The sequence below is a fragment of the Phalangium opilio genome, unplaced genomic scaffold, assembly GCF_054372755.1.
Source record: "Phalangium opilio isolate 3A_F unplaced genomic scaffold, DU_Popi_V2 ptg000017l_1, whole genome shotgun sequence".
NCBI lineage: Eukaryota > Metazoa > Arthropoda > Arachnida > Opiliones > Phalangiidae > Phalangium > Phalangium opilio.
The window spans coordinates 124,556-636,385 of NW_028324151.1; the positions used below are offsets into that span (position 1 = coordinate 124,556).

The 511,830-nt window shown below is 41.1% G+C and overlaps 50 protein-coding genes and 10 long non-coding RNA genes across 151 annotated transcripts; 36 read left to right on the forward strand and 24 right to left on the reverse strand.

Moving 5' to 3' along the window:
* The first annotated feature begins 42,267 nt into the window (after window positions 1–42,267).
* On the forward strand, window positions 42,268–43,054 carry LOC149702078 (uncharacterized). The gene is made up of 2 exons (XR_016381686.1): window positions 42,268–42,921; window positions 43,014–43,054. It is a non-coding gene; the product is annotated as an uncharacterized LOC149702078 (long non-coding RNA).
* Window positions 43,055–46,300: 3,246 nt separating this feature from the next.
* Window positions 46,301–47,601, forward strand: LOC149702079 (uncharacterized). Its single transcript, XR_016381687.1, has 2 exons — window positions 46,301–46,625; window positions 47,480–47,601. It is a non-coding gene; the product is annotated as an uncharacterized LOC149702079 (long non-coding RNA).
* A 10,367-nt stretch (window positions 47,602–57,968) lies between these two features.
* LOC149702080 (uncharacterized) lies at window positions 57,969–58,529 on the reverse strand. The gene is made up of 2 exons (XR_016381688.1): window positions 58,405–58,529; window positions 57,969–58,309 (listed from the first exon to the last, which is right to left on the reverse strand). It is a non-coding gene; the product is annotated as an uncharacterized LOC149702080 (long non-coding RNA).
* LOC149702081 (uncharacterized) lies at window positions 58,459–66,583 on the forward strand. Its single transcript, XM_089865824.1, has 20 exons — window positions 58,459–58,633; window positions 58,792–58,967; window positions 61,020–61,211; window positions 61,280–61,473; window positions 61,551–61,676; window positions 61,756–61,927; window positions 61,990–62,208; window positions 62,264–62,394; window positions 62,464–62,566; window positions 62,625–62,758; window positions 62,835–63,038; window positions 63,125–63,239; window positions 63,303–63,512; window positions 63,574–63,891; window positions 63,959–64,088; window positions 64,150–64,373; window positions 64,441–64,658; window positions 64,788–65,318; window positions 65,382–65,740; window positions 65,794–66,583. Exons 2-20 carry the CDS (start codon window positions 58,965–58,967, stop codon window positions 66,495–66,497), a joined length of 4,287 nt encoding a protein of 1,428 aa, XP_089721950.1. The 5' UTR covers window positions 58,459–58,633; window positions 58,792–58,964; the 3' UTR covers window positions 66,498–66,583.
* Window positions 66,584–66,660: 77 nt separating this feature from the next.
* On the reverse strand, window positions 66,661–71,915 carry LOC149702082 (A-type potassium channel modulatory protein DPP6-like). The gene is made up of 17 exons (XM_089865825.1): window positions 70,770–71,915; window positions 70,644–70,698; window positions 70,421–70,579; window positions 69,985–70,079; window positions 69,850–69,924; window positions 69,652–69,704; window positions 69,287–69,492; window positions 69,041–69,228; window positions 68,866–68,966; window positions 68,665–68,794; window positions 68,445–68,594; window positions 68,056–68,377; window positions 67,901–67,999; window positions 67,408–67,842; window positions 67,200–67,337; window positions 67,065–67,138; window positions 66,661–66,999 (listed from the first exon to the last, which is right to left on the reverse strand). The coding sequence occupies exons 1-17, from the start codon at window positions 70,917–70,919 to the stop codon at window positions 66,847–66,849; spliced, it is 2,583 nt and encodes an 860-aa protein (XP_089721951.1). The 5' UTR covers window positions 70,920–71,915; the 3' UTR covers window positions 66,661–66,846.
* Window positions 71,916–72,162: 247 nt separating this feature from the next.
* On the forward strand, window positions 72,163–79,608 carry LOC149702083 (uncharacterized). The gene is made up of 8 exons (XM_089865826.1): window positions 72,163–72,608; window positions 76,664–77,099; window positions 77,288–78,147; window positions 78,224–78,345; window positions 78,421–78,648; window positions 78,721–79,094; window positions 79,152–79,344; window positions 79,426–79,608. Exons 1-8 carry the CDS (start codon window positions 72,374–72,376, stop codon window positions 79,528–79,530), a joined length of 2,553 nt encoding a protein of 850 aa, XP_089721952.1. The 5' UTR covers window positions 72,163–72,373; the 3' UTR covers window positions 79,531–79,608.
* Window positions 79,594–80,052, reverse strand: mRpL33 (mitochondrial ribosomal protein L33). Its single transcript, XM_089865827.1, has one exon. The coding sequence runs from the start codon at window positions 79,911–79,913 to the stop codon at window positions 79,734–79,736; it is 180 nt and encodes a 59-aa protein (XP_089721953.1). The 5' UTR covers window positions 79,914–80,052; the 3' UTR covers window positions 79,594–79,733.
* A 504-nt stretch (window positions 80,053–80,556) lies between these two features.
* On the forward strand, window positions 80,557–82,976 carry LOC149702085 (uncharacterized). Its single transcript, XM_089867063.1, has 5 exons — window positions 80,557–80,665; window positions 80,998–81,442; window positions 81,515–82,307; window positions 82,366–82,434; window positions 82,524–82,976. Exons 2-5 carry the CDS (start codon window positions 81,006–81,008, stop codon window positions 82,974–82,976), a joined length of 1,752 nt encoding a protein of 583 aa, XP_089723189.1. The 5' UTR covers window positions 80,557–80,665; window positions 80,998–81,005.
* Window positions 82,977–83,973: 997 nt separating this feature from the next.
* On the forward strand, window positions 83,974–102,923 carry Liprin-gamma (liprin protein kazrin). Of its 3 annotated transcripts, XM_089865829.1 has the most exons (14): window positions 84,509–84,639; window positions 90,669–91,161; window positions 97,203–97,522; window positions 97,585–98,236; window positions 98,312–98,614; window positions 98,687–98,847; window positions 98,911–99,057; window positions 99,119–99,605; window positions 99,677–99,900; window positions 99,975–100,087; window positions 100,164–100,667; window positions 100,755–100,923; window positions 101,474–101,529; window positions 101,799–101,903. In XM_089865829.1, the coding sequence occupies exons 1-13, from the start codon at window positions 84,538–84,540 to the stop codon at window positions 101,486–101,488; spliced, it is 3,690 nt and encodes a 1,229-aa protein (XP_089721955.1). In that variant the 5' UTR covers window positions 84,509–84,537; the 3' UTR covers window positions 101,489–101,529; window positions 101,799–101,903. The 3 variants fall into 3 exon arrangements, with proteins under 3 accessions (XP_089721956.1, XP_089721955.1, XP_089721954.1); XM_089865828.1 differs by lacking the exon at window positions 101,474–101,529 and having other exon boundaries at window positions 101,799–102,923; XM_089865830.1 differs by lacking the exons at window positions 90,669–91,161; window positions 101,474–101,529 and having other exon boundaries at window positions 83,974–84,639; window positions 101,799–102,923.
* Window positions 102,924–103,229: 306 nt separating this feature from the next.
* On the reverse strand, window positions 103,230–106,381 carry LOC149702087 (glycolipid beta-1,4-mannosyltransferase egh-like). The gene is made up of 4 exons (XM_089867064.1): window positions 104,440–106,381; window positions 104,122–104,369; window positions 103,876–104,045; window positions 103,230–103,808 (listed from the first exon to the last, which is right to left on the reverse strand). Exons 1-4 carry the CDS (start codon window positions 104,772–104,774, stop codon window positions 103,230–103,232), a joined length of 1,332 nt encoding a protein of 443 aa, XP_089723190.1. The 5' UTR covers window positions 104,775–106,381.
* Window positions 106,382–106,439: 58 nt separating this feature from the next.
* Window positions 106,440–171,254, forward strand: trol (terribly reduced optic lobes). Of its 23 annotated transcripts, XM_089865839.1 has the most exons (102): window positions 106,440–106,768; window positions 125,596–125,965; window positions 133,616–133,781; window positions 133,851–134,011; window positions 134,119–134,247; window positions 134,388–134,546; window positions 134,608–134,736; window positions 134,800–134,922; window positions 135,670–135,786; window positions 135,995–136,111; window positions 136,883–137,002; window positions 137,674–137,781; window positions 137,851–137,964; window positions 138,416–138,532; window positions 138,754–138,876; window positions 138,944–139,093; window positions 139,162–139,395; window positions 139,472–139,582; window positions 140,022–140,132; window positions 140,203–140,316; window positions 140,403–140,513; window positions 140,582–140,701; window positions 140,784–141,023; window positions 141,179–141,292; window positions 141,376–141,492; window positions 141,557–141,679; window positions 141,793–141,903; window positions 141,963–142,217; window positions 142,282–142,398; window positions 142,514–142,642; window positions 142,864–142,983; window positions 143,107–143,217; window positions 143,330–143,443; window positions 143,563–143,676; window positions 143,755–143,874; window positions 143,942–144,049; window positions 144,107–144,226; window positions 144,295–144,414; window positions 144,555–144,662; window positions 144,733–144,843; window positions 144,916–145,023; window positions 145,572–145,697; window positions 145,891–146,010; window positions 146,195–146,314; window positions 146,433–146,681; window positions 147,017–147,136; window positions 147,582–147,692; window positions 147,755–147,871; window positions 147,944–148,051; window positions 148,767–148,877; window positions 148,958–149,017; window positions 149,080–149,307; window positions 151,766–151,912; window positions 151,989–152,108; window positions 152,182–152,313; window positions 152,379–152,666; window positions 152,735–152,859; window positions 153,934–154,146; window positions 154,212–154,388; window positions 154,458–154,603; window positions 154,668–154,779; window positions 154,847–154,972; window positions 155,031–155,149; window positions 155,410–155,555; window positions 155,608–156,098; window positions 156,157–156,240; window positions 156,306–156,650; window positions 156,706–156,808; window positions 156,880–156,965; window positions 157,037–157,381; window positions 157,445–157,537; window positions 157,603–157,686; window positions 157,762–158,121; window positions 158,193–158,320; window positions 158,392–158,478; window positions 158,556–158,724; window positions 159,377–159,554; window positions 159,622–160,073; window positions 160,138–160,407; window positions 160,467–160,584; window positions 160,647–161,198; window positions 161,256–161,354; window positions 161,412–161,600; window positions 161,686–161,700; window positions 163,155–163,418; window positions 163,761–163,920; window positions 164,005–164,102; window positions 164,252–164,368; window positions 164,747–164,899; window positions 165,182–165,457; window positions 165,724–165,987; window positions 167,720–167,827; window positions 167,896–168,072; window positions 168,128–168,586; window positions 168,654–168,872; window positions 168,947–169,194; window positions 169,276–169,444; window positions 169,525–169,659; window positions 169,721–169,946; window positions 170,025–170,209; window positions 170,286–170,433; window positions 170,493–171,254. In XM_089865839.1, the coding sequence occupies exons 1-102, from the start codon at window positions 106,625–106,627 to the stop codon at window positions 170,539–170,541; spliced, it is 16,632 nt and encodes a 5,543-aa protein (XP_089721965.1). In that variant the 5' UTR covers window positions 106,440–106,624; the 3' UTR covers window positions 170,542–171,254. The 23 variants fall into 23 exon arrangements, with proteins under 23 accessions (XP_089721965.1, XP_089721960.1, XP_089721957.1 ...); XM_089865834.1 differs by lacking the exon at window positions 145,572–145,697 and adding an exon at window positions 145,118–145,228 and having other exon boundaries at window positions 142,864–143,217; XM_089865831.1 differs by having other exon boundaries at window positions 142,864–143,217.
* Window positions 171,255–171,474: 220 nt separating this feature from the next.
* Window positions 171,475–174,161, reverse strand: LOC149702089 (chorion peroxidase-like). Its single transcript, XM_089867065.1, is given in 10 exon segments — window positions 171,475–171,716; window positions 171,775–171,889; window positions 171,951–172,120; window positions 172,224–172,667; window positions 172,786–172,902; window positions 172,988–173,183; window positions 173,243–173,371; window positions 173,428–173,952; window positions 174,013–174,116; window positions 174,157–174,161. Coding segments are annotated over 10 exon segments (1,872 nt in total). The 3' UTR covers window positions 171,475–171,649.
* A 1,310-nt stretch (window positions 174,162–175,471) lies between these two features.
* On the reverse strand, window positions 175,472–177,211 carry LOC149702090 (tRNA pseudouridine synthase-like 1). 2 transcript variants are annotated; one of them, XM_089865870.1, is made up of 6 exons: window positions 177,041–177,211; window positions 176,822–176,879; window positions 176,548–176,744; window positions 176,066–176,483; window positions 175,838–176,003; window positions 175,472–175,782 (listed from the first exon to the last, which is right to left on the reverse strand). In XM_089865870.1, exons 1-6 carry the CDS (start codon window positions 177,085–177,087, stop codon window positions 175,694–175,696), a joined length of 975 nt encoding a protein of 324 aa, XP_089721996.1. In that variant the 5' UTR covers window positions 177,088–177,211; the 3' UTR covers window positions 175,472–175,693. The 2 variants fall into 2 exon arrangements, with proteins under 2 accessions (XP_089721996.1, XP_089721997.1); XM_089865871.1 differs by having other exon boundaries at window positions 175,472–175,776; window positions 177,041–177,189.
* Window positions 177,212–177,587: 376 nt separating this feature from the next.
* On the forward strand, window positions 177,588–180,059 carry LOC149702091 (prostamide/prostaglandin F synthase-like). Its single transcript, XM_089865877.1, is given in 5 exon segments — window positions 177,588–177,647; window positions 178,677–178,881; window positions 179,128–179,179; window positions 179,325–179,388; window positions 179,457–180,059. Coding segments are annotated over 5 exon segments (579 nt in total). The 3' UTR covers window positions 179,655–180,059.
* Window positions 180,060–180,151: 92 nt separating this feature from the next.
* LOC149702092 (uncharacterized) lies at window positions 180,152–183,362 on the reverse strand. The gene is made up of 8 exons (XM_089865866.1): window positions 183,224–183,362; window positions 182,885–182,968; window positions 181,530–181,804; window positions 181,279–181,459; window positions 180,960–181,214; window positions 180,766–180,888; window positions 180,422–180,703; window positions 180,152–180,355 (listed from the first exon to the last, which is right to left on the reverse strand). Exons 1-8 carry the CDS (start codon window positions 183,255–183,257, stop codon window positions 180,222–180,224), a joined length of 1,368 nt encoding a protein of 455 aa, XP_089721992.1. The 5' UTR covers window positions 183,258–183,362; the 3' UTR covers window positions 180,152–180,221.
* A 250-nt stretch (window positions 183,363–183,612) lies between these two features.
* On the forward strand, window positions 183,613–184,300 carry mRpS25 (mitochondrial ribosomal protein S25). Its single transcript, XM_089865880.1, has 2 exons — window positions 183,613–183,804; window positions 183,879–184,300. The coding sequence occupies exons 1-2, from the start codon at window positions 183,613–183,615 to the stop codon at window positions 184,200–184,202; spliced, it is 516 nt and encodes a 171-aa protein (XP_089722006.1). The 3' UTR covers window positions 184,203–184,300.
* On the reverse strand, window positions 184,288–187,321 carry LOC149702094 (SPRY domain-containing SOCS box protein 3-like). 3 transcript variants are annotated; one of them, XM_089865864.1, is made up of 6 exons: window positions 187,181–187,321; window positions 186,170–186,568; window positions 185,715–185,902; window positions 185,421–185,649; window positions 184,989–185,354; window positions 184,288–184,924 (listed from the first exon to the last, which is right to left on the reverse strand). In XM_089865864.1, exons 1-6 carry the CDS (start codon window positions 187,230–187,232, stop codon window positions 184,692–184,694), a joined length of 1,467 nt encoding a protein of 488 aa, XP_089721990.1. In that variant the 5' UTR covers window positions 187,233–187,321; the 3' UTR covers window positions 184,288–184,691. The 3 variants fall into 3 exon arrangements, with proteins under 3 accessions (XP_089721990.1, XP_089721989.1, XP_089721991.1); XM_089865863.1 differs by having other exon boundaries at window positions 184,288–184,927; XM_089865865.1 differs by having other exon boundaries at window positions 184,288–184,949.
* Window positions 187,322–187,337: 16 nt separating this feature from the next.
* LOC149702095 (uncharacterized) lies at window positions 187,338–189,923 on the forward strand. 3 transcript variants are annotated; one of them, XM_089865882.1, is made up of 7 exons: window positions 187,338–187,435; window positions 187,997–188,210; window positions 188,299–188,431; window positions 188,496–188,848; window positions 189,016–189,086; window positions 189,187–189,291; window positions 189,361–189,723. In XM_089865882.1, exons 4-7 carry the CDS (start codon window positions 188,719–188,721, stop codon window positions 189,490–189,492), a joined length of 438 nt encoding a protein of 145 aa, XP_089722008.1. In that variant the 5' UTR covers window positions 187,338–187,435; window positions 187,997–188,210; window positions 188,299–188,431; window positions 188,496–188,718; the 3' UTR covers window positions 189,493–189,723. The 3 variants fall into 3 exon arrangements, with proteins under 3 accessions (XP_089722008.1, XP_089722009.1, XP_089722007.1); XM_089865883.1 differs by lacking the exon at window positions 187,338–187,435 and adding an exon at window positions 189,732–189,923 and having other exon boundaries at window positions 187,447–188,210; window positions 189,361–189,465; XM_089865881.1 differs by lacking the exon at window positions 187,338–187,435 and having other exon boundaries at window positions 187,447–188,210.
* An 80-nt stretch (window positions 189,924–190,003) lies between these two features.
* LOC149702096 (uncharacterized) lies at window positions 190,004–210,113 on the forward strand. Of its 3 annotated transcripts, none has more exons than XM_089865858.1 (26): window positions 190,004–190,261; window positions 201,381–201,530; window positions 201,617–201,729; window positions 204,790–205,002; window positions 205,089–205,211; window positions 205,282–205,404; window positions 205,458–205,592; window positions 205,646–205,771; window positions 205,830–205,955; window positions 206,034–206,276; window positions 206,562–206,702; window positions 206,763–206,885; window positions 206,947–207,075; window positions 207,145–207,339; window positions 207,413–207,552; window positions 207,613–207,742; window positions 207,799–208,001; window positions 208,060–208,243; window positions 208,309–208,434; window positions 208,491–208,619; window positions 208,678–208,935; window positions 208,995–209,249; window positions 209,314–209,439; window positions 209,505–209,633; window positions 209,713–209,831; window positions 209,911–210,113. In XM_089865858.1, exons 2-25 carry the CDS (start codon window positions 201,418–201,420, stop codon window positions 209,811–209,813), a joined length of 3,684 nt encoding a protein of 1,227 aa, XP_089721984.1. In that variant the 5' UTR covers window positions 190,004–190,261; window positions 201,381–201,417; the 3' UTR covers window positions 209,814–209,831; window positions 209,911–210,113. The 3 variants fall into 3 exon arrangements, with proteins under 3 accessions (XP_089721984.1, XP_089721982.1, XP_089721983.1); XM_089865856.1 differs by lacking the exon at window positions 190,004–190,261 and adding an exon at window positions 195,473–196,002; XM_089865857.1 differs by lacking the exon at window positions 190,004–190,261 and adding an exon at window positions 195,473–196,002 and having other exon boundaries at window positions 207,148–207,339.
* On the reverse strand, window positions 190,455–194,929 carry LOC149702097 (uncharacterized). The gene is made up of 6 exons (XM_089865879.1): window positions 194,254–194,929; window positions 191,288–191,394; window positions 190,973–191,074; window positions 190,827–190,910; window positions 190,683–190,769; window positions 190,455–190,619 (listed from the first exon to the last, which is right to left on the reverse strand). The coding sequence occupies exons 1-6, from the start codon at window positions 194,321–194,323 to the stop codon at window positions 190,539–190,541; spliced, it is 531 nt and encodes a 176-aa protein (XP_089722005.1). The 5' UTR covers window positions 194,324–194,929; the 3' UTR covers window positions 190,455–190,538.
* A 590-nt stretch (window positions 210,114–210,703) lies between the features above and the next one.
* On the forward strand, window positions 210,704–211,951 carry LOC149702098 (uncharacterized). Its single transcript, XM_089865873.1, has 4 exons — window positions 210,704–211,068; window positions 211,127–211,292; window positions 211,378–211,622; window positions 211,685–211,951. The coding sequence occupies exons 1-4, from the start codon at window positions 210,853–210,855 to the stop codon at window positions 211,847–211,849; spliced, it is 792 nt and encodes a 263-aa protein (XP_089721999.1). The 5' UTR covers window positions 210,704–210,852; the 3' UTR covers window positions 211,850–211,951.
* On the reverse strand, window positions 211,905–213,475 carry LOC149702099 (glutamate receptor-like). The gene is made up of 6 exons (XM_089865868.1): window positions 213,318–213,475; window positions 213,088–213,252; window positions 212,889–213,015; window positions 212,587–212,819; window positions 212,246–212,505; window positions 211,905–212,187 (listed from the first exon to the last, which is right to left on the reverse strand). Exons 1-6 carry the CDS (start codon window positions 213,363–213,365, stop codon window positions 211,965–211,967), a joined length of 1,056 nt encoding a protein of 351 aa, XP_089721994.1. The 5' UTR covers window positions 213,366–213,475; the 3' UTR covers window positions 211,905–211,964.
* Window positions 213,476–214,095: 620 nt separating this feature from the next.
* LOC149702100 (uncharacterized) lies at window positions 214,096–216,534 on the reverse strand. 3 transcript variants are annotated; one of them, XM_089865875.1, is made up of 8 exons: window positions 215,596–216,534; window positions 215,440–215,531; window positions 215,256–215,382; window positions 214,977–215,098; window positions 214,810–214,911; window positions 214,630–214,749; window positions 214,393–214,544; window positions 214,096–214,319 (listed from the first exon to the last, which is right to left on the reverse strand). In XM_089865875.1, exons 2-8 carry the CDS (start codon window positions 215,521–215,523, stop codon window positions 214,280–214,282), a joined length of 747 nt encoding a protein of 248 aa, XP_089722001.1. In that variant the 5' UTR covers window positions 215,524–215,531; window positions 215,596–216,534; the 3' UTR covers window positions 214,096–214,279. The 3 variants fall into 3 exon arrangements, with proteins under 3 accessions (XP_089722001.1, XP_089722002.1, XP_089722000.1); XM_089865876.1 differs by having other exon boundaries at window positions 215,440–215,710; window positions 216,331–216,533; XM_089865874.1 differs by having other exon boundaries at window positions 215,440–215,710; window positions 215,858–216,533.
* Window positions 216,535–216,677: 143 nt separating this feature from the next.
* Window positions 216,678–220,479, forward strand: LOC149702101 (putative fatty acyl-CoA reductase CG5065). 4 transcript variants are annotated; one of them, XM_089865859.1, is made up of 13 exons: window positions 216,678–216,797; window positions 216,875–217,088; window positions 218,042–218,148; window positions 218,278–218,406; window positions 218,485–218,660; window positions 218,723–218,902; window positions 218,962–219,139; window positions 219,244–219,288; window positions 219,355–219,473; window positions 219,538–219,783; window positions 219,853–219,982; window positions 220,049–220,182; window positions 220,255–220,479. In XM_089865859.1, the coding sequence occupies exons 3-13, from the start codon at window positions 218,065–218,067 to the stop codon at window positions 220,358–220,360; spliced, it is 1,527 nt and encodes a 508-aa protein (XP_089721985.1). In that variant the 5' UTR covers window positions 216,678–216,797; window positions 216,875–217,088; window positions 218,042–218,064; the 3' UTR covers window positions 220,361–220,479. The 4 variants fall into 4 exon arrangements, with proteins under 4 accessions (XP_089721985.1, XP_089721988.1, XP_089721986.1 ...); XM_089865862.1 differs by having other exon boundaries at window positions 216,875–216,993; XM_089865860.1 differs by having other exon boundaries at window positions 216,749–217,088; window positions 217,980–218,148.
* A 100-nt stretch (window positions 220,480–220,579) lies between these two features.
* LOC149702102 (caspase-7-like) lies at window positions 220,580–222,543 on the forward strand. The gene is made up of 6 exons (XM_089865867.1): window positions 220,580–220,848; window positions 220,973–221,252; window positions 221,328–221,404; window positions 221,468–221,635; window positions 221,729–221,945; window positions 222,019–222,543. The coding sequence occupies exons 1-6, from the start codon at window positions 220,717–220,719 to the stop codon at window positions 222,399–222,401; spliced, it is 1,257 nt and encodes a 418-aa protein (XP_089721993.1). The 5' UTR covers window positions 220,580–220,716; the 3' UTR covers window positions 222,402–222,543.
* A 33-nt stretch (window positions 222,544–222,576) lies between these two features.
* On the reverse strand, window positions 222,577–224,699 carry LOC149702103 (mitotic spindle assembly checkpoint protein MAD2B-like). Its single transcript, XM_089865872.1, has 7 exons — window positions 224,510–224,699; window positions 223,903–224,027; window positions 223,261–223,436; window positions 223,082–223,176; window positions 222,936–223,015; window positions 222,774–222,878; window positions 222,577–222,700 (listed from the first exon to the last, which is right to left on the reverse strand). Exons 1-7 carry the CDS (start codon window positions 224,697–224,699, stop codon window positions 222,665–222,667), a joined length of 807 nt encoding a protein of 268 aa, XP_089721998.1. The 3' UTR covers window positions 222,577–222,664.
* A 111-nt stretch (window positions 224,700–224,810) lies between these two features.
* Window positions 224,811–235,028, forward strand: LOC149702104 (uncharacterized). The gene is made up of 21 exons (XM_089865855.1): window positions 224,811–224,948; window positions 226,182–226,288; window positions 226,352–226,560; window positions 226,627–226,737; window positions 226,805–226,889; window positions 226,963–227,030; window positions 227,099–227,158; window positions 227,227–227,357; window positions 227,427–227,556; window positions 227,643–227,759; window positions 227,837–227,971; window positions 228,052–228,241; window positions 228,312–228,427; window positions 228,525–228,745; window positions 228,832–228,925; window positions 229,291–232,371; window positions 232,441–232,634; window positions 232,701–232,798; window positions 232,873–233,074; window positions 233,160–233,479; window positions 234,073–235,028. Exons 1-21 carry the CDS (start codon window positions 224,881–224,883, stop codon window positions 234,114–234,116), a joined length of 5,781 nt encoding a protein of 1,926 aa, XP_089721981.1. The 5' UTR covers window positions 224,811–224,880; the 3' UTR covers window positions 234,117–235,028.
* Window positions 234,363–237,067, reverse strand: LOC149702105 (SH3 domain-binding glutamic acid-rich-like protein 2). Its single transcript, XM_089865878.1, has 5 exons — window positions 236,897–237,067; window positions 236,518–236,700; window positions 236,351–236,449; window positions 235,664–236,295; window positions 234,363–235,357 (listed from the first exon to the last, which is right to left on the reverse strand). The coding sequence occupies exons 1-4, from the start codon at window positions 236,939–236,941 to the stop codon at window positions 236,053–236,055; spliced, it is 570 nt and encodes a 189-aa protein (XP_089722004.1). The 5' UTR covers window positions 236,942–237,067; the 3' UTR covers window positions 234,363–235,357; window positions 235,664–236,052.
* A 224-nt stretch (window positions 237,068–237,291) lies between these two features.
* On the forward strand, window positions 237,292–252,818 carry Exn (Ephexin). The gene is made up of 14 exons (XM_089865854.1): window positions 237,292–237,658; window positions 244,951–245,187; window positions 245,278–245,435; window positions 245,528–247,393; window positions 247,459–248,089; window positions 248,178–248,903; window positions 248,969–249,381; window positions 249,466–249,698; window positions 249,788–250,527; window positions 250,591–251,061; window positions 251,139–251,321; window positions 251,397–251,476; window positions 251,553–251,657; window positions 251,745–252,818. The coding sequence occupies exons 2-14, from the start codon at window positions 244,997–244,999 to the stop codon at window positions 251,930–251,932; spliced, it is 5,985 nt and encodes a 1,994-aa protein (XP_089721980.1). The 5' UTR covers window positions 237,292–237,658; window positions 244,951–244,996; the 3' UTR covers window positions 251,933–252,818.
* A 224-nt stretch (window positions 252,819–253,042) lies between these two features.
* Window positions 253,043–256,900, forward strand: Mlf (myeloid leukemia factor). The gene is made up of 4 exons (XM_089865869.1): window positions 253,043–253,254; window positions 254,992–255,205; window positions 255,276–255,697; window positions 255,762–256,900. The coding sequence occupies exons 1-4, from the start codon at window positions 253,202–253,204 to the stop codon at window positions 256,060–256,062; spliced, it is 990 nt and encodes a 329-aa protein (XP_089721995.1). The 5' UTR covers window positions 253,043–253,201; the 3' UTR covers window positions 256,063–256,900.
* A 242-nt stretch (window positions 256,901–257,142) lies between these two features.
* Window positions 257,143–259,046, forward strand: LOC149702108 (uncharacterized). Its single transcript, XR_016381648.1, has 7 exons — window positions 257,143–257,689; window positions 257,753–257,836; window positions 257,900–257,983; window positions 258,047–258,128; window positions 258,193–258,284; window positions 258,349–258,596; window positions 258,817–259,046. It is a non-coding gene; the product is annotated as an uncharacterized LOC149702108 (long non-coding RNA).
* A 1,953-nt stretch (window positions 259,047–260,999) lies between these two features.
* Window positions 261,000–262,178, forward strand: LOC149702109 (uncharacterized). The gene is made up of 3 exons (XR_016381649.1): window positions 261,000–261,092; window positions 261,157–261,248; window positions 262,093–262,178. It is a non-coding gene; the product is annotated as an uncharacterized LOC149702109 (long non-coding RNA).
* Window positions 262,179–262,559: 381 nt separating this feature from the next.
* Window positions 262,560–263,067, forward strand: LOC149702110 (uncharacterized). The gene is made up of 3 exons (XR_016381690.1): window positions 262,560–262,652; window positions 262,717–262,808; window positions 262,872–263,067. It is a non-coding gene; the product is annotated as an uncharacterized LOC149702110 (long non-coding RNA).
* Window positions 262,947–268,762, reverse strand: LOC149702111 (uncharacterized). 13 transcript variants are annotated; one of them, XM_089865889.1, is made up of 5 exons: window positions 268,494–268,762; window positions 267,559–268,386; window positions 265,261–267,444; window positions 265,156–265,196; window positions 264,944–265,031 (listed from the first exon to the last, which is right to left on the reverse strand). In XM_089865889.1, the coding sequence occupies exons 1-4, from the start codon at window positions 268,669–268,671 to the stop codon at window positions 265,186–265,188; spliced, it is 3,201 nt and encodes a 1,066-aa protein (XP_089722015.1). In that variant the 5' UTR covers window positions 268,672–268,762; the 3' UTR covers window positions 264,944–265,031; window positions 265,156–265,185. The 13 variants fall into 13 exon arrangements, 12 of the variants coding, with proteins under 12 accessions (XP_089722012.1, XP_089722011.1, XP_089722013.1 ...); XM_089865891.1 differs by lacking the exon at window positions 264,944–265,031 and having other exon boundaries at window positions 265,059–265,196; window positions 265,261–265,403; window positions 265,495–267,444; XM_089865892.1 differs by lacking the exon at window positions 264,944–265,031 and having other exon boundaries at window positions 265,138–265,403; window positions 265,491–265,577; window positions 265,663–267,444.
* Window positions 268,763–270,277: 1,515 nt separating this feature from the next.
* On the reverse strand, window positions 270,278–276,113 carry LOC149702112 (uncharacterized). 3 transcript variants are annotated; one of them, XM_089865896.1, is made up of 13 exons: window positions 275,650–276,113; window positions 275,417–275,544; window positions 275,185–275,325; window positions 274,953–275,093; window positions 274,563–274,663; window positions 274,056–274,103; window positions 273,499–273,552; window positions 273,343–273,426; window positions 272,719–272,861; window positions 272,382–272,553; window positions 272,250–272,289; window positions 271,881–272,187; window positions 270,278–271,335 (listed from the first exon to the last, which is right to left on the reverse strand). In XM_089865896.1, exons 5-13 carry the CDS (start codon window positions 274,612–274,614, stop codon window positions 271,249–271,251), a joined length of 987 nt encoding a protein of 328 aa, XP_089722022.1. In that variant the 5' UTR covers window positions 274,615–274,663; window positions 274,953–275,093; window positions 275,185–275,325; window positions 275,417–275,544; window positions 275,650–276,113; the 3' UTR covers window positions 270,278–271,248. The 3 variants fall into 3 exon arrangements, with proteins under 3 accessions (XP_089722022.1, XP_089722023.1, XP_089722024.1); XM_089865897.1 differs by having other exon boundaries at window positions 274,563–274,861; XM_089865898.1 differs by lacking the exons at window positions 274,953–275,093; window positions 275,185–275,325; window positions 275,417–275,544; window positions 275,650–276,113 and having other exon boundaries at window positions 274,563–274,929.
* Window positions 276,114–276,385: 272 nt separating this feature from the next.
* Window positions 276,386–283,272, forward strand: LOC149702113 (uncharacterized). Of its 22 annotated transcripts, none has more exons than XM_089865907.1 (6): window positions 276,386–276,750; window positions 276,857–277,615; window positions 277,706–280,573; window positions 280,655–281,137; window positions 281,238–281,382; window positions 281,455–283,272. In XM_089865907.1, exons 1-5 carry the CDS (start codon window positions 276,639–276,641, stop codon window positions 281,375–281,377), a joined length of 4,362 nt encoding a protein of 1,453 aa, XP_089722033.1. In that variant the 5' UTR covers window positions 276,386–276,638; the 3' UTR covers window positions 281,378–281,382; window positions 281,455–283,272. The 22 variants fall into 22 exon arrangements, with proteins under 22 accessions (XP_089722033.1, XP_089722034.1, XP_089722039.1 ...); XM_089865908.1 differs by having other exon boundaries at window positions 281,519–283,272; XM_089865913.1 differs by having other exon boundaries at window positions 280,655–281,133.
* Window positions 283,152–283,653, reverse strand: LOC149702114 (uncharacterized). The gene is made up of 2 exons (XR_016381701.1): window positions 283,411–283,653; window positions 283,152–283,347 (listed from the first exon to the last, which is right to left on the reverse strand). It is a non-coding gene; the product is annotated as an uncharacterized LOC149702114 (long non-coding RNA).
* A 75-nt stretch (window positions 283,654–283,728) lies between these two features.
* On the reverse strand, window positions 283,729–284,731 carry LOC149702115 (uncharacterized). Of its 2 annotated transcripts, XR_016381702.1 has the most exons (5): window positions 284,639–284,731; window positions 284,493–284,574; window positions 284,191–284,428; window positions 283,879–283,970; window positions 283,729–283,814 (listed from the first exon to the last, which is right to left on the reverse strand). It is a non-coding gene; the product is annotated as an uncharacterized LOC149702115 (long non-coding RNA). The 2 variants fall into 2 exon arrangements; XR_016381703.1 differs by lacking the exons at window positions 283,729–283,814; window positions 283,879–283,970 and adding an exon at window positions 284,048–284,126.
* Window positions 284,732–285,424: 693 nt separating this feature from the next.
* LOC149702116 (uncharacterized) lies at window positions 285,425–286,897 on the reverse strand. Its single transcript, XR_016381700.1, has 8 exons — window positions 286,784–286,897; window positions 286,637–286,720; window positions 286,481–286,572; window positions 286,189–286,417; window positions 286,033–286,124; window positions 285,877–285,968; window positions 285,731–285,812; window positions 285,425–285,510 (listed from the first exon to the last, which is right to left on the reverse strand). It is a non-coding gene; the product is annotated as an uncharacterized LOC149702116 (long non-coding RNA).
* Window positions 286,898–287,325: 428 nt separating this feature from the next.
* LOC149702117 (protein RER1) lies at window positions 287,326–289,290 on the forward strand. Its single transcript, XM_089865936.1, has 7 exons — window positions 287,326–287,427; window positions 287,618–287,734; window positions 287,803–287,907; window positions 287,981–288,080; window positions 288,159–288,373; window positions 288,444–288,532; window positions 288,987–289,290. The coding sequence occupies exons 2-7, from the start codon at window positions 287,669–287,671 to the stop codon at window positions 289,084–289,086; spliced, it is 675 nt and encodes a 224-aa protein (XP_089722062.1). The 5' UTR covers window positions 287,326–287,427; window positions 287,618–287,668; the 3' UTR covers window positions 289,087–289,290.
* Window positions 288,907–295,217, forward strand: LOC149702118 (uncharacterized). The gene is made up of 6 exons (XM_089865925.1): window positions 288,907–289,045; window positions 289,297–290,847; window positions 291,171–293,453; window positions 293,536–293,638; window positions 293,704–294,843; window positions 294,931–295,217. The coding sequence occupies exons 2-6, from the start codon at window positions 290,347–290,349 to the stop codon at window positions 295,155–295,157; spliced, it is 4,254 nt and encodes a 1,417-aa protein (XP_089722051.1). The 5' UTR covers window positions 288,907–289,045; window positions 289,297–290,346; the 3' UTR covers window positions 295,158–295,217.
* A 301-nt stretch (window positions 295,218–295,518) lies between these two features.
* Window positions 295,519–300,385, forward strand: LOC149702119 (uncharacterized). Its single transcript, XM_089865934.1, has 17 exons — window positions 295,519–295,711; window positions 295,783–295,915; window positions 295,984–296,172; window positions 296,237–296,516; window positions 296,595–296,705; window positions 296,766–296,960; window positions 297,025–297,282; window positions 297,359–297,735; window positions 297,797–297,964; window positions 298,035–298,104; window positions 298,170–298,283; window positions 298,353–298,455; window positions 298,621–298,760; window positions 298,828–298,914; window positions 299,005–299,186; window positions 299,563–299,731; window positions 300,211–300,385. The coding sequence occupies exons 3-17, from the start codon at window positions 296,051–296,053 to the stop codon at window positions 300,220–300,222; spliced, it is 2,388 nt and encodes a 795-aa protein (XP_089722060.1). The 5' UTR covers window positions 295,519–295,711; window positions 295,783–295,915; window positions 295,984–296,050; the 3' UTR covers window positions 300,223–300,385.
* Window positions 300,382–316,816, reverse strand: Dhc36C (Dynein heavy chain at 36C). The gene is made up of 52 exons (XM_089865899.1): window positions 316,411–316,816; window positions 316,175–316,336; window positions 315,611–316,002; window positions 315,471–315,531; window positions 315,102–315,206; window positions 314,971–315,049; window positions 314,405–314,901; window positions 314,169–314,327; window positions 313,932–314,096; window positions 313,613–313,854; window positions 313,245–313,548; window positions 312,897–313,180; window positions 312,703–312,838; window positions 312,376–312,639; window positions 312,161–312,309; window positions 311,955–312,086; window positions 311,752–311,893; window positions 311,587–311,693; window positions 310,978–311,530; window positions 310,629–310,907; window positions 310,127–310,570; window positions 309,965–310,063; window positions 309,657–309,905; window positions 309,446–309,595; window positions 309,335–309,374; window positions 309,202–309,264; window positions 308,881–309,140; window positions 308,684–308,815; window positions 308,525–308,620; window positions 308,327–308,455; window positions 308,030–308,236; window positions 307,564–307,888; window positions 307,345–307,471; window positions 307,055–307,271; window positions 306,669–306,985; window positions 306,338–306,615; window positions 305,774–306,281; window positions 305,376–305,706; window positions 305,189–305,306; window positions 305,038–305,123; window positions 304,290–304,963; window positions 303,739–304,218; window positions 302,992–303,677; window positions 302,524–302,921; window positions 302,255–302,464; window positions 302,028–302,189; window positions 301,775–301,960; window positions 301,341–301,709; window positions 301,124–301,276; window positions 300,872–301,049; window positions 300,714–300,817; window positions 300,382–300,649 (listed from the first exon to the last, which is right to left on the reverse strand). Exons 1-52 carry the CDS (start codon window positions 316,474–316,476, stop codon window positions 300,443–300,445), a joined length of 12,261 nt encoding a protein of 4,086 aa, XP_089722025.1. The 5' UTR covers window positions 316,477–316,816; the 3' UTR covers window positions 300,382–300,442.
* Window positions 316,817–338,077: 21,261 nt separating this feature from the next.
* On the reverse strand, window positions 338,078–407,990 carry LOC149702121 (uncharacterized). 8 transcript variants are annotated; one of them, XR_016381699.1, is made up of 7 exons: window positions 407,702–407,981; window positions 346,425–346,497; window positions 345,572–345,682; window positions 345,272–345,379; window positions 344,285–344,394; window positions 338,694–344,227; window positions 338,078–338,602 (listed from the first exon to the last, which is right to left on the reverse strand). It is a non-coding gene; the product is annotated as an uncharacterized LOC149702121 (long non-coding RNA). The 8 variants fall into 8 exon arrangements; XR_016381697.1 differs by having other exon boundaries at window positions 338,694–338,793; window positions 339,141–345,379; window positions 407,702–407,990; XR_016381695.1 differs by having other exon boundaries at window positions 344,285–345,379; window positions 407,702–407,989.
* Window positions 341,790–383,296, forward strand: LOC149702122 (uncharacterized). Of its 3 annotated transcripts, XM_089865932.1 has the most exons (13): window positions 341,790–341,931; window positions 351,224–351,414; window positions 370,606–370,712; window positions 372,915–373,004; window positions 373,708–373,843; window positions 378,153–378,226; window positions 378,289–378,476; window positions 378,551–378,657; window positions 378,742–378,883; window positions 379,127–379,234; window positions 379,481–380,903; window positions 381,139–381,184; window positions 381,491–381,630. In XM_089865932.1, the coding sequence occupies exons 1-13, from the start codon at window positions 341,876–341,878 to the stop codon at window positions 381,502–381,504; spliced, it is 2,682 nt and encodes an 893-aa protein (XP_089722058.1). In that variant the 5' UTR covers window positions 341,790–341,875; the 3' UTR covers window positions 381,505–381,630. The 3 variants fall into 3 exon arrangements, with proteins under 3 accessions (XP_089722058.1, XP_089722057.1, XP_089722059.1); XM_089865931.1 differs by lacking the exon at window positions 381,139–381,184 and having other exon boundaries at window positions 381,491–383,296; XM_089865933.1 differs by lacking the exons at window positions 379,127–379,234; window positions 381,139–381,184 and having other exon boundaries at window positions 381,491–383,296.
* Window positions 362,999–370,638, reverse strand: LOC149702123 (uncharacterized). Of its 2 annotated transcripts, none has more exons than XR_016381691.1 (2): window positions 366,125–370,638; window positions 362,999–366,042 (listed from the first exon to the last, which is right to left on the reverse strand). XR_016381691.1 is itself a non-coding variant. In XM_089865937.1 (2 exons), the coding sequence occupies exons 1-2, from the start codon at window positions 366,407–366,409 to the stop codon at window positions 365,930–365,932; spliced, it is 411 nt and encodes a 136-aa protein (XP_089722063.1). In that variant the 5' UTR covers window positions 366,410–370,638; the 3' UTR covers window positions 363,000–365,929. The 2 variants fall into 2 exon arrangements, 1 of the variants encoding a protein (XP_089722063.1); XM_089865937.1 differs by having other exon boundaries at window positions 363,000–366,055.
* On the forward strand, window positions 383,353–385,771 carry LOC149702124 (uncharacterized). Its single transcript, XM_089865935.1, has 4 exons — window positions 383,353–383,926; window positions 384,010–384,416; window positions 384,488–385,058; window positions 385,116–385,771. Exons 1-4 carry the CDS (start codon window positions 383,605–383,607, stop codon window positions 385,418–385,420), a joined length of 1,605 nt encoding a protein of 534 aa, XP_089722061.1. The 5' UTR covers window positions 383,353–383,604; the 3' UTR covers window positions 385,421–385,771.
* LOC149702125 (rho guanine nucleotide exchange factor 10-like protein) lies at window positions 386,207–397,784 on the forward strand. 2 transcript variants are annotated; one of them, XM_089865901.1, is made up of 18 exons: window positions 386,207–386,636; window positions 387,844–388,382; window positions 388,467–389,056; window positions 389,213–389,362; window positions 389,605–389,894; window positions 389,963–390,056; window positions 390,132–390,298; window positions 390,379–390,558; window positions 390,645–390,854; window positions 390,928–391,152; window positions 391,460–391,551; window positions 391,606–391,897; window positions 391,976–392,192; window positions 392,270–392,756; window positions 392,825–393,309; window positions 393,390–393,872; window positions 393,952–394,228; window positions 394,296–397,784. In XM_089865901.1, exons 2-18 carry the CDS (start codon window positions 387,955–387,957, stop codon window positions 394,795–394,797), a joined length of 5,169 nt encoding a protein of 1,722 aa, XP_089722027.1. In that variant the 5' UTR covers window positions 386,207–386,636; window positions 387,844–387,954; the 3' UTR covers window positions 394,798–397,784. The 2 variants fall into 2 exon arrangements, with proteins under 2 accessions (XP_089722027.1, XP_089722028.1); XM_089865902.1 differs by lacking the exon at window positions 389,213–389,362 and having other exon boundaries at window positions 386,211–386,636.
* LOC149702126 (sorting nexin-13-like) lies at window positions 400,067–404,710 on the forward strand. The gene is made up of 17 exons (XM_089865930.1): window positions 400,067–400,115; window positions 400,281–400,390; window positions 400,457–400,652; window positions 400,734–401,112; window positions 401,183–401,355; window positions 401,413–401,554; window positions 401,623–401,738; window positions 401,807–401,906; window positions 401,991–402,046; window positions 402,115–402,517; window positions 402,583–402,617; window positions 402,678–402,855; window positions 402,915–403,060; window positions 403,121–403,342; window positions 403,410–403,634; window positions 403,700–404,027; window positions 404,111–404,710. The coding sequence occupies exons 2-17, from the start codon at window positions 400,281–400,283 to the stop codon at window positions 404,425–404,427; spliced, it is 3,126 nt and encodes a 1,041-aa protein (XP_089722056.1). The 5' UTR covers window positions 400,067–400,115; the 3' UTR covers window positions 404,428–404,710.
* Window positions 405,002–435,584, forward strand: Epac (Exchange protein directly activated by cAMP). 4 transcript variants are annotated; one of them, XM_089865926.1, is made up of 25 exons: window positions 405,002–405,477; window positions 411,026–411,311; window positions 411,390–411,532; window positions 412,326–412,525; window positions 423,036–423,182; window positions 427,987–428,110; window positions 428,186–428,448; window positions 428,519–428,786; window positions 428,850–429,099; window positions 429,166–429,311; window positions 431,049–431,125; window positions 431,193–431,260; window positions 431,329–431,407; window positions 431,476–431,621; window positions 431,746–431,831; window positions 431,901–431,979; window positions 432,052–432,196; window positions 432,278–432,527; window positions 432,593–432,739; window positions 432,820–432,917; window positions 432,983–433,287; window positions 433,359–433,511; window positions 433,593–433,734; window positions 433,808–433,862; window positions 434,079–435,584. In XM_089865926.1, exons 2-25 carry the CDS (start codon window positions 411,268–411,270, stop codon window positions 434,210–434,212), a joined length of 3,549 nt encoding a protein of 1,182 aa, XP_089722052.1. In that variant the 5' UTR covers window positions 405,002–405,477; window positions 411,026–411,267; the 3' UTR covers window positions 434,213–435,584. The 4 variants fall into 4 exon arrangements, with proteins under 4 accessions (XP_089722052.1, XP_089722053.1, XP_089722054.1 ...); XM_089865927.1 differs by having other exon boundaries at window positions 434,085–435,584; XM_089865928.1 differs by lacking the exons at window positions 405,002–405,477; window positions 411,026–411,311; window positions 411,390–411,532; window positions 412,326–412,525 and adding an exon at window positions 415,242–415,916.
* A 133-nt stretch (window positions 435,585–435,717) lies between these two features.
* Window positions 435,718–437,302, reverse strand: LOC149702128 (uncharacterized). Its single transcript, XM_089865941.1, has 5 exons — window positions 436,338–437,302; window positions 436,209–436,273; window positions 436,050–436,145; window positions 435,904–435,987; window positions 435,718–435,836 (listed from the first exon to the last, which is right to left on the reverse strand). Exons 1-5 carry the CDS (start codon window positions 436,510–436,512, stop codon window positions 435,801–435,803), a joined length of 456 nt encoding a protein of 151 aa, XP_089722067.1. The 5' UTR covers window positions 436,513–437,302; the 3' UTR covers window positions 435,718–435,800.
* LOC149702129 (alanine--glyoxylate aminotransferase-like) lies at window positions 437,302–438,804 on the forward strand. The gene is made up of 8 exons (XM_089865940.1): window positions 437,302–437,559; window positions 437,616–437,716; window positions 437,772–437,842; window positions 437,903–437,987; window positions 438,043–438,138; window positions 438,204–438,369; window positions 438,429–438,511; window positions 438,587–438,804. Exons 1-8 carry the CDS (start codon window positions 437,305–437,307, stop codon window positions 438,735–438,737), a joined length of 1,008 nt encoding a protein of 335 aa, XP_089722066.1. The 5' UTR covers window positions 437,302–437,304; the 3' UTR covers window positions 438,738–438,804.
* Window positions 438,805–439,004: 200 nt separating this feature from the next.
* LOC149702130 (alanine--glyoxylate aminotransferase-like) lies at window positions 439,005–441,322 on the forward strand. 2 transcript variants are annotated; one of them, XM_089865938.1, is made up of 11 exons: window positions 439,005–439,268; window positions 439,323–439,514; window positions 439,569–439,733; window positions 439,800–440,057; window positions 440,125–440,225; window positions 440,280–440,350; window positions 440,409–440,493; window positions 440,549–440,644; window positions 440,701–440,866; window positions 440,925–441,007; window positions 441,072–441,322. In XM_089865938.1, exons 2-11 carry the CDS (start codon window positions 439,395–439,397, stop codon window positions 441,229–441,231), a joined length of 1,305 nt encoding a protein of 434 aa, XP_089722064.1. In that variant the 5' UTR covers window positions 439,005–439,268; window positions 439,323–439,394; the 3' UTR covers window positions 441,232–441,322. The 2 variants fall into 2 exon arrangements, with proteins under 2 accessions (XP_089722064.1, XP_089722065.1); XM_089865939.1 differs by lacking the exon at window positions 439,323–439,514.
* A 469-nt stretch (window positions 441,323–441,791) lies between these two features.
* On the forward strand, window positions 441,792–445,359 carry ncd (non-claret disjunctional). 4 transcript variants are annotated; one of them, XM_089865942.1, is made up of 12 exons: window positions 441,792–441,962; window positions 442,169–442,256; window positions 442,325–442,474; window positions 442,561–442,794; window positions 442,910–443,026; window positions 443,088–443,311; window positions 443,384–443,687; window positions 443,744–444,190; window positions 444,261–444,449; window positions 444,522–444,660; window positions 444,729–444,871; window positions 444,956–445,359. In XM_089865942.1, the coding sequence occupies exons 2-12, from the start codon at window positions 442,176–442,178 to the stop codon at window positions 445,148–445,150; spliced, it is 2,223 nt and encodes a 740-aa protein (XP_089722068.1). In that variant the 5' UTR covers window positions 441,792–441,962; window positions 442,169–442,175; the 3' UTR covers window positions 445,151–445,359. The 4 variants fall into 4 exon arrangements, with proteins under 4 accessions (XP_089722068.1, XP_089722069.1, XP_089722070.1 ...); XM_089865943.1 differs by having other exon boundaries at window positions 443,091–443,311; XM_089865944.1 differs by having other exon boundaries at window positions 441,793–441,962; window positions 442,169–442,250.
* Window positions 445,360–447,637: 2,278 nt separating this feature from the next.
* LOC149702132 (uncharacterized) lies at window positions 447,638–453,515 on the reverse strand. Its single transcript, XM_089865748.1, has 6 exons — window positions 452,981–453,515; window positions 450,204–450,411; window positions 449,996–450,138; window positions 448,939–449,080; window positions 447,913–448,866; window positions 447,638–447,810 (listed from the first exon to the last, which is right to left on the reverse strand). The coding sequence occupies exons 1-5, from the start codon at window positions 453,024–453,026 to the stop codon at window positions 448,581–448,583; spliced, it is 825 nt and encodes a 274-aa protein (XP_089721874.1). The 5' UTR covers window positions 453,027–453,515; the 3' UTR covers window positions 447,638–447,810; window positions 447,913–448,580.
* Window positions 453,516–464,611: 11,096 nt separating this feature from the next.
* Window positions 464,612–465,352, forward strand: LOC149702133 (uncharacterized). Its single transcript, XM_089865749.1, has 2 exons — window positions 464,612–464,746; window positions 464,822–465,352. The coding sequence occupies exons 1-2, from the start codon at window positions 464,620–464,622 to the stop codon at window positions 465,019–465,021; spliced, it is 327 nt and encodes a 108-aa protein (XP_089721875.1). The 5' UTR covers window positions 464,612–464,619; the 3' UTR covers window positions 465,022–465,352.
* A 9,081-nt stretch (window positions 465,353–474,433) lies between these two features.
* On the forward strand, window positions 474,434–478,361 carry LOC149702134 (myophilin-like). Of its 2 annotated transcripts, none has more exons than XM_089865750.1 (4): window positions 474,434–474,634; window positions 477,390–477,514; window positions 477,582–477,786; window positions 477,842–478,361. In XM_089865750.1, the coding sequence occupies exons 1-4, from the start codon at window positions 474,584–474,586 to the stop codon at window positions 478,019–478,021; spliced, it is 561 nt and encodes a 186-aa protein (XP_089721876.1). In that variant the 5' UTR covers window positions 474,434–474,583; the 3' UTR covers window positions 478,022–478,361. The 2 variants fall into 2 exon arrangements, with proteins under 2 accessions (XP_089721876.1, XP_089721877.1); XM_089865751.1 differs by lacking the exon at window positions 474,434–474,634 and adding an exon at window positions 475,587–475,701.
* A 368-nt stretch (window positions 478,362–478,729) lies between these two features.
* LOC149702135 (glycolipid beta-1,4-mannosyltransferase egh-like) lies at window positions 478,730–480,437 on the forward strand. Its single transcript, XM_089867066.1, has 4 exons — window positions 478,730–478,738; window positions 478,946–479,495; window positions 479,556–479,915; window positions 479,983–480,437. The coding sequence occupies exons 1-4, from the start codon at window positions 478,730–478,732 to the stop codon at window positions 480,435–480,437; spliced, it is 1,374 nt and encodes a 457-aa protein (XP_089723192.1).
* A 24-nt stretch (window positions 480,438–480,461) lies between these two features.
* Window positions 480,462–497,683, reverse strand: LOC149702136 (uncharacterized). Its single transcript, XM_089865956.1, has 5 exons — window positions 490,617–497,683; window positions 482,347–482,387; window positions 481,804–482,271; window positions 481,472–481,711; window positions 480,462–481,174 (listed from the first exon to the last, which is right to left on the reverse strand). Exons 1-5 carry the CDS (start codon window positions 490,666–490,668, stop codon window positions 481,055–481,057), a joined length of 921 nt encoding a protein of 306 aa, XP_089722082.1. The 5' UTR covers window positions 490,669–497,683; the 3' UTR covers window positions 480,462–481,054.
* An 8,526-nt stretch (window positions 497,684–506,209) lies between these two features.
* LOC149702137 (uncharacterized) lies at window positions 506,210–508,145 on the forward strand. Its single transcript, XM_089867067.1, has 4 exons — window positions 506,210–506,231; window positions 507,122–507,651; window positions 507,715–507,960; window positions 508,026–508,145. Exons 1-4 carry the CDS (start codon window positions 506,210–506,212, stop codon window positions 508,143–508,145), a joined length of 918 nt encoding a protein of 305 aa, XP_089723193.1.
* The last annotated feature ends 3,685 nt before the right edge of the window (window positions 508,146–511,830 follow it).

The following is a 511,830-nucleotide window of genomic DNA, read 5'->3' on the forward strand; positions in this document are numbered from 1 at the left end:
GCCTTTGCTACGTTCTGCGCAAGTCACGGCATTCAGCATGTCTTTTCGCCACCGTACCATCCACAGTCAAATGGCCAAGTGGAACGATTTGTGGATACGTTTAAACGGGCACTACTGAAGCTTGAAGGCCAAGGCAAGGTTCAAGAGCTGTTGGAAGTTTTCCTTACGACGTACCGGACTACGCCAAATGACCGTATTCAAGGTCAGACTCCTGCGGAACTATTCCTTGGACGCAAACTCAGAACGTCCTTGGACCTTCTTCGTCCACCGGCCAAGCACGTCGCTGTCCGTGACATGGAAATGGAGCGCCAGTTTAACCGACGACATGGGGCACGTCTTCGCCGTTTTAATGCTGGTGATCTGGTCTGGGCAAGGAACGCCTTAGTACCCACTTGGACTGCCGGTCGGGTAACAAAATCCCGAGGGTTCGTGTATACAGTTCAACTCCAGGATGGAGTTTCTCGTGCCTTTCATGCAAATCATCTTCAGCATAGGGCTGAGGCAGAAGAAAGCAGCGACCCTTATTCTATTATCATGGATTCGTTCCAATTAACACCATGTACGGAGGTAAAAGTTCTTAACGTTTTGAGTAACCGACAAACTCAACAATAATTAACTTAATTACAAGCAAAATAAACTTTCAATGTATTTCCTATGGCCCCTTGCTGGGTGTCTTATACGCTACACATATCTTAAAATCGCTATATCTTTTAAACCGTAATAGATAGCGTTAATTTGAAAGCAGATTTAAATAGAGCACTTAATTATTTTCATTAGCTGTAATTTTCATTAAATTTAAATGATAATTAAATTAATTACAAGCAAAATAAACTTCCAATGTATTTCCTATGGCCCCTTGCTGGGTGTCTTCCACGCTATACATATCTTAAAATCACTATATCTTTTAAACCGTACTAGATAGCGTTAATTTGAAAGCAGATGTAAAAAGAGCACTTAATTATCTTCATTTGCTGTAATTTTCATTAAATTTAAATGATAATTAACTTAATTACAAGCAAAATACTCTTTCAATGTATTTCCTATGGCCCCTTGCTGGGTGTCTTTTACGCTACACATATCTTAAAACCGCTATATCTTTTAAACCGTAATAGATAGCGTTAATTTGAAAGCAGATTTAAATAGAGCATTTAATTATCTTCATTGGGTTTAATTTCCATTTAATTTGAATGATAATTAACTTAATTATAAGCAAAATAAACTTTCAATGTATTTCCTATGGCCCCTTGCTGGGTGTCTTCTACGCTACACATATCTTAAAATTGCTATATCTTTTAAACCGTAATAGATAGCGTTAATTTGAAAGCAGATGTAAATAGAGCACTTAATTATCTTCATTTGCTGTAATTTTCATTAAATTTAAATGATAATTAACTTAATTACAAGCAAAATAAACTTTCAATGTATTTCCTATGGCCCCTTGCTGGGTGTCTTTAACGCTATACATATCTTAAAATCGCTATATCTTTTAAACCGTAATAGACAGCGTTAATTTGAAAGCAAATTTAAATAGAGCACTCAATTATCTTCATTAGATGTAATTTTCATTAAATTTAAATGATAATTAACTTAATTACAAGCAAAATACTCTTTCAATGTATTTCCTATGGCCCCTTGCTGGGTGTCTTCTACGCTATACATATCTTAAAATCGCTTTATCTTTTAAACCGTAATAGATAGCGTTAATTTGAAAGCAGATGTAAAAAGAGCACTTAATTATCTTCATTAGGTTTAATTTCCATTTAATTTGAATGATAATTAACTTAATTATAAGCAAAATAAATTTTCAATGTATTTCCTATGGCCCCTTGCTGGGTGTCTTCTGCGCTACACATATCTTAAAATCGCTATATCTTTTAAACCGTAATAGATAGCGTTAATTTGAAAGCAGATTTAAATAGAGCACTTAATTTCTTCATTAGCTTTAATTTTCATTTAATTTGAATGATAATTAACTTAATTACAAGCAAAATAAACTTCCAATGTATTTCCTATGGCCCCTTGCTGGGTGTCTTCTACGCTACACATATCTTAAAATCGCTATATCTTTTAAACCGTAATAGATAGCGTTAATTTGAAAGCAGATGTAAAAAGAGCACTTAATTATCTTCATTTGCTGTAATTTTCATTAAATTTAAATGATAATTAACTTAATTACAAGCAAAATACTCTTTCAATGTATTTCCTATGGCCCCTTGCTGGGTGTCTTTTACGCTACACATATCTTAAAACCGCTATATCTTTTAAACCGTAATAGATAGCGTTAATTTGAAAGCAGATTTAAATAGAGCATTTAATTATCTTCATTAGGTTTAATTTCCATTTAATTTGAGTGATAATTAACTTAATTATAAGCAAAATAAACTTTCAATGTATTTCCTATGGCCCCTTGCTGGGTGTCTTCTACGCTACACATATCTTAAAATTGCTATATCTTTTAAACCGTAATAGATAGCGTTAATTTGAAAGCAGATGTAAATAGAGCACTTAATTATCTTCATTTGCTGTAATTTTCATTAAATTTAAATGATAATTAACTTAATTACAAGCAAAATAAACTTTCAATGTATTTCCTATGGCCCCTTGCTGGGTGTCTTTAACGCTATACATATCTTAAAATCGCTATATTTTTAAACCGTAATAGACAGCGTTAATTTGAAAGCAAATTTAAATAGAGCACTCGATTATCTTCATTAGATGTAATTTTCATTAAATTTAAATGATAATTAACTTAATTACAAGCAAAATACTCTTTCAATGTATTTCCTATGGCCCCTTGCTGGGTGTCTTTTACGCTACACATATCTTAAAACCGCTATATCTTTTAAACCGTAATAGATAGCGTTAATTTGAAAGCAGATTTAAATAGAGCATTTAATTATCTTCATTAGGTTTAATTTCCATTTAATTTGAATGATAATTAACTTAATTACAAGCAAAATAAACTTCCAATGTATTTCCTATGGCCCCTTGCTGGGTGTCTTCAACGCTACACATATCTTAAAATCGCTATATCTTTTAAACCGTAATAGATAGCGTTAATTTAAAAGCAGATGTAAAAAGAGCACTTAATTATCTTCATTTGCTGTAATTTTCATTAAATTTAAATGATAATTAACTTAACTACAAGCAAAATACTCTTTCAATGTATTTCCTATGGCCCCTTGCTGGGTGTCTTTAACGCTACACATATCTTAAAATCGCTATATCTTTTAAACCGTAATAGATAGCGTTAATTTGAAAGCAGATATAAATAGAGCACTCAATTATATTCATTAGCTGTAATTTTTATTAAATTTAATTTATAATTAACTTAATTACAAGCAAAATAAACTTTCAATGTATTTCCTATGGCCCCTTGCTGGGTCTCTTATGCGCTACACATATCTTAAAATCGCTATATCTTTTAAACCGTAATAGATAGCGTTAATTTGAAAGCAGATTTAAATAGAGCACTTAATTATCTTCATTAGCTGTAATTTTCATTAAATTTAAATTATAATTAAATTAATTACAAGCAAAATAAACTTCCAATGTATTTCCTATGGCGACTTGCTGGGTGTCTTCCACGCTATACATATCTTAAAATCGCTATATCTTTTAAACCGTAATAGATAGCGTTAATTTGAAAGCAGATTTAAATAGAGCACTCAATTATCTTCATTAGCTGTAATTTTCATTAAATTTAAATGATAATTAACTTAATTACAAGCAAAATAAACTTTCAATGTATTTCCTATGGCCCCTTGCTGGGTGTCTTCAACGCTATACATATCTTAAAATCGCTTTATCTTTTAAACCGTAAAAGATAGCGTTAATTTGAAAGCAGATTTAAATAGAGCACTCAATTATCTTCATTAACTGTAATTTTCATTAAATTTAAATGATAATTAACTTAATTACAAGCAAAATAAACTTTCAATGTATTTCCTATGGCCCCTTGCTGGGTGTCTTATACGCTTCACATATCTTAAAATCACTATATCTTTTAAACCGTAATAGATAGCGTTAATTTGAAAGCAGATTTAAATAGAGCACTTAATTTCTTCATTAGCTTTAATTTTCATTTAATTTGAATGATAATTAACTTAATTACAAGCAAAATAAACTTCCAATGTATTTCCTATGGCCCCTTGCTGGGTGTCTTCTACGCTACACATATCTTAAAATCGCTATATCTTTTAAACCGTAATAGATAGCGTTAATTTGAAAGCAGATGTAAAAAGAGCACTTAATTATCTTCATTTGCTGTAATTTTCATTAAATTTAAATGATAATTAACTTAATTACAAGCAAAATACTCTTTCAATGTATTTCCTATGGCCCCTTGCTGGGTGTCTTTTACGCTACACATATCTTAAAACCGCTATATCTTTTAAACCGTAATAGATAGCGTTAATTTGAAAGCAGATTTAAATAGAGCATTTAATTATCTTCATTAGGTTTAATTTCCATTTAATTTGAGTGATAATTAACTTAATTATAAGCAAAATAAACTTTCAATGTATTTCCTATGGCCCCTTGCTGGGTGTCTTCTACGCTACACATATCTTAAAATTGCTATATCTTTTAAACCGTAATAGATAGCGTTAATTTGAAAGCAGATGTAAATAGAGCACTTAATTATCTTCATTTGCTGTAATTTTCATTAAATTTAAATGATAATTAACTTAATTACAAGCAAAATAAACTTTCAATGTATTTCCTATGGCCCCTTGCTGGGTGTCTTTAACGCTATACATATCTTAAAATCGCTATATTTTTAAACCGTAATAGACAGCGTTAATTTGAAAGCAAATTTAAATAGAGCACTCAATTATCTTCATTAGATGTAATTTTCATTAAATTTAAATGATAATTAACTTAATTACAAGCAAAATACTCTTTCAATGTATTTCCTATGGCCCCTTGCTGGGTGTCTTTTACGCTACACATATCTTAAAACCGCTATATCTTTTAAACCGTAATAGATAGCGTTAATTTGAAAGCAGATTTAAATAGAGCATTTAATTATCTTCATTAGGTTTAATTTCCATTTAATTTGAATGATAATTAACTTAATTACAAGCAAAATAAACTTCCAATGTATTTCCTATGGCCCCTTGCTGGGTGTCTTCAACGCTACACATATCTTAAAATCGCTATATCTTTTAAACCGTAATAGATAGCGTTAATTTAAAAGCAGATGTAAAAAGAGCACTTAATTATCTTCATTTGCTGTAATTTTCATTAAATTTAAATGATAATTAACTTAACTACAAGCAAAATACTCTTTCAATGTATTTCCTATGGCCCCTTGCTGGGTGTCTTTAACGCTACACATATCTTAAAATCGCTATATCTTTTAAACCGTAATAGATAGCGTTAATTTGAAAGCAGATATAAATAGAGCACTCAATTATATTCATTAGCTGTAATTTTTATTAAATTTAATTTATAATTAACTTAATTACAAGCAAAATAAACTTTCAATGTATTTCCTATGGCCCCTTGCTGGGTGTCTTATGCGCTACACATATCTTAAAATCGCTATATCTTTTAAACCGTAATAGATAGCGTTAATTTGAAAGCAGATTTAAATAGAGCACTTAATTATCTTCATTAGCTGTAATTTTCATTAAATTTAAATGATAATTAAATTAATTACAAGCAAAATAAACTTCCAATGTATTTCCTATGGCCCCTTGCTGGGTGTCTTCCACGCTATACATATCTTAAAATCGCTATATCTTTTAAACCGTAATAGATAGCGTTAATTTGAAAGCAGATTTAAATAGAGCACTTAATTTCTTCATTAGCTTTAATTTTCATTTAATTTGAATGATAATTAACTTAATTACAAGCAAAATAAACTTCCAATGTATTTGCTATGGCCCCTTGCTGGGTGTCTTCAACGCTATACATATCTTAAAATCGCTTTATCTTTTAAACCGTAAAAGATAGCGTTAATTTGAAAGCAGATTTAAATAGAGCACTCAATTATCTTCATTAACTGTAATTTTCATTAAATTTAAATGATAATTAACTTAATTACAAGCAAAATAAACTTTCAATGTATTTCCTATGGCCCCTTGCTGGGTGTCTTATACGCTTCACATATCTTAAAATCACTATATCTTTTAAACCGTAATAGATAGCGTTAATTTGAAAGCAGATTTAAATAGAGCACTTAATTTCTTCATTAGCTTTAATTTTCATTTAATTTGAATGATAATTAACTTAATTACAAGCAAAATAAACTTCCAATGTATTTGCTATTGCCCCTTGCTGGGTGTCTTCTACGCTACACATATCTTAAAATCGCTATATCTTTTAAACCGTAATAGATAGCGTTAATTTAAAAGCAGATGTAAAAAGAGCACTTAATTATCTTCATTTGCTGTAATTTTCATTAAATTTAAATGATAATTAACTTAACTACAAGCAAAATACTCTTTCAATGTATTTCCTATGGCCCCTTGCTGGGTGTCTTTAACGCTACACATATCTTAAAATCGCTATATCTTTTAAACCGTAATAGATAGCGTTAATTTGAAAGCAGATTTAAATAGAGCACTTAATTATCTTCATTAGCTGTAATTTTCATTAAATTTAAATGATAATTAAATTAATTACAAGCAAAATAAACTTCCAATGTATTTCCTATGGACCCTTGCTGGGTGTCTTCCACGCTATACATATCTTAAAATCGCTATATCTTTTAAACCGTAATAGATAGCGTTAATTTGAAAGCAGATTTAAATAGAGCACTCAATTATCTTCATTAGCTGTAATTTTCATTAAATTTAAATGATAATTAACTTAATTACAAGCAAAATAAACTTTCAATGTATTTCCTATGGCCCCTTGCTGGGTGTCTTCAACGCTATACATATCTTAAAATCGCTTTATCTTTTAAACCGTAAAAGATAGCGTTAATTTGAAAGCAGATTTAAATAGAGCACTCAATTATCTTCATTAACTGTAATTTTCATTAAATTTAAATGATAATTAACTTAATTACAAGCAAAATAAACTTTCAATGTATTTCCTATGGCCCCTTGCTGGGTGTCTTATACGCTTCACATATCTTAAAATCACTATATCTTTTAAACCGTAATAGATAGCGTTAATTTGAAAGCAGATTTAAATAGAGCACTTAATTTCTTCATTAGCTTTAATTTTCATTTAATTTGAATGATAATTAACTTAATTACAAGCAAAATAAACTTCCAATGTATTTCCTATGGCCCCTTGCTGGGTGTCTTCTACGCTACACATATCTTAAAATCGCTATATCTTTTAAACCGTAATAGATAGCGTTAATTTGAAAGCAGATGTAAAAAGAGCACTTAATTATCTTCATTTGCTGTAATTTTCATTAAATTTAAATGATAATTAACTTAATTACAAGCAAAATACTCTTTCAATGTATTTCCTATGGCCCCTTGCTGGGTGTCTTTTACGCTACACATATCTTAAAACCGCTATATCTTTTAAACCGTAATAGATAGCGTTAATTTGAAAGCAGATTTAAATAGAGCATTTAATTATCTTCATTAGGTTTAATTTCCATTTAATTTGAGTGATAATTAACTTAATTATAAGCAAAATAAACTTTCAATGTATTTCCTATGGCCCCTTGCTGGGTGTCTTCTACGCTACACATATCTTAAAATTGCTATATCTTTTAAACCGTAATAGATAGCGTTAATTTGAAAGCAGATGTAAATAGAGCACTTAATTATCTTCATTTGCTGTAATTTTCATTAAATTTAAATGATAATTAACTTAATTACAAGCAAAATAAACTTTCAATGTATTTCCTATGGCCCCTTGCTGGGTGTCTTTAACGCTATACATATCTTAAAATCGCTATATTTTTAAACCGTAATAGACAGCGTTAATTTGAAAGCAAATTTAAATAGAGCACTCAATTATCTTCATTAGATGTAATTTTCATTAAATTTAAATGATAATTAACTTAATTACAAGCAAAATACTCTTTCAATGTATTTCCTATGGCCCCTTGCTGGGTGTCTTTTACGCTACACATATCTTAAAACCGCTATATCTTTTAAACCGTAATAGATAGCGTTAATTTGAAAGCAGATTTAAATAGAGCATTTAATTATCTTCATTAGGTTTAATTTCCATTTAATTTGAATGATAATTAACTTAATTACAAGCAAAATAAACTTCCAATGTATTTCCTATGGCCCCTTGCTGGGTGTCTTCAACGCTACACATATCTTAAAATCGCTATATCTTTTAAACCGTAATAGATAGCGTTAATTTAAAAGCAGATGTAAAAAGAGCACTTAATTATCTTCATTTGCTGTAATTTTCATTAAATTTAAATGATAATTAACTTAACTACAAGCAAAATACTCTTTCAATGTATTTCCTATGGCCCCTTGCTGGGTGTCTTTAACGCTACACATATCTTAAAATCGCTATATCTTTTAAACCGTAATAGATAGCGTTAATTTGAAAGCAGATATAAATAGAGCACTCAATTATATTCATTAGCTGTAATTTTTATTAAATTTAATTTATAATTAACTTAATTACAAGCAAAATAAACTTTCAATGTATTTCCTATGGCCCCTTGCTGGGTGTCTTATGCGCTACACATATCTTAAAATCGCTATATCTTTTAAACCGTAATAGATAGCGTTAATTTGAAAGCAGATTTAAATAGAGCACTTAATTATCTTCATTAGCTGTAATTTTCATTAAATTTAAATGATAATTAAATTAATTACAAGCAAAATAAACTTCCAATGTATTTCCTATGGCCCCTTGCTGGGTGTCTTCCACGCTATACATATCTTAAAATCGCTATATCTTTTAAACCGTAATAGATAGCGTTAATTTGAAAGCAGATTTAAATAGAGCACTTAATTTCTTCATTAGCTTTAATTTTCATTTAATTTGAATGATAATTAACTTAATTACAAGCAAAATAAACTTCCAATGTATTTGCTATGGCCCCTTGCTGGGTGTCTTCAACGCTATACATATCTTAAAATCGCTTTATCTTTTAAACCGTAAAAGATAGCGTTAATTTGAAAGCAGATTTAAATAGAGCACTCAATTATCTTCATTAACTGTAATTTTCATTAAATTTAAATGATAATTAACTTAATTACAAGCAAAATAAACTTTCAATGTATTTCCTATGGCCCCTTGCTGGGTGTCTTATACGCTTCACATATCTTAAAATCACTATATCTTTTAAACCGTAATAGATAGCGTTAATTTGAAAGCAGATTTAAATAGAGCACTTAATTTCTTCATTAGCTTTAATTTTCATTTAATTTGAATGATAATTAACTTAATTACAAGCAAAATAAACTTCCAATGTATTTGCTATGGCCCCTTGCTGGGTGTCTTCTACGCTACACATATCTTAAAATCGCTATATCTTTTAAACCGTAATAGATAGCGTTAATTTAAAAGCAGATGTAAAAAGAGCACTTAATTATCTTCATTTGCTGTAATTTTCATTAAATTTAAATGATAATTAACTTAACTACAAGCAAAATACTCTTTCAATGTATTTCCTATGGCCCCTTGCTGGGTGTCTTTAACGCTACACATATCTTAAAATCGCTATATCTTTTAAACCGTAATAGATAGCGTTAATTTGAAAGCAGATTTAAATAGAGCACTTAATTATCTTCATTAGCTGTAATTTTCATTAAATTTAAATGATAATTAAATTAATTACAAGCAAAATAAACTTCCAATGTATTTCCTATGGACCCTTGCTGGGTGTCTTCCACGCTATACATATCTTAAAATCGCTATATCTTTTAAACCGTAATAGATAGCGTTAATTTGAAAGCAGATTTAAATAGAGCACTCAATTATCTTCATTAGCTGTAATTTTCATTAAATTTAAATGATAATTAACTTAATTACAAGCAAAATAAACTTTCAATGTATTTCCTATGGCCCCTTGCTGGGTGTCTTATACGCTTCACATATCTTAAAATCACTATATCTTTTAAACCGTAATAGATAGCGTTAATTTGAAAGCAGATTTAAATAGAGCACTTAATTTCTTCATTAGCTTTAATTTTCATTTAATTTGAATGATAATTAACTTAATTACAAGCAAAATAAACTTCCAATGTATTTGCTATTGCCCCTTGCTGGGTGTCTTCTACGCTACACATATCTTAAAATCGCTATATCTTTTAAACCGTAATAGATAGCGTTAATTTAAAAGCAGATGTAAAAAGAGCACTTAATTATCTTCATTTGCTGTAATTTTCATTAAATTTAAATGATAATTAACTTAACTACAAGCAAAATACTCTTTCAATGTATTTCCTATGGCCCCTTGCTGGGTGTCTTTAACGCTACACATATCTTAAAATCGCTATATCTTTTAAACCGTAATAGATAGCGTTAATTTGAAAGCAGATTTAAATAGAGCACTTAATTATCTTCATTAGCTGTAATTTTCATTAAATTTAAATGATAATTAAATTAATTACAAGCAAAATAAACTTCCAATGTATTTCCTATGGACCCTTGCTGGGTGTCTTCCACGCTATACATATCTTAAAATCGCTATATCTTTTAAACCGTAATAGATAGCGTTAATTTGAAAGCAGATTTAAATAGAGCACTCAATTATCTTCATTAGCTGTAATTTTCATTAAATTTAAATGATAATTAACTTAATTACAAGCAAAATAAACTTTCAATGTATTTCCTATGGCCCCTTGCTGGGTGTCTTCAACGCTATACATATCTTAAAATCGCTTTATCTTTTAAACCGTAAAAGATAGCGTTAATTTGAAAGCAGATTTAAATAGAGCACTCAATTATCTTCATTAACTGTAATTTTCATTAAATTTAAATGATAATTAACTTAATTACAAGCAAAATAAACTTTCAATGTATTTCCTATGGCCCCTTGCTGGGTGTCTTATACGCTTCACATATCTTAAAATCACTATATCTTTTAAACCGTAATAGATAGCGTTAATTTGAAAGCAGATTTAAATAGAGCACTTAATTTCTTCATTAGCTTTAATTTTCATTTAATTTGAATGATAATTAACTTAATTACAAGCAAAATAAACTTCCAATGTATTTCCTATGGCCCCTTGCTGGGTGTCTTCTACGCTACACATATCTTAAAATCGCTATATCTTTTAAACCGTAATAGATAGCGTTAATTTGAAAGCAGATGTAAAAAGAGCACTTAATTATCTTCATTTGCTGTAATTTTCATTAAATTTAAATGATAATTAACTTAATTACAAGCAAAATACTCTTTCAATGTATTTCCTATGGCCCCTTGCTGGGTGTCTTTTACGCTACACATATCTTAAAACCGCTATATCTTTTAAACCGTAATAGATAGCGTTAATTTGAAAGCAGATTTAAATAGAGCATTTAATTATCTTCATTAGGTTTAATTTCCATTTAATTTGAGTGATAATTAACTTAATTATAAGCAAAATAAACTTTCAATGTATTTCCTATGGCCCCTTGCTGGGTGTCTTCTACGCTACACATATCTTAAAATTGCTATATCTTTTAAACCGTAATAGATAGCGTTAATTTGAAAGCAAATTTAAATAGAGCACTCAATTATCTTCATTAGCTGTAATTTTCATTAAATTTAAATGATAATTAACTTAATTACAAGCAAAATAAACTTTCAATGTATTTCCTATGGCCCCTTGCTGGGTGTCTTATACGCTTCACATATCTTAAAATCACTATATCTTTTAAACCGTAATAGATAGCGTTAATTTGAAAGCAGATTTAAATAGAGCACTTAATTTCTTCATTAGCTTTAATTTTCATTTAATTTGAATGATAATTAACTTAATTACAAGCAAAATAAACTTCCAATGTATTTGCTATTGCCCCTTGCTGGGTGTCTTCTACGCTACACATATCTTAAAATCGCTATATCTTTTAAACCGTAATAGATAGCGTTAATTTAAAAGCAGATGTAAAAAGAGCACTTAATTATCTTCATTTGCTGTAATTTTCATTAAATTTAAATGATAATTAACTTAACTACAAGCAAAATACTCTTTCAATGTATTTCCTATGGCCCCTTGCTGGGTGTCTTTAACGCTACACATATCTTAAAATCGCTATATCTTTTAAACCGTAATAGATAGCGTTAATTTGAAAGCAGATTTAAATAGAGCACTTAATTATCTTCATTAGCTGTAATTTTCATTAAATTTAAATGATAATTAAATTAATTACAAGCAAAATAAACTTCCAATGTATTTCCTATGGACCCTTGCTGGGTGTCTTCCACGCTATACATATCTTAAAATCGCTATATCTTTTAAACCGTAATAGATAGCGTTAATTTGAAAGCAGATTTAAATAGAGCACTCAATTATCTTCATTAGCTGTAATTTTCATTAAATTTAAATGATAATTAACTTAATTACAAGCAAAATAAACTTTCAATGTATTTCCTATGGCCCCTTGCTGGGTGTCTTCAACGCTATACATATCTTAAAATCGCTTTATCTTTTAAACCGTAAAAGATAGCGTTAATTTGAAAGCAGATTTAAATAGAGCACTCAATTATCTTCATTAACTGTAATTTTCATTAAATTTAAATGATAATTAACTTAATTACAAGCAAAATAAACTTTCAATGTATTTCCTATGGCCCCTTGCTGGGTGTCTTATACGCTTCACATATCTTAAAATCACTATATCTTTTAAACCGTAATAGATAGCGTTAATTTGAAAGCAGATTTAAATAGAGCACTTAATTTCTTCATTAGCTTTAATTTTCATTTAATTTGAATGATAATTAACTTAATTACAAGCAAAATAAACTTCCAATGTATTTCCTATGGCCCCTTGCTGGGTGTCTTCTACGCTACACATATCTTAAAATCGCTATATCTTTTAAACCGTAATAGATAGCGTTAATTTGAAAGCAGATGTAAAAAGAGCACTTAATTATCTTCATTTGCTGTAATTTTCATTAAATTTAAATGATAATTAACTTAATTACAAGCAAAATACTCTTTCAATGTATTTCCTATGGCCCCTTGCTGGGTGTCTTTTACGCTACACATATCTTAAAACCGCTATATCTTTTAAACCGTAATAGATAGCGTTAATTTGAAAGCAGATTTAAATAGAGCATTTAATTATCTTCATTAGGTTTAATTTCCATTTAATTTGAGTGATAATTAACTTAATTATAAGCAAAATAAACTTTCAATGTATTTCCTATGGCCCCTTGCTGGGTGTCTTCTACGCTACACATATCTTAAAATTGCTATATCTTTTAAACCGTAATAGATAGCGTTAATTTGAAAGCAGATGTAAATAGAGCACTTAATTATCTTCATTTGCTGTAATTTTCATTAAATTTAAATGATAATTAACTTAATTACAAGCAAAATAAACTTTCAATGTATTTCCTATGGCCCCTTGCTGGGTGTCTTTAACGCTATACATATCTTAAAATCGCTATATTTTTAAACCGTAATAGACAGCGTTAATTTGAAAGCAAATTTAAATAGAGCACTCAATTATCTTCATTAGATGTAATTTTCATTAAATTTAAATGATAATTAACTTAATTACAAGCAAAATACTCTTTCAATGTATTTCCTATGGCCCCTTGCTGGGTGTCTTTTACGCTACACATATCTTAAAACCGCTATATCTTTTAAACCGTAATAGATAGCGTTAATTTGAAAGCAGATTTAAATAGAGCATTTAATTATCTTCATTAGGTTTAATTTCCATTTAATTTGAATGATAATTAACTTAATTACAAGCAAAATAAACTTCCAATGTATTTCCTATGGCCCCTTGCTGGGTGTCTTCAACGCTACACATATCTTAAAATCGCTATATCTTTTAAACCGTAATAGATAGCGTTAATTTGAAAGCAGATTTAAATAGAGCACTTAATTATCTTCATTTGCTGTAATTTTCATTAAATTTAAATGATAATTAAATTAATTACAAGCAAAATAAACTTCCAATGTATTTCCTATGGCCCCTTGCTGGGTGTCTTCAACGCTATACATATCTTAAAATCGCTTTATCTTTTAAACCGTAAAAGATAGCGTTAATTTGAAAGCAGATTTAAATAGAGCACTTAATTATCTTCATTAGCTGTAATTTTCATTAAATTTAAATGATAATTAAATTAATTACAAGCAAAATAAACTTCCAATGTATTTCCTATGGCCCCTTGCTGGGTGTCTTCCACGCTATACATATCTTAAAATCACTATATCTTTTAAACCGTAATAGATAGCGTTAATTTGAAAGCAGATTTAAATAGAGCACTTAATTATCTTCATTAGCTTTAATTTTCATTTAATTTGAATGATAATTAACTTAATTACAAGCAAAATAAACTTCCAATGTATTTCCTATGGCCCCTTGCTGGGTGTCTTCAACGCTACACATATCTTAAAATCGCTATATCTTTTAAACCGTAATAGATAGCGTTAATTTAAAAGCAGATGTAAAAAGAGCACTTAATTATCTTCATTTGCTGTAATTTTCATTAAATTTAAATGATAATTAACTTAACTACAAGCAAAATACTCTTTCAATGTATTTCCTATGGCCCCTTGCTGGGTGTCTTTAACGCTACACATATCTTAAAATCGCTATATCTTTTAAACCGTAATAGATAGCATTAATTTGAAAGCAGATATAAATAGAGCACTCAATTATATTCATTAGCTGTAATTTTTATTAAATTTAATTTATAATTAACTTAATTACAAGCAAAATAAACTTTCAATGTATTTCCTATGGCCCCTTGCTGGGTGTCTTATGCGCTACACATATCTTAAAATCGCTATATCTTTTAAACCGTAATAGATAGCGTTAATTTGAAAGCAGATTTAAATAGAGCACTTAATTATCTTCATTAGCTGTAATTTTCATTAAATTTAAATGATAATTAAATTAATTACAAGCAAAATAAACTTCCAATGTATTTCCTATGGCCCCTTGCTGGGTGTCTTCCACGCTATACATATCTTAAAATCGCTATATCTTTTAAACCGTAATAGATAGCGTTAATTTGAAAGCAGATTTAAATAGAGCACTTAATTTCTTCATTAGCTTTAATTTTCATTTAATTTGAATGATAATTAACTTAATTACAAGCAAAATAAACTTCCAATGTATTTGCTATGGCCCCTTGCTGGGTGTCTTCAACGCTATACATATCTTAAAATCGCTTTATCTTTTAAACCGTAAAAGATAGCGTTAATTTGAAAGCAGATTTAAATAGAGCACTCAATTATCTTCATTAACTGTAATTTTCATTAAATTTAAATGATAATTAACTTAATTACAAGCAAAATAAACTTTCAATGTATTTCCTATGGCCCCTTGCTGGGTGTCTTATACGCTTCACATATCTTAAAATCACTATATCTTTTAAACCGTAATAGATAGCGTTAATTTGAAAGCAGATTTAAATAGAGCACTTAATTTCTTCATTAGCTTTAATTTTCATTTAATTTGAATGATAATTAACTTAATTACAAGCAAAATAAACTTCCAATGTATTTGCTATGGCCCCTTGCTGGGTGTCTTCTACGCTACACATATCTTAAAATCGCTATATCTTTTAAACCGTAATAGATAGCGTTAATTTAAAAGCAGATGTAAAAAGAGCACTTAATTATCTTCATTTGCTGTAATTTTCATTAAATTTAAATGATAATTAACTTAACTACAAGCAAAATACTCTTTCAATGTATTTCCTATGGCCCCTTGCTGGGTGTCTTTAACGCTACACATATCTTAAAATCGCTATATCTTTTAAACCGTAATAGATAGCGTTAATTTGAAAGCAGATTTAAATAGAGCACTTAATTATCTTCATTAGCTGTAATTTTCATTAAATTTAAATGATAATTAAATTAATTACAAGCAAAATAAACTTCCAATGTATTTCCTATGGACCCTTGCTGGGTGTCTTCCACGCTATACATATCTTAAAATCGCTATATCTTTTAAACCGTAATAGATAGCGTTAATTTGAAAGCAGATTTAAATAGAGCACTCAATTATCTTCATTAGCTGTAATTTTCATTAAATTTAAATGATAATTAACTTAATTACAAGCAAAATAAACTTTCAATGTATTTCCTATGGCCCCTTGCTGGGTGTCTTCAACGCTATACATATCTTAAAATCGCTTTATCTTTTAAACCGTAAAAGATAGCGTTAATTTGAAAGCAGATTTAAATAGAGCACTCAATTATCTTCATTAACTGTAATTTTCATTAAATTTAAATGATAATTAACTTAATTACAAGCAAAATAAACTTTCAATGTATTTCCTATGGCCCCTTGCTGGGTGTCTTATACGCTTCACATATCTTAAAATCACTATATCTTTTAAACCGTAATAGATAGCGTTAATTTGAAAGCAGATTTAAATAGAGCACTTAATTTCTTCATTAGCTTTAATTTTCATTTAATTTGAATGATAATTAACTTAATTACAAGCAAAATAAACTTCCAATGTATTTCCTATGGCCCCTTGCTGGGTGTCTTCTACGCTACACATATCTTAAAATCGCTATATCTTTTAAACCGTAATAGATAGCGTTAATTTGAAAGCAGATGTAAAAAGAGCACTTAATTATCTTCATTTGCTGTAATTTTCATTAAATTTAAATGATAATTAACTTAATTACAAGCAAAATACTCTTTCAATGTATTTCCTATGGCCCCTTGCTGGGTGTCTTTTACGCTACACATATCTTAAAACCGCTATATCTTTTAAACCGTAATAGATAGCGTTAATTTGAAAGCAGATTTAAATAGAGCATTTAATTATCTTCATTAGGTTTAATTTCCATTTAATTTGAGTGATAATTAACTTAATTATAAGCAAAATAAACTTTCAATGTATTTCCTATGGCCCCTTGCTGGGTGTCTTCTACGCTACACATATCTTAAAATTGCTATATCTTTTAAACCGTAATAGATAGCGTTAATTTGAAAGCAGATGTAAATAGAGCACTTAATTATCTTCATTTGCTGTAATTTTCATTAAATTTAAATGATAATTAACTTAATTACAAGCAAAATAAACTTTCAATGTATTTCCTATGGCCCCTTGCTGGGTGTCTTTAACGCTATACATATCTTAAAATCGCTATATTTTTAAACCGTAATAGACAGCGTTAATTTGAAAGCAAATTTAAATAGAGCACTCAATTATCTTCATTAGATGTAATTTTCATTAAATTTAAATGATAATTAACTTAATTACAAGCAAAATACTCTTTCAATGTATTTCCTATGGCCCCTTGCTGGGTGTCTTTTACGCTACACATATCTTAAAACCGCTATATCTTTTAAACCGTAATAGATAGCGTTAATTTGAAAGCAGATTTAAATAGAGCATTTAATTATCTTCATTAGGTTTAATTTCCATTTAATTTGAATGATAATTAACTTAATTACAAGCAAAATAAACTTCCAATGTATTTCCTATGGCCCCTTGCTGGGTGTCTTCAACGCTACACATATCTTAAAATCGCTATATCTTTTAAACCGTAATAGATAGCGTTAATTTAAAAGCAGATGTAAAAAGAGCACTTAATTATCTTCATTTGCTGTAATTTTCATTAAATTTAAATGATAATTAACTTAACTACAAGCAAAATACTCTTTCAATGTATTTCCTATGGCCCCTTGCTGGGTGTCTTTAACGCTACACATATCTTAAAATCGCTATATCTTTTAAACCGTAATAGATAGCGTTAATTTGAAAGCAGATATAAATAGAGCACTCAATTATATTCATTAGCTGTAATTTTCATTTAATTTAAATGATAATTAACTTAACTACAAGCAAAATACTCTTTCAATGTATTTCCTATGGCCCCTTGCTGGGTGTCTTTAACGCTACACATATCTTAAAATCGCTATATCTTTTAAACCGTAATAGATAGCGTTAATTTGAAAGCAGATTTAAATAGAGCACTTAATTATCTTCATTAGCGGTAATTTTCATTAAATTTAAATGATAATTAAATTAATTACAAGCAAAATAAACTTCCAATGTATTTCCTATGGCCCCTTGCTGGGTGTCTTCCACGCTATACATATCTTAAAATCGCTATATCTTTTAAACCGTAATAGATAGCGTTAATTTGAAAGCAGATTTAAATAGAGCACTCAATTATCTTCATTAGCTGTAATTTTCATTAAATTTAAATGATAATTAACTTAATTACAAGCAAAATAAACTTTCAATGTATTTCCTATGGCCCCTTGCTGGGTGTCTTCAACGCTATACATATCTTAAAATCGCTTTATCTTTTAAACCGTAAAAGATAGCGTTAATTTGAAAGCAGATTTAAATAGAGCACTCAATTATCTTCATTAACTGTAATTTTCATTAAATTTAAATGATAATTAACTTAATTACAAGCAAAATAAACTTTCAATGTATTTCCTATGGCCCCTTGCTGGGTGTCTTATACGCTTCACATATCTTAAAATCACTATATCTTTTAAACCGTAATAGATAGCGTTAATTTGAAAGCAGATTTAAATAGAGCACTTAATTTCTTCATTAGCTTTAATTTTCATTTAATTTGAATGATAATTAACTTAATTACAAGCAAAATAAACTTCCAATGTATTTCCTATGGCCCCTTGCTGGGTGTCTTCTACGCTACACATATCTTAAAATCGCTATATCTTTTAAACCGTAATAGATAGCGTTAATTTGAAAGCAGATGTAAAAAGAGCACTTAATTATCTTCATTTGCTGTAATTTTCATTAAATTTAAATGATAATTAACTTAATTACAAGCAAAATACTCTTTCAATGTATTTCCTATGGCCCCTTGCTGGGTGTCTTTTACGCTACACATATCTTAAAACCGCTATATCTTTTAAACCGTAATAGATAGCGTTAATTTGAAAGCAGATTTAAATAGAGCATTTAATTATCTTCATTAGGTTTAATTTCCATTTAATTTGAGTGATAATTAACTTAATTATAAGCAAAATAAACTTTCAATGTATTTCCTATGGCCCCTTGCTGGGTGTCTTCTACGCTACACATATCTTAAAATTGCTATATCTTTTAAACCGTAATAGATAGCGTTAATTTGAAAGCAGATGTAAATAGAGCACTTAATTATCTTCATTTGCTGTAATTTTCATTAAATTTAAATGATAATTAACTTAATTACAAGCAAAATAAACTTTCAATGTATTTCCTATGGCCCCTTGCTGGGTGTCTTTAACGCTATACATATCTTAAAATCGCTATATTTTTAAACCGTAATAGACAGCGTTAATTTGAAAGCAAATTTAAATAGAGCACTCAATTATCTTCATTAGATGTAATTTTCATTAAATTTAAATGATAATTAACTTAATTACAAGCAAAATACTCTTTCAATGTATTTCCTATGGCCCCTTGCTGGGTGTCTTTTACGCTACACATATCTTAAAACCGCTATATCTTTTAAACCGTAATAGATAGCGTTAATTTGAAAGCAGATTTAAATAGAGCATTTAATTATCTTCATTAGGTTTAATTTCCATTTAATTTGAATGATAATTAACTTAATTACAAGCAAAATAAACTTCCAATGTATTTCCTATGGCCCCTTGCTGGGTGTCTTCAACGCTACACATATCTTAAAATCGCTATATCTTTTAAACCGTAATAGATAGCGTTAATTTAAAAGCAGATGTAAAAAGAGCACTTAATTATCTTCATTTGCTGTAATTTTCATTAAATTTAAATGATAATTAACTTAACTACAAGCAAAATACTCTTTCAATGTATTTCCTATGGCCCCTTGCTGGGTGTCTTTAACGCTACACATATCTTAAAATCGCTATATCTTTTAAACCGTAATAGATAGCGTTAATTTGAAAGCAGATATAAATAGAGCACTCAATTATATTCATTAGCTGTAATTTTTATTAAATTTAATTTATAATTAACTTAATTACAAGCAAAATAAACTTTCAATGTATTTCCTATGGCCCCTTGCTGGGTGTCTTATGCGCTACACATATCTTAAAATCGCTATATCTTTTAAACCGTAATAGATAGCGTTAATTTGAAAGCAGATTTAAATAGAGCACTTAATTATCTTCATTAGCGGTAATTTTCATTAAATTTAAATGATAATTAAATTAATTACAAGCAAAATAAACTTCCAATGTATTTCCTATGGCCCCTTGCTGGGTGTCTTCCACGCTATACATATCTTAAAATCGCTATATCTTTTAAACCGTAATAGATAGCGTTAATTTGAAAGCAGATTTAAATAGAGCACTCAATTATCTTCATTATCTGTAATTTTCATTAAATTTAAATGATAATTAACTTAATTACAAGCAAAATAAACTTTCAATGTATTTCCTATGGCCCCTTGCTGGGTGTCTTCAACGCTATACATATCTTAAAATCGCTTTATCTTTTAAACCGTAAAAGATAGCGTTAATTTGAAAGCAGATTTAAATAGAGCACTCAATTATCTTCATTAACTGTAATTTTCATTAAATTTAAATGATAATTAACTTAATTACAAGCAAAATAAACTTTCAATGTATTTCCTATGGCCCCTTGCTGGGTGTCTTATACGCTTCACATATCTTAAAATCACTATATCTTTTAAACCGTAATAGATAGCGTTAATTTGAAAGCAGATTTAAATAGAGCACTTAATTTCTTCATTAGCTTTAATTTTCATTTAATTTGAATGATAATTAACTTAATTACAAGCAAAATAAACTTCCAATGTATTTCCTATGGCCCCTTGCTGGGTGTCTTCTACGCTACACATATCTTAAAATCGCTATATCTTTTAAACCGTAATAGATAGCGTTAATTTAAAAGCAGATGTAAAAAGAGCACTTAATTATCTTCATTTGCTGTAATTTTCATTAAATTTAAATGATAATTAACTTAACTACAAGCAAAATACTCTTTCAATGTATTTCCTATGGCCCCTTGCTGGGTGTCTTTAACGCTACACATATCTTAAAATCGCTATATCTTTTAAACCGTAATAGATAGCGTTAATTTGAAAGCAGATTTAAATAGAGCACTTAATTATCTTCATTAGCTGTAATTTTCATTAAATTTAAATGATAATTAAATTAATTACAAGCAAAATAAACTTCCAATGTATTTCCTATGGCCCCTTGCTGGGTGTCTTCCACGCTATACATATCTTAAAATCGCTATATCTTTTAAACCGTAATAGATAGCGTTAATTTGAAAGCAGATTTAAATAGAGCACTCAATTATCTTCATTAGCTGTAATTTTCATTAAATTTAAATGATAATTAACTTAATTACAAGCAAAATAAACTTTCAATGTATTTCCTATGGCCCCTTGCTGGGTGTCTTCAACGCTATACATATCTTAAAATCGCTTTATCTTTTAAACCGTAAAAGATAGCGTTAATTTGAAAGCAGATTTAAATAGAGCACTCAATTATCTTCATTAACTGTAATTTTCATTAAATTTAAATGATAATTAACTTAAGTACAAGCAAAATAAACTTTCAATGTATTTCCTATGGCCCCTTGCTGGGTGTCTTATACGCTACACATATCTTAAAATCGCTATATCTTTTAAACCGTAATAGATAGCGTTAATTTGAAAGCAGATATAAATAGAGCACTCAATTATATTCATTAGCTGTAATTTTTATTAAATTTAAATGATAATTAACTTAATTACAAGCAAAATAAACTTTCAATGTATTTCCTATGGCCCCTTGCTGGGTGTCTTATGCGCTACACATATCTTAAAATCGCTATATCTTTTAAACCGTAATAGATAGCGTTAATTTGAAAGCAGATTTAAATAGAGCACTTAATTATCTTCATTAGCTTTAATTTTCATTTAATTTGAATGATAATTAACTTAATTACAAGCAAAATAAACTTCCAATGTATTTCCTATGGCCCCTTGCTGGGTGTCTTCAACGCTACACATATCTTAAAATCGCTATATCTTTTAAACCGTAATAGATAGCGTTAATTTAAAAGCAGATGTAAAAAGAGCACTTAATTATCTTCATTTGCTGTAATTTTCATTAAATTTAAATGATAATTAACTTAACTACAAGCAAAATACTCTTTCAATGTATTTCCTATGGCCCCTTGCTGGGTGTCTTTAACGCTACACATATCTTAAAATCGCTATATCTTTTAAACCGTAATAGATAGCGTTAATTTGAAAGCAGATATAAATAGAGCACTCAATTATATTCATTAGCTGTAATTTTTATTAAATTTAATTTATAATTAACTTAATTACAAGCAAAATAAACTTTCAATGTATTTCCTATGGCCCCTTGCTGGGTGTCTTATGCGCTACACATATCTTAAAATCGCTATATCTTTTAAACCGTAATAGATAGCGTTAATTTGAAAGCAGATTTAAATAGAGCACTTAATTATCTTCATTAGGGTTAATTTTCATTTAATTTGAATGATAATTAACTTAATTACAAGCAAAATAAACTTTCAATGTATTTCCTATGGCCCCTTGCTGGGTGTCTTCGACGCTATACATATCTTAAAATCGCTATATCTTTTAAACCGTAATAGATAGCGTTAATTTGAACGCAGATTTAAATAGAGCACTTAATTATCTTCATTAGGTTTAATTTTCATTTAATTTGAATGATAATTAACTTAATTACAAGCAAAATAAACTTTCAATGTATTTCCTATGGCCCCTTGCTGGGTGTCTTCAACGCTATACATATCTTAAAATCGCTATAACTTTTAAACCGTAATAGATAGCGTTAATTTGAAAGCAGATTTAAATAGAGCACTTAATTATCTTCATTAGGTTTAATTTACATTTAATTGAAATGATAATTAACTTAATTACAAGCGAAATAAACTTTCAATGTATTTCCTATGGCCCCTTGCTGGGTGTCTTCTACGCTATACATATCTTAAAATCGCTATATCTTTTAAACCGTAATAGATAGCGTTAATTTGAAAGCAGATTTAAATAGAGCACTTAATTATCTTCATTAGGGTTAATTTTCATTTAATTTGAATGATAATTAACTTAATTACAAGCAAAATAAACTTTCAATGTATTTCCTATGGAACCTTGCTGGGTGTCTTCAACGCTATACATATCTTAAAATCGCTATAACTTTTAAACCGTAATAGATAGCGTTAATTTGAAAGCAGAATTAAATAGAGCACTTAATTATCTTCATTAGGTTTAATTTTCATTAAATTTAAATGATAATTAACTTAATTACAAGCGAAATAAACTTTCAATGTATTTCCTATGGCCCCTTGCTGGGTGTCTTCTACGCTATACATATCTTAAAATCGCTATATCTTTTAAACCGTAATAGATAGCGTTAATTTGAAAGCAGATTTAAATAGAGCACTTAATTATCTTCATTATTTTTAATTTACATTTAATTGAAATGATAATTAACTTAATTACAAGCGAAATAAACTTTCAATGTATTTCCTATGGCCCCTTGCTGGGTGTCTTCTACGCTATACATATCTTAAAATCGCTATATCTTTTAAACCGTAATAGATAGCGTTAATTTGAAAGCAGATTTAAATAGAGCACTTAATTATCTTCATTAGGTTTAATTTTCATTAAATTTGAATGATAATTAACTTAATTACAAGCAAAATAAACTTTCAATGTATTTCCTATGGCCCCTTGCTGGGTGTCTTCTACGCTATACATATCTTAAAATCGCTATATCTTTTAAACCGTAATAGATAGCGTTAATTTGAAAGCAGATTTAAATAGAGCACTTAATTATCTTCATTATTGTTAATTTACATTTAATTGAAATGATAATTAACTTAATTACAAGCGAAATAAACTTTCAATGTATTTCCTATGGCCCCTTGCTGGGTGTCTTCTACGCTATACATATCTTAAAATCGCTATATCTTTTAAACCGTAATAGATAGCGTTAATTTGAAAGCAGATTTAAATAGAGCACTTAATTATCTTCATTAGGGTTAATTTTCATTTAATTTGAATGATAATTAACTTAATTACAAGCAAAATAAACTTTCAATGTATTTCCTATGGCCCCTTGCTGGGTGTCTTCAACGCTATACATATCTTAAAATCGCTATAACTTTTAAACCGTAATAGATAGCGTTAATTTGAAAGCAGAATTAAATAGAGCACTTAATTATCTTCATTAGGGTTAATTTTCATTTAATTTGAATGATAATTAACTTAATTACAAGCAAAATAAACTTTCAATGTATTTCCTATGGCCCCTTGCTGGGTGTCTTCGACGCTATACATATCTTAAAATCGCTATATCTTTTAAACCGTAATAGATAGCGTTAATTTGAAAGCAGATTTAAATAGAGCACTTAATTATCTTCATTAGGTTTAATTAACATTTAATTGAAATGATAATTAACTTAATTACAAGCGAAATAAACTTTCAATGTATTTCCTATGGCCCCTTGCTGGGTGTCTTCTACGCTATACATATCTTAAAATCGCTATATCTTTTAAACCGTAATAGATAGCGTTAATTTGAAAGCAGATTTAAATAGAGCACTTAATTATCTTCATTAGGGTTAATTTTCATTTAATTTGAATGATAATTAACTTAATTACAAGCAAAATAAACTTTCAATGTATTTCCTATGGCCCCTTGCTGGGTGTCTTCAACGCTATACATATCTTAAAATCGCTATAACTTTTAAACCGTAATAGATAGCGTTAATTTGAAAGCAGAATTAAATAGAGCACTTAATTATCTTCATTAGGGTTAATTTTCATTTAATTTGAATGATAATTAACTTAATTACAAGCAAAATAAACTTTCAATGTATTTCCTATGGCCCCTTGCTGGGTGTCTTCGACGCTATACATATCTTAAAATCGCTATATCTTTTAAACCGTAATAGATAGCGTTAATTTGAACGCAGATTTAAATAGAGCACTTAATTATCTTCATTAGGTTTAATTTTCATTTAATTTGAATGATAATTAACTTAATTACAAGCAAAATAAACTTTCAATGTATTTCCTATGGCCCCTTGCTGGGTGTCTTCAACGCTATACATATCTTAAAATCGCTATAACTTTTAAACCGTAATAGATAGCGTTAATTTGAAAGCAGAATTAAATAGAGCACTTAATTATCTTCATTAGGGTTAATTTTCATTTAATTTGAATGATAATTAACTTAATTACAAGCAAAATAAACTTTCAATGTATTTCCTATGGCCCCTTGCTGGGTGTCTTCGACGCTATACATATCTTAAAATCGCTATATCTTTTAAACCGTAATAGATAGCGTTAATTTGAACGCAGATTTAAATAGAGCACTTAATTATCTTCATTAGGTTTAATTTTCATTTAATTTGAATGATAATTAACTTAATTACAAGCAAAATAAACTTTCAATGTATTTCCTATGGCCCCTTGCTGGGTGTCTTCAACGCTATACATATCTTAAAATCGCTATAACTTTTAAACCGTAATAGATAGCGTTAATTTGAAAGCAGAATTAAATAGAGCACTTAATTATCTTCATTAGGGTTAATTTTCATTTAATTTGAATGATAATTAACTTAATTACAAGCAAAATAAACTTTCAATGTATTTCCTATGGCCCCTTGCTGGGTGTCTTCGACGCTATACATATCTTAAAATCGCTATATCTTTTAAACCGTAATAGATAGCGTTAATTTGAAAGCAGATTTAAATAGAGCACTTAATTATCTTCATTTGCTGTAATTTTCATTAAATTTAAATGATAATTAACTTAATTACAAGCAAAATAAACTTTCAATGTATTTCCTATGGCCCCTTGCTGGGTGTCTTCTACGCTATACATATATTAAAATCGCTGTATCTTTTAAACCGTAATAGATAGCGTTAATTTGAAATCCGATTTAAATAGAGCACTTAATTATCTTCATTAGGTTTAATTTTCATTTAATTTGAATGATAATTAACTTAATTACAAGCAAAATAAACTTTCAATGTATTTCCTATGGCCCCTTGCTGGGTGTCTTCTACGCTATACATATCTTAAAATCGCTATATCTTTTAAACCGTAATAGATAGCGTTAATTTGAAAGCAGATTTAAATAGAGCACTTAATTATCTTAATTAGGTTTAATTTTCATTTAATTTGAATGATAATTAACTTAATTACAAGCAAAATAAACTTTCAATGTATTTCCTATGGCCCGTTGCTGGGTGTCTTCTACGCTATACATATCTTAAAATCGCTATATCTTTTAAACCGTAATAGATAGCGTTAATTTGAAAGCAGAATTAAATAGAGCACTTAATTATCTTCATTAGGTTTAATGTTCATTTAATTTGAATGATAATTAACTTAATTACAAGCAAAATAAACTTTCAATGTATTTCCTATGGCCCCTTGCTGGGTGTCTTCTACGCTATACATATCTTAAAATCGCTATATCTTTTAAACCGTAATAGATAGCGTTAATTTGAAATCCGATTTAAATAGAGCACTTAATTATCTTCATTATGTTTAATTTTCATTTAATTTGAATGATAATTAACTTAATTACAAGCAAAATAAACTTTCAATGTATTTCCTATGGCCCCTTGCTGGGTGTCTTCTACGCTATACATATCTTAAAATCGCTATATCTTTTAAACCGTAATAGATAGCGTTAATTTGAAAGCAGATTTAAATAGAGCACTTAATTATCTTAATTAGGTTTAATTTTCATTTAATTTGAATGATAATTAACTTAATTACAAGCAAAATAAACTTTCAATGTATTTCCTATGGCCCGTTGCTGGGTGTCTTCTACGCTATACATATCTTAAAATCGCTATATCTTTTAAACCGTAATAGATAGCGTTAATTTGAAAGCAGAATTAAATAGAGCACTTAATTATCTTCATTAGGTTTAATGTTCATTTAATTTGAATGATAATTAACTTAATTACAAGCAAAATAAACTTTCAATGTATTTCCTATGGCCCCTTGCTGGGTGTCTTCAACGCTATACATATCTTAAAATCGCTATATCTTTTAAACCGTAATAGATAGCGTTAATTTAAAAGCAGATTTAAATAGAGCACTTAATTATCTTCATTAGGTTTAATTTACATTTAATTTGAATGATAATTAACTTAATTACAAGCAAAATAAACTTTCAATGTATTTCCTATGGCCCCTTGCTGGGTGTCTTCGACGCTATACATATCTTAAAATCGCTATATCTTTTAAACCGTAATAGATAGCGTTAATTTGAAAGCAGATTTAAATAGAGCACTTAATTATCTTCATTATCTGTAATTTTCATTAAATTTAAATGATAATTAACTTAATTACAAGCAAAATAAACTTTCAATGTATTTCCTATGGCCCCTTGCTGGGTGTCTTCAACGCTATACATATCTTAAAATCGCTATAACTTTTAAACCGTAATAGATAGCGTTAATTTGAATGCTGATTTAAATAGAACACTTAATTGTCTTCATTAGGGTTAATTTTCATTTAATTTGAATGATAATTAAATTAATTACAAGCAAAATAAACTTTCAATGTATTTCCTATGGCCCCTTGCTGGGTGTCTTCTACGCTATACATATCTTAAAATCGCTATATCTTTTAAACCGTAATAGATAGCGTTAATTTGAAAGCAGATTTAAATAGAGCACATAATTATCTTCATTAGGTTTAATTTACATTTAATTGAAATGATAATTAACTTAATTACAAGCGAAATAAACTTTCAATGTATTTCCTATGGCCCCTTGCTGGGTGTCTTCTACGCTATACATATCTTAAAATCGCTATATCTTTTAAACCGTAATAGATAGCGTTAATTTGAAAGCAGATTTAAATAGAGCACTTAATTATCTTCATTAGGGTTAATTTTCATTTAATTTGAATGATAATTAACTTAATTACAAGCAAAATAAACTTTCAATGTATTTCCTATGGCCCGTTGCTGGGTGTCTTCTACGCTATACATATCTTAAAATCGCTATATCTTTTAAACCGTAATAGATAGCGTTAATTTGAAAGCAGAATTAAATAGAGCACTTAATTATCTTCATTAGGTTTAATGTTCATTTAATTTGAATGATAATTAACTTAATTACAAGCAAAATAAACTTTCAATGTATTTCCTATGGCCCCTTGCTGGGTGTCTTCAACGCTATACATATCTTAAAATCGCTATATCTTTTAAACCGTAATAGATAGCGTTAATTTAAAAGCAGATTTAAATAGAGCACTTAATTATCTTCATTAGGTTTAATTTACATTTAATTTGAATGATAATTAACTTAATTACAAGCAAAATAAACTTTCAATGTATTTCCTATGGCCCCTTGCTGGGTGTCTTCGACGCTATACATATCTTAAAATCGCTATATCTTTTAAACCGTAATAGATAGCGTTAATTTGAAAGCAGATTTAAATAGAGCACTTAATTATCTTCATTATCTGTAATTTTCATTAAATTTAAATGATAATTAACTTAATTACAAGCAAAATAAACTTTCAATGTATTTCCTATGGCCCCTTGCTGGGTGTCTTCAACGCTATACATATCTTAAAATCGCTATAACTTTTAAACCGTAATAGATAGCGTTAATTTGAAAGCAGAATTAAATAGAGCACTTAATTGTCTTCATTAGGGTTAATTTTCATTTAATTTGAATGATAATTAAATTAATTACAAGCAAAATAAACTTTCAATGTATTTCCTATGGCCCCTTGCTGGGTGTCTTCTACGCTATACATATCTTAAAATCGCTATATCTTTTAAACCGTAATAGATAGCGTTAATTTGAAAGCAGATTTAAATAGAGCACTTAATTATCTTCATTAGGTTTAATTTACATTTAATTGAAATGATAATTAACTTAATTACAAGCGAAATAAACTTTCAATGTATTTCCTATGGCCCCTTGCTGGGTGTCTTCTACGCTATACATATCTTAAAATCGCTATATCTTTTAAACCGTAATAGATAGCGTTAATTTGAAAGCAGATTTAAATAGAGCACTTAATTATCTTCATTAGGGTTAATTTTCATTTAATTTGAATGATAATTAACTTAATTACAAGCAAAATAAACTTTCAATGTATTTCCTATGGCCCCTTGCTGGGTGTCTTCAACGCTATACATATCTTAAAATCGCTATTACTTTTAAACCGTAATAGATAGCGTTAATTTGAAAGCAGAATTAAATAGAGCACTTAATTATCTTCATTAGGGTTAATTTTCATTTAATTTGAATGATAATTAACTTAATTACAAGCAAAATAAACTTTCAATGTATTTCCTATGGCCCCTTGCTGGGTGTCTTCGACGCTATACATATCTTAAAATCGCTATATCTTTTAAACCGTAATAGATAGCGTTAATTTGAACGCAGATTTAAATAGAGCACTTAATTATCTTCATTAGGTTTAATTTTCATTTAATTTGAATGATAATTAACTTAATTACAAGCAAAATAAACTTTCAATGTATTTCCTATGGCCCCTTGCTGGGTGTCTTCAACGCTATACATATCTTAAAATCGCTATAACTTTTAAACCGTAATAGATAGCGTTAATTTGAAAGCAGAATTAAATAGAGCACTTAATTATCTTCATTAGGGTTAATTTTCATTTAATTTGAATGATAATTAACTTAATTACAAGCAAAATAAACTTTCAATGTATTTCCTATGGCCCCTTGCTGGGTGTCTTCTACGCTATACATATCTTAAAATCGCTATATCTTTTAAACCGTAATAGATAGCGTTAATTTGAAAGCAGATTTAAATAGAGCACTTAATTATCTTCATTAGGTTTAATTAACATTTAATTGAAATGATAATTAACTTAATTACAAGCGAAATAAACTTTCAATGTATTTCCTATGGCCCCTTGCTGGGTGTCTTCTACGCTATACATATCTTAAAATCGCTATATCTTTTAAACCGTAATAGATAGCGTTAATTTGAAAGCAGATTTAAATAGAGCACTTAATTATCTTCATTAAGGTTAATTTTCATTTCATTTGAATGATAATTAACTTAATTACAAGCAAAATAAACTTTCAATGTATTTCCTATGGCCCCTTGCTGGGTGTCTTCAACGCTATACATATCTTAAAATCGCTATAACTTTTAAACCGTAATAGATAGCGTTAATTTGAAAGCAGAATTAAATAGAGCACTTAATTATCTTCATTAGGGTTAATTTTCATTTAATTTGAATGATAATTAACTTAATTACAAGCAAAATAAACTTTCAATGTATTTCCTATGGCCCCTTGCTGGGTGTCTTCTACGCTATACATATCTTAAAATCGCTATATCTTTTAAACCGTAATAGATAGCGTTAATTTGAAAGCAGATTTAAATAGAGCACTTAATTATCTTAATTAGGTTTAATTTTCATTTAATTTGAATGATAATTAACTTAATTACAAGCAAAATAAACTTTCAATGTATTTCCTATGGCCCGTTGCTGGGTGTCTTCTACGCTATACATATCTTAAAATCGCTATATCTTTTAAACCGTAATAGATAGCGTTAATTTGAAAGCAGAATTAAATAGAGCACTTAATTATCTTCATTAGATTTAATGTTCATTTAATTTGAATGATAATTAACTTAATTACAAGCAAAATAAACTTTCAATGTATTTCCTATGGCCCCTTGCTGGGTGTCTTCTACGCTATACATATCTTAAAATCGCTATATCTTTTAAACCGTAATAGATAGCGTTAATTTAAAAGCAGATTTAAATAGAGCACTTAATTATCTTCATTAGGTTTAATTTACATTTAATTTGAATGATAATTAACTTAATTACAAGCAAAATAAACTTTCAATGTATTTCCTATGGCCCCTTGCTGGGTGTCTTCGACGCTATACATATCTTAAAATCGCTATATCTTTTAAACCGTAATAGATAGCGTTAATTTGAAAGCAGATTTAAATAGACCACTTAATTATCTTCATTATCTGTAATTTTCATTAAATTTAAATGATAATTAACTTAATTACAAGCAAAATAAACTTTCAATGTATTTCCTATGGCCCCTTGCTGGGTGTCTTCAACGCTATACATATCTTAAAATCGCTATAACTTTTAAACCGTAATAGATAGCGTTAATTTGAATGCTGATTTAAATAGAACACTTAATTGTCTTCATTAGGGTTAATTTTCATTTAATTTGAATGATAATTAAATTAATTACAAGCAAAATAAACTTTCAATGTATTTCCTATGGCCCCTTGCTGGGTGTCTTCTACGCTATACATATCTTAAAATCGCTATATCTTTTAAACCGTAATAGATAGCGTTAATTTGAAAGCAGATTTAAATAGAGCACTTAATTAGCTTCATTAGGGTTAATTTTCATTTAATTTGAATGATAATTAAATTAATTACAAGCAAAATAAACTTTCAATGTATTTCCTATGGCCCCTTGCTGGGTGTCTTCTACGCTATACATATCTTAAAATCGCTATATCTTTTAAACCGTAATAGATAGCGGTTATTTGAAAGCAGATTTAAATAGAGCACTTAATTATCTTCATTAGGTTTAATTTACATTTAATTTAAATGATAATTAACTTAATTACAAGCGAAATAAACTTTCAATGTATTTCCTATGGCCCCTTGCTGGGTGTCTTCTACGCTATACATATCTTAAAATCGCTATAACTTTTAAACCGTAATAGATAGCGTTAATTTGAAAGCAGAATTAAATAGAGCACTTAATTATCTTCATTAGGGTTAATTTTCATTTAATTTAAATGATAATTAACTTAATTACAAGCAAAATAAACTTTCAATGTATTTCCTATGGCCCCTTGCTGGGTGTCTTCTACGCTATACATATATTAAAATCGCTATATCTTTTAAACCGTAATAGATAGCGTTAATTTGAAATCCGATTTAAATAGAGCACTTAATTATCTTCATTAGGTTTAATTTTAATTTAATTTGAATGATAATTAACTTAATTACAAGCAAAATAAACTTTCAATGTATTTCCTATGGCCCCTTGCTGGGTGTCTTCAACGCTATACATATCTTAAAATCGCTATATCTTTTAAACCGTAATAGATAGCGTTAATTTGAAAGCAGATTTAAATAGAGCACTTAATTATTTCATTAGCTTTAATTTGCATTAAATTTAAATGATAATTAACTTAATTACAAGTGAAATAAACTTTCAATGTATTTCCTATGGCCCCTTGCTGGGTGTCTTCTACGCTATACATATCTTAAAATCGCTATATCTTTTAAACCGTAATAGATAGCGTTAATTTGAAAGCAGAATTAAATAGAGCACTTAATTATCTTCATTAGGGTTAATTTTCATTTAATTTGAATGATAATTAACTTAATTACAAGCAAAATAAACTTTCAATGTATTTCCTATGGCCCCTTGCTGGGTGTCTTCAGCGCTATACATATCTTAAAATCGCTATATCTTTTAAACCGTAATAGATAGCGTTAATTTGAAAGCAGATTTAAATAGAGCACTTAATTAGCTTCATTAGGGTTAATTTTCATTTAATTTGAATGATAATTAAATTAATTACAAGCAAAATAAACTTTCAATGTATTTCCTATGGCCCCTTGCTGGGTGTCTTCAACGCTATACATATTTTAAAATCGCTATAACTTTTAAACCGTAATAGATAGCGTTAATTTGCAAGCAGAATTAAATAGAGCACTTAATTATCTTCATTAGGTTTAATTTTCATTAAATTTAAATGATAATTAACTTAATTACAAGCGAAATAAACTTTCAATGTATTTCCTATGGCCCCTTGCTGGGTGTCTTCTACGCTATACATATCTTAAAATCGCTATATCTTTTAAACCGTAATAGATAGCGTTAATTTGAAAGCAGATTTAAATAGAGCACTTAATTATCTTCATTAGGTTTAATTTACATTTAATTTAAATGATAATTAACTTAATTACAAGCGAAATAAACTTTCAATGTATTTCCTATGGCCCCTTGCTGGGTGTCTTCTACGCTATACATATCTTAAAATCGCTATATCTTTTAAACCGTAATAGATAGCGTTAATTTGAAAGCAGGTTTAAATAGAGCTCTTAATTATCTACATTAGGTTTAATTTTCATTTAATTTGAATGATAATTAACTTAATTACAAGCAAAATAAACTTTCAATGTATTTCCTATGGCCCCTTGCTGGGTGTCTTCTACGCTATACATATCTTAAAATCGCTATATCTTTTAAACCGTAATAGATAGCGTTAATTTGAAAGCAGATTTAAATAGAGCACTTAATTAGCTTCATTAGGGTTAATTTTCATTTAATTTGAATGATAATTAAATTAATTACAAGCAAAATAAACTTTCAATGTATTTCCTATGGCCCCTTGCTGGGTGTCTTCTACGCTATACATATCTTAAAATCGCTATATCTTTTAAACCGTAATAGATAGCGGTTATTTGAAAGCAGATTTAAATAGAGCACTTAATTATCTTCATTAGGTTTAATTTACATTTAATTTAAATGATAATTAACTTAATTACAAGCGAAATAAACTTTCAATGTATTTCCTATGGCCCCTTGCTGGGTGTCTTCTACGCTATACATATCTTAAAATCGCTATAACTTTTAAACCGTAATAGATAGCGTTAATTTGAAAGCAGAATTAAATAGAGCACTTAATTATCTTCATTAGGGTTAATTTTCATTTAATTTAAATGATAATTAACTTAATTACAAGCAAAATAAACTTTCAATGTATTTCCTATGGCCCCTTGCTGGGTGTCTTCTACGCTATACATATATTAAAATCGCTATATCTTTTAAACCGTAATAGATAGCGTTAATTTGAAATCCGATTTAAATAGAGCACTTAATTATCTTCATTAGGTTTAATTTTAATTTAATTTGAATGATAATTAACTTAATTACAAGCAAAATAAACTTTCAATGTATTTCCTATGGCCCCTTGCTGGGTGTCTTCAACGCTATACATATCTTAAAATCGCTATATCTTTTAAACCGTAATAGATAGCGTTAATTTGAAAGCAGATTTAAATAGAGCACTTAATTATTTCATTAGCTTTAATTTGCATTAAATTTAAATGATAATTAACTTAATTACAAGTGAAATAAACTTTCAATGTATTTCCTATGGCCCCTTGCTGGGTGTCTTCTACGCTATACATATCTTAAAATCGCTATATCTTTTAAACCGTAATAGATAGCGTTAATTTGAAAGCAGAATTAAATAGAGCACTTAATTATCTTCATTAGGGTTAATTTTCATTTAATTTGAATGATAATTAACTTAATTACAAGCAAAATAAACTTTCAATGTATTTCCTATGGCCCCTTGCTGGGTGTCTTCTACGCTATACATATCTTAAAATCGCTATATCTTTTAAACCGTAATAGATAGCGTTAATTTGAAAGCAGATTTAAATAGAGCACTTAATTATCTTCATTAGGTTTAATTTTAATTTAATTTGAATGATAATTAACTTAATTACAAGCAAAATAAACTTTCAATGTATTTCCTATGGCCCCTTGCTGGGTGTCTTCAACGCTATACATATCTTAAAATCGCTATATCTTTTAAACCGTAATAGATAGCGTTAATTTGAAAGCAGATTTAAATAGAGCACTTAATTATTTCATTAGCTTTAATTTGCATTAAATTTAAATGATAATTAACTTAATTACAAGTGAAATAAACTTTCAATGTATTTCCTATGGCCCCTTGCTGGGTGTCTTCTACGCTATACATATCTTAAAATCGCTATATCTTTTAAACCGTAATAGATAGCGTTAATTTGAAAGCAGATTTAAATAGAGCACTTAATTATCTTCATTAGGTTTAATTTTCATTTAATTTGAATGATAATTAACTTAATTACAAGCAAAATAAACTTTCAATGTATTTCCTATGGCCCCTTGCTGGGTGTCTTCAACGCTATACATATCTTAAAATCGCTATATCTTTTAAACCGTAATAGATAGCGTTAATTTGAAAGCAGATTTAAATAGAGCACTTAATTATCTTCATTAGCTTTAATTTTCATTTAATTTGAATGATAATTAACTTAATTACAAGCAAAATAAACTTTCAATGTATTTCCTATGGCCCCTTGCTGGGTGTCTTCAACGCTATACATATCTTAAAATCGCTATATCTTTTAAACCGTAATAGATAGCGTTAATTTGAAAGCAGATTTAAATAGAGCACTTAATTATCTTCATTAGCTTTAATTTGCATTAAATTTAAATGATAATTAACTTAATTACAAGTGAAATAAACTTTCAATGTATTTCCTATGGCCCCTTGCTGGGTGTCTTCTACGCTATACATATCTTAAAATCGCTATATCTTTTAAACCGTAATAGATAGCGTTAATTTGAAAGCAGATTTATATAGAGCACTTAATTATCTTCATTATGGTTAATTTTCATTTAATTTGAATGATAATTAACTTAATTACAAGCAAAATAAACTTTCAATGTATTTCCTATGGCCCCTTGCTGGGTGTCTTCTACGCTATACATATCTTAAAATCGCTATATCTTTTAAACCGTAATAGATAGCGTTAATTTGAAAGCAGATTTAAATAGAGCACTTAATTATCTTCATTATGTTTAATTTTCATTTAATTTGAATGATAATTAACTTAATTACAAGCAAAATAAACTTTCAGGTTTACAGGTTTACAGGTTTAATTGTTCGCCGTACAATGGTACGCCCTTTTGAAACAGGGCGGCTCCCTACAATTGGGGGAGCGCAGCAGAAGTTAAGAAGCCCAACAAAATGCGCAAATGTTTGTGGTGGCAGCGGGGGACGGAAGTCTTGAGACCTATCGGTCCAGATAATGTGGTATGGACGAGTCAGGGTGGGCGCGTCGCCAGGCTTCATTTTTGGTCCACCAGGTCGTGAGGATGGCCCGAACGGCGTAGTGGTCCCACACGGAGCCCTCCAGACCTAGGACGACTTCCAACGGGCTACCACGATTGACATGTCGCCAATCGGAAGTCGCGGGGGAGGCACATGTCTCTGGCCACGCCATTAAGACGTGAAAGACATCTTCGTCCTGGAGACCACAGAGGCGACAGGTGCGCTGGTAAGCGCCGAAGTCGGCGCGGCGGACACCCGTAAGCAGGGACCCCGTCCGTGCCTGGAAAAGGAGGCCTCCTCCGTGAGAGCCATCATAGCAGGCCTCCACGGAGGGGAGCGCTTTAGCCCCGTAGTGCCGTAGGCTTTGCTTGGCGGAGATTGCGGAGCGCCACGTCCGTTCAGCGTGCTCGGTTGTTTCCCCGTCGACTTGGCTGGCCCAGGTAGCATAGGATGTTGCTTCACCCCTAGCGGTGCCGACCCCATATTTTCTATCCAACGCCGCGACGCGGAAAGTCCATGCGGTCTCTAGACCGTTAGCACGAATGGACTCGTACACTTGTTTGGCCAATCTGTCCTGGGGGAGGAACTTTAGGCGGCCGAGGTACCTGAGTTTGGAACGAGCTTCTCTGGCCTCCATGGAGCTCCAGCCCATTTCCCCTTGGATTGCCGCGTAAGCCGCCATCGAACCCGCGTTTAGTGCCGTTTTGCCAACCATCGATTGGGTACGCTCCAAGGTATCACACACCGATTTGGGGTAACAAAGTACCTCATTTCCATGAGTGAGGGCCGGGACTGCAACGGATTTCCATAAGGTTCGACCGACGGAGTATTTATTGTAGGACCCTTCCGCAAGGTTGCGGACGGACCAGCGGAGGCGGTTACACTTCTGTGCGAGCACGTTGGCGGCCTTGGACAGGTAGTTGCCGACATTGGTTAGCACTACCCCCAGATAAGCGTATTCGTCCACCTCTGGGACCCGGAAGCCTTGAAGAACGTAGCCGGGGTGCTGGACTAGTCGACAGAAAGCCATAGAGTTAGACTTTTCACGGCTAAACCGAAGGCCTGTCTCCAAGGCAAAGGAACTGCAGGCGTCCAGGAGGGCTTGCATGTCGCGGGGGGAGTTCGCGAAGAGAACGATATCATCAGCGTACAGTACGCAGGAGATGATAATCGCCTCCCCGTTCCCCACAGCCGTTAACGTTGCGCCACATTTGAGATGGATAAGGCTAGCCACCAACCGATCAATGTATACCAGGAACAGAAGAGGCGAGAGGGGGCAGCCCTGACGAAGGCCAACGAGACTGGGAATGGGCGCGGTGGTGCAGCCATGCAGCGTATACTCATACGACGACCCCGTGTATAGGCGCCGGATCTCCTCTATAAACGCGGGCGGAATGCCTTTCGTAGCGAGAGTCGCCCACAGACGCGTTCTGTCCACGCTGTCAATGTATTTCCTATGGCCCGTTGCTGGGTGTCTTCTACGCTATACATATCTTAAAATCGCTATATCTTTTAAACCGTAATAGATAGCGTTAATTTGAAAGCAGAATTAAATAGAGCACTTAATTATCTTCATTAGGTTTAATGTTCATTTAATTTGAATGATAATTAACTTAATTACAAGCAAAATAAACTTTCAATGTATTTCCTATGGCCCCTTGCTGGGTGTCTTCTACGCTATACATATCTTAAAATCGCTATATCTTTTAAACCGTAATAGATAGCGTTAATTTGAAATCCGATTTAAATAGAGCACTTAATTATCTTCATTATGTTTAATTTTCATTTAATTTGAATGATAATTAACTTAATTACAAGCAAAATAAACTTTCAATGTATTTCCTATGGCCCCTTGCTGGGTGTCTTCTACGCTATACATATCTTAAAATCGCTATATCTTTTAAACCGTAATAGATAGCGGTTATTTGAAAGCAGATTTAAATAGAGCACTTAATTATCTTCATTAGGTTTAATTTACATTTAATTTAAATGATAATTAACTTAATTACAAGCGAAATAAACTTTCAATGTATTTCCTATGGCCCCTTGCTGGGTGTCTTCTACGCTATACATATCTTAAAATCGCTATAACTTTTAAACCGTAATAGATAGCGTTAATTTGAAAGCAGAATTAAATAGAGCACTTAATTATCTTCATTAGGGTTAATTTTCATTTAATTTAAATGATAATTAACTTAATTACAAGCAAAATAAACTTTCAATGTATTTCCTATGGCCCCTTGCTGGGTGTCTTCTACGCTATACATATATTAAAATCGCTATATCTTTTAAACCGTAATAGATAGCGTTAATTTGAAATCCGATTTAAATAGAGCACTTAATTATCTTCATTAGGTTTAATTTTCATTTAATTTGAATGATAATTAACTTAATTACAAGCATAATAAACTTTCAATGTATTTCCTATGGCCCCTTGCTGGGTGTCTTCTACGCTATACATATCTTAAAATCGCTATATCTTTTAAACCGTAATAGATAGCGTTAATTTGAAAGCAGATTTAAATAGAGCACTTAATTATCTTAATTAGGTTTAATTTTCATTTAATTTGAATGATAATTAACTTAATTACAAGCAAAATAAACTTTCAATGTATTTCCTATGGCCCGTTGCTGGGTGTCTTCTACGCTATACATATCTTAAAATCGCTATATCTTTTAAACCGTAATAGATAGCGTTAATTTGAAAGCAGAATTAAATAGAGCACTTAATTATCTTCATTAGGTTTAATGTTCATTTAATTTGAATGATAATTAACTTAATTACAAGCAAAATAAACTTTCAATGTATTTCCTATGGCCCCTTGCTGGGTGTCTTCTACGCTATACATATCTTAAAATCGCTATATCTTTTAAACCGTAATAGATAGCGTTAATTTGAAAGCAGATTTAAATAGAGCACTTAATTATCTTCATTAAATTTAATTTTCATTTAATTTGAATGATAATTAACTTAATTACAAGCAAAATAAACTTTCAATGTATTTCCTATGGCCCCTTGCTGGGTGTCTTCAACGCTATACATATCTTAAAATCGCTATAACTTTTAAACCGTAATAGATAGCGTTAATTTGAAAGCAGAATTAAATAGAGCACTTAATTATCTTCATTAGGTTTAATTTTCATTAAATTTAAATGATAATTAACTTAATTACAAGCGAAATAAACTTTCAATGTATTTCCTATGGCCCCTTGCTGGGTGTCTTCTACGCTATACATATCTTAAAATCGCTATATCTTTTAAACCGTAATAGATAGCGTTAATTTGAAAGCAGATTTAAATAGAGCACTTAATTATCTTCATTAGGGTTAATTTTCATTTAATTTGAATGATAATTAACTTAATTACAAGCAAAATAAAGTTTCAATGCATTTCCTATGGCCCCTTGCTGGGTGTCTTCTAAGCTATACATATCTTAAAATCGCTATATCTTTTAAACCGTAATAGATAGCGTTAATTTTAATGCAGATTTAAATAGAGCACTTAATTATCTTCATTATGGTTAATTTTCATTTAATTTGAATGATAATTAACTTAATTACAAGCAAAATAAACTTTCAATGTATTTCCTATCGCCCCTTGCTGGGTGTCTTCAACGATATACATATATTAAAATCGCTATATCTTTTAAACCGTAATAGATAGCGTTAATTTGAAAGCAGAATTAAATAGAGCACTTAATTATCTTCATTAGCTGTAATTTTCATTAAATTTGAATGATAATTAACTAAATTAGAGCCAAAAAACATTTTCAATGTAAATCCTATGGCGATAACCGTTAGTTAGTTTGGTGCAACGCCATCTATAGCGAGTTAAATGAACTGCGTTAATGTTATTTAAACTTTCAAGTTTCAAAGAAATAATTGCGTAGTTAACTACGATTATTTAAGCTTCAATTGCGTCTGTAATCAAAATAATTAAACATTGTAGTTTTTAACATCGGCGCTTGCCTTGTATAGATGTCGCCACACTATTAGTCCGAATTCTATAAATCGTTATATCTTTTAAACCGTAATAGATAGCGTTAATTTGAAAGCAGATTTAGATAGAGGAGTTAATGGGCATTATTATCCGTAATTTTCATTTAATTTGAATGATAATTAACTGAATTAGAGCCAAAAAACATTTTCAATGTAATTCCAATGCGAAAACCGTTAGTTAGTTTGATGCTACGCCATCTATAGCGAGATAAATGAACTGCGTTAATGTTATTTAAACTTTCAAGTTTCAAAGAAATAATTGCGTAGTTAATTACGACTATTTAAGCTACAATTGCCTCTGTAATCAAAATACTTAAACATTGTAGTTTTTAACATCGGCGCTTGCCTTGTATAGATGTCGCCACACTATTAGTCCGAATTCTATAAATCGTTATATCTTTTAAATCGTAATAGATAGCGTTAATTTGAAAGCAGATCTAGATAGAGGAGTTAATGGGCATTATTATCCGTAATTTTCATTTAATTTGAATGATAATTAACTGAATTAGAGCCAAAAAACATTTTCAATGTAATTCCAACGCGAAAACCGTTAGTTAGTTTTGTTGCTACGCCATCTATACCGAGATAAATGAACTGCGTTAATGTTATTTAAACTTTGAAGTTTCAGAGAAATAATTGCGTAGTTAAATACGACTATTTAAGCTTCAATTGCTTCTGTAATCAAAATAATTAAACATTGTAGTTTTTAATATCGGCGCTTGCCTTGTATAGATGTCGCCACACTATTAGTCCGAATTCTATAAATCGTTATATCTTTTAAACCGTAATAGATAGCGTTAATTTGAAAGCAGATTTAGATAGAGGAGTTAATGGGCATTATTATCCGTAATTTTCATTTAATTTGAATGATAATTATCTGAATTAGAGCCAAAAAACATTTTCAATGTAATTCCAACGCGAAAACCGTTAGTTAGTTTGGTGCTACGCCATCTATAGCGAGATAAATGAAATGCGTTAATGTTATTTAAACTTTCAAGTTTCAAAGAAATAATTGCGTAGTTAACTACGACTATTTAAGCTTCAATTGCCTCTGTAATCAAAATACTTAAACATTGTAGTTTTTAACATCGGCGCTTTCCTTGTATAGATGTCGCCACACTATTAGTCCGAATTCTATAAATCGTTATATCTTTTAAACCGTAATTGATAGCGTTAATTTGAAAGCAGATTTAGATAGAGGAGTTAATGGGCATTATTATCCGTAATTTTCATTTAATTTGAATGATAATTAACTGAATTAGAGCCAAAAAACGTTTTCAATGTAATTCCAACGCGAAAACCGTTAGTTAGTTTGATGCTACGCCATCTATAGCGAGATAAATGAACTGCGTTAATGTTATTTAAACTTTCAAGTTTCAAAGAAATAATTGCGTAGTTAATTACGACTATTTAAGCTACAATTGCGTCTGTAATCAAAATACTTAAACATTGTAGTTTTTAACATCGGCGCTTGCCTTGTATAGATGTCGCCACACTATTAGTCCGAATTCTATAAATCGTTATATCTTTTAAACCGTAATAGATAGCGTTAATTTGAAAGCAGATTTAGATAGAGGAGTTAATGGGCATTATTATCCGTAATTTTCATTTAATTTGAATGATAATTAACTGAATTAGAGCCAAAAAACATTTTCAATGTAATTCCAACGCTAAAACCCTTAGTTAGTTTGGTGCTACGTCATCTATAGCGAGATAAATGAACTGCGTTAATGTTATTTAAACTTTCAAGTTTCAAAGAAATAATTGCGTAATTAACTACGATTATTTAAGCTTCAATTGCGTCTGTAATCAAAATAATTAAACATTGTAGTTTTTAATATCGGCGCTTGCCTTGTATAGATGTCGCCACACTATTAGTCCGAATTCTATAAATCGTTATATCTTTTAAACCGTAATAGATAGCGTTAATTTCAAAGCAGATTTAGATAGAGGAGTTAATGGGCATTATTATCCGTAATTTTCATTTAATTTGAATGATAATAAACTTAATTAGAAGCAAAATAAGATTTTATGGTATAGGTGTTTTCGGATCTCAAATTTCAAAAAAAGCCGCTGCGTTAATAGTGTAGCGTTATCTATACAATACAAACTCAAATATTATTTGAATTTAAAATTACAATGTATAATTATTTTGATTGCAGGTAGAACTAAACCTTATTTAGACAAAAGTAATTCTGCAATTAGTTCTTTGAAACAACAAAGTTTAAATTAATCACAATGCAGTTCAATTTTGCACATATAGATGGCAAAACCCGCCTATCAAGATACAATTATAGACGGAGTAGCAAGAATATGTATAGCTAGATCGAGAATGGAGAAACTCATAGCTGGAATCGCCTTCTTTGTGTCGTTACTGCCGTCGTGACGTCGTAATCAATCAAAACTACTCAATATTTATTGGCCAGAATGTCCAGTGAGCCCCTCTTTAGTTTTTAAAAGCATTATAGGACATTAAAATATTATTAAACAATGCTTAATTCTCTGTGCTTATTTCCGGTCCTATCTGTGGCCGGCATCAGCTGAGTTCATCATGGCAGCACGGAGCTTCTATTACAGCACGGAGCTTCTATTACAGGGAGAGGAAACTCGGTCTCTTCCCCCTCGCTCTTAGCGTACCTCGGTTCTGCGCACCGTTTTCATTCCTCGCGCGCACACTGAGCCGAAGTAAACAAAGTCTGACGTCATTTTCTTGTCGTAAGGAAGTTGGAGGAACGCGACCCCTGCTTGTAGACAAGGCTTACCGACCGCCGTTGAAAGTTTGAAGACGTTGAACGTGGTCGTGTAGCTCCGTTGTGCTCTGAACAAATCCAGATTATATTAAGCTCCGTGATTATGTTGAAAATAAAGGTTTTGTGACTATACAAATGGAGACAAAAGCCTCTCTCCCTGCTAAGACTAAAAAGGTACGGACTATAAACTTTAATTCCTGGCCATAAAAGGACGATTTATATCGTGAATCGCTTCTACAGCTTCCGTAAACACATTTATTCTTCTTCCCCTTTTTACAAACTAACTGATTGTAATCGCAATCCATTTTAATTTTTAAAATTGTACCAATTATTATAGGAATTAAACATTAAAAAGTCCGAGGCTTATGTCTTTCTACGAACGAGTGAAGGCGGCCATCTTTGTTGTTTACCTAGGCTCCAATTTTTTACCAGTGAAAACCGAGGGGGGGATTAAAAATGTGCCCCTTTTTATGGACAAATAGTGTCTACGTTTCCTAAGGGCCTTTACAGTACTTGAGGGGAAGGAAGTTTCTTCTCCCTGTTAATAGAAGCTCCGTGGTGGCAGCGAGATGAGAGAGAATTTTTCGCAATTTCAATTTTCTATTGCTTTTAATTTCCCATCGAAATTAACTTAATTAATTAAATTAAATACACTTAATCCGGATGATTAAAACCTCCTGATTCCGATGGTGCTAGTCGCGACTCTCTACGACTAACCGTTAATTAACTGTTCGCAATTAAACGTCCCGAAACGCAGCCAGTTTTTTCAGTTTTCCTTCTTTCCAACGTCTTTTTGCCTTTCTAATTAACATTAATTTAATCTTAATTAACCGATTCTGACGTAGAAATCTGTGAGGAATCGAATGAAAGTGGTCCCAATATCGCGCGACTAGCGGTTCATTAATTATTGCACTAATTAAGGCGATCCCCGTTCGAAACTGTAGACACACCCTGTACATTCTTGGTTCCAATTTATGTTGATATTCATTAATTAGAGTTAAAACTTTAATGATTTGAATTCTTAATTTGACTGCTTTGGATGGTGAATTCACTGATTTTATTGATTTCATAGCGATTTTAGTGATTTTCTAGATTTGGGAAGTGATTTATGTGATTTGAATGATGTCAAAACCTAGGTGTATGAGATTTGAAGGAGTGACGGCCCCCTCGCGTCCCAATACACTGATTCGGACAGACAAACCTCGCTTCGGTTGACTCTCAGTGGTACGACTTGTTTCGTCCATGGTTTCCCGCCGAACTATTTTCGACGTGAGCCTTTCCAAGATTGCTTATCCCTCCGCCTTAAGTCATTCCCGTTACCGTTGTCTACCCCCCCTTCTATTTGTAACCTCTCATCAATGTAGACGTAAACGTCAACTAAACTAAAGTGAATACATTTGTCTCCTATATTCCTCCCTACCTTTGCTGGCGCTATTAGGTTAGCCGCGTCATAAAATAAAGAGGCGATAAATTTCAATCTCTCTTTTTTTTCTTTCACCCCGCAGTAGTGGCAGCGCTGTGAGTTACTAGCGTTAAACCTTCCGTACATTTAAAACAGGGTGCCATTAATTGAAACCCAATTCATTATTTGGGCTTAAAAATTATTTTAATTGATTTTAACCGCGATTTTTTTACTGATTACTGTTAGTTACGAAGTGCAACGTAGGATAGGGTTATTTTAGAGACATTTCGAAGCTTAGCAGGGCAGATACGGAGGGTTTTTCCCGTTTTAGGCCTAAAATTAGGCCTAATCTAATTAACCCGATATGGATTTCGGGTTAATTTTAGATGAGAAATCGATTGGTGATACGCGAATCGGCCTAAAATGAACAAGGTGGCCGAAAATGTGGCTGTACGCTTCTGAAACCATTTTTTTCAGCTTCCTCGCCTTGAAATTAATCAGGATATATATTTTCCTTGTTAATATACCTTAATTAGACGCCTTAATTACGGGAAAAACCTATTTTAAAAACTCCAAAACAAAGTCTTTGCAAACGCATGAAAAGTCTACGGACGGGAGACGTGGTTGATACGCGAAATGAGAGAGAATTTTTCGTAATTTCAATTTTCGGTTATTTTTAATTTCCCATCGAAATTAACTTAATTAATTAAATTAAATACGCTTAATCTGAATGATTAAAACCTCCTGATTCCGATGGTGCTAGTCGCGTCTCTCTACGACTAACCGTTAATTAACTACGCAATTAAACGTCCCGAAACGCAGCCCGTTTTTTCAGTTTTTCTTCTTTCCAACCTCTTTTTGCCATTTAAATTTAAATTAATTAAACATAAATTAACCGATTCGGACGTAGAAATCTCTAAGGAATCGAATGAAAGCGGTCCCAATATCGTGCGAGTAGCGGTTCATTAGTTATTCCACTAATTGCGGCCATGTCCGTTTTTAGTTTCAACCTAACTGTGTAGCGACTGTAAACGTTATGGTCTACGGCCTCGCAGTACTTCCTGGTATCGAGTTATGTTGACATTCATTAATTAGGGTTAAAACCTTAATTATTTTAATTTTTAACGGAATATTTTTATTGAATATTGTCTCTTGACGCGTTTAGAGTGTCATATTGAAAAATCAGACTGATATCTTTAGAAACGAGGTTTAAAACTGATTATTAGTGTTCCTTGTTTAAATATAATTTATTTTGATGAAACTGATATGGATTATATACTGATTTGAACTGATTTACACATTTCCAGCCTTTTTGTGTTTGTGCCGCCATTTTGGAAAATGGCGGGAAACTAAATTTTGAGATAGGGCTCAAACTACGAACCCGATCTGTACGGGGTTACTCGCGTTGGATTCCCCTTCAAATTGTCTACAAAATGACCTAAAAAAAGTTTCAAAATTCTTTATAGAATTTGCATAATTTCACTTTTAATTTTTCAAGTTCGGAGGTCAATAGTTCAAAACCTATCAGTTCTACGAACTCAAAACCAACATTTTCGGCTTTTTCGGCCTCTCTTTAGTTTATTCAAGTTAATTTAAGCCATAAATTAAATTTAATTAGGGTTTAAAATCGAAAATGAAAATTGAAAGTAAAAATGACAGAGATCTCAAATTCAAAAAACCCGCCTAGCCAGCCACAAGTATTTACGGAGTAGCAAGAATGTAGACAATTTGAGCGAGAATGGGAAATTTCATCACCGGAATGGCCTTCTTTGCATTGTTACTGTCGTCTTGACGTCGTAATCAATCAAAACTATGTAATATTTATTGGTCAAAATGTCCAGTGACCCACCTTTAGTTTTTAAAAGCATTGATAGTACATTAAAATATTATTATGCAATGCTTAATGCTCTGTGCTTATTTCCGGTCCTATCTGTGGCCGGCATCAGCTGAGCTGAGTGACTGAGTCCAGGGCCGGAAATAAGAAAAAATTCTTATAGGACATTTGTCCAGCGACCCCCCTGTTTGACTGAAAAATTTATAGGACATTGTCACCTGGAATGTGCAAAATAGTGAGGCATCATCATACTCAAGCTATCAAAACTTCGAAAAATTTATTGGTCAAAATGTCCAGTGACCCCCTTAGTTTTTAAAAAAATTATGGGACATTTTAAAATTTTATTGGACAATGTCCAGTGTCCTGTGCTTATTTCCGGCCCTGACTGAGTCTGGCAGCCTGTGCTTAGCTCCTGTGTGACATTTCGTGTTTGCACCTTTATTTAGTTTAATTTAACCTAGTTCTTTCGTTAATTGCAATTAAAAATGGTTAAGAAGTGTTCAAACCATGATTCCGTGCAAGAAACTTCCGTGTTTTATTCAGTTTTAAAGACCAAAGGTAATCGAAAAACCAATGTTTACGTAAAAGTACCAAGGCTTAAGCAATGACAGTTGAGTTCAGAGAAAGAGCCAAGGCTTAGTGAAAAGATTGGAATTTGGCGGGATGGTTAAATGTTACGTCAGTAGAGTATGTTTGGAACATTTTTATAGCAGGTAATATATGCATAATTTAATATTTAAGACTATTCAAAACATATCTGTGTTCCCAAACTGTACTTTAGCCCTTAGCACATTCAAAATACACAGTTTTTTCAATAAATATCATTTATTCAAGGTTAATTATAGCATAAATAATTACATTTAAGTCGCGGAAATTAATTAAAATATACATTTTCCATGTTTTATGTCTATATATTACCCTTAAATTTAGAGTAAGGTTAAGCTAGGTTGGGTTTGATTAAGTTAGGTTACTTTGCAGGCTCGTAACTCTGGTTCTACTGGAGATACGGCGATGTCCTTTGAGTATGTTATAGTCCTATTTGTCCCCTTTCCAAGCATACTAAAAACGTAGGGCTACGACAAACAGGGGCCGAGTAATTACGCAAAATGTTCAAAAACATGCTGTAGGGAAAGCGTCACACCCAACTTTAGAGGCCTATAACTCTGGTTCAACTAGAGATACGGGGATGTCCTTTGAGTATGTTATAGTCCTATTTGTCATCTTTCCAAGGATACTTAAAACATAGGGCTACGACAAACAGGGGCCGAGTAATTAAGCGAAATGTTCGTCTCCTCCACGGGATTTGCGTCACACCCAACTTTGCAGGCTTGTAACTCTGGTTCTACTAGAGATACGGGGATGTCCTTTGAGTATGCTATAGTCCTATTTGTCCCCCATCTAACCATACTAAAAACATAGGGCTACGACAAACAGGGGCCGAGTAATTAAGCAAAACATAAACAAACACACCACCCTTCATATGTAACTTTTAAGAGGATACAGCGAGTGTCATCCTTCTTCTATCATTATGCCCTTCTGATAATATAAATTTTCTCATTATTTTCAGTTGGTGGACTCAACACTTGGAAGTTACGCGTTTATAAAAATATTCTTATTATTTTCATGATTAATCTTTTTAATGAAATCTAATGTATCAATTTGAAAATAAAAATCAATATTTATGCCTGATCGAAATTTATTTGCACTCGTAAGCTAGCTCGAGCTGAGAGATCTCCAGGGTTAGGCTTAAACGAAGTTTGCTTTGGTCTTTACAGAAGTTCATACGTTCTATAAGTTAGTGACGTAGCGCCGGCAGTGTTGCCAATGTTCAAACTGTCAATTTCCCGCCTGACGAGGCAAAATTTCCCGCCGACGGTCATTATTTCCCGCAACCCCTTTTAGAGCAAAATTGACGTAAGTTTTACGTTTTCAGCCGCACTACAATTTAAGTAAGCATTGTGAAGGTGTTGCCTGAGAAGCGCTAAATACTAAACTATAAGAAAGGTTGCATTTGGGGGACAAAACTATGAAGGAAACATTTCTGGTCGTTGGTAAAAATCGGATGCGCCAAGCCAAAAGATTAAAATATTATCAAATGTTTAAAAAAATATGACCAAAACCCCACGGTCATTGAAATTCCCGCCAAATCGATTGATTTATCAAAAAACTACCTTTTTCCCGCCAAAGCCAAAATACCATCGAAAAATCCCGCAAAACGGGAAATTTCCCGCACATTGGCAACACTGAGCGCCGGAAACGTCATAGATTCGAGAGATCAAAGGCTTAATACACGGACTAAACAGGAGAAGATGGACTGATAAACCGTCCGTGGAGTGTAGTCTGCTCGTGGTTCTGCTAGAACTACCTCTCAGTAACCAGGGCCAGAAATAAGAAAAATTTCTTATAGGACATGTGTCCAGTGACCCCCTGTTTGACTGGGAAATTAATAGGACATTGTCCACTGTAGTATGCAAAAATAGTGTCGGATCTTCATAGTCAAGCTATCAAAACTTGGGAAAATTTATTGGTCAAACTGTCCAGTGACCCCCTTAGTTTTTGAAAAAATTATGGGACATTTTAAAATTTTATTGGACAATGTCCAGTGTCCTGTGCTTATTTCCGGCCCTGCTCAGTAACTGTCTCTATGGTGAGGGGCTGTCAAAGGCTTAATACACGGACTAAACAGGAGAAGATGGACTGCAAAACCGTCCGTGGAGTGTAGTCTGCTCGTAGTTCTGCTAGAAGTACCTCTCAGTAACTGTCTCTATGGTGAGGGGCTGTCAAACAGGCTGGGAAATAGCACACTTCCTCTGGTCCAAAACCAGTTTATTAATTGCTTGGACTAGTTTTTTAATTGAAGTGGGGCTTACTGGTCCTCGGGACCAGTTTATTAATTGCAAATCTATTGGAGAGCAAAGGCTGGGACCAGTCCGGAGACCAGTTAAATATTTCAGATACTAGGGGGGTCACTGGTCCAAAGTACTAGTTTAAAAAATACCCTTATTTCCCAGCCTGCTGTCAAAGGCTTAATACACGGACTAAACAGGAGAAGATGGACTGCAAAACCGTCCGTGGAGTGTAGTCTGCTCGTGGTTCTGCTAGAAGTACCTCTCAGTAACTGTCTCTATGGTGAAGGGCTGTCAAAGGCTTAATACACGGACTAAACAGGAGAAGATGGACTGATAAACCGTCCGTGGAGTGTAGTCTGCTCGTGGTTCTGCTAGAAGTACCTCTCAGTAACCAGTGTGGGAAATAAGGATTTTTTTAAAACTGGACCTGTGGCCAGTAGAGCCTAGGTATTTTAATTAAAAAACTGGCCACGGTGCCACCTACCACTTTTAGCCTCAAAAATCAGGCTTTCGTAATTTATGGCCAAATTATTTATTCTGGACAATATTTGCTAGGGCGTAGGCTTAGTAGGTTAGATTTTATAGGTATGGGTATTTAAAAATATTGGAGTCTTAAATTAAGAACTATAAGTCTTTATTGAGTAATGCTAAATTAAAAAATTCGGCCCGTAGGGAGAGGTTGACACTCCATTGTTATCTTCACATAGACCAGACCCAAACAAGACTACCGAGAGATTATCTTCCCTTTAGCTAACTGCAAAAATCACTTCATCTAGAGATTCCACACTGTGTGTAGAGCGTAGACAGACATACGAAACCCACCCATAATCCCACTCCCACAATTCAGGGAAAACAAGCACACAGCGTAGAAGCAAAGACGAGACAAGTTTAGGGATTAACATAGTATTTATTTAATGAACCAAAATCTTGAGGGGGAAAAACTTTGAATTAATTAAGTGGCGACCAGGGCCAGTAGACCCCGAAGCGTTTAATTTTTAAACTGGCCCAGCTAATTTTTAAACTGGCTATTGGCCTGTGAAAGTGCCTTATTTCCCACACTGTCAGTAACTGTCTCTATGGTGAGGGGCTGTCAAACAGCCATGGAAATAAGGTTTTTTTTTTCAACTAGTCCTCGGGACCAGTGACCCCGACATCAACAATATTCAAACTGGTCCCTGAGACCAGTTACCCCTGTGCGATTTATTTTACTACTGGTCCCACTTTAAAATTATTTATAAATATAAAATTACATAGTCCAAAATCATTTTTAATAATTTTATTTAGCCATCTTTGACTACATTATCGTACGAAAGCCAAAAGATTATCGATTTTCAACCAAAATTATCGTACGCTCCAGCGGTGTTCTGATTGACCTTGCAATTATACTAAAATCGGTACAACTTACAAGGGTCCTGAAGGAGATGGACAAATAACGTCTCCAAACGCTGCCTACGCTATATCCCAAGCAAAAAAAAAAAAAAAAAAAAACTTCGCGGTTTCGAACCTGTAGACTTCCGGGAGTGAGGCGGATATGATAACCACTGCACTACAGATATGTTCTGATGTTTGATCGAAAATACAGGCCAAATATTTAAGCAAAACGTGAACAAACAAACCCCTCCATAGGAAATGCATTAGACCCAATTTTGCAGGCTCGTAACTGTGGGTCTAGTAGAGATACGGAGATTTCCTTTGAGTATGTTATAGCCCAATTTGCCCCCCATCTAACTATACTAAAGACTTTGGGCTGCGACAAAATGGGGCCAAGTAATTAAGCAAAACGTAAACAAACAACCCCTCCATAGGAATTGCATTTTAGACCCAACTTTGCAGCCTCGTAACTCTGTTTCTACTAGAGATACGCGGATGTCCTTTGAGTATGTTATAGCCCAATTTGTCCCCCATCTAACCATACTAAAAACTTTGGGCTACGACAAACTGGGGCCGAGTACTTAAGCAAAACGTAAAGAAACAAACCCCTCCATAGGAAATGCATTAAACTAAATTTTGGAGGCTCGGAACTCTGGTTCTACCAGAGATACGGGGATGTAAATAATGTGACCTTGACACAAATGTTCGGATAATTATAAAGGTCTTTACATATCCCAAGCGAAAAAAAAAACTTCGCGGTTTCGAACCTGTGGCCTTCCGTGAGTGAGGCGGATGTGTTAACCACTACACTACAGATATGTTATTATGGGTGACCGAGAATACAGGGCCGAGTAATTAAGGAAAAAGTAAAGGAACAACTCCTTCCATAGGAATAGCATTAGACCCAACTTTGGAGGCTCGTAACTCTGGTTCTAGTAGAGATAAGGGGATGTCCTTTGAGAATGTTATAGTGCAATTTGTCCCCCATCTGACCATACTAAAAACGTAGGGCTACGACAAACATGGGCCAAGTAATTAAGCAAAACGTAAACGAACAACCCCTCCATAGGAAAAGCGTTTGACCCAATTTTGGAGGCTCGTAACTCTGGTTCTAATAGTGATACGGGGATGTCCTTTGAGTATGTTATAGATCAATTTGTCCCCCATCCAACCATACTATAAACTTAGGGCTACGACAAACAGGGGCCAAGTAATTAAGCAAAACGTAAACAAACAAACCCCTCCATAGGAAATGCATTAAACTAAATTTTGGAGGCTCGGAACTCTGGTTCTACCAGAGATACGGGGATGTAAATAATGTGACCTTGACACAAATGTTCGGATAATTATAAAGGTCTTTACATATCCCAAGCAAAAAAAAAAAAAAAAAAAAACTTCGCGGTTTCGAACCTGTAGACTTCCGGGAGTGAGGCGGATATGATAACCACTGCACTACAGATATGTTCTGATGTTTGATCGAAAATACAGGCCAAATATTTAAGCAAAACGTGAACAAACAAACCCCTCCATAGGAAATGCATTAGACCCGATTTTGCAGGCTCGTAACTGTGGGTCTAGTAGAGATACGGAGATTTCCTTTGAGTATGTTATAGCCCAATTTGCCCCCCATCTAACTATACTAAAGACTTTGGGCTGCGACAAACTGGGGCCAAGTAATTAAGCAAAACGTAAACAAACAACCCCTCCATAGGAATTGCATTTTAGACCCAACTTTGCAGCCTCGTAACTCTGTTTCTACTAGAGATACGGGGATGTCCTTTGAGTATGTTATAGCCCAATTTGTCCCCCATCCTACTATACCAAAGGTTTGGGGTTGCGTCATATAGGGGCCGAGAAATTAAGCGAAATATTCAAAAACATGCCATAAAAATAGCGTCACACCCAACTTTAGAGTCTCGTAACTCTGGTTCTAATAGACATAGGGGGATGTCCTCTGAGTATGTTATAGTCCAATTTGTCCCCCATCCAGCCATACCAAGAACATAGGGCTACGACAAACAGGGGCCGAGATATTAAGCAAAATGTTCGTCAACGTATGGTATCTTCTCACCTTTATTTGCTATGTTACTTATGATTTTAGCACTGAACTTTGTAGGCTCATAACTCTCGTTCTATTAGAGATACGGGGATCTCCTTTGGATATGTTATAGTACTCTTTGCTCCCCATACAAGGATACTTTAAACTTGAGGCTACCTCAATATCGTCGTCAACTTATTTTTTGTCTCACTTATTGTTAGGAGGTTACTTTTGATTTTTGAAAATAAACTTTGCAGGCTCGTAACTCTGTTTCTACTAGAGATACGCGGATGTCCTTTGAGTATGTTATAGCCCAATTTGTCCCCCATCCAACCATACTAAAAACTTTGGGCTACGACAAACTGGGGCCGAGTACTTAAGCAAAACGTAAAGAAACAAACCCCTCCATAGGAAATGCATTAAACTAAATTTTGGAGGCTCGGAACTCTGGTTCTACCAGAGATACGGGGATGTAAATAATGTGACCTTGACACAAATGTTCGGATAATTATAAAGGTCTTTACATATCCCAAGCGAAAAAAAAAACTTCGCGGTTTCGAACCTGTGGCCTTCCGTGAGTGAGGCGGATGTGTTAACCACTACACTACAGATATGTTATTATAGGTGACCGAGAATACAGGGCCAAGTAATTAAGGAAAAAGTAAAGGAACAACTCCTTCCATAGGAATAGCATTAGACCCAACTTTGGAGGCTCGTAACTCTGGTTCTAGTAGAGATAAGGGGATGTCCTTTGAGAATGTTATAGTGCAATTTGTCCCCCATCTGACCATACTAAAAACGTAGGGCTACGACAAACATGGGCCAAGTAATTAAGCAAAACGTAAACGAACAACCCCTCCATAGGAAAAGCGTTTGACCCAATTTTGGAGGCTCGTAACTCTGGTTCTAGTAGTGATACGGGGATGTCCTTTGAGTATGTTATAGATCAATTTGTCCCCCATCCAACCATACTATAAACTTAGGGCTACGACAAACAGGGGCCAAGTAATTAAGCAAAACGTAAACAAACAAACCCCTCCATAGGAAATGCATTAAACTAAATTTTGGAGGCTCGGAACTCTGGTTCTACCAGAGATACGGGGATGTAAATAATGTGACCTTGACACAAATGTTCGGATAATTATAAAGGTCTTTACATATCCCAAGCAAAAAAAAAAAAAAAAAAAAACTTCGCGGTTTCGAACCTGTAGACTTCCGGGAGTGAGGCGGATATGATAACCACTGCACTACAGATATGTTCTGATGTTTGATCGAAAATACAGGCCAAATATTTAAGCAAAACGTGAACAAACAAACCCCTCCATAGGAAATGCATTAGACCCGATTTTGCAGGCTCGTAACTGTGGGTCTAGTAGAGATACGGAGATTTCCTTTGAGTATGTTATAGCCCAATTTGCCCCCCATCTAACTATACTAAAGACTTTGGGCTGCGACAAACTGGGGCCAAGTAATTAAGCAAAACGTAAACAAACAACCCCTCCATAGGAATTGCATTTTAGACCCAACTTTGCAGCCTCGTAACTCTGTTTCTACTAGAGATACGCGGATGTCCTTTGAGTATGTTGTAGCCCAATTTGTCCCCCATCCAACCATACTAAAAACTGTGGGCTGCGACAAACTGGGGCCAAGTAATTAAGCAAAACGTAAACAAACAACCCCTCCATAGGAATTGCATTTTAGACCCAACTTTGCAGCCTCGTAACTCTGTTTCTACTAGAGATACGGGGATGTCCTTTGAGTATGTTATAGCCCAATTTGTCCCCCATCCTACTATACCAAAGGTTTGGGGTTGCGTCATATAGGGGCCGAGAAATTAAGCGAAATATTCAAAAACATGCCATAAAAATAGCGTCACACCCAACTTTAGAGTCTCGTAACTCTGGTTCTAATAGACATAGGGGGATGTCCTCTGAGTATGTTATAGTCCAATTTGTCCCCCATCCAGCCATACCAAGAACATAGGGCTACGACAAACAGGGGCCGAGATATTAAGCAAAATGTTCGTCAACGTATGGTATCTTCTCACCTTTATTTGCTATGTTACTTATGATTTTAGCACTGAACTTTGTAGGCTCATAACTCTCGTTCTATTAGAGATACGGGGATCTCCTTTGGATATGTTATAGTACTCTTTGCTCCCCATACAAGGATACTTTAAACTTGAGGCTACCTCAATATCGTCGTCAACTTATTTTTTGTCTCACTTATTGTTAGGAGGTTACTTTTGATTTTTGAAAATAAACTTTGCAGGCTCGTAACTCTTTTTCTAGTAGAGATACGCGGATGTCCTTTGAGTATGTTATAGCCCAATTTGTCCCCCATCTAACCATACTAAAAACTTTGGGCTACGACAAACTGGGGCCGAGTACTTAAGCAAAACGTAAAGAAACAAACCCCTCCATAGGAAATGCATTAAACTAAATTTTGGAGGCTCGGAACTCTGGTTCTACCAGAGATACGGGGATGTAAATAATGTGACCTTGACACAAATGTTCGGATAATTATAAAGGTCTTTACATATCCCAAGCAAAAAAAAAAAAAAAAAAACAAAAATTCGCGGTTTCGAACCTGTAGACTTCCGGGAGTGAGGCGGATATGATAACCACTGCAATACAGATATGTTCTGATGTTTGATCGAAAATACAGGCCAAATATTTAAGCAAAACGTGAACAAACAAACCCCTCCATAGGAAATGCATTAGACCCGATTTTGCAGGCTCGTAACTGTGGGTCTAGTAGAGATACGGAGATTTCCTTTGAGTATGTTATAGCCCAATTTGCCCCCCATCTAACTATACTAAAGACTTTGGGCTGCGACAAACTGGGGCCAAGAAATTAAGCAAAACGTAAACAAACAACCCCTCCATAGGAATTGCATTTTAGACCCAACTTTGCAGCCTCGTAACTCTGTTTCTACTAGAGATACGCGGATGTCCTTTGAGTATGCTGTAGCCCAATTTGTCCCCCATCCAACCATACTAAAAACTTTGGGCTGCGACAAACTGGGGCCAAGTAATTAAGCAAAACGTAAACAAACAACCCCTCCATAGGAATTGCATTTTAGACCCAACTTTGCAGCCTCGTAACTCTGTTTCTACTAGAGATACGGGGATGTCCTTAGGACATGTCATAGTCCAATTTGTCCCCCATCCTACTATACCAAAGGTTTGGGGTTGCGTCATATAGGGGCCGAGAAATTAAGCGAAATATTCAAAAACATGCCATAAAAATAGCGTCACACCCAACTTTAGAGTCTCGTAACTCTGGTTCTAATAGACATAGGGGGATGTCCTCTGAGTATGTTATAGTCCAATTTGTCCCCCATCCAGCCATACCAAGAACATAGGGCTACGACAAACAGGGGCCGAGATATTAAGCAAAATGTTCGTCAACGTATGGTATCTTCTCACCTTTATTTGCTATGTTACTTATGATTTTAGCACTGAACTTTGTAGGCTCATAACTCTCGTTCTATTAGAGATACGGGGATCTCCTTTGGATATGTTATAGTACTCTTTGCTCCCCATACAAGGATACTTTAAACTTGAGGCTACCTCAATATCGTCGTCAACTTATTTTTTGTCTCACTTATTGTTAGGAGGTTACTTTTGATTTTTGAAAATAAACTTTGCAGGCTCGTAACTCTTTTTCTAGTAGAGATACGCGGATGTCCTTTGAGTATGTTATAGCCCAATTTGTCCCCCATCTAACCATACTAAAAACTTTGGGCTACGACAAACTGGGGCCGAGTACTTAAGCAAAACGTAAAGAAACAAACCCCTCCATAGGAAATGCATTAAACTAAATTTTGGAGGCTCGGAACTCTGGTTCTACCAGAGATACGGGGATGTAAATAATGTGACCTTGACACAAATGTTCGGATAATTATAAAGGTCTTTACATATCCCAAGCGAAAAAAAAAACTTCGCGGTTTCGAACCTGTGGCCTTCCGTGAGTGAGGCGGATGTGTTAACCACTACACTACAGATATGTTATTATAGGTGACCGAGAATACAGGGCCAAGTAATTAAGGAAAAAGTAAAGGAACAACTCCTTCCATAGGAATAGCATTAGACCCAACTTTGGAGGCTCGTAACTCTGGTTCTAGTAGAGATAAGGGGATGTCCTTTGAGAATGTTATAGTGCAATTTGTCCCCCATCTGACCATACTAAAAACGTAGGGCTACGACAAACATGGGCCAAGTAATTAAGCAAAACGTAAACGAACAACCCCTCCATAGGAAAAGCGTTTGACCCAATTTTGGAGGCTCGTAACTCTGGTTCTAGTAGTGATACGGGGATGTCCTTTGAGTATGTTATAGATCAATTTGTCCCCCATCCAACCATACTATAAACTTAGGGCTACGACAAACAGGGGCCAAGTAATTAAGCAAAACGTAAACAAACAAACCCCTCCATAGGAAATGCATTAAACTAAATTTTGGAGGCTCGGAACTCTGGTTCTACCAGAGATACGGGGATGTAAATAATGTGACCTTGACACAAATGTTCGGATAATTATAAAGGTCTTTACATATCCCAAGCAAAAAAAAAAAAAAAAACTTCGCGGTTTCGAACCTGTAGGCTTCCGGGAGTGAGGCGGACATGATAACCACTGCACTACAGATATGTTCTGATATTTGATCGAAAATACAGGCCAAATATTTAAGCAAAACGTGAACAAACAAACCCCTCCATAGGAAATGCATTAGACCCAATTTTGCAGGCTCGTAACTGTGGGTCTAGTAGAGATACGGGGATGTCCTTTGAGTATGTTATAGTTAAATTTGTCCCCCATCTAACTATACTAAAGACTTTGGGCTGCGACAAACAGGGGCCGAGTAATTAAGCAAAACGTAAACAAACAACCCCTCCATAGGAATTGCATTTTAGACCCAACTTTGCAGCCTCGTAACTCTGTTTCTACTAGAGATACGGGGATGTCCTTTGAGTATGTTATAGCCCAATTTGTCCCCCATCCTACTATACCAAAGGTTTGGGGTTGCGTCATATAGGGGCCGAGAAATTAAGCGAAATATTCAAAAACATGCCATAAAAATAGCGTCACACCCAACTTTAGAGTCTCGTAACTCTGGTTCTAATAGACATAGGAGGATGTCCTCTGAGTATGTTATAGTCCAATTTGTCCCCCATCCAACCATACCAAGTACATAGGGCTACGACAAACAGGGGCCGAGATATTAAGCAAAATGTTCGTCAACGTATGGTATCGTCTCACTTATATTTGCTATGTTACTTATGATTTTAGCACTGAACTTTGTAGGCTCATAACTCTCGTTCTACTAGAGATACGGGGATGTCCTTAGGATATGTTATAGTCCAATTTGTCCCCCATCTAACCATACTAAAAACTTTGGGCTACGACAAACGGGGGCCAGGTACTTAAGCAAACCGTAAAGAAACAAACTCCTCCATAGGAAATGCATTAAACTAAATTTTGGAGGCTCGGAACTCTGGTTCTACCAGAGATACGGGGATGTAAATAATGTGACCTTGACACAAATGTTCGGATAATTATAAGGGTCTTTTCATATCTCAAGCGAAAAAAAAAAAATAAAAGAAAAAAAAAACTTCGCGGTTTAAGGGTGGCCTTCCGGGTGTTAGTCGGATGTGTTAACTGCTACACAACAGATATGTTATTGCAATAATCGCCGAGAAAGCAGGGCCGAGTAATTAAGGAAAACGTGTTCAAACAAACCCCGCCATAGGAATAGCTTTTGACTTGTCTACAAAATGACGTAGAAAAAGTTTCAAAATTCTTTATAGAATTTGCATAATTTCAGTTTTAATGTTACAACTTCCGAGCTTTACAGTTCAAAACCTATCAGTTCTACGAACTCAAAACCAACATTTTTTGCTTTGTCGACCTCTGTTTAGTTTATTTAACTTAATTTAAGCCATAAATTAAGTTTAATTATATTTTAAAATCGAAAATTAAAATTGAAAGTAAAAATGACAGAAATCTCAAATTCAAATAACCCGCCTATCCAGATACAAGTATAGACGGAGTAGCAAGAATATAGCTTGAGCGAGAATGGGAAACTGCATTCCCGGAATGGCCTTCTTTGTATTGTTACTGTCGTCATGACGTCGTAATCTATAAAAAAATACGCAATATTTATTGGCCAAAATGTCCAGTGACCCCCTTTTAGTTTTTGAAAGCATTGATAGGACATTAAAATTTTATTATACACTGTTTAATGCTCTGTGCTTATTTCTGGTCCTGTCTGCGGCCAGCTGCCCTGGTTTGTGGGTACTGTGTTTTGTTTTTGTTCCTTCCGTGTTTGCGACGGTATTTAGTTTAATTTAAACAAGTTCTCGCGTTAATTGCAATGAAAAGAGGTTTACTGTCTTGTTAAGAAGTGTTCAAACCACGATTCCGTGAAAGAAACTGTCGTTTTATTCGGTCCTAAAACCAAAGGTAATCGAAATCGAAAAGCCATGTCGGCTAAGGACCAAGGCCGTGTCTTCAAAGAGAGGATTGGCGGCCTATTTAAATGTTATGGCTTGGTCCTTGTCTTCAAAGAGAGGATTGGCGGCCTATTTAAATGTTGTTAACACTTTTTAATTTAATATTAGGATTACCCGCTGCTCTAATGGATGAAAACAACCCCTCGGAAGTACTTGGGGCGTGTTAAACCAGTGTCCAAGTAGAAACTGTTATCATCAGTGGAAAGACATTGCAATGAGCTGTACAGTGTTCTCGATGGGGGCTCATACAGTTTGAAGAAACTCAATAAACACTTTGGTTAATGGTAAGTCGCTCTTTAATTATGGTGTCCAATTATTATAGCATCAAAATGGAACTAACTCTTAAGATACAGGTTCCAAATGGTTTACTTTAGGCTTAGGTTTTACGGCCTATAACCATGGATGAAGGATGCGCGTGAAAAACATTCGACGCTCTACAGGATGTGCAACTCCCTATACTAAAAAGTAGACAAGTCGATACTAGCGCCGCCTGGCTACCAGCGCTGGAAACCCTCGCGGGAAAAATAAAAAATACTGGACAGGAGAAAAAAAACACGCGCTACTGTCGTTTTTTCCTTAGCGTCGTCTGCTAGAAGCAAAAACAGTGGTTTTTTTTCTTATGTCCAGTATTTTTTATTTTTCCCGCGAGGGTTTCCAGCGCTGGTAGCCAGGCGGCGCTAGTATCGACTTGTCTACTTTTTAGTATAGGGAGTTGCACATCCTGTAGAGCGTCGAATGTTTTTCACGCGCATCCTTCATCCATGCTATAACTTCTACTAGAGATAGGGGGATCCTTGTAGGAAAAACTTTACTTTAGGTGGCGCATTTTAAATACAGTTTTTTCAACAAATATCATTTCTTGGAGGTTAATCATATGATAATTAAATACATTTGAGTTGCGGAAACTATTTTAATCACTGTTTTCATGGCTTTCATCCATAAAGTTTATTATTATTATTATTATTATTACATGAACAGAGTTTATCGGAAGGATTTCCGTGTTAATATTGATTATAATAGTTTCCACAAACGTAACATTTCTTGGAGTTGACAATAAACAAGCTAATTAACAATAATTTGGAAAAGGACCAATATTTTGAGGTCAAAAAACATACAAAATTTAGTAATATTTTGGAAAAGGGGATGTTTATTCAGTTGATAAGCCATCCTGGGGAATTTGAAAAGTAGGACTACAAGCTCCGGGGGAATTTGAAAAGGGGCTACAAGCTCCGGGGGAATTTGAAATGAAGTTTAATCGTTATGAGAAATTTGCTTTTAATTGCGTAGTTCAAACATTTGTTTTGATTAGAAATTTTACAACAAAAACGGGTCGAGATAAAGGGAGCTTAGATTTTCACGTATCAAATACCAATACCAATACAGGGATACTTTAAACTTGAGGCTACCTCAATATCGCCCTCAACTTATTTTTTGTCTCACTTATTGTTATTAGGTTACTTTTGATTTTTAACGATAAACTTTGCAGGCTCGTAACTGTGGGTCTAGTAGAGATACGGGGATGTCCTTTGAGTATGTTATAGTCCAATTTGTCCCCCATCTAACCATACTAAAAACTTAGGGCTACGACAAACAGGGGCCGAGTAATTAAGCAAAACGTAAACGAACAACCCCCTCCATAGGAATTGCATTTTAGACCCAACTTTGGAGGCCCGTAACTCTGTTTCTACTAGAGATACGGGGATGTCCTTTGAGTATGTTATAGTCCAATTTGTCCCCCATCTAACCATGATAAACACTTAGGGCTGCGACAATCAGGGGCCGAGTAATTAAGCAAAACGTAAACAAACAAACCCCCCATAGGAATTGCATTAGACTATACTTTGGAGGCCCGTAACTCTGGTTCTAGTAGAGATACGGGGATGTCCTTTGAGTATGTTATAGCCCAATTTGCCCCCTATCTAACCATACAAAAAACTTAGGGCTACGACAAGCAGGGGCCGAGTAATTAAGGAAAATGTAATTTACTCGGCCATACTGGTGGGTTGAACTTGAGGGGGAAGCTGAAACCTACCAATATGGCTGCCAGAACAGCGGCGAGACCAAGGAGGGGGTGACGTACTACCCGGCCAACTGAAAGTTCTCTATATAGCGGTTGGCGCGGGTTGGGGAATGCGGATTGCGAACACGGTACCTAGAATGAAGATTCACTTTCATATGGCCGCCGGTAAAGGGAAAGTTGCTGTTATTTATTTATAGTCGTTGTTGAAAACCTTTCCTGATAAAGTGAAATTCGTAAACGTCGAACGCGATTTAATAGTATTGGTAGGAGGCGTGGAAAGTGACGCGTCTTGACTCGGCTATTTTAAACTCCGCAGATGTCTTTAAATTATAAGGAACTTGAGAATGAGGACGAAGCGAAAGATCTGGAAGAGAAATACTCGCGGTTAAAAGCTTGCGGGAAAAAACTGTGCAAAGGAGTGTTTTATAAAGAGGCGCTGCAAAAATTTCGAGAAGCTTACGAAATCCACCAAGATGAAGCCTTGAAAGGAAGAATTGAAAAAATCGAGGTTCGACAAGTCGCCTTTGTGTTTCGTTTAGTTACCGCGGGAATCGTTTCATTTTTGCGCCCGTTTAGGAGTTTTTGAAAGACGACGATCATTTGGAAGAAGAAAATGGCGCCTCCCAATCAACGACGTCCTCGGTGACGGAAGGATTTCGCTTGAACGAGAACTTGTACGCCAAACTGTACCCCTATCAGAGGGAGGCTCTCAAATGGCTCTGGGGACTGCACCGCGCCGGGAAGGGTGGCATCCTAGCCGATGACATGGGGTACTATACTAAAACACGCCTCTCTTAGGCAGGCAGGCAGGCAGACGCGCTCGTACCGAGATATTTCGTCATTTCAGATTGGGCAAAACGGTTCAAATTATATCTTTCCTAACTGGACTGATGGACGCTGGCGAAATCAAGACGGCTTTAATCGTCACGCCCGTTTCCCTCATTCAAAATTGGGAAGCCGAAACCGACGCCTGGTAATCTCTTAGGCCCTCTGGCTGGACCGCGGGGGGGGGGGAGGGGGCACTCCGATGATAACCTTTTCGGGCTTCGCAGGTCACCCGGACTTCGACGCAGACGCTACCACGGCTTATCGGCCACTGTCAAAGAACGCAATTTGAACTCTATCCAGAAGAAAGGCGGAATTCTCTTCACCAGTTACAATATGATCGTCCATTCGGGACGTGTACTGGCCAGACGCGTCGATAGTGACGCGAAATTCAATTGGGTACGTACGCTTTGAGCGGCGGGTGAAACGAGTCTTTTTTCTTGAAGAACGGGCCTTTTCAGGACTACCTGATCTTGGACGAAGGTCACAAGATTAAAAATCCAACCAAAACGACCAAAGAAATTCACGAATTTTCGGCTGGTCATCGGTTGGTTTTAACGGGAACGCCCGTTCAAAATAATTTGAAGGAATTGTGGGCTTTGTACGATTTCTGCCTTCAAGGGAGCCTTTTGGGGACGCTGACCACTTTCAAAGCCAGATACGAAACTCCCATCAACAGGGTTAGAAACATCCTTCAATTCCTTCTTCTCGCAATTGACCCGGTTTCGTTTTCAGTCGCGGGAGAAGGACGCGTCGGTCGGGGTCAAGGAGCTGGGCGCCAGGATGGCGGAGAACTTGCGCAAATTGATCGCGCCCTATTTCCTCAGAAGGACCAAAGCCGATGCCATCACCGTTGGCCAGAACTGGTAATTCGCCGTCCTCGTTTAAGCGACTTAATTCGGTTGGCCAAATTGCAATTCGGTTCCGTTTTTCAGCGCCAGCTTGCCCGCGAAAAACGATCTGATCATCTGGGTTCAACTGTCTCGGCAACAAGTTGAAATTTATCAAAAATTTCTGGATTCTGATTTGATTAAAGACGTAAACGAGCCGATTTTAAGTCTCGAGAACGAGCTCGACTAATTCGGTTTCTTCGTAGATTTTGACCAAGAATCGAAGCAATCCTCTGGTGTATTTGGTGGCCATGAAAAAGATCTGCGATCATCCGAGACTGTTCAGCGTTCGAGCCAGAACTCAGCTGCGCCACGAAATAGATCTGGACGACAGTGACGAGTCGGTTGAATGCCGCCTTCCATCCTGGTCGGGAAGTGACCTTTTTTATTTCATTCTTCTTTCTATTGGGGTATAGCGAGGTCGAGGTCGAGGCGCCGAATGACGCTGTGGCCGACGTCGTCTCTTTGAACGTCGACCCTTTCTTGCTCTTGAAAGAATCGGGCAAGATGGAGGTCTTGATCAAGTTGCTGGACAATCTGAAGGCGGAAGGACATCGCACTCTCGTCTTCAGCCTCTCCTCCAAAATACTCGATATCATTCAAAAGATTCTCCTGACTGGGTAAGCCTGAATCGGTTCGATTCAATTCAATTCAATCTTGGGGGTCGGGTCGGGGGACGACGCTTGACGATTGGCGCTATTGGCAGGAACTGGAAGGTCTTGAGACTCGATGGAAAGATCAGGAGCTTGGACGAGCGCCAAAGAAGAATCCAATTATTCCAGACTGACCACCAATATTCCGTTTTCTTGCTGACAACGCAGGTACGTCTCGCCTCCTCCCTCCCTCCCTCTTGACTCGCCAATCGTCTCGTCCGCGCGTTGTAGGTGGGCGGAGTTGGTCTGAATTTAACAGGCGCCGATCGAGTGGTCATTTACGACCCCAGTTGGAATCCGGCGACGGACGCCCAAGCGGTGGACAGAGCTTATCGGATCGGTCAAAACAAGGACGTCCTCGTCTATCGTCTCATCACGTGCGGCGCCATCGAGGAAAAGATCTACCGAAGACAAATCTTCAAAGATTCCATCACGAGACAGGTGCGACTCGCTCTCGACATTCCTTTTATAGAGGTACGACGAAGACACCGTATTCTTTTAGGCTACTTGCAGAGGGGACGATAACGATAAAGACCCGCATCGTTATTTCACCAAGAGCGAACTGAGGGAGCTGTTCGTCCTGGATGACCCAATGAGTTCGGCCACTCAAATCCATTTGAGCAAACTGCACGAAAACCTGAAGGAGACGTCGCCCGCCCTAGACCGACACATTAGCCAGTTGGAACATCTGGAAGGCGTCTTTGGCGTCAGCCATCACGACTTGATGTTTCATAGTCATCTGCGCGACGACAGCCACGACGCCGCCACAGCAATTCCAGCCGATGAAAAAATAATCCGGGAGACTTATATTCAACATCAGGTAAAATCGGTGGTCAGTTTCACCGTCCGCCGCGGTCTAAAGCGACGTCCGTCCGTCTCGTTGGTAGGTGGAGGACGCTGAGCGAAGAATCCACTTGGAATCGGCCAAGAACGAGAGGAGGGCCAGGGAAGCTGGATCCTACAAAACGACTTATTTCGAGGAGGCCCCGGAGGAAGTCTTCTTCGCCTTACCAGGACGTAAGACGATCGAGTCTCCTTCATTTTCTAATATATAAGTTGTTGACCTTTGTTAAATTAGACGAAGACGAGTTTTACGACAATGCTTCGGGGGGTTTGACCTTGGACACGGCGTTGTTTGACCAGGACGAAGAGGACGCCTTCATCGAGGACACCGAGATCCCCGAGATCATTTCTAATCTGGCCAACTTACCCGAAGACGTCCAAGAAGGGGGAGTGGTTGGCGACGCCTCCCTTCGTTTCAACTTGCCGCCACCCGCGCCTCGCGCCACACCCGAAGTAACGGTCAGTTCTTTCTCTCTCTCTCTCTCGCAATTGCTCGAATGGAGTGCCGAACTCGCGTCTTTTCCAGGTGGACGGTACCCTTGACGTCACCGCTGCCGCCAGTTGTATTTCTTTGGATGACGACGGTCACTTTCTCGGTCGTTCCTCGGGAGATTCTAGTCCGCGCTCTCTTGTCTCGCCGAGGTCGAACAAGGTCAATGTGGAGGAGCCGCCTTCCAACGCGCGCGTCTCCCTTAAAAACGAAGCCTTCAGATTCGGACTTCCTAAAAAATACGCCCGAAAAAGGTCGGATGAAAAATTTCTTTCATTTTAATTGTAATTAAGATAAGAATAGCGACATTTTAATTATTCTTTATTATTCGCGTCTCTCTTTTAATGAAGTGTGTTTTTGCTTTTTTTTTTTATTAACTTTAGAAATTTGTCTGGTCATCCTGGTCGGTCCAAGAAGTCGCTCTCGGCTCCATCGAGAGGCGCCAATAAATTGGTGATATCTCCGAGGAGAGCGCCTCCTCCTCCTCCTAGTCGGATGGCGGTACAACTCGTTTCCCACCACCCATCATTCGCACCCGGCAGCGACGAGAATGGCTCCGCCCCCGCCGCCGCCTCCAAGATCCAATCTCCTTCTCGTAATAGGAGCGCCGACTCCGAGACGAGCCCTTCCTCCTCGACTCGGCCCTCGTTAACTTTGGTGGTGCCGGAGATGACGATCTCTCTTCCTCCCATCGTCATCGGCGCTCCGATGGAGGAAACCGACGTCCGCGAACTGAAACTGAAACTAAAGCGCTCGCGAAAGAAAAACCGGGAAAAAGATCGGCTGATCGAAGAATTGAAGAAAAGTGGTCGACGTCTGAAAGCGCGACTGAAGGCCACACAATATAAATTGGAGCGCGTCTCCGCCCAACTCGAGACGCCACTCCGAGTTAGGAAGGAAGCCTCCTCCATCGGGTAAGGACTGGACTCGCCTTTCTCCCTCTTGGCCTCGCGTCTCTAATCTCTTACTCGGCGCAGCTCCACCACCGAGGTCTTTGCTAGTCTTGATGGCGGCGCTCAGTCGCCAATCGCCATAGACCGATTGGCGGCCACCCATGAAAGCTCCTTAGTCGACGACGTTGCTCTAACTCGACGTCCCAAAGTGGAAATTGATTTGGATCGGGAACTGGCCTTGTTACGAGACTCGTTGACCAGCGCCCTGGAAGATAGAGAGGCCACGGCTGACGATGACGACGTCAAGGATGAACCGATGGATGCCGAAGCTGAGATTGAACCCATCATTTTGACGGAGAAATTGAGCGTCGATTTGGACAGCGATGACGATTTGCCAGAAATTATAATGGAAACTAGATCAAGCGCCGCTTCCACCGATAAAGGTTAGTCGATTGACCCGTGATTATTTTCACCTCTTTTACAAAATTTCTTTCAGTCAAGAGAGAAGCGATGTCGCCCGCTTCCAATCGTCTCGGTTCTTGGCGCCACCGAGTCCATCGAGTCACGCCTCTTCAACATTCCAAAGATGACGACGGCTCAATTTTCAATGTCGCGTCGAAGGAAAGGCGTCGAGCCGAGAAACGGCCGATAAATATAGGTCAAGCTGAATATTTCGGCCACTCGTCAACTCCTAAAGCGCCAAAAACGCCGGCGGTTCCCCAAAGGAGCGCCGCCCCCGACGCCGTCTCTAAATCGCGGACGCGCCCAATGGTCATCAAGTTAGGAAAGGCCGACGCGGTTAACGCCAATTTCTTCTCGGTCAGTGTCTCCGAGTCCAACCTTGAGGAGGAGGAGCGCTTAATCCTTCCTTCTAAAACGGACCTATTTGACGCCAATGCTAAAAGTAATCCGGAAAAAGTAGATCCGGAGTCGCGCTTTGATAGTTTGGGCGGGCGGTCGGACGCCAAACTTGAGCGGGAAATGAGTGATTCGTCATCCGCGGAATCGTTTCGTCCCGACAAAGTGAAAATGGAGACTGAGACTCTTTTTGAGCGTTTAATCCGGGGGGAAACGGAAGCCGACGTGGCTCGAGAAGCCCAAGTTGTAACGTCTTCGGACGAGGACTCTGTGGGGGAAGCGCCTTCGGTTTTTCAAACTCTGAAAGACAAGTACAAAGATCTCTTCACTTTTTCGTCTTAGATCTTCAATTTTTCAATCGCGCCACTCATTTCTTGTTAAAGTTATTTTATTAAGGAAATAAAATAAATATTTTTTACTCTCTCTGATTGGACAATTTTATTTGAGCGTCCCTCGATTGGCCCCGCCCCAATCCCGGGGAACAAAATAACGACGAGAGAGACGCTTTTAAGAGTGAAAAGTTGATAATAATTTTATTGTTCATTCGGCTTTTGTAATAAAGAGTACAATCACGAACATTCGGAGACATTTTTCAGAAAAATGATTTTGTGTCCGACAATGTTGACCTCTCCTCCGTATCGGGCGTGTCCAGTTGCGTGCGCGTGAGGTGGTGGTTCTTTAGGTAGGCGTCTTAACCGTTTTTCAGGACTCTGGTCCTGACTGGTCCGTGTTTGTCTTCTTGTCCCAATTCGTCGCCGCTTTTGAAACATTCTTGAGAGAACTTGTCGAAATATTTCAGAAAGTGACCGATTTTGGTCAAATCGTGTCCTTCGTCCGGATATAACTACGAAGATCAATTTATTTATTGGTCCGTACCAGTTAGCTACTCGTACTTGGGCAGTGACGTACCTGTTGCATGAAGGGCACGCCCGATTTGACCAATTCCTTGGCCAGAAAGAGCGTCTGGTGAACTTGGACGTTTTCTAAAAGGATGTAAAATGACGTACTTGGTACTTTACACTAAGCGGCCGTGGCTCGTCTTACCATCGGCTAGTCCGTGGACCAGAAGTAATTTCTTGCCGCGGAAGTTCTCGGCTTTCCTGGACAGTTCGGACATTTCGTAGCCGACGAAATTGTCGTTCAATCCCGGCCCTCCCAGAAACTTCTCGCTAAAAACCGCGTCTAAAGAAAGAAAGAAAGAAAGAGGAGCTTGAGGTGGAGAGCTCGGTCATTCTGGAGCGCGCCTAACTACCGTAGTGTCTCCAATTGGTAATGGGCGACAAGGCGATGGCGCACGAGAAGGTGGTATCGTCTTCGGCCAGGATGGACAGAGACAAATGTCCTCCGTATCCGCTGCCGAAAATGGCGATGGCGTTGTGGTCGATGAAGGAAACTTCCTTCTTCAAGTACTTGACCGCTTGAATGTAGTCGCTCGTTTCGGGAATGCCCAGTTGCCTGTAGACGGAGTGAGCGCGTTTGTCCCCCGAGAAAGAGCTACCGCGCCCGTCCATTCGCGCGTAAATGTAGTTGCGCTTGTGCGCCAATTGACTGGCCCAGTGCGTCATGGTGAATTCCTCGGAGACGCATTGCGAGGCCGGTTCCTCGCAGGCGTGTACCAACAACGGGTATCGAGTGTTCGTCTCCAAGTCGTTCTGGTAGATGGGAAGGAACAGTTTCACTCGACCCTCTGACAAAATTGGACGAGCGATCAGAGAACTTCCCGAGGCGAAAGTCGCGGTACTTACCTACGCCTCCCAGTAAAGGAATGGTGTACGATTTGGAGGCGGGCACCGAAATGCTTCCCATAAATTCCACCAAATGTTCGTTTCTTTCGAGAACGGTGACTGCGTGCGGGAGAAAGACTTTAGTTTCGGGCCAAACAACCCGGATTGCCATTTACCCAAGTGATTGTCCGCGGTTCGTCGCGCTTCTATTCTGGGAATTCGAGGTCCTCCGCACGTTAGAACGTAAAACAGGGCACCGGGACTAAAAATGGCGCTGTTGTAAAGACACTCGGCGTCTAAATTGCACGTCAAACAGACGACGCTTCGAGAAATGGACATGATTTGGCGGGTGGCGTCTTCGGCGCCGAAAATATGACGTTGTCCCGCTTTCCCTTTCAAGGTGGCTTGATAGTAAACCACCCCTCGTTCCTCGTTGTACCCTAAAATGGCTGTCACGTCGTAGCTGCCGTACGTCAAATAGGTCTTGGCACGAGGGTCCTTGGAAGACACCGCGGCCGATTGGTTCCGACGAAATATCGAGAGAATTTTAACTCGGGTGTCTTACGTTAATGGGGACCATGGCGAGATGTTTGAAATTGCCGGCTGCGCCACCGGAAATGGGCAAAGTGACGAAATAGTACAAACCATCTTGACTGAAGAGCGGGTTCTCGAAGGGGTCAACCCAACCGGAACCCGGGTTTGATTCGTCTAGCGTCTGTAATAATAATTATAATGATTGCGACGCCTTCGAGTAGCCGTTTGACGCGCACTCTTAAATCGGTTACCTTTTCGCAAACCCATTTGTTCCTCATTTCGTCGCAAATAGAAATGATGGATTGGTTTTGTTCTCGTACCATCCAATTGATGGCCAGGCGTTTCTCGTTGACCCACACCACCCCCGTCAGATAGTAGTCTCTGCAAATATAAAACGCGCTTAGCGGCGGCCAATCGGGGCTCGGGAGCGCTTTATCCACGCTACTACCAACCTGAACATGATTTCTCTGGGAACGACCACTTGGTCGTGGTTGGAGTCCGAATTACGCAAATCGGCCACGTACAGAAAAACGTGAGGTTGACTGGTTCCCGGCTACGCCATCGATTAAAAATATTAATCTGGGACCTAGGGAACGATAATTTAGTGGCGGGGCAAATTGATTTCACCTTAAAATAGGGATAGTTGAGCAGTGTGGGTGTGACCGGGCTGGAATCGCTGGCGTCCGAATCGGCGTCGCTTCCTCCGTACCAAAAGTAAGAACTTCGGTTGACTTGAGAGACGTCGAAGGTGGCGTAGCATAAACGGTTACCGTCTTTGGACCACCAAATGGCGTTGTCCCGCTTCAGGATTCTCTCTGCGCGAATATAAGAATATAATTCGAGTGTACTCCTATAGGCCTAGTTGGTGATTACCGCGATAGGATCTTTCGGGGATGGCGTTGTAGATATTGTCGGCCGTCCTTTTCAGTAAGGTGTCCGGTCTCTGTCCGTATTCCGCCACGTAGTACATTTGAAACCTATCTACGTAGAGGAGTTGATTGTCTCTGGGACCCCATTGGGCGTTTTGTAATCGTGGAACGTTTTTGCCGTCCAATGAGCGCAGTAGCGGGTGCACGTGTCTGAAATACGTCACACGCGGACTTGTATATTACTTTCGAGTCTTCCAATAGCCACGGGTTATTCAAAGCCTCTTTCAGACTCCTTAGACGATCGAGTAACGAAAGTATGTTTGTCCGAAGGGGGCTTTGCCGCTAAAAGGGATAGTAAAATCTCCGTACCGCGATCGTGTATCCATAATTTTGTAAATTGATAAAATTCCGTAAATTGGATCCTGCAAAAAATATCCAATGACGCGTTAGATTGTTCCTCCGTCTGTCTGTCAGCCGTGGCAAATAGAACGAAAGCTGGACACTTGAGTTCCTTCTATTTGTCCCGGCCGGCTAGAACGGCTATAAAGAAGAAGCAAATATAAATACGGTCGATTTGGCGCAACGCAAAAGGACGTATCTCCTGTCGTTTGATAAAAAGTATTCTTGGACATTGTGAGCGTGCTGCCATTAGAGAATATTAATCGCGCATTAATGGCGACGTCATCATCTCTCTTTACTTACGTATATAATATTAGTAATAAGAATAGATTTATTTCCAGTGATGACGTTGAAAATGACGACGTTGTCCGAAGAATCGGTGTACGTCAACTCCGTGCCTGCAACGACAAAGCGCGGTAAGTAAAACAAAGGCGCTTCTCTCTCTCTCTGGTTTTAGTATTATTTGTAAAAAGGCTATCAATACTACGGAGTCACTATAAGAGAATGATTGCGGTTTAAGGCGCGCGCGCTAATAGACAAAGATTGGCCGCCGATATTGATTAGGGATCCCCGTTTTCAATCAAACCTCAAAATGATCGTTATTTAAATAACCTTGAAATGGGAGGTGACAGCGCTCCGAGTATTATAGAAACGAATGAGAGCGATACGTTTCGCCTAGACCAGCGACTACACTTTAATATATCAAGGTTTCGGGAGCGCGGAAAAGCCGTGGTTTTACCTGATATCCAAGAACCGTTAAATTTTCGGACGCGTAATCTGCCCGACGTGACGTCATCCAGGGTCAATCGGCTTCCCGGGCGTCCTTTGGAAGCGCCCGGCGACAGAATAAAGACGGACGTGACGATTAAGGCGCATATTACGAAGATGACGAGAACGGCTAGAATTACGTTTAAATTGGGAATTAATTTGGGAGATAGATTCGATTAAGTTGAAAGCCGAACCTATGCCGATTCCTCTCCAATTTCTCTCTTCCTGCGGCGCCCCCGCCGTTAATTCCTGCAAAGACCCGGCCCATGTACTGTTTAGGGGACCATTTGTCCCCGGAAGGAAGGATCGTACAAACTCACTTTACTGGAGGCCTGCTTCAGGAGTTCCGGTTGACTGGAACCGGCGCTGTTGTCGCGATGTCTCTTCTTTCCCGTTGAGCCGCGGTAACCCTTGGAATCGGCGTGGTCATCTCCGACCGTAATGGAGTGGCCCAGGCCGCACGTGGTCATGGGAATCGACAGCGTGAATGAGGGCGAGTCTAGAACCGCGCGCGCCGAGGGAGGAAAGGCCCCCACCACTTCGGGGCGAGGGGGGGGGGCAAAGACGCCAAATGTAGGCGCCAAGAAGCTGCGAGCGAGTCGATCGTCTATTCTTCCATAGCTCTTTTTATAGACAGAGTGCCACTGCCTGGACCGCCGCCGCTGTCAATCGAAAAATAATCCTACCCTCTCTATTCCTCTCTATTCCCAATCTATAGATGATAATAGACAACCGCCTACGCCACGCCACACAGTCCCTACTAAAGCCACGATAGCCGAGCGTTACCGTTGCCATGGAAACCAAACAAATCGACGACAAATGCCTTTTCACGTCACGGACTGCCAAATGTTAAGCAATACGGACTGACTCGATTTATAGCAGGCTGCCAGGAGAAAGGTACGGGCGAATCAAGTACATCTATCTCTATTGAATCTGTCCCTCTCAAACCAAACTCCTTTTCCCATTAACCTTTTCAAATCCAAAGTTTTTTAATTCAATTTTATCTCCATAACGACTATTATTTTCCAAACCATCCTTGTAAGAATTATGTCCGAGATTCCATTCTTTTTGATAAAACGATCATTTTAGTTCATTTAAGCGTCCCTTTAGAAAGTTAGGGCACTATTGGTCGACGGGAAGCGGCCCATTGTCCAAGGACAGCGCGCGAACCTTCTTGACCACCGATAGAAAACAACTCGTACATTTTCAGCAAAACCAACTTCACTCACTAAAGACGCTTAAAGTCCTTCAATCAATAGAGAATTTAGCTCTTTGGACGTTAATATCATCTAGATTACTACAAATTTACCATGTTTGTAACAAAAATAAATTTACACCACGTGGCTCATTGAATTTAAAATTCCCGCCTTGCTCGTACCACGGCCAACTTACAGGCGAAGGAAGAGACGATCTAAGTTGGCCGTGCACCCGCGTTGCGTGATCGAGTTGGCACTGGGCTACGGCTCGCGCCAGGCTGGGAAATAAGGATATTTTTTAAACTAGTCCTTGGGACCAGTGACCCCTCTAGTCCCCGAAATAATTAACTGGTCTCCGGACTGGTCCCAGCCTTTGTTCTCCAATAGATTTGCAATTAATAAACTGGTCCCAAGGACCAGTAACCCCCACTTTTTGAATTAAAAAACTAGTCCAAGCAATTAATAAACTGGTTTTGGACCAGAGGAAGTGTGCTATTTCCCAGCCTGGCTCGCGCTTCTCCCACTCTGACTGTCGTCTGCATCAGATTCAGATCATGGTCTAAAGTTATAAACTTGTTGCGAAGTTGAACGTATTTTAGTTATAAGTCGAATTAAGTTATTTAACTCGTGTTAAAACTTAAAAGTAGTCTTACGAAAAGTGACTCAGAACTTGGCTTTAATATCCAAACGTTAATTTAGATAAGCTAAGCCCGACAAAATTGAATAAAATGTCGAATCCAGAAGATGACTATTCGGAATCGGAGGATGGTGAGATCGAGAAAGGTGATTCGGAACGCGGGACGCGTCGTGGAATGGACGAAGACAGCGAAAGTTCTATGGAGGAAGGCGGTGAGGATAGCTTAGACATTAAACCTCCCCAAGCCATCGTCGTCTCTTCTTCGTCATCTTCCAAGGAGAAACGCAGTCACAAGAAAGACCGACACTCTCATAAACACGATTCTTGTGAGTATTGGTGTACCCTGGTTATGTTGATTTTATTCAGTCCTGGATAAACACCCTCGGGGAGGTGGGGCACTACGCGTTCGGGGGCCCATTGCGATGTGCAATCCTAGGGCTAGGCAAGGGCCTGCAGGGCCTAGTGGGTCATCCGGCACTGCGTGGGGGTGATATAAAATAGGGTATATCTCGTCTCCCTAAAGGTCAAATCTTTTTAAATTGACATTAATTATTCTAATTAAATTGATCTTTAAAATGAACCTAACTTTGTTAAAGAGACACAATTCCTTCATACTTAAATCTATATCTATATAAATCAAGTCCTGACTAGAAATACAGGGATGTCCTTTGAGTATCTTCAATTTGTCCCCCATCCAAACATACTAAAAACTTAGGGCTATGACAAACAGGGGCCGAGTAATTAAGCAAAACGTAAACAAACAACCCCCTCCATAGGAATAGCATCACACCCAACTTTGGAGGCTCGTAACTCTGTTTCTACTAGAGATACAGGGATGTCCTTTGAGTATGTTATGGTCCAATTTGCCCCCCATCCAACCATACTAAAAACGTTGGGCTACGACGAACAGGGGCCGAGTAATTAAGCAAAACGTAATCAAACAAACCCTCCATAGGAATTGCATTAGACCCAACTTTGCGGCCTCGTAACTCTGGGTCTAGTAGAGTTACGGGGATGTAAATAATGTGACCTTGACACAAATGTTCGGATAATTATAAAGGTCTTTACATATCCCAAGCAAAAAAAAAAAAAAAAAACTTCGCGGTTTCGAACCTGTAGACTTCCGGGAGTGAGGCGGACATGATAACCACTGCACTACAGATATGTTCTGATGTTTGATCGAAAATACAGGCCAAATATTTAAGCAAAACGTGAACAAACAAACCCCTCCATAGGAATAGCATTAGACTATACTTTGCAGGCTCATAACTCTGGTTCTACTAGAGGTACAGGGATGTCCTTTGAGTATGTTATAGTCCAATTTGTCCCCCATCTAACCATACTAAAAACGTAGGGCTACGACAAACAGGGGCCGAGTAATTAAGCAAAACGTAAACAAACAACCCCCTCCATAGGAATTGCATTAGACCCAACTTTGCAGGCTCATAACTCTGGTTCTACTAGAGGTACAGGGATGTCCTTTGAGTATGTTATAGTCCACTTTGTCCCCCATCTAACCATACTAAAAACGTAGGGCTACGACAAACAGGGGCCGAGTAATTAAGCAAAACGTAAACAAACAACCCCCTCCATAGGAATTGCATTAGACCCACCTTTGCAGGCTCATAACTCTGGTTCTACTAGAGGTACAGGGATGTACTTTGAGTATGTTATAGTCCAATTTGTCCCCCATCTAACCATACTAAAAACGTAGGGCTACGACAAACAGGGGCCGAGTAATTAAGCAAAACGTAAACAAACAACCCCCTCCATAGGAATTGCATTAGACCCAACTTTGCAGGCTCATAACTCTGGTTCTACTAGAGGTACAGGGATGTCCTTTGAGTATGTTATAGTCCAATTTGTCCCCCATCTAACCATACTAAAAACGTAGGGCTACGACAAACAGGGGCCGAGTAATTAAGCAAAACGTAAACAAACAAACCCCTCCATAGGAATTGCATTAGACCCAACTTTGCAGGCTCATAACTCTGGTTCTACTAGAGGTACAGGGATGTCCTTTGAGTATGTTATAGTCCAATTTGTCCCCCATCTAACCATACTAAAAACGTAGGGCTACGACAAACAGGGGCCGAGTAATTAAGCAAAACGTAATCAAACAAACCCCTCCATAGGGAAAGCATTAGACTATACTTTGCAGGCTCATAACTCTGGTTCTACTAGAGATACAGGGATGTCCTCTTAGTAAGTTATAGTCCAATTTGTCCCCCATCTAACCATACTAAAAACTTAGGGCTACGACAAACAGGGGCCGAGTAATTAAGCAAAACGTAATCAAACAAACCCCTCCATAGGAATTGCATTAGACCCAACTTTGGTGGCTCGTAACTCTGTTTCTACTAGAGGTACAGGGATGTCCTTTGAGTATGTTATAGTCCAATTTGTCCCCTATCTAACCATAATAAACACTTAGGGCTACGACAAACAGGGGCCGAGTAATTAAGCAAAACGTAAACAAACAACCCCCTCCATAGGAATAGCATTAGACTATACTTTGCAGGCTCATAACTCTGGTTCTACTAGAGGTACAGGGATGTCCTTTGAGTATGTTATAGTCCAATTTGTCCCTCATCTAACCATACTGAAAACTTAGGGCTACGACAAACAGGGGCCGAGTAATTAAGCAAAACGTAAACAAACGAACCCCTCCATAGAAATAGCATTAGACTATACTTTGCAGGCTCATAAGTCTGGTTCTACTAGAGGTACAGGGATGTCCTCTGAGTATGTTATAGTCCAATTTGTCCCCCATCTAACCATACTAAAAACTTAGGGCTACGACAAACGGGGGCCAAATAATTAAGCAAAACGTAATCAAACAAACCCCTCCATAGGGAAAGCATTAGACTATACTTTGCAGGCTCATAACTCTGGTTCTACTAGAGGTACAGGGATGTCCTTTGAGTATGTTATAGTCCAATTTGTCCCCTATCTAACCATAATAAACACTTAGGGCTACGACAAACAGGGGCCGAGTAATTAAGCAAAATGTTCAAAAACATGCCATAGGAATAGCATCACACCCAACTTTGGAGGCTCGTAACTCTGTTTCTACCAGAGATACGGGAATGTCCTTTGAGTATGTTACAGTCCAATTTGTCCCCCATCAAAACATACTAAAAACTTAGGGCTACGACAATCAGGGGCCGAGTAATTAAGCAAAATGTTCGTCAACTTATGGTATCGTCTCACTTATTGTTATTGTGTTACTTATGATTTTTACACTAAACTTTGGAGGCTCATAACTCTTGTTCTACTAGAGCTACGGGGTTCTCCTTTGGATATGTTATAGTCCTCTTTGCTCCCCATACAAGGATACTTTAAACTTGAGGCTACCTCAATATCGTCGTCAACTTATTTTTTGTCTCACTTATTGATATTAGGTTACTTTTTTGAAAATAAACTTTGGAGGCTCATAACTCTGGTTCTACTAGAGATACAGGGATGTCCTTTGAGTATGTTATAGTCCAATTTGTCCCCCATCCAACCATACTATAAACGTAATGCTACGACAAACAGGGGCCGAGTAATTAAGCAAAACGTAAACAAACAACCCCCTCCATAGGAATTGCATTTGGAGGCTCATAGCTCTTGTTATTCATAGAACTTAGAAGGAAAGTATAATGTTATCTCTGAAACGTGGGCGTAATAAATCTCGTCACTCTGACGGTGAAATCTTTTAAAATTTACACTAAACTTATCTTTAAAATGAACCTAATTTCATTAAAGAGACACAAATGCTTAATGTAGCTTCTAACTTATTATTATTATTATGATACCTTTAGTAGCGTCTCACTTATTGCGTTATATAATATGTTACCACTGCCACACTTACCGTTATTATGTTACCACTGGCACTGTCACACTTACCGTTATTATGGTATTGTCTCACTAATTGTTATTATGTTGCTTATGGTAGCGTTTCACTTATTGTTATTATCTTACTTATGCGATTGTCTCACTTATGGCTATTATTTACTTCAGATTGTGACTCACTTACTGCTATTATGTTATTCATGGTACTTAACGCTAAAATCTCTATGTTTTTTAAAGCGTAATAGATACGAGAAAATACAAAGCGTATTCAGATAGCGGTCCTTCAATTATCATCAAAATTAAATCATAATTAAGTTTAATTGTAATGAAAATAATTTTCAATGGATTTCCAACCTAACCGTTCCGTAACCCCTTATTGTTTCCCTATCTTACTTACGGTAGCGTCTCCCTTATTACTATTATGATACTTATGGTAGCGCGGTGCCGGATAAAGACCCTCGGGGCCTTCCTCAGCCACGGAACCCACCTCAGCCACGGAACCCCTAGGCAAGCACTTTTACGCGGATCCGTCTTTTTGCACTAGCGCGACGCAAGGAGCGTCGTCGAAGTCGCGAACGTTCTTCGTTTCGTCGAGAGAGTGATCGCAATCAAGTTAGCAGCCAGCAAGGGTCCAATTCGCGAGGTTTCAACTACGGAGGAGGGAGTGGCTCCCAACTGGAGGGGGGTGTCTCCTCCGCCAGATGGACCGCGAATACTCAGTGGCCCGAACAAGCCGCCTCCGGCGCCTCCTCCTCATCCTCATCCTTAATCAGGGACAATCGACGCAGGAGACATCGCGAGGAGAACCCATCCCGGAGAGGAGGGGAGCCCACCAACGCGGCCGCGCCTTTGAGGGAGAGGTCGCGCGACGCCAAAAACCCCCTTTCGGAGGTCAGGGACTTGAGGGAACGCTTGGATATGAGGGATTCCAGGGACACCAGGCACCAATCTCAGAGGGACAAATCGGATGAGGATGAAATGTAAGATGATCTTCTTCTTGGAAGGGGTTTCGGGAAATTTAAGGGGTTCTTCGGACGCCACATGGGACAAACGACGCTCTTCCTCTCTTAGAGCTTAGCGTAGCGGGTGGGTACAATAAGGCGAGGGGTCGGACAGCGCCCTTTAGAAGCGATATTGGGGGTGAGATTACGGAATGTTTCCTCCGCAGATTGCACGAATGGCGCAAGAAACGGTTGATGCACGTCGAGAGACAGAGAGAACACGGAAATAGACGCCAAGGAGATGAACAGAGGGTTCTTTACAAAGATACCACCGTCAGAATTGAACGAGATTTATCCTCCAAGACGTCGTCTTCAGCCGGAATGGGGGGGAGCCGGAGAGACAGAAGCCGCTCCCCCATCACCGCGCGAAACACCGAGAGAAACGAACCCCACGACAGGAACCCCTCGAGGGAAGAAGCTAGCACCACCGGCTACAGAAAAATGACGCGCAAATACTCCGGGGACGCCCTAGAGATCCAGGAGATTGAAATGTCCGACGTTGAACTGCTGAGCGAGAAGGAAGAGGACGAGGAAGAGAGCGAGACGGTCGAGGTGGAAGATTCGAAGCGGCCAGAGGATGGGGGGGACCAAGAAGGGGAGGAGGATGGGGAAGAAGGGGAGGACCAAGAAGAAGGCTCCCCAGACGAAGATGAGGAGGAAGAGGACAGTGATGTCAGTGACAAGTCCAGCCTTTCCGACAGTCAGGATGAATCCACCGACTCCCAACACGGTGAAAATGCCAAGGGTGAGAAAGCGGGGGATCAAGTTGTCGAGCCACCCATCAAGATCAAGTCCGATATCGATTCTTCTAACGATAAGACGGACTTGGTCGAAGCTTTGAGCGTCGTCGTCATGGGCGAGGCTCGAGCGGCGGAAGGAGAGGGAGGCCAGACTCCGGAAGTCAACAAGTTGTTGCCCTATCTTCCCGCCATTCAGGGTTGTCGCAGCGTCGAGGAATTCCATTGCTTGAATAGAATCGAGGAGGGAACGTACGGGGTCGTCTATCGCGCCAGAGACAAGAGATTAGGTCAGAAACACGATGGCCAATGGCCGGCCGCCTACCGAAATCAAGGCCGCTAACCCGACCGCTTTCTTCTTTGTAGACGAAATTGTGGCGTTAAAACGTCTAAAAATGGAGAAAGAGAAGGAGGGTTTCCCCATCACGTCTTTAAGAGAAATCAACACGTTGTTGAAAGCCCAACACGACAATATCGTCACCGTTCGAGTACGATCATATTTTTGAAAAGGACGCGAGCGCGAAACGAGCCCCCCCCCCGTTAATTAATTGGTTCGATTTCAGGAGATTGTAGTTGGTAGCAACATGGACAAGATCTACATCGTCATGGATTACGTGGAACACGACTTGAAGAGTTTGATGGAGACGATGAAGCAACCGTTCTTGGTGGGGGAAGTCAAGACCTTGATGATCCAGCTCCTCAGGGCCGTCGCCCATCTTCACGACAATTGGATTCTGCACAGAGATCTGAAAACGTCCAATCTGCTCCTGAGTCACAAGGGAATCCTCAAGGTAAGTTCATTTAATTGACCTTTAAGTCGGCGGTGATTAATGGAAGGGCGGTGGCCTTGGGGGCGGCGGCAGGTGGGGGACTTTGGTTTGGCCAGAGAGTACGGTTCTCCTTTGAAACCCTACACGCCCGTTGTGGTCACGCTGTGGTATCGAGCTCCCGAACTCTTACTGGGAATTAAGGAATATTCGACGGCCATCGACTTGTGGTCGGTCGGCTGCATTTTCGGGGAACTCTTGACCATGAAACCCCTGTTCCCCGGGAAATCCGAGATTGACCAACTCAGCAAAGTCTTTAAGGACTTGGGGACGCCCAGCGAAAAGATCTGGCCGGGTTACTCGGAACTCCCCATGGTCAAGAAGGTCACTTTTACCGAACATCCTTATAATAGTCTCAGGAGTCGATTCGGACAAAATTTGACCAATTCCGGATTTGACCTGATGAATAGGTTAGCCAAAAATTCGAGTTTCGCTCCGCCCTTGACTAAATAGCTTTGGTGGCCTAGGTTTTTAACGTACAATCCCAGTCGTCGCATCTCCGCCGAGAAGGCCATTCAACACGAGTACTTCAAAGAGTCTCCCTTGCCCGTTTCCACCTCCATGTTCCCAACGTGGCCGGCCAAGAGCGAGCTCTCTCACCGCAAAACGCAAAGCAGCCCCAAGCCTCCTTCCGGTGGAAAGCAATTTGCCCGACAAATGGTAAGAATCCCCCCCCCAGATACAATCAATCCCCCTAAAGAGCGCGTGCGAGTAGGCCTAATTGTCCCCGTTCCTCCTCAGGGCGATTTGGACGATGAAGGTCTGATGGCTGCTGGTGGTTTTCATATGGCCTTGGCTCAAGAAGGCCGCGCCGCTAAAGGACCCGGCTTCAGCCTGAAGTTTTAAAGCGGGTCTCGTCATCGACCACCATTCCCCAATCTCCCTTCCCGTGTAATTAATAAAGAGACATTTTAAGAGTGTTAATTATTTATTTGTTTACGCGGCATCATCATGTGCTAATACATTCATTATCTATGTTGTTGGTACAATTATGTTAATGACAATTTTGACTTCAAAGAAATGTGGATTTCGAGGCTTAAAGGTTAGTTTCAGTTTCTTAGACTTTTAATCTTTTTCAGTTCTTTGTAAATGCTGCGTTGTTGGATGTACGGATCGTAAAGCCACTTTTCTAGCTTGTCTCCGAGTCGGGCTCGAACCGCCACCATTTTGTGCCCACTAACGACGCTTTCCAATAGAACCAGAATGTTTTTCGCCTTGGCTTTCGCCATTTGACAACTTTATAACGGTTAAATCGCTTTGCGAGCGATTATTTATCTTGAAAACAAATTTTAAATAAGTTTTATTAGGTTTCTAGACAATGAGAACGCGCTTCGTGGAGCGGACGATTAAGCAGACGACACTGGAGGTACAAAGTTAAAAAAACTAAACGAAGGCTGGAAATAAGTATTGACTATCGTTTCGGAAATTCAGCGCCTAAAAATTCACTTTTCAAAAGTTTTCATGAAAATTAGGTCAAAATCTTATAAATACGTATGATTTTGGGTCTTTTTTGATAATTAGTGGCCAGGGTTTACTTTCAAATTCAGTATTTAATAATAATAACGAATATGAGCCAGTTTATTTGCAGTTTTTATCCCCAAAACATTGGAGACGTACTGATGGTTTAAGGAGTTCTTGTCAGGCTGGGAAATAGCACACTTCCTCTGGTCCAAAACTAGTTTATTAATTGCTTGGACTAGTTTTTTAATTCAAGAAGTGGGGGGTTACTGGTCCTCGGGACCAGTTTATTAATTGCAAATCTATTGGAGAGCAAAGGCTGGGACCAGTCCGGAGACCAGTAAATGATTTCAGACACTAGGGGGTCACTGGTCCAAAGGACTTGTTTAAGAAATATCCTTATTTCCCAGCCTGGTTCTTGTTTGGCGGTTAGAGCGGTCTGCTCAAATTTAAATCTTCGTGACGAGTGTCAAGAGGTCACGCAATTTTCGTTATACAATACTTTCGTCCTTCAGTTTATACGGTAAGTTTATATTAATTATCATTCTGAAGCGATTTAAAAAATTATATATATTTAATTAAATATTGAGCGTAAGTAACTGCTTGAATTTCGCGATGGTCACCTTAACGCCAATAATAGAATAATAATGTGGCCAAGGCTTAAACCGAATCAAGAGTAAAATATTCATTTTGATACGAGATTGATTCGTGTTTACGTAATTTTAATATTTTAAAATGAAATAGGCTATTAGTTCGGTAAAGATATTAATAGAGAGGTTATTATTAATTTAATCAGACGCGATGCCATTTAGAATTATTTCATGCCTCTTTATTTTCGGTTTTTTATGTCGTTAGGCTTAACAATGTCTCGCTCAGCGGCGAGGCTTTCGACCGTTAACCGCGAATATTCGGTAAAAATGAATAAAATGAAGGAATCACCGCCGGCGACTCTAGTGAAAATGGAGGTCGAAAATGGACGCGTCAGAATTGGAGCAAGTCAAAAGGCGACGAAACGAGTCAAAACGACGGTTCCCGTCAAGAAAGCGCAGCGGCCTTCCTATCAGCGCCGAGGCTTAGAGCGAGGGTCGGAAAACGCTTCTCCGAGTCCAAGGGAAAAGTTACGTCGCCAACTTAAAAAGCGCTCGGCCCGAGGGAAAAATGGCGGAAACCGTGGTCAAAGGGACTCCGCCAGTAGCGGCGAAGGTGGTGACCTTCAAATTGTTCTTGGCGATGAAGAAGGTCGGGAAGATGGATGCGCCATTGGAGAAGCCTCCGTCGAGACAAACTCTCCGCCTACTTGGTAAGCGGAACGTTTTTAATTACTTTTGGTATTGGGTGCGTGGAGGTCAGCTTGAAATTGGGCTTCCCGCAGGCCGTCCGAGTCCAGCCAGATGTCCAGTCGCGAAACTAATTCGAGGAACGTCGTCTTCGAATCGGTGGTCAAGCGAGAACCTGGCGCCACGGATAAAGTCGAGGAACCCTTCTTCGAGAACCAACCGTCCTTGGTGGAATGCCTGGGCTTGCCCCGAAAGCGAAACATTATCAAATTGAATATTTTGGGGAAAAGCGTCTCCAAAGGTAAGTCCAATTTGTCTTTATTGGCGCGCGCCTACTCCGAGGTGGTGATTAAGCTTACAAGCGCCTTGCTGCTGGTCAAAGCGCCAGCTCGAGCGGAAGCGGGCGCCGAGGAAGACTTGGCGGCGTCTTTGGCGGCGGCGAGGGCCGAATTGGAAGAGCTGCGAGCGCGATTGTCCGTGGAAAAGAGTTTGAATGGCGACGGGCGCATGAAGGCCAACCCTTACGACGAAGCCGCTCGTTCTCGGGGATGGCCCGAAACGGGAGCCCTACTGGACATCAGGGATGGGATCAACCATTCCTCGGTCAAAGACTTCTTCCGGGAGGTCATGGGCCTGGTGCAGAACCGCGGAATCCATCTGGAGAAGAAGAGCGTCGAGGAACTGGTCCGTTTCCGCGATTCGCTGAGGAGTGCCGCTCGACAGGCGGAAGAACGCCGACGTCATTGCGTCCCCGAAGATAGCCGCTACGAGAAGATCGATTTGAAGTTGTTGAGTTCGGCCGAGGGCATCCTGCGAGGGTACCTCCAAAAGGTCGAAGACGTCCTCTTCCAGCCACTTCCTCCTCCGACACCCACGACGCCCAAAAGGGTAGGTGACCTAATTAGGCCTTCTAATTGGGCGCTTTTAACGGCTCGTTGCTCGTTAGATCCCGATTAAAATGATCAGCGGCTTTTCTCATTACGACATTGTCGATATCAGGCCGAAATTCCGCGAGGTAAGCTGACGTCACCCTAACCCGAGTTCCCTTCAGCCCCGCGTTGCGTTGACGTTGACGTGGAAAAGGACTCTAGATAATTGTTGCAGGTTGAGGAAACTATTTTTGAGAAAGGGCGGGGCAAAATTCGCGTCAAACTGGCTTACGACGTCATCGCGGAGAGTCGGTTCGACCAGAAGGGCGATGACCCGTCCTTGAAGGTCAGCCCCTCGTCCGAGGAGCAGGATCGGCCCTATTCTCCCAGCGATCGCGTCTACAAATTGGAACACCTGAACAGTCCCGAAAAGGGGGCGGACCCCGTTCTTGGCGGCACCTCGAGCGGACAGCCTGACGACGTCACGTCGGCTAGCCGCGGCGGCCGACCCAGTCCCATTGACAATCCCCGGGGGGCAAATAGAAGTAGCCACGCAACGAGTTACTGGCCGACTTACCTTCGAAGTGGCGCTGTCTACGGCGACGAGGCCTCCCTGCAGCCAATCTTGAGCAACCAATTTTTCTCGTCCTCATATCCGGGGCCTTCCCCCCCCCCTCTGCCCATGTAACCGGGCCTCCCCCCCACCTAATATAATACGCAGCCTAAGTGGCTAATGAAGACGTCACTGATATTAACCTAGTCTCTAATGAATGATAACCCCTTTCATACTAACAGCGGCGCCACTATTAACCCGACTTTCAAACGTACCATCTTTCGTCTCCCCCCCCCCACCCCCACCCCTTTCGTTATTTATTATTATTATTGTCATAAGTTTATTATTATTATAGTTCTAAATAAGTTTGCAATATTTTGTTGAGAACGGAACAAGGCGTTCTCAGGTGGCGGCGAATGATTTTGCTAGGAACGTATTGGGCCCACATTCCACTCCTTATTTTTTGTTGTTATTTTCCTTTCGTTCAAATAAAACCAGATAGTATTGAAAGGGTTCGCTTTATTCGCCGATTTTGGACAGCCACGCCCCCTCCCCTCCCCCCTCCCCCCTCCCCCCTCTTACGGAAGAGACAAGAAGGTGCGCGGTGGGTGCAGAGTGACCTTGGCTCGAGACCCGGCCGGCCGCCTTGCCCGAGTCTTATTTGTCTTCTAGAGAAATATTACATAAGGTTTCTTTCGGTTTGGTCAAGTTAGAGTTGGTCTTATTCCCGAGGTTAACCCCTTTCGTTACTAGACAAGTTATATGGCGGTTTTGAGACGGAAATTGTAGCCCAATGGTGGTAGCTTCGACGGTCCTTTACTAAATGACCATAAAACCAAATATATTTCTTTCCTCTCTGATGCAAGGATAGTTTACTTCGGCCGCTGGGTTTCCGAGGCAAGACGGGATACTGACCCCGAACTATTCTTTACTCGTGGCCGGGGGGGAGTGTCGGGGGGGGGGGAAGGTTGGTTCTCTCTCTCTCTCTCTCTCTCTCTCTCTCTCTCGGTACGGCTTCTTCTTTCTCCTCTTCGAGATGAACGAAGGCGAAGAAAAAATTTATAAAAAATAGTTTAGCGAGAATATTTCTCGCAGTCGCCTCCTCTCGCATTTCTTGGCTTCTTTTTTAAGCGATTAGACGGATTAAGGTGGCAGCGTCGTTCTAGAGTAAGTCGCCCCGGCCCCGGCCCTAATCCAACTGTCAATTAAGCTTGTCCAAGTGGCGGGGAAGATTTTAAGCCCGCGGGACAATGAATAAAAATAAGAAATCTTGTCATAACAGCTTTCTCTGGTTTTAAGCGCGCTAGTCAGGTACGCGCGCCCTATCTCGGCGGTTGCTCCTTCGGTTCGCTACACTCGCCTACGTCGCGATACACTTCTTAAGCCTAAAGAGCGCCTTTAGACTGATAGTCACGCGATTTGTCGCCGAGTCTTTATCGTGACGCCATGGGCCACGTGCCTTTTGCTACGAACTGTCCGCGCCATCCTGACCCGAGGGTGTCCACTGAGGCCGGGCCCGAAGAAGTCGACCTTTCCATCGAGCAATTAGGAGTTTACTCGGGGTGAAGTCGCCAAAACTGTCCGAGTTGGTGGTTTAATCGAGAAACTCGGTCGGGGTCAAGGGTTGGCGACATGTCTTCGGAGGACGATGATTCGGCGGAAGTGGATGAAGGAGGAGTGGCGGTGGTGTCCGGGGATGACGGGCTACTGTCTACGGTGTCCCGTCTGTCGTCGAAGCAGGCGGCCTTCGGGGCATTCACGCGAGCCTTCGCCAAGCAAAACAACCTCTTCGAACAAGGTCAGTCACGTGGTTGTCGCGGGCGGGGGGGGGGACCCGCTTTGCGCTCCAAACCGACACAGAGAGAGAGGGGAGGGGGGAAGGCGGAAGGTGTTTCAATTGCCAAAAAGAAATGTAGTAACGATTTGATTAATGATGAATACCAATTCTGTCTGGTATCGTTTTCGGCCACCAGTTGGCGGCGGCGGCGTCTTGAGAAGCGCCCCCTCAAAGAAGCTTTCGCTTTTAGAGTTGTAAGATATTTGACTGGAGAAGTTGAGGGAGGGAGAGAGAGAGAGAGAGACTTGTTTAGTTCGTGGGCGTTCCTTACTTAGGAAAGCGACTTCTCTAATGAGTTTTTCAAAATTATTTTTAGAGCAGGTCATAGCAACCCGTACAATCTTACTCTTCGGTATCCGAGCCAACGCCGAAAGTATTTCATTTATATTAGACGACAGTTAGACTTATCCGTATTTCAAGTATAAACGTCCGCTAGATATTGTCGTTTAGCATAATGCGCACGCGCACTCCCTGTACTGGGAAAGGTATATCTGGTTTTGATACCGTTGGGTTCAATTTTTTTTAAAGCGTACCCCAAAGTGGAATATAACTCTATCTGTTTGTATGTCCGTGATTGTGGATATCTTAAATTGTTACCAAGTATCCTGTTGAGTATTTAAGTCGATGCGGCACCCCAGACAGACAGACAGACAAACAGCCCGCTAGTGTAGGATAGTCCAATGGTTTTTTCTCAGCAAGTCGTTTGATAGAGAGAATAGTATTTAAATTGTGAGATGGTAAATTCTTCTTGTTGAACGCGTGACCTCTTCTTTGGCCCAAGAAGTTTTATCCCTGTTTAGTCCATAGCGAGTTGGTCGTAGCCCCCCCCCTCTCCGTTGAATTCCCGTAGAAGGCAGTAGAAGGCAATATAGTCCAAGGCAAAGAGGTCCGGCCATTACACTACACTACGTGTATTATTATTATTATTAATGGCATTTTATATTGGATCTTTCGCCTCCATTCTCGTATATTACATATAGGTATTTAGTCCATTATTTTATATTTTATTATATAAACGATTATAAATGAGGCGATGGCGTTTTTGACGTTTCTCTCGGACCAAATTCCATGGCTTTCTCTGATGGCCTTTAGTCTTCTTTGTGGTCATTCCGAGGGCACCTCGCACGCACCGCGAGAGAAGAAACCTTTCCACCAATGATGTGGTCCCCCGGGCTCTTATTTCAATTGGTCATGTCACCAAGCGATGTGGTGTTGACCCCATCATGATGACTTCATATTATTTTTGGAGAAGCAAATGGGGGGGGGGGGGTCTTTACGACCCTTGGTGAGCAGCCGCGGCTCTACGCTCTTACGATTTCTGCTTAAATAATTTTGCCAGCCAGTTTGATGGTGGTGGGTCCCCCTCTAGTGTCATTGTTCTACCGTAATTTTCTGCCCTGGAAGTTACCATTTTAAGTTGAGGCGCCGTTTACTATTTCTCAACGCTAGTCACGATTATCGGGTAGCCAATCGCGCTCCTACCGCGTCTCTCGCTCTCGTTACGGCGGTGAAACGGACCACTTGACCGCGCTGTTGACCCCCAGGGGCACAACGAACGGTTCCCCAAGTGGAATTTTGCTTTTTTTTTTTTAAGAATTCGATTACTTCCGTTTAAGAAGCCTTCATACAGATTCGATTTAATTTGATATCGATGGTCGTTCGATAATTAATCGTTTGTAGGGAAGGATAAATCGAGGCAATTAATGTATGGGCTAATTCCTTACATAAATGAACGCCAGCTTCCGAAAGAATAGTAAATTTCGATGAGAGAAAACTAAATAGTTGCTTAAGAGTCAAGAATTTCCAGTTCTCTTTTGCATCTCGTTGGTATCCGATGGAGCGTTTCGACTCTAGTCCAGCGCGACCTTTTATCCGATTCGTACAGTTTACGCGGTGAAAGCTGGCTATTAGACAGCTCGAGACTCTTGTCGAAATGGTCTCCTCATTTTTGACGGGCATCTTGACGAGCCACGAACCTCGTGATCGTTTCCCTCGTGCTCGGCTTTTTCACGAAATCCGGGCGAACACGCCGCTCTGCTCCTACGTCACTGCATCCAACAAAACGAAACCATTTTTAATGGTTCCAATTAATGAAGGAAGCTACAAGCCAGCACCTGTTTTCTTTGGATAACCTGGGGAAACCCCCCCCCCCTTCACGACGACGTCGTATCAGAACTTAGTCCGTGAGAAGTTAGATTAAGCTCAAAGACTTATGGCTGGCTGGCCAAGCCACTCAAGGTCTATAAGTCGATAAATGGTGCCAACGTTATTTTTCTCTGGTAAATAAATTTGAAATTTCGAAACGAAAATTCGTGCGTTTTACAGATTAAAAAAAAAACCCAATGAAAAGAGAATGGTCCCGACCTTTGGCGTGACTTTTTCTTTGGCATTTCGCTTTCAGGGGGGTCGGGCTCGAGCTAGTGGCGGCAGATGGTCTTCCAGAGGAGCCCGGGTTGGGGGGGGGGGGTACGAGGCCGGCCGGGGATCAGCTGGCGGGAAAAAGGGGGCGGGCCCACGCGTGCCGAATCCCGCCAAACACGAAGAAAAAATATATATTGAAGGAGCATCGGATATTATTTTGCCCTAGAAATAACATTTTCCTAAATTTTTCGTCGCTCAAGGACTAGAGGAAGCGTTCCCATCATTACGTAGCTACGCGCTTACAATCGCTGCAGTTGGGGTAACAATTGGCATAGAATAAAGTTGGACTCAGGGTTCATACAAACGTGGAAAACAGGGAAAACCTGGAAAAATCAGGGAAATAAATAATTGACAAAAACCTCAGGGAAATTTAGAATTTTTAGTAAAATTCGGGGAAATTAGGGGCCGAGTAATTAAGCGAAATGTTCGATTAACATTACACTATACTTTGGAGGCTCATAACTGGTTATATTATATAAAAAAGACTTGGTTTGCCCAAGCCATAAAAACAAAACGATAAGAGTTTTTCCAGTTGACTGAAGCGCGGATATTATTTTTCTCTATTGAATTTTAAAGACAATCCGTATTTTACTACTCTTTAGAATTTAATTCAATCACCTGATTTTACTGCTAATGGATTAGTTTCCTATAAATTAATTGAAATAAAAAACTACTTATCTCAGATTTTTCAACAACAATTCCAATTTCCTGAAACATTTTATCATGCATTTATTATTTTGAGTGATATCGTGTAAATTTAATCAAACTGACACTATCTTTTTTAATTTCCGTGAATTTTCTTTTCAAAAGGTTTTAAACACATCAAGTTTTCATAATGTAGTCAACTAAACAGCAACTCAACCAACACTCCTTAAATCTTCCCCACTAGTACTGATATGCACAGTACAATAATTGTGACTGTGCTAAAAGAAACGAACCCCTTTATAAAATATAAGAAAGGTTATAACAGCCCCCTTTTGCATTCAAAAAGAACGCATATAATCATGATATAATATATTATTACTGAGAGTATTATTTGAAAATTAAAGTACGTTCTCCCTTGAAAAGAAAAAAATTCATGATAAAATGTTTGAGGAAAATGGAATTGTTCTTGAAAAATCTGAGATAAGTAGTTTTTTATTTCAATTAATTTATAGGAAACTAATCCATTAGCAGTAAAATCAGGTGATTGAATTAAATTCTAAAGAGTAGTAAAATACGGATTGTCTTTAAAATTCAATAGAGAAAAATAATATCCGCGCTTCAGTCAACTGGAAAAACTCTTATCGTTTTGTTTTTATGGCTTGGGCAAACCAAGTCTTTTTTATATAATATCTGTTCCTTCAGCCTTAATTTGTATTAATCTACTATAAAAATAATAATATGCTTGTCAAACGTCATTAATTCGACGTTCCAGTAAGATGTTCGTGAGCATATTGGCTCACTCCGAGTGCCTCTCATTATTTTATGGGAAAGATTAAAATTTTAAATCATTTGGCAGGGGAGTGGTAAATTAATTCACAATTGGTAGGCGGGTGGTAAATTAGTTCACCATAGATAGGCGGGTGGTAACTTATTTCATGAAAAAAAGGCGCTTGGTAACTCAATTAAGTTTAGCTGACCTTTTTGTATAGATTTAAAAAAAAGGTTGTTTCTAAACCACGCGCCAGCACGCGCACATTTCATTGAAAGTTTGTTATTTAAGAATTTTGCCTTCTATATACTAAGATTCTTCATCAAAAATAGACAACGAGCTTTCCAAGACTCGAACCTGCGATGTTTTGCCTCGAATGCAAACGCGTTATCCATTACGCCACATGCCCGTACTTCGTAACAAAAAAAAATATCCAAACATTGTGTTTATAGGATTATTTCATTTATGTTGAATAAAAGATCTGTAAAAATAAACACCGAGCTTGCCAGGACTCGAACCTGCAATCTTCTGCTCCGTAGGCAGACGCGTTATCCTATGCGCCACAAACCCGATGGAGGCTAAACATAATGTTATGCAAACAGTGTAATATATGTAACGGTTTTACCATGATTTATAAATTAATTAAAATAAAATACTTAGACTTAATTGTTCTTAATCAAACTTCAGAAGTTCAACATTCAATAGTTGCTTGATAATTCAAAAGTGTTCCGAACCTTAACTTCGCAGTAGTTTCTGAGTTATTCGATGGAGTGGACCACCAAAAATCCCATGCTTTTTCTATGGGACGCTAAGCCTAAAATCTGTGAATTATTTCTTTAACATTACGGGAGAGTGTGGGTTCTTATCTAGAAGGGCCTACCGGCCCTCTAGAATTAGAGATACGGGGATGTCCTTTGAGTATGTTATAGTCCAATTTGCCCCCCCCCTCTTCCTTCGTTAACATTTGCTCCATAGGATACTCCATATACGGGGGGAAAACCTGGAAAACTCAGGGAAGTATATGAGGAAAAGCCTGCAAAAATCTCAGGGAAATGTTTTTCCCCAAAAGTTGTATGAACCCTGTCAATGGTATTTCTATACACGTTTGAGTTTCGTTCTAAGATTGAACTTTTGACCCTGAGTTTAATTTTTAAACATTGGAGATCTTGAAGAGAGTGAAGCGCTCGTGATAAGTACAGGTGGAGGGGGGGGGGGAGGCCCTCTCGCTGGCTACAAGGTCAATGAGGCTGGCTCCTTTGGGAATCAGCGGCTAGTAGCGAAAGCCGATTAAGAATGAATCGGGGCTAATGGCACGCCACGCTGACCCCTCGTTCGTCTCATTATCACGCCGCGCAATGGATATTGATTCGAGGGCGCGCTGATACGCGTTGTTGCCTGGGATAAAGTAGTCCGGGGTGGAATGAACATTTTGGTTGGGGGTTACCTCGTCTTGATGGGGATTCTGTCTTTTATTTGTTTTATTTGAAAGTTATTGTTATTTGGCGTTACAACTTTGCCGCGGCGGTGCTTTCCGTCAATGTGGCTTTTCGTGGCCAAACCAAAGGTACGGACATATCCCCCCATTATACATAGAATATCATTTATATCAGCTTCATCTCTCCTCTTTTGAAACGCGGCTAGAATCGCCTTTGAAAGTTCCCATTCTCAATCGCTTAATTCGCATTTAGTTTAATCAGCTTTTCGCTCTCTGTCTCTTCCCAAACTCCGATGTACTTGCACGGAGAAACAAAGAAACGAAGCGTTCCTATCTTTAAATTCAATACGGAGTTTGAGAAGTTGTTGCGAAACCCCAAGATGCTAAGCTAGTAGATTGAAAGAACTTATTTCCGTGCATGACTTGTTTGGCACGCGGCTGTAGAGTGAGCGCCACGCTCCTTAGCTATAGTTGAGGGAGATAGTCTCTCTAGTCTCAGGTATGGCGCGATGGTGGTCAGTTATTCATTCTTGGAACGGTGGCCGGCAAACGGGTAAAGCCTAGAGTCGACTTAACCAGTCTGTGACGCTTACGTCGTTTTGCCTTTCGCCGCTATACTCCTCTCGGACGAGAGTCACGGAGTCGCTCGCTAGAGTTGAAAGTTCGGGGAAGTAAAAAAGAATTTCTCGGATTCTATGATCTCGGTAACTGACTGTACAGGAGGACGAGGAGAGACGGTCGGACATGCGCCGTGGCTCCACCACCTCTCCATCGAGCTCCGGCGCTTCGGGCTCCGACGAAAGCTCCGATGAAAAGCCCGAATTGGCCGAAGAAAAGAGAGGAAACTCGGCGGACATCTCCAGGAAGAATGCCGGCATCCCCCGACTCGAAAGTACCGCGCTCGCTCTTCGTCCAGATAGTAGATTAGAAGAAGTAATTGTCCGCGGAGTGGAAGAGGAAGAAGGCGAAGAGTGTCGAGAGTCGACGGGTGTGCCGGGCCTCGAGCCCAGAGTGATGAGGACCGTTATGGTCGTCGAATTCAAAGTGGTCGAGGTGACGCGCATTTCCATTCGGACGCAAAGGCCCGGAGCCTCTTCTTGCCGATCAGCCGCTCAGGCGGGACACTTGCAAAGTAGCCAAGATTGTACCACCACCGATGACGAGTCCGAGGCCCAAGACGAAGCCGAATCCATCGACACGAAACTGGCTCAGGGTAAGCCCTACTCGCACTCGATTACCCTCTTAACGCTATTACCCTCATTTTGGCACCCGTCTAGAGATCCTGGTATTCTTTTTATTAATTAGCCTTCTAGTACGTTATAAAACCCTTAACCTTGACACGTAATTATCGCGAGTACCGGCTCTGACCAGAAACGTCAGAAAGGTATCTTAATTCGGACAATATTTCTTTAAGGCGTTGACCCGTCGCGCGTCTTGGTCTAGCCGAGACTGACCAATGTTCCTGAATTCTAACACCCGCATAGGTCGACCTTCTAAGTAAGGTACACCTTCATTTAGCGCCGCGGTTACATTCTTATCTAGCCTATAGCGTTTACCACTTTGAACCGAGAGTGAATTTAAGCGTTTGCAGCCATACCCCCCCCCCGCCCCCTTTATGGGGAATTCTAGTTGTCACTGAAACAGCTTTCGAATGAAACAAAATGTTTCAGAGCGCGATAGCTTGCTTTTCGAGAGAGAAAATACCAGATCCAGAGTATCTTGTTTCAGAGTGTAGAACCTTAATTGTGGGGTCAACGCCACGGGCGGCGGTCATCTGAGGGGGGGGGCTTTGACTTCAATCGCACGCGCTTGTCTGCGTAATGGAAAGTCGCTTCCTGAACATTTTAGTGTTCCGGGGTTGGTCATTCGTTCGTTCCTCTTCTCTCTCCGACTGAAATTCATCTTTTAGTTAAGGAGCAGTTAAAGGAAAAGCTTTCTTCAGGCGCGTTGGCTGGTGGGATATGTCGAGGATGATATTCTGGCCAGGCAACCCCGCCCACGCCCAATTATCGACCGGCCCCGCTTCTGGGTCACCAGGAGTAAACTATTCTCCCATCTCTGAAGATGAGCGCGAGAATTATGAAGCTCGAGAGGCGAGAAAATTGTTTAGGGCAATCCGGAAGAGAGCTCTAGCCAGGGTCAATAGGTCACGATACTAATTTCATTTTATCCGGGCCTGCTATTGGGACAAAAACGTTTCCCCACTTTGTTTTGTAAACTGCGCTTCTTTTTAAGAACTTTCCGTTTATTTACTTCTTTTGGAACAAAAATTCCAACTATTTCAGCCCGTATTCTCCGTCCCAGTCGCGGATATCGGGACTATTTTTCCCTCTCTAGGGGTCAATTAGCCATTGTATCCTTCCGCCTATTCTATCCGCTCCATTGCAGTTTACCACTGGTATTAACCATAGTCGGTCATATTGTTTTGATAACAGCGACAGCCGTAGTGTAAATATTACTAGACACCGTGGAAAGGAATAAAGGAGATGGTACGCTACCTTCCATAGTGGTGCCCAGTTAGGTTGCGTCTACAAATAAATCCTTGTCAACCCTACAGCGCTAAAGAAAGTTTTAAAAGGCTCTCCCCTCTCGTGTAGTAGTGTACAGTCACGTTGGATGACGTTATAGAATGAATTACGCGCCCGGGGATCTTGAGAGAGAAAATTGGAGAGCGCCATGGAGAAATGAGTCCGTAATGACCAATTGCTCTTTTCTTCCACTTATCGCCTTGAGCATTAAAACACCCAAAATTTAGGGGTATTAAATAATTCGATCTCGCCATCAATCTTTGCGAATTGAAATAACATCCTTATTGCGCTAACTATGAAACTTAAAGTTTCTATTCTTCAAGAAAAAAGTGTAGTGTTAAAAGCGACTCCAGTACGGTGTAGGTACTCTTTGTTTATTCTTGACGGCCTCTCCCCGGCATCCAATCAAAGAGCGGAGTAGAGTAGAAAGCAGTCAGCATTTTACATCACGAGCGAGCCGAGCAGCCAGTCGCGTTTCGGTTACCGTTACGCGAGATGTTCCGTCGTGATCATCCCAGTTAAGCCTCGGTCTCTTTAAATAGGCGGTTATTATTGTTAATCGTGACCTCGCTCGTAGTAATTTCGTAACGGGTTTTCGTCATCGATTTTTATTAATAACAAATACGTTTAATTCGTTTTTGGCTGAACTAATTTAACGTCGGCAGGTGTTAAATTTTTCGCGGTGCCGCTTCGCGTATTTTCCCCCTCAACGGGACTGGCTTTCGTAGCGGGCGGCGGGCCCGTTCTCAAATACGGCTACAATCCGGGTGGTCGTTAAGCCTCGGTTCATTGTTTATCCTAATGGATTTACTCCGCGTTTCAAGATGATGTTTTTAAAAGAAATTGCTATTGGATTTTAAGGTGAGCTGTTTTTACGAAAAATATTTAGGTTTGAGGTATTATAGCGCGCGGGCATGACGATGTTTCGGGCGAAACGAACGAACCGGTTAGCTATACGCGTACCCGGGGTCAACTGGGGTTCAGACTTTTAAGTATTTGTTGTCACTCGAAAGAATTTGGTACGATTATTTCATTATCAGTGTTGAGTGAGGCTGCCAATCTTCCAAATAGTAATTGATAGCCTGTTGATAGGCAATAGCGATGAGATTTGAAAGCTTTGCAAAGTGTCCAACCACCCGTCGATCCGTCAACGTATCAAAGGTCAAAAATTCGATTGCCAATTCAGATTATTAGGATGCTTTTTAAGGCGCTTTTCTTGTGGGCTCCTTGGAAAAACTTTACGGTTTAGCCCTTAGCACGTTCAAAATGCAGTTTTTCCAATAAATATCATTTCTTGGATGTTTATTATATGATAATTAATTACATTTAAGTCGAGGAAACTATTTCAAACGATATTTTCATGACCATAAAAACCACCCGACCAGTTCCTTCTTCCTAGCCACCAAATACCATAAAATATCTAAAGATATAACCTAACCTAACCTAACCTAACTTAACCTACCCCAATCCGACTTAACCCAACCCGACCCGACCCAACCCGACCCGACTTAACCCAACCCGACTTAACCCAACCCGACCCGACCCGACCTAACCCAACCTAACCCGACCCGACCTAACCCAACCCAACCAAACGTAACCCGACCTAACCCAACCCAACCCAACGTAACCCAACCCGACCCGACCTCCCTTAACCCAACCCAACCTAACCTAACCTAACCCACTCCAAACCAACTTAACCCAACCAGGGTTCGTACGGAACCTGGATAAGTCAAGGATATGGAAAATAGGGGAAAAAGTCAGGGATAAGTCAGGGATTTGAAACTTTTTCCCAAAAAGTCAGGGATATGTCAGGGATTTCGTTTGGTTTATTAAGCTATGCTTCGAGCAATACTAAATATGAGACTGGTGTGATGAAGTGGGCTCTGGTAAACACCTTTAAATGGTCAGGGATATTTCCAAAATTTGGTCAGGGATAACCTGGAAAAGTCAGGGATTTTCAATGTAAAAATTTCGTCCAAACCCTGCCAACCTAACCTAACCCAACTTAACCTAACCAAACCTAACTTTACTTAACCCATACCCAACCCACCCCAAACACAAGCAAACTTAACCTAACCAAGCCAACTTAACCCAACCCAACCTGACTTACCTGGAGCAGCCGCCGCTCCAGAATACGCGCCTCAATTGTCACGGAGACGACGTACCTTTTCGTTGACGGGAAATGTGTAATTAGCCATGACCTTTACTAAAGTAATATCTTTATTGCCAATGATAATCCTCGAGATGAATGGCCTAATTACAGTCGGCCTCAAAAAACTAATTGACCGTTGACCGGCACCGCTGGTGTCATTTTACGAAACGCCACTTTCAAACACAAACCGTCCCCCCCCCTCTCTTTCTCTGTGTTGCGGGGCTAGCCGAGGGGTCGGACACTCGGCAGTCTGATAAATGATGACGTTGAAAAATGCAGCAAACATCCGGCGTTGCAAACTCGCTTCCTTTGTTGGTGTAGCGTAATAATAACGGAAGAACTACGCGGCGAAAGACCAATCCTTTGCTTCGTACGAGTTTGTTCGACATCGTGCCGCGGTTAATCTACTTGTATTAATTGGTCAGCGAGCGGAACGCCACCGGTGCGAGATGGGATGGGATGCGAAAAAAATAGTACAATTTTAAGAAGCGCCATCCGGGACCTTAAATTCTTAACCGGTTTTCATTGAAAGGTCGTGACCTCTTTCCCTCTTCATTGTTCAATATAGAACATTTAGGGCTTAAGGTTTAGTTTGGTTTCGACTAAATCAAATCAAGTTAGGCGAGAGAGAGATGCCGGGTCAAAGAGGTCAGGCCGAAAAGGGCTCCGTACATCGAAGAATAAACGCGAAACGTCCTAGGCCTAATTATGATCTACTTTTTAATAAATTTATTTTTTAAAAAAGTGTGTTTTGGAAGTAGCAGGCTGTTAATGAGAGCGTGACTCGAAGCTACGTGGGTAGTCTTTGTAACTTGCTTGTTAAAAATTAAATTTTAATTAGGGAGAGAGAACGTGTCGAGATGAGCTTCGAAAAGGGGTCGTCAACGAATGGGGTGACACCATTCGATTTTTAATACAATTCCATAAATTGAAAGTCATTAGCGCCGCGCGACATGGACCAGAAGTTTTGGGGGTTTTTATTTCAATTCTCTCTGTTCGCACCCGCCAGGGGAGAGGGATTCAGATTTAAGCGTGTCTCTCCTTGTTTCCACAAATGATTGAAAGCGATTAATAAAGCGGGGATTGGGGGGAGGGGTGGTCTCAGGCTTGAGTCTGCGACGGTGTTTATTACGCGAGACTGTTAAGAAGAGTAACTCTGTTATTGACCCAGATTAGCTGGCAGTGACGCGTGTCAATGAACCATCAACCGCCAAATATCGTCGTTACGGAGGATTGTAATTGGTATTGTAAGCGGTGTTTCAGGTTGGAGTAGGCCTAAATTCACGCTGAAATGCAATAAAAGTTCGGTTTGACTAGTGGTGAGTTTTGTTTCCAACGAACTGGGGCTACGACAAACAGGGGGGGGGGCAAATAATTATGCAAAACGTAAACAAACAAGCCCCTCCATAGGAATAAGCACATAACTCAGGTTCTAACAGAGATACGGGGATGTCCTTTGAGTATGTTATAGTCCAATTTGTCCCCCATCCAACCATATTTAAAACTTAGCGCTACGACAAACAGGGGCCGAGTAATTAAGCAAAACGTAAACAAACAAACCCCTCCATAGGAATAGCATCACACCCAACTTTGGAGGCTCGTAACTCTGTTTCTACTAGAGATACGGGGATGTCCTTTGAGTATGTTATAGCCCAATTTGTCCCCCATCTAACTATGCTAAAAACATAGGGCTACGACAAACAGGGGCCGAGATATTAAACAAAATGTTCGTCAACTTATGGTATCGTCTCACTTATTGTTATTATGTTACTTATGATTTTTACACTAAACTTTGGAGGCTCATAACTCTTGTTCTACTAGAGCTACGGGGTTCTCCTTTGGATATGTTACAGTACTCTTTGCTCCCCATACAGGGATACTTTAAACTTGAGGCTACCTCAATATCGTCGTCAACTTATTTTTTGTCTCACTTATTGATATTAGGTTACTTTTGAAAATAAACTTTCGAGGCTCGTAACTCTGTTTCTACTTGAGATACGGGGATGTCCTTTGAGTATGTTATAGTCCAATTTGTCCCCCATCTAACCATACTAAAAACATAGGACTAAGACAAACAGGGGCCGAGTTATTAGGCAAAATGTTCGTCAACTTATTTTTTGTCTCACTTATTGTAATCATGTTACTTATGATTTTAAACACTGAACCTTAAAGGCTCATAACTCTTGTTCTATTGGAGCTACGGGGTTCTCCTTTGGATATGTTATAGTCCTCTTTGCTCCCCATACAAGGATACTCTAAACTTGAGGCTACCTCAATATCGTCGTCAACTCATCTTTTGTCTCACTTATTGTTATTGTGTTACTTATGATTTTTACGCTAAACTTTGGAGGCTCATAACTCTTGTTCTACTAGAGCTACGGGGATCTCCTTTGAGTATGTTATAGTCCTATTTGTCTGCTCTCCAACGATTCTAAAAACTTTGGGTTACAACAAACAGCGACCCTCTCTAGGGGTTTTTTTGTTGTCCAAAATGAAAAATGACTAAATTTATGCGTAAACGGGTTTCGAAAAGTGTTTGGTGCAATTTTAAGGCCTCTTGCTTGTTTTACGTAGCCATCCAGTCTTTGGACTCGTTGAACGAGCAGATTGTGCAGTTCATCTTTTCACCGGCCGCGTCTTTGGCGTCCATTGGATCTGATCGACATCGTTCCACCACCACCACCGGTCGCCGCCTCCCTTCTATCTCGTCTTCGGCCGAAGGAGGAGGAGGAGGAGGAGGGGGTGGGAGTATCGCGGCGGCGGAAGGGGGTGTCACCCCACTAGGGGGAGGCCATGAACTCGCTCCGACAACCCCGAGCACTTCGGCCCAGTCCGACAGAGAAGAAGCGCATTTGTCGCTCGATGATTCCACGCTACCATTCCGAAATTCAACGGTAAGTACTCGTTTCTCCCTGTAATATAAAGCTGGCGACGTTGACGGAGCCTTGGGTTTAAGGTGTTCGTCTCGGAAGACCAACGTGAACAAGGCGAATCCCTCAAGTCTTCCATGTCCCTCATGCGCCGCTTGCTCGTTGACGCGCAGGCCAAATTTCGACGCATGATGGAAGAAAACAAAGCGTTGGCTTCGCGTATCGACGGTGACATTCAAAGCGCGCACCAAGAAGTCTCTTTGTTGCGCGCCGAACTGGCCGACACCAACAAACGCATCACGCGAATCACCAACTCGGTCGACATTAAGAGCAACGGCGCCCGAGAGAAGGGAACCGTGCCGCCTCGCACCTCTTCCCTGGCGCGCTCTTCCTCGGAGGAGGAGGAAGGCGTCCACGCTCGCGAGGACTCCCCCGAAAGGGACAGGACTAAAGCCACCAACATCGTCGAACCATTGTCCAAGAAACCCCCTATTATCAAACGTAGTCAACCTCGTCTGAGCCCGAGCGGGAAACGCTCGGCTCAAAGTTCGCGCGTGTCCTCCGCGGAGGAATCGCCCACGAACCGTCATCGCGAAAAAGTCGGTGAGAACTCTGCCTCGAGTGCTTGTAGTACGGGTAACGACGAGTCGCTCAACTTGGGGGCCGTTAACTTGATGACGGGCAAAAGTCAAGACGCCGATGACGAGAGCGCCGACGGTGACGCTCGCAGATGCCTCAGTAAGTATTTCCTTCAGCCGTCGCCCGATACTACCGTACTCCCTATGACGGTAGTAACGGCGGCGTCTTCGTTAGAGTGTCCTCACAGGGATTCGACGGGTTCGACGCACTTGGAAGACAAGTTGAATAACTTGGAAGAACAGAACGACCAGTTAAACGAACGGATCGGTAGCCTGCAGAAGGAGCTGGACGACATGCACGCGCTCTCGAATGGCGCGCCGGAAGTGGCCGTCGGCACCAGCCGACAAACTAGTTCCGTCGTCGATGTGGCCAACTCCGCCCTGGCCTCCTCCTCTTCTTCCTCCTCCGTCACCCTGAAGAACCCCGAAGTCGAAAGACTCGAAACGGAACTGAAACACGCCAAGGACGCTTTAGCCGGTAAGCCCCGCTACCTGACCTTTGACCCGATCGAGGTCATGACGGCTTATTTCGAGAGTTGTGTCTTTTAAGCCTTGAAAGCGGATCGTAAGAGATTAAAAGCGGAGAAATTTGATCTGTTAAACCAAATGAAGCAATTGTACGGTACGCTCGAAGACAAAGAGAAGGAACTCAGGGACTTTATCCGCAATTACGAACAACGCATGCGAGAGAGCGACGATAATCTCAAACAAGTAACGTCTAGCTCTGTTTTTCGCGAAACCTAAGGTTGGCTTCATGATATTTATGGCGTTTAGTTGGTCCGAGAACGCGAAGATTCCGAGAGGGAGAAGTGGAATATTTTGAAGCACGCTCGCGACGAAGCCGAACGCTCGGTGGCCTTGTGCGCCCAACTGGGAGTCAAAGAAGCCCAAGTTAAGCAACTTCAAGAGGAACTCGTACACGTAAGTTAATCCCGAGCCAACCTTTTTTTTCGAGGCGCCATTGGTAAGTTCGGCCTTTCAGATTCGCGAGAAACTCGGTTACGCCTCCGATCTGGAGATCCGAAGCGGCGGCGGCGGCGGTTCGTGTCGCTCGAATGGCTACCGCAGTCCGAGCGCCAACTCGAGCCACACTCAGAACGGTCGCGAGACGCCGACGCCCACCTTGGGGGGCTCGGACCCGACTTGCTCCTACGACGGCACGCCCACCATTACCGTCGATCGCGATTCCGGGTGCAGTCCGGGCGGCGGGGCCGGGCCCCGGGGCCACCACCATCGAGCCGGACTCTCCTCGGACGACAGAAGGACTTCCTTAACCGGGCTGTCTCGATCGGCCGAAGAGATCTACAACAGCAGCGGCAGTTCCGATACGGGAATCTCCAAGAAGAGCGCGCGCAGGAAACGCGACTCGAAGAATCTCGATGGGCGCGGCAGCGGGACCTGGGGCTCCATCTCCAGGGTCTTCTCCAGGAGTCGCCAACGCAAGTCCCTCGATCCAGGATTTTACGAAGGTACGTCACTCTGTCTCTGTCTCTAGCGCCGAGTAGGTAGTGGTCTTTTAACCTTGGCTGAATGATGGCAGCTAGCGGTAGCGATCAACAACGATCTTCGTGGTCTCCTCAAAGCAGTTTGTGCGCCAGTCCCTTAACGGAGGACAGCTACACCGAGAAGTTGAAACTGCTGGAAGAAGCGCAGGGTCAACGGATGGACAGGTGGAAGGCGGCCACCGTCCTGGCCTGGCTGGAAATCACTCTGGGCATGCCCCAATACGGAGCTCTTTGCGCTGAAAACATCAAGAGTGGCAAGGTAGGTTAAGAGTCCGCCCCCCACCACCCGCCGACCAGCGAAATGACCATCCAATTGGCTCTTTGGGAGATTAGATTCTTTTGGAGCTTTCCGACCAAGAATTAGAAGCCGGCTTGGGAGTTTCCAATTCCATGCATCGACGCAAATTACGTTTAGCCATCGAAGAGCACAGGGATCCCGCCTCCAAGTAAGTACCCCATCGTTGACCCCCCCCCCCCCGGTTTGGGTCCGAGAATATTAATTCGAACCGAGTTGGGCTTCAGTCCTTACCCGCGCATAAGTCACTTGACGCACACCTGGGTGGTGGAGGAATGGCTGCCCAGTTTGGGCCTGGCGTCTTACGCCGACAATTTCGCGCGTCAATTGGTGGACGGACGCGTCTTGGAGACTCTGTCCAAGAAAGACTTGGAGAAGAGTCTGGGCGTCACTCGCAAGTTCCATCAGGTCAGCGTGACGCACGCCATTCAGCTGCTCCGCATGGTCAAGTTCGATAAGCAGGCGCTGCAACAACGGCGCTCGCATTCCGAGAGCATGGACGTCGACCCCTTGGTCTGGACCAATCAGAGGTTCGTCAAATGGGCCAAGAGCATCGACCTGGTCGAGTACGCCGACAACCTCCGGGACAGCGGCGTGCACGGCGCCCTGGTCGTCCTGGAGGCCTCCTTTCAAGCGGACACCATGGCCACCGCCCTGGGCATTCCAGCCTCCAAGAACATCATCCGAAGACATCTGACGACGGAATTGGAGAACTTGATCCAACCCGCCAGGTAAGGAAGGGAATGGCGCCCCCCCCCCCGTCCAAGGTCACCTTGACCTTGAAACCTCTCTCTCTCTCCTCTTGTTCTCATTGTTAGGATGTCTTTGGAGGCGGAGGCGTTGGTGCAAAGCAAGAAGGGGGATCGTCGATCGCTCACTTCCCTTCACTCGTCGTCGTCAGGCTCTTTGGGACGCAACTTCCTGCGTTCCTCGTCTTCCAAAGGAACTCTGGATCGACCGGACAATAAACGCCGCTCCAGTATGAGGGTAAGTCCCCCCCTTCCTCCCCCCCTCTGATTCCTTTATGGTCGCGCCTTTCGCGGCATTTAGTTTAGTTTAGAATTGTGTGGGCGTGCGTCTTGGGTGTTGGGTGTTGGGTGTGGCTTAGCGCGGCGGGAGTGCGCTCTTTTAAAGAAAGAAATCGTTTAGTTGCTGTACTGGCTAATGTTTGGTGGGCGTGGTGGTGGTGGTGGCTCCTCCTCCTGCCACCAGTGAGAGACACTCTTCCTTAATACAACACTCTGTTGTGTCCTTAGTTTGCCGCTTGGAAAAGTTCCCAGGTAAGATCCTCCTTCTTCTTCTTCTCCTTCTAGAGTGTCTCTTGGTTCTTGTCTCTCGTGTTTTTTTCTTTGTCCAACTCCGCTTGAAGGCGTCCTCGGAAGTCATTCGGTTCTTGTTCTCTCAAGCGCCCTTGACAAAGGACGACTGTCTCTGTCCCAATGGGACGTCGCCTAGTCAAGGGTGCTTGAATTCAATTTTAATAATGGCGTCGTCGTCGGGTCTTGACTAATGATTTTGGTGGCTCTTCATTTTTCAGTTGAGTGTTTCGTAATGGCGCTTCGCCTCTTCTCTTTCTTTCACGGCTCGTGACTGGTAACTAACTATTTCTAACTAACAACGCGACGCTACACTTTGCTAAGCCTAAAATATCAATTATTTCTTAGGCTTACCATTAATGATCGCAATTCCCTAGAACCTTAAGTACTTACTTTCATTAAAGTCAACTTGGCTTTAATAACTTTGAGAATGATTCTAATTCCGCGTCACTGACCAGTGTCCAATGATAGCGCCGGACTTGAACCCCCTCCTTTAGTATTTTCAGTCGAAAATAAAGACTTTTGGTGGCGCCTGATTTTTTTCAGGGGTCATTGAGCCGCGCTTTGGGTTTGAAGTTGGAAGAGGAACTGGGCGTGTCCTCGACTCAAGCTCCGCCTCCGGATTCGAAAGGTACTCGCGTCACTCGCGACGACATCCATTTGGTGTCGCGTTATAATAACAATTTCGGCCAAAGGCGATCTCTCAGCGCCAGTCGCGTCAAATTGGGGAGCGCCCCCTCTTCGCTGCCCCCCGGCGCCTCCCCTCGTTCCGTCGCCCCCCCTCGTTCCGGACCTTACCTGGAAACGATGACCGTGACGCCCGTTTGAGAAGGAAGGCCGCGCTGCTTCTTGGCTCTCCCTTTAGAGCGCGCGCGCATGCGTGTGTCTGTCTGTGTATAACGCGCGCGCCGCCACCGATCTCTACTTCATTTGAACAAACGAACAAACAAACAAACTAATTGCGATTTTAAAATATTTACCAAATTGTCTTTATACGAAAATTGAATGCTTTTAATTTTTAATCGCGCCAAGCGAAAAGAAACGTTTTAATTGTGTTTTAATTATTGAAATTAAGCGTTAATATTGGAGGGGATTAATTAGCCTTCTAAGGCTGCCGCCGCCAGTTGAATGAATTTGTTAGATACGGGGGTCGTAGGGGTCAAGAAAGGTAGGTTGACGGGGCCATCTCGTCGTCGTTGTTGAAGAAATGATGACTCTGGCTTTTTAGGATCGCTTGAATCAAAATGTTATTATTAGAAGTTGTTGTTGTTGTTTATTGGAGAAACGCCGCCTGCCTCCGGTGGTGGGGGGGGGGGCGTTTTTTCCACCCCCAAATTTAGGACTCGCCATAGTTGAAAATAAATGACGGAATAATAAATTGTTGATGGTGGCCTGAAAACCGAGGTCTGTGATAAAATACAAAAAACAAAGTGCTACTAAAATTAGGAATTAATAGACTTCTTGTCTGTCACGTGACTCCCCCGCCCCTATATTATTGGATCCCCGCAAACTCATTCTGTTTAATAACGCGTTAAAAACTGCAGGGTCAACTGCTCTTGAACAGTCGCTTTTAAAAAAATGAAATGAAAAATACGAAAGCGTAATTTATGAATATATAAATGACGAAGAAAAATTATAATAAAACGAAGATTAATTCCATTTTCAAAAAAAGCGCGGGCTAATCATTTAACCTATGACCTCCGAAATACTACGGAGGTCAGTCTGACGGCCCAGTATCGCCGAGAGGGATACTAAGCGTTCAAGTAGGTCAATTCTTGCGCAAATCTAATTAAGCTTTGAAATGTTTTCATTACCGTGACGCGTGTCGCTAAGTAATTAGACGGGTATTTGTAGGCCAGAGATACTAAGCGTTCAAGTAGGTCAATTCCAGTGCAAATCTAATAAAAGCTTTGAAATGTTTCATGGTGACGCTTGTCGGTAAGTAATTAGACGGGTACTTGTAGTCAACGGATTCGTTTATTGCATTTTAGGCGTCACTTTAAAGCGGACTTGGTTTCTGCGCGTCCAGGCGACGCAGGCCGCCAGAAAACCGTGGAATATATTGAGAATGGGTCCAACAGTTAACGACAGGGAGGCCTTAAGTAGGAACGGTAGGAGGGGCAATGGTTCGCCTTTCAAGACCAGAAAGAGGTGCGCGTAGAGAGTGACCGCCGACGTCAGCGCCTTGCAAAAGAGGAAAAAGGGACAAGGGGAAATGGGGTTGAAATACAGGTCGTAGAGCATGGCCGGCGCCGTCAAAGGGATCAACGGAATGTAGGCCATCAACAGAATGAAACCTTTGCACTTTTTCCATCGGAAAATGCCCGAGTCGAAGACGATGTTCATGACGCCCGAGAAAACCCTGAGGCGTTGGTGGAAACTGGCTTTCAAGTTGAGCATGCCCTGTTCGCGGACGCAACCCTCGACGTAGCCGAAGGCGTACCCGCTCGAGTCCGCTCGCAGCCCGAAGGCCACGTCTTCCAGGAGCGACGCTCCGCCCCCCACGTCGAACGAGACGTCTCGCTCCGCCTTCACTTTGCAAACGAAAAACGTCCCCTGTAATAAACCACCCAGCGTAAGAAAGAGAGAGAGAGAGTGTGTCTCTCGATGTCCGCCGATGGACCTTTAATAAGCCGAAACATCGCTGGAAGTACTTGAGAAGGAAAGGTATGACGACCAGGTCGTAGGCCACGTTCGACTCGATGATATCGGACCACAGATTGCCGTTCAGATCGATCCGAACCATTCCCTGACCGAAATCGAATTTACCTTCACCCACGAAGTTAGCCACGCCTATTTTGACCAGGACCAAAAAGAAACAAAACCTTAGCGGGTTGGTCGGTGGGTGGGTGGGGCGGCTCGGGATTACCTCTGACGGCGTCGCTCGTTAGGAGGCTGTCTTCGTCCAAATGCACGACGTAATCATTGTCTTTCAAAACGTTAACTGATTCCTCCAAGCAATATTGCAGGTTTCTCGCTTTGTACAAGGATCCTTTACGCGTGGCGTAATTGACAGGAACGACGATTTGTCGAAGACCAACCTTTTCCTCGAGATCCATTTGCAATTGCGTCACCACTTCGAAAACAAAGTTTCGCAGACCACCTGCCAGGCAAGTCCTGCAAAAGATTGGCCCTCGTCTAATTGGGGAGACTGGCCGGGCTTAGCTAAACTCCGTCTTGGACTTACTCCGTATTTAGGCGGACATTCTTTCTGATCAAATTTTGCTCCGAGCCTCTGGTGACGACTCGAAAACAAATGGTGGGCAGTCGATCCGGATTGACCCTTAACTGGACTCGGCCCGGGAAACAGTTGACCATCAGATAGCCCAAGCCTTGCGCCAAGATAGTGGGAAGGTAGAAGACGGGCCACGAAGAGACTAGTACGCGCCACCAATAGGGCCACCCCGTCAACCCGGGAGCCCCGCCCTTCCGCCGCTCCAATAAGCCGCTGGAACCGACCATGTACGACACGATGGCCACCAGACATATCGAATGGAGCGCTTGTTTTAAGACTGGCAACATTCTAGTCCTAAGCTCTCGGTAAAGCGAAGAAAAGGTTAGCTACGCTATCCGAGTCCTTACTTGGTAATTGTAATGCTGGCTGTGATCTTCTAACAAACAAACATTAACCCGCTAGGGATTAAAGCTTGAACGTTGCGCGCCTGACAACCCGTAATAGGAGTACAGGTAGGCAGGTAGGTACAAGTACTTTCTTTCCATCGTACGAGTAGTTGACGGTCTCTATTGTCAAAAGCAGGCGTTGGACGCCCCCGCCAAAAACCATCTCTCATTCTCAACTGTATCAAACCAGAAGCTCATAACCTGAAATAGTATCTTTGGAAAGAGGGGGGGCAGTGGAGCTGAGAAGTAGTACGCCGTACCTCTTATAGAACCAGAGTTAAAAGGCCTACGAACATTTCACTTAATTACCCGGGCCCTGATTGTCGGAACCCCAAGTATTTAGTATCATAGGAAGGGGGGGAGGGGTATGAACATTTTGCTTAATTCTGACTCCACACTTAATCGTTCATGTTCAATATTCCAATTCCACACTTAAACCTCCCTGCATCTCACTCCCAACTCCACACTTAAACCTCCTTGCTCTCATTCCAACTCCACGCTCAATTTTCCTTGCACTTATTCCAACTCCACGCTCAAACCTCCTTGCACTTATTCCAACTCCACACGCTCAAACCTCCTTGCACTTATTCCAACTCCACACGCTCAAACCTCCTTGCACTTATTCCAACTCCACACGCTCAAACCTCCTTGCACTTATTCCAACTCCACACGCTCAATTCTCCTTGCACTTATTCCAACTCCACACGCTCAAACCTCCTTGCACTTATTCCAACTCCACACGCTCAAACCTCCTTGCACTTATTCCAACTCCACACGCTTAAACCTCCTTGCACTTATTCCAACTCCACACGCTTAAACCTCCTTGCTCTCATTCCAACTCCACGATTAAACCTCCCTGCCCCTCATTCCCACTCCACGCTCAAACCTCCCTGCCCCTCATTCCCACTCCACGCTCAAACCTCCCTGCCCCTCATTCCCACTCCACGCTTAATCGACCTTGCTCTCATTCCAACTCCACGATTAAACCTCCCTTTCACTTATTCCAACTCCACGCTCAAACCTCCCTGCATCTCATTCCAACTCCACACTTAAACCTTTCACTCTATGGAGAGCGTGCGATTTTTTATGTACATTTCGCTGAATTATTCTGGGCTCTGATTGTCGTAACTCTTTTGTCTTTAGTATCGTTGGAAAGGGGGAAATAGGATTTTAAGATGGTCAAAGAATTAGTCTTTATATCTCTTATAGTTGAGCGGAGAAGCTATCCGAATCTGTCCAATGGGAGGCTCTGGTTGCCTACCGCGACCTTTGTAACGATTAATGAAATTTGCCAACCTAGTCGACGTTATATGAAACATTTCCGTTTACGACAAGGTCCTGCCTTAATTGATGCTAATGTTTAAAATGGCGCGGCTTATGTTAATGTCCTCCGCAGATGATCTTCCGGAAGTTGATGGCGCCAAAGTCGAGTCTCGGGCCGGGCGGGCGGCCCTAACGGGAAAAGAGGCGCAGCACCGCCAAGGAGGAAAGGAGGAGAGGGGTGGTGAGGAGGGAGGGTGGCTAAGGAAGAGGAGAAGAAGCCGGCCGGTCTCGTTACGTCAGTCGCGTGTTTCGGCTCGCAGAGTAGAGACGCGCTCTTGAGAGACTGTTCTCCTTTCGGAGGTTCTTGCGCAAACGACGACGTCTTAGTGTTGGCGCTCGCGCCCTTTTTCAATTAGCCAGCTAGAGTCAAGCCAGGAAGCCTCCAGCAGCAGCACTGCCATAAACGCCAGAAGAGAGCGGACAGAGCCATGTCGGTGCGGATGATGGGCAACAAGAGTGGATCCCGTTGCCAAGGGGCCAGTCACACCGCCGCCGCCCTCAAACTAATATTCGTCTTCGTCTCGTTGCTAACCATTTTCGCCACCATTTGCTCCAGCACCGTTTCAGCCGAGGTAGGAATTACTTTCTGGTTCATTTTGGGGCTCCAAACATTTATTTATCATCCATCATATCCGCCCGAGTGTCCCTCTAAGACGCGAGCGCGCGCGCCAATAAGGACTTGTTGATCCAATGGCCCGCGGGCCTCTTATCGTTTTGGCCTATTCTAGATTGTATCAGAATCTCGTTCATTTGGTTCGAGATCGAGTGGTGTTTCCGGGCTAGACGCGTGCGATGTAGTACTATGTCAGCGTGCCCTCTCATTGCGTATTGTCTTTGTTGGAAAGTGACTCTGTGGCCTCAATTCGAGTAATTTGTTGCCGTCGCCACCGCTGGGACAAATCTTAGTCCCGTAAATGATTTCTTGGCTAATCTTAGATAGGCTTATATTTTCTTATCCAACTGCTCTTATCTGTGGCGCTGAGACTTCGAGTGTCCGACTCTGCAGTTTGTCGCTCGAGACTAGTATACCTTTATAAGGAGCGCTCGGATACTGAAATATTAAAGGGGCGGTGAAACGATCGTCATAAATTGGCTTGTTGACAGTCAACGCCGTGAAAACAACTCTACGCCCGCGAGCAACCAGTCTTTTATAAAGACACGCGTGTACATATAGTGTTACCGGCGCCATCCTAATTCCTTTCTTTTCGATTTTTGAAAGAACGTCTTTGGAGACCCGCCGTCGTCAAATGCAAATGAATGACAAAGTTCTCTATAAACGCCGCCAATTAGTATACTCCTTTTTTTACTAGTAATTGGCGCCTTATAGAAGTCAGTCACTCGAGGTTTCCCCGTCCCTTTAGCGTAGCTACGTCAAAGTTGTCTCGAGACGCCCGCGTGCAAACGTTTTGTAAGGGAGTGGCGAGAATTGTTCTCCGCGGTTGTTCTCTAATTTCTTGTAGAATGCGTGTAAGGATTTAAATGTAATGTCTGTCCTTCCATCGAGGGTGACCTTTGGTCCCGTCCTCGAAGACAAGTACTCGGCGTCTTTTTAATGGAAAGTCAAAGTTTATTCGCCGCGAGCGGGCCTGCCTGATATGTGTCTTTTTGAAGAATAAGTGGGATGAGGTAGGGGAAGGAGGATCCTAACCATTAACCCAATTTCGCAATTTATAGAAACTTTACTAAGTCTTTGAAGTTTGTACCCCTTAGTGTACCCTCCCCAATCCCGTTGCCGGTGGGAGATGAATTATGTCAGCAATAACGGGCCTTGGGGGGGGGGGAACGAGCTGATCCGATTTCGTGTCTGAGAGGAAGGAAGGCGAAAGCGTAGGCGGACAAATAATTTCCCACCTCCCGATATTAGTATACCTTTCTTCGTTTAAAGACTGACTAACTGACGTCAGCGCTTTCAAAAAAAAGACCCTAGTCACGACTATCTATAGACATATTTTGTCGCCAATTTGAAAGCCGAGAGAGAGACGCGGGACGACATGTTAAGCCTTCCCCTTAATTGCCCCCCCCCACCTTTCGGACAAATTCCCATTTAATTAGTTTTTGCTTCCACATTCTTGGGTGGCCTTTGCCATGAAATTTTAAACCCCCGTCCCCCCTCCTTAACGACAAATGGGGGGCTAGCCTTCGTTGGGACAGTTTCTTTGATTTTAAAAATAGAAAGGCTGCTATTTTTAATGGTTTCGATCATTTTACCGACAGCACTCGACGCCATGACGGGGGGACGGGGGAGGAGAGAGAGGGGATAAATTTGAGCTTTTAAAAATATATTTAACTCGTGTAATTAAATGTCGTTTGACTCGTTCGCACTTTAATTTATTAATTTGCCCGAAGCCACGCGGCTGCAGATAGAAATGTTAATTACTATCTGAAATTAAGTACTCCCTGGTCTTAATGTACCGTAGAGTTTAAACCGGTGGGGGGATGGGGTTCATTCCGTCGGTGTGGCTGGCGCTATGATTAATAAAGAGCAGCACCGGAAGTCAGGGCTGGCCTGGCCTCGCCTCTGTTGTTTTACCTTAATTGAAACGCTTAATTAATGCCTTTTGACTTTGAACCCCGCGTATAAGATCTCGATTACATTATCGTTGGTTGGATGGTTGGTGGGGCCGCGCGCTCTGTCTTATCGCCCCATGTTCAGCTTCTTCTTCTTGGAGTTGGAGTTGGCCGAGGGTGGAATAACACCGAAACCGGTTCCGCTTTTAAAATACATTCGCGGCCCCCTTCTCGAAAATTGAATTTTTCGAGTCATTTTTTCTTGTTTTCAATATTGTTTCCCCCCCCCCCCGGGTTAAGATTTATTGGCTGCTTTTAATAAATCATGCAGTCTGTATGGTTAGTGGGGTTTTCCGGTAGGGTCGGTCGCTTACCGGTCAAGGAACGTCATTGTCCACGTGATAGAGCTTAATTGAATCTAAGCCAACCTTGACGAACGACTATAGGTTTTGGCTTAAAAGTCAACTGCAGGGATTTGAAATTGTGGTTTGGCCTTTCTTATCTCTTTACCTTTCCACGGCGACTTCTTTATAACCTAGTTGTTGAAAGAATGTATATATTTTTTCCCATTAACCGAGCAACCCGATACACTTATAGTAAGGAAACGAGCTCCGTCTTATCTATCGGTGGTGGCAGCTCGTAGAAATTGAGTAGAGAAACGTCTTGAATTAATTATATATTTTATATTGGCAATCTTTATTTTAATTTTCGATAGGAAAAAGCGAAGCTTCATTATCTAAATCGAAGGTTGCCGCGAAACCCAAGGCCTCGCGATAAAACACACACCAGCTCCCTCCTCAATAACCCCCGAAAGAGTTATATACGAACTAAAACCGCTTTCGAAAAAGGTTGACCCTTTTTTCACCACTCGACCACCACCTATAGATCAGTCAAAAAATGTTATCAGTAATGAATTTTCTTCTCTCGCCAACTCTTGCAATGCAATTACTCGAAGAAGGCGAGTCGTAGTAGTTGAGTCTCCCTTTAATGGTGGTGTCGTAATTCTCGGGCCATCGGACTTTGACTTTAGGAAGCTGCGCCTTCTTTCTTAATTCTTCGCTCGGCGATAAGCGAGCAATACCACTTGACTAAAATTATACTTTCTTGAATGAGAAGTCGAGGGGGACGCTACTGCCCCCTTCATCCCAAGGAGCTCGAGAGATATCCGATGTGATAGTGTAGAGGTAAGCGGCGTCGATCCCCTCGGCGTTGCTGCTTTTACCAGCTCCTTACATGCTAGATTCAAGGCTATAGTATGCAGCCTATTTAAGAGCTCGAAATGAGTATGGCGGCGGCCTTGGTCTCGGTGACAGAGTGAGCGCCCCCCCCCCTCTCTCTCTCCCCTTACTATCTTTATGGGCATAGTTCGTCCCACGCCTCAATTGAGGAACAAATTTGCTTACAAAATGAGCCGACGGGAAAAGTGTTTAGTTTCGTCGATTCTGACATTCTATTTGCGCTAAATGGCAATTGGGTGCGTGGGCCGGGCCATGGGTGTTGGGTCACGGAGTATCCTTACTTAACTCGTCTCTCGTTAGACGAAACTTGACTGTTTTTTGTTGCGTCGCTCCGTTTTTATTTTAGGAGATGACGCGTTTAAAATAAATAATACGTGGGTGCTGCGTTTTACGATAACGTTATATAAGTTAACTCCGTTCCCAAGGTTCGCTTTCAATTTCAAAGACGTTAACTCGTAAAGTGGCACCGTCACTTTCGTCCGCCTTCTCTCTCGCTCTCGTTCTCTCTCTCTCTCTCGTTCTCTCTCTCACTCTCTCTCTCTCTCTCGTTCTGACTCTCTCTCTCTCTCTCTCGCTCTCTCTCTCGCTCTCTCTCTCTAATCTCGAACAAGGCCTTTCCTAACTTCGGACGGTGTATAGTATTCCGTTACACGCTAGGGTATTAATCCGCCAGAGTAAGAGTAAGGTGGCTTATGGTGTGGTCGGGCAGGGGTGGATCGAATGGCATTTTGTCGGCGCCACGTTTTCTCCAGCATCCCAAGCCGAACGAATCGAGTAGTCCCCAACACCGTGACACCGACTACATTGTAACCGAGCGAGTACTGGCTGTTAACTCGATCTCTTGTAAGATATTCGAGCGAAAAATGTAACGGGAAAGGGATGTATTGCTGGCAAAATACATTCTCTCTTTTTCTCGAGGGAAAGTCACGTTTGTAATTATAAGAGATTCACGACACATTTTTACGCGAAAAATGATTAGAGTGCAAAGGCACGTATACATTCCACCGCTCGCTCGTCCCCCGGGGGGGGTCTCTCTCTAACACGCCACCCCCCCCCAAGAACCAAAATAACGATTCATTCAGTTTACAAAGGGAGGGGGATATAGAGTGAGTAGCCCCTTGTTTAATCTTACGAAGACAGTAGGCGCGAAGTAAATGTATATTTCAATTTTTCTTGAGCGCCAGTTCCTTTGGATGCGTGATTTATCCAAGGCCAAAACGGAAGTTCAAGGAACTGAGGAACGCAAGCTATAGTCTTTTAGCTCATTCTCCCTCCCTCCCTCCCCCTCTCTCTCTCTCTCTCTCTCTCTCTCTCTCTCTCTCTCTCTCTCTCTCTCTCCTTAAGACTATAAGCTATAAAGAATATTAGTCTAAGACTGTTGGGAAGAGAGCGGCGGCGGGCGGACATCCAAAATAAACTTCCGGATGCGTGGAGGAAGTGAAAGTTATCTTCCGCTAGCGAGACACCCCCGTCCCCCTGTCTACTTCCTATAGCCCACGCTATTTAGTTATCCAGCATCTCTCGCCTACAGACGAGTCTGCCGCATCGTTCGAAGAAATAATCCCCCCTCCATTAGCAATTAGGCATTTTTGAACGACTAAACTTGAATTTCATCGTCTATTTCTTAAGGCGTTCGTCATAAAAAAAATTTGGGCCTTAGCTACATCTGTTGGTGCGACTATACATCCAGATAGATAAATATTTAAATTTGTCTTCCATCAGACGGAAGAGAAATTTAAATAAAATTTTCTTCAGGCGTGGGTAGTCGCTCTCGTGGTGTGGTGTCATCTCATTTTTTTATCAATAATTCATGAAGAATTTCGGTCTAGGCCTTACATCTATTTATCTATCCAAAAGCATTTCATATCTGCCCCGAAACGAAATTAGCCACGAATTTTGAATTCATTTTTTCTCTCAAGGAACGTTGGGGGAGTGTCCTCCAATTAGATATTGTCTCTCTCTCTCTCGGAAACCTAATCCGTTAATTAAAGAACGCTGTTAGAGCTGCCGGCGGCCGGCGGCGGCGATTTAGAAAGAGATTCCGGCCGCACCTTTATTAACTCAATTAATGAGATATTAATTTTCCGAAACGGGGATATCGGCTAATTGAAGCTTCCCCCGCCCGCGCTGTTTAATTCGTCTTTACTACAGAATGGACAACAAAATGAAAATCACGCCCCCTAAATGCCCGCAGCTTCATTTGAATAATTGTTTATCCTTTCAGTTACCGGTCACGTGACCGTAAGCGGCGTTAACTCGCTCGTGGTGCACCCAGCAAACGGACTAGTTGGTAGTTGAGAGACGCTCGTGTAGAATTAACTAGTTTGTCAACTGGCGCGTCTCCCATTGGAGTTGAAAGTGCTGTTCAATGTTACAAATCTTTGGTTTCCCCCAAACCAAACTTGTCGATGGGCGCCCCCCCCCCGAAAGATCAATCGGAGGAGCTCCGAGGGGAGAAGCCCCCTGACCGGAAAAAACCTACCTTAATTAATGTATCCCCCCACCGCTGGCTGCTTGCCTTTTAGCTTCTAATTGATTCTTAAAGGTCCGTTGAAAGCTAGCGCTAAGCCTAACTGTTTATCCAAGCTAAAACTTTGTTTCGTAATTTATTATTTAGGCCAAAGAATGTTTTGGCAAATCCCTTCTTCCTCCCCCAAGAGCCGCGTATTCGCACAACCCCCTAGACCTTTTCAAGCAAATGAAATTTATTTTCAATCGAAAGCCAAATTGGGATTAAGGTGTCTGGCTTCGTTCAAGGGGCAATCACTCTCAGCACCGAGGTAAAGGGGAGGGCATCCCCCACCCTCGAGGGTCAAATCTTTCAATTCGCATCTCTTTGGAAATGCAGTTTTAAAAACATTCCGAGCTAGTTCTTTTGATTTCAACAGAGTCGGGACGTGTAAGGGGGGGGGGTTGCGTGGAACGAGTTCTGGGGAATGCTTATTCTCTAGAGGAAGGAGAGGGGGCGGCGTTGGTGGCGCACGCTGCATGGGGCTTCCAAAAGGATTAACTCTAAATCCCCGGAAAATTTTGCTTTCGAGGACCTTTTTTTTCAAATTTCCATTTCCTTAAAATTAAATTTTCCAAAAAGGGATTGACGTTACTGGGAGCTTTGAGGCCTGCATGCAGATGTAAGAAAAAGATGTCGTCTCTTAATTGTTGCAGTTTAACGAGTTCTTCTCCGTAGCTTATTAATGCTTAGATTATCTTTCTCGAGGCCCGCAATTATAGCGTGGAAATTGAGACACTGTTTTTCCCACGCCTCCGCCGCGCCAACAAACGAAACGACACCCTTCCAAGGTTGCCCCCACCCGCCAGTGGCCCTTGCTAAAGTTCAACCTTGGAAAGGGTGCTCCGTCTGTTTAACGTCTAGGTTGAGAAAGTTTTGGGCGCTCGGTGGGTGCCTGACCCTCCTCGGTCGCTCTCCTTGTTGCTAGCGCTAGTTTATTGAACCCGAAATAAGAGTTTCGGCGCTGTTGGAATTAGAGATCTTCTGGATACTCGACACCCCTTTGCCTGCCGTTGCTGCGGCCCAGTTAGCTCTAAAGTCCATCGGGGGATTTTCCATCAGAGCCAATACGGTCAGAGTTCGGCATTGAAACTTATTTCACTCTGGCTTAAACCGTATTTATGGGTCCAAGTAAGGCGATAACCCTGTCGCTTCACAGCGTTGTGAAAGGGGGGGGGGCGTTCAGTTGGTCGTCCAACTTGACCCGCTACGACTGGAGAATTTCGTGTCAGTTTCTTCATTAATCATTTAGGCGGAAGGGCCGAACGAAATCCGAGAAGCTGCTAAGACAGGAACAGAAAATGAAGCGTACGCCGCGACGTGTACTGTCTTTGCCCCGGCGAGTTTAGGACAGGGCGTTCTTGGTGGTTTTTCGAACAAAACTGCTGGCATGCATGGTTTTGTGGGCGCGAAAGATACTGCTGCAAAGAATTGAGCGAGCGTGGGCGAACGTCTTATGCGTGGGGAAGGAAAGAATACCGGGCTTCACCACTACCACCAGCACCAGCACCTCCCTCCGACCGACCTCTCTCACGTACCGTTTAAAGCCACATGCAGTCGAGCTTAAAAAGAACAACCTTCAATTGAATATAAACACTATGTCTCCGCCGCGTGACAACCGTTCTTCTCTTTCCTCGTTTCTAAAGGGTTGAGGAAAGACGTGAGACCATCATTGAATCCTTCCTTACCCGATGCTGAGTGCGGGATAGGATTCGATTTCAGTCTCCCTTTGAGGCTTAGTTGGTCTTTTCCGCTCGAGATATCGTTGAAAGAAGAGAAATCGAGTTAGTTCTTAATCGCGACTAACCAGCTAGGCTCCCTCCCTCCTTTGTTCATCAACGGGGGAACAAAGTCTAAGAAACCTCGGCTTTTTTCATTGGCGCTTCAGCGTTTCGTAAGCGCTTTGTTAATCTGGACGCCATCAGCGGGCTTTCGATCAGTCTTTGAATTCCGCTTCGATCGACAAAGACAATTAGAATATAGAAAGCCTGTTCGAACCTAGACCAACGAGTCGACCTCTATAGGTTGTTTGACGTTGGCGACTGACTATATAGACGCGTCACGACTAGAACATCAATTTCAGACATTCGTCATTGGGCGAATACGCGAGCCGATTAACGCCGCGTTAAAAATAAAATGGGCAAAAGAGCTATAGCGTTGTTGCCGAAAATCGAAATGCCAACTCTCGGCGCGGAAACTTTTTTATCCGCGATAGAATTAAAGGCGCCGAAAGTCTGTTCGTCCCTGAAGGGTTAATACTCGTTCCAGGCTACCACACCCATAAACGATAGCTTCCCATATCCTTCTATAGCTCCTTTCTGGGTATTCCATCTGTCTGTTAGAATAGAGAAGCGGGGGCGCGCGGTCGTCCTCGGCTCGAGATGCTTGGCTGGGCTAAAGAAGCTCAAGAGCAAAAGATGGAGAGAGAGAGAGAGGGGGGTGAGGGATGGTAGGGGATGGGTGATGGCCTAGACTAGTCGGCGCCGCGCATCTTCGACCCGTACGTTCGTACGAAGGAAACATTTTCTCAACTCTTTTCCAAGTTTTGTATAAATCGGGGGTGAAGGGGGAGTGGAAGTGGCGGCGAGATATGCTTTTGAAAGGAAGCCGTGTTTTCCTCTTCCCCTGACAATGTTTCTCCTCCTCCTCATCCTTTGCTTGGACCAGGGCCGTGGTTGGGGTCGAAGCAGGCGAGGGGGGGAGAGAACATTAGAGATTTCTTCGCAATTTGTCTAAACGCCTTTTCCCTCCCCCACTTTGTTCACCCTCCCCTCTCCTTGTTCACCCTCCCCTCCCCCCGGTCTTTCTTTTCGTATTTCGATGGCGGAAGTGAATTAAACCTGGAAGTTGTAGTTCCTCGAGATTCGAGTGAATATTTTACCGTTGTTAAATTATCTTTGAAAGCGCGTACTGCCTTGGTTTGCGTCTCGAGGGGGTAGACACTTGAGAACTCGGGTGTACAAGATGTCTTGTACTGTCAAAGCTGAACTGTAAGTTCCGAAGGCTTTGAACTCAATGCACTGTCAAAGTTGAACTCTTTTGAACTCAGGTGTACATAGAGATCCAGAGAGAGCGTCTACCCCCTCGGGCGTGCCAGACTTCTTCGGGAACGATAATTTCGGCCTGGATTTCTCAGTATTTCGCTCCAATCTGGCGTATACTTCTCGGTCAAAACATTTCTAAAGGTCGTGTTAGTTAGTTGTTCTAGTCGGGTGTTAAGCGGATGTAAATTGAAGGGATGGTGAAATGCATCGGCCTCCACACGCGTATTATCCCTTTAAATGTTAAGTATCTAGTCTCTGGCGGAGGAGTCAATTTCCGGTTGGTCGCACCACCACCAATAATGAAAAAGTGTCTCTCTCTCTCTGTGTGTGTGATAAGGGCTAGTCACTTAGTACGCGGCATCTCATGATACGCAGCCTGCAGAGACACAAAAAGGAAACGCGTCCTTTCAATTGAAAGAAATGACTCCAGTCTCAATAGAATGGCGCTTTTCTTTCTATTTGCAAAACGTCGCCTTCCATTTCAATACGGACGGCGCCAACGCGAGGGGTCGCCTACTTCCACTCGCCAAGAGAAAACGCCTATTGAAACCCAAAATATTGGGCCAAGATAATGTCCCTGAAATGTTTACACGTTCTCGCCAATACTTTTGTAGGTAGGGCGTGAAAGGCGAACGGGTTGAAATGCTGGCGGATAAATGTATAGATTAGTTGGTCTAATTTGTTTAGAAGGAATTAACTTTCTCCCTAAGAATTATATCGCCTTTTGAATTGGGCTCGTTTGTGTTGGAGCAGCCGGGGCTTAGTATACAATTTCCCCTTTTGGGAATTGGGGGTCGGGGCGGCTGCTGATTGGTCGAGCCCCACGCGCTGGAAACGGCTGTTTCCCTTTTGTCATCGAGAAACGTAAACTTTGTATCGAGATCCTTGGATGAAATTTGTTTCTCCCTCCCGAAATCCCTGCTCTTTTCGAGCTTGAAAGTCCCGGATTAGACAAGGGCGGAAGGCGCCTTTTCGACCCTTTCCAAGACGACCACGGACTTCTTCGAAGAAGGAAAAGTCGAAAGCTAATATTTATTCGGCTGAGATTTCGCTTATTATTTATTTGGCCGACTGTAGAGACTAGTGCGCAAGCGCGTGGCATTGGGACACCGTCCGTGTTGAATCCTCGAGAGACAAGCCAGGCAGGCGCTAACTTCTTTGTAGAATTACGACCAATTTCCAGAAACAACCAGCTTTGAAGTTGTCGTCCCAAAATAAAGCCCGCTCGACAATTAAGAGCGTCATTTCAACAAGCTCATCCGCTCGGATGATGATTCTAAAAGTCGGAAGTTTTACTCCGAGATAGACGGCGAACGTGTTATCAGCGATCAAGTTGCTCGAACCACCCGTAGTTTGCCGCCCGCCCCATAAGTAGGGCGCATGAATACTGGCACGTTCTATTCCCTATACTGGAGGAATGTTTTTGGGGCGACGCGTGCGTGAGATAGATGCTAGCTAGTCTATTTTAAAGCTGATGGATCTCGAGAGCTCTTTTCCAGAAATACTTTTCTTCGCGAGTGAGTGCAGAGCGAGTGAGGCCCGGGCCCCGGGGCTGAGAGAAGCCTCTCCAAAGGTTCAAGTTGTTCAACCGCTCATCGACTCTTCGCTGTACTGTAGCGCGGGAGTGTGTGTGTCTCTTTCAAAGACATCATATTGACAACGATTGTTATTGTACCCCACACCAAAGCCCACCCTTCTTTGTACTCTTTTGGCGCTGCATAGCTATGGCGAATGTCTGTCTTTTTGTCGGATTTGAGGTCTAAATTGAGCAAATGTCCATGCAGTCCAGTGTAAGTGGCGAGATGGAAGATTGTCCCCTCGGCCGGCAGTTGACCCTTTGCCCCCGGGAGGCCATGGGTCTTTATCGACTTTGGCCGAAGGTGTTTGTCAATAATCATCGTCAGTAGGCTGAATGGTCCCGGCAGATGGCTCCCAATCTCTCTTATTTGGAATAATATTTCCGGGTTGACAATGTCACTGGACGCTGGCGGACAAAGGCGGGCCAGGTAGGAGCGGCCTCTGACAGCGCCGTCAACCCGACAACTCCATCCCGCTCCGCTTATGAAATCGGATGATGTTCCCTAATATTTCGCTGCCATTATTATTAGTGGGAAAGTGTTCCGCGGCCAAAGGCAGCCTCTCGCTAACGCTTTAGAGACCTATTGGCTGTTGGTGGTAAAAACTAAACTCGAAAAAGCCTTTCGTTTTTGCTCGGATTCCGCTGCGGGGATTTTTTTCCATTAGAGTATCTCTTTAGGGGCCATTTCGGTTGGCATCTGATTCTCGCCATTACCCGCACTCGCTATTATAATCGGGGGCGTACGAAGCCAAAGGCTACGAGAATGGCGCTCGTCATTCGAGATGAAATGGCCCATTGGCCAACGCTAAAGAGCGGCACGCGCGTGTTCCGATTGCGAATTCGTATCTTCTTCGTTTTTTTGTTGGTATGGCGCGTGTCCCCGGGCTGTACGTATTCCAGTTGCACTCTTAAGTACGCCCCTAACATTAGCCCGGGCCCAGGCCCCGTTTTAACTCCTTCTAAGAGTGTCATAGACGACGATACGCGTTGGTTTTATATTTCTCAAGTTTTTCCGTGGAAATAACTGGCTCTTAACGGCGACGGCACTGAAAATAGGCAGACCAAACTACTTTCCCATATCCGAGTGAGGTATCTCTCCGCCGCTACAACATTCACACCCTTTATTACACTTTGGCGCGTCACCCCTTCAAGGGATAGTGCAACTCAACTGAAAGGCGCTCCTCTAAAAATAAACTCGATTTGAAGTTCAGGGCAGGCTGCCGCGAGAAACTCGCGTTCGAGTGCGAAATGTTTGTTTGTATTGGAAAATGTTTGAAAAGTGAAATTGGAGGATTTTGTTTTAATTTTTCAAATGGTGTTTTTTCAAGGGTGTGTTGTATTGGTTAGCCCCTCTCTTTCTTTCTATTTATGCCAAGAAGTTTAAAATAAGCCAAAATGATGGTAGGGCCGCCACGATAAGCTTTCAGCCAAATGCAATATCTCGCGGGCGCAAACGCGAATCTGGCAAATCCTGAAGAATAAGGGTTCGTAAATCGGGGTATAAACGTCAAGCTTCGGGGCCGGGCCGGCCTATAAAGATACGTATTTCAAAGGGCCATTATTAAACTCGTCATCAGATTAAAAAGCGTGCGCTTTTAAACGAAAGATATAAACGTCATCATTCCTGGTTAGACTATGAAAGACTTGGCTCAGACGCCAACTCGTTAAAACGACGACGACAATAGACCAATTTAGATTTCAAAAGCTTCGCTGCTGGCAACCAGCTTGTTTTAAAAATGGCTGCTTTTAGAAATGAAGTCTCTTATAAAATCGTTTTGGTTAAGAAATTTGTCGCGGCCTCTTTAGCCTTTTCAAGTTATATAAGCGCGCCTTCAAAGATCCATATAAGACGTTGAGAGATCCGGTTGGGCCGGTGCATCTCTCTATGGCCTGTGATGAGCTACACCACCTTCCTTACGAGAATGGCCGTGCACCCCCTAAAATTGTCATTGTCAATTTTGGTACTGCAAAGACATAGCTCAAAGAAAATGCTTCATTTTTTCTGTTATCACGTCGTCCGTCAACGGGGGATATTGAAAGGACATCCAAGTTGTCGACGCGAAAGACCTATAGGACGAGATGACGCGAACACGCTGTCAAATTGTCTTCGTTTAAGCTCGTGCCCATGGACCAAAGATCAATTATAGCGCCTTCAACTCCCAGCTCTCCCTGGATTGAGTCCAATAATTGCGGAGTTCTGATTTGTGATGGCGCTCCATAATTGTTTTACCGCAGCACGATCGCTTAAACCAGAAATCATTTAGGTGTAATTGGACTCGTTTCGCAACGAATATAGGCTTTAAAAGGTGCGCGTCTGACGCGTACTTGCTTAGATTAGGGTTGCATCTGGAACTAGTCAAGGTCTCACGGTCTCTTTTCTGCTAAATTGTTATCGTTTTTGGAATTTCTTGGAATATTTCAGTCACTTTTTCTATACGAAACCGCCACTTTGAAACGAGTTTAACTTTCTTTATTTTTTTTGGGAAAGATAATCCAAGCCCGTAACGGATAAGGATTTTCGTGTTTTCTTCCTTCTAATCTCCTTCGATTTTTAATTTATTTTGAACTTGATTTAATTTTTTTTTGGGGTTCAAAATTGTAGAGTATATAGTTTTTATAGGCGAGATCTAAAGATATCTGCGGTGTAAATCTCGCTCGATTTAAATGAGAGTCGAACCTTGACACTTTATTTCTAGGGCCTTTTTTTAAAAAGAGTTACTTTTCCAGTTTCGAGCAAAAAAATTGCCAAAAATATCTGATCCACCGCCGTCACCGTCGCCGCATATATTATTGTCTCCCGTCGTTAATAACGATGTTAATTTATGTCGCTGGGAAGACGGAGACGCGTCCAACCCACGCTCAAGAACCCCCCGTTGCTGACGTCGAGTTAATATTAATCAAAATGTCCCGATTTTAAAGAACAATTTAATAAAGTTCGAGGGGCTATTTTAACTGTATAGTGTCGGGCACCTCGGCCTTGCTGACAAGCTTGTTTATATCATTGACCCGTGGGGCTATATTATTTCTGGGAGGCCCCTCGGTTCCGTGACGTACGCCAACCACCCATTGAGAGAGAGAGAGAAAACCCCATTTCCTTTTGACGTATAATTCCATAACGTACCTAAGGATCCCCGGTCGTCTCCCTCCCACGCTGAAAGAAAATGTATTCCTCAAAGTGTCCGTGACACGCTTTCTTTCAAATACCTAATATCATAAGTTTAAAAGATATGTTTCACAAGTATGACACTAGCTATACTTCGTAATGCTAGAGGCTTACTGAGAGCTAGTTCGAGAACGACGGAAGCGAGAATTGACTACATTCGGTTTTGCAGTCCATCTTCCTATTTAGTCTGTACTAAGCCTTTGACAGCGCCTAACCAGGCGCCACTCGCTTTACCCTGAATATATGACGTTTAACCTACGTCACTTCATGACAAGCTCTCATTAACCAGTAACACACTTATGGAACATATCTTATAAACTTATGGTAATATTTCGGTATTAAAGACTGGATAGCCCGCTTGCAGGCGCGTGCTGGGAATGAAATCTGGGTGACGTCAGGTGTGGCGTGCCAAATTATGGATGATTGCGTCATCTCCACTTTAAGAAATGCCATGCGGGCTTTAAATTCTGGTTTTTGGCCGAGGAAATTCCTCCTTTAGAGAGAGAGAGGCCCAGCTGTACTTATTCCACCACCACCACCCACCCACCAATCCAAGCAGCACCTTTTTTAAAGGGATACTGTCTTATCTATAGAATGGAGCGTGGCTCGCTCTTCTATAAAGGCCAGCAGCAGGGCGCGATTCAGTATCCCTTGGTCAAAGTGAAATTAAGTTTCGCCGTTGGAATCTCTTCAATTTCAAAGTCTGGACCGTCCGTTAATCTCGGCGCTTAAATCGGGAAAGCGAATCTAATGGATTATTAGTGTCTCTTACGAGGGAGTATCAAATTTTTGGATTTTTCAAATAGACTCGCTCGTTTGTTTAATCGAAAGAGATAATAGTACCTATAAGGGTCACTAAAAGTGTTCCGTATAACGGGATGTTGTCCAAAATGAATTCTTTTTCGTGTCGTGTATCGCGGGGAAGGAAGCTTATGTTAGCGTAACGGGCCGAGTAATTACGGTGCAGGGGTATATAGGCATGGGTTGCGTGCGTGCTTGGGCGTGCGTGGCATGGCGTGGGGAAGATATCCTTATAAGAGATACACACTCTCTCTTATCTGGCATTGAAATTTCCGTTTTATTCGTGCCTCGTAAAACCTGGAGGCCATAATTTAACACTGGCCAAATAATGAGGTGGAATAACAACAATTCTATCTATTTTGGCCCGAAAATCGCTTGTTTCTTTGCGTGGAGATTTCGATCTCTCTCGGAACCAGTCAAGAGTTAACAAACCCGACTTTCTCTTCAGTTCTACCATGAGTTAATAATATTATTAACTAATGGTTGTACGTGTACGCCTAAATTAACGCATTTTTAGTGACTGGATAATTTTTGCCTATCATTCTACTGACTTCCAGATCATCGACTCATCCTCTCAGGGTCAAAGAATTTGGCTCGTCGCGTCTTAATGCCTAAAAAAAAGAGAGAAAATTGTTGGCCCATCACCCAAAATTAATTGTCACAACAATCTCGCCCAAGGGGGGGAGGGTGACTATTGGCTTCGTGGATAATTCCGGGTCTTCTGGCGTACTTTGAGGATGACGCGGCGTGTACCATCTTGGCTCGACTGTAGGCGACTGTAGGGGAGGGTAATTGCGACTCCAGACTGAGTTGAGCCATAATCTTCTTACCTACATTTAAGAAGATGGTCGTTCCACTCGACGAGACACGAAAAACAACTTTCCCCGTTGGTTGTTGGCAGGTTTGCCTTTCATTTGAGTGTGAACGCATTCCACCGCGCGACTACCCTACTTAAGAGACAATAAAAAAACGTCCGCCGCTGCTAAATCGTATCAAGCTTGCTAACTTCAGTTTCTGTCCTTCTCGATGAACAGTGCGCTGGCTTTCTATTAATAGCGGATAGACAATGGCTGATGACGGCCTTTGTTCTTTGAACGTCGTGGGAATGTAGAAAAATAAATGAATCGACGTGTACCGCCAAAATCCAACCAAAATATATTTCCGTCAACGAAGAACTTAAAGGGCCAGTGAAACGCCCCGCGCGTCTTAAAAAAGAAATCCTCGTAATTTTGTAGAAAGGAATGGTTCTCGTTTTTCTATCTATACGGGGGAACAGTGTCATTCCGCGAGTGGGCGCGTGGGGGCGTTCACGCGCGACTGAACCTTACCGTTATCCGTCGGCGAATTCCGAACCTTGGAGTTGGCCTCCCATAAAAATCTATGTTATTACGTTCTCACCATCCTCGACAGAGCGCTCTGTCTCTCTCTCCCTAGCTCGGTGGAATTTAAAGACGCCTCTAATTGTTTTTTCTTCTTCTTCATCTTTCCGGTTTTGTAAATTGCGTCGGAGTATGAACGTATGTTCTTAACACCCTCGTGGGCTAAATATGACATGGGCGGAGATACATTATGGATAGAGAGGAATTCTCGCCCCAAGGGTGGTTTCTCTCCAATGTAAGGTCACCGATACACGGCCACTAACGCCATTAAGAGCCTCGGTGCCCTTCAATTTTTACGCTCCCAATTAACTACTTAATCGGCGGAGTTCACCCGGTTCATCGGGGATTGTTTATGGACTTTAAAAGTAGTCCGTAAATCGAAACGGCCAATCGATTTGTCACGTTGAGCGTGGTTAAAGACGCGCTCGGACTGTGACCCGTCAACGGGAGGACCAACCCGAACCCTACCTTCCCCCGAACTAAAGTTGCTAAAACGAGTTGATGATTGGAAAGTTAAGGCGGAGGTCGTTTCGAAGCGGGGCTAACTAACTTTGAGGCCAAGTTGAATTCGCAATCAACGAACAAAAAGTTAGCTATAGATACTCTCTGTCTGTCTCGCATTCTTGAAGTTGGAGGAATGACTTTGTTCAGCGGCACGCAGTCCCTCCCCTCAAGTTCATCTAAATTCAAATGAGACGCAACCAACGTGTTTCTATAGCGACAAATTCTAATCCCTCCGACCCCGAGGCATGCGGGCGGGAGTCTCGATTGATTGCGTGTCACCTTGCTTCGTTTCTTTTACTAAATTCCAAGGCATTCCGAGAGATGGCGAGACACTCGTCGTGAAACAATTAAACTCATCTTTCAATGTCATTTTTGTCAGCTTTAAATTAAGCCTCCTCACACTCCATTGATGTCTTATAAATAAAACCACCAATTTATTCCGACCGCCGCTAGACGAACGCGCCATCATTCGAGGGACGGAACAGCAACCCGATCCCCTATTCTCTATAAAGGCCATATTTCCTCGGGTTGGTGGTGCCGACACGTATCCGACCCCTTCCCTTCTTGGCCACCGGGTCGTCGGCCGCACCGATGAAGATAGACTCCATTCAAGGACTTTTCTTAACTCCGGAGTAGCCAAGAACGGGATGCGGGTTTCCATTCCAGGGTACCGCTTGTCTATCCTCCTAGTTTTAGTCTCGTTATTTGTCGCCAGGGAACGCCACTCTTCAGGCGGGAAAACTGAGGAGAGAGAGAGTAAGAAACTGTCTGTGATTGTGGCCATGTGCCAAGTGAGCGACCTAAAGGCGATGATGTAAAGGCGCCGGACTTTAACCCAAGTTACTGTTCCACCCCCGAGCGAGTCGGACGCGGAACTTGTCCGCTATCTTCTTGCAGTTGAAAAGAGCGTCGTCACTCGCGCTTTACGGGTCCGGGAAAGAAGGAACATTATGCCAAAAACAACTTCTGGATGGGAACCTTGAACGAGATTAGTCGAATAGGAGCTGGCTTGGCGATTTTCAGACTCCGTGACATTTTTAAGACGGCGTCAAACGCCATTCCAGTTAATGGCGTGGAGCGAATATTAAGTAGGCGAGAAATTAATGGCCTGGAATCGTGGAAAAAAGAAGACTTTTCTAGTGTCATGGGAAAAACACTCGGGCTCCAATTAACCCCTTCATTTAATGGATAAGAATGGACCTCCAATATGTTAATTACTGTCCGCCGAGATTCCAATCTCCGTAAAGAGATGATTTATTCGGGTTGAACATCTTGAGACAATTAAGGCCAACATTTCATTTTGTACTCGATGGACTTGGTTTCTTAAAATGTTTATTAAAATAAATGACCTTGACGCATTTAGCAGCATTTCCACGAACCTAACCATTACACTAAACTTTGGAGGCTCGTAACTCTGGTTCTACTAGAGGTACGGGGATCTCCTTTGAGTAAGTTATAGTCCAATTTGTCCCCCATCTAACCATACTAAAACATTAGTGCTACGACAAACAGGGGCCGAGTAATTAAGCAAAACGTGAACAAAAAACCCCCCATAGGAATAGCATTAGACTAAACTTTGCAGGCTCGTAACTCTGTTTCTACTAGAGATGCGGTGATGCCCTTTGAGTATGTTATAGTCCAATTTGTCCCTCATCCAACCATACTAAGAACGTAGGGCTACGACAAACAGGGGCCGAGATATTAAGCAAAATGTTCGTCAACTTATGGTATCGTCTCACTTATTGTTATTATGTTACTTATGATTTTTTCACTAAACTTTGGAGGCTCATAACTCTTGTTCTACAAGAGATACGGGGATCTCCTTTGGATATGTTATAGTTCTCTTTGCTCCCCATACAAGGATACTTTAAACTTGAGGCTACCTCAATATCGTCGTCAACTTATTTTTGTCTCACTTATTGTTATTAGGTTACTTTTGATTTTTGAAAATTAACTTTGGAGGCTCATAACTTTGGTTCTACTAGAGATACGGGGATTTCCTTTGAGTATGTTATAGTCCAATTTATCCCCCATCTAGCCATACTCAAAACTTAGGGTTACGACGGGTTACATTATTTCTGGTTGAACTTAATGATGTCCTCGCTATCTTACTTTGAAATCGAGTTTAAGAGCATTTTTCTGAAAGAGTTTACACATTCGCGCGGAAAGAGGCAGAAGCAAGTTGAATTTTAAAGAGACTTGGGGAAGGGTTATTCTCGGGCCACGTTAATCTCGGAGGTTAGACTACACGTACATGCACGCGGCTATTTAGCTCTACGTATCCTTGGTATAGCATGCATGGAGATCGTTTGCATCTCCTCGCCTATGCGCTGCTGCCAGAGGATGAAGGCGGAAGAAGTGGTTTCTTGCCAAGTATTTAATGGCGGATAATAATTTCGACTTCTTTCTTCACTTCCGCATCTCGAAAGCGCATTTTAGCATCCCACACCCTTAAAAGAATCAACCCCCGCGTCTACCCACCCCCCCCCCCCCTGCCCCTTTCCCCCACTCGCCGTGAGAACATTTTCAAGACACTTTAATTGAAAACGATCAAGCCCTTAAATTTTTAAATTGCGACGCGTTTTATGGCCTATGCTAAAAATAGGTCAGCTGTTCTACTGTCATCGGCATCGGCAGCGTGACTGACCAAGCTTTGTTGTTATTTATTTTGCAGACTGACTCGGACTTGACGTTCGAGGATTCCTTAAACGAGCTTTTGAGTGAGTCGGAGCCAGAAATACTTAAAAAGAGTCACCACCCGGCGGTGACGTCACATCCGCCACACTCCAGGAAGAAAGAGCACGCTTTGAAATCGCGTAGCCGGCGCAAAGGTCCGGCCACGACGGCTGGACACGCCCTCAAGAAATCGCCCGCTTTCACGGACGACGAGGACTTTTTGAGCGACACGTGGGGAGGGAGTGGCAGCGGAGATTCCGTCATCTCGACCCCCACTCACAGCAAACCACGAGTTACCTACGACGAGGACACCAAGCGGGACAGTATACCCGAAGTCGGGACAACGCCGCCTCGAACCGGCAGTATAGGTCAGTGTTAATTTTTTTCCGTTTTACACCTTTGGTATTAAATTGCGACTAGGTCATAGGTCAAACCACCTTAGCTCGGGGAAACGTTTTAAAATTGAAATGAAGTTTAATTAAGGCGATTACGCTCGAGGCTGCTTTCCAGTTTAGTTTGGTTTATGTCCATTTCCGCCTTGTTGTCAACACGAGCTCTCTCTCCCATGGAGAAGTAGCGCGCTCCTTAACGAGGCTAAACGAAGATACGTCTTCAAGGACAAATGAAATGACAAGAACCAAGCTTCTAGAGGAGCTTTAATATATTTACGACCTCAATTCCCCTCGATTTTAAAAGCGTCGCTGCCGTTCAATTTATTGAATAGGACCATTGTGTTCGTGACACGTCGACCCCTCCCCCCTCCTCCTGACGAGACCCTTCAAACACACCCTCACCTGAGGTATTACCACAAATTGAGCCCCGAAAAGGATTCCCTTAGAACCGATAAGATCAACAAGTATCCGTTGAGGCGCGAAATTACTCGAGGCGAGATTGTATCTTCGGGGCAAATGGGAGACCCCTCGGGAGCTTTTCGATCTAGCCTTTGACGCGGCCAGGAGGTGACTTTAAGAGATTTACGATGGAACAATCGCTCGCGGCTTTTTAAAGCGTCGCTTGGACCGTTTGCGAAAGCCTGATAATGATTTCCTATTCAAAAGGGACAGGTGTCTTTGACGGTCTACAGCGCGAAGGTATATTAGGGCCGTTGAAGACTTATTAAGATAAACGTATGGTCGCTCCAATTTGGCGTAATATTTGAAATAGGTCAGTCATCCTCTTAAGTGTCATTAACGTTAATTACTCGCCTAGTGCGTTTTAGAAAGTAAAGTTTATCGCACGGCGTCACCGCGTGTTTAGGCGTTTAATTTGGCACAAAGCGCGCTTAATTTAAACTTCATTCGCCAGAATGTTAACCTCATCTACGCCTCCAAATGAAAATAAATAGATGCTTCAATAAATTTTATATCAGAGGTTCAAGTAGGACTCGCTTCTTCATGGCCAAGCTATCAAAACTTGGGAAAATTTATTGGTCAAACTGTCCAGTGACCCCCTTAAATTTAAAAAAAAAAGATTATGGGACATTTTAAAATTTTATTGGACAATGTCCCGCGCTTATTTCCGGCCCCGCTTATTTGTCTTTGCGCTTTTGAAGAGCGAGTCGTTTGCTACTCATTGGATGGGATATCCGGGGATTCGTGGAGGAGGGGACTCAGGGGAGTAACGGGAAGAAATTCGTCCGTCGTCTGCTACAAAAGACAAATTAAATTTGTACTGTCTCGTCCACAAATCTCGAGATAAGCCTAACTTCCGGCGATAGGGAATAAGTTTGTATCAGGATTCAAACCAGATAAGATGGAATTTGTTGCAAAATGATCGTAGGCCGCGGTTACGTATCGTCTTAAGTATAGGCTTGAGAATGAGAAGACGGCGGCGGGAGCACCATTTAACCAGTACTTGGGTATGTAGGTAGTAGAGAGAATGTAGCGCCAACTTTATCGTATTATTTTTGGAAATGACATATTTTTATTAACGCAATTATTGTAAAGTGGACGCGTGCTTTATGCCTCGGTATATCAGGCCGTGTTGTCATCGTTAGCCTCGTTCTTCTTAGCGTGGGTCTCTCTCTTCTTCGCTGTCACCATTAGGCAATCCTCACCCACACACACACCAAAGAAGCCCCCCCCCCAAACAATACAATACAATACAATCAATTTAAATAGTGACGTAACACCGTTAAAAAGACAATCTTTCATTTCACGCAAAAATATTTACTCCGAAACGCGCTTGAACTGTTAAAAATAGTTATTAGACAAAATACCCTTCGGTCAGTTTAAGACTGCGTTGTACTTGTTTACGGTGGGTGTGTCTTAGGTTAGGTTCAATTGGAGGGCGGTAGAATCGGATGGTCGCGTTGATTACGTTGAAGCCGAACAGACAAGAAGTGGGGAAATGGAGGCGTCAGTCCAAATTTAATTTGTCCCGTAGAAATCCAAATCTCGTTGTGATACGAGGAGATACTATTATTGTCGTAAATGTAGACATTTCCCGTTTACGAGGGAAATTGGACGGATAAGGACAATTAAAGATGTCCAAAATGATTTTCCCTGGCGCGACCGACTGTGGCCCGCCCGGAGGAAGGGGAACTCCACTTCAAGGGGGTCACGGTTGCGCTGTCTAGTCTCCCCTCCGAGTGAAACGTCAGACGTCCGACGCCACCAAGCCAGTGGCACGCGCTTCCGCCCTCCCCCACACCCTCTCCATCTATTATCATATCGCCCTCGTCTTCGATTCTTACTCTCCTCGAACTATAGCCCCTTATCTTTTGATTGTTGTTGACACGTCGGATTACTGGCTGTTGGACCAACCCCCTTCGCGTCAAACCTGGATTGCTCGGGGGGGGGGGATTTGAAAAATGGGGGAAAGGTCTCTCGGTTGTCTTTTGTTATATTTGGCAAAAATTGGTATGGGTTGACCCCCCCCCCCCGGAGAAGTCGGAGCTCGACGATTGTGTGAACCCCCAAATTTCTCCATAGGAACCCTATAGTATAGAGTAATGGCACCTACTTGCCTTTGACTGTATTAAGCTCTATGGGTAGTTAACATGGAGTGCCACTACTCTATTGCCGAAGTAGGGGGGAGGGAGGGGGCTTGTCGCTTGGACACTATAGGCCCTGAACAAAAATATGACTTCGTCCCTTAAGCTTAATATTATTATGAAAATAGAATTTTACGATGATGAGCATAATTAAGGAGCTAGAAATTTATTTTGCGCGGTAGTTTAATGAACTCGCGGGAGGAACTTTTAATTGCAGTTAACTGCTTTTAATTTTCTATCGGATATAGTTAGCAGCAACGAGTTTAATTCCACTCGATTTAAAGAATGAAACCCGTGATTAGAGATAGAGTATAGTTAAGGTGGGCGGGATGACTCTCTCGTCCTATCCGTTTAATTTCTAATTAAGAAGCCATTTTGGCAGGATATCCTTTTTCCCTTATCCCCCATCCATCCATCCAGTGTGCGCGTCGCGTAGTTAATTCGACGACGCCGATTAATTTGGAATATCTTCCCTCGATTATTTCTCAATTAATCTTCGAGGATGGGAAGAAGCCTTTCTCTCTCTCTCTCTGGAGCCCGAGGGGATATTAGCGCGCCACCCAGGGGGAGGGGGACCACCCCCTCAGGGAATTAGAGTTCTTTATGCCGATTGAACCACAGCGCGGACCGCAATTTTAATTGTACCATTGGTTATCTTTCCCTTGAATCCTCAATTAGAGGTAGAACGAATATGGTTAGGCCCTTTTTAATTACTAATTATTTCCTTTATAATGGCGGCGATGAAAACTGGTTCTTTCTCATTCTCATTTTTTAATTAATGCTAATTCCCGTTGGCTTCGTTTTCGCCTTTTTTCGAGCCTTACGCCAAATTGATCAACAAACAAACAGACACACGGTATCGTCTGTGACGAGAACGAGGGAGTCGCAATCCGAAGAGATGTACAGGGTGGAACGGATCAGACCAACACCCGACTCTCTGTACGTTTAAATGGAAGTCAGGGGCGTTCCGTTCCACCCTGTATAATAGGCCAACTTAGTCTCTAGTCATCGATGAAGGGGTATTATTATTATTCGGATTGTACCTAGTAGCTAGACAGAGACGGCGGAGATTGGAAATGCTAATTGATAACGATAGCCAATCAAATCCCTTTCGTTTATTTACCGAGATGTGTGTAAGTGGGGGGGGGGGAATCGCGTTTTAATGCCAAAGGATGATGAATGTCAATTTGGCTTGGCATCTATGAATCGGATTTGCTGGCCGCGTTAATGGTTTGTGGCGTGCGTGTCTTGTGGCGGTGGTGGCAGTGGTGGTAGGTGTTCGCGGACCCCTCGCTTTTTGCCTTAATGAGTTGGGCGTGCGTGGAGGCGGCGGCAAGGGGGGGGGGAAGGGTCGAGGGGGGTGACGTCACGGCGTAATTTCCCCCGTTTTTGCCATTCTCTGCAGTCAGGACGTACTCTTTAATGCCATTCTCGCGGAAGTCTCCGGGAGTTTGCGGTCGAGGAACGGTCGCTCCAAGAAGAAGTAGTCTTGCCAACTCTAGAGTGTTAGTCGCGACTCGCGTGTCTCGTTAATTGCCGCCGCGTTTGGATATAATTTTCGCGTTGCCGTCATTTGCCGAAGATCGTGCCTCGTTTTAGCCATCCATATAGTTTGCAGTGCGCGGTGACGTCAGCATGGTGGCAATTAACGCCGCTTTAACCGCCGCCACTATCGGTGAGTCGCGCTATAACATCATCATGTTTCTATCTTTACACTTTGACCCTCGTCACCCCCAAATCGTGGTTTCCGTAGGTAACAATTATTAGTGCCCATTCCATCACATGACGTAATAATTAGCTGCCAATTATTAGCAGCTTCCGATTGCGACTGAATCTAAAAATGACTCTCCCGTTCTTAAGTTCTTCATTTGCTAGATACGTCAATGACAACCTCAGTCAGTTTTTTTGGGTTTTCGCGCTAATTATGTTCTTGCTTTTAAAAGCGATTAAAATAGTCGTCGCGGAATTCGAGTCTGAGTTTAGGATGGTAAGAAACTGTATATAGCAGCGTACGTGTGTTGGTAGCAGCTAGCGCTTTGTCGGCGTGCCCTCCTGCACTTTGACGACTAATTGCTATTTTGGAATTCTATCGGCGGTGCTTCTGAACCACGCCGCCCCCCAACTCATTAAGTAAAGTCCTTTTTGGGATTTTTGGTTCGGGCGTGACTCGAGGTTAAGCGATGGCTCCGTTTAAGCTGGTCCCGGCCCGCTATGACCCCCCGTACAGGAACGCCCCCCCCCCTCCTTTGACCTCTCCACGCACGCGGTCAGCAGAACCCTTTCTCGTAGGCACCTTCCTTTACCACGGCCGTATCACTAACAAAAATTAAATTTTACAACAATTTCCGCGTGGTCCAAATTAATTACGAAGAGAGTGACTTAATTAGCGTTAATTTTTAATTAAATTAAGATAGAACATCCCCGATGATTGGAAGAAGAGCTTTAAGCGCTGCTGCCTTCATTTTATCACGTACAACAAGAACTGAATAGTAGTCTATTTAGTGAGGCGGCGGCTGCACTGTTCTCTATCAGATTTGCCCAAAAATATTGAAAGTTCGCTATTTTTAGCGGAAAAAAAGAGCCTGGTCCTGCCTCTTAATTCCAGGCTGCAGCCGTCTTTAAACGAAGAATAGATTAAATAAGGACTAGTATCCCTGCCCCCTCTTTGATCGGTGCCTTTGAACCCTGACCCCCCTGGCCCCTGATCCCGTTTCTAGGTCAATGATAAGAACGGTGTAATTGCGAGTGTGGATAATCTTACTTTGGCAAAGCGTATATTTATGGCTTCCCCGCGGCATGCACGCGTCGGACCATGAATACTTGAAGATTTGCTTGGTTCGAGAAATGTATTCGGTTCGTGGGCGACCAGGAGTGGTGGCAGCGTTTTTTTCGGGTGCACTGTATGGGGAATTGACAAGTGCTAGCGCGTTTTTCGCAGCGGCTCTTGGATTTGCGCCAAATCATTTGAATCAAAGAAAATTATTCATTCCAACTCGAAGAATGACTTAAAAATACCAAAAAATTATATATGTGGCACGCAGTCAATGACTCGCGTCAAGCCACTAACCCAACCTCCCTGACCCCCATCCCATCCCCGTTAAATATATTTGCTAGAAACTTGTTATCCACTTTTGGTTGTAGGTATTCGATAATTCCTTGGTATACCATACCATACCATTTAATTCATTTATTTATAATTAAAATTAAAGCTGAGTTGAAGTTGCGTTTTTGTTAATGTTCGTTAGACGTAGGTTCGGCCCACGTTATCAGAAACTACCGCCTATTGAAAAATGTAATATTCTGTTTTGTTTGTGTCGAAGGCTTCATCCCACTCTTTTCCAATTTCTATTTATTTTAAATTCTTTCCGTATATGTGTCCTTGACCAACTAAAAAAAAAAAAAGGTGACGCCCAACTTTCTCCCTCGAAATCCGTCCGACGATTTTACACCAGGGTAGGTGCGGGAGGGGGGGGTTGACCCGAATCAGTCGACCTCTAACCTCTGAAACGTATATTATAATGGGGCGTAGCCGCATTGGTTGTCCTTTGCGTAGTTAGTTTCCATTTCTCGGTCAATTGGCGTTCATTTTGAGTGTTCTGGCGGAATGCTTGGCATTTCTGCTCAAGTGGCCACTCGATTGACACCGATTTCTAACAGCTCTACCACCCGTACCCACCCACCCACCAGATTCAACCACCTCAACCCTTAAAAGCCCTATTTCTCTTTGCCTTCCTTTGTCTATAGAATGACAATTTGAACTGTTCGGAATTGAATTCCGATCAGATGCCAGGGATTCTTTTATCCAACCCCCCCTCCCCCCTCGGGAACGTTGACTCAATCAAGCATGCAGCAACTGGCACAACGCCACGCCATTCAGACACCTAGGATAGACAGACACCGAAACAGACTAGCTGGCTCCCTCCAAATTATTTCTTGCTCTAAAATAAAATCGGTTTAAGAGAATATAATTTTCTTCTTAACTCGTGCCACCCCCCTCCCTGACCTCTGACCCTTGACCCCCCTCTCTCCTCTTTTGTCGATAAGTTCCGCTATCGAAACGGAAAACGTCGATTATTACTTGGCAATCTGTGTTGAAATGGGATTTATTTTTGGTGGGTATAATTGAATATTTGTGTGGGGGCTATTTTTAATAAGTGTCGCGAATGGGCGTGTGTGGGGCCACCCCCCTTCTAGTTTAACATTCGTGTCGGCCATAATGAGCCCGCTCCCCAGGCGGAACACGCCTCCCCCCTCGGCGCACGCCAACAAACACTTAACCTTTTTTTCTTTGTCGCATTCGGTGGCTTAAAACGAAATTACTAAATTGACTTAATGACATTTTTTATCGAACGCCGCCTCGCTCGCTTTGTTTTAGTTACAACTCTGGAAGATTGTATTTCTTTTCTGACTTCTCAGCATTCTCTGCCTTTAAAAAGATTTACTACTAGTTTATTACCGCGCCTTGACCCGCACCGATTTCGGTTGACCTCCCCAAATTTTTTCCTAGAAACGAGAGAAATTGCTCTGCATGGTTTTTACATCTTGTTTAAGTTAAAGTTGAAAGTCCGAAGTGGCCGTTCCTCCCTCGTGGTGTAATATTTAATTTCGTATCATTTGTCAAAACAGCGTTACTTGAACGGACGGACCACCTAGTTCGCTATTGTTTAATTCTTTTCTTCGGGTACTGAGAGGGATGGCGTCATGGGTTTGGTAGTCGCCGCCGCTGCCGCGGGCCACGCCGTCATTACGCCCCGATGCCTACTTCGGTGGGTGCGCCCTATAGACCATGGCAACCCGTTATTTAGTTGTCTTACCAGACGCTCAAACGCTATACTTATTAAGGGGCCCCGTAGCGATTATAATGGTGGCTTGACATCACCGCTATTTTTAGTTCGTCATCATGGCTAAACCAGTTTGGAAATTTTGAGATTACAAACCTTGGTTTTTTTTACCCCGATACGAAGTTTTCAATGGATTAGAAATCATTTTATTTATAATGATTTCATCGTCCGTTTGATTTCAGTATATTTCCGGGTGATGATGACGTTACTGGACAAACCGTTCGAGCCCGAGTTGGCGGACAGGAACAGCCCCGCCTTCCGTCGACTGTCGGACGATCTACGAAGAGAATTGGAGCGACTTTTCTCCAGAGTACCCGGAAACCAAGAAGTCACGCCTCTCTCCTTCGCGTAAGTACCGAGAGGAGCTGGACGGCTACGATTACCATTATTGGTACAATTACAAAGGTTTCTATTTAGTCCGACGAATCAGGACGGTGACATTCTAGCCACTTTCGACGTGGCTTCGACGAACCACGACGAGCGCGAAATCAAATCTCCCTTAGAGAGAGCCATTCAGTACGGAGAAGTCGGAAGGTTAAAGGTCGGACCCGAGAGGTTCAACGTCAAGAGTTACGGAGGTAAGCGTCGACGAACCAGCCGGAACTAGTTAGGCTTTAGGCGCTTGACTTGACGCTTGCTCGAAACTAACCCTTAACGCGGATCTTGGTGTGGGTGGCTGTTGCAGCTCCTCGAGTCGAGGCCACGTGTCGGGATTGGGAGTTCCCTTGCCAAGACGGACAGTGCGTCCAGGGCGATAGCCGCTGCAACGGCCGCAATGACTGCCGGGACGCCTCCGACGAGTACAACTGCTTAGGTTTGGCCAACACTAACCGCTTTTTGGAAATCCGAGCTTCCCATAAGGAACTTTGATATCCCAGCCCACTAACATTTTAACAATCGAGATTGGTTTTCGTTAACGTGTCTGCCGTTAATATTTACATATCTGGTCCTTAGATACGAGCGAGAGACAGTGTTCTTACACGGAGTTCAAGTGCGCTTCCGGAGAGTGCGTAGACGTCAGGAGACGCTGCGATCGAACCAGGGATTGCCGAGACGGTTCCGACGAGGACAGGTGTCCCGGCGAATCCAGACCAGTAACGCCACCAACGCCCAGTAAGTTCGCCTAAGGAGATTAAGTTTGCCACTTCGGGGATAATAAGGAAGTCGTCTTTAGGAGCGCATACTTGTCGTCCGGGCGAATTTCTCTGCGACGGCAGGAGATGCATCCCGGAGAGTTCCCGATGCAACAACGCCATCGATTGCATCGACAGGACGGACGAAGCCAACTGCGATACCAACACCAGTGCGAGACAATCGGTATTCTTTGAAGCTTAACGGGCGATTGTAACGAGGCTCCGTTTCTTAGGTCGACCGGCGGAATGCGACAGCGCCACCGAGTTCCGTTGCTCCAACGGAGACTGCATCCAATCTTTCCGGCAATGCGATCTGGTCCCCGATTGCCCCAACGCCGAGGATGAAACCTATTGCCGTAAGTACCACTCCCTGACGAGTTTCTTCTTCTTTTCCATTTTTCGCTCGGGGCGAAACGGGTGGCGCCATGTCCGTTGGCCCGGGCCCGTTGAAAGCGGGCGCCCCTTTTTGGCTATCGGACACGGGCCACCCGGAGAGTTAGCCTTCCTTAATGGTCCTAGTAATTAGCCAGGGATCGCGTCCAATCATCGTTCATCTTTCCTTCCCTTCAATACCCTCAATAATATCCAATGGTAAGGAAAGGTATTTAAGTGGGAAAAGGCTTACGGGGATTTACTTAGAGCGAGGAGGCGAATGGGTTGTTTGTCAGGAGCTTGTTGGCTTTGTTTTTTGGATCCAAGTGATTGGTGGCGCGCGGTGTGTACGTGGGGTCTCCATGATTGTCCATTTGTGTGTTGACAGGCTATAAAACGTGCTTAACGGCCAAAGGTCAAGGCTATCCTTGCCCCCCATCGCCCGCCGGTAAACCAACAACATTTTTCCATTCATTTATTTCTCTCTCTCTTTGCCACAAACACGCTCTTTCTCGGCTTTCTTCATTCGCGGCGGCAATTCCATTGGGTGCAATAAAATAATAATATTTAGCTTCATTTCGGCGCTTTTTCTGGCTGACACCGATAGACGAGTTTGGCCTATTCTCTTTAATATATTTTTGGCTTCGTTTTTTAATTTGGGGTTAACGAGGGGCTTTCGGTTGCTTTTTGAACTCGTTTTTTTAACCGGTGTCGGTGGTATGGGTCTGCAGAGAACATGAGTTGCTCGGCCGACGGGTTTCAGTGCCACGACAAGTCTTGCATCGACGCCGCTCGCCGTTGCGACGGCAATTACGATTGCCCCGATCGCTCTGACGAAAACGATTGTCGTAAGTCCATCGAATAAGCCACCCTAAGCAGCCACCCTCGACCCTGACCCCACCACCACCACCCTATCCTTCCAACACCTCATTTCATTGGCCGCCGAACTTTCAAATAGAACTTAGCCTAATTTGTCAGGGGGCGTGTCGCGTTGAATAAAGTGGAAGAAAGGGTTGTTTTTAATTGTGTTGTGGTTGGCCCCTCCCCCCCCGGCAGCGGACTCGCTGTGCGCTCTGGGTCAATTTCGCTGCGAGAACGGAACTTGCGTCGACGTCATCATGAGATGCGACGGCGAAGTCGACTGTCCCGACGGATCTGACGAAATGAATTGTCGTACGTTTAAAACACAAACTACTTCAAACACTTGGAAAATATTTGAATATTTCGTACAATTTGAATGAGCATGAATCCAAACCAATCCGAGCACGTTCCACCCACCCACCCAGATATATATGTTAGGGCGCGTTAAGAGATTTCTTAAAACGGGTACGGCGACGATCCTCGAAAGCGCCTCCTTTAGCCGTCGCCGTTGACGTTCAATAGCGAAATCCTCTTAACCCGATCTCCCTTCCGAGCATGCGCCTGACGTACCGATACTTTCAGTCTTTCTCTCTCTCTGTCTGTCTGTCTCTAATACTCTCTCTGTTTTTCCGTAACATTTTATCCATTAACCTAACCTAACGTAACCTTCAGCATGTCCCGTCACTCAGTGGCAATGCGATTTCGGTCTGTGTGTCGATAGGTATCTGCGATGCAACGGTATCGTTGAATGTCCCGACGACGACTCCGACGAGCGCGGTTGTCGTAAGTCTCCTCCCATACCAGTACTTGGCACCTACGAGTACTTTAGTTCCTTATTCCTTGGTGGCGTCTCCTCCCCCCACGATCCCAATGGGTTCTATCCTTGACCCCCGCCCAGATCCTATTATGGTTTTGCGTTCCCGATTCTCCCGGCTTCTTATAACATAGTTTACGAGGTCAAAGGTGAGAAAAGCGAGACTAACGACGATTGTTGACTTTGGCTATTCATTCACCTTTGACCGGTGGCTTTATTTTTTGGGAATGGCTCTGGTTTTAACGTTGATCGTTGTCTTTGTCGGTTAGCGACTCCGACTCAATGTACGTCTAGTCAGTTCCGGTGCAGCGACGGAACCTGTATTCCCTCCCAGAACAGATGCAACAGCATCGTCGACTGCCGGGACGGTTCCGACGAGAGAGTTTGTCGTGAGTATTTCATCTCCCATTTATTATCGAAACCCGGAGGAATGTCCCTCCACCCCCCGCGCGTCGAAGGAGATAGTCTAGGGAACGTGTCCGTTTGTTAAAGATTGTATTGGAAAGCCTAAAAGTTTGAGTTCCTCCCTCTCTCTTGTGTCGTGTGTCCCCATACGATTGTGTCTTAATTGTGGTCTTTGACCTTTTTCCCCCATAGGAACGCATGAAATCTTCCAAGGTATAAAAACGTTCTTGGAATAAAGAGTATCTTTGTTCATTTAATATTGGCTAATACTAATCTTGGCTCAGCCCGCCCCATTACGCCAACTACTTTAACAGTCTACTGTGACTAAGACCACGGAACGCTAACGCCAACAACCCAGGATTACATTCTTTCAGGGGTAGCGTTAGTTTTCTATGGTCGGCTTAACTCGAGTCTTCGTTTTCCAGCCAATTAACGGGAATTTTAGCGCCGGACGAAATCCGTTGGTGGGGGGGGGGGTAGGGGGTTCCATGGAAGTGACCAGCGTATCTCGTCCGGCTGGGCGCGCCAATATGGGCAGAGGGGCTGGCTCTCTATTTGACTTTCGCTAGATTCTCCGGCCGCCGCCGCCGCCTGCCCTTGACCCCTCCGTCCCATTGTCGATTTCTCTAAAGTTGGTGTCGTTCTTTTGGAATAGCTTGCCGTTCCGACCAATTCCAGTGCAATAACACTTACTGCATTTCCTCCCGCAAAAAATGCGACGGGTACAGCGATTGCCAAGACGGATCCGACGAGAAAAATTGCCGTGAGTCCATTATTTTCTCGATTAGAGCCATGGTCATTTGCTCAAACGAGTCTCTGATGTCTTCCGTAGCGGGAATGTGCGCCAACAACGAGTTCCGATGCACGGACGGTACTTGCCTACCCGACGCCGTCAAGTGCAATCGAAGACTGGACTGCTTGGACGGATCTGACGAAGCCGATTGCCGTGAGTAAACAAACGCCCTCTTTTTGCAGCGACGAGTAACCAATGAGGGCCCGACAGGCTATCGTAATAGATCGACTAACAAATGATTAGGCTCATTCTTTAAGGTCAAACTTGAGCCTGAAACTCGCTCCATTTAGAAATGAACTTGATTTTAGAATTTGCTCGGTTATTAGATTTAGGTAGTAACGTGATGCGTTTGGTCATTCTTGGAGTTTGTAATTGTGGCATGAAGTTGTAATTGTCCCGATTTTGTTCGAATTGTTCAACCTTTCAGTATTTTCGCTTGATATATTGGTAACTCTGTTCAAATTAGTGTAGAGAGAACTTTGAGTGTTATAGTTAATTCCGTAGTCTTAAGAGGTTGTGCACGCGTGTCCATTCTTATTTACTCTGATTTTTCTAAACTGTCGATGATGGCTTCTTGCTCGCGCGGAATGTTGACGATGTTCAGGTCCTAGCCGATGCCGTTTCGACCAATTCCGCTGCACGGACGGAACTTGCTTGAAAATAGACCAGCGCTGCAACGGCGTCCCGGAGTGCCCCGGATCCGAAGACGAAACCGGATGTCGTACGTTCAAAAAACCAAATACAATGCGCGCGCGTCATTCGCTTCTAGCTCTTGTACTTTAGCGAATGACGCGCGCGTTTTTAATTAAAGTACTTTGACAAGTACTTGGATTATTTAAGCCAGTGCAGTCCGTAGAGTTGAGGTTATAGTTTCTTAGCGGGGGGGGGGGGGGGGTCATAGGGATGGGGTAGAGAAGACCTTTACGAGGCTTTATCTTTTAGCTGGTCCGAGTCGATGCGGAGCGACTCAGTTCCAGTGCCGCGACGGTTTCTGTATCTCGGCCACGAAGCGATGCGACCGTAGAACCGATTGTCCCGATTCTTCCGACGAAATCGGATGCGATCGTGAGTGCCGCCTTCCCATAATTCTTTTCTTGGCTGAACTTGTCTAATTGTCAACCAATCAATGTAGCCACCTCCCCCTCGCCTCCACCGCCGCCCCCGCCCAGACCGGCTTGCAAAGCCACTGACTTCATTTGTTCGGACGGCGCCTGCGTCAACCAAACGGCCAAATGCGACGGAAAGTACGACTGTCGAACGGGAGACGACGAAATCATTTGCAGTAAGATTCAATGGCCACCACCGCGACTCTCGCTAGTTACGAACGAAGCTCAGCTTGTTGAAATTTAGGGAAATGCGAGAGGTCAGAGTTCACTTGCAATAACGGTCAATGCGTGGACAGCCGGCGACGATGCGATGGCCGAAGGGATTGTTTGAATGGCGAAGACGAGGCCGAATGTCCCCCCAAGAGAGAGTGCCGTCCGACTGACGTTATTTGCCGAGACGGAACTTGCGTCGACCAGAGGAAACGATGCGACCAAGTTCGCGATTGCCCCGATGGAATTGACGAAGAAAACTGTCCAGGTCGGTCGCCTTCCCCCATCTCCCCTTCCCCCCCCCCCACCAAAGCCTTGACTGATTAAGGCCTTTGAACTGGTAGGAGAGTGCCTGTCGTCTGAATTCCGATGCGGAGACGGTACTTGCATCAACGGGAGCCGCAAATGCGACCGCAACCCGGACTGCAAGGACGGGAGCGACGAAATGGGATGTGGTAAGTCATTGACGCTCTTTTTCCCGCTCAATTTCGCGCGCTTATTTAGATCGAGTCACTCAATTATCTAGTCTTTAAGTCATTGTTCTCGTCAAGTAAGTGACGCGCGACAGCGCTGCTTGATAAGTACTTAAGACCAACTGTATCGTAAGCGAAACAACTCGTTACTCGTTGTTCATTTTTGTTTACGTGTATACTGTTTCCGAATATTTGGCAAAGTGTATTCCACCTTTTGGTGGTCAACTGTTCGAAATTCCGTGGAGATACGTCTATATTAAGGTGGTTTAAGTTGTCCTTCGTTGTTCGTTTCATTTGTTGTGAGCTGGCGTCTGGACATTCCATCGTTTTCTCGGTTCTTTCCCCCATTTCGTTTTCTCTTCGTCGATTTGTTTTCGTACCCTATTGAACGGGGGGTGGGGGTTGGGTCTCGTTGTTTTAGGGACTTGTACTTGGTACCAGTTCCGTTGTACCGAACTAATCTGCATCGACAAGCAGCGACGTTGTAACGGCCGGGCCGAATGCTTCGATTTTAGCGACGAAATTAACTGCGGTTGGTAATTGAACGCGAAGGCTTGGCTTTCTCTCTTCGCTACTAACCTAGTTGGCCCTTCTAACTAAAGCGTGCAACTCCTCGCAATTCTCTTGCAACAACGGACAATGCGTCGATAGACGTCGATATTGCGATGGCCAAGTCGATTGCTTCGATCATTCCGACGAACATTACAATTGCCGCGGTAAGACCATTGCTTAAAACTTGCAATTGCGCCCCGTCCCCCCCTCGTTGATGTCCTTCATTATATGTAATTGCGGGTGAGGTTAGAAAGGTGCGCTGCCAGCGACTTAGTCTGTGGCGATGGCGCTTGCGTCGACAAGAGCAAGAAGTGTGACGGGTTTCCGGATTGCCAGGACCGCTCGGACGAGTTCTCTTGTCGTACGATTATCCCTAAAACTATCTTAGTCTCGATTATTTCGCTATAACGTCGATTCGTGGTTGCTTAGCTTGCGCACCCAACGAGTTCCGGTGCGCGAACGGCCAGTGCGTTCATCGCTCGAAACGCTGCGACCGGAGAGTCGACTGTACCGATCACTCGGACGAAGGCAACTGTCCCGTCATACCCGGTAAGGCCTGGTCACCGTGAACAAAGCCCTTCCAAGGTCGCGATGACAATTTCATTGGTGGGCTTCTTTCGTCCGTTTTTAGTTTGTGGTAACATTACGGAACCCTTCTATTGCACGCGCACCGGCAGATGCATTCCCAAGTGGAAAGTCTGCGATGGGCAGGCCGATTGCGCCGATTATTCCGACGAGGCCAACTGCTCGTCCTCTTGTCGAAGCGATCAGTTGGCTTGCGGGGACGGCGCCTGCGTCGATGCCTCTCTGCGCTGCGACGGCCTTCGTCATTGCCCTAATGGGGCCGACGAACTTAACTGCCCCATTCTAGGTTAATACTATTCGTTGCTCTATTCTCGAGGGTTTGGACAAGCGTCTTTAAATGAGACTCGTCCGATCCCTCCCTTTTTTACTAACTTTAATTTTGCATGATTAACAACTACTATTGGCTGACCAAATTGCACGCTTGGTTGAGAACGGTCGCAGCTTGCGTCGGAAGAGGAGAGTTCGCCTGTTCTAATGGCACTTGCATTCCCCAGAGTCTGGTCTGCGACGGATTGGTCCATTGCCAACGTTACGCCGAAGACGAGAAACTGTGTGGTAACGTTTCGCTAACAAAACCAAATTTCATTTGATAATATTTCCAATATGTCTTTGTAAAACGCCGCGTCGTCCTTTGAAAGACTGTAGCAATTACACGGAAGTCTTCGTTTGCGCCTCTGACTCGAAATGCATTCATCGTCGCAAACTTTGCGATAGTATCCCCGATTGCCAAGATTATTCGGACGAAGCTAATTGCGGTAGACATTCTTAATTAATTATTTCGGGAGGGTTTCGATTTAAATTTGGTGTTGGCGTCAGCAGACGCTTGTCGAAGCGACCAATTGCCTTGCGGGGACGGCGCTTGCGTATCTCGCTCTGAACGGTGCGACGGGAAAGTCGATTGCCGCGATGGTTCCGACGAAGATAACTGTCCCGTTCCACCAGGTACTGGCGCTTTCAATTTCTCGCTAACTCTATCGAGTGGGGCCGAACCAACGGAGACAGTCTCTGTTGGTTCCGTTCCAAAGGCTTTAACTAATAGCGTGGCTGATATGTAGATTGCGACGCTTCCCAATTCCGATGCGCTAACGGCTCTTGCCTTTCTATAAATCGCGTGTGCGACGGCCTTGTCGACTGTCAACCCCATGGGGAAGACGAGCGATCTTGCGGTAATTGCTCGATGACCTTGAATTTAGGCCCATTTTTTGAAGCGTCCATTGAACGTTAGGTTGTCGAAATATGAGCGCCCCGTTTTACTGCGATTCCGATTCGAAATGCGTTTTTCCTCGGCAAGTTTGCGACGGCGTTTCCGATTGCCGGGATAATGCCGACGAATCCAATTGCAACCACGATAATAATTGGCATATTTGTCGATCGGACCAAGTACCGTGCGGCGATGGCACTTGCGTTTCTCTCTCTCAGCGGTGCAACGGTCGACCCGATTGCCCCGACAATTCCGACGAAGACAATTGTCCAGTTCCAGGTTGACTTTGTTTTTCAGACAAATTCTTTTTTGGGGGTTAGGCTTAAACGAAACGTTTGCGTAGTGTGTCATCCGACGTCGCAGTTTCGTTGTAAAAGCGGGGAATGCGTCGACTTAAAATACCATTGCGACGGCGTGCCTCAATGCGCCGACAAATCCGACGAGTTTCACTGTTACGGGGGTACTGAGCACTCTGTCGCCTCGAGCCTCTTTCGGACGAGGCCAACTGGCCACGAACCTTTCGGCCGAAAGGGGCTCGGCTCGTCTTCGATTTTTCTGACGGGGAATGTTTTTAGCGTGCGCCTTCGACGAGCACATGTGCGGCGAGGGGCGTTGCGTCAAAACGTACAGGGTATGCGACGGCAGAAAGGACTGTCTGGACGGATCCGACGAGTACGACTGCTACGGACAAAGACCGCATCACGGTAACCTTTAAACTAGCTATTCAGTGTTAGCCTAAACCCCTGACGGTGGTTGGCGGTCAAAGTACACTCGGGTTGCGGTTCCCACTTCGTCTTCGTGGTGTGGCGTTCCCCCCCGTCCCAATCCCGGTTGTATTTGTCGCTTATTTTCCCGGTGTCCGATATGTTTTCGACTCTCGAAACGTTGCAATGTACGGGCGATGTTGGCTCTTAATGATTTGTAGGGTGTAACGGGAGTTCCTCGACTCAATTCCGCTGCGACTTCGGTAACGAGTGCGTCGACATTCGGCGCAGGTGCGACGGCCGATACGATTGCCGCGACTATTCCGACGAAAGAAATTGCGGTATCGTATTAAACACCATTTCTAAACTATTCGCTGTAAAATCGCTCCCTTTTATTACCCGTCGCGTAAAATACTCCTTAATTCCTCGCTCAAAATTGAACTTTAAACCGGAATGGCGCGTAGGTTGTTCTAGGGGACAGTTCCGTTGTTCTAGCGACGGTCGTTGTATCGACGAACGCCGACATTGCGACGGCCGAAAAGACTGCTTCGATGGCTCTGACGAAACCCTTTGCGGTAAGTCCTCCCCCCTCCCCCTCCCTCTCCGTGTCTCCGTCCCTCCTCCCTTAATGAAACATGTCCACTCTTTACTAACACGCGCTTTGATTTGACGCCTCTCCTCTCTCAGATTGTCCTCCCAATCATTTCCTTTGCGACGCCAGTCGCTGCATTCCCAAAATCCACAGGTGCGACGGTGTCAGGCATTGTAGGGATAACAAGGACGAATTAGAATGCCCCTCAGGTACGCCTTGGCTAACGCGACGCTTATAAACAACTCCCAAATTAAACCTATTAACAAAGCTGGCGGCCCCAATCGCGAATTAATATTGGCCACGCCTTCTAACTTCGGCGTTATTTCAGCCTGTCATTCTGAGCAATTTACTTGCGACGACGGCGCTTGCGTCTCCTTGAAGGAACGATGCGACGGCAAATACAATTGCTTGGACGGCACCGACGAACGAAATTGCCCCAGAGGTTCATTCTTATTTATTTTTAATTGCCCATCCTCCTATAATTAACGCGAAAGGCTAAATTACATTTGGAATGATTTAGTTTGTAACGCGAGTCGGGAACATCGGTGCGGGGACGGTAAGTGCGTTAACAAGAAGCGCCGATGCGACGGCGTCCCCGATTGCTTAGACCGTTCTGACGAGTACAATTGTACTCGAACCGGTATGTCCTCCTACTGTACGCCCCCCGCTTAGGTCGCACTCTTTTTAAAGCGCGTCATTCTTAAAAGAATGTAGATCGTCCGAATTTCGGTGCCGAGATTCTCGCTGTATCGACTCGAAGCGAAGGTGCGACGGAATTGCCGATTGTAGCGACGCCGGCGACGAATTTAATTGCCGTAAGCTTCCCCCTCTGTCCGAGTAGTTTTAATGATAAGGTAGCCATTATCTCTTAGCAGTTTGTCCCCCCGATCATTTCCGTTGCGACAACGCTTGCTTAGAAAAGTGGCGCAGATGCGACGGCCGAACCGATTGCCTCGATGGCACCGACGAACGCGACTGCGATTCCACCCCTCGTAAGACTCAACCCGAGACCTCGCGTCGTAAAGACAGGCTTTTTCAAATTAGCTTTGGTTTCGCCTAGGCGGTTGCCACCCCATTTACGAGCACCGATGCGCGTCGGGAAAATGCATCGGATACCATCGAGTCTGCGACAAGAAAATAGATTGTTTAGACGCCTCCGACGAAAGCGGTTGCGACCAAAGTGAGATCGAAAGACGCTGCTCTCTTATAGCATTCAAAGCGTTTTAGAAGGTCATATTACGACTATAGTTAAGTTTAAAGCGCTTTGGATGTAGCTAGTAGCGCGAGCGATTGAACAAAGTGTTGGCGTCTCGTTGACAGGATGCGGTCCGGCCACTTTTCGGTGCAACAATGGCAATTGCATTCCCTCCTACCGAAGATGCGACGGTTACGTTAATTGCGCCGATTATTCGGACGAAGCGGGCTGCGGTAAATGAAGCGTAATTGAGAAATAATTGGAAAGTGTAAATTAGCCGTCGGCTCCCCTTTTCACGCGTAGCTTGTTTGGCGGGGCAATTCCGTTGTTCGTGGTCTAGGCGGTGCATCGACGGGAAGCTGCGCTGCGACGGCAAAGCCGATTGTCCCGACAGATCCGACGAAGCTTTATGCGGTATAACTCTTTCACCACCACAGTTAATTAAGCTTGGCTCGCCCATTAATCCGTGGCCCTTTTAACGAATAGGTTGCAACTCGACTCAGTTTCGTTGCGACGTCACCAGGTGCGTCGATCTCGGCTTGAAATGCGACGGTCGCGCCGACTGCGACGACCTGAGCGACGAAATAGATTGCGGTACTTATACTTCCCTTCCTCGACTAACTAACGAACGAAGCTGGCTTAATTAGTCTTAATTAACACGCGCGCCTTAATTACTAACAAACGTCAGGTTGCCCCTTGAAAGAGCAGTTTCGATGCGGTGACGGTCGCTGTATTCCCATCCATCTGAAATGTAACGGTATTCACGATTGCTACGATCGGAGCGACGAACGCTCTTGCGGTGAGACATTCATTATCCTCTTCTTCTTCTTCTTCTTCTTCCTTTTCGTTCAACTCCGTGGTCGTCGTTCCACTTCAATTGGCTTTGGTTTATTTATCTCATTCTGAGTCAGGCCACTTTCTCGTATCTTCGTTGGTGGTGTTTTAAACGGTGTCTTTACTCTTGTACTTTGCCAAATATTCCGAGTTTCACCTTGTCCTACTTGGTTCCCCGATGGTACCCGATTGTTGAGCTTAACGCGTGTCAGTTGGACTTACTCGTAATTATTGGTATTTGTCTAATGCGAGTGTCGGGGGTCGCGTTTGTTTGTTGGGTGGTTTGTTTGGTTGGTTTGCGTATTCAGCTTGCGGCGCTGGTCAGTTTGGGTGTAACGACGGTCGCTGCGTCGATTATAGGTTGCGCTGCAACCGAAGATACGATTGTCTCGACAGATCCGACGAAAGGAACTGCCCCGATCGTCCTCCCCGAGGTAACGATCTGACACAATCTTGACGCACACACACACACTCATTCTCGAAGCACTTTCTAAAGTTCTAATAAAAACTAGTCCTAATTAACGCTTAAATCGCGTGACTAAATCGGCAAACTAAAACTAAGAGAGCTTGGTTGCGGGTGAATAATGTTGTCAAGTGAGTTAAATTGTGCGCCCCACCACATTCTAGCGTGCCGAGCCAATCAATTCCGATGTCGTGATGGTTCGTGCATCGATGCCAGGCGTCGATGCGATAACAGGTTCGATTGCCGCGACTACTCCGACGAAACCGATTGCCGACGACCTTCTGGTACGAATAATAATGATAAGAAGCCACGCTTAAATATAAAACGCGACGGCACCAAATAGCCTAAAAACGCGTGAGCAAGACGATGCGCAAGCTCGATGGGCTAGGCGCTCATCGAGCTTGTCCATCTGGGAATTTGGTATTGCCTTGGAAGTCTTGACCTTCCGAACTTAATGCCGTTGTTTAGTTTGCGGGTGGGGCCAATTCCGATGTCGAGATGGTTCGTGCATCGACGAGAGACGGCGTTGCGACCGGAGAAGCGATTGTCGGGGCGCCGAAGACGAAATCAATTGTCGCTATTCAATCGGTACGAGTAAAATAAGTCCGCTTTAGCTTAGTCTAAAACTACGTTTAGCGGCGCCGAGTACCGAACGCTTAGCTCAACTGCCGACCATTGAATAATAATGGGGTTCCGTGGGACGCAGCCTGTAGGTTGGACGAGTTCCGGTGCGCCGACGGTAGCTGCGTCGACGCGCGCCGAAGATGCGACCAAAGGTACGACTGCCGAGATTACTCGGACGAGAGAGATTGCCGAACGCGACCCGACAACGTCACTTCTTGCCGAGCCGACCAGTTCCGATGCCGAGACGGCACCTGCCTCGACGCTGGGCGTCGTTGCGATTCGCGCTACGATTGCGCCGATTATTCCGACGAAGTCAATTGTTCAAGTACCGGTATGGCCTCTCCCTAAGTTACTAGCCGCGCCAACTACTCTTTGGCCAATCGCGCCTCTTCATTTCCGAGGCCTTTTCGGGCTTTTCTTTCAAAGCTCTACCAAATTTCTTCTTTAGAAACTTTAGGCAAAGGTTGGCTTCCACGAAATACTCGGAAAAATATAGCGGCGGCTTTCGGCTCCTAATCATTTCAAATTTCAGCATGTCTGTCACTTTTTGCACCCCCCCCCCCTTGGCCTACCACTCTACACGTATAAATTTCATTTTGTCTTTTTGTTTTTCCCTTTTTTTTTGAACTCCCGTTTTGCGTGTCCTTGGGGGTTTGATGTCGGCAGCGTGTTCGAGATACGAGTTCCGATGCCGGGGCGGAGGTCAGTGCGTAGACTCGCGCCGACTCTGCGATGGTCGAGCCGATTGCCCCGACAGATCCGACGAATTAAACTGCCAGAAAAATGGTATTTCTAAATCATTAAACAACGCGCTCGCGCCCCAACGCTAATTAACCGAAAATCTAACGCGGTTTTTTAGATACTTAGACTAATTAATATTCGCCACTAAACATCGCGTAAAATAAACGCTAAAAAGTCGTCGTAGTCTCTATTGAAATGTCGCTTTCTTACGATTGGCGGCCTTTTTAAGGCGCACCGATGCCACTAGCAAATTTTGTAATAAGTTGAATAGCAGCTGCTTGGCGTGTGACACTTTGCCTTTTAAATCACTTTTTCAATTTGGTCTTCGTGACTTTTGGAAAGTTCCATTCTTTGAAAATTCACTTTGCCAGGCATTTTGCGGCTTTCAACGATTTCAAGACGAACAGCCCCGTTTTCGGGAAAAATGCCTTCTCGACAGCCTCCATGCGAAAACGCTTTACTAATGGTAACTTTGTATATTTTGTGGCAGCCACTTGCAGTCCCGACCAATTCCAATGTGATAATCTCGAGTGCGTGGCCAGCAACGCCCGCTGCAATCGCAAGTACGATTGTTCCGACGGATCCGACGAAAGAGGCTGCTGTAAGTTCTTCCCCTCCGTCTTAGTTGGATTGGTGATTAATAGGGGCGCTTCTCGTTCGCAGCGCGACCAACTTGTTCATCCAGCGAATTCCAATGCAACGACGGTTCCTGCATCGAATCCTACAAACACTGCAATCGGCAATACGATTGCGCCGATCGCTCCGACGAATTCAACTGTGGTAAGTCCGCTTTCGATCCATCCATCCAATGATAATCCTTGACCGTGACCCTGGTCCCCCCCCGGTTCGCAGGATGCCAACCGAACCAGTACCAATGCGCCAGTGGAGAATGCATCGCCGTGACCTCGCGCTGCGACGGCAGACCCGATTGTCGAGATAGATCCGACGAAATAGACTGCGGTAAGTAACGATTAAGCCTCCGTTGAACTAAAGTAAGCTCCCCCAATCTTGGTCTAACGCCATTGATTGTTTCGTTCTTTGCGCAAACCTTGGATCGTTCGGTAAAAACCCTAAATTACTATTCTTCTTCCTCTTCTTGTTGTTGTTGTTGGGGTAATGATGATATGTTAGATAATCCTTGCGACGAAGGAATGTTTCAGTGCGGAGACGGGACGTGCATCGACGACTCGCTCGTGTGCGACGGTCTTTACGACTGCGTCGATTTCGGGGACGAGCAGAATTGTGGTACAGGCAACTCTCTCTCGGTATTTAGAAGCCCCGGGTTGGGGGTGGGGAGGGGAGACGAAAGGCCTATTAAATAAGGTTAGGGCGCTCGGGTGTGTCTCGTTATCTTGAACTCTGGTTGCGTTTTTGGTTATTCTTTGCGCCGTGGCGTGGAGAGAGTCGTCTTTGTCGTCCGTCTCAGTTCCGCTGTTCGACGGGTCTCTGCATCGACCGCCTCTTGCGCTGCGACCAGAACCTTAATTGCCACGACCACTCTGACGAAATTGATTGCTGTAAGACAACTACGACACCGTCTCGATCCTTAAACCTCCTTTTATTTTCTACCTCAGATTATGTTTGGTTTTACAAAGATTCTATTCGCGTTGTCGCGGTTTCTTATTTAGTTCGTAGGTTGTAATGGTTTTGACTCGGACGTGTTTCGTTCCGTTAGGGCAATGTTTATCGAACCAGTATCACTGCGCCAACGGTCAATGCATCGAGCGATATCAACGATGTAATGGAAAATACGACTGCACCGACTACTCGGACGAAGCCGATTGCGGTATAGGCCTGCGCTCGAAGAGCCACCCAGACACTCCCGCGAGTCCAGGAACTAAAAGTCTTTCTCGTTTCTCTGTCTAGATCCACAGGATGGCGGGTATAATGTACGAGTCTATCCCGAACGTCAAACTATAAGACAAGGTGAGTCCCCCCCCCCTGAAAGCCTTTAGAAAGGGCTCCATCGTGGTCTTTCTTCGTTCAAGGTCGGGAGGTCGTATTCCGCTGCCGAGACGAAGGCCCTCGTAGGTCGCCGGTGGCGTGGTCGCGAGCCGATAACCGTTCGATGCCGCCGTCTTCGAGGGACGTGCGGGGTCGCCTGACGATGCCTTCCATCCAACCGGAGCACGCGGGCACTTATATCTGCACGGCGGTGGGCGCGCCCAAAGGCGCCCTCGGATCCACCAAGGTGGCCTCCCTCACAGTTCAGCCATGTAAATATGCCGAATACTGCGACTTGCGCAAACTTTGGGGACTCAACTATAAAAAATAATCAAAGTTATTCCGATAGTAGCCCATTTTAAACGAAATAATTACAAACTTTAACGACGCCCCCCCGACCACTGTTCTTCCCCCCTTCGGACATAAAACCAATTTAGCTGACCGCTTCAATAACCAATTTTGTCGCTCGTGCCAAAACGCCTTAAATATTATAATCAATCCCCATAGATCTATATAGGCCAAGGGGGGTCCGAGAATTAGAAAATTGAACCCGTGACCCTTTGATTTAAGAGGTTAATTGTCTTGTGTCGTTTAAAGCCGACGAAGGACCGACTCATCCTCAAAATGATAACAAAGGTAGGCCTCCCCGTCCCCTTTTTCCGCCGACATTCTTTTTGCCTTTCAAGGAGGTATCTCGAGTCATTTGGTGATAATTAATTTGACCCCTCGCGCCCTCCTCCTTGACCCCCCACCCCTCGAGTTCTTTTTATTTTTGCGCGTTTATTTTTTAAGTTTCGGCGAAATTAGTTTGTATTTTGACTTAGTCTAAAATTGAACGAATAAAATCGAAATCTCTAGTTTTCACTTTAAAAGAGTTACGTTGGTCAGTTAGGACTGTCCTATTTTTCACCTTCATCACTCGAGTTTCCATTCTATCTTAATTATCATTATCATTAATTAATTGCCCTTCTGAAATGTTACGATTGAAATATTTCACGCTGCTCAAAAATGGAAACTCAAAAAAAAACAAAAAAAAACACATCGACCAATTTGGTAAGAATAATTCGCCACTCGGAGTCTGACCACTCGAGACACCAAAATAGCCCCCAATTTTGAAGTTCATTTTGGTGCCTTTGGTCGGTCGGTTCGAATCGAATCCCCCATCTTTCCATTTAATGTCTGTTTTGCATGTAATGATTGAAATTTAATTAATTTTGTTTGGAGTGTTTATACCTTTGTTAATGGTCCCCTCCTTCCCTCAACATCGGCGTAATTATCTGGTCTAATTTCGAGGCTGCGATTGGCCTAATCCGTAAGGGTGTGGTTTTAATATTCAAATTCGTAGAATGTTGTACGCGTACTCAAGTGATGGAAGTGCCTACGTTTCTTGGTTGTTTTTTCCGTTACTAATCTTCTTTAGCGGGTTAAAAAAAGAGACTTTTAACGCGCGGTGTTTGAAATTGCGCGGCCAATCTAACCAAGTTTGTTGATGGCGCTACGAAGAACAGTTTCGCCGGCGCCGGCCAAGAACGCGGGGATTGTTATGACGCGTGACGGTGGCACGCTGTGTCGCGCGGGTGCATGAATGATCGCGCGGGTGGTTCGCGCTCCGAGATCGGCACACACCGCTCGAATGGACAAGACGCTTTTGAACTTGACGGTGGCCTTACACGAGGTTAGAATCACGACTGTTTTCTCTGAAATTAACCAGCTGAGACTGAGAGGTGGCATCCTGGCCTTAGACACCATTAACATTAAGATCTCGCGCTGACTTAATAACGCTCTGAGCTGAAATGTCCGTCAACAATCTATGCTAAAATATAACGACACTTTTATTTTTGGGGAAAAATATGCATGACTTTGTTTGGCAAGCCTATTTAACCGTAACCTCGTCATTCGTAGGTCCGGGGGTCGACCGCCACGCCAGTTAAACCAGTGTCGGCCCAGTTAGCCAACGCGTGGCTGGAGGGCCCTCGGCAAGGACAAAATAAATGATTATTTTTAATGAAAGATAGGGTCGGAAACGTCATGGTATTAATCGGAGAGGTTCAGTTATGATTCTGAATCTCTCTGGATTATGTTGGAGCGCTTTAAGGTGATGGGTCCTCTTATTATTTATTTCGGAAATTGCGCTTCATTCGATCGTTCAATAACGCCAGATAATTCTTATCGACGACGGCTACTTTTCGTTTAGCTTTTCGGTTAGACTAAAATCTCGCTGCCCAAATGGATAGCCTAAACCTCTCGATTCGCTGAAAATACTCGACGTCGCCACCACCGACGCCACCACGCTCAAAGACCCCCTACTTGGGGGGCTCTTTCGCGCTCAATTTGCGCGGTGAGTGGTGACGCGCCTTGCTCACTTATCGCTTCAAGCCCACCTAAAAGTTTCATTCAACTCTGGCAGAAGCGATAACTGGGAAAATATGATTTTTTGTAAGAGTTATTGCTTGTTAGATTTTGTTGAATGCCAGAATTGCAATTATTGAAATTATTCTTTTGCAACCGTTTCATTTTTTAATCGTTCGGAGAAGCCAGTTTTAACTTCGCGACGCTTTTTTGCGTGAGCCTTCTTTTTTTATCCCGAATTTGCTCGATTTGATTTGAAAATTTTTGATCACTTCTTCGAGTTGGTTGTTTCGGTTGCAAAGGCTTAATTTTGCGGGGTTGCGGGGTCGTAGAGGTCCGCGCGTGACACCGTGTCCTTGTTTTTTGCACGCGACCCGGCAGACACGCCACCCACGACGCGTCCCGTCCGCCCGCCAGGAAACTGCCAGAGAAACGAAGCCACTTGCAAGAACGGAGAATGCATTCCCAGGGAATACGTCTGCGACGGAGACTTTGACTGCACCGACCAGTCCGACGAGAGCTCGTGCGGTCAGTTAGCGCTAAGAACCAATAAGTCTTCGTGGTGCCACGGATATAGGCTAATCATTTCGCTTCCGTCGAACAGGTTACAAAGTTCGCTGTGAGCCAAGCGAATTCCAATGTGATAATCAGAAATGCGTCCTCAAAGTGTGGCGATGCGACGGAGAGAATGACTGCGGTGACAACAGTGACGAGAAGTCTTGCAGTAAGTACCAGCGCCCATCTGCCAAGATTAGGCTGGGTTGGCTAGAGTTTAAAAATGGGGGAATGGTTTTCAGAACCGAATCATCCCGAGTCGCCGTGTCGCTACGACGAGTTTCAATGCCAATCGGGAGACCAATGCATCCCCAAGAGTTTCCACTGCGATAGCGAACTCGACTGCCAAGACAACAGCGACGAAGTTGGCTGCAGTAAGCTATACGTACAACGACGCTTGTTGATTGACGCTTCTTGACCTCTTATCCTCGGTTGTTAGCCGCTCCTACGATTACTCAGCCACCCCCCGACACTCTGACGGTAGCCGAGGGTTCGACGGCCGTGATTAGTTGCGTGGCGGTGGGCAAACCGACGCCCGTCATCAGCTGGAGACTGAACTGGGGACACCCGCCTTCGACGCCGCGCGTCACCACCAAGTCCGAGAATGGACAGGGAACCGTCACCATCCGGGACGCCCGCAAGACGGACGGCGGAGCCTGGAGTTGCGAAGCCATCAACAGCAAGGATTCCATCATCGCCACCCCCGACTGCATACTCGTCGTCAAACGTAATAATCTATCTGTTGAACCCTAACTATTCCAATAGGGAATTCTATAAATCCTTTTGATTGGACAGCGAAAGCCGGCTTGTGTCAACCGCCGCTTTTCAACGACGTGGCCGAGACGCAAAACGAGTGCCTTAAATGTTTCTGTTTCGGAATTAGTAACACGTGTTACAGCAGCAATCTCTTCCTGACTAACGTAAGTAATTCAGTCTCAAACAGAGTTCATACAAACCTGGAAAACCCGGAAAAATGAGGGAAATAAATAGTTGACAAAAATCTCATGGGAAATTCAGGGAAATTTCGAATTTTTCGTAAAATTCAGGGAAATCAGGGAAATTTGCGCAAACAGGGGCAAAATGTTCCTGAACATACCCTCCATAGGAATAGCATTAGACCCAACTTTGGAGGCTCGTAACTCTGTTTCTACTAGAGATACGGGGATGTCCTTTGAGTATGTTATAGTCCAATTTGTCCCCCATCTAACCATACTAAAAACTTAGGGCTACGACAAACAGGGGCCGAGATATTAAGCAAAACGTAAACAAACAACCCCCTCCATAGGAATAGCATTAGACCCAACTTTGGAGGCTCGTAACTCTGTTTCTACTAGAGATACGGGGATGTCCTTTGAGTATGTTATAGCCCAATTTGTCCCCCATCTAACCATACTAAAAACTTTGGGCTACGACAAACAGGGGCCGAGATATTAAGGAAAATGTTCGTCAGCTTTGGTATCGTCTCACTTATTGTTATTATGTTACTTATGATTTTTGCACTAAACTTTGTAGGCTCATAACTCTTGTTCTATTAGAGATACGGGGATCTCCTTTGGATATGTTATAGTACTCTTTGCTCCCCATACAAGGATACTTTAAACTTGAGGCTACCTCAATATCGTCGTCAACTTATTTTTTGTCTCACTTATTGTTATTAGGTTACTTTTGATTTTTAACGATAAACTTTCGAGGCTCGTAACTCTGTTTCTACTAGAGATACGGGGATGTCCTTTGAGTATGTTATATCCCAATTTGTCCCCCATCTAACCATACTAAAAACTTAGGGCTACGACAAACAGGGGCCGAGTAATTAAGCAAAACGTAAACAAACAACCCCCTCCATACACTAAACTTTGGAGGCTCGTATCTCTAGAAAATTCAGGGAAGTATATGAGGAAAAACCAGGAAATCTCAGGGAAATTTGTTTTCCAAAAGTTGTATGAACCCTGTCAAAGTACTCGGTTTTTGTCCAACGGACCGGGACTCGCTTTCAGATTTCTCTCGACAAAGATCTGTCGATGCGCTCGCTCAGGAGGGAGAGAGACGCTTCGTACGAAGACGTCAGCGCCCAGTACCCGCCCAACCAAGACGCCATAGACTACCAGGCTTCCACCAAAGAGTACAGCGTCGACGACCGCGTTCGCCAATCCTTTCCACCGGGAGTTTTCCTCTATTGGAGTCTTCCTCTAGAGTTCCTAGGCAATCAAGTAAAGCCGACCCTCGCCAAGTCAATTTCCTTAAGATCTTTAAATAACTTTTCCGGTATCTTCAGTTGCATTCTTACGGCGGTTATCTCCGCTACACTTTCCGTTACAAGTCCGAGTTCCTTCCTCGACCCCCTCGAATCCCCGACGTCATTCTAAAGGGCAACGGAATGACCTTGTACCACGTCCTAAAGACGGCCTACGGACCCCAAAGAGATAACAACGCCGAAATCAGGTTTTGGGAGGTCGGTCGCCAAATTTCATCCGAGGAAATCAAGTCGCGCTTCTTGAAGTTCCATTTCTTCTAATTATAGGGCGAATGGCACGCGGTCGAAGCCCACGCTCGCGGGGACGTTCCCATCAGTGACCCGACCAGCAGGGAAGACATCATGATGGTCTTACAGAACCTGGAGAGTGTCTTGGTCAGAGCCAGCTACGACGAAGAAATCATGGAAACCAGGTAACTAACCTACTGTCGGGCAAATTTTAGTAGCCAAGTCTGACCGTTTTTTCGCCGCTGTCAGTTTGTCCAATGTCAGACTGGACACGGCCACTCTCATCGATAAAAATCGGGGCATGGCCGTCTACGTCGAAAAATGTTCCTGTCCTCCCGGTTACACCGGAAGTTCGTGCGAGGTCAGTGACTTTTAACTAGACAATTTCGATAGGCATTAATGTACTCTTTCTTCGTGTCCCGGTGCAGAACTGCGCCGTCGGGTACAACAGGAGGGCCAGCACCAGTTACTTGGGCGAATGCCTCCCCACCACCGTCACTTGCAACTGCAACCAACATTCCGATTTGTGCGATCCTTCCACGGGAGAGTGCTTGGTACAACGACTAACCACTCTTTACTTAAGTACTTTTACTGACCGCGCTTTTGCCGTAGAATTGCCAACACAACACGGAAGGTCGTCAATGCGAACGCTGCCGGAAAGGATACTACGGCGACGCCATCCGGGGCACTTGCCAACCTTGCCCTTGTCCCAGAATCACCCCGCCTAATCAGTAAGTCTATTTCCGAGTTTCTAACGCCCGTTTAAGATGGAAGAGTTTTTCGAATTAGTTCTTCGTGTTAAGTTCGAGATTGTAACTCGTTGTTTTGTTTTACGCTGATTTAAGTCTGCTCAATCCTTGGGCAGTCGGATTACCCAAAGAATGGTAACGTTTATTTAACAAATAGATGGTCGTCCGTCAATGACGCTACGCGTTTTTATTATTCGTAATATTTTGAGCGAGTCTTTAAACGGAATGTTCACGGTTCTTAGGTTCTCACCGACTTGCGTTTTGGCCAGCGACGGCGAAGTGACCTGCGACGCGTGTCCCATCGGCTACGAAGGTCGCCGATGCGAACGCTGCGCTCCCGGCTACGAAGGAAACCCTAACCAACCGGGAAGCCAGTGCCAAGCTAGAGGTCAGTCTTTTAAGCTCGCTTCCTCGTACCCTGGCTAACTTCGTTATCGTAGGACGCGTTCAATGCGATCCCGTGGGAAGTTTGACCTCCGAACCGAGTCCAACGACGGGATTGTGTCAATGCAAACCGTACGCCACCGGTTCCCGTTGCGACCAATGCAAACCCAACACCTACTACTTGAACCCCGGTTCTCCTTCCGGTTGCATCGACTGTTTCTGCATGGGCATCACTAAAGCGTGCACCAGTAGTTCTTGGCACCGCGAACGCGTCGCCTTGACCTTCAGCGACAACCCGGCGGGTGTCGTTTTGACCGATTTGCAGCGTAAGACCACCATCGACCAGGACTTGGCCATCGACCCTCGCACCATGGAATTGACTTACCGCAACTTTGTCGGGAAGACGTCGCCCACTTACTATTGGCAACTTCCCAGACAGTTCTTGGGCAGCAAAGTCGTCGCTTACGGCGGAACTTTGAATTACACGGTCAGATACGAACCGGGAAGACTGGCCAGCACCAATAACGATCCCGACGTACAACTCATAGTAAGTTGACTCCCTCGTTTCGTGGTCGAGCTAGCTAAAATGGATCTTAACCCAATAGGGCAATGGAATAACTATGATTTACCGACATCGCGAAAGACTAAGGCCCAATATTTTGCAAAGCATCTCCATTCCAATGTTCGAAGTAAGTTTTAACGCTCGAAACCGCCAACGTGACGGACTTTAACGAGGAACTTTGCGTTTTGGCAGTCCTATTGGCTGCGAAGCGACGGCCAGCCAACGAACAGGGAGCATCTCTTGATGGCCATCGCTAACATCTCGGCCATCTTCATCAAGGGCACTTACACGGCGGACACTTTGCTCAGCAGTTTGCACAGCGTCTCGATGGAGACGGCGACGGAAACGCCGAATGGCCGCGAACGCGCTCTGGCCGTCGAGCAGTGTCGCTGTCCCACCGGATACAAAGGTTTGTCGTGCGAAGACTGCGACTCTGGCTACACTCGCTCGGGTGCCGGCCTTTATTTGGGCTTGTGCGACCCCTGCATCTGCAACGGACATTCCAGCGACTGCGACCCCGAAGTCGGAACCTGTCGAGTAAGTCACTTAATGGCCGGTACTTTAAGAGCGTACTTAACGCTATCCTTCGCAGAATTGTCAGCACAATACGGCGGGAGAATATTGTCAAGAATGCGCTCCCGGTTTTGTAGGAACGGCGACTGACGGAACGCCCAATGACTGCCGACCTTTAGAAAGTACCGCCCCTTTTTAACCAGTTTTATTATAAATTTAAAGCGCAACATTAACGAGTGAGGTCTTTTCCTAGACGATACGGGTTCCGCTTGCAATTGCGACCGAAGGGGAAGCGCCGCTTTCGACTGCGATTACAGAACTAAATCTTGTCGATGCAAGGTAATTTCTGACAATGTTTAAAAGCCTCTCAAAACTCGTAATGTCTATACTAAGGGGTTTGTCCATTTTAGGCCAACGTTCAGGGCAGAAACTGCAATAGTTGCAAGGAGGGCTTCTTCAATTTGGAGGCGGACAATCCGGAGGGTTGCGCCGCTTGTTTCTGCTTCAACATCACCAATCAGTGCACGAGTAGTTCCTATTACCGCGACCAGATCCGCATGCGCTTGCGCGACGCCCGAGATCTCTATAGCCACAACTTCCAAGTGACCAATCGGTACCGTTCTCGCGTCTTGACCGAGGGAATCGTCGTTAACCCCAACCAGAACGAGATGAGCTTCACCGGATTCCCGCAAGAGGCCGAAGCAGCCCAGGAAACCTTCTATTGGTCGCTTCCCGCTCAGTTCTTAGGCAACCGAGTAAGTCCCTTCACCCCTTCCACTCCGTGACTAGCGTCTTTAACCACTCTTCTCGGCGTCTAGCTGGCCTCCTACGGAGGGCGACTAGTTTACACTCAATCTTACACTGCCAGTCCCGACGGAGAAGTCTTTAACGACGCCGACGTCGAGATCATCGTAAGTCCTTAATCGTAATTCCCCATTTCAAATTTTCCCGAGGGATTAATTGGAAGCGCTTTTAGGGAAACGGAATTTCCATATTTTACGTCAACAACCCTCCATTACGGAACCGAGAAACCAGGACGTTCGAGATCGATTTGCAAGAGGTACTTACTGACCATTCAATTTCTCACGAGTTGGCTCATTTTTAACGTCTCGGATTTGATGTTGAATTGTTTCAGAGGAACTGGCAAATCGTCGAGAGTTTTGGTCCAACAGCCGCTAAACGCGAACACTTTATGAAAGTACTGGCCAACGTCGAGGCGCTCCTGATCAGAGCTTCCTTCAACCGACGCATGGAACAGTCCAAGCTGCGGGACATCATGATGGACACGGCCAATCCTCGCGCCACCGGACAAGGTTTGGCCACGGAAGTCGAGCAGTGCGTCTGTCCCCCGGGTTACATCGGCCTCTCGTGCCAGGAATGCGCCCCCGGCTACATCAGAGACGCCACCGCTAGCGGACCGGGCCTCGGCAGGTGCACTCGATGCAATTGCAACGGACACTCTGAGTCATGCGACGCCACAACGGGAAGATGCGTCGTAAGTCACCCGCCACCTTCTCTTTTAGAAATTAAATAGACTCCTCATTACGCGTTAACGTTTCTTGTCAGAGATGTCGCGACAACACCATGGGCGATAATTGCGAACGTTGCGTCGAGGGATTTTACGGAGACGCCACGAGGGGAACGCCCGAAGATTGCAAACCGTGTCCTTGCCCCCTAACCATTCCATCCAACCAGTTAAGTCGATATCGACTCGACTAGTGGTTCTATAAAATCGAGAGACTAATGTTAAATTTCTCGGCCTTAGGTTCTCGAGGACGTGTAATTTGGACACTGATGGTCAACCTACTTGCAACGCTTGTCCCATCGGCTACGTCGGAAGGCTTTGCGAAGCGTAAGTTAATGGGGAGCGGTTATTTACTGGGTGTTAGGGCGGGGGTTGAAAGATTCTCTCGCTGGCTTTTAATCTAGTTGCGCTCAGAATTACCGAGGCAATCCTCTGCAAGTTGGCAGCAGATGCGAGCCGTCCCGGGGGACTGTTCAGACGATCCGCGTGCGCGTAGAGGGCCCGTTGACGCAACGGGTTCCGGCCGGAGGATCCGTGACGTTCCGCTGTTCGGGCGTAAGCCAGGTTAGCGATGTAGGTGTCGTCTATTCGTAACTATGCTCTTTCTTAATATAATCATTCCCCTAACGCGTCAACTCCTTGACGTCCGTCAAATGCTAGGAGAACCCTAACATGTAGGCTTATTGTATCGTAACTGACACACCCCGCTTCGTGTCATTGGATTAATTTAGCTCCGTCATTAATGTTTATTAATGTTTTTGCGTTGGCTTAATTTCTTTGTCGTATTCCTTCAATGTACTTCTTATTTTCAATTTCTTCTATCTTTATATTCTTTGTTCAAATCTGAAGAGGTACCGGTAATTTAAGTCCAATTACTTTTTCATTTCAATTTAAACAATATTTAAACTTATTCAAGTAATTAGACCTAAGAACTTTATGTCAACTTAAATAAAAATAGAACGAAACCATGTTTTAGGGGGGGGGGGTAGAGATACCTCGATTTCTTACGCTTACTATGGGGGGGGGGGGAGGAACATACAAACTACCGTAGTTGTTGAGGTCCACTCATACCATCCACCCATTCGCCCTTCAGTTTCCACTATAGTATCTTAGCGCTTTGGAACTCTTAAGTTCGTTAGCGTATTTTGGAAACTGAATCAAGACGAATGATTTTCCAAATTTGGAGAGGTTTAATTGATGGAGTGAGGCGGTGTTTTCGCGTTAGGTGTCTTATACGTTAGCGTGGACTAAAGAAGGGGGTGAGTTCCCGAGTAGACGCTCGACGGAAGCGAGCGGCGTGCTGACCATCGTCAACGTCAGACCGGAAGACAGCGGGACGTACGTCTGCACTGGATCGGACCTCAACAGCGTTGACCAGAAACGAGTTACTCTCATAGTCGAAGGTGAGAACTGAGAAGGCTACCAATGGCACCAAATTCATACAGACTGAGATGGTTTATTTTTGAACAGGCGCCGGTCGTACGACGTCTCCTCGCGTTCGAATCGAGCCATCGTACTTGAGCGTCAACGTCGGTGATCCTGTTGAGTTCCAATGCATCGCGGAAGGATTCCCCGAACCGGAACTGCAATGGACGGGCGGTCGCAACAACCAATTGAATCCCCAGTCGTCCTTCGTCGACGGGATCTTCAGGATCCCGGCGGCCAGGAAGAGCGACGAAGCCGAATACTTTTGCTCTGCCAGGAACTCGGCTGGCGCCGGCTCCGTTCGCACCGTCCTCTTCGTCAAGGGCGACCGACAAGTCCTCCCCGACATTGACGTGCCCAGAGTTTCCATCAGTCCCGCCAACTACGACGCCCAACCCGGAGAGACCGTGACGCTCGAGTGCCGCGTCACCGGTGCTCCCACGCCTACCATCAGGTGGACCTTCTCGTCCGGACCTTTGCCGTCCACCAGCAGTCAGGTGCGTATTTCTCGGACGAATGACTCTTTCCGACTGACGACTGAGACTTAAAATGCGCTTTTAGAATGGCGGGACTCTTTTGTTGCCGCGCGTCACTGTGGAACACAGCGGAAATTATATTTGCACGGCCAGCAACATTCACGGAACGGCGCGAGAACAAGCGCGATTATTGGTCAGCCAAGGACGGGGTCCTCCAACGGCCCGAGTGGAACCGGAACGACAAACGCTGATCCAGGGATCTTCGGGCGAAATGAGATGCGTTAGTAGCGGCAACCCCAAACCCGTCATCACTTGGAGCAAAGTGGGCGGCACCCTCAGTCCCAGACACAAAATCGTAAGTAGATCCACTTTTTACTATTAAGAATCCGTTATTCTAAGAATGTTCGGGCTCAGATCCAAGGAGAAACGCTCTTGATTGAAGACATTGTAACGGAGGATCGTGGTCTCTACGTTTGCAAAGCCGAAAACTCCGACGGAAGTGCCCAAGCCTCTTCCATTGTCGAAGTCGAAAGTAAGTACCCCTAGGAAGTTGGCTGTTGCCTTGACACTCGCCTGAACCGGTGGTCATTTTAGGACGGGAAGTTCCCGCCATTGAACTGTACCCGGAATCGACGCAAGCCATCAACCGAGGAGGAAGCATCCTGTTCCAGTGCCGCGTCTCGGCCGGAATCCCCACGCCCTTGGTGGATTGGACGCGCGCCGATGGCAGTCCTTTCACCAGCAACACCGAGATCCTGAACGGAGGCGTCATCAGATTCAATCGCGTGACGGGAGACGAAGAAGGCGTGTACATTTGCACGGCCGAGAACCTGGCGGGTCGGGTGACGGCCCAAGCCAACCTGCAAGTCCTGGGCTCGCCCTCGCTCCGAATCCTCCAGAGCAGTCCTTACCGGGTGCGCGTCAACGAACGTGTCCGATTGGAATGCCAAGCCGACGGAGACCCGCAACCCAACTTGAGCTGGTACAAACTGCAACAAGTCAGCGTCCCGATGAGCGCGCCTGTCCCGGGCAGCGACCGGATGGCCGTCCTAGAGATCAACCGCGTCACGTCAGCCGACAGCGGCACCTACGCCTGCCGAGCCAGAAGCGGCGCCGGCGAATCCGAGGAAAGAATACAACTGATTGGTACGTCAAAGCTCTTTATTCTTCGGCCGAGTCCAAATTAAATGAATTCGTTTCCAGTGGAAGACACCGAATCCATCGTGCCTGAAATCGTCATCGAGGACCGAGTCACCTCCGTCTCTGTCGGAAATCCCGTGCAAATGAGATGCTTCGTCAGAGGTTAGATTTATCGACTGTCCTTAAGTAGGTGACGATATTGAAGGTCTTGGTCTTCAGGTAACACGCCCGAAGTCCGCCTGTCGTGGTCGCGCTCGGACGACGAACCCTTACCGAGCGGTCATCGAGTGGAAGACGGCGTCCTGTACATCCCGATGGTCAAGCAAGGGGACGAAGGAGAATACGTCTGCACGGGTTCCATCGAGGGCGCTCCTATTCTGACTGCCAAAGCTCGCTTGGCTGTTGTCGGTAAGTCCGCCCTCCTTTTCCTATTTTCTGTCTATTTCTCGAATAAGGCCTTTAAAGTTGCACTCGCATTTTGGACGCTGCTCAGCGGTCTACTCTCGAGGTAAGAACTCTTCTTCGCTTAGTTGTCTGGTTCGCGGTTTGTCCGCCGACGTCTTTGGCGCCGCCACCTTCCTCCTCCTAGAACTGATTCTGGCTTTCAAATTGCAAACGCAATGTTTCGTTTGCCTGAGCGCGTGACCACCTCGTTCCGCGCCGCCGCTAATTCTACCAGAGATTAGCTCTCTCTCTCTCTCTCTCTCTTTGTTATCTTATTATTACTACGTGGTACCTGATTTCGAGTCGCCTAGTGAGTCAGTAGTTAGTGGCAGCCAGCTTAGCGTAATTACTACTACAATTTATCGCCTTTCAAAGAACGCCGAGCCAAAACTAAACATTTTGTGAAAATTTTAGAGCCTCTATTAGCCTAGTCGAGCGAGAAATTATACATTTAAAATTTTAATATTTGGGGATTGAACGGGACGGTTTTAGTGGTTAGCTAGTTTAGCTATTAATAGTTCGATACAACGAAAATGAAATGAGCCAAATTAAGCAATAAATATTTAACGCGTGCCTACACATTCTATAAGAAACCCCCTCTTTCCAAGATCACTGTCATCACGCCATAGCATCGCGGATTGGTCGAAAAGGTATAAATCGAATTTTAATTATCGCGATACGTAATGTTTGGTGACAATGGTGTTTCGAAAGCGGGACTATCCTAGCTACGAAGCCTTTAAAAGCGTTTTAGTAAATATTCTCTGGTCGGAAGGGGGGGGGGTTGGAGTTTTTTTGGGGTGAGATCAAGTTTACACGAGATATACTTTTTTGTAAGAAATGTTTTTGCGGGGAGACACTTCTCCGGAACGTTGTTCAAATTTTGGTCATTGTTCTAATAATTGTTATACAATTGTGATTATACATTGGAAAATAAAAGCCCTTTGACAACGGACAATCCAAACCACGCTTGACCCACCCACCCGCTTCCCGTCCCGAGCCCACGGGGGGGGGGTCCATTCGTCGTTCTATCGGGCCCCCCACAAACGCTATATGGCGCATAGACCAATCGTACGCTTTCCATTCGCAGACTGTCGTTTAATTGCGCCAAGAGGGGGAGGGAGCGATCGATTGCGGCCCCCTTGACCCCTCGTCGCTAGATTCCATATGGGAAAATTGTCTATTTGTCATTGCCAGTGGATTCGTGATACGATAGGTCTATGCCCCGAGCGAGCAAACCTCAACCGAGACCCAATGTAGACGACATAGTAGCGCCTACCGCCTACTCCTACTCCGCGAGAGTTTCGGGCAATAGACCTATCGAGTCCACTAGCACTTACAATTTCGGCTGACCTCTCCATTAAATTCCTATCGAATATGGAAGAGATTGGTAAGCGTCATGGCCACGTCAATCGTATGGAATCTAGGGATCGGTACGTCCCTGACTCAAAATAAGGGGTCGAAAGCTGAGCGTCGTTCGCTTGTTATTTCTATTTTGTCCGCGTGGCTTTGCCGGCTTAGCGCCTCCTCGAATTCGCGTCTATCCGCCGAAGCAGTACGCCTATTTGGGCGACGTCGTTCGCTCGCAATGCTCGGCTTCGGGCGACCAACCCATCACGGTCCATTGGAACAAACTGGGTGGCGCCCCCCTCGGACCGAGCGTCGTTCAAGCGCACGGACTCCTGGAATTTCGCGGCATTCTTTTGACCGACTCGGGCCGCTATCTTTGCACGGCGGTCAACGCCGCCGGCAAAACCGAAGGCGAAGCCGAAATCATCGTCAAGGGTGAGTCCGTCCGTCGTTCCCGAGATCTACGTCCACTCCAACCAAGGACGGAAAACGGGGGAGGACCAAATTGAAATAAGACAATCCTTTTTCTTATCATCTGATTTTCAGTTTCGAATTTCATTCATTTTCAATGATTTATTTCCGCCTTCTTTTATTTGTTGACGAATTTATTTCTGCCTTCATTAATTTGTTTACGAATTGATTTCTAGCTTTATTTATTTGTTTACGAATTGATTTCTAGCTTTATTTATTTGTTTACGAATTGATTTCTAAATTTATTTATTTCTTTTTATTTTCGCTTCAGTTTATAATTGGTTAATAAGACGTTGCGTCTTTCAGAGTCTCAGCCTTTGAGGCGGGAGGAGTCAACGTACGTGGGTCAGACGGTGGAGTTGGCGTGTCCGGTTGTGACACCCCCGGCCGGCAGCTACCGCATCGACTGGACCTTCGAGAACAACCCCTTACCAGACAATGCCGAAGTCATCAACAACCGTCTTAGGTATAACTCGACCGTAGATTTATTTTCCAATACGAAACTTAACGACGGACGGTACAATGCCACCACCGTTTAACTTTGTTTTAGAATTCGCAATTGCAAATTAGACAACGCTGGCAGGTATATTTGCAACGTCGTCTCTCGTACGGGACGCCAAAGGGATTTCGTCGTCCTGAACGTCAAAGGTAAGACGCCGTGACTTAGTTTAGGCCCTTATTCTTTGGTGGCGCGTAACAATTTACTAACACTGATTGAAACTAATTTTCAACTTGATTGGCGACTAACACGGTTTGGTTTTGGGTAATTCTTTGGCTCTTGGTGTGTACCTGAAAAGGTAAGCGAGGTTGCGGCAGCGGGGAGTTCCGTTGCGTGGACGGCACGTGCATCGACAAGAGGCGTCATTGCGACCGTCTCTTCCATTGTCCCGATTTCAGCGACGAGATTAATTGCGGTACCGCTCCCTTTGGCCTGATTTCACTCTTATAATAATTAACTCGGTTGCATCCCGATTGCGTCAGCATGAAACGTTCCACCCATTCTTTCACCCAACGCATCCAATCCTTCCTAATTCTTTCTTTGTATAATTCAAAATCCTTTCGCAATAAATCTTTTTATCTCTCTTAATTAATTGATCTCTAGTTCCGTTTCTTCGGGAGTTATTTTAATCGCACGATCTTCCCTCGGAAGCTAACTCGCGTCACGGTGCACGGATTTCATTTTAAACAAGCATGTAATTTAATAACAAATACTTTGTGTATTAATTTTTCCTTCCTGGAACACCACCACCCGCACACCCCATCGGTCGTATCTTTATTTTGGGGATGGTCAGCCGGAGGATTAGTATCAATGTGCGTGGCGGGCCAGTTCGCTTGTTTAGACGGGCGAGGTTGCCTAGAAGGCGGCAGGCGATGCGATGGCCGCCCCGATTGCCAGAACGCCAGCGACGAACGAGATTGCCAAAGAGTCACTCGCGGTTCCAGCGGTTCGTCCCAACACCACCTCAATTAGCTTCCATAGCGTAATCTATTGGCCTCCTTCAAAAGACATCGGCCCATAAGATAGTCCGGCCTACGATGCCTTTTGAAGCAGCCAGCTATTATCGGCTTCGCTAGTCTTAGCACTTTCCTTTGGAAGTGTCAAAGAGAGGCGGTGTCGGCCACCGCCGCCGCTTATAATTTCTCCTGCCGCGCACTTTGCCTCCGTTTTAGTTGCCCTCCGCGCCCCCCCCCGTTTCCTGTTTAATTTTTCTTGATGGTTACGGTAGACGTGCCCACGATCGAAGTGCGCATCGAACCGAGCAAAGAGATGGTTAACATGGGCGACACGCTGACATTGAGGTGTCGGGTCAGCGGCACTCGCCAACCGTCGGCCGTACAATGGTCCAAGGTGGAGCACGAAGGACATTTCCCCGACAACGTCCAAGTGCGCGGCAACGTTTTGACCATCAACGGCGTCAAGGCCGAGAATGGCGGTGTCTACAGGTGCACGCTGGACAGCCAGTCCGGGTCCTTCAGCGACAGCTACGTTCTAGCTATTCAAGGTCAGTTCTTGGTTTCAAAGTTTAGCCGAATAAATAGATAATAAGCCTACTTGACGCGAAATAATGCCATAATTACTCGTATTCCCTCGCCTACCAATTGGAATTGCTCTTCAACTAAACCACCGTAAGTACTTCGAGGCAGTTCTTTCTTTGGGCAGAAGTCCGTTCCTTTAGTAATTTTAATAGAAAGCGGTTCACAAATTTAGAGAAATGATGAAAATTGGCTAGCTATGGTATTAGCCTCCTAACGTTGTTGAATGATTTAGTGACGCCGACGTTAAACCCGGACGAAGTTGAGACGCGCGCGGCGCCCTTGGGTTCGACGATGGTGTTGGACTGCGAGAACAACTTGGAGGGTCCGGTGGCGTACACGTGGTCCAAGCAGGGCGCCCCCATCCGCTCGGAAGCGCTGAGTCGGGGCAACTCGTTGACCATTCCCAAGTTGACGTTGGAGGACGCCGGCATCTACATCTGCACGGCCAAGAGCGACACGACCACGATGGAAATCCCCACCATCGTCATCATAACAGGTTAACGACTAAATAACTTTTAACAACTTTCAATCAATTGTTACAAACGCTACAATCGGGAAAGTCCATCGCCATTTTATAATCTATTATTATGACATAAAAGTTTATCGGCGCGCCATTTACCGAGTCTGCCACCAGCAGCGGCTAATAAAACAATCGTTGTACATTATTTCCTAAAATAAAATGCCCACTTTATACTTTTAGGAGAGCTTCGATCGTCTTTGAGCGAGCGCCTCGCCTCGCTTCGCCACAAAATGGTGTCAGAGGGCGAAACGAAGCCAGCCGCTCAAAGACTATAGTAGCGGCGCCAGTAAGGCTATTCGAGACACGTTAATTCGGACGCAACAACCTAAAGGTTGTCTCGCTCGAACTAAGGTTGTCTTGTCTATAAAATGAGACTAAAAACTGGAAATTTTCCGCCGCTTAAACTTTGTTCTAACGGGGCTTACGAGGGAGGAGAGTAAGGCTTATTTATAAAGGCTGATAGAGAGGTTAAGCGTGCTAGGGGGGGGGGGGGGTTCGGAATGTATGACGTCGCGCTCTCCGTGGGAATATTCAAATCTAAATTGCGAAGATAAAAATGCCGAAGATAAAAAAGATACCATTGAAGACGCGTAATTAAAAAGCCATCTAAACTGCATCCGTCTAAAAGAATGAAAGAATGAATCAAGATGCGCAGCGACCGATCGCAGTTGAACGGCAGTTCGAAGACATCTCTAAGCGAGGAAACGGCAGGCCAGTAAATATCGAGTGTGGATTTCTGTCTGGAAACTAACCGCAATTACCAGAATGTCAAAGTCATTAACAGCGCGCAGCCAACTAAACTTAACCTCGCTACCATCGTGGATTTTTGTCGCTACCGTTCCGTATTAATTCGGTTAACACCAACCCGCACTTGTTCTCGAATCACTCACTTTAACAACACTCAACAACGAAATCATTCCTAGAGTGCCACCTTCGTTATATAATCAATCCTTCTCTCGGTGGTTCGGCGCTTCCACCACTGGTCTGGTCTGGTCTGGGACCGGAAGCGAGTGCTCGATCTTAATCTTAAGCCGCCAGTCTAGGTATGTAGGATTAGTCTATAAGTGACGTTTCAGACGACTAGATCGTGGTTCGCGAAGTCGCGCGACTTGGAAAGTCCGGAAGACGAAGACTCCCACGTCAAAGCAAAAATGCGTTCAACCACCGATCAAGACTAGCGCGACGCAGCGGAGGGAAGAGGCCGGTGAGCAATCTCATCTCGATGGTAGAAATCAATCGAGCAGAATATCTCTTTAAAGTACATTTTATTGCCGCTTTGGACTTGTTGGCGGTCAAGAAGCCGCCGCCATTAGGCGTCTGTAGCGTAAAGACCGAAGCGGGAACACTCTCTTGTTTTGTCGTACTTTCCTAGATCTTTGGGAACCTGTAGCTCCTCCTCTAGTTTTACCACTTTCTCTGTCTCTGTCTTTCAAAGAAGCGTAACGCGTAATTAGACGCGTCCACTGGGGACGAAAGCTCTTTGGCCTAGTGACTGTAGTTACTCCGCGCCCGATCGAGAACTTTTCGTCAAAGTATGTTGCCTCTAAGAGACTGTAGTCGCTTTTTATTCGGGCCATCGCCGCTTCTTCTTATCTTCTATCGACTTTAGCGTTAGGCGTTTCGGAGAGATTAGTTCGTTTGTTGGCGCTTGTATTTCGTCTTTTAATCTTTCACTCTTTCTTACTTTGCGCCGCCATTTTTATCTTAGGAACCGTCCCGAAATTCGTCTCGACTTCGTACATGCGCATGAAGAGGCTTCCCAACGCTTATTCCAACTTCGACGTCCAAGTCTATTTCAAACCCGAAGAGCCAAATGGTCTGTTGACTCAACTCGACTCGATCGGGCTTTGGGCCGACCATTAAGTTTGACCTTGACTCTTTTAGGTCTAATCCTCTTCAACGGTCAAGAAGGGGGCGGGGACTTTATTTCTTTAGGATTATCGGACGGCCACGTTGAATTCCGCTTGGAATTGGGCTCGGGACCGGCTGTCATCAGGAGCCAAGAACCCGTGCAAATGGGCATTTGGCACACTGCCAGAATCATTCGCCAAAATAAAGACGGTAAGGCTCTGGAAAAGCTAAACGAAGCCCGCGTAAAAGCGTTACTTATTATTAGGAACCCTGTACGTGGACGACCAACCTCCGGTCAAGGGCGAAGCGCAAGGTCGTTTTAAGGGTCTGGACTTGACGGGTTCGTTGTTTATCGGCGGAGTGCCGAGTTTCGAGGCTTTGCCCAAGCAGACGGGATTCCAATCGGGCTTCGTCGGTTGCATCAGCAAGTTGAAAATCAAGCAGACGGAACACGACTTGATGTTGACGGCGGAGAACCACGGCACGACCGTTTGCGAGGGATGCGTGGAGAACCCCTGTTTGCACGGTGGCGTCTGCCAGGAAGCCTTGACGGCCACGGGATACCTTTGCATTTGCCCTCCGGGTTTCTCGGGACAAGAGTGCGAGAAAGTGGGCGAGGCTTGTTACCCCGGCGTCTGCGGAGAAGGACGCTGCCTGAATAAAGCCGGAGGAGGCTTCGATTGCTACTGTCCTTTCGGAAGAACGGGATTGCGCTGCGAAAGAGGTCAGACTCCTCCTCTCGCTATATCGCCGCCGATCCCGTCTATAATAAAATCATTTTTGCGTCGTAGAAATCTTGATCATGGAGCCGTCGTTTTCGGACGAAGCTTTCGTGGCTTACCCGAAACCGGACGTGCAACGCCAGATGCTTTTCGATATGAAGCTGAAACCGAGGACGTTGGACGACGGCATCATTTTATACTGCGGACAAGACCCGGACGGCAGCGGCGATTTCACTTCGATAACGCTCAAGAACAAAACCATCGAATTTCGCTTCGATACTGGCTCCGGTAATTCGACACGTAGAAAAGCTCGTCGCTATTGGCGGAAGGAGCTAAAGGACGTTTCGATGGTGTCCTTACAGGTCCAGCTGTTATTAGATCTCCAGCGCCGATCCAGGCCGATCAGTGGGTGAACGTGCGAGCCGAGAGGGACGCGCAAGACGGGAAGCTGTCCATCGACGGCGGACCTTCCGTCAACGGTCGATCGCCTGGACACACTAAGGGTCTCAATCTCGGGATGGATCTGTACGTCGGAGGCGTCGACAACACCAAGATCAAAGTCAGCCCCCTCGTCGGCGTCACGCACGGCTTCGACGGATGCCTAGCTCACGTAACTGTTCTCCTCCCCCCTCTCTCTCTCTCTCTTTCTACCTCGACTCGTGAAAATTGATAATTTTTCTATCATTTCAAGATGGAAGTCAACGACGTCAAAATCGATTTGGTCAGTTCGGTCATCGACGCGGCCAACGTCGACGACTGTGGAAGCCACACGGCCTGCGACACCAACCCGTGCAAAAACGGCGGCCGTTGCCAGGTCATGGCCAATACCTACAGGTGCATTTGTCCCGAAGGATTCCGAGGTCAGTCTTCCCTCTTAACCTTTTAAACGCTCGCCCCCCCCCCCGCCTATTTTTATTCAACAACTTCGTGTTCCGTCTAGGACGAAATTGCGACAACGAATTCAACTTGTGCGACGTGACGCAACCGTGTAAGAACGGAGCGACGTGTCGAGGCGACGCCGATGGCTACAAGTGCAAATGCCCGCTCGGTTTCAAAGGAAAGAATTGCGACGACGGTACGTCCGGGTTTCTATTTATTTCGAGCGCCCTTTAAATTACCCGCTTCGTTTTAATTAGTGACCAAGTTCGACAAAGTGGCGAGTTTCCGAGGAGACGGGTACGTGGCGTTAGACAAGAGTTTATTGCCTCCCACTTCCGGTTTCGAGACGGAGACCATCAGGATGTCTTTCATGACGAGTCAAGCCAACGGACTCCTATTCTTCCACGGACAAAAAGAGAAGGAAGACGGGCGAGATCGAGACTACGTCGCCTTGGCCTTAGTCAACGGCTACTTGCAATTCAGGTCAGTTAATTGGCCAAATTGGCCAAACCTTTCCTATTGGTCCCTGACTTAAAGAGACGGTTGTGATTGGTTCGGTAGCTACGAACTGGGGAGCGGAGCCGCCCTCATTAAGTCTTCGGCTAGAGTCAACGACGGCAAAAGCCACAACGTCATCGTCCAAAGGACGGGCACCAATGGCAAGATGGAGTTGGACGGCAGCTTCGATTACGGAAGCTCGGCCGGAATCTTGCAAAGTCTCAACGCCGAAGGTGATATTTATATCGGTAAGAACGGAGGACGAAGCTTGTTGGACAATTTCAGTTGGTTCTTGTTAATGACGTTCGTTGTTTGGGGGTTCAGGCGGCGTTCCCGACGCGGCGTTGATGACGGGGGGGCGTTACCCGGAAGGTTTCGTGGGTTGCGTCTGGGGAGTTGAAATCCAGAACTCTGGTGTGGTCGATCTCTATCGAGAAGCCAAGTCCGGTGCCAACGTTTTGCCTTGCGGAGAGTAAGTACCCTGGCTACTTACTGATGGCAGAGGATTTGACTTTAACCTCCTTTTTTTAGTAACGGCGCTTTAGGAGACAGTCCGTTCTTGAGGGAAGCCAATAACTAAGCGCGTTTGACGCGTTCCGTCGCTGGGAGCCGCGATTAAGTGAGTTGGAGGGGTGGGGGAGGCGCGACGTGCGGTATCGGAACGGCGGACGTTTTAACGCCATCGTTTTAGAAAGTGTCATTTGAAGAGTCGGTTTAGGTTGTGTCGGCGACGGTGATACGATTGTTATTATTAGTTATTATACGGAGCGAGAAATCGGGAGCCTCTTTGCCTTTTTACTAGCGTCGATCGTCATTGGAGGCCGCCGCCGAGTAATTAACCATAGAGCTACCATATGGTCCTTTGCCTTCCTGTCTCTCTCTGTCTCTCCCATTCCTTCTTTAGGAATGGAGCCTCTTTCCTTCTAAATCCGTAGATTGCCAGCCGCGATCCGTGTCTGTCGTTTTTCAAACTGTCTTCGTACTAAACTTGGAAAGGGGGCCAATGACTGACTTTCCTCCTCCCGACGCCGCGACCAACTTTTACTTCGTGAACAGTGCCGTGTCTTTTTCATGTCCGCGCGTGCGCGAGCTCGAGTCTCATTCCTTCGTTCATTCTATTCGTTCTTTTTTCTAAAAGCGGGCGGGGTGGGCGGACGCTCGCTTCGTTGTCGTCGGTCCACCGGCGGCGGCTCTTTTTCTATTTGGTCATTCAGCCATTGTAATATACGAGAGAAATATCTTCCTTTCGACGCAACAGCAAATTTTACGTATTAAAGAGATTTGGTGCTAAAACGACAGCTCCTAATTCCTTATTCCTCATACCTCCCACTTCCCCATCATTAAAATTAATCATGATTTCCCCTAATCATTCGACTCAACAGGTATTCCGTATTTACAAGTTAGTCAAGGTCAAGGTAAGGCTGAAATCTCTCTCCGACATTTGACGGACAAGTTCAAGGGTAAACGGATTTAACATACATAAGTCGCCAATCGAAAGAAGCGTGACGGGTAATGAATTTTCAAATAGGATAGTACGTAAGTATGTCCGACCCCCCAAAGGTGAGTTGAAATATAATTTCTTTATTTCAAATACAAGAATGGGGAGGGGGGGATGAAACTGAAACGGAAATTATTTTTACCGACAATTTGTTTAATTACGAGTAAAGTACAAAAGCGATAAGGCCGGGTTATTTGGTCAGCGGGAAAAGGGTGAAATCCGTGTCCGGCAAGCTCTGGCAAGTGACCACCGTGTTGCTAAAGAAATTATTAATAAGGTTGCGCGAGAAAGTCACGTAAAAGAAGGGTTACCTACCCGCTAAAACCGGCAACTTCCATGACCCTCTTCTGAATAGCGTTTATCGTTTTATTAGTATTGGCGCAAATGACTTGCGCCAAGGATGTTTTCTTCCGAATGTCCGATAACTGGGCTAGATACCATTCGTTAATTATCTCTTCTAAGACTGCTATAGACTATAATATTAAATTTACCGGGAGTGAAACTTCCGGACTGGCCGCCGTGTTCGAAGTAATATCTGTCCCCGAATTTTAGTTGTTTAAACTGTAAGCCAATAATGCAACCGAAAGTCGGACCCACAACGGCGTTGGCCAATGGGGTCTCCGAGATTCCCCCCACAAAGAGGTCAATGTCCAACGGACTTCTATTCAAAACATTGATGCAATTAGGCTTAGGAACGGAGGTCTACTTCATTTTGGAAGTTAAGTAGTTAAGCCCGATGACGTCAATAAGAGAAAATTAGTTACTGGTAAATTTTGGAGAGACTTTTGACGCGGTCGGGTGGCATGACTTTGATGAGATCGTCGAATTTGGTGATTTTGAGGTCGAAACAATACTGCAAGTAGTCGGTGTAGCTACTAATGCCGTGATCCCGGCCTCGCTGGATGTTGATGGCCGGCAGATCCAGTCCGGACTTATCTCCCTTCTTTTCGTAGAGATGGTTAACGAGGGCGTCGGCGAAATGGTTGTCGCATTGCTGAGCGGGTTGTTGGAACAGTCCCGTCAAGATGGACGCCAAGTTGCCCTGGTACAATTCGCGAGGGTCAAAGAAGCGGTCCCTAATGTCAAAGGAACTCGTTTTGCCGCCGGAGTCCACCTTCTTGAAGGAATTTTGCACCAAAGTGTGTCCGAATCGAAAGGCCGACGTCGAAAATTCTTGAAATATTTGTAGTTGTTTCGAAGGGTCGTACCTAAAGTAAAGTCCAGTAATTGGTCATGAGAACTCAAAAAGGGACTAGTAATTGGTCCTCTCTTTAAGTTGCAATTTATCGTCAAGCGCTACAAAGTTTAACTTATTATGGGTCATACTTGGTATATCCGTCTTTCAGAGGATTGAGGTCAAAATGTTTCATGTAAGTTTCGCCGATGACGATAGGCAGAAATTCCTTGTAGGTGATGTACTGAAGTTGAGCCGCTACCAATCTCCTAGAGATGGATGTACATTATTATTGTGTGTACCGTTACGCGCTTGTAACGTTACGCACTTTTTAAATATGATAGATTATCTGACCTGCTTTCTTCGTAAACGGTTCGGTCCTCGTCTAGAAGCGCTTGATCTGCCTCGTACTTATTCGATTTAAAAGCACCCGTGTCTCGGTGAAAGGATGGGTTCGCCTTCAGGAGATTTCTAGCAATCCGATTGTGTTGTCGAAACCACAAAGTGTGCATCGACGTCAACCCGGGTTGCACGTTGACGCGGTCGTCCCCTGAGAAGTGAAACAACGTTATTATAGAGGACAGTAACTTTGCTCAGAAGATAAAGTACCGGCGCCAAAGCAAAACTGGTTTTCACCCCGCATTGGGATATTGCACTCCACATCTTCGCCCATCGTTGGCAATCCTTCCGGGAGTAACGAGTCATCGACAGCGTAGTTTCCTCTCATTTTACCCAAGCCTAACAATTAATTAAAAATTATTCTCTCCGAGTAAATTAAAAAAAAAAGAATTCACCATCCGTGGGCGTCTTTCGCAAAAACGGTGCAGTTTTACTGAAGTCCATAGCGAATAATTGGGATCCGTAGACATTGGAAGCGTCGAGAGCGGCTGTTCTTTTGTTGATTTGTTGCCGTGGTCCCAGGACGCAATCGAGGCCGGCCAACGACCGAACGAAGTTCATGCAAGTCTTGCCGAATTTGCTGTGGAACGGATCGTTGGTGGGAATATCGATGGTCATGCAAGTCGGGTGAATACCGAACATATCAGGTTCGATGGTCTCTGAGTGGCAGCAGTCGACCAACATTCCGTAGGATCCTATAATGAGCAATTGTTAACTAAGTCACGTCATAAAGGGTTTGAACTTACCGACGGATCCTGTGGGACTGAAAGTGATATCGTGGTCCGTGAACTGTCCGAACTGCATCAGCATATGTGTGTACTGTCGACTGGGGAAATCGACGTCCTTCATAAAACTGGAAGAGATTAGTCGGGCGCTCGGTAGATCAGCTCCGTTCACAGCTTTTCTCGGCGCCGAGACCACTATAACCGAGATGTAAACGAAGTTGAAAACTGAACAATTGACCAATACCATTCGCTTACGATCATCGTAGTTCGGAGGGAGAAGTCTGATTAGATCGGAATGATAGCGACCCAAATTGGCGTTCTTGACGTTGTTACAACGTCCGTCAATGACTCGGTACTTGCTTTCCCCAAGGGCTTTATTGTCACTGAAGTATACCTCACCCCATTGAAAATGGTAAAAGTCGGAGCTAAAGCAAATGATACCAAGGAAAGTCGGAAACTCTTATCACGTTAAGTCTGCTTCGAAGCTTACTTCGGCTTAGAGTCACACGTAAGCTCCGCGTAACTTGGGCTTTGCCACGTATTGATTTGGTCGTGAAAAGTGGGGTTTTGACGACATTCCATCTGTTCTCTGGAACCTTCGGCACTCGAGTTCAAGTTGAGATAAGGCAGTCCGAACGCCACTTGCTCGCGAGTCAGCTTGAATCTAAGAAAATACGTCAGTCGTCAATTACTACAGAGCGCGGATGTATGGAATACTTTTTGGTAAGATAGGCAGTGGCCGTTTCGAATTTTGCAATAACATCAGCCGGGTTTCTCCTTCCGACAAAGGCGCCAACGGTTGATCTCTGATGCGTGGCTTCCGGCGACTTATCGTCTAGGGATATGAGCCCTCCTGCGGCAAAAATGAAAACGCCTTAAGATTTACAACAGATCTTGACTCCTAATCTCATCTGAACCGAGTAGGAAACAACTCAAACCGTTAGCCAAGAGGCGTTTTTCAAGACGCAGTCTTCGTTGAGTGACGGGCTCGACGCTGCGAAAGGCTTCGTCTATGTCCTGGGCCGTAATTTTCGGCATGTCCACCTTCTCGAAAAGCGGTCTCGGATCCTTGACGACCGGAATCAGTTCCGAAGAAATGGCCTCGAAAATCAGACATAACAGAGCGAAACTACCGAGAAAACGTAGCATTGGTCACCGTCAAAAAGATCCTCGGCGCTACTCATTATCGGAGCGACGTTACCTTCCTCTTCGAGTAACTTCGACTCGATTTATGGCCTTTATCTTGATGGAAATTGCTTGTTATATAACACGATACGTGTCGAAATGATCATTAGTTTGACACGTTTCGGACACCGTACCGTTTAGAATAAGCATTGTGCTTCACTCAAACTTTAACATTTGCCAAGAGAAATTAATGGTTTTTTAAAAGAGCCTATTAACGTTTAATAGCGACAGTCGTTGCAGGTGCGACTGATGCCACGGCGCAAAAACCTCCCATTTCGATATTCTAATAAGTCGAGAAATATATTGACATAATTTATGTATGTAATAATCATTTACATAATCTTATTTTTAAAAAACCTATAAATTGTACGAGTCGCCAGCGTGGCAATTGGTGCCTTTCGACTATTTTACTTTACAATGGTCACGATGGTCAAAGAAGAGTTAAAGTTAACGCGCCACTAAGGTCCAAAATATCCACAGGGTCACTTAATTAGAAGAATCTTAATTTTTGGTAAAAATAATATAGAGCTTCATTGTCAAATTATTTTTATTTACAAATTAATTCGTTACAGATTCAGAATGTCTTATTTTATTTATTTAACCGCCATTGCGCAATCCCTAATCGCAACAACGTCGTGGTCATGCGTTGTAAGTACTTGTCACGTTTTGCAAATGGCTCGGGCTGACCGTCATCTAGGCTTGACCAAAGATGGACGACGGTGCCAATCTCGAGGAGCAACGATGAAATGTTTCACTTGGTCGCGCTCAAATCGGTGTCATGACGCTTAATTATTTGTCCGGTCGTTTGGTCAATTTCGAGAGGTCCATTATAGACTAAATCTTAAAAACAAATTTAGGGGTCGCGTCTCGACTACCGTCAAGGGAAGTTAATTACCTTGGTAATCGTAATGAACGTCGGCTAAATAGAGGGCGTAAGGCGGCGCTGTCGCCACTCGCGACACCCAGTTATCTTTGCCAGGGTTATCGATCATAAATTTGACGTCATCCAAAGAGACGTTTCCGTAACCCGCGGCAACCATCGCCCCGACCATTCGCCGAACCTTCGATATTGGACCGGTTTGACCTTGACCTTACTAACGCCCCTTAATGCTTGTTATCGTACCTGTTTGTTGAGGAAGGATTTGGCTCGAACGTGGACCTCGTAGAAGAGCAAATTATGGTAGAGCGGGTCGAATTGAGGCGAGGATAGGGGCGCCGATGGACGCATTTCCATTTCCTCCAAATGTTTCACCGTCGTTTCCACATTTCCAAAGCCCAGCGTTCCCATGAAGGTCGCGAAATCGTGAGTACCTCGAAACAGTTCGCAAGCTCGCGATGCCGAATCCAAAGAAAATGTCGAGGCCAAAACGAGCGTCCGGTCTCTTTCCAAGACGGGCGTGATGGCGGACATGATTTTGGGAGGGTAACATTGGCTTACGTCCACTTCCGGTTGGACCACCGCCAACCGGTAGACGTAACGGCGCCATTTCGCATTAGCGCGGCAATGGAAATTAGATGGAACCATTAAGGTTTTCTGAACTCTAAAAATCCCCATTAAATATAAATTAAAACGACGGGTTTAACTAAACCTAAATTAATACTGACGTAATTTGGTGTTTGCGCTTTTGCAAATATTTATTAAGAGTTTGGGTAATTTGTTGGGGTAAGAAGACGCGATTGGGGTCGCGATCTTCCAAATCAACGTGGGCTGTACCGCGTAAAGCGTGCACTCCTTTGTCCGTCCGGCTTGATAGCTTCAAGATCGGGACATTTTTCAAAGTCCTCAATCCCTTTAGGCCTACCTTCAAATTTAAAATAACTAGAAGCCGCCTTCCCTATTACGAGATTTCTGCTTAAAATACTTAAATACTTAATGTACCTCGAGTACCTCCTGAATAGATTCGTTTTTACCAATGTTAGACACCTTTTGAATGCCCCTGAAAATAGAATAAATCGTGGTTCGTATCGCCTCGTTGCTGAGATCAAAGGCTTAGTAATCTCTTAAACGATAAGCCTTGGTCAATTTCAATTAGCAAACGAGAATTTGTTTTAATGTCGCTTACGCGATATAAAGATATGAAAATAGGCCTTATTTCACCTGTAATTAGTTCCAATATACGAAATATATATTAAATATCTTGTCATTATGAAAAATTAACGTATTATCTAGTTACAATCAAAAAGGAGTTTTTAGCCGGGTTTGTGGCAAAAATTAAAAAACTCGTAGCAGACCACCATATTAATATTGAAACTAGTCAGTTCAGTTCTATCCGCGTGTATATGGAGGTAACCACTGCTGTGCCGTTTTCCATAGGTTGCTAGCAATCTGCCACTCTGGAGCGATATTAAACCAGTCAAAGATACATTTAATCAACAGTAAATAGATTGATTTAATGCAATTTTAAAGGTGACTTTCGTTTTCAATCCTACTTCATAGAAAATTCCAATGGAAAAGGGGCCATAAGTAACGGGGGAAAGTGGGTGCAAAGTCTAGGCCCTGATTATCAAGTAGTCTTTGACTTTTAATCAAAACAGCAAATACACGTGATATTTTTTTCACGTCTTATCAACACGAAGAAGATTACGTAATAGAATTTCAAGTAGTGTCGAGTTAAACGAGGCGTAAGGCGTTTAAATTAAAGTTAATGATGAGTGAGAGTTCCAGAATAGCTAAGTTGCTTGTCAAATCCGTCTCCACTGGAGAGGTAAATATTATCATAAAATTCAAAAATATTAATGGACAAAGAAAAAATATCGGAATCTCATTTGCATAAATTAGCGAGCTTTCCTACATTATTATTATCTCTTTGAAACTTGTTACTTATTTTCCTTTTACAAATAATGATTATTTAATGATTATTTAATGATTATAATTTACAAAACCATTAAATTTAATAGAATAGGGAGAACCAGTATTTTAAAGTTTATTTCGCCTTAGGCCGTAATTAAATTACCACTTGTCTACCATTAAAAACAATTATTTTTTTTTTTTGGTAAAATAGTAGTATAACGCCTCCACGGATTTTTAAAAGTTTATAGTCGTTTCCTATAGTAAACGAGGTGGGGAACACGATGCCGTCAAAATTTTTCACCGCAAATGATTATGAAGTTTTTTTTTTTTTTTTATGAAAATTGCAATATTTTGGAGAAGGACAAATCTAATAGAAACTGAACCTAACCTTACCTTACCTTACCTTACCTTACCTTACCTAACCTAACCTAACCTAACCTAACCTAACCTAAAACTAACCTAACCTAAAACTAACCTAACCTAAAACTAACCTAACCTAAAACTAACCTAACCTAAAACTAACCTAACCTAAAACTAACCTAACCTAACCTAAAACTAACCTAACCTAACCTAAAACTAACCTAACCTAAAACTAACCTAACCTAACCTGAACCTAAAATATCCCAAACATAATCTAAACAAGTGTATGCGCCCCAAATATCAAATATAAAAACAACCATAAGTAATATGTGCTACCTTTTTTTTTTTTTTTTTTTTTTTTTTTTAAAAAAATCATTTGCGGTGAAAAATTTTGACGGCATCGTGCTCCCCACCTCGTTTACTATAGGAATCGACTATAAACTTTTAAAAATCCGTGGAGGCGTTATACTACCATTTGGCCTTTTTTTTTGATAAAACGTAATGTCTGATTATATGGAAAAAATTAGCTTCATTTAGATATAATTATTATTCTTAGTTAAATTATTTCCTGGTAACATTGTAGTCGGTGACGATGGAGACATTTTGGAGCAATGGTCCATGCGTCATTACCTTCTTGAGGCGTTTTGGATGAGCCTTTTGTCGCATTGGGGCTCGCCAGATCAGCGCCATTAAACCGGAGCTGGACTCCAACGGAGTTCGCCTAGTTGGCATTGGTCTCGAGCAACTCGGACTTGAAGATTTCCAAAAGGGAAATTTCTTTCAAGGAGGTAACGCCCCGTTCCCCCCCCCCCCAGCGCGGGCGGAGGTAACTCCCCTTTCCCCCCCCCCGAGCGCGGAAGGGGGTAACTCCCCTTTCCCCCAGCTCGGGCGGAGGTAACTTTCCATCCCCCCCAGCGCGAACGGAGGTAGCCCCCCCCCCAGCGCGGGAGGGGGTAAATCTCCCCCTCTTTCCCCCCCCCCCCCCGGCGTGGGACTTCCGACCTTACTTAATTGACGTAACATTTAATTTCTAGAGCTTTATATTGACGAGAAAAAGGAGAGTTATCAACAGTTAGGATTTAAAAGGCGAGTGCAATTTCAAATTAACACAACAAAAGACACTAGAAGTTGGAATCAATGAATGGTTCCAAAGTCCTTAAAAATAATTCTTATAAAACCCTCAAAAAAACATTCCAAACCCAGTAAAACGGCAACATTGAAACCTTTACAGATTCAGTTTCTTGGGAGTGATGGCTTCGTTACTTGGTAGAGCTTCGCGAGCCCTCATTTCGCAAGTACGTTAAATCCACTCTTTCCCCCAGAAGTTTAACGCAATTACTTAAAACGGAGTATTCGCGATTAGGCTCGAGCTGACAAGACAATTGGAGGCGACATGAAGGGGGACGGCCTCCAAAACGGGGGGGTTCTGATCGTGGCCAAAGGGGGCCAAGTCCTTCTGAGTTACAAACAAGATTCGCCCGCCGACCACATTCCCAACAGCCAAATACTGCAGGCCCTCTCGATCAATTCCGCCGATCCCGAACGGGGAGACGCCGTTTAAACCCTCTTTCAATTAAATTAAATCCAAACTAACCTAAATTTAACATACAACCTAAGTAACTAACGTCTAATACTTAAACCTTTTGTATGAAACGATATTGCCAAAACTTTAAATGCAATGTCGCGGAATTTTTTTTAAAAGGTTAAAGTGTCGCGTTAGTTTCACTAGTTAGTGTTAGTTTAGGACAGATACTATCATCTAATTTTACTAATTATTAACGTTTAAATGTCAGTTTATATTATTAATTTGAAATTCTAGTCGTCAATCACGTACTACCGGCAAAGTAATTAGCGTAATTAACGAGAAATCCTCCGATTTACATGAAAAATATGACGCGTTTTTTCAATTTTTGTCCTTCCTGTAATCAGCATAATTAAACGCCAAGTGAAATTATTTCTTTAAAAACGAGTACTCTATTCTATAGTACTATAGGCGTAAAACGAGTACTCTATTCTCTTTAGGCTTAAAACGAGTACTCAATAAACGAAATTGTTAAATGAATGTTTAATGCGTGCTCCGTTTTTAATGAGTTTTAATGAATTTTAATTTGGTACATGAAATGCTTGTCTAAGAAGGCGGGGGTCCCGGTGGTGGCGGAGGAGGGGGCGGGGGCGGCTGGTGCATGGCCGTTGGTGGCGGTGGACCCATGGGTGGAGGAGGCCCTGGAGGTGGAGGACCCATCGGAGGTGGCGGTCGAGCGCCTAAAACACCAACAACAACTCATTAGAAGAAACTAGGAAGAAACAAATCTTAAAATAAAGATTTACCAGTTGCAATTTGATATTGTTGCATCTGGGGTGGCGGTGGTTGAGGAGGTTGTTGCATTTGCTGTTGCATTTGCATTTGTTGCATCTGCTGTTGCTGTTGCATTTGTTGGTGATGTTGTTGTTGTTGTTGCATCTGCTGCTGCTGTTGTTGTTGCTGCTGCTGCTGCATTTGCTGTTGACGTTGCATCTGTTGTTGCTGCATTTGCTGTTGCATGAAATTCATGCCTGGATGCTGTTGCATCTGCATTTGCTGCATTCCTTGTTGTTGAAACATTTGCATGCCTGAAAAGAAACCAAAGTATGTTAAGAAATGTTAATTCCAGAGTTAAGTAATTGACTTTTACCCATTGGTGGAGGGGGAGCCATTCCCATGGATGAGCTGGTGTTGACCATGGCCCCAGGATTCATTCCTCCGTATTGTTGCATTTGCATCATGGAATTTGGCGGAGGCGGCGGCATTGACATGGCTGCCATTTAAAAACTCACCTACTTTAGCCTATATTTTTAGGAGAACGGGGTCTAGAGAGTCAAGACTTACACATGGGTGGAGGGGGCGGGGCGCCCTGTCCGAACATGGGCGGCCTCATGGGTGGCGGCGGAGGGGGCATCCCCATTTGCATGGCGCCGTGAGGAGGCATGCCTCCCATCATGGCCATCTGTCCCATTTGCGGGGGTGGAGGGGGCGGCATGGGCGGCAACATCCCCGTGATCATGGGAGGGGGAGGGGCGTCCGCGAACAACTGATGAGGACGATCGGCGTGAGACAGTGGGTTTTGAGCCGCCAATAGCCGTTCTGCCAATAATTCAAACCTTAATTATAAATAAATGGTTTTAAATAAGATGGTTGAGAGTTTTACCAGCGGCGGATCCGTGACGTTCTCCTTTGGCGTCCTTCTTAAAAGCGTAAGAGATGCTGATGGGCCGGTTACACAAATACTGTCCATTCATGGCCTCGATGGCCGCGTCCGACGCTTCGAAACTGGCAAAGTTGATGAAAGCGTACCCCCTGGAGTTTCCTGTCTCGGGGTCGCGCATAATCTGAAAACGCCCACCGCGAGTTTCTAATTTAAAGAACTCTTCTAAGATGGCGAGTGTGTGGAGTCTTTACCTTGGGTGTCTGTAGAATGACTCCAAAGGCGCTGAAAGTATCGTACAGTAATTTTTCATCAACTTCCGGGTCGAGATTACCAATGAAGATATTGGCGCCCACATCCAGATTCTTTTGGTGAGCCGAGGCTTTGTTGACCCTGATGGGTTTCCCGTATAATTTGATCATGTTCATGATCTTGATGGCGTAATCCGCGTCTTCTTCCCCCATGAACTCAACAAATCCGTATCCTTGGTGCAAACCCGTGATACGGTCTTTTGGCATGTGAACATTGACTGGAATAACGTTCATTGTCAAATTGGAGCTTCAACCGTGAACAATATCAGGGCCCCCAGCCGAATTTTGAAGATATTTATAGGAATTATAGGTATTTTTTGATAGAAATAAAGGATTTTATATTACGGTTTTCCAGAATTATACGATTATACAGTATAGGACACTAAATTGTTACTTTTTATTTTTTTAAGAAACAGTACCGCAAACGGGCTGGGCAATTAAAAAATATACCCTCCATAGGAATTGCGTTACACTATATTTTGGAGGCTCGTAACTCTGTTTCTACTAGAGACACGGGGATGTCCTTTGAGTATGTTATCGTCCAATTTGTCCCCCATCTAACCATACTAAAAATTTAGGGCTACGACAAACAGGGGCCGAGTAATTAAGCGAAATGTTCAAAAACATGCCATAGGAAAAGCGTCACACCCAACTTAGGAGGCTCATAACTCTGGTTCTACTAGAGATACGGGGATGTCCTTTTAGTATGTTATAGTCCAATTTGTCCCTCATCCAACCATACTAAAAACGTAGGGCTACGACAAACAGGGGCCGAGTAATTAAGCAAAATGTTCGTCAACTTATGGTATCATCTCACTTATTGTTATTGTGTTACTTATGATTTTTAACCCTGAACTTTAAAGGCTCATAACTCTTGTTCTACTAGAGCTACGGGGATCTCCTTTGGATATGTTATAGTCCTCTTTGCTCCCCATACAAGGATACTTTAAACTTGAGGCTACCTCAATATCGTCGTCAACTTATTTTTTGTCTCACTTATTGATATTAGGTTACTTTTTTGAAAATAAACTTTGGAGGCTCGTAACTCTGTTTCTACTAGAGGTACAGGGATGTCCTTAGGATATGTTATAGTCCAATTTGTCCCCCATCTAACCATACTAAAAACGTAGGGCTACGACAAACAGGGGCCGCATCCCACTGGTTTAACCGATGGGTTGCTTAAAATTCATAGGATTGTTGGCGATTTTAGCCAAAATTATAGGATTTTATAGGACAGTTTTAAAAATATAGGATTTTATAGGAATTATAATCATGGGGCCCTGCAATGTTTAACCTACCAACTGGTCCCGCTTTGACAAACAGCTCCCATAATATGGTTTCCGATACCTTTTCATCCAGTCCACCAACGTAGATTGTGGCATCTGAAAATGGGATGCCGAATCTTAATAATTAAACAAAAGCCCCAAACCATTCCTCCCGGACCGGAAGACCGGGACCCCAACAAAGAGTACGCAATAAGTAAGCCTTGGTCGATGGTATCATCGCCACTAGAACGAAATAACACCGTGACCGTACACGCTAATTCTTTATTCACTACGTTCCTTAGAGTAATTAGGCATTTTGTAAAGCAAACTATGATAAATTCTAATTAAGCTTATAATAATTAAAACATTTACCTTGATTTCTCTCGGCGATTGGTCCGGCTGCCATCTTGGACTATCGAAGTTTCTATTAAAATTTCTATGTCCAAGCTGCCATGATGTTTCCTTTCATCACCGGCAATGCCGTTTTCCATTGGCTGCTACTATTGCATTGAGTCACGTTAAATTAGGCTTAGATGCAATTTTAATTGGACTTTTGTCTCAATCCTATTTAATTACTCCATAGAAAACGCTACGGAGCTTTATTAAAACGCTTATGAACGGCCCTTTTTATCTTGAATTCGATTGTCTGCTTTAGCTTCTTATATAGACTACAAGCGTTCTGGCCTGACCGCGGCGTTTCCTTGTTTAAAACTTTAATTATTCGTTAAATCTTGTTGATATTGATTAAAACTAAAAGAAGGATGCCGTTTATGAGAGGACCCGCCCCTATTCGTAGGACATTAAAGTACTTGGAAGCTGGGAAAATAGTCTTTAGAGACAACGTTAAGATTTTCACCGTTCATTACAATTTACGAGGGCAACATCACAGAGGGACGAAAGACTTCGTATTTTGGCATTTTCCGCAAATTCTCTACAAAAATCCCGAAGTGCAGGTAGCGAAAAACCAAACCTATCCGCCCACCCGCTTCATTAAGGCCTGCTAAATGAAATCTACCATGTTCCGTAGATTCTGGCTTACCGCAACATGACTCCGACTCCGTTCGCGCGAAGCTGGCTGGAAGACGGACGCGATATCCTGATGGATTTCGACGGTAAATCCAAAGAGGAGATTTTGGATCAAGTTCGGAGTATTCTGGGCAAATCGGAGGCCCAACTTAAAATGGAGGCCCTGAAACAAGAAGACAATCCGGCATACTTTGGGGCCTCCTTCGCGCGCCATTGCATTTGCGAGATCCCTGGTCAAGTTCCGTGTCCGGGCATCGTTCCCTTACCCAAGAAGATGAGAGGCAAATACAAAAATGCCACCGAAGAAGAATTAATGGCTAACTAGCCTTCAAAATTAAGCTCGTATTTGTAAATATTAGCCAAATGACGCGGAATTAATTTATGTAGAAAATTGAAGAAAAAAAAAGAGCTCAATTGAAAGAAGTTTTATTTCATTTACATTTTATTGTTAATTAGCGTTCCATTATAACTGGCAACACTTTGAGCAGCTGGATTCAGTTTACATACACGGAGGATTCGTACCATTTGCACAGGGAGGTCGCGGGCTACCTGGAGGACAGAAATCCGTCTGCTTTTGTCCTCCAGGTAGCCCGGCCCCCGGTGTAAATGGTAAGAATCCTCTTATCTATTTGTAAGTGAGATATTCAGTTTGAATGAATTTGATTCATTGGCATTTACATTAGCGAGTGTCACGAAGGAGAAAGAAGCTTTAATTTCTTATTTAATTTAGAAAATGAAAAGAGTGGTAGACCAAGGAAGCGGAGAAAATTGCTCTTTGTCCCTATCACTTTTTGGCCAAACTATTGAGCGTCCGTCATTCGTCGCTATCGGAATTGTCAGACGTTGTGGGCGAGGGCGAGGCGGCGGCGGCGGCGGCATCGTTCGGTGGGGCGCCGTCATCCGTTTTGGACAAGAGCGTGATTCGGAAACAGCGTCGTTTGGGGCGCGCCCCGCCCCCACCCCCATCCTCCTCGTCTTCCGAAAACACTGGTAGCTTCTTCCTGGAGCCAGAGACCGAATACGAACCGAAAGGCGACGAATCTCCCTCTTCTAAAGTGGTCAATAAGACATTCTGACCGCCAATTGAAAGGAGACGCGCACGCGTACTTACCTAAGGATGGCTCCAAGTCGGGGCTGATTTGGTTTTCCAAAAACAATTCTCTGATCTGACTGCAACTGGCCTGGCCATTCTGGCAATCGCAATTTTTGAGAGAGGCGTTTTTAGATTTGCATTGGGAGGGCGGACCCAAGAGCCAACTCAGGTTGTTCTTCAAGTAGACTTCTAAACCGGGCGGCAAATTCAGCGTGTCCAAGAGGTTGCGATGTTGAGGGAGGCTAGCGACCAGGGCGCGCAGGCTAAAGTACTTCAGGGAGGAATTGTAAGAACAACTTCGGACCATTCTCATCCCGCTCCGAGCCGCCGTCGACGAAACCATCGGGTATAAAACCTTCCCTTTGAGACCTTCGCAAGCCACCCCTGAAACGCGGAAAACAGAAATGGGAAACTTCTTCCTCGGGGGGGGGGGGGGGGGGAGGCGCCTACCAATCAGTTTGCGGTTTTTGTAGAAAGAGAGCGATCCCTTCCAGGTGTCCAAGTGGACGCCGATAATGGCTCCTTGTCCGAATCGGCTCGAGAAATGCTTGGATTTACCATCGTGGTGAAAAATGCCCGTGTAGGAGAGACCCCACGTTTCCGAGTTGGAACCCAAGAAGCTGCAGAAAGTGGTGCTGTCCCGAGTTAAATCGGCTTCGGCCGTACCCACCCCGATCATCTAAGACAATTAACCGATTAAATTCTACTCCGCGTAGGTGGAGTGAGGGGGGCGCGCGTCAGTACCATATCAGTTCCGTAGACGGGCGAGATCATTTTAATTTCCCAGTAATGTTGTCCCTGCGAAAGGGGCTTGGTGCCCCTGACGGTGGCCGTCCCGCTGCTATAATGCTTGTGGAAACGAACCTCTCGTTGATCTCTCTGCAGATAGCAAGCCCACGATTTGGCCTTTTCATCCCAAACCCAATCAAATTCTGAGGAAAGCATTTCACGTCAACATATATATAAGTACAAAAATGGCCGCCTTCTATCTAAGCGAGACTTTTCCTTTAAACTTATCCCCCCTCCCCCCAGAAAATTCAGTTGAAAAATTCCCCTTTAGTTCCCCGACGGAGTCTCTCGAGTAAAATTCCCCAGGGAGCCTTTTGTTAACTATCTTCTGATAAGCGCCAGACGCGACTATAGGAGGTGGACCCCCCTTGCCAACCTGGGACTGAGGTTGGAAGATTTGATGATCATACCTTGGTCGTCTTCCCCGCATGAACACGCGCGTTCCTTCCACTTGCGTTGGCACTCGGTCGCGTAACAACCGCAGAATGCGCTGGAACCCACCAAGGTGTTCTCGAAAAAACTACGATCTAAGGTGTTCTTATAACCCATTCGCGTCACTTTCCTATCATTAGGCTGGGGGGATTGTTCGTTTTCGCTCGCGTCGGAGGACAGTTTAGGGGGTGTCGCGGCCTGATCGTTCGTGTCACTGACGTCACGAGGGGGAGGGGTGGCGGGTGAAAGGCTCGCGGCGGCGCGTGAAGTCAAACATTCGTCCCATAAGTCAATGGGCGTTAAGTTTTCCAATAAAGAAGGGGGGTCAACTTCTCCGTTGGATTCCAACGGACTTTCTCGGTCGATTAACCAGAAACCTGCGGTCAAATATACCAGGACGTATCGTCAGTTTACACTCTCTAAGACTGACCACCATTTCGTAATAGTAAATACCCCCCCCCCCCCAAGAACGCCCTTTTAACCTTTGATAAGAATTACGTGTGTCAATTTAAACACCCCCCCCCCCATCAGAATGAATCCCCCCTTCTAAGGTTGTACCTAATGTAGTGAATAGTATGAAGCGCCTGTCACGTCGCAGTTTCAGTTTTTGATGGATTTTATGAACTAAATATTATCAATCAAGTTTAACCTCTGACCCAAAGGACTAACTACAGAAACTTGAAGATTTTAAGACAATAGACTCGAAACAAACCAATGTTCCCTAAATATGACAATATAGTGTAGTTTTGCTTAAAAGGGAGCTGTTATTCTATGGGGCCCAATCGAAATTTTGAACCACGCTCAATCTCAAAGAGGGGGGCACCTTTGACCAGCGCACATGCTTTGGAAAGTTTATCACTTTCAATAATCGTATTAATAAATTTCAATTCCCCCCCCCCCCGGCCCATAAACTGACACAATAATAATGATTGCGTATAGGTGTATAATAGAGCAAAAGAATGGTGAAAATTGAGGTGAAATATTTATACCTTCGTCGTTATCTTCGATGAGATCGTCGTAAGAAGGTCCTCCGCTGGCCATCTTAGACCGCAGTTTATTGATAAATATTCGTAATCGACAAAATTAACCGGCTTAAATATACGTCGTAATTATTTACTTCTTTATCGGATTTGCAGACGACTGGCTGCCTACGTCATATCGCGAGCAAATACCATGGATGAAGTATCCAAAGACGAGGGAGTTGCTGTTGTCAAGTATCCTGTTTTCTATAAAAAAAATTTATGGTGGGCTTTCAAAAATTCGGTTTAGTTTTTTGACATATATTTTTCAAATTAATCGAATTAAAAGCCGTCGGTCAGCCCCTTTCTATCCCCTCGAGCCTGGGAAATATTTCAGGACGTTAAAAATACTGGGTTTTTTCTAGCGAGTTGATTAATCATTAATTTGGGAAGCGATCTGTAAAAGCGGAAGTCATCGGAGCAATTACGTTTCTCAATAACCCTTTAATCATAATTAAGCCTTTGGTTTAATTATTTTTATTAATAGTTCCATTAGGCAGATTGTAGGCGTATAATCTATAAGAAATTGCCTTTGACCGGCGTCTAAGCATCGGTAGCGATATGTCCGAACAAAATCCATTTGAAACCAAGATGGCCCCGACATTTCTAATTGAAATGTCTTTGTTTTTGACCTATAACGTTTAAATTATTAATAAATCGAGATGAAATATTATTTTTGTGGCAAAAAAGTGGAAAACAACCCTTATCTAACATCTCAACATGTGTTTCTGTCTTCTCGGAATTTCCAATAACAAGGTTGTTTTTGTATTTGGCTTACTTTCGAAGGCCAACCGCGAAAGTACTTGGGTGAAGGTTAAAGCGTCACATTGGAAATGGAATAGATCTTTAATATCGAGCAGCTCGAGTCGGAAAAGTCTATTCCCCCAAGGCAGAAACGCCTACCGATTCCCACGGTAACCCGCCATTGACGTACGTTCGAAAAACAACGTTTAACAGTTGGTACAACAACCATGGTGCATCCCTAAGTAACGCGTCATCGGTAAGTGTGATATGGAATGATGGAATAAGAGTTACCACAGTCGGACAGTTGACACCTTTCCCCGATAAAGCCACTGCTTTTGTTCTAGCCAAACCAAACGAGGTTCCTAGCCCACTCGTTTTCCCTCGCTGATAATTGTTAGGCCAAACAAGACGCTGACCGAGATTGAATGGGGTTAGAATAATGAGTGACCTTACAAATATCATTTCACAGTGTAGGAAGTAGGTTACTGAATTGGCATACTTTTCGAGGGAACCGATAGATATGACAGCGCTTTTGTCACAGATGTTTTTAGTGGAAGAGCACTTACGTTGGATGAATATAAATTCGTTCCCAATGCTAAAAGCGCGTGCTAGAGTAGCGGCACCCCGCGCTATCTTTCCGTCGAGTATAACGCTGTCAAAGGCGGGCTGCTGTCACTACTACCGAAACGATGTCGGTATAAATTAAAGGCGGCGGCTGAAGCCAAAGCACTCCTGACTTGGAAGTTGGATCGACGACTGGAATCATGACGCCTCAACTAGTTTTCCTCACCGCAGTCACTCTCTGCCTGGTGGTACTCGCCAATGGACAAAAGCCTACACTGACTGATATGCAGCTTCAGGAGGTAATCGACACGGATAAGGCCGGGGGATGTGGTAAGTTAAACTCTTCTGATTTGATTTTCGAAATTAATTGTTATTCCCCTTTTGTATATAAGCCGGACCAACGCGTTAGATAAGATAGAAAGACGCGGTTAGATCATTCGATATCGCCCGCCCGCGCTCGATTAACTCACTGCCTATTTTTTCAAATTTTATTTTAGCGTACGACGCTGACCCGCAACCATTCATAACGTGTGTCAGAGAAAAGAGTAAGGGCACGAATCTCAATACGGTAAGAATGATAGAATCTCCATCGAGATTTCCCTCGGCGCGGCCCTGATTCCAGGGCCTCACACCCATCTTTAAGAAATTAAGTCTTAAAAATCGTTTAGACCGAGGAAATATACAACGAGTGCAAAGATCAGTTTTCGGATCCAAATTTAAGCGGGGCTGCGGGCTATTGCAAAACTCTCGATGACCCGAACAAATCTCCGGAGGTAATTAGAAAGTTGCCGAGCTGAAAGATTACGCGGACTGTCGTAATTGACGCTTGAACAATTTTTCAGGATGAAATAAAACTTGCCATGTGCCTTTTTGACGTTAGAATTAAAGAAGATCCAACCCAGGAAAACTTGGAAAAACAGTTCGAGACGGCTGCAAACGTAAAAGAGGTATTTATCGGGGCAAGAAAGCGATAGAAGCGACACCAGGAATGTTTATCTCCCCGACTCGACCTGGCGCCGATTTTAGACCTCCCGATGTGGGTGGGTGGGTACTGGGTTAGTAGTTCCGACCTTGGATGAAGAATAGTGTAATCCAAGTTCCGACCATATCACTCGGTCTCATCGAGCGGCATGCGGTAAAAATTTCTGATCGTGTCGCTTCTATTTTTCACCTTCTTAAATATAATTTCTTACATGGTCAATTATTCTCTCAGCAATGTACTAACGCGAAGTAAGACATCAACACCTCATTTAACCCCGTCCCCGCTTCCCTTTATATCTCTGCAAAAATGGGCTTTTCTTCTTTTTCCATATATTTCTTTATTTAGCATATATACATATATATATATAAACGCTTGTATAATCTGTATACTTGATAAAATATTAAAATAAAATTTGAAATTATATCAAGTAAAGTCTGAAAGGCCTATAAGTCGCGTTTCTTTCATAAGGCCTTCATAATTTTTCCAACAGTTAAAAAATAATTACCGTCGGCATCTTTTTAGCAAGCAGCCCCGCCCCCCGCTCCCGTTTTGGCGCGTTTAGGGCGAACTTTCACCTTTAAGAAATTAAGCCTAATTTCAAGAAGCGATTGCGCTAGTTCGGTCGCCGGTTTTCTGCTCGCCAGCCTAAAACGCTTCCAATTTCGCGATTCGATTATAATTAGGCCTAATTATTGAAATGAGTCGTGCAACGAGGGAAATTAGGCTTAACAACTTGGAAAAAAATCTTCCTGGAAATTCCGGTAAGTAAGAAAATACGGATTCTTTTTTCCATAATTGTGGCAGTAATTTGGGGGATCAGTAGACGTCAACTTGACCATTGTATTTATGATTATTTAAGCTTGGTTCGGGTTAAGATAGGTTAGGTAACTCGGGTTCGATGGTAATTTGTTACCTGGCGTACGATACATCCTATTTAATATGATTGGCGAAAAATAAGATACTTAAATTGATTTTAATTAATATATAATTACGTGGTCGCGTAACGCGATTAGATTTAAAATACAATTTAATAGGTAATTAATATCCAATGACTTCGTCGTAGAGTGAGGGCTCGGGAAGGGGACTGGCGACGCAGGCACCATCGCCGCAATGACCATTCTAATTAAAATTTCAACGCTAATTAATCATCATTAAGCTCTTGGGCTAATTAATTTCACTTACATATGCCGAGTCGCAATCGGTTCCGTTGGGAAGATTGTAGGCGTACGTTATTCCAGTCGGTGCGGTGCATAGCATTTGACAATCAACCTTCATAAAAGGGTTAATTAAACGAAGTTAATTAGTGGGGGGGGGGTTTGAAATTACCCTGATCAGGCGAATAACATTGGCCAATCTTTGACCGCAAAATTCGATGTCGCTTATCCTTTCGCAAGATCCGTTTAAACAAGTCTATGATAAATGAATTTAAAAATAAGATCACGACGCGCGCATGCCTACTCTTATACTTATACCCTGTTGGTCCCGCACGTCCACCCGTTGTCCATCCACCTGACTTTGGTCACTGGCCTTTGACCGTCTAAACATCGATAGCGACAAGTCCGAGGAAAATCCATCTGAAATCAAGATGACCCCCGGTTACTTTCTGATTAAGTACAGCCCGGATAGTAACGGATAAGATATGTCTGGAAAGGTCTATATCGTGAGACATTCGGGCTGATATAGAGTAATGGCATCTCCCCGCCTTTGGCTACGTTACGCTCTATGAGAAATTAACACGGAGTGCCACTACTCTATAGTTAGGGTTATTTTTTAGTACTTTTCATTACCAATTCACTGTTTAAGTCGGTGACATTCGGGAAAAGCGTGGCGCATTCCCGTTGCACGTTACCGAAGATGCCTGACAAATCCGTTGGCAACTCTTCCATCCTCTCGTCTTAATTATTTAATTAAGCATTGAATTAATTTAAAATTAGAATGAGGTTTAATAATTAAAATAAGGTGGTAGGATTTCGGTATGAGTGAATAAGGTCAAAAATCATTTTAGAGCAAAATCAAGCACACCATTCGATTAGATCTAAAATAACCCCCGCTTTTTTCAAATTTCCACAAAAAAAAACCATAAAGAAAATTTTGCAGTATAGGTGAACAAGGTCAAAAACAGTGTGGAAAAAATCAGAGGGCCAATAATTTGCCACGTTTTCCAACCTAACCAAACCTTACCAAACATAACCTAAGCTAAGCTAACCTAAGCTAACCTAACCTAAGCTAAGCTAACCTAAGCTAACCTAAGCTAACCTAAGCTAAGCTAACCTAAGCTAAGCTAACCTAAGCTAAGCTAACCTAAGCTAAGCTATGCTAACCTAAGCTAAGCTAACCTAAGCTAACCTAACCTAAGCTAACCTAACCTAACCTAAGCTAAGCTAACCTAACCTAAGCTAAGCTAACCTAAGCTAAGCTAACCTAAGCTAAGCTAACCTAAGCTAAGCTAACCTAAGCTAAGCTAACCTAAGCTAAGCTAACCTAAGCTAAGCTAAGCTAACCTAAGCTAACCTAAGCTAAGCTAACCTAAGCTAAGCTAACCTAACCTAAGCTAAGCTAACCTAAGCTAAGCTAACCTAAGCTAACCTAAGCTAACCTAAGCTAACCTAAGCTAACCTAAGCTAACCTAAGCTAACCTAAGCTAACCTAAGCTAACCTAAGCTAACCTAAGCTAACCTAAGCTAACCTAAGCTAAGCTAAGCTAACCTAAGCTAAGCTAACCTAAGCTAAGCTAAGCTAAGCTAACCTAAGCTAAGCTAACCTAAGCTAAGCTAACCTAAGCAAAGCTAACCTAAGCAAAGCTAACCTAAGCAAAGCTAACCTAAGCTAAGCTAAGCAAAGCTAACCTAAGCTAAGCTAACCTAACCTAACCTAGGCTAACCTAACCTAAGCTAACCTAACCTAAGCTAACCTAAGCTAAGCTAACCTAAGCTAACCTAACCTAAGCTAACCTAAGCTAAGCTAACCTAAGCTAAGCTAACCTAAGCTAACCTAACCTAAGCTAACCTAAGCTAACCTAAGCTAAGCTAACCTAAGCTAAGCTAACCTAAGCTAAGCTAACCTAAGCTAAGCTAACCTAAGCTAAGCTAACCTAAGCTAAGCTAACCTAAGCTAAGCTAACCTAAGCTAAGCTAACCCTAAGCTAAGCTAACCCTAAGCTAAGCTAACCTAAGCTAAGCTAACCTAAGCTAACCTAAGCTAAGCTAACCTAAGCTAACCTAAGCTAAGCTAACCTAAGCTAACCTAAGCTAACCTAAGCTAAGCTAACCTAAGCTAACCTAAGCTAACCTAAGCTAAGCTAAGCTAACCTAAGCTAAGCTAACCTAAGCTAACCTAAGCTAAGCTAACCTAAGCTAAGCTAACCTAAGCTAAGCTAACCTAAGCAAAGCTAACCTAAGCAAAGCTAACCTAAGCTAAGCTAAGCAAAGCTAACCTAAGCTAAGCTAACCTAACCTAACCTAGGCTAACCTAACCTAAGCTAACCTAACCTAAGCTAACCTAACCTAAGCTAACCTAAGCTAAGCTAACCTAAGCTAACCTAACCTAAGCTAACCTAAGCTAAGCTAACCTAAGCTAAGCTAACCTAAGCTAACCTAACCTAAGCTAACCTAACCTAACCTAAGCTAAGCTAACCTAAGCTAAGCTAACCTAAGCTAAGCTAACCTAAGCTAAGCTAACCTAAGCTAAGCTAAGCTAACCTAAGCTAAGCCAACCTAAGCTAAGCTAACCTAAGCTAAGTTACCCTAACCTAAGCTAAGCTAACCTAAGCTAAGTTAACCTAACCTAAGCTAAGCTAACCTAAGCTAAGCTAACCTAAGCTAAGCTAACCTAAGCTAAGCTAACCTAAGCTAACCTAACCTAAGCTAAGCTAACCTAAGCTAACCTAACCTAAGCTAACCTAAGCTAACCTAACCTAAGCTAACCTAACCTAAGCTAACCTAACCTAACCTAACCTAAGCTAAGCTAACCTAACCTAACCTAAGCTAAGCTAACCTAAGCTAAGCTAACCTAAGCTAAGCTAACCTAAGCTAAGCTAACCTAAGCTAACCTAACCTAAGCTAACCTAAGCTAAGCTAACCTAAGCTAACCTAACCTAAGCTAACCTAACCTAAGCTAACCTAACCTAACCTAAGCTAAGCTAAGCTAAGCTAAGCTAAGCCAACCTAAGCTAAGCTAACCTAAGCTAAGTTAACCTAAGCTAAGTTAACCTAAGCTAAGTTAACCTAAGCTAAGTTAACCTAAGCTAAGCTAACCTAAGCTAACCTAACCTAAGCTAACCTAACCTAAGCTAAGCTAAGCTAAGCTAACCCTAAGCTAAGCTAACCCTAAGCTAAGCTAACCCTAAGCTAAGCTAACCCTAAGCTAAGCTAACCCTAAGCTAAGCTAACCCTAAGCTAAGTTAACCTAAGCTAAGTTAACCTAAGCTAAGCTAACCTAAGCTAAGCTAACCTAAGCTAACCTAAGCTAACCTAAGCTAAGCTAACCTAAGCTAACCTAACCTAAGCTAAACTAACCTAACCTAACCTAACCTATTCGGCCTCTTAAGTGAAAATGAGCCCTAACGTTAAACATCAATATTTTGGAAAAGGTGGCAATTCTTATGGGGGATAAGACCTTTTTTTTGGAAATTTGAAAAAAGCGGGGGTTATTTTAGATCTAAATTTTACGCTCTATCGAATGGTGTGCTTGATTTTGCTCTAAAATGAATTTTGACCTTATTCACTCATACCGAAATTGTACCAATAAGGCTTACGTAGCGTCGAGACGACGAAAAGGGTGCCACTGCAGGCGAAAATCAAAGCGGATAAAAATGGACCGTTCATAGCGCGAGATGTTGGAAACGTTATGTATACATCCGCGCTTCCGTTGCGTCCTTATATACGCATTGGGAAACTAATCACGTGACTTTCCAATTACAATTACAAATTCAACATTTGTCTTTGTTCTATTATCCATTCACGCGAGCCACAAGGTCAACACACCTTTTCGAAATGACTAACGCTTCCTATTATAGATAAAATGCTAATTGAAAAGTGGGCATCAGCCGGTAGTGGGCTCGGCTTTTTGGTAATAGTTAAACAAGCGTTAGTCTTTGATAAACAACATTTTATTATTAATAATACGCGTCACGCGGTGACTTAGATGCGGAGACTCGTAATCTAATGAATTGAAATAGCTGGCTGTCCGTGACGTCATTGGCAATATGCAAATTGGAATTAAAGGGGTTTACGCGCGGCCATCCATCTTCGTCTTAATAAACTATAAGAACAAAGGCCTTCAATTGGACCGTACTTGACAATGTCAAGTGACAAAATAATCCATTAATAAGACGGACAGGAGAAATCGTCATTGTGACGTACGCCTATGCCGACATGCACTTTTAACTTTATCCGCGTGGAAACCCGACCCCCTTCATTTTTTGGCTTCGATCATTTCCAAAGGTCGAGGGAAACTCGTACCTTTGGAAGAATTTGCCACCTTAGGGTCACGACCTCGTCAAAGTTTAATAAACATCTAGTGGCAAAAATGACCTCGGAGAGCTACGCGTTCTTAAGAGCCACTGACCAATTGTAATCCAGCTTGACCTTCATCCACCCGATCTCCTTCCTTGTTAGAAAACTAAGCCGGGTTGAATTTGTCGCGTCAAAAGTGATTTAAGCGAGAGTTTGTTTGGTCCTAAGGTGGATTCACCTATAGGATACTCTATAGTGTGTGAATGTATTATGGCGTAAAAAACCGGTCATCTTGTTTAATATTTCGGAAGCTCGAATCTTTCTTTCTTTCCCCTGAAATCCAAAAAATTTGTAAGAAAAGGCTGTTTAGCAAAGTGGCCTCTGAGGAGAGTTTGGTTGGCAAGACGGTGTCGGTGCTTAGCGGGTACCCCCCCCCTCCCCCTCCCCCCCCCCTCTCTCTCTCTCTCTCTCGCCTTAAAGAAAGCTATATCTTAATAGAAGATCTTTGGCTGTCGAGATCTCCCTGCAATAGCCGCTTTTTCTCGTTGGCTCGACTCACCGAGCGAGCGAGCGGTTGAAGACGGAGAGATCTTTTCTTAATCTCTGGAATCACTGATAGATTTAGGATAATTTGATCGGCAAAACTTCTCTAGCGGAACCAGGTGTAAAAGAACAACTCCCTCTCAAATTTCGGAGAGAACCCTCCCGATTTGCCACCGCTGTTGGCCTGAAATATTTTTTACCAAATTCGCGCTGCCCCTGCTAGCCAAGATACCGAGGACGTGTTGTAGAGTATTATTGACCTTTAACCCGATGAAGCGGCCGTCTTGACGAAGGACCGTGCATGGAAGAGTGTGCGAAGAGTGTCTTTTAATTGTTTTTGCCTTAATTTAATCGAACGTGATAATGAGGGGAAGGTGCGGTGGTGTCGAAGGTGATCTTGCAAGGACTTTATTTTTTATATCTTGGAATATTTTAATTTTGGCGTGTCTCTCCTCCGGAGTACCAGCCGACGCGAAGAAAACTCAAAATAGACTCGAAGAAGGCATGTAAGTTCAACCAATAATAACACGCTACCTATTTTAAAGAATTTGCGATTAAAATAGGGCGTAATTAATATAGCTAGCGCGCCGCTTATGTCGAAAGGGGTGCCGGCTGATAGGGACCATAGGGTCGGGGTCAAAGTGCACAATATTGCTTTTTATCGCGAGTCACACCGCTAGACTATATAGAATCAATTCAGCTGCATGGGGGTCAAGTCACCGAGGTTCCCGATCACCAGTTGCGAAAGATTGTTCCAATTAGTGAATTGCCCCTCGAGTCACCCCCTATTTAAAGCGTGTGAATTTTAGATCAGATCAGTTATACCTAGTGTTTGAGCGATGGACTTCCCTAGATACATTCCCTGCATGGGTAAATCAAGGAGCTAAGAGACTATAATTATATTTAATATACACATGGGAAGATATAGTATTGACGATTTTGTAGACGGGGATTGTGTGACGCGCTATTCTTGATTCGTCACGTCATTAGCGGCCGAGCGCAATTTTCACTAATTGACGAAAATAACGAAAAAATAAATTCCATTCCCAATTAAGCCTAATTTGGCATTATCTTAATCGCGTAGGCTAAAGTGTCGTGCGCCCTCATCGAGCCCCCGTCCACCATTCTTCCAAACAGCGCAGCGTGACTTACTACCGACTTAAATTTAAAAGTGTATTATTCGCTTTAAAGACCCATCAACTCTTTTTTTGACAGCATTCTTTTGTTTTTTCGGAGTGTTGGCGCCGAGAAAACCATTCGTGTTCCGTATAGTCTTTGAGTACCTGGTTTGGATACAATAAAGCTATTCCGACCGTGTATTATACGTATTTCTCCACATAGGAGTTTTTGGGGGGTCCAAGCCGCTGAAATATTAACTAAAAGGCGCTTGGCACAATTCTTTTGTAAGTTCTCGACCTACGCGAATCGCCGCGCTTTACTCCCAAAGATTTTCGCAATTTCAAAACAAGTAGGGGAGATAGGGGGCTGGACTGGACCCGCAAACACCACTCTGTAAGACGAAGCCCGCTCTCTTACTATATCTTTACTTCAATAGAGTGCTGTCAGTTGTGACGTCACATCCAAGGTTAAACGTCACGAGTCTGCCTTTAGCAATGGGCGGCCATGACAGTTACCGTTTTTTCTTTATGGGAAAACAGCATGGGTGACGCTTCTGACAGCACTCTATAGAGCTATCTCAGAAGGCTTATTGTGGCGTCACCATGCTATTTGCCCATAGAACCAAAGCGGTAGCAAACATGGCCGTCCACTGCCAAAGCTTAACCCGTGACGTTTTACCTAGACACTGACGTCATAACTGAGATAGCTCTATATAGATCGGGATCTAATTAGGTCAGTATTAGGTATTAAGGAAGCCAACTGTCAGAAATATTAGTTATTGTCTCTGCGGCCATAAAGAGAGGGAGAGATCTGTTTACGATTTGTATGGCTTGTAAACCTCCGTTGCCCCGCTGTGTTTTATCGTCGTAAAGCTGTCTCTGTTATTGGCGCCCCGCGTTAACCACTCTATCAAAAGACTATTCAACAACGAGTGAATTTATTAAAGCTTGTTAAAGGCCACACGCCACCCCTGTAAATTAATCGTGGTATACTATACGTCCCTCGAGTTTGAATTAAGCTAGACGCTTCATTCAACCCCGCTAATAATTTTAAACAAATTTCAACCTTGAGAATTAAACGCTTCTCGAAACGCGCGCACCTTCTTGGAATTTTTACCATTAAGCTATCGTTCCTTATATTCCCGTAGAGTTTAATACTGTCAAAGGCGAGAGTTGCCCGCCTGCATGCCGTTTAAGTTGAGCCATGGGTTCGTGGCCAATTATTAGTCTATAGATCGGCGCGACCATCTTGGTTGGCGTGATAAACTGTATAACTCGCATCTGTTTCTGCATGTAGGCGTGAAAAATGATAACCATCGATTTCCTTCCGTATCTAACGCCTATATAGATGCTAATTGAGTATGCGGTGTCGAAATTTTCAAGGTCGCCATTGCCCAATATCCAAATTGGCCGCCATATTATTACAAACTTATAAAAATCACTAACTAGTTTAAAGTACGTTTGTTTTCGCGATAAGAGCTAGTTTAGTTTGAAAACGGAAACATTTGTTGCCCTCTCAGCGCCTTCATTTGCTTCTGCTAAAGCTCATTTTCATTTTTCTTGCAAAAACAGCTCGAACAACGTATTCCGATTAAGCTTGAGGCTAGCTGCTATGAAAAACGAAACATACTTCGAATTGGAATGATAGCTTTGGGAAAAGCCCCTCGGAGCGGTTTCAAAGCCTAATTAGTCTAATTTAAAAAAGTCATTAAAGTCTGGTAAAGGCGTTGAAATATTTAAAACCGCCGATCAATAACGATTTATGTTAATGTGGAAGGATTTAATTATCGGGAGACGAAAGGTTTTTAACCTTTTTTTGAAAGCAATTTGCGGTTTTAGAATTAAGCGCGGACTATACTCCGGGGGCTAAACTAAACGATTCGCCGACAATTGTTTTAATGTTGCATTTCTTTTCTTTTCTTTTCAATCTAAAATTTGAAGAAAGGTGTCGCGTTCCATTAAAAGGCCGATAATGTTTTAGGGCCAATCATTTCTAATGGATATTTTATTCGAGAACGCGCCCGTAATGCGATCTGCCCGAATTCGCCGTCGTGAACCGTGAACGGAATTTCCAATGTAGACATTGAGCGCCTTGTTCAACCCTTACCGTCCCTTCTCGGACCTTTACACCTCCTCCATCCATTGGTGGTGGTCTAAAAGGTTTAATCCTTCTCGCCCCTCAAAGACTATGCCTATAAGACGGCGAGGGATAATTTTACAAGGATTTAAAACTATATAAACCAAAGATTTCTCGAGATATAATTTAAAGTGCTCGAGAGGAGGGGCTGGACATTCGTATCCCCCTCCCCTTAAATACGTTCGGGGTCATTTTGGTTTCAGGGCAAATATCCGAGCCCTCGAGAACACGCGCGCGATTTTGTTCGGGTAACTATCTTTTAATAGATTTAAAACAGTGTACCTAGATTGAAATCAAATAGCGAAAGCTTTTTCCGCCACCAATTTCGCAACCTTTTTTATAAAATCTCGCGGCAAGTTTGGGGGGAACAGACTGTAATTGTATAAGGTATAATCCTACGTGATGTAAATGCATTATGAGCTTTAAAAATGAATGTTCAGTTCAGCTATAGCTGGTCTTTGATACAAAGGATTATAGCATGTAGCGTAGAAAGCGTATAGATTTTAACGCTATATATACAATGGGGCGTTTATCAATTTTAAAACGTGTTGAGTGAATTAATTGCCGATATTTTACAATAATAAAGGCCTTTTACATTGTTTCTAATGGAGGGTACTCCTCACCACCACGCAACATTTATCCTTGCCTAGTGGTTAAATATTCCGAGGCTCAGGTGTGTCTGTGTGTGGCATTTTTTAGGATATAGGACCATGCAGTGACCCAAATGTAATAATATACTTTAAGGAGTTTAAATAGATATTTTGACAGCTCCTCTCTTATTTTAATTGGTGTGTATTTACCGCCGAGTATGGCATTGTTAATATTACAATATAAAGAGTGAAATTTCAAACACGTTTTAAGTTGATTCTCGAATTCCGTCGAAAAGCGTCATGGGTTATTTCAATATCAAAGTTATCATTATTTCAACAGCCGGTAAGAGTTCCGATGCAAATCCTCCTCGTAGTTTGCACTTTAAACTCTTGCACTAGTCGTTTTGGCACACGCGATTATTATTTGGGGTTTAGCGTCATTTACTTTTTGATGATAGTCTTGATGGGTTTGGTGGAGCCGACCTTTTGGCGCAAAGGCACCACCACCACTCCGAAAGCGGTGGAAGATCACGGCTTTTGTAGTCCGATCGGATGCTACGTCGCTTGCGTCATGTCCGGATATCAGATGGGAAGGTGTCAAAAGATGTCCCACCGAGACATCTACTGCATTTGCGACCCCGTAACTGAAAAAACGGTGCCAACTAATAGCTCCGGAACGACGCCCTAATAAGCTGCTGAGGCTTAAAATTAATTGCGCTTTGCTATTCCATATTGTTTAACAATTTATTAAAATAAAGTCCAGCGTTTCTTTTTTGTAATTACATCTATCATTTCCTTAAACAATCGCGAGATAATTTTACCATTTTGTTTGCGAGTGTCAGTCAGTCAGTCAGTCAGTAGCTTCATTGTGAGATTTGAGAGAATTTACGCTGTAAGAAAACTTGCTATTATAAAAAGAATTCTGCTCGTTAGTTCATTTTGAATCCAATTACTGGTTTTAGCAACCATGCGAAGCTATTTCGTTCTATTTTTAATATCTGTTTCTGGTAAGATACCAACCGTTTCACAGCGCCACTTTGTCCCACAAAATTCCTCGTCCCTGACCATACAGGATGGGTTTTGGTGGACAAAGCAACCCGCTCAAAGACTACGTTATGTACCATCTTTTTATGTTGTTGTCAAATTTAAGTCGTGGGCTGTTTATCATCGGAGGAACCTTTGGCGTTTTTTTGGGCACCACCGACCCGAGGTCCGCCGTCCACGAATCGGGAATGCTGTAATACTTGCAACGACGCCGGTTGTTACACGGCGTGCACCATGTCCGCTCATCCCAAAGGCGGAAAATGCCAAGTAATCAGTCAAACCGAAAAGTACTGCATTTGTAGACCTGACAAATAATTAATAAGTTTGCTTTCGCTAAATAAACATCGAAATTCCCTATATTGTCATTTATTTTTATTGGGAATGATGACATTTTTGTAAGATCGTCAAAGCCGATTGCGTATGTCGCGGTGACATGAAAGAAACGAGTGCATGGGATGCGTTTTAGCCTCTAGGCCACAACCGCAAATGACAGAGCGGCGGCAAACCGAGAAAAAAGGGTTTTAAATTACAAATCGCGCTGTCTTGTAATTACCTATACACAATTTGACATCTGGCGACGACCCGCTGTTACATAGCGCGGCTGAAATTACTCGACGCATCTGTTTTAATGTTTATTCGCAACATTGCATCAAAATATATATTTATTTATTTCTCTCCTAGATCAAAAACACCTTGATTACGGGTGTCTTGTTTACGATCAAATGTTTTCCATAAAATGCATACTTACGCCTAATTACTTTATAGAAGTTATGTTTTTGTTTTTCATCTAAATTTGGTTAATTACTCGCGCCCTGATTGTCGTAACCCCGAGTTTTTAGTGCCGTTGGAAAGGTCAGAAATAGGACTATGACGTAGTAAAAGGAAATTCCCCTTTACAGAAGCCGATTTTTAATCCTTGATAGCTGAGGGAGCGCGATAAGAGAGAGAATACGGATTGAAAATTTATATTCAAGTATTATTACATTGGTTTTTAGGGTGAATGTGTGTCCTTTCGAAGTGGAAAAGGAAGTGATGGTTTCCCGTCCAAGGAAGAAGGCTTACACCAAGATGGTCAAGCTAAAACTGCCCAATTGCGACGGCGGTCGTCGAGATGAAGGCGTTGATTGCTACAAATACGAAGCAAAGTCAGTCGGGTCTTCTTTTAATTCGACACACGTGGAATTTCCTTTTCACGTTTCACCTGGCTTTAATTGCAAATGAAATTGTTTAGAACCGTCTACGAAATCGAAAATATTCAAGTTCCTGAAAAAAAGACGGAAGTCGTCTACCGTTGTTGCCCCGGTTGGAAAAGAAGGAGACCAAACGCCACTGGTTGCGCCAAAGGTCAGTCCGTCCTATTAAGCCCGAAATTGAAACGTACTATCTTAGTATCTTTCGTTTCCAAACTCCCCCCCAAACAAATTCCTAGACTATTTTTTAAAGTTTTGTTGTCGCTTATTCGTTTAATTGTCAAACGTTTTCTCGACAAAATATTCTACGTTAAGGAGTTGACTATTTCAGTACGCGTTGAAAGCGAGGGGGACGCCACTCTCATTAAGAGTCCCCCCTTTTATAATTTATATCAATATTGCCCTTTGAACTGGGCCATTATCATTAGTCATTGCCAATCAGGATATCGTAGCTACGGGGATTAACTGATGGCGGTGGCGAATTAGAGTCGCGGGTGACGTTGATGACGCTTCCATTTACCCGTTCATCATTCTCATCTATCCATTCCATAGTTTCCTTCCCCCCCCCCCGGGGGGCCTCTTTCGTTCGTATTGTAATGAAAAAAGAAACCTCGACCACTTTGATGAACATCTGGCATCATATGAGAAAGTCAGTTTGTGATAAAACGCAAAGTGACTGACTCCATGCAATAATAACATTTTTTCAATTGCACAAATATACATTGAGGGACCTAACGTTTCTCTGAAATTCCAAGTGACGCTGCTATGTTAATTTATGTCTCTCTCTCTCTATCGGGCGTTGTTCAATTTCTCTTTGGAAAATCGCTTTAGAAAGCGCAATTTTTTTAGCCTAATTTCGGTTAAGTTGGCATAAAAAGCACTTGTTTGAAGGCATCTCACTCTTGTTTTCTTTTAACGGCGGCAAGTTGTCTTCCCAACTTGTCTTGGCAAAGAAGGCACATTCTATTTCGGGTTCCAAAAAAAAAAAACGTTACTCGACTTTAAAATAGTTTTGGGACGAACAAAGTGATTCTAGTTACACTAACAGAGATTAGTTTGTTCAAAATTTTAACGACACAATTACCACGCTCCTCTGTTGTCTAGAAATATCGTCCTGCAGTTACAAAACTACCAAATTTCGCCTTGAAACTACGTGCCAAATTAACCGGTTTATTATTTCAGAGGAATTATGTCATTAGATATATTAATTAAACGTTAGGAGTTAGTTAATTACAATTTTGGAAGTTGGTGGGTGGGTGGGAGGGAGGGTGTTTTAGAAAATTGTAACTCGAGTGTCAATTAAATCTTGTTTTAATTTGTTTGGACTCTCTCCAAGTATTTGTTGTTATACATATTTATTTTCTCTTCGCAACCCTATTTCATTCCGAGGACCCATTTACGTCAAAAATGATTGAGCCGACAAAAGCTAAGAGACGTAAAAAAGTAATTAATGTTACTTGAACATCATTTCTAAATTATCGGGGTTACGTGATTGGTTAGTTGTTGTTGGTTTCAGGCGCGAGGAATCTTGGGACAAACGCTTGATTACGCATATTGTTTCTTCTTCTTCTCCTTTAAACTTGTTTAGTTTGAAACGGTATATAAAATTGATCGCTGTCTTGGAAGTACTTAAAATCTCACTGAGATGCAGGTTAAAATAGGTCCCAAGTAAGATTGTAACCAACAGCTATAATTTAGTGATATTTATCGTTTAGTAACCTCGGAAAGATTTTCTCTGTTGCGCCAGTTGGACAGTTCTTATTTATTGATATTGCTTCGGGTCGCGAGGCGCCATTCGAGGGGCATTCCGCTCACTCCGACGTGATACAAGTCGTGATGTATGCTTTGCCGTGACGTCATTCCGTAATCTCTCTCGAGGGGGGATATAAATAGTTTTTCGAAAGAAATCAAAGTGGCGTTTTCTTAGGCTTCCCCCCCCCCCTCCGGAATTAAGAGATTGTCACCAATAGCTCACGTGACTCGAAGGTCAATGTCCCTTTTAACCCTTTGTAGTTGATTAGGCGCGACCGGAACTTATTAGCCACTGTTCAACTTCAGATTTTTCAAGTGCTAGGGAAACAACAATTAACAATGTGGTTAATTACAATCCGAAGAATCTTAAGGACCTTTTGATTTCGAGTTGACTAAAATTATCCATCCACTCTAGCCATACGAGACACGCGCGTGCCACAGTGTAGTATCTCCCAAATTATACCATTGTTTAATTGGAATTTAAACGTGTTCGCCAGTTAGAACGTATTGTCCCTAATGGGATGGATCTCGTTTCATTATCGGGCTGGTTGGTGCGGCGCGTGGGCGTCCCGAAATGCCTCGCGTGTCGCGGAACGGGAGCGGTAGCTCGGACTGCATCGAGTATTTCGTGTCCCAACACCATCTGGATCGGCTTTAATTTTTCTCATTCAACCCCAGCACGTATTTTAAGCGAGTCGAGCGAGTACTTAAGTCTCGGTAAGCGGGGGTCGGACACAACCCCTTCGAACCCGGAACGGGAAATGAATGGGCGCGGGATATGGGGAGAAGCGGGCGACCCCTCCATCGGGAGTATTTTGTCGTTTAAAGGAGCTTTTCCGTCTTGTCGAATTTTTGTTTGCCAAATGACGGTCACGCTAACTTAGCGAGTCTCATTTCGCGTCCACCCTGAATTTAAGTGAGCGACGCATTCTTTCGCTCTTTTAATAAATGGAGCTAATTTTTCATTACTTTCCGTCGAGTTTTGACGTAATTACCCTCTCGACTGTCGCTAATCGCTCGCTGAACCGTCCTTGTCTTAAAGGATAAGTCTCGCGACTCCGTTTAGAAAATAAAACGAATTAATACTTCGTCCATCCAATTGGGCTGCGAAACTAATATCTTTAGTGTACTTGAGACTGTCCCTTTTTTGTGGCGCGCACTTTCTCTAATCAGAGGAAGAAATTCCGAGCCGAAAAATTGAAAAAATATTTCCCTCCAGAGAACTCGAATCTATTTTTAAATTAAAAATTCCCAACCAAAATCTTGCAAGTTAAAAAATGCGCTGAGAGAGGTTGATCGTTTCGACCAACAGTAACTTTGTTCGCTCCTCGCTCCTCATTAGTGGTCGAATTTAAGTATAGCGTCCCATAAAGAGACAAAATGAAGATATTTGTTGTTGGGGACGGAGGCGGTGGATTAAGCTTGTGTTACAAATATTGGCTCTTGGCCTTTTTAATGGCAGCGTTGCATTGCCGCGGATCATCCTGTTACGAAGCCTCGAACGGCAACAATCGCTGTTTGAATGGAAGGAGCAAAAGCAATCTTAGATCATCGACGCGTAATATTCAGAGAGGTAACAATGCCCACCTCTCGACGACAATAGGCAAGAATAGGAGATACAACGTCGAAAGATGCGTTTGTAAACCGGGATATCGCGGAAGATTGTGTCAACACGGTAAGAGACCATTTTGTTTTTATTGGGGTATCGCCAGGTTGAAGACGCGAGTTTGGGTTTTAATTTGTAATCGAACCATTCGTTAGATGTAAATGAATGTTTGTACGAAAACGGGGGCTGCGAGCAAACTTGTTGTAATACCATCGGAAGTTTCTATTGTAAATGTTCGGCCGGATTTAAGTTGGCTTCCGACGGCCGAACTTGCCAAGGTATACGCCCCACTCAGCCACTTCCGGTTAGGTCTTTCCCCTCTTAATTGTAATTAACTTTACGATTAAGATATCAACGAATGCGAGGATCATAATGGCGGCTGTCAATACGGTTGCCGTAATAAGAATGGCGGTTACGCTTGCGAATGTTTAGAAGGTCAAAGGTTACTGGCCGATGGACGCACTTGTTTAGGTAAATTTCGGATTTGGAAATATTACTCGCGATATTTATCGGGCGCCATTTAGGCAATACGTTGCAACCAGTAAGATGCGCCTTCAACAACGGAGGCTGTCAGCAAATATGCGACGAATTTGACGGAAGGGTTCGTTGCAGATGCAATCGGGGTTACGAGATAGACCAAGACCAACGGACTTGCAAAAGTATAACTTTATTCTCCTTCAAAGTTCGCACATTTTAATAAAATTTTTTCCAGAGGTTAATGACGCGTGCGCCGTGGCCAATGGAGGGTGCCAACACATTTGCGAGCGTGTCGAGGGTAGACATCGGTGTCTTTGTAGACAGGGATACGTTTTGCAATCGGATAGGAGATCGTGCCAAAGTAATTAAGTCCACGCTCTGGCCTATTTCCATTCGCCAATTGAAATTTTCGGTCTTAGTATTTAACCCGTGTAGCGTCAGTAACGCCGGTTGCGAACACATTTGCGAACAGTACCAAGAGGGAAGGTTCAGGTGTCTGTGCAGAGACGGCTTCGAGTTACGAGCCGATCGACGCAAATGCCGAGGTCAGTCCAGTCTCTCACTTTGCCACTTTGGGTAGGAATGAAATTAATTCAACGTCACCTTTGAACAACGCGAATTAGCTTCTGACCCCTGTAAGGTCAACAACGGCGGTTGCGCCCAGAAATGCGACACCGTGGCGAATAGGCCCGTCTGTTCTTGTCAAATCGGTTACAAATTGGCTCGAGATGGTAAATCGTGCCAGGACATCGACGAATGCGCCGAAAATAATAGTTGCAGTCATATTTGCCAAAATAGTCAGGGTTCATTTAGCTGTTCGTGTCATTCTTCGTACGAACTGGGAACTGACCGGCGCTCCTGTTACAGTAAGACTCACTCCGCAAGGACTCCATTAATTAGGAGAATGGCGTTTTAATTGGCCATATGTCTAATCAGCGCCACTAGTGTTTGGTCTGAAAACTACTCCCATAGAGTCTAGGTATATTTAAGCGGGTTTGCAGAATTTCCGCCAGGTGGCTCGAACGCCGCGCCATCTGACGGAAATTCTGCAAACCCGCTTAAATATACCTAGACTCTATGGGAGTAGTTTTCAGACCATCCGCTAGTGGCGCTGATTAGACATATGGCCAATTGACAATCAACGCTCGTAGAAGTCGAAATGGAAGTGGTGAACTCGTGCGCTCGCGATAACGGAGGTTGCGAACAGATTTGCCGGCACGGAGCCAAGGGTGCCGCCTGCTCTTGCCGAGCCGGATACCAACTGGATCCCAAGGATAATAAATCCTGCACAGGTAATTAAGTCCAGACGCGTCTCGGACTGCAAACTAGAAGTTTACAAGTTTGACTCTTAGATATCGACGAATGCGTGAGTGGTTCGGCCACTTGCGAACAATCCTGCGTCAATTCTCCCGGTGGTTATTTGTGCTCCTGTTTAGACGGATACGCTCTCAACCCGAATGGCTTCCAATGCGATGGTAACTCCATTACAATTTGAAAAAAAAAATCAATTGTCTAAGGTGGTTTAAAACTTAACAGATTTGAACGAATGCGCGAACCAAAATGGCGGATGTCAACATATTTGCTTGAACGTTCCGGGCACTTTCAAATGCTCTTGCCACGAAAATTATAAATTGCAGCCCGATAATAAGAGTTGCGGATTAATTCGTAAGAATATATTCTTTATGGCAATTAGAAATGGTTATAGCGCGATTGCTCCGAATTAATTTATTGCAGCAGCGTCAGTTAGCAACGAAGTTCTGTCACCCGGCGCAGTAATTGAACCGGAAGTCAATCCCGCATTCTCTTATAAAACTGGATCGGAGTTTCGCAAAGTCCGCTTCCAAACGACCACCGCTCAACCCTTACTCGTTTTGGTCGATGACGAAGTGAAACCGGAAAAGGTACTTGCGCTGCGTGAAAAGCAAACTGGTAAGTACTGCTTAATTACTCTTTCAATTATCCTTAAATTAAGTCTCGAATTTTTTTATTTAATATTTCACAGTTTGTCCAATTGGATTTTTTGGACCGGATTGTCAATATACTTGCGCTGATTGCCAAAATAATGCCAGTTGCGACGGAGGCAAGAGTTGCCAATGTCCAGACGGATTTCGGGGTATCTTATGCGATGAAACCTGTTCGGAGGTATGACGTCATACGTTAGCGGTAATTCCGTAATAACGCGAACGATTAATGTTTTCAAAGGGGTTTTACGGTAAAGATTGCGCGGAAACTTGTTCTTGCTTAAACGGGGGTACTTGCGATTCGGTTAGTGGCAATTGCGTTTGTCCACCCAGCGTCGGTGGGAAGAATTGCGAAGACGGATGCCCCGAAGGTGAAATGGTTTTATTTCAATCTTAAGAATCTTGGCGTAAATGATGATCGTTTTAGGCTTTTTCGGGCCCAATTGCGATAAACTATGTAAAACTATTTGCCCTAACGGCCGTTGCGATAGAATTTTCGGTTATTGCCAATGCGACGCCGGACTATTCGGACCGAGGTGCAATTTGAAATGTCCCGATTTCACTTTCGGCTCTAATTGCCGAAGTCAATGCGATTGCGACAAAAAAGGCACGAAGAAATGCGATCCAAAGGTTTGAAAAACAATTGCCGGAAATCGAGGCAAAATTGCGATTGTTTTGAAATATTTAGAACGGCGCTTGCGAATGCCAAGATGGTTTTACCGGCGTCAATTGCGATCAATCTTGTCCGGAAGGAAAGTGGGGGGCCAAATGCGCCAATAATTGCGACTGCAATTCTGGAACTTGCGATCCGGCTAATGGCCAATGCTTACCCAATTGCCCACCTGGTTTCGCGGGTCCAAATTGCGATCGAGGTATGCGATTCAACGTAAATTTCTAAAAAAGAAAAACACTATGAAACCTTTACTATCACGATCAGAATGCGAAATTGGAAAATACGGCGTGAATTGCCAAAAGAAATGCGATTGCGATGGCGAGTCTTGCGATTCAGTTTCCGGGGAATGTATATGCCCCAGTGGGTATACGGGAAGCGATTGCCAGACACGTTCGTATTCCGTATAAAGGTTTGCGATAACCTTAGTAATTGGCTTCGTTATTTAGGATGTTCGCGTCAAAAGTACGGCCCCAATTGCAGGAACGATTGCCTTTGCGAACACGATGGAACGTGCGACCCCGAAACCGGAGAATGTTTTTGTAAACCGGGATATCACGGTGTTCATTGCGATCGCGGTAAGAAATAGAGCCGAATGGCCGAGTTTCTTCTGGCTGATTATTTTCATTCATTTAGAATGTCCCGAGGGTTTTTTCGGAAGCGATTGTGCGCAGGCGTGCGCCTGTCAAAATGGCGCCAAGTGTCAAAACATCTACGGGACGTGTAAATGCACCGCCGGGTGGACGGGAGATGATTGTAACTCGCGATGTCCCTTCGGAGAATACGGTCCGAATTGCCAAGGAAAGTGCGATTGCGACGGGGTATACGATTGCGACAAAGAAACCGGAGAATGTCTATGTCCTCCTGGTTGGAAAGGCAACGGTTGCCTCGAACGTAAGTCGCGATAATTCGCGACTAAGAAGAAGGGTACTTAATTTGAAGGGCAATTTTAGCTTGCGACGAAGGTTTCTACGGTTTGAAATGCGAAAAGCCATGCGCTTGCGAAAACGGAGCCATTTGCGACCCGGAAGGGGGCGCTTGCGTTTGTACCGAGGGTTGGTTGGGCGAAAAGTGCGATAAAGCTTGCCCGGAAGGATTCTACGGTCTGGATTGCGCCCACAAGTGCCATTGCGAAAACAATTCCGTCGTTGAATCATTCACGAAATGCGATCACGTCACCGGCAATTGCGTCGAGCCACGAGAAGCCAGTACGTTTAGTAATCGCAGCCCGAGTCTATTCGTAGCCGTATATACTAATAGGTTATCTTTAAGATTGCCATATTGGGCGGTTTGGCGAGAATTGCGAACTTAATTGCGATTGCAAATACAAACATTGCCATCGAAAAAATGGACAATGTCTTTGTCAAGCGGGTTTTCGAGGGAAAGGCTGCGAAAATGGTAACGAGTCATTTATATTAATTTTAATTTAATTCAATGATTAGTGTTTAATTAACGTTGGTTAGTTTGCCCGTACGGTAAATTTGGACCGAGTTGCGACGAAGAATGTAATTGTTTGAATAATTCGCCTTGCGATTCCGTCACTGGCTTTTGCGATTGTTCCTCAGGCTACTACGGAAGATTTTGCGAAAAACGTAAGCCTTTCAAAGCCTATAGAAACAACGGGTTTCTTTCCAAGTCGCTGAATAACTATAAAAATTGAAAATGTGTCAGAATGTCCATCGGGAACGTACGGAAACTTTTGCTCCAAATTATGTAATTGCGAAGGAAACCAACTTTGTAGCGCCTTCGATGGAAAATGTCTAGATTCGTGACGAACACTCCTCGGAAAGGTAGGCCTACTGTTCTACATCCGCGCCTCAAATACGGACGGAATTAACTCATGATTAGAGTAATTAAATTTAATTTCAGTAAAGGAATGATTATTGGCGACGCGACGTAGAGTTGATCTTTCTAAAATGGGCGTAGGATAATTAACGAAGGTCAGCGTGGGATTAATAGGTCGACGACGCATGCAAAGACGTCACGCCCCCTCTGCCCCCCCCCATCCCCATCCTCTTCCCCCCCCCTTTCATTCATTTCCTAAAATAAAACAACGCGATTGCAATTGCTTTCATGACGCAATTAAACTTCATCCGCAATTTATGGTCAAATAAACGTGACGAAACCAACTTCATTTCGAATCATTCCTTTAAATAAAAAGGCCAATATTATTATTTTCGATACTCCTGGTCGAAATTCGTTGCTGGTAAGAGAATAAGCTAGAGAAAGGGTTGTTGTTGGTGGAAAATTATTGCTTTCCGGGTAAATAATATTTGGCTTTGATGGTGACAGTGGCGTGACCCCGTGACAGATTAGTTTAGCAAGGTAGAAGTTGTCAATATACACGTAGATAACATTTGTGGTAGTACGGCCCTACTATAGCTGTTGCTAGTCGGCAATTGCTATTTCGTACACGCGCCTTTTATATGTTTATAACGAAACATCGTCTACATCGCTCTGACTGACTGACTCCAGATAGATAGAGGACAAAGCCTCGACACCAATAAAAACACTGCTCCCTCCGTTTTCGGTAAGTACTATCGTCGTCGCGGTGGCCCGGGAACCGATAAGGTTAAAAACTATCTCTAACCACAAGATGAAATGTTGATTTGTTTTAATGTAGACGCGTAATTCGATACTTGAGAGATAAAATTTTATTATTTTGTTAAGATAACCCCGAGACGAATATTTAACGATTGCGTTTTAATCTAGGGTGAATAAACACTGATCTCTTATTCAGATTTAAATCCTTTTTTTCGCTGGAAAATATTCTAATTCGGCGTCGAACAACATACTGTAGTCTGTAGCATCATGAAAGTCGGAGCTAAAAGAGGTCTAAGTATCGAAGGGCTTTCGCCCCAAGAGGCTAATCGTTTTCTGCGCATTCAATTGGCCGCTGCCCATCACGGATTGGCCGAATACGGCATGAATGACCGCGTCGTCAACCATTTGAGCGTCATGTCACCGGCCGCCGACGGCAATGGTCGAGTCATGCTCATTACGCCCTTTCCAGTCGATTTCAAAGACGTATAAGTCCATCCAGAGTGTGCTCCTTAATTAACTTTAAATGAGTTGCGCATTTCAGGTGACGCCGTCTTCGCTTTTGGGCATCGATACGCTGAGCGGAGAAGTGAAGGAAGGCGACGGAAGTTTGCACCAAATCGCTGGTTCTTTTCATCTGGGTTTTTACCAATCGAAGCCGGACACCGTTTGTATGATGCATACCCATTCGCCTTACGTTTGCGCACTCGGTGAGTTCCTCGAACCCAATTGACTCGTTTGGCCCCTAACATCTTCATTATTAACCCGGGGTCGGGGTCGGTGTCTGGGGCGTAGCTAGTTTGGAAGATCCGAAATTGTTGATTTTGAACCAGAGCGCGGCACTGTTCTACCAGAACGTCGCCTACGACTACGAGTACGGCGGTTTGGTGGCCGATTTGGCCGAGGGAAAGAGATTGGGCTCTTTGATAAATGATTGCGAAAACTTGATTATGGTTCATCACGGATCCGTTTCCACCGGAACCTCCGTCGCCAGAGCCTTCAACAATCAGATCGCTCTCGAGATTAGCGCCAAAAATCAAGTAGATCATTTCGATTGAACTTTATTTGACCCCACGTGGTTAAATAAGATATTTTGACCTAGATTCTGGCCATGCAAACTGGCCGCAAATTACGAGAGATTCCGGAGGATATGAGCGCCTTGACCGCCAGTCAAATGAAGGCAATGCACGCTACTCCCATTACCGACGCTCATTTGAAGTCCATCATTGACCGACTGGCCCAATCCAACAGCGAATTCCAATTTTGAAAATAGTACCTACTTTCCTCACGGATGTTATTAACTACGTTTTATTCTATTTTGCACTACAATTAATCTTTAGAGATAATTACAGATTTATTTTAATCTTAATTCTCAATCGTCATTATTTTGACCTATAAAGTTCCAGGATGGTTTGTCCGAGCCACGTGACCAGAGATATTATCCAAGCGGCGCCAAGGAAGGCGAAAATCAAGCGCAGTTCGCCGAGCGCGAAATATTTCACTTCCATATAGATCCGCTGACGTTTCTCCTCTTTCCACGATAACAATTTTAGATCGGGTTTATCCCATTTTAAAAGCAAACCGGAACTGGCAAAGTGACGCAACCTGAAAGGGAAGGGTTAACTCAATTCGATTTAGGTTCGAATTTAGTTTTTGAATATACCAGTAGTTGATAACGTTTCTACAAGGATAGGCGGGTCGAAAGACAACCGATATCATGTCGTCGAAAAGGGCCTCTTTGGCGAAGTGAATCCGGCTCGTCACGTTGTTCTCCAAAGCGATGGCTTTCAGTTGAGCTCTCGGTGCCACGAAGGCGTACTTCTCGCTCTCCAAGACCATTTCCAGTCCTTCTAGGATCGTTTTAGGAAAATCCAAGTCCACCGACGAAAACGTGAACGCTCTCATGAAGGAATTCGGGGAAAACTTAGTAAAAAAAAGTCAAATGGTAAAAACTAATTATAATTCCTCGCCCCCTCCCATCCGTCTACGGTTCAAAGTTCAAACCATGATAGTTTGTTGGTCGGCCGTGCCCTCCCTGGCGGAAATGACGTAATTGTCGTTCATGACGGCTTCCACCATGTCTTCTACGGTGTTTATGGGTGTGGTGACGGGAGCGGCGCTGGCTGATGACGTCAGCATGCATTCGTAGATTTTAGTCGAGCAACCGGCTACTAAGATCAGAGTAAAAATCACCATCCAACTCGATGGTTTTTCAATCAGGGGTTTTAAAGGCAAATCTGTATAAAAATAAGAGCGGCAAATAGGCATATCCCGCGCTAATGGGTGACGTCATTCTTATTAATTACTTTGCCTGACTAAGACGGAGAATATGTCACCGGTTCCAAAATGGCGGGGCTCCAAGCGTTTAAAGCGGTGCGATATTTTGATCAAAATGGCAAAGACGAGCAAGCAAGTAGCCAGAAAGATCCAAACCTATTTCGGGTTCGTTCGTTTCAATCTGGTTATCGCGCTGGCCAGATACGGCATCTCGCGCCTTTTACGTACTTGAACTTGAAAGGGTTTGGTGAAAAAGAGGTCGTCGACCAAATCGCGCGACTCCGGTTCTTTGGTGACGAAGGTGATTTCGTCGTAGGCGTACGGGAAGGAGAAGTCCACGAAGCGACCGCGTTCCGGAGTCGGGGTCACCGTCGAAATGCCCACGTCAACCTCCTATTCAGCGATATGCATGGTCATAAAGGGGGGATCTTTTCAAGGGGTCGATTAAGTCATCTTACGTTTCGGGCCACCATTCCTATCAGTCCCGAGCACGGGTTTCCCGGCATGTTTTGGTCGCAGAAACCCCACTGTCCGTTGGACGGCGTTGAAAGCCGGTACCTGCGTTACAAACATTAGTCTTCGTTAAGTGTTCAAAGTTAGCGAGTGAGCGACTAGTCAAATCCGTCCGTGCACCTATTACGCGAAATGACTAGTCCCTCGGATAACGGAGCTTATATCCTCACTGGAATCGCAATTTTCGCGACAGAGCTTCGAGGATTTGAAAATCTCTCCCTTTCAGGCCGATTATCGTCGAATTGCCTTCCGTTGAAAGGACGTGGCGCAGTTTGAAGGCGTTGTGCTTCATTTGGGGATAGTACCTAGTTATTAGTCTTACCTTACCATAAATTGGACAGATTTGATTACTTCATTGACTTACATCGATAGCGGCTACCGACAAAGTCAGATTGTGACATCGGCCTTTCATTTGTTAAAACCTAATATTCAAGTTTGATCCGACGGCACTCGGAGCAGCTGCTTTGTTATTCGGAATAAGGTTAATTTAGTCTGTAGGCGCGCGTCGCTAAGTGCCACTTAAAGCACTCACCGGAACAATAAGCCAAACGATTAAAAATGACCCGAAACCTAGAAAAGCTTTTAGTTATTTGCCAGAGGATTAACGTTTCTAGCTATAAACTCTAAGTGTCAAGGGGGGGGGACTTGTATTTGTAGGCGCGGATCTGGAGAAGCGCACCTTGCCTTTTTCCCGTGGGACAGAGTAGTAACCAGAAAAATACATTTCTATTAAATTTTCCAATCAATTTTTTATTCTTTTCTAGATGTTTTCCAGCATTTACAACACGCGATTCTCGCGCAAGTTTTGTCCCAAAATATTTTTATCGGAAAAGCACCCTTTTTTTCCCCGATAGGAATTTTGAGGCAAACAAATACGAAAGCCCCGTTTTATTAAGAAGGCTGCAATTTAAACGCTGTTATAATCTTCGTAAGTTTCTTCCTCGCATCTGAGGTGAAAAAAATCCACGTTTAAGTTGTTCGGTCTATTAATGGGCGTGTCCGATATTAAAATTAACTTACTCGCAAGTATCGGTGTTGAAAAGGGAACCGCTGGAGCATTCTTTGTTGTTTTTGCAGTCGCATCTGCATTCTCGGTAATTCGGTCTCATTTTGGGTCCGCACATGCTAGGATTAATCTTGCAGGCGCATTTGCAAGTGTTCTTGTTAAAAATCTGATTCGGAAACGAGAGAGAGACAACGCCGGGGAACTAATTAGCTAAAATACTCGAGAGAAAAGGTTAGGGTTAGACCAATTACTTCGAACTCTTTACAGTTGGCTTCGCTGAGAGCGCAAACGCAATCGCATTTCTTGTGCTTTTCAATTTCGATGACTCTGCATTCGTCTTGCATGTTTTGGGTGGGACTTAGAATGGAAACCTTCCGGGTTAAAAGTCAGGATTAGCCTTTTAAGGTCGCGACTTGACAACGCGGACTTACCGGTACTTTGACCATCTCTTTGTCGACGGCGACGCATTTGTGCGTGGGTGAAGAGCAAGAACTGCTGCATCTGTCGATGGAAATGCACCTCGGCATTTGCAACTATACCCCAATTAATTTAATTAATTAAATCTTTCCCGAGTTTATCTTAATTTCGTTTGATTTACGGTGTTGCCGGATATATCTCCGTTGATCATTTCCAACTCGACCATGGTTTTGTGAGGTCCCGATTGACACATGCAAGCGTCGTTAATACCGATTTGCTTAGGCAAATCGCAAGCTTTGCCAACTGCCAAAAGAAATTCGTCTTTAGCCAGATTATTATGTCGCGAAACAGAGACTCGTTGATCGGTCCCAATCCCTAGAAGTAGATCCTTTTCAAAATGGCAACTATAGCTACTTCGAGGTATTGGTACCGATAAACTATGCGTGGGAAAGCGAAGTACACGATCTTTTGCGCCGACGAATGTAATCGGTAATGTCCCGCTCGTAGGTGTCCTTCAGGTCATCACCAAATTGGTCTCTGACCTCTTGCATGTGACGTCGAACTTCTTCGACGTATTCCGATTCATCCTGAAATGTACCTTTAAAATTAAAAGCCAACGTCAACGTGTACTAAACGAAACCTACGAAATAATTATCCGTCTGATTGAAGGCGTTTAAGAGTTGAAATGAGCTAAGGAACAAAACGCAAATGACGGAATACGACAACATTGTTCTGTCTAAAATGAGTTGAAATTAAGAAAGACAGCCGCTTTTAAACGAGATAGATCGCGTCGGCCTTACAAATGTCCGCGTCTCGTGTACGCGCGATATGGATGATACATCCGGGAAGTGGAAAACGGAAGTTTCCCTTTGTGGGATGTACTCGGAATTGGAGTATTGCGTCACGTTAAGTCGCCTTTGTTCGAGAAAGAGTGTAAAAAAACAGTGGGGTTTTTTTTGATAAATCGGCGGAGGCAAACATTGAAAGCGACTCAATGATAAATTAAATCTTAAATCAAGTTTCAGATCGTCAAACTACATCTTTTAAAGATGATTTCCTTACATTTTCCCATAATATTTTTAAGGCTTACAAAAGAGCGTTATAAATGGTAACGCGATTTTAAGGATAAGATTTGTCATCAACAAAGTCGATTCTTCAAGAAATACTTATTTCTTGTAAGGCGGAACACCGCGCTTGCAGTTTTCGTCAACCCGAGAAATCAAACTTCCTAACGTTTTTGGTCCATATTTAAATTCCCTATCCTAATTATTTCTAGTAAGTTAATTCAAGGTATCCTGGATATAATTTGCATTCCAATTAGGAATCTTCCCGCTTTTTGAAATGATTGTCACGTCTGGCGGAAGAATTTCCTAACACGAGAGAAAATCACAAATGAATAGTCGATGAGAAGTAGTAGTCCTCTCCCCACCCCCTCGACTTTCGCAGTTAATATTTCATTGCGACATAAGATTTCGGGCTACATTCTGTAAAAAGGGGTATTTTTCCACTAGAAAAGCGTCTTTTCAAAAATCTACCTGGTAAACATCCACTAAAGGGAATAGCACCAGGTACCACCACCTTGAGTGATTTATTACATTCAGTGTCTCTCTCTATCTTGTTTTCCTAAATGTTTTCGGCGCCACGCGCTGGCTGCTGCTGGGGGTTCGCCCCTGAAAACCCCGGGGGAGGTTTAAAGTTTCCATTTGTACGATGGAGGGGAGGAACCCGTCTAGGGATGAGCACCACGGAGGCGTAGTGACGAGCCCCTCGGGTTTTACCCTTCACAAAGACCTTTGACTAAACTAGATTGCAATCGCTTCCCAAAACATTTTTTTTTCAAAGCGAGGGGTCGGATACGCGATAGAGAGCTGGTCTAACAAGAAATTGTCAACCTTGGAAAAATTAAGATGGGGTTTCATTGTCCAACACCTTGGTTTCTTAAGACGGGCAGGGCTAACAATGGGAGACGGGTAGATAGAGGAGTGGTACTTTTCGGAAATGGGTAAAATCGGTGTCCCAACAATAAACAGCTTCAAAATGACCGGTGTAATGGAAAACCACATTCCATTATTTTCATAGAGCCGAGTAATCCTCCAGGAATCAGTCAGAGCCCCGGTATTTTCTTTGGCTACTTGGTACGCGAGTGACTAGGTGATCATCAGATTGCTCCCAAGACCTTCGCGGCACGTATAATTTCAGTTAAGTACCAATTTTAATATCTTTGTTGATATCAAGAAGTATCGCGGGTCAAAGGTTAGACGCCGTATTACGCCGCCCATCCATCTTATTATCGGTAATGAAGGTTTTTTTTATTTGACTTAATTACGGTTGGCTGTTGCTGCTAGAAAATAGCGCCTAAGGTCTTCAAGGTTATTTCCTCCTTTAGAGCTTTTTCTAATTATTATCTATTATATGATTATATTCAAAATGGAAAAAAAGATTTCAGAAATGTGTGTTCGAAAGTTGAAGCTGACGTAACTCGCGCGCGTCATAGTTCTCCTTCAAGATAGCCTTTACTTTTAACGTTGAATTTAAAGCGGAACTTTAGTTATTTACGTCGAATGATTGACTTCTGACAGACAAAAGAGTTTTCGCTTTTGGCAAAAAAGTATGACGAAATTAGTAATTACGTTTAAACGTAGTTTGCATTTTTTACAAGGCGTTTCGAACCCTCTCCCATAATCTCTTTCTCTCCCAAAAATATTACAAGTTCAGTTTCGATTGGGAACTTAGAGAGAAAGCGTCTGGACACTCGGCGTAATCTTCCCATAGTCTAAGGTAAGGCCTTCGGTCAGGCGCTGCCCCCCCCCCCTAATACAAAAACCAAGCCGATATTGAAACGCGTCAACGCTCGGTGGTAAAAATGTCGAAATCAGTTGATGAAAACGCGGTAAAAGATACATTTCCAAAATGATGAAAATTCTTTTCGAAATTTCAACTTAAGAATAGCGTCGAGTAATCCAAGCGGCTGGCGTTTTCCTAAAAATATCATGTAACAAACCTCCACGTGGAACCTTAATGTGTTTCTTAATGGCGATTAACCATAAAATAAATAATTATTAATTAATTAACCGAACTTTTAGCGTCAATTAGTTATCTCGTCACGTACATCCTCGCGACTTTCGCAAAAATGTGGTTCAATATATAGAGGTTCAATATATTCAAGCACGCTTAATATTTTTAGGCATTTTTTTTCCTCGGTGTCTGATAGTGGATAGTCTGTCTCTCTCTCTTTACCTTTCTTAGTCATCGCTCCGCTCGCTTTCGCTATGGACGGACAGAGGCAAGGAGTACCAGATTTTTACGACAACAAGGGAGTATTCATCACGGGGGTAACTGGCTTTCTCGCCAAGGTAATAATTATAACCTTTCTCAACTCGGGGTGATCTTCCCTTCACCGATAGAGTGACGCGTTATCGCTCGACCACCCATGGACCACCATTGATTGTACTTCGATTAAAAGATGTTTTCATTTCGATTAGATCTTTTTGGAGAAAATTCTCTATTCGTGTCCTCTTGTCAAGAACGCCTACGTTCTAATTCGGCCCAAAGGTTCCAGAGCCACCGATCCAGTGGGTGAAGATCGCTTGAAAAATCTGCTCAAATCGAAGGTATGAAGGCGTATTTTCAACCCTAATTGCAAGACGCGCGTATAACGGACGGTGGTTGTGATGCCTGATCGCGTTTAGGTCTTCGACCGTCTTCGAGAGAAGAGACCGGAAGCCCTGTCCAAGGTAGTTGCCGTCTGGGGAGATGTCTCGCAAGAGGGACTCGGATTGTCCGAGTCGGACAGGGAGATGTTACGGCGAAACGCTTCCATCGTCTTCCATTCGGCCGCCACCACAAAGTTCAACGAACCGCTCAAGTAACTTCTTTTTACTTGAGAGCGTGTCGCGTGTCGCGCTCTAATCCCTCGAATTATTGTAGAAAGGCCCTCGCCATCAACTTCATCGGGACGAAAAATGTCCTCGAGCTATTTCAAGGTTTTGACGAGAAATTGGCCTTCGTTTACGTCTCAACAGCGTACTCGAATTGCCAGAAACCGCTGATCGAAGAAACTGTCTATCCAGTACCCGTTACACCCGATTTCCTCGTAGAATCTTTCAAGTAAGCTGGACGGCTACTGTTGTTGCAGTTGATTTTGCCATAGCACCTTTCCATTTCAGCAATTTGAGCGAGAAATCGTTGGATAGCTTATTCGAAACGATTTCGGAGGGGAGACCCAACACTTACACTTTCTCGAAAGCCTGCGCCGAGAACTTTTTGCAGCAAAAGTCCAATGGATTGCCAATCGTCATCGTCCGACCGTCCATTATAGGCAGTTCCTTAGAAGAACCTTCGCCAGTAAGATGGTTCAAATCCATTTTCCCCGTCATCTTTTTCGATATTGTCACTTTGAATTGACGCGACCTCTTGAGAAATTAATTTTTTTCTCTCTCGTGACGCAGGGTTGGGGTGACTCCAAGAATTTATTTTTGAACGCGATGCACGCTGTAAGTTTTTGTCTCTTAGGTTGAAAGCCCTCAAAGCGAATCTAATTAATTTAATACTCTATTCAGATTGGTCTTGGATTAATCCATTGTCTACCAATGAACTGGGAAAACAAGATGGACTTCATTCCCGCCGATCTGGTCAGCAATTTGATCGTCGTGGCTGCCTGGTCCACTCAATTCAGTCGGTATGTCGCCGTTATTTCCTACGCTTTGAGACGTTGTCGATGCTAACGTCGACTATCACGCTAGGAATCGCGACGACGAGTTGCCCGTCTTCAACTGCGTCTCGGGTTGCGATAACGGGCTGAAGTTCATCGAGATGCAGAAGTATGGCTTGGCTTATCGCGACGAAAAGCCCAGCACCCTTTGCGTCTCTTATCCCTTCATGATCTTCAGCAACAATTTCTTCGTGGTCAACTTCGCTAAAGTCTGCCATCATTACTTGCCGGCCCTTTTCATCGACCTTCTAAGAATCATCCACGGAAAGCACCCCAAGTGATTTTCAGTCTTTACTCTTTTATTTCCGCGGCCGAACGTAATCGAATTTTATTTCGTCATTTTTAGATATTATTCAATGTATCAAAGATTTTTCGCGGCTTTGCCCTACAAGTTGTTTTTCATTGAACGAGAGTTCAATTTCACAAACCGCAACGTGCACGCTCTCAAGGATCGGCTGACGCGCGAAGACCGACGGGTTAGTGTTAATAATAGCTAAATTCTCGAGCCTAAATAATCTCTCGCGTCATTTTTTTACCACCAGGTCTTCAACTTTGACCCCGCGTCTTTCGAATGGAAGGATTATTTATTCATCTGGATCGACAGTGCCAGGGATATGTTCTATCCGGATGAAAAAACCAAAAATGATCCCATCAAAGCCAAGAAGAAAATGAGACTGTAAGCTTCGTCTTAAAATCCTAGAACGATTTAACGCTACGATAATATATTTATCTCGCTATTTCATCTCAGATTGTTCTGGCGTATGGTCGCTTACAACTCTCTTCTGGCCGTGGGCGTTGCCACCGCCGTCATCTGGCCAATCTACAATTCTTTAAAAGCCATTGATAGGATATAATTTCGGAAACAAAATGCTCAAACTTTATTCAATGTGTATTACTCGCATTTCAATTGTAAAGCGACTACAATAACATTAATTTTTTACATTATTACGCTTTAATAAATATTCCAAAGTTGTCTCGAGTTTCATTTGTAATCCACGTGGTCTTCTTCGATTTAAATTACGCTACGGACCATTCTTCAGTTTTTATACTTATTTGCAGCCCTCGTCGTCTGCTAAGCGCTAAAGTGAACTGAAAGTAGATAGAAGCTTAGTGAAACTAGAAAGTCGCTCGTTGCCATGGGTAAATCCTGTACCGTTATTTGTTGACGGTTTTTACTTATAATTAAAGCCATAACTAGAAAGTAATTAAAATGAACGAAGCGGATAGGCAAGCGATATCTTCAAATACAAAAAGTTTAGTTCAATTAATCCAATTTTACGAAATACACGATTTATTGGTTGAACATGGGGTCTTTACGAAACTCATCATGGACCATATTAAAGTTTGTCAAACGTTTTACTTACGTTTAACGTATAAAATCAAAGACGCTTGTAGTTTTAATTAGGCCAACGATTAAATACGAATAAACGTAACGATAGGCCTACTGTTTGGGGCATTTTGTATAGCACGAACGCAACGTCACTGATCGTATGATCAAGTTATTGGAAGAGTTGCCGAAACGCGGCCCAGAGGCTTTCGAAAAGTTTATCAATATTCTGAAAATGACGAATCAGTTAGCCGCGGTTAGGCTTCTTAGACCCAATGACGTTAGAGCGGGAATGGCCATGGAAAACGATGTTAGGGCGCCTTCCGGTCCTCCACTCAATCAAGTACCCGTTAACAGAGCCGATCAAAGTGATACCAACATGGTACCAAATAGAAACGACATTCCACAAATACGCAGAGGTCATTATCTTTAACAACTCTTTCCAATGACCCTAAAGGTGTTTTTTCATAGCGAATATATGTATTTTTTCATAGGGAACACTATTCCCGAAGTGGAACTACCCCGTTTATTAGAGCCTCTTCGAACCAATGGTCCCTATTTCCACCGTGACGTAAGACATCATCGGCAACTCTAAAGTCGCGTAAATTTTTACTGGCGTTTTACTATTTTGCAGTGTTACATCATGAATAAGAGAGTTCGCGGCATATGTCTGATTATCAATAATGTTAACTTCCAAGGGAATGACGAGAGGTTTGGTTCGGATAAGGACGCCCACGGATTGGATCAAGTCTTCCGACAATTACACTTCGAAGTCGATCGTAAACGAAATCAAAGCAGTCAGGTTAGATCAGAACTCGTTTATATATTTCAAAATGAACCGCGAGGAGACTTTGCTTTCAATTGCAATAAGTAATTGGCGAAATTCAATTGGCAGGAAATGAAGGACCTGTTGACCGACCTGTCTCGAACTGACCATTCCAATTTCAACGCTTTGGTGGTGATTATCTTGTCTCACGGTTTGGAGAAGGGTGTTCTGGGGACGGACGGTGTCCCCGTACCCGTCGAGGACATTTACCGGCCCTTTACCAACGAGTACTGTCCCACTTTAATCAACAAACCCAAACTGTTCTTCATTCAAGCCTGCAGAGGATGTCGGTACCAAAACGGCTTCCGACTTTGAATAACATTCAACCATGATTCAACGTACTTTCGTACTCGTTTCAGTGTTATTCGACGGTATCACCGTCGAATCCACCGTTTCCGACACGAAGATTTTCAACCCTGGTCAGAGCGCCGCCGAGACCAACTTCAACGCCTTCTCGGTTGATTCCAGAATGAGCCGCGTCACCGACATCGCGGTGTCTTATTCCACCATCGAGGGATACATCTCGAATCGCAGCCCAGTCCACGGAACGTGGTATGGGCGGGCCTTGTGCGATGTGCTGATCAAAGACGCGCGCGACACGGAACTCAACGTTATTCTCAGTCGAGTCGAGGAGAAAATTCGCGTGTTCCGTTCGGAGGACGGCGGGACCCAAGCTACCGAAAGGAAATATCTCGGTTGGAAGAAAAACTTCTACTTTAACCCCGGACATCAAATGGACTGAGAGAGGAGGACGAAGTGGCGACATTAAGTATTATATTCAACTGGTAATTATTTTTATAACGTTTAAAAGTTAATCAAATTGGCGGCGCTGAAATTTTAATACTTTTGTACGAATATTCATTAAACTTTTGTTAAAGTTTTAATTTCGAAATTTAAAGAAACGGGCTAGACAAGAATAACGTTAGCATAAGTTTATTTCCAAAAAAAAAGGTGTAACAATCAAAGAGTTTAAGGGATTCGGAACAATACATCTATTTTGTAGGCCTAGTTTTTAGTTCGTTCGATGGCGTAGAATTGCATCTGAAAGGGGAAAAGGTAAGTAAGTAATTATCTTGTCAGCTTGTTTTTGACGAGATAAGATAAGAAGGGTTACCGTTAAAGGGAAGGTATTGGTGACTTTTATCGGAAGTAATTTCGCGTCACGCCAGGTCGCCGCCGCCATCTCTTCCCCACTTTCGTGACGGATCCACGGAAATTCCTTTTAGCAAAAGGATTATAAAGATTAAGGAGTTAGCGACCTATTGATTCCAATTACCAGATCCTGAGGGTCGGAACTGGACACTAATTGGTCATAAACTCCTTTGTTAGCGTGCGCTTGAATCGTAAACGTGGTTCCTATAATTTGGCGGCGATAATTGACTGTCATTCGGGGGTTAATAAGGTTGATTAACTTTAAGTTACCATCTGGGTTATCTTTCAGTAGGGACGGGAGAGTTTTGATCTTGAGGCAGATTTCCCTGAAGGACAATTCCAAGTCGCGCGTCACACCCGCTTCCCTGAGCAATAACACACACCGCGTTTTAATTGGACCCTTTTTTAAAAAGGGTGGGGTCGACGGCTGCACCCTAATTAGTAATTACCCTAGAATTTCGTTTTCCATTTGGTCAATATCGAAGACGAATTGTTCCAAAGGTCGTCCATCTTGGGCGGCGGTCACTGTCAAGGAGACTTTTTTCACTTGACGTTTAAGCAAAAGCTTTCGAATGGAAGACGTCACGCTACTCAAGTAAGTCTCAACGGCCGGGTGGAAACAAATCTGGACAAAGGAACGCTCACGTTAATTAAGAGAGCGACGCGAATAAAGAAACTCTAGTTTAGAGTTTAGGCTTGAAAATATTTAGAAGAATCGTTTTAATTATCATTTTGATTACATAAAATACTAGGATTTAATTAGTTCGTGGTCTCGTGACGCGTTTATAGTCGGCGCCTTTAATCTTTGACGTTTCTGCCGCATCTGGGGCAATAGGAGGCCAGGGGGGCGTCGGCGATGCCCATGACAAAGGGAACGACGGTGATCAGGCCTAAAAAGTAACCGCATCCCAGAAACATCAGGCTAGAGTCCCACAAAACGATACTGGCTATGACCGACAAGGGAAAGGTGATGGGTGTCAGGATGACCCACATCATGTAGTACATGACGCGTCGCGTCACCGTGTCGCGGTAATACCATCTTAACAGCCACGGACATTGGCAATATCCACTCTTCACCATCTTCGATTTACCTGGATGGGGATTTTATATTTTCTCTTGCGTTGAAAGGCCGCTTCGGGGTACAAGTTGCGGTAATAAAGAATACCGTGAAAAGTCACTTCGAAGAATTCGCTCAGAATGTCCGCCAGACCACTCACTGCAAACAGAACAAAATGTTCCATTCAAAATTACTTGGCTACAAGATAGCAACCCTGAACTCCCATGGTGTGTTAGGTAAGGTTTGGTTAAATGGCGCCACCAGAGACGCGCGGGCGCCGTACCATGACCAGAAGTAAAAGATAGGTCCCGCGAGCCTCTGATGGCGCCAAGGTTAGGTTAGGTTAGGTCAGGGATGGTCCGCGGAGGTTGTCGTCTTCTAGACACAAATTAAACTGCATTTACATACGATAGAAGTTAAGCCTTAAAATTTGTTGTTGATGACGAAAGATCGAACCATATTATCTAATCTTTCATCTTGAGATAAAAGATTAGATAATAAATAATTTTTATAATTCATGTTTGCTAATTAGGAGTGTAAAGTTTCGCGCGCTTTTTTGTTCCGTTTTATTAGTCTAGCTAGGAAGTGGTTTTAAAATTATTCTATAATCGTAATTCGTTAATTAAAGAATGTTGTCTTACTTATTATCAAGTTGAATTTTTCGAAATACGCGGTTAAACTTTTGAGGCCGCTCTCTCCACTCGACGCACTGTCATCCGCGAGGGCTTGGTAATGCCATGCCGTTTTCCACGGCGTAAATATTGCTCCATGGTGGCAGATTGCTAAAAAAAGCCAATAGAAATCGGCAGGCGGGCCGAGGCTCTCTCTCATTGGCTGACATTTTTTTGATCAGTTATAGCAGAACGTTTGAATCACATCTGCCCGCGCTGCCGATATTTGGCTTCTCATTTCGTTTCGCGTCGCATTCGCGCTAAGTAATTAGTCCGGAATTTTTGATATTTAATTGAGATTATTATTGAGTTTAGCGCGGTCAGTCTTGGCGGCCACAAAAATGTCCACGGATCAAGCAGCATCAGATAAAATAAAAGTTGCCGTTAGAGTCAGGCCTCTCATTGAAAGGTAATGATTACAGCACGATATTACGTCTATTTATCGGGCCTAATTTTAATTTTAATCCGGCAACTGTTGTGTTAACTTAGTTCAATGGGGGGGGGGGTTAGGGTACATTTTATTTATTTGTATAATTTGCATGGAGTTGATATTGTAAAGTCAAAGGTAAAGTCAACTAGTGATTTGTGTACACCGCCGTTTAGAACGCCTTTTTATAGCCATAGATGGCGTAGTGTTCTTCGTGTTCAATACAACGCGCGCTAAATTCAAAAAGGTTTTATGACGTGCGGCTAAATGCGCACCTGTTTTGGTTATTATTAAGTTTTATCAACTGAATAAATTCCCCCCCTTTTCAAAATATTACTAAATTGGGTGTGTTTTTACGGAAAAACATTACTTTAGCCCTTAGCACAATCAAACTACAGTTTTTCCAATAAATATCATTTCTTGGATGTTAATTATATGATAATTAATTACATTTAAGTCGCGGAAACTATTTTAATCGATATTTTCATGACCATAAAAACCGCACCAGTTCCTTCTTCCTAGCCACCAAATATCTAAAAATATAACCCAACTCAACCTAACCCAACCCCAACTCAACCTAACCCAACCCCAACTCAACCCAACCTAACCCAACCCAACTCAACCTAACCCATCCCCAACCCAACCCAACTCAACCCAACCTTACCCAACTCAACCCAACCTTACCCAACTCAACCCAACCTTACCCAACTCAACCCAACCTTACCCAACTCAACCCAACCTTACCCAACTCAACCCAACCTTACCCAACTCAACCCAACCTTACCCAACTCAACCCAACCTTACCCAACTCAACCCAACCTTACCCAACTCAACCCAACCTTACCCAACTCAACCCAACCTTACCCAACCCAACTCAACCCAACCTTACCCAACCCAACTCAACCCAACCTTACCCAACCCAACTCAACCCAACCTTACCCAACCCAACTCAACCCAACCTTACCCAACCCAACTCAACCCAACCCAACTCAACCCAACCTTACCCAACCCAACTCAACCCAACCTTACCCAACCCAACTCAACCCAACCTTACTCAACCCAACCAAATCAAACCCAAGCCAAGCCAACCAAACCAAACCTAACCAAGCCCAACCTAATTCGTGTTTTAAGCGTTAACTCTTAACAGTAACAACTCCTCCGACCTGGTTAGATCATGGAACCCCCTTTTAACTATTAAAGTTTGCGTTTGCGTAGGGAGAAAAACAGCAACGTTTCCGTTAATTGGAAAGTCAATCCGCCAAATGAGATTTATCAAATTGATTCGAACGATTGCCTCATTCCCGGGACGCAATATGTTTTTGGTAAGTTCTCCCTTGGATGGTAGGCGAGGGAGGAACTCGTTTTTGACGATAAAACTCTGTCAGATCGAGTCTTCTCCTACGTGGAAAGCAACTTAGACGTTTATAACGAGTTGTGCAAAGACGTCGTCAACTCGGTCTTTAACGGTATGCACGGGACCATTTTCGCCTACGGACAAACCTCGTCCGGGAAAACGTTCACCATGAGTGGCGACGGAATCGAGCCGGGCGTTATCTTGCAAGCCATCAACGACATTTTCAGTTTAATAGAAACTGTAAATACCATTTGAATATTCCATTAACCATCGTCGCTCGAGCATTTGTTTAATGTCCATTGTCAGGTTCCCGAACGCGAGTACTTGTTGAGGGTTTCCTACATGGAGATTTACAACGAAGTCATCTCCGATTTGTTGGCCAACTCCTCGACGCATTTGAAAATCAAAGAAACCAGCGTCAGTCATTAAGAAAATTTCGGATTAAACTCGGGAATAATTAAAATTAATTTCGTTTCGCACTTAGACTGGGGAGGTTTACGTTGATGGGCTGAAGGAAGAGGTGGTTTCGACTCCCGAAAATGTATTAGAACTTTTACGTCAAGGACAGGGTACGCGCGTCTTAAGTTAAGTACTTAAGTCTGGAGTTGAAATAAGATTAAATTAGTTTTAAATGAATTTTAGAGAAACGTCAAGTTGGAGAAACTTGCATGAACCGATACAGTTCTAGATCTCACGCCATTTTCAGAATGGTACTTTAATTACTTTAACAACACATTAATGTCGATTAAATTGATTAGACGTCATTTTTGGTTGACAGATAATAGAGAGCAAACTTTGCGATTCGGGCAACGAGGGGGCCGTCCAAGTCTCTCATCTTGTAAGAGGGAAACCGTCGTTTCGCGTCTTAATTAAAATGAATCCCACTCTAATTAATCATTCTCGTAGAATTTGGTTGATTTGGCGGGATCGGAGAAAGCGGGTCAAATGGGGACGACGGGTCAAACCTTCAAAGAAGGCGTTCATATCAATCAGTCTCTCTTGAGTCTGGGAACGGTCATCAAAACATTAAGCGAAGGGTCACTAACTATAACTACTCGTTAAGTATTAATGAATTAGTTCATACTTAATCCGTATTTATTCATTAGGAAAGCGGCGTTTTATCGCAACTCAAAGTTGACGCGAATTCTCCAGAATTCCTTGGGAGGCAACGCCAGAACCGCCATTATTTGTAACGCCACCCCGACCTCCGTCGACCAGACATTATCGACGCTCATGGTCAGTTGTCCCTTCACCCCCCCCCGCCCCCGTTTAATTAAAAATAACGTCTTCGGGTTGGGTGGGTCATTTCATTTGGTGTTTAGTTCGCTCGAAGAGCCAAGGACATTTGCAATAAACCCAAAGTGAACGAAGTGATGAGTGACCAAGCCCGACTCCGAAGTCACAAACGAAAGATCCAGGAACTGGAGAAAGAACTCAAGGTGCGTCAGACTGACCACGCAACGTCCGACTCTTTCTTTTTTTGCTGATAACTTTTGTCGTTCTCTTGACCGGTCAGTGTTTAAAGAGCGATCGCGCCAAAGAAGAAGTGGAAAAGGAGCTGGAACGAAAGGACAAAAGAATCCAAGAACTGGAACAATTGGCCAAGAATTTGAAAGCCAACGTTTTGGTCTCTAGTTTGACACCCAGAATGGTACGTCTAATAACCTTAATTGATGATGACGTGTTTGAATAATATCTGGATCGAGAGTGAGTGAGTGACCATTTGTCCAGATTATGAGAAAACAACGGAGGGAGACGTGGGGCGGTCATATCAAAGGATTTGGGGGGTGCGCCGCCCCCGGCGTCGTCAGCGCCAATTTCAACTTGTCCAGCAGATTAAATTCCCATTCCCAGTTGAATTTGCAGGCGGGGGCCTCGCCTCCCTTAAGGAGGACCTCGTCCATCATTGACCAAACAATCGGTCTGTAACCAAAGACACTCAGTTTAAAATCGCGTCTCTCTTAATTGCCGGCCTTTCTTTTAATTGGTAGACGCGTTTAACCAATCGAATCCCGACTTGACCAACATCTCGACGCGTCCTAAAATATCCAAGTGCGTCACCTTTAGGATGCCATCCCTGGCTACCGACTTCTCCTCTAATGCGGCGGTAATTAATTAGTTAATTACTATATTTACGAAAGTAATTAGTCAAGTACAATTCTGGCTTTGACGGTCTTCTTTTGTTTTTTCTTATTTTGTCGCAGGATTTGGAATCATTCCGCGAAAGCGACGAATTTCGTTTCGACGAGGATGAACTGGTCAGAAACTTCTCGCCAACCAAAGACGAAATAATCGAGGGTTTAAAATTACAAGTGGAACGACTGACCACCGAGTTAGCCACCTCCGTTAAAGCCCAGGGAACCGAACCCAACGCCCAAAAGTTTCATCAAATTATTCAAGAAAAAGATTCGAGAATCAAACAACTGTAAGTCCACGCATTCCTTTAAATAATGTTAATTAATTTAATGGCAATCATTTAAATTAGTTTATTTATTTATTTAATTTTAATAGAGAGGAGAAACTTTCGCGCGAAATTCTTTCCTTTTCGATGGTGGAAGAGAAAATTGAGGAATTTGTTACGGATGAAACAAACTGCAAAGTTCGGGTAAGTCCATTCCTTTGATCTTTTTGTCGTCCCGGGGGGGGGAAGGGGGTTGCCACCCACAGCACGGCCCCCACCAATTTAATTTTAGTTTGGGTGTCTCATTCAAATCGCGATCAATCTTGTTGAATACTGTTTATAGAACGTAATTTCTTAGAGTTGACCAGTTTACCAAGTAATATTCTTAAGATTGACAACTAGCTTCTGCTTTTGGCCTAAAAAAATTAAATAGTCGGGGGGGGGGGGGGAATCATGGGGAATTTGAAATTGTGGCAACCCAGAGTGTAAATTATTATTGTGGGCGAGTGTTTTTGAGCGCCGGAGTGCCCGCCGCCCAGTTTAAAATAAACGAATATTAATTGTTGAAGGCGCTCGAATCGCGAATCGCCAATCTCGAAAGTCAACTGAAAGACTCGAATGTAACGCGAGAAAATTTAGAAATCGAAATTTCGCGCTTGAAACTTCAACACTCCGAGTTGGAAAAATCGAAAGTCTCTCTGGAAAAAGATTTTGAACAAACGCGAATTTTCAAACAACTTTTCGAACAAAAGTTTGAGGAAGAACGTCGACTTTGTTCCCAATTACGGAAAGATTTGGACGAATCGCGTCCACCACTAACCACCATGACGACGCCAACTGACCAGTCCACTCAAACCGATGATCCCCTGGAGGAGATTTCCAACGAGTTCGTTCCATCCTCCACGGAATTACTTTTGAACTTTGACGACAGCCGCGTCCTTGACCACTCGAAAGACGCCGCCACCATTTCCTGTTTGGAAAAATCCAAACTGGATCTTCTGGCCACGCGGAACGAAACTTTGATTTTGAAGGAGTCCGAATTAGAGTCGAAAATTGGCGAATTTGAAAAAATAGTGGCCGAACTTCAGACGGAGTTGGAAAAGCGCGAATTAGTTTGCCAAGAGTTGCGCCAAACTGTGTCCGATTTGGAAAAATCCAAAGTGGATCTTCTGGTCACGCGGAACGAAACTTTTATTGTGAAAGAGTCCGAATTGGAGTCAAAAATCGGGCAACTAGAGGAACGCCTCCTTGACTCGAATAGCCGACTAGAAAATGCCTTGGATTCGAAAAACAAATTTGAAAAAATGGTGGAAGAACTTCAGTCCGAGATTGATAGGCGCCAATCAATTTGTGACGAATTGCGACAAACCGTTTCCAATTTGGAAAACGAACTGGAGTCGAAGCGAAATTCGATTAGTAAAGAGAGTCTGCGTGCTAAGGAGCAATTTGAAATTGAGATGACCGAGTCGCGAAATCGCCTTTCCGCCTTAAATAGCCAAGTGGAAAACGCCTCTGAAGCCAAAAGGCAACTCGAGACGAGGGTGGCCGAACTCCAAGCCGAAAACGAATCGTGTCTGGCGGCCATGACCAAACTCGAAGACGAATTGCGACAAAACGAAAAAGCTCGCGACGAATTTCGGGCCACGATCGAATTCTTGGAGGAACAGACGCGAGATTTGGAAAGCCAATTGGAAAACGTTACCAAATCAAGAGTTGAGACGCAAAATGAAACCGAGTGGAGGGAACGGATTGATCAGTTGAGTTTGGAGCTGGAACGACAGTCCCGGGCCAAAGAGGAGTTGGGAAAACGGGCCCAGGAACTGGAACTTCATCGAGATCAACTACAGCTGGAATCCGATAAAGTTGCCAACTTGGAAAATGAAGTTGAGAAATTGTCAGTTGGCAAGGATCAATTGAACGAAAAACTGCGCGAAATGACGTCGCGGCTCAATGAACTCGAAATCGCCAAGGAAAGATCCGATCACCAATTAAGCGAAAAGTCGGCTCAGCTCCGGGAGTTAAAACTCGAGAAGGAGCGAGGAGATGAAAAAGTTCGCGAATTGACGTCGCGGCTCTGTGAACTCGAGACGAGCGAAATTAAACTGGCCGAAACATTGTCGCGGCTTGACGCGCTGACACAATCGAAGCTACAGGCTGACCGAGAACTCGCCGTCACGTTGGCCCAACTAGAAGAATTGAAATCCTCCGACGAAGAACGTCGCGAAATGTCCTTTCAACTTGGAGAACTGCGTCAGTCGCACTCGCTATCGGAGGGAAAACTGGGCGAAACCTTGAGGGAACTCGATGAACTTCGCCGGTTAAACGAAGAGCGCGAAAGCAGGCTCTTAGAAACCTTGTCCCAACTTGAAGTAATAAACAAGTCCAAGGAAATGTTGGAGCGTGAACTGGCCGAAACATTGCCGTTACTAGACGAATTACGACAGTCTAAACAACAGTCCGACCAAGAACTTGTTGAAACGTCCGAACTGGAAGAACTACGACAGTTTAAAATTAAAATCGAGGAAAAACTTGCCGCAACTTTGTCCGAACTTGATCAACTTCGACAATTGAAACAACAGTCTGACGAACTCACTTCGCAACTTGAAGAAGCGCGACTATTGAACGTGGAATCGGAGGAAAAACTTGTCGTAACTTTGTCCGAACTTGACCAACTTCAAGAAATGAAACGACAGTCTGACGACGAACTTAATGAAAAGTCGTCGGAACTTGAAGAACAGCGACGGTTGAACTTACATTTGGAGGAAAAACTTGCCACGACTTTGTCGCAACTCGACAAGCTACAACGATTAAAATTAAAGTCTGACGAAGAACTTTGCCAAGTGTCATTGCAACTTCAAGAACTGCGACGCTTGATTGAGCAATCCGAGGAAAAACTTGCCACAACTTTGTCGCAACTTGAAGAAGCGCGACGATTGAACTTAGAATCGGAGGAAAAACTTATTACGACTTTGTCTCAACTCGAAGAGTTACAAAGGTTGAAGCGGCAGTCAGACGATGAACTTAATGAAAAGTCGTCGCAACTTCAAGATCTGCAACGGTTGTTTGAGCAATCTGAGGAGAAACTCGCCACAACTTTGACCGAACTTGAAGCCCTTCAACAACTGAAACATCAATCTGACGAAGAACTTCGCGAACTGTCGTCTCAACTAGAGCAAGTACGCCAATTGAAACGACAGTCTGACGAAGAACTTTGCGAAGCGTCGTCTCAACTAGAACAAGAACGACAGATGAAAATACAATCGGAGGAAAAACTTGTCGAAACGATAGAAAAGTGCGAAAGCCTGAAATACGAAATCGAATGCTACGAAGTCAGAGTCGACGTCTTGAGCGAAGAAAAATTGCGGGATGACCAAGTGATCAGTCAACTGCGAGACAAAATCCAAAAATTGAACGACAAAGAGGCTTCGAGCGCAACAACGACGCCTCAAAACGAAACCAGCGACAAAGATCAGTTGGTGGAAGAATTAAAGTTCCAACTGGAAGAGGAAAAATTAAAGTTTGCCGAATTTTGGGAAGATACGAATCAACAACAACTCGCCGATTCCGAAGAAATGGCGAAACGATGCGAGGAAATTCGCGAATTAGAAGCTAATATCGAAAGCCTGAAGCAACACATTCGAGATTTGACGGTTAGTCTCGATTCATGGCGACTATAAGCCTTCCGCTAAATGTAAAACCCGCATTTCCTCTTTACTTAGAATGAAAACGTCAGCTTAAACGATAAGCTATCGAAACTTGACTCGAAAATAAGCGAGAAAGCCGCCGCGTCGAGCCATCTCGATCATGATGATGAAAGTAGAGTTAAGGAAGTTGAAATTTTGTCATCGAAACTATCGGAAGAACGCGCCAAGAGATACAAGGCCGAGACCAAACTGGCCAACGAGATTAAAAGGTTAATTCCTCCCCTTTAATGACTACGATCGACAAAGTCCGTTAAGTTTAAAGGTTCAAATTCTAGATGCGAAAGCTTGAAACGAGATCGCAAACAATACGAGGAGAAAATCTACCACTTGACGAATCAATTGAGGAAAAATCAGACCGCCTTGGACGAAACCAGTTAGTTAATCGCCTTCATTCATTAACCACGCGATTATTCTCCAACGTTTTAATACTAACCTTTGAACACGCAGTCCGCCGCGACAGGGAAGAACCAGGCTCCTCGGTCACGATGAAAGGCGACGCCTCGAAAGTAGTCTGCAACGTCGAGAGCAATATTGGTTCGCTGCAAGTCTTCGAAGCTCAACGCCAACTCTACGAACTTCACAAACATTGCAAGAAAATCGAGGAGGAAAACACTCTCTTGAGGAATAAATACAAGGAGTTGAAAAAGAGGTTCGTTCATTCGTTGGGTTCAACCCTGGCCTCTCGTGACCTCTAAGTCAGCCTTAATAAAGGCGCCATAACTGACTTCTTCCAGATTGAGTCATCTCTCTTCCACAAATGATAAGGAAAATATATCGACCAGTAGCGAAAGTAGCGGAGATTCCCTCGCCAAGACAACTCGAGCCACCACCACCACCACCACCACTTTGAAGGAAGATGACCCCAACTCGGACCATTTTCTCAAAGGGAAGAATCAGTCGCCATTGTTGGTGGGCGAAGCCCTCGAGCCATCGCCAAAATCAATCGCCGATTTCATCCCGGCTTCCTTCGCGGAACCACCCACGACCCCCACCAAGAAATTCACAACCATCCCAGATAATGAGTTTGATTTCACTCTATCGACGCTGCCAAATGGTAAGTTCATGAATAAAAATGTTCTTATCTAGTTGCTAGTCTAGTCTTCTTGGCTTGGCTTGGCTTGGTTTGCCAGCAACCCAAAGTAATAGTAGTAAGTAGCCATATCATATCGTCCCCCCCCCCCCCCACCTTTGAACCAGCGACGGTCCCTTAACACATTCCAAGGCGCGCCTAACCTTTTCTCGGAGTAGGACCACCGGGAGGGAATTCTTGGAATCCGAACAAAAGCATTTTGACACAATCCCCTCCTACTAGCTACTACCGGTGTCGGAGCCCCCCCCCCCCCCCGTACTTAGATTTTCCCACACACGTGGAAACCAGTCTCTCCCTCCCAATTGTCACCTTCAGTCTGACCACAGACACGCGTGAATGCCATAAGCGTCAGCTTAGTGGGGCAGTGGGAAGCCAACTGACTAAGAAACGACCCATCATCCATCCCCCCCCCCCACCGGCCTTAGAAACCCATCACGCGATGTGGCTAAAAACATTGGGTTGTTCTTGAGCCAAGCCTCTCAAAGACTAGTCACGTCATGTAAAGGCCTTATTATTCTAATTCATATTTTGTCTAATTTTTTTTGATCTACTAACAGAGATGTCTCCCAAAAAGAGTGCTAACGAATGCCCCACTCAATAGGTTTTAAATTAATTTCATTTCATTTTTAATTATCGCGTTTTTTATTTCTTTGTTTTTATGTTAATTAATTGCGTTTATTATTTGTTTTTATGTTAATTAATTGCGTTTATTATTTATTTAACATTAGTTTATCAGCTCCCTAGAGGAAAGGGATTTGGGGGAATTATTAATTAGTATGTATTTCAATTAGAAATTTATATAATTAAAATAGGCCTAATTAATTAATATTAATTAGGGAAACGTTAATAAGGTATAAAAATTGGCAAGCTTTATTATCATTTTCAAAACCAAAAAAAAAAATATATATTTGAACAAACCACAAACATATCCCGTATTATTTAATTTTCAAATTAGCCCCGCCCCCTCTTTTTATTTGTTAATTCAAATCAATTCCAATAAAAATAAAATTAAAGTTAATCGCACCATTTAATCGAAATGACTCGCAAATTAATTCATTAATACGTAGACAAAGGCACTACTTGACATCCAATGCAAAACTAAGGGTCAAAGGGTCATTTTAAGATTTAAATTTATTTTAGGCTTAACACCCTTTTAACCTTTGGCCTTAGAGGGTGCCCATAATTATTAAGTTTTTTTTTAGTTTTGGCTTGAAAAAATTTGTTCATTATTTTCTTAAGTGTAGGACAAGTATTTAAATTAATTAAAAAACTAAGTGAGATTAATTAAAAACAAAAATTACCCAGAAATGAATGAAGTTTAGGCTTTTTTTAGTTCAGGGGTTTTTAATAATATGACCAGAATTAAACTCTTTTGGGGGGTGGAAAAAATACTTAAAAACTAAGACTTAATTGTAATTAAGGCGTTAACATTAATTAATTAATTCGCGTTAATTATTTACAAATTCGTGCAAAATATAATTAATTTTTTAATCATCCCAAAAAAAAAAATAAATTGAAATAAGGAAATTTAATAACAATCTCTAGAAGAAATGTTAATTCTAATTAACATTAAGATTAGTTTAGGAAACAAAGTAAGGGTGAAACAAAAATGCCTTAGTTGGGTTTGACCACCAAATGCGTGCGTGTTCTGATTGTTAACAAGTCAATTGACGGGCGAGTTTAAGCCTTTTAAGGATCATTCATGGCAACGCCTGTCACCCCCCTCCCCTTCCCCCCAAATTACGAGCGTCTACGTCAAATTTGTTGTTAAGAAAATCAGCAGGCAGTTTAGAAAGAGCAGATCCACGTTGGTTGTTAAGCCTTACAAGTAACCAATTCACGCTGAAAATAAACAAAAACGGGAGAGAAATTAATAATGCAAATAAATACAGTAAACAAATAAACAAACAAACACTTGTTCAAAATACACAAACTATTGATGGTTAGTTAGTAAAATTCATACAGGAGTTGCATTGCAAAAAAGAACATGTTCTCTGTCACAAACATAGTTTTTATCAGGGGGGTTTCCCTTCTAAAGAGTTGCAAGTCCATTATTCTGTCTAATGTTAGTTATTCTTCATTATCATTCCCTGTTACATGCTGATCTAGTTTAGTGTTAAGGAAGACTTTAATTTGAATAAACCCTACCCTCATTTAGATTGGCAATGGTTGACCTATAATATTAATATCCGCTGCCAATCTACAATCATTCCTTGTTGGACCTTGATTTTATTTTCAAATTGGGTTTTCATTTTGCAAACAATAATTAATGCTTAGCCTTTTATGTACATATTTCTCAATCTTGATATTATTATTCTTTTGTTCCTTTTGAAATTAATTTATTTAATAATCCTCATATTCTAACTTAATTTCTTTATTCTCTATCCTAATTAGAATCTTAATCTGTGTTAATTAAAATCTTAAAAAGCTATGGGAGCCCAATAAAGTAGGTACGGTTCTCTGTGGAAGAATCATTGTCCAGTTGGGAAAGTCAAATAAATTAGTAATTAAAGTCTGCCAGATTCAATTTCATCTTCTTAATCATCATCTTCCTCCTCCTCCTCCTCCTCCTCTTCTTCTTCTTCTTCTTCTTCCTCCTCCTCTTTTTCTTCTTCCTTTTTTACTTCCTCTTCATTTGTCTCATCCTCTTTTACTTCCTCATCTTCTTCTTGCTCTTGAGCTTCTTCTTGTTCTTCCTGCGCGTTTTCCAGATCACTAATTATGCCATTGATTAAATTCTCACCTTTGTTTTCATCCTCCGCTGTTTCCCCCGCAGTGTGCTATAAAGATTAAATTCATTACAATTTGGCAAGGGGGGGGGGGGGTATCTCTTACCGTGTCTCCATTCTTGTCCTTTGAGAAAGTTCTCTCGGGTAGTTGGAAAAAGGTCATCAGTTTATCATCCTCCGTTGCATTTTCAAAGTCACTGTAATCCTTTAATGAGTTTGAAAATTTATTTATTTTTATTTTGATCGTATGAACAAGTAGGTTTTGCTTCTTACCCCCAGATAGTTATCATCTATGAACAATTGAGGTGGCAAGGCGTTGTTTTTTCCCCGTTTTGAACATTCTTCTCTCATGAAATTCTTTACATCCTCTTTCCCCGGTTCCGTGATATCTACAACTTCGTGTTCAATCTTTAATGACTCCAAAATGAACAGCACTCTTTGCTGCTTCTTACGAATCTAATTTAAAGAGGAAATAGGCCAATTTTAGGCCAAAATATATCAGTCAGCTCGGCCTGGATGAATTTACTAAATTTATTTCGCGCAGCTAAGCGAAATTTGATGACTGATGGGGAAATAGGAGGCATTAAAAGGCTCGACCGAGGCTTAAGTTCTTATTGGTAACTTAATCGAGTAATTAAAAGTATTTAATTACCTCTTGGCTAGCGGAAATACCCGAAATATATATTTTGACAACCATTTTTGACGTTTACTTTCGTTTTAATTAATTCTACTAAGTACTACGGGAAAAAACTTTAATTTTCGAGATCAACTTCCTGGTTCAAAATCCACTCGTATCCATTTTATAGCGAATTCCACTTACTGCTCTCGGAGCGCTCCCATGGAGCAATAAATATAGGAGACCCTGATTTAGCAAAAACAGTCTTTAACGAAGCCGAGAACTACTTCTCCCATTTATATGGCTCCATGGGAGCGCTCCGCGAGCAGTCAGTGGAAATCGCTATTAGTTTCAAGTGACAGAAGGGATCGGCATTCCAAGGAGGATTAATTACGCGAGATGAAACTGGAGCCATATATATTAGCGGGATAAGACATAACCGGTTTATTTCGCTGTTAGCACTGACCGCGCTGTTCAAACCGAAACAACACAAACCGCGGAGTATAGTAAGTTGTCCGTCCACATCGGAGTTGCAACTTTTACGTGGTTTGTGTAGGAAAGATGAGTCATTTTCTGCTCATTCGGTAGTCGATATTCGCGTAGAACGTTTCGTTGTTATTGTTGTCCCATTGTGTTTAGTCGGTAATTGTGCGCTTACTAATTAATTACCGCGTTTTCGTTTTAATTATCGTGACAATACTTTATCCACATTTGCATCGAAGCAACATTCATTTTGGATTAAGTGATATCTCAGAATTTGACGTCGATTGCATCGGGATTATTGAATTTTAGGCCTAGGTAAGTCAAAAATGGCATGTTTTTATGGTGGCGGCATTTTGAATTTTAAAAAGATGACCCGGGAGCTGGCTTCCCCATTCTACCGGCTAAGTTGAAACATTATTCGGGGATTTTCGCAAACTAATATTACCTCGCGATGAGCATAGAAGAAACTATCATTTTTGTTTTATTATGAATAATCGCGATTAGGGAGATTTATGAAGTTTTTGCTGCAAATCGTGACACATGTCGCGTGGCGTGATACCCAAAATCAATAATTATTCCGAAGTATTATCTCCTCAGATATGCCTACTTGAAAATGACGAAGCCTCTATAAAATTATGTTCCAAAAACTTGTTTAGTTGTTTATACATTTCAAAATATTCGCAATGAGAGTGAAACGTCAGTAAATGTTTCTTACCAAAGCAGCTCTTGTTTATAAATACTTCTTAACTCGGAAGCCGTATCCCAATATCAATAGAATGATAAGTAACTTCCTCCGAGCGGATATTCGATGTATTTGTAGATCGTTCGCGGAATACTTCTACTTGTACGGTAACTTTTGAATAGGAGCGAGTTTAGTCTAATTTCATTGAAGAGGTAGGGCTACAACGTAATATAGGAATAGGAGTGCCTTCCCTAGAAATGATGTTTTCACAAAACAATTCCCAACCTGAACTAAACGAAACTATTTACACCTAATCTAATTGTTTATGTCAACGACGTATTGTTGGGGCGAATGCCGTTGAAATCCGCGCCTAATCCAAATTCAATCCCAAAGCCCACGTAACCCACCCGATCAACCCTATTCTTCATTATAGACGTACTCGTAAACTTTTTGTCTCGCGACCTCAAATGAAGCGTCGCTAATTAACTCCCTCCCTCAAGACGTCTAACACTCGCCATACTAGCTACGAAACTCTATAAGGATTTGAATTCGCGTCGCTAGATCGTCACGGTGTCCTTCCCCTCGGTGTGTCTAATGAGTTTATTGTTAAGAGACGAAAAGTTAACGGTGACTGTAGACTCGAGCTCTAATTCTATCTACACTTAATCCCTCGGGTCGAATCTAAAATGCCTGCAAATTTCAACTTAACTCGAGAGTAACGTCCTAGGCTAGTACAACGTACTCTTAAGGTTGAATTTAATGGCGGGTTACTTTGACTCGGAGCTTTCCATACTCCGGGGGGGGGGGGGCGTAATTAGTCATAAATGTTCGGTTAAGGGACAAAATGAACGAGCTAATTTTTATTAATTCCCAAGTCCAAAAAGACGCGACTACATTTTTTTCTTCAACTCTTATATAACGATTTAAATAAGACAAATGTTCTCCATCGGTGATAATTTCGTAATTAAGATGGCTATTTCTTACGAAATCTATAAATTTAATATTAGTTTTGATTTTATTTCAAAATACGAAGATGATTTTGTCGCGGGTCATCAAGATTCAAGTCGCGTAGTGAAGATCCGAGCTTAGGTTGTTGTTTCTAACCGTGAGTCACGTGTTAACGACATTATTTCAATTGGTATCCGTAGCGTCGCGTCCTATCTACATACCATTGGCCCAAAAAAAGGGTTAACGGGGAAATTTTACACGGGAAAAAAATCATTTAATTTTTATATATTTCAAATTCGCGTGACTCATCTACATAATTGCTTCTCTCTCTCTTTCTGTCATTAGTATATTTGTAATTATGATGAAGGGCGCTCGCGGGGAACCGCAATGTCCGCAATTACTCACGGATTAGCTAGGTTATCGATGGATATTGGTTCTACTAGAGATACGGGGATGCCCTTTGAGTATGTTATGGTCCAATTTGTCCCCCATCCAACCATACTAAAACCTTAGGGCAACGACAAACAGGGGCCGAGTGATTTAGCAAAACGTAAAGAAACAACCCCCTCCATAGGAATAGCATTATACTAAACTTTGGAGGCTCGTAACTCTGGTTCTACTAGAGATACGGGGATGTCCTTTGAGTATGTTATACCCCAATTTGTCCCCCATCCAACCATACTAAAAACGTAGGGCTACGACAAACAGGGGCCGAGTAATTAAGCGAAACGTAAACAAACAACCCCCTCCATAGGAATAGCATTGCTTTAAAGTTGCGCAGATTTCAAAATAATAGGATTTAATTGGATTTTTGGCGATTTTAGCCAAAATTATAGGATTTTATGGGACAGTTTTTAAAATATAGGATATTATAGGAATTATAGGACCGTTACGGATGATCTGTTGAAATCATCCACTTTTGGGATAGCGGGAATAATTTAGGGTTTTTAAAAATATTCAACCCCAAAAAGTATTGAGAGTTTATAGCCTGTTACATTATTAGCATAAAGAGGTTGGCTGTCGTCGTCTTTAATTACCTCCTCATAAATATTTAATTTTCGTTTCTCGCGATGGTAGTTCAAACTATCTTCCCACTAGCGACAGCCACGATTAAACGAGATGTATTTCTGGAACCCTTTTAGAGAGAGGTTCTTGACTTGTTTTTCAAAAGTGAAAGTCCCGCCATTTGCTTATCAAAACGTAAAATTGTCCTCGAAACCCACATGGTCCATTTTAAAATATTTCTACCTCTAATAGAAAGATAAATTCGGGGTAGCTGACCATCCACTGGCACTTTCACGCGGGACCTTCGAAAAACTCCGTCGTCAGCGTGGGTGGTCAACCCACGTGACCTCCGTGAAGCCAAACGTTTGGAATGCGAAATTTCATTTTGTTTTTGCTCTTTTTAAGATAATTTAAAGACAGGATATTGTCGGTGAAAACACGCTTGCTTATTTAGGTGGGGGGTAAGAGATGCGAAAAGCGGCAAAACGACTGAAAAATTCGTTTGAAAGTCGAAATTTGAAAGATACTTTCATGGTCATTTGCCCGTAGGTGGTGACTGGTGGGTCCGCGTATCATTTTCTCGCGTTCGGGCGCCCTTTAAGAGTGCAAATTGCAATCAAGGCGTTGTTAAGGGCGGTAACTTCAAAGTTTTCTTCTTGTTGTACCGTGAGAATCTGGGATGACATTTTTTTTATCGCTACGCTACCAGCTGAAAATCAATAATTTGAATCTGAATTATCTCGCATTGTTGACTGGGCACTGGGTTCAGGAGGGGGTTCTTTCCTCTCAGGGAACGGAGATCAGCCTTATTGAAAAAAGGGAGCTCGCGTCTCTCATTCTTTTGTCTTTTCCCGATCATTCTTATCTCGTACGTACAGGGTGGAACATTGAATGCTAGCTTGAAATACCGCGTGTTGACTATAATATGGAAGAAAAGATATATTATAATAAGCCCCTTTTTTCCTCGAATACCTAAGCCACCCTGTAAATAGACCAGAGAAGACAGATACGCTCCTTCAGTATAGTAGGCTGCATTAATCGCATCCAACGAATGCGCTCTCAAGTAGCTGGTCGGGGAGAAAGGGTGGATCATCACCCTTCCACTTTAAATACTTTACTCTCGACGCGTGCGTGCATGGCCCTCTTTATTTTTAAAATCCTCCAAAGTTCCAGACGGTCCTCACCTCCTTCCCTCGCCCTAGCCCTGGCCCGCTGCTAATCGTATCACAGGAGGGGGTACGTACGCTTTCGGCGGTAACATCTTGATTCTTGAGGACTACTTAATATATTTGAGGTACCTGTCACTGAAAGGGAAAGCTAAAAAGTACTCTGTCTCATATCCCAAATGCTCAACAGTCACCCTGTCATAAGGAATTACAGTATATATATGTATGGCAAAACGCGTGTCCTACTGGCGTTGGCGCGTGCGTCAAGACGGATCCAGTTTCGAAAAGATCGTTCGCGTGCCTGGGGTTACGTTTATCCAGTATATCCTTTGGATAGACGTTCAGGTTGGCTTTAGAATAGGCTAATTGGACATTACCGCGCCACCTTTAAAATAATAACACCAAGAAGTACTCGGACCCGTACCCGTACCAATTACCGGAAGTCAATATAATAAACATTCATTTTGTTTAAAATGTTTGATTGAATCTTGAATGTAGTCGTCCGGAAGTAGCTGGAGGAATTATCGTAAGACGTTCGGCCACTCAGTCGAAAATGCCTGGCTAAACGTGACAGTATCGTTGTCATCCTCTTTCGCCCAACTTGACGATAGTCACGTGATAAATGAGCCCGGGGGAAGCTCGTGACTTCCAGAACGTACAAAGTATCGACCATGGACAAAAGAAATATGTGCTCTGGGAAATTTATCACGTAACGTAGCTTAGGGAATTCGTCTAGCAACGGAATAGTTTCAATTTATTTCTTATATCTATGTTGGAGTGGGAAGGGGGGTTAGGGGAAAGGCGCGTGTCGTGCGTGCTACTACAATTCGTGAGCGAGCGAGATTTACGGTGGTGTTCTATTTTGTTAGAATGAAAGAGGAGCGATGGCCAGGGTACATTAGAGCGGGATAGAGTAATATGGGTGGAACACCACTGGCGTGAATCTTCCTTTGGTTCGTGCTGTGCTCCTCTCTGGATCTGGTTTCTCCGAGAGTAAAACTCTAGGAACGTTACAAACCAGACGGTATCGATTTTTGCCATTTTTTTTTTGTTCACCCCTGCATGGTTCTAGCTATAGGGAAGGAAAGCGATATTGGCGTAATGTTTCTACAAGCCCGAACTCTAACCTAACCTCCCTGAGTATAGTGACTGAAGTCCCGCGCTATTTATAAGTTTGGAGGAGAGGCCGCCCCGTTCTCCAGGATACGGTAACGTAACGTTGTTACGACCTTTCAAAAGGACACTCGAAGTCTGAAACGCCACCTAGTTCCCCCCCCCCCCGTCGGCAAGTATCTTGCAAATTGTAACGGAAACAATAGCTCGAATATTCTCAGATATTTAGGTTACTTTAGAAAACGCGATAGTAAAGTGGTTTCGGGTAAAATACAGTTCGTGTAACGTCTACGTCAAGCGGTATAGGGTTAACCGTTAATTACTCGACGTCCGCCTAGAGGTTCATGTGTCCTAAACGCGGCGATTTTTCAAAAGCCTTTCGGCAAATTTTATCCATTAACTGGAAACTTAATTACGGGATAATATTTTGCTTTTTTTAAAAATGTAAAAAAATTTCCCTAATATTAAGGAAGAAACGTGGAGGGGGTTGGACCATTGGGTAGGCCCGGGTTCGATGGTCTTGTCAATTGCGTACCAGTGGCGCAATATCGGACGCCGTCTTATTGTTACACGCTCTCTCGCTCCCTCGATCCCAGGGAAATGCTCCGAACGTAATAGATTGAAATCCTCAATTTAGGTAAAAAAAAATAAAATGATTACCGGTTAATGGATGCATCATATGCCCCGAGGTTGTCCGTCCATGAAGTTACGAAGCTTTAAAACGCCTGCAGTTTTCTTGCCACCCCCCGACCACGTTGTTCATAGACACACAGGCTAATGTGATAGCTGCGCTGTTGTTCGTGTCCGAGTGTCCTTCAAACGCTCCTAAAAAGTAACTTACCGTTTCATCGCTCGAAATGATCGCTCCAAGGAATCTTTCCCCACGCGAGGTTGCCCATTAAAGGGAAGAACACCCAAATTAAAAAAATTTGTTAAAAGAAGGGGTTAAAAGCTGTGCCGAGGATAGTTGTTTGAAGAGGGCAACCTAACCTCCTTAACCCAAGTCCAACTTTACCCCCCCCCCCCCCAAAAATCAAATACCGTGGGTCTTATCCTCCGTATTTTCTCCGCAAATGTTGCCTTCCCTTTAAAGGTGGAAATATTAGCCAGTGAAAAACATCGTAAAATGTCATTTTCGTTGTTTTCTTGGGTCGGGTTTTTCTTGGAAATGAGTAAGAATTTTGAAACTAAAGTCGTATAGCCCGAGGAAGCTCGCTTCAAAAAACCTGACTTAAGCGTGGAGACGATAATTGAGGACTCAAGGTTAAGAAGGCAGCCTTAATTGACCCACCCTTATAAAACATGTCGAGGTTCTTCCCACAAAGGTAACCCCCCTCCTCCCCCATCTTCTTCATCCACCATTCAGAGATAACGCCTTTAACAGTAAGGGTTTGATACGTATGAGAATCACGAAGAGATTTCCTGGAAGAGCCGATGTCTGATTAGGGTTGCGTGTTTAAGTCACTGTCACTCGCCCCAGGCAAAGTTAGAATCTTTCGCTTATCTTTGGTTCCATCTCGAGTAAGTAAGTCGACTTTCTCGCAGTCGACGGTTTTAAGTCAAGACATAAAGGAATTCCCGAGAGAGTGACGCAATTTCCCCTCAAATCTGGTAGAATGCGGACCGGCCACAGAAAAAAATAAAAAACCAGATCAGTGCTTTATTTCTTCACGAATAAGAGGATTTTTTCTTTATATTCAAATATTCATTCTGACATTCTTTAAATTATTCATTCAAGTCCGGTTAAGATAAAATAAATTTTTATTCGGGTATTTTCGCTTGTACTAAGCCTAAGATATCTCGCTTCGCCTTAATTCGTACTACGATTGTAGTAAACTTAGCTAGCGTCTAGTTTAACCTTTACGTAAGTAAATTAAGCGATCCTTTTTTGTCGCTTAACGAGCGTCCTAATGTCGCCAAGGGCGAGATTGTTTTTGTGGGAAAACGGATGTTTAGTAAACGCTTCTAAAAATTACCCCTTTTCCGTATAAGCAATAGTAGCAGTTTTTATTGGAGTCTATGGGAAGATAAGGTTAAGTGCCAACACCGTAGGAAACTTTAGGGTGTTTCCACGATTATAGTCAAACTAACCTTCCTGACATCGTTTAACGGTTTCTCTAACTCAACAGGGGGAGGGGGGGGGGTCCGGTAATGAATTTACTCGGTTACTCGGGTTATAGTCACTTGTATAGTTTGAAAGACTAGTACCGCGATGATATCTTCATTATTCTCGAGTGAACTGAGTTAACTCGGGGATGCGAGTGCTATTTGTTGACGGGTGTTGTTCCGTTTGTTCAAGAGAGATTGAGAAAGAGACGAACTTTCTTAGAGGAATTGAGCGTGGGATCTTGTTGGGTCGGAGGAGAACTTTCACTTCTTGGGTCTTTAGCCTCGTATCTCGGGAATTCCTCTTCGATTTCTCAGTTTCGATTGAACCGTGCACGTGGGAGGGAGGGGTAAAGGGTGAGAATTGGGTAAATCTTTAATAGTCAACGGCTTCTAAGTGGCTTTTGACCCAAATTAGTGACGAATTTTTAATCTAGACTGACATTTACTGGGTTTGTCAAGCGTCACGTCCTCGAGAGTACATTTATAGACCTTGTTTGAAAGAAGCTTCAACCTTTTGTCCCGGGGAAAGGGATTATCTGGTTTTTCCCATAATCCCACTGAGAATATTAATTTACTCTTCGCAGGTAAGATATGTAGAGTCCTTAATGTCCAAGGGGACTAGTCGGTGGTATGCCTGTCTCGTCATCATACCGTCGCGACTTACCGGAGCTGATCCGCAGCTCCGACGAGACGTACTTACGGGGCTTAGCGGCTATCTCTAGGTCATCCGCGAGCAGACGGGCCGCCGAAAGAGAGTTCGACCATGAAAAGATCAGCTCCACGCTGGACACCAGATACTCTCTGCGCTACAAATCTCGCAGGTACGATTACGCTCCGATCACGACCTTGAAGCTCATCGATAGAAGCGGTACGAAGAGGTTGACCGATAGAGTTTTTGGCTTCTCGTATAGTTTCACGTCTCCCAGCTTGGGATTGTCGTCCCATCGCTCCGACGACGCCAATCGGAAGCGTCACGAACCGGAATCGAGTAGATTGCCAACTTCATCGGGCTCGCCAACCGCCATCAGGATATCCTTGGACCCTACCACCAAGAACAGGACATCCGATGGTAAGTAAATCTTTCATTTTCATCATTCGAGTTTATCGTAGGTGAAGCGGGGTATTCAATTCGTGGTCTGGTATTGTTTACGTTGTAATTAGGAGGGTCAGTTAGTAGCGTTCGTAAATCCTCTTCGCCTCAAAGTTGCCGGCGCCGCGACGCGTCTACCTCGCGAGAAGGCGCGGCCAAGGGCGTCGCTGGGGATAGCGAGAAAGTAGGCAGCCTCGTTTCGTCCCCGAAATGGTCGCGAATTAAAGAAACATTCGAGAGCGAAAATTCGAAAAATGGGCATGGCGGAGGAGTTGAATCTCAATCGAAATTGCGCCGTAACCATAGTCAATCGACCTCTTCATTACCTCAGATCTCATCCCCCGCGCGTACTCACGAAAGAGAATCGCCGCCGGCCGCCTTCTCGCGTCTCCCGACTTATCGTCATTCGGCCAGTATTCACGCTGGATCCTCAAAGTCTTCGGAGACGGAATCCAAGACGTCGCGTCCCAGTAGATTGCCCACTTTGGCGTCGAAATACGACGAGCGGGAACGCCCGAGAAGATCCAGTGACGCTAATTCGGTCAGTTTCGATGACGGAACGTCGTCCAAAGGGGCGTCCAAATACTCCAAAGACGAATCGAGGCCAATTAGGACCGATTGCGACAACCGCGAGTCGGTTTCTTCGAGAAGGACCTCGAAAGATTACAAAGAAAAGTTTAGTCCCTGCAGAAGTGATTCCGACGACATTTATAGCAGGATTAGTTCCGCCAAAAGTAACGTCTCCAAAGTTCGAAAGAGTTCGGCCGCCACCGGACTTTCGGTTAATAAGACGGGGGGTGACATTAATATCAGCGAGACGAAAGAGTCCAGGTCGAAATTCGAACCCGATAGTTTCGAAGAAAAGGTGAAAGCCTTACGCCAAAGAATCGCTTCGACGGCCAGAGAGTACGATTCGATTATAAACAAAGAGATTGAGGAATCGGGGACGTCTCTAACCAGGTCTCGCTCGCTCAGGTACGAACGTTCAACCTCCAAAGATTCTTCCAACTCGAACGAAGAAAGCTTCGAAAGCGCGCGAGAAACGACGACTCGACGGAAATCTCAGGTATTATCTTGGCAGTTTGACGAAAACGAGTCCGACAAAAATGAGGCTGCTCGAAAATCGGCCATCGACTGTAAGAATAAAACGACGGACACGCTCGCCACGCGCCCGAGTACTTCGCGACGCTCCGAAAGTACCGAAAGTTGCTCGAGTTCCCAAAGTTCCGAAAGATCCGTTTTTGGAGATGCCGCGGCGCGTCGTAGTTTACCCAAATCTTTGGAGTTGCGCGCCTCGACTGCCTGGAAAAAATCCAACACCGGTTCCTGGACCAAAGTTAACTTGGCCTCCAATAATGAACAAAGCGCGGCAGCGGCGGCGGCCAAGTCCAGGGTGGCCTTGTTAGCCGAACAGTTTAACAGCCAACTGGGTGGCAACAACGTCGACAAGTCCAAACCGAGTTGCGAGAAATTCTCCAGGTCCATTTCGGTTCCGTCTCGGGATACCACCAATAAGTCCGTAACGAAGAAGTTTGACTTATCGCCGCCCAAGTACGAAACGACGCGAGTCTTCAAAGAACGTTGTCTCTCATTACCATCGTCGCGCGAATCTTCGGTCAGTTCGTTGAAGAATTCTTCCCCACCGAGCGAGTCCTCGGAAGATGCCGATGGAAATATTGGTGGTCTGAAAGGGGCCTTGAGTGCCGGCCGGAAGCTGAGTCTCGTCAAACAAGTGGTGCAGTCGTTCGAGGAACAGTTGGTCATCGCTTCCAATTCGAATAGTAGCGAATCGGGAGGCTCTAGCCACGAAAATACGCCCACATCCAACAGCCACAACAAAAGTAATTACAGCTTTAATAATAAGTGTCACAAGAAGAGCCCCGAGCAACGCGAGACCTCGACGGATCCAAAAACCCACGGAAGAAGGTCTTCTAAAGGTAAGTTTAGCTCCGTGTCGCGAACGTTGGTTGTTATCACAATATTCTTCGTTTTTGTAACGCAGTCGAAAAGACTCCGACATCCGAATCTCAGAAATCGCCGAATGTCGAGGAAAATTTTAAAAAGCCAAAGTCAAGCGCGTGTAGAAGCGCTCGCAACGGCGCGCTTAGAAATGTTTCCCTAGCTAAAAAACCAATGGCCAAGCGTCCGGATTTGCCCCCGCCGCGTAAACCCCTGACCCCGAAACGACCACTGTATATCAACGCCCCTTGCAGCGAAGATTCCCTTCTGGCTGAACTAGAGCAATGGCTAGTTCAAAAATACGATCAGAATGGCGGCATATCCTCGAACGGTTCCGCTCCCGCCGCCTCCGTCAAAGCGGTCCCCAATCAGTCCTTTCTCTGGAAGGAACTGGGTCCCAAATTAAGCGGCGACGGAAGTCAAGGAACTGGTCCCGGCAGTCCCAAGATGGATGGTGGAGAGCAAAGAGCCTCCGGAAATTATTACTCTTTGCCCTTCCCGCATCCCAATTCGCCCGTTAATACGCGACAAGACGATCATATCTATATGGAAGCCTCCTTCGTCAAAGCACCCCTGGACAACGTTAGTTCCTGCGACAGTGACGAAGGATGGGTTGACGTCAGTGATACCGAACTCGATGGATTGACGGATAGTCCCAGGAACAGTAACAATGGGTAAGTTCCATTCTTATTAAAGCCTCATTAGCTCGTTAGATAGATGAATTGAGAGATTAACGCGCTAGTCCTACGATTATTTGTTAAGTTCGCGAGTCCGCGTTCGAACCAAAAGCATCAGTTCGCAAGCCGGCACTTCCATCTCTCGGAAATCGTGGCGCGAAAGTGTCCGCGAACTGGCCGCTGGGCCGCCGTCTTTACTAGACGACGAGACGTGGAACCACAAAGATTACCAGGACATCATGATCTGGGAAAGTGTCGAAGGCGATGACTCTTCCTTAAGCTCAACTTCGGACCACTTTTACGAAGCTCTGTACGAAGAAATAGTTGATAATGGACGCGAGACCTCCAATGACGTTAAAAGAACATCCAGTTTCGGTCTTAAAAGCATCGTGGAGAGTCCTCTGGACAACCCGGATGGTCCATCCGCGGCGACGCTTCCGAAGTACGACAATATTTCCGGCTTGAAAAAGAGGAATTCGTTCACGGAGTCGAGCGTCACTTCCCCCCTCGAAGAGGCGTCCCAATTGAAACGCAATTGGTCCTTGACTAAGAAGGACGTTAATTTGGAATTGGAGGCCAAGTTCAAGAAGAATGGAGGTGCCGATAAGACCTTATCGAAAGCAGCCACGTCACCACCCGCCGTTTTACCGAGCGCGTCCAAAAGGAAGACGCTCATCAAATTCATTCTTCGACAAAAGAATAATAATAACGCGGCGGTGACCACCGCGACAAATGTCCCTCCGCCAACAATAGCGCACGCGGGAGCCAATAAGAAACGGACCAGGAAGAAGGGTTCCATGTTTTACGTCAGGTGAGACGCTTATCTCTCGAATACTATTTTCTTGTCGCGGTTAAACTATAGATTTCCCGGAATAGATGGTCAACGGTGAATCGTGACACCCGTCAAAAATCACAATCTGAGAATGATATCGCGTCGGACTCTGGTAACGGGACTTCCTCCGAAAGATTAGATACTAATAGCTCGCCCACGAAAGTGAAGAGGCGACCGTCGGACATTAGGAGGCCCAGTTCGCCTCCTCCCTTACCACCCATTGGCGCCGTTGCCACCGTCGTTAGGTCTCACAGTGGAACGAAATCTCTGGAAATCCTCCGACCACCTTTGACCAGAGTGCCGCTAGACGAGAAAACCAAATCTTTGGACTCTGTTATCGCTCCCTCGGGTGGCCCCAATGAGAATAGCGCCGTTTCAGAAACTGCTGCGAACAAAGACGCCTCGCATTTGAAACGAAATGGAAGCAATTCCGAAAGAAGTTCCTCTTCGAGTACCGGTAAGTCTCGTTTGTCTTGGTACCTATGTTAGATAAATTCGCTTTTGCTGGATTCAATGGGAAATGTATTTTAATCGTTTTTAGGAACGAGAGTTTCGAGTAGCTCATCGTCCTCTTGCGTTCCGGCGGACAGTCCCTTCTCTTTGTCCCCGAAATGCCGCGGCTCCGTGGCCAGTAGCCATTCGTCCAACTCCAACGCCGGAAGTTATATCAACGCGGAAGATCTGGCTTCCAAGCCAACTACTTTGGGACTGAATCTGACCACTGACAGCGATAGCCTCTGCAGTTACTTGCTCATCAACGCTGAACTCAAAGAGGTACAGTCATTCGTTGTGAACGTCCGTTCCGTTATCCCGTTCCCCGTGACCTTCCCATTAGTTTTTGGTCTTTTAATTCTCGTTTTCAGCCTTTGAAGTCGCCTTTCGAGGAGGAACCATTGTACCAGTTTTACCACAAAGACGCCAAACAACGAGCCACTTTATGGCAGTCCATGTCGACCATGGAGGAAGACGATCGCGCGTACGGTGAGGAATACAGCGACGATTTCAGCGACACCGAATCCGACGATGATAAACTAAAAGAGGAAGAAGGCGACGACGGCGACAAACGGGAATGCCCAAAGTCCCCGAAATCGCCCGGGTTGGGAACCTTGAAGAACTTGTTTCCTCCCAGTTGCAGCGGAGTTCCCTCGGCCATGGAACTCTTGCGACAAGAAGGGGGCGGCGCCCAGAGAACCTTATGGTGCGAAGTGCCCGAGGTCAGGAACAGCGGCATTCTGGAGAAGATTTCGGCGCAGGATCGCAAAATCCAGGAAGCCATGTTCGAGGTCATCACCTCCGAAGCCTCTTATTTGAAGAGTTTAAACATCTTGATGGAACACTTTACGCAATGTCCCGAGTTCTCGGATGACTTCTCGGTCAATTGCGTTCTGGGACGCCGGGAACGCCACGTCTTGTTTTCGGACGTGGCGCCCGTCCGCGACGTCAGCGCCCGACTTCTGGCCGATTTGGAACGAAGGTGGCAGGAAAACATCGTCTTGACCAACATTTGCGATATTCTTTACGAACACGCCAGCAAATTTTTCAGCGTCTACGTCAAGTATTGCGCCAATCAAGTTTACCAGGACAGAATATTGAAAGAGCTCAAGTAAGTCCCGAGTTCTTTTTAAGTTGTCGCGTCGAGCTAGAATGTTTTTGCGTCATTTCGTAGAGCCACGCGTCCCGATTTCATCGAGGTTCTCCAGCGTTTAGAATCGAACCCGATTTGCCAAGGCCTCGATATGCTTTCGTTTTTAATGTTGCCCATGCAACGCATCACCCGTATGCCCTTATTGGTGGACGCCATTTACCACCGCCTCTCCCCGGACTCGCGATTCCACGGGATATGCAAATTAACTTTGGCCATGTTGAACAAAGTGGTGGCGGAATGCAACGAAGGCGCCCGACGAATGGAACGCATGGAAGAGATGCTGGTCATCAGTCGCCAATTGGACTTTAAGGATTGCAAGAGTATCCCGCTCATTTCCGCCTCTCGTTGGTTGGTCAAGAAGGGAGAGTTGACCAAAGTCTCCTTCGACGCTTGCAACACCAAGAGAACTTTCGGACGCGCGTCCAAGTTGGCCAAAAATCCAGTCTACTTTTTCTTGTTCACGGATCTACTCGTTGTGGCCAAAAAGAAAAGGTAATTGGGTTCGGGTTTCGATTCGGCGGGTGCCGGAAGGTTGTTAACGAGGTTCCGCTACCGCGTGGTCGTTTTAGCGAGGAATCCTACGTCGTTCTGGACTACTGTCCGCGCAATATGGTCCAAGTGTTCACTTTGGAGGAATCCAACGTCCCGATTCCGGACAAACTCCCCGAAGGATTGAGGAATCTATTTCAGTTGACCATGTTGCAGAATAACGAGTTTAAGACCTTGGAAATGATTCTCAGTTGTCCCTTAGAGTAAGTTTATCCGTCCTTTCCGGCTTATTTCAACACTGGGCGCGTGTCTTGAGGTGTGTGTCCCTCATTTTATAGGAGCGATCGCACAAGATGGATGGAAGCCGTCACGCCTCCCATTTCCGAAAATCCTGATGAGAAGATTTACGAAGAATGGGGTAAGTCGCGACCTTTTTCTCTTTGTCGCGTCAAGTTGTTGGCAGGCTGTTTAGTTGGACCCCTTTCTCGGCTTAGATTGCCCTCAAGTTCAATGCATCTATCCGTATTACGCCCAACAACCGGACGAATTAAGTCTGGAGGAATCGGACGTCGTTAATGTCCTCAGGAAAATGCCCGATGGTAAATATCCCCCCGCCCCTTGTCCCCTTGAACGGTAATCTCGAGGAGTACAAGCGGGATGGTTTTGATTTTTGTATTCGCGCGCAGGTTGGTACGAAGGTGAAAGGTTAAGGGACGGTCAACGCGGTTGGTTTCCAGCTTCGTTTTCCGTGGAAATCATCAGTTCTCATATCAGGGCGCGCAATTTGCGTCAACGTTATAGACTTTTAATGCTCTCTCAAGCGTACGTCGAGGAACAACGCAAAGCCTTCATGAATCAAGTCAAGTCCAAATAAAGACATCCCCCCCCCTTTAATAATCCGCCATTCTAGTCTGGATCCCCCCCCCATAAGTCCAAGTAGGTAGAAAATTAGTTACTATAGAAACGAGAAGGAAAACAAAATGTCCCTCCGTAGTCTAGTGTCACGTGGTCTATTTGTCTTAACTTTTATATAGGCCTACAATGAACGCAACAGAAATCATATTTTCAAATAGAAATATTTTTCTCAAAAGTGTCCAAACGCGGCGACGCTATTTTTAAGTAAATGTCGTGTCTGTCCAATTTTAATATAACAATTACGGGAACAAATTTAGTTTATCGCTGATGCTATGGGTAAGTGGCCAAGGCCTAACCATTGGGCTAATTGATACCCAAACTACAATTGGTGTAATTAGGCCTACTTAAGAGTTTCGGCGCGTCATAATTGGCTCAATTTGAGTACAAAAAACGTCCCAGTTCATCCAACTCGACAATCTATACTGGTATTTACTATTTTTCAAGAGAATTTTCTTGGAAAAAACGATAACTTTGTATTTTTTACACTAAAACTTCGGGGCCAAATTATTTACGTCATTAAATACTGCCTGATATCATATAAAGGGTTAAGAAATCCCCGCCTAAATGGAAATTTCGCGACCACTCAAGAGTACGTTGTTAATTTTATAATTTATCTTTTGATGTACATAATTATGTCTGTGATAATTTTTAAAATACCTCCTAAGTAATAATCGTGGTGCTTAACCTAATTAATAATAAAAGATTTCGTAATTATGATTGTCAAGTTGTCAAGTAATTAGCTTAGCACGCGTCTGTTCAGTGTCACAATTTTTAACGGCGATAGAATGGTAATTCTAGTTGCCTGGACTTCCATGATCATTGAATAAAAGATTTCGAAATAAGTATTTAACGTCTATTTATTTTGTACAAATTTCTATTAACTCTCGGCTCTTATTTGTTGTGGCGCCAATTTTTGAATTGAGGGTTTTCAGCGTTCTCCAATCTAAATAAATCGTAATTTCTACTCCAGTTAAATACAGCCTTCTTGCTTCCCTAACTTATATTGATCACGTGGTTGTTCTAGAAAATTCTTTTTTGTTACGTCATTCTCGGCTTGCAAACGTACTAATCCTTTTCATTGGGAATGTACGTAACGCTACAGTTGTAGAAGAAGGCAAAGGCAGAGAGATTGAAATCTCGAAATTATTTGGCGAAAGTTGGCATTGAAATCTTGGCTCGGATTTAAGTTTAAAAGTTAAAAAGATTTTAAGGATTAAATAGGCTTATTATGTCTATTTTTGGCTCCATTATGAGGGATTTCGACCACGATCCGTTTTTCAGGTGAGTAATTATGAAAATTTACATTATCGCGTTGACCTAAGCCTTGGCTAGGAAGTGAATTAATATCGCCCAGCTGAAGCTTATTCGAATCGTATTCGTAGACCGTAGTCATTAAAAAAAAATATGGCAATTAACCGAATTAAAGTATCAGTTAATGAACGAGTTAAATTGGTCGCGTAGAAGCTTTAGAGTTCAATGTTAAATATAGTATTTGTAACGTAACTGCTACTTGCAATTGACAACCTTATACTGTATCCCCGCATAACTTTGGTTCTACTAGAGATACGGGGGTGTCATTTGAGTATGTTATAGTCCAATTTGTCCCCCATCCAACCATAGTTAAAACTTAGGGCTACGACAAACAGGGGCCGAGTAATTAAGCAAAACGTAAACAAACAACCTCCCTCCATAGGAATAGCATTACACTAAACTTTGGAGGCTCGTAACTCTGTTTCTACTAGAGATACGGGGATGCCCTTTGAGTATGTTATATCCCAATTTGTCCCCCATCTAACCATACTATAAACTTAGAGCTACGACAAACAGGGGCCGAGTAATTAAGCAAAACGTAAACAAACAAACCCCTCCATAGGAATAGCATTAGACCCAACTTTGGAGGCTCGTAACTCTGTTTCTACTAGAGATACGGGGATGCCCTTTGAGTATGTTATAGTCCGATTTGTCCCCCATCTAACCATACTATAAACATAGGGCTACGACAAACAGGGGCCGAGTAATTAAGCAAAATGTTCGTCAACTTATGGTGTCGTCTCACTTATTGTTATTATGTTACTTATGATTTTGACCACTGAACTTTAAGGCTCATAACTCTTGTTCTACTAGAGATACGGGGATCTCCTTTGGATATGTTATAGTCCTCTTTGCTCCCCATTCAAGGATACTTTAAACTTGAGGCTACGTCAATAGTCGACGTATTTTTGGCTCACTTATTGTTATTAGGTTACTTTTGATTTTTAACAATAAACTTTGGAGGCTCGTAACTCTGTTTCTACTAGAGATACAGGGATGTCCTTTGAGTATGTTATAGTCCAATTTGTCCCCCATCCAACCATACTAAAATCTTTGGGCTACGACAAACAGTGGCTGTGTTATTTTGCAAAATGTAAAAAAAACAACCCCTCCATAGGAATAGCATACACTAAACTTTGGAGGCTCGTAACTCTGGAAAATTCAGGGAAGTATGTGGGGAAAAACCTGGAAATCTCGGGGAAATTTGTTTTCCAAAAGTTGTATGAACCCTGTATTCCTATGGAGGGGGGTATGTTTGTTTACCTTTTACTTAATTACTCGGCTCCTGTTTGTCGTAGCCGTAAGTTTTTAATTTTTAGTATGGTTGGATGGGGGACAAATTGGACTATAACATACTCAAAAGGCATCCCCGTATCTCTAGTAGAACCAGAGTTACGAGCCTCCAAAGTTGGTTCTAATGCTATTCCTATGGAGGGTATGTTTTTGAACAGTTTGCTTAATTGCCCCGCCCCTGTTTGCGGTACTGTTTCTTAAAAAAATAAAAAGTAATATTTTGGTGTCCTATATAATTCTATAATTCTGGAAAACCGTAATATAAAATCCTATATTTCCATCAAAAATACCTGTAATTCCTATAAATATCTTCGAAATTCGGCTGGGGGCCCCGAACCAAGTGTTTTAACTTACGCGTTGCTTTGATATTCATCCTTAAAAAATCTCATGAAAGTATAATAAAAATGTGCTTAGCAACCAAATGGAGACGATGAGACGCATGGAAAGTATGATGGACAACATGATGGCTCCTTTTGGGGGTATGATGGGCTTGGGAGGTTTGGGGTTTCCGAGATTGTCGCCACCGGCCCCCGATGTCAGGAGGGATCCCTTTGCTTCCGATTCTCTCATGCCCTTTGGCTTTGGACGCAGTCTCTTCCCAAACATACCGAACATTTTTAACAATATGGTATAAAGACGACTCTTCTTAATGTCGATTTTTGAGTTCAAAGCCACTAAACTTTGGCACCGACTTTCAGTCTCAGATGGTTCAAAACCCGAGTATGCACAGTTATTCCTCGTCGTCAGTCATGACTTACACGACTGACGAAAACGGGACGCCCCAAGTGTATCAGGCCACTTCCTCGACTAGAACCGCTCCCGGAGGCGTGAAAGAAACGCGTAATTCAATGAGAGACTCTCGTTCGGGTCTTCAGAAGATGGCCATTGGTCACCACTTGGGCGAAAGGGCTCACATCGTGGAGAAGGAGAGGAACGGGTACACCGGCGAATTGAACGAGAACCAAGAGTTTATCAACTTGGAGGAAGAAGAAGCCGAAGCCTTCAATGACGAATGGAGGGAAAAGGCCCGACCCTTCGTAGGCAGAAACAATCGCAACGCCGCCATCGAATCCAGACTCCGAGTGGAGGAAGTACCAGCCATCATGGATGCCCATTCCAAGTAAATATCTAAGCTCGAGGCCAAACTCTTAGAATGAAATGATGTTGAAAGAAAGTTCTTGCAGTGCTGAAGCGGATGATGACACCCCCGAACCCATCATCACTGAACCGGAAGATCCAATCCCGGCGCCGCCGCCTCCCAGCCGCGCCAGCAGCACGATCAGTTCCATCAGCAGCGGCGCCTCCTCTTCCGCCTCCCGCAAACGAGAAAGTCCCGACTTGAGCAACCACCTTCATAAACCCAAAGGGGCGGAGATGAAACACAAGCGACGTCATCACGCCTATCCTCACGGCGCCACTTCCAAGTCGGGACACAGGGGGGACAAGAGTAAGGCACCCAAAACCCGACACGAAACTAATATTTAATTACCACACTCACCAAAAATATCTTTTAATAAAAATCCTGCGAGGTAGCTTCCTTCCGTCAATTTCACAGCAAAATAACACAGCAAAATACGTCAAATTGTATTATATGATAAGGCAATTTGTCTCGAGTTTAATTTCAACTTCGCGCGCGGTTCAGTTCAGTTTAAATCGCGGCTCGCAACCGTAACTGCAGTCAATAATAAACTGTAAAAAATTATCCTTGTTTTGTCATAGGTCTATGCAAACGGACTTTTTTTTATTATTTTTACATTCAAAATTGTAATCCGCGGGACATCGGCCCCCTAACTGTGGAACGACTCGGGTCCGATAGGACGCTAGAAATGGGTGAGAAATACGCGGAAAAATGGCGGCCCGTCTAGGTCAGAAAGTGCGTCCGCCATTTTTCCGAGTATTCATCCCCCATTTCCTAGCGTCCCACCCGACCCGAGTCGTTCCGCAGTTAGATTACGCGTCTTGGTTTATCCAAGGACAATTTTGAATCTCTATTTTAGAAATTAACGGTAACCATTTTGTTGCTGGACAAAGTTTAGTCTCGGTAATGTTTTTTTTTTCTGTAAATATAAAACAAAGTAACTAAAGAGAGAATTTTTCGGGTAACTTTTGAAACTTATCTAAGATAATAAATGAACAAACAAATAAACTTAGATTTATTCGTAATAAATTATAATTTTTCGTGATATTCGAGGCAAAAATAATTCCTACAATTTTTCAAGAAACTAACAAAAAAAACCCCAAAATTGTGAAGCAAGCTTTGCCGGGAGAATTTTGTGTATTATATCAAAATTTATTTCAAATAAATGTGAAAAATTGTCTTAAATATCATTTTATCGCTCGGAAATAACCTTAAAACACGATTTAATTATAAATTTAAGCGTGATTTAAGTAATAAAACGTTAAGCCTCGTGGAATATTTGATATTAGCGGCTTTAACATCCTAGTAAACTGAACTGATTTGAACTTCTCAGACGGTATCGGGAAATCGCGATTCTTGGATGATTGCGCTGACCTCTATGAGATGTTCGCGGAATGTAGTAGTCTTCGATCGGTTTTCGAGACATTAGGGGAGGTACTAATTGGCAGATAAAATTTTTACAAACTTTTTTTACAAACTTGCAGATACTTCCTGTAACGAACCCCTCGAAAAGTTTGCAAAACAGAAACCTAATTTGCAGATACTTTTTTCACTATTTTTACAAAATTGCAGATACTTTTTTTTACAAACCATATACTAATTTGCAGATACATTTTAATTTTTTTTTTCAAACTTGCAGATACTTTTTTACAAGCCAGATTTTCGTCTGCTTACACGTTAAGCATGTGAACATGTAATCTCTCAGAGAAGTTAAAGAGCTAAATCTTAATTGCCTAACTTTTTTAATGCTGTAGAAAGACACTCAAAAGGAAATGATTTTACCAACTAATTATTTAAGTAACTTTTATTGGAAATAATGTAGAAAGACACAAAAAATTCTTACAATCAATAGTGATTTTCATTGTTTTAAAAGTAAAATATTTTCCTATGAGTAGACTAAGTAGACTCTTTCGCAGGTATACTTTTAAATTTTCTAAAAACTTCTCCCGAAATGAGTTTTTCCGAGTGAAAACGGTAATAATTAGTGTCAAAAATTAATTAACATTTATTTGTATATATTATTTACCATTTTCATAGGATTTAATGGGAAAAAAATCAAGAAATCGATTTTGCAGATACTTTTAAAACACCTCCAGAAATGAGTTTTCCTCCATGAAATAGGTACTAATTAGTGTCTAAAATTAATTAATAATTATATCTAATTATTATTTACCATTTTCATAGGATTTAATGGGAAAAAAATCAAGAAATCGATTTTGCAGATACTTTTAAAACACCTCCAGAAATGAGTTTTCCTCCATGAAATAGGTACTAATTAGTGTCTAAAATTAATTAATAATTATATCTAATTATTGTTTACCATTTTCTTAGGATTTAATGGGAAAAAATCAAGAAATCGATTTTGCAGATACTTTTCAATTTTTCCAGAAATGAGTTTTCCTCCAAGGAAATGGTACTAGTTATTGTATAAAATTAATTAAATATTATTACTAATTATTATTTACCATTTTATTAAGATTTAATGGGAAAAAAATCAAGAAATCGATTTTGCCGATACTTTTGAAATTTTACAAACATCTCCAGAAATGAGTTTTCCTCCAAGGAAATGGTACTAGTTATTGTATAAAATTAATTAAATATTATTACTAATTATTATTTACCATTTTCTTAAGATTTAATTGGAAAAAAATCAAGAAATCGATTTTGCCGATACTTTTGAAATTTTACAAACATCTCCAGAAATGAGTTTTCCTCCAAGGAAATGGTACTAGTTATTGTATAAAATTAATTAAATATTATTACTAATTATTATTTACCATTTTCTTAAGATTTAATGGGAAAAAAATCAAGAAATCGATTTTGCAGATACTTTTGAAATTATACAAACATCTCCAGAAATGAGTTTTCCTCCAAGGAAATGGTACTAGTTATTGTATAAAATTAATTAAATATTATTACTAATTATTATTTACCATTTTATTAAGATTTAATGGGAAAAAAATCAAGAAATCGATTTTGCAGATACTTTTGAAATTTTACAAACATCTCCAGAAATGAGTTTTCCTCCAAGGAAATGGTACTAGTTATTGTATAAAATTAATTAAATATTATTACTAATTATTATTTACCATTTTCTTAAGATTTAATTGGAAAAAAATCAAGAAATCGATTTTGCCGATACTTTTGAAATTTTACAAACATCTCCAGAAATGAGTTTTCCTCCAAGGAAATGGTACTAGTTATTGTATAAAATTAATTAAATATTATTACTAATTATTATTTACCATTTTCTTAAGATTTAATGGGAAAAAAATCAAGAAATCGATTTTGCAGATACTTTTGAAATTATACAAACATCTCCAGAAATGAGTTTTCCTCCAAGGAAATGGTACTAGTTATTGTATAAAATTAATTAAATATTATTACTAATTATTATTTACCATTTTCTTAAGATTTAATGGGAAAAAAATCAAGAAATCGATTTTGCAGATACTTTTGAAATTATACAAACATCTCCAGAAATGAGTTTTCCTCCAAGGAAATGGTACTAGTTATTGTATAAAATTAATTAAATATTATTACTAATTATTATTTACCATTTTCTTAAGATTTAATGGGAAAAAAATCAAGAAATCGATTTTGCAGATACTTTTGAAATTTTACAAACATCTCCAGAAATGAGTTTTCCTCCAAGGAAATGGTACTAGTTATTGTATAAAATTAATTAAATATTATTACTAATTATTATTTACCATTTTCTTAAGATTTAATGGGAAAAAAATCAAGAAATCGATTTTGCAGATACTTTTGAAATTATACAAACATCTCCAGAAATGAGTTTTCCTCCAAGGAAATGGTACTAGTTATTGTATAAAATTAATTAAATATTATTACTAATTATTATTTACCATTTTATTAAGATTTAATGGGAAAAAAATCAAGAAATCGATTTTGCAGATACTTTTGAAATTTTACAAACATCTCCAGAAATGAGTTTTCCTCCAAGGAAATGGTACTAGTTATTGTATAAAATTAATTAAATATTATTACTAATTATTATTTACCATTTTCTTAAGATTTAATTGGAAAAAAATCAAGAAATCGATTTTGCCGATACTTTTGAAATTTTACAAACATCTCCAGAAATGAGTTTTCCTCCAAGGAAATGGTACTAGTTATTGTATAAAATTAATTAAATATTATTACTAATTATTATTTACCATTTTCTTAAGATTTAATGGGAAAAAAATCAAGAAATCGATTTTGCAGATACTTTTGAAATTATACAAACATCTCCAGAAATGAGTTTTCCTCCAAGGAAATGGTACTAGTTATTGTATAAAATTAATTAAATATTATTACTAATTATTATTTACCATTTTCTTAAGATTTAATGGGAAAAAAATCAAGAAATCGATTTTGCAGATACTTTTGAAATTTTACAAACATCTCCAGAAATGAGTTTTCCTCCAAGGAAATGGTACTAGTTATTGTATAAAATTAATTAAATATTATTACTAATTATTATTTACCATTTTCTTAAGATTTAATGGGAAAAAAATCAAGAAATCGATTTTGCAGATACTTTTGAAATTATACAAACATCTCCAGAAATGAGTTTTCCTCCAAGGAAATGGTACTAGTTATTGTATAAAATTAATTAAATATTATTACTAATTATTATTTACCATTTTATTAAGATTTAATGGGAAAAAAATCAAGAAATCGATTTTGCCGATACTTTTGAAATTTTACAAACATCTCCAGAAATGAGTTTTCCTCCAAGGAAATGGTACTAGTTATTGTATAAAATTAATTAAATATTATTACTAATTATTATTTACCATTTTATTAAGATTTAATGGGAAAAAAATCAAGAAATCGATTTTGCAGATACTTTTGAAATTATACAAACATCTCCAGAAATGAGTTTTCCTCCAAGGAAATGGTACTAGTTATTGTATAAAATTAATTAAATATTATTACTAATTATTATTTACCATTTTCTTAAGATTTAATGGGAAAAAAATCAAGAAATCGATTTTGCAGATACTTTTGAAATTTTACAAACATCTCCAGAAATGAGTTTTCCTCCAAGGAAATGGTACTAGTTATTGTATAAAATTAATTAAATATTATTACTAATTATTATTTACCATTTTCTTAAGATTTAATGGGAAAAAAATCAAGAAATCGATTTTGCAGATACTTTTGAAATTATACAAACATCTCCAGAAATGAGTTTTCCTCCAAGGAAATGGTACTAGTTATTGTATAAAATTAATTAAATATTATTACTAATTATTATTTACCATTTTATTAAGATTTAATGGGAAAAAAATCAAGAAATCGATTTTGCCGATACTTTTGAAATTTTACAAACATCTCCAGAAATGAGTTTTCCTCCAAGGAAATGGTACTAGTTATTGTATAAAATTAATTAAATATTATTACTAATTATTATTTACCATTTTCTTAAGATTTAATTGGAAAAAAATCAAGAAATCGATTTTGCCGATACTTTTGAAATTTTACAAACATCTCCAGAAATGAGTTTTCCTCCAAGGAAATGGTACTAGTTATTGTATAAAATTAATTAAATATTATTACTAATTATTATTTACCATTTTCTTAAGATTTAATGGGAAAAAAATCAAGAAATCGATTTTGCAGATACTTTTGAAATTATACAAACATCTCCAGAAATGAGTTTTCCTCCAAGGAAATGGTACTAGTTATTGTATAAAATTAATTAAATATTATTACTAATTATTATTTACCATTTTCTTAAGATTTAATGGGAAAAAAATCAAGAAATCGATTTTGCAGATACTTTTGAAATTATACAAACATCTCCAGAAATGAGTTTTCCTCCAAGGAAATGGTACTAGTTATTGTATAAAATTAATTAAATATTATTACTAATTATTATTTACCATTTTCTTAAGATTTAATGGGAAAAAAATCAAGAAATCGATTTTGCAGATACTTTTGAAATTTTACAAACATCTCCAGAAATGAGTTTTCCTCCAAGGAAATGGTACTAGTTATTGTATAAAATTAATTAAATATTATTACTAATTATTATTTACCATTTTCTTAAGATTTAATGGGAAAAAAATCAAGAAATCGATTTTGCAGATACTTTTGAAATTATACAAACATCTCCAGAAATGAGTTTTCCTCCAAGGAAATGGTACTAGTTATTGTATAAAATTAATTAAATATTATTACTAATTATTATTTACCATTTTATTAAGATTTAATGGGAAAAAAATCAAGAAATCGATTTTGCAGATACTTTTGAAATTTTACAAACATCTCCAGAAATGAGTTTTCCTCCAAGGAAATGGTACTAGTTATTGTATAAAATTAATTAAATATTATTACTAATTATTATTTACCATTTTCTTAAGATTTAATTGGAAAAAAATCAAGAAATCGATTTTGCCGATACTTTTGAAATTTTACAAACATCTCCAGAAATGAGTTTTCCTCCAAGGAAATGGTACTAGTTATTGTATAAAATTAATTAAATATTATTACTAATTATTATTTACCATTTTCTTAAGATTTAATGGGAAAAAAATCAAGAAATCGATTTTGCAGATACTTTTGAAATTTTACAAACATCTCCAGAAATGAGTTTTCCTCCAAGGAAATGGTACTAGTTATTGTATAAAATTAATTAAATATTATTACTAATTATTATTTACCATTTTCTTAAGATTTAATGGGAAAAAAATCAAGAAATCGATTTTGCAGATACTTTTGAAATTATACAAACATCTCCAGAAATGAGTTTTCCTCCAAGGAAATGGTACTAGTTATTGTATAAAATTAATTAAATATTATTACTAATTATTATTTACCATTTTATTAAGATTTAATGGGAAAAAAATCAAGAAATCGATTTTGCAGATACTTTTGAAATTTTACAAACATCTCCAGAAATGAGTTTTCCTCCAAGGAAATGGTACTAGTTATTGTATAAAATTAATTAAATATTATTACTAATTATTATTTACCATTTTATTAAGATTTAATGGGAAAAAAATCAAGAAATCGATTTTGCAGATACTTTTGAAATTTTACAAACATCTCCAGAAATCAGTTTTCCTCCAAGGAAATGGTACCAATTAGTGTCTAAAATTAATTAATAATTATTTATAATTATTATTTACCGTTTTCTTAGGATTTAATGGGGAAAAGTGCCAAAAATTGATCTTGCGGATCATTTGCCTATTTGTTTGCGGAAATGATTAAAAAATTACATGATAAATTGCTTTAATTTTTAAGAAATGTTATACAATGAAGTTAATTTGAAATATTTTCAATTTGTAAAAGTAGCATTTCATAATGAATTAAACACCGCCATAACAACCCAAAAATATTTTAGTTAAATTCACAATAAACCCAAAAAGTTATGTATTATTGTTGTGGCTTCAAGTGATCCAAACAGCTTTAGATAATACAGTTAAATAACCTTATGTAAAAAGTGTACCGTTTCAGACCTGTTCAGGATTTTGTGAGATATTTCACGCAATTACAACTTGAGAATTTTCGATAATCGACGAATCTCATACAAATCTATGTTAAAACGCACAGACAAGATTTCATTAAGTAACTGTCATTGCGTTTCCTTCTAAAACCGAAAGTACAGTGGTCGTTTTTGTACACTCCACTGGTTTATGTTACTCTGTTTTACAGAGGCGAGTCGCGTTTACGAATGATGCACTATATCAATAAGTGCATTGTTGATCACAAAAAATTAACCTAATAATTTCTGTCTATTTGCGATTCACTAGACAATTATTATTGCACATGTCATAGTTCACATTACTCTGTCTTCATGTAGTTGCACAGTGCACTGTTTTGATGCTTGTTATTCAACTTCTTTTTTTAAAAGTTAATTGTAGCGCGCTTTTCGTGTTGCAAACATTTCATCTAATAATTTCTGTGGAATTGCGATTCACTAGACAATTGTTACTGCACATTTCGTTAACATTACTTTACCTTCATGTAGTTGCACAGTGCACTGTCTTGATGCAAGTCATTCAACTTGTCATTATTAAAAGTTAATTGCAGCGCGTTTCGTGTGTTACAAACGTGGCACAAGACATTTTCTTGGTCTTTACTCGAGGTGTTGTTTTCATTAACTTCGAAGCATCCGCGTAAATGTTTCCTCGGTGGTTTTTAATATCTTTAATTTTTTGGGTTATAAAATATTTTATCTTACAACTAACAGAAAAATGTTTTAAAAGTGAATGGTTGCTATGACAGTGTTAATTACTAATTAATATGGTTAATACCTAGCTCAATAAGAAATATTTTATATAGTCAACCGTTACATAATTATTTCTTAATTATAGCTATGTTACTCCTTAGTTTTACGCCATTTCTCGTTTACACCTTTTTCAACAAAGTTGATGAGCATAATGATGTCATTGACCTAACTTAATGAGTTAAGAATTTCAAGCCACAGCCACGAATTAGTGTAACAATTTATATTATAACCTAAACTTTTTGAAAAAAAAAAAAACAAAAAATAAATAAAAATACATAAGATTATAATATTAAAGTACAGTTAAAAAACCATGATACCATTTACCCAAAAATTAAAACATAAAACAAATAATATTAAAAAAAAAAAAAGGTTTTTCCGTATGTGTGGCTGAGTGGTAAAATTTCGTATCTAATTTAAAAATTTGTTATTTGGCCTAGGCCTTATATATTACCACTTGACAAAATGTATTGGGACACGAGCCTTAATATCCGTGTCTACTTTACCCTCAAAGTAGATATATTTACAAGTTCCTTTGAAAGAAAGGGCAGTTTGATACACGGAACTTTAAATATTCCTTCCACAGGTATCTTTGGTCTTAATTGCGGTCAGAACACTAGGTTTATAGGCATGTAGGTTAGTAAACTTTGCCGCCCGTTGGATTATATAAAAATTTAAGCCATATTTCTTTTTCCCCTTTGACGAGTTGTCATTGGTTCCTGCGTCTAACGAGTTGAAATCTGTTTGTAGAAATATTAGTGAGGAGGCTGGCGCCAAAGGTGCCAACATTTGCTTTAAAAGGACCTTATACCAAAACAGAAAATTATAATTTAAGGTTTCTTTGAAGGTGGTCTGTAATTTTTAAATCGAAGTTGCCTCTGTCGAGTTTGAATAGATGAAAACAAATATATTTCTATTGATTGCATTTGGAACAAAATTAAGTCAATAATAATTTATAGTTGATTTTCTGGTATTTTTGTAGTGCACTGGTTATATTTTTCAACCATGTGATAAATCCATCTACGACCCTTGTTGCTTTCAAGGGTGTGCCAATTTCCTGGAAGTTTCTTTCTTAAAAGGTAGTAAAAATATATGAGTACAAACAAACCACAATCCCAGCTATTATTTTGAAGGGGTAACTTTTCATGAAAATAACATCTTTTAAAATTGGTTTCCGTTCCAAAGTGTTGATTACCAATTTGTCTCATTTTCTCAAAGTGCTTGTCTAACGTTTCACTATCAGTGCCTCCGGTATCATTTTCAGTTCGTGGTATAGAATCAAAAATAGTCAAAGACGTACATTTAATTAGCCCTAACATCCAATGGTCGTTACGTCCTGGAGATCTTGGCAACAGAATAGCGATATCCAGCATACTCCGTTTGCGTAGCTGAGTGTCATTTTGTTCTTTAAGATAATTAAAAACCAGATTTTTGCCCGCTTCACTGTCAGGTAAAAACATAAATTGGTAAATAGTAGATGTTAGAATGATGAAATCATGTTCCCTTTGAAGGAATTGCATTAAAACAAACATGCATTTGGCCAAGCATCCACCATCGATGTATTTTTCAGGCAAAAGCGTTTCCAAAAAAGTGGAATTTCTGAAATTATTCTGACACCTTGATTCACATTCAAATAATTCAAGATCGATAGTTTTTTCAGAACAATATAAGTCGCGCTCCATGGTATCTTTTTTTAAATTACATTTTATAGCGTTAGTTTTAATATTGCAATCTGGTTCTTCATTTTGCTGATTCAACTTGGAATCTTCGCCGTCATGACTGAAATCTTGAAGATTTTCTCTTGAAGAAACATTTAGAATAATAGAATTTTTAATAGGAGTTGACGTTGTCTTTGGTTTACTTCTTTTTACAAAAAATGTTGCTGTGTTTTTATCATCTGTAGGTTTGCAACGCTTTCTATTTCGTTTTAATTCATTTAGGTGGTAATGAACATTTCTTTCCTCTCCGTTTTCGATATGTTTTTCTTCAATTTCATCTCTGAAGAGCTCAGCCGCTTTGATGTGGTAGCAACTTGTGGCGTGATTGCACGTGCAATAATCTTGCTCCAAGTTGACTAAATACAGTTTATCTCCAATAGGATTACGTACCAAATAGCACTTGGTAGTCCCTTCGTAGCTAACTCTATCGTTTTCAATGCACAATAAAGCCATATCATCGGTGGTAGCATTGTCTTTTAAGTTTTTAACCTTTGGTATCATTTTCGGATATTTTCCAGAAACAAGGAATTCAATTATTTTGTCACTTGGGAAACTGTCATATTCTGGGAGGTAAAGTGATAGACTCGCCTGCCCTAATTTCTCATATTCTTGATTAAAATAAATCATCAGTTGTATTTGAGTCATTAAGCAACTCAAAATGACGCCATCAATTCTAAGTTTTTTAACAGAAGTTTGCAAATCATTTTGAAATTTCTCACTAAAATAATAAGAGTCAAAGTATATTCCCTTGCTTTGCTCCATTTTCATACCTTCACAGGTGAAAGCCATTGATTCAGACAAGCCTTCTCTGTTGTGAAGAATTGAAACATTTTTCCCAAATTTCTTGAGCCCCATTAAAGGCACAACAAACTGTTCCAAAAAATATTTGTCAGCCTCAAGGCTTGATCTCTGATGTAGCAGAAACAACACTGGGAACTGTGGGTTATTTGGCAATTCTGTATTTCTCATGGAAATACCAGAAATCACAAAATCTTCCATCTCACACATTGTACTAAGTGTGATTCGTGTTGTAATCAAAGAACTTGAAGTTCTTAGAAATGTGGCTGCTTTTATTAGACACTCGGAAAACCCAAAAATTATCATCAGTTGTCCTTCATAAAACAAAATTTCTTTAATGTCGTTTTTTAGAGGCCCCTTAATTAAGCCAATTACATTTCCAAATGAGTTTACAGAAACAAAATTTTGATTTGCTTTCTCTGTAGAAAAAATTTCATTATTTTCATGAACTACACTTAGTATTTTCTGGAAAGTTTTCCCATTGCCTACGTTATCACTCTCCGCCAACTCAGTGTTTTCTGGGGGTGATTGAGGTATCGTAATGCTTTCAGTGACATTTCTTACAGGTTTTTTTCGTGTAACTAATGTCTCATCTCCATAGTATTCTACTGCAATTGCAACAAAATTTTTAAAAGAAGAATTGATCAGCTCATAAGTGAATTTCTTGAACCTATTATCATATTTAACATCTTTGCCAGGCCTTAGATAATAATAGCCTCTTTTTATACAGGTTTGATTATCTTTTCGTTTTGAAACTTTCTTCCACAAAATCCGATCTGATCGTAAAACTTCATTTACTTTGTCCTTTTCAACTCTGAAGATAAAAATGTCCCCTCCTTTGGGTTCAACGGTTTCCGGCAAGAAAGTTGTGTAAAAAGGACCATCAAATTCTTGGTTTAGAACAGATTCAAGAATTTCTTCATAATCGTCACTTCCCAGTTTTCCCGAGAAGTTCCTCCTGTAAGGACCTGGGTTATTTTTCAAACCATTTTCTTTCGAATTAACTTTATTAACAGCAGATTGTTTTTGTACATGCAATTCATCCATAGTCTCTATTTCAATAAGTTGTTTTTTTATGTTACCTTGTTTTACGCAATCACTAACACAAAGAGATTCCACGGGTTTGCTCTTACATTGAGCCTCTTCATGAACAATGGAAACAATTTCACTCCCACCACTATGTTCCTTTTCAGTAACTTCTGATATCATTTCCAATTTAGTAAAATAATTTGTTATTAGAGGTGTCATTTTTCTTATTGGCTTTTTTTCATTCTTTGTCTGTGTTTCACAGGGTCCAATTTCTAGGGCGGGAGTGGTATATTTTTGTAAATGGCACATTGTTTTCTTGGACGACCCTGTTTCATAGGGTTCAATATTATCGGCTTGAATGGTTAGGTTTTCTAGACCATACAAAGCTTTCTTCCCATTAGAGATACCCTTTTTTTCAAAGGGTTGTTGAGCTTTTGAGACTGATGGCTCAATGTTTTGTGTAGAGGTTAGCGTTGCTAGACCATCCATGGTGTTATTGGTACCCAGCTTGTCACTGGGTCCAAGTTTTTGTATGGGAGTGGTTAGCGTAGCTAGACCATCCATGGTGTTATTGGTACCCAGCTTGTCACTGGGTCCAAGTTTTTGTATGGGAGTGGTTAGCGTAGCTAGACCACCCATGGTGTTATTGGTACCCAGCTTGTCACTGGGTACAAGTTTTTGTATGGGAGTGGTTAGCGTAGCTAGACCAACCATGGTGTTATTGGTACCCAGCTTGTCACTGGGTCCAAGTTTTGGCATTGGAGTGGTTACCTTTGGTAAACCATGCTTGTTGTTCTTGGTACCCAGCTTGTCACTGGGTCCAAGAAGTTTTGGCATTGTAATTGATTCCTTTGGTAGACTATCCATACAGTCACTGAAACCTGAATTGTCAAGAAAAGCAGGTATTTTTGTTTGTTTAGTAACAAACCCTGAAAATAATAATAAAAAAAAAAACACAATTAGAATTAAGAAAATATAGAGAACAAACCAGCAAAGAAGTCCAAGACACCAGCGAGGCAGCGAGGAAGTCCAAGACAAAATGGCGAATTCCACACACCAGTGACACCACCTTGCTTGCAGCCGCACGGCCAACTTAGTTCATCTCCTCCGTCGCCTGGCAGGCGACGGAGGAGATGAACTAAGTTTGCCGTGGCAGCCGTAACCATAATGAAGTTGGCTATGGCATAGCCTCCTGGATCACGCGACTCGCGGACGCAGGCTGTTCGCGCTATAGAAGCCCCTCCTATGCTAAATCGCCTTATTTTCTATTTTCTTTTGGTATCGTGGATTATCGGTCGAAAAACAAAGCCGTCAGCTTTTAACAACATATGGTCGTCTATGGGGAAACCGCGTTTTTTGTCCTAAATTTTAGTGACAGTAAAAAACTTCAGAAGTACATACAATTTGTAATTTTCTAGTGATAATAAAAAAATTCAAAAGCATATGGAATTTTTTATAATTCCTGAAATGCTAGATTTAAATTTGTATGGTTATAGCATTTTAAGTTAGGTTAGTTTTTCCTTCAAATAGTTGTGAAATTTGAGTTATAATAACTTTGTATCAGCTGTGAATTTTCCTCTTAAAATTAAACTGAACCACATTAGTTCATTGGCGAACACCTGAATTCCGTATGTTAATTCCTATCTTTTCAATGGCACCTAGGAAGAATTGAAATCATAAAGTTTTTCTGATCAAACACGCTCTGAAAAAAAAGCCGACAGCTGTCGAAGGTCAACAGAAGCAATCTAGATCTTCTGGTTGTGCTCATGTACAAACAAAGCTTTATTTAATTTCAGGGAAAAAACTATTGGTTTTAGAGCTTTAAAACGTTGCTCGATGCCTCGATCATTAAAAAGCCTTCAGTACACCTCTCACTAAAATTTCAACAGATTTGAGCCAGTGAAATCGCATAATAAACACGTTTCCTCTCACAGAAAACCATAACTTAGTTACAGTTTTAATTTTTTACCAAAAAACTACAAGATATAATCTTTTGAAACTTTGCACAAAAATCAAAAACCTTATTTTAAACATCTCACTAAAATTTCAAGAGATTTGAGCCAGTATTTGCAAAATTAGGACCAAAAATGCTTGATACGCGTTTTTACTTTTTAGGCCGATTGTAGGGCTTCTATAGCGCGAGCAGGTCAGGAGCACCCTGCGTCCGCGAGTCGCGTGATCCAGGAGGCTATGGCTATGGTAAATCGAGTGGTCTGTTAGGGCTTAAAAAGTCTTGGACTTTCGTTTGCGAACCTTCGGGTGGGCGTGGGCCGGAATAAGCGTCGAAATTGTGCTTAAGCCTCAATTAATGACGTGAGGCTGAACCTCTCGTCATTTGGCATAATATTTTTTTATGTCACAGCCCACTCCATCACGGTTAGGCTGTTATCGAGTCAGATTTGCTCGAGGCTTTTGGCTATTGAAGGGTAGGGAGGAGGGTGACTTTGAACAAGTTTAATTTTTAATTTAGAAATTGTTTGAACGAGTAGTAGTTTAGCGTTGTTAGATGTAATTGTAAAAATATAGTGCAAATTAATACATCAAATATAAACCCCATTAAAGTTAATAAAGAGGTGCAAAGTTGTCCAAAAATGTTCACTTTTCATGAAATGAAACTTACTATATAGCATTTAAAATTAATTATTAAATGTTAACAATTTTGGAGTACCATTTTTTTAGTGTTTTAGTGTAAAATCAAATTTGCAGAACTTTTAATTTTTTGGAAAGTTGTCCAAAATAAAAATAAATTTTCCCCAAAGAGTTACAATAAAGTTAAGCTTGTATAAAAATTAACTTTATTTTTGTACTATGGCTTACATTGAAAGTTTTATTTTTTGTTTTTTCCTTATCACATTTTAGGTTTAGGAAAACAAATTAGTTTTGGAAAAAGTCTTCTCACTTTAAATTACTTGATTAAATTTTCTTTCGTTTAAAGTTTGAAAGTTACATGTTTTTTTTTTTTTTTTCCTTATCAAATTTTATTTTTTCCTTATCACATTTTCGGTTTAGGAAAACAAATTGATTTGGAAAAAGTCTTTCTTCTCACTTTAAATTACTTGATTAAATTTTCTTTCGTTTAAAGTTTGAAAGTTACATGTTTTTTTTTTTTTTCCTTATCAAATTTTATTTTTTCCTTATCACATTTTCGGTTTAGGAAAACAAATTGATTTGGAAAAAGTCTTTCTTCTCACTTTAAATTACTTGATTAAATTTTCTTTCGTTTAAAGTTTGAAAGTTACATGCTTTTTTTTTTTTTCCTTATCAAATTTTATTTTTTCCTTATCACATTTTCGGTTTAGGAAAACAAATTGATTTGGAAAAAGTCTTTCTTCTCACTTTAAATTACTTGATTAAATTTTCTTTCGTTTAAAGTTTGAAAGTTACATGCTTTTTTTTTTTTTCCTTATCAAATTTTATTTTTTCCTTATCACATTTTAGGTTTAGGAAAACAAATTAGTTTTGGAAAATGTCTTTCTTCTCACTTTAAATTACTTGATTAAATTTTCTTTCGTTTAAAGTTCGTAATTGCATCGGTACATTGAAAGTTACATGTTTTTTTTTTCCTTATGACATTTTATTTTTTCCATATCACATTTTAGGTTTAGGAAAACAAATTAGTTTTGGAAAAAGTCTTCTCACTTTAAATTACTTGATTAAATTTTCTTTCGTTTAAAGTTTGTAATTGCATCGGTACATTGAAAGGTTTAGGAAAAAAAGGTAGTTTAGGAAAAAGTCTTCTCACTTTAAATTACTCGATTAAATTTTCTTTCGTTTGAAGGTTTGTAATTGCATCGGTAGTACGTGAAGATGTTATTTATGTTGTGATATTTCTATAAATAACAAAAGAGTTAGTATTAAAAATTAATGTATCGAACTATTTTAAGGGTTACAAAAGTGAAATGAGCAAACGTCAAGGTAGTATTATGACAGGAATAATGGTTGGAACTCATATCACTTTCGTAACTCTTTCAGGGTCATTTATAAAATATTTTATGAAGAAAAATTACGAGGAACGTAATTTAATGTACGAAGATATTTTTTAAAAAATTCACTAGTTCCTCAATTCTTTTTATAATAAAAGGCATGATAAAAGTATATCTTTTAATGAATTTCTAATTTGAGATGAAAGGTTGTCTGCCTTATGCAATGTCTGTTCCAATTCAATTTAAATAATTTCAGTTGCAATTAATAATGAAGCAAGATCTCATTCACGTGAATGAGATCTTGATTCAAGGTACAAAATAATAGAAATGCACAGCAAGAAAAGCAAGCTAAACAATTTAGAGTTAGTTAGCCAAATTACAGGAATAAAGTGTAAAATAGAAGGAAAAAGAAACCTTAATTTAAATCACAAAAATATTTAAAATTCACATACTTCATAATTTTCTTCGTACATTTGTTCCTCCTTGCTTTCAATTTCTTTCTCTTTTTCTTTGTTGTTTTCAACCGAGGTAACATCAGTTCCTTCTGCTTCCATCTCTTCATTTCCTTTATTTTTTTCTACTTCTGGTTTTTTTTCAAACTTTCCTCCCGTTGTATGAAAAATGACTCTGTCCATCCATTTTTTGGTTTCGATGTAGTCTGGAACCTTTTCTCTCGGTTTCTCTATTTTTCCACCAGTATTGGCAATTAAAATTTCCAAAATGTTTTCCTTAATTTTTTCAAATATAGGCATGCCTCTTCTGTAACATATAAAAAATATTACAAGGTAAATAGATTAAACAATTCAAATTGCAGAACTTACTTATCTACTAATTCATTTTTGAGCTTAATTATGTGAAAATCTATGAAAAAAAAATTAATTTATGAAATGCATTTTATACATAAGCACAGAATTTTGAAGGCAAAAAACTTTATAGGCTTTTAAATTACGTACCTTTTTCGTTAATCATGTGAGTTTCTACATAGTTTATGAAATTATCCACGCCTTTGGCTTTTTTTTCTAATGGACTCAGAAAAAACACCTCCTTTTCTTTTAACAAGTCTAACAACTTGGCAACATGCGAGAGCAACTGGGTTTGGCAATTCTCGTCGTTAGACCTCGCAAACTAAACAAAAAAAAAAAAATCATGTCATGCAGTATTAATTACCTCGTACCTTAGAATATGCATAATGGGACTAAAAATTTTAAAGATAAGGATTATTTGATTTTAAAGTATAACAATGTGATATACAAAAATGATTTAAATATATTAATAATAAATGATACTAACTTCTTGCAGTTCCAAATTGCCAGTTGAAATGATGAACTTTGAAAAATTTGACTTCGAAACCTTTCTTTTGTAATACTCCACAAGACTTTCAATGTCAGACGTCGAACTTGTGTGACCTATTACTTTTCGATGTCCGTAATCAACTGTAAAATATTATTAAGGCAATTAGGAAATGGAACTAATAACTAGGGCTGTTTGAAAATTATAACTCTTGAGTAATTTTTGTTTAATTTGAATCGGGCTAACGAATAATTGAATCAAATTTTCCATTTTAGAAAAAAAAAGTATACGAATTACAAAACTATTGTCGACAAACCGATTTAAATACAAATACAGTTTCTTAAAGAGATAAATCATTTTAAAGAAAACGAGTATGCCATTTAGAATGGGAGGAATTTTGGTAACATAACGTAATTCAGACTTTCTATGGAATTTAAGAGCGATTAATAACTGATAGAAACAAGCACTTAATTTAACTCTCAAAATATTAGCACAGCCCTAATAATAAAACGATTGTACTACAGGGTTCATGCTTAAAACAATAACGCTGATAATTTATCATAACCCTTTCAGACAATATGACTAAAGGCTGACACACTACGCTTAAATAATTTTGTATCTTACTTTCGATGTAGCCCATGAAGTTTAAAAATTTTAATGCTACTTCATCTCCAACAGCAACAAATCCAAAGATATTTGGACATGAGCCTTAAATCAATGTAATCAAAATTAGAAAATGAAAAGGTTTTCACAGGTACTATAACGAAATTTTCAATTTACTTGGGTTTTCTATTTCCTCTAAAGCTTGATTCTCATTAATCGGCAGAATAGAGTCTGAAAAAAAGTGTATATCAAATTAGGGATGTTAAATTGCCAAGAAAAAACATTTTTGTTTAACTCGTTTTACTTTTTATATGCCCAAAACAACCCCCCCCCATTCTTTCTAAAACATCCCTGACTTTGTTGCAGAAAATAGTCTGAACACTTAAATCTAAACCTAGTAATTAAAGAGTATGAGAAGCTTCGTTTGAAAAACCTCTGATTCATATAACAAGAGAAAGAATTACTGCGAATTCAAAAATATCAAGCTTTTAATTCTCCGATTTCTAGTTATTTGCCAAAATGCATTTGATATTTTGAAAGTAGAGACTTGAAAGCGTAATATAATACCACTTTCATGCTAAAATATGATATGAAATTGTAAATTCCCATACCCTTTAAAAACGTTTGGTTGAGACACCGTGAAAAGACAATTAGTTATTTTAACTTGAAAATAAGTTTCAAATATATTACAATATTTTTATTTAGCATATTAGCGCTATGTTGATGGTACTTACTATTTGTCCTTTTTTCTTTGTATTTTACATTCCTTTGACTTGCTGAAACTGTAAATGTTAAAATTAATTTATATTTAGCGACATTTTTAAGTCTCCATCTTTCTTTAAATTTCCATTGTAAAAGGGTGGGTTACACGTCATGGGGTTTTTTCCCTCGGGAGTTTGAATCGCTTTACATACACGTAATATTCACAAAATCCCGTGAAAAGTTGATAAAATGGATAAAAAACGCGGGAGAGGAAATGTTTTTTAACGCTACAGGACAGGCAACTCCCTATCTCCGGCGGCAGATTTGTATTCGATATGTACTCTGTTCCAGCCTCGGCTTTCACGACGCGCAAAAGTAGGTCGCCAAGTAACACCCAACTACCTTGCTTTGCGCAAGGTAGTTGATCCTGAGATCCGAAGCTTGAAGAAAGTATATATCTAATAACAATACTGATTGGGGATATTCAATCCTGTTTCCTGTAGCGTGAAATTACTCGGACACATTCTTTCATAACTTACAATTGCCTTTTCTCTTTAAATTTAAATCGGAATGGCTATTTCTTTTAAACATGTTTGTCTTGTTCAGCGTTGTTCCAAAACCAAATAATAGTGATGTATATCTGCGATGTGGCAAACAAAATAAATTGTGATATACATACCAAAAAAAAAATAACAATACTAAAATAGAAACGCGAAAACATATATTAAGAATGGCACTGTACAAGGTAATACAATTTTGGTTAGAAATAGTACAATTTCTACTTTGAGAAGGAAGGAATTTCAGCTGACACACAAGTCACAAGGCTTAAATGGGTTCCCTGTTTTTATTTTAGAAGTATTCGTTATTATAATAAAAAGACGATCACTAAGATGACGTAATTAATTCTTAACTAAATCTATAATAATTACCTTTTAAGGCAAAACGTAAAAGGTAATAGAATCTTGGGTTGAAAATCGTTCAACTTCTAGTTTGAGTTTGAGAACAATGGAATTCAAGAATTGGAATACCCAACAGCATGACAGACAACTCACAAGGCTTAAATGGGTTCCCTGTTTTTATTTTAGAAGTATTCGTTATTATAATAAAAAGACGATCACTAAGATGACGTAATTAATTCTTAACTAAATCTATAATAATTACCTTTTATGGCAAAACGTAAAAGGTAATAGAATCTTGGGTTGAAAATCGTTCAACTTCTAGTTTGAGTTTGAGAACAATGGAATTCAAGAATTGGAATACCCAACAGCATGACAGACAACTCACAAGGCTTAAATGGGTTCCCTGTTTTTATTTTAGAAGTATTCGTTATTACAATAAAAAGACGATCACTAAGATGACGTAATTAATTCTTAACTAAATCTATAATAATTACCTTTTATGGCAAAACGTAAAAGGTAATAGAATCTTGGGTTGAAAATCGTTCCACTTCTAGTTTGAGTTTGAGAACAATGGAATTGTAATACCAGTGTGTCTGTCACTCACAAGGCCTAAATGGCTTCCCTGTGTTTAGTTTAGAATTGTTCGTTAATTAAAATTATAAGACGCTCACTAGGATGATTTAATTTATTCTGAACCTATTAATTAAACGTTCATTATAGCAAATACCTTTTTATTTGGTAACACAATTTCGGCGGTAAATCTTTGAGTTTACGTAAACTTGCGAAGTTGCGAGGCTGTCAGGGAGAGGCCGCGCACACCGGAGACCGGATTGAAATGAATTGAAAATGCAAAATGGCGATGGCGCGTTTAAAAAAAGTTATGGAATTAACCATATATATGTTTTTTTTTTTTTTTTTTTGAGGTTTCAATGCAAATTGGGCTCTTACGTCCGCGGCAAGGATGCGATTATTCAGGGTTCAGTATGTGTGTAAGCAGGGGAAGGATATGAGGTTTACTTGGGAGGTGACGGACGGGGTGTGGGGGTCAAGTCACCTCCGGCGGACACGGGGCAGTCGGCACCTGTAGGGTAGGATCGCCGACATGTGTCTTATTCCCTCAAACCTTGCCGCCCAGACGCTTGGCTTACAGGAGTGCGCCACACTCCCGGCTACCATATATATGTTCCTATCTCTATGGAATTAACCCGCCTTTTCGTTACAAGCAGGGCCGGAAATAAGCAAAGGACACTGGACATTGTCCAATAAAATTTTAAATTTTTTTCAAAAACAATGGGGGTCATTGGACACTTTGACCAATAAATTTTCTTAAGTTTTGATAGTTTGAGTATGGAGATGCGACACTATTTTTCACATTCCAGTGGACAATGTCATATAAATTTTCCAATGAAACAGGGGGTCACTGGACACATGTCCTATAAGAAATTTTTCTTATTTCCGGCCCTGCTACCACCCCCTACCCACTACGAGCACAACCGACTCGATCACAACCTAAGCGTGATGTAGTGGGCTTTGGCATCAAAAATATTATGCCAAATCGCCAAATGACGAGAGGTTCAGCCTCACGTCATTAATTGAGGCTTAAGCACAATTTCGACGCTGATTCCGGCCCACGCCCACCCGAAGTTTCGCAAACGAAAGTCCAAGACTTTTTAAGCCCTAACAGAGACCACTCGGTTGACCATAGCCAACTCGATTATGGGCTTACGGCTGCAAGCAAGGTGGTGTCATAGCCTCATAGGTCTGTGGAATTCGCCATTTTGTCTTGGACTTCCTCGCTGCCTCGCTGGTGTCTTGGACTTCTTTGCTGGTTTGTTCTCTATATTTTCTTAATTCTAATTGTGTTTTTTTTTTATTATTATTTTCAGGGTTTGTTACTAAACAAACAAAAATACCTGCATTTCTTGACAATTCAGGTTTCAGTGACTCTATGGATAGTCTACCAAAGGTATCAATTACAATGCCAAAACTTCTTGGACCCAGTGACAAGCTGGGTACCAAGAACAACAAGCATGGTTTACCAAAGGTAACCACTCCAATGCCAAAACTTGGACCCAGTGACAAGCTGGGTACCAATAACACCATGGTTGGTCTAGCTACGCTAACCACTCCCATACAAAAACTTGTACCCAGTGACAAGCTGGGTACCAATAACACCATGGGTGGTCTAGCTACGCTAACCACTCCCATACAAAAACTTGGACCCAGTGACAAGCTGGGTACCAATAACACCATGGGTGGTCTAGCTACGCTAACCACTCCCATACAAAAACTTGGACCCAGTGACAAGCTGGGTACCAATAACACCATGGATGGTCTAGCTACGCTAACCACTCCCATACAAAAACTTGGACCCAGTGACAAGCTGGGTACCAATAACACCATGGATGGTCTAGCAACGCTAACCTCTACACAAAACGTTGAGCCATCAGTCTCAAAAGCTCAAGGACCCATTGAGAAAAAGGGTATCTCTAATGGTAACAAAACCGTGGACATGGGTGAAAGCTTGGGTGAATCAAGTGATTCTGGATCTTCATCAGATGAACAAATATCAAACTCTCACTGTACCTCTAAGGCTATAAAAAGTACTCTTGAGAAAGGTCCTTTTCGTTGTAATACTACGAAGCGTTTACTTAATAAGGAGGCACAGATTTTACTAAAATCTACTTTAAAAGGTAAATTAGATGGACCAGTTTACACTACACCCTTTCCAAAAAGCATTCAACCTAAAAGTGGGGATGTATTTGCGTTTCGTGTGCCGATAGAACAATTTACAGATGCAATAAATTCAGACCGAATTTTTTGGAGAAATGGAGGACAAAATAAAACAAATCAGGCTGTTATAAAAAAATATTACTATCTAAGAACCGGCAAACGGCACGAAATGGACTCTGAGTTTTCAAAAACGGTTTTTTTACTAAAAAATAATAAAGAAAGAAACGTAATGTCTATTCTTGTTCAATATTTGGGCAATGAGAATCTCGTGGAACGTCGTTGCCATGGTAACTCTCATAAATACGAACGAATGTATGCCCCAACCATGCCTTCAGTGAGGAAAAATATTAAAAGCAAAGTGGAACTAGGAACCGATCCAAGGAAAACCTATGATGAAGTTTTAGATGAAACAGAGAAAAATTTCAAAGCCAAAACATTTGCCAATCAAGAAGTTAAGGTTTCTCACCAAGATGTTGAAGACATTGGAGCTAGAAACTTAAAGCAGGCCCAAAATTTCAAGTACAACGTCGAAAGCGAGAGAAAAATATCAGATGATCCTTATTACAATTTAATTGAACTAGCAAACGGACCATTTCATGGAACGATATTGAAAATTGGTTACAGTAATTTTCACGTAATTTTGACCATTCCAGAAATGTTAGAGCTCTCGAAACGCTTGTTAAGAGCATCAGCTGAGGATCCAAACTTGGAACAGGTGATGTCCTATGACACAACTTTTGAAGTGGGAAATTTTTACGTTTCCTTCTTAGCGATGAAAAACACCGAAATTGTTGGAAACCCTTTAATTCCTGTCTTTGCAATGGTACATGATCGAAAATTCATGGCAACGCACAGTCATTTTTTCCAAATATTTGTAGCACCTTCATTGGAGCTGGATCAATATGGTCAAAATGTTCCAATTATTTGTGACAGAGAAGCTGGGTTGATACAAGCCATTTCAAGAAGTTGTGATATTGGCCGAAAAAACCTTCTCTTCTGCCATAACCATATAAAGAGAAATATTACCGATTGGCTGTCTAAGACGAATGCCAGTGCAGAAGACAAAAAGGTGTACTCAGAGTTTATAAATGACTTAATAAATTGTGAGACAGTAGAAGAATTCGATGAATTATATGACACATATAAAGTAACATGGAGTAAAGAATTTGAGAAATACGCCGACAAACACATTAAAACAGCTTTGCGCAAAGGATGCATAAAAGCTGTAACAAAGAGATTTGCAGCTTTCCGAAATTGTGTTCCAACAAATAATGTCAGTGAAAGCCTCAACGCAGACTTCAAAGCATATATTGATAATAAACAATTAAGTGTAAATGAGGTTGTAGTTGCCATAGTGAACTATCAATTATCAAAATTGAAAGAAATAAACCGAGCATATTCAGGTATAGGTTCGTATTTTTTAAAAAAGAATCTAAGAAACACAGAACTTGATGGCAACCAAAACCCGGCTTTAAAAATATCGCCGCAAAAAAATCACTGGACCAACAAAGATGTGATTGATCAATTAAGATTGAGGTCTGAACATGAAAATAAGAAAAGGAAATCGTCTGAAACATCCAATATTGGATATAACGCTTTAGCATCCTTGTGCATAGAAAAACAGTTAATAACGTATGAACCAAAAAACAAATGTCACATTGTTGGAAACCCTTACGACAAGGTTTTTCACGCTGTCGAATTAAAAAAAGATACTTGCACTTGTGGATCCAAGGGTTGTTTCCATACATTTGCAGTAAAGCGATTGCTAGGAGAAGTGGGAAAAAACGCGATCAATTCTACGACGCTGTTAAAACCAAAAATTCCAAGTGGTCGCAAGAAGCCAAGGAGAGAAGATTATGACTATTCATTTAGTGCAGCTCCCGACTCTACTTATGTCGTGGAAAATACTGGTAATGACCTGGAAGGTTTGAAAACAATTGATATTTCATTAACACACGCTGAAAAGGATCAATTGCTTTACGACGAAATGGAGCTTGATAACCATGATGAACAGCTGATTAATGATGAATTTTTGAACATTCCACACGAAAATAATATTAATCAAATAGTCACTGAAGTAAACAGATCAGTCGCCCCATTACCAAATGAAAGTTCAGAATTAACCCGAGCGAAGAGCACTATAGATTTGTGTTGCGAAGAGTCTAAAAACGGGGGAAGCGAAACAATTAAAGAGAAAACGTATGAAACCTTTCCAGAAACTGACGAAAATTTTCTACCTCAATTGGATTGCCATGCAACCATAGACACTCCAAATGAAAGTTTAATAGATATGCCTGTGTTAGAGCAACCGACGATTTTTGGGTCTGGACATGTTTACCTTGATAACATTATAGACAAGCTTAAGAAGTCTGGTGTTCAAGAAGCTGACACACAAATCGTATCAAGCACTTCCTCAGATTTGGCAAGTTCCGGCTCTTCCTCGAAATGCGTAAAATCCCCTGCTATAGAAATGCTATTGAAAAACGAAAATGTTGAAACGTTAGTAAATGAACAAGAGCCAATCATTGACCACGGGCAAGCTTTCCTTAATAACATTATTGACAAGCTTAAGAAGTCTGGTGTCCAAGAAGCTGACTCAGAAATCATATCAAGCATTTCCTCAGATTTGGCAAGTTCCGGCTCTTCCTTGAAATGCGCTAACTATGACGGTAGTGAAATACCTTTAGATTACGAAAATGCTGCCAAGTTCGTTAGATATGAAGATTTTTATGAAAATGAGCAAACAAAAACTCTGAAGCTGAACGAACCAGTTAGTGGTTTCCTAATACATAATTGTATGGCTAATTTGGTGAAAGCCCATAGTGCTGAGAATCAGGTATTGGTTATTGAAAGTGGAATGTTTGTAACTTTGCACAAAGCTTTACATGGCTTGGTGTCAAAAATTAGCACCAGTCAAGGTTACTATAAGTCAGCATTCCAATATTTAGAGCATAATGAAGCCGCCAATAAAGATGTTCTGGCTGTTCTATTTCCCTTAGATGTTACAAATACGTCGGGAAGGCACTGGTTTTTAGGGCTCATTAATTTAGGAGAAAAGAAAATTTGCGTCTTAGATGGCCTGCACACAGACCCAAACAAGCTTCTTAAACACATGAAAACGCTATTAACCTTTGTTATTCTCACATTACACATTGCTAAATTAAATTTCAATCGTGATGAATGGGTTTTTGAAATTAGCGTGGATTGTCCTACTCAACAGGCGAGTACCAACGACTGTGGTGTCTACGTTTTGTATTATTTTTTTTCTTTTCTGAAAGCTCAGAAAACTGAAGTGCCGTCATCCTCTTTGATTGGCAGAAAATGGGCATTTCATGTGAACTCGTTAAAGTTTCATGAAATTAAAAATAAAATTTCTAGAAATAAGGCGAAAGTGGACATTTCAATTCCACAAACGACATCAACACGTCTACGACTATGGAATACATTAAAATGCTATCCAGTCGAAACCGAAAATGAAGTGAGTACGTGGCTTCTAAAGTACCATAAAAAGGGCGTCATGAAATGTGATGCCGATTTTTGTCCTGGGTTTGATAAAACAAGTCATTACGTCATGTGCGTTAGTTGCAGAAGATGGTTACATGACGAATGTGAAAATTTTCCAACCTACAAAAATGCAACGTACTATCGCTGTTCCAAATGCAATCAATAGAAATATATTTGTTTTCATCTATTCAAACTCGACAGAGGCAACTTCGATTTAAAAATTGTAAATCTGTTATTTCTTTTACAGACCACCTTCAAAGAAACCTTAAATTATAATTTTCTGTTTTGGTATAAGGTCCTTTTAAAGCAAATGTTGGCACCTTTGGCGCAAGCCTCCTCACTAATATTTCTACAAACAGATTTCAACTCGTTAGACGCAGGAACCAATGACAACTCGTCAAAGGGAAAAAGAAATATGGCTTAAATTTTTATATAATCCAACGGGCGGCAAAGTTTACTAACCTACATGCCTATAAACCTAGTGTTCTGACCGCAATTAAGACCAAAGATACCTGTGGAAGGAATATTTAAAGTTCCGTGTATCAAACTGCCCTTTCTTTCAAAGGAACTTGTAAATATATCTACTTTGAGGGTAAAGTAGACACGGATATTAAGGCTCGTGTCCCAATACATTTTGTCAAGTGGTAATATATAAGGCCTAGGCCAAATAACAAATTTTTAAATTAGATACGAAATTTTACCACTCAGCCACACATACGGAAAAACCTTTTTTTTTTTTTTAATATTATTTGTTTTATGTTTTAATTTTTGGGTAAATGGTATCATGGTTTTTTAACTGTACTTTAATATTATAATCTTATGTATTTTTATTTATTTTTTGTTTTTTTTTTTTTCAAAAAGTTTAGGTTATAATATAAATTGTTACACTAATTCGTGGCTGTGGCTTGAAATTCTTAACTCATTAAGTTAGGTCAATGACATCATTATGCTCATCAACTTTGTTGAAAAAGGTGTAAACGAGAAATGGCGTAAAACTAAGGAGTAACATAGCTATAATTAAGAAATAATTATGTAACGGTTGACTATATAAAATATTTCTTATTGAGCTAGGTATTAACCGTATTAATTAGTAATTAACACTGTCATAGCAACCATTCACTTTTAAAACATTTTTCTGTTAGTTGTAAGATAAAATATTTTATAACCCAAAAAATTAAAGATATTAAAAACCACCGAGGAAACATTTACGCGGATGCTTCGAAGTTAATGAAAACAACACCTCGAGTAAAGACCAAGAAAATGTCTTGTGCCACGTTTGTAACACACGAAACGCGCTGCAATTAACTTTTAATAATGACAAGTTGAATGACTTGCATCAAGACAGTGCACTGTGCAACTACATGAAGATAAAGTAATGTTAACGAAATGTGCAGTAACAATTGTCTAGTGAATCGCAATTCCACAGAAATTATTAGATGAAATGTTTGCAACACGAAAAGCGCGCTACAATTAACTTTTAAAAAAAGAAGTTGAATAACAAGCATCAAAACAGTGCACTGTGCAACTACATGAAGACAGAGTAATGTGAACTATGACATGTGCAATAATAATTGTCTAGTGAATCGCAAATAGACAGAAATTATTAGGTTAATTTTTTGTGATCAACAATGCACTTATTGATATAGTGCATCATTCGTAAACGCGACTCGCCTCTGTAAAACAGAGTAACATAAACCAGTGGAGTGTACAAAAACGACCACTGTACTTTCGGTTTTAGAAGGAAACGCAATGACAGTTACTTAATGAAATCTTGTCTGTGCGTTTTAACATAGATTTGTATGAGATTCGTCGATTATCGAAAATTCTCAAGTTGTAATTGCGTGAAATATCTCACAAAATCCTGAACAGGTCTGAAACGGTACACTTTTTACATAAGGTTATTTAACTGTATTATCTAAAGCTGTTTGGATCACTTGAAGCCACAACAATAATACATAACTTTTTGGGTTTATTGTGAATTTAACTAAAATATTTTTGGGTTGTTATGGCGGTGTTTAATTCATTATGAAATGCTACTTTTACAAATTGAAAATATTTCAAATTAACTTCATTGTATAACATTTCTTAAAAATTAAAGCAATTTATCATGTAATTTTTTAATCATTTCCGCAAACAAATAGGCAAATGATCCGCAAGATCAATTTTTGGCACTTTTCCCCATTAAATCCTAAGAAAACGGTAAATAATAATTATAAATAATTATTAATTAATTTTAGACACTAATTGGTACCATTTCCTTGGAGGAAAACTGATTTCTGGAGATGTTTGTAAAATTTCAAAAGTATCTGCAAAATCGATTTCTTGATTTTTTTCCCATTAAATCTTAATAAAATGGTAAATAATAATTAGTAATAATATTTAATTAATTTTATACAATAACTAGTACCATTTCCTTGGAGGAAAACTCATTTCTGGAGATGTTTGTATAATTTCAAAAGTATCTGCAAAATCGATTTCTTGATTTTTTTCCCATTAAATCTTAAGAAAATGGTAAATAATAATTAGTAATAATATTTAATTAATTTTATACAATAACTAGTACCATTTCCTTGGAGGAAAACTCATTTCTGGAGATGTTTGTAAAATTTCAAAAGTATCGGCAAAATCGATTTCTTGATTTTTTTCCAATTAAATCTTAAGAAAATGGTAAATAATAATTAGTAATAATATTTAATTAATTTTATACAATAACTAGTACCATTTCCTTGGAGGAAAACTCATTTCTGGAGATGTTTGTAAAATTTCAAAAGTATCGGCAAAATCGATTTCTTGATTTTTTTCCCATTAAATCTTAATAAAATGGTAAATAATAATTAGTAATAATATTTAATTAATTTTATACAATAACTAGTACCATTTCCTTGGAGGAAAACTCATTTCTGGAGATGTTTGTAAAATTTCAAAAGTATCTGCAAAATCGATTTCTTGATTTTTTTCCCATTAAATCTTAATAAAATGGTAAATAATAATTAGTAATAATATTTAATTAATTTTATACAATAACTAGTACCATTTCCTTGGAGGAAAACTCATTTCTGGAAAAATTGAAAAGTATCTGCAAAATCGATTTCTTGATTTTTTTCCCATTAAATCTTAATAAAATGGTAAATAATAATTAGTAATAATATTTAATTAATTTTATACAATAACTAGTACCATTTCCTTGGAGGAAAACTCATTTCTGGAGATGTTTGTAAAATTTCAAAAGTATCTGCAAAATCGATTTCTTGATTTTTTTCCAATTAAATCTTAAGAAAATGGTAAATAATAATTAGTAATAATATTTAATTAATTTTATACAATAACTAGTACCATTTCCTTGGAGGAAAACTCATTTCTGGAAAAATTGAAAAGTATCTGCAAAATCGATTTCTTGATTTTTTTCCAATTAAATCTTAAGAAAATGGTAAATAATAATTAGTAATAATATTTAATTAATTTTATACAATAACTAGTACCATTTCCTTGGAGGAAAACTCATTTCTGGAGATGTTTGTAAAATTTCAAAAGTATCTGCAAAATCGATTTCTTGATTTTTTTCCCATTAAATCTTAATAAAATGGTAAATAATAATTAGTAATAATATTTAATTAATTTTATACAATAACTAGTACCATTTCCTTGGAGGAAAACTCATTTCTGGAGATGTTTGTAAAATTTCAAAAGTATCGGCAAAATCGATTTCTTGATTTTTTTCCCATTAAATCTTAATAAAATGGTAAATAATAATTAGTAATAATATTTAATTAATTTTATACAATAACTAGTACCATTTCCTTGGAGGAAAACTCATTTCTGGAGATGTTTGTAAAATTTCAAAAGTATCTGCAAAATCGATTTCTTGATTTTTTTCCAATTAAATCTTAAGAAAATGGTAAATAATAATTAGTAATAATATTTAATTAATTTTATACAATAACTAGTACCATTTCCTTGGAGGAAAACTCATTTCTGGAGATGTTTGTAAAATTTCAAAAGTATCTGCAAAATCGATTTCTTGATTTTTTTCCCATTAAATCTTAATAAAATGGTAAATAATAATTAGTAATAATATTTAATTAATTTTATACAATAACTAGTACCATTTCCTTGGAGGAAAACTCATTTCTGGAGATGTTTGTAAAATTTCAAAAGTATCGGCAAAATCGATTTCTTGATTTTTTTCCCATTAAATCCTAAGAAAATGGTAAATAATAATTAGTAATAATATTTAATTAATTTTATACAATAACTAGTACCATTTCCTTGGAGGAAAACTCATTTCTGGAGATGTTTGTAAAATTTCAAAAGTATCGGCAAAATCGGTTTCTTGATTTTTTTCCCATTAAATCTTAATAAAATGGTAAATAATAATTAGTAATAATATTTAATTAATTTTATACAATAACTAGTACCATTTCCTTGGAGGAAAACTCATTTCTGGAGATGTTTGTAAAATTTCAAAAGTATCTGCAAAATCGATTTCTTGATTTTTTTCCCATTAAATCTTAATAAAATGGTAAATAATAATTAGTAATAATATTTAATTAATTTTATACAATAACTAGTACCATTTCCTTGGAGGAAAACTCATTTCTGGAAAAATTGAAAAGTATCTGCAAAATCGATTTCTTGATTTTTTTCCCATTAAATCTTAAGAAAATGGTAAATAATAATTAGTAATAATATTTAATTAATTTTATACAATAACTAGTACCATTTCCTTGGAGGAAAACTCATTTCTGGAGATGTTTGTAAAATTTCAAAAGTATCTGCAAAATCGATTTCTTGATTTTTTTCCAATTAAATCTTAAGAAAATGGTAAATAATAATTAGTAATAATATTTAATTAATTTTATACAATAACTAGTACCATTTCCTTGGAGGAAAACTCATTTCTGGAGATGTTTGTAAAATTTCAAAAGTATCTGCAAAATCGATTTCTTGATTTTTTTCCCATTAAATCTTAATAAAATGGTAAATAATAATTAGTAATAATATTTAATTAATTTTATACAATAACTAGTACCATTTCCTTGGAGGAAAACTCATTTCTGGAAAAATTGAAAAGTATCTGCAAAATCGATTTCTTGATTTTTTTCCCATTAAATCTTAATAAAATGGTAAATAATAATTAGTAATAATATTTAATTAATTTTATACAATAACTAGTACCATTTCCTTGGAGGAAAACTCATTTCTGGAAAAATTGAAAAGTATCTGCAAAATCGATTTCTTGATTTTTTTCCCATTAAATCCTATGAAAACGGTAAATAATAATTAGTAATAATATTTAATTAATTTTAGACACTAATTGGTACAATTTTCTTGGAGGAAAACTCATTTCTGGAGATGTTTGTAAAATTTCAAAAGTATCTGCAAAATCGATTTCTAGATTTTTTTCCCATTAAATCTTAAGAAAATGGTAAATAATAATTAGATATAATTATTCATTAATTTTATACAATAACTAGTACCATTTCCATGGAGGAAAACTCATTTCTGGAGAATTTTTCAAAGTATCTGCAAAATCGATTTCTTGATTTTTTTCCCTTTAAATCCTGTGAAAATGGTAAATTATATATACAAATAAATGTTAATTAATTTTTGATACTAATTATTACCGTTTTCACTCGTAAAAACTCATTTAGGGAGAAGGTTTTAGACAATTTAAAAGTATACCTGCGAAAGAGTCTACTCATAAAGGTCAAGGAAAAAATTTTACTTTAAAAAAAAAAAGAAAATCACTAATAATTGTAAGAATTTTTTGTGTCTTTCTACATTATTTCCAATAAAAGTTACGCAATTAATTAGTTGGTAAAATCATTTCCTTTAGAGTGTCTTTCAACAGTATTAAAAAAGTTAAGCAATTAAGATGTAGCTTTTTAACTTCTCTGAGAAATTACATGTTCACATGCTTAACGTGTAAGCAGACGAAAATCTGGTTTGTAAAAAAGTATCTGCAAGTTTGTAAAAAAAATTTAAATTGTATCTGCAAATTAGTATATGGTTTGTAAAAAAAAGTATCTGCAATTTTGTAAAAATAGTTCAAAAAGTATCTGCAAATTAGGTTCCGGTTTTGCAAACTTTTCGAGGGGTTCGTTACAGGAAGTATCTGCAAGTTTGTAAAAAAAGTTTGTAAAAATTTTATCTGCCAATTAGTACCTCCCGAAATGGGGCTTAATATGCCGGTGATTTAGCTCTAGTTCTTCTTTAAGACTTAAACGCCGTTTAATATGGAAATTAAATCTTATTAAACCATTTTACGGTAAGAAATGTGTTTAATTATCAAACTTGACGCGTGTTTTAGCGCTTAAAAAGTGAAATTTCCGACATATTTGAGAGAATTAGTAAATAAATGGGAGGCCGAGGCTTAGTTTGTAATACGTGGATCTTGGAGAATCATCTACGGACTACGGTGATTCATTCATTCAACGTGAATTAATTTTTTTTTTCAGGATTTTATATATTATAAATAAAGAGGAATAGTTATTTCTTATTCGCGAAGTATGGAAACGGAAACGAGCAGGCCTCAACCCAGCGCGGTCAAAGCCTTTTTTAAAAGACTATCACAGGTAATTCTTAATTGAAGGGGACAATCTCCGGAAGGTTTTTAAACGAACATCTTAAATGGTTGGTGTAGCTATACCAGCAACTTCTAGATACGTGGACGCCACACGCGATATCGCGATGGGTGGCGACGGTAGCCCTTGTTCTTATCTATATGGTTAGAGTATTTTATTTACAGGTAATTCTCATTACATTTAATGCTAAGACTAAGAATGAGGAATAGCTCGTAATATATTGTAATGACCTTATAGGGATGGTACATTGTAACGTACGCGCTAGGAATTTATCATTTGAATCTATTTATCGCTTTCCTCACACCCAAAATGGATCCAGCCTTAAGTGATGACTACGGTCAGTTTTGGAAAAATTTAACAAAATACTGTGGGGGTGTCTTTCTTAATGTTTTTAATGTAATTAAAAATGGCACAGAGGATGGTCCTGAATTGCCGACAAAAGTGAATGAGGAATTTCGTCCGTTTATTCGTCGTTTGCCGGAATTCAAATTTTGGTATTCCGCGACAAAAGCGGTGGTCATTGCCATGTTTTGCACCTTCTTCGAAGCTTTTAACATCCCAGTCTTTTGGCCCATACTCCTCCTATATTTCATTACTCTATTCTGTATAACCATGAAGAGGCAAATCAAGGTAATTAATTACTTTTAATTAAGTAATTAATTAATAAAATTCAAAATGATGGTATTGTTCTCGGTTTCAGCACATGTTGAAGTACAAGTACCTGCCCTGGAGTCGCGGAAAGACGAAATACCGTGGCAAGGAGGACTCTGGCAAAGTGATCCCGCCCAAGTGAGACTCCTAACCCCCTCTGACTATAAACACATCGTTAATTAGAAAATGAATTACGCGTCTTACGCGCCCGAAAAAAAGTAAAAACACGCGTTGTTTCTAATTAGACAACAACACCAAATATTATAATGAAATAAAATTAATAAATCTAATTTTGGTTTTCTCCAATAATAATAATAATAATTATTTAACGCGCAAACCCTTCTTTATTTGTGGACAGTTTATTCTAATGTCTTTGCAAAGCGCACTTTAAAGTCTTTAACCTCCCTATCTTTTTTGGCCCTTGGTGACGAAACTATTATAAATCAAGTCACTCTGTAACTAATATTGATGCTTGCGATTTGATTTCTAATTATTCTTTGTCCCCGCCCCCTAATGTTTAATTACAATTACGGGCCTTGATCCAAAATTGGCTTACTTTAATTGTATGATTTTGTTTTGCAAAACAATGAAGGGCAATCTTGCCAGATCATGTGACTTTACCTAATTTGGATGAGAAACCCGTCTTTAACGGTACGTCTATAATTCCCCTTCACTTACTGGCTGCCCTTTGACCCTCCCCCCCTTTCTAAGGGTATCATTGGCTGATTATTACTTATTAATTATTAATTATTAGAATAAACTGAACGCCGCAATTGCGTCTCTTTTTTATTATTGAAAGGCATGTGGAATGCTTCATTCATTGCATGTTGCCCCCCTCCCCCTTTTTTTTCTTCAAATTAATGAATTCAAAATTAAAAAGGTCAAATTGTTTTTTATTGCAGTTTGAGCGAACTTTAAAAACCAAATTTACCAAAAAAAAATAAATAAAACCCACGATTTTTAATTAAAAAATTAATAATAAATATTTGTGCGTGGGACAATTATCAGCGACCGTGTACTTCGACACCGCGCAACAATATTCCAATTGAAAACAAAAAATAAAGTTTAATTTGTGAAATGTGTTTGGAACATTCGTCAAGAAAAAATTGAAAAAAAAAAAAAAATCTTTGATCGAACAAATTTAAAATTTATAAAAGAGAAGTTGCGCGAGTCGCGCGGACTTTTTTCTATTCTTTAGCAAAACAGAAAGATGATATTATTTTTGGTTGAAACGATGAATTATTAATTGCAAAACTGGGACCTTTATATAATATATGATTGTGCGCCTAGAATTAATTTCTAGCCTAGAAATAAATAACGCAAAGGCTTAACGTATTATAACAGTATATATTGTTTGTGTGTAAATCATCTGAATAGGCAGGCACCCGCCACACACTTTGTTGATCACACCATTCGCATTCGTTAATTAAAATTGTCGTCTCATTTGGCAAAATTATTAAATATCTTTAAATTTGGGTTCGTCACTTTCCAACAAAATAAAGAGATTTTGCCAAGATTTCAGGCGTGCGTGACTCAGCGCATTTTTAATTAACCTTTCACCCCCCCCCCTTATATTCCAATCTTTAATATAAATAGACAATTTTTAAAAGTCATAAATTACACGTGCAATTTATTAGTTTAATTAAGAAATATTTTTATATTATAAAATTTATGAATAAAAGTTTTGCGCATAAAATGAACAAAGGCCTCGGAATTATCAGGCATTTAGCGCGGGAAATATGGAGCCATCCATGTTTCCATGATGGAGGTGAAAATAATTCAAAGACAGCCAAAGTCGTCTGCTCTCATCTCCATGGCAACGGAATTGCGATCAAAACAAACCGTCGCGCGTCACGCTGTTAGTCGTCGTTTTTGCCGGTCTCCCGACTTTTAACGATGATTAGGCTTAATTAAATGTTCGATTAAGTTTGATTTTAATTTAATTATTCAAGATGAAAGCTTTTAAAAAGTTTATGAACCGTTCCAAAGAGGATAAAAGCGCGGAATCGGTTCAGGAAAGTGTTCCCAATAAAGCGAAGAAAGGCTTAATAAACTTTCGACGGAAGTCTAGCTCTTCCCATTCCCAGGGCATTGAAAATTTAGGCTTAGGACAATCAACCAGTTTTGACGACGACGATGACTTGGCCAGTTCTAAAACCAAATCTAGCGACACGGTGCCATTGTCAGTTTGCGGATACGTTGTTGATTTGAGTAAAAAACTACCCGAAAGTTTTACTAAACTTCACAAAGCTTGTTGGGCCGGGAATGAGGAAAAGGTGGCCATTTTAACTTCTGGGAATAAGAGTTTGGATGTCAATGCGCAAGATGACGAGCTCAGGACGCCCCTTCATTTAGCCGCGGCTAGAGGACTCGAGAAAATAGTTAAACATTTATGCAAACACCAGCCTAATTACGCCTTGAAAGATAATAAAGGAAGAACAGCCCTCATTAAGGTAAGATTCACCTTCTTATATCTATGGTGGCGGGAGAATTCCGTTAAATCGTGGTTGTTCGTATCAATGAATAGGCCAACAAATAGAACGCGCGGAAAAATATTCATTTTATTGATGTCCACAAAAATTAAGGCGTAATTATTAATTTACGTTACTCCCGATGCGTGGCCGAGGCTTATAGTAAGATTTTAACTGGCCCGAGAAGCCTTGGCACACGTGTCGGGAATAAGGTGCGTGTGTTAGAGACCCAAGGTTATCATAGTAGTTGGCAATAGGTTCGCGCGTTATCCGAAATGTACTCGATCGGCGCTAAACGTTTTCAGGCTGTTGAAGGCCACCATTTTGGTTGCGTGTCCAGCCTCCTTGATGCCGGCGCTGACCCCAATCTTAGCGACAACGACGGCGACACTTGCCTTCACGTTGCCTTGCGCCAAAACTTTAGCGATATCGCTTTGTCCCTCCTTCAAAGAGAGGTCGATTTCGATTCGGCCAATCTAGAAGGACAGACTCCGCTCCATTTGGCGGCCAATTGCAAACAACTCGGGGTCGTTCGAAAGTTAATATCCCTGGGGGCTGCCCTCAACCCCCAAGATGGCCGAAAAAGAACTCCCCTAATGATGGCCGCGCGCTCCGGAAGTCTTCCCGTTGTTTCCTACTTGTTGGACAACGGAGCCGATTTTAACGAGAAAGATAGCGATTCCCGAACGGCGCTGGACGTGGCCGAACAAGAAGGTCATCGCGATGTGGCGGAGGTCATTAGAAGTTTCGGGAAACTTCAACCCGAGTCGGAGAATTTGGCGGAAGTTGAAAGCGTACCGGAAACGGATTTAACCAAAGCCACGAAGCAAAGCGAAAATAATAATGATTTGGATAATCTGTCCTGGAACGACTCGAGTAGTAGCGGTGGGCGTGGCAGCCCCGTGGCCCCCGCGATCAAAAGTGACTCGGCCATTTTAACTAAGGCCGATACTAAATCGGGGAAAAGTAAAACTGATTTGGACAAAAACCCCGCTCTGAGAAAACTATCGGATTTCATGGCTGATTTGGGTATGAGTGACATCAGCGATGACGAGAACAGCTCGAATGACAGCGCCAATGAGCGGGCGTACGAAGCTGACTTTGATTTCACCAAAAAACTTAGCAGCATGGCGGAGCGAGTGGAAAATAAGATGGCGGACAAACCGAGTCCGAAAGTGAACCTCGAAGACTCCAAAACGAAAGAAAATTATTTGTCAAAGACGAAAAATGACGACGAAGATGAAAATGGTTCGTGGTCCGATAGCGACGCTTCGTTGCCTGACCCGAAAGTCTCGCCTACTCGCCGACTTGAACCAGAAAATGTACTTACATTTGATAAAAACAAAGAATTAGTCGAGGGAAAGGAAAGTGAATTTAATAATGAAATTGATACGGAGTCGGGCCCAATTAAGCCCCCTCGGGGACGAAAGGTTTCGTCCAGCAAGAGTGCCAGCTCGTCTTCAAATAGCGGGGGAAATACTCCGCGAAAGAGAGCTGCCCTTTTATCGATGAATGACAGTCCCAAGATAAACGAAGATGCTTCGTTGCGAGCTACGGTTGAAGCCAGGAAACCATCCATTAGTTCATTCGATAGTTCCGTAGCGTCCTTCGATGGAGCGACGCGAAAGATTACCGTCGGAGATCCAGAACCCTTCAACACTCTTAATGTTAAGCATACTGAGATCGAAAAACGCCACTCTTCAATTTCTTCGTTTGACAGCAGTCACTCTGTCGATATTGAAACCACTGGCCAACACGAATCGGACAATCTAGTCGTCGACGGACCATCAGAAAATAGGCCCGATGATGGTGCCTCGAATGTTAAGACGGACGTGGTGAAAAGACGCCAGTCTTCAGTTTCTTCATTTGACAGTCACTCTGTCGCTAATGAAAGCACTGGACAACACGATATAGGACGAGAAACTGGTCCCACGGTGGATGAGAGTATCGTTCTTAAGCCTGACGTGGTCAAGAGACGACAGTCTTCATTTGACAGCAGTCACTCTGTCGCCAATGTAACCACTGGTCAACACGAATCAGCTATCGATATAGGACGAGAAACTGGTCGAATGGTAGATGAGAGTATCGTTCTTAAGCCTGACGTGGTCAAGAGGCGTCAGTCTTCAGTTTCTTCATTTGACAGCAGTCACTCTGTCGGCAATGTAACCACTGGCCAACACGAATCAGCTATCGATATAGGACGAGAAACTGGTCCCATGGTGGATGAAAGTGTCGTTCTTAAGCCGGACGTGGTCAAGAGGCGTCAGTCTTCGATTTCTTCATTTGATAGCGGATCCATGGCGGCGTCCACCGCTAAAAATTCCATTCATCCTGAAGCGGAGGTTGAATCTCCCAAGATGGTGAGCACCTTCGTGGATAACGCGCCACTTGGTTCGGGATCCAATCTTTCCAAGGACAGTACCTTATTTCAGAAAGAAGAAACTAAGCCCGCCGTCGATATAGAATTGTCCTTAAAAATTGAGGACGATTTTAACACGGATACCGACAGCGTTGAGGGCAGTAATAGCGAATTGAAATTGGATTTGCAATCGGATGCCAAAAGTTTTGGATCCAAAGAAACTCTGGCTGTAAGTTTGTTATTCTATTAATTTAATCTCCGTGAAAGTACTTGAAATGATTTAGAACGAGCTGCTTTTTAAATTTGTTCAGGATGGTACATTGGGTAGAATCAGTACTTTGCAAGGGGTCGATGAAATTTGGGTGGAAAATGCGGTTATTTCTGTGCCAGATGAACTGTTAAGTCAATCGCCGGGTACTAGCTGAACCAGTTCATTACGTACTTTAGTTTTAATTTTCTAAAGAATGTGGTTTTTGTAGATTTGGAATTGGATAGTCCAAAAGATTTAGACGAGTCTGTCCCTTTAAAAAATGTACAAGAAGCTACTGAATTAAAAGTATTAGGTCTAATTGATGATGAAAGCGCGAATGCTATTTCAAACTCGTCACAAATACAATCGAAATTGGCTCCGTTGAAGAAATTGGAAAAGGTGGAAGGCCACCGTCTTGATGTGATTTTAAAGAAAACCTCAACTCAAGGTGATGAAATTGGTGAAGATCAAGCGGTCGGTCAAACTGTTCTTAATGAGGAAAATCTAGTCAATAATTCCGAAGATGGCGACATTTTGCCACAAAATTTGGAACGTAATTCTAGTGAAAATAGCCAGGACAAACTTCGACAAGATGCTAATCTAGTCAGCAAAGAAACATTTGTCCTTGACCAATTGACCCGGAAGACGTCACTGATAGAAGATTCGCAAAGTGAGGCCCACGCTTTGAACAAAGTCTTCCCAACTATGCAGGAAGAAAAATCATCATGGCGGCCGCAAGTAGCTAAAGCGTTACCATTAAACCCGGATCGAGGACATCATCACAAAGCGTACGTCGACGAATCGCGATGTCTTTTTAAAGAAACCATTGACGAAAACTGCGTTTACAACTCGTACTCGGAAAGCGAATCGAACGGCTCGGCCAAAGCCAAAGTGGCAAACGCCGAAAGAATGAGAGCCACCCTAAGACGTCGACATACGTACGATAACTTGAACCTTAAACCCAAAACGTCCGAGATACCGGACGTCGAAAGAAGACGCGAAACTGGTGCGGAAAACAGTTCCTCAAGTACGACCAGCGACAACTTAGTGGCGGACAAGATCGACTTTTTCAATTCGGAAGAAAGAGCGATGACGTCATCTTCCAGAAGGAATTCGTTGGTCAGGAATCAGTTCCGGTTCAACCATCGAGCCAAGTCCGTCGATTTCGGGGAAGTTAGCCAGAAACTGAACGCCTCTTTGATGGCCAAACGACGAGTTTCCACGGACTTTCGAATCGGAAGTTGCGAAGATATCAAGCCACCCTTGACAAAGTCATCTACTATCTCCTCATTGGACGAAAGCGCCCACCATTCCATCGACGAAGACGAATATCTGGAGGAATACCAAGACCAAGATGACAGCTTTCACGGTAAGCAGCTCCGTTTGATTTCTTATTTCTAGGGTTACATTTATAAAATTGGGTCGTACCATTCGGACTATGATACTCGATCGTTAGTGTCGCGTAACCCAATGGGCGATGACGTTGACGAGCCTGCTCATCCGGAGGACGAGGTCTTCTCTCGTACGGCCTTAGCCAAACCCACTCTTTACAACGTTGTAGTTGACCTCCTCAGGAACAGAGCCAATTCCGTGACGGAGGAAACGCAAACGCGCAAAGTTCAAGGTTCATATCGCGCTCTTAAATATACTTTTGCACTTACGCACTCGACACTTGGCTGCTAATTTATACCCAAACACGCTATACATATTTTTTATCAATTTGCTTAATTATTCGATCATTGATTGTCGTAAAACCACAAATTACGTGTTCTTGGAAAGGGGAAGAAGTGGGGCTATGACATACCCGCGTGGGTGACGTGGAAAGAATGGGGGGGGGGAGGATTGATTACTAATTGTTCACTGGCACGGCGAAACACTTATCTCAATTGCAAACACAATCTCCACAGCGTTGTTGTATGTTAGACATTACCAGTAAGATTTCCTTTGAATTTCAGAGGGTCAAAGGGCATCGATTAATTTCGATTCTGATTCTTCACCTACCGTTTCTGATTCGGAAGATAAGTCTGATTTAATTATAAATACCTAAATGAATTAATGTCTCTCGTACGGCGTCAAGCTTAGCCTTATTTTAATTAAATAATAATAGTTAAGCTTAATTTCATTAAGCGAGGGGAAAAATGGTGATGATAAAACTGTCCACGGTTCGGACAGCGAGCCGTCACTCTCGGATGACCCCCTTAAGAAGGACATAAAAATATCTTCGGCCTCGTTTAGTCGTAAGTCCATAAATAGCCATCATCTTTCAAACACTCCATCACCCCGGTTTGAGGCCAATATTATTTTAAAGCCGGTACCGATCTGACCGACGTCCATTCTTTGCTGGCCAAATGCCGATTGGCCCTGACCAAAGAAGAGGGCAGGAAAAAAATTTATTTCAGGAAATTAAAACACGTCCAGAAAACTTTGAACGAATTTAAAGAGTTAGTTGACATTGGCATGATTAGTGTCGCGTTAAGTTTAAGCGTCTGACGTCGATTTGGCCCTTTAGGAAACACGAATCCGTCCTTGAAAGCAAAAACGATTTAGAAAAAGAATTGCTGGACATCAGGAACGAAATGGTGACGTTGCGTTACCAACTTAAAGAGGAAAAAGACGAAAATTGCACGAATCAAATGATTCTTGATAAAATGAAAGACGAATTAAAGAAAAGCGGAAGTCACGACGCTGATTCGAGTTTGTGAGTTGACCCATCCATCGGTGACGCGTTTTGTCACGTGATTAATACGGACTTCCGCTCGCAGACGAGAGTCGCTCCGTCAGGAGTTGGATTTGAAAAACGAGTTGATCGCCGACTTGAATTCGAAAGTAGAAAGCTTCCAATTCGAGAATGAATCTTTAAAGAAAGATGTGGAAAATTTGAAAACGGAACGAGTTCGACTGAACGAAAAAAACCGAGACGATCTTTGCGTCATCAAAGACAAAGAGGATCTCTTGGAAAAAGAATTGGGAGATATCAAACTTGAGAATGAAAAACTAAAGTTGGAAAAATCTGAGTTGACGCGAAGTTTGAACGAATTACGAGTAAGTTGAATAAAAGAGAGTTTAATGGAAGCTTTGACGCTATAACGACCAATGTCCGTCCGCTTTCCCTAAACGAAGAACGACTCCAAGATGAAAATATCCGATTTGGAGCGTCAACTCTTAAACTACGAACGCCAAAAAGAGTCCAGTTTCTCCAAGGCCATGGATGACGCCAAAGTACTTGACCGCGTAAATATATCATAGATATAAAAAGCCAGTCCAATTTAATCTCTTACCGCCCGTATGTAGGATCTTGGTCTGAAAGTTGTCGACGTCACCGACAAAATTTCGCGGAGTTTCCACGAAAATGAAAAACTGAAAGAGAAGCTCGAATCGTTTTCCGAGACGATTCTATCCAAGTTGAACTCGATCGTCGCCGAAACCAACTCCTTGTCCGAACAGTTGTCCGAGCAAAAGGAATTATTCTCCAAATTCGAACAACGAGTAATCTCTTATAAGGACATACGCGAGTAGACGTTGATGACGCCTAACCTTTTAATATATGTAGACGCATTCGGGAATGTTGGCCAAAATTGACGAGAAATCGGAAAACTTGTGTCAGAAAATCATGGAATTGTCCTCGAAAATGGAGTCCATTCCCGCCGCCCTCGACCAAGACCAAGACGAAGACAAGGAGACGGAAGGCTTTAGCGCCTTGATGGCCGAAACCAAGGAACATTTTAACCAAAGTATCTCGAAGATTGAGGACAATCTGGTCGGGATCATCGAGGAACAGTCCCAGTTCCTTCGCAACCTCGAGAAGCGAGTAAGTCCCAAATTATTCCACTCCCCCAAAATGGCCCTAAAGACGAGGGGGGTTTAAATTAAATTGAACGCGATAGGTGAACGATTTAACGGAGAAAATAATTAGCGTCAAGGAAGAACACGAAAGCCAAACCTTCATCGAAGCCCCCATCCTAAAAGAAACCATGAACCAACGAAATTACGTCGCCGCCACCAACAACTCGGAATGTGGCGAGCAACGAGTCGCGGTTGTTGATCCCGAAACGGTTCGCGAATTAAATTCCGGGATTGAATCGTTACGGGACAAAATCGACAGCATTTTCGTGGTCCTGAATGAGAAAGAGTCGAGACCTACGCGAGAAACGGAAGTTAATCCCAGTTCCGCTTCCGACGAGATGCCATTAACGAAGGAATTACGCAAATTGGAAAAAGATAACGTGGAAATTGTCAACCAACATCGACACTTGCTGGAAAAGTGAGTCCATCATTCATTTCTTTACCAGAATTGAGTGAGAGGACAATTTTGGTTCTTGCAGATTTTCGATTCAAAGCGAAGAAATTGCCAAATTGCGAGAGGAATTGCGGAGAATGAAAGAGTCCGCCCATAACGATACGACGAAGGCAATTAATTACGAAATGACGTTGCAAACGATAACGCGACAACGAGACGAGCTCGACTCTCGTCTGGACAAAGAGAAAGAATTGTAAGACATATCAATCCGCTCAATTAAGACTACTTTATCGAAATTTCGAAAACAATTCACATCAAATCAGAAATCGCAAATTGATGGAAGAAAGTCGAACGTTCCTCGTCGAATTTAACACGCTGAGAGAATATTTGCGGGTAAATGATTCGCTCGATATTCCTCGTGACGTCATAGGCTGAATTTTATTGCGCGACTTTAATAGGATATTCAACGTAATACGTCATCCAATAACAACAACCCGAGATCATTTCAAAATGGAGAAAACCCCGCCGCCAATGGCGACTTGAAAGAAAAATTACACGATTTAAAATATCAAGTAATTACTAGTTAATCGAGTTTAATTTTAATGATAATTCTTGAAATTAAAAGCGAGGTATATTTCAAGGTTGATTTTTTGCAACACAAAATTGACGTCGATAAAGAATTGAGGCAGAAAAATGGCGGCGGCGGCGGCGGCGAAGAGACGCGTTTCAATTCCTTGAAAATGGGTTAGTAGTATTGTCCTAGTCTTAAAAAATAGTAGGATTGTAATTATAATAAAGGTTGGTTGGAGCGGATGAATAAAATCATGTCTTAATTACGTCACATTGGCGGCCCAACAATTACTTAAGCGTGACTCTGACGAAGTAGCGCGGGTTTTATTATTATTTCAGATGTCTATGCCCTGAAAAATGAACAGTTGTCCAAACTGAACGCCATCGAGTCGACCATCGACGATTTGCGTAGGATTAATTTACAGGAAATTCAAAGACCCGAGAAATATTTCGCTTGGTACAAAGATGTCCTCTCATTGGTCAGTTTCTAACCAGGCCTAGGGTTTCCTTTTTATTGCGTCATTTTATTTAATTTTACGTCAACAGTCCAATGGAGGCTCGCCTTTCGCGAGAAGTATGTCACTCGGAAACCCCACCGAGGATACTTTCAGCAACGCCAGACACAAAATAATGGTCAGTTATAACAATTACCTTAGTGACTGGTCACTTAGCTACCCCTCGAAGTGCTTACCCCCCCTCCCCCCCGGCTGTATTCAAATGTAGGATGACGTCATTAATTTGAGGTCTTCCCTACGAGTCAATAAATGCCAGTGTGAAAAACTCCTAAAGGAAAACGAATTTTCTTACGTCACCCCTGGAATTAGCACCAACGGCCAATCAGATTTTTGTCCAGAGAAAATCTGCAATAATCTTTGCCGGTCGTCTCACTCCCAGCCAAAGAGAAAGTAAGTTTTTTTCTTTATTATTTTTTTTTGGTCGTCTGCTTATTGCTTATGTCCGTGCGTGATCGAGTTGGCTCTGGCCCGAGCCGTTAGGCCTAAAACGCAACTTTGAATTGAAAAATGGCGGAATGTCTCTCGTTCTCTGAATGTTGCTTTGTGTTGACTTTTCGGTTAAAATATGTTAATTAACGAATTATTATCCTTAAACTGGGAAGAAATTACGGTAATTAAAGATACAATCTATGATTATTTAATTAGAATGGGTAATTGATGTTAATTAGGCAAGGGTTTGGGTGAAGTTAAATTTCTTTTGTACTAACGTTAAGCCTAGGTCACTTTTTATAAATGAGTCATGGCAAAATGGTACTCCTTGATTTAGATTTGAGGATTTTCGTCGGACTGATTTGAAGTTGAACAACTACGCTTCTAGTACGAAGGATAATACATTGGCCATGGTAAAGGACAAGTCTTACAAGGATATCGCCGAGATGTACAGCCTGCAAGCCCAATCTAGACTCGACGCCTCCTTAGACACGCTACAGAATCAGGTAGGACTCAGTTTTCTTTCATTTCGTCGCGCCTTCAATGTTAAGTGAAGTTTGCACAAGCAACTAACGTTGCAAAATGCCTCGATCACTTGTTGATTTTGTGCAAGGCCTTGTTTGTAGAATATTGTTAGTTACACTGTCACTTTTGGGGTATTTGATTGTAACACTACCAATGCACCTTCATGTTGGGGGGGGGGGTGGTATTTAAGTATTGACTGACCCAGTGACTGACCATGTAACTTGACGTAACCCGTAGTATGACGCTTGCACTTGTATATTTTCACGACGTGTTTTTGCTAAATAACATTTGTTCCACTTGAGTTATTTGATAACATTTATACGCGGCGCTGATTTTGCTAAGACTTGGTTGGCGTGGCGTCTTGACACCAGTTTGCGCTCGTCCTTTGCAATGCACTAAACGCACCGAGTTAGTTAAGGAAGTTTAGGATTTAAGTTGGGCGTTTTTTGCAAATTTTCAGATGAATCTCTGATGTCTTTTGTGGCAAATGAGTTTCCACTGTCCATTGACGCTGAAAAACTTAGATAAAATTAATTGCGTAGGCAAAGACTAGTAAATCCTTTAAATATATGGTCCTTATATTTGTAATTAACGATACAACAATCAATTAAATTAAATTACTTTAGTCTCTAATAATTAACAGATTCCAGTAGTTGGGTTTAAAATATTTTAAAATTTGCCGTAATGGGTTATCAGATATCGAGTTGACATAATAGCGCCACGCCTCTGACTATCCAATGGGCTTCGTCTAAATCCGTCGGTAGATTTATGGACATGACGAAGTTGGTCGAGTGACCGGTGGTGGACAGGGTGCCGCGTCGTTCGCTCGTTTTGTAAACGGGGCATTCGTAATGGGAATAGTTTTCGATTTCGTCGCGTCTCTTAGGGATTAACCAGACCTACGCGACAAAAAGAAGTCTTTCAACAATACGGTACAAGGCGCTCCACCTTGTTAATACGTACAACCGGAAGTTTGTCGTAGAGCATCTTGGGTAGGGCTTCGGCTAGTTGACCTTTTTCGCGATCCCATCGGGCCCCTTCCAAGTATAGCCCGTCAATGTATACGCCTAAAAAATACGGAGCTCTGTCAAATAATTAAATGACGCGATAAGCTCAATTACCATCATCGGGCGCCGTCTCGTAGTTTTTATCTTCCATGACTTTAAAGTCAAAGGACAGGAGGTCAATGGGTATTGTCCGTTTCCGGGCGTAGTTTTGTAAAACTCCCGTCAAAAAGCCGGGTGGGAAGAAAAATCCCGAGATCCAGTAGACGTTCGGGGGCCCCTTTTCGTACCAATTCTAAAATTGCACCGCAATTTATTAGAGAGAACCCTTTTCTCAATTATTAGGTCCATTTCAAGTAGATGACCTACTTGTAGAAATTTTAATCTCCGAAGTAAATCGAGGAAATAACTTCCCAGGGGTTTTTTGGACGGGTACGACTTGGACATCCAAAGATTGGGGACGCGACCTTGTAAGATACTGGCCACTATTTCTTCCACTTCTCGCGACGCCACTACCAAGCCCTGTACTTGACAAAAATAGATGTTAGTTTCATAGATTAGCCTCGACGGCGACTGTCCATCCAACCTTGAGGGCCTTTTCCAATTCCCTTAAGGATGTCCTGATGGTGGTTAACAGGGTGTTGAATCTTCCCATTTCTTGCACCAAGACGGTGTTGGTGCTTTGCTCGTACAGGGTCGGGTATTTCTGTCGCACTCGAACGATGTCGAAATTTTCCGGTAGTTTGGATAAGATATCCCCGGAGACTTCCAGGACTAGGGTCTCCTTGTCACGGTCACTTCCGCTCGTTAAACGACCCTGGGTTAATAGAATTCCGTCCAATAATTGTTTGGCTTCATCCTGTTCTTTGGATATGTCGGCGTTGGGGTGCAATCCGTAAACCTCGGGGCTGGTTACCATCGGAAGACTTTGAATGTACTCTATGAAGACCTGATACTGTAATATATTTAGTTCAACGTTAATGGCTTCCGATTTAGCGCGTTCCTTCAGAGAAAGCTTACGCTGTCTGTCGTGGGTAAATAGTAGGCCCCCGAACTGTCGAATTTGTATTTATCCATTTGGAGCATTAGCGGCGAGTAAAACTTCCCCAGTAAGGTGACCAGTGTCCGGCGATCCCAGTCGTCCGTCACTCTTCCTCCGTAATTACATTCACCCGTTAAGTAGGTCAGAGCGTCGAAGGGAACCTCCTGTTGGTCAAATAAGATACCCCTTGAAATTACCCCCCTCGTTTAAGGCCTCGAAAAGTCGCCTTACGTCGTAATCGTTTAGTAATATGGACAATTGCTGGATGCTTATTTGTAAATCGGTGTCGTTAAATTCGTAGGCAATGTTCCATCCTAGGGAACCGTATTTGCGACGTTCTTGAACCAAGGCGTGGAAAAAACATAGTCCAAATAAAAGCCGTTTGAAGTTCATCTGTACCGATTAATAACATTGTTTAAAGCCAATTTGATGGCCACCACGTGTATCTTTTAACGTACGGCTTGTTTGGAGCTTTCGAAGAAGGTGGGGTCGCAAACGGGATCGGTCAAGTAGGACTTTAGTATGTTATTTCTTAGACCAGTCGGCGGTTCGTTGGTCATTTTGACGCCATTTTGTAAGACTGACACGGGGAAATAGTTGCAGGGGTATGACGTCAACCATAGTCTGTATTCCGGGTGGGTATTATCCACCGTTAGTTCTTCGCACACCTGTTTTATAATTGTATTTAATGAATGGTCGGGCCCAACTATATACTTATACGGCAAACCTTTTCTAAGGTGTCCATCCAAGACTTGGCTAAATGGCAATTTTGTAGTAGAACCCAAGTCCCGTTTCTTCGGGCGTCGGTGATGAGGGAAAGGGCTCTGGGGCCTTGCCCTTGTCCCAGGGACAATGTCTGGAGACGGTTTCCCCCGAAGCCTTTGTCCTCGGCTAGTTTAAAGAGGGCTATGGTGGGGTCAGCCCCCGGGGAAAGGATGAATATGAGTGGGGCGCAACAATGGCTGTCTTCGTAGGCCGAAGCCAGATCGAAGGAAGGCGGTTCCACGAAACGGTCACCCAAGTGGTCAAAGACAAAGTTTCGCACGCCGGGAATGACTTTGTCGGGGCGTAAACATCTTAGGAAGACCAACTTCTGGAATTTGTCCAACTTTTGCATCCATTCGCCTATTTTGAGAAAGCAATTGTTTTTAAATACTTTTCTACGGAAGAGGTTTGAATCGAACGAACACACAACCTGGCAGGGCTTCCTCTTGCGGCGATAAGCTATCGTACGTATCTTTCCATACTCGATGGTTTTTCTGAAAATTTTCCCTCAATCCTTTGAAAGCGGCCAAATGGTCGAGTCGGCAGATTAAGTGCCACGCGGTGGGGGGTAGCCATTCCGGGGCCGGGTTCTCGTGTGGGTTCTCCAGACTGATTCCGCCCGTTAGAAAGAATTGCCACTCGTCATCTTTGATTAAACCCTGCGCGGTTAAGATCTTGACGCAAAGCGCGAAGGAAAAGAGTATCTTGTCTTTTTCGAAAAGACTTCGGCAGACGTTCAAGTACAGGGAATAAGTAAAGTGATCTTTTAGTATACTTAACCGCGATGGAAGGATTTCCGTCTTTTCCGAGGCGTCTATCGAGGCCAAGAAGAGTTTGATAAACCACGGTAGGGAGTATTGGTACATCGGTTCGATGGCCGCCAACTCCGTGATCGTGTTAAAGAGGATGGACGAGTGAATGGCGATTGGTTTGTAGCCTTGGCGAGTTTCGCTCAATAGTTTTTCCATGTCTTTGCTACTTAGCTGTTTCTCTTGAATTTCGTTGGCCAATGTTTTTGACGAGGACAAAACCTTAATGGCGGTTTCGTCCTCGAGAATGTTCCCCTTTGACGTCGATAAGACTTCCAAAATGCGGTCTTCAATTTCCTTCAATTGCCTAATTTAAATTCATTGTTGAAGCGTGGGAGAATAATTATTGAAGGAAATTGAAATGTTACCGATTATTTTCGGCTCCTTGTACGACCAAGGCCGTTCTTTCCTCCTCCAATTCCGGTTTCTCTTTGGCCACCACGATCCCCAGTAACTGGTCCTGAAGTCCTTGCGATGTGATCATAAAATTAACCAACGTAACTTTGACGGCGATCTCGGGCAGGTAATGCGGGTTCCTCAGCTTCGTCGTGATATAAAATCTGAATGTCGAGGAATACTCGATGGAGGAATCGCCCAATTTGATGCAGATGGCCCCGCCTTGTCGGAATGTCTGTTTGGACAAGAGCGGTTCCAGCACTTGGTCGATTTCTTCACCGATGTTCTCTAGTAAGACTGGGTAGCCGAACTGAATGCAATTTTCCAGGGTGCGAACAAAATCGCTATCCGTCAGTTTGATGACGTGTAAGTTGTTATCGCGTTCCATATTCTTGATCCATTTGTTGGCTTGACCTTGAGGGTCAATCATTAACGGCCATCGCCGGGCGTTACTGACAAATTGAAAATTTAGATTTAATTAATTTTTCGGTACTACGTCGCGAAAAAATATATACGAACTAACGTGGTGATAATGCCATTGTCAACGGAAAATCCGTCACTCGGTAATCCGGCGACGTTCCAAGCTTGTACTGTAATGGGGTCCCCTAGGGTGTCCGTCAAAGTAAACTTCTCCGAGTGCGGGATATTGTGGTCCGTGCACAATTGAATCCAAGCTCGAATCTGTTCTTCTCTGAATGAAGAGGTGAATGCCCCCAAGTAGGCTACGGTGGCGGAAGCTACCAGGATGTCTCCCGTTAGATTGTTGAGTAGTTCCTCCAACCACTCGGTGTTGTAACTCCAACGCTCGCGTTCACCGCCCAAACCCCCGATTAGTTGTTCGGCCCTCTCCAGTTTGCGAGAACACAATTCCACTTCATTCTCGAGTTCTATTTTCTTTCGTTTATTGACCTCTAAGGTTTCTTGTAAGGCAGCCAATTTGGCTTGCACTTCTCGCAGCGTGGCTCGTTTGGCCTCCAACGCTTCCATGGCCGAAGCCAATTCTCCTTCGGCTTTGGCTAAGGCCTCCTTTTTAGGCGCGACCACTTTGGCCACCCTATCGTAAGCCACCATGGCTACCACCCATTTGCACAATCCTTCCGCGGCGGTTGAGGCCGTTTTAATTTTATCCGGGTCGAAATCTTGATTGGAGATGTATTTCTCTTTTATAATCTTCATGGACTTGACGGGAATATGGTCCTATCGGTTTGCGAAATATAACGCCGTTCTTAAAATTCATTCAGCACCCCCTAGTGTCGTTAATTAAGACGTACTTTATCGTAGTTGGTTAAACTTTCCAAAAACTTCATTTCGCCTAAAAGTCTTTTGGACGGGCCCCAAAAATCGTCAATCATTTTACCTGCGTTCGTGGTGGGCCTATTTGTTGAATACGATACTATCTGGAGAAGTAACGCGAGTACTTACCACTTCCACTGGGATCGGGTATCCTATCGGACTTTAACCCTTTCAGTATGCAAATTGCCTCCATGACCAGTTTGACACCCGACGGTGGGTTCTTCATGGTTTTCATGATCGTAATATCCTATAATATAACACGCCACCTCTCAAACATTTAACCGCGAACGAAATGATTGACCCGTTTTCGACTTACGGCCGGTGTTAAGGTATTCAGGGCTGCTAAGGCGGCGTTTAAAATAGGTATGGCTTCGCTCAAATCGGCGTCGCAGTCGTCCTTGATGGCTTGCGCCTCTCGGGCTTGCTCGTTGGCTAGGGCTTCGTCCGCTTTGACGACGCGTTCCACTTCGGCCACCTCTAACGATTCCTTCTGTACCTCCCCCATGATAACGTTGACTCGCTTACTGGCCTCGACCAGTTGCGGTTGTAGTTGAGTTAGTTCTTCTTGCATCAGGGTCACTTGACTGGCTGCGTGGGCTAGTTTCTCCAAACCAACCTCGTAACGTTTGCGAAGTTTCACCGTCTCTCTGACGGGAATTTATTAAGTCTTTACAATAAATTAATTAATTAAATTTAGGCGGCCTAACAACTCACCCTCGCTTTTTCGCCAATAATGTCTTGAAGGTGGATATTAATTCCAAGTAGGAGGTAGCCGTAACGTAATTCCTTCTGCGAAACTTTTGAAAGAACCGTTCTGACAAATCGATGGAACCGGTGTGTATAATCTTGCAGACGTTGATGCATCCGGTTCTTTCGTCCGGGCTCAGCTCGACGTCCTCGAGGAATCTCTTGGCCACGGCGTCTAAGGCGTCTTCGGGCCACGCTTGAAACCAGTCGATGGTGCAGCAATTAGCGATGGAGGGGAATTTGCGCAGTCGGTCCCGGAAGGCGTTTCCGATAGGACTCATGGCTAGGACGACGTGTAATTGCTCGCGAACTCTTTGCACGAACATGTTGAATAGCGCCACGGGGGAACCGTCGGTTTGGAAAGCGCGTTCGCGTTGCCGGTCCAGCTGGCGCATTTTTTCGCAGATCTCTTGTTTTTCGTCGGACGCGAAGAGATTGGGAACTTCCCCCGCGTTCAACAAGTTGTTGATGTCCTCTGAAGACGAAGAAGGGAATTATTATTTTATTAGAGTGAGGGAAATGAGCTGGTACCTAAGAAGGATTCCTCTTTTATTTGCGTGTCGGTGAAGAGAAAGACGCCGTGTTGGTCGCCGGCCGTCGATCTCAGAAGGATATGTTTCAAATCGTCCCTCCATTCCATGGTGGTGTAGCTCTTGCTGATTTCCACTTGGAAGAGTTCGTAGTCGGCGATGTGGGCCGCTAATCGCGCCAGGGATTGTCTCCCCGAACCGCCCACCCCTATTAGGAGGGCGTGACCCCTGGGCTGTTTCAGGACTCGTGATACGCGGCATAAATGCTCGATAGCGAATCTGATCTTTCAATTAAGGAAATGCCTTTCCGTAAGAATAATTTACGTTTTTACCTGAAAAGAACCAAATTCATTGGTTTCTTGGAGACGTTATTGTATTCCTCTAAGAATCCCTCGACGACCGTTTTCAAATGGGCCAGGTCGTGAACTTCCATGTAGTTTCTGTTCTCCGATTTGGGGTCCGCGAAATCGCAATACATTAACGACCTGATGTCGTCCTCGCTGACGATCCCATCCCCGTTCGAATCGAAATCGGACAGTAACTGGTGTAAATTCGTGTTCATGACTTGTTCCGACGTCCGCGTGACGCATTGGTATAACCAGTTTCTATCTTCGTCGTCCACTAGTCTATCGTAGAAGACTCGAAATATCTGGCCACGAAAAATGATAATTTGTTGAACTCGGTAAATTCCGAAAGTAATTGTACCGATAGAGATTACCTCGTGGACCCACAATTTTTTCATGGAATCCATGTCTTCTACCGTTTCCGGTAATGAGAATAGGAGACCCTGAGTAACTCTAGAGAAATCTCGCAAGTTGAAAAGATAGTGCGACTTGTCGGGAGTGGGTAAGAGACGAGCGACCGATTGCTTATAAATTTGTAAAGTGGTCTCTACTAGTTCCTCGACACCGGATTCGAAATCTTTGCTAAAACCTCTGTGGGGGAAAATGAATGGCGGCGTCATTTTTATTAATATTGTCATCATTTGAGGCGCTTGTCGCGTTTTACCGGCAGTCGTAATGCCAAGCCAATACTCGTCCAAATATAGTTCGCATCGTGTCGTCACTAAATTCGTTGATGACGATCGTGTTAAAATGACGCAGGAATCGAGGACTAACAAAGTTTCGTCCACCACCTAACAAAAGCAGCCGCGTTAGATTTCGGATCAGCTACTAAATACCACTAACTAATAACAAGTACTCGTAATGGACATTGGCGTTTACTGACCCGGAGGTGCCATAGCGGCGATGAATTGTAGGTCGACCAGTTGCATCGGGGTGACTTCCTTTCTGTCGAACCAAGTGGAATGATCCAACCATTGTCTGAGTAACTCGATGGGAGGTTGGGCTCCGTATACTTCGCATTGGGGCATGTTTAAATCGTCGACGAAGACGACTAATTTTTTTCCAACTGGCGGTCCGTAAACGCCTTTCCTCCGTTTATCCAATTTCGCCATAATTATATCTTGCGTTACGCTGGCGCTCGTTTGCGCCGAAAAATTGATTATCAACGGTTTAAATATGTCGTTATTAACTTTGTTCAGGAGAAAGTCCTGAAATGGTTCAGTCACCACGTTATTACGAAATGATTCCCATCAAAATCATGCCGCCCTCGTAATTGCCAAGACTAACGATTGCCATTGAATTTTGGTCCAACCTAAATGCTAAATGGACTCTAGAATGTCGGTACTTACGGTGATGTAGACTGACTTTCCGGTTCCGGTGGGACCGACGAAGAGCGTGGGTTTCTGGTTATTGACGAGTAGGGTCATAAGGGCGGTGTATCGGGCGGTATCTACGGTGGGGATAATAATCTGGTGGGCTTGAAGGTCCCGGGAAACGGGGGGAGAGTCGGCGACGCTCTCCTTCCAAGTCACCCACTCGGCCTTAACCCCCTCCTCCTTTAATTCATCAAGCGACAATTTAATCTCCAGACCATTTTCAACCAAAATCGAAGAAGAAATGCTAGAAGATGCCCGCGGGTCGTTTACCTTCCTGCGAAATGAATAGTCGTACACCGTCTCCGATACAGGAATCGGACAAGTTAATTTCGTTGGTAAGCCCTTCAACGTCGATGATTCAATTTCCAAATATGACGTTGATTGGTCGCTCAAATTGCCCTGTGAAAATATCGGGGACTCGCGATTAAAATCAGTGCCCCCATTAGTGCCTTTCGCGCCGTATCTCACCCGCATTAATTCCTTGAAAATCTTATCAAATATTCGTTGACCAGTCTCGATGATTGTCGATCCTAAAGACCAAACCGCCGAAAACAAGAAAAATCCCTGAAGGAAAAATACATATAAGATGAGCTGTATTTGTACGCTCTTTTCGTTGTAGCTCCTTACCTCAATCCAGGTGTTCAGGACGTCGTTAGTGACTCCTTTCAAAAGTTTCGGGTCTTTAATCTCCTCGATCATGCAATCGATTAAATTCATCAGGGATCGAACTCGATTGGCCGAACACGTTGATGACAATTCCTTCGAATTTATCAAAATGTTACTTCCGAACATCGGGTAATATTTAGGCGATGTTTCATTCTTACCCACGATGGATTTCTGTCCACTAAAAGTAGAAGGGGTGGTACGAAATGGTTGAATAATTGGGTTAATAGCGACTTATGTTTCTTGGTCACCAAGGCTGGTAACGTGTTTAACCATGACGCGAATAAGGGTTCCCATCCCAGGGCGGATGGTTCCATGTAAATCATGCCGCAACGCGAAACCGTGGCCGGGCTAGCCGCGCTCAAATCCATCGTTTCGAAGATGAGACTGGTACTTGGTGAAAGTTGAATTATTTCGCCACCTGTAAAGTATAATGGCGTTTTGATTTTAACCAAGAAATCAATGGTCCGTTTTGAACGTACTCATTAGGCATAGCTTTTTATTGTCATCTAAAACCGTGTTCATGTTCTCGATCCATACAGCGTCTACGATGACAAAAAAGAGGTCGGTCCATAACGCTGATACTATTATTTTGGGCGTCTAAATTAATCTTACCCACTGGTCCGTCGAAAACCAACCATTTATGATCGGGGCTCTGAAATTAATAAAATTTTAAGCACGAATATTCGCGGAACGCGGTGAGTTTTAAAGCGATTATTGGCTGACCCTGGACGTGGCGAACTGTCTGTAACTGACGGCCAAAACGCCATCGGACCAGTCGTGCGATACCGGGTCAAACATGCCGTACAGTTGGCCCAAACTGATGGCTTTCGGGTTCATAACCGCGATTTGAACTTTTTGTTCGCCCATTAATCCCTGGGTAATAACAACTTTAGAAAATTTTGGAAAGCTCCTAAAATATTTCAAGCTTAGTTACTTCTTTACGCAAGTCCCCGAGAGCCGCGGCCAGAACTCTGTAGGCGCTAGTTTTGCCCCCGAAAGAGTGACCGACGATCATGAACCCGTGTCTGACCGCCAACATTTCGTAGATTTGTTGAATTTTCTTAATAAACGAGGGGGCGCATTGAAGGTTCATTTTTTCGCAGTTGCTTTCGATGGCTTTGTTTAATAACTCGTAATCGGGATTGGGAAGTTTGATGCCGGGAAATAAGTCCGACGTTATACTCTGAAAAAATTGATACCTTGATAAAAACTGGAAATCCGGGACTTTCTTCAAACTGTTACCTTGAAAAGTGGTAGATCGTGTGATAGAAATTTTGGTAAATTAACGTCTTTTATGGATCTCAAAATCAAAATGTCTTCATTTTCATTCGGATACCTCAACTAATGACGCGAAATTAATTAGTAATGAAAAACTAAAATACTGAAGGCATTATTATAATGTACCTTGAGGCTGCCAGCGGCGGTTAAGACTGATTTGACGGCCCTCATGCCGTAATCGTAATGACTCTGGGTGGACAATTGCTCCGAGCACAATTTATAAGTTGCCACGATTTTAACGGCCAATTTTCGGGCGTCGACGAAGCCGCAAGAATAGAGGACAATCTCGGCGATCATGGCGTAATCGGGGACCATCATGGCCACTGAACGGAACAGGGCTTTCAAATTGTCGGGTAGTTCGGAGCGGCCCGCGTAACCCGGGTTCATGGTGACGAAAACGGCGCAAGTCGGGTCCAGTTTGATCTCGGTTCCCTCGAACATGGTCGTCTTTGATCCCGCGTTTATGGCCCGTTGAATAGTCAAGATTTGTTGGGCCACCACGGACAGTACTTCCAGGTCGATACGGTTGAATTCGTCGAAACACGACCAGGCCCCACACGAAGCCAAGCCCTAGAAGTAGCGTAAGGGAGAGGATGATTCGAGTACTTAATAAGTCGTATCATCTCACCTTGAAGAATTTGCCCAGGGCTAAGTAGTCTAGTCCATCGGAGCAATTGAAGACGACGCATTGTTTCGCCACGGCTTTCGCCAAGTCTTTGGTCGTTTCTGTTTTTCCCGTGCCAGCTGGACCTTCCGGCGCCCCACCCAAGTGTAAGTGCAAAGCGCCGAATAGGGTCCGGTAGCAGCGGTCGGTCAACGGAGTAATAACTAACCTTCCCGTGTTGCCCAAGTACTCGTATCCGTAGTTCAAAGAGCAGTTGATCATTCGAGTCACGATGCAACCATCCTGAAATTAGGATTATTTCAACAACAACAAAATAACGTATCTTGAAGGCTGAACTGTATATGAAACTGACTTCCCAGTAGTATCGCAATTGGCTCAACCAAGCAAAGTCAGTTTCCGTCGAAACTCCCTTGGCGATGAGGGCTTGAACGACGTCTCTGGCGTGAACGTCAAGTACGACCAGGGCCCCGAGGGTTATCCGGGTTTGGGTAGGCAGATCTCCTCGAACCAAGTCGACGATGTCCTGAATTTGTTTGGTGCATTTTGATTCTAAATTCTTCGTGGCATCGGGTCCGGCGCGGATCGCTTCGTGGACTTCAGCCGTCCAGAAATTTTGAGAAACGCATAAAACGACTTGGCCGGGCCAATTTAGGACCCACTTGGGTCTCTCGAGAGTGGGGTATTCGGCCACGGCCTGATTGGTCACTTTGTGAATGCTATTTTTCATCGATTCCTCCAAGTCTAGCAACCACATCTCAACTTGACCTTTTGAATCGGCCGTTTTAATGACGTCTATTAATTCAATCTCTTCATTTTCGCTGCTTCTCATGCGAGTTATTTCCAGTTTCTCGGTAAATTCCAGCTCGGCAATGCCTTCGAAACATTTCTTCAGGTGCGGTTGAACCCTGAACCAGTCAACTTTAAATACTTATTTGAATAGGGGAATGTCCTTGGTACTTACTTTTGAGGATCTTTAGTTTCCGATAAAATTTCCAGCAGTTCCTCGTTGGACAGAAAGAAAAATCTTGGGAAATAGAGACGTTTCTTTTCCAAGTAGTCGTTCAAACCCTAGATACATTCGTCGTATAGTTATCGTGGTTTTTAGCTCGAAAACAGTGTCTCTTACTTTCTGAATGAGTTCGAGCATCTCGTTTGATTTCTTGAGTTTTTCGAGTAATTTTTCAATTTGTAGCACGACCATGACGTGTCTGTCTTGGCTGACGTTCTTCATAATGTCCCTCCAGTTCTTATCGACGGTCGTGAAGCGTCTGCCATCGTAGCCAAAATTGTAACTAGCGCGTATTGCCAATTAAAATTGGTTCTACTGACCTTCCTTCTTCGGGCATTTGGGCCATGATATCGGGTGAGGCGAAGATGGGTTCCAAGTAGAGCCACATTGACTGGACTTTCAACCACTCGTCGATGATCTCTTGCAACAATAGTAACTTTTGTTCCCACTCTCTACGCGATCGAAATCGTTAATCTTTTCGAAACAGGCGTGGCTTTAACGAAGAGCTTAAATAGTATTTCAATACCTGACGCGTTTTTCAAAGGGTTTTATGAAAGGCGAGCCTCTCATGGTCTGCGTCTTAACGATATGGTCATCCAATAAGACCTGAATATCATCGACTGACGACAAGATGTGAGTACCGCTTTCCGAGTAACTGGCCAGGGCTATTTCAACCTGTTATTATTATAAAACTCTTAGTACTTTGGTCATTGGACTTAAGTTATTGGCGCGCGTGTCTACCTCGTCCCATTCGTGAAGCATTTTGTCCATGGTTTTTTCGAAACTGTGCTCCTTGCTGGCCGATTCGCTGATGACCTCGAACTGGGTGACGTAGTCTTCCAAATTCAAGTCCAAGATTTTGGCGAAGTTGGTGGACGAGTTTGGTCTGAGAGGAAAACCGATAATGTCCGATATTTGTTCCCAATGTCTGTCTCGAAGACCAGGGTTGCATAGAGTTTGAATTAAAGGCAGGTGTTCTTTAAACATCTCGATTTTGCGTTTAATCTAGACGTAGAATTGACTCGTTAAAAGAACGAGTTACTCGGAACTTGGTCAACTCGCGCTTACCTTCTGAGCGACGCGATTGGGTGCCGGTATCTCCGAGAAAGTTTTCTCCAATTTATAAATAGTCCTCCAATAATTTCCCACTTCGTTCTCGACCACGTCAGGGTTGACCGCCTCTAATGGTCCCTCCAGCCACGAGCTAAGAAAAGCACGGCGTTTTATTATTTTTCCGAATTTAAAACTGGAGTTCTTCGAACCTGTGTTTCATCGAGAAATCAACGGCAGTTTGGTAGAGTTTCAAATAAGGATTCATCTTGTTAATCAGTTGCATTCTGAGACTGTAATGACTCGTGTCCCAACCGAACATTTCCTCCTCGGTGTTGATTCTATCCATGGTCACTCGCGCTTCGTTCAGTCTCTCTTCGAGGATCTTGGCCAGCTTCAAGTAACGCGTCACCTCCTCAACTTGACCCAATTTCTCCAAACCCTGAATTTCCATCGCGCAATTATCCAGCTCTTCCGATAAACGTTTTCGGGATTCCTGAATTCGAATGATCGAATGACAAGTGAGAGAGGTCGTAAAATGAGAGGGGTCTTGATCTTACCTTGAGGGCGTCTTGAAACTCGACTTCTTTCTTAGCGCGCATGGCTTGATTTTTGGCCAGGACGTCCGACATATCTTCGTGCCAATGGAAGGTGTCGGCGTTCAGTTCGATTTCTTCTTCGGTTAATTGTCGTTGTTCGGCAATGCGGAATAAATGGTGGCAAGCTAGTCGCAATTGTCGCTCTAATTCCGGCAATGTCTTTTCCCGGGCTGTTTTGACAAAGGCCTCGGACTTGATCAGTTCCTCGGTGGAAAGTGGAACGGTCAAGGCGGTTGAAACTATGGTCCGGTATTGATCGCAAAGTCTGCGTGCGTCGATACAAAAATTAACTTTTCATTTTTAGTCAATGCATTACCTGGCGTGTATACTTTTTCATTTCATTGTTAAAAGCGAATCCCATTGATTCCGATACATTTTCCACGATAACTCGAACGTGTCGCGCCAAAGTGTCCAGTAGTTCTTGGCAGCTTAATTTAAGGACGCCTAATTCAACTATTCTCCCCGGACTGTACATCAGTTCCGCTCGTAAATTCTCCTCGTGAATCAAATAATCGTCCAGCTCTTCGAAAGTCGGCAAACTTCGAAGAAATTCCTCGGATTTTTGCGTAGCCTGTTTAATGAACGATGACGCTTTTTAATTTTATCCTTTCCTATAATTAGTCATCGAGAGAAAATCTTGGTAATTACCCGTCCATTTAGCAAAAAGACGTAGCGGTCAAATACGCGTATATGGTCAGCGGCTTTTGACCATTCCTCTTTAATGACGTTTCGTATGTTTGATTTAATTTTATCTAAAACTTCCGGGAGTATCGTCGGTTGTAAATTGATCCTAATTTCCTCGCTGTTTGATTCCTATCATTGGAAAATAATTGCGCTTGACCATACTAGCTAAGACTGACCAATAGACGCCGCCGCGGTACGTACCGAGCTGTTTAATATCATGGACTTGGCCGATGGCAGATTCGAGACCGCTTCCGCGATATCATCGGTAATTTCCAGCAAAATTTCTTCGAAAACCGATAATTCGGGATCAACGTGAATGGCTTTGTCTCGAACGGTCAGAAATACTCGGAACATGCACCTCTAATTAGGTGTATTTAAATTTGAGTGTGGCGGAAGAAGGGTTAATGGCTTTTAAGGGGGGGGGGACATTATCATACCCTTCTCTGTAGGAATAGGCTTTCGTAATTTTGAAGGGCCTTCAAGCAGGCCGCTCGCAATCTCAACGTCAGAAAAGCGTCGATGCAGTTCAAATAGACGATGAGGCGTTGGACTCTATCGGTGCCCGGCATTTTGGACAATTTAATGCCTTTCAAGATGGCTTCTTTGACCACCTCCATCCATTTGCGTAGCAAAGCGTTCCGGGAGACGGCGATTCGCTTCTTCGTGTCGGCTAGGAACGTTTTGAGGTCAAAGGAGTCGCGTAAGAAATGTTCGGCGTCGAAAAGGTTCAAGTTTGAGAAATGTTTCTGCCAAACGCCCATCAAGTGATGCAGATACGGGTTGACCAGTTGCTCGAAGCTTCGGAAGCTTTTCTTGGAAGAAGCGACGCTTTGACGCCACGTTGGGGGCACCGGCAATAAACGAGGTTGATTGGACGCCAGGAGTTCGGGCTGGTTATCAGGGTTGCGGTACGGGTTGTTCAAAGCCAGATCAACTTGCAAAATGATTTAATAATCGCGTCAATTTCAACGATACCTAAATCTAATTACTCTCATTTATTTACCGGTGGCTTTTTTGACGTGAAATAGATATTCGTCGCTAATTTCCTTCATCATTTTAGTAATTTCGGCGGACATTCCATTCTATTTGTACGTCATTTAGTATTTAGTTTATAGGAATTAAGGGTGGACTTACGGTGAGTGTCGGCGAGACGAGTTGGAGAATGTTGTTCTTCCAGGACTGCTGCATGGGCGCGATTAACTCGGACGAGATTCCACAATGAATATAGTAGTAATATCTCTGCGGAAACGAAGAACCGCTATAACTTATTTTTAGAAGCGCTTTTTACTAAATGAAATTATGGATTCGCTCCGATGGTCACTCGATCGCGGCTTGACCAGCGGAACCGACCGCCGAATCACGTTCTACCAACGCTCTACATTCCATTCCCAATAATTAAGTTTCTCCATTCTGCCTATCTCTCTCTCTCTCTCTCTCTCTTTTCTCTAGGTCAAGGTTTAATTTGACCAGGCGAGAGATATAATTAAGTTCTTAATCGCTTACCAATTTCTCTTTTTCGCTTAAGGTATCGCTCGATGTTGAATCGTTTCGGTCTCTATCTGGCCTGAAGTGACAAATATTTGAGTCAACTATAATTTAGAAATTAAGTTCAATCATTCTTTCGAATGAGTTTACGTCACCACCTCAAGGTCTGTAATATCTTCATTCGGAATTGTTCTTTCTCCTTCCTGATGGTCAAGTAGGACTTTCCGGTTCTTTGTTTCTTGACCTCGTAGGGGGATCCCTTATGCGCCACTCTTTTACCCCGTTCATTGAACAACCAGTTACCGTAGGCCGATTTAGGCGTGTAAGCTTGACCGCTGGTGGCCCCCGACATTCTCAAACCTGGCTCAAACTTGCCATTCGGTAATGACCGGCTGGCGGTCGAATTGTTGCCTCTGACCGCCGGCTTCTTAGTTAAGAGTGGCAATTCCGCGGGTGAGGCTGACCATCGACTTTGTTTCAGAGCTGACATTCGACTTTCGACATATTCTTGGGTCATACGTTTCAAATTGGGGTCCAGGGATCTTTGTTTCTACGCGACGAAACATATTGAAGGAGTGTAGATTAAAATTTCTGTACTCTTGTAGTTATTATTTACTAGTCATAAGCCCCACACAGTGAACAAAATAGGTTGATGAGGTTTTGCGTGACGCATTGAACAATAATATTTTGAAATCTTGACATTTTTATGGAAATAAGCTTACGAGTCCAATGACGGATGTTTTTGGTCTGACGGGACCAACGTTTTTCGGTTTCGTTTCGACGTAATTTCCAGGAGTAAATCTGATTTTCGGGATGGCCCCGGCCGAATAATTGCGCCGCGAGTTGATGTCGTCGAATGTCAAATTCAATTGATTAAGTTGAAGCTTTCGATAGAGTGCGAATTAAACTTTAGTCGTTTGAAAGCAAATTTTGACCGCCAAATGTAATTAATACTTACGAGGCCTTTAGATGGCCGGGATTTTGGAGAAAATCGGCCGTCACCGGCGGGATAGGGCCGCTCCATTATCTTTCGAAAGTAGACGTGGTTAAAATAGGTCTCGATATGAAATCGGTCTTATTTTTTTTTCGTTGTTGGTCAATCGCTCTCTTAGCAACAGCCAAGACTATATTTAGTCGCGAGACCTTTCGAATTTTGCTCCAGATTTTCTGTTGATAAACAAAGACGGACGTTGCTAAGGTTACCCTGCACTTCTGTATCGCGCGCGCTATACACCAAACCAAATATTCATGGAGTGAATATATAAGAATGGGCAACTCTATCATTTTCTTCCTTAAATTTAAGTTGGAATTTTATTTAATGTTTCTTAGAATTTCTGAATTTAAATTAACGTTGGCGTAGGTTCTGTAATTTCAAGTTTCCCCCCTTAGCGGCGAACTATGGGAAAATTTCAAGTTGAATTGATTTTTGGCTCTCCGGAAAAATGATTTAAGAAATTGAGAAATCTTTTATTTTTCTAAGTTTATTTAAAATTTGAGTTCTTCGGTTTAATGAAATGTTTCTTGGTGATGGGGAGAAAGAATTGGCTGGAGAATTATACGCAGGCTTTTTTATTATTTCTTGATTTTAGTATATAGCAAGCAGTTTTCGATCAGGGTCCCTTAAAGCCCCCGCGGGGATTAGAACGTCAGGGAGAGAGAGAGAGAGAGATTCTCTCGTCTTTAGTCGGCGCACCTGCCAAGAAAGTCACCTTCGGGCCGAAAAGTCGGTGTTTTCCCAGAGTCAGAATTTAAAAAAAGAAAAAGAAGAGAGATTCCCATTTACTGGCCAATTGATGCCAAAGACACATCAAGATGGAAAAATGTATCATTTTTATTCCGAGTCAAGTTATACCAATAACGTAGACAATTTTACAGAGCGAGCTTGAACTTGTTTGTGGTAATTTGGGGGGGGGGGAATCGAATGTTGTCCAATTTGAAATTTCCCACGTATTAGGTAGTTGGACCCGTGTCGTCCTTTCCTCTTGATCGCCGTCTCTCTCTTTATTCTATTTAAGGAGATTTCAAATCCCCCAAAATATATTAGTCCACCCTATTAATCCCATTCCGGACCAGATACCACCGCGCACCAATTGATACGAAACGCCAAATATATTTGGTCAACTAATTAATTCTGTTTTCAATATAAAGAAACATCCATTTCGAAGATGGACCATTTGAAGAAACGGTCATCGAATGGTGCGGCGACTCGTGTTAAAACAATGGCCTCAGTCAAACTGACCTAAACAAGACGTTCTTTAAAGTTAGAGCCAATTGAAATGGGGTATACTTGGGTGGGGGTGAAGTTGCGGAAAGATGCCTTGTGTAACACGAGGGACATCGTAATTTTGACGTTGCTATTTGAATGGTCGTGTAAAATGAATGTTATTTAATGAGTATTTCCGTTGGCGTTCCTTCTTCGTGGCCAAAATTACTTAGGGGGGGGGGCGCAAGAACGTTTTTCTCTTCAACGCCGCCAACCAATATTTGTCGTGATGCTCCTCCGTTCAGCTGCGGACAATCATTTCAAATAATATTACTTAACAGAAATCTATAGTAAATCTACAATTACCGCCGCGGTTTGGCTCCCGAATCATCGGCGCGTCAAAATCATCATCTTCCCCCAAAGTGTACCAAACCGAAATTATCAAAATACGTCACGAGGGTGACGAAGAAACTTGATAGGGACTTCATTTTTAAAGTGCCCTTCCCCCCGGTTCTTAAGTTCTTCTATAGCCCACTCATTTCCACCGCGATATGCACTTTCATTAAAAAAAACTCCAATGTTTATTCTAGGGGTTCATTAATTCCTGGAGGCATTTTAAGGGTATACCTTGTAATAATTGGCTATGTATGGATGTATGTCGGCCCGGTTGCAGTAGCCGTACGTGATCCATGCTTGGTATAAGCCGCCGCCGCTCCCTTTAGGCATCGATTCGCTTATGATTGATCTGTTTTTAGAGAGAGTTTCCTTCCCACATTATTCAGTGTCTCTCGATTAGCATTTAACTATTTGCCCTCGAAACTTAATCATCTTTATTTTTGCACAAGAGAGAGATCCGATGGATTGATACCTCTTATCGTAACCAACTTCGAAATTTGGACGTTTCTCTTGGGTATTGGAGACATTCTTTTCTTAGTCCTCTATAATTGTCCTCTTCTACAGCGCGCTATGACTCGTAACGAGCTGTCCCGTCCATCCCGATGGTGCGGTGACCATTGAGAGCGGACTGTCCTTTTTCCCCTATATATATAGATATTTTGTCTTTGGGTCGCTGTATGGCTAATTTTTGGTTCGGAGCTGAAAATGTTTCACTATCTTAATTCTAAGACGGCGGTAATTATAGGTTAGGCGAGGAGCGCGAGTCGAAATGTGGCCCCGGGGGCCCCCGTCAAGCATTTACGTGAAGGATTACCGTATAAATAAAGATGCCAATCGCCAAGAACCACTGAAATTATAATAGGAACCGGCTTTAATTAGCATTCGAGCGACCTCCGAGGCACGAAAAATTAACGCTAAGAATCAGCTCGAATACGCTTAATAAAACCCAAAAGCCAACTCCGTTTTGGTTTTAAAAATAGCGCCTGAAACGAATCGGCAATATTTTTTGCTGGTTTTAAACGGATTTTAAGTGAAATTTTTGACCGTCGCGTCGAACTCGACGTTGTACTACCAAAGCCTGGTTGTAAAACATGACAAATTCCTTTATATATTGTTGGTTTTTTAATGATTGAACGAATTATTTCGGATTAATCATTGGCGACTTCAAAATTTTTAATTAATTACCATCGGATAAGATATGTTTTAAATTATATAAATTTTAAAACTTTCGTTGTAGGCGTGTGTAGAGATGTGAAATTACCGTAATTTTTAAAAATGGTAATTTACCGGGAAAATAAACGAAAAATGACCGGTAAATTACCGATTAAAATTTTGGAATTACAAAAATTACTATAATTTATGGTATTTTATGTTTTAAAAGGCTTATTACCGCGGTAATTTTGTAATTTACCGGTAAATTACCATTCTAAAATTAAGGTAAGATATAAATCTGTAATTTACGCGGTATTTGGAAAATTACCGGTAATTTACAGACGGTAAATTTAAGGAATTAAATTTAGGAAAGACAAAATCATTTCATTCTGTATCGAAGTAGATCGTTCGGTTAAAGACGCGTTGAAAGCCGTCGTAACCACGTTAGGCGCATACGGTGTGTGTGTGTCTACAGCCATAGATCTTAGGTAATTACATAGTTTTGGTAAAAATGCGGGCGTGTAAAATTGATAATCATATTTGGTAAACGGGTGGGGTGAAGGAAGGAGATTTTAGCCGCTATAATGGTATTAATTTGTCTCGGCTTAAACGTGTTTGGTGTTTTTAATGGCTCATCATCTTTCCCACCAAAAGAAAAAGAAAGAAAAAACTCGTCAATTGATATTTAAGTAACTAAGGAAGATTGCCGCCGCGGTCACGATATAAAACACCCGAATAAGCCGCCACACACACACACACTGACTGACACCTTCTAGCTTGGCCCCGGCCGGCGTACGTAAAGTTCTTTTAAAAACGGGCCAAGATTGAATTAAGAAAGAGCTCCGCTTAATTTTTAAGAAAGAAAAAAAAAACAGATTGCACCATTAAGCGTTATTGCATCGCGCGCGGCCACCATCTCTAATTACATTTTGACACGCGAAACTTAATTTCGAATTAAGTTGGCCACACGCTTATAGGTACGAGGCTCGCGGCTCCCACAAACCCTATTTGTATATTTAAGGAACAAATTTCATTCATAGTTTTTTGCATCTATTCTTAATTCTCGCGATCGACGTGTATTTTACAAGATTTGACCATGTTTGACCCTCGCGTTTCGCAACTGCCCCCGCTTTCTTTAGTTAGATTAGTTTAGAAACGTCTTAAGGCCCGTATAGAAGCGTCTTAACCGCTATAGCTTTCCAAGGCGCTGATAGACTATAATTTCAACTATTTACTCGCGGACTTACCTTGACTATGCGAAGAAAAAACCCTGGCAGTTTTTGTTTGTAACATTTTGGGATTATCCACGTTGTACTTACGTTTGATTCGTTTCTTTCGGTAACAAGTTTGAAAAATATTAATCGAAAATAGATTATTAAAATTTATTTTTTACCAGCGTGTATTTGGTTCCGCCCCAAATCTAAAGAGAGACTCGTGACAAAAATGCACGCGCCATTATTTTAATTCCACGCGCCTTTTTCGTTAGAATGGCCAGCCGTAACTCGGACTGACCTTCGTCCTGACTAATCGCCGATAATCTGTCCAAAGCTGATAAAGGCCGTTGGGAATTGAGGCTCGAAATGGTCTATAATTCTCATTGAAAACGGTAGTGTAAGCGAATCTAATTCCGAAACACGTTTTGTTTAATTACGTTTGGAAGATCAAAAACACGGTTGCCGCCGCCACGACCGCCAAAGACGCTTCGTTTCTTAGCTTCGTTAACGACCTCCTCGGCCGTGCATGCGCCTCGTGAAATAATTACGGTCCCGGTTTTGCGCCTTTTTTTGCCAAATTATCATTCAATTGGTTTTGCAATTCTTCTTTTTCTTTTGTTAACAATTAGGCGCGTGAAATTGAAACGTTAATAGATTTTTATTCATTCACGGAAATGATAATTCTGATCGTGACTCGCCCCCCGACGATCTCTCCCGGGATTTATACGTAATTTAATTTTTAAAAGGACCCATCCATTAATTGAAAGGAGTTTTCAAAGGTGCTGGTCCGGGGTGACGCGCTATACCCCCAATACCGGTTAAGCGTGGTTACAAACTTGAAAATGCATTATATTGGACGTCGGCCGAATTTGAAAATTGTCCTAAATGTCGAGGCTATGACGGGACATTTTCTACATTCTGACCTTTAATTCTACAAATAAATCTGCAGTCGCTGCATGCAGTGAAATCTGTTTCAACCCGACTGCATGCGTGAACCCTTAAGTTTTGGAACCCCGTTACAAACTGGTTCACTCGATCCGCAAATTTAAAGTATTAGTAATAATCGTTATTAAGGTTTCATTCTCTCTTCTTCAAATTTAAATCGGGATTGACGAGTTAATTATTAAGAATTATCTTTGGGGGGAAAAACACCTTGAATGAAATGAAATAATATTTCAATTTGATTTCTTTCAACGCGGCTACGGGTGTGAAGAGAGACGTATAGCTAAATGTCGTATCAACGTGAAGTTCCTCTTCCTCTAAAATTTAAAGTACACTTTGAAATGATTATGATACGGTGTCAACGAGGCTCCCGCGTCATCAGACACCCTAAAATAGAGACTTCCTTTCGTCGATCGTGTCTTTCAAATATCCCAGAACTCTCTCCGTAATTGGAAGTATTTTTATTCCAAAAGGAATCATTTAGGCATGCAGCATGACGCGTATATTTCGAAATGGACTTTGCCGCTATAGCCGCCAGTCATTCTTCGGGACAAGACATCTGTCTTTCTCGGACTCGGAGCCCATTCATTCTATATTCCGCATTTATACATTTATATAAGTTATACATTCTCAATGTTTTAGACTTTTAAGGCGCTCCCCTTAAAGTCCACCTCCTTAGAAAACAGTTCAATTTCGAACCTCCGAAGAATAATCTTTTACAAACTAGTTTCGGGTTTCCCACGACTGCAGCGGGTCCAATTAAAACGCGTTAATCAGGAATCGTATAGTTATAGAAGGGTTTTTTTTTTGCCAAGTCCAAAGGTCTTCCTTTGGCGGCGCTTGACCACTCTGACTGGGCGGAAGTCTCGGGTCTTTTATATCTTGTTATCAGCAAATTCAAGAAGTTTTGGCCGGGAAAGACGCTTTTGGAAATGAAATGAAAATGATGGCCGGAGCTTTAATGTATTTATTCCATGTCACCGCGGAGTCTTTTTAAAAAGTGCATTCGGAGTTTTAGAAATGGCTATCTCATCCGCACCATAACGTGTATATAGGCTTGGGTCGGCGCGGGGTTATATTCTCTTGGCTCTGCATCGAGGCACCTGCCCGACTTCACGACTTTCGTCAATTTCCAAAGTCCGTACTCTCACGATATTATACTCTCCTCCTCGAGATACTTGAAAGATGTATTGTTAATCACAGAGTTTTGATATTTTATATATCTCTTCAAGGGTCTGTCAATTTTTGATTTGATTCTTGGATTTGCGAAGTTTCCATTCCAGGCACGCGCCATTTAAAGAATAATTCGGGATGAAAGTCGATTTAGAGAAATCCCCTCCGATTCCTAATGATACTTAATGAAAAGACTATTCATTTTTGCCAAATGAATTTTCCCCCTTTGTTAAATGGTGATGTGTTTTAACAAATATACATCATTTCGAGTACTAAATATCGTCAGATCAACTTTATAACTTCATATTCCCGACAAATTTTATTCGTTTTCTCTTGCAAGGCAGCGTTTCGTCAAGCGAGTCTCAATATTTCTAAATTTCCAAAGAGTTCAATTGACAATTTGTGCCATTTACACCAATTTACTCGGTTTCCCATGCTTTTTATGAGCAATTTATTAGTTTTCCGCGGTTTTTATGGGCAATATTCTAGTTTTCCATGCTTTTTCGTGAGCAAATTAATACTTTTCCACGCTTTTTACTAGCGAATTAATACTTTTCCACGCTTTTTACGAGCGAATTATTAGTTTTCCAATCTATACGCTCCTTTATCTTGTCAATTTCGTGATGCCAATATATAAACTTCTCGTAATGAGCTTTCGATCGTATTTCGTTCGTTTCAACTATTGATACAAAAGTATTTATATAATTAATTCGGTATAAGGCGATGTGACGAAGACGAAAAGGTGTGTGCGTAGTATTCGCGGAACATTTTATGGAAAGATCATTAGATCGTCACTAATGAAGACTTCATTTCGATTTGGAGGGTTTTTTTTGTCATTCATTCATTCATTTCTATTTCGTTCTCCATCTCTCGACTATTAAGATAATTAAGCTAAATTTTCAAGTGAAAACGTTTAAGGCGCGGCGGCGGAGAGATAATTGACGGATGTTACTCCTCGTGAATCACTATATTTTTCAACAGCGCGAATCACCCTTTTTTTTGTCGACTATTTGATTTTGGGAAACCATTTTATTAAAAAAAAAAAAAAATTCTAGAAGTTTATACAGAGCTGCTGAAGCGTTCCATTAATTACGCTAATTACGGTATGAATTTTTAGAAACTTATATCATTTTCATCGTACGTCATTATGACTCGGACACTTTAAATTAATTTAAAAAAAAACTTTGTTTGATTTTAATTAAGAATCAATTTCTATATATGCGGTTATAACAATTATTGTTTATAATATTATTATTTGTCAGTGAATGCGCGTTGAGCTATATGGGAGTGTGCTCGCCTATCGGAGGGTTGGTGTTAGCGGGTTTAGGCGACGCCTACAAAGCCGAATAATCCAGGCTTGACCGAACCCCCCCTTTTTTCCCAGCATTCCTCGTTTTACGTGTCAACTCAGTCCGCTTCTGGGAAAAAACTAAAGAATATCGACCCCTTTAACTCCCCCCCCCCCTCAAGCTGCCAAGAAATAGACGTATTCATAGAGGGCACCCAAAGTCCGCTGATACTTATGTATATCCATGGGCAATCAATATATTTATATAAATATTACCATTTTGGAACGTCAAAGGCAAAGCTGCCTGGAACAACATTCAAAGTTGCACCCTGCATTTTCCTAAACCCGAGCGAGATGTTTTCCCCGAGTCATTATAAATTCTCTGACCTTTTTGACCCCTTTCAGATGCTCACTAAATTTGAAGAAGAAGAAGGAAAAATAAGGCGTCAATAATTTTAAATGATGATTCTGTTGAATTAATTAGCGATCAAAGTAAGCGGCGCGCCTCGCTATGAACGTATCAATTAAGAGGTATGCTCAGTGTATAACTTTGGCGTTATTCATTTTCCGGTTTCGTCTGAATTAACGTATTTTTCACTGGAGGCGTCGAACCGCCTTCAAATCCCTAAAATGGCAAATTAATTTCGCAGAGAGACATAAATTATTTCCCCCAAATGCGAGCATTATCGTCTACCTGATCTAATCTCCGTTGTTACACGTACATCTCTACAAGGTCCCCTCCCCATCCCTCCCGTCTCTATCTCTCAAATAGTCTTTGAGAGGCTTGGAAAGCGGGCGAATTGGCCGTTGAAGAACCGGTTCTTTTAGGGATATTGCCAGGCGCTCGAGTGCAGCCAGGGAGACGGAAAAAGTTTTCTTAATTAATTCTATTCTCTTGAACTTCCGACGGATTTTTTTCACGCCAGCTTCTCGCGCAAAATTTATGTTCTTTTTTCCGATTGTTAAACTTTAGTTAGGACACCTCCTTTTATTCTCGCTGGCGGCCATTAAGGTGACGTCACCGCGCCAAATTCCTCGAGGGTATGCCGATATCTGAACCGGAAACCGACGCCGCTGTCTATTTTCTGAAAGGCGATATTTAGTATTTAATTTTAATGCCAATTCTTTAGCAGATGTTAATTTGGATTAATTTTACATAAATCTATACTAATTAGCGGGGGTTTCCCCCCCCCGCCTTAATAGATAACGATATTCCCCCCCCCAAATATACGGATTCTTAATGAAGACACTTTAATCCGAGAAAGGGAAAAGGGGGGGGGAAGGAATTACTTGCCAATTAAATATCTAGTAATTAAGTCTCGAAGACTTTCGAGCCAACAGTTTGGTTGCGAGCGCGGTTTTATTAGTGGAAAACTTTATTATCGCCCCAGCAGCTTTTAAATTGACTCATTTTATGTTTGAGGCGTTTGGACAGATGTATAAAATCCGAATTTGCAAATGAATATCTCAGTCCAATAATGACTAATCTAATATTATACGCTATATAGTTTTGATATTAAGGTGCGAAGCAAAACGCTTATTTAATTATTAGATCCAAATAACATACAATAATATCATGTAGGAGTTAAGCAAAAGGTTATCCTTGATATTGGTGTTCGTAACTCTGGTGAACCATAGAGAAATGCTTTTGAGTATGTTATAGTCCAAATTCTCCCCTTTCCAAGTATACTAAATCGACAATTAGAGTCAGAGTAATTAAGCGAAAGTTTCGTAAACATTCTCTCCATAGGATTAACAAGGGCTTATTTACAAGACACTTTGGGGGTGAGGGTCTCGTAACTCTGCTTCTTCTATAAGAGATACGCGTAAATGCTTTGATTACGTTATAGTCCAATTTCTCCCCTTTGCAACGATACTCAAGTACTTGACGTTACCACATATCAGGTCCCTGGTAATTAAGCATCCTCTCCGTAGGATTAACACGTCGGTCTTCTGTAATCTGATATTATTTTAAGGTTATCTCGATCCAAGAGACGCTATTTCTTTAAAAACCAAATTAAAAACGCGATTAATTTTAGACTAGTAATTTGATTGTAAATATTTATCTGGCGCGTGACAGGGTATCATTGGGCAGAACGATTCCTTTCAACAAAGGCCCATTTCTTTGGCTCTGCAGTGTATATCCTCGTAGAGATATTTGAGAGATCCACCAGATGCGGCCGGTCCACGCTTAGCGTGCCTTACCAGTATCATTGAATAATAATAATAATAATATAAATAGACTTTTCTCTCGAACTTTGAAACTGTTTTTAAAGTGGATCGGAGCTCATTTTATATCATTTTGGAATTTTTCGCAAATGGGTTTCGTTGCAACTAGGGCCATGCAGTATTTACGAATTCCGTGAGACGAATTCGTTTGGAAAACTCGAGAGTCTTTTATTTCAACGTTTCAAGCGTATCATTAAGTTTCCGCTCGATTTCTTTTAAATTGATACAATTTCCAGTCTATATAGTTATTCCCCTTTGAAACAAAGAGTTCTTTCCAACGTCCATTAAACGTATCATCGTGTATACCAATTTAATATCATTTCGTTAAAAATATCAGATAGCCCCTTATACCTATATTTATAGTTGTTCAGCGGCTTAGTTTGCCTCGAAACTCTAGGAAAAGGAAAACCTTCAAATGTAATTTCAACATAGGCATATATCTAAACCAAGTCATTGAAAATCAAAGGATATATTTGGGGTATAAACCAGTTGAAATCGTTTTTAGCTATAGTCATTTTAATCCTGAAAATAATTTGTAAAATGCAGCTTGAAAGAATTGAATTTGAAAACGTATTATAGTTTGAGCGCTATTTGTTTATTTTTTTTTTGTTTGGTATAAAGTGGGCACTGGTCAGCGCACCGTATATAATTGACGCCGCGTGCTTGAGAGTAGTTAAGGCGAACCAATGTTATCCTTTCGCGTTTAGTTTAGTTTGCTTTGTTTTTCCAAATCTTAATTGATTAATAACGACGCTTGAAAGGGTTAACCCCAGCTCGGTAGTCGATATTTAAAACAAAACAACGTATTATTTGCCAGTCTATATAGTTCTTTCGGTCACTCTAATTTGCTCGACTGATTGGAGAGTCGCATGACCAAAACCTATTTCTCGGGTTCCTCCGTTACGTTACATCGGCGAAAGGACACTCGCGTGACTCGCGCTTGACCATAGTTGTTTTTCAAAACGTAATTTAGTCAAATTGTGTATAAAGTCCGAGTTTATAATTAGAAACAAATTCAATTAAGGTATCTCCGTAACGAGTGTATTAATTAACGGTCAAAGATGCGTGGGGTGGCCATTAGGGTCGAATGTCCAGTCGCGTGGACGTTGTTTTTCAATACGTAATTTAGTCAAATTGTGTATAAACTCGGAGTTTATAATTAGAAACGAATTCAATTAAGGTATCTCCGTAACGAGTATATTAATTAACGGTCAAAGATGCGTGGGTCGCGTCCTGCAGGGTCCAATGTCCAGTCGCGTGGACGTAAGGAATTTGCGTTGTATTAAATGGTGTCTGACGTAAAACGTCGATGGTTCATCAGGCGTGAAAAATATTGCAAAAACAGAAAGCCGAAAGCCAAGGTCGATTCGAATTGTACAATCGGATTTACATCGAAACATCATTTCCTAATGTAAAAATATTAAGTCGCGATCGGGAAATTTCATTCGGAAGAATAACTTTCGATTTTAAAGTTAACGTCGCGGTATTTAGAGGCGACGGAAAAAACGCCGCCGCGTATTGAGGAGTTCAATTAGAAAAATCGTCGTCGGAGAGTGAAGTTACGGGTTATTATTTCTGTTATTGGAAAAGGCGTAAATTTGCGTATTTGTCGAATATGGGGAATTTTGTTGTAGCTACTAGGGATCGGACACAGCAGAGGCGAGGCTTAGCGAGCGGGTGTTGGAATCATTTCCGTCACACGTCACGGGGGAATTTTGTCGGCTGCGACGGAATAACTGCATCAGGCGGCGCATGCACGGGATAACGCGTGCATCACGCGGACTTCGCGTGCCGTCAAAACGAATTATAAAACTCCGCCGCCATAAACCTATAGCTCGTATCGCCATTGCCATTGCAGACCATTCCTCGAGAAGCCGAGCCGACCGACCGACCGTCGCTGATGCATTTCCACTATAGCTAGCTGGCCTCCAAAATAGTAGTCGCGTCAAAATTGGACCGAGAACGCCAACTTCGAATATTCGGTCAGAAAAATAACATTGAAGGAATAGGAACGTCAGAGGAATAGAGGTAAAACAATAACCCTTTCGCATATCCTCCTGCATGGTATTGTGTCTTCTTAATTTGCTCTGGGTAGCGACACTATGGGGGGTTAGTTTAGCTCAGCCCGAAACGTCCGCCATCAGACAAACAAAACCGAGAAACGAAATTGGTCAAATTTGATATTATAAATCTCTCTTTAGTTGATCATATTATTATAAGGGCTCCCCAATGAAAGTTTTCATCTGCGGGAATTACGCGGGTTCCTTTTTTGGAAATATCCATTTGACAACTTAATAATACGTTTGGAGGCAACGAGAAATCGACACTCAACTCTTAAGACGAAGTTGCTGCTTGAAAGAGCCGATATTTATTTCTCTATTCCAATTTCATATTTATTTATTTTAAAGTATAAACCTTGAGACGTTGTAGAGGCGGTACTGGAAATTACGCCAAGCTTGTCTTTACATGCCAAGCTTGTCTCTTGACGCCTTTCCCGACTCCCTTAATTATTCATTCACATGCACACGCTGAGACACACTCGACAGCCAACTTTGACAAATTTTACGTCAACTTTACTATGGATCTGCTATGTTTTTTCAATATATATTTAATATATATCTCCTTTGTTCGAGTCTTGAAAGTTAATAGAGGTTAAAGGGCGGGCGGATGGACAAACCGACTTACTACCTGATCGACACCGGTCGCTTCCTAAAACAAAATTTTAAAATTTAAAATAGGGTTAATGATTAAAACTTTTCCGAGTCAGTTTTTTTTTTTCACATTTAAGAAACCACCTCTTATATTTTGTGGTTTGTTTTTTTCGAAAAGTAGACAAAACAGAGTGTACATTTTAAAACGATGTTTTAATTGCGTGGTGAACGCCCATCTAGAATTCTCTTAATTACCATTATTAGCAACAAAATATTCTAGTTTGTAATACGAGCTATAGCAGATGTTTATAGGCGCGCTTATTTCGTGTTCTTCGCTTTGGAAACATTTTTTTTACTTGGGTTTTTTTTAACATCATAATTAAATATCTCGTAAAAAACACAGTTGAAATTTTTATTTTTAAACGACCTTATGTATATATGTTAGATATTGAACCGTCGAATTGGCCGCGAAATACTTTGAAAACTTCCACGCAGTTTTATCAAAAGTTTTATTTGTTCTTCCAAATTTTTAATTGAGATTCTCGGTATAATTAAAATCGGAACTCCGTTATATCGTTACTTTAGAGTAGAACCTCTCAAAACCCTAAAATAAACCCCGGCGATTTGGAAAGAAAGATACGAACCCAACATTCCCTTTATAACCAGTTAAAAAGAAAATAAAACTGGTTTTTTTTCTAACGTAATTTCGAACTAATCCCGAAATCTGACATTAAATTTGGGGATCGAATAGAGCGCGCGGTGTCCGTCTCAATTTAAATTCTCGAAAACACACTAGGTAGTCGGTTCCTTCCAAAGGAGAAATAATCCACTTTTTAAGACTATAAATTATAGGTGGCCGCGGGAGTTGTTGGGCGGGAGTCGGATGGATACCTCTATAAATCCTAGACCAAGAAAGAATTAAACTCGATAGCCGCGATCGCCATTATTTTAGCTTCTGTCGCGACAAGATATCTTATACGCGGACGTCTTTCATTGAAACGAACGCGTCTTGGCCCATGAGGGAGAAAAAAGATAAAATTTAATTTAAAAATGTGTAATTGAAAAACATGATAAATGATTCGCTTAGAAATACATAATGATAATGCTCGCGCACCACCAAATGATAAAGCGCTTTTTCATTTCATTCAATTCAAGAATCTGCCTAGCTCCCTCGGAAGATATTATTTGAGCGGGATAACATTGCGCATATCAGATTGAAGCCCTCTTTTGTAACGCTTGAAAGTGACTCGACCGAATTACGCCGGATTATTTCAATGGTCTTTACAAATGCATGAAGACCATGGCCATTTTTGAAGGATTCAAAAAGATCGACAGACACAAACCATTTTTCATCGTCTTAAAGCTATCGTTACTTTCCTCACTCGAGGAACTTAGAATATATAAGGGATGGGAAAACTGATTGAATGGGGTATTACGTTTTGTCGATACAAAAATATTGGAGCAAGCCAGGGAAGATAGTTAGGGTTCTGGTATGGTAGATCAAGATCATTCTAAATTTAATTTCAGTCATCACAGGTTTGAGTTCGTTTAAAGCCAATCGTTTCTTTTCTAGTCTTCTTTGTAGAGTGGAGTCCATGCTGGTTGACTTTAAGGGGTTCACACGGAGAAGTTTGCCCCGTTGGCCATTGGGACGGGGAGGGGGGTCACCGGTGGGGGGGTGGCAGAGCTCATTAAGGTGGTATGGATGGTAGGAGCCGTCACTTTCGGACCCCGATACTTTATGAGATTCTGCCACGCTCAACTTCTCTCTCTCTCTTTTTGGTAAAATTAATCACACACTGGTAGAAATAAATAAGAGTCTCGCGCTGCTTCCAACTTGCCGCTAATACTAAAACCGAAAGTATAGCCGAGCGTTTTTAAGATAAATGGACTTTATAGGGCGGTAGAAATCATTTAGTCTATAAGAGAGTGAGCCCCCGTCCTATTCTTACGGTGCTGCCTGCGCGCCCATTTATCACGGACTTTATAGGTATCTGGAGGTGACTTTTGCGTCCGCAATTTCCCGCTTGCCATATTTCGAGTAGCGTGTGACGTGACGCGTTATTCATTTTATAACAAACAGCTCGACTACAATGCCGGACCGAAGCTTAATTCAATAAACATCCGACGTATCATTCATTTATTTATTATGATGGAAAGAATAAGTCAAATACGTTAAAGAATTGTCTCGAATTTCCAACCCAAGAAATTAATTGAAAAAAATATATTCAATTATTTTCTTGACTTTTCATTCGGCCAAAGATGTTTTCTTGAGAAATTCGCGCGCAAAATATGATGTAAACTGAGAGATTGTTGTCGAGCTCGTTTTTTGGAGTGTTAGTCGTTTTACGACGTCTCGAAGAATCGCCTAATCAGATGATCAGATTACCTTTATAACTGTCGCCATTATAAAAAGCTTACTACCTAGCTAGCTTGGCGACCGGCCGCGGCTACCGAATTTTCCCAAGTACCTTTTTAAAAGTATACGAATGCTGGTGGCTTTAGTCGTAAAATGCTTTTAACGATGTTTCGGCCCCGTAAAAACCTCCTCGTTCGTGACTCTCTTAAATACTTTAATAAGCTCGAGCTAACACACGTGCTCTCCGTTTTTGAAAAAGAAGCGCCTTCGAGCTTAAAAAACATTCGCGCCAATTTGAATTTTCCGAAAACAAATAGTAAAAAATCTCGGAATTTTCCAAATAACGCCAGCTTTTTAATTCTTATCATTTGATATTTGAATTCCCTTTGTAAGTTTTTGGCGTCATTCGGACCGACCGACAATGAACGTGTTAGTTTTCATTTCCTCGATTGTAATTAAGATGTCGTTTTGATATGGCATTATTATAAATAAAGATATAGTTTATCTAGATATTTAATCTAGATAGATAATTCAAATCGGACAATTCAACAGTAATTGATCCTAGAAATTAACTTTTCGTGGCAATTAAATACGAAATCCGCTGCCAATTTTAAATAAATTTAAACGTAATTTAAGGTAAAATAGTTTTTGTGGGGGCGGGGGCGTGCAGTACAGGACTACTTATTTCTTTGTTGGTTAAGCGTCTTCGAATTTAAATAGGGAAAAAAAGGGTCTGGTCTCGTGATGCCGACGATTATGTTGATAATTGAAGCCTTAAGTATTTGCGCGCCAAAACGACGTCGCACGAAAGGCAAATATTTTGACGTCGCATTCTTTTCAATGTAACTAACTAACTATACATACAGGCTAGGCCATTATCAAATTTTAAAGTCAGCGTGAAAAGCGCCTATAGGCTATAGCCGCGCGCAATTTCGAATTGCATGGTCGTAGCGTAAGTTTATAAGTGATATGTTCCTTCCATAAGTATGACACTACCTACGAGTAATGCTACTGAGAGACTTTCTGCGTGAGAGCTAGTTCGAGAATTGAAGTACTACACTCGGTGGTGTTAATTTTGCATGCAGGACTTCCATCTAGGTCCTATTTAGTCTGTACCAAGCCTTTGACAGCGCCTGACCAGGCCTCTCTTTGCCCAGAATCTATAACCTACCTCATTCACTTCGTGACAAGCTCCAGTTAGTATCCAGTGACAAACTTATGCCCAACATATCTTTTGAACTAATGGTAGCCCCTTTTGATAAGTTTTACAAAAAATATAAATTAATGTAATAGTCAAGCTTTATTTCGAAATTAATTCAAAATATATTTTAATTGAGTTCTTACATTACCTTTAAATTGAAACTCCCTGATTTTGGTTCCCCCCCCCCTCTATCCCTTCAGTCTTGCCCAACTCTTCCGCCCCCCGGGTGGGGGGGTCCGATGTTATGTATTATTTACGCTAAATATATTTCGTATAGTTATTGTATGGGAGAAGCCTTTTGAATGGCTAACAATCTCTTATAAAAAACCAATGGTTTTCGAGTAGATCAAATGACGTCACTCAGTTTAAGGACCAATGGTAACTCGGATAGTAACCGTTCGTTCCTTGACTCAAAATATATATATTTTGGCGCTCGTAACAAGTAACTGCTGCGGTAAATGAATACTTATAATACGTTTAATGGCGCCGAGTTGAACTTAGGACATTTTGGCATGAATAAAATAATGGGCACTATTACAATAGTGCAAGGGGGGAATTGTACGAAGAAATGTCCCGCGAGTTCTTTCAGTTCAACGTCACTGGGCATTAATCTCCTTGATGGCGAGGGTATCCGTTCAGCTTCCATAAGGCTGCCAAGTGACATTGTGATCGAGAAGGGGGAGGGGGTCACTTCATTTTCGTTTCGAAGAAAACAATAGAACTAAAGGGGGCGGGGCATGAAAATATTCACTTTTGGTCACACGCGAAAAGTGAATTATACGCTTTTCCTTCGCTCTCTCGCTCTCTCTCTCCCTCTCTCTCTCTCGCTCTGTCTATACTGGCTTCAGTTCTACCATCGTGGGGTCGCGCACTCGGTACGCTTACTTGGCTCTTTTGAAATTAATATTATTTTAAAGTGATATGTGTCCGACCCCTTGGAAATGTATTCCGAAATGTGCGGGTGGAACTGGGGCTATTAACCGTATCGGTCTTGGCCTGTACAGGGTGTTGCTAAATTAAACTTACGTATTTATAATAGTAAAAATAATAAGTAGACAACTAAAAACATTTCAGAAGTTGTAGTTTGGGCTTACGGGTTGAATTTACGAGGTAACGGTGTATTGTTCTTTATTGCGGATACACTTAGCACCTGTATTTTAAATACAATGTATCAGGGCAACGTCATAAGCGCTAGAAAGAAAATAAGTTATATCTCAACACGCGACGTCTCTATAATTTATTCAAAAAAGTGTATACGCCCGCGGTATACTGTAGGATAATTAAAGATACCTCGTCCATTTTTTTCCCCCAAGGTTTAAATATGAGACGTGGTTAGCGTTTCAGTGTCCCTTTAGACTCGTAATTTAGTTATTTCGGACAATTTTATTTGGCTGAAGGGGGGCCAAAGGGGTCCAAGCCGCAGCTTGCCTTAAGTTATCCAATCGGATAATAATACACTTTGACCTTTGGGACCACTTGACCCCCCCCCCCCCACCGGAAATGAAAATTTACGAGCAAAGCCTGAAAGCCACGTACTCTTATTTATAATGAGAATGAATTTACGCGTAAAATAAAACTTCCATTAGAATATGACAAGCGCTCTTTAATACATCGTGTAAAAAAGTAGTACAGTTTCACCGTTCTTCTAAATGCTAATAATAATGTAACGAGATTAGGTGTGTTTAATATTTGCAATGTAAGGTTTTAATGTTTCGAAATAGTAATTATTTAGCTCGGAAGTATTTGGGGAAACAATTTAGGCCAAGCGTACAGGCGTTTTTTTTTTTTGCTGAAACTGTAAAGTATATGGCACACGCTTTGGTGCATGGTGTGTTTGTGTAGATAAGTGAATATCGCGTGAATTTCAACACGAAAGAAATTCATCATGAGAATATTTGAGTCTCTTAAAGCAACATTGGCTAGGGGGGGGCTGCATTCTATGACTAAATGCGGAAGAAAGTGCATTGCGCGTGCTGCGTACAGTACTAACTGGCCGCCGCCGCCGCCATTTTGAAGCCGCATGCAATGCAACGGCGTCTTAATGAAGTTGAGCACGCACCCAAATTGTTCTCATCGCGCTCGCAAGCCTGCTAGCACCGTTTTCCAAAACTGTATAATAACAAATAAAACACTTTTATTAGTTTGTATTACGAATTAACTGGCGATTTAAATTGTTTGTCCTACGAGATGAGTATTACTATACCTAACAAATTTTATACAGGTAATTCGCCTTTTTTAATGAAAAGTGAACGGGGTTTGGGGGGGGGGGCAATATTGAAGTATTTCCTCCCCCTCTTTTTTATGTATAAATGTCATTTATGTGTAAATCATTTTACACTCGTGTAAGGCGTATATGCGAGTCTTGTATAATACGCGATAGAATGAATGAATGAGCGGGTCTTTAAAGCTATAGCTTAAACTTTTTTTGAGGGGAAACTCAATCCAACGTTAATTTAACAAGTATTTTGAGCGTATCTCCTATTAAGGTTTTACCTACACACATACTCGGGTTATTATAGCAACCTAACTCTCTTTTATTAGTATTACCTATATATTTTTTGGTCGTTAAACGAGGGCTAGCCTAGAGCTATAATAGAGAGAGAGAGAGAGAGAGAGAGAGAGAGAGAGAGAAAGAGTGGCCATTAAAAATGCTATTAACGTACATTGAGTACCTACTTTTATTTTTTAGTTAATATTCAGTAGGCTTGTCTAAAGAGTTTTAATGATAGAGCTAGCTGGGCCTGCACCGTTTTCGCGACTATAAAGCTAGCTACCCCAATATGGCGGTGTATAGACGAGCGAATTGTGACCAAGATTTGATTGTTAATTCAACGTCGCCACGTCCATTTCCGCGTCTATGTATTATTTATTTTAACAGGGTACGTACAAACCTGCAGGAAAACTTGGGGAAATAATTGTTGTCGAGTAACACTGCTAAAATTCTGGGGAAATTTAGGAATGTTTTTTAGTAAAATTCGGGGAAATCAGGGAAACTTTTTATGAGGTTTGTTATAAGTTTGCTCTGAAGGGTTGTTTCAACTATAAAACAAAGCACTCCAGTTATTATTACGTCATATATAGGGAAAAATCCTGGAAAACTCGGGGAAATCGGTTTTCCAAACGTTATACGAACCCTGCTGTTTAATGACGAATTTAGTGATATTTAAACGCCATTTATTTACTATATTACGATTTCGTAAATTATATAAACCTAATATTTCGAGACAAATGCGTTAAACTCAAAATATTTGCAAAATAATTATGGTTTCAGGCCCTGATGCGCAAACGCGAGACAGACCTAACTAAAGACCTCGACTGGAAAATGTTATATCTATCTAATAAAGGAAGCGTTAATTGTCACGTGACAGTTTAAGAAAACAAATAAACGACGTCATTGAGATTTCCGCCGAGGTATAAATACGTGCCATTGGGCTTTGAGTGCGCTTTGTCACGGGTGCGCTCGCATGGCACACTTTTCGTGATCGCTAAAATTACAGCCGTGTATACCGCGAGCGTACTTAAAAGGCAACTATTTAGGGGTCTAGGTCGTACTCAAATACTCGCTGTACGCTCAGTATTTGACACTCATCGGGAATCCGTCGATCAGGCACGCACGCGCTCGACGACTCTCAATCTTAAAATCTTAAATCGCTGTATGCCGAAGACCGAATATTTGTAAAACAAATGGCGCTTTCTTTTCGTGTTTGCGTGCATTCATTATTACGTTTTTAGTTTAATATAAAAATTATACTACATTTTAAGCGCATCGAATCGCGACCTAATTTTAATTTCGGAACGTGTTTTGTTTTCAATTTATTTTCAATTTCCAAGCCACTCAAAGACTATGCGGTCGCGTTTTAGTTAATAATAATAATTAGAAAACAAACAAAGTCTGCGTGGATTTCGAAGGACGCGCTGACGTCATGGAAGCAATTTTGCTTAACACTAAACTGGCGTGGTTTACGTAAGGTTAGTGCGTGGCGGTGAATGTGTTTGTAAACTGTCTAACGAAGATTGTAATGGTAGCCTCGTCCGGACGGAACCAGCATTAAGCTAGCGCCTAAAAACTGTCAAAAGAGCGGAGCGGCAAGCCGATTTTATCGGACGACGTCGGAATATATGCATTCCACGATCGCGTCACTCGCTATTCCGATGGCGTTTCCCAAATTTATTTTACTGTCAGATTCGAGAATTAAATTTTTCCACCATAAATAAAAAGGGATCGAGTTTTGCAGTAATTTGGCTTCGGCACTGCGGTTTCCCGAACCACCGTTTTTTCTTGGTGGCTGCAGGCGGGCGGGCTTAATTTTAATGTAAATATAATATCTGGGAGAAATCTTTGACGGAATAAAATTGTTTAAACACGCGTGTACTAGGTTTAATATACGCGTAGCTTAGCGCGGACCGAGGAGTCACGGATGGTTTAGTCCACCACGATGCCGGGGAAAAACCCCGAGCAATTACCATGCATTTGACTTGAAAATTATCCTATTTGATTGATTCCCATCAGATATGACTCTCCTTCTTTCAATTTGTTTACGTCTACTAACTCCTAGATGCCATTCCTAAAACAAGGTTGTCCTATACTCTTTCAGCGCCTTGGGTTCCTTTGAATAAAGCCGCTAATAGAGTATATTTTAAGCGAGCGCCCCTGAGAAATATAGTGGCCGAATTTGACCGTATAGGGTTAGGCTTCTTTGCCTGTTGTCCGGCTTGACCCCGAGCACGGGTGTATTGGAAGTGAAACATTTCTACAGGGGGCCGTACGTTATCATTACCCCGAATGTTGGCTCTACCCCCCTGCAACCAGCTTGGTTGCTTTTTTAATCATTTACCATTTCATTACAATTTATTTGAAATCCAAATTTTTAAAGAGCGCGTCTTTAGGCGGGCTTGTAACGTTATTTGGAATGGTGATGATGGACACGCGAAATGACCTTACCTTAATGTCTCTGTCAATGACTAAATCATTTTCATCGCCAATTGATTCCCAAATGACTTGATTTTATAAGTTAAGCGCCTTTGCCTTTGGTACGTTCTCGACTTGTGATTGGATCGCAAATCGACGAATTTCGTGAAACATTCTTAGTAATTCTTCAGTTTCGGTTTGAAACTCGGGTATCGGCAGTGCCTAGCTCGGCACCATAGTGATTCGCGAATGGGGTGCCGATAGTCGATGTTATAAGCGTGCCTGCCGGGACTTAATACAAGAGAGAACGTGCCAACTCCATCAAGATACGCTGATGGCAGAGTGGCGTGAAACATTTTTCCCAATAACTGACACGCGCTAGCTCCGATCTACCTACTCCTTGAGCGTCATGGTTTCTGCAACGATACCACCTAGGGATACGCGAGGATTCCGGTCCGAAACCAAGACGCTGAGAGCGTGTAATATAACGCCAACACGCGCAAAATAAAATTCTATCTAGGAATTTCTTTGGCGTGATGAGAGGTTAAAGGTCGTAACTGCCTGTTGAGATACATACCCATATTGCTCCCAATAACGCTGAAGGGATTTATGTATATATTTGTTTAGCCTATCGTGGGAGTATACCCTGCTTTCGGGGTTGCAACATCAGTCTGTGTTTTTAAATCACCTTCATCCCTAGGAAAAAATATCAGAGGGATTTTCCTATAGGATAATAAGCTGAGCTCACGATGCGAGTTAGGCAAGTGGCCGAATTCGCATCATCAACGTTAACGCGGGGAACTGGCGCTTTGCATTGCCTTCTAACCTATACGAAATAATGGATTTACTCCCAAGTTTACATTTTTTTCAACAACTTTTATTTCAAATTCTTTTTTTTTCTCTCTCTCTCTCTCTCTCTCTCACTCTCTCACTCTCTCTTCTTATTTTGCAATTTTGAATGAAGAACTTTATAATATGTCGGAAAATAACTTTCAATGAGTGACAAGCTGTTGATTGATTTTAAAGGTTATTTACATTAATTCGTCACCTTCTAATTTTCTTTACTTTAATTCAAAATTCGAAAGATACTCGAGTTGAGAGTCGTATCTGAAAATTACGGGGGACAGTCGAGAAATTTCATCGGTTACTGAACAGTCTAGGTAGTGGGAGTTCCGTCAACTCAACTTTGAATTGAAAACGCGTGTTTTTTCGATGTCGTTTTGGGTGAAATGGTTTTAATATCGTTTGTTGGTTTGTGTCGCGGCGGCGGGTACTGACTGCCTTTCCATTGAGACTTTTGGGCGCCGATCGTTTCCGGTGGCTCCTCCGGGACTACTAGCTACGTCAGTATACTTACTTACCTAAAAGTTGAGCTCAGCGCGCCTGCATGGTCTGGCCTCGTAATGTACTTGTAATAGCGCATGCCGGAATATCTATACGAAAAAAAAGTCGCATTCATTCAAACACGATTTTATTTCACGGTCGGTTAATTACGCAAAAAATATTCATTAAGCATTAACAAACCTTTTACCTCGCCGTACACTATCTCCATCTCCTCCACCATCACGCTGCAGTTTCATATCCAAGACATTAATATTCCTAATGCGTGTTTTCTCTTATTTTACTAAATACAACAAAAATTAAGAGAATTATTTTTAAGTTGAATTTAATCGAGTCTAATTTTATCTATCGACTTATTTGATAGGACGTATCCCGCAATTTTTACGAACTAAACTGATTGGAATTAAATTAGTAGACCAAACTGACCAATATCGACTCAGGGGGGGGGGCATGCTGCACTAGCTCTATTCTAATTTTTTTTTTAAACATTATTATCAACCGCGGAATTAAGTATAACATTATTGGTTGTTTCTTTATAAGCGAATCTCTCAATTTGGAGGTAAGGCTGTTTGATGGGGGGGGGGGCGCTAATTCATTCATTCATTTGAAGGCACGATAGAAAACCATTACCTTTTCGTATATACAATGTTTAAATCATAGCACGACCAGAGATACTTCGTGCACCCTTAAAAATTCTGGCGCAGTTCAAGAATGACTTAAAGATGCTCACTCTCTCTAGCTCAGCTTGTTCTTCTTTCTCATTCTCATTCTGATCCGGCACACGTGGAGTGATCACGAAATGGGGGTATTCGTGCAGCCTTCGATATTAGAGCTGCAGTGTTATGGCGGCGTCAGTCGCGTGCCTGCCTGCACATTTCTGTGGAAGCCCCGGATCGAGCACGCCATCCTTCTTAAGCATTCTTAATTCGTGTCCCTCGCCATCCATTCGTAATCAGTCTCTCTCTCTCTCTCTCTCTCTCTCTCTCTCTCTCTCTCTCTCTCTCTCTCTCTCTCTCTCTCTCTCTCTCTCTCGCAATTACAAGATGGACAAGTTTGCGAAGCACGTCACCCAGCAGCATAAAATACCCTTTAAGAAAAAAAGAGACTCCAATTCGAAAGTTACTGGTCAATTATGACCTCGACACTGAAAGAAAAAAGACATTGGCTTATGCATGCGTAGAGATTTTTCAGTCCGAGTTTTCAAGTTGTTTTGGTTACCAATAAAACGGTAGCTTGATAACGACACTATAGTGGGGTGGGGTGGATGGGAACCTACCTCAATTCACCCGTAACACGACGTCTAAATTTTGCCGCTGATCAAGGATTTCCAAGTGTCGAGGCCCTGGGGGGGGGGGGGCATAATCGTTTTAACCGATATCCCGGCCGATAGCTTTCCGATTGTAATAAGTCGGCACGAAGTTATTCCGATGATATTATTATTATTATTGCGTAATGCGCATGCAGGCGCTTATATATATATATTTCCGATATAATTGGTCAGCGACTGACTAATCAATAACCATTTAATTCCCCGACTGTTGACGTACGGCCATGCACTTCTTATTTAGTTCATAGTTAACATATCGCGCAGCACCACGCTCTATTTCACCTTAATGTCTCGCCATTGAAACCTAGAGATATTGTTATTAGAAATAATTGTGTTTTTTGAAAGGCCTTGTAAGTTAATGTTATTGGGTCTTTAGATATTATAATGAAACCTCGCGTATCCGGCTCCGCGTTTATGCAGTATAGTTAAGGAATAGTTAAGAGATTATTAGGACGCTATTCCGTGGCACGTATTAGACGCCTTTTCTTTTAATTAAAATAATGTTACGCCGTTTATAATTAAAATAATAATTCAGCAGCGTAGCGCCATATTTAATATTAATGCTTCGGGAGAATAAATTATATTTAAAAAAATAATAATAATAAAAGAAAAACAAAGAAAAGAAAAGTCGGAGAAAACTGGCAAAATGTCAAACACCGACTGGAGTTTATTTAAAGGGATAGTCGCACTCGTCGTTTCTCGTATGGTAAATCTGCTCCACGCCAACCTATACGCTTCCCCCCCCCTCCCGCGGAGGACTTATCCTTTACGTATCCAAAAATTTATTAAAAAGAAAAGAAATAAAAGCTGCGTGGAGATATGAGAGTGGTGGTGGTGGCGGCAGAGTGGCAGGGTCAATCGAGCGTCCTACGTCAGTCCTACTAAAGGGAGGGAAAAGCCAACCTCCTCCTCGGACTTTCTGCGTTTCCACCCCCGTTTCATGATTTTCCTCGATATTGTTCCCGCGTAATCCGATTCTATTTAGCGAGCGCGCGGGCTCCACGATTACGTCCAGCCCTCGCGTCTTTTCCCGCGGTTTTCGCCGTTAGGCGCGTCTCTCGAGAGTCGCGACTGCGACGCCATTGGCTAGCGTCCCCCGCGCGCGACCTGGCGGGGCGTCTCCGAGGCGTCTAGCGCTTGCGTACAAACCTCCCGTTTTGGCGGACATCAATCAAAGTCGAGACGCGCGCTATTGAAACTATGGAAACTAAAGTGGCCGGGCGGGGAGGGCCGACAAATAAAATGGCGATTTAGACCAGAATACCTGGAATACGTAATCAAGTGGGAGGTTCCCGCTAAATCGACCCCCGTTTTCGGCGTCGCACTTTGCCAGTAACCGACGCTCGGGGTAGTTCGCCGAAACCCGCGCGTTCCCAACTAAAATATATACCGAAACCCGAACCCAAGAGAGAAATTCCCGAGTAAAAATTTAGGCTTAGCGGCTAAGCCTAACGTCTGGCCCGGCGACTGGCGAATTTATTTAAAAATAAAAAAAAATTAAAAAATTCGGCAAAAAGTCGGGAATCGCGCGCGCGGGTTTTTGTTTTCTTTCCTCGAGGCTAGGCGAGCAGCGACTTCCTCGAGTGCCGAAGCCGAGACACCTGGACGAAAGTTTGGCGGCCGAGTAATCTAGCTAGCAGACGCCGCTAGCGGGGTGCGTGAATTTCGGGCATAGTTATTAAAATCGCGTCTCTGGAAGGGACGCGGCGGCCTTCGATTTTTACTTTCACCCGCGGCGACCCGCCAAAAAAGTAAGAGGGTTCAAATCTCGACGCGGCCTCTCTCTCCACTACTCACTGTCTCACTCTCCCTTTTTGGAACGGTGCTGGTAACTGGCGCTGGTGGTGGTGGTACTAGCCGACCTCGCGAAACAATCGTAGCTCGTCTCCAGAACGAGAGACGCGGCCTACAAGAACCAACATGAAGAGTGAATTAATCTGGTGGCCGTAATTGAACTGGATTGACCCGTGGTCTATTTAATTCTGAAATTTGAATTGACCCTTTTGTCGAAGACGCGACGCCCCCTCCAATACCAATAATGAATCACCTTGGAACTATGTACGCCACAAAACGTCGCCGGAGGAACAGTAAAAGGTAATTGAACACCTAATTTAAAATCTAATTTGCCCTATGACCTCCGAAAGATACGTATTAGCCAGTGTCTATGACGTCACGTGTGTGGCTGTCTGCTGTCTGTAGCGCGAAAGTTGACGCGCGATACATGCAATTACAATTACGTTGAAATGCGCTTGGTACACGGAATGTTTCGCGCTTTAATTGCCGGTTTGCCATAAGCGTAGTTAACACGCGCGCCTGTTAAGAATCACGCAAGAACTGTAAACTTTATAAAAGGTCTAGCTTGCGTGCACGAACGCCTGCTTTGAATTATTACTTTCATCACGCGTGTACCGTTACATCAACATGGCCGCCTTGCGACTATCCATTTAAAATTCACATTCCCTTTTTTTTATAAATTACAATTTCAAAACGAGAAATTTTATTTCAAAATCGAGGTAAATACTTGGTTACATTTTCCACGAAATATACTGAACCGTTAATGTCGGTACTTAGGTTAAAGGTCACGGGGTATTAGTCGTTAATATAACGCTAATTATTAATTTTTGAAACGTTAATTATACGCCCCTTAATTCCAACGTTACAAAATTTAATCGAAACCTTTTTAAGTTTTAACCACCGTTTTAAAACACGTCTTTGTAATAATATCAGTTAGTGGCTAAGAAGAAGTTGTCGAGCCGAGGGACGTGGCCCCCAGGCCATAAGCGAAGGAAATGAGCCTTTAACGGTCTCTCTCTATGTTTAAAAATAAATTATATATTTAAAGATGATACGCGAGATTTAATTACTCTTCGGTTCTTGGTGGTTTTTAATTTTAACTCTGCTGCCCATAAAAATTATTAATTCTCAGAACAACGGTTTTTGAATTAAATGAAGGAGTAATTACTATGCATGCCGTTTCCAGCTATCCAATTCGCTTAAGTTGTATAATTCTTTGTCCGTGACGCTGAGCTATATGATCGAGTGACCGTTATAGATTTAACAGAGAGAGAGAGAGAGAGAGTTTGGCCGAAGACGCGACGGCCGCTATTCTTAACGGACATTCGTGGAGTGGTCGCGGTCCGGCCAGGCCTTCCTCGTTTTACTGACGTCGGCGATCAAAAGTCTAGCCTGTCGATAAATGCAGCTTACAGCAGCCGCTCGATGCTCGGGTTTGCTTTAGTTCCCGTTGTTTTAGGGAATCTAGCGTCCAAGTCTTAATTTGCAAGGAGCGGTTAACCCCTCGGATGTATTTTGTAGCTTATTTTGGCCCCCTTCAGTTGTGTTATAATAGTCTACTGTATGACGCGTTAAAATGTTATCTCCAATCACGCAACATGAAAAATGGATCAATTACGGATATTTTAGATGGAAAGTCTATTTTAACTTGAGTAGGGGGGACACAACTGTCAATCTAGTTGCGTGGTGCATGGTGAATCCTTTGAAGTTGGGCGTTTGACCAGATTGTTTGTTTCTTTATCGGTAGGTAGAGCACGCGCGTGCATTTTGCCATACTAGTTATTTTCCCTGTATCGATAATATATAGTCTGCCCGCGGGGCATCGATATTTATCGAGCGAGCCACTTCGATCTCTCTCTCTCTGATATTAAGTCTTTAATTTGCCTGGGGGAGTCTTATTTTGCCTCCAGGGTGGCGGATATCTCTGTGTATGCAATTTTATACCTCCAGGTTATATCGTTGTTAACCGCACTGTAACTTCCTCTAGCGTTGAAATTAACGCCTGGAAACATTTAATTTCGAGTAACCGCCAAAGATAATCGTGATTATCGTGCGGTGGTATCGGTATACAATCGAGTAGAGTCTTCGTTCCCACTGACAATTTGAATGACAACTCTATACATGCCTGACAATTTTAAAAATCAGGGTGTGAAAACGCTTTGGGTTGCATTTATTGGATAGTCAGTTGGAAAACCAGGGCGTACTTTCGACCCAAAATTTGAATCTTTGCTGATCTGGTAGTTTTGATTGCGAAACTGCGAATCTCTCCAGGATATAATAATATGATTTTCTTATTTTTTTTGTGGGTTTTTATTTTACGACGTCATTGTTTGTTCTTAAATTTTCTTTCTCCTCTCTCTCTCTCTGTATGGTGGTATCGGCTTTTTTTGGTCATTCACTTTGGAGTTGGAAACAATAGAATCGTTTTAAAATGCCCGACGGCCATTGGCGTACGCCGCCCCTTCTTAATGTCCGAATCTATAGATTTTCTTTTTTAGAAATGAGGTTGTTTCTTCGGTTTTCCCTCTGACAAAAGAACAACACAATTGAAAACTGTAGAATGGTTGAAACCGCGATCATTTTGAAACAGGATTTCCTATAGAGTATCAATTCTATTAATAAGCGACTAAATTTGAAAAGCCTTAATGATTACTTAGTATCACGTGTTCATTAATGGACAATTAAGTACGTAAAGGGTTTAATCTTATCTTGATACGTCTAATTCGAATGAGGAAACATCTTACACGATCAAGCGAGGTGTCGCTAAAAATCCAAAATTAAGTCCATAATCAATTTAACTGCTTTATATAATTTTAAATTGTTTCAGACGTTTATAGATAAGATCTTTCTTGCCCGGGGGAGGGGAGAGGGAAAGGGGGAGGGGAATGTTTAACCCTTTTTGTAAAGTTAAGAAAGGAAACGCTAAATAATGGAAATTTCGTATCTGATCAAAACGTTGCAGCCCACCATGCACCTTTCTCTTTCCATAGTCTTAGCTTAGCTGACTGTTAGCGAAGCTTGTAAAAGAAAAAACATCCCTTAAAAATCTGTTTTTAAGGCGAAAGGGGATGGGGGGGGGTTAGCCAGGGGCCAAATCTCCCCGCAGACAAGCTTACTTTGAACATTATTTTTCAAAGGGACAGTGAATCAAATTACATTTCAATTTAACAATATTTCTAACTTCTATAGTCCGAAGGAAAGAAATCCGTGGTTCCTCTCTGTGGAAAATTAAATTCTAATTAATTTGACCTTTCAATACCGGAGGGGGTTAAAGGGGGTGAAATATCTGCATACGAGCTCCGATTAAATTTAGGAATTTGATTTCTCTGTCCCTTTTATGGGGCGGTTAGGTTTGTGTCGGTAAGAGAGAGAGAGAGCTAAGGATGAATCAAGCCTTCTGCCCCCTCCCCCCGGGGGTGGGGGGTCAGGCTTAGACGGAGATAAATGTATATATTTTTTCATCTTAAGCTTCTTCTATCGTTTCTTTGGGGGGTGAGGCGCTCTGGGGACTGGCGAGAATTACTACTAATTTACGGTAATACGGACAGGTGAGAGAGAGAGGGAGAGACCGACCTACCCAGGGAGCAAAATGAAAGAGAGAGAGAGAACTAACACTAGAAGCATTTTTTCTTCTTCTTACCTATTCGTTTTATTCCCATCTACTTAAATTAATGGACCAGGTTTTAAAAAAAGAAACGTATAAAAGTTCCATTTAAAAAAAGAAAAAGAAAATAAAATCATCCTAGGCCTAGAGAGAGAGAGAGAGAGAGAGAGAGAGAGAGAGAGAGAGAGAGAGAGAGAGAGAGAGAGAGAGAGAGAGAGCAAAAAAAGAGATGATTAGAAAAATAATGTAGGTCTTGTTCTGTTAAATTAAAAATATTTGGGATCGAGGTCTAGCCTAGTTGTAGAGCGAGATATTTTTGAATTGAAGGTTATTTACGTATTCCGTCATATTTATAATCGGATATCAAGGTTAATTGTCCTTGGAATTAAAACGTGTAATACGCTCCGCTCCGCTCCGTCTAACGGTATTCCAGATGAAATGGCCAACCTAAAAAATAATAGTGTTATAAAGGGCCTTCCTTTTAGCAAGCACGCGAGCTAAACGTCATGAGCGCCGCCAATATAGCTATAGCTTTAGCCGTCGACACGCCAAACTAATTTCGAGCCTCACATTCTATAAACACAACTAACACGCCAGGTTAAGTCTTAATCACTTTATATAGATACAATGACGTTTTCGCTCAATGCGACTAATCACGGAAGCTGCGCGTGGATTATCATTTGTGGCCGTCGCTAAAATCAAAATTTTCGTTTCGACCGCTTAAATGCTGGTATAGCGGGGTCCCCGGGTTAAAGGTCAGGGATGGTGGCTGTTTAGGGCTGCCCTCTGCATGCTCGTGTTCCCTTGATTTTCTTAAAACTGTTTCTAAGAGCATTACGTAATTCTTTTTCATACGTTGGCAGGGAACCGCTATTAAAGATAATTATAATTAAGATTGTTTGTGGGGTGAGGGGGGAGGTTGTCATCGGGTGGTTTTGGGGCGAGTTCGAATTACACGGACCTCCAAATTGACTCTGTATTCAAATTGAAAACGTTTAATGACGTATATGGCCCCGAGATAGGAACAACTTCATGCAGTGGCGCTGCAATCCCAGCTCCATCAATGGGAAGATGGATGACCTTGAAGGAATATTCGCCTAGCACCTTGCTAATATTCTTTCAATTGACATTAAGCGTTTTTCCCCTTAATTGATCCCCACCAATTACTCTTGGCCGGAAATGAAGTTACCTGTAGTCGGACTGCGCAGTTGCCTTGACGTTGCACGACTCACTCGCTCACTGCACGGCTATGGCTCGAATTTCTGTTGTCGAGAAAAGAAAAATTATTTTGATTATTTTATAGCTTTCATCTTGACCTTTTGGGTCTTTGAATATTTTGGGTTATTGAAAACTCTTGAAATTCAAGGAAGACTCCCTGATAATTCTTCGTTGAAAATGGTGTCCTTGCCACCATGGGACAAATATGATAGGAGACCTATAGCCGTAATGTAAAGCGTTGGCAAGGAAACTGTAATGAAATGACCGCGTGATTGCCCTATAGCTCAACTTGTAAATAATTAGCAATTTTTGAATATAAAGCTTGATTTCTCTTAAAGTCTCGTAGGTTTTCAGTGAAGATTGTAGTGTATGTCCGGCGGCTATAAGACGAGGAGTAGGAACTCTTAAGAGAAGATCTATCTATGGGTCGTATCTTATTAAGTTAAGTCATTGCGTGGAAATGAGCCGCGGGCCTTCCTTCGTTCATCTTGAGGGACTGATAAATAACTGCAACCGCTGCATGCTAGACTGGAAACGTGATAGAAATATTTTCCCACCATCGAACGAACGAAGGCGAACCTCGAACACCGCGCTTATACATCGGGAATTAAGAACCCGGGGCAAAGAAGGACATAAAATATTGGCAACACCTGCTTTTTCTGTCGTTTGAAGGGGGGGGGCAAGGGGGGTCTATTTACGAGCGATATGTTGTTGGGGAGGGGGCATGCATCGTCGATTTACCTTCAAAGTATCGCCTTTATCTTGTCACCCAAAGAACCACCACCACCAAAGTGTCGAGCGACTACTAACAATTAAGAAAGAGGGTGCTGCTGCTGCATGGTACAATTTAATTCCACATGCCTTAATGAATTTAAAACCAAAGTGGTTGTTTCTTTATTGAATTATACACTTTTTAATGAAGGCGGTTTAATTACGCGATTCAATTGGATTCAAATGACGCCGCTTTTAATTAAAACGATTTTGATCAATTTGAACAAAGTCGTCCTTGGAAGATCTCTAATGTCTTAAATCTAAAACGTATACTTTCTCGTGCCTCTATTGGCACGCCATTTATCGTAATTCCGAAAATTAGAGGCACCGTCCGTGTTATAGAACCATGGACATGGATGGACCTCTGATGCCATAGATTGAAGAAGATCAACACAGAGTCATTTTGAAGCTTCTTCCCCCCCCCCTCTTAGTAACAACTCCGATATCTAATAACTTGATATATATTATAAAAGCCAAACGCGTGTTGTTTAATTTCCTCCTTCACCAGAGTTTTTTAACGGCACTCGGTGCCAAGTCCGTCATGATACGAGGCCAGGGTGCTAGATTGATCTATTAAGAAAGCGTTTGGCCGTGACCATCTCGTTAACGGAAAATTCCCTCACAGTTCGTGAGTCAACCCAAACTTAATCGCCATCGCTGAAGAGGGATTTTAAATGGACAATATTTTTGGTTAGCTTTCTGAAATGCCTAATTACTAATTACACCTAAACTTGTATGTAATTCGAAATACAACTTGAATTAAGATAAAATGAATTTGGGCGACCCGAGCATATTCGAGGCCAGCTAGTTTAGGGGGGGGATACATTGGTATTATTTAGTCCCCCACTTGCCCCTTGCTTTGATATTTAGTTAGTGAAACGCCAATCTCAATTTCCTCGCTGTTTTTCTATCGACCATAGGGAGGGTTTTTATAAGATCAATAAAACTCCAGTGACTAAAACTTATTTCCATATGATTTTACGTAACATTTTAAGGCGAAAAACGAATCGTTTTCTATTTGTGAACATTTTCCCGTTACTGTAAAACACGTTAATGACGGAATGGGAACGTCAAGTTGTTGTACAACTGAATAGGTTTGTTCATTTTTACGTCCTCGCCTCGAAAAGAGGCGTACTAGGCCTATGTTTTTGCCCTTGTACGAGCGCGCTTTTACATCGGGGAAAAATGTACAGCTATATTTTCGTTAATACGTCAAAAGGACTCAACCATCCGTGTCCCGTTCTGTCCCCGCCAGCGGACACAATTGACATTGTTGTATCGACACAAAAAAAAGGTTAAAAATTCGTAAAGAAATGACGATGATAATCGCGGTGTCCACGAAAGGATTTCCCGTTGGACTTTTCCCGGCCGTCGTGGTTCTGATTGAAAAACGTACTACACAACCGGATTACACGAGCCATAGCGTGTTTCGACCAACTCCCATAGACCTTTTCTATCCAGTTTGGTTCCAATCCCTCGCCAATAAAAACGAAACCCCTAGCGAAAGGCCGGCTCTATAATGGCTGGCCAGTGGTCGGTGCCCTACTCGGATCGCGTGGATAACCCGATAGACATGTTCGATTCGAGCTCTTTTCGGCCTAGTATTAGTAGGATAAGATTAAGCTAGCGTCAGGCGATGGTAAGAATGGCTGCGTATTCGTACCGAAAGGGCCTATGTGGGTTAGTTTCCCCGGCGGATTGCGTGGCTATGATGGGCACGCACGCTACCATAGCGGTTGTCCCGGACGGACAACTGCGTGCAGCCTGGACTGAGTATCTCTCGTCCCTCGGGTTAAGCGAGCTTCCCAAAGCTCCCTCCAAAAGCAGATGCTGCAAACTAATTTTCCGTCAGTCCATCGAACGGCGGACGGACGTAACCTCGATCAAGTATTTCTCCCAAATATCTTTTGACCTATACAATGATGGCGCGGGGTTGACAGCCAAAACGACGTATCTTTCTATAAGTTACGAGTTACCGTTACGACATTTTGCCTATAAGAAATACGGTACACGTTAAGTAAAGTAGAGATTTTTCATCTTCCGGCTTGATACAGACAGGGACCGGGGAATTGATACGTTAGCGACGGGATTAGAAAAAGATGATGATATACGCAGTTTGGCATTGCAGCCTGAGGATAGAATGACCATGGGTTTCCCCGCCTTCTATAGCGCTGTCAAGTGTCACTGGGATATGGCGCGTCTAAGACATACGTTGGCGGTTTCGTGCTGACCAATCAAGTGGCAAACGCGTTAGCGAATATCATCCCGAGATAAAGCAGCACGGAATATCCGTTTGAAATTCTTTTCTGTACCTACAACAATCGGCGCTTTACCATTTTTTTTCCCTACCTGAACAAAATTCCTTTTCGACCAATGATAACGCGATGAAATCCCTGAAGAAACGTAGACTATTGTAGTTTTCCGATACACTTCCGCCATCACGCTTTACCAACAACCCCCCAAATAAAATAAAGAAATAGTTTTTTGAAAGAAAATCCGTGAAAATAAAATTTCTATTTTAAGTCTGAACATGGATTTCATAAACGTATGATCGAGCGATGGAATTACTAGTCCATGTTTCAACAACTGAACGAGAGGTTCTATGGAATTTATCTTGAAAACCTGGTGAATATTTTGCAGTTAAGGCGCCAACTATCAGCGTGATGTTTCAATTGGCTAATGATGGCGGACACATTCTTCTCAAAAAGCGGAAATGGGTTTTTTCTCGGTTGATGCCGCTGTTGCTGTAGTACTTGAGGAGGGTGCGTGGACAAACATAATGAAATGGTCGATCTGGCGCCCCAAAAGCATGGCCTGCCATTTTATTCGTCTTCCTTTATGCCTACCTTATAAAGCTCGATTGTTGGTTGGAAAAACGGCGTGGAAATTGCCGCTAAACGATTTGCTTTTTTGCCGCGCGGCTGCAATGAACTCGTCGACGTCTCAATCAAGGAGAGCTGAAGAAAATCGCCGCGAATGCGCGCTCTCCTTGAAAGCCTATACTTAAGGAACTTATTTTCCCGCCACGCTCTTCAAGCAAGCCCCACTCAAAACGGCCAATTTCCTGCGCCCCAAGATACACCGTGATAAAAATGTCTGCGAAAATTTCTTTATAGCTCTTTTATTTCATCGAAAACCCAAATCCGTCCCTTTTGCTTTAGAACCGAGTTGAACCGGGGTAATGATCGCGTCGTCCGCGTTCTTTAATTGAACTTAGACCCAACATCTTATAGAGAGCTTTCAGATGGGATAGTAGTACGTCACACCCTCCCAAGTCTTACCGCTGTTTTGGTAGCTTCATTCCTGCTTTAAACCCACCAATATGGCGGCGTAAATTACGTCACGAGACTCAGCTCCTTCTCCAACTGAAAGCCCTCTATAATTCTGTCTGATTTGAAAGTAATCGGATCTTCTCTCTAATTTTATAAATCCGAGGCTGGCTTAATTATTAGATTAGGCGTGACGTCATAGGCGTTGCTTTGAACTTTGCGCGTCTCAATTATTTCGCGCTAACAAAGCGAGCGTCTCCGATTTGGCTCGCTTAATTCCGAGGTAACGCACCAAGCAAGCACCCCTTTAGCCAGCGCGGCCCCTTGCTTAAAGCTAGCACTCGAGCAACTTTTAAGGGTGTTTTCTCTCTTCGCCGAGTCTCGTCTCTAAACCGACCTCTCGTATCTCCGGGGTCAAAGCGTTAATGCAAATGAGGTCGGCGGGGTCAGCGCCGAGGTCAACTCGAGGCGGCGGCGCGTGGGTTCATCTCCAGGGTATTATCTTCTTCTTTAGGAGGAATTTTTCTCCGTTAAATCCGAAACTAATTTTAGTCAAGGTTTCGACGCATTTTTCCATTTTCCATTTTATACCTTCGACTCGGGAAGTTGCGATTTTACGGATCATCTTTTTTTCTTTCGCTTAATTTGTTTGTAGTTTTTTTTGGGGGGTTCCTAAAATATTTGGGCGAATTAAGACGAAAACTAATTTTTGAACTTTAATCTTTGGCAGCGTCCGAGTTCCTCCGAAAGACGGTCAAACGAAATCGAACCCGAGTAAACGACACCGGGAACGCTTGAACGCCGAACTGGACACGCTGGCCAGTTTGTTGCCCTACGAACAGAGCGTCCTCTCCAAATTAGACAAGCTCTCCATCCTAAGGCTCAGCGTCAGCTATCTCAGAACCAAAAGTTACTTTCAATGTAAGTAATATTGACCTTTGCCCCTCATTTTAACCCCGCGTGTCCCAATCAGTGTTGCGATCTTGAAAATGAATTTTAGCGAGCTGGCACCGCGTTGTAGGATGACTTTGGTGTGTGTCGGCGGTGTGACGTCAGGCGCTCGCGTTAATGAAACTATGTATATACTCTCTGATATCGCGTGATTTGACGACATAAACTTACACGTATTAGAAAAATTTACTTTTCAATCGTGCCATGGCTAGGCCGCGCACTCATGCAGCATCGTAGCCGTGACGTAATAATAATGCCGACTAGCTCACTTATATTGCCGGGACTATACACGGATATTTTGACTGTTCAACGATAATATAACGTGCCTCGTTAAATCGCAGCCACCTTGAACTCTAAAAAATATAAATAAATATTTAAGCACGAATATCTAAATTTAGAAAAAGCTATGAACTGCAGAGCTAGTCAACAAAATACCCTGGCATTCAGGCGTCAATCCGTTTTAGGAAAATAGATGATACGTCAACGTTATATTAGAGTTCGTTTCAGCGCCTGAGCCTTAATTTGAAACTGATAGAATTAAGGTGGTCCAGGTCCAACCTTTGTTTGTTGGAAAAAACTTGGTCGTGGTTATAGGTTTTTGGGTAAGGGGTGTGTGTGTTAGTGTAAGGGGTTTAGGAAGGTCGGTTACACTTTCTTTAATTTTGGTTCCTCCGCGATAAACTGACAAGATAACTGGGAAAACGCCCTTATTGGCGATTCAAGGCTCGTGTGTCTGCCCCCCCCCGGGCGACCCTCTTTTAGAAACTATACAGGACGCGGGGTATAATTGAAGGTACGATTACCAAGTCAAACATATACTTTTGCACACGTAATACGCGTCAAAATCCATATCAGGTCTTGGACGGTCGACCTACCTTTCAAAATGAAAATATAGGTTTCGTACCATACCAAAAATTTTTGATCGGGTTACCTTGATTAATTTAATTTAATTTAATTTAATGAACTGAACTGAATTAGTAGGCATGCAGGCTCGCGGAAATAATTCATCTCCGTTCGGATGTAAACACGCGTTGAACACGAAGATTTCTGTACAAGGCTCGGCCCCCTCAAAGGTTCCGTAAATTTCAACTTTCCATTCATTAGACCGAGATAGAGGCCCTTCTTTAGATTTTACGAGAAGGTCAAAGACGGAAGGTCATCCCCCTCTCTCGCTCTCGCTTTAAAACGGAGCGCGGCCTAGAAGAAGAAGAAGAAGAAGAAGAAGACACTGAACCAATTTTATAATCGAATAAATTAGACTCGAAACAAGGTCTCAAAACAAGACCGGTTAAGGCCGCGATTAAAGTTCAACATCTTTATCGCTGTGTTGAAACTGAAGAGATTGCTTCCTAAAAAATCTAATATTGCTCGACTCTTTTGGGCCCGTTTTTAATTTCCCCACGGATCCGAGGCTAACCAGTCTTGACCAAAACAATGCCCTTTAATTGTTGAATGCGGCTCATCCATTGAACTTATAATAACTGTACCGTCGTTCAGTTATTCAATATTTTGCAGCGTGACTTGATTCGATTCGATTCGATTAAAATAGATTTTGGGTAAGATTGGGACGGAACTAAAAATGGGCTCGCATTCTGTAGACGAGACTGAATTAATTTGAACCGGTTTTTTGCGCGCGCTACGTCTATACTATTTTGGCGCGCTCATTTTTTATCCCCTCTCTCTCCTTAATAATCGGAGGATAATATTAAGAGATTTTATTTAGTTCCTTTTGCATGTACGGACGGTCTCTGTTGTTGAAATAAGGCAAGATATTGTATCGCGTCAGACTATAGCATCGTGTAATTTAATCCGAATTTGGAGAGAAATTTACTGTTTGTTTACAGTGGGGTTGCCGTTGCCGCCGCGTCTTAATGCCACTTATTCTATTATAGACCCGATTTACGAGACATACTATTTGAATAGACCTTGCTAACTTAGGCGCTCTTCTCCGGGACACCACGTATAAGATCCCTGGCTCCTCAGCACGCACTCCTTAAGACTTTATTTTATAGAAGATCGTGATACGCTAATAAAATTTAACTCTCCTTACTCGCTATAGGAATGAGGAAAATTCACGCGCTCAGCTCTCTTATATCTAGTTTTTATATTCAATATCCCAAGTTCAATATCGAACGTTGTCTTATTTTTTAATCGCCAGATAGAGAGGTTAAGCAACGACAATATCACGAGTTCGTAATTAAGATACGTTGGCAATAAGCTTCCGTCGTTCTCGAACTATAGCTCGAGCTGTAAGTCTCTCAGTTGCATTACGAACTTGTACGGGTATCAGGGTTCATACAAACCAGAAAAACCAGGGAAATAAATTGTTGACAAAAACCTAAGGGAAATTTAGAATTATTAGTAAAATTCAGGGAAATTTTCGTCAAACAGGGGCCGAGTAACTAAGCAAAATGTTCATAAACATCCCCTCCGTAGGATTAAAATTACACAAAACTTTGGAAGGCTCATAACTCAACTTATGTTAGTGTCTCGCTTATTTTTATTAGGTTATTTTTGATTTTTAACAATAAACTTTGGAGGCTTGTAACTCTGGTTCTACTAGAGATACGGGGATGTCCTTTGAGTATGTTATAGTCCAATTTGTCCCCCATCCAACCATATTAAAAACTTAGCGCTACGACAAACAGGGGCCGAGTAATTAAGCAAAACGTAAACAAACATACTTCCCTCCATAGGAATAACATTACACTAAACATCTACTAGAGATAGAGATATGGGGATGTCCTTTGAGTATGTTATAGTCCCATTCCCCCTCCCTCTTCCTTTGTTAACATTTGCCCCATACGATACTCCATATACGGGAAAACTCAGGGAAGTATATGGGGAAAAACCTGGAAATCTCAGGGAAATTTTTTTTGGCCCAAAAGTTGTATGAACCCTCGGGTATACGTCATACTATGGAACATATGAAAATATATCAATCAAGTTTCGCATTAATTAAGAATCCTTCGATCGTTAGTCGTATTTAGTATTCTATAAAAAAATAATCATTTCCCGCGTTTGTACGAATGTAAATGCCTTATGTTTCTAGTATTGCGTGTAATAATGATAGAGCATGCAGAGCCGTTCTATAGGCGTTGACGTGGAAGCTTGGCCTTCGTCCTCTGTCCATGCAAACTAAAATAATAGCTGCTAGCGATAGTAAATTCGGGTGTCCGCGTTGCTGCTAATTATACGTGTCGTGTCCTACAGGTGGTGCGACGAGTTACACTATTACAATCGACCTTATACGTATTACGGGACAATTTCCACCCCCCCCCCCTCCCACCACCCTGGAAAACGAATAAATACGAGAAATTATTTCATTTTCACCCAGTGCTAAAATTACAATTTTTCGAAAGTCCCGCGTTAAGACTAACTGTCGAGGGATCGCTCACTTTCTAGGTGGTGAAACGAAAACGATGGTGAATTAGATACGAGGACTTTTGGGGTGTCCGTCCCCTCGTTGATAAGGTTTCTATTTCGGCAGCGGCAGCGGCGTTGTTAGGCTCGAATATATAGTAGCGTTGGTCCGCGAAAATGATATCCGGTCGGTGGCTGGAAACGCGGTGCATGAGAACCGCCGCTGATATCACCTGCTCGCGAATTTAAACGCTAAAATTGTCTCCTATGGCTATTTCGAGAGAGAGAGACTCAAAGTCTTCCTTCGCGAGAGATCAGCAGTCAAAAACAATTAAAAAACCATCAAATGACGCGCCAATCTCGAAGGGCCCCCCGGGCCAATTCAAAGGGCAACCGACAACACTTCTTCCACGTAATACGAGACCAAACCTAGATGCGGCATTCTGCAAAACTTAATGAAGATCGAATTCCGATTCGGTTTTCTTACTCCGAATGACTTTTAGGTGTCAGTTGCCCTTTAAAGAGATGTTAAGTGTATTGGTCCATTTGCGGGATAGTGACTGGCTTTCTATAAACGATGATATTAGGTACTAGCGCCGCGCGATGAGCTGCGTTCTATAATTTCATTGGGAGGACATGCCGCGCTATTACAGCATGCACGCTTTTGTATTTATAAGTCGATTTATTGCGCTGAGCTGGGAAAGATGCCTGACGATTGTCTTCGACTATAGTTCCCCTATATAGTTCCTCGAGAGACTGATGCGGTTTTGAACGCGTCACGAGTTGGTATAGTCGTCATCAAGAGCCGCGCTCGGTAGCCACTCCGTGCTGGGATTCTTCATTTTTTTCGATTACAAATTATTACAAATCATCAATTTCATCGCGTCTCTTAAAACCCCTCATTACTCGCTTGTTGTCCGCGAATGAATCATTTTCAAAAATGCGTTTAACTCGATCCTCGGGTCAATCGCCGCGCATTCGGAAATATCTCAAGATCAAAACGAAACAACCATAAAATCTTCTTTCATTTTTCGAGGAATTAATTTCTTAACCTTTATATATAAATCTAACCCTTTGCTAGGGCACGCGCTAAAATTTATTAGCTCTAAAATTGTGGTCGGGTTAAGGATGGGATGGAGGATTTAAACGAAGTCTATTCAATTCGGTCAACTCGTAAAAATGAATGAAGGGGGAAAGATAGCTGCTGTTGGTTTCGGGGCGGCCAGTTTGACCTCTTGACTCGGTAAAAGTTAAAGCCGGTTGGGTTATATTAAAGCATTGATAAATGTTCAACCACGAAATAGACTCATCCCGGAGTTAATCCCGTGACATGGCCATTGACGATGTTCCTATTGTTAAAGCACCACCAGCACCGTCCCCGAGCGGACCCCGTGTACCCGCCTCGCTCGCCCGGGCAGTCCATTTCCGACATGAAAAGAAGTGACTTGGCGTGACCTCGGAACTACAACATTGATATTGATATATATTCCTTATAGTTAAGCCTAAATGCGGAGACACTCATCCCATATACTTGTCTGCATGGGCCATGGGATGCCGCTCCAGAGAGCCGAGTACGTTCAATTACTACCAAGAATATTTAACCAGGAGATTATGAGCATCACCATGTGGGCATCGTAGCTCGCTTCAACTATGATTTCTTACGGTTTTATTAGTTAGCGTTGTCATTATTCGTGTTATAATTGTAGGATATTATTGTACCAATGCGCGTGCTATAGGCATTCCACAGTTCATTCGCGATATGATAGGAGGGAGGGGGACGGTTGGTTTGAGGCGATGTAAACGGGGCCCGCGCCGCCTAGCAACCATCTGCTGAGAAATCCAGCCATTTATAAACGCGTGGATAAACACCCTTCTGCCTAGTTCACTCGGCCAAGGCGAATACTATTTTAGGGATACCATTAAGTACAAGATTGTATTAGGGTCGCAGCCATTGAACGCATTCGTTTTTGGCCGGGTGGACCGACTGGCGTATTATAGCTCGAAATGATAAGCCCAGCACGTGCGACTGACTATAGAGATACCCTTAAAATCTTGACGCGATTGAAACGGGGGAAAACTCGTTTCCCACTGCCCGGCCGGGTTAAAGGCGAGCTGAGACGTCTCTGTTCGTGAAAACTCCTGGCTTAATTTCGTCGAAGCGTTGTAATGAATCGCAATTAGGGGTCCATTCTGGCCCACCGAGTCACTGCGAATTACGATATCTTCGGCGGAAAGGGAGATACGAGGGTGACCCGGATGGCGTATCGGGTCTAACTAAGAGAACCGCTGCGTGGATGCCACAACGGATGTCCTTATCGGCAGTTTTAACGAGTGGGCATGTCCACGCGTCGAGGAACACTAAGTAACTGTTCGCTTAACATTGATACCCGCGCCGCCCGTCCCGAATTATAACAATTACAATAAGCGTTTTGTTATCTATACGTATCCCAAATTATAACGCTTTACTATTCAATTTCACTCGAGAACAATACAATTACCAATCTCTTATCAATAATGATATAGTTTAGCTACAATTCAATTTGGCCTTAATACTTCCATGCCTGACGACTCGGCCAGCTTTAAGGGGTCGGAATCGGGGTAATTAAAAAATGGGTAGAAAAAGACCGCGTATTTGCGCATTACGATAAATACGGTTTAAAACATGTTTATCCTAATGGTTTTATACGCGTAATTTAACACCCTTAATTAAAATTGTTTTTCTACTTCTATCCTATATCGTAGAAAACTTTAGCCTAATAATAATATTGTGGCAATTAATCTGACACGTGACGTATAAGGTGCGCGATTCACCATGAACTTCAATGGCGGCCTCCTTCTAAATAAATGACGATCAGTTGTGACGCTGTGAGCCTCTTAGGTAATGAATTTATTAAAAATGACTGTTTTTAATAAAATAAAAACACCTCACCTCACCTCGCCTCGGAAAACGCGAGGCGAATTGGGGGGGGGGGATGATGCGCTGGTCTTTAATTAGTTTCCTTATCAAGGCAGCACCATCCCTTATCCTTATTATCATACGAAGCTCGCTTCCCCTGGCGGAAAGAGCCGTCAATCTTGATCCCCGGGAGGGTGAACTCAAAGTTTCGCCGCGCTGATAAAATCTGGCACGAGCTCCAAATATATTTAGGGTTGCTCTCAAGTTTTAGAAATAAAAATTCTTCCATAAAGAAAACTCTACTTGGCTGCTCCAAGAGACCAAGAAGAAGCTATCAGAGCATCTGCCAGCGTAAATAAAAGCTCAATATTTTAGGCGCTTTGCTCGCTTGCTCACTCGCTTATAGCGTGTTCTGTTTAACACTAAAATCGAATCGACCAGGTCTCCCTTCAAACCTTGCCGCTTGCTGGACGAGCATGGTGGTAATTTGATTTTGTATCTCCCATAGTGGACGGACGACTTGAGATTGGGTCAAGGGACTTAAAACGGGGTTGGTAGGTTTGAAACGCGCTGCAAAGTAACTTTAGATGGAAGGTCTTGTTCGAATTACGATAAACGGCTCGAAATATATTTCTTTATTAAATATATTGGGGTTTAAATTTACTATGGTCATTTCGATGGACTTGTTTATTCCGACAGACGATGCATGGGGACCTGATTTTGAATGACACTTATGTCAACCCAAAGCGAACGGGCCGCTTTCTAGTGGACTTGGTCGGGTCCACGCGGTAGGTATTATCCTAAAAAGGGGGAAAGGGGGCAGCCTAGGCGGCGGCGGCGCGGGGCAGGTGAAAGTGTTACGCAATATTCATGAGCGTAATATTCACCCTGCAGCGCTCCGCCAGTAATTACCGGGCTCTGTTTTAGCCCCGCTTTACTCCGTCCCAACCCGAGAGGGTAATTCTTCGTATAGCAAAGGCCAGCTATAGTCATCGAACCCCCGATCTTGTATTTTGTTATTGGGACGAACCGGGCTAGCTAGCTCTTGGGGAGAATGGGGTTCGAGATGAAAATCTTCAATCCAGACCAGGTTGCTCGCTTATAAAGAGTGTGCATGGGGTTGTATATCGGCCAGCACCCCACTATTAAAGCTAATAAATACTCCAACCCTCTCTCTCTCTCTCTCGCTCTGCTCTCCAAACTATATAGCACGCGAAAGGGGCTCTCGAAAAGGCTTAAAATAGTTTCGACAACGTTTTCTAACTTAACCCAACTTATCTGCCCGTCTTTTAAGCCAGGGTTCATACAACTTTTGGAAAACAAATTTCCCTGAGGTTTCCAGGGTTTTCCCCACATACTTCCCTGAATTTTCCAGGTTTTTCCCCCTATATGGAGTTTCCTATGGAGCAAATTTTAACAAATGAGGGGGGGCAAATATGACTATTACATAATCAAAGGACATCCCCGTATCTGTAGTAGAACCAGAGTTATGAGCCTCCAAAGTATAGTGTAATGTTAATCCTATGGACGGTATGTTCACGAACATTTTGCTTAATTACTCGGCCCCTGTTTGACGCTCAAATTTCCCTGATTTCCCTGAATTTAATAAAAATTCGAAATTTCACCGAATTTTCCCTGAGGTTTTTGTCAACTATTTATTTCCCTGATTTTTCCTGGTTTTCCAGGTTTGTATAAGCCCTGTTAAACGTACAGTCAAATTTTCCGATATTACCAGCCGCTCAAAGATGATATATAATAATACTTTACCTTTCTAGTCTTTGAGCAGCAAAAATTTCCATCCGCTTAAAGGGTATACAGACCTACTTTTTTTAATTTTTCTTGGCAAAATATTTCGCCTAGACTTTGTAGGCCCTCCCTTCAAACGTATATTAGTATAACTTTCGGGTTGGCACGCAATCTGGCTGTAACATTGTTCAACTCTACTTTCCTAAAAGTTTCTTCTTTGGGTCCATGCAGCCAAAGATAAACTGAAAGAACGCGCTAGAACAACGACTTCCCCCAAAAACCAACAATTGAAACTCAAAAATTCCTGGATTAGAATCTACCGGGGAAAACTTCTAGCTCCGATAGAGAAATCGGGTACTGACCCGCCTTTAACCTCGGTAGACACTCTGACTGAAAACTGTCTACGAATTGAAAGTTATAGTCGTACTTTTAATTTTCTGACTCGGAAGACAAGAGTTGCTTGGCGCTGCTGGTGAAAAAAGACAGTCGCGTAATCGCGTTGCAGTTTCGTGTCCTCGGCCCGCCTTGGTCCCATGCACCACCACGCGATATGGTTTTCATCACGCGAGCTTCGACTAAAGAGCTACGCGACACGAAAGGACAATATATGTGTGTTCAGATTCATCTACATTTAATTGTTAGTCAAATTCGTCTAGGTCTTTCGAAATGAACACTTTAAATTAAGCGCAGCTTGGAATAAACATTGTAACTATAGAAATTCTAAATATTCGCCTTCAAAATTTATGAACAATTTTATCGCGGCCATTTTTCAAAATGGCAGCTTATATTTGGGAAAGAAAATTAATCTTTATTTTCGTGTTGAATATACTTGTTGTTAATAAAGGATTGGTTGTCGGTCGGGCTATATAGATATAGTTAGGGCCACTTATCGGAAATACATACCCGTATAAAATTATCGATCACTTAATTGATCAGGGCTCTATAATGGCTTGGCTTCGGGGCTACCTTAGAGGCCGCATGGATCAATTTTTTGAAACGTCACATTCGAATACACGAGGAAGTAATTCGCGAAACGCGATACAACTGCGGGCTGCATGCAGTCTCTAGAACCGGCACCGGCATTTTTATTACGATTTATATCGTAAATTTAAATTAATCTCGATAAGAAAATTCAATCCCGCCGATTCAATTCCAGATCTAGCAAAAAAGCTTCCCACGTCAATCGCTATCTTTCAATCTTTGTTCCGTAGAGTAAAAGCACCCGACATTCCACGGAGTAATGGCTCCGAGTATCGTAATCTCATGATTGGCGTTCTTCTTTCATAGAAGAGAGATACGGCGGTGAATGGATGATGTTAAAACCCGTCGCGAAAGTATACTAGTTTAATTTGGTTATCGCGTGTTAAAAGTGCACGTTGGCAGCGGGGTGCCCTCGACGGGAGCTCTTTCGCCGCTCCAAGCTAGCAACGGGCGGTCCTACCTACCTACTTGACGCGCCCGACAACCAACAACCTCCGTACCTACCGTGTCTGGCCGTACTCTACGAGACAATAGCCATCCATCGACAACCTTGACCCCGCGTATACCTAACACCGATCTTTAACCTTAAAGAAGGCAACATCACCGCGTCATTCAACAACCTTAAGAGATCAACTTGATCCGCCGCTCTAAGACAGACGCGTACCCATTCCGAGGGGGTCCTCAACCCCGGCCATGACGTCAAAATTTACTACTAAATAGCAACTTTATTAGCGATTAACTCGTAAAGATAACGAGGAGTTATTTAAAGCGAGTTTTCCCGTATCCCGGCCGATAGGGTTTGAATATTCGTGGTAATACGCCAGTTGTGGTTATCCCCACATTCGCGGGCTAAGATGTTGGCCAAAATTCATTGAAAACTGCCTGGCTGTTTTTTTCTTGGGTGGTATAAGTTGTTGAGTGGGTCTTGTGGATGGCGTGTTGTTTAGGTTTTCTTTGGTAAGGGGGATGGTTGGCGGTCGCGTGCCGAGCGCGTTAAAAAGAGGTCTGCGTGACCAAAGGTTTTTCGCGTCGGCTCGGCCGCTTCGACGCTGCCTACCTGGCTGCCTGGCTCGCTCGCCGCTTCAAACAGCTGATCTCTCTCTGAGAAACTGCAACGTTTTTCATTTTGGCATATAGTGTGCTCAGCTAGCTACTACTACAACTACGGTACAACTAGACTCGCGAAGTTAACAGGGCGGAATTCGAAATGACGAAGCAACCACGCACTCGATCGAAAGAATTTCAATTTTATCGTCTGTCACGAACCAAAGAACGGACTCCGTGTGTCGAACTATCAATCGGATCAAGGGGGGCCCTCTCGCGTCGCGTGTGCAACCCACCCACCAACGTTACAATCCGGCATTGTTAGGCAGCACTCGTCTATGGAAATCTTCCAAGCATAATGTGTTTGTTACGATAATTCTTAATCCAACAAATCATTATAGGTTGGCGACAATCTTATTCTTATCTTCTCGCGGAATGATCTGATCCAGTCAAAGATAAACCTTGTCAACATGAAAACCATGGCAGAGTTAAGACCCTAGTCGCGATGTAATTCTTTATCAAGTGTAGACGCGTAATCCCCCTTTAAAATAAAACTCCGTAGAAAATGCCGATTACATTTACCTTGTAAAAACTTGTATGAAAATAATTGACGAAATTTTCATGATTTCCAAAAGCCGCCGCGGCTACAGGGAAATAGAATCCGAAAATGCGGGTCTACAGACACCAAAAACGGTGTTTATTCCGTGTTCAGGCTGAGCGTACCAAATAATAGACACGGCACGCAACGTTAAACCGACTTTTGTATTTATTAATCATCCACCAGCTAGCTTAGCGCTCAACCAGATTTGTCTCCTTGTGAAAACCAAACATGGATGATGGCTCGCATCGCCATTGACCAAAATACCTAGTGTTTAGGACTTTACTTGAAAGAAATTTTAGCCGTAGCAGTCGAGTTAGAAACAAATCAGAAGCGTATTACCTCGAAGTTGATACCCTAGAAGAAATTTTAGCCGTAGCAGTCGAGTTAGAAACAAATCAGAAGCTTATTACCGCGAAGTTGATACCCTAGAATAGTAACTTCTTGCTAAATTTAAATTCGATCTGTTCTTAGAAGTGTATATCTGTCGTTATTATAAATTTTAATCTGTCTGATTACGGGGGGGGGGGAAAGGTTGATAAGGGGGGGGCTGATATTCCTAGTCTTACATTAAAGAAGCGTGGTATGGGTGGCACGAGATAAGGAAGGAAGAGAGGAAGGAGAAGGTGGGTGGGGGTCACGTGGCCGGAGAAGCGGATATGGAAGTGGGAGGAGACGGTGATAGTGCGGGGGAGGTTGTTATACCGTCCAAGGCTTAGTCGCGCTTACAAGGGTGCCGTGGATGGGGGGGGGTTACGAAACGGCACCCCTCCCCCCTTTCTTCCCTTTGCCAACTTGGTTGTTCCGCGCTGTTTGTATAAGGGGGAACAGCGCTGCTGCTGGGAATCGAACAGTAGGATGGAACCCGCCATGCAAGCAACCGACCACGCCCCCTAACGACCAATACCCCCTCCCCCCACCCCCGCTCTCTCTCTTTAGGAAGAGCTAATAGCGAAAATATAGTAACTACCATATTTCCTAGTTCCGGATTGGGAATATACGAGACTCAAGTTACTCAACGGGGAAATCATTCTCGTTGTTGGTTACGACGTTTTAGAAATCGGGGTTAAATGTATTATTATAGGCTGTCGATAAAAGTTGTACGTCTGTCCCTGTCGATTATTCCTCGGAATTATATCGTCCCGTAGCGCCCCTCGCTCTTTTCAAACGTAATAAGAACTAGAATAGCGCCGCTGTATCCCAGAATGCTGCTTAGCGCCTTTAACCGACTATTTTTAATCAAAGAAAGCTGATATCTGTTGGGATAATCTCGACCCTAAGAATTTTAAGCGCCTGTAAAAGCGTTCTACCCGCAGCACACCCGAGTATCAGGGAGAAACTCGCCTAAAGGGGTTCAGCATTTCATTCGGCCCAACCACCAAAATCTTTTTAATTTTTGAAAAACTCGTTTGCCCATTGCATCCTGTATAAGTAATACCGAACGCGCTTGACCTAATCAAAAAGGTCATTTCAAATCTTGATAGAAACAACACGGTGTTTATCATTTAGCGAATTTGAGATTAAACACGATAATTTTATACAATTAAATATAACGATGGTATTGTGGCGGAGAGGAGATTTCCGTTAAGTAGATGGGATCGGAGATTAAGGCAACAGCTGTTAAATCTTTAATAGGGGGGGACTAAATCGATAAATATCAGACTGGAAATCGTTTAAGAGCTATAACCGATAACGTACCGCGGCCTGCGTGGCTATCCCATTGCGAATACCCATCGTCCCCCTTAATCTTACCTTTTTTTTTAATAAAATAGTTTTGCACGCGTGTTGCGCCGCCCCCGGGCTTCGGGAAGGGGAGGGGGGGGGGGTTAAGTTACTTACTGTAAGTCTAATAATGATTATATAGCTCGCGGGTCATTTAAAGGTTATCATAGACTGTTTTAAGGGTCATTTCTACCACCGAAAAAAAAAGATCGGCCTCCTCGGTGCTGCTACTACGCTTCTTCTTCTTCTTCTAATCATTTTGGACACGCCCCCAGTCGTCACGAGATCATCTTCGGCTTCACGCCACGCGACGTCACACGCGCTACCTACCTGCCTGCCTTCTCCTCGTAACCCTATCACGCCGCCATTGTTTTCCCCAAACCTCGATCGTGAAATGCTCTTTTCACGTACGGCAACGTATCTCGTACTGGTCAGCCGAAATATTTTAAAGGGTTCTTTCAATCGCGGCGAATCTCCCAAATTGTTCCAGGGTTGCTAGAATAGTCCGAGAGTTTGAGAATTTTAGCAAAGTCGGGGAGTTCGATTTTAGTAAGGAAACTTTCTTGGGTTTTGCCGCTTTTAGGGGTTTGAAAGATACAATATCTTTTGTAAGATAATTGTCCAAAATAAGAGTTTGCAACAAATAATATTTTAAACATTGACAAATCTTTTGTCAGAGAGAATTCCTCATTCCTAAAACCCCATTTCCATTTTAATTTTCTTGACCAAGCTCAGTTTGTGTATAGCATGTGACGCGCGTAACCCGATACATTCCGTAGTATCTGTTGTAATGGCACGCGATTGTCAACTATTGATATTGGCTGATAAATAATTAAGCGTCTTGGGTTGGACATGACGTGACTGAAACTATCGTTGGTCGCCCGCGTACCATCATCATCGTAAACCCGCGATCATGTATTGAACCTTTGCTGGCGCGGGTCGAGGTTACTGGATCGAAGGCGCGCTGGCCGACTATACTTTCGCGGTTCTTTTTCTTGGTATTCGTGAGCGTCGAGTGCGTGACCACGTCTTTCTCGCTCGCTCCGCATTCTGCGTTAAAAAAGCGCGTAACTCCACACACACGCGGTGGATATTTTACGCGACAAAAGCGACTCGATCACGCGATAGCCATAGCCATAGCCATGCAACGAGGAACAACTCTTTCCAGCACCCCCATTTACATTTGCAGATCGACTTAAAGCACGAGATCCAGAGCAATCATCGTCTATTCCGCCTATATAGTAATTCCAAAAATTTTATCGCATCATACACTTAATTTATTACTGTATTGGATTGTAATGGACCTTTTTTTGTCACAAAAGTCACAACTTTTAAGTTAAAAGTATATAAATGACGAATTGACTCGACTTCGACGCAAAGTGTCAACGTTGAACAACCGTACGTTTGTCGTTGCAATCGTAAGTCGTGCAGCAATTTATCAAAGTTTTCCCAATTTTGAATTTTTAGGTTTACCCTGATCTTAGCACACCTTTGTAGTTATTAAGAATATTATTGCGATCTAACTGTTTAATTCGGACAAGTGTATGGTTTGCAACTTGCGCGTAGCTATTGAGATTTAGAAAGAGAATTCCTTTTTCCATTGGCACAAGTGTGCTAGGTCCTTCTGCTCCACGTTGTAAATTGCGCGCTAAAGTTACTGTCATTCGGCCCTCCCCCCGTGGCCTCCACTATACGACAAATCTGAGTTATTCGTTCAATCTTGATGCCCTGGCTCGCTTGATAGTCGTCCTTTATTTCCAATTTTAGATGAGGAACCGTCTATTTCACTCCGTAATCTCCTTGAGATATAATCCCCTATTGTTCCTCGAATCATTTCTAGTCGATTCGAAAACGCCGCGCGCGAGTTAAACTGCGGGCAATATGGATTTTTTTATATTTTAGTTGGGGGGCCAACTGGGGCAATTACGCTTGTCAATGGTAGTTGGGGCCATCGATCAGAATGAGCCCCCTCTCCACTCGGCCGGGGGGTTCCTTCCCCCGCAGATCTATTCTCCCACGCGGCGAAACGATTTAGGCCCGCGTATAATACGTCCACCATCATCGCCACGAGGGCCCGACCGACTCTCTCTCGCTTACCTGTCCTATAGACGACTTCGACGGAAATTGCCAGCCGTTTAAAATATACCTTTCGTAAAGCCAAAGATACGTGATTCGCCGATAGACTGATTTGGCGTCATATATTTCGGGTTGAACCAAGACCCCGTCGCGTTAAGATAGTCTGGACTACCTGGAAGGTGTAGCTGGACGTTTGAACGAAAGTAGTCCATTTGTAACGTATCCACGTTGAAGGATGTACCATTTCGATTTACCTTTGAGGAACGATAACGGTTTTGAACTATATAATCGGTGAATTCGTTCATAGCGCCGGAAAGGTCTATCCTTATAATAATCGTGGTGTAAGCGACCAATCTATTTCCAAAGATAGCGCGTCGACTGTTCCTAGCTCGGCCGGCTTGACGAGACTGTACTTCCCTCGGTACGCTTAAATCAATCTTCTTCCTCATTTTTTTTTGTAGCAATAATAGGTTAGGCGATATTTGAACTTTTTTATAGTCGTGTATAGCCAGCCATAGATAGCCCCCCAAGTTTTCCATCTAGCGCAGTCCATAAGTGGACTTCATCTTCCTATTATATAATTTCCCAGCTAAATATATCATTTATTTAGCTGTAAATGAAACCATTATTACGTAAACAAAATCTTAATGCTTACAATATTTACCTCTTTGTTACTCGCCTTATTCTTTCTTCCAATTAAATCGCTTCTAGGCATACGGGATTAAGGTTTCGGTGTAATATTTCTTTCGGCGTAATTTGCTTTTTGGGTATATGACGCGGCCCGGGGGTAGGGGAGGGGGCAGGGAGGAGAGACACTAATTCGCTCGCGCGACAAGAGAAAGAAGGTATTTTGGCAAAATTATAGGACAGGCCTCGGGTTTAAGACAAGATTTATATTCTTACCCCTCTAATGGCCGCGCGACCCCCCTGAGCCAAAAAAAATTAAAACGAATAGAAAAAAAAGGCTGAGAACGGAAAACTCAGACCGCGATCCCCTCAACAAAAAAAAACTAAAAAGAAATTATTAGACTTTCAATTTCCTTTGGGTTTGGAGCGAAAATGTTTTAAGTCCAGAAAGACGAGGTTCGTTTTAGTACTCAGGGATTTGTACCAAAATTATTAAGGAATTATCTTTTCACCGCTGACCAAGGGTCATTTCACTTGCAGGGAAATCGGTTGGAATAAGAATTATTTGAATATTCGTCTTTGTTTAACTTAGGTTGTGAATGGAGAAATGTTTCAGCGGCGAGTTAAGACGTTTTGTTTGGGAGTGCGGATAGAAATCCAAATTGGAGCGTTCTTTGAAGGTTCCAATATATACCGTGAGAACCTATAGAAAATTGCACTCTTAAAAGGCCTGGAATATCCCCTAAGGAAGCTGCTCGGTTCTTAAGCTTTAAAGAGTGTTCTAGGTGTTGTAAAATAGTGGGGGTCACACCCTCGGGGAGGGGGGAGAAGGGCCGGAGTGATTGATTCGAGTGGAAGAAAATTTATCTAAAAGGGAGTTCACTTTTTATTTCTCTCTCGGTTCTAATACGACTGGCGTAGAGTTGAACTAGCTGCACTAGCGGGGATCAGGACCGGGGGGGGGGGTCCAAAACGAAATTAAATCCAAATACCTGGAATTGTGGTGTTCGGGAGAGAAGAAGAAGAAAAAAAAGAGCTTCTAACCTTTTTCTACAATCTAATTAATACTCTGAAAACCTTAGATGACGTCATTCGAACCCAGTTTAATTAATACCCCTTATATTAATTGCTACGTAGCGCCGATAAACCTCGATCGTCAATTTTTTTATTATCGAAATCTCTTATTTTATACCGTAATAAATATTTTAAATAATAATTAATCATTATGGATAATTCAGGGTTGTCGCGCGAGTACCTGGAAAATATAAGCGAGTTTCAAATACGTCAGAGAATTTTTAAAATAGTGTAATTGCTTGGTTAACTTAATTTTTAAACCCGCAACATTTCGAAGTCAGAGCCAGAACTGCAGCATTGTGGAGGGACAGAGGCGTAGCATTTTCAATTCAACGCGTGTCTTATGGGTTTGTTTCGATTCGCGGTACTTATTTTGTCAATGATTGCTTTCGAATCGGTGCTGCACGCACTTTGAATGTTGTCGTGTCCTTTTCTTATTTCCATTTGTCTGATTGGGTGTGCTGCGACTAAAAGGCCATGCAGAGCGCTCTGTCGCGTTCCCGAGTGACCCACGCGTGCCGTTAAAAGCGTCGATTACCAGCTAGAATCTCTCTTCGGCGCGGCTTTGACCATAGATTGAATCCGACACGGATGGGATAACTTTCCCGGGATCTCTTCGACGACCAGCCTAACTAGTCTCCCTCGGGTCCTCCATCCATAAATAACGCGGGATATACGCGGTTAAACCCCCGGACAAGCCACCAAAACAAGCCGTGCGTCTACATATCCATACATTAGGATATGTAACTCGAGAGTACCTTAATTTACACTTTGTCGCTCTTAGCTAATTGAAATCCGCGCCGGTTGCCCATAGAGTGACGCCTGGAGTGACGAGTAGTACTTGTTAGGTGTCAGTCTGGATTTGGGCCGCGTTAAACAAAGACTAGGTTTGTCTCTTCGCACCGATTAACTTAGTAACTTAGGCCTAACGAGCCCACCGCGCTTTTCAACTGATTAACACTTTCGGGGCGTAAATAGAGAGACTCGTATTTTGTATTATAACAAGCGCGGAATTTATTAGGCGAGCGACTCTGCATGCACCAGTTTGGCTTGGCTTTGGGTGTGGCGCTGAAGCTTCCAATTAGCGCGTACGAGAACTGATTTGTCACGCAGAACCCCGTACATACCAAACTCTTATCCGCATCTCCTTTTAAAAGATATCGTTAAAACATTATTACGTATTCAAATTAGTCGAAAGAAGACGCTTTTTCTTCTTTAAAGTAGGAAAGAAAATATTGTTAAGCCTAAATTAAAAGTGTTTTCAACTTATGGCTTAAGAATTAAGTTATTGAGGCATTTTTCTCGTCTGGAAATGAAATGAAATGAAAGGAATGTTGAAGAGGCCAATCGATACTGCGAGTAACTTTGTTTCAAGCTCTCCCAAACATAATAACAAAATATTCAAATGGCACCGCTTCGATTGAGTGATAAAAAATGTGGTTAGAATTTGACTTTGATATATTATTTGGTCCGCGCGGCGATTAGAAAAAAACAACCCCGTGCTTTTTATGTTGTCGGTGGTATCGCTCTCGAATCAGGGAGGCGTGAAAGCCGACAAGCGTCATTTAACCACTAGTGATCTATATCATCGCTTTCAGCCTAATGCGTCTCCGGTCCCGAATACGTTTATTAATTAAGATATTAATTAATAAAACGTCGTCTATTCTTCGTGTGTGTAAGTTGAAATGGACATGCAGAGTTCGAAATGAATTCTTATTGGAGATAGCGCAAGCACGGTCGCTCGTTCGCATGGAGTATCTTTTTTGGGGGAGCTAGCGTGGGTCTGACGCATCGCGTAACCCTAGGTGACGTTTACCTGCCCGTTGCCCCTGGCAACCCGATCGACCCGTAGGTATAGCTTAGCCCCGTGGCCCGCTAACTGCCTTACCTTATACCCGCTGCTAGCGCTCGAGCTAATCTGGCCGCCATTCAGACGTCTCCTACATTCTCTTTCCAAGCTAGCTCACGGCGGACACGAATAAATGAAATTTTCATTATCAGAGCCCAAGGAACAAACCCATACCAAAGATAATCGCTTCCCAACAGAAATCTCCTACATCCCCTTCGCCAATCTGGACTAGTCTTTGGACCGTCCGTGGGCTCGGACACGCCACTCTCAAATTCCTTAGCCCGAATTGTCCCCTAGCTGACACTAAAGACTCGGGGTCAAAATTCACGCCGGGGTGGGGGGGGACATGTGGGGAGATACGGTTTGAAATTACACCGGAGGGACATTGATTATTCAATTGGACAGTGTCCGACCCCCGGCGTACATTCGTCTTCTTAAATTAGGAAAGGATTATTCCGTAGACCTATTAAGGAATTTATTCCTTTTATGGATTTGCGTTCTTAATTTGTTTCGACGGACTGGTTCGGGTCATGTTATAGCCAATGAACATTTTGTTAAACGTTTGTTTGATTCGAATAATCATCGTGTTTGACTGAACTTGGAAGTCGTAGACGGTTGTTAAACTTGAGAAGTCAAATTTAAAGAAGCCTCTTCGATCGCTCAAAATGTCGTTAAAATATCATTAAAGTTCTTTTTTAGGTAGATAGCCAAAGAAGAACCTATAAGTTACGTATATTACGCGTGGGTAGGTCGAGTCGCGTGAAGCGATGCTTTCGATTGCGCTTGCAACCCGTAGAAAACCTAATTACAAATACGCTTTAATACGCGCAACCAGCTCCATATTATTAAGTAATTTGTTTTGTAGACGATCATTGGCGCGACGTTAATTCGCAGGAGTAAATATCAAATATATTTTCCGTGTTTACTTTTGGTGTGTGTTTAAATTTCAAGTATAGACGTATCTGGTCAATGACTCGTTTCGAAAATACTTCTATATCGAACCTTGCATAATTAATCCATTAATTGCGCGCTTCCACTTTTCCCTACAATGACTTAAAAAATAATTAAATTGGCCATCAACAAATTAGTATTTGTTACGTATTTAAATTTGCAAAGATTAATTAATAGTTCATGTTAAGTTTAATTTAATTAAATAGGAATGTTTGTTTTTGTTTGCGTTGACAGGCGCGTTGCAGCGGGAGAAGGAGGGAGTGACGTCCTCGGAACACAGTCACAAAGCCAGGGACCTCTTCTACCCGGAAACACTCATGGAAGGAGATCTCATTTTACAGGTATTTAACTCGATTCCTTGAAATGAATTAAATTACTTAATTAATCTTGATTAACCCTTCCTTCCTCCCTCCATCTTTATATATATCTATCAATATATCATCTCGTATCATGCGCTTAACCGGGGGGGGGGAGCTAGGCTAATTTACGTCAAGATTGTTTTGGTAGGTGGCAGCGCGCAGCGGGTGGTTTTAAATAAATTCAAGTCTGCACTTTTCACGACGAATGAATGTCGACTACCCGCCGAGTTGACCTTAGCTACCTGCTTCGCGCTCTTATCATCAGCCACCCACCGTGAAACCAACTACCTTGGGTGTCACCTTATTACGCGCAAACCAGGCTATAGCCCCGGAATCGGATTTCAAAACAATCTCTCGGCGATTTGAACTCCCCCCCTCATTAACTGACCAGTTCTTCGTCAATCAATTATTTGTAAACTACTCTGATGTAAATTGAAAGTGGTGTTATATTCGTTGGTGTATGGGGGTCATTCATTACTAGGAAAGCGCGTTTACACGGGTTGGCGCCTTTCTAAAGAAACTCGCCTCGTTTATTATCCATCTATATGACGGCGGTCGGTGCATGTTGGGCCTCAACAATGAAAAGCTTGCCCACTTGACTCGACGTACACCCGCCGGGAGGTAGCTAGGCTATTCTCACCAACTTCCAGAGTTAAAGGCAATTACTCTAATTTCAAGGGATACTAAAGTTACGGGCGACCCGAGAAGAAAGCGAGCGTCGCAATTGTTAATAAAGCCAAGGAGTTTTAGAGTCCCTTTTCGTGTTAGAATAATTGTAGAAAGAAAAATGGAGTTTCTCCTTTTGAATTCTTGACCCTGAAAATATTTCTCTTTCAAATCAAAAAGATTAATAGATACTCGAGAGAAACGTAAATAATTACGAAATATCAATTGTAATCTTATATAAAACGTTTCAACTCGAGCCCCGGGGACCCCCCCCCTTTCAAGATTCGTATATCAGGCTCGATAGGACAACGATGAACGGCCATTCAAAATTAGCTCGAAATTGCGTAAATTTTCAAGATAATCCCGCTTGTATCATTTCCTCGCGCCTAGAAGATGATAGCTGGCCACGGCCAAAGCGTCCAGCAGTCTTCCGTTGGTACCTAATAGGTTTTTAGTATTGTGGGAATCCGCCCCGAGGTCTACTACTTAGACGTCTATGACGCTGTCTGAAGTTGGCATCGAAAGAATCGTACAGAGATAGTCAATTCAGCCTTTAATGGAGATGCCAAATGACTCGGGTCTCCTCCAGGCGGGCGGGCGGGCGAGCCCACCTACCTTTTGGCCCGATGATTTATGATCACTTAGTCTTTTACCGTTTCCATATCCTAAAAACTAAAAGAAGTAATTCCGCACCGAAACTGAAATGGTACATTTGGGTCTAGCCAGCCCGATCGCTCCTGAGTCCTGACCTGACGGGTAATACGGTAGTCTTACCTCTATACAAAATATAGTTCCCCATCCTTTTTTAGTCGTTGGTTGCCTGCGGGGGAAGCGGATGAATACGTAAGGTTAAACCCCATTAAGAAAGAAAGAAAGAAGGAACAAACTGACGTTCGGCATATATAGTTCCCCTTTTACCGAGTCAAGAAAGATTCTGACATTTTCGTAGAAGCTTTTAGGGGGGGGGGGTCACCCACTAAGAACGCGGGCGTTATACGTCGGACAATGATGCACCCTATAGCCATCCGACGTAAAGTTTAGATAGTCGAAACTCACGCTAACTGATAAAATAAAGGGAAGATATAACGATATCAATCATCTCAACAAGGTTAGGCCTAATTGAAAGGTCTTAATTAATTCAATATTGAAATTAGGCCAAATTGCGGAGAACAATTGATAGATAGTCCTCGCTTGATGGAAATTAAGACCGCGTCTTGGACAAATAAGCCTTTAGAAAGTTTGGCGTTCGTTTTTTTAGTATCCCTTCTCGCGTGCGTGTAGATGTTTCTGGCCCTTGAGACGCGATGCTCTTTGAATTAATGGTTCTATGTCTGCGGCGAATATCTATGTATTTTTTCGTGGTAACGAGAGGCACGAAGCTCATCTTCTTTATCTTCTTCCGAAGTCAACTCGGTCTTTTAAAATTTTCACACGCTGCAAAAATTTCATTAAGTTTACGAGTTATCGTTGTTCGCTTATCAATTACTTACGAGTTTTTGTTTTTGTTGTTATTTACAGGCGTTAAACGGCTTCCTTTTGATATTAACGTGCGAAGGGGAGGTCTTCTACGCTTCTCACACCGTCGAAACTTACCTCGGATTCCATCAGGTAAACAAAAACTAGCTCATTACGTAAAAAAGGTCATCTACGTGAATGCCGCGATTGTCAAAAAAACAAACTGAAAACCCGTATGAAAGTTGAACGTCGCTCGCGCGTGACTCGAAACTTAACCTTTCTCGAGATTAAACGAATTAACGCCCTTTCTCCAATATTCACATTTAGCGAAACTAATCCTTTTGAATCGCTGATGGTGTGCCTTTTTCCCCCATCGAGAGACTCGCCACTTCGAAAGAAAAATTTAAACCCGAATGAGTTAATTTAATAGTTATAGGAAATGTACGTCGAATTCTCTTCGAATAGCGGTTATCCCCTCGGTCGAAACGCGTTAATTTGTCCGCGCCAGACTTTTCGTGGTTTCTTTTGGAAATTTGAGGCGTACGCCCAGCGTCTTACTCGCTTATCTTTGATAATAAGCGTATAATTAAGCGCCTATATATGTAGGTAATAGACTAAAGATCGTTTGAAACGCAGCACCTGCCAAGAATTAAACCAGTTATGTTTAAACTTTCGTTTAACCTTTCAACTTCGTCATCTCAAAAACTGAACAGGCGTATTTATTCAATCTCCGACCTCATTTAAACTCTCATGGCAAAATGAATGAAAGAAATTTTGGAATTAAGCTCGCGGCCGCGTCGTGAAATTTTTCCGGAAATTATCTGACCCCGAAAGTGATTATGAAATGTATTTCCAGTCAGATATTTGTCACCAAAGCGTTTACGAGCTGGTCCATTCCGAAGACAGAGAGGAACTTCAGCGTCACTTGATGTGGAATTCTCACCTACCCACCGATAGGTCCGGAATTAGTCTACGGGAAGGCCTGCTACCCGGTAAGTACGGTACTCGTACACCACGTTGGCGTCTAAGAACCGCGAGGCCTTAAAATGTCAGTTAGTCATTCCGAATTTCTCGAAATACGAGACAATTAACGTCGAATGAATGGAAGAGAACACATTGTACAAATATTGAAAGCTCGACTTGGGTTGGGTACGTCGACCACACCCTTGTAGAATTTGGCGCCACTCTCCTCTGAACTCGGACCCTCTTTGAAAGGAGCTGGAAGAGTGTCTTAGAGGTCGTATCTCGCTGCCCAGAGACCCCGGTAACTCGCCGGACAAAAGAAATGGTGGAAGTATATTTGGGGAACGACGAACCACTCTAGCTAGGTATAACTATAGACGGTGGCCATCAAAATAAAAACGTCGTTGCTGCTGCTGGGAGAAGCGAAATTTATCGTCGTTGTCCCGAGAAATACAATAGGGTGTACCGGGAATACCTTTTCTTTTTTAGGGGTACCTGTACGCTAGCCCTCCCTCCACTAGCTATAGACTTCTTTTTTACCAAGGTACAATAGAACATTGACTACACTGGGGGTCAAATGGCCAACGCGGCTACTGCAGCCCTTCCATTTAGTTAAGACTCTTATTACTGGGGGAAACTTATATAAACGCGACGTTGTTGTATCTGGTTTCGTTACAAAAAGTAACAAAATTGTACAAAAATCATTTGAAATCTTCCAGTCTAGATTTGCGCGTTAACTGTAGGGCTTGATAAATTTCAAGTTTTTCAAGGTGCACCTAGACTGAGTAGACGTCTTGTCTTCGAACGGTAAGTTTCTAACAATCTGGCTGCAGTCATTCCCCACTCTCTTTTTTTTATGACGTTCTTTTATGGAACTCTTTATTTGATGATTACACATTGCGGGATCTCTACAATACTAGACCCGTAATACGCGAGAATTCCTGTCATTCACCCATGAATATTACGTCGATAAAAGCCTTTTTAAACCAGAGACCAGGGTCGTGGGAAATTTGATGTTAATTTTGCCGAAAATGTTTAGATCGCGGTCAGAACGGACCCGCGATTGTAATTGTTTTCAATACTCGTGGTAGAATTGAGTACTTCTGGAATATAGTTCTAGTATAACGGCGTACATACATACATAGAGTACGGTTGTAAAGTGCGGGGAACTCGGTGTGTATGTTATTAGTTGGAAATACGAACGGCGGCAGCGGCGGCCGTCCGGTAAAGCATCACGGGCGCCGACCAGTCTAGGGACCAACCCTTAAATATTTATTTGCCCCGTTATGTCAATGTACCGTCAAGAAATACGTCCCCCCCAACCCACCCCCGGCCTCTGTGAAGAAAAGTAAAAATTAAAATAGCGAATCTGTACTGTCTCTTGAAATTGGCATATAGATCGACGCTACAAACTAGCTTAATTTAACACCTGACCCGAATTAGATTTCGAGCTAATTACGAGTGCGAGATATCGTTTATAACAGCAGGGCGGTCTTATTTTGTTTGGCCCCACCCCCAACTCTGTATTTTTGCATCGAGAGTCAACGGAGCAGAGAGTCCAGCTATTAATTAATCCTATTACGATGTGATACGTAGAGATTAAGGTGGGGCTCATGATCCAATTGTCCGCCGCCGTCCGTGGAGACCGGGGGGGCGAAGGAGGGAAGGGGTTATCTAACTAATTACGTCATTACTGACGCGGATAAACATATCTCGGAATGATATTATTAGCAAAAGAATTATTTTTTCAAAATTCCAAGCTATCAAATGACCTAACGTAACTCTGGTTCTACTAGATATACGGGCTACGACAAACAGGGGCCGAGTAATTAAGCAAAACGTAAACAAACAACCCCCTCCATAGGAATAGCATTACACTAAACTTTGGAGGCTCGTAACTCTGGTTCTACTAGAGATACGGGGATGTCCTTTGAGTATGTTATAGTCCAATTTGTCCCCTATCCAAACATACTAAAAACTTAGGGTTACGACAAACAGGGGCCGAGTAATTAAGCGAAATGTTCAAAAACATGCCTTAGGAATAGCATCACACCCAACTTTGGAGGCTCATAACTCAGGTTGTACTAGAGAAACGGGGATGTCCTTTGAGTATGTTATAGTCCAATTTGTCCCCCATCTAACCATACTAAGAGCTTAGCGCTACGACAAACAGGGGCCGAGAAATTAAGCAAAATGTTCGTCAACATATGGTATCGTCTCACTTATTGTTATTATGTTACTTATGATTTTTAACCCTGAACTTTAAAGGCTCATAACTCTTGTTCTATTAGAGATACGGGGATCTCCTTTGAATATGTTATAGCCCTTTTTGCTCCCCATACAAGGATACTTTAAACTTGAGGCTACCTCAATATCGTCGTCAACTTATTTTTTGTCTCACTTATTGGTATTAGGTTACTTTTGATTTTTGAAAATAAACTTTGGAGGCTCGTAACTCTGTTTCTACTAGAGATACGGGGATGTCCTTTGAGTATGTTATGGTCCAATTTGTCCCCCATCTAACCATACTAAAAACTTAGGGCTACGACAAACAGGAGCCGAGTAATTAAGTAAAAGGTAAACAAACAACCCCCTCCATAGGAATAGCATTACACTAAACTTTGGAGGCTCGTAACTCTGGAAAAATTCAGGGAAGTACGTGGGGAAAAACCTGGAAATCTCAGGGAAATTTGTTTTCCAAAAGTTGTATGAACCCTGTGTGAACTATCCGCGTCTAAAATAGTTAAAGTTGAAAAATGGATGAAAAATATTTGTGTAAAAAAAAAGTAGATAAAAATATAATTTTGAGTATAGATAGCTGATGTATTTCTGTACTAATCTCCCGTTTAGGTTGTAGGTATATTGAGGGCGTCACTAGTCACGCGTCACTACCCTCCGCGAGCGGATTCTATTGATTCACCAGCGAGCGGTATACGTGACGCGACCAGGTATCTCGACACCATGACGCGACCTACAAACCGATTCGTTTCTAACGCTGCTAATCCGGTACTATCGTAGACAAGTAACTCTCATTCGACTCGACTTGGAGTAACTAAACGAAGGCGAAAGCCCGTATTATGCATCCTTATTCCAACGATACCGGCCGCGTCTAGAAAGTGTATCGAATTAGGTTTTTTAGGGACAGTCCATCAAGATAAAAATGCGTTCCATCTTGAACCTAATAAAATTAACTGGATTTAATTTAAGTTTAATTTTCGGGATCTATATTGCACTCCAGTCCGTTGCTATTTTGTCCAAGGATTCAGGAGGCTTTTTTTGTTGTATCGGTGTATGAATCGACGTGAGTGGCGTTCGATGTTGTAAAATCTTTTTGCTCTGTCCGTCAATTTGGCTGTCACGCGTTTTGGGCCGCCAGATAACGGCCGGGTTATGACGACGAGCCTAGAAATCGTCTCCCTTTTTAGATAAGAACAGCGTCGTAGTACACACATTATACCTTCGATTCGAGTCGTAATAACCAGTACGTAGAAAGGCCGAAAACCATGACGCAGCCATCCGAAATCCCTAATAATAAACGACGCCTTTGAACTCCGTTCGTTCTAAATTCGCCTTGATATACCAGTCATTTTCTGCAGGCATTTTAAAAGGCAAGATTTCTCGGGGCCCCGACGATAGCGAGCGTCGTGTCAAGTCAAATATATTTATTTTATCACCTAATTTACGACGCGTGAAAATCACCTATAACCTATCTGAGTATGTGTGTGTCTCTTCAATTCACTCGAGAAGATTCGTGCGCTCTGACCATTTATTCGCGACGAATTTCACACCATCTTATCAATGGGCGTCAATATTTGAGCGCTATTAACGCGGGCGGAACACCCATCGCACCTTTTCAGATACCCTAGCAGCTCGACTACACCTCGAACGCGTCAAAAATGTTGACAACTCCGAGAACTGCTAATTGAAAAGAATTTCTTTCTTTAACACGAAATACTCTGGTTTATTTGGGACTGGCGTGGGACCTTCTAGCACCGAGCGTTTTTAGCCCGCCCGGTATCTAATAAAGGGTTTTTGGGATATCATCTAGAGCGAGGTCCCCTGAAAAAGGGGTTTCACCTGCTCGCTAGTAATGACGTCAGTTATCTAATTACAACACGCGTCCGATGTGTTTTTCTCACTGACATTAGCCTTCATTATATAAGAAAGTTGTGGCCCGCGATCTAACGATATTCTTGTTTGAGTTAACGTTTAGGGTGGGAATATAATGGCGGTAATGATTCTTTACTTTGAACAGAAATTAATTCGCAAACACTATCATTAAGTTATAAGTTGGCAGCTAAATAATGGTTTTCTTCTTGTATTTTTTTTATTTGTCAGAAAATTCCAATATTTTGGAGAGAAATTTCACCGTTCGATTTCGATGCCTATTAGATAATACATCCGGGTTCCTAGTGAGTGACGCGGCCGTCATCTTCATTGGGTAGTTGGGAGTATTTAAACGTATTTATTACAGAGGTTGGACATCAGGGGTCGAATCAAGGTGTTACAGGGTCAAAACCACAAGACGGAAGAACCGCCGATGGCCCTCTTCGCCGTCTGCACCCCTTTCGGACCCCCTTCCCTCCTAGAAATGCCCCAAAAAGATTCCATGTTCAAAAGCAAACACAAATTGGACCTAACACTCGTTTCCATGGATCAAAGGTGACCATTTTTTCCGACTGACCTTTTAACCCCGGCCTAATTTGGCAACTTAACGTTTCATGGACTCGTTTCAGAGGGAAGCATTTATTGGGGTACACGGACTCGGAGATGACGAACCGAGGAGGTTACGACCTGGTTCATTTTGATGACCTGGCGTACGTGGCCAGCGCTCATCAAGAACGTACGCCTTCATTCATTCATTTCGTTGTCCATCGTTATCGAACGTGTTTATTGAAAAGCGTTCTCTTCCTTCTGTGTTTTTCAGTTTTGAAGACGGGAGCTTCGGGTCTGATAGCTTACAGGCTAGTTACCAAAGACAACAAATGGCAATGGTTGCAAACGAGCGCCCGATTGGTCTACAAGAACAGCAAACCCGATTTCATCCTATGTACTCATAGACCGCTCATGTGAGTACGCCACTACGTCCCCCCCCCCCATTATAATAACTTACTATTAAATTTAAAGCCGAGGCAGTTGTTGTACTTTAAACTTTATCGTTTAGTTCTGGTGTAAAATTCATTGAAGCGCCAGCTTAGAGTATTTTGGGGATTTTTGTTAAGAGGGGGGGGGGAAGCGAGGTGTGGTCGCGCCGAGTGACCATTTGATGTACGTTGTTTGTTATTGGGTATCGTTTCTATTTGTAATTGCAGAGAGGAGGAAGGCCGCGATTTGCTAGGCAAAAGAACGATGGATTTCAAAGTGACTTACCTCGACGGAGGGCTGGGGGCTGTCAATGAACGTAGCACCATAGCTAAGTGGTAATTAACGCCCCTAACACACTAATCGTAATTAAATATTCGTCAATTTAGCTTTCGCCGCCGACTATAGTTAGTTTAAACTGTTTAAACAGTTGACGTTAGACAAGAGGAAAACGCGGGCACTAGACTAGCTATTGAGATCGTATAGGGTTCAACTGGAAGGACCGAGTTCTTAATTAAGCGGGGATGACGCGGGAATCGAACGGACTTACTGACGTCACCGTCTTTATTCGCTGTCCATTTCAGGGAAGAAGAGGGTCGGGATTTACTGGGCAAACGAACGATGGACTTCAAAGTGACTTATCTGGACGGTGGTCTCGGGGCGGTGACCGATCGCAGCGGTTTACTGTCGGACAGCGACTTTATCATGCGTTGTCAACGGAACAGGCGTTACAAGACGCAAATCCGCGATATCCTAACGTGTCGCAATAAGCGACCCAAGACGACCGGAAGCGAAGCCTACTTGGAGGACAACGCCCCCGCCACGCCCTATAACAGCGTCTACACGTACACGGCCGAAAACATTAACGGTTTAGCTCCCTACGCAGCGGCCGCGGCCGCCGCCGCCGTTCCTCAAAATATCTTCACGGCCATCGACAACACCAGGTTTCTCAGTCCGGACTTTTTGCACTACCGTCATCTGGCCACGGGGGCTTACTACCCCGATTACGGACATCACGCGGCCCCCCAATACTCCGGAAACGGCTTTTTGGACATTACTAGCGCGGCGGCCAGGACTTGTTTCACGACGTACCCGGCCGAAACGGGCCACCAATTAAAAGACGACAAACTCTATTCCTGCCAATTAGATAGCGCTTCGAAATTTAACGGAGACACTTCCAGACTGTTACCGCAATTAGCGCCCCCGCCTCCCCCTCAGATTAAACCCTCGTGTTGCGAAGCCTACGATCCGGGGGCTTCCTTGCGCAGTTGTTTGATGAGCGCCACCAGTACCGGCATTCAACCCCTATTGCCCACGCTGGAACATCGAGTCGAAGTCCCCAAAATTAGCGACGCTTTGACTTGTCGCAATTTGAACTTCGGCCATCATTTTCAATCGGTGGCCACTTCCTCCCCCACTCCTAGTAATAATGGCGGCGGTGTCGAATGCGCGGTCGCCAAGCCCAAATCGAGCAACCATCATAACCACAACCAGCATTCGCATCAAATTCTGCTGAGTCATCGCGCCGGCGGCGACGCTAATAAAGACGATAAATCGAATATTTTAAACAATATGCGCGTGACGTCATCGTCGTGCGGTGACGCGGCCTTTACTAATAACGATACGGTGACCAGACAGAGCGTCTTGATGTGGGGCAATTCCCTCTCGCGGTCCAATAGCGCCAATTCCATCGGCGGCGGCGGCGGCCAACAGCAGCCAAAATACGCCGGTTCCACTCCTCCCAATTCAAACTCTCCGACGTCGCGCGGCGGTCACGAGGTCAACCCTATGACGTCGTCCAATTCTCCCACCCATAAAGTCGAACTGACCCCGGGCGGAGGCGGTGCCGAGAGCAACGCCATCGTGGTCAGTTGCAAGTGGGGTGGAGGCAATAACGCCACGACCCCCAAATCGCATTCGCCTCAAAGTAGCACTAGTCCGGCCAGCGGCAAAGTGGCCCCATCCGTTTCCTATAACGCCACTTACGCCTCCGAAGCCATCAATGAGGTAATTACGCGTCAAACCTTCCGTCCTACATTTGATACTAATCATAGTAACGTTCCAACAAGTTTTTAATTCAACTTAAAGAGACGTTAAGTACTATGATTAGTATCGTTGTAATTGTAAGTTGGTGCGTGCTGGGGCAAGGGCTCAAAGTACCCTTAGCTGCACTTAGAGTATTATTCATTGCCTGTCTCACGAATGAATGAATGACGTCACTAAGCCCGTCCCCTGTTTTTAGGGTTGGCATCCCATAGAGCCGATTACCACGTGGAGGCCGCACCTGCGTAAGTCATCACCTTCATTATCTTCCTCTCCCTCCTTAACTTAACTTTAATTAGCATTAACCCGTAGATTAGGGCCTTGGCTTTTGTTAGCGTGCTGGTGGGGAAACTTTCAACCCTTGCTCCAGCACACGACCCCCCCCCCCTTTCTTTAACCCCGGCCCCATCTCTCTCTTTCGACCCCCCCCCCCCTTCTTGTTGTTTTCTATTAGATACCTTCTGATGGTTGTTTTTATGTTTCGTTTTCATCTAGATTGTTGTAGTTATTTTTACGCGAGTTTAACCTTTGACCCTTATATTTCCAATTAGCACTCCTTGGCTAGAGCGATGAGCTCTAGTGGACGGACCTCGATCGGACTGATCATAAAGCGGGAAAACAATCCTCTGCTGTCCATATCGGAGGTGACCAATACTCTACTAAATCATCACGAATGAAGGTCGTGACCTTCGAGGTAGCCAAGTCCTAAAGAAGCGGCGTTCCCCTAGTACTATTTTTACCATTGTTTTCAACTTTGACTCGAGATCTCTCTTGGGGAGGGGAGGGGGGAGGGGAATAATAATTGTTATAATTAAAACTAATAATTAATATAAAAGCTACGAACTAGTCAATGGAAAGTAGAAATAAATATTTCAAGATGTTTCTTAACAACGAATTCTCTCTCTATCTCTTCTCTCTCTGTATGACGCGTTCCCAAAAAATCCCACCCAAATTGTTTCGTACAAGTTTTTGTTTTGTATCAATTCGAAATCCTCCGCCGTCGCCTCCTATCAAGAAGATATGTCTAGGAACAATTCGTGTACATAAATTTGTATATAATATCGAGGCGCCAATTAAGGAGAAAATAATTAGCGACAATTAACCTTAATTTATCCGTATCAAATTAATTGAACTCCCGATTGAAGTTTTTAATAGGTCAAAGGTCGAATCGCTATACCATTTTGGGTGAAACGGCGTTGAATTCGAGCGATGAAATGACGTCATTTGGCGCCGGGTTTAAATGGACTAACGATAACCATTTAGCAATAATAATTTTAACGCGGATACATTAATGTTAATTTGTAATATAATAAATTAAATGTGGCATTATAAAATAAAATTAACAGGGTATATATATAAATATATAGTGGCGCTTTCATCTGTCAACGTCAAACAAGATGGAACCGGACATTTAGTTATTCTATCTAGGCTTAACAGGAGGAAAACTGAATAAATAAATTAATAAAACCGAATTGTCAATAAAATAATTATTCTGAAATTTCATAATGAATAAACGAATTAAAACGATTACAAAAAATTAAAGTGAAGCGAGCGAGCAGCGACCGCTTTATTAATTAAACAACAACGTCTTTAAGCTTAATTCCGAATAAAAGTAGGCCAAATTTCATTTTTTAAATTCCTACGCCATCAGCTAGATCTTTTTAAACCCCAATTTCGTGACGTGTCACGCGTGTGCGTGTAGCTTTACCATTTTTTTGTCATAGACAAAGGAAAGCGTGGCCGCCTCCTGTATAATAATATTTAGTCAAATATTTTGACTTTAAAATTCATCCTTTATTTTATAATTAATTATAATTAATTCCCGGTGAACTAATTAGCCGCGATCGCGTTCTTTGTCTTTCTTAATTTTGAAGCTAAGCCGTGAAATAATTACGTTGCCTAATTAATAGTAATTTTTATTAGAAATACTCGAATTGTACATAATAAATAAGCGCGGGCTCCTCTTTTTTTAATTCCGTGGTATAATTAATTGTAATATGCCAAAGAACGTACTAATTATAAATAAATAATTAAATATAGATACTCGCTGCCAGCCGAGCTCCACGCCGCAGTCTTAGTAATTAATGTAATTAAAGTGTACGATTAAAACTAGGCATTGTACATGTACCGGGGTCCCGGGGGGGGGGATGATGATGATGACTAGAATGCATGTCGCGCTAGTCATTTTTAGATTGAATCATTTTTGTAATTAAAACTCGATCGTCTCCTAGCTATAGTTAACGTCCATTTTTAAATTCATTTTAATTAAAATTCGCCTCCCTAATCCTATATAAGCCAGCTCTAGCATTTTGTAAAATAAAAAGAACCTTTCTCATTAAAATAATGAAGTTACGAAATGATTTTGTCTACTTTTTTCCATCGTCCACGCTCAACACTGTATTTTGCGTATCAGTCCACGTTTAATTGGTCAATTGGAAAGTGACTTCCGTCGGTAAGATTTTTCTAGTAAATATATCTAATTTTTCGTCGTTAATCAACGAGCTACAAAAAAATTGTCCATTTTTGGTCTATTTTTTAAGAGGGGAGACCTTTGCACCACGCGAGTCAGGTCAAAGGTTTATTTTCCCAAGATTTCTTTGTGTTAGGCGGTTGAATAGTTTATCATTCGTGATTTAGATTGTCGAACCCATAAGCTGACTTTGAGATGGACAACCGTCCCGAAAGACCCGAGGCGGTAGCTGGCCCTTCAAAAGTGGAAAGCCCGGAGGAATTGTCGGCGGTTAGAACTGTCCCGTCGACCTTGGAGTTGGACATGACTCGCGCCTTCCGCGTGTCTGGTAACAAGCACTTCGAGCGTGGTAATTACCACGAGGCCCTGAAGACCTACGACGAAGCTCTGGTTATTACTCCCGACGACGATGACTTGCTGGTAGACCGATCCTTTTGCCATTACAAGCTGACCAATTATCCCGCGGCTCTCGAGGACGCGCTCAGAGTCTTAAAGGATTCCCCCAAGCACGTCAAGGGTGAATTTTGCAAACTCAAAATACTTGTTGGCCTAATTATTGGGGTATTTTGAAAACCTTACAAGCGCGTCATTTCTTCGTAGCTACTTATAGGGCAGCCGAAACTTATATGCAATTGGAGGATTATCGCAACGCTAATCGTTTGCTAGAGGACATTCGAGAATCGGCCTTAGTGACCGACGATGATTTTGGCAAACTGTCCGGCAAGGCGAAGGAATTGGCGGAGCAGAGCCGGGGTCACTACGATATGGCTCGCATGATTAACTCTCGAAATGAAGGACGGCACGTCTTGGATGACGTCATCGAGTACGTGGGGCCCATCAGGGAATCTTTATTCGAACAGAAGGGGCGAGGGCTGGTCGCCACTCGTGACGTGGAACCGGGAACGTTGTTGATGGCCTGTCGGGCTTTTGCCGCCATTAATTTCACCGCTAATGAGAATGACAATGCCAATTTCAAGGAATCTCTATTAGATGTCGTGATTGAAAAGGTATTACGCTACGACAAGGCGAGCCTGTTGTTAAAAAATCGTTCCTAATTAATCCGGTTTCTTTGGTGTAGGTGAAGAAAAGCCCCGAGAAACTAAGAGATTTGTACGGATTGCACGCTGGGAAAAAATTGGGTCATCTTCGGCCATCCGAAGTGGACGTGTCGACCATCGACTACGAAAGAATAAAAGCCGTCATTGACATCAACTCCCACATCGAAAGTTTTCCGGGAGACGAATTTTCGCACGGCGTCTGGATTCTTCCGTCCTTTATTAACAACGATTGTTACGATGTCAATTGTTCCATGGCGTTGTACGGCGACCTGCGTTTTGTTAGGTGTTTGAAACCAATCAAGTCGGGCGAAGAACTGCGCACGTGCTACCGGGAAGCGGGAGAAGCCTTTCGGGAACGCACCGCCGCCTTTTCCAATATGGAATTCGACTGCCTCTGCCAATTGTGTCAATACGAAAGAGCCGAACCGGAGCCAGTCCGTCAAATGAAAGATCAGGCCTTGAAGGAGGTCAGCAATAGAACGACGTCCGATCTCAGAGGACTGATGAGCAATGTCGTTCGAATTAAGCAGGCTTTCGCCGATCACCCGCGTTACGTGGAATACTATTTGCCCGGGCATCTCTACAATTTGGGTGAGTTCGATTCGGGTTAGGAATAACGCTGGGTGGCACTAATGATACTTCCCTCAGCTAAGGGATGGTTCTCGAAGAAACAACGCGTGTTGTCCATCAGATCTTTCAAGGAATACTTGGATATCTATCCTAGATCGGGTGGTGACCGGACGGAAACTTTGTACAATTGTAGCGGACACTTGTTCTTGATGTACTTTTTAAATGGCGATCTCGAAAACGCCAAAATATGGCGTGACCAATACCACGAGCACATCAAGCTCAAATACGGGTACGTCGATGACGCCTTGTTAGAAGCCGTAGGCTCGGTTATTAGGACTACCATCACGCACTTTGATTTAATGTACGCCAATATGAACCCTTGAGGATCGAGAAATCCCTTCGACGCGTCACTTTAAACATTCTCTTGGGAAAATTGTCGTAATAACAATAGCAAATTTTACTTATGTAATTAATACATAAGAAACGTTTTAATGTTAAAATTTATTAGCCAATTTAATTTTATTCAGTCAAGTTTGAACGCGTACGTTTTCCCCCAGTATAATATTGAATTAAATTTTCCAATTTTACATATCTGTTTTAACTTCCATCAAGTAAGTAGCAACTTGACGACATTTCGCCAAAAACGAAGTTTCCCTCATTCATGTGTCAAATTTTAACAATGTCGTGAAAGTGTCGCGAAACGGATGTTTGTTATTTAATAAATAAACTAGTACCAATTATTTTAGACTCTTTATTAATCTAATTTGGTAATCGGTAAGTAAAACCGTGGTAAAACTTATATCTCGAGATCACTGAAGCGATAGTCTCTACGTATTACATAGAGTGAATGTGCAGCGCGAGTCCGGCGGAATCTAGATTAATCCTTGCGCAGGAGCAGCTATTATTCGGGTCATTTCTGGTGCTTTAGCAAAGAGGCAACCTAAGTTACTCCCAGTATTTCATTAAATTAAGCTAATGTAGTCGTTAAATTGGTTTCATTCTGTGATATTAAGCTTCTTCTAATGTTCACTATGATATTGACGCCGGAAGAAAAGCGCTGAAATGGTCAGTTAATCTTGTTTTTAAACTCTTAAGGTCATTGCTCTCGCAGAAATTGAAGCGGACGAACTCCGAGTGTCAAATTCTAACATTGCTATTTGCTACGACGGCTCCGCTATTGTAGGAACAGAACCAAACTGAATTGAAGCCATAATTGCATTAAAGAGATAGGAAAAGGTTTCCTTTCTTTCGCTTGGGAGCCGAGTAAAATGTCACTATTTTGGAGTAAGAAATATGTTATTCATTACGATTAGTTTTTCTTTTTTGTCGCCGAGTTCTTTCGTGGTCGGGATTAGTTAGGAACCTAGTACGCGACTATTTAATTTAACTCTAATTTAGGTGTTTAATCCGAGAAATTAAGTCGCGTTTCACCATCGCCAGCTATTTGTGTCGCGACCGAGAGTCACTACAGTAATTTTGCCCGTGATAAACTCTATTTAATAGAAAAGAAGCCTCGGCTATTTGAACTTTGACAGTTTTCTACACGCATTTCGCGACAATGAAAAATAAGCGACCAAGCAACAGATAGTCTATTAAATCGTAAGTACATTTTTTAATCTTTTATTTGATTTTAGTTTAGGCCTAATTTGCCTAATTATTGTCCAACTAATTAATTGTCATTTGACGTCTTACTATTACATTTAAACGAATTCAGTGTAATTTAGTGATTGGTATATAACGCTTAGTTGTTACGGTTATGTAAATATACGCGAATTGACAGATTTTGATTTATGATTTTATGAAAATTACGTTTTCAAATATCTAAGATAATGATTAGAAAGATTTAGCTACAAAATGAAAATAACTTTGAACGTTAAACCCAATGTCTAGCTATGTTATCTACCTAACTATTATCATAAGTTTATGAGATGCGTTCCATAAGTTTGGCACGGGTTACTGAGAGCTTGTCACGAAGTGACGTATGTCATAGATTCTCGTAGTGAGGCGCTATTAAAGGCTTATAACAGACTAAATAGGAAGATGGACTGCAAAACAGAGTGTAATCAATTCTCGCGTCATTCTCAAACTAGCTCTCAGAGTAAGCGTGGATAAAGAATGCGCGTGCGGAAATTTGTTTTCACGCTACAGGATAGGCAACTCCCTATCTCCGACGACAGCTTATTCTGTATATACCCTGTTACAGCAATGGTTGTCAGCAGCGCAAAGCTAGATCTCTAGGTAACATCGCTTTGCGCGTGCTGACAAGAGACGAATGAAATATTAATGTTCAGGATTTAAAATATCCTGAAGTTTTTTAGCCTCTTGTCAGCGCGCCCGAAGCTAGGTTACATAGAGACCTAGGTTTGAGCGTGCTGACAACCGATCTTGTAACAGGGTATATACGGAATAAGCTGTCGTTCGAAATAGGGAGTTGCCTATCCTGTAGCGTGAAAACAATTCCCCCCCCGCGCATCCTTTATCCATGGAGTAAATCTCAAGCATTACGAAGTATAGGTAGTGTCATACTTATGAGCATATCTTTTAAACTTACACAAAATTCAACTCTTAAATATTTGGTAATAGTACAAGTTTATAAGATATGCTCATAAGTATGACACTACCTATACTTCGTAATGCTTGAGACTTACTCCATGGATAAAAGCAACGCAATCTCCGTAATTACTATCCATCTAAAGAATTCTATTAAATTTTGGTGTATGAATGTTTTTGGAACAATTTAATCTGACAATCCCATTTTGGCGAACGTTCCAAAATTTTGATGAATGTACTGAATTCTAATTCAAAGCACTGTGATAAAAGCGAATCAAATTGATTCGACGAACGTCAAAGAAGATGTCTTAAAATCTATCGTGGAAGGAGTTACTTTAAATCAGTCGCGATTGAGCAAAGTGGCGCCATGGCGGGCAAAGTGCCCTATTACTACAGCGATCTTACCGGCAAGGCGGGTGCGGCCAAGAAGGCGGCGGCGGCGGCTGCGGCCGAGGAGGCGATGGGCGTGGCGGAGCCCGATCAAGCGCCGCCCGAGGAGAAACCACCCATCGCCGTCCCAGAACCAATTTATAGCGAAGACCCCGAGTCGGGGCTCCCCGGTTTCTACAACCCGCTCTTGTCCATCGAACCGGATATTTCCATGGGGGACAGTCACGAGACGAGACGCAAGATGTCTTTGACGCAAAAGAAAAAAAAGAAGAAGAAAAAGAAGTCCGGCTACGGATCCTTTTATAAGCAATCCAATAGTTCGACAACCAACGGGAACAGAGACGTCAAAAGCCCAACTAGGTCGGCGCGTCTTCCACTGCCTTCCGAAAGAATATACGGTTTCAGGTTCGTATCGAATATATCCCCCAACCCCCGAGCCCGAGCCGACATTAGGATGACCTTTGGGCTCCGTTCTCCTTGTTTATTTAGAACGCAACGTCGCAACTCGGAACCCAATTTATACGAGGAAATCCCCGAGAATGTGGTAGAAGAAGGTGGCGGCGGCGGTGGCAATACCGTCTGTTATTCGGGCAGTTTGGCGGGTTTCGCCCAACATCACCAGAGTCAGCAACAACGTCGCAAAAGCAGCGGCCCTCATTACTCGTCGTCGGGTCGGTTGCCCGAAGTCTTGGACGAAGTGCAGGAAGTTCATCAAAAGCACGCTCTGATCCTGGAGAACTTGAACCTGGACTTTGAGACGATGTTGATGCCCGAGTCGGGTTCGCGGACGTCCGAAGGAGTCAATCATTCGAGCAACTTCCCCAACAAGTTGTCCTTGGGCAAGAAGAGTTCTTTGGCGTGTCATATCGGTAGTAAGGAAACAGCTAGTCAAGAGTGCCTGGTTTCTTCGACTACCCAATGGCCCACTCCCAAAATCTACGCCGATCCGGCCGCCCTCCTCAACAGACAACACCGCAACAATGATTATTCCACCAACCAATCGGAAGGCTGGATGAACGTCAACGCCTCGTCTTCCTCCGGCGAAAATGTCTACTATCAACACCATCGTTGCCAAAGAGGTAAGTACCTTCCGACTTGGTAGTCTTCCCCTCAATTAGTACTCACTCGATCGACGACGGGTCTGTCTATCTATTTTCCGCGGATGACTAAACTCTCTTTGGAAGCCTGGGTTCTCTCTTTTTCGCTCTCTTGAATGGTTGGTAACTGTATTTCAGGGCTAGTGGCGAATCAGGCTCATTCCATGGGTTCTTTGAGGTCTCTGCGTCAGGCTGCGGGGGGAGAACCCCTCTACATGCTCTATGACGACGCTCATAAACACGAGCGCAACAATATTTACTCTCGAACCATCGCGGCTGCTGCTGGAGGTTGGTCTAACTCTGTCTATCGCTTCCCTCTCTCTCTATCCTTCTTTCCGTTTTGCTTATCTCTTCGTTAACTTTGCGCTTGAAACGTGTCTGTCTTGACGAATGTCATTTTGGGGTTTACATTGTCCGTTAGAAAGGAACGAGATTGTGTTTTGCAAGTGTCTCATAGTTCCGAGTAAAGTTCGCGCGCGTTCTAAGTACTTAACCAGGAAACGCTTATCTTTGGCACGCTTTCTCGGTAGAACTGGGAGGCCCGGGTGGTGACGACAATATCTACGAGGAAGTGGACCACGTGGCCATTCACGGCGGGGGTCATCCCCATATGGGGGAGAACGGGGGTTGTTGCCCGGGGGAGGAGTTGAGCGACCGACTGAGCTGGAGCAGTACAAATTTCCTAGAAAACAATCTGGCTCATTCGGGAAGCGAGCTGGAGGAGGAGGAACCCGCTCAAAGCGCGCCCGGCTCCTTCGCCCAAAGAATAATCAGTCTGAAAGGCGGCGGCAAGAAACGAACCAAGAAGAAAGATTCCGATGTAAATTCAATCGACCATTAACTAGGCTTACTATTAATTAAATCTAATCGGGCCTCGTCTGAACTTAGAGCATAACGAGCGGGTTCACCAGGTGGTTCTCGACTCGCAGAAAAGAATACGAGCTCGAAAAAATGAATAAACTCAATATAAAACCACCGACGGGTAAGTTTGTTTAGCGTCTTCTTCGTTAATTGAATTGGGGGGATTAAATTAACGGGGATTAAATTAACACGGTAGAAGACAATTACGGTGATATTAAGATGTCTAAAAAGCAAAGACCGCCTCTGACGCTACCCCCTCCCATATCGGGTCTCAATCACGAACAAGTCAAACGTAGATTAATAGTCCAGAGCATTGTAGATAGCGAAAATTCCTACGTCAGTTCCCTTCAAAGGCTCATCAAGGTAAGGAGGAAGGCTTTACTTTAACGTGTCTTAACATCCGGGAGGGAGTAAGCTTGACCCCTTGTCCCCATGCATTGTAGGACTATAAGCGACCCTTGGAAGAAAGCAGTCCCCCCATTATTAGTCCCAGTAAATTGAGTATCATGTTCTACCGCGTGGAACAAATCCTTCAGTGCCACAGTATCTTTGGAATAGCTTTAACGCAATGCGTACGTGAATGGGATTACGCCGAGAAAATTGGAGACGTTTTTGTCGCCTCGGTAAGTACCCCCCCCCCACCCCCACTGACGCCATTAACCTTAACACTCCGGTATATAATTGGTATTTCTCCTCCTTCGATGGTCAGTTTTCTAAAGCGATGGTGCTAGACATTTACAGTGATTTCATCAATAATTTTTCCATGGCCATGGATACCGCCAAACAGGCCTCGAAAAATAAATCGGCTTTTGCCGAATTTTTAAAGGCCAAGCAAGTTACTAGTCCAGATAGGTTATCATTTTTCGGTCTCATGGTCAAACCCGTTCAAAGGTTTCCTCAATTCATCTTACTCCTGCAGGTAATTAATTAATCTTCGCCCCCCCCCACTCCGTGATAAGTAATCGCGTCTCGCGTCGTCTGTCTGGTGTTAGGATCTTTTGAAACATACCCCCGGTGGTCATCACGATCGCATGTCATTACAATTAGCCTTGACGCAATTGGAACTTCTGGCGGACACCCTGAACGAGAGGAAGCGCGAGAGCGAACAGTATCACGCCGTCAGGGAAGTCATGAAGCATTTAGGGAACAAATTCGCTTTGAAATCTCTCAGCGACGGACACCACTTCTTACTCAGACAGGATGACGTCATACAGTTGGTGAGACGCCTCTCCTTTTCGTCTTATCTTTTCTTAATCTTAGCTTACCCCGCCCCCGCCCCGCCCTATCTGGCTGGCTACTTCTTAATTACATTCCTATGTTGGACTGATCATTAACTCTTAATATCGAATTTGTTATTTTTGTTGAGCAAATTGAACTAAAATTTCTCTTTGCTTTTCTCGAACAATTTTTTACCGCTTCTTAAAAATGGACTGAGGTAATTGAACTTCCGCTAAGCTGGCCGCGTCCCTCATTATTATTGTCCCCGATTAAGCCTTAATCTACGTTAATTTCAATCTATCGTAGGATATGGACCAAAATGGAATGGTCATTAAGTCAAAAAGTCGTCGAATTTATCTCTTGAACGATCTCCTGGTCTGCGTCTCGGTCTCTCCTAGGTAAGTCTTTTCGTTAAGTAACCCTTGACCCGCTATAACGAAAGGGCGTCTTAGGTCAACGGATGGCGTTAACTCTACGGAGAGATTCAGTCTGAAGTGGGCGGTTCCCTTGAACGAAGTGGAAGTCGAGGAGGACGTGGCTCCCGCCACCAAGAACTTGATGGCTGTTTCGGGACGGGCTAGAAACGCTCCGAACAGAACCAGTTCCGGCTCGCTGGGAGAACGCAATTCGGGTGGTTCCTTAGCGGTACAGGCTTTATATGATGACCTCAGCGATCTCGTGCATGACCTGGAAGTTATGAGTAGAATCTCTTCCCTGGTGGGCACGCTTCGAAGACCCTATCCAGTAAGCCCCGTCCCTTCCTTATTCGTTCGTATTAAGAGTGAGAAGGACTCAGGGTGTTAATTGGGTGGTTCCGTCAAGGGTCTGACGAATAGTACGGTGCAAGAAGTATCTCTGAGCATCCAAGAGGGTATTAGGAAAAAGGACGACGAGATTACGTTATTGGACAGTTGTTGCTTGCAATTGGTTCTCCCCGTCAAGCCAAAAGGAAGCAAGGAGGTCCTTTGCTTTCAGATGATGACGCCCGGCATCAAGCTCGATTGGATCACCGACTTGCGACTGGCCAAGCTCGCCATGGGTACGCGCTCTTATCCTCCTCCTCCTCCTCTGTGGGCGGGGCCAGTAAGTCAATTGAGCCCTTTTTTATGGTTTTAGACGCGAGTAACGCGCCGTCTTGGGACGTGCAAGAGCAAGAGAAACGACCCAGCAGCAAGATGCCGCTCTTTGTCAAAACCTTTCCCGTACACTCGGGTGAAATCAACTCGGAGGTGAAATGCGGTTGTTATTACGCCGTCTGTTCGTCCGACGGTAGCGGAGGTCATTGCCAGAATCTGGTTTGTCTGGTCAGCGGCGACGGAATCAACAGTCACGTCGTCGTCATGACGATACGATTGACGCGAGTCAAACGTATCGGGGGCGTCACTCTGAACGAAGTCAGCATTTTGTGCCTGGAAGCCGCCCCCTCTTTCAGTACCGAGATGGGAAACTTGGGGGGAGTCCCCCCGACCAGTTATTACCCTCAACCGAGCCCCCAACCTCCCGCTACCGACGAACCTAGATCCAACGAGGATGGCGGACAACAGAACGAAGCCTTCGTCGGAGGACTCGAAGAGACGCTTTGGGTCGGAACCCAGGATAGACGGTATGTCGCTCCCTAATAGTTCTTGGGGGGCCCTGTTAACACCCAATGTATTTGTTCGTTTTGCGCAGAATATTGCTGGTAGAAGGTAGAAATCCCGAGGAATGGCAAGAACTGGGCGAAGTGTCGGTGGCTTCGCCAGTGCTGCACATTAAATACCTTTGCCGACACGTCTTCGCGGCGTTATCGAACGGCAGCGTCCTGATATTTCGCCGGAATTCGGGCGGTATCTGGGACATGGAAGGCCCCGAGATCGTCACGTTGGGTACCGAAGCCGTAACCTGTTTGCTTCCCATTGGACAATCCCTGTATTGCGCTTGCGAATCTAAAGTCTGGGTGATTGACGCGCCATCGAGGGAAGTCCAGAGAAGTTACTCGTTAGGGCCGGGTCACGAAGGCGACGCCAATCTCTTGGCGCATTCGGGAACGGGACTTTGGATCGCCCTGAGGAATTCCGCCACCATTTGCCTCTATCACACGGAAACCTTTCATCATTTGCAAGACATTAATATCGCCGCCAATGTTAATCGCCTCCTAGCTGGAAATCCCATCTACGGTATAAACTTCCTCCCCCCTTCCTCTCCCCCCGCCCGCCAAATTGACGCCAATGCGACTATTATTTATATTATTTCTTAGCTCATTTGCAAGAAACGCCAGTCACCCTCCCCGACATATTCGTGACGTCATTAATGGCTACTCGGGGTCTGTTATGGGTGGGGACGAACGTGGGCGTCGTCGTGACCATCCCGATGCCTCGTTTGGAGGGCGTGCCCATCATTAGCGGGCGCAGCAACGTGGCTTACCACGCTCATTTGGGTCCCGTCTCTTTCCTACTCAGTCTCCAACAAAGAACGGTGGTGACGTCATCGACGTTACCCGTGCCCCACGACGAGGAAGCCATCGTCTCGGCTCCCGCTTCTCCCAACGCCAACGTTAACGTCAACGGGGACAACGGATCCCCGGGTTCCACCGCCAGCGGGGCCGCCGCCAAGAGCAGTCAAGATAGCGTCGAGTTGAAGAGCGACGCCGAACTCTTTGACGGGGGAACGCATTCCAAAGTTAATAAACAGAAATCCGACTCGTTGTTGCCTTCTGGATGGCTCGGACGCAAAATCATGGGTAAGTCCAATTGTAATTGTCCCTCCCCCCCCCATGTCGGGATTCGGGTGCAAAACTGTGGCGGTTTCGTTGTTTTAAGGTCAAGGGGGTCGACCGAGTAGCGCGCTAAACAGCGTGGGCGAAGTGCACATGTCGGGGGCCAAGACTTTACCGCGGGGGATGACCTTCTGTCGGCCGAACTACGTGGCCACCCCTCACCAGACGATGCCCGATAGCGACAATGACGTCTACGGCCTGTACGCCGACCTGATGAACGTCCAAGACTACGAAAAGGACAGTCAGGAGAAACTCTACGAAAGGTTGAATCACAGTGACCCTGAATTAGTTCACTTTCACTTGGCAACCCTCGACAGAAGGTAATTAATTAATTAACTCTTCCCCGTAGCGATTAGTTAAGACGTATTAATCGTATAACGGTCGCAGACTTCAAAGCAAATCGGGTCGACCCAGATCGTGGGATCTTTCAAACATGGCCGTCTCGGAAGACTCTGATTCTTCGGCCATTTACGACGCGTCGTCGGTGGCTCCTTCTAGCGTCTCGTGTCCCGAAGCGCGCACCATGCACCAACAAAGCGGGGGCGTGGCCTCCCCCGCCAACCCTCAACCGATCTATCAACAGAATCTGCGCGCCACCCAACACCATTTGAATCAACAACCGAAGATGCAAATTCAAAACCAACAGAAAGCTCACACGATGGCCATGACGAATACGGCGGTGAACGCGGCCATGGCCAAGAACCAATCGAACGCCCGCGCCACGCATCGACGCTTACCCAAGCACCTGATTGATCCCGCTCAAAAAACGGTTTTAGTTTTAACGGGCGGATCGGGATACGCCAATTGGAGATGGTGCGAACGCGATTTAGCCAATGAAAGCAATCGAGGGGGCGACTCGCACGTCATTCTATGGGAAATGAAACTCTAAGCCTCGTCGTCATTCACCACCGTGGTAAGCTCGCTCGTCAAACTTGCCCCAAAAAACAAAGATACAATCAAACGTATATATATTATATATTAATTATATTTTTCAAGCACATTTTATTTAATTATACGAATTAGCTTTTTTTAATTCGTTTTCGGCGGCTTCTCGTCTCTCGATTAGCTCAAGGGGGTAACCACTCGCCACCCCCCACTCCCCCTCCCTTCTTTTCCGTTTACGAATAAGTTTCTATAATAAAAGAGAATATTCTTCTTAGCAATCAAAAGTTAATATAATAATTAATGTTTAGTCAGTCAAGTCGGGTAATTAATTCATTTTGGCGTGGGCGGGTGGGCGTGCGTGGTTACTTCTTTCGGCTTTTCCTAATAGAATCTCCCATTAAAGATAATCTCCTCGGCGCGTCCTTTCAAATGAGTTATTCGCGGTACCAGTATTCTATTACGTAACTCAGGGGTTGAAAAAGACAAAAAAATAAATATATTCATAATCTCGTTAGTATAGTTCCTTCAAAGAAATTTCAACCATTGGCGGCCAATTGGCGGAGCCTGAACACCACTTTCGTAAAACGGTTTGCCACGAGGCTTAACCATTATTGAGACCATTTGCGCGAATCTTAAGCCTTTGCGTAAGGCACACGATGCCTTTTGGCGCTAGGCTTGAGGCTTGTACTCGCACTCGAGGCTCGCTCCGCAATTAGCGCGATACTGGTACAAAATACTCTTATTTGAATGGTCTTGACCGCTATTTACAATTATTTGAACTGAATCTCGCCCCCCCCCCCTGTCCCCCCGTGCCCCCTCGACCCCGGAGATATTGATTTTTATTCCGTTTTAGCGTTAAATGTACCTAGAAGCTAATTAATTAAGTATAAAGTATTTAAATTATATAACAGGCATTTATATACGAGACAAATATTAAGAAAAGAAACATTTTTATGACGAAAACTGTACACTCACTCTCTCACACACACACTTTTTTACCGTCTGTATAATAATAATAATAATAGAAATATCAGGATGATAATAAACGTACACCCCCCGCCCCCCCCACACACACAAACATAGACATATTAAATAATTACATTACCAAAGTTTTTTCTTTTAAATATATATATTCCTTATTACTATTATTATTAGCACTACTTTATTTTCACTCAGTGTAGAAATAGACATCGTATCATTTTAATAAATATCAGTCCGCGGCGCGCGAATAATAAATACCCAAACCAAAATTAATTGATTGATTGGTTCAAATCGAGGGGAGACCCACTCACTCACTCACTCACTTCGCGAACCCGATTTGACTTTTCCGAGTTATATATATATATATCATTATTTTGCCATATTATTATTATATTGTAGCTTATTTATTTAAAGTAACCCCGCCCCCGCGCGTATTGATTAATTAATTGAACAAAGACAATTTTAAACGAACCAATAATATATTCGCGTCTAGTCCCTAAGTTCTATCTATCATTTACTCGTTAAGTTGTTGTTATCCCCTCGAAAAGAAAGAAAGAAAGGCCAAAACGGAACTTGACACACACACACAAATACACAAACAACAAACAAACAAACAAACAAAGCACGAACAAATATTTTAAAATATATACCGGTAAATATATTTTTTTTTATTATTCTAGAAATTATTTTTTATTTTTTTTACTAGATATAATTAATTATTGTTAATAACTCTTTGTTAGCTAAAATCGGCCAGTTTCTTCCTTTTTTTTTTCAAACTAAAAACCGGTAACCTTTTTTTTTATTATTCGCGCTTTATAAGACGACGCGCTAGGCTTAGTATTATTTTGTCCCCGTTAATATTCCTATCTACATTCAATAACGAGGTTGTTCGGAACAAGCTATTTACTTCCCCCGCTAACTACTACTACGGAGTAATTAGCTTCTACTTGGTTACTTCTTTTTTTATTATTATATACTTTTGATAAAACTAACAAATCTGAAATTTAAATTTCCTTCTGAAAAGGTGCTTTTTATTTAAGTCAAATTTTGTCTATAAACGAGGGGCTGTTCGCTCGCTCTCTCGTTTAAAAATGAACGGGGTACAACTAAACCCCTAAAAAGCGTGGCGTTTCTACTAATTATTATAGCCTTTGAGCGGCTGGCTTTGGCGTAGTTTAGAAATCCCGGTATAGGCCTTGTCCTTATTTGGCGCGCTTTACTAACAACCCCCGAAAATCTGTTTGCTCTAAAACCCATAAAATATTCACACGAAGAATGAATCTACTTAAAAGATAATTAATAATACTGATAATCCTTATTTTGCTTTTGCAAAGAAGTGTGACTCTGTTTTTATTAATTACGGATCTTCAAGCTTGTAAAACCAAAATTTTTAAATTGCGATAATTAAGCTCTAAACTAATTAAATACTCTCTGACACGTGTTCTTATTAGCCCTCGTCTTTAATGATATTACGAATTTTTAGGCTTAAAACTGGCGGCTGGCGGCGGAGTTTCGTAGCGTTAGTTTCTCGAGTGTTTTTAAGCGTATACCTAACTACTTAAAACTGTTGTGACCAAAAATAAAAATGAATTCTCGCCAGCTATTATTATGACGCGAAAGATAAAGGAAAAACAAACAAACAAACACAAAACTATTTTAAACGAAATATTAATTAATTATTAAGCCCTAATTAGTGAATATATAGTGTCTATATTTTATTTTTTAATTATTTTCGCGTCCCCCCCCCAACCACCACCCCCACATCCACGACCTTCGAAATCTGGTAGTCACAATCGAAATAAGGTTTTTTATTTTGTTTGGCAGCTGTACAGTTAATATTTATCTACAATAACTTCGAAAGAAAAAATAAATAAATAAATATAAATCGCGAATTTTCGAGGATCATTTTTTCGAAATTACAAAAACAAACAAACAAACGTACTTCTTGAAAACATTTTTGTACTATTATTTGTATAGATATTACTTGGAATAAAAATACTTGCTGCTAAATGTCGTGGTGTACGCCTAATTTCAACTACCAAATCTATCCTCAACCAAGTGTAATAGATAGACTTTTCCTTTCTTTATTGTTACAGTTAGACTTGTCCTTTGCTCTCCCTTTTTCTCGTTTATATGTTACTTTTTCTTTCGTGTAGTTTTTCAATAAATAGCGTTCCCATACTAAAAGAGCGTTCTTGAAACTTTGTACTGTGAAGCCCCTAGTTAAACTTTTATTACCCTAATGCCCGGGGATATTATTGCCTCGATTGATTAAAGTTAGTTCGGGAGTTCGAATTTGGATGCCTATCCAAGAGGTCGTGCTCGCCTTTTTGTTTCTTGTTTTTCGTAAATATTATTTTGAATTTAATAAAGTGTTTAAAATTAAGAAATGTTGACTGACTTTTCTCTAATGACCCGAGCTCGGAGTGTCACCCCCGAACGGGCCATTACAATGGCGCCCAACGTGCTTATTCTTGTGCCGTTTTTTGTTTAATTTTGTCCGTTTGTCATGTTTCGGACGCCCGTCACCCGTGTTCCGTCCCCCGCGTCTTCGTCTCGTGGTGCGCGATTCCGTTATTCTGACACATTTCGGAGAACAACCGAGATACAAATTGGCTCCCGTTGTCCGAAATGATGACTCTGGGTACTCCATGTCGACACATGTGTTCGTAACAGAGTCGACGAACCGCGGATGCTGTGGCGCGTCTCAAAGGATAAGCTTCCAGCCATTTAGAAAAGGTATCTACTATTACTAGAATAAAGGAACATTGTTTGGCGCTCTGGGGCAAAGGTCCAACCATTGAGTGGACGGCGCCCCACTCATGGTGAAAACCTTTGTGGCATCCCGTAAGAAATGAAAAGCATTTTCATTCTTTTTCCCGCTAAACGTGGCTGTGGCTAACCAGTTATAGCACAAACGAGATCCCATCTTGCTTTCTAACGTAGGCGTAGTCGATATGGTCGATTGATTAAAGTTAGTTCGGGAGTTCGAATTTGGATGCCTATCCAAGAGGTCGTGCTCGCCTTTTTGTTTCTTGTTTTTCGTAAATATTATTTTGAATTTAATAAAGTGTTTAAAATTAAGAAATGTTGACTGACTTTTCTCTAATGACCCGAGCTCGGAGTGTCACCCCCGAACGGGCCATTACACAAGAACCAAAAATATTGGTTCCAACGCCCAAAATACTTATCTACCATTTTAAAATTTGTAGACGACCATTGAAAATGGCGCTTTAAAATCATTTAGGAACAGTACGACGCGGTCAGATGCCTTATTTACGCGCGATTCAAAAACAGCCCGGATCAGACCCAAGCAGGGCTGGATGAATTGAGCGATACCATTTTAGACGTTAAAAAGGTTATTTATCGCGGAACAAAAAAATTAGAAGCGAAACGGGGAATATTTATCGCCCCTTCTCCACTGCTCGAGGATGAAACCCCCAGATGTGGGCTGGTAAGCTCACGACGCTTGTGATGGTCAAGTCTAGGTCATATCGCCTCTCTTAGTATCGTATATATATTCCCCGTGTCGCTTCTATTTTTTTCCTGTTTGGGCTATTTTAACCTTTTTAAGCAATTCCAATTTCTTACACCTTTTCTCTATGACACTGGTCAATTATTTTTTTCAGGGATGTGCCCAGTCAAAAACGGGCGATAGCGCCGCGAGAAGATAAGAAGTTAACCCAATTAGCCTTCAATAATTATTAAAAATTGTTTTCATCAGTTTTTATTAATCGTAATTTAGTTTTTAAACGCCACCTTTCCCGCACCTCACCATATATAACCAAGCAGCGCAAACCTAAAGATTAAACAATAATGAAACGCGCCTTTAATCTGTACTTGATGAAATATTAAAATGAAATTGAAAATTGTATCAAATCGAGCTCCAAGGTAGAGTCACCTAAATTGAATTTCCCGCAATTTTCAGTTTCAATTTTCAAATGAATTGTGGGAGCTTTAGCAGACGTAATTGGAGGTAAAGAAAACTTTCAGTTTTGCAATTGCTCAAACCCATTGCTCAAACCTTGATGTATCACGGTGGCCTTGCTCTACATATGCGGCGAAACAGCACAGCTAGGGTTAGCGTGTCAAAAATCATACGTTCTTTAAATACGTTTAAATTTGACTATTAAATTATGAATAGCTACGAAAAATAATTAATAATATAATGATAATAATGAAAATCACTAGTATAGAATGTATATTTGTCTTTAGGATTTAACCGCAGAATTTTAAAGTACGATGTATTTATTTTTAAAGGGGGGGGGTTACAATTGGGGGGGGGGATAGTGCCGGCCCGCCCACCTTTTTATCATTAAAAATTATTTGTTTATTACACGCGTGAATATTAAATTAAAAATTAAAGCCTATTTTTAACCTACGCGTTAATTCGGGCTTTCTCAAGTCTATATTGTGAAAAATTACACATTAAAGTTCAAGTTGACGTGGAATGAAACTGTGATGAACGAAAATCCTACGTGATATTTTTTTAAAATTTTCTTTCAGATGATCTACGTTTGGAGATGGTTATTCATAGCCATGTTTTTATTTATACTAACTTTTGGTGTCAAAGCGTGCGCCGTAGCGATCGTATCATCGCTAGCGTGTCTGTTTGGGTAGGCAAACCCTGACTCGGACAAATGACACCAAACTTTAAAACGTTGATTTACCATTGATTGCAGCGTGCTGCTGTCGCTTTACAGCCGCCGTAAAAAGCACATTGACGAGAACGTGAGATCGTATTTGTCGGGAAACGTGGCCCTTCCCAGCCCAGTTTGCCCAAACCCAGTACAAATAACCCTAAATCCGGTCATCAAAATGCACAAACACGACAAGAGATTAACGGGCGCTATTATCATTGATGAACCGCTCCAAGAGGTGACGTTTCCCTGATTTCCACGAAAGTCTCGTTGCGATTGACGTCACAACTTGCTTGTCTTTTACGACGATTGCTTGCAGGTTATATTCTACGCGTTCCGAGATTACGTGTACGCCTGGTACCATCAGTTGTCGGGAAACGAAGATTTTCCGTTTTACATTCGCGAAACCGTTCAACAAGTAATAATCGCCAGCGCCAATCGTTCCAAAGAAGTCGAATGGGTGCATTACGCCACGACGCGCCTCGTCGACGATTTCGCCTCTCATCTGCGACTCTTTCGCAAAACGCAGGCCAAATTAAAGGAGGAGAAAATCAACACGGCGCCCTCGACGGCGGACGCCGCCGCCAGTAGTCCCGTTCCTAAGTCAAACCTACTCAACTACTTTTTCCAACTGGAAAACGCCATGGAGCGAAATCTCTGTCGAGAACTGGTCTGCACGTCGCAATCTCATCTAAATTGTAAGTCGTCATTGACCCCGACCGACGGTGGTCAGGTCAGGGTATGATAGAACTCGAAATCTTCTCGTAGCGTATCTTCAAGACTTGACGCAAGTACTCTTGTACTTGGTCCTTCCTCCCGAAGATTTCAATAACAAAGCTCTGAGGTTTTTCATCAGGGAAATCCTAGTCAACTGCGTTCTTTTGCCAATGATCGACCTTTTCACCGATCCCGATTACATAAACCAACTAATAGTCTGGCTGGTAAGATGTCCTTCCGCCCCCTCACCTTCCTCCAAACGTCTCTAACTTAACTTTCAGTGCAAGGAGAGTTTGCCGACGCCGGAAGCGTTCCTGATGGTCCTAAGAAGTACCGACTGCGCTGACGAACTGCAAGCCGTTAAAGAAAGAGTCAGTCACGAGATCGCCGTACTCAGGTCCAAAGACACTGGTGGAGATTTCGGTAAGTCTATCCTATCCGAAACATTAAGGGGGTCTCTCCGGTTTGACGCTGACCACTCGTGTTTGAAGACGCGGAAATCAAGCAACAATTGAGCAGTTTGATCTACGTCAAGAAAGCCGTTGACGCCAGACTGAGGAGGTTGCAGGAAGGCAATCTGGACACGGATTCGAGCGGCATACCCACGGTACGTTCTATTCTACTCGCTATCGACGCGATTGAAGGATTGAATAGTTGCCGTCTGTCTATTTCCAGGAGATAGACTGGAAGAAACTGACTGAACCGGGAACGAGACTCTTCATGCTTCCATTCGATGTCATTCTCACTAATAACATTGCCCTTCATTACTTCATCGGTAAGTAATCCATCCTTAATTACAACCATGTCCTCAATGTCCCGCCCGCCTTCTAAAAAGCGCCTTCCTTTAAATTACCGGCAGAGTTCATGACCAATAAAAATGCTCAAGGTTTAGTATTCTTCTACCACGCCATAGAGGTGCGTACTTGTTCTTGTAGTATTTCTACTTAAGTATTAACCAAGCGCGCGTGGGCGGGCATTATCAGGGATACAAAGTTTCGGCGGAACAGCAGCTATCATCGGTTCATTTAGCGCGCATCACGAAAGTATCCGCGGAAGACGACGTCCCGTCAAACTCTTCGGCAGCTCCCATTTGTCCTTCGGTCGACTTGGAAGGCTTGAGGGACGCGGCGCGCCACATTTACGAATTGTTCCTGTCGGAGAAAGCGTCTTTGCGAGTCAAACTCGAGGACAATCTCCTGAAGAAGTTGGTGCTTCGATTAAAGACTGAGAAACCTAACGAGACTTGGTTCGAAGACGTTCAAGCCAGAGTCTACGAGATGATGCAAGAAGATCAGTATTTGGGAGCCTTTCGAAGGAGTTCCGGCTACGTCAAGTTACTGGCCGAATTGGATTTGCTCAAAGATCAAGGCAGATCCGACGAGGATGGTAAGTGAGCCAGCCTCATTCGTTTCGCGACATTTTCACCCCTGACCATCGCGTTGTACTTGTAGAAATCTCTCTGGGGTCCAAAGCGGGAGTTAAGAATGTAAGTAAACTGACACAGTGTCCCGGGGACCGCGTTCCTACTCTTATTAATCTCTTTTAGCCTTCGGACGATGGTTCTTTGAGTCAATTTGACAACTTGAGCTTGAGTTCATCGGAACCGGACGAGGACGGAGTTTCAATTGGTAGCGGGGAGAAGTTATTGGACATCGAAGCGGCGCAAGCCATTGAAGAAATCAACCACGAGGATTTTATCATTACCGCCACTATATATAATACGGGTAAGTTATCCGTAAGTATTTGGTAAGTACTTGAAAAGTTCAACGCGTCGTCTTTGCAGGAATAATGCACAATAATGGTAGTCAATACGCGGTTTACGCCATATCGGTCGTGATACAAAGAGTTTCCACGGGTGGCACTGAAAAGTGGTGCATCGTCAGACGCTACTCTGACTTCCACGCTTTCCATTTGGCCCTGATGGAAAAGGTAAGCTTGAAAACGGACGCGTCCTGGCTCGAGAGTAACTCGGGCTCGTTCCATTCTCAGTTTCCTAGTCTTTCAAGCGTCGTACAATTTCCGGGCAAGAAGACGTTCAACAACTTGAGTCGTCAATTCCTGGAGAAGCGAACGCACTTGCTGAACACGTACCTTCAAACGTTGCTGTCTCATCACACGCTGTCCAGTCATAAAGGCTTACAAGCCACCATATTCCATTTCCTGGAACCGGGAATGTACGACACGCGTCAAAGAAGACAGTTTTCCAAAGCCGTGAGTCCTAACCATCCATCCTTTATCGTTAATGGTGGTCGCCTGACCCGGGTCGCTTCCATTCTAGATGGGAACATTAGTTAGTCCCTTGAAACATTCCATGAAGTCAGTCGGGGAACGAGTCAAAACGATGCCCGACGCGCTCTTTGACGGCATCAAGGATGGCTTGACCAAAGTCTTAGGAGGGGGCGGGGCTCCCGCCGGAGTTTCCAAAGTACTGCCGGGAGCTTTCAACCCGGCAGGATTCCCGTTGGGAGGCAGTGAGAAAGTCGCCGCTGGATTAGATATAGAGGTCAGTTGGACTTTGTTCTTTTATTCAAGGTGGTCACGATGACCGGCTTCGTTTTTCTTCATCAGGGCGACGACAACATTCCTTTGCGAATCGTATTGTTATTAATGGACGAAGTGTTTGATCTGAAGAGCAAGGACCAATGGTTCAGAAGACGAATCGTCGTCCTGTTGAGGCAAATCATCAAAGCGACGTACGGCGACACCATCAACCGGAAGATCCTGGACTACGTCGGATGGCTGACTTCGGCCGAACAATTCGCGGAGTACGTCAAGTCATTTCGACAAAGTTTCTGGCCAAACGGCTCGATGGCGCTTCCTCAACCGGAACGGGACAATCACACGCGCATGAGAACGCGCGTCGCTGCCAAAATGATCCTACTTTCATCGATACCTGGTAAGGGGGACTGACGCCCGTCTTCGGGTGACGTCACGCGGCGTCAAAAGGGGAATATTAAATTAGTTTTGACGCGTTTTCAGACGAATTAAAGCACGTGATTGGAAGCGAAACGACGCGTAAGGGTGTCCTTTCCATCTTCGAAATGTTCCAGCAACGCGACTTGAACCGTCGTCTGCTAGTCGTTCTAATGGAGGGAATACTCGAGATGCTTTTCCCGGACAATTACTTGCCCGAGCTCTTTCGCCGTCTGCATTCCGTCTCGACGTCGACGACGACGAACGAAACCATTTTGAAATCTTCGCGCTGCCCAACCCCCAACCCCCCGGGGGGTGCCGCTGCCGCCCCCGAAAAAGGCTCGGTGGCCAATCAAAACGAGAAAGGCGTCTCGCAAAGATGACGTCATTCGCTCGATCCTAGCGCCAATGAATAACGGTGGCCAAAAATAACGTCGTTATGTTTTCTCTCCCCCTTTAATCCCGTGTTTTGTAACAACGTCGGTCTTAATTATTTTAATAGTAATTAGGAAAAATTTAGTAATTGCTAATTTTGTAAATAATTACCGAAGAAAAATGAGTGTATTTAATATATAGTATTTTAAAAAATTGTACACGTAGGGTTTGATAAAATAATCCTACAATGTAATCTATTCGATAAATATATCGCGTTCATCATGGTCAAAACCTCGTCTTTCATTAATAGTTTGTTTCAGGAACGGTCACTTCAAATGGACAGTCGCCCTGGGTAAGTCAAATTTATTCCCCCGTTTAATAATCCCCCCCCCTCCCCAAAATCCCGAGATAAGCCTAACTTCCGGTCATAGAGAAGAAAGGTGGATTATCACCATAAATTTTTGTACGCCTAGTCCTCTCCACCACCTTTGTTTTGACGTTTGCAAAGTCTACTCTGTGTATATATTATATTGACCCTCGGACGGATATAAGTAAACTGGCGCCAGTGACATCTAGCGAGGCATTTCGGCGGCGTTAGCGTTTGGCGCCGTCGTGTAACTCGAGATTCAGTTTGAGCGCGAACGGCTTTCGGTGTAGTTAGACGCGGGAAACCTCCGCGGGATGAGGAAGCGTGTTCTCTCTGATTTCAGTCTCATCTTCCTTTTAAACCGATTTGGACTTTATTTATTTCCGCGTGCAAGTACTTCCGTAAAATGATTGATTAAGTTATTATAAATTGCGGACGAAATGCTGGTGGCCACATTCGGAATTTAACAAAGTGAGGCTTAAGGAAAGGGCCATTTATTTTGGCGCGAAGTAAACTCAACCTTGACCCTGGATTAAGTAAGGAGCGTCTGAAAATTCATCCCCAGGAAGATAACTCCGGGGGCTTAATCCCCGCCGTCCCTTTACAGAATAACTCAGCGCCCCATCGAACCCCCCCCCCCCCTCAGTTCATTCAAATTGTAATTGGGAAACGCAACTGCGTTCAATTAATCGTAAGTTTTTCTCAGTTTTATATTCTCGCTTTAATTTAAGTGCAGTTAACCTTTTAATATTTTCACATTATCCTCCTGACCTTTCGGAGGGAAATAATAATTATTCATTTAAAGCTATAGATTTGTTAGAGATTTTAAAGTTTTTTAAAATTTAGTCCTAATTTCAATATCCATGTTTTAACGCTACCATCAAGTTTTTTTCACGGGTTTTTTCAAAGGAACGGGCGCTTCACAAAATCAAATTTCGTGCAAATCGGGAAAGATTATTATTAGGCCAAAAATAGGCCTAACCTGAATGTTGATAAAAGTATTGATATTTAGGTCAAAATCATCAAAACTGGACTGAAATAGATATAATAGATCAAAAATAGGCGTATCGCAAGTTTCTACGAACCATTCAATTATGAATATTGATATTTAGGTCAAAATAGGCCTATGAATCATTGAGCTCCGCGTTTGTAATCGTGATTAGACGCGACTTTTTCTTACAAGCGTTTTTAGCTAAAAAATGGGATACTTTTAAATCAATTCCTAGCTTCGTTAAAAAAAACAATCCAGGCGATTTTTGGTCGAGTCCGGGAGTTGAGAGTCTGAAGGGTTGACTTCCGAGTATCGTTAGTCCGTGGGGAGGATACACGCCTTTAATTAGGCTTAAAAGCGACTTCGGGGGAGACACTGTACTCATTAAGACGACACCCCACCCCCTGCCCCTCTGCTGGTATAAACCACCACCCCGATCAATAGAGCCACCTCGCACCCACCCATTCCCGGAATAATTTTTAAGTAGATCCTAGATAGCCCCCCCCCCGGTAATATTCAATGTAAATTTATTCTGATAAAAACGACAAGCCGCTCAAATGGTACGGACTGTACAAATGTAAAAGATGAGAAGGCCCTCGGGTTACAGTGGCGGTGGTCGAGTGCAGGGGGGGGGGGGTTACATAAAATCAATGGTAAGGTACAAAGAAAGAATCTTCTGTTTTTCTATCAGACGGATAAAAATATCCTTTATAGGAAAAGATGGATATTTTGGTCTATTTATCGTTTATTGTACTGTACGTGCCCTCCCCCCCCTCGGTACTGGTATTATTAATGCTAGAGTTACGTAAATTGCGAAGAACCCCTCGACCATATCAAATAAGTGATTAAGATGGACAAGAACCTTGCTTGTCTTAAATATATAAAATTTTAGCCTCGTTCTCGATTTTACCGAGTTACCCTTGGCGCTACCCGCACCCGCACCTTCGCAGTTGAACTAGCCAATAAACGCCATGTTCTCGATGCCCGAAGGTGATCTATCCCGAACTAGTACTTTTTCGGGTTTCCATTTAAAGAGAGTGCTGTCGAGTGGCGTTGCCCACACACGCTCTAACCACGATAAACGAGGAAGCGAAAGTCCAAAGAGAGATCGAGTCAGACCCTAGACTTTGGCCGAGGCTTAAGGCTCGTTCGTTCTTTCTAGCGAAAGCCCATTCATTCAGGCCTGGGTGGGCTCTCTGAGCGAAACACCCATCCCTCCCATCACTATAGTACTCGACAGACCCTGCTAGAAGGTGAGAGAAAATCCTTTTTCTTTCAATTCGTAGCCAGATTTCTTAGGAGGATTGATGGAGGCCAATATTTCCCCCTAACTTAGTGAAGGATTGCTTAACTTATGATTAACGACAATTTATTTATAAAAGCTAGCGACCATAAGTTCACTAACTACGATGCTGAAAGTCACTTAAGAATAGAGCTATCTCAGAAGCCTTAGTGTGACGTCACCCATGCTATTTGCCCGTAGAACCAAAGCGGTACCAAACATGGCCGCCCACTGCCAAAGCTAAGCCCGTGACGTTTTACCTAGGCACTGACGTCACAACTGAGATAGCTCTATAAATTATAATCGTTAACAACTGGTAGTCGTCTTTTTTCACAAACACGCGTGTACCGCGCTGAAAACATTTCTACAGGCGTTCTATGGAAAACCCATAATAACGGGTGACCCCTATAAGTTTGCTTTCCCGATAGACTCAATACTCGTTAGAGATATTGTTAAAAATAATTAAAATATTATTCTTTTGAAAAAAAGTGAGGAGGGGCATTGTTAAAAAAGTGTTAAAATCTCGTTTCTACTTGAATATCTTACGTAAATGACGCGATAAGGGAGTTTTATAATAATCTAGAATTATTTAGTTTTGAACTTCATTTTAAATCCTCGTTATTAAAAAAAAATATTACTCACAGTTTAGGGATGAAAATCCAAGCATCGGACGAGTTAATTTCAATCAAAACTTATTGGTTATCGTTCGTTACTTTATTTTCTATAAATTCTATTTTTAAAAGTTTCTAGTCGCGAGCCGTGACACGACTTGTAAAGTTCGGTAGCCAAACCCTTCTAATGCCTAAGCTACTCAAGCCCCAAAACTAACTCTTCCAGTTTTTCGTACCCCTCTGGGGTAAACCCCCCAATTTCTTAGAAACCACTGCCTTGAAAAACATTCCATAGTTACTTTTGGCTTTTTGGGGGCTCAATAAAACCCCCTTCAAGGACACTGGTACCCCCCTCCCCCCGCAACCCGACTGTAACTAAAAGAGGCAAATTGCTATTTCAATTTAAAACCGAACAACAGGGAACGTGGGAGTGGGACCGCTCGGTACTTTTAGCACTATAGTGAGAGAGATTGCACCACCTTGGGAAAGATCTTATCTACGTGAACGTGGACAGACCGTCGCCATGTTGAAATTTTCTCTCGTTATTTACACAAAGGATTATTTGGACTAGGAGGATTGATACCATTTGGCTGCTGGTGTTATAACACGAGGAGGTCTGCCCTTGATTGGAGTCAAAAGCCAGGCCTCCTCACTTAAATACAGAGTATGAATCCTCCTAGGCGTAGTCTGAAAACTATGTGTATCAGTAGTGTATAATGACTAGTGTCTACTTTTGTATCAAAAGGGCTTCATCGTGTATTTAATATTTTATTTTCGTGTAAAATACAGTCGTAGCTTGAGCCTGCACACCAACCTAATCCCATTTTATGAACAGATAAGACTGGCCCGGATTACTTTCGGGATTATTCAATCGAGAACCCCCCTCACACACTTACCAAAATCTTGGATCAACTAAATCAAGCGCTTAACTTTTAGTTTTGCCAGTGAATGGCAACGACTCACCAGCGAGTAACGGAAATTAGAAATTTGGCGGGAGAATTTGTAGATTTATTTCGTCCAAGACTGTTACTGTAATTGAATGCCGATAAGCCCTCGGTATCGACAAATTTATTTTACTCCTTCGTTTGTTTTCCGATAACCCGGCTCCCATTCGAGGGGATAATCACTCGTAATTAAATTTGTTGAAAAATATCTTTGTTTAATGCAAAATATTTTGAAAGGTGGTTTCCCTCTCGGAATGGTGGTGGGGGCGTTTGGTAGTTAGGTATTCGCACGTGCACCCACGTCCATCGTTTCGAGCAAGCGTGTACCTATATAATTCTCCCCTAAACTGGCCACCAGAAGAGTGGGGGCAAGTAGGGGGGCATCCCCACGTGTTTCAAAACAGGGGGGCTTTAGTATACAGTCTTAAAAGGGGATTTTAATTGGAATTTTCAAATTCGTTACATCGCTACTGGTTTGGTGGTTCCCGTCGGAGATTTTAAGGAGGAAGGTGGGGGGGGGGCTTTAAACACGTACTCTAATGGATAAACAGAAGACCATTTATGGAACCACGCGTTAAATTCAATTTACAAAACGTTAAAGGAATAGTCTCGGTTACCTTTTGCACTATGACCCTCATACCTCTATTATTTATCAAGGACGTGATTTAAGACAAAGAATGACACAATGGCTCTCCAATTATTATTATTATTTTTTATTACGGCTTGCTGAGAGTGACGTTACGTAATATAAAGATGTTTCGCGATGGTCTTGTGTAGACAGGGACTAGATAGAGGGGGGGGGGGGGTTAGGATGCTTGAACATCCGTAAAGACGCTTCCGAAACTGGTCTGAGGGGGAGCGGGTGGGTGAAAGAAGCTTTTTCTTCCGGTGCAGGGATCTAGTGGCCATTTTTATGCGAAAGTAAATGACGTGGGAGTTCCTGAAATGTTTTCCCCGACGCTTTATTTCCTCTTTCTCTCTCTCTCTCTCTCCCTAGCAGCACCGCTACCAGAGCGCAGAGTGCTGGTCCACCCCAGTTTGCTCTTAGCCTAGAGAGGGAAGATTGCTAAAAGGGGGCCCAGATTTTATTGTTTTACTTACTGATAACGACAACTGGCTTGTCGCGTCCTTTTTCAAGAGACACACTCCTCCCCTACTCCCTTCGATGGACTAATAAACAAGGGTATTAAACCAGAACGATTCGGAAACTTTTTTTATAACCGTCAAATGACCTGACTAAATGTAACTCGAGCGTTCATTCGAGCAAATATTGTCCAGTATATATGTATATAGGTGATTACCAGTCCTTTGTTTATTAGTCCATATTTTCTATTTTATCAGTCGAGCGTTTTCCGTGTCAATACGGCTTAAGCGCATTTTTAGTTCAGTTTGAAAAGAATAAAGTTTTGTCGAAATTCGAAATTTTATTTTGTGTAGATTTATAAAATTTTTTTTCAAACCATAAGTAATCGATTGAACGACACTGCACGTAGAGTGCAAATTTCTTGAATGTTTCGCGCTGTAGTATGGGTTCTTATCAGTTTATAAGCGAGCTGCGCGATCTTAACTTAAAATCGCAATTCCGAAAAGCTAAATGTTTTTCCAATGTGTTTAACCATAATATAAACGCGGACAATTTCAATAAGGCTCAAAGTGGGAAGCCAAAGCCTCTGATTTAATACATTTTGGCACGAAAGGCGACGCTCGTCGGTACGTAACGGGTAGGTAGTTCTTAACGGTAAGACTTACGCAACGTAAAAGGTCACCACCACCAACCGCCACCACCAGTAGCGGCGGCAGCGGCAGCGTTGTTCCCCCGATGGGCTAGCTGAGTCTCTTTAGAGTGGGGCTTTTCGGCACTACCTTGATTCCCCGGGCCTAATCGGGAGTGGCGTCGTTGTCATAGTAACGCGCGTTTTGGCCCCCAGTCATAGCCCACTCGTCATTATGTGTCCCCGCTGCCATCAAGACTTAGGATATACACCGTCCTAGTTACCTACCAGACTATGTCTATCTCCCAGCAGCGATGCCTCGGCATATCCTATATTCCCTCTCAACGGCGCCACTTGTCTCTAGCTTCCAACGAGAAATCCCAGCCCAGGTTGGCTCCGTCTTTGTGGTCTAGCGTCCAGGGTGGGGGGACGAGGGGGTAGTCTTCTATTAGTCTCCGTAGTCACGTTTTTGGTTTCCGTTACACTTATGGACAATGTACGAAAGACCATATTGGTTAAAAGGACTTCCGCCTTAACCCGAAATGAAATATAAGGGATTATTTTGTGGATTTGAAATAATGAACCCCAATGTCAATGTATTTTTCCCCAATCTCGTAAGACTGATAGTAAAGTGTTTCAATTTCTAACTTTAGATTCATTATAAAGTTTTCAACTCAATTTTTATCTTTAATATTTCAGGAGTTGCTTTTCAATTAGACTACTTTGGAAATGTTGTTACCTCGTAAAGGTTTCGATTTGACTTGACGCATGACGGACGATCGGTGTCTGCTGCGGGACAGGCTTCGGTGGCCCTGGCCGAAGGGAGACTATATCGTTAAGACCAAGCTTAGCACCTTCAATCGCAGTTGCGGGAAAGAGGACGGGAGAATAAGGAAGAGAAAGTTCTACAAACAAAGACGATTCACCCGACGGCAGCTCAGATGATCATCATGGTGTCAGAGTGGGTCAGCTGCATGGACAAGAGGTAACGAATCGAGATCTTAAGCCGGGCCCGATCGGACGTCTGGTTAATAATAAGGCATTCGTTCTTTCTTTGTGGTAGGCCTTCGGAACGGTCGGAGACGGACTTGGAAATCATCCAAGACCGTCTGCGTCATATCAAGGCGTTCGAGCGCCTCCATCCGTCACTGCTGCAGCAGATCTGCTATTACGGCTACTACGAAGACCTCGAAAGGGGAGTCACTCGTAAGTATATCTATAATTAAGTACGGTTTTTAAACCGTGGCCATCGGTCCATACTTCATACGGCGCCAGAAGTAAAGTTTGGTTCGGCAAGTAGTCGTCGTCGTTGAGTTTTAAGAGTCCCTGGACAGGCGTTAGCGCGCGTTCTTCCAAGCGAGCAGCCAGAACCTTCTCCTCCGACTCTGGGGAAATAACGTATTCGCTGTTTTTCCACTTCCTAGCTCGCCTTCTCTCTCTCTGTCTCTGTGCACGCTAGATGCATGGTACTTTTCAGACACGCACTTGTGGGTGGGGGAGGGGGGGCGTAAGTGCCTTTTATAAGTCAAAGAATCCGAGCAAATAGGAATTGGACGGGATGTTGCCGCGGCCAAAAATATTTTCCCAATCCCTGGCTGCTAGGGACGGACGGACGGGCCGGCTCTTTCAATTGATTTCATTGATCTGTTGCTAGTTTCCTATTGCTTTTAAGACGCGTCAATGCGCCTTTTCACCCAACTATGACCCCATCGCCCCCGAAAACGAAATCCGTTTCGTCCCTAAAAGTATCTTTCGACTTCTCTCGAGAATAACCTTCTAGCGCGCCCCTCCCCCGGAATTGTCTTTGATGCAACGTTAAAATTCCATTAAATTTGCCACTGCGAGATAGTGGTGGACAGACTGATGATAAGACGCTGTCAAAGGCTTTTAGATTGACAATTAAATTCAGCTCCTACTATTGACATTATCATATAGTAACATTTAGTTTAGAAAGACACGAATCTTTATTTATCGAGTTATTATTGTTGTTTGTTGCCAGTATTTCGGCAAGGTGACCGAGGTAACAATTGGTACGCCGTGTTGACGGGCTCGTTGGACGTGCAGGTCTTGGCCGCTCAACACCATCACAGACCGACCATCAACGAGAGTTTTAGCAGCGGACCGGGACCCCCGAACGCCCCCTCTCGCGTTAATGACGCCGCAAAGTCCAAAATCGTCAAGCCCAATCAAGCTCATCAGGTAAGCCCTTACCTTGTCTCTTTCGATCATTTTTAATACTAAGGTTCATCGCGTCGGTGACCTTTATATTGTTTATAACGTGAATGATCAAACAGCGCGATCGAGATTATTTGATTTTATAACCTTGACAATATCAAACAATCGTTCCGTGATAAAATATTTGTTAACAATTTCGTTTCTAAGGCTGTAAGCCTTTTGGGCCAATAGAACATTAGCGGTTTATGGTAGAGAAAACGCCCCCTTAATTGCGTGTAGATAACTCAATCGTAGCGACGATCGCGGAGTTTGAAAATATTATTCTCATTTGTTACAGTAAACTTATCAATGATATAGTAGTATCTGAGAAAAATAATTTATCGGTGGAATTTCTGCCCACAAGCCAAATAATTTTTCTTTTGTAATTTCAATCTTAATTTTTAATTTTACACGTAATTTTAATTACGGTAAAATTTAAGAAACGGCACCAAAACCCCTGTCCCTGTCCCTGTCCCTGTCCCTGTCCCTGTCCCGGACGCGTCCGCGAAACGAACGCTTACGATGAGAGAGAGAGGGAAACCGGTCGCGTCCGCGAAACGTACGCTTACGATGAGAGAGAGAGATCGCTAGCGTACGCGGTGGCGATACGAAGCTCCGCGTAGAGAGAGAACTGCCTGCCTGGTATATTAGTGAGAGGGGGAAGAGGGAGAGGGGGCATCCCGCTCGGAGAGAGAGGAAAGAAAGGTAGTTTAAATCTCGCGGGCTTTTTTGAGTGAAGGGAAACAAGATGATAATTTTCGTGCACTACTGCACTTTTTTAATTTTACACGGAATTTTATTCCGTTAAAATTTAAGAAACGGCACCATGCGCGTGATACATCAGAGATTATGCTGAATGGTTAGGTTAGGTTAGGTTAGGTTTCGTAAAATAGAGGGGACGGTTTACGGTCATAGTGATTTCTGGTTTAGGGGATCCAGGATTTGGTTTTAGATACATTATTTGATTCGTATGGTTTTGAAAAATTATACTTTAGTGGGGTGCACAATTTAGTTTCATTAATATTATTTGAAATGTGACGTTATTAGAAATTAAGGGGATACACGATTGCGTTTCAGAAATGTTTTTAGTTGTACGATTTATTGGAGATCAACTATACGGGGGGTCACGTGAGCCGTGTAAAATTACTATTAAGGCCCAGCCCTTGGGCCATCTTGTTTTTTTCGGCCGCGGAACTTTCTATCTAATTTGTACGCTATTGAAATTTTTTAACCCAAAACTCGTTCGATCGCTTCGGGGTTTAAGTCGGTCCCGTTTCCTTTTCGTCTCTCTTCGATTATTCCCGGACTATTTTTTACCATTACCGGTATTTATATTGGAGTATACCTCCGCGTAATCATCACCCCCCAGTGAATTCTTTATCGACATGACCCCGAAATATGTTTAAGAAAAAAAATATTCCGAAATTGAATAAAAGTTGTCCGAGCCACTTTCACTAGGCTAAAAGGAAAAATCGAAAGTGGAACTTTGTAAGACTCGAGTCCTATCTGGCTTGACAGTTAAGCCCGGCCTACAATCAACCTGGCTTTATAATGGAACGTTATGGACAAGTGATAATGTCGCGAGAAAAGGGGAATTTTTTTTATTATTATTAGGTATATCATCGAGATAAAAAACTTTGCGCAATTTTTTGGGGTTTTGTTCAAAAATTGAGCGCGCGTTTCTCTTCGCGTCTTCCTAAGAGTAGTCTGTTTTATCGTGTTTTGTTTTAAAGGAAAATCAGAAGCGAATAATTGAAAGTTTTTAACAGAAACGTAACTATAGTGTATTTGAAAGGGAAATTATTTTGCAATCGGAATTTCTTCATATACGAAACCGAATTGATATTTTATCGTAACACGTGTTCGAGATAGGGGAGTTGGGAATGGTAGACGTTTAGAAGCGTGACACGGCGACGATGAGAAAGCGTACAGTGATGACGTTTATCTCGTATAGGCTTGGCAGTCGCGTTGAAGGTTAGACTAGACGCGAGAGTCGTTCTTCCCTAGTTAATAAAATATTACAGTTCCATTGTTTGGCGCGCTTTAATGAGAAAGCGCTTTTTTTAATTCGTTACGAGAAGATTGCGGATCGAGGGGAAGGAACTGGCGTAAAAAGTTCAACCCAACCCGACCACCGCCATATAGGAATTAGAAACTAGTTCCGCGGATCTCACCAGAGAGATCGCTAGTGAAAGTGTTCCCGATCGCGTCTTATACTTATTTTGGGTAGAGAGTTAGTTAATTCGCGAGAACAACTATAGAAAAATGTGCCACTTGTTTTGGTTGTACCGTGATTGCCAAGCTGAACTTGACCAGGGGTCAAAATGGTGGTGACTCGGAATTAGTGACGTGTATAGCAGCGTGTTCGATTTTACGACGCACGAAGTTTGCCTTAAGATTAAGTTTTGACAATATTAATGAATTTTTAATATTATTTTTGGCACTCGGGGGAAAATACTGCTGCAAGTTCTTGATAGAGGGGTTATCAATAGGTCGCCGTACAGTCTACCGCCGTCTATTTTGCACGCTTGATTCGCCACTTTGAGGACGATAGGAGAAGGGGAAGGGGTGGGGGTCTATTTATCTTGTTGAAGAGGAGTTCAATCGAGGATGAGAAAAAAAATGAATATCAGCTTGTATTTGCGAGATTAAGTTAGCTATAGGACGATGCTTTTGTATCATTCGTATTATATCGCGCTGGCTGGTTGGGAGCCGCCACTATCGGCTTGGCAAAAACGCTCGAGTGTAGATCCCGCTGAGAAGGAAATAATGAATACGATTAGGATATCCGTTGCTTGGTGCGGGAGTCTCTCGTAACTGACTGACTCTAAATCGTGTACGCCGCTAGTTTAGTATCCCAGGAAGTTGTTTGTCAGAACAGACGCTCGCCCAACAATCTCTTAGTATTATTAGTCATTTCTACTTGACGTTTTAATCGTCATTAAATTTAATCTCATTCAACTCGTGTGTGATTAATTGAGATTTTGAAAAAAATATGGATGGACAAAATCGGTGATGAACGTCAGTCAAGATGATCTAGATTAAAATTAATTTTCCGCCCCCCCCCGTTTAATTTAGATTAAAAAATGGATAAGCGTTACTTTAGAGCGTAATGCGGGCTACGTTTTGAAACAAATTTCGTCGAAATCGGCCCGTTATTAAGAAAGTTATTCGCGAAAAAGTGAAAAGTGCGCGATTAAGCGATAAATTTGGTGGGTTCGTATCGATTGGAATGGCGTGTCCGGGTGACCCCAGTCGACCTTTGGTGGTTCGCGCCGCCAAAGCCTTGTGCGGGGCGCGCGCCCATTGTACCAGGAAGAAAAACCGGAGTTATACTTTGCATTTGAAAGCCGTTACCAACAAACCATCGAGACCGGTGAGACAAAAAACATGTTTATTTCGTAGGTGGGCTGGAACCGTGAAAACATTATATTGTGTTCCCTCACGAGAATTCGTTTCAATCTATCCTGAATCTTGACCAGGGAGAACCATTGACGAGTCATTGTCGTTTTAGCCTAGAATTTCCGCTTCGTAAGCCAATATTCGTAAAACATTGAATATATTCTTGGTAACAGTATTGTTGTAGATTATTATTGACTTAACAAGCAGGTGATGATATTTGCGATATACCAGTACGTGTATTTAGTATAGACACAGCTAGATCTGGGGTGAAACGTGATGGTCGTTTTGTTTTTTTCGAATTCTTAGGCTTATAAAACGAGGTTTCATATTCAGAAAAATCCGAATATTAATTTCCCCTTTGAGCTATTTAAAATATTTCCGAAGCATTTAATTATTTTAATTACATTTAAATTAGTACAACTAGAGTTAATTGATTCGACGCTTCTGGGTGTGAAAATTCATGATCCGAATATAAATTATGTTTAATGAACATATTTTAATATTAATATAGGGAGTTATTAAAATTTATGCGCCTTTAAAAGGACTACATCTTTTTACTCGATGGATTTTAATCTGAACCCCTTAAACGCCTTAGAATATAGTATTTAATGCCTTTTTTAGCAATTATAAAACCGTAAAAGATCTCAAATTGTCACTTTTCTAAATTACTCAATCTGATGTTATCATAAACAGATTGCAATTTGTCCTCGCGTACAAAGATCAATATTTTCGATAATTAATTGGTAGTGAGTGACTAAGGGCTGAAATTAACCACGTATCTACGCCTAAAAGTGAAATCCCCTCGCTATAGTTTCGTAACAGCCGGGAAAGTTAATTAAGCGAGTTGGAAACTAATTGGAGACGCCGAAATTTTTATCGATCGGATCGGGAAAAAATAATAAACCTTCAATTTTTATTAGGCCCTATAGGGAAGGAATATTTTAAAATGCTTATTGCCTCTTAATACTTATAATTAATGATTTAATTAAGCTTTCTCAAGTTAAGTAATTTAAGTTTGTAACTGAGGTCGACAACTTGGGAAACATCGGGTTCTTTAATCACTTTAATATCAGGCCCTTTTAATTGATTAACTTTTATCTGAAGAACGTTTTCGAGTGTTCAATTCAAAAATAATTTCTTTATCATAGTAAAGACCTCTTCAAGTTTTCATTTGACAAGGAATACTTGAAACAGGCGTAATTAAAATCTGTAACAGTTAAGGCTTCTTTCTCTCAGGACTTTGATTTCCCAATTCTTAATTACGCGTTAGATTTACTTTCTGCGCCTTTTTTTTAAATATTGGGTTCCCACGCTTAAAGAACTACCGTTCGTTTTTCGGACTTTAAACTCTTAGCCCCCCTTTTACGACCCCAATAATGCCCGGGTCCCGGGGAATTAAGCAAGCGAGAGCCCCAAAATAGGGATTTTTATGATTAGCCTCCCGAGTGTTTCAATTTGGATCCAAGAGGTGCACGGTGCTCTCATTTATTTTTGTTTTTGGATTAATCAAGTGTTAATTTGATATTAAAGTGCTCGGGTAGTGTCGCAAGATAGGACCCATTACAAACGACGCTCCATTTAGAAAGCTTGGGGAAAGTCTCTCTTGTATTGTTTATCTGAGGCGTGAATCATCTATAGCAAAACATCTGCCATAATATCGCAATACCTCTACAATAAATAACACTACACGCCTATTTTTAATATACTCCTATCGAGTATTCCTTTTAAATAGATAAAAAATATTTCAACCAAAATTCGAAGTCAGGCGATCAGGTTAATAAACGTTAAATAGATAATTTTTAATTAATGAATAATAAATACCATGAATATTTTAATTGGGATTATATCTGAATAATTAATTAAAGATCTTTAATGTTTACTCGAAACCCTCTATGCCTATATTTGTAAAGAATTTAAATTGAATTAAGAAAAGGTTTTCTCTCTCTCCGACCATGAGCTATATTTTTAATTGAAAACGTATGCCCCCCTTCCCGCTCCCCCCGCTCCATATATTTTACAAACAAAGCGTTGGTTTACGTAACCAAACTTTAGTAGGGATGGCTATATCTTTAATGGCGCGACTCATACATACAACATATATCCGCTGCTGAATTTATCAAAGATAGTGATGAAATATTAAGAATCTCTAAGGCCATCTGGCTAAAATGATAAGGATCCCCCTTTTGGGAAAACAAAGTCGCTCTTTCAACTCGCCTCACTCGATTATATACTATATTAGGGTCCGAGCTTAGTTTAGTTTAGTTATTTCGGGTCAACGGGGTCAACGGGGGTTGTAGTATTATTCCCTCTATCCCAGAAGTTTAGTAGTTTTTCTCGCGAAATTACGGTATCTCAGCAGTGATAGGATAGTACTCGAATAGCTTAGCCAGCCTGTACACAGTGTAACCCTTTTCAGGATCGTGTCTGTGTGTTTATGTGGTATTTCTTTGACACTTTGCAAATTGAATTTTCTTATCGACGTCGAATATCAAAGTGGGTTTCTAGGACTTTTATTTCTTAAACAAATTGAATTAAAACGTTGCTATTTCTTTAAGAGAAAACTTTGCGTAATTTTTTACGTAAAAGTGTTTGAGATAAATCAAGTGAGCCAACTTGGTCAAGTGAAAGCTTATCTCCCTCCCCCCTCTTTCACCTTTCTAATTAGTTTTCTCATTTTCTAAACCAATGATTTTATTCGAGGGGATCGACACTGGCAATCGGAGCGCTAGATAGATGAAGTTGAGAATAAAAAATGAAGCTATCAGTGGGTGACCCCTCGCGTCAATTGAGAGAAGGGTGTAAAGGTATTGGCTAGAGTTTGTCCTTGGATTGGGTTCTAAGCGTTTCTTTTTCGATGAGGTTTCAATCGTTTCCTTTGTTAGCGTTTCCTGTTGAGACAGTCATTGCGGCTGAGGAAGTTTCTAATAATTTTTTTCAAATATAACACTAAGGATAACTTACTAACAATCTCTATTAATCAAATATAAGCAGAGTTTTAAAGTTTTTTTTTCTCTGACTTCCCATAAAACATAAAAGGTTGAAATTTAGCGCACATCCTTTTTAGAGTTTAGCTGGGGCGTAGGATTGAGTTTATTATTGTCTGGCCAGCATCCAGCCCTCGCCTACCACCTTCCTAGAGGAAGGGCGATTACCAGTTTCCATCCGAGACCCCAAAAAACGTCGACCCTTCCTCATTTATTGTTGACGATTTTTTAGAATGTGTCTCATTCCACTACTAATAATTCGATGTAATCTAGCGCATGGCCATTTTCACGGAATTTTCGGGTAAATGGGTCGTTCTGCCCGCATTCTATATAATGTACTCTACTCTACCCATCTTTGTCCACGCTACCATGGGTGAATGAAGGACGATTGAGAGACTATGGGAATTATCGTACGCCTTTATATTATCTTCCACTATTCGGGTTTGTTGGGTGAACGCGGGGAGGCGAAATACAAATAGACGAGACTTAAGACGCCTTGACGGCGCGGTGATAATGATGGGCAATTAAGTTCATTCATTAGGCTTTAACACTTCCCCTATGACCCTGCAGGGACTGACTGCTGCTAATAGCTAAAACTATTCGCGTAATAAGACGCGACGCGCCCCCCCCCCAGAGAGAGAGAGGGCGAGACTGTGTTTTCCCCAAATAATTTGTTAAATAGGATTAATAAAGGGGTAGTACCACGAGCACAATCTGATTTTGGCAACGGAACCTATTCGTGGCTATTTTAACCCGTATTTCTTTAACCCTTTGTCTCGTCTTATGATGGGCCAAATTTCCGAATTCCTTTTGAGATAAAATAGAAATTTTTTCGCCCATTGTTTTTGGCGAGAGCCGAAGGCAAGATTGTGGCGAAGTTCAACGCTTTTGCGTACCACCTATTACGTCTCGCTCACTTAACGACCATCATGGTGTTCGGGATATCCGGAGCCCCCCTTTGCGGAGTCTCGTTAAGAAAGCGACCGCCTTTGATCTGTACTCGGTCCCTTTCCGGCACGCGCTTTCATCATAGCACTAATTGCGATTATCGCCATCACGGAACGAGAGAGCGCGGCCGAGTGCATGTCCTTCTTCGAATAGTCAGGATGAACGCGGTCGGAAACTCTATAGGGTGACGCGTGCCCCCCAAAGGAAAAGTCTCACGCTAAATGAAGGACAATCCTATAGTTCGCGAAGTCTCAAAATAGTGCCTGCAATTGTATCAAGCGCTGATTGATTCGGGGATCTTTCACGAAAGTGTCGAGCTATCAGTTATGACGTACATGGTTTTTTAGATCATGTACGTACGAAGCCAGTAAATTTTAATAATAATCCTTAATTTGGGAAGTGCGTGGAGAGATGAACGCCATCGGTTCAAACAAAATGATATTAAATTTCTTATCTAATCCTCCCTCTCTCTTTTCTATTTGGGGGGGGGGCGACCCATTTTCCGATAAACTCGTAAACCTACAAGATGGGGAAACCCGATAAGGCTTTTATTGATTGCTCGGCGCGATCATTGTTCCAAAACTTCGATACACTCGACTCCATAAACGCCGTATTCGTGATATTAAATTTCAGCCTCATTTTAACTTCAATCAAAGTTATATTTGATTTTTAACGCCTTTGAATTTGATAACTCCGCGCTTGTCTATGTACCCGAATGAACGTAGCATGCCCGAGCTCCTTTCAAGCCGCGGTTAACGATATAGCTCGAAAATAACGCCATTTGATAAAACTTCAATTAACGATGGCGTCAAGTTTCAATTTTTCGCTTTGTCATCGTAAAATCTGTCGAATATGTTGTATTTCTAATTTCCTATTATAATACGCCTAATGTATACACTTATTTACAAAGACTCGGCGGTTGTTGACATGATTTGCTCGCGGCGGCCGGGACCTATATATACACATTCTACTTCCGTTTAAATATAGCTTTTTAATTTACTCTCCGGAAATAAATATTTATTTTCCCTTATTGTTAAAGGCGTTGTCGTGTGCCCATTAAAACTGAGCCAATAGAGGAAAGGGCGGGGTGTAGTTATTTATAATTCGACCCCTCTTTCCTCGAGTGTATAAGCTCAAATTCGATAAACAAAAGGTAGGCGAAACGGGGATATATCACTGTATATTTCTATCCGTATATCCGGCGAACCACCCCAACTTTAAATAAGGTACGGCTAAAGAACCGGAAGTTGATTATTTTTACTATAGCCCTAACGGAAATACACTGATATTGGCTTCCACCGACCGACCGAGCAATCTTTTAAAATTTTTAAAATGCAAACTTGGTCCAAAATTTTCGTATTTAAAATACGAAGGTGCAGGTGTACATAGTGAGACGCTATTAAAATGAGTGGCGCGAGTTAATCGGCTTAATTCTCTTCGAAACACGTCTAGGACGCGCGTGCTATTCATTGTCTAAGATAATTACAATAATAATGAGTTGAAGGTGAATGTAAAAGTATGAGTATAAGACGGCGAGGCTTAGGAAGCCTTGTGGGCATGGGCATCCTCGTCGCTAGCGTCAATCGATTCCTTGATCCATCACCCGTCCGTCCGTCCCTGATCATAATATCCAAAGTTTAACGAGCAAGGTCGCTCTTGATTTTGGCTCCCCCCCCACCCGATCCCGATCAAGGTTAGAGCGCAAGCGCAGTTGAACTAAGATTTTAACAATTATGAATAATATTCGTGTAATTGTTTTAATATTTATCAACCCGAGCAATTTTTAATTTACACTGGACTTCTCTATATCTAAATTGCCTTGGCTGTGACGATTTAATAACTCGAGCAAAGGGGGGGGGGGGAGATACGCTGTTTAATTCTTTCAAGCGGCTCGCATCTTATAGAGTTTAAACTTGGTAATTTTGTCTTTGAAGCGAAATTCCACGTCGTCCTCGTTTCCTTTGAAGGAGCTAAGGACTCTAATTAAATTTCAACTTGACGATCTTAACGCCATTCCATCCAACTTAAGATTCTTCGACGCGCACCCGACAAGTAAAAGCTAACACGTGTCGCGCGCTCTCCAGATACCCCATCCACGAGGGGTCGGACACTCTTACTCTTTAAAGACCATTTCCTTAGTTAGGACCTCAGTTTCTTAGAAGAAAGTCTCCGGTCTCCTTTCGGCTATAAGCCCATTTTCCACCAATTATAAGCAACGCGAAACCCCGTGGGCGCTTTGAGTCTCGAAATGATATTCGGTAGGTACGCTGCTGTCCCTTGGCGTTTCTAGAGAACCCCCTTTAAACCGCGTAAAACTTGTACTCCTTAATCTCGACCCTGGCGTGATTAAGAGCAACCCTAAGGGCCGCGCCGGTATAAGGCACTCTCCTACAGTTTGTCTGACACTAGCACCTTTCGATAATGAATAGCCTTAAGACAAAGGCGAAAAAAACGCCAAGAAGAAATTTAAAGTATTGTTTCGAATGTAACAAACCTCCTGGTGGATTTGAATAAAATATATGACACTCTGTAAAATGCGATTTGATAGGATGAAATAAATACGTTTTAATTAATTCGTTTCTTGAGGATACGAATTGATTAATGATATACTGAATTTCCTCCGGAGGACATTATAATAACGGATAGAAATGAAATACGTAATATTGCTTGGAAGTAATAATTTTAAAGTGGATTTTAAACGCTGTATAATTTTCGAATCTGACTTTAATTGACTGTTCTAACTCAAATATATTATTATTTTGTTTTTGACTTTATTTTAACATTTTTATCTGGTATTATCTAATCGAGGGGATGAAAATAGACCAAAACCAATGACCTATTTATGTAAACAAACTTACGTGATATTGCCGCGCTTTTATTTGGGACGCAGATGTTTCGGTTGAAAAGCTTTCCCAGCACGCGTCTAGATCCACCAAGCTCTATGGCTAAAGCACGTTTTATAACACGTGTTCAATCTCAATGATAATCCATACTTGCATAGCTCGATTAATATAGCGCTGCAGGAGTATCTGTCGACGGTTCTCGTAATAGAGCATTAATCAAATGATACAAAATTCAGTGTTTAGAGACGGAGAAAGGCCGTATTTTGTTTGACACCTATAGTTGCTAATTATGTTATGGCGTTTTTTTTTGTTAATTAGGAATCTGTGACTTTGTGCACGCTCGGTATTGGTACGGCGTTCGGAGAGAGTGTCCTGGAAAGTGAACCGCATCAAGCCACGGTTGTCACCAATGAACACTGTGAACTACTTCGCATCGAACAAAGAGATTTCCAAGAACTATGGGAGGTAAGAAAACATTTTCTCTACTTTACTTTAAGGTTAAAGGTTACTTATCGTATTTAAGTCCGAGTGCTTCGTTTTAAATAACTTATTGGCAAGGAAAGATCGTGCGTGATTTATGAGCCTTTTGATATTCAAATTAATTATTTAAAATATTATCCGAGAAATATATTTAGAAGCGATTTCGCGACTCGACATTCGAAAGGTCAAAGTAAAATTCTGTGTAAATGATTGGTTATTTTTATGTAGGCGCTTTTATTTCGTTTTTTTTTTCGCGTGAACTTTATCGCTTGAATGGTACAAACTCGAATGAATGAGACTTCGTGTAGGATGTCAAATCTATTGACGAAATTTAATTCCAAAATGTCGTAACACCCTTTAATAGATTTAACCTAAGAAATACGTAGGAGTCGCGACATTCTTGCATTGAAATATCAAATTTAGATTCGGTATTAGTAACGCCTTGTTTGATGGAAGAGCCCGCGCGTTACGTAGCGAAAAGCACTTTGGGTACAAAACACTTCCAACCAACCCCGCGCGTAAAACCAAATAAGTTTTTTACGTTGCTAATGAAATTTTACCCGGAGATGAGACCGAAGGGAAATTTAGTTTAAAGTCATTTTAAAGGCGATTTGAAAAGCGGGCTCGTAGACTTTGCCAAGACGTTCATCTCGGCCGACTAAAAGCGATTCAAATCATCTTTTAAAAGGCGCGCGTGGGCGTTTTTGCACGAAGGCGCCGGAATCGCCGAGATCTGTCCAAGAATAACGCCTGAAACAATTCACTACTCCTAAAATAGGCTTGGCTAGTTCCCTAATCTAATTAGTGGACCTAACAAGCTCCGTCGTCCACGGTAGTCTTTCAGTGACTTGGGTTTTTTAAATTGTTTTTGGGAATGGATGGACCAAGGTGCTGAAGACTTAATATTGTTTCAATATTCGTGGTGTACGAGATGATATTTTGGCCCTCGACGTTGGAGTCTCATGCACGTGGGTGGAGTGTTTCCAATTCTCGGAGCTGAGCCGAGCCGCGTAAATATACATGGCACAGTTTTCAATTGAGAACTTTTTAAACCAAAAAAAAACTTGTAATGACGCCTGTTAGATCTTCTTTAGTCGAAGAGTTTCCTTTAGAAAATGTGGTCCTATTGAACACGGGTACGCGAGGAAAGAAAGAAAGGAAAAAAATCCAATTTGAAAGTCGAGGCTACACGTTAGGGATAAACTCGTCTCTAGTTATTCGCGTTGGAGTCGCGTTTGGACTGTAGCGCGCTGCTTACCAAGTGCGTAGTGTTCTCTGGATACTTGCCCATCTAGTCTTCGTGGTATGAACTGTCGCGTAAGCTCTTCCACTCCGCGAGGTTAAGGTGTTTTTGACGTTTGACGTTTGCCACCCCGGGCTTAACTTTAAAAATCTAAGGTCGAAGTGAATATTTATGTCGGTAACATTGACACTTCGTCAGCGAGTAATTGTTCCCTCGGACGAGTTGGACCATTCCAAGACAAAATAAATAACAGAGTTTTTGTTTAAGCTTCATTCCTCGGTTACAAATGATGTTAAAAAGTTGAATGTACTCCGACGAAGAGAAACACGCTCCAGTTTATTTTGAATTGAAATGGTTCGAGCCACGCGTTATCAAAACCTAATTCAACTGGCGAACTAGCAAGCGCACCACGTCGCACCCGTCAAGTTTCTAGGAACACTTCCGGGTATTTGTGACTATGGTACCGTTCCCAGTTTAATAATAGCACGATTAATGCATTCTCCCGATAATCGAAATGGTTCAATTGTCAACTCGCTAAATTGATGGTGATGATTTTGACAAAACTTAATGGGCCTTTTCGATAAACCTCCGGGGACGGTTCGCGTCCGCCTTGAAGCTACTATCGATTGACGCCGTATCAATGCCTCGTCAAAGACAGAAGTGAAAACCCCGGGGGAAACGGGGTCGAAAGGTCATTGTGCCGTATATATGTGAAGCGCGTGCGGCGTTTCTGCATGTTTAACTAAGTGGCCGCGCGCGGTCCGGGTCCCATCTGGAGTTAGCTATTTGTTACGCGAATCTCCCCGCGGTGAAGGATTTGAATTTCCAATTGGATTAACTCAATCGATATCGATGTTTTTCAAGAAGTTCTACGAGGTATTTCGACTCTTTAAATAAATTACTAAGAATGTGGAATCTCCGATAAAATTCCTTATCTTTATATACAGGATGTTTCTGATAAGTCTGCTATAAAATAAGGGGGCCGTCTGGGACGCTGTTTCAAATCGGGTTATGATTGCATCAAGAAGTTATATCTAGAATCTCAGAGAGAAGGTATAAATTCGCCATATTTCCAGCTTTATCTCCAGTCCAAACGTAGGTCCGGAGTCAATCCCCGTCTCTAAATTACAACCAGCATCTCATTGGTTCTTGAAAACTCACGTCAGCGCGACGACGCGAGTGACGAAAATTAGTCATATTTTCCGGCTGAGGAGAGGCGAAATAGCCCGGCGCCTCCTTTTACGTCCCCCCTTGTATTTTGAAAGGGGGACTGGGACTATGGCGCGCGAATACAAAGGCATCTTATACCTTCTCTCTGAGATACTGATATAACTTCTTGATTGCATCCAGAGTATTTTACGGATGACCCCTTTAAATTTAATGGAGAAACTGATTAAGACAATGATTTCTAACTTAATTAAGGGGCCATCCCTAAAACAGTCGTAACTCGAAAGCAGTGGCCCGAACTCAAAAATGTCATAGTACAATTTCGACTCAAAATTGTTTCCCCAAAAGGACACCAACCTTAATGTATGGCAGACTTATCAGAAACACCCTGTTATTGTCATCAAAAACACGGTAAGGGAAATATATCTTTGAATATACATCATTAAACGAGCCGATTCAATGTCTTTGAACACAGTAATTATCTCGAAGCTCTTGTTATCTGACTTCGTGATTCCCTTTTTACTTTCTTAATGAGACTCTCGTTTCCCAATCTGACGTCACTTGGCTATAAAATAATATCCTCGAATATATCTACTAGGAACCAGTACTCGAAAAGAAAAACAAGAGATAAGTGCTAAGCAATACGCAATCACGATTACAGCTTCAATCTCGGCTGTTAAACAATTTCTTTTTCTGACGTCGTTCAGACTTTAAGAAAGATAGATCGCGATTTTAGGTTGGGGGTTTGTGGGGGAGATGTTATTTTCCTGGTCGATCGCGCTTGGATGAACGTCTAGAAGAAGAAAGTGGTTTAAACGCGCCAGTGAATGAGATATTTGAAAAATATGAATCGAAATTGAAAATTCCAGCACTTTCTTTTTTATTAAATGCCTTTGTTACTGGATTTCGTTTCGTCGCCATGCCTTCTCAAGGTAATCTCGATGTTTTAAAGGGTTAGCTTAGAATCTCGAGCTCCGAGAGGTCAATTTCAACTAAGACCAAGTTCGTTTTGTTATGTCGTTTCAATATTAGTAAATGTAATAATTTCCGACGAATCGAGTCTTTTCCGCGGTAAATACGATAAAAAAAATCCTTATAGAATTTCGGCGTCCCAAAATAGCTTGTCTATTTAGATCTCTGTCGTATACATAGGGAAAATAATTCGGTATTTACGGGCAAAATCGTATTAATCTAAAAATAGACTATTATTTTGTTTTTTGCTCTTCGTTAGGCTTTTTTGCGCAATAATCCGTCAAGCGATTAGTCAAGTCCGCGTTATAATACCCGTGACCCACAAAATCCGCCGAGCGTTTTCCTTCCTTAGAAAAAAAAACGTCGACCATTTGCGTTTTCAAAACTACCCGGGCTCTCTCATTTTTTCGTCTAAATTTAATCATCCTAAATTAATCAATGTTCTGTAGAGTTTAATGTACAATATCATCTAATTAAATGAAATTTCATCAAAGACCGGCGCCACCAAAATGGTCTACGAAATTTCGTCAGCGAAACTGAGTGATTGTGTAAGAGCTGGTACGGAATAGATACTGTTAAATTGAAGGTAATCGCGGGTGGTAATAAAGGAAGTAGCTTTATTTTACGAGCGACTTTCGTATGTATTAAGATTATTCCGCTCGTACCACCGTTCTGTTTGAAAACATTTGGGAAAGGAACCTTTTTCTTTACGACTCGTTGAACAAACAGAAATAGAATTTTTAAAGCCACCTCAACCCCCCCTCCCCCCGGCCCAGGTAGAAGCGCGTACGCCATAAACAGACCCGTATATTTGACCCCCCCCTACTTACCTGTAAGCCCACTCGGTCTCTATTTCTGTAAGGTATCTAACCCGCGTTCAACCATTTTACGAGTGGCTCGCTTTTAAGTCTCAAACTTCTAAACCGAAAAGTAACCGTTTTACTCGAGTGATATCTTCTTTAAAAGCCAGAGTTTATACCCATAGCCTAAATGGATGATACCCTTTGAAACGAGATACCTGACCTTTAACTTGGTTTAATTGATCCGTTGTACATTTCTATCTTGTTCGAGTGTAAGTGCAGACCAAACATTTTATTACCTCTAATTTCAATTTAATGATTAAGAAATTAAACGTTGAATTATTATTTTCATACGTACTTTTATTTAACTGACATCTTATAAAACAACGTTCATTTTGGGTGGCGTAATAATTTTGTCTCGTCGCCCACATTATTTTTGCTCCAGTGACATTCCAAGATAAGCCCACTTCATTATACGAGTTTGTGGGTGCGGTCTTTCAGTTTGAAGTTCAAATTTAATGACCGATAACATTTTTATGCTGGCCATCTCACTCTCTACTTTCGGCAACTTTTATTTAATTTTTGGCGGTGATTTTGGTAATTTCAGAGAAATCGTCATCTTATGGAGGACATCATATCTCCTCTAAGCCACGTCAGAACGTCTTCCTCGAGTAACAACACTAACAACATTCCACCCACCTTTGTGGAACTCAGTTCCGCCGGCCTTACCAGTAAGTATCCACCCAATTGCCCTTCGTCCATTTCTCAAGTACGTCATCGTCAAGTCCTCGTCCTTACGACTACAGGTAATGGAAGCCTTTCTCTACACCGTCGCAGCGTGGCGGGCCTACCGGGGCAATCGCCCCACCATCAAATCCATTCTCTGGCCAATTCTCACGGGGGAGACGCCTCCCCGCATCGTAGCGCTTCCTTGCCCCAATCGCCACTACCCCCTTCCGTCGCCCTGCTCGACAAGAGGATCGAAATGCAAAAGGCCGCCGTCGTTGGACCACGGACCGGTCAAAGGTTGCAACAACATCCGCTAAAAACGCCGCGTGCCGAGTTACAGGTAAATCAATCTCTCTCGGCGTTTAAAGCCTTTTTGGGATGGCTCGATAACGGGGGTCACCCATTTTCAGGTTGAACCTTCTGAGCAGGCGGCTCGCGCGGGTTGGGTCCTTCGTACGTTGATGTTGGCGAACAATCCCCAATTAATTCGCGATCGAAAATACCACGTCAAAATGTTCAAGCGTTGTATGGTCGGCAGCGAAATGGTGGATTGGCTTTTGGCCTTGGGCGGAGGAGCGGGCTCCGGAGGAAACGGTTCCTCCAGAGTTCGAGTTCACTCCCGAACCCAAGCCATCGGCATGTGGCAGGCCTTGCTCGAAGAAGGCGTCATACTTCACGGTACGGATAAATGAAAAGACATATCCATACGGTGTTTTCGATTAATTATCAGTCTTCCGTCAGTTCTGGGAGACCACCAATTCAAGGACAAGTACCTCTTCTACCGTTTTCGTCGAGACGACGCGGCGATTGGCGGGGATTTAATTTCCACTCCACCGACTTCGCCTTTGCTCCAATCGCAATCGAGTTCGGCCATGATACCACCGCCGACGCCCGAAGAGCGTCAACGATCCGAACTCGAACTTCAAGATGTCCTGGCCTCGCTCGTTCAGATGGCCCCGGACGCTGTCTTCAGAATGATTTTGAGGAAACCGTAAGTAGAAACACCGTCCCCCCCCCCTGGGGGCAAACTGGATGGAAGTTAAAACGCTACTTGCAGGCCGGTTGATCGCGTGGTGGAAGATCTAGAAATCATTTACGAAGAATTGCTGCACATCAAAGCGTTGTCTCACCTCTCGAACAGTGTCAAGAGGGAACTTGCCGGAGTATTGGTCTTCGAGTCTCATCCTAAAGCCGGAACAGTCCGTAAGTTCAAATATTCGCTTGATAATCTTGGGCTGTAAATTGGGCCGAGTTCAAGTTTGGATGAAAAAAATCAATTGTCCGCCAAAGGATATTTGAGTAGAATCTACCTTTTTATTTATCCGAACCATCCTGCATAATATAGGCGCTATCCTACTATCCTATTCAAGTACTAACGGGCATCGATTTTGAGCTAAACTTGGGCCGCGTGGTTGACGTCAATAGGCGCTTGGTAACATTAGGTTAAATTTAAAATAATAATCGACGTCAACCGTGAGTCTATATTTAGAGTTCACCTACTCGGTATTCCGGAAGCGTGCCAGTATAAATTGTCCGAGTGTGACGTCCAGGGATCCCAAATTGATCTTGAAATCAATAAGTCCTAACCCGAGAACCGCGTCTAGGCCTACCCTTTTTTAAGCTAAAGCATGACTGTTGGCATTGGCGAGTAGCATTTTGTTGGCCAGTATATTACTCGCTTAGAAACGGGTCAGAAACTCCGGCGGCGGCGTCCGTCGTCTAGCTAGTATCGCGCGTTTAATATCAGTTTCGGAGAAGTTTGACGGACTTTTTACGGCTGTTTTGAAAACTGTGATTTATAGAATATTACCAAAGTTACAAAGGCCAAAACGAAAGGATTACATTTCGAGATTCCGGAATTTTGGGCCAACAAAAAAATCTCTAGAATTTCCTAATAAAAAATAAATCCTTTTTCACCTTTTCGCCAAGGGAATAAATTTAAAGGGTAGGTAACACCTTCTCGTCGAGCAGTCGGCGCGCGTGTCTTCGCAAATGTTAAACGTCTCCGGTGGTCGAGGGTCAGTTAGAGTTCAGGCGCGATGACACCGTATTATTTACTGAATGAAAACTGGTCTAGTTTAGATTTAACGCGAGGCCTTTTCTGTAGCTGGACCTAAATATAGAGTAGCTATAAATGAAGCGTAAACCGAGACTATAAAAGTGGTTTCTATAACTTCGGAATGAAAACGTTAAGGTGGTTTGAAGTTTATTTAAGATTGTGGCGTGATTCCCCCTCTTTAATCCGAATCGATAAGGTGTTCATTGTTGGAGGCGCGTCGTAGTTGAGAAGCGTAATCTCTCCTCCTTTTTGGGCGTCCGCGTCTCCTGGTACTTGTATGTTTGTTGAAGGGGGATTTTGGCATCTCCTCGATAAAAAGACTCGTATTCTCGGCGCTTCCTTTATATTTCTGTTCTGGCTCGGCTCGCACTCGGATTACAATGGACGACTCCCGGAACGCGTCATACATACACACGCGCGTATAAGAGCTCGCACGCGTCTTTACAAAAGACTGACCAACTTCCGCGGATATACATTGTACGTATACATTCCCGGGGCCATCTTGTTAGAATATCCGTCACCTGGCGTATTTACTTCGGGTCGGTACTTGTTGCTGCTTATTGGCTATAACATTCTTTCAGACATTCTTCCATTAATACATTCTGTTCGGGGGTTTTTTGTTATACGTCCGAAATAAAGAAAGTCATTGTGTCCGAAGAAGTCTAATTAAGGTCCCGTTTTATCTTATGGTTAATTAGCGAGACCGTGCGAGACTAAATTAGTTTTCTAGGTCGATTTAGCGCGATCTTACGTAACGGTCAATTTATTTCTTCTAAAAATAACAAAGAAACGGTCACGCTTTAAATGAAAAATTTCCGGTAGCTCTAATGACGTTTATATCTGAATTTTAAACTAAATAGTTTATTTTATTTCTATGGTAGTATTCAACCAGGGTGACGAAGGAAAATCTTGGTACATAATTCTTCGTGGTTCGGTGGACGTTGTCATTTACGGAAAGGTAAGCGGAATTGTTTTAGTGTTGTTATTCTAACGCGTAATTAACTTTTGTTTGGAAACGCGCTCAGGGTGTAGTTTGCAGCTTACACGACGGTGATGATTTCGGTAAATTAGCTCTAGTCAATGACGCGCCCAGGTATTCCCAAATTTCTTACTTTTTTTCGCCCGCTTCGCTCTTTTCTAAATAAATTGATTGAATTTTAGGGCAGCTACCATAGTTACTAGAGAAGATGGTTGCCATCTACTTAGGGTTGATAAAGATGACTTTAACAGAATTCTCAGGGTACGTTATACGCCGTTCCCCCACCCCACGAGTACTTAATGACAACCACGGGGATGATTTAATTGCAGGACGTGGAAGCCAACACGGTTCGGTTAAAAGAACACGGTCAAGATGTCCTCCTATTGCAGAAAATTCCGACGGACAATCGGACAAATACTACTCCCCTCACTCAAGGAAACAGTCCCGCTCATCGTACCACGCATTCTCATTACAAGTAAGTCATTCGCTTTCCACCTTGGCCCGAAAAGGTTTTTCTCTTCTTCATTCTTAGTTTATTAGGACTAATTTGAAAAATGGTCAATTTAGGCTTAGCTAAAGTTTATATTTAACTCGTTCAGGTATATGGTGATGGCGGGAACTCCTCAAAAGATGCTGGAGCATTTGCTGGAAACTAGAATAGATACGCGAAGTGACGACGTTACTGGTAAGATCTTGGCTATAACGTGGTCGCCACTTGTAGACTCAATCTTAATGGAATACTTTGACGCGTTAGATACATTCCTAGAAGATTTTCTAATGACTCACGTGATATTTATGCCAAGCCATCAGTTATGTCCCGAACTTATGAAGCAATATCCTTTCGTTGTTTTTTTCTGAAAGTCCAACTTAGTATAAATAAAGTCTCCTTAACATTGGCTCTTTACTTATCGTATTGACGCTTCGAATTGTCGACAGGAAATCGAATTTGTCATCGCCAGTAAAAGGAGGGTCGTTCATTTCATCCGCGTCTGGGCCCATCTTATACGGGAAGCCTTTTTCGAAGACTCCATAGTCCTTAATTTTCTAGAGGTAATTAAGCGATTGCTACGTCCAAGTACACGCGACTAAATTGTCTCAATTTTGGGGTTTTTTTTTATTTATTTATGATAGGAACTTTTAACGGGTGTTAAGGAAGACTCGCGTCGATACAGCGGCTACTTGGGTGAAGAATTAAAGGTGATGACGCGTATCGTCGACGTGGCACGCAATATGGCCGCCGAGAGGGACTCGGCGGTACCCCAAAAATGGAAAGTGTCACCGTCGGGACAAATAATTCGATTGACAACCGGAAGTTCCTTAGACGAAGACCGAGCTCGACCCGAGCTTTCGACTAATAGACCAATCAAACCGACGGACGAAAGTATGACGCGCAGTCTTGCCGCGTGACACGTACGGTTCGTAATTGACCTATCATCATCATTTCAGTCGTGTTCCGCGTTCACTGCGCTGATCATACGTACACGACGCTCAAAGCCACAATCGGGGCCACAGCCGAGGCCGTCAAAAGAATAGCCGCCGAGAAGCTAGGGTTAAAGGACGAGCTTGTTCTCGTCGAAGTCAAATCATCGGGAGGTAATTAACGCTTTAGGACCCAAGCTTCTTCGCCCATTCGAAAATATTTCTAATTGCAAATTAATTAATCTTTTATTTAGAACGGTTTACTTGCAAAGACACCGAAGTCAGCGTTCCTACGGGTCTAACGGTCAACGGTCGACTCTTTATAACTCCAATAGACCACATTGACGCCCTGGTAAGTACCGTGATAAGGCTGGGTGCGTGATTTTCGCGCGTCTCTTATAATTACTGATCTTCTAGACGCCTTTACCGGAACAAGAGGGTCCCTTGGAGGGGACGGGCTCGATCTTGGAGGGGCTGGCGTCGCACGACATCGCCTATTACATGACTCGCTACGAGTGGGATTTATTCAACGCCGTCCACGAGTACGAGTTGATCTACCAGGTCTTCGGACGCCATCAATTCCGGCGCATCATGGCCAATCTGGACGTCTTTTTGCGGCGATTCAACGAAGTCCAGTTCTGGGTCGTCACCGAAATGTGCTTGGCTACTTCGCTCAACCGAAGAGTTACGCTACTCAGGAAATTCATTAAAATCGCGGCTCTGTAAGTAGCACCTACCATTTAGCCAAAGGATGACGAGGAACTGACCCGGGAGCCCCTTTTTATCTTTGCAGGTGTCGCGAGTATCAAAACATGAACAGTTTCTTCGCCATAGTGATGGGTCTGAGCAACGTAGCTGTGAGCCGACTAAGTCAAACGTGGGAGAGACTCCCTGGAAAACTCAAAAGAGCTTTTGCCGAATTCGAAACTCTCATTGATCCATCCAGGTAGGTACCCGCGTCTTCTTATCCTTGGCGCCATCCGTGGCCACGTCTCTCTTAATAAATATTATCGTGGTTCAATTTCAGAAACCATCGTCGCTATAGGCTAGCCGTGGCCAAAATGTCACCACCCATAATTCCTTTCATGCCCCTTCTCCTGAAAGATATGACATTTTCGCACGAAGGAAATAAGACTTATTTAGAGGGACTCGTCAACTTTGAGAAAATGGTAAGAAATTCCCTGACCCTAGTTTTGGTTCACGGAAATGAATTAATGTATGAACTTGCGCGTTTTTAAACAGCACATGATCGCGCAGACCTTAAGAACGCTGAGTCATTGTAGGAGTCAACCCTTAGGTAAGTTGCCGGTCACTTCCTATCGACCTTTAGTTCATAACCGTACTGTATGTAGTCCGCTCTTTTTAAAAAGCAAACGCTAACCAAATCTCGTAGGATTAAAACCCGGTAGTTTAATTCCTTTATTAATCCAAGCGGTCTCAAACATGACTCGAAACAAAGGGACCATGTTACGAGCCGCTTGGGCCTTTGCAATAAAATATCTAATCTTCTCAGTTCCAGAACCTCCTTCGACGGCTCCATCCAGTAAAACGTATCAAGTCAAGGAATACATTCGAAGTTTACGCGTCATCGACAACCAAAGACGTTTGACGCAATTGTCGCACGCCCTCGAACCCCGAAGAACGTGAAGAATCCCCCCCCCTCCAACCCGGGGACACGTGACGACCCAATGACGTCTAATCTCGCGCCAAAGTGGCTCTTGCGCGCGCGCTCTCGCTCACCTTGGCTCTGACCCCAAAGGCCATAATCGGAAAATAATTGAGTGGCAAGATATTTTTGAAGCGGCGTGACGCGGCGTGACGCGGCGTGACACCACGAGGACTCAACAATCTACGAACGAAGAAGCTCGCAACGTGTAGTAAGAAACGTTTTCGTTATTATTATTATTACTACAAACTTTGATCACGCGTACGGCGCCGACATCAAATATGATCATCATCAAATTCCCGAGGCGATTTAATTAATGTATCTTAAATATGTATCGAAATCGGCTTCAGTACGAAACTAGGAGCAATATCACAATCACACACACACACATACACACACCAAAGTTGTTAGTCCTAATTTTCCACCCTAATTCGTAGTGAATTAATTGTTCTTTCGATGTTAATTTCCGTTATACGTAGTAATTAACGTTGTTAGGCTTAACTATTTATAAGCCCCACCTTGAAAAAAGGGTCAGGTGCGACGGGCGATATCTCTTTTAACATATCAGATGCCATTTATTTGTTGTTGACGACCCAATTAATTCCTAATTGACACTTAACCCGGTGCTATTAAAAAACCACACATTCGAGGGGCTAACCACTCGCCCCCGAAAAAACAAACAACACATTCGAGGGGCTAACCACTCGCCCCCCCGTCAAACAAAACAAGAAATGTCATTTTATAATTTACCTATTTATTTCCTAAAATTAATATTTACGTATATATTTGTATAAAACTAATACTTATTTGTTTGTGTACATATTTCGCCCCCCCTCCCCCCTCTCTCTCTCATATTGTATAATGAGCACAGGCCGCCTTTAGCCGTGTTAATTTCAACAAGGACTGCTGTTAACTTTGTCAAACCTTCCCGCGTATTTTGATACTATAAGAGTCTTCCAAGGCCGCGTTGAATTTAGGTGTAGTGTCCCGACATTCGAGAGTGTAGCAGCAGCAGCGTTATTCTAGTCAAAAACAATCAACTGCCCATCACCACTAACAAAATTAACCTTTTGACCAACCATTTTTAAAGCAATATAATCATACAAATAATTGTAATAAATTATTAACTACTAATTTAAATACTGATTAGTATATTTGGCAAGGCAATTAGAGGCTACGGACTTTAATTGAATTTAATTTGGTTTGGCTAAAAAGAATCGACAATTAGTAAAATTGCGTAATTAATGAACCCCGGCCTTCCTACGCATTGTATAAATATCTCCTAAAAAGTCAAATTTGAGAAAAGAAAAAAAAAACGTTTGGAATAAAATTTCGTTTCATTTCTACCCTAAACTTATTCCGATGTCATTTACTTATGGGGGTAAAAAATTCTACGCTCTACGAGGGATTTCATTGGGTATTAATCTACTGATATTGCCGATAAATGAAATAAACTTGATGTCCAGGAGTACGAGTAATATAAAGGTACGTTTACCAGATGTAATATTTTATTATATTTCAGTAAAAAATACAAAGCAACGCGATTCGCCGACGTCTTTTCCGCAATACTTAGAACAGTTTATCGGGGAATTGATTCTGGCATTTCTGAAAAGTTTAAACGCAAATTTAATAAGTTAACTTTAATTAAATGGAGCGTAATTAATATAATTACCTGAATGATGGCTTTGGCCTTTTGGTTACTGGTGTTATCCTGTTCAAATTTCTGTCCGACGCAACAGAGACGCTTGTTGACTTCCTATAAAGATAAGGGAACGAACCGTCAGTAAAAGTAGATTTTGAAAGTGAAATTTGACCAACTTCGGAATGCTCTTTAGCCGATCCATTATCGTTGCACAAGACTGTCGCCAAGTCGTCGGCTTCCTCGTCATTTCGAAGGCATTCGCCCAGATAATTCTAATTTAATTAACGATGTTAATCAAACTAGGACCCGAATATTTAATTTATTTCTAAATTTACTTTAACCGCGTCGGCGATGCAGGCGTTGTATTTGTCTCTGTTTTGACTACCCGCTCCGTATTTACCTTTTAAAGCCCGGAAAACAAATTAGAATTTGATTCGTTTAAAATGACAACGTTTCGTTTTTACCCAAGCCTTTACAATATCTCTCGACCAATTTTTTCCCAATCAAAACTTGATTGGAGCTGCATCCCGAGTCTAACGGACTCCCCTGAAGTCTGGGGTCATTATTGTTGCTACCACTCTGACCGTAAACTGAACTCAAAAACAAAACTAAAGCGAGACAACCCAAGAACGACTTCATTTTCGAGATAATTTCGTTATTCGAATTTAGTTTCGAGACGGAGGCTCTAGCCTTTATATACTAATTTGAACGAAATATTTGTCCCGTTTAAATTTAAATAATTTAACATCTGTTATTAACATTCAATAGGTAATCAATTTAAGCGTATTTATTATTCCGGCATTTGTTTACGGCAAACTGAGCTTAATGGAACACTTGTTTCTATAAGTCACTGACTCGTTTGTGTTTTCGTAAATGTGGTTTTGTTGAACTAAATGCGGTTCCATCCGATAATTAATTACGATTATTAGTTTATGGTAATTTCGCGCGCCCATTTTAATTAATTTCTTGGTTTTAATTCATTATTCTTGGTTTGACATGATTTGATTATCAACACTGTCAAGAGGCTTGCAAAAATGCGTTTACAGATTAGATTAAAATTAGCATTTATTTATTAACTCATTAAATAAAAGGCGATTCCGTGATAGTATTCAATTTCATTAAAGCGTCGACGCTTGATCAGGGAAATTATTTCTTAATTACTTCGTCGGAAAGCCATGACACTTAGGGCCAACGTGGCTAACTGTGAAATTGCCGTGGCAATTCCTCCACCGCAAGAACTGATGAAACCCCTCTCTATTCCAAAGAAGTTTCTAATGGGTGCCGGCCCCTCTAACGCTTACGATCGAAGCAGGGATGCCGGATCATTGCCCCTTCTCGGACCCATGCACCCGGAAGTGCTCCAGGTCAGTTTGAAGCGGGACCATGCATTTTGAAAGTTTGACCAGGAGTACGTATAACCTCTTGTAGGTTATGTCTGAAGTGAAGGCGGGAATTCAATACGCTTTTCAAACGAAGAACAAGTACACGTTTTGCGTCAGTGGTTCGGGTCATTTGGCCATGGAAGCGGCGCTTTGTAATGTCCTGGAAAAAGGGGAATCGGTCGCTATCGTAGTTAATGGCTTTTGGGGTGTCAGGGCGACTGATATGGCGGAGCGTTGCGGAGCCATCGCGTATCAAATTGAAGCAAAGCCCGGCACCGTGGCTTCGCTCGAATCCATAGAGGATGTAAATTTGTCGCGGTTTTGAGCTTGGGAAAGATTTTAATTTTGTCGTTGGTTTAGATTTTGAAAAAGCATAAACCTAAGGCGTTGTTCCTTTGCCACGGAGAGTCCAGTACCGGCGTCAAAGATAATCTCCGAGGACTGGAAAATCTTTGTCATAAGTATAGTTTGACTTCTAAGTTTATTTACTTAAATTTAAATATTTAATTATTTTAGGTACGGCGCTTTACTTATCGTAGACGCTGTGGCTTCTTTAGGCGGTACTCCAGTTCATATGGATAATCTTGGTAAAATATTAAGTGCTTACGTAATTATTATTATGCCTGCAAACTTATAACGATTTGCAGGAATTGACGTCATGTACAGCGGATCTCAAAAAGTTCTGAGTGCCCCTCCTGGTATTTCACCAATTAGTTTCAGCGATAAAGCCATGTAATTAATTTAAATAAGGCCTATTAACTTGAATAATTAACTTTCTTTCCCGCAGTGAATTAATTAAGGGGCGTCAAACGAAAGTTCAGTCTTGGTACGTTGACGCTCTTTCGCTTGGAAATTATTGGGGTTGCGACGAAGGACCAATTAAGTAAGTTTAATTAATTAAATAAGACAGGAAAGTGGCGCATTTTGGAGGTTTTTTTTATATTTTAGATATCATCACACTTTACCAGTTACTTTGCTGTACGCCTTGAGAGAAGCATTAGCTATCTTATCGCGAGAAACATTGGAAAACTGTTGGAAACGTCACCGAGAAGCGGCCAAGTTACTCTACGAAGGATTAAATGAATTAGGACTTGAACTTTTCGTTCAATCGGAGGTAACTTCATTTTTTAGTCATTTTTACAGTGAAATATTCATTTTTTTTTGCGAATCTAGGCTGAGCGACTACCGACGATTACGACCATAATAGTTCCTGAACACATGGACGAGCAAAAACTATCGGAAATATGCATGGAAAAGTATTTCTCTAGTTTGTTTCGCATAAATTAAGGCGCCATATTGAATTTAAAACCTATTTTTGCACGAATGTTTAGGTATTCTATTGAGATTTCCAGATCCGTGTTTCCTCCAGCGGGTAAATTGTGGAGGGTGGGCCTGATGGGTAATAATTGTACCACCAAGAACGTAGAGATGGTACTCGGGGCTTTTAAAGAAGCCACGAAACACCCCTCTTTCTCGCTCTAAAAATTGTTCGGAGTCATATCACTAATTCTAGCTGAAACATTAATGCTAATAAACAAATTCAATGTCATTGCCGTATAGTTATTATTGGTTATAAAGGACAAACGCAATGTTTGCCGCGATTCAAATAAGCCGCGTCGTTGGTTAGGGAAAAATTTCCAGTTCCTGGGAGAGGGCTGGAAATAAGTTTATAATCCTAACGCCAGGAGTTCAAAGATTTGATTGCCCGCTTTAACTTTTAAAGTGACACTTCCCACGTGGTTTGAGGATGGATTGGTTAATCACGACGGATATAATTAAAAATTAAGGTTATCCGGTTAAAATAAGTAGCGAACAATTTTCGTTGGTGTCAATACACTCGCTGACCTAGTTTTTACGAGCTGTCGACTACTTTATTTGCTTTTTAACTTTTCTAGCCTCGGCTTTCAGATTAGATTATTACGATTATTGTAAACGCTTATCCAAGGTCGTTATAAAATATCACGCCAGTCTACTTTTATCATCTCTCCGCTAAACGTTTGCCGTGAATTTTTGGTAAGCAGTAAACCCTGTTCATTTAATTATTAAAATTAATGCTAAAATAAGTAGGAGTCTACCATTATCCATATGGACCATATGGTAACGACTACCAAGGCTTAGTTAAGACATTTAATTTAAATTATGATAATTTCCACCGTGCTTGGACCGTCAATTTGTACGAAATTTCACGGGTTTAAAAGTCTTCCATTTAGTCTAAACGTTGTCACTCGTTTTAAACGCGTTCCGTCAAACTTTCTACAGGTATTATAAACTCTGCAAAGCGGAAGTTGCATTTATTACGCTCGTTTCTTTTAGAAAAACATGGCAACTTTGTCTATCCCTCCTCCGTTGGAGCTGATGAAACCCCTCTCCATTCCTAAGAAGTTTCTAATGGGGGCCGGACCCTCAAACGCTTACGCTCGAATCAGCGAGGCTGGAACGCTGCCCCTTCTAGGACATCTGCACCCAGAATTCCTACAGGTCAGTTTGAACTAGTGGGTCCGTTTTGAAAATTTGACTAGGAGTAAATTAGGGTGGGGGTTGTAGGTTATGTCTGAAGTGAAGGCGGGGATTCAATACGCTTTTCAAACAAAGAACAAGTACACGTTTTGCGTCAGTGGTTCGGGTCATTTGGCCATGGAAGCGGCGCTCTGTAATGTCCTGGAAAGAGGGGAAACAGTCGCCATTGTTGTTAATGGTATTTGGGGTGTCAGGGCGACTGATATGGCGGAGCGTTGCGGAGCCATCGCGCGTCAAATTGTTGCAAAGCCCGGCAGCGTGGCGACCCTCCAATCCATAGAGGATGTAAGAATAAGATCGTGGCGGAATTGAGCTTGGGAAACATTTTAATTTTGTCCTTGGTTTGGTTAAGGGTTTAAAAATGCATAAACCTAAGGCGTTGTTCGTTTGCCACGGAGAGTCCAGTACCGGCGTCAAACATAATCTCGAGGGACTCAAAAATCTTTGTCAAAAGTAATTTCATTTTTAAGTTTTAATCAACTGTTCACTTATATTTAATTATTTTAGGTACGGCGCTTTACTTATCGTAGACACTGTGGCTTCGTTAGGCGGTACTCCAGTTCATATGGACGATCTTGGTAAAATGTTAAGTGCTTACGTAATTATTAATACGCCTACAAACTTAACGATTTGCAGGCATTGACGTCTTGTACAGCGGATCTCAAAAGGTTCTGAGCGCCCCTCCTGGTATTTCACCAATTAGTTTCAGCGATAAAGCCATGTAATTAATTTCAATCAGGCCTATTAACTTGAATAATTAACTTTCTTTCCCGCAGTGAAGTAATTAAGGGGCGTAAAACGAGAGTTCAGTCTTGGTACGTTGACGCTCTTTTGCTTGGAAATTATTGGGGTTGCGACGACGGACCAATTAAGTAAGTTTAATTAAGTATGTAACGTGAATGAAATGAAGGGTTTTTTCATATTTTAGATATCATCACACTGGGCCAATTACTTTGGTGTACGCCATGAGAGAAGCTTTAGCTATTTTGGCTCAAGAAACGTTGGAAAACTGTTGGAAACGCCACCGAGAAGCGGCCCAATTACTCTACAAAGGCTTAAACGAATTAGGATTGAAACTTCTGGTTCAATCGGAGGTAACTTAATTTTTTTAGTAATTTTCCCAGTAAAATATTTCAATTTTTGAGTATTTAGGCTGAGAGATTACCAACAATAACGACCATTTTGGTTCCTGAACATATTGACGATCAGAAACTATCGGAAATATGCATGAAAAAGTAACTCCACAATTATTTAGGCGCCATTTTGAATTTTGTAATTTTTTTTGTTTTTGTTTTTCAGATATTCCATTGAGATTGCGCGATCTCTGTTTCCTCAAGCGGGAAAAGTTTGGAGGGTGGGTCTGATGGGAAATAATTGTACCACCAAGAATGTGGAAATGGTACTCAGGGCTTTCAAAGAAGCCATGACTCACCCTGCAGTTTTGCTCTCCTCCCTCTAATAAAACTATTCCAAAATAAATATTCATGTCATTAATTCTTGCAAAAATATATTTTTATTAAATAAATACTAATATTAATTATCCTAACAAATACTGTTGCAGTTTTTATTTGAAATAAAATCGTATGGTCGACATCGGTTCAAATAATACGCGCCTTTTCTTGTTTACAGATTTGCCAGGCTGGATATAAGCTTTGATGGTCTGCTTAGTTTCAAGCGTGTGTGGTGGTTACTCAATTTTGTTTTAGAAGCAAAGTGAAACGATAATATTAGGCCTACTCACCCTATTTTAATTTTTTCTACTTTTGTTGGTCTCGCTACAGTGACCAACTTCGAGAAATATAGTACTATGTTACCGGAGTGAGAACGAAATTTTCCTTAAAATACATTAATTTTATTAAAATATCCTCAAATATTGCTCCATGGCGTTAGCGGACAATGGAGAACGGCATCAAGCTGGGACTGGGAGTTGTTATTGTCACGTGGTTCGGAGAAGTATGACTATTGGTTATCTTATACAACGCCGCCTATAGATTGTATATCAAGGAGGCGGTGCTTCGATTTTGAATTAGAGGCGGCCACCGTCAACGGTATTTTTTTACGGATGTTATTTTGAAACTGTGGAGGCACGTTTATATAAACTCTAGGATACACTTTTGCTAATCTAAAAATTAATTTTTGAGTGAAATTTTAATCAAGATTTACGGAAGATCAAGTTTTATCGTTTCCAAGGTAAGAAGATAAATTTCAATTACCTCGATTAGGTTATTTAGACACCCCACAGGGGAACGTAGTCACGCGGTATTCGTTAAGGTATAATTGTTCTTAACGCGAAACATTTAATTGATTTTCTTGAGCGAAAATATTGAGATTGTAAACTAATTTGTCTTAAATATAAATTAATTAGGCCTTTGCTGTTTATTACTGTTGTTTTATAGTTAAATCATGGATGATGTTAACGATGAACCGAGTGCAGCTGGGTCCAATACAATCAAAACACCTGGCTTAGTCGTTCATACGGTAACGGTATTAGTCTTTCATTAATTTTTCATTTTAATTTGCTCGAATTGAACATTCTAAATGAACGTTTTTAGAGAATAACTAGAGGTATGGCTGCCTCTGGCTCTGGAATCCCCAAACCTTCGGGAATCAAACCTCCGGAGGCGCCGCGCCTAATCCCAAAAAGAAAAGCTGAAACTATCCATCCTGACGAGGACACCGACCCAGTTCCGGACAATCGAGAGGTATGTTAATGTAACCAATCATTTAAATAATCCCTGTTTGATAATTATATCTTATTAATTGCTTGGCGCGCGTATTATATTCTTAGAACGTTCGTCGACGAGTGACGGCTAAACGCCGTAAAACCATAGCGCCTTCTCCCGAGAAAGCAGCCGCTGTTCCGCCGCCGCCGCCGAAACAAGCAGTCAGGAGGAGGAGCAGAAGATTACCGGCCGTTTCCAAGCCTTTGCGACAAACTTTGCCGGCCAATTCAAATGTTGTTCAAAAGAGTGGTCCGAGGAAAGCGGCGCCTTTCCCTAAACCAAATGAACTGCCAAAACCCGTAAGTTTAAATTAAAATTCTTCTCATTTTAAAATATCTTCCTAAAAACTTGAAATTACACGTCGTAACTAGGCTTAATTAGGAATAATAAATTATGATAATATATTTGTGACAGAATGTGGTTGGAGCTCCGCGTCGGCTCACTACCGTCGCGACTAGCAAAGGACCAGTCGCTGGCAAAACGACAGCCGCCGCCGTATCCAAGCCAGCCGCCGCCGCCGCGCCACCGACTGTACGTTAATCAACCCCCCCCTGTAAATTAATAACCGTAATTAATGTCGCGTTTATGGCAGCAGCAGCAGGGTGGAACCAATAAGAGATTACCTTGGGATACGCGCGGGAAGATACAAGATTCCCGCGAAAAAATGGATAAACTGCAACAAGAAAACAAGGCTTTGAAACAACATAACGTCGAATTGCAGGAGCAATTTTTGACCCTTGAGAAAGAGAATTTAAGTTTGACATCTCGACTTCAAACCAAAGACGAACAATTAATTAAAACAACTGGGAATCTCGCGTAAGTACTTCATTATTTTCAAGTACTTGTAAGAGATCGTCGGTGACCTTAATCGATCCGTTTATTTTACAGGAATCTGAAGAAGGAATTGCCCGAATTACGCTCTAAGATTATCTCGTTGGAAGAAGTGGTGGCGTCTCAACACAACGAGAACAATGGTTTACAAGAGACGATCAATTCCTTGGAAACGCGACTAGCCACCTTGGAGCGAGAAAAAACGGACCTTTCCGCCCTGGTCAGTGAGAAAGAGTCGTTGTCCGCCAGCTTGACGCTAGAACTCGAAAAGGCCAGAGAAGAGATCGAGAAACTAAGCCATTCTCTACGGGAAAACGAAACATTACGCAGGAAACAACATAATCTCATACTCGAACTAAAAGTAATTAAATTAACTAATTAACTAATTTAACCTTTAATTAATTCGCGTAATTGCAGGGAAATATCCGCGTTTTTTGTCGGGTTCGACCACTTTTGAAGCGAACTGACGCGACGACGATTGAATTCAAGAGTTGCAAAACGATGATGGTGTCCAAACCCCCGGATTCAAACGCGTCGGCGGCGTCCTCCTCCTCAACTTCGAAACTCTGCCGAAGTAACGCGGCGACGGTCGAGTTCACTTTGGATCACGTCTTCGAACCCAGTTGCGGCCAAGAAACCGTCTTTGAAGAAGTAGCTCAGCTTGTTCAAAGCGTTCTCGATGGATTCAACGTTTGTATATTCGCCTACGGACAAACCGGATCGGGCAAAACGTACACCATGGAAGGTCCGCCCGCCCTCAAGGATTTCGACGCCGAATGTCGCAACCCCGAATTGGGAGTTATCCCAAGAAGTGTCCAACAAATTTTCAAGGTCGCCCGCGAAATGGCCCTTCACGGATGGAAGGTATCAAATTCCAACTTTAAGGCTTAAATCAAACTCTGAATGAACTAAACTTTGATTATTTTATTCGCAGTTCGAAATCCAGTTGAGTTTTGTCGAAATTTACAACGAGACCTTAAAGGACCTGATTCAAATGACGCCATCGAACGAATCATCGACTGTCGGTAATCAATCTCAACGTCAGGGTTTGTGGCTGGGCGAAAAAGACGGTAATACCATTCTCTCCAATATAACCGTCTACACTGTGACCAGTGAAACGGATGTAAGACCACCGCCCAACTAATTTCACAATGTCAATTAAATTAAATATAATTATTTATTTATTTATTTTTAGGTTTATCGTCTAATGAAAGTGGCGCGCAAACATCGTAATACCGCCGCTACTATGAATAATCAGCATTCTTCCCGTTCCCATAGTGTCTTCGTCTTAAGGGTCAAAGGAATGAATGAAAAAACGGGCGAAAGTTCCGATGGTCAGTTGTTACATACATACATTAATTAATTAATTAAATTAATTAAATTTATTTATTTTTGCTTCTAGGAACTCTTAATTTAGTGGACTTGGCCGGAAGCGAGAAACTCGGGGAAGGCAACTTAATCGCGGAAAGAAATAAACTGGAAACCATCAATATTAATAAGTCTTTATCGAATCTTGGAAACGTCATCATGGCTTTGTCCAAAAAGGTAACTCGTCCGTCGTCTCCTTTTCTTTGTTTGTTTGTTTGTTTGTATTAATTATTCGTTTTATTAATTGATTGGTTTTATTAGACGGAACACGTCCCTTATCGCAATAGCAAGTTAACGCACTTGCTGAAGAATTCCTTGGGCGGTAATTCCAAGACGCTGATGATCGTCAATGTTTCTCCCGATGCCGAAAATGTTAATGAGACCATCAACTCCTTACGTTTTGCCACCAAGGTCAATCAATGCAAAATCGGAACAGCGACAAAGGTCAAAGCCTGAACGATAAAAAACAACTTGTAAAATTAACCCACCGCTTTGTAAAAAACATTTTAATTAATAATTAGTTGTAACACTTTTTTAAACAAATATCAACAATTTTACATCATTTTTCTTTTATCAAAAACATTTTTTTAAGAAAAAACAAAACAAAATTGGTAAGTATCTTTTAAAATAAAGTTCATATCTTTTTGATTCGATTATTTCAAGTAAACTTGCGTATTTCTCCTCACCCTAAACAAGGTAAGATGCAATTTCAGCTTCAGCTTTCCTCTTAACAGACGGAACAGAATCGATTTACCGTGGAGTTCATAAAATTCGGACGGAACGCAATTCAGAACGGGCGAAGGCAGGGCGTCTGCGCACGACGCCCTGCCTTCGCCCGTACTAATTTGCGTTGCGTCCGACGTTTATGAATTCAACATTAAAGCCGAGTTTACACGAGACACTTTGGAAACGTTTTCAACCGTTTTGGCAAGGCCTAACACTTTTTGAAAAATGATATTTGCATTTCCTCCTGAAAGATCTCTGGTTTTAACAACGTAATATTATTTTTTGTACATTCCAAACCGGTTTAAAACAATTTCAAAGTGTCTCGTGTAAACGCGGCTTTAGTGTCGTTTTGCTGTTTTACTGCGTTTTATGCAGATAAACTGTTTTAGTGACTTTTATTGTAGTTCATTGTTTTTATTTATTATGTGTTATGCTGTTTTATTGTGTTTTATGCTGTTTTATCGCATAAACAACCCCCTGCTGCCACCCCCTGCTGCGACCCCCTACTGCGACCCCCTACTGTTACCCCCTACTGTTACCCCCTGCTGTTTCCATTTGTGTTACCCCCTGCTGCGACCCCTACTGTTACCCCCTGCTGCAACCCCCTGCTGGGACCCCCAGGGGGTAACAGCAGGAGGTAACAGCAGGGGGTCGCAGCAGGGGGTAACACAAATGGAAACAGCAGGGGGTCCCAGCAGTGGGTAACAGTAGGGGGTAACAGTAGGGGGTCGCAGCAGGGGGTAACACAAATGGAAACAGCAGGGGGTAACAGTAGGGGATCGCAGCAGGGGGTAACACAAATGGTAACAGCGGGGGGTCGCAGCAGGGGGTAACAGTAGGGGTCGCAGCAGGGGGTAACAGTAGGGGGTCGCAGCAGAAGGTAACACAAATGGAAACAGTAGGGGGTCGCAGCAGTGGGTAACAGCAAATGGTAACAGCAGGGGGTCGCAGCAGGGGGTAACATTAGTTGCCTTGAACTTAGAAATATTCTCGCCCTTCACTTCGTAATTTACAAGTACAATACTAAACCATGGTATGCCAAGAAAAATTCCCCCTTTTCTAAACCCTGAACTCTTCAAGTATCATACCATAAGTTAATAACTTATGATCATACCTATAGAATCTCTTGAAATTAGGGAGACGCTTTTTGAAGGGTACTTTCACAAATTTTTATTGTAAAGTTTCATTTTCTTGTTAAATAAAATAAATAATTTGAATTTTTTATTAAAGGGAACAAAGATTGGCTAGCAAACATTTTCATGATCAATCTAGCCTTTAAAAACCAATCTAACACTCACATTATCTACACTCTTTGAATATAGACATAAAAACCTATTTTAACAGATAGCTATGAGATGGCGATTACAGTCGGAAGTAGTAAGGGGCAGTTGAGTCGCGACGAACAGGAAGGATTACGAAGTTAGGAAGTTAATTTCGCGTATTTGGAAGATGGAGAAAAAAGAATGCTCTAGTAAAAGTTCCCGTACGCTGGCGTAAACTAAACTTTAAAGTGTTAGTGACATAATTTTCGTCACCCACAAACTTAAAATGCGAAAAAAATCCTTGAAAAATCTAGTTTATAATGATATGTTTACTTTTTTATTTGGTTTCGTAGCAATTTATTAAATTGCAATCAAAGTTTTGTGTTTGGAAAAGGCCTAGTTGAGATTTTCTTTCGTTTGATGACGTAGTAAGGAGAAATTTTCACTCTAGATGTCGCTCACGTGACGCGCCTGTTAGTGTCGCCGCGCAGCGTTAAGCCTAATTTATTCAGATTCGCGCGCAGACGATAGTTCTATATTTTCTTTGCTCGCGCGCGCGCAGCATTAGTAGACTCGGGAGTCTCGGGCGCGCGCGCTTGGCACGTGACGCCTATAAGTGTCTCAGCCTAAGTGTTAAGCCTAATTTATTCAGATTCGCGCGCGCGCCGCATTAGTAAACTCGCGCTTGGCTTTTCCGCGAGATGCCGTGAATGACGTAGCAAGGTGAAAAACCCGCCAAAAATCTTCTCCGCAAATTTGCCTTTGTCCCCCAAATTTCAAGTTTTCAAAGTGTTTTTTGTGTTTTCCCTCATAATTAAATATTATTCAAGCATATTTTTGGAATCAGAAGAGTTTAAACTCTCAAAAAAGTAAGGTTTTCTTTAGATTTGAGGTAATTTTTAAATCACGTCGCTATTCCTTTAATTAATAGAAATCTAAGCCTAATTCCTATACGATGAGTATATTTGTTTTTAGATGACACTGAAGAAGGCGAAAGTAGCAAAACACTTAAAATGGATTTTGCCGATGAAGATACATCCGCCGAAGAAATATGGAAAGAACCGCCAAAGTCTGTCGAAGAGCGTTTCCAAAGATGATAAATTTGAGGATTATTTAGCCGATATGTTACTGTAAAATCCAAACAACCAAATAAAAGTTATGTACTTACTTTCCTCGGTAACAATGTATAACGAATTTACATCTATTTACAAGAAAAAAAACAAAGCTTACGTGATAAAATATAACCATCATTTTCGATATCGTTTAAACTACGTCACTTCGTGACAAGCTCTCAGTAACCAGTGACAAACTTCAATGCAGTCGTTACTTTCTTCTTTCTTATCATTTTCAGGGCTAAAAATAACACTCGCGAAATCGCTCTTCAACTTTTTTTATATAGAATTCAGATTTTTAGTCCTAGCAATCCGTCTAATAGTTTAAGCTTTTAGTATAAACACTGTTAATAATGGATTACTCGTAACGTTTTTCATAATGTAAACGCGTACATGGTTCTTATTTGAAATTACACGCTTTAGTTATAGAAAAATACATAAAACCAGTTAGCTAGAAATAAACTACAAAAGAACCCATTAATTAACCATTTTAAACGAAAGAACACCTTAGCAATAAAATTAATACCCCTAATTGAAGAAGAAGAAGAAGAAGCCTTTTTGGAATAAAACTTTTATTCCATATTTCATCGAGGAAATACAACTTTAAAATGTCCCTCTTCTACTTCTTCCGGGCGCGTACAAATCCTAGATTTACAAATCCGCACCCGTTGAAAAGTAAATCAAATCGATGACCACGGTAGACAATTAAGTGTCTGTCCGGGTGGGTGACCTTCTCAAGGACATTTACTCAATATTAAATAAAATTCCATAGTTTGTAGGACATTATTATCTAGTTAACAGATTGGACGACAAGTAACGGTAGAAAAATGATACGGTTGTTGTTATTGTAAAGAGAGTAAAATGATCTTGATAGAAGAGGCGTGGGGCGTGGTTTCTGAAATCTCGTTCGTGATGGTAACAGTCCTTTTTCGTGTACGTCAAAGAAGAACAGTGCTCGTGAATAAGAGGGTCGGATATCTTGTCCAGATGCACTTGGAAAAAGGTCACGGCTTCGGTTCCGCAATGACGAATCAGGACGTTGCTTTTACATTGAACGAAGTTTCGGAATGTACTAAAGAAAATCACGCTCAATATCGATAAGGTTGCTAAAAAGTTAAAATTAATTAATCGTCTCAATTCTCACCAGCAAGTTCGTTTCAGTCCTTTTTCGACGTCTTGCATTTGATCGGCGTTTTCCGAAAGCAACAGGAGCTTTTCGTACACGACGGAACATTGCCCGATGTCTTTACTGATATTTTTCAGACAATCACCGTGTTTCAGAAAATCTAGAATGAAAAAAATATATATCAACGTTATCAGTCTAATTCGAGATAGATAGAGATAGAGAGATAGATAGAGATAGAGAGATAGCTAGAGAGATAGATAGAGATAGAGAGAGATGGAGATAGATAGATAGAGATAGAGATAGAGATAGAGATAGAGATAGAGATAGAGATAGATAGATAGAGATAGATATATAGAGATAGAGATAGAGATAGAGATAGAGAGAGATAGAGATAGATAGAGATAGAGAAAGAGATAGAGAAAGAGATAGAGATAGATAGATAGAGATAGAGATAGATAGAGATAGAGATAGATAGAGATAGAGATAGAGATAGATAGAGATAGATATAGATAGATAGATAGAGATAGATAGATAGATAGAGATAGAGATAGAGATAGAGATAGATAGATAGAGATAGAGATAGAGATAGATAGATAGAGATAGATAGATAGAGATAGAGATAGTGATAGATAGATAGAGATAGAGATAGAGATAGATAGATAGAGATAGATAGATAGATAGAGATAGAGATAGAGATAGAGATAGATAGATAGAGATAGAGATAGATAGATAGAGATAGATAGATAGAGATAGAGATAGTGATAGATAGATAGAGATAGAGATAGATAGATAGAGATAGATAGATAGAGATAGAGATAGTGATAGATAGATAGAGATAGAGATAGTGATAGATAGATAGAGATAGAGATAGTGATAGATAGATAGAGATAGAGATAGACATAGATATAGAGATAGAGAGAGAGAGAGAGAGAGAGAGATAGAGAGAGATAGAGATAGAGATAGTGATAGATAGATAGAGATAGATATAGAGATAGAGAGATAGAGAGAGATAGAGATAGATAGAGATAGAGAGAGGTAGAGAGAGATAGAGAGAGAGAGAGAATTAATTTCGTACCTTCTTGAACTTTTCCGGGAATGCAAAGGTCCCGAATGAATTCCCTAGCACCGTTGAGCACGTGGTTGTACACTTTGATCTCCGTTTCTCCGAAACATCGACTCATATGTAAATCGGCGCATTTCAAACTGTCTTTCAAACTCCTAATAAAATTAAGATTTATCAATTAAAGCGGGCGGGGGGGGGGGCACGGCGTAAGTGAATTTACCTGCAAGCGGCCAGCAATTGCGAGTGGGAAGCGACTTCGGCCAAATTATTCGTGTTAGTAAGGGATTGCAGCGAGCTCAGGCAATTTTGCCAATTTTCCAGAGAACAGAAATTGCGATATTTTTGATTGAAATCTTTGGAACCCGAAAATGTCTCCTTGTAAACGGTCTCCGAAAACGTTCCGCAAATTTGAAATATTAGCGACGACACTGAAATGGAAATAATAATAATTATTTTTATTACAAATCTTACGCATTGCTTTTCTAGAATAGCGCCGACTATTTTTCACCGAATTTATTTCCCCCAGTTTTGAAACGTAATCAATTACGTCCTTTTTTTTTGACATCTTCGAACGCGGCACCAAAATCGCTCTGAATTTAAGATTTAATCTACGTTTGGAATTCCCTTTGACATTTTTAAAAGGCAAATACGTTAGAAAAATCTCCGTCAACTAAAAATGGAACCCCGAAAGAGATTTATGGCGTAAAAATTAAGTCTCGTAATTAACAAACTGGCGTCGGCTCTTAATTCAAACAAAATCACGGCGTTAAACAAACCTTTGTAAAAATAATCAGGATGAACCAATTAGAAGCGAGCCTGGAAATAGGGTTAATTTAAGTAAAAATGATGGCTGCTCGACTCAGCTTTAATTATATTCATTTCGTCAAGTTAATCAACGGAGCTCTTGGCGAAAAATCCAAAGATAATGTATTTTTTAGCCCTCTCTGTCGTGCCACCACCATCACCCCATAATTAGACGAACAGGGGGTTCTTACGAGGGGGGAGAGGGGGCGAGGTTAGGGTTTGGGGGGTCATAAAGAGAACTAGCTCAAAACCTCGTTCAATTTGTACCCCCGCCCCTCCCCCTTTCGCTATCGCCCAAATGTCACGAAACTAATTAACGCCCAATGGTTGCCCCTCTTACTCGATTTATACTTTAATTTAGGTAATTTTCGCCAGATTCATTTACGTAGCCGGCGGGATCGTGACCTCCTCACTCGTCTATTAATGACTTTTATAGTCACAAAGAGTTTTTAGCACCAAGGCCGTGGATACTCGAATATATGGTTAAACTACATTCGCTTATCGCTCTAGATGAAGTTCATTTAGAATAGAATATGATACCACTAAATAAATTGGCGCGCTTTTATTCGGGGCCCGAGCTTCATCAACTCTACTTTTAAATAAAGAAAAAAATGTGTGCAGCTTGTCAAACCATATCTTTAAATATCCCCGCTTGTCCTCGGAACTCTTTACTTATTCATGTTTAACGCCGCCGCGTTGTACCAGCCAATTTCGGGAAACTAGCAGATTCTCCTTTTAAAGAGAAGGTGAAACTAATGATTTAGACAAAAACTAACTTTGTCTTATCAATGCTAAAATAAAAATATTGAGATAAAAATCTGGGAATTTGAAATCGGCGTTCAAGTTCTTATTAAAACGAGATGTACAGTGTCTTGATTTTTGAGAAGACTGTTCAAAAACGAAACTAACTTAAAACCTCAAAGAGTGGGGAGGGGAGGGGTAAATGTCTTATCCGTCAAAATATGATTTGATTCTCCTAGACAAGGATTTAAATAAAGTTTTGGACTTTTTCGGAGAGTTTGAAATAGGATTACCTACACGGCCAACATCTCTCTCTCTCTCTCTTCCTCTGGCGTAAAAGAAGCTCACGCTTAAAGAAATTCTGATCTCCATTCTTTCCTTTTGGACCGGTTCGTTTATTTCTATTCTCTTTTACCGGAGTTAAGGAGTTTTCAATCTCAAACAAGATTTGCCAGACATATTATCGTCCGCGCACTTTCGCGAATTAGAAAATTTACAAAATAAAAAAAAAACACTCCGGTCCAGCCCAAAACCACTTTCCCTGGGAAGATGATGACATTTTGCTATACATTTAATTTACTGTTAATTAGTAGGTACGTGTTAAGAAAGGTTTTCTGAAAACGACGGCCATCTTAGAAAATGGTGGGCAGAAAGGCGATATACTACCTAGAGATTCTAGATTTATTTTACAACTTTCAGGGTTCAACTTAAGGTCATCGTTTGAAATGGCTGCTCGTAATGTAACAAAAATATTCTGAAATTGCAACTTAGTAATCCCTAAAACCCGAAGACTTTAAAAACTTTAAAAAGATCCCTTGTTTCGTATATATCAGTTTCGTTTATAGCGAAAAGGAAAGCCTATACTATGAAATATACATATATACCCTAAATATTCCAATCCCCTTAAGACCAAAGAGTTACCAACAAAAGAGTCCGAGAAACTTTTCCGTGTTTTGCCCGCTATACCTTGTAAACTCGTAATTGAATGCATAAATATATAGAACCTTTTTGAATAACGCTACACTACCCACGACTACGACTCGATCGGGAGTGCCCGAGCTACAACCAAGAGAGGAAATTTGAAATTCAAAATTCATCAAATATTTAAAACACAGCCTTACTCGTATATAATATGAAAAGTGAAACTTGTTTACTTTTCAACGGGCTACAAAACTCTACCCGAGCTTAACCCCTTCCCTCCTTAAATTTAGCGTCAGCGAGCTGAGGGAAAACTAACTGACAACTTCACGCACGCGACTTAAATGGACCATTTCACGTGCAACGCTGATTAAGTTTCTTTTTATGATTCGAACAACAATGACTACCTACGTTAGTTCACGGGGCAATTTAGAGTGGGCGCTTTCACAGGCTTTCAATTGACAGGCCAGGGAAGCGCGCCTCGTAACGATTTAAAACTAAAATGCCCGTTAAATTGAGTGGATGGTTACGTACCAGAAAGTAAAATAAACTTGTGGAAAAATGGCTGTCTCAAATGCATGAATAACGCGGTGCCTCCCTCGTGCAGATACCAAAACTTGTACGGCTCGGGCAAGGCGTCGTTGAACTGGGCAAAATTGCCCAAATAGAGTTTGACGTTTAAATTGAGCGGAATGTCGTGTCGGGGCCAGTAACAGTCCAATTAGCTAGGAGCATATTTCGAAGTCGGGCGGAGGGAGAGAAGAGGGCGCTCGACGCAATTTCAAGATGATCCGGACAATCAGCCGGGCCAAATTCAACTGACAAAGTGGATGCTCGTTCATTTTAAACGACTAGTCCTCCACCACCACCACCCTACCCGCGCCGCCCTTGCCCGGCCCGAAACGTACCGTCCGCCCGCTTGCTTCTAGGCCCCAAACTCTACTCCAACTAGATCCCAAAGCACGCAACTTCTGGGGCACCCACCAGGCTGCGCTCTCGCTGACTGCCTTTCTGCCCAGAGATTTATGGTTTAAAATCAATGCCTTTACTATAGCGCACCCACCCACCCATCACCCGCCATTTCTGGGAGCCCCTTTAACTTCATTCAAACTATAAAGGGAAGCTGAACTCGCTCCTGAAATAATTGACGCCAACTTATCAGAAAACTACGATAAACCGTTGTTGCTAACACCAGTTTAGCTAACCAATAAATTATAAAATTACTCGAGCCTTATCCGAATTTTGAAATGGCACGCGCTTTGACCTTGGCATAATGTTAAGTGATTTCGTGTTGACTAAGAAACTGGCGTCAGCCGCCCTTAAATTCAAATTTTTCTTATTTTTTCCTTGGATTGAGATGGGTATGAGGGAAGAATGCGTGGCAGAGTTGAGAAAAGACGCTCGAAGCGTAAAAAAGTCTTATTGCTGCCGCTAGAAACTTGACAATGAAGTTTGCTCCGATCTTTTGTTTGTTACGCGTTTCGTTCTTTCGTCCAATGCTGCAGTGATGTACATTCAACTTTTATAATAGGAAATCTGATTAAAACTTCACTCGGCCCGCCTTGTCTACTGACTGGACTTTAACAAGACTTGACGGAGAGGGGGGGATGTCGCTTTTAATATATTTTATGTTAATTTCTCTGAGACCAAATTAAGTTCAATATTTATTTCCTTTAAAATTGAACGTACGTCACGGATAATTTAGGTATTTATCTCGGTAAAGTTTGAGCCATAATCTACAGAGAATAAAAATCAATCAAGAGCCTAAAAAAGAAGGACTTCATTTCCATCTGTTCAATATATGACCATTGGCGTCAAAACAAAACCATTCCGAATTTTCACGAAAAATATTAAAATTCCACACCCGGGGCGTATTAATGAAATTAGTTTTCAAAACCGAGGATGACGCACTTGCCAGTTTTACACCCCTAAAATTCGGAGTACTCTGATCTCTAGCTAATATTCTCCTACCAATTAAATCATTCCTTAAGCCTAAAAGATTCCCCTCGAAGCGCGAAAATTGTTTGTCAGCAAATTAAGTTTTTAAAACTTGGGGCAAGCGCGGGACCCCTTTGTAACAAGTCAGTCGTCAAAGTGTAAGGTTTCAGCGGGGAACGAATGAGTTTGGTTTAGGGACCCAACCAAAAAATGCGGGTTCCACCGAGGTCTTTCGGAATGGATACGCGTGATTGTGGAGGTGCTAATGGCTTTTAAATTGGCTCTCCCTTGTTCTGTTCTCTCTGCCTCTACCCCTTCCCAGTATTAAGCGGGATTGGCGCGTATGATCGAAGGGGTCCCTACTATACCATGTAGGAATATCTTTATCTTGATATTGATGAATTGCCTCAATTTCAATTGGGCCCTCTCTACATGAAGACCATTGTTTCCTTGGGTAAAAAAATTCGGGTTCAATTACCCGAACACCGGGTTTTTGAGTTTTAAGTAACTAATCCGGGAAAATTTCTTGTAGACGTACGTAGCTTAAAAGTAAAAACTTTCCATAAATGCGAGGGGTTTTCATCTACAAACATTATCAGTCATTCAAAGCTAATTTATCTCGAGGCCCGATTGGTGTAGTCTTTGGTATCATTATGAGAAGCGTAATAAGGAATTTTCTTGGGGGTTACGCTAAAGTTATAACCTTTCAATGTTGATCTGGGGTCGAAACGCGCTTTCTAAGACATGACCTTAAAGCGAAGCGACTCTAAATTTTTAAGTACGCCATTAAACTAAGAGCAATCGTCAACTTCGGTGGTAAATTTACAATTAATTTTTAATTGATTAAAGGTGAGCACTTACCCTTCAGCAATAATTAAATTAAGTAAGTACCTTCCAACGACGCTGCGTACGTCGGTCATTCCAAAAATTGATTGTTTTCGAAAAAACGGCCGATGAAAATGCATTTGAAATCATGAAGTAGTAATTGGAACGCCTAAGATACCGCCGAACTGTTAACGAAGAAAGTCAAACTGAAAATGAAATTTAAAACCGGAAATAAATTTATTTTTTTAACAAAATGACCTAATTTGTCATAAAATTAATTATGCATTCTGTTTATCTCTTTAAAAAAATGTTTTTCACATTTTTTAATTTTTTTTAGCATTGAATTTTAAGGCGGTTTTTTAATTAAATGAAAAATTCAATATTCCTCGAAATCTATTTTAAAATCCAAACATGCTTTTTTTTTTAGTTTTTTTAATATAAATTTTTGTAGGTTTTAATAATTAAAAACTGATTTAATTTAGATTAGAAAGTTTCAACAATGGCGTTGGCGTCGACGTGTACTTGTATTACAAGAGCAGCCTTTATCTAAAGTCTAGACGAAACAGTTGGGCCAGCAACCATCGAATTAAAGAGATAGTGACATATTAGAGCGGTCGGAGAAAAGACTACGAGTCACTTGAGAGATACGTAATATTAGGTAGCCAGTCCTAAAGTAATTCTTTACTCTGTCGTATGCCTATCACCGTTCCTTTAAGACATATTACAATAAAGATTTCAACCAACAACCTCGAGTATTAAAATAAAAAAATTAACGTAATTAAGCTTAATTAGATTAAATAATTAAATTTTGGGGAAGCAGCTTGAACTAGTCCTTACTAATAAAGCGTTAAATCAATTTAGAAGACAATTCAAATATTGACTCGAACTCTACTACCGAGTGAATAATGGGAGGAATTTAAATGTCTCAAACAAGTCCTACTTGACGACAAAGTTTTATATCCTCGGAGTTTGTGACACTGTTGGACTGCATGGCGCGAGGAAGCCCGAGTGGGTTAATCTGGGGACGTGACTGGGAATTGCCACGCAGGCAGGCTGGTGGCAAACGGGAATTGGCCGAGTTTATTAGTCGAGGAGCTCTTACACATCGTGTATGGACACTTGAGCAAATATTGACGAATACGGACGACGCCTAATATAATACTGTCTTAAAACGGATATACATTTTAGCCCCGGAATTAAATTTCGATACGTAAAACGTAGCTTATCAATAATACGACATTAAAGTGAAAGTGACACTCCTAGTATTAATAAAGGGAAACTAAAATGATCCATCGGAGCAGACTTTCCCCTCGAGTCAAAATGCTGGCTTAATTTCGTTGCGAAGAAAGTTGAAATGTTTTTGTCCCACTTAGAGACGACTTACCTTGTCAAATGAATTCCACCAAATTTCAGGTTCTCCATGATCGAATAAGATTTAGAAAACAAAATAATCTTATTAATAATTTCAAAAGAAACCAATTTCCATGACATTGTTTTATTAAAATAGATTTATCAATTTAATACGATTCGAGTCTTCTTCTTTTTTCATTAAATGCAAATTTACAGTTTTGAAAAAAAGGATAGTTTCAATATCTCTTTAATATCGTCACTTTTCCATAAATATAGTCAAGATTTTGAGAAGTCTGTCCCGTAGGATATTGGTGAGATCAAAATTAAATTTATGTCGGCTCGAGCCTAGCACCAACCAGTTCACCCTACACCACACCACACCACTTCCTACCCTGGCCACATCTCTCTCTCTCTCCCCCGCCAATTTCTAAGTGGATTTCGATTCTACGCGAGGGGTCAACCACTTCCCGAGAAACGTTTACAAACCCTGCAGATAGTCGCTAACCATCCCTTATCTTGATAAATGTCCGACACGTTTTCTTTCAAGTCTCTCGTGGCATGCACGCTCTGTCCTCAAACCCCCCATTTTTTTCTCTATTTTCAAATATAATAAAATTTTGTAGTTGAGAGAGAGAGAGAGAAGTCGCTATGCTATAACCGTATTATCGTAACTCTAAAGGGAAGGTCACCACCCACCCTTCGGTCAAAACTTGAAAAATATAAATTCAAATTCGGTCAGCCAAATTCATTCCCTTTTTTTGTCAGATTTAAAATTGATCTTGTACACCGTTGAGCCTCCAGAGATTTGGTTCTTCTTTGGGAGGGAATGTGCATCAATCTTCATACGCGGTTGGGGCGGTTTTTCTTTTTCCGCGTTCAGAGGTAGCGAAATTCCGTCAAGGGAATCTAACAAATATATCCTGACAGATGACAAAGATACATTTCCTACACAGATATTATCGATTACGGTTAAAAATTACTATAAAATATTCAACTCGAAGCTACACCCTTAACGCGCGACTAAATCTATAATGCCTGATGAATTGTATACAAAGTGTATTTGTTGATATAGAAACCCGAGAGGATTGGAATAAACATCGATGTTTAGACTAGAGAGTGCCATGGCCCATCTATAACGGTTTGGTCGGCTTTTTGGACCAACACAGTCCCACCTGACCTGCTCAGATGAAACCTATTTCGTATGATTTGGTAGCGCATATAAATTCAGACGGTAAAGGATTACTCGATTGAAATTTCATCTCTAGTTGCATTGTCTAAGATTACTCTAACAAATAAAAATTATTTTTATATTTACCCGTTATAATTTTTTCTATCAAATATTCATTCTTAGAAGTACCCTTTCACTTCTCGACTTTTTTCGTTCGTCAAACAAAGCAATTCTTTTTTCAATTCTGAAACGAGACATAATTTAGTTTGACATTATTAATTAGATTCGATGGTACTAGAAGAGAATTAGTTTTAAAAATGGTTGCCAAAACATAATTGACGTTAATTATAATCTAGTTTATGTCAAATTTAATTACTTAAACTTTTATCACGGCGTACGCTTCCCAGCGGGAAAACCGAGACAACCCCGAAATGAAGCGTTATTTTGTCCACGTTCAAAAATTACGCTATTAAATAGCGGTGACAAAATTCGTAATAAAAGTTTTGGCAATCAATGAATGAAATCCATTTTCCCCGAATGATGAGTAAAATCTGACGAAAATGATTTCGCGGCGCCTTCAAGGTCTTAACGTTCGTTCAATATTCAAGGTGGTCATTTTAATCAACTCTTATTTTAGATATAAAATTTTATATCGATTGTTACAGGGTTCCTTAATGACTGGGAGTGGAAAGTTTAAGTTTAACAATGTATAAATAAAGACGGTCGTTAAAAGAGCTGGCTTCTATTGAAAATGATCAAGTTTAAAAGGCCATTTAAATTTTCGTGTTTTTCTTGGAATTAAGTTTTGGTGGCTCGATTAAAAAGGAACCAACTGCGAGCCGAGCCAACGTAAGAAAGAAAGAAAGAAGGGCCAGAACGTAATATAGGCGAGTTAAAAGCTGAAAAGCTGCATTACAAAGGAGCTCTTTTGTGCCGAACAAACTCAGTCGACTTCAGCTCAACTCGGCTCTCTCTCTTTCTGTTCCATCCAAATCGTCTTTAGTCAAAAATTTTCCTCCTCTTCCATCCCCCGAGATGACAAATATTGGAACAAAAAGGTGACAACTAACCATATTCCCAGTCGCCTTATCTGATATTGAGGCGGAACTTCGTAGCACCGGAAGTCAGATTTTGGTAAATCACGTTCGAATCTAGGAACGAACCAGAATTAGTTGGAATTTGGTTTCCATACGACGATAACAGTTATTTGAAGTTTAGGTTAGCGATTTTCGAAACATTTTGTATCTTGGAGACTGATAGTTACGGAGGAGTATTTAAGTTTAGTTACCCTTAACAGTCCGAACTATTTTTTGATCGTTATCAAAGTCGGAAAATCATTTTATGTCGGCAAAAGAATCTTTCGCGAAGATATTGTAAGTTGCTTGGTTTCTATCTGTAAGGTGTATGCGGGATAACGGTCGCGTGCCTGCGTGCGTGTACTTGTACGCGTGTTGGTTGCATGCTCCAGGCTCTCTTTCTAAAACCTTATTCATTGAATTTTATTTTTACGGTGATTAATCACTATGGCCGCCTCTATAGGGAAGCCAGCAAAGCGGAGGCTATGCAAATGACAGGCGCTCGCCCCCCTCTCCACCCCCTCCATTTTACTTGTCTGAAAAAGACGCATTCATCCTTTGATAATTTAAAAGTCAAATCAACGATAGAATATCATTTCGACAGCGAGCGCACGGTCCCCCCGTGAAAGAGCCAAAAACCAACTTTTAAACTACAAGCTTCTACCCCCGGCCACACCATCCCTCGCTCGCTCTCGGACGCGGGGGCTATTCAAAGAAAACCCCCGTATGGTTACGTTCAAAAGTGACATAGATATCTTGGAGAATTAAATCCGGGTAGATAACTGATAAAGATGGCTACTTATCATCGAAGACAAATAGTAATTAAGAGAAGTGAAAGAAATCAAGACTCGTACTGGGAACTATACACTGGGCTTTGGTCATTTCCTCTTATTTGTCCAGGGTTATCGGACAGGGACCTTGAAAATCTATTGTCCATCGTAACATAATAGAGCGTAGATAATAATATTAATTAATTAATTAAGGAGGTCCCCGTTTTATTCTCGCGAGTGACGAACCCTCCTTATCTTAATGAATCCAAGGTTTTTTCCTTTCGGTACAGTTTAAAAGAATGTCATCTCATGATGATGACATAAAAGAGGTTTTTTATTTTTAAACTTTGAAAGAAAACTGGGAAGATGGGGGGGGGGGTTTCGTTTAAAACAAGATGCCACCAGAAATAAGTCTCAATTTCAATCTTTTAGTTTGATGTCAAATCCCATCCCAACTTACCGATTCCGAATCACCTGAAGAAATATTTCAATGGAGCCTGATCAAAGAGGACACAGTTTGGCTTTTTGACACATTTAGTTTTTTTTACCGTGTTTAGAGGTTTATTTTTGGGTGCGCCTTTTTGGAATGGTCACTCCCACGAGGGAGTAGTAGGCCTTTAGCCAAATTATTTTAGGCCTTAATGGAATTATGATTTAAGGGTAGAGATTGCGAATGGCGCCTTTTTGGGGCCAAGTCAGCTAGCGCTATTAAAATGAAAAATATTTAAAAAAAATATGGTGTCTAGAAAAGAATTTAAATACCTAAGTTTAAAATAATTTGAAATTATTAAGAGTTTGTGAGAAGCCAAGTGTTAGACCCCCTTTCTTCTATAATCTGGCGGATAATTACAACATTGTAACGTTACTAAAAAATTCCTTTATCAGATAAGGTTTCGTTGTTTTAAAGTTTAACAGTAGTGGGGGGGGGGGCGAGATACACATAAATCAACTTCCCGTGATAGCTTTTAAAACCCTTTAACAGAGAAAAAAAACATGGTTGGGTTGAGATGGACGTGAAAAGCGTTTTGCTCGGAAAAGGCGCTCCGATATATGCTCGGATAGTTTGAAAGAATTTTGTCATTAACGGTGGCGGGTCTAGCTAGCTCCAACCTTTGAGCTTCCACCACCGACCAACGGAGTATAGTCTTACACCACTCAACACCCGCCTTCTTTCCCAACCTAAGAATATCCCGAGAACCCCGTGTTCCCCCCCATACACACACAGACGAAATTTAAAGTGTCTGTGAAATAACATCCTCCGAGTATTCTACCTACCTACCTACCACTTTACATTATTTAGCTAATAAAAAAAGAAATTAACCAAGCGCAAAAGTCCCATTTTTTTAATTCCTCTTTTTCAGTGTCAATTACACTTTAAAATTTACCTTCACGCGTGTTACATTTTCAATTTGAAACTGCATTTTTACCTTTTTTTTATTCTTAAATACGCTTTACACATTCTTGAATCTAGCTAAACTCTTTGAAAGGAAGTAGCCAGGCACCCACTTTTTTTTCTTGTTGATCAAAAATAGTTGCTTAGATATAAGTAAGTCGCTGCTAAGCCTAACATCCCACGACGTCATCCACACTAGCGAAATTCAAGGTACCCACCCACGTCTTACTTATCATATATAAATACCTTATGATACATCGTGTTCAAGTTAAGTCGGTTAATAATGCGAAACCTGGGAAGGCAGAGTTTACGAAGAGACCATTCTCCGTAGCGTCGTAGGCATAGTCATTAAGCGTTTTAAGTTGGTCAAAGTCGATACGACTGTATTCACTGGCATGGAAAATGCTTTTCTGTGTATATATTTTTGGGGGTTAAAGGGGTGGGGGGGGGGCTTAAGGGAGGTGTCAAATTGCGTCTACAATATGGGTCACGGTTGACGTTTTATCACGTCAAAAGAAGAATCAGTCTTGTATGGTAACAATTTTGACGTAGCAAATATGACCTCGAATTTCAAATCGAATCTATTTATTATAAGGTTACGCATTTTTTATTTAATATCGCTACTTTAGTATTTTTATTATAATTCCGTAGAAATATTTCTTGACATATTATTGAAAAGGGGGCCAAGTTTCACAATGAATTTCCAATAAATTTTTTGAACTTTCTTCGTATTTTTTACCCAATTCGCCTTAAAGCCAGCTTTCCCTCCGAACACGCGCGTATTGCACCATAAAACAGTTCTACAGGGGCAAGGGGAAAATACCCAGTTACTTTGCCCCTATATTTTGGCTTCCTTATAATACAATGTACCGAAAACTTTAAATTTAAATTTTAATTATTTTTTTTTCTCTCGTTTTAAGCGTCTCTCGAGAGAGAATTGGTCCATGGTTCGCGGTAAGGAAGTTTGCAGTGTCTTTAGTTTTAGTTTGGATGACACTTTGGCGAAGAATGTCAATCAGAAAACTAATTACCTTTTCAGCGGAGAAAAGAGGTTATAGCGTCAAGGAAGACGAGACGCGGGTAAACTTTGCCTCCTCATTTTTATTTTTAATTTATATAGTTAAAAATAAAATGGATCCGACTTAAGGTTTGTTCTTAGCGACCTCCAGCGACCCTCTTTAAGATGTCCTTAAAAGCCCTCGATTATTTAATATATTCATAGCGTTAATAACGGTAAAAAATGAGTAACATTTAAATATGAATATTTTGATATTTTTTATTGTAAATTCCTTGAGAAAATATTTACTGGAGATATGACGCTAAAAACCGGTTGGTAACGTCGATCAAATTCATCCAATCAATAAATTCTAAAGGACGTGCTACTTTTCATTGTTACAAGATGTAACCTTGCGCTTAGCTTCCCCCATGCAGTTTTATAAACCTGGCTCGAGCACAATTATACAAGGAATAATACCAAAACAAGTTATTTACGAAAATAGGTATTTTGACCTACGGAAGTAGCTCAAATAAAATTGGAGAAACCTAATATAAATTAAGCTATATCTTTCTTTTGACAGTGATCAATTAAAAATATGACATTAAAATAGCCATTAGAACTATCCCAGTAACTTAAGTATGAATGAAAGGCTGGTCGAGATACGGACAACGTATTAAATCCATTTCTGTAGAGGAAAATTTGCATAAATGGGAATCAGATCGAGGAAAGAGTATTATAAAAGAGCGTTACTTTGTTGGAAATGGGGCTTTAATTCGGAGAATGGTTGACGAGGGATTTCAAGGTTTAGATATTCATTTATCTCTCGATGGTTACGATACAAGCCGCGGATAATACTCCGAAGGGCGTAGTTGTGTTTTTGAGTCGCCACAGTGTCATACCAGTAAGGCCTTATTAGAATTGTAAAAGCAACATCCCCCCCCCCCCCGCTCCCCATCCACAGACAACCCCCGTCCCCATCTCCCCCGCCAGATATGTTCCTTCACACGCTTTTAAAAAGTCGCGCGTATAGTCAATGAACAGCTCGTCTCGACCACAAGACAAGATCGGACAATCCTCCCTCAGCGTGTCACAATCCAGTTGGCCGCAGTTTAGTAATATAGAGCCACAATGTTTACTATCGATATATGTCGTGGGATATATTTTAAAGTAATTGGAATTTTAATTACGTCCAGTTTCGTTGTTACGACAAGTCAAGCTAAAGAAAATACAAATACTCGAGTAAGTTCAATTAAAAATTAATTTGGATCTAATTATTCTTGATTAATTAAATTGAATTAAGACTGAAATAATGATATTGTCGAATGACAGAGTTCAACGACGGTCATATCCAATGATAAATGCGCGTTTCCAAATGTTACGAAGGAAACTGCGTCGACATTGGGACCACCGTGGTCGGAGCAAAAGGTCATCGTAGGTCTAAGAGTCTGGCATTTGATTTGTCTCATATTGATTGGACTATTAATTTTGGGTAAGAATCAATTAATTCCGACAGAACGATTTTTTATTTTAATTGATTTAATGTTAAACGATTCTTAAATCGTCATGAAACTAATTATTAATAATTTTAAGCTCCTCCTCTCGGAGCATCGTCATTAAGATTAAATTTTATTCAAATAGTCGAATCAGACATCCGAAAGAAAGCCTTTGAAAATTTAAACGTAAAAGAAACGTAGTTCCAAATAAGAGAAACAATTCTAGATTTGGCCGCGAGTGTATGTAGATAACGCGCAAAAATGATTCAATTCGAGAGCTAGGATTGGAAGAAGATCTCACGAGAATCGTATACGTGCTGTTAAGGCCATTAGGACACCGTGTCCGATCTTGAGACCGCTTCAGGGACCCTATACTCGTTTTGTCCGACGAAATATAAAGAACGCGTGGAAAGGCCGGCCTGATAACGAGGCTTCTAGTTAGCAATGCCTTCGAGCGTATTGTCTCCGAGTGCCGGGGCACGCCGCTTTTCTACGTAATAATGAATTCGTCAGATTTCTCAACAAAACGCGGCTGTCGATCCCCACCCTTTCCAAGGGTGTAGTCTCCCTTGTTTAGCCGCCTTATTCTAATTACGATTAACGTCTCACTATCAAAATTCCACGACGTATTACGGAAGTTTGAAAAGAGTCGGTGTTGATAAGGTGGAGGAGTTTGATTTTGAGATGAACCGGCGCGGGTTTCGTTCCGGAGAGGGGTGTAGGTAATGGCATTCATTCGACGTCGGGGCCAGTAATTGACGAGTCTAATGAGAAAAGCGTGTTTTCGCTCCAATAAAATTTGCAATGACATATATTTCGCAAGGTTACAAACTATATTCGCCTTCCGTCTCATCGCGTAACGTCCAGGGCCTCACCCCGATACGAATAAAATGTCTAGCGCTACGATCAGGCGTAAGGCGAATTTAGCCTTAATAACCATTCATCTTTTTTCTCGCGTCAGAGACGTGACTTAACGCCTCGCTCCTATTACGAGGGGGGGAAAACTTTGTTATAGAAAAAAAAGATGAGTTTTGACGCGAAATATTTTTTGTCCGATTACAATGAATTTAGGCGTTGGTGAGTTTTCGTCTAGGAAATGCTGATTATTGGGGTTTTTTTGGTTTTCTTAACTATTTCTATTAGTTACGGCGCTGTGTTGTTTCATGAAATGTCGAGTTCCGAGAACGAAGGAAGAAATCGAGGAAAATCACAGGAGAAATAAAATGGTGAAAAGGTTTCGAAAACATCTTAGGAATTTAAGAGTCGAAGAAGAAATGGATTTAATTACTGGTAATTAATCCTTTCCCCCCCACTCCAAAATTGAAATACAATACCGAGTAATTATTTAATTTTTCTCTCTTTCAGTTATTCACGAAGTTGCTCGAATTCATCAAGACTCAAAATCAATTTCGTCAAAAATGTCTACATTGGACGATAAGTTATCGTACGATCGAGCCAATATCGAGAACTTTGAAAGTATCCGAGTGCAGGAAGACTCGACTCATCGTCCTTCGACGCTGCCCAATATTCTAGACGATGAAAATAAACTCATAAACAATTTATAGTTAATTAATTTTTACATAGTTAATTAATTCATAAAATCCCATCAGTAAAAGTCCCAATCATTTACACGCTCGCGCACGCGTATCGGGTGAATTAAGAGACATTGAACTAAACGTAAATACTATATGTCAATATAAATTGATTGATTATGTATTTGAAATTTTCTCGGGAGCGGTTTGTTTCGCGTTCTTCTTTAGACAAGTTAAAAAAACAAAAAACAAGATAGATTGTTTCTTGACGTTAAATACCTTTTAGGCTTTTTATTTCTTATCGATTTTCTTTAGAAAAATGCGTGTTGTATTTGACTTTTAGTCCGTTTTTTCGCAAATACGTATGACACGTTATTATTGGTTTTGTCTATCACGCTATATACATATAATTAAAAGAAAAAATAAAAATTAAATTTGTTTGGGTAAATGGGTTGCATCTAAGCGGTATTCGCAATATCGCGCTGTTAACGGAAATAAATCATGAACGAAACGTTTCGTTTTGGGTTGACGCAAGGAGCCTATCTCAATAGAGTGGGAAATTCGGCGGCTAATTTGATATTGCAAGCCTACGAGAAAACCTTCAATATCAGGTCGCTCTTAAAGACTGTGAAAGAGTATATTTTAATCGGTAGTCTATTAACCGCGTTTTATTTCAGTACCAAAGTGTATCAACTAAATGATAAAGAGGATGGACCTGGAACGCTTATAAACGTCAGCGTCTACAAATAATTATATTTCTAGATGAAAAAATTTATTTCCAAATTATTATTTAATATAGAATGTAGGAGTGTTCTTAAAACCAATGCACTTGTATTCATTTACGAAAGACAAAGAATGGAGCGAGTGCGGTTACAGCGTCACCGTCTTTACGAGTCCCTTTATTATAATATCGGGGGTCCCACGAGCCGAAACCGTTTCAACTTTGAAAAACTTTTATCTCGATTTCGGAGTGAGTTACGTCCTAAGTTGTAAACCTTTATAATCTAACGACTTATTTCTTCGCCGTTATAAGTTTCAGGCATTTTGCGGGGCTTCCTTCTGGGCAGTTACTTTAGTTATGACTCTCCTCAGTGTCCGCGACACGGTTCGATTCAATTCGGCGAGACAGAGGGATATTAAATCTCGTTTTTGGAAAGAACTAGCTCACTACACGTGGGCCAATGCCAGATATTTTCTGAACGAACGTAAATTACGCGTACTAATCATTGGGCTGGTTGGTATAACCGAGGGGCTTCATTTTGGGACGAACCATTTTCAGCGTATCCTCGAATATCGCCGGTGACCAGAGTCAACTTGCTCGGTTTATTATGGATGGTAGCCGTCACGTTTATTATCGTCAACTTCACGTCGAACATGAACTCGGATTTCACAGAAACGACCTACTTCAAAATGGATTCCCTAAAAAACATTTTCTCCCAAAACGAGAAGAAAATCTACGTTTTCGAAGACATCGTGTTAAAGGAGTACATAACCAGAAAGGTATACCTAGTAACAGCTCGGCTCCAAACTTTATAGAACTAAGCTATAGTTTCTTCAATCTTATCGCAGGCGTTCGAAGGTGACCCGGACTACGCCGACCTGATGGATACCCTAAATAATCACGGACGGGAAAAAATTCTTAAGCAGTATTCCGACTTAATTTTTGGCCACTGGATTTGGGAACAAGTGATGAAAAATGGATATTCCATCATTATAGACGAGATTATTTTTCAAGGCTTAGTTGAAGAGTCATTGATTGCGCAAAAAACTTCCGTTTACAACTACACTGGGAAATTTTATTATTCGCCACCTTTCCATCAGTCCTTCAAAGTATATCCGGTCTCCAAAGACAAAGGGCTGACTCGTCACGTCGATAACTTAAATTTATTGTAAGTTAATTCAAGGAAAACACTTTTATATCCAATTAAAGAAAATCTCTGTAACTTCCGTTTCTCGAAAGGCTATTGCGCTTGCAAGAGGCGGGCATTGTTTTTGGAAATTCAAAAGTCTACAAGTACAACTACGAAATTATGAAATGGAAGGAACCGAACAAACCCGCTTCGAGATTGGGCTTGAAAGGAGTCACCATTTCTCTCTATTTTTATCTGTTTTTCAATGCCTTGTCTTTGGTTGTGATCTTCATTGAATTGCGCGTACATCGCTAACTTTCGAAACGAGCTAATAGTTGGGCAAGATATTAAGTGTTACTCGATAAATAAATTGTTAGCGCCTAGGATAGTTCGTTAATACCCCAAAAATAGTGTAGATATTTGTATATTCTTCAGTACATATTAACGTTTTTATAGTACCGTTAGTGGAAATCAATGAAACTTCGCTTGTCGGTCATATCCCAGTTTTACTGTTTACGATTTTTTGAGCGTGTTTAGAAATAGCTCCACCCTTGCCATAATATTTAAGCCCATCCATTAAAATGATATTTGAAATCGATAAGTGTATTTTGTTTTATCCACGAAGTATAATCCATCATTTTAGTCAATGTTTATTGTTGGAAAATAATAGACATTAACTTACTAATGTAACAACGTATTGACCGTAAATAAAAGACGCTTCGATTATTATTCATTTCTTAATCGGAGTCCGAGCCGTAATATTGGTCAAACCATGAATAACACATTTCGCGTTGGTATAATTCAAGTAAAGTATTTTCACGTTTATCTAAAATAGAATTCATCCAGACAACGTAAACTTGATGTTTCACAAAATTTAGGAAAGCTATTTGATAGAGTCGCACCAATGTTTCATCGACGAATTCATGTCGGCCTTCGAAGTATCCTTTAACACCAGGCAAAGTCTAGTTATAACGAAAATCTCTTCCTTCAATTAATACCGAATGATTTATTTTAGTGTCGAACTGGTCTTCTTATCAGTCACCGACTGGGAAGAGCTTCCGATGGCCCAAGTCTTAGACAATTGGGTGCGTAAATAAATAGGACCTAATTGAGTTTTATGGTAATCTCCTCATTTTTACTTTTAGAACATCGAAACAGTTTTCAAACCGAAAACATTGTCGTCATTCGCTGTCAATGGGAGCGCCTTCGGATGCGCGGTTAGCAACGCCGTATTTTCGACTAATACCTTCATAATGTCAGGGGTGCCTTCGTCAGACGCGGTTTCCTTTTTAGAATCGACGATAGAAAACGTCGCTACAGATTTTCTAGTTAGTATAACAGGGAAATGCAAAGGTCCCTAGGCTAGATTGAAAAGTAAATTTCGTCTCAAGTCTCAGGCAGTGTACACACTCTGCTGGATTTGCTCGTCTTTCACCATGGCTTTACTAGAAGTCAACGTTCGGGACAAGCGAAAGCCATTTTCCAGGAGGAAAAAGAAGTTGTGGACCGAATTTAGTTACTTCTTATGGACGACGCTAATTCTATTCTACTACGAACGTACAGTTAGCTCGTGTTAAGCTCGATTTACAATTTTACTTCAATAACAAGCGGCCTTAACCGTATTTTCAGCCCTCAAACGGATTTCCAAGGTGACGAGAGTGAATTTCCTCTTTTTACTGTGGATGCTTTCCGTTACGTTCGTTACCATTCAATTCTCGTCTTCACTCAAATTGGATTTCGGCGAAACCGCTTACAATAAAATCGACAATATAGGAACGCTGCTAAAAAAGGACCATGACAAAATACTCATCCCCAAAAACTTTATCGAAGAAGAATTCATGGAGCGCAAGGTAAATGTATCGTACAGAAATTGAACGGATTAAACCTTTCTTGAAAGCCCTTGACGTTTAAACAGATTCGAGATGGAGACCTAGATTACATCGCTTTGAACAAAACCTTATCGAATCACCGAGTGAACAGACTGAAATTTGAACACTTCGTTGACGCTGTGACATTTTTCGATCGCTTCATAAAGAACAATTACTCTATAGTCATATCGGATTTTGTATTTAACGCAATTCTTGTCGATGACATCATCCAAGATATGGAAAAGGAGGGTTCAGTCGACATCAGAGGGACCCTATACTTTTCGCAACCGTTGCAAGAAGCCATACAAGCCTGTCCCATCTCCCAGAGATTCGATAAGAAACAAAACATCGTCAATATGAATAAATTGTACGTATTTTTAAGTGATCTTAAATATATAGGCGCTATTTCTTACATAATTTTATCATCCAGGATTCGGAGGACTTGGGAAGCGGGTATGAATTTCGCTCGTGGAATGATTAAAGAAAAGTTCGTTTTCGAGTATCTCAGATGGAGCGAACCGACCAAAACGGATTTCACCCTCGGATTTGCTAGCGGCAAAAGCATCATTTACCTGCATTTGGTTGGCAATTTCGTAGCCGCGATAATCCTACTTGTTGAAATGAAGTTGGGATCTAAAACCATGGTCCGCAAATTTACTAACAGATCTTTGTAAACGACCCATAATTAATCTTGTAGTACAATAATACGTAATCAATAAATATATGTTTAACCTCAAAATGTTTTCAAATGTTAATCGAGCGCGAAAACACGCTATCTAATTCAGCACTAAACTATTCCAGAAAATGAAATTTAGACCTATTTTTTACGTGTAGAAAATATATTCCTAATTAAACAACGTTTTGACGCATGATCTATTATCGTTAATCAGTTTGTTTATGACAATATTTAGGGCGTAGGATAAATTTGGTGTTCATCGTTTGACAATAATCGAAGTTGGGAAGTAACTTTTATGACATTAACGAAAACACGTTTGTTGTTTTCAGTTTACATTCGAGTACTTAATTCATAAAACAAAGTCGTTCGTCAAAACAAGTGACGTGACACGACAGGCTTGGGTTGAAACTAACAAACTTTCAGCGCTTGAAAGTCACTCGGACACTAGAGGCAGTTGGACACGGATCAAAAACGAAATATGGAAGATAGCAACTCTATTTTGCGAATAGGGGTCATCGAAGTAATTAAATTTGTTTGCAACTTGACCTTTAATTAAGGAGGTTTTTTTTCTTTTCAGGAAACTCAGTTGGTAGAATCCGTGAACCAAGGGCTGGCGGCATTCAAAGAAATGTTCGATAGGATTTACAATGTAACGTACGTACCATTAATGCCCTCACGCACGAGCCCGGCTTTAAACTTGTATAATCACGCAGGATTAACCTAATAGTTATTAAAGGACATAATTTTAACGGAATTAAATGGGACGAATTTCTTTTCCCAGAGGTAAACTAATTTTTTACCAACTTGAGCACCCGATGGTAAAATTTGGCGTCTTTTTTTCTAAGGGTGTTGACACGTTGTTTATGCCAATGGACTTGTCATTCTTCGGGGCCGATGGAGGACCCGTTTGTTGCAGATTTACGAGTATCGTCTACACTTCGTCAACAATTATTATGAGCAGAGCGCCATTAGTGGCCAAAATACCCACTTTGAAATTCTTGATCGTTGAACCGATGGTAGTGTAATATAAACCTTATCACTGGGGCGTATTTACCCCAGTTTTCTTGAACAGTTCTTAGCGGCGTTTATCGTTAGTTGGATATCAATTTCGTTCGTCATAGCCTTGACCATTAAGATTCGAGTGAGCAGCGTCTCGTGGTTTGACCAGTTTCAAAATTATTTGAGAAAAACCGTAGCGGTTTTCTTTTCTGAACGTGAGTATCTCTCAATTTCTTTAAAGTTCTAAGGCTGTAGCCTAAATTTTCATCTTGCAGCCATGATTAACGTCCCCTCGACTACCACGGTCAGATCACTCTGCTCAATTTGGCTGTTGGCCACTCTACTATTGGTCATTGAGCTAACCAGTCATTTGAAATCGGATTTCACGGATACCACCTTCCCGGTCATCGACTCTGTCGATGAGCTTATAAATAAGAAAACCGAAAATATCAGAATCCCTCAAAGATTTCTGGAAGAGAGAATGATATTACAAAAGGTAAAGATGACGCTAGCCCTTACAATTAACCTTTCAAACGACGTTTTCCATCGAAGGCGAAGTCTGACCAATCGGGTCTATTCGAGAAAGTGAGGAAAATTATTTTCAGTAAGGAAAGGAATCGTCCATCGCTTAGCGACTTCATTTTTGGAGAACCCGTCTTGGAGGACATCATCGATAAGGATGACGTTCTAATCATATCCGACATGAACTTGAAGATGCTACTTCACCAAAAATTTCTAAAAAACCCTTCCGCGTCTATCTACGATTTCATGGGCAAGTTCTACTACTCGACACCGATCACCAAATCCTTTTCAGTCTTTCCCGTTTCACTCAACAACACGAAAAAGACACTGGAAGAATATTCTAACCGACTGTAAGTACATCCGAGTTACCTACTACGCCCCGCGTTTCAATTTGTGGCCATAGCTCTAATTAGATTACTAATTGTAAGGCTACTGTTGATGAGGGAAAGCAGGTTGGATTACAAAATTAGAGAGGAACACGAGCTTGTATTTCGTTTTATCAGATGGTCAGCCCCGCCAGTGGCCATGGCCGAAAATATTGGATGGAAAAGCGTCGAAAGCCTCGCCACGTTGTACCTTTACGGCAATTGTATCGCCCTTCTAACTCTTCTCGTTGAAATCGTCATGAATCGATTATATACATTGAAGAATAATCGAAGTAAAAAAGTATTTCGAAAAAGATACCCGATAACATTTTTAAAATAACTCGTTGGAAAACTGCGATGAAAAATAAATTTAATTGCTAATAGCGTTTCGATTGAATTGATTGAAATAAAGGGTAGTGTATTTACAATTTCGAGTGTTTCTAGGCGAGAGAGATGTAAAAGTATAAGGAGCTATAGGAATTAGGCTTAAATAAAACCGTTCTTCGATATTTTTTGCCCTACATTTTTGCATCTTGGCTCGTGGTCGGGAGATGCGACTATTTTTAGCATCACTCCGGATGATTTTGGTTGGGGGAGTCACGCGCCGACAACTACAGTCCCGCGTTCATCTTACAAGAGCGAACGGGAAAACAGCGTAATTAGAGGCCGGGATAATGCGACAGTTACAGCTTCGAGCGTATTGGTTCTATTAAGATGAACGAGAATCGGAAGCGGGTTTGAATTCCTTCTTCGTTACTCCTACGAGATTCTTGTCGCGTTAATAAAGCTCCGAGAAAGCGGAGCCAAAACAAATCAAGCGAATATTACGCCCCCAAAGGAAACTTCACTGGTTTCGTACAACAATTCGATAACAGACTTAATTCTAATTGGGATTAAGTATGCGAAAGTAATTAAAGAGCTACGCTTTCTCGTTAATAACTCTAATCGAGGCGAAAATTTATTAGCAATTTGTTTTGGCTTAGGGTTATAGTACGCACCCATAATTTTCCGTTCTTTGGTGAGCTGGGTTTAGAATTTTAAAGGATTCGCCCGGTTTATAAATAACCCCTTCAACGAATCTATTAAAAGCGGAAATTGCTCCGCTTTGCCAAATAAGCCGGAAAAATGAATGGTCAGAAAAGATTTCAGATTAGAAAGCCACCTCTGTCTTCTCGGGTTTAGTTAACTTCGAACTGTCACTTTTAAACAATTATAAACAATGTCGCGCCTAAGTTAAATTCTGTTTATATTAGGTTCAGACAATGGGCATAACACGTTACCTTTAAAAGCGCTCGCAGACTGACTTATCGCTTTTCTTTAAACATTACGAAACTTTAGTTTCTGAATTTTTTAATTTTAAAAATAAACTTTGCAGACGTGACATTGGACAGACAACTGTTATTCTTAGAAATGAGTCTACACACGCCCTTAGAGTAGACCTAGACCCGCTGCGGTAACATCACTATAAAACATTTTTCAGAAAAAAGTAGACATTTTTTCCAAACGCCCGGCTATACCAAGACAGGCTTCTCTACTACCCACGCTTCGTACGGGTTTGCCAAATTATCAATACCGTGGAAACAGTAAAATCACTGGTAAAACAATAGCAATTGGAGGGATGGTCGTGGCCAAAAAGAATTTGAACAGACTTGACAGTCTGTTCAGATTTGGACCTATACTGTCAAATAGCAAATGTATTGTCAACGGGAGAAAGACATTGGCGGAGCGATACAATATAGTTCAATTCGTCAAAGACTATTAGTCATAATTCTCACGGGGTAGAAGCTACTTTCTCATTCTTACTATGATAATAATAACGAAGTGATTCAATCATTTTCGTCTGAATCACATTGTTACTACACAAGACGCCTGCCAAGAATTTCTCCACCCCCATCCATTCTATGGAAACAACAGAGTGCCAAGTTCTAGATAGACGAAGGAACAAGTCGTCGATATCCACGCGTGACCACGAATACAATGTTGATGAAAGAATACAAACTTTTTACTTTTGACTCAGGTAGAGAGAGAAGGGAGAGAGGTAGAGAGAGAAGGGAGAGAGGGAGGGAGAGAGAGAGAGCGTGGGCAAATCTAGGTGAAAATTGAATTTGAACAGAAGCCAAAGTTAAAAATAAGAATCTCCCCTCGAAAGATGACGCGCGCCACTGATAATATCCGACTAGATTTCGAAGATGGATACCCAACGTATTTTGCGTGACTGAAGTTTAAATATTCAATTCACGAAAGACTTAAATTAACCCACGCATTCAATCATAGCGTAAAGCCTGGACAATTATCTTGTTTATTTACTTTTGTGAAACTGTTTTCCGTGGATAATCAGATAATCTGACGTACGACTGACTTATCCATTCTTTTGTTGCCATTTTGGTTCTATCTTCAAAATCAACGGGGATAAATTTCTGTTTTAATCTGACACAGTCACAGACTATCTGTAATATCAGTTGTATAACAGTGTAAACTAACCCAAGGTTTTCTAATTCGAGTCCTGTTTAGGAAGCGCGCGCAAAAACGACGTCACACTCCTTAAGGAAAAAGAGCCTCAAGGAGTAGGTGGTAATTTTTTTAAATCCCCCCCTCTAAAAAAAATAGAACTTAAAACAAAATCTCAAAAATGACTCTAAACTGTCTTTTGAAACGGAAAAAACAGGCCAACTTGAAAGTGAGGGGGTTACCTTGGCACAGTACTAACCGCAACTAAATTATAAAACCATACCCACCGGGATTATACCCAATAATAACTTATCTTGTCTTTTGAAAATTAAAAAGGTTGATGAGACATAGTTGGAGGAGTTTATGTTCGAGATATATTTGTACCAGAGACTAAGGCCAACTCGACGTAACTTCAACCGCGTTTAAATAACGTTAAGCCCATCTTAGTTATCAATACCATCCTAGGTTGATACCGAGGAAAAATTTGGCTCGGTACGTTCAAGATACGTTGGCACCGTACACTTAGTCTTTAAGTACGATATTGCAACGGTATTTAAACAACGCTATCCGTACCTTCATCGTTAATAAAGAGTGGGGTTGATTAAAAGCAAAAAGTTGGAGGAGTTGGGCTCGAAAAAACGTTCTAGAAGTATCTATTTTTGGATGCCGTGGAGCAAGCGAGCGAGTGTGTTACACCGCCAACGAAATTTTCGCTTTCGGCTCTTTACACTTTAGGCCAAGTTAAGGAACGGTCAGACTTTGCGGATTCAGCAGTGCGCGAGTTTTCCTGACACAAACCGCCTTTGTTGAATTGAAATTAGCACCCGAGCGTCTCGCATTTCGTTCGAATCTCAGTAAGAAACAATCATGTCAAACAGAGGACCTTCCTACGGCCTTAGCGCCCAAGTTGCCAACAAAGTAAGTTCAAACATATTCTATTTTGGGGAATTGGACTTTCGCGCAAAATGAGGAATCGCTTTTTGTATACAATAACTTTTACGCTTTTAACTCGCCCTATTTAACCGCAAAACTCAAGATGTTTCCCCAAAGAGGAGGACAGGAAGTGTGAACTTGTTTCCACGTGCACTGCTTTACATTTTGAAATGAATTGCTTCGCCTAATTTTGTTTCTAGGATAAGCTTCAGTTGGTTGTTGAACTTTAACCTCAATCCAGTTTTCCTTATACCCGTCAATTTTCAGATGGTTTTAAGTACTTAAGGATGGCGTACTGTCTAAATAATATCAACCTTTGATTTATGTTACTCGATTTACCGTCTATATGAAAAACTTCAGGTTGCGTTTAAAATCACTCAAACCTGTTGAGCGGGTTTGCTTTTAGCATATGCCAGAAAAGATGACTGACTAAAAGCCCAGTCACCTAACCATATAACAACCCTGGCGCTGACTAGATCCCCTTATCCCCTTTATAAAGCTGGCTGGCGCATTAATCAGACATAAGGCGATTTGAAATGAATTTGGCAATAGTTGAAAATTCAGAAATAGATCAAATTACGTATAGTTTAGGCCAAGTTCTCATCTTTCAAAGAACTATTCGAAATTCCACAGAAAACTAATTTAAAATTGCTGGCATTTGTTCAGTAATTTTACTATATAGGCCATTTGGTTGGTGGTGCACTTTGAATATTCGCGATATTTGTATAATAGTTTGCGGGGGGTTTTGAGAATTGTACTTGGCCCTTGTCCAAATGCGTGGGACGTTTTGGCTCGTCCAGATCCGTCCGTATGTCGTAGGAGTGGCTTTGAGCTTTTTGAAGGGCGGAGTTCAGAAATGAGTCTTCAAGCCCGGTATGTCCCCCTTGCACCCGAGTATTTTGAGTAATAAGCGTAAAATAGATTGATATCCGGGTTGGCCACCACAAACTCCAGTCACTTTGAGTTTAGCGGACCTCCGAACAAGTGGTATATTACAAAACCCGTTGGAACTTTTAAACTAGATACTCGCGAAAGGATTAGATATGCCTCCAGTAAGTCCATTTTAATTTAATTTGTTTAATCTTAAGTCAATTTAAAAACTAAATGACTTGGAATAGTTTTTAAACGGAAAGATAATGAGTTGACCTAAACCACGCGGTGCTAATTTAACTCTTATCTGGTTTGAAGATCCGTATTGATCAATTCAGATACGAAGGCGTCAAAGTTTAATCTGAATTGGCGCGGTACATTGAACGCGACGTAAAATTACAAGGGGCTCTTTGAGGGCGATGTTGGCAGAGTTTTTGGCCAACGCTATTTCTCATCTAGGTGACGGATATAATCTATTTTAACATCAGTGTCAGGCGCTAACTGACAAGATGAATTGAATTCGCCATCTTACGACTTATACGCCCGATCTACGGTAGCTAGTTGACAATTTAAAATTATAACGTACCCATAAATTCCGTTGGAAATTGTACGATTTCAGCTGAAACATAGTGCTGTTTAGAAATTAAACTAATTTAGGTATAATGTAGATGAAAAATACCACGACTTGAAGAGATTAATTTCAACGCGACCGGCACGGACAAAAATTTCATTAAGACTGAGAAAGATTTTTTAAAATTTCGATAAAAAAAATCGTGAAATACAATGCTTCACAATAAAAAATATATTTTTGGCCAATTTTTTCGGTTGCTAGGTAAGCGTTTGAAATAATACCAAGAGTATATAATTTCTTATGTATATACATAGAAAGTGTGTCGCGATTTATGTTACCGGTTTAATGGACAAGTATATAGCATTGTTTGAACCTGACGTAAGTCACTTAGAACAGCAGTGATTTAGTACACTTGCAAGGGGAGTAAAGCAAATGGACTTAAAACATTTATGGGCTTTTATCTTTGATTACTCTCGGGGAGTGAAGTCTTAAGCCGATCCAAGCTTACTTTAAATAAATCCAGGATGGAAACGAGTTAGGCTTAGACGTATGGTAGTAGGCGTTTTATTAGAAACAGTTGTTTTTAGACGAAACTCGGAGGAAGGAATTATTTTTAACTTGTTGTCGAGGGTGGCTCCCAGCGACTGTGACGTCTACGAGATGTTAAAATAGAAAACGCGAGCTGTACCAAGAGCCTGAGGTATTGGATGACGCTATAGACCTTTCCATCGAAAGCCTCCAGCCATTCCTCTTCCGCCTTCGACAATATCCCCTCTCTAAAAACGGGAAAACTTATAACAGTTTCGTCGGAATGGTCTATGGCGCAACGACTGGTTGTAGGTCAGCCTCTTCGGGATCGAACGCCGAAATCTAAGGAAAATGTCAAGGGCCGCCTTTGACAAAGCTATAGCTCGATACCTCGGACAAGCGCTAGGCGGTTTCGGTTGAAAAGGCCCTTTGCACGTTGTAGGTCAGCTTTTTTTGGGAGTGCTCGCCTAAGACTTCCGCGATAAATTTCCTCCCTGGCTTGTTTATGTTAGTTTTAGTCCGTTGAAGTTTAAAAGATTCTGGCAAGTTTATAGAAAGGCAGATGTTTGCTTTTTCGCTTTATCTCTCGTCAACTGATGATACGCCAATTGGAACGAAGCGCGTCGCGGCAACAAACTGCTACGGATTAACAAATCCATTTTCAAGTGGAAATCCATTTGGCTTACGTTAAAATAAATGAAATATCGCGGATTGAAGTGACTCATAAATGACGCTGACGGTCTGCTCTTCTCTCTCTCCCTCCTTCCTTAGCTTGCCGGCAAGAGGGACGCTCAACTCGAAGGCGAGATCCTTATGTGGATCGAAGAGATTGTCGGAGAACGTCTCCCCAATGGTAGCTTCGAGGATGTCCTCCGTGACGGAATTATCCTTTGCAAGTAAGTAGTTAGCGCCATGACGAATAGTGTCCAATTAAGACAATGAACACGGACTCGTCTTTAACAGGTTGATGCAAAAGTTGATGCCCGGATCGGTGGCCAAGATCAACACGCAAGGCGGTCAGTTCAAGATGATGGAAAACATCACGAAATTCCAGGACTGCTGCAAGAAATACGGTGTCCCCGAACAAGACGTCTTCCAAACAGTCGACCTCTACGAGAGGAGAAATATTCCTCAAGTAGCCCAATGTCTCTTAGCCCTCGGCAGAACGGTAAGTCTGATTATTTCCCCCTTGGTTTGTAGAATAACATTCATTTCTTTGGCAGTGCTACGTCCACCCCGAGTTCAAAGGTCCCTTCTTGGGCCCCAAGCCCTCCGAAGAGAACAAGAGGCACTTCACGGAAGAGCAATTGCGCGCCGGTGAAGGCATCATCAACTTGCAATACGGTACCAACGAAGGCGCCAACGCCAGCGGCATGAACTTTGGCAACACCCGACACATGTAAAAGACCTTCAACCCCGTATACCGAAGAATTTTAACTTTAAAGGATGAAAATACGTTATTATTTATTGGAGAATTTTTGTAACGACTTAATTCACTTCCCTTTCTATGTCCCTTGTATAATTTAACACCAGAATTGTTATGTACGATGGTGGCAAACATCTTTGGCCTTGACTTATTTTGATCCCGCGAAAGAAGTTTCGATATTATTATTATTATAAACGATTGTAATTTTAATTTAATTAATTAGATTTAAATGAAAATTTTGTACAAAATATTCAACAACTAAGGCTACGATTTGAAATAGACTAATACGTGGAAATAAATCTATTTCATCCAAGGGGTACAGTCTCGAAATTTTCACTCGATTATAATTTTTGGAAACATCTCCTTACCAGGCTCCCTAAGTTGCCAAGACTTAATGACAGGGTTTAGACATACCCAAGGGATACGTCTGAAATTGTAGATAATGTCGAGCGAGTTCAACTGCAAACCACCCCACAATGTTTTGATAATTTTATCGAGACCAAGCCACGGTAATATTCATAGTTACACGTACTTCGTTACTAGGGTAGTTGAATGAAAGCGTAGTTGTACCGCGCTTTTGCACAGGCGCGGCAATTAGTTTTAGCAGCGCTTCCACTAAAGCTTTATCGCGTTCAAACATTAACTGGAACTTCGGGGAGAGAGAGCGTTTTATACAGCTTAAAATATGTCGAAAGTAAGTCTATATTCTACGTCTAGCTCTAAGTTCTTAACCTCAGTGGCTAACCGTTAACTAATTTCTAAAGATGTCCGTGATTATCCATAGAGCTAGAATTGGACGTCTCCAATCAATTAGACGTCTATTTAAGCAAGTACGCTCTAAAACTTAACAGTTGTCCCTCAACGTCGCCTACTTTTAATTTTAAAATGACTTAAATCGCAGTTAGAAGAAAATCAAACGCACGTGTATTTCTGCATCGTCAGTGTTTCGGTAGCGGTCCTCAACGCCAATTTGCAGCAATTATTCCTAGAAAGCAAGAGTCCGAGCGTGGAGGAATTTGAGAGCGTGTCCTACGGAAAGCTACTAGATTTCTTATTCTACTCGACGTTAACCATTAACTACCTTCAATTACCAATTTTCTTTTTACTTCCTTTAATCTTTGGAATGTTTTGTTGCAATTCGTTTCCGAAAAGAGTGCGACTGGCCACCTTACTTAACAATCTGCCAACGGTGTGCTTCAGAGTGGTAACCAAAGGAGATTATCCCGAACTAGTCGTTCGAAATTTGAAACGAAATATTCGGACGTGTCAAGAGGTAGGACTTAAAAACTGTCTATTCGAAATTGTCACCGAGAAGAAAATTAGCGGAATTTTGAACGGAAATTCAGTCAGACAAATCGTCGTACCCGAGGATTACCAAACGAAGAATAAGTCAAAATTCAAAGCCAGAAATTTGCAATATTGTTTGGAAGATTACGTCAATACGTTGAAAGGTAAATAGCCAATCACGCGACTTTGTCTCTTTGTCAATCGAGGGAGTAATATTATTTTAGACGAAGATTGGATCTTGCATCTCGACGAGGACAGTATTCTAACGGAGGACGGCGTCAAAGGAGTGGCGAACTTCGTATCCTTAAAGAAACACCAATTGGGACAAGGAATGGTCAACCCCTACAACCAGCCGGATTCGATTCTAACTCGCTTAGTGGACACGAGACTGATGGCATTTTACGTGGCGTTAAATTTGGGTTGTCGACTCTCGGACCGTAATCCCACTGGGACGGTTAAGGCGTCAAACTTACTGTGCAACGTGGCGGCCGAAAGGGACATCTCTTTCGATTTCGGACCGGATGCTTCCATCTTCGAAGAGTGCGCCTTTGGACTGAAAGCCCAACTCAAAGGGTATACAGCCGGTTTGTACTAGAGTCAATCGAAGGGTTTCCATTAGTCGGGACCGAGACAAGTTTGTTTAAATTTTAGGTTACGTGGAAGGCGAAATGATCGAGCAAGGTTTCTTGACCATGGCCGACTTAATCGCTATACAACGAAGGAATCTTTACGGTTACTTCAACATTGTCAAATCGAACGCGATCATTTACTCGCAATGCAAAGTGTTTTTACTCTTCGGCGTACAGTTACTCTTCTTGACTCCCATTGGCACTTTGTCCCTAATTCTGCGAGTACTCTATCCCGTTCCTTACCATCCCGTCATGCAATTCTTCGACGCCATCTTTCTGAGGGGTATTACTGTCTTTCAGGTCTTTCTGACTTTCAAAGACAGAAATATCGGCTGGTTCGAATTTGTACTCGTATTAATATTGAGAGTTCTGTTCGGACCTCTCTTGCAATTCGTCTTTTCTCAGTTCGTATTTTGGTCCTGCATTTTGGGAAGACCGCCAAAAACCTTCAGAGTTAGCGCGAAGAAATTAGAGTAATTAGTAAAATAATTAAACGATTAACAATAACGTTTTTAATTAACGATATTCGAGTAATAAACGTGGTGGCTTCTATGATAATTACGCAAATATTTCGTATAAAAATAAACAACAACAAAACATCCTTAACCACGTAAATATTCCGCCGATAATATTATTTCTTTGAGATTATAAATATAGAGAAGTTGCGTATGTACAGAATAAGCTGGGCATTCATTTTCACCGGCAGTTTGTACCAGAATCAGTAGGCTTTAGTTACCATGGTAACCTAACCTCGTTCGTGTACTACCAACTATAGGTAAAAAGTAAGATTTCTTAATTCATCCGGGTCGGAGTGTCTATTTACAGTCTTGAAACACGCCTTCTTGTAGCGTCATTTCAAAGTGGGGATAATTGAAACAGGAGGTTCGTTTAAATAAAATTATTTCAAATTGTAGCTGGGGATTTTTCGTTAGAGTTTTTGCGCCGCTACGTCGAGGGTGCAACAAATTTCACTCGGTTAAAAACGGGTAATTTAAAAGGTAACGTGAGAGAGAGAGAGACTTGACACTTTCAGAGAGATTAATACTGAAAGATTAAAATTAACGATGATTAAACTGCGCCGGTATACGCGTTGTCTAACAATCGACGTTGTACCACCAGTCGCAAATTCCTCTCCTTTCGTTGAAGACCGTTCCGTTCGGACACAGAAAACTATGACGATATTGGTTATTTCCACCCGGACACAAATGCCACACCTGAAATATCGAGAAAATACAGATTGGGGATTAAATTCCAACGCACCAAAATGAGCGTTAATATATTAATTATGTAAATTGTGTACGTGAGTAGTTTCGACAAATATCCGCCCACCCCTAAAATAAAGAACCGGACTATTTTAAAACAAATTGTTTTTGGATCGTAAACAAATTTTTGCATATTTTAAAGGAATAGTGGGGCCTAATGGAAATCTCTTAACCAGTTTTCAATGTAATGGCGTCTCGCGTTTCCTTTAGGAAGTAAGCCCCCTTAATTGACTGATAATTGTTCTCTACCTGGCACTTGGTTTCAGGGTCGGCGTACAAACCACCCGTGTCTCCTTTTTCGTTGCAATCGAAAGCCGTGTAAGGAATGAAGTCGAGTGCCGGGAAATCCACCCCCGCAACGCCCTTCCTTCGACTGGGCCTCACCCGACTCGAAGACGGTTTGCGGCTCGTGTGCTTTTTAACCGCGGCCGACGATGGCTTGTGCTTGCGAACGTTGTCATCTTCGCTAGCTTCATTGCCGAAGTTCACCTAAATACAATTATGTCACACTATGAATATACCATTTAAACAATATAGGGTCAAGGTTGAAGGGGGTCAAGAACTTTGGATAGGAAACCAACCTTCCGTCTCCTGGTAATGGAGCCCAAGGCTTGCAAATCTTGCTTGTTGTTCCAAGCCAGGACATCGGCGGGGGCTTCCGTCGTGGGTTTAAATTTCAAGTCGGGTTTCGGGACGAACCCGTCCAAACTGTACATGGCGGGTCTACTAGGCCTCGGTCTCCTCAACTTCTCCAACGGACTCAAGGTCGTCGACAATTGCGACGGTGGTCTGAACCTTTTAGACGCGGGTCTTCTAGGGACGGGCCAAGCGACGGCTAACTTGTCGTCCGCGGCGCTTATCTCCAAGATGTCCGCTTGTTTCAACAACGTCGCGTCTGTCGTGGTCGTCGAAGGCGTTGAAGTCGTAAAGGTCACGTTCTTAGCCGAGAAGTGTCTGTATTCGTTCGAGGTCCTGGATCTGATGGGAAAACTGGGCAGGCGCGGTTTACGAACCAGGGCGCGAGTTAGTGGCGACGTTCCGTTAGAGAGCTGAAAAAAAAATTAACCCTTCTTTTAAAGACCGCAACTACGTCTAGAAGGAATTTTAAGGAATATTATATTTACCGTATTTGGCTGAGCGCTCGTTGGACTGCATAGGAAAATTCCTGCAAAATAAATAATTATAAGTATTTAAAAGAAATAGTTGTATTTTTCCGTGTCTCTAATTCGTTGCGTAAGATAATGATACCCTTAGGGTAACCAGTTCAATCGTAATTATTATTACATAATGCCTTTGAATATATTTACATAAATGTTTTTCCTTAATACTAATTAAGGGATTTTAGAGGCCGCCAAGCGTTTGATTCAAACCAGTTAATTCCGGATTTTTAAAAGTGTTTTAAATTTTACGCTTGTCACCGCGGAGCTATTAAAAAATGGTTGTTCACCAATCGATCAAAAAATTAATATTCCCTTTGGGGTCCCTAATAAAAAGTTCCAGAGCAAAATCTTTCGATTTCCCGAATTTGCGTAAACAAACTATACTTGGATATTTGGTTTGAGTTTCTTTAATTAATTCACCAAGTTTAAAGTTAATTAGATTTAAAGTCGACCCAGTTAAATAATAATACATCTACGGCGTGTGAGTGTTTTTCCTTTCTCTAGACATTGTCCTTGAGTATCCGCCCAAGGACGTCAAATGGAAAACGGGTAATTTTAGCGGGGGATTCGCGAGATAGGGTAGGACAACTCGATTACACTCCGTGACATAACACCAGAGAGAGATTAATATGCGGAAGTTACCTCGGACCAATTTAAGAAGTAAAGGAAACGAAGTACCTCGGAGTTTTGGTTCAACCAATCAGAAACCCCCTCCCTCTTCGTTTCGTGGATCGCGTCATACCCGGATTCATATTTTCAATTGATGTACTTTCGCCATTACGCGATTCAAATTGAAGGTCAATTTGGGTGTAACAAATAGCTCGATCTTAAAATAATTTTGAAAAGCTGGAATTTCGGTAGATTACTTATAAATCGTCGTCTTGGTTTCGAATAACAGAATTTTCAACAGGAAAGAACCGGTTTCAATTTCACCAGCCGAATGAATCCAGGAAATATTAAAACGCTCGTAGATTTTAATTTTGACTAAAATCGTATTTCTATTATGTGGTTTATTATATTGACTTTGGTATGATAAATAAAACCATGACGAGAGAGTAATGACACGATTTATGTCAATTTAAAAATTTCTGGGTTAATATAAACTCGTATTTTCGACTTAATTTAACTCGAATCTTAACTAGATTTAATTTACGACTTGACAACGCAGTACGAAACATTACTGGTTCGAGTCTTTCGCAAAAGCTAACTCCATTTCCGAGGGGTCGCGCACTATCTATTCTTTTCGTATATATTTATCAAAGATATGTACAGATTTGAGCAAAGTGTCCGACCCGCAAATGGCGCGTGGACAAAAACTAGTCGAGGTCGAGCGCGATGTTGATATTGCGTTTGATCAACTTTTGATCGCTTTCTAGAAAACAAAAAAAAAATGGAACAAAATAAAAGCACTTGATTCTCATCTGAGAGTTTGATTTAGATTTTGTCACAAAGTTGTTAGTTTTATCCTTGAACCGCCGCCGCAGCGTTGTATATTGGGATTCATTCGTGTCTCGTAAATCTTCCATCAAATAAAACAACTTTTTATAATCGTTGGCCTCTAAGACTTGAGTCTGTCGTAAAATAATATTTCACCGTTAAGTGAACTTATTTAAAATAAAAACCTTTTATGAACGATGAATGCGCCAATACCACGAATATACCAATGATATATTTGAAAATATATATCATATCGATATTTTTTCTAGGGCATAAACGTTACATTTTGTTTTATTTTTAAATTTAAAAAGAGAATTGAAGAAGAAAATGTGCCAAATATCATTCGTAAAAGTTAGTGAAGCGACGCGACCATTTATTTGAACATCAAAATCATTTTAAATTGTCGATTATTTTCAGATAAAGTTTATAAAGTTGAAACTCATTATGACTGATTTGAAAAGCTGTAATAACAAATCTATTGGATACGGATTAATTATCTAAGCTCTAATTAAACCGTCTCCTCGAGTTGAAAACGTTAAAAGCCTAATTATAAAAGTCAGCACCTTTAAATTAAAAATTTCACGCCTCGTTAGAAAACGAAATACGATACTGCTTCCTACTGCAATTAATAAATAATTTAATAAATACGATTTTGTCTCCAATACGAAACGGAAGCGCTCGTTCGTTTTTTAATAATTAAAAATGACTCTATACGTCAAAAATGACACCCTTTGAAAGTCCCAACCTTCCCGCGTTGATCAATGAGCGATAAGACCCATTCCAAGAATGGTACTTCAAACCAATACCGCCCGTTTGACCCGCGGGGCAAAGTTTTGATTAAAAACCGTATTTAATATTTTTTCCTCAAAATTTGGGGCCAAAAGTGTAAGAACTAGGAGCGGAAAAATATTGATAAAAGGTGTCAAAAATGACCCCGAGCACCGGAAGTCCTCGAGAGACGGTTTTAATACAAATTAATCGCTATTCGTCCATCCAACGGAATGGCATAGATCACGTTTAGTTATAGAATTGATAGGACAACGGTCGGTTGTTGTTACAACTAACGTCTCATTAACAATAATAAAAAAACAGCTCGCTTAGAATTTCCCGAAACGGCTCGGCATTCATATTTGTTTGCGCATGCTGCATTTATATTTAGAAATAATAATGTTGTAACCCGACCGGTATTTGGCATTCCATCAAATATTCTATACGGAATATTCACGTCATTATAACACGCGTCTCTTCATAAAAATACCATAATATATCCGTTACACGAATAATTCAGTTTGCGGAAGTAGAAAACCGAAAAAATGTTCCTCCTCAAAGACACTTCACGCTTCTTGACCCCCCCCCCCGTGAAATATCGATTTAATAAAGCACGTTTTTCGTACAAAAAATGTTTTCGTAATAAAATAAATCTGAATACCGTAACAAACGACCCGACTCAAATAATAAATAAAAACCATATCGAAACAATATAATCTAATTAACCCCAATTTTAATCGCGAAACTTTAACCCTAATTTAAACTACGTATATATTATTTTGTTGTATTTATTGAAATAGTTTTTTTTATTCGAAATTAATTTCTAACAAGAAATCAAATATTGAATTAGAATGAATGAATGGCCATTTTCAATATGACAAAGATTAATGATTAAAATTTGATTCAAATTGTAATTTTTTTTACTTTTATTTTTGAAAGTCCTGGCTTTGTTCAATTTTTTTAAACGGAAAAACCTTGAGTAATTAATTTCATAGAAAAGTGGTTTAATTTAAGAAATGGGAATATAGACAAACAATCTGGCGTATAATATTGAATTAGTTTCGATTGAACAATTTTTCTCCCTTTCATTCGAAGAATCGAGCCACGATTTCTTTTGACGCGTAAATTTCGCAAAATGAAAAAAAGATTAATTAGTCCAGAATCGTTCAACCATTAAGTATATCACGTGACTACGAGTTAAAGTGAAAGTGAAATGGGTTAACTTTCCTTTGAGTTTTAATCAACATATTATAATCATTAATTATAGGCTGGCCGTATGCAAATGAGGCATTATTTTAAGGGGTTATTATAGATGGTTAACGAGATAAACTAGAGCGTTTTCTCCGCCTTCTTATATACACTCGACAAAAGGAACCGCGCTCAAGTTGCGGGCGTTAAGACGCTAAAAACACCCATGATTTATCGACCATTTTATTAGAAAAATGTGTTTTTAAAGGAAAGAGCGCTTAACTATTTTGTGTGTTAGAAAACGTTTTTCGTAATACGCGATAGCATAATTAATTTGCAGTTGAGACTTTTCCTTTATTTTTTAATGACCTATATCGTATGCAAAGTTGGTATCATTATATTGGGCGTCAGGGTCAAAGCATTGACGGCGGACAGCTTCAATCAGTTGCCCGAAGCGAGGGCGGCCCACGCTGAAATACAACGGTAGCCAAGTACTACGCTAAACAACAGTCGTATCGAAAGCCCTAATTATAGTACGTAAATTCATTACGAGACTAAGGTTAATTCTAGAGCAAATTGGGACTGATCCGAGCATGTTTTAGTTTATGTTTACAAACATAAGATGCCGTAGACATACTCTAAGTTCCTTATATGGAATAATTGCACTTCTTCACGGGGTATTATAGTCCTTGAGCGGCTGTATTAAATAAATAAATATATTTAAATAATATTATTTAATGAATAATTCAAATCAAACGTCTCACTAGAATTTCTAGGTCTATATCCTAAGAAAAAGTGAAAATGCATATTCATAGGTGAGAAATGCTTTCGTCTTTTCAACTTGGAAATATTTTCGAAAATCGAAAGGACTCGGTAAGTTATCGGTTCAATAACCCAGTTAAAACATAACCTACTAACGTTTAGACAAAACACGTAATTAAGTAAATATAAGCTTTCATTTATAGCAAACATTTCAGCTTCAAACTTAAAAGCGTACCTATATATTCTTAAAACGGGCTCAACTCAGGTGCATGAAGAATAAACGTTATGTAGGTGAACAGGCATATTCAAGGTTCATGACTCCGGGCATTTTTAAAAGCATGGGAAACGAATTAAACATAGATTAATATTATATTAGGAAATTGTTAATCGTAATTAAACTGATTTAAGTATACATATTCGTGGGTATAACGTGGGTATTAATCACGTTCACCTAAATTAAGTCCCGTATTAATTTAATAATCATTTTAATTACAGTTTAATTTACGCAATCGGGATATATTAACTATAATACAAAATAATTAAGAGAGGGGTTGGCCATTCAACGCGAGAAAAAGAGAGAGATTAATGTTAGAGCTCACGAAATACTAAAACATCTTACTCCGAGTAAAAATCACGACTTGGCAATTTGAAATAAAAATTAAAAATAGATGCAATCTACATTACATATCGTTCAAAATCATTCCACTCACGCTTCAAGTTGAAGAAGAAAAATAGTTTTAAAAGCGAGCGACAGTTTCAAGGACGTCTTTAACCCGATCCCAATTTCTAAAACCACAACAACAAGAAGTTATAGAGAGTCGCGTTCGAACTCAGAAAACAAAAGAAAATGCTGCAAGTATTTATTCTACAAATGTGAACGAGGCTTCCTCTTAAATATTTTGTAATTTGGTTTAACTTAACGAGCTTTGGGAGGAGTTCCCTTTAAGAAAGAAAACAAAAACCGAAAAAAACAGAAATGTTTAGTTTCAGGGTTAAGTTATTCGCGCCCAACTTGTAGTAATTTTAATTGCGCTTGTAAAACCGCGCGTTAACTATCTTAATTATCTTAAGAACTAAGGTAAAGTTAATTACCGAAACTCATTCGAGCGTGGAATTTAATTGCGTGGCCATATTTTAATGATCGTATTAAATGTGTGCCATGTTTACTTAAATTGCTTCAAAAAATTTCTAGATTTCAATTTTGATTTCAATATTTGGGTTTTCAAACCAAGGTTTTTTTTAATTTTAAATTATAATTTTAAAGTAAATAAATAAAGTTTTCGTAAATTATATTTTGCGGTTAAAATAAAAAGGTTTTTCGAATTTCAAAATACGATTTCAGTTTTGAAATAAAAATAAAAATTAACATTAATGCATTGTAGAAGTAGAAGTTCCGTTTAACGTGATCAACTTTTCGGTTTCCTTAAAAAAAACCGTAAATGAATATGATTTATTTAAATGATAGTATTTTAGTTCTTGGCGTATGTCATTGACTCGTTTATGTTAATGCACCATGACCTCTTATTTGCCCGCGCTTCAATGTCACTGTTACCCAATTAACCTAGATTACAGCGGCAGTGCGACAACGCGAGGAGAATTGCGCAAACCGCGACAACCATGCACCTTCGTGATATCTTATCCGTTTTTAACGAGCAATCAATTATGTCCTCAAATAAAGATGGGTACAAAAGAAATAGACCAAAAACCAAATGCAATCGCCATTTCAGTTGCCCAATCAGCTTGACCCCGACGGGTGAATAATTTATACACTGGTCATTGGCAAGTGTTATAGGATATCAATACGTTCAGGACATTACGCGGTTTACTAATGAAAAGATTCGCAACATTCATCAAAGAACTTTCTTATTTTTGCCCCCTACGCATTTTAACTTCAGCCTCGATAAATTTCCGATCTCACAAGCGTATATTTAACCCACCACTGAAATCAAACCACGATTATATACTGATACAAGTATATATATTTAGGTATTTCCCAATATAATTAACCATAATCGTGGTATAACGTAACGCGTGTACTTTCATTTAAAAAAGGGGATCGAGATTACGTAAATGATCAATCTTAAAAGTTGAAGCCTTAGGCAATCGAAAGGCATAGACCCGGATCGCCAGCTCGTTCAAGTACTCGTACAGGTCCCGGTAATTACTCAAATGAAGGGATTTTAATTTCAATCGGAGCTTGGCATGTCGTGAGTGCGATGGTGGTTGCCATTTCAGTGTGGGTGTTACTAGCGGCCGGCACTTGGTTGGCAGGGCGCGGTCCACTCGCCTACTAATCTACGCCAATCTTTCACGGATCAACAGGTACGGGTACATTAAAGAGATAGTGTCAAATTAAATAACACGTCGCCAATAAACAAATCAAACGATTTATAAACATTCCGTCGCGTTCCTAATGAGATTAAAAATTATGTATTAACGTTCCCGAACCTTTGACCTTTAACCAATTGTTAACACGCATGGAGGATTCATACCATTTACACCGGAAGGTCCGGCTACTTGGTGTAAATGGTATGACGCCTCAATTACCTATTGCCATTTATAGGCTTTATACAATTACACTTCCCATTATAATAATAAGCATCCAGAGGAAAAGGACTTAAAGTCCTGGTTCAAGTACCAAACTATATATCGCGGCTCAATTACCGGAGGAGTTTTTGTTGGCGGATTCACGCGTGTAAGAGCTACGCGGTTGTCCATTATCGAGCGATTTTCTAGTCGAGAGAATTTAAACAATGGCACCGGATTAACACGCTGTAACCACGAACGAAAAATAAATTTCCTGTGTTTACAAAGGGTAATCGAGCGTATTAACATTCGAGACGCTTTTTCGACACCCGACTTAAAAAAACGTTACACCGAGTAACATTTTTCGAAACGGCGTATTTGTTTGACCAAAAAGAAAGAGCTGGGCAAACTGTAACGTTGGTAAGGCGATTCCGAATGTATTTAGATGAAACGGAGCTAATTTTTTATTAATCCCCGTAAAATATCTTGGAAATAAAATTTAACGGCGTATTTTATAATATAATCAGTGACCCGTGAAATTACGGGAAAAACTTTAATCGCGTAACTCCGGGGCCTAAACTTTTTCCATTAGAGAAAGTTCCAAATTACTCGACCCGCGCGACTAAATGGCACCCCTCCACCACCAAATAAGGATCGCCATCACGCCCGTTCAAAAGTACAACTCAAAACTAATCATTTCATCAATCTATTGGTTAGAATTTAAACGAAGAGAATACTCATAATCAATATCAGAAAACCTTAGTCCCTGTAAACTCATAATTGCTTAGTCTGAACGAAGCTTACAACGCCAATGTTTAAAAAGCTACGTTAATACGGTACTAAGAGGTACCTAAAATTGAGTAATGTAATTCACTTCCTAGAAAATAAATAATTATAATATGTAGATGGATAATTGCCTGACAAAGAATACTCTGGCTTTTCAGTCGCTTCAATAACTACGTTGCATTTTTTCTCCGCCTTATTTATAGAAGCGGAAAAAATCTGCTTGTGTCAAGCTGACATCCATACATTTTTTTAACGGAATTATTCCACGGTATTTTTATATTTATTTATTTACTACGTTAAGTTTTGGTTTTGTTTAGTCTAACATCGTTCTCAAATTTCGCGAAAAGTGACGCTTCTACGTTACGCTCGCTTCTTGTCAAGTTGAAATTTGTTCTGCCTGATTAAAAATTGTTTTTATTGTTATTATGTTAATCGTCGTTTCCGAAACTCGCTCAATTTGATATACATTATATTTTGCAAAATAAAATTTAACCGAATTTTTGATCGAAAATATTTTTGACATGTTTTGAAATTTAATAGCCTATTTTATGTCAAGTGAAATTAATATTTGGTACAAAGAAAACAATGATTATACAGGGTGGTCCGGATAAAACGAAACGTAAATATGGCGACATTCACGGTGCGAATTTAAATTGCAAAAATTATCGCGTGACAAGTTGACAACCCGGGCATTTAATTCATCAAACGAATTAAAAAATTTCAAGCCCTTAATAAATTAATTTGAATAGAGTAATTAATGAACTCACCAGCGACGCCGGCAGCCAAGGCGATATTAACGACTAATTGAACGTAATTCATATTTGTTCTTTGGGTTTAACTTTAAAACCCCAATCAGGCATTCGTGTATTGTCGAAGCGTCTTTATCCTTTCAAATCTGACGCGATATTAAAAATCGCCGAAAACGCGATCTAGATTAGCTTTCAAAAATAAAGAAAGTGGTCTGAGACTCTCGTTGTCAATAAATATAAGAAACTTTTGACCCCCGAAGTTCAACAGCAAATATCAACAAAACTTGGAAAGTAAGTTTTTAAAAAAGAAAAACCGAATTAAAATATTGGAAGAAAAAATTAAAAAGAGACTCGATGCCAAACGTTAGAACACGATTAATATAAGTTAAAATAAAAAAAAATGGTAGTGGCGGTGATTGGAGAGCGATTTTAGTTTCCGTCGTGACCGGCTAGTCGAACTAGTGGAACAGATCTCGTCGACTGGCTTTACAGAGCTACTTATTATGCCCTACATTTTAACTCCCCGAGAAAGAAAAAAAAATGTATATATTGGAAAACACGGTGTAATTTTTGAAAGAATATTCTAGTCAGATGGCGGCCTGTTGCGGGACTTTCAATACGATACCGCTAGAGGCGCTGGATGACCTCCGACAACGTTTACAACCCACTCCGCTAACGGGAATATTACCTAGTACTTACTTAATGTAAAAACAATTTGGACAAGGCTCCGCTAATTAAGCGATTCTCCCAGCAAAATCTTATTGACGCGAACCACTTTCAGGTTGATTAAGGGAAGCCTTTCAATACGTTATAGACCCGGGACCGTCAAGAGAGTTTGTGGGCCCCCAAAAGACATCCCTACACGTGTCTTGGGCTCCAAAAAGATGCGGGGCCCCGGGGAAACTGATCGAATCGCCCCACTCTCTCGATGTAGACCTATTTCTTCCCTTTCCAACCATAAAGGGTTCCAACAAATATAGCCCCAACAACATCAGCCGAAAGTTGACGGCTGAATTGATTAAATTAGTTTTAACGAAAGAAGCGAATGTAGGCGCGACTAAAAAGTCGAGTTTGGAGCCGTCGATAAGAAAGATGGCCTCGGGGGTCTCTTATAATTTTCGACGTTTGTCTTAAAAGCGAAACGGGGTGAGAGTGAAATATTATTTAAGAGTAGCTTGGCATCGGATCGGTAGGGCCGCTCGCCATTTGCTTAACTAATGATTTTGATACCGTTTTTACCCCCTCCTCTCCCCTCCCCGTTTTCGGGAAAGAGCCAGGGGCCAATCGTATATACGCAATTTCTCGACGATAAGCGCCTTAATCGTTCATTAGAACGCGGCGCTTAATTGTTCTCGCTGCGATAAAACTCATTAATATATATTTATAGATCTTGTAGAACCGCCGCGTGAATGGTTTCCTAATTTCAGCCTGGATACTCGATACTACGACAAATTCGATTTCATGAATGAACACGACAAGACAATAATACAAGATTACGAAGGACGACGCTCTAACACATTCAGAGCTCTACCGTATCTTGACCTCAAGCTGACCAAATGAGAGTTCTCTATGGTGTAGTCAAACCATTGATGAACCCAGAGACAGTAGAGAGATGAGTAGTTCAGGACTATGAACTAGTAACTTCCTCACGGTGCAGTCAAACCATTGATGAGAAAAGTGTAGTAGTTCATTTACGGGTCGAGTAACTTGGTTAACTCATGCAGAGCTGAAACAGAAAGGGTTATAAGCGTGGAACCTAATGCCCTTTCGATTCAGAGATCCGTAATCTGTTAGCGGAATGACCCAATATATTGTAATTGGTATTGAATGAATTTATTACTAGAGTTTTTTTTATATAAAAACACCACCTTCGATATCAGTGTTTATAAAAACTAGCCCGAGTGATATCGGAATAAAGGTTTTGGGTTGGTTATCTCGCAACCCTTTTACCGGTTTTATCGGAGTGCCACAACACACGCAGCGCCACGCACCTCCATTCATCAAGTCGCTTGACTCAAAAATAAGAAATGGCACCTTGCATGGACCGAGTCAACTTTCTTTTAAAGTTTTAATTTCCTTTGGTTTGTCCCGAAACGGGTCACGGGGTACGGACGGACGTACGCCACAAACACGGATAAGAATGCTTAAGAGATTCGGTAAATATTAAGGAGTCGAAGACACTACAAACTTCAAGGATACGTTAAGACAATTTGAAGAAACGTACTTGGACCTTTCAAAATTCATTAACGGATTATTTCAAAAATATGGTTGACATTTTAATGAATACATTTTCGGGTAAAATTTGAAGTTAGGCATATACTTAAAATTCCTTTTCAATATTTCTCTCTTAAATGTTGAGGAGGAGCTCAAAGACTGTAATTAATAATCTGTCACAAAGTGTCTTTAAGTAAAATACCTTACGAACCTTCAAGATTATCGTTATCAATTCCAGTTAAAGCAACCCATACAAGTACTTAACGAAAATAATGATAGAGAGAAACGTGGTTGGTTTCGGCAAGGTCAAATAACATAGTATTACCACCATCTATACACGAAACCATATTTAACCCTTTACTTCATTCCCGCTCTTATTCGATCGTATATTAATTTGAAATTAATTATAATATCATCTTGATAATTAGTCATTTCTAAGTATTTTTCTCAAAAAATAAAAGGGGAAAAAGTAAAACTGGTGAGAAAATTATATCAATTTCAAGGTGATTGTCAAAATATGGTAATTAATCTGGAATTTAAATCTAAATCCGGAAATTTATCTCTTTTCTTCGAACTAAATCATCTAAAACTCAGCAGAAGGACGAAGCCACACACAGTTTTTTTCTATCCCGTGTCATTAAAATGCCTTATTTTTGATTTATATTTGAATATCCTGATCTGGAAAATCAGGTCAAAGTATTTAATCTTATTATATTTATTTTTTTTATATATAAACAAATTAACAAGTATAGTCTTAATAGTTAAGATTTAAATTTAAAAAATAGGTCAATAGCGGTTTAATTATACGGGGATCATCTACCAATTGAAATTAAACGGTTCATTTTGTAAAATTGGCAAAATTTTAAAGCGAATGAAGAATTAAGACACGCATTTTGTATAATCACGGTTCGTAAGCCTAAAATCCACATTGACGTAAGAATTAATCAACGCTGCGAACACTAGGTTAAAACAAGAAGAGATATCTAGTTTATTAGGGAAAAGGTATAAGATGCCTAAGTATTCGCGCGCCATAGTCCCAGTCCCCCTTTCAAAGTACAAGGGGGGACGTAAAAGGAGGTCCCGGGCTATTTCGCCCCTCCTCAGTCGGAAAATACGTAAACTTCGTCATACGCGTTGCGCTGACGTGAACTCTCAAGAACCAATGAGATGCTGGTTGTAATTTAGAGGCGAGGATTAACTCCGGACCTACGTTTGGACTGGAGGTAAAGCTAGAAATGTGGATGAATGAATTTATACCTTCTCCCTAATAAACTAGATATCACTTCTTGGTTAAAATAACGAAATAAATTGACTTAGTTCAAGGACAAGTTTAACTTTTATAGTTAATCTTTTCATAGCTAAAAGATTTCGGGCGTCATTTGAGCTTGGGAATATATGGGGGAAAACACGGTATTTGCGAGTTACCTTGTTTTGGCTCTAAGTGTTAAAACGAGGGATTAGTTATTTAATGCTTTGCTGTATTTGTCTCAAGAGTCAAGAAATCTCTGGAAAAGAAAAAAAACTGGATCTTCTAGTAATCAACATTGACATTTAAAGTTCGGATTAACCTTTAATTAATGATTTGAGTTTTATAGACTTTGACCCTAAAAACCCCAACGTGACTACAGCGTTTGTTGAACATTTATTTAATAGAAATATTAATAATTAAAGTAATGCCAACAGTCTAGGATTAATTAAAACTAACTACCAGTTCAAATTTAAATACACCGTTAAACCTTGAGAAGGAAAATGGTTCTACCTATTTTTCTCAGAATTAAATATAATCAATTTTAAATACTTACTTAAATAACACTGGTAAAGCCAGGTAATTTACATATCAAATAACCGTATTCTGATAATAAAATTTACTAATTTTTAAATAATTACCTCGTAATCATTACCGTTGGTTTAAAATTATTATCAATGAAATTTTCTTCCTTGTGAATGAGCGCTCAAAATAATAGAGTAATTATCCACATTCCAATCGAGAAATTAATTATTTCCATAATTCACCGATCGATTAAAATTCAAGGTCCTCTCGATATTTATTATCGTTTCTTTAAAATCGATAAAAAACATTATCGGTAGAAATATTCTAAAGCGCGAAATTTAATAATTTAAAATCTATATTAATTACGTTAATTTGAATTGATAAAATCGTACAATCGGTAATGAACTTATAGAGGCGATTTAAATTATTACGATGTAGAAATTACGTATATAGATATTGTAAGATTAGGACTGGAAAACGCCCAGACCGCCGGCGTTTGACAATCAATGGAACGACCCTGACTGATAATTACAAGCGAATATCAACTTGTAATTTGTACTGCCGGAGGAGCTATATCGCTACCTTACTGCCTCCCAAGGGTAAAAAACAGATTGCGGGATTATTAACGGCGTACTAATCAACATTAGACATTTTATTATAATGAAGATGCGGAATTTTGTATCTAAAACAGTTGACCAAAAGCACCGCGTTGGTCGTACCCTTTGAAACAAGATGCCCACGTGTATAGCTATAGTTTCGTACAACTTCCTATAATTTTCATTTTGTCTTTCCATAGTCTTAGTAGTGAAAAATGAGTTAATAAGTTAAACGCGACATCTATCGTTAATTAAATCTATCGTTAGTTAAATTAAATTAATTATAATGTCTCGCGCCTATAATACTATTGTACGATACGCCATCGTTCTACGCGAATAAATAAAATTTTAAATTATATTTATATTAATTAGTTTTTATAGTAACTTTTACAAAAATTCCGTTCAACGTCTGTAGATGGTACCTAAAACATTTCAGTTTATTTTTTTGCTTCGGGAAAACTTTCAACTTTCTTAAAGAAATTGAGACTCCGGGTAAAGATTTCTGGTTCATTTCTCGAGGCGGAAAATTTATAATTAATAATAAACATCGTTCAACTAACATTGTAACGTCAAATAAATGTTAATTACTCATTTTTAAAATGAAATACAAGAATTACAATTAATTATAAAAATTAACGACGAAGTTTGCGATACATTCACTAATTTCTTCCCAAAGAACCAGTTGATTCGAACCAATCCGTATAAAACAATTAATTTCTTAGACATGACAGTTAAAATGTATCTCTCTCGCCGGTTGGTTCAATATTGGGCATGTCGCAATCATTAACGAAGTTTATATTAAAAACTAGTTGAAAAGGGGGTTTGTCTCTCAGTCCGCGCGTTTGTGTGTGGTGTGTATTTAAATTGGCATTCGAAGAGAGAATAAAGGATAGATTATTCTTATTTTTCGGCTGGTATTTAATCCGGGCTGGCTTTGTTGGAAGTAGGGCATTAGAGTGGTAGGCGCGGAGTGACTCGCTGCTACAAATCGGACAGCCCCAGGCCGAAAAGCGAAAGTTTGTATCGCCACTTTTTACCAAAAGTGAAATCAGAATCAGTTTAGTCTCCATTCAATTCGCGTTCGATATATAACGTTGCGCAAAAAAAAAGGCGCGCGCTATTCAACTTCCAAGTGCACCGCGCACATTTCGCAAATATACAAGAGTTTCTTCAAATTTAAAGCCATAAAATTCAAACTTTGGGTATTAAAATCATTTTACGACGATTTGAAATTTATGGACAACCTGTCAAATTAAATAGATAAGCGTCAGTTAAAATTTTTAATACATTTGCAAAAGTGAATTAAACTTTATTGATTTTCTTCGAAATCATGGAAGGTCATCGATTGTTTATCTTGGCCGTTTTCATCTGTTTCATTGGTAAGTTTCCAAGTGTCCTTTCTCTCTCTTTCGTAGCATTTATGGCCGGGAAAGCCGATTTAACGAGTATTTGTTCATATTTGACCTTTGACTCTGAAGGTACGAGGGTGTGTGTGGGAAATTAATTCGCTCGTAACACTTTTTGAGGCGATTGGTTTAGAGTTTATCTACACTACAGTTGCTGCAAGGCAATTTGTAAAACTATAGCCACCAGGTATATCTGATAATCCTCGCGGCTATACGCGCCTCTAGGACAAATTAGGTTTTGAAACATTGTATGCTATATAAAATAAAAGTTGATTAGATTTAAGCTCTCTTCAGACGAGTCGATTTTATACCTTATCGAATTGTTTGTTTATAAAAGGAATTATCGTTAGAGTACGAAGCTACGGTAATTTTAATCCGATAATAGTATAGGACATATTATTATTAAACCCATTTGCCAATGGTATTTTACTTTAAAGTGAATTATTTTGTCATAAAAATACCAAGTATATTTTGATTTGGGAGACACAATGAATTTAATGTATTCGTAAAATATCTCCGTCAAAATTTGGTTTCAAACAATAGGTTTAGTGTTGATGTTTACGCTCATTGAAGATAACCTACATTTCTTTTAGAAATAATAAAACTTTCCCATAATTGTTACAAAATTTAGCTCTCAAAAAAAATGGTAAATTGCTTTTCGGGGTAAAAGGGTTTGTATTGTAAGCGCGGGTGACTTCGTGCACTACCGTCCGGGTCGCTCGTCTTAGTGTTCTCTCAAATATCGACAATGGAGAAAGCGATTGTTACCGCGAGGTCAACCCCGCTATACGTAATATAACACCGAATTTTGGAGGTCGGTCAAAAGTTCGTTCAAAAACTAATGGTCCGAAATCGAGAGATTGCGTTAAATTTCATATTTGACCATAATGTTATCCGATTGTTTTCTTAAAAAAATAAAATATTAAAAATTGAGTCAAGGACAATTAAAAAAAATTAACAGTAAAACTAGGTGTTTCTATGAAGTCGTTAATTACAATGCTAACTCGTATCTCAACACACATTTGTTCGTTATCCTTAATGAAACTAATTTCATTGTTTAATGGAGATTAACGCCTTAGGGTTTCTTTAAACTAAAGCGAGGAACACACATGCGTAAAAATTTCACGGAATCGTACTAAAAATTCGTAAACATAAACTATTTTCTATTCCGTTTACATTTACGTTTCTGGATCTGAATCGCACTTGAACACGTAAACGTAAACGAAAATCTTAATTTGCGGTGTTGAAATTCAAAAACAGTGACATTAGTCTATTTCGGTTAAAAAGGATTAGCCGCGGACCTTTTATATGCTCATAGAGGAGACCGAGGCTTAGGGTTGAAATCATTGCTACGAACCTGATAAACTGTACCGTGCTCTGATGGTTTGCCAAATAGTTTTTTCGAAACTCGTATCATTAAAATAAAATAAACTTGTCAAAAAGATATGGAAAACTTCTAACCTTCCCTAAATTTGCCCCAAATCAGCGCTCTTCTACGATCTGCTTTTTTCTCCGCCATTTTTGCGAAAAAGCTCATACGGATCCGAGCATCTGATTGGCTGGAACTTAGCGTAAAATCTTTTACGACGGAAAAAGTTGAGACAATTTCAACTCTCTTTTCTAGTACGTTTACGTAGAATTTTTTTGTACGTTTACGTTTCAGTTTACGTTTATGTCGAACTTTTACGCATGTGTGTTCCTCGCTTAATTGTGAAAATTTCAAATAAAAAATACCCTAATTTGTCCCGGCCGATATTTCAAAGTTTGGGAGTCGCTGCTATTCAGTCCAATTAGCGCGATAAACAGTAAATTTCCAAATGCAAATTAAAAACACTTTGTTTTTGGAAAATTACAAACTTCTCTACGATTTTTCCTAACTTTGCCGTGAAAAAGTTTAAATTCTAAATTTAAATAATATCTTGGACTAGTTTAAGATAAACATAACAAACCGATGTAAGTCTCGCGAGACTTTGCGAGAAACGCGTACCACCAATATTTACCCAGAAAGGTCGCGAACTTTAAGTATATTCTAAAAATGATCTCGTATTGAAATGGGTGAGACTACAAAACATATTTGAATACGTTTATGTATTTCTAGAAGCGTTTTATTCTAATTTTAGCTCTTTTAAAGTTTTTAAACGGCGGTGTTGATCTTACTTAGTTTGTGTTTGCCCAAATATAAAAGATACCAGAAAAAAAAGTGAAAACTTTGCTCTTGATTTTTAAGATACCGTACGGGACTATTCAGACTTTTGAAACGCGTCAAACCTGTTCCTTTCAAACACCCATTTTAACTCCTTTTATGAAAATATTAATGCTTTTTTTTTGTTGCCAACTTTGTGATGTAATATTAACTTTAATGTTTTAAAAGATACAGTTAAATCATTTATAGTGCACATTTTCGTCTATACTGTGGAAGCAAAAACGTCGTGTTTAGTTAATTAGAGCTCCGAATAATGAACTAAGCGGGCCCAATTTTGAAGGATTCGAAACGCTTTAATTTAACGAATTAAAAATAATTTTAAACTTAATTTTTAAGCGAACCGGATTTCGTTTGGTTATTTAATTCGGCCTTTAAGGTTAGCCACTAGGGTTTGGTTCAATATCTCGAGTAAAAAAAAGGAATTAAGGATGGAGGCTTTCCTTGAACGTGAAAACCGGGATCAAAAACGGCTTTTCGAGCGCCTTTTGTTTCGAAATCTGAACGTTTGGCGTAGGATTCAGTCCGTGCTGTACCATGCCGTTATAATCTCCGAGGGCATGAAAATAATTTCCCCAAAAATAAATTAGAAATATATATTATCCCCCCCCCCGCTCCTGTCAGTTAATTTGTATCTCATGGTCAATGCTTACCTACCTTTACACCAACCACCAACTCCCCCGTTCAACTTCTGGAGGTAAAAAAATATCATTAAACATATTCGGTACGTGTGGTATTTAAAACATATACGAGCTTGGGGTCCTTGAAATTTTAGCCTGTTTTTTTGTCTTTGGTTGGAATAACATTAATATATCGCGCTTTAATTGTAATTAATTAATTAATTAATTAATGAACCGTGTTTTAATTTTAATTAGAATATTATTTCATTTTGGGGGTTTTAATTTTCTCGCGTGAAATTCTTCAAAGTTCTATTTTTTATTCGAGACTTATTTCGTTGTAAGAGTGTCCCTAAATATATAACAAGATGGCCCCAAGGACTCGTAATAGTAGCCCCTCGATGCCCTACACTAAATGGTGATAAAATTATAACCGTATAAATTTACTTATGCTGTAATTCTAATTTTTCCGGTGAATCGAAGAACAGATAGTTTTTGTGATAATCCCCTGGATAGACTTATGCCGATGCACACTTATCACATCTTATAAATTTCTAACAAGGACTTATGCCCAGAAACCTTTGAAAGAGAAAGTTTAGTTATAGTGATTACCCATTTCAGTGATCATCCCCTCGAATTACCTTTAATTAATTTTTTGATTTTCTTGGGAAGCGTTTTCGGGTGTGTTCCTCGCAATTAGGGAAAAAATCGAGAACATTGGTTTAAGAGGACATTTTGGTCTACAAGATTCTCGATGTGCAAGAAGCTCTCTTATTTACAACCGGAGATTTTACAAAAGGAATTTCAATATTATGGAGATATCTGGTTTTCTATTTAATTTTTTGATTTTCTTGGGAAGCGTTTTCGGGTGTGTTCCTCGCAATTAGGGAAAAATTTGAGAACGCTATTTTAAAGAGGACATTTTGGTCTATAAGATTCTCGATGTGCAAGAAGCTCTCTTATTTACAACCGGAGATTTTACAAAAGGAATTTCAATATTATGGAAATATCTGGTTTTCTATTTAATTTTTTGATTTTCTTGGGAAGCGTTTTCGGGTGTGTTCCTCGCAATTAGGGAAAAAATCGAGAACATTGGTTTAAGAGGACATTTTGGTCTATAAGATTCTCGATGTGCAAGAAGCTCTCTTATTTACAACCGGAGATTTTACAAAAGGAATTTCAATATTATGGAGATATCTGGTTTTCTATTTAATTTTTTGATTTTCTTGGGAAGCGTTTTCGGGTGTGTTCCTCGCAATTAGGGAAAAATTTGAGAACGCTATTTTAAAGAGGACATTTTGGTCTATAAGATTCTCGATGTGCAAGAAGCTCTCTTATTTACAACCGGAGATTTTACAAAAGGAATTTCAATATTATGGAAATATCTGGTTTTCTATTTAATTTTTTGATTTTCTTGGGAAGCGTTTTCGGGTGTGTTCCTCGCAATTAGGGAAAAAATCGAGAACATTGGTTTAAGAGGACATTTTGGTCTATAAGATTCTCGATGTGCAAGAAGCTCTCTTATTTACAACCGGAGATTTTACAAAAGGAATTTCAATATTATGGAGATATCTGGTTTTCTATTTAATTTTTTGATTTTCTTGGGAAGCGTTTTCGGGTGTGTTCCTCGCAATTAGGGAAAAATTTGAGAACGCTATTTTAAAGAGGACATTTTGGTCTATAAGATTCTCGATGTGCAAGAAGCTCTCTTATTTACAACCGGAGATTTTACAAAAGGAATTTCAATATTATGGAAATATCTGGTTTTCTATTTAATTTTTTGATTTTCTTGGGAAGCGTTTTCGGGTGTGTTCCTCGCAATTAGGGAAAAAATCGAGAACATTGGTTTAAGAGGACATTTTGGTCTATAAGATTCTCGATGTGCAAGAAGCTCTCTTATTTACAACCGGAGATTTTACAAAAGGAATTTCAATATTATGGAGATATCTGGTTTTCTATTTAATTTTTTGATTTTCTTGGGAAGCGTTTTCGGGTGTGTTCCTCGCAATTAGGGAAAAATTTGAGAACGCTATTTTAAAGAGGACATTTTGGTCTATAAGATTCTCGATGTGCAAGAAGCTCTCTTACAACCGGAGATTTTACAAAAGGAATTTCAATATTATGGAAATATCTGGTTTTCTATTTAATTTTTTGATTTTCTTGGGAAGCGTTTTCGGGTGTGTTCCTCGCAATTAGGGAAAAAATCGAGAACATTGGTTTAAGAGGACATTTTGGTCTATAAGATTCTCGATGTGCAAGAAGCTCTCTTATTTACAACCGGAGATTTTACAAAAGGAATTTCAATATTATGGAGATATCTGGTTTTCTATTTAATTTTTTGATTTTCTTGGGAAGCGTTTTCGGGTGTGTTCCTCGCAATTAGGGAAAAATTTGAGAACGCTATTTTAAAGAGGACATTTTGGTCTATAAGATTCTCGATGTGCAAGAAGCTCTCTTACAACCGGAGATTTTACAAAAGGAATTTCAATATTATGGAAATATCTGGTTTTCTATTTAATTTTTTGATTTTCTTGGGAAGCGTTTTCGGGTGTGTTCCTCGCAATTAGGGAAAAAATCGAGAACATTGGTTTAAGAGGACATTTTGGTCTATAAGATTCTCGATGTGCAAGAAGCTCTCTTATTTACAACCGGAGATTTTACAAAAGGAATTTCAATATTATGGAGATATCTGGTTTTCTATTTAATTTTTTGATTTTCTTGGGAAGCGTTTTCGGGTGTGTTCCTCGCAATTAGGGAAAAATTTGAGAACGCTATTTTAAAGAGGACATTTTGGTCTATAAGATTCTCGATGTGCAAGAAGCTCTCTTATTTACAACAGGAGATTTTACAAAAGGAATTTCAATATTATGGAAATATCTGGTTTTCTATTTAATTTTTTGATTTTCTTGGGAAGCGTTTTCGGGTGTGTTCCTCGCAATTAGGGAAAAATTTGAGAACGCTATTTTAAAGAGGACATTTTGGTCTATAAGATTCTCGATGTGCAAGAAGCTCTCTTATTTACAACCGGAGATTTTACAAAAGGAATTTCAATATTATGGAAATATCTGGTTTTCCCTTTAATTTTTTGATTTTTTTTTGGGAGTGTTTTCGGGCTAGTACCATGCACATGTATACTACAATGTGGCTAAAAACAATTTGTAACAGTAATTTCGTAATATTAGTTAAGGCTTTTGCTTGCAAAAAAAGGCCTCGCGGAGTTTTAATGGTTAAATATTCGCCATGTTATAAATCCAGCGTTTAATTTAATTTAAAAAAATAAATACTATTATAGTAGGCTACGTTGAAGAGTTAAAAGCATAACGTTCGAAAGTGTTCAAAATAATGTAAGCAACAACGGCCTTCACGATTCGAGATGCTTATCTTATCTGGTAAGCGAGCTGTAACATGTATTCTTTGTTGAAAGCAGGCTCGCTTCGAGAATAAGATAGGTGTTATCATGATAGTAATCACTTGCCATTATTATCTAAAGCGACCAACCGTTGCAAATCGACTTAAAAGAGAATACCGTATACTCAAACCTTGAAATCCCGTTGCCTCTTGGTACCTAAATCATTCTCTAAATGACCCGAGCTGACCACGATACTCCAACGAATTGGAACTATTAATCATCAACTTAGACCTTATAAGATTAAAGAGAGAGCTAGACAAAACATTAATTCGCTTTCTGATACTAAAAGGCGTTGTTACCGAGGTGCGGCTCACACTCGAAGATAAAAGAGTTTAAAGTGAACTTCCCCTAACGGAAAAATCGGGGGAAATTATTTTACGATGACGATTGGATCATGCCAAACTGGTATAAATACATTAGATTCCATTGTGAGGTTATGATAAAATGGCTTTGTTAGCGATATTTATAAAGAAAATTCCTGACTGACACAAATAGAAAAATAATGTTTTACAGATAGATAGCCTACCCTTTCACTTTTCCCCCGTTAAAATATGTTGTATACTGGGACCGCTATTAAGCCAAGCCTTCTTTACTCGGTTATGATTATCCGCATGCAGAATGGGTTAGATATTCACCCGTAATTTGGTTGTTTGCCCGCCACGCGATAGCGCTTATCGCTTTACTCTGTCATCGAATATCTAATCCACTCTGTATATCAAAAACATTTCTTTAGCAGCCTAATTTCCAAAGTAAACGGGCAAATGGCTTTAAGATCGTGTACGCGTATAATGTTTGGCGTGGCCGCGCGTTCATTTCCACCATTATCCGGGAACAGATAGCCGCCAAAAGAACAATAAGAGAAAAATAAATCTTAATTCTACACGCGGAAACAATAACTAAGCTAAACCCGAACTTAATCTTCGATAAAAAATAAAATAAGTATAATAACTTCTTAAACCTAAATGAGCAGGGCGGGAAGTGTATACAATTCAACTAATTACGACCGAATTATGCTCACGCCATTACGAGGACTGCCTTTAAGATTGCGCATTTAGTTGAAAAACGTTAGATATCAATGCGGCACGTCCGATTAAAACAGAACGTGTTTGAAATCTAAGCGTTGATAACGCCTTTTACTTCCTATTTGATTCAGATTCGACTGACTATGGATAGAGTTTTAGTATCGCAATTCAATTTGAAAATAGTGATGGGCTAATGTTGACGCATAGAAAAGAGATTTTATACGAGATGATTTGTTTCGCCATCTATTTTGGCGTGAAGACGCGTTCAGACTAGGCAATTTCGGTATTCCAACTTGACTAATGGTACATCGAGCCGAGTGTGAACGCGTTTATTGACAATAAGACCCGAACTGATTAATAAAACGATATTAAAAATAATTTGAGACTTAATTATAAAGGGGTAAGTATGGCGTCCGTATCCTGTCCCTATAAATGGTGGCGGCGAAAACTAAAGTATTATATTCAATATATTATCTAACGTTGAAATCTGGGTTAAAGAAAATCAAAAACGTATAGCCTACCCTATAATAAAACCGCCAAAAATATTTGAATACATCCGAGTATAGGCCTAGTAAATGGAGATTGCGGACCTTAAAATTGCAACATGCCATTTTATCTCACCTCGAGAGAGAGAGAGATTATAAATCTCGGTTGGTTACGTAACAGACATCCCGTGCCCGCGCTGCATTAAATTTACTTAATGCAATTAATTTTATTAAAAGTTGCACTACATAATAATTTCCAAGAATGACCTGGTAACAAGTGGCGAAAATAATAATAATGATTTTCACGTTTGAGCTTAAGATACATAATCAATCATTGCATATTTCCAGATATAATTACGAGTGTTTCGGGAAAAGGATATCCGCGGCTTAATGTTGACTTTTTACCATTATTTTTTTTTAAATAAGGGTTTGACCCGACCAACCACCTTCCGGGAAGACAATTGAAAAGGATGTGTGTACACACAGACACAAAAGATCAAGATCTCTCTTTAAAGAAAGCAAAAAACTGGATTTTATTTTTTAAGTTCTCGTCTGACTTTAAATTTGTTATAAATGAGGCCCCCCTATTTGAGTTAAAAGTTGAACCCACGTACATCCGTAGACGGCGTTACCCGACACTAAACTTGATAAACTCTATTAATTCATCTTAAATTGGACAAACATTTAAGCGTATTTACCGTCAAACTTCATCTTCGGGTGCTAAATTCAGTTCTGGCGGATAAATTCAAAGAATTTCCTCATTAGTTTGATAAAAATCAGTCGATTTTAAATAAATAAATCAATAAATTTATTGGCTGATTATCATACGCCAATCGCGAATGTAATTGAGTTTCAACTTTGACTCTCACTATCTATTTAAGAGAATGCGGTAGCTAGAGATTATCCCCGGATTTACAGGCAATACACGAAAGGCCTAGATGAACCCGTAACTTTCCTTAAGCCCCTAGCTTCCATTCTATTAGTTCTATTCCAGAAGATAACGACCGCTATACGATATTAGGATATCACGATTAAAATCCAAAATAGCGTAGATGGTGACCCCTTCTTTTTCTTCAAATATAATAAAGATTTGGCCTGTGGCGGTGGCATCGAAGCGATTGGGCTACTCAAACATTCAGAATATTTCTTCTTTGTAGAAATTTTAAAATGTCGACCGGTTTATTTGATAAATTGTTGGGTCGCGCGGTGCGGCTCGGCTCGGCTCGGCTCGGCTCGAGGTGGCTTCCCAGGTGGGCCAACTATTTTAAAATATCTTAATATACTCGTCTTTTAATACGTGAAACGGAAGAAATGATTTTACAGTTTATTTACCTAAAAGACTCGAGTCTTATATAGAAGTTCACCTCAATATAAACGAGCTTTTGTCTTCGACTAAAATTCTTCCTACTGTTCGACTCAAATAACGGGAAAATACAGTAAGCCTTTTGTCAATGCCAAAATACACCTTTCAATGATTTCCTTTAGCTTTTCTCCGACCTCCGTGAACTTTAACCCAATAAATTTAGTATAGGACCATTCGCGATTTATCTTTCAATTTAACAGCGTTGGTCACTCGGGTCAATATCCAATTTTTCTGGTAGAATATAACTAATCTCGTAACCTGAAAACCTTTCAATATTTTAATAAGATTTAAATAATTATAATCCCCTTAAGAAATTGAGAGAGATAATTCGCGTTAATAACCTTTTAAACAACAAATTGCCGTTTTAAAGCTTGCCCCAATACGTTAATTACAATTAAAATTAATGCCTAAAGACAATACGAATTGACCTTAAGAGGGCATTAAACTCGACTCGTATTAAGTTTTCAATTTTTCTAAAGCAAGGTCTCTAAGATTGAAAACAAGTTTGGGTGTGACCTTTATAGGCTAATGGCACCAGGTAGCTACCGGGGTATTAAATTAACGAGTGTGTGGCTATGGGCCGCCATTTCTTTGGAGGGAAATTTAGATTTTCATAGGAGCCCTGGCAATCCTTGACCTCTTATCTGATATTATTTTTTGTTGGCTGAAGGCGTTTCGTGATTTAAAGACTCAAAATTCATAAAAAAAAACTTGGCGAGCAACAACGGTCAATAATAAAAGCTCCTATTTTATTTAACACGAGTTGCGCTAATAAAACTCCGAAATTAAACAGTCTGGGTCAATAGAGCCGGCCCGAATTAGCTCCACTTACAAATAAGTTTTAATCTTTCAATTTCAATTGCCCTCCCCCAAGTGATACGAACCTATTTTAGACCACTTATTAATTAAATTGTAATTAAGATACTCTAAATTTATTTCGAAACTAAGCAGTTGAAATTATTTTTATTTCTCGTAAATTTTAAATTTTGTAGAATTTAAAGGACCCACCCAAAATATAATTGGCACAGTAATGGTGGCATATGGCGCATTAAAAAAAATCGCTTACCATTAACCTTGAGTACAAATAATAGAAATTAGCTAGTAAGCGGCGGCGGCCACCACGGCCGCAATTCAGCCCATAGGGGATATGACCCTTAGTTCTAACCCCTCCTGAATACGTTAGAAGGACTTAATGAAGACGAAGTATAGGGTAAAAACAATTGTGTTTCTCTAAAGGTTTCATTAAACTAATTATAAGGAAATTGTTGTAGGTAATTAATTTCATTCTAACGCTGACGTATTTAAGCGTTTACGGGTGTGTTTTTAATTAAACCGCGAAGAATTGTTTATTTTAAAATATGTAATTAGAATTTGTTTACGAAACCGGGTCAAAATAGCCATGATGTTAAAACTAATATTTATTTTCTTTTTTCGTTTCAGATTTTGGTGTGTCGACGAAACAACTGGGACAACGTTCAACCAACTCGACTCAACGTGTCAAAATCCAGATCAAACCTTACAGACCGTACGTGCCTCAAACAACAAGGTCACGACCAACGTTGGGTCCTCAAAACCACAACAATATCAACGTTTACACAACCCGACTTCCTCCGACGACATTCGGAACGTTAAACAACCCCAGAATTATCGGGACAACTAACATCTTCAAGGCTAAGCCCGTTGACATCTTGGATATCAGTTCATCCGAAGATAATCCATCATGGTCGTGGAGTCAACGCAGACGCTACCAATCCAGATGGTTCAGACCTCCGGTACCGACTTCAACCACAAACAGACCATTGGAGAAATTGAGGAAACCGAAACCAACCAGACCAGCCATGTACAGTTTGAACGGATACGTCCCCAAACCATCCTTGAAGTTCAAACCGACGACAGAGGCACCCAATGACGTACTGGCTTGGAAAGTTATCGACTTGCAAGCTTTGGGATCCGTTACCAGAAGGAATAAGGTAGGCAATGACGATTATTTAGTCATGGAAGCGGAAGTTGAACCGTCGCTTTCTTCTTTTAAGGTGAAATTTGTCAATGACGCCAGTCAGGACGACACGCGAAGATACTACGGAAACAAACAAAGAGCGCCCGTCTCTTCCCCGGAAAACAACAAACGCAAAACGCCACCTGGTCGATACAGGACATTTCACAGAAACGGTATCGCCGGACTGGACTTTCCCGCTTACGAATCCATCCCAGCGACATCCTTCGATTGCGCCGAGAAAGTCGTAGCCGGCATGTACGCCGATCCAGAAACGCAATGCCAGGTATTTAATATTAAAATCCCGAAACAAAGTCCAATCAATGAGATTAAACGATGTCCATTCTCTAGGTTTGGCACTTGTGTCCAGGAGGTAACAGCCAATATCGGCACAGTTTCCTCTGCGCGAATGGAACCGTCTTCAGTGAAAAGAAGGGAGTTTGCGATTGGTGGTACAACGTCGACTGCTAAATCGTCGTCGCATCTATTTACAGTATAAAATCATTAATTTTAGATCCCGACCTTTTCGAAAAGGTGCAGGCAGCTCATTTTTCGATATTAATTTTATTTAAAAATAATGTAAAATTTAGATTATAGTACTTTCGAGGATTGGTTTTCTTATTTTTTTTATTTGAAAAACCAAGTCACTCGAAGACTACAGATTATTTCACCCCCCCCCCCCCGGAATAGTTCCGTTTTGTAAATAATTAAGGCAGAGTTTGTTATTTTCTTAGTTTTCCTCGGAAAAATGGGCTTTAGAAGCTTAATAGCGCACGGGGTTAAAGGTTATAACGTTTTTTCGCTATCATAGTATTACGCTGAATAAGTTTCAACTTTGCAAATTTTAATATTTCATTTTCGAACCATGTAAATACCTAAGTTCTAAATTGACAGGCATACTTTTTATATACACTTCTAAACGCGTATTTAATTCGGCTAAATATTTCAAATTTCGTAGCGGTTATTCCGACAAATAGACGAAAATTATTTCTGTGATAATTTCAAAAATAAATAAAAATAAAAAGTTTCCTTAAATTTTCTTAAAACTTTCTTCTAATATCTTGAGCGATCAACTCCATCTAGTTTCGAGGTGAACAACTTTTCGAAATGGTTCCTTTTCTTCCCGGTAAAAAGTTTCGAAAGAAAATCATAGAAGGCAACACCATTCGAATCTAACGAGAGGCGATCATTCCAAAAAAGGAACGTACACTTCTACAATTTTTCTTCGCTCGATCCACAGCCCACTTCATCACGCTATTGCGCGTGCAGCCAAGTCGAACCGATTGTTTTAGAGTTAAAGGGTTACAGTTGGTCTACCGTATCATGCCTACAAACACCAACGCGTCGAGGGAAGGGTATTCTACAATGATTTAATTCGTGGCAAGCTAACTAAGTCACGTGTTCATTGGCGAATTATAGCTAATTTCCGCGTTCAATTTCTTTGAAAGAATAACTCCGTATACAAGATTAATAGAATCATAATTCATACGGTACGCGGCGATTCATTTTGTAAACAGGGCTAAAACCGCTACGTGTTCGGAATAGATAACGAGGAAGTTCGATAATTCTTGTAAAAAATGCCTATAGAATGATTTTCAATTATTAATAAATAAAGAAAAAAATGTAGCTGATTTTCTCTTCCGCCGTTAAATTAGTGGTTCACGTTGAACCCGTTAACCTTTTTTGGCGCAAAAAAAAACTTGAATGAAAAATAGCGACATCGGAAACTCGTTTTTATAACTTTCTCCGAACGAAGATAAAAACACCTGTCCGCCTCAGATAAATAAGTTCGTTCTTAAACACGTAACGGGTACCCGTTAAAATTAACCCGTCTTAATCGTAGTTAAGAACGGAACGGAAAAATAAGGTACCGGAGCTTGCCCTTTATTAACGGTTTATCCGCGAACATATTCGAATGTTGGAACCCGTTTTAAAAATGGATTAATAGATTGCGGAGGTTTTCGGAATGGCGCTCGCGTGGACTCGATTATGTCTCAAAGTTAAAAAGAAAATTTAAATTGTAGCGACTCTTACTTATTATCAGATATCGCTTGCGAGTAAACCCCGAGAAATCCGTGGGCTTTTATTGAATATATTACCATAAGTTCATAAGATATGTTGACCATAAGTTTGTCACTGGTTATTCAGAGCTTGTCAGGAAGTGACGTAGGTGATAGATTCGAGGTAAAGAGACGCCCGTTGAGGCGCTGTTAAAGGCTTAGTACAGACTAAATAGTAATATGGATTGTAAAATTAACCGTTCGGTTAATTTTGTGGCATTACGAAGTGTAGTAAGTGTTATCTTATAAACTTATGATATTACCTAAAATTGTCGAACTACAAAAGGGACAAACTAGGGATGTAGCTGGCGAAATTCTCAGTGCCTTTTTCTGTTTCGGGATTAAACAGTAAAGCAAATAAAACTCAAAGTAAATAACATTCCATTTAAACAAAATCCAATAAAGACGATAAATCGCCAGTCGTCAACGATCTACCTGTACTAATCCCGGCCTTTCAATGTTTATTGCAAAAAGAAATTAAACTCGGCGGTGATTTATGGCCTTTCGATATTTTGAACTCGTTTCGCGGAAGCTAATAAATACTTTTATCTCAAATATTTAAAACTTGGCTAGAAGCGATAAGTTTAATACCTGCTAATTAATTAAAATGAACTTCCCCAGCGTGTGAGACACGCTAGGGTGACGGCGGCGAAGTCGTTTATGATTTGTCGTATATCAGCTAACGTTTTTCAGGGTAATTGCTTCACCCAATAATAAAAATCTACTCGATTTCAAAACAATATAGCTTAAACAAAGTATCATTTTGAAGAATGATCCATAACCATAACGAGCGCGAGGGTTTTATTATTTTCGACGAGGGCCGTGAGATCTCTTTGAGGTTAATATCTCTATATGAAATCGGTCACGTTGTAACAATTAAAGCAAGTCCAATTCACAGAAATAAAGGCTGGGTTCCCGTAATAATAATAAAAAAATTAAACAGATAAAAAAATAATACACATTTTTGAGAAACACAATAAGGGCAACGGGCGCAATAAGGTTTCCCAAGAACTAACCCTAATTCATACATAACGACGATCAAAATCAGAAAGTGAATATACGCTTAACATTCGAGGTCGCAACTACGCCCCTTTAAAAAGATCATCAAAACTATGGCACTCTGACCTTCCCAGAAACCGCGGGAAAAAAATTAAGATTACTATACAATATACTGACCCTTAAACGGTTCTCTTTCAAATATTTTGATTGCCCATTGAAAATAAATCGACAACTGTCCGAGTACGAGGTTAGTGCCCTGATTATCTATTCATCGGTCGTTTAAGGGTTTTTGTCCTCTAATTACTTAATTGTGAGATAATTACGCCCTGCAATAATAAATAAATTTCCGAGTATGATAATTAATGTCTTTCCTAGATCAGTTAAAGGTTAGCTATAAGGAACAATCCCAATTTCATAAAAAATAAAGAGAAAGTTTTAAAAAACGATGACAACGTTATCCACGGTTTCTCATTTCAACAATTAATGAGGATATCAAAGAAAAACGTAATAAAAAGTGACCCACATTGAGCGCAATATGCCCTTTCCTTTTCAAAGTTGAAATTTTTTGAAATTTTGAAATGTTTGTTCATTTAATACAATATTAATTACGTTTATTTTTCTATTTAAACGAATCCGTAATCAAGCGCTGGAAACAAATTTGCTCTAAAATTGCGAAATTCAGGGTCATAACTGATGCTGAGTGAGAAGGTACACTAAGTAACTTAGTAAGGGCGTTGGCTCGATTTTCAAAATTAAAACCCCGCCAGGATTTTTTTAAAAAAAACTTATTTTGAAAGAGTCGTACAATTTTTACCCGAGTTTATCCGTTTTAAATCTTAATGTTTGGAAAAAGCATCGTTTTCTCTTTTAAAATAAAAAGTAAAAGCAAACGAAAGCCTACGGGGCGCAATTACAGGCGCACTTAAATTTTTAATTTTCAACAACTTTAAGCGAATTTCTTTAAAATGCACGCGTAATATATTAAGAAGAACAAACGAACTACGACCATCAATATTTAAATATTGGAAAAAACTGCTTTATTTTAATAATACGTTAGATTAGAAACATATTTGATTTAAAAATATTTTTCCTGGATT

Excerpts from the sequence above, each read along its gene's own strand:
- LOC149702112 (XM_089865896.1), bottom strand. The coding sequence starts at position 274,614 with ATGTTTAAAAGAAATAGCCATTCCGATTTAAATTTAAAGAGAAAAGGC. Across the intron at positions 273,427-273,498 it reads AGAGGAAATAGAAAACCCAA|GCTCATGTCCAAATATCTTT; the intron begins GTAAATTGAAAA and ends CATTGATTTAAG. Across the intron at positions 272,554-272,718 it reads GCAATTTGGAACTGCAAGAA|TTTGCGAGGTCTAACGACGA; the intron begins GTTAGTATCATT and ends TTTTTTGTTTAG.
- LOC149702083 (XM_089865826.1), top strand. The coding sequence starts at position 72,374 with ATGTCGAATCCAGAAGATGACTATTCGGAATCGGAGGATGGTGAGATC. Across the intron at positions 78,346-78,420 it reads ACAATATCGTCACCGTTCGA|GAGATTGTAGTTGGTAGCAA; the intron begins GTACGATCATAT and ends GTTCGATTTCAG. Across the intron at positions 78,649-78,720 it reads GTCACAAGGGAATCCTCAAG|GTGGGGGACTTTGGTTTGGC; the intron begins GTAAGTTCATTT and ends GGGCGGCGGCAG.
- LOC149702095 (XM_089865882.1), top strand. The coding sequence starts at position 188,719 with ATGACGCCTCAACTAGTTTTCCTCACCGCAGTCACTCTCTGCCTGGTG. Across the intron at positions 188,849-189,015 it reads GGATAAGGCCGGGGGATGTG|CGTACGACGCTGACCCGCAA; the intron begins GTAAGTTAAACT and ends ATTTTATTTTAG. Across the intron at positions 189,292-189,360 it reads ACCCGAACAAATCTCCGGAG|GATGAAATAAAACTTGCCAT; the intron begins GTAATTAGAAAG and ends ACAATTTTTCAG.
- LOC149702136 (XM_089865956.1), bottom strand. The coding sequence starts at position 490,668 with ATGAATTACGTTCAATTAGTCGTTAATATCGCCTTGGCTGCCGGCGTC. Across the intron at positions 482,272-482,346 it reads CGAGCGCTCAGCCAAATACG|CTCTCTAACGGAACGTCGCC; the intron begins GTAAATATAATA and ends TTTTTTTTTCAG. Across the intron at positions 481,175-481,471 it reads ACCCTGAAACCAAGTGCCAG|GTGTGGCATTTGTGTCCGGG; the intron begins GTAGAGAACAAT and ends TCGATATTTCAG.
- LOC149702130 (XM_089865938.1), top strand. The coding sequence starts at position 439,395 with ATGATAATTTCCACCGTGCTTGGACCGTCAATTTGTACGAAATTTCAC. Across the intron at positions 439,515-439,568 it reads TTCCGTCAAACTTTCTACAG|AAAAACATGGCAACTTTGTC; the intron begins GTATTATAAACT and ends CGTTTCTTTTAG. Across the intron at positions 441,008-441,071 it reads TCGGAAATATGCATGAAAAA|ATATTCCATTGAGATTGCGC; the intron begins GTAACTCCACAA and ends TTTGTTTTTCAG.
- LOC149702082 (XM_089865825.1), bottom strand. The coding sequence starts at position 70,919 with ATGACCACGTGCGGCCTGGGCCACTCCATTACGGTCGGAGATGACCAC. Across the intron at positions 69,493-69,651 it reads ATTATGGATACACGATCGCG|ACACGTGCACCCGCTACTGC; the intron begins GTACGGAGATTT and ends GACGTATTTCAG. Across the intron at positions 67,843-67,900 it reads TCCTTTACTGGGAGGCGTAG|AGGGTCGAGTGAAACTGTTC; the intron begins GTAAGTACCGCG and ends CAATTTTGTCAG.
- Dhc36C (XM_089865899.1), bottom strand. The coding sequence starts at position 316,476 with ATGGAGCGGCCCTATCCCGCCGGTGACGGCCGATTTTCTCCAAAATCC. Across the intron at positions 315,207-315,470 it reads TAAGCGAAAAAGAGAAATTG|AGATATTACTACTATATTCA; the intron begins GTAAGCGATTAA and ends TCGTTTCCGCAG. Across the intron at positions 310,908-310,977 it reads AATTGCGATACTACTGGGAA|GATGGTTGCATCGTGACTCG; the intron begins GTCAGTTTCATA and ends TCCTAATTTCAG.
- LOC149702105 (XM_089865878.1), bottom strand. The coding sequence starts at position 236,941 with ATGGTTGTCAAAATATATATTTCGGGTATTTCCGCTAGCCAAGAG. Across the intron at positions 236,701-236,896 it reads GTATTTCCGCTAGCCAAGAG|ATTCGTAAGAAGCAGCAAAG; the intron begins GTAATTAAATAC and ends TCTTTAAATTAG. Across the intron at positions 236,450-236,517 it reads TAGATGATAACTATCTGGGG|GATTACAGTGACTTTGAAAA; the intron begins GTAAGAAGCAAA and ends AACTCATTAAAG.
- LOC149702129 (XM_089865940.1), top strand. The coding sequence starts at position 437,305 with ATGTCTGAAGTGAAGGCGGGAATTCAATACGCTTTTCAAACGAAGAAC. Across the intron at positions 437,717-437,771 it reads CTGGAAAATCTTTGTCATAA|GTACGGCGCTTTACTTATCG; the intron begins GTATAGTTTGAC and ends TAATTATTTTAG. Across the intron at positions 437,988-438,042 it reads AGTTTCAGCGATAAAGCCAT|TGAATTAATTAAGGGGCGTC; the intron begins GTAATTAATTTA and ends TCTTTCCCGCAG.
- LOC149702119 (XM_089865934.1), top strand. The coding sequence starts at position 296,051 with ATGGTGACGTTGCGTTACCAACTTAAAGAGGAAAAAGACGAAAATTGC. Across the intron at positions 296,173-296,236 it reads CACGACGCTGATTCGAGTTT|ACGAGAGTCGCTCCGTCAGG; the intron begins GTGAGTTGACCC and ends TTCCGCTCGCAG. Across the intron at positions 299,187-299,562 it reads CACTCCCAGCCAAAGAGAAA|ATTTGAGGATTTTCGTCGGA; the intron begins GTAAGTTTTTTT and ends TCCTTGATTTAG.
- LOC149702094 (XM_089865863.1), bottom strand. The coding sequence starts at position 187,232 with ATGGCCAGCGGAGGACCTTCTTACGACGATCTCATCGAAGATAACGAC. Across the intron at positions 185,355-185,420 it reads CAAAAACCGCAAACTGATTG|GGGTGGCTTGCGAAGGTCTC; the intron begins GTAGGCGCCTCC and ends TCCGCGTTTCAG. Across the intron at positions 184,928-184,988 it reads CGACTTGGAGCCATCCTTAG|AAGAGGGAGATTCGTCGCCT; the intron begins GTAAGTACGCGT and ends TGACCACTTTAG.
- LOC149702087 (XM_089867064.1), bottom strand. The coding sequence starts at position 104,774 with ATGTTGCCAGTCTTAAAACAAGCGCTCCATTCGATATGTCTGGTGGCC. Across the intron at positions 104,046-104,121 it reads AACGAGCGACGCCGTCAGAG|GCGTGGCTAACTTCGTGGGT; the intron begins GTAATCCCGAGC and ends TGGTCAAAATAG. Across the intron at positions 103,809-103,875 it reads GATGTTTCGGCTTATTAAAG|GGGACGTTTTTCGTTTGCAA; the intron begins GTCCATCGGCGG and ends GGTTTATTACAG.
- LOC149702118 (XM_089865925.1), top strand. The coding sequence starts at position 290,347 with ATGAAAGCTTTTAAAAAGTTTATGAACCGTTCCAAAGAGGATAAAAGC. Across the intron at positions 290,848-291,170 it reads GAAGAACAGCCCTCATTAAG|GCTGTTGAAGGCCACCATTT; the intron begins GTAAGATTCACC and ends AAACGTTTTCAG. Across the intron at positions 294,844-294,930 it reads CCAAGATGACAGCTTTCACG|TGTCGCGTAACCCAATGGGC; the intron begins GTAAGCAGCTCC and ends CTCGATCGTTAG.
- LOC149702096 (XM_089865856.1), top strand. The coding sequence starts at position 195,860 with ATGAGGGGAAGGTGCGGTGGTGTCGAAGGTGATCTTGCAAGGACTTTA. Across the intron at positions 205,956-206,033 it reads CGATCGACGCAAATGCCGAG|CTTCTGACCCCTGTAAGGTC; the intron begins GTCAGTCCAGTC and ends AACGCGAATTAG. Across the intron at positions 209,250-209,313 it reads CGTCGAGCCACGAGAAGCCA|ATTGCCATATTGGGCGGTTT; the intron begins GTACGTTTAGTA and ends GTTATCTTTAAG.
- LOC149702123 (XM_089865937.1), bottom strand. The coding sequence starts at position 366,409 with ATGGAAAACTTGGGGGGCTATCTATGGCTGGCTATACACGACTATAAA. Across the intron at positions 366,056-366,124 it reads ACCGTTATCGTTCCTCAAAG|CTACACCTTCCAGGTAGTCC; the intron begins GTAAATCGAAAT and ends TCAAACGTCCAG.
- LOC149702126 (XM_089865930.1), top strand. The coding sequence starts at position 400,281 with ATGATCTACGTTTGGAGATGGTTATTCATAGCCATGTTTTTATTTATA. Across the intron at positions 401,356-401,412 it reads ACCAACTAATAGTCTGGCTG|TGCAAGGAGAGTTTGCCGAC; the intron begins GTAAGATGTCCT and ends CTTAACTTTCAG. Across the intron at positions 403,061-403,120 it reads ATTTGGCCCTGATGGAAAAG|TTTCCTAGTCTTTCAAGCGT; the intron begins GTAAGCTTGAAA and ends TTCCATTCTCAG.
- LOC149702134 (XM_089865750.1), top strand. The coding sequence starts at position 474,584 with ATGTCAAACAGAGGACCTTCCTACGGCCTTAGCGCCCAAGTTGCCAAC. Across the intron at positions 477,515-477,581 it reads GACGGAATTATCCTTTGCAA|GTTGATGCAAAAGTTGATGC; the intron begins GTAAGTAGTTAG and ends CGTCTTTAACAG. Across the intron at positions 477,787-477,841 it reads TCTTAGCCCTCGGCAGAACG|TGCTACGTCCACCCCGAGTT; the intron begins GTAAGTCTGATT and ends TTTCTTTGGCAG.
- mRpS25 (XM_089865880.1), top strand. The coding sequence starts at position 183,613 with ATGCCGTTTATGAGAGGACCCGCCCCTATTCGTAGGACATTAAAGTAC. Across the intron at positions 183,805-183,878 it reads ACAAAAATCCCGAAGTGCAG|ATTCTGGCTTACCGCAACAT; the intron begins GTAGCGAAAAAC and ends CATGTTCCGTAG.
- Epac (XM_089865926.1), top strand. The coding sequence starts at position 411,268 with ATGATCATCATGGTGTCAGAGTGGGTCAGCTGCATGGACAAGAG. Across the intron at positions 423,183-427,986 it reads ATTTCCAAGAACTATGGGAG|AGAAATCGTCATCTTATGGA; the intron begins GTAAGAAAACAT and ends TGGTAATTTCAG. Across the intron at positions 428,111-428,185 it reads CAGTTCCGCCGGCCTTACCA|GTAATGGAAGCCTTTCTCTA; the intron begins GTAAGTATCCAC and ends TTACGACTACAG.
- LOC149702137 (XM_089867067.1), top strand. The coding sequence starts at position 506,210 with ATGGCACCAGGTAGCTACCGGG. Across the intron at positions 506,232-507,121 it reads GGCACCAGGTAGCTACCGGG|ATTTTGGTGTGTCGACGAAA; the intron begins GTATTAAATTAA and ends TTTTCGTTTCAG. Across the intron at positions 507,652-507,714 it reads CCGTTACCAGAAGGAATAAG|GTGAAATTTGTCAATGACGC; the intron begins GTAGGCAATGAC and ends TCTTCTTTTAAG.
- Exn (XM_089865854.1), top strand. The coding sequence starts at position 244,997 with ATGCCTGTCTCGTCATCATACCGTCGCGACTTACCGGAGCTGATCCGC. Across the intron at positions 248,090-248,177 it reads CCCAGGAACAGTAACAATGG|TTCGCGAGTCCGCGTTCGAA; the intron begins GTAAGTTCCATT and ends TTATTTGTTAAG. Across the intron at positions 250,528-250,590 it reads AGAATATTGAAAGAGCTCAA|AGCCACGCGTCCCGATTTCA; the intron begins GTAAGTCCCGAG and ends GTCATTTCGTAG.
- LOC149702101 (XM_089865859.1), top strand. The coding sequence starts at position 218,065 with ATGGACGGACAGAGGCAAGGAGTACCAGATTTTTACGACAACAAGGGA. Across the intron at positions 218,903-218,961 it reads TTCCTCGTAGAATCTTTCAA|CAATTTGAGCGAGAAATCGT; the intron begins GTAAGCTGGACG and ends TTTCCATTTCAG. Across the intron at positions 219,289-219,354 it reads TTTTGAACGCGATGCACGCT|ATTGGTCTTGGATTAATCCA; the intron begins GTAAGTTTTTGT and ends TACTCTATTCAG.
- LOC149702103 (XM_089865872.1), bottom strand. The coding sequence starts at position 224,699 with ATGAGAGAGAGCCTCGGCCCGCCTGCCGATTTCTATTGGCTTTTTTTA. Across the intron at positions 223,016-223,081 it reads ACTGAAAGATAACCCAGATG|GAACCACGTTTACGATTCAA; the intron begins GTAACTTAAAGT and ends GCCAAATTATAG. Across the intron at positions 222,879-222,935 it reads GTTCCGACCCTCAGGATCTG|GAATTTCCGTGGATCCGTCA; the intron begins GTAATTGGAATC and ends TTTTGCTAAAAG.
- LOC149702132 (XM_089865748.1), bottom strand. The coding sequence starts at position 453,026 with ATGCATTTGAGACAGCCATTTTTCCACAAGTTTATTTTACTTTCTG. Across the intron at positions 450,139-450,203 it reads CAATTGCTGGCCGCTTGCAG|GAGTTTGAAAGACAGTTTGA; the intron begins GTAAATTCACTT and ends TAATTTTATTAG. Across the intron at positions 448,867-448,938 it reads GGACTGAAACGAACTTGCTG|TACATTCCGAAACTTCGTTC; the intron begins GTGAGAATTGAG and ends GATTTTCTTTAG.
- ncd (XM_089865942.1), top strand. The coding sequence starts at position 442,176 with ATGGATGATGTTAACGATGAACCGAGTGCAGCTGGGTCCAATACAATC. Across the intron at positions 442,257-442,324 it reads TAGTCGTTCATACGGTAACG|AGAATAACTAGAGGTATGGC; the intron begins GTATTAGTCTTT and ends GAACGTTTTTAG. Across the intron at positions 444,661-444,728 it reads AACGGGCGAAAGTTCCGATG|GAACTCTTAATTTAGTGGAC; the intron begins GTCAGTTGTTAC and ends TTTTGCTTCTAG.
- LOC149702104 (XM_089865855.1), top strand. The coding sequence starts at position 224,881 with ATGTCCACGGATCAAGCAGCATCAGATAAAATAAAAGTTGCCGTTAGA. Across the intron at positions 227,159-227,226 it reads CCGTCCAAGTCTCTCATCTT|AATTTGGTTGATTTGGCGGG; the intron begins GTAAGAGGGAAA and ends TCATTCTCGTAG. Across the intron at positions 232,372-232,440 it reads AACACATTCGAGATTTGACG|AATGAAAACGTCAGCTTAAA; the intron begins GTTAGTCTCGAT and ends CTCTTTACTTAG.
- LOC149702113 (XM_089865904.1), top strand. The coding sequence starts at position 276,639 with ATGGGCTTACGGCTGCAAGCAAGGTGGTGTCATAGCCTCATAGGTCTG. Across the intron at positions 276,751-276,856 it reads TGTCTTGGACTTCTTTGCTG|GTTTCAGTGACTCTATGGAT; the intron begins GTTTGTTCTCTA and ends TTGACAATTCAG. Across the intron at positions 277,616-277,705 it reads ACTAAAATCTACTTTAAAAG|AACAATTTACAGATGCAATA; the intron begins GTAAATTAGATG and ends GTGTGCCGATAG.
- Mlf (XM_089865869.1), top strand. The coding sequence starts at position 253,202 with ATGTCTATTTTTGGCTCCATTATGAGGGATTTCGACCACGATCCGTTT. Across the intron at positions 253,255-254,991 it reads GACCACGATCCGTTTTTCAG|CAACCAAATGGAGACGATGA; the intron begins GTGAGTAATTAT and ends AAATGTGCTTAG. Across the intron at positions 255,206-255,275 it reads CGAACATTTTTAACAATATG|TCTCAGATGGTTCAAAACCC; the intron begins GTATAAAGACGA and ends ACCGACTTTCAG.
- LOC149702092 (XM_089865866.1), bottom strand. The coding sequence starts at position 183,257 with ATGGCAGCCGGACCAATCGCCGAGAGAAATCAAG. Across the intron at positions 181,805-182,884 it reads TGTCAAAGCGGGACCAGTTG|TCAATGTTCACATGCCAAAA; the intron begins GTAGGTTAAACA and ends ACGTTATTCCAG. Across the intron at positions 181,215-181,278 it reads ACGTCACGGATCCGCCGCTG|AACGGCTATTGGCGGCTCAA; the intron begins GTAAAACTCTCA and ends AATTATTGGCAG.
- LOC149702125 (XM_089865901.1), top strand. The coding sequence starts at position 387,955 with ATGGCGGGCAAAGTGCCCTATTACTACAGCGATCTTACCGGCAAGGCG. Across the intron at positions 389,895-389,962 it reads CCAAGAAGAAAGATTCCGAT|AGCATAACGAGCGGGTTCAC; the intron begins GTAAATTCAATC and ends GTCTGAACTTAG. Across the intron at positions 390,057-390,131 it reads CAATATAAAACCACCGACGG|AAGACAATTACGGTGATATT; the intron begins GTAAGTTTGTTT and ends TTAACACGGTAG.
- LOC149702090 (XM_089865870.1), bottom strand. The coding sequence starts at position 177,087 with ATGACAAGATATTTAATATATATTTCGTATATTGGAACTAATTACAG. Across the intron at positions 176,745-176,821 it reads CTATTCAGGAGGTACTCGAG|GTAGGCCTAAAGGGATTGAG; the intron begins GTACATTAAGTA and ends TTAAATTTGAAG. Across the intron at positions 176,004-176,065 it reads AATCCTTCCTCAACAAACAG|GTTCGGCGAATGGTCGGGGC; the intron begins GTACGATAACAA and ends CCAATATCGAAG.
- LOC149702085 (XM_089867063.1), top strand. The coding sequence starts at position 81,006 with ATGTCTCGCTCAGCGGCGAGGCTTTCGACCGTTAACCGCGAATATTCG. Across the intron at positions 81,443-81,514 it reads ACAAACTCTCCGCCTACTTG|GCCGTCCGAGTCCAGCCAGA; the intron begins GTAAGCGGAACG and ends GGCTTCCCGCAG. Across the intron at positions 82,308-82,365 it reads CACCCACGACGCCCAAAAGG|ATCCCGATTAAAATGATCAG; the intron begins GTAGGTGACCTA and ends GTTGCTCGTTAG.
- LOC149702098 (XM_089865873.1), top strand. The coding sequence starts at position 210,853 with ATGAAAGTCGGAGCTAAAAGAGGTCTAAGTATCGAAGGGCTTTCGCCC. Across the intron at positions 211,293-211,377 it reads GCCTTACGTTTGCGCACTCG|CTAGTTTGGAAGATCCGAAA; the intron begins GTGAGTTCCTCG and ends TCTGGGGCGTAG. Across the intron at positions 211,623-211,684 it reads AGATTAGCGCCAAAAATCAA|ATTCTGGCCATGCAAACTGG; the intron begins GTAGATCATTTC and ends ATTTTGACCTAG.
- LOC149702102 (XM_089865867.1), top strand. The coding sequence starts at position 220,717 with ATGAACGAAGCGGATAGGCAAGCGATATCTTCAAATACAAAAAGTTTA. Across the intron at positions 221,405-221,467 it reads GTCCCTATTTCCACCGTGAC|TGTTACATCATGAATAAGAG; the intron begins GTAAGACATCAT and ends ACTATTTTGCAG. Across the intron at positions 221,946-222,018 it reads CATTCAAGCCTGCAGAGGAT|TGTTATTCGACGGTATCACC; the intron begins GTCGGTACCAAA and ends TACTCGTTTCAG.
- LOC149702122 (XM_089865931.1), top strand. The coding sequence starts at position 341,876 with ATGAATCACCTTGGAACTATGTACGCCACAAAACGTCGCCGGAGGAAC. Across the intron at positions 373,005-373,707 it reads CTTACCTCGGATTCCATCAG|TCAGATATTTGTCACCAAAG; the intron begins GTAAACAAAAAC and ends ATGTATTTCCAG. Across the intron at positions 380,904-381,490 it reads CCTCCGAAGCCATCAATGAG|CACTCCTTGGCTAGAGCGAT; the intron begins GTAATTACGCGT and ends ATTTCCAATTAG.
- LOC149702135 (XM_089867066.1), top strand. Across the intron at positions 479,496-479,555 it reads TTACGTCAATACGTTGAAAG|ACGAAGATTGGATCTTGCAT; the intron begins GTAAATAGCCAA and ends ATATTATTTTAG. Across the intron at positions 479,916-479,982 it reads ACTCAAAGGGTATACAGCCG|GTTACGTGGAAGGCGAAATG; the intron begins GTTTGTACTAGA and ends TTTAAATTTTAG.
- LOC149702133 (XM_089865749.1), top strand. The coding sequence starts at position 464,620 with ATGAAATGTCGAGTTCCGAGAACGAAGGAAGAAATCGAGGAAAATCAC. Across the intron at positions 464,747-464,821 it reads AGAAATGGATTTAATTACTG|TTATTCACGAAGTTGCTCGA; the intron begins GTAATTAATCCT and ends TCTCTCTTTCAG.
- trol (XM_089865831.1), top strand. The coding sequence starts at position 106,625 with ATGTCGGTGCGGATGATGGGCAACAAGAGTGGATCCCGTTGCCAAGGG. Across the intron at positions 168,073-168,127 it reads CATTCGCCAAAATAAAGACG|GAACCCTGTACGTGGACGAC; the intron begins GTAAGGCTCTGG and ends ACTTATTATTAG. Across the intron at positions 169,947-170,024 it reads AACGGCTACTTGCAATTCAG|CTACGAACTGGGGAGCGGAG; the intron begins GTCAGTTAATTG and ends TTGGTTCGGTAG.
- mRpL33 (XM_089865827.1), bottom strand. The coding sequence starts at position 79,913 with ATGGCGAAAGCCAAGGCGAAAAACATTCTGGTTCTATTGGAAAGCGTC.
- LOC149702100 (XM_089865875.1), bottom strand. The coding sequence starts at position 215,523 with ATGTTGTCGTATTCCGTCATTTGCGTTTTGTTCCTTAGCTCATTTCAA. Across the intron at positions 214,545-214,629 it reads CCAACTGTAAAGAGTTCGAA|ATTTTTAACAAGAACACTTG; the intron begins GTAATTGGTCTA and ends TTTCCGAATCAG. Across the intron at positions 214,320-214,392 it reads TTCAACACCGATACTTGCGA|ATGCGAGGAAGAAACTTACG; the intron begins GTAAGTTAATTT and ends TTTTCACCTCAG.
- LOC149702099 (XM_089865868.1), bottom strand. The coding sequence starts at position 213,365 with ATGCCGGGAAACCCGTGCTCGGGACTGATAGGAATGGTGGCCCGAAAC. Across the intron at positions 213,253-213,317 it reads TAGGAATGGTGGCCCGAAAC|GAGGTTGACGTGGGCATTTC; the intron begins GTAAGATGACTT and ends ATCGCTGAATAG. Across the intron at positions 212,188-212,245 it reads AGAAACGTTATCAACTACTG|GTTGCGTCACTTTGCCAGTT; the intron begins GTATATTCAAAA and ends CTTCCCTTTCAG.
- Liprin-gamma (XM_089865828.1), top strand. The coding sequence starts at position 84,538 with ATGACGGGCTACTGTCTACGGTGTCCCGTCTGTCGTCGAAGCAGGCGG. Across the intron at positions 98,848-98,910 it reads GCGACGATAATCTCAAACAA|TTGGTCCGAGAACGCGAAGA; the intron begins GTAACGTCTAGC and ends TATGGCGTTTAG. Across the intron at positions 100,924-101,798 it reads AACGCCGCTCCAGTATGAGG|GGGTCATTGAGCCGCGCTTT; the intron begins GTAAGTCCCCCC and ends GATTTTTTTCAG.
- LOC149702128 (XM_089865941.1), bottom strand. The coding sequence starts at position 436,512 with ATGAAGTCGTTCTTGGGTTGTCTCGCTTTAGTTTTGTTTTTGAGTTCA. Across the intron at positions 436,274-436,337 it reads GAGATATTGTAAAGGCTTGG|GTAAATACGGAGCGGGTAGT; the intron begins GTAAAAACGAAA and ends GGGCTTTAAAAG. Across the intron at positions 436,146-436,208 it reads GCATCGCCGACGCGGTTAAA|AATTATCTGGGCGAATGCCT; the intron begins GTAAATTTAGAA and ends TAATTAAATTAG.
- LOC149702124 (XM_089865935.1), top strand. The coding sequence starts at position 383,605 with ATGGACAACCGTCCCGAAAGACCCGAGGCGGTAGCTGGCCCTTCAAAA. Across the intron at positions 383,927-384,009 it reads TTCCCCCAAGCACGTCAAGG|CTACTTATAGGGCAGCCGAA; the intron begins GTGAATTTTGCA and ends ATTTCTTCGTAG. Across the intron at positions 385,059-385,115 it reads CGGGCATCTCTACAATTTGG|CTAAGGGATGGTTCTCGAAG; the intron begins GTGAGTTCGATT and ends TACTTCCCTCAG.
- LOC149702097 (XM_089865879.1), bottom strand. The coding sequence starts at position 194,323 with ATGAACGGTCCATTTTTATCCGCTTTGATTTTCGCCTGCAGTGGCACC. Across the intron at positions 190,911-190,972 it reads GGACGTGCGGGACCAACAGG|ACTTGTTTAAACGGATCTTG; the intron begins GTATAAGTATAA and ends CATTTATCATAG. Across the intron at positions 190,770-190,826 it reads ATGTTATTCGCCTGATCAGG|GTTGATTGTCAAATGCTATG; the intron begins GTAATTTCAAAC and ends CCTTTTATGAAG.
- LOC149702117 (XM_089865936.1), top strand. The coding sequence starts at position 287,669 with ATGGAAACGGAAACGAGCAGGCCTCAACCCAGCGCGGTCAAAGCCTTT. Across the intron at positions 287,908-287,980 it reads TTAGAGTATTTTATTTACAG|GGATGGTACATTGTAACGTA; the intron begins GTAATTCTCATT and ends ATGACCTTATAG. Across the intron at positions 288,081-288,158 it reads AGCCTTAAGTGATGACTACG|AGGATGGTCCTGAATTGCCG; the intron begins GTCAGTTTTGGA and ends AAAATGGCACAG.
- LOC149702111 (XM_089865884.1), bottom strand. The coding sequence starts at position 268,671 with ATGGTTACGGCTGCCACGGCAAACTTAGTTCATCTCCTCCGTCGCCTG. Across the intron at positions 268,387-268,493 it reads TGTCTTGGACTTCTTTGCTG|GTTTCAGTGACTGTATGGAT; the intron begins GTTTGTTCTCTA and ends TTGACAATTCAG. Across the intron at positions 267,445-267,558 it reads TAGTGATTGCGTAAAACAAG|GTCCTTACAGGAGGAACTTC; the intron begins GTAACATAAAAA and ends AAAATAACCCAG.
- LOC149702081 (XM_089865824.1), top strand. Across the intron at positions 63,240-63,302 it reads TTTTCTTGCTGACAACGCAG|GTGGGCGGAGTTGGTCTGAA; the intron begins GTACGTCTCGCC and ends CGCGCGTTGTAG. Across the intron at positions 64,374-64,440 it reads GCGCCACACCCGAAGTAACG|GTGGACGGTACCCTTGACGT; the intron begins GTCAGTTCTTTC and ends CGTCTTTTCCAG.